Source organism: Bos taurus, chromosome 13, assembly GCF_002263795.3.
Source record: "Bos taurus isolate L1 Dominette 01449 registration number 42190680 breed Hereford chromosome 13, ARS-UCD2.0, whole genome shotgun sequence".
Taxonomy (NCBI): domain Eukaryota; kingdom Metazoa; phylum Chordata; class Mammalia; order Artiodactyla; family Bovidae; genus Bos; species Bos taurus.
In genome coordinates, this window is record NC_037340.1 from 22653520 (window position 1) to 23230235 (window position 576716).

Here is a 576716-nt window from a genome sequence, read left to right on the forward strand (position 1 = left end):
ATAAACTATGTTCAATACCTTGTAATAACTTAGAAAAGAATCTGAATATGTATGTATATATACATTACTACTGAGGGGCTTCCCTGGTGGCTCAATGGTAAAGAATCAGCCTGTAATGCAGGAGACACTAGTTTGATCCCTGGATCAGGAAGATCCCCTGGAGAAGGAAATGGCAACCCACTCCAGTATTCCTGCCTGAGAAATCCTGTGGACAGTGGAGCCTGGCATCTACAGTTCATGGGGTCGCTAAGAGTTGGACATGACTTAGCAACTAAACAACAGCAATAAAATACATAACTGAATCACTTTGCTGTACTCCCAAAACTAACACAATATTGTAAATCAACTATACTTCAATTTAATAGGTGGGGTGGTAGACTCCACTTGACAAAGGGAGTAGCAAAGTTACCTTGAAAGGGAGTGAGAGACAATAGAGAGGCCTGGCTCATTGAGGCCGTGGTTGTAATAATCCACCCCAATGCCTTGGAGTACACTCCTGGGGTAGGGGTCAGTCTGACAGGTACAATGAGGTGTACATTCCTAGGGCAGCCACAGCCGCACATCAGACACCCCAGTATCTCCAGCATGGCCAGGCACCGCATCAGCCACATGCAAGGCAAGAGCCCATGGCCTGGTGAAAAAAGAAGGAAGTGTGAATGGCACCTGAAAATTTCTTTGCTTTTTTGAGTTCAAAGAGAAAGATCTGAATGTTGGGTTCCCACAACAGTGCAGGTGAGGACTGAGACACCAAAATAGTATCTTGTTTTTAGGCTGTTTCTATTTTCTTTTTTGTTTTTTATTTTATAACTGGTTAAAATAACCTTTTCCCCTTGGCTCATGGCCTGGGAAGCACATGTAATTCTAATAAGCTTGATTTACTGACTTACTAACCTATAACAGGTTAAAGGAGTATCTACAAGCAAGCAAAAGAACTACTGGGTCTCAGTTCTCTGACAAAAGCTAAAATGACCAAGAAAGCCTGGCAGAAAAAGAAGAAGAAGGACAAAAAAATCCTGGCAGAAAGGAAGTGTCAGAAAACCATAAAAAGCAAATTCAATAATTCAACAAATCTTACCAATCTGTAGGAACAGAATCTCCTGGATCATATCCCAACTGTATTTAATGATAACTAAGACCCCAGACATTTTAAATTATTTTCAGCATATTCAAGTAAAGAACACAGAAGACCACATATAATAAAACCTCACAATAAAGCAAAATTGCAAAGTCGAATGTAACTTAGTTGGTAATTGGCTACAAGCGGTATAAGGAGAGGAATAAGGTGACCCCATGATCATTTGGGACATTTCTCACTTAGTGTATGGTCAGTAATGCAGAGTATAATTTTCTTACGCTGGCATTTCAAAGAGTTAACTAACCCAGAAAATTCACTTTTATGAATCTTCCACTGATGCCAAACACATGAAGTGTTACTTTGCTATTTTCTGCCTAACTGGCACTAATTTCAAAAGAAGGAAAATCTAATTTTTTTTTCAATTGTACCATACATTTCTGCAAGATGCTTTTTATTCACAAATATTTTCTTATTTGGTCAACATAGCAATTTTTAAGGGACAGATGTGTTTATTGCCCATTTAAAGATAAGAATATAAATATTCAAGGAAGGCAAAGTAACTTGGCATGAACGCAGAGCTGGTTAGAATTCACATTAAAAAAAAAAAATTTGGCCACACCATGTGGCATGTGGAATCCTAGTTCTCCAACCAGGGATCAAACTCATGCCTCCTGCATTGGAAGCATGGAGTCTCAAACACTGGACCATCAGGGAAGTCCCTAGAAATCATATACTTTGATGCTAGCTATCACCCCTGTTTCCTGGTTCAATTTCTGGGTTGGGAAGATACCCTGGAAAAGGGAGAGGCTACGCACTCCAGTATTCTTGGGCTTCCCTGGTGGCTCAGATGGTAAAGAATCCACCTGCAATGCAGGAGACCTGGGTTTGATCCCCAGGTTGGGAAGATCCCCTGAAGGAGGGCATGGGAACCCACTGCAGTATTCTTGCCTGGAGAATCCCCAAGGACAGAAGAGCCTGGTAGGCTACAGCCCATGGAGTCACAAAGAGTCAGACACGACTGAATGACTAAGCACAGCACAGCACAGCACAGCACCCCTGTTACAGGACTTGTTAAGAGGCTCTCATGAAAGGAACCAAATTCTGACGTGTACAGGGGGAGGTTCCCCACACCAACAAGGAATTCTCAGACACCAGATGGCTGTCCTCTAATTCAATGCAACTCTGACACTATCTACCCAGAGATGGAGTCAGATTCCAGATTCCTGTTCTCAGATATTTCATGAATATTCCTCCTTCTCTTTACTCAATTCCCTTCCTTTTATGGGCTTCGCTGGTGATTCAGATGGTAAACAGTCTGACTGAAATGCAGGAGACCTGGATCTCGACCCTGCTATACATATGATATCTCCACCAAGTTAGGCTGAGAAGTTGATTTGCAAACTAAGTTCCAGCTTCTCCATTTTGGCCATTGAATAAAGTTGTGCTGTTCCAGTCTCAGCATCAGTTTCATTATTGGCTATGCAAATTTGGGCAGAAAAAGAACCACCCTGGCCAAGACAAGGGGTCTCCACCCAGCCTAGGACCCTGGTGAGAGTCCAGGCATCAATTTGATAACAGTCGGAATGGCAGACACACAATACAGACAAGTATATTGGGTTTTCCACGTGGCGCTGGTGGTAAAGAACCCTACCGCCAATGTAGGAGACATAAAAAACTCAGGTATGATCCCTGGATGGGGAAGGTCCCTAGAGGAGGAAATGGCAACCTGCTCTGGTTTTCTTGCTTTGAAGTGGCTTAGTATGCATGCCTATACTCCCAGGGATGACCTACAAACTGGAAAAGAATTACATTGCAGAGCTTCTCCTGCACAGGAAAACAAGACCCCAGAGGATCTGGCCTTGAAGGCCAGCGGGGCTTACTTTCAAGAAAGCCAGAGAGCTGTGGGAAATAGACTCCACTCCTAAAGTAGTGTTAGTCATTCAGTCGTGTCCGACTCTTTGCAACCCCATGGGCTATGGCCTGCCAGGTTCCTCTGTCCATGGGATTCTCCAGGCAAGAATACTGGAGTGGATTGCCATTCCCTTCTCCAGAGGATCTTTCCGACCTTGGGATCGAACCTGGGTCTTCTTCATTGCAGGCAGATTCTTTACCTTCTGAGCTACCGGGAAGATCCGTTCTTCAAGGGTGCGCACAATATCTCATCCGCTCTGGGACCCAGGGCAGAAGCAATAATCCGACTGGAGCCTGGGTCAGACCTACCTGCTGGTCTCAGAGCATCTCTAGGAGAGGCAGGAGGAAACGCAGCTCACTCTAGGGACACAGACCCTGGTAGCTATCTTTGGCACACTGATGCTGGCAAGCTTGCCAGCATATGGATTCCTTCCTCTAGCTTATTAGCCGCGGACAGAGCCCTGCCCCGGCCCAGCATCCTGTAGGCACCAGTGATGGGACTCCTCGGGATAGAACACGGCCACTCCTCACAGTCCGACTGCCTCAAGACCCCCAGAGACAGTGCCGGGGCTACCAGACTGCCCAAGAGCAGCTCGGCCGGCCAGTGGTCTGGACCAGTCCCAGAATCCGCTGCGCGTGGCTCCGCCCCCCTGAAGCCCCTCTAGCCTCCCACCGCCTGCCCACAGGGGCAGCCGCCAGATGCGGTGAAATCACCGTCCCACAGCCTGCGGACCCGCCTGCCCACCAGCAGGTCAGACCCCACCAGCTGAACCACACAAGCTTCGGGACATCCTGGACTTCCTACCCGACCGTGTCAGGGGCGGCCCCACTTCACCAGCATTCTAACACCAGCTCTGGGACCCCAGGCCCTGCAGCCAGTAAGCTGGCACAAACCCCAGGACCTGGCTTCACCCGACAGCCTGGAGTCCTCTGGACCGTGACCCACCAGGAGGCAGCACCAGCCCTGAGGCCCCCTGGGGTCCACCCTCAGTCACTTCATGCCCTGGTCCCGCTGACCAGCAGCCAGCCGGCGCCTCTTTGTGAGGCAGGGCCTGGCAACCAACCAAACCAAGGGGTCAGCCAAGCCCACCAGACCGCCCTCATAGTCAGCTCAAAGAAGGATGCAAGAGCCCTCTTTGGGGGACCCCAAGCTTATGACTCAGGTGAGGAGAGGGAGTGCATTGTGGGGAAACACAGGACATCTTCTCCAAAGGCCACCTCCCCAAGGTCTGAAACGTCCCTAACCTAGCACAGTCATAAAGATACAAACAGCTGGGCCTTCTCTGGCCGTCCAGCGGTTAGCACTTCTCTGGCAAGGGCCCCAGTTGGATCCCTGGTCCGGGAACTAAGATCCCTCAAGCCTGTGGTGTGGCCAAATATATATATATATACACACACACACACAAACAACCATTTAGGCAAAATCAGGGGACAGAGGAACAACTTATAGATGAAGGAGCAAGATAAAACCCCACAGGAAGATCTAACGGGGACTTCCCTGGTGGTCCAGTGGTTAAGATTGTGTGCTGCTAATACAGGGGGTCACGGGTTCAATCCCTGATTGGGAAACTAAGATCCTGCATGCCATGTGGTGTGACCAAAAGATAAAAAAAAAATAATAAAATAAACCATTAAATGAAGTGAAGATAGAGAATCTACCAGAGAAAGTGTTCAGGGTAGTGATCATGAAGGTGACTGAGATCTCAGGAGAAGAATGGATACACAGAGCAAGAGGTTAAGTTTTTAACAGAGTTAGAAAACATAAAGACCAACCAAACAGAGATGAGGAATACAATAACTGAAATGAAAAATGCACCAGAGCCTGGGAACCCAGAAACACCCTGATAGGAGCAATGGAAACAAAGATTCAGAATGCCTTTGTTATGTTTATATTTAAACATATAGAAATTATAATATTGTACACAAATGCATTCAAAGGACATGATTCCCAGAATTGTGCCGCCTGGGTATGTCCACAAAGTATGAGGTGTCAAGACCAGGGCTTCCTCACCTACCAGCTGTATGACCTTGAGTAAGTTACTTAACCTCTTGAGCCTCAGATTCTTTTTCTAGTGAAAGAGACTGGTAATGCTATAGTGGGCTGCTGTTATTTTGGTCCATCCCTTTGGGGATTCATGTCTTTCCCAAGTCATGTATCAGCTCATAGTAACCACTCAGTAAATGATCATTTTTCTTGATTATTATTACACTGCTTTCCCTGTAGCTCAGATGGTAAAGAATCCACCTGCAATGCAGGAGACCTGGGTTTGATACCTGGGTCAGGAAGATCCCCTGGAGAAGGGAATGGCAACCCACTCCAGTATTCTTGCCTGGAGAATTCCACCTACAGAGGAACCCAGCAGGCTACAGTCCATGGGGTCGAAGAGTAGGACACAACTGAGCAAATAAGCACACATACATTATACTGGTAGTGGTCCATATGTATGTCTCTGCAAAAGAAAGAAAAGCCATAATATCACAAAAAATATAGTCACTGACATATTCTCATCAGTGTCTCTATTCTACACCATGTGGATCCTGACCTGGAGGGTCTGTGAAAGGAAACGCCCCTTACGTTGTCACATGGTACGCTCAGAGGCCCTGCAGCAAACCTATTCTGTTTTTTCTTTCTGAGCACCAAGGTGTTCTTTTTGTCCTTTGTTTTCATCAGGCATTTCAGGAACCATCTTGGAGTTCTCTCTAACTAGTAGCCCCTGTTGTGAGAGTGATTGTATCACACTTAATGGCATGTCTGACTTGAGAGACTATAGGGATAATGTGGGTGGTGGTCACAGTTTAGCCAAAGTCTATATAAATTTCAATTACTACCTGCAGCTATTCCCTTACACATAACCCTGTCCTGAGCCAGACGCCACTGCTTTCCTTTGCCATAAACCGTGTAGGCACAACCTATAATCTTCCCCCATCTTCCTCATTCCTTGTTTTTATTTTCATTCTCTTCCTATGACCACAGTATTCACAATTCAAATGCCGCCTTGTGAAGCCCATGACATGAACTGTGAGTAAAGACATCTTTATCTTATATCAAGATTTGGTCCTCCTCTTCCTGCTCATGCAAAAATCACAGTCAAAAACTCAGACATGAAATACATACCTGAGACATTTTGAAGCCCTCTATGCCTAGGATTCAGCATTTTTAAAAATCACTAAGATTTTTTTTTTTTTTTTCAAAAGAACACTTGCTGCTTGTTTATGAGAAAAGAGCTTCGTTAACCATGGGCCCACATAAGTGCAGTGGACAGCATGCTTGAGGATGAACAGAAGAGCTCGTTTATAGGTTGCTTCTACTTTCCCAAATAGATTTCATTTTCTAGTTGTCTCATCCTCTGCTGTCTTACTCTATAGCAGCTAATTTCTGTAATGGTTCTGTTGCCATGGATTTAAAAAAAAAAAAAAAAGTGTTAAAATGTTTGCAGCAGAAGCTCTGTGTGCAGGGAGCCACTGGCGTCAATTGCTTTGGTTGCAGCCAACCTCTCCTCTTCTTCTAGGAGTCACCTTTAGGCAGCAAAGGGACGCTGAGTTTACCTGGCAGTCACTGATGGGTGAGAAAGGACATATTTTCCACCTGGGAGAAATCAAATCACAACTGCTAGAGGTGGCTCTGAACACAGTTATCCTACAAATTTCCAGAAACTACCTGCGCACCAGTTGGGTGGCAGGTGCATTTTGACTTTTTCAAGGTACCATAAATTGTATCTATAAAACATCTAACAGATCTCCTTGATCAAAATAGCCATGTTTTTGTGCATTCCAAAAATAATTTCTTTTCTCTTGGCCAGAATTTTAAAGGTTAAAAAGTATGGTCTCCAGGCAGGATGAGAATCCTTGCTGGCCATTTCCCAGGCACGAGACCTTGGGCAAGTCACTTAGGAGTTCTGTACCTCAGTTTCCACATACGTAGAAAGGTGCTCTTAACACTGTCTAGCTCCAATATTTTTGGGATCATCAGTATTATTGGGATCATGTAAGTGAGATGAGTATTAAAAATAAATATAATTGTGTCTGATGTATAGAAGCAGTATAAATTTTTCAAAAATCATCCTTTTAAAAAACTTTACAATTGATCTTTCGGGAGAATGAAGATCTCGCAATTATTCTGTATTATTGATTACAGCAGCAAGATTGCCAAGCCCATTTATTATGAGTGTTAGCTGCTATTTTTACTGTTAATTTTAGTATTCTCATCTTGTTTCTACACATTATTGATGTATCCCTTTCGCAAGTGGAGTCAGCATCCATAACCTCATTTGCTGTTTTGCCTAAAAATTTTCACTCCCTCTTTATTTATGCTTTGGGGTTTTCGTTTACAGCATGCACAGTCAAATCTTTTCAGAGGGAGCAGCCATATTTACAGAACTCTAAATATAATTTTAGGGACCTCTCTGGCAGTCCAGTGATTAAGACTCAACATTTCCAATGCAAGGGGAACAGGTTCATTCTCTGAGTCGGAGATCTAAGATCCTACATGCCTGCATTGTGGCCAAAAACAAAAACATGTATATTTTAAGTTTTTAAATTCATATTTTGAAGGCTTGCATACACAGTAGTATCATGAGCTCTTCCTCAAATCCAAGTGTCATACTTGAAGTGCCATCTTTGCCTACTTGTTTCATGTACTCCTTTTTGCATTCTTTTCCTTGATTTTGATTGCAGTGATATTTTAATATTTCCAAGCAAATCTCATACATCATGTCCTCATGCACCTATATACATTAAGGCATTTCTGACTATGCATAACCACACTATTATCAGCTATACAAACAAAATTAATGTCACCTAATACCCAGACCAAAATCAAATATCCTGATTTGGCTGAGAAATGACATTTTATAGTTGCTTTGGTCAAACCAAGATCCAAACACAGTCTACACCTTCTATGTAAGTGTTGTATTTTTTAAGACATAACAATGTACTTAAGAGACATAACCCTATCTCTTATCTTCTTCTAATCAATAATACCTGACCTTAATTCTCCTTTAAGACCTATTAAAAAGTTTAAAAGGAGGTGATTTGTAACAAGGTCCTACTATGTAGCATGGGCTTCCTTGTGGCTCATCGATAAAGAATCCACCTGCCGATGCAGAAGACGTGGGTTTGATCCCTGGGTGGGAAAGATTTCCCTGGGGTAAGGAAATGGCAACCCACTCCAGTATTCTTGCCTGGGAAATCCCATGCACAGAGGAGCCTGTTGGGACTATAGTTCATGGGGTCGTAAGAGCCAAACACAACTTATCCACTAAACAACATCAACAGCTATATAGCACAGGGAACTCGACTCAATGTTACGCGGCATTGAGAAAGAATTCTTAATTGAATTATGCTCTTCAAACAAAGAAGAGGAGGGTGGGGAGGCAGAAAGCCAGAGGAAGGACATCCTCTCACTTCTGTTTTCTCCCCATTATTTTTATAGCTTTTCATCTTTCTGTTTTTACTTCCCCCGACCCAGACACTTTGTTGTTTTTGTTTTTGTTTTTTTCCATTTTTGTGTTAGGAGTGATCAAGTAGCATAAACACATTACCAAGGACAAAATGCAAAACACTATCACCCACATAACTTAAAAAAATAAGGAATTGTTTTACTAGACCACCTTTATTTTATCTCCTGAAAAGTTAGTCCACAACATTATTATCTATCCTCCATATCCTTGCTGTCACCTTAAATCATCATGAACAGAAGGAAAGATACAAGAAACAAAGTCCTGACTTCCAGGCAAAGATGGAAGAATTTAACTTTTATATACTTCTACTCTCTCAGATGGTAAAGCATCTGCCTACAATGCGGGAGACCTGGGTTCAATCCCTGGGTTGGGAAGATCCCCTGGAGAAGGAAATGGAAACCCACTCCAGTATTCTTGCCTGGAAAATCCCATGGATGGAGGAGCCTGGTAGGCTAGTCAGTCCGTAGGATCGCAAAGAGTCAGACACGACTGAGCGACTTCACTTTCACTTTACTCTCTCCTAAAATCATGCTACAGTAACAGTATAGGGATTTTTAGTACAGTAAAAGCAGTGTTTTACTGGTAAAAATTGGCAAAATATAAACATCTGTGCTTTTCTGGGACTTCCCTATAGCAGTCCAGTGATTGATTCCATGCTTCCAATGCAGGGAGTGAGGGTTCGACCCCTGGTCGGAGAACTAAGATCCCCCATGCTATGTGGTACAACCAAATATTTAAAATGTTTCTAATTAAAAAATAAATAAATAAACATTAGTGCTTTAAAAAAATTTTTTCTCGAAGTATAGTTGATTCACAACATTGCGTCAGTTTCTGCTGTACAACAGAGTGAATCAATTAATACATGTACATATAGCCTCTCTTTTCAGATTATTTTCCCATATAGGTCATTACAGAATATTGAGTAGAGTTCCCTGTGCTATATAATAGGTCTTTATTAGTTATCAATTTTATATAGAGTATTGTATATATGGGGACTTCCCCAGGGGCTCAGCAGGTAAAGAATCTGTCTGCAATGCAGGAGACACAGGAAGTTAAAGTTCAATCCCTGAGTCAGGAAGAGTCCCTGGAGAAGGAAATGGCAACCCACTCCAGTGTTCTTGCCTGGAAAATCCCATAAACAGAGGAACCTGGCAGGTTACAGTCCAAAGGATCACAAAGAATCGGACACAACTGAGCAACTAAGCACACACACACGCACACACACACACATCTCACACACACACAAATCTCACACACACACACACACACACACACACCCAATCTCCCAGTTTATTCTTTGAGTCAGATGTATACAGAACCCCAACACATCTCTACAGACCCTGGTTTGAAAACCCTGAGCTAAACTCTGTGATGGGGCTTCCTTCTTATCCCTAAGAAGATGGTGGACGTAGTAGTAGCAAGAACTGGCAGCCTAGGAATCACCATATCCAGATCCCAGCTCTGCCCCTTGCTAGCTGCATGATATTAAGCCAGACTTTTCCCCTCTCACAACCAACTGCAATTTTACCTCTTGAGAAAGGAGGGAGCAGGTCCCATATATGATCTCTCACATCCCTTCCAGTTTTGAGTCCCAGTGCCAAAAATCTTTGGCAAAATCAAATGAAATCCTAATCTAAGATCCTACTGAACCAAAAGACATGACCCAGTTCACCCAAAGGGTTTAAATAAATAAATCAACCCTTAAAAACAAAGAAAAAGAAGAGAGAAAACAAAGCATGAAAACTGTGAAAGCTGGAAAGCAGATCATTAAGTAACAAATGATTTAGCACCCTGAAAAAACTAAATCCTACACTGACAGTGAAGAAAGCCAAGAAGCATCTAGATTTACAGCAAAGAAGCCCCCAAAGGCTCAGGAACTGGTGGCCCCAGACACTGCTAGAAGAGGAGCTGAAACAGGGGCACTGGGGAGGCAGGGAAGGAGAATAAAAGAGAGTTGAAAGTCTGTCTGAGAAACAATCAGATCTTCATTTCCCTTGCCAACTATAAACTGTCAAGCTACTGCCTCATCTGCACAAAAGATTTCATTTTTGCAAGGAAAATGGCAAGGGGCTTGGGACTCAGGGGGCACCAAGGAATAATTGAAAGCAAAGGAAAACAGAGGAATTAGCATAGGCGTACTGGAGACTGAGACCACCAGCCTTCCTTCTCCTGGACTTGCAAGACCTTGACAACCAGGGACCTCCCTCAAGTGGGATTTGACAGTCTTTTCTATAGAATGTGACCAGCCCAAGAGCAAAGACCTACGCAGAGGTTTCCCACTAAACAACCAGCCTACTGTGAAGTGCAGTCCATGTGTAGGTACCACACGCAGCTTTTTAGCCATCCATGGGAGCTGACCCTCAAGTATCAACAAGTATCCAAAGAAACCCTCTAATATGAAAGAGTTATATAGCTGCATAGTTAGAGGGAAATGTCCAGAGGACCCCCTTCACTTCTGACACTAACTGTAAAGTTGGGGGTTCCCAGGACCACCCTTAGGGTTTTTTAACTTGCTAGAAGGACTCACAGAACTTACTAAAAGCTGTTATACTCACACAGTTATGGTTTACTGCAGCTAAAGGATATAGATTAAAACCAGCCAAGAGAGGAAATGCATAGGACAGGGTCCAAACACCGGGTTTCCTAATTGTCCTTTCCCCATGGCATCCAGGGATGATGTGTGGCAATGGTAGAGTACTGCCAACCAGGAAAACTCACCCTGTCTTCCAGAGCTTTGACATGATCCACAGCACCCAGTCTAAATCATGTTGGCATGGCTCAAAGCCCCCATCCAAACAAAAACACTCCCATCAATGTGACATTCCACAGGCTCAGAGATTACCTCCCAGAAGCCTAAGGCAAGGGCCAGAACATTTTTAGGGCAAAATTAAATTCTTTGCTATACAGGCCACTCCTTGGTTTTTGGTCAAGCCTTTTTAATAGCAAAACAATGAGTACCTAGCATTCCCATGATATGTCCCTGAACAGACACTTTTCATTTTATTGTGCCCAACTCTTTCGGGCACTGCCTTCCCCCATTAGAATGTTTTGTTGTTGTAGTAGTAATTTTTCGACCACATCACATGTGGGATCTCAATTCCCCAACCAGGAATCAAACCTATGCCCCCTGCAGTGGAAGCACAGAGTCTTAACCACTGGACATCCAGGAAAGTCCCAGAATATTTCTTCAACATCACTCAAAACATTTGGAGTATTTCAGATTTCAAGATTATTTTATGCCCTTCGATCATACAGGCAGTTTCAGTTGAAGTCTGGTAGCAAGGCTAGTAATCTCTCAAAGGGAAATTTTATCCTCCCAACTCCCATTGGTCACTGCTGGGTTGTGGTCACTGGCTGGGTTATGGTCACTGGTCACCATAAGCCTCAGTCTAGACTCCACACAAGGCTATCATATAGAGAATGATCTGAGCCAGCTCTCAAGCTTCTAATAGGACATTAATTAAAGTAACAGTCTTTTTTGTTTACCAGTTGTTCTATATTGTTTCAAATCAACATCCTGTGTAGGCTTGGGCAATCTTGTTAGTTGCCATGGTTGAACATTCAAATCAATATTGGCTGAAGGGCAGATTTACATGACTTTTGTTTTATAACACTAAGTAGGAGAAGTGTTCTTCAGCCAGACACAATATCTATCCCCATAATACACTCAGGTAAAGAAGACAGAAACTGTTTCTATTCCACGTGAACTCTGTTCAGCCATTCCAGTTTTTATCCAAATTTTCACCTTGATCCAACCAACCACTGTATTCCCACATCCTCCCAATCTCAGTGTGCCCTGTTAGGACTTTACAGACAGGTTTTGGAATCACCTTGCATTGGGCTCCCATGTCCAGGAATCCTAGGAAAGTCTCTTCTCCACCTTTGATAATTCTACCCACTCTTGTGCACTTGGCTTTGAGTCCTCAGACAGGAGTCAAGCCAAGAGACCTACGCCCCCTTTGAATCCTTATCTCTGGGTGTTTGGAGATTCTTATCTCTGGGTATTTGGAGATCAGATTTCTGTTTGTCATCTTTGTCTTTGGGCTTTCTAAATTTCTCCAAACTAGAATAGATGGAGCAGACTTGTTTAGAACCTTTCAGGGTTGGGGAACCTGAAGGAGCTCTTCATGCATATGACCCCCTCAAGTTCCTAGAGTGCTGCCTTGAGACCTTTGTTTTGACCCTATCAGTGTCCACTTTCTTCATCCCATTTCTTAATTGCCATTTAGAGATTTCTGTCCTGCTGGGGTGAATTCTTTACTCTCTGGTCTCTCTTTCCGCATTCTCTAACCTTCTTCACTATCTGTTTTCTCAACGTAACTTTTCCTCTGGTAATGCCCCAGAGGCGAGCAGCTATAGCTCAGAATCCAAGCTTGGCCTTGAGTCAGGATCTGTCCCAATATTCTCCTTTACTTTCATTTTAGCTGTTTCAGATAATAATAACCAAGGGATTGTATAGTTAGCTTGTTTCTTATCATTTTGCGTTTCCATATGTGTCCAGTCATATGTATGGATGTGAGAGTTGGACTATAAAGAAAGCTGAGTGTCAAAGAATTGATGTTTTTGAACTGTGGTGTTAGAGAAGACTCTTGAGAGTACCTTGGACAGCAAGGAGATCCAACCAGTCCATCCTAAAAGAAATCAGTTCATTGGAAGGACTGATGCTGAAGCTGAAACTCCAATACTTTGGCCACCTGATGCAAAGAACTGACTCATTGGAAAAAACCCTGATGTTGGGAAAGACCAAAGTCAGGAGGAGAAGGGGAAGACAGAGAATAAGATGGTTGGATAGCATCACCGATGGACATGAATTTGAGTAAACTCCAGGAGTTGGTGATGGACAGGGAAGCCTGGTATGCTGCAGTCCATGGGGTTGCAAAGAGTCGGACAAGACTGAGCAACTGAACTGAACTCTACTAATGTGTTCAGTGAGTTTGCTCCTTGGAGTCGGATTCATCATTTCTAAATTCCATTGTTAACTTTTACCTCCAGTTACTGATAACACCAGTGTTGCTATTCTGTACCATGAGTGACGCTGTGGCCGCCCAGGAATCAAAGGCTTATCATGCTGCACCCTCTCATCCTTCTTTGTCCCAAACAAAAGCTTTCATTTTATTTTAATTTATGGCTGTGCTTTAATTGTCTTTGTTGCTCTGGGCAGGCAGTTGCAGTGAGGGGGGCTACTCTTTGATGCGAAGCATGGGCTGTAGGGCATGCATGCTTCAGTAGTCAAGACTCTCAGGCTTAGTAGCTGTGGCACACGGGCTTAGTTACTCTTTGTCGTGTGGTATCTTCTCGGACCAGAGATTGAAGCCATGTTCCCTACACTGGCAAACAGATTCTTATCCATTTATCCAGGGAAGTCCAAACCATAGCCTTCAGTTCTGTGAGTACTTTTAGAGAATTATCAAACCTAAGGATAGTCTTAGGAATACTTGAATTTGCAATTGGTATCAGAAGTGAGGGTGGTCTTGTGCACTATTCACTCTAACTTTACAGACACCAAAGCAACAAACAGCAATTGGAGGAGGAAAAAAAAAAAAGAAAGAAATATGTAAGGAGAAGAAAGTTTTAAAAAAGAAAACAAAACAAACAAAAATCCTTAGAGAGATAAAATAATTACCACAAGCAAGAATATTTTAAAAAGATGAAACATCAAGGAAAAGAAAGTTTTTTAGAAGTTATAAATATGTTATCAGAAGCTAAAACTCAATGGAAGAGTTGAAAACTAACATTGAGGAAATTTCCCAGAAAGATGAGCAAAAGCTAAATAAGGGTGACAGAAAAGAAAGAGCTGGTTCCCAAAAAACTGGACAATTGATTCATAAAAGTATGTTAATATGTGCTTAAGCATTTTAAAGGAGAATTTAAAGAAAACAAATGGAATTCACAAGTAGACAAATGAGAGAAAGTCCAATGGAAAGATTGGCTAAATTGTTGGGTACTCCATGACCACTGACAATTATCATGATTATTAAAAATTGACATGAAAATACATGAAATTATATTTATTTTAAAACTTTACTAACAAAAATGTGGGTTATGTTAAATATGATTAAATTAGTATAAAATATATTTTATCTATGGCTACACACATTGTCAGGCTTCCCTGGTGGCTCAGTGGTAAAGAATCCGCCTGCCAATGCAGGAGACACAGGTTCAGTCCCTGGGTCAGAAAGATGCCCTGGAGAAGGAAAGAGCAGCCCACCCCAGTATTCTTGCCTGGGAAATCCCATGGGCAGAGGAGCCTGGTGGGATAAATCCATGGGGTCGAAAGAGTCAGACACAACTTGGCAACTAAACAACAACAAATATACATTGTCATTTTTTAAAGACAAAAAATATACAGCAAAGAACGAACACCAGTGTTTATCTTCAGGCAGTAGGAATGCAAGTGATGTTTTTGTTTGTTTTTTCTGTAGTTTCCAAATTTCCTATGCTAAACCCCTTACTTTTATAAATAGGAGTAGAAAAATGTGGTATACGGAAGAGCTTCTTCCTTTTCTCTCTTCACTTGTCAGCTCTTGGAGCAAACAACCCACATTCAAGTTACCAGTGCCCCTGTCTCACAGCTCTTCTAATCACCCTTTTCATATCTCCGACCTCACATCCTATTGGCTATCATTTCATCTCCTCAGTGTCTGATTTCCCATCTTTAATCCCTTATATAAACAAGTTAAAGCCCTTTAAAAGGACTCTGACATAGTTCTTCTGCATTTCACTCAATGCTTCACAAATAATAGGAATGAGGGAATCCCCTGGAGATCCAGTAGTTAGGACTCAGCACTCTCACTGCCATGGCCCTCAGGTTCAGTTTCCGGTCAGGAAACTAAGACCCTACAAGCCATGCAGTGTGGTGGTTGTTGTTCTGTCCCCAAGTCATGTTTGACTCTCTATAACCCCATGGGCTGCAGCATGCCAGGCTTCCCTGTCCTTCACCATCTCCCAGAGTTTGTGCAAACTCATCTCCATTGGGTCAATGATGCTATCCAACCATCTCATCTTTTATTACCCCCTTCTCCTGCCCTCAATATTTCCCAGCATCAGGGTCTTTTCCAATGAGTCGGCTCTTTGCATCAAGTGGTCAAAGTATTGAAACTTCAGCAATAGTCCTTCCAATGAATATTCAGGGTTGATTTACTTTAGGATTAACTGATTTGATCTCCTTGCAGTTCAAGGGACACTCAAGGGTCTTCTCCAGCACCACAATTCAAAAACATAAATTCTTCAGCACTCAACCTTCTTTATGATCCAACTCTCACATCTGTACACGACTACTGGGAAAACCTTCGCTTTGCCTATACAGACCTTTGTCGGAAAAGGGATGTTTCTGCTTTTTAATGTACTACTAGGTTTGTCATAGCTTTTCTTCCAAGGAAGGAAAAAAAACAAGAATTAAATATACACTTATTGAAGAAATAAATGTTAGAGAAGAGGAAGATGTGGTTATAGGTGGACTAGAGAGCTGCAGAAAGGCTTCATGGAGGTGGGGAGACCTGAGCTAGGCCTTGAAGAATAGCTAAAATTTGAGTGTCTCAAAGGGAAAGCAAGCGGACACGCCAGGAAAAGTGAAGAGCTGGGAGAAGAGATGGACCTGGTCCCATAAGCTCAGGAGACATAATAATCGCTTCTGGTTGGAGCGCAAATTATGGGTTGGAAAAGAGTAGAGTAAGTGTGGAGAAATCAAAGCTGGATGCAGAAGAGTATCAAGCCCAGCCTATACACTATGGTTCTCAAACTTTGGCTGACTTTTTACACAGCTTTGCTTGGCCCGAGTCCTAGGGTCTGTGTCTCAGTAGATCTGGGGTAGGACCTGAGATGTTTCAGTTCTAATATGTTCCCAGGTCATGCTGGATGCACATAAGAACCACCTAAAAGGCTTCTCAAAAAGCCAAAGCCAGGGCCCTACTCATCAGGGATTTCAGCGTAACCAGTCTGAAGTAGAACATAAGCACTGTTGTTTATTTTTTTAATAATCATCATTGGTGATTAAAATAGGCAACCAGGGTATCTAATCCTTCTAATTACTTGTATAAGCAATAAGGAGCCCTTCATGGTTTCTCTTACACAAATCATAATCAATGTCAAAAAATGAGAAATTACAATGAAAAAAACCAAATTATGTAAAATCCCAGTACTAAAAACAATTACTGGTGTTTCTCTTAATATATATCTATTTATTTAGCTGCATCGGGTTTTAGTTGTGGCACTTGGAATCTTTCATTTCAGTGTGCAGGCTTCCCTCTAGCTGTGGCACACAGGATTAATTGCCCCACAGCATGTGGGATCTTCATTCTCCGACCAGAGTTCAAACCTGTGTGTGCCCTGCATTGGAAGACAGATTCTTAACCACTGGGCCACCAGAGAAGTCCCAAGAATAACTACTATTAATGGTTTAGAATAAAATATCCAGATCTTTCCCATGCAAACATATATATAAAAACATGTATTGACAAAGATGGGATTATGTTTACTAATTGCTTTTACTGTGAATGACTTCCATAACAATGAATATAAGTATTAATATAAATCATAATTGATGACTGCATAGTACTCCTTCAGAAGGATGTGCTGTGGCTTAACCCATCAGTAGAGCATGTTTTAAGACTGTGGAGGGTGGGCCACACCATATAATCAGAGAGAAAGCACAGGATTCAGGTTCTACTCCTGGCTTTCCTACTGGCTGGGTGAACTTAGACAAACCAAAATCCATGCAGGGGACTTCCCTGGTGGCCCAGTGGTTAAGAATTCACCTGCCAGTGCAGGGGACTCAAGTTCAATCCCTGGTCCAGGGAGAGTCCACATGTGGCAGAGTAACTAAGCCTATTTGCTACAACTGCTGACCTCTTGCTCTAGAGCTGACCTCATGTTGCAAGTACTAAGCCCACACACCCTGGAGCCCATGCTCCGCAACAAGGGAAGTCACCGCAATGAGAGTCCAGACACTACAGCTAGAGGAAGCCCACTCACAGCAACAGAGACCCGCGCAGCCAAATAAATAAATGTTTTTAAATGTTATTAAAAAAGATTATGCATGCTGCTGAAAAGCCCTCAACTAGGGTATTATTGGTAAGAAACAATTTGAATAAAGAAACCCAAGGATTTGTTGACAGTAAAATGTGAGAGGGAAAAAATAAATATGGAAATTGTTAATAGACAAAGAGATAACTTTTTTATTATTTAAAGAAAAGCCCAAGATAGGAATTAACATACTTTGTCAAAGGCAAAGAGATAATGACATATATTATTTCCTTCTCTAAAATATAACGATACTTTCTTGAAGTGCTAGCTGATGTCTTACCTAATCCATAAAGCCTGCTGTGATTTTTACCCTGTGATTTCCTGTTACACTTACAGTTTAACACACGGCTTAGCCCTTAATCACAGAGTCTTTTATCCTTTCTCAATTATTTGTCTTGGCACCCCAACTAGGCTGTAAACTCCTCGAGCACAGAGATGGCCCCCTCCACCACCACTCCTAATACTTACTTTTTGAGCTCTAGTACCTAATGTAGTGCAGAGTTCACAGTAAGTATCTATTAGGAACATTCGTTGATCTTCAATTTTGCAATTCAGTAATCTAGCCAGCAGACCACTCTAGTTACTGATGCATATTTTCTATCCCTATAGACAAATCTCTAGGAATCCTTAAATTTACAAATATGTCAAAGATAGCTACTTCAATTTAGACAGCTCTAAGTAATCTAGCATTCGAGGTTCCCCCCCCACCCCCCGCTTCCATTGGCTCTAGAAATCTAAGCTCCCCAAAGCCCCCTTTTTTTCCTATTTTATACCAAATGACAGCTGCAATGACTTCCAGAGTTCAAGTCAGTATACAAATCATACTACCATGGAAATCTGCAATTCAGTGTATTTGGTGAGCTCATTACACAATAAAACTTGAGGTCAGAGATTAAAGTCTATTTCCCAGCAGACAAAAATTGGTTTGACAATATGCAACCCACAGTTTGTTCAATACTGTACTCACATATGGCAAATTATGCTTCTGAAGTAGTCAAAACCTTTTCATTTTTATTAATATTTGGTTATAAAGGAACAAAATTCACAATTCTATTTTTGCCTAAAAATAATACAGAGAAGCAGTGAATGGTTTTCTTTCTTATAGTTTATATTAACTGACTTAGAACTCCTAAATGTGAAATCTATCAACTTACTCAGACTATTCTCAATATTGGCAATTTTTCCAATATAATACTTTAAAGAAAGAAAAAAAATTCCAGCTGCAGTCTTTCCTTTCTTTCTCTCCTTCTTCATTCCTTTTATTTCCCCCTTTCTTTATCCCTTTCTCTCTCTCCCACTCCCTGCCTCCCTCCATTCCTTCCTTCTTTGTGTTCCTTTCAGTCAACATTTAGTGCCCGCTGTGCGTGCTCCTGAACCAGGCACTATACCAACAGCACTGAACATAACACACACAGTCATAGCTCTGGTCAAAGAGCCGGTTATAAACCAGAGATTGCAAGCTGGCAGCTTTCAGATCTATCATGACCCGCAAATGAATTTTGTTTGGCCCACACCATGTCTTTTTTAAATTGAGTTATTTCCCTACATTTTAAGACCAGGACCTTTCCCACAAAAAGTCACGATTCGGGGTTATATGAAAAATGGGAAAATCTAGTGGCACTGAGTCCCTTGCTCCCTGAAAAGAACAACTGGCAGATCCAAGTGGGAACTGCCCTGGTTGGACACATTGAGTTCTTCCCAGCCCTCATGCAATCTCCCTCACTCAGCACTTTGTGCAACTGCTATGTTAAACAGTCATAGAAATAATAAAGGTACAGTTACCAATAGCAGCAAACGCTATAAAGGGAAAATACAGAGCTTTATGAGAGAATATAAGGGGAAACTAATTTAGATTGAGGGTCAAGCATGATCTCTTTAAAGACATCACATTCTTAACTTTCCTCAATACTGACACTTACTTCTTATGAAGTATTTACCCAAATGATAATAAGTACCATTTATTGAGACTCTGCTGGTGCCAGGTACCTTATTTAATTCTCACAGAAAACAATTCTGCATCATCTCCATTTTGCTAATGAAACACCTATGAAATACATGAGGTTCAAGAAGGTCAAACAATTAATCCAAATATATAAAACCAGAAATAGAAAACCTGAAGTCAGAACCAAACCCTGATTAATTCCAAATTATATGTTCATTCCAGTAAAAAGAGCTGTTTCAAATAAGTCCCAGTTCCAATTCCAAGAGTCATTTTGTCTCTGCTCTTCCTAAAACACATGGCCAAGAATATTCAATATAGCACACTCTTGATTTTTCTTTACCATGAGACTGAGTTTGTTCTCAGACTGTACCTCCACTTATGTGTAGAGTAGGGCAGAGTCACCATGTGAGACCAGCTAGTTCTGCAGCTGAAGCCCAGAATCTCTGGCCAGATCTTGGGACCTGCTGGTACTTTGGATAACCCTAAGTTGAGTCAAGTTTATCGGGCTGGGTGCCTCGTTATTGTCAGTCCCTGCCCCACCAATCACCTGGAACTTTCCATCTTTATATCCAGAGAGCTTACATTTTGTTTTATCCTTATCACTTGATGGATTGTGTGAACACTTCACCAAACTCTCTTTTGATTTTCTAGGCTTTCCTCTCAAACTTCTGGTTCAATATGATGTTGCTGCTTCCGTTCGTTCTTATTATGAGAAATTTTTGACCACTGAAGTTCCTTATTACAGCCCCTATTCCAAATTCTTCTCCAAGTCATCCAGGATCTCAATGAAATAGTATCAGCACGTAATTTCCCAGGGCACCATTGTGTTGCTGCCACGTGCATCCTTCAATCCAAATACAATACTCAAAGTAATGACATACAACATTATGAAAGTATAGTCAATAGAAAAGGAAGATACAGTGTGTTGGGGGGTTTTGTTTGTTTTTTGTCCAAGAATACAACGTAAAACTCTAGGTATTCTAGGTTTTGAAGAAAGTAGAATCAGCATTCATGCCATTATGTGTACCTTGGCTTCATAACACTCTATTCCTCACCTACAAGATAGTTCAGCCTTTTTAGGCCTTATTTTCCTCATTAATAAATTAGCTTTTCTAGTTAGCTTGGCAGACTGAACCAATGTAAGAAATCCTTCCACTTTGACCTCATAGGAATGCTGTATCTTTTTTTTTTTTTTTTTATGTTAAGACATAAATGAGTTTGAAATCAAGAAGTGAAACTCTTAGGAATAGAGCAAAATTTAGGATGGTAATTGGGAACTGAAGTCAAAATGTTCACAGGGGAATCTGAGTTGAATATGGGCCTTAACAGTTTGTGACATTAACACCTATGTGAGGACAGGGGTATAGGGTTCTAGGTCAAGGCAGGACTCACACAGGGCTGGCCCTTGCGAAATGGAGCCTAGAAAAACTTTTCCCACCCATCTGAGGAAGCAGCAAGGAAACTTGCTCCCATGAATGGAAAAACAGTCACTGGAGAGAAATTTGAAACCCAGACCTTCGGCTTGTGCAGAAAATGAGGCTGAAATTCACACTCGTCGTGATACTGGAACCTCAAGGCTGAAAAATTAAAAGTATAAAGTGGCTTGACACTACAGAACCCACAGGTCCCCAGTCAGGGGGAAAAGTAAAACATTCTGTAGGAACTCTCCAAGAAGCCAACACACAAGAGACTTTCACAGAAAACAGAACAACCCCTGCTGAAGATAATTTCACAGTAAAAATCAGAAACCACACCAGGAAATAAACCACTGAGGAAATGTCGGCAGACAGGACAAAGGTGGTCCTTTATACCCGAGGACTGGTTTTGGTAAAACTATTTAAAAAAGAGTTTAAGGTAAGTATGTTAAAAATATTTGGAGAGACAGAGTAGGGGAAGAAAAATCTCTTCCTCTATCTATATAATAGTTCTCCGGCCAGGACCCTGTAAGTTGGATTCACGGGAGTAAAGCATACAAATTTATCCAATCTAAGATTTACATGACACAGGAGCCCTCATAAGGAAATGGAAATCCAAAGAAGTGGTTAAACCTGAGCCTTTTTATACTCTTTGATGAAGAGTAGGAACTTGCACAAAAATTGATAGGACACAAGGTACGAGCTAAAGGTAGAAAACTGGGGAGACAGCAAGACTGGATCTTCAAATTCCTTTCACAGTCCCTCTGTCTTAGGAGATAAGGATGGTCCTTTCCTCTGGATATGGGGAGGCCATTTCTTGCCTGAGGGTCTCAAAACCTGCTTCAGGGGAGATGGGATGGGTCAGAGAGTTCTTCCTGTATCTTCTGTTTCTCAAACGTCTTCAGCTTAATATATTCCATATGCCAAGGTGCCTTTTTTTTTTAGGGTAGTGTGCCCTGAACCCTGTCACTGAGAATCAGTACAAAATGAGGAAACAGGACTATTTGACCTTGATGGTCCCTTCTTTCAACAGCAACATTACAATCGCCCAGCCCTGCCTTCTACCTGTAGCTTCTGTAGCTGTGGATTCTACCAACCACAAATCAATTTAGAACAAAATCAGTTTAAGGTTGGTCGAATCCCCCGATATGGACCCTGAGAATTTAGAGGGCCGACTGTATTAGACCCTTTCATATAAGGGACTTTCGAATTCACAGAATTTATTTATCCGGAGTCCCAGACCTTATACCCCTAGGCATATAGAGGGCCGTCTCTATTGGACTGTGTAAGTAGTGGGCATTGGTCTTCATCTACAGTCTGAAGCAACTAATAAATATACATGAGTGCTCAGCTGCTTCAGTAGTGTCCGACTCTCTGCAACCCTATGGACCGTAGACCTCCAGGTTCCTCTGGCCATGGGATTTTCCAGGCAATAATACTGAGTGGATTGCCATGCCCTCCTCCACAGATCTTTCCAATCCAGGGACCAAACCCAAGTCTCTTGTATCTCCTGCATTGGAAGGTGGGTTCTTTATCAATCACATCAGCTGGGAACCCCAACTAACAAATATTACTTTCTGTATTTCCTATACCTTAAATTTTCTTTTGAGTCCTCATTCCGTTAGTCTGACAAAATACATTAACTGTTCAAGATTTCCCACCCCTTTCCCTGTCATGTCAAGATGCCAGGGAACTTTCTACCAAAGCACTAGAAAAACAAGTCATTCCTCAGATTGTTTGATACAGATTTTACAGCATTCCATTTGCTCAATAAACACTTGTTGGTCTACTGATTTAGGAAAAACACCTAGAAAGGCTTTTTATCCGTAGCCCACCACATTCTTAAAATGATTAGAATGACAAAGATATCTATACCAAAAGCTTTAAAACATAAAGAAAATCAGAATCAAGAGTGGGAAATAAAAAGAAAAAAATGTTTCTAAGAATTGAGAACAGACTTTTGTTCTAAACACACAAGTAGCCAAGGCAAGGAGGAAATTTAGGATTCCGTAGTTCATGCTGTGCTCAGTGCTCAGTCGCTTCAATCCTGTCGCCTCTTTGGGACCCTATGGACTGTAGCCTGCCAGGGTCTTCTTGTCCATGGGATTCTCCAGACCAGAATGCTGGAGTGGGTTGCCGTGCCCTCCTCCAGGAGATCTTCCTGACCCACAAATCAAACCTGTGTCTCCAGCATTGCAGGCGAATTCTTTACCCACTGAGTCATCTAGGAAGCCCCCATAGTTCTTGCTTTCAGAAAAGAAAAAATAGGACTTCTCTGGTAGTGCTATGGTTAGGACTCCACCCTTCCAATGCAGGGGGCAGGAACTAACCGGTCAGGGAACTAAGATCCCACATGCCCTGCAGTGCAGTGAAAAGACAAAAACAAAGAAAAAGAACTGGGACTAGAACCAAGTTGACCCAGGTTTTGATCTAGCTCTGAGACCTCAGGCAAAAAGAAAATAATAATTCCTTAATGGAAAGAATGTTTTGCTTATTTATCAATTAAGTTGAGTCTTTTGGGGACAAAAATATTTAAGTGATGAGAGACCAACAGCTTAATGGTGAACAGAATGAGATAAAAGAAATACTGAAGTTAAAAGAATGTAATAAAGTTCTTTGAAATTCATGAAAACTAGAAAGAAAATATAAATGTGCTGTTTGTTAAAGCAATTTTGAGAAGCATAGGAAATATATGTACGTGGTAGTTTAGTCATTTTATTCCCACTTACAGCTATTACAGAAATTGGAGACTTTAAGAACAGGTATATATTTAAGGATGAATAACACTGCCATTTAGTAAATTATTACTGCTACTAATCCAAGTCAGCTGAAATTGTTCCTTAAAAGTCTGAGTTAACCTAACCTTCTGTCATATCAGAAATCATATCGAAGCATTAACAAAATCAAAAGGCAAATTTTGTCAATAGGCAAAATCAAATCAAACAAGCAGTTTTCAAGGCTCAGGAGTGAGTTACAGACCTAGCACAAACCTAGTTCAAGAAGCAAATGATGTAGAGAATTAATGGCTGAACCAGAACTAGCACCATCAAGCCCTGCCAGGCTAACTCCTGAGGATGACGTAGTGCCTTTTGGAAAAAAAGAAGAGAGAGAAATCAAGAATTGTGTTCAAAACTACTCTCCCATGATCACCTTATAAGAAAAAGGACAAAAAAAAATTAAAAAAAAAAAAGAAAAAGGACATGCCTGTTTAATGATTCAAGTATACCCAAGAACACCTGTCACATCAATGACAAAAAAACACTAGTGATAATAATAATTAAGTTGTATGCGTGTGAATTTTAGAGAAACACTGTTAATCAGCCTTAATCTTATTCTAACGTTACCCTGTGCAGCAGGTTTAAACACTAAGCTCTTCCAGAGCCACATCAGCTGCTCAGGCCATAGGATGATTCTACTATGATGAATAAATAGCACCTTCGCACCTTCTGACCTGAAAGAGTTAATATGATTCCCCTCCCCCAAATGTGTTACTAGGGAGCTGTCTGAGATATTATTTGATCCTGGAAAGAAAAAGGCCCATTTGTTCCCTAATGTTTTTTGTTTTTTTTTTTTAATTCATAAAGACCAGCAAAGACCCCTTCTTCTTCCTATATCCAACCCGCACTCGTCCCTACCCTAAAAACCATATTTTGTAAACCGAATTTTCAAACTGTAAGACTGGTTTTTCTCATGAGGCAAAGGAAAAAAACCTCTGTGATTAATGCTTTAGCTAAAAGCATAGAATGTAAAATGGGAAGATTATTTATGGTTCTTCTCTTCAGGAGCTAATAGAGTCAGACGTTAGCCTAAAAGGATGGAAATCCTACAGTGGGATTTTTTTTCCCAACAGATAAAAGTGGCTTCTGGAAACAGCATAAATACTGTCTGCAGTAAGCCATAAGCACTAATAATTTTGCTATAAGTGCTCAGTCGAAGGGAGATGAACATGTTAAATGTTATTTAAAAATGGACAGCATGTTATCTTGAAAGCCACAGTGAAATACTAACCTAAGTGACGAGCATGGCTTTCAGTGCCGTGTTTTAAGATGGACGGTGGTTGGAGGGATTTACCAGGCTACTCTTCCATATAGTCAAATCACATTCAGTAGCTCAAAATGTAATATGGATTGAATTTTCAATTTCCAGTTATATTTTCCCCAAGGCTGTTAAATTTCTTTTTTCCTAAACTGCTCATTCGTCTTCAGTTAATTCTGTTCAAAAGAGCCACTTCGCTAATTATCTAAGGTAGGCAAGTGAGCATGAAACTTGATTTCACTACCTTTGACACTGTTAATTTGGCAGAGAAGAGTTTTATTTGTGTTAATAGGGTATTTCCAGTGACAAGCTTTTTGCATTTTTGCTCCCCTTTTAGCAGTCCAGAACATCAAAAGTTTCCTCTTCCTTAGTGACGTTCTTAAAAAAAAAAATAGATCTAATGAATTATTAGGAACACATAAGGAAATAACTTGGAAATTAAAAGGCCTCAGGTGAAATGCGAAGACAAACATATTGTCTCTTTATAATAAAACAGATTTCCACAAAACATATGTGTTGGTTGTCAGTAAGCCAACAATTGTTTAGTGGTCTAATTTTGGGGGTGATTAAAATATTCCTGGAGAAGGAAATGGCAACCCACTCTAGTATTCTTGCCTGGGAGAAATCTCATGAACAGAAGAGCCTGGCGGGCTACAGTCCATGAGGGTTGCAAAGAGTTGAACACAACTTAGCAACTAAACGGCAACAACCACAAAAAATATTCTTAGGCACAGAAATAGTATTGTTACCAGGTGATTCCACAGGTGATTGTGGTCAAAGTAGCCAATAAACAACAGCACCCTGGAGAAACAGAGGCTCCAGAGGCGTCCCACCTCCCTCTGGGTGGAAATGGTCTAGATGTGGGCTGATGTCAGAGGAGTGCTCCACACCAGGCTCCTTAAATATGTTCAGAGTGTTGTGCACACATACATCATGAATCCCCGGCCCCATCCTTGCTTCCATCCCTGGTTGGGAAACTGAGACCCGGTATGCTGGGTGGCACGGCCAAAAAATAAAATAAAACAATGTCACATCTAGTGAATCACAGAATATTTGATCTAAAAATGTTGTGAATAAAGGGACTGTTTATAAAGGTGCTGTATTTGCAGGGCCACTGTTACAAAGCACCAAAGGCGAGATGGTTTAAACAACAGAATTTTATTGTTACAAAGTACTGAAGGCTGGAAATCCAAAACCAAGGTGTCGGCAAGGTTGCTTTCCTCTGAGGACTGTGGGTGGGGGAGAGGCTGTCCCAGGCCTGTCTCCTTAACCTGTTGATGGCCTTCTTCTCCCCACCGTCTTCGCATCTTTTTCTCTCTGTGTGTCTGTCTCTACATCCAGATTTCTCCTTTCTACAAGGACACCAGTCATATTAGATCAGGGCCCACCCTTGATAACCTCGTTTTAACTTGATTCTCTCTGTAAGGATCCTATCTCCAAAAAAGATCGCATTCTGAGATCCTGGTGGTTAGGACTTCAGCACGAGGATTTTGGAAGGACATCACTGAACCCATAATAGCTGTGGGCAACATTTGAGAAAGCCACCAAAGAATGGTGCTGTAACCTGGAGCTGATCACAGCAGAGACCATGAAGAGATTATCAGAACCATTAGAAAAAGGAGCTAGGTGGAGACAACTGTCATATAGGAACGAAGTTTGTTGTTGTTGCTTAGCTGCTCTTTTGTGACCCTGTGGACTGTAGCCCATCAGGCTCCTCTGTCCGTGGGGTTTTCTAGGGAAGAATACTGGAGTCGGTTGTCATTTCCTTCTCCAGGGAATCTTCCTGACCCAGGGATCGAACCCTCAGCTCCTGCTGCATCTCCTGCATTGCAGTCGGATTCTTTACCAGGGAAGCCCATAGAAACTAGGGCTTTCAGTAAAAGGATTCAGCTAACAAGCAACAACAGCAGGGATGGAACTGAAGAGTGGAGAGAACAAGTGCCCTGACCTCACTCACCTTCCATCTCCTCCTACAGGTTCCTCCCATGGGGCAAACCAGTTATAAGCCAGAGAATGAGCCAGTGGATCAGCCCAGACCAGCCAGCTTCCTGGGGCTGCTCTGCAGGATGCAGAAAGGTAAAGATTGAACCTGGAGTGATATGCAGAAGATATCCAGTAGATTGTCTTTTACAGTTCATAAAACAAGCAACTGGATATGCAAGAGTTCTGTATATTTTTTCTATATATATTTGAAATAACTCACAGTAAAATTTTTAACAGAAGCTTACAGTATATTGTTACATAGGGAAAAATACACATAATATAATCACTACTCATGTGCTGAAGGATATGCTCAAAAATGCAACCATGACATTTCCCTGGTGGTCCAGTGGTTAAGATCCATGCTTCCCCTGCAGGGAGCACAGGTTTGATTCCTGTGCTCCTGATTCCAGCATTACAGATTTCACATGCTGCACTGAACAGCCAAAAACAAATAATGCAATCATGTTTATCTCCTGGTTGAGGGTTAAGAATAATTTTTATTTCCTTTAATTACTCAGTATTAACATCATGAAGTTTTTACAGGAATGAAGAGTACAGTAAAGGAACACTGCTGTCAGTGTATATAGTAAGAAGGAGTAGCATCTCTGTGAGTAAATGGAGAAGACTCTAGGAAAGAGGCTTAGGTTGCAGGAGGGTTTGCTTTCGACGGAAAAGATTCCAGAGATCAGAGTATAACAGTTGGAAGATGAATAGGAAAAAGAGAATATGTAATAATATGGAACTCAAACCAGAGGAGAAGATGATACAATGGGCTTGCATTTTGGGTGGCAGCCAAACATTCAGGGGGTTATGTATATGGCCGTGAAGAATTAACTGCCTTCTACATTCTAAATGGAACTCCGATGAAAGTTATTTTTTAAACCCCAAATGTCAGAAGCCTGACCACACTAGCAGTCAACAGTCTTTACTTAGGGCTCTATCTGGAATGTGTGTGAAGATCTATTATGGAGCCTTCCAAAAAAACCCTTTCCCATGGAGCACCAGAACACTCAGGCCTCCTTTGATGGGGTATGAACTTAGCTGAGATCAGTTCTTGGAGTCACCATCGTAAGGTATTCTATGACTTCTGCAATGTCGAAGTAGGATCTCTGTTTTTATATTGCTGAACAGATGTAAAGTTTTAACTTCAATGTAAAGGTTACAGCATAAATTCCATATGCCTTTGTAAGTTCTATGACATGGTAAATAAAGTAAAAAACCAGCATCTACACATATGCTATAAAAGTCTCATATCAATTTTCATCAGCAGACTACGAGTAACATACCAAGCATGTGCAAACATGTAATATTAGAGCCTTCCAACTCAGAAAAATACTCAGCTTTTTCTCAAACTAACAACGATTGTATTCCTCAGAGAGCCATGAATATGTAATGTTTGAGGTTTTTACGTCCAACTGTTCTTAAAGTTATTTGAGGGCAGAAAAAGGTCACCAGGATTTTTTTAAATCACTTTATACAAAAACAGCTGGACTGCTTTACTCTAACATCCCCCGGCTATCCAATGGGAAGAAACCTGCCTTGCTTAAACCTGAACAGCATGACAACACTCTTCAGAAAGAGAGCAAGAACATTTTTATATTGGAATGTGGTTTCAGGTTTGATCATAGATGGTTATCTGTTTTCATGCTGAAGAATGTGACTTCTCCTGATAAATAAAACTGATATAAGACAGTATTTTTTCTGAAATTTGGATTATACCAGGTAAGAGAGAAAACAGAAACTCAAAACATCATGATTTCATTTTTACATTTACTTTTCCTACCAGTCTATATATGTATACACAGAAAGTAGGAGTAAAATTGGAAGAAAGAAGCTGAAAGACTATTTCTAAAACTCAAAGTTCAAACTGTTCTCACACATTTTAAAATTAATCTTTCATGTCTCACCAAAATATTTATCTTGGATTTGGGTAGCGGCCTCCTTCTAACGCACTCAAGCCTATATATAGGCTAGCTGTGCATTGTCATTGCAGTCTCATAAACAAAATGGTCCGAAACACGGCAGGGCAGATTCTCAACCACTGGACCACCAGGGAAGTCCTAGTCATTGACCTCTCTTGATGCTTATACACCACTCCATCCTCATGCAAGTTAGAATATTCCTTCACTTTTCTTCATATACATCAAAATTTAATCTTGTGTGCATCCTGGACTTTCCTAGTGTGCATACAACAGAATACAAAGGGGAATAAAGAGTCCATGAGTTTGCATCGAAAGGTACAGCTCTTGAAGGCATCCATGAGGCATGAAACCATAGAGAGAGTCAAATCACCCAGCGAAACATACAAGCAAGAGGGAAAGAAGCTTAAAGGGTAGACAGAGGATATGAAACCAGCAAAAGAAACTAATGAACAGCATGACAAGGTATCCAGTGCCCCCTAATATGACCCACAAGAGTAGCCCCAGGTGTGAAATTTCCCAAAGATATATCTAAGAGACAGGTTGGTTGTATGTAATGACAAAATTCAGCTATCTGGCTCACCCTAAATCCTTCAGTCATCTAGGGACAGTCTGTACTTCAAGATTAAAATTAGCCTCTGTTCTTTGGCCTCTAAATAAAGCTATGCTGCATGGGCGAAAAAAAATCAGCTTGTGGAAGTACACATTGGTACAACCAATCTAGAGAGTAACTTGGTAATGGCTGTTAAGATTTTAAACAAGGGGCTTCTCTGGTGGTCTAATGGTTGAGACTCTGTGCTTCCAATGCAGGGGGCTTGGGTTCTAATCCCTAGTCTGGGCACTAAGATACCACATGTTGTGTGGCATGGCCAAAATGCTTTTAAAAATTAAAGAAAAAGATTTTAAGCACACCTTTATTTGACCTATTCTTGCCTTTATTCTTGACCTTTATTTCACCTTTGTTCTTATATATTTGACCTTTATTCTCTGCCTAGAGAATCCCATGGACAGAGAAGCCTGTCAGGCTACAGTCCATAAGGTCACACAGAGTTGGACACGCCTGAAGTGACTTGGCGTGTATGCACTTATTTGACCTAGCAATTCTACTCTTAGTGATTTATCCTATTTAACACCAAAAAAAATTGTTTTAATTTAAAAATATAATGAGTTAACTACATCTCAATAAAAATAAGCTGATTAAGGAGTACATTTTTAAATAACAGCACATTTGGAAAATAAGTACAGAAATATTTATTATAGCTTTATTTATAAACAAAATGTTGGAAAATCTGTTCCCTTTAAAAAGGGTTACAGAAGTGACGGTATCATTTTCTTTTAAAGATATGTTAGTCATTGATTCTGAATCTTACATTGATAGATAATATCAGCAGATTTCAGCACAGCAAATAAAATAAACCAAATTCTAACCAGCACAAGTTTTATTGACAAGCAAACCCATTCCATGGACATAAATAACTTCATTAGATAATTACATTTTTGTTTTCCTACATTTTTATGTTTTTTTTAACTGTGACACTTTCAAATTAGAGACCTAAAGTCTCCTGAGTGGTATAAGGTGCTCCCCAGGAGTTACTGCATGGCACCTCTGTGGCATGGAATAGTATTTGGTGTAGAAGATGACTGGTTAGCTACAGCAGAATGAACATTTTCTCTAAGAACAGTAGTAAAGAACAGTCCAGTGGTTAAGACTCTGCCTTTCAGTACAGGGGGTGAGAGTTCTATCCCTGGTTGGGGAACTCAGATCCCACAAGCCATGAGATGCGACCAAAAAGTTTCAAAAAAAAGTCCAAGCCTGGGGACACTCTCTGTGACAATATGTGTTGTAGTGTGTGTGCGCCTCCTCTCCAGGCCCTCCTCTAACTCCCATTCATAGTAATCACAGTTTGTCTCATCAAAGTAGCCTGTGAGGCAGAAGAATCATAATACGTATAATTGGATCTCAATTTTCTTTATTGAGAATAGTTATTATTATTAAATAGATCTTAAGTATGAAATAGGCTTCCCTGGTGGCTCAGCTGGTAAAGAATCTGCCTGCAATGCGGGAGACCTGGGTTGGGAAGATCACCTGGAGAAGGGAATGGGTACCCACTCCAGTATTCTGGCCTGAAGAATTCCATGGACTGTATAGTCCTTGGGGTCACAGAGTGGGACACTACTGAGCAACTTTCACTTCGCTAAGTATGAAACATCAGTTACAATCATATCCAGTTATCATTTCTAACTGATTTAGTAATATAGTAACTTAAATTTTGTGGACTGAGGCAAGTTCTGTACACCCAAAGTAAAAGAAGGGTATCATAATTAGAAGTGATGGTACTAAAGCCAAAATTTTAAAAACAGAATTCTATGTGGAGATATTAAAAGATATACCCAAAACATATCATTAACTGAAAAAAAGATGTGCAGAAGATTGTGTAAAGTAAGCTACCATTTGCGTGAGAAAAAAATAAGGTATAAATTCACATTTAAAAAATGCTTGAGATATCTCTTAAAAGATAGTCGAAACATTGATGACAATGGAGGCCTGAATAGCTAGGAAACTGAGAAGAATGCTTACTTTTCACTGTATACATTTTTGAATTTTATACCATGTGTATGTGATATCTGTTCAAAAAATAAAGAATAAGCAATTGGGACTTTGTTGGTGGTCCAGTGGCTAATACTCCATGCTCCCAATGCAGGAGACCCAGGTTCGATCCCAGGTCAGGGAACTAGATCCCACATGCTGCAACTAAAGATCTCAAGTGCCACAACTAAGACCGGGCACAGCTAAATTAATTAATGAATTTTAAAAAATAAGCAATTACATAAGAGTTTTTTTTTTTTTTAATTTTTTTTATTTTTAAACTTTACAATATTGTATTCGTTTTGCCAAATATCGAAATGAATCCGCCACAGGTATACCTGTGTTCTCCATCCTGAACCCTCCTCCCTCCTCCCTCCCCATACCCTCCCTCTGGATCATCCCAGTGCACCAGCCCCAAGCATCCAGTATCGTGCATCGAACCTGGACTGGCAACTCGTTTCATACATGATATTATACATGTTTCAATGCCATTCTCCCAAATCTCCCCACCCTCTCCCTCTCCCACAGAGTCCATAAGACTGATCTAAAAGCAAAAAAAAAAAATTTACAAATGAGATTTAAAAAGTACTATTATAAAAATGTCTCACTGTACCTTCCTGTGTACAGGGGGAAATCTAATGTCCTTCCCAATAACTGCAAGAATTCTTGGAAGGAAGCAGGGGTTAACGTCTCTCGTGGACACTTCCTCTTCTGGAAGCTTGATTTCACTGGCTTCTTGGGCTCATTTCTAACTCCTGCCTTCTACACAGGCTGCACATCACTGTTAACAGTAGCAGCAGTCACTGGCTCTAATACAGCCTGTTTTTTTGGTTATTTTTCCCTTAAAGCTCCCTGTCCTGGTCTCAGAGCTCTCTGCAAAACTCTTTAGTCGTAAGACAAATGCAGAGGTCTTTTCTACTTCCTGTTAGTGCACAATCAGAAATTGTGGTGTATGAATCCCAGCGGCCTCCCTCCAGGTGGTACCAGCAGTCACAGCCACCAACTCATCCAAAGCCCCGAAAGGACACGTGGCCTCGACCAGCATCCTGCCCTTGTCCTTCACTACCCTTTCCCAGAGACCTGCCACCCCTGAGCTTCTCTGAGGAGTGGCCAAGTCACAAATCGAAATCCTCAACTCTTGTCCTGATCCAATATCCCCAGTTTCTGCCAGCATATGACCTCTACTGCTAGTCTGGCTGCCTGCCCTACAGAAGAGCCCAGCCTGTAAGGGATCCTCTCCCAGCAAAGGCAGCAGGATAAGACCATTGGATCAGGGACTTCCCTGGTGGGCCAGTGACTAAGACTCTGTGCTCCCAATGCAGGGAGCCCAGGTCCCCACCCTGGTGAGGGAACTAGATCCTACATGCTGCAACTAAGATCCAGCACTGCCAAATAAATAAATTTATTTTTAAAAAAAGGAGAAGAAGAACATGGGAGCAATCAAAGCACACCTGCCAAGGATCTTTCCCCTTTCAGGAACTTTGTGGCTATAGATCTACACACTATTCTAAGATCCTCTCTCAGTAGCTATTTCTGGAATTTCTTAGTCTTGATCCCTCTGTGAAACGCATGCACTCCTGGATATACAATATTCTCTTCCCCCTGAAACTTCCCTTTATGAACTACCATCTCAAGTAGTTTCAATAAGTTTTCTGACTTGGAAGTCTTGTCAAGAATCAAAATATCCTGTGCAGGTTAATTTATCACCAGCAGTTAGGTGTGGTAGTCCTAGCAAAGATGTACTCCCAGCTTAGCTCTAGAGCCTGAACCTGGGACTGCTCTAGACAGGACCCTAAAATGCAACCAAGAAGGCGCTCACCTAGGTGTCTCCCAGTCCTCCAGCCTGCAAGGTTTACTCCGGACCAAAATATTTAAATTTGAATGACTCAAATGCAATCCCATATATGGTCGGACATCTAGGATCATGCCTCCAGTGTCTCTGGAGATTCTTGAGAGAAACATATTTTTTCTCATCTCTTGTTTCAGTGTCGTACTTCTGCTGAATTCTCACATGTTATCCTGTGTAACATTTTCCACAAAATCATATTTTCAAAGCATCCCACCCTTTGACCTCTCCTTCTTATTCTTATCCTTCAAACTTACTCTCAATCCCCTGCTCTAGCTATTCTTTAAAACTTTTTATTTTATATTGGAGTACAGCTGATTAACAATGTTGTGATAGTTTCAGGTGTTCAGCAAAGTGATTCAGTTATACATATGTATTTATCTATTCTTTTTCACATTCTTGTCCCATTTAGCTTGTTAACATAATATCAAGCAGAGTTCCATGTGCTATGCAGTAGGTCCTTGTTGGTTATCCATTTTAAATATAGCAGTGTGTACACATCCTCTCCAAACTCCCTGTCTCTTTCCCCCACCCTTCCCCTCTGGTAACCATAAGTTCATTCTCTACGTCTGTGAATCTGTTTCTGTAAGGCTTGTTTTTGTAGGTAAGTCATTTGTACCATTTCTTTTTTTTATTTTTTTTTATTTTTAAACTTTACAATATTGTATTCGTTTTGCCAAATATCGAAATGAATCCACCATAGGTATACCCGTGCTCCCCATCCTGAACCCTCCTCCCTCCTCCCTCCCCATACCCTCCCTCTGGGTCGTCCCAGTGCACCAGCCCCAAGCATCTAGTATCGTGCATCGAACCTGGACTGGCATCTCGTTTCTTACATGATATTTTACATGTTTCAATGCCATTCTCCCAAGTCTTCCCACCCTCTCCCTCTCCCACAGAGTCCATAAGACTGTTCTATACATCAGTGTCTCTTTTGCTGTCTCGTACACCGGGTTATTGTTACCATCTTTCTAAATTCCATATATATGCGTTAGTATACTGTATTGGTGTTTTTCCTTCTGGCTTACTTCACTCTGTATAGTAGGCTCCAGTTTCATCCACCTCATTAGAACTGATTCAAATGTATTCTTTTTAATGGCTGAGTAATACTCCATTGTGTATATGTACCACAGCTTTCTTATCCATTCATCTGCTGATGGACATCTAGGTTGCTTCCATGTCCTGGCTATTATAAACAGTGCTGCGATGAACCTTGGGGTACACGTGTCTCTTTCCCTTCTGGTTTCCTCAGTGTGTATGCCCAGCAGTGGGATTGCTGGATCATAAGGCAGTTCTATTTCCAGTTTTTTAAGGAATCTCCACACTGTTCTCCATAGTGGCTGTACTAGTTTGCATTCCCACCAACAGTGTAAGAGGGTTCCCTTTTCTCCACACCCTCTCCAGCATTTATTGCTTGTAGACTTATGGATCGCAGCCCTTCTGACTGGCGTGAAATGGTACCTCATAGTGGTTTTGATTTGCATTTCTTTTTAGATTCCGCATATTGCTGTAGTTATTTTCCACCTCATAAGAATCTTTAATCCGTTGGCCTGTTCTTTCACTTCCATCACTGACCTCATGTTCTCACTTCCCTCTTTATTTATCTTAGATTCCGTGATCCAGCACTACTCCCCTGAAAATACCCTTAATCCTCTTGCCCCTCTCTTCTTTATATTTGCCTGGAAAGCCCCAACCCTGGCTAGACTCCTACTCATATATCCCATGACTGCATGTAAGCAGCTTGTGTGTTTGCAGGAAGTCACACAACTTTTCAGATTGTTGCCACATTAAATTTATGACCACAAATCCCAGGTACAGAATTAATACTGCCAGACAATCCTACTATCAGATCAGATCAGTCGCTCAGTCGTGTCCAACTCTTTGCGACCCCATGAATTGCAGCATGCCAGGCCTCCCTGTCCATCACCAACTCCCGGGATTCACTCAGACTTACATCCATCGAGTCAGTGATGCCATCCAGCCATCTCATCCTCTGTGGTCCCCTTCTCCTCTTGCCCCCAATCCCTCCCAGCATCAGAGTCTTTTCCAATGAGTCAACTCTTCTCATGAGGTGGCCAAAGTACTGGAGTTTCAGCTTTAGCATCATTCCTTCCAAAGAAATCCCAGGGCTGATCTCCTTCAGAATAGGCTGGTTGGATCTCCTTGCAGTCCAAGGGACTCTCAAGAGTCTTCTCTAACACCACAGTTCAAAAGCATCAATTCTTTGGCGCTCAGCTTTCTTCACAGTCCAACTCCCACATCCATACATGACCACTGGAAAAACCATAGCCTTGACTAGACAGACCTTTGTTGGCAAAGTAATGTCTCTGCTTTTCAATATGCTGTCTAGGTTGGTCATAACTTTTCTTCCAAGGAGTAAGCATCTTTTAATTTCATGGCTGCAGTCACCATCTGCAGTGATTTTGGAGCCCCCCAAAATAAAGTCTGACACTGTTTCCACTGTTTCCCCATCTATTTCCCATGAAGTGGTGGGACCGGATGCCATGATCTTCGTTTTCTGAAATGTTGAGCTTTAAGCCAATTTTTTCACTCTCCACTTTCACTTTCATCAAGAGGCTTTTTAGTTCCTCTTCACTTTCTGCTATAAGGGTGGTGTTACCTGCATATCTGAGGTTATTGATATTTCTCCCGGCAACCTTGATTCCAGCTTGTGCTTCTTCCAGTCCAGCGTTTCTCATGATGTACTCTGCATGTAAGTTAAATAAACAGGGTGACAATATACAGCCTTGATGAACTCCTTTTCCTATTTGGAACCAGTCTGTTGTTCCACGTCCAGTTCTAACTGTTGCTTCCTGACCTGCATACAAATTTCTCAAGAGGCAGATCAGGTGGTCTGGTATTCCCATCTCTTTCAGAATTTTCCACAGTTTATTGTGATCCACACAGTCAAAGGCTTTGGCATAGTCAATAAAGCAGAAATAGATGCTTTTCTGGAACTCTCTTGCTTTTTCCATGATCCAGCAGATGTTGGCAATTTGACCTCTGGTTCCTCTGCCTTTTCTAAAACCAGCTTGAACATCAGGAAGTTCACACGGTTCACATATTGCTGAAGCCTGGCTTGGAGAATTTTGAGCATTACTGTACTAGCGTGTGAGAATCCTATTATACCACCTAGCAAATTTCCTTACCTGTTCTTGAAAAGGACTACTTGATGGAATTCCCTTGTGGTTCATTCACTGAACCACAGGTAATTAGGACTTGGTGATTTAACTGTTGAGGACCAGGGTTCAATTGCTGTTTGAGAAATAAGATCCCACAAGCTGTGAGGTGCAGTGTGACCCCCCCCCAAAAAAAAGAACAACTTTGGACTTTCTCCTTTATACTCACAGCTCCAACACATTTTCTTCTCTAACACAGAGTTATAGGTCAACTGTGTGAAAGGTCACTCAGTCATGACCAACTTTTCACAACCCCATGGACTGTAGCTTCCCAGGCACCTGAGTCCATGGGATTTTCTAGGCCAGAATACTGGGGTGGGTAGTCGTTCCCTCCTCCAGGATAAGTCAACTATACTTCAATTTTTTTAAAAAAGATAAGAAGGGGAGGGATAAATTAAGAGTTTCAGATTAACTGTATATATATATATATATATATATATATAAATATATAGAGCATATAACTGCTATATATAAAATAATCAATGAGGACCTACTATATAGCACAAGGAACTCTACTCAGTATTTGTACATAATCGTGTATCTACTCTTCAGATTCTTTTTAGGTAATTATCTATATGGGAAAAGAATCTGAAAAAGAATAGGTATATGTATACGTATAACTGAATATCTTTGCTGTATACCTGAAACTAACACAACATTGCAAATCAACTATAGTCCAATATAAAAAGTATTTTATGTATAAATAAAAGTGAAGGCCAAAAAAGCAAAGACTGTTCAGGTACCTTATAAGATTAAGAAAATAAATAGTTATATTACTGTTATTTGGTACCAAGATTTTCAGCATGAAAGAAAAAATATTGGAGCATTAAAAAAAAAAGTATATATTTGAACTTATATTTGAAATGCTAACATGAACTTGATTTTTAAATCTATCTGTTGAAGAGTAGCAGAATATGCCACCCCCAAATATGCCTCTTTAACATGAGCATTATTTTGAGCTGAAAGCAATTGAGATGAAACAGATACAAGAAAATCTCTCTACCCTCCCTATAAGACAGGACACAAATTTACAAAAGGGACCCTTCTCTCTCTGTCAAGGACAAACATTGATCCTGTAGACTTTAGACCCTTATCAGTGAAGAAGGCACCTACCTAAATCTGCGTAACAAACTGTACTCTTGTTTACCATGCTTTCCCTCCTAGCCACATCGTGACTGGTCTTCCCCATACCTTTATTTCTTTTATGTTCAGCTGAAGATGGTATTTAAGCTGGAGTTCTAAGCTACTTCTAAGAGTTATTCATTTTTCCCTGGGTATTTCCCATGTATAATACCGAAGTATACGTATTAACAAATGCATATTACTTTTTTCTCTTTTTAATCTGTCTTTTATTACAGGAGTCTCAGCCAAGACACAGAGAGCAGTGGGAAAGATTATTTTCCCTCCCCTACACTCTCTCTCTTTCTCTTAGTTCTAACCACTCAAAGGACCTAGATGCAGTCTTTTTTTTTTTTTTTTTTAATATGTGTGGCTCAGACAGAAAAGAATTTACCTGCAGTACAGGAGACCCAGGTTCAATCCCTGAGTTGGGAAGATCCCCTAGAGAAGGGAATGGCTACCGACTCCAGTATTCTTGCCTGAAGAATCCCATAGACAGAGGAGCCTGGCAGGCTACAGTCCATGGGGTCACAAAGAATTGAACACGACTGAGCAACTAGCACTTTCACTTTATATATTTATTTGTCTGTCAGGTCTTAGTTGCTCCATAGCATGTGGGATCTTAGTTCCCTGACCAGGGACCAAACCTGAGTCTCCTGCATTGCAAGGTAGACTCTTAACCAGTGGACCACCGGAGAAGTCCCTAGATGCAATCTTAATCCAGCAGCAATGAGCATGCCTAGTACCCAGATTTTGCATTCTAAATACCATCCCTAACTAAATGGGAACAAGTCTCCTTGGAGAAGTAGCTAGCACCAAGTCTGAGGCAGGGAATACATGGTAAGCTGGAATAAGTGTACCATATGCTATATGCCTGATAAAGTAGAACTCGAGGCTTTTCCTGGGTAAAGAAGCCAACAGCATATGTGCGGTTTATTGTATGTCAATTATACCTCAATGAAGTTTTTTTTTTAATTAGAAGAAAGGAACAGGAAAATAACTCAATAGTTCTTAAATCTGAAAATCTTGGGGCAACCCCACAGTCCTTTCAGGGGATCTGCAAGGTAAAAACTGTTTTCATAATATTACCAAAATGTCATCTGCCTTTTTTCCACTACTTATATTTACACTGATGGTACAAAAGCAAAGAAGTAAGTAAAATGCTGGCCAGTTAGCACCAACCTGTACTGGTAGTCATTGTGTTCTTTTTTTTCCTTTCCTTTTCTTTTTTTTTGGCTTTGCCTCATGGCTTGCAGGATCTTAGTTCCCAGACCAGGGATTGAACCCAGGTCCACAGCAGTGAAAACACTAAGTCCTAACCACCAGACCACCAGGGAAAGGGAATTCCCTGTTTTCTTTATTATTATGCATTCACAGGAAAAATAAAAAAGACAATGGATAAAAATAAAGCTGCTTTTAGTTGACATCATTTAGTTATATCAAATATCAATCCTATTTATGCATCTTTTTAATATTCTATGTGATGAAATGAAACTAAAACACTTCTGCTTCATACCCAAGTAGGATGGATGTCCCAAGAGAAAGCACTTGCAAGATTGTATGAGGTCTGGGTTGAACTAACATTTTTTTCATGGAAGATTATTTTTACTTGAAAGAACCGACAGACGCACTATGATTATTTTGACTTGAGTATTTGGCACATTTTCTCAAACATAAATGAAGTGAGCCTGTCATTTCAAGGAAAACAACTGACAGTATTGGTTGCCAGTGATAAAATTTGAGCTTTTAAGTGAAACTTAGAATTTTGGAAAACTTGTAGCAGTTACTCTGAGCTTAACAGTTTCCCAAAGCTTAGGGTTTTCTGTTGAAACCAATGGTGATAGTAACGGTACAGTTCTTTTAATATTGTTTAAGGAGATGTATCAGCATTTGGAGGATCTGCACAACTGGGTGGATCAATATTTTTCCATGTGACCAGTGCACAATGTGACAAAATTATGTGTAGGTAAAAGATCCATTCAAAGTGGAAAGTAGCTCAATGGGTTTGATATAATTTCAGATTCTACACTGCAACTAAATTTTAAGAAACTACCACTCATCAATTTTTGATGTGATATAAAGAATAATGCTTAGTACTTCAACCAAAATGATATATTGCAACAGACTGACTTCCCAAGCAAATATGAGAATCTAGCCCCGTCTATTACACCGAATAGTAAAGAGAGTTACAAAAATGTAAAACAACATGACTGTTCTCACTAAATTATTTTTATTTTGGGAAATAAAGCTATTTTCATAAAATATACTTTATTTACATTAACATGTTAGGGTTTAATACTGTTATTTTTGATGAATTAATGAATATATATTTTTTAAGTTTCTCTATTTTATTTTCTTCCTAACATAGTAAATGTAGATAGACAGAACTCCAAAATGAAATTTTAATAATTTTTAAGAGTGAGACTTCCCTAGTGGTCCAGTGGCTAAGAATCCACCTTCCAATGCAGGGCACGTGGGTTCAATCCCTGGTCAGGGAAGCTTTCCCTACTAGAGAAAGCCTACACATCACAAAGAAGAACCAAAGCAGCCTAAATAAATAAATATTTTTTTAATAATAATAATTTTTAAGAGTAAAAAGTGTTCTGGAGATGGAAAAGTTTGAGAATTGCTGGTTTAATTGAACAAAGAAAATCACTTTACAATGTACCTGCTTTTTGCTCAGGAAAAATCCCTTAGTGGCCTTTATTAGTTACATAAATATACAATGAACAAAATATACAAAAAGCAGACACCTGATGCTCTGGGGGAAAAGGTAAAAGGACCTTTTCTGGCCTGAAAAAGCTTGGTATACAGAGGTGATCACTGTGTGCAAATTTGCATGGGGACCAAGAGTCATCCTGGGAGGAAAGTGATCCAGCCCTACCCCTTCCCTGTGAGTTGGTGTCCTTGCAACCAAACACTCTGAAGGTATGAGAACTGGTAGGACTCAAGACCATCAACAGCTTCAGAAGGGAGCTCATCATAATGGAGAATTCTGCACAGGTGACCCTAGTCCCATAGTAGCACCTAGAAGGCCACAGGAGGAAGAGTTCCCACTGAATGTGAACCTGAGCATGGACCCACATACTTTGTACCTCTCTGGATCCAGCTGCCTTGTCCCCATGGTTCGGCCTTGGGAATAATGACTGGCATGAATGTGAACCAGAAGAACTGTTCCCTGGGAGCCCACGGGTGGCCCTCCACAGAGATCTGGACTAGCAGGGGCATTCTTCCAGCCATGAGGGCTAGATCTGGGCTAAACCGTTCTTGTGCAGTGAGGTCACAGACCGTGATTAAGGGAGCAGCAATTAAAGCAGCAGCAGTCTTAACCCAGAGCCTACTGATGAATTGATTCAATTCTCTAGCTCTTTCTCTGCCTGACATTTGAAAACAGAATCATTGGGCCTTTCCTGCTAGTCTAGTGGTTAAGAATCTGCCTTCAATGCAGATGATGTGGGTTCGATCCCTGATCAAGGAACTAGATCCCACATGCCTCAGGGCAACTGAACCTACACTGCAACTGAAAGCTCCTACATGCCACAGTGAAGATCTCATGTGGTGCAACTAAGACTTAGTAAATAAATAAGGTATTTTTTAAAAAGAAAACAGAACTTATCCCTTTGGACTGAATAAGCCCCTCCTAGCCAAGATGATTGGCAGGGGGAGGACATCTTCAAAGTAGAGATTCTGGACATCATTAAAATGCAGGGCTTCAACTGATTAATAGAAAAGATGAAATAAGGTGTCTGTATTAATGTTGCATGCTGGCAAGCAAGTTACTGTTGTGCCAGATGCTGGGCAGCCATGAGCAAGATGCAATCCCTGGCCTCAAAGAGCTTAAGCTGCAGAAAGAAATGAGAAAATGGGCATTTGTGTTACATAGAAGTTCTATATTCAGAGTAAGTACAGAGGGCTATGAGGACAGATAGAGGAGTACTCAGTCAAGCCTCAAAGGGGATATAGGAATAAATTCCCAAACTGCATTAATTAGGACATTTATTACCAGCTGATATGACAAACAGCCTCTAAATGTCAGTGTTTTAACACAGTATTTCTGTTTTGTTCAGCTCAGACAGACTTCCCAATGTTCTTCTCCAAAGATGTCCCAAGGACAGCTTCCACATTGTGCCCACACCATTCAAGTCCACAGCATCACCCAGCTGGCATATAGGGCACAGGTGGTGAGGGGGCTGGTGGTATGTAAGGGAAGGCACATCAGATTCTCAACACTGTGGGCCAGCAAGTAACACACATAACTTTCATTTACATTCCACTAGCCAAGACTGGCCACATGGCCCCACCTAGCAAAAGAAATGGGTCACATGGGTTTCCTAGGCTCCAGAAAGAAAATGAATTGACTTGGTGGCCACATAGCATTGTCTCTACTACACAGCAGAAGTGATTTCTAAGTAAAGGATGAGGGAGGTGGAGGACTTACCTGGTGGTCCAGTGGTTAAGAATCTGAGCTCCCCATGCAGGGGCCCCAGGGTTCAATTCCTGGTCAGGGAACTAAATCCCTGGCCTCAGTTGCAGGCTTCAACTGAGGCTGCATGCCTCGACTAAAGATCCCGAATGCCAAATGAAGATCAAAGGTACAGTGTGCCACAACTAACACCAGGCACAGCCAAATAAACAAAAAAGAAAGAAGGATGAGGGATGTGGATGGAGAAGATGAGAAGGTAGCATGGAAACATACACTACCATATGTAAAATAGATAGCCAGTGAAAATTTGCTGTATGACTCAGGGAACTGAAACCAGGGCTCTGTGACAACCTAGAGGGGTGGAATGGGGTGGGAGGTAGGAGGGAAGTTCAAGAGGGAATGGACATATGTCTACCTATGGCTGACTCATGTGATGTATGGCAGAAACCAACACAATATTGTAAAGAAATTATCCTTCATTTAAAAAGAAATAAAAAATTTAAAAAGAAGGTGAGAAGGGAGAAACAGAGCATTTCAGATAGAGTGCCCTGCACATGAAAAACCCCACAGGTGAAAAATCTTGGTGTAAAATGGCTGGAATAAAAAACATCAGAGAAACTGTGATAAGCCATGAGGCTGAAAAGTAAGTAAGGCTTTATCATAGAGTCTGTGCACTATGTAAATTAAAGTGGACTTTTATCCTGAGAGTGATGGAACACCTTTAAAGTGTTTTAAACAAGGGAGCCACATGACCATATATGAGCTTCTGAGAGCTCCTGTTGGCTGCAGTGCAGAAAGCCAACTGTGAGAAAGCAAGACCAAAAGCAGGAAAGTCAGTTAAGAAGGCGTTGCATTGTTCTAGAAGAGAAACTCTGATCCAGGGTTGTTGCAATGGGTATGAGGAAGAGCAGATGGATTTTAGATGGAGTAGTAGCTGAACATATTTGATGATTGTTTGAATAGGAACAGGGAGTTAAGGGGTGAGAAAGAAGGCAGGAATGGTGCCTTTCACTGAGACAGACAATTTAAAAACAAAACAAAAAGAGCTATCTTAAGGGGAGATACAATATGCATGTGGAACAGCCAAGGAAAGCCAGAAGGTAATTGAAAAGCTGGGCCTAAAGACAGATCTTAACAGGAGATGAAAGATGTGATAGTCCCGAATATAGAGATGGTGCTTGAAACTATAACTGTGGATTATTGAGTTGGGGGTGGGGAGAGCCAGAATAAAAAGTGATGTGTTGTTAAGCGTTCAACAATAAGCTATCCAGTGAAAGAAGCCTGATTTGTAGCATTTGCTGATGTCTGTGGTGTAAATACTCCAGTCAATTTCAGACTACTGACTTATCATCACTGAACATGGAGTTGTGAAGAGATGCCCTCTCTAGTTGGTTCTAGAGAATTGCTGTGTGCCACCTCCAGCACACCACTGAATAGAAGATACCTGCAGGGACTTCCCTGCCAGTCCAGTGGTTAAGACTCTGCCATCTCAATGCAGGGGCACAAATTTGGTCCCTAATAGGGGAACTAAGATCCCCCATGTTGCATAGTGTGGCCTAAAAAAAAACAAGGAAGAAGACAGCCTGCATATAACTCTAACATGAATATTTAAAGGATAGGCAGAACAAAAGAAATCTCAAAAGAAGAAACCATCCTAGGGTCTACAGAAAGAAAGAATGTGTGCAGTTGAAAATATGTGGGTTACATTTTTTTTTCTTTATTTCTTTCAGTCATATTTTTTAGTTTTCAGTTACAAGTGATTTGCCTCCTTGGCTAAGTTTATTCCTAAGAAAGCCATGACAAACCTGCCTCTGTGAAGTCGCTTCAGTCGTGTCCGACTCTGTGCGACCCCATAGACGGCAGCCCACCAGGCTCCCCCATCCCTGGGGATTCTCCAGGCAAGAACACTGGAGTGGGTTGCCACTTCCTTCTCCAATGCATGAAAGTGAAAAGTGAAAGTGAAGTCGCTCAGTCGTGTCCAACCCTAAGCGACCCCATGGACGGCAGCCTTCCAGGCTCCTCCGTCCATGGGATTTTCCAGGCAAGAGTACTGGAGTGGGGTGCCATTGCCTTCTCCAATGACAAACCTAGACAGTATATTAAAAAGCAAAGACACCAAAGGTCCATATAGTCAAAGCTGTGGTTTTTCCAGTAGTCAGGTACCAATGTGAGAATTGGACCGTAAAGAAGGATGAGCACCAAAGAATTGATGCTTTCAAAATGTGGTGCTGGAGAAGACTCTTGAGAGTTCCTTGCACAGCAAGAAGATCAAGCCAGTCAATCTTAAAGGAAATCAACCCTGAATATTCATTGGAAGGACTGATGCTGAAGCTCTAATACTTTGGCCATTTGATGCAAAAGGCTGACTCACTAGAAAAGACCCTGATGCTGGGAAAGATTGAAGGCAGGAGGAGAAAGGGATGACAGAGGATGAGATGGTTGGCTGGCGTCACCAACTCAATGGTCATGTGTTTGAGCAAGCTCCGGGAGTTGGTGATGCACAGGGAAGCCTGGCATGCTGCAGTCCATGGGGTTACAAAGAGTCGGACACAACAACTGAACAACAACAACTACATTTTGTTCTGTTTGATGCTATTTTATTTATTTTTAAATTAACTTTTATTGGAGTATAGTTGATTTACAATGTTGTGTTAGTTCCTGCTGTACAGCAAAGTGAATCAGTAATAAAAAGACAGTTTGGTGCTATCTTAAATGGACTCATTTTTTAAAATTTCCTTTCTGATTGTTCATTGTAAATGTATAGAAATAAGGCTAATTTTTGCATGTTAAAAAATTTGGGTTGTTTTCAAATATCTTTTGATATTGATTTCTAACATCATTCCACAGTGATAAGAGAACAGACTGTATGATTTCAGTACCTTTAGATTGTGAAATGTTTGTACCTTGTTTTATGTCCCTGGACATGTTTAGTATCTCCTAGTTTATAGTATGTAGAGACTTGGATAGAATTTGTATCCTACTGTTGTATGAAAACCGTGTAAATATTAATTATGTTGAATTGGGTCATATTGCTTTTCAGGTCTGCTGTATCCTTCTACTTTTCTGTATACTCATTGTATTAATTTTTGAGAATTTGATATTGAAACTCCAGCTAAAAATCTTAATTTATCTACTTAAAAATAATTGTAATATATAGTGAAATCTTAAGGACATGGTCCCAAAGAAGCCTAAGTAAGCTAGGCTATTAAAATAGCTATGAAGAAGTCTAAAGGGTGGGCCTGTCTCAGAATTGTAGATATGATTTTATCTAATGGAGTAGGCTATAAATCTGATGCATAGAAAGCCCATAAAGTTTTTTAAGAGACTTGTATCAACTCAAACCAAAAAAAGACTGAGATCATCCAAGTAGACCTTTGTCTCCCACGTTCTATGGCCCAGAAGCAAGATGAGAAAACTGTTCAGAGGCCAATTTTTATGGAAAATAAGATAGCTCAGAAAATAAAGTTAAGATTTCCAAGGGTAGAACTAACATCCTCAAAAAAGCAGTGGACAAAGAGGCCACTCCACAGAGCAGAACCAGGTGCTGATCAAGGAACATTGCCTGTCCCCAGAGCAGGTGGATTTGGCTACCTGTGCCCAGACGGATTTCAGAATTGCTAGGAAACCGTGATTGCTATGTCCACAGTTGAATAAACAAAATGTGATCTATACATACAAAGGAGTGTTATTTGGCCTTAAAAAGGGAGAAACTTCTGATACATGCTTCATCATGGATGAACCTTGTAGGTAGTATGCTAAGTAAAAATAAGCAAGGACAAATGCTGTATGATTCCACACATATGAGGTACTTATAGTAGTCAAATACATAGAGACAGAAGGTAGAATGGTGATTGGCAGGGGCTTGGGGAAGGGAAGAATAGGGAGCTGTTTAATATGTACAGAGTCTGGGACTTCCCTGGTAGTCCACTGGTTAAGACTCCAAGATTCCAGTGCAGGGGGTGTAAGTTTGATCCCTGGTCAGTCCCAGATGCCTCAAAACATGACCAAAAATTTTTTGTTTAATTTTTAAAAATATATACAGAGTTTTAGTTTTGCAAGACGAGAAAGGGTCTGGAGATGGAGGGTAGTGGCAGTTGTACAACAATGTGAGTGTACTTAATAGAGTGAACTATACACTTAAAAATGGTTAAATGGAGACTTCCCTGGTGATCCAGTAACTAAGACTTGGAGTTTCCAAGACAGGGGGCACCACTGATTCCTGGTCAAGGAAGTCGACCCCCATGCTGCAAATAAAGTTTCTCAGTGCTCAAATAAAAGATCCAGAATGTCACAACTAAGACAAACAGTGGCCAAATACATAAATAATTTTTAATGGTTAAATGGTACTAGTGGGGAAATGGAACGAGGAGGGGCAATATACAGATAAGGGGTTAAAAATAAGTAAGATACAGGATGTAATGTACAGCACAAGGAATATAGCCAATGTTTTATAATAACTATAAATGGAGTATAACCTTTAAAAAATATGAAACACTATGTGAAACCTGAAACTTATATAATGCTGCAAATCAATTATAGTTTAAAAAATGATTAAATGGTAAATTTTAAGTAAAGTATATTTTATCACAATTTTTTAAAGAAAAAAAAATATTCATACCCAAAGAGCCTTAGCCACATTGATATCTGAAGAAGATCAAAAGTTCACTACTTCATGTCTGACACAATTGGCATGAGAGTTTTGAGGGTCTTGGATTGTGTAAAAGTGTATTTCACAGGTGGGAGGAAATGAATAATTTGTAGCCAGGGCATGGACTTTAATAAATTGTTAAAAAAAAATGGCCACAGATTTTTCTCATTGTGGGTATATGTTTCTTTGTTAGGTGACTTTGTAGCTCCCTGCCCATCAAGAGTTGGAGTCCACCCTTTGAGTTTGACAGTATGACTTACTTTGGCCAACAGGATATTAGCACAGGTAATGTAAGAAGAGACTTGAAAAATGTTTATGTCTTGGGGACTTGCCTTCCCTTGTTGCTGGGAACACTGCATCCACCTTGTAAAGAAGCCCAGGTCAGCCTCCTAGATGAGAGACCCCATCCAGAGAGACCCAGACATTCCAGGTCCAGATATGTGAGGAAAGTCATTCTAGACCATTCAACCACAGTCAATTCAACTCAAAGTAGAAGCCCCATACCCCAACCCAGTGAACCCTGAGAAACAATTTTTTGTGTGTGCTTTACGCCACTTAGTTTGATTTATTTATTTATTTTGCCACTTAGTTTTAAATGATTTGTTAACTCAGCAAAAACTAACGGATACAGGGTGGTTTTAGATTGTCAAAATGACTAGGAAATTCTATTGGCATTTAGGTGACATAAGCCAGGTCTGCACATGTGCAGTCCTGCATAATGAAGAATTATCCTATCCAGTTGCAATAGAGTCCCCACTGAAGAACACCACAGCCATGTCTGAGCTTGCCACCCTGATTGGAAGAAAAGAGCTAAAGGAAGTTAGTATTTATTGAGTGACTTATCTGTACCAGACAATTTATATGCATTACTTCATTGATTCTACACAACAAATTTCTATGATTAGCCCCAACAGAAAAGAAAACTGGGGCTCAGAGAGGTCACTTGGTTGTCTGATATCACATAGCTAATAAGGAGCAGCACCAGGACTTGAACCCGTGGCAGTCAGATGTCATCTCAAGAGTACCCTCCACAGCGTACCCTAAGCCAAGGTACCCTCCACACCCACCACCATCACTCTTTATTAGGTTACTGGTTTACTTTTTTCAAAGCACTTATCTCTTTTTGAAATCAGTGTTTTTGTTTCCTTGTTGTCATAAGCCCTCTACGAGTGATTCCCAAGGAAGCAGAGATTTTGTGGGATTTATTCACCACTACATCTCCAATGCCTAGAGCAGTGCTGGGCATGTAAAAAACACTCAGCAAATTATTGTTGAATGAATGAAGTGAATGAATGGCTTTCCATCAAATCCTCATGCAGGCTGGGGTCTCTCGGCTTCCATTCCTGACGGTCCCAAATTCCTTCTTCTCTCCACTTGCTGTGATTAATGTGACCCAGTCTGAGACTTCTGACATAACTAAAGGAACTTCAGAAATCCTCTAATCCAATCCTTTCATTTTCCAACTTAGAAAAATGTGGTCATTGACATTTCCCCCGGGACATCCCTTCTCAAGCCACATGTTGGTCTCAACACTTCTGTCACTTTCCTGAGCCTATTTATTAATCTTTAAAATGTAGATAATAACCATAACCACCTACCTGCTTCACTGAGTTGCTGTGCAGAAGATATAATGTGACTTCCTTAAATAATGTGACTTCCTTAAATCTCCCCAACCTCGGGGATGAAAATTAATTATCATGATAACAATCACAGATAGTATCCTTGAGCTTATGGTGGCTTCACATGTGCGAACTCGGGCTCTTAAAAATATGGAGAGCTCTTTAATTCAATCACAATTTGGACACTTGCTGTATCAACAAATTCCCTCTCAACTTTATATGATTGTAATAATTGCAGCTAACAAGACAAGTGTGGCTATCTATTGCCACGTAACCAACCACCCCAAAGCTTAGTGGCTTAAAACAAGAAGATATATTGTTTTTCATGATTCTGTTGGCTCTGTGTTTCCTCTACTAACTTTGCCTGGGTTCATTCACATAGTGCTGTTCAGCTCGTGGAGGTACTGGGAGCTGGGGTCAGTGGGAACAACTGATACAGCTAGGCCCCGCTCTCTCCTCACAGTCTTTCATCCCCCCTTCATTGTGGCACAGTGTTCCAAGAGAACAAAGATGGAAGGTGCAAAGTTTCTCCAGGCCTTCTTTTAATATTTATTTATTTGGTTGCCCTGGGTCTTAGTTGCAGTATGTGGGATCTAGTTCCCTGAATAGGGATGGAACCCAGGACCCCTGCATTGAGAGTGTGGAGTCTTAGCCACTGGACCACCAGGGAAGTCCCTAGGCCTCCTTTTTTAAAATGTATTGACGTATAGTTGATTTACAGTGTTATGTTAATTTCTTCTATACAACAAAGTGACTCAACCACACATGTATACATATTCTTTTTCATTATGGTTTGCCATAGGATATTAAATATAGTTCCCTTTGCTGTACAGTAGGACCTTGTTATTTATCCATCCTATATATCAATACAATAGTTTGCTTCTGCTAATCCTGAAATCTCATTCCTTCCTTCCCCGACTCCCCGCCCCCTTGGCAACCATAAGTCTGTCCTGTACATCTGTGAGTCTGTTTCTGCTTTGCTGGTATGTTCATTTGTGTTGCATTTCAGATTCCACATATAGGTGATATGGTATAGAATTCGTCTTTCTCTTTCTGACTTTCGTTAGTGTGATAATCTCTAGGTCCATCCATGTTGCTGCAAATTGCATTATTTCATTCTTTTTGATGGCTGAGTAATATTCCATCATATGCGTAATAAATATATACATAACACCTTCCTTATCTACTCATCTACTGATGGACACTTAGGTTGTTTCCATGTCTTGGCTGTAGTAAATAGTGCTGCTATGAGCATAGAGGTGCATGTATGTTTCGTCTTTGTCTGGGTATATGCCCAGGAGTGGGGTTGCTGGACCTCTTCAGGCCTTAATTCTAAAACTTGTACAATATCACCTGCACCCTTTCCAATTAGTCAAAGTAAGTCACAAGGCCAACCCACGTCCCAGGAGGTGAGGATAGATTCCACTTCTGGATGGGAGCAGCAAACTCACATTGAAAAGGGCTGTGCATTCTGGACAAACTTGCTACCTTTAAAATGGTTTTCATGATTCTGCATTATTTTATTTTCATAGCTCAGACAAAGGCAAGTATTGTTAAAGACGTGCTTCTGAAGCACATTCTAAAGCACGAATGAAAGCAATATTCAAGAAAGGTTATTCTCAAACATCTCTGTTATAATACTTGTGTAATATTCACTTATTTAGTTGGCTGTGCTGGGTCTTAGTTGTGGCATGTGGGATCTTCGATCTTCACTGTGGCATGTGGGATCTAGTTCCCTGAGCAGGCCTTGAAACCCGGCCCCCTGCATTGGGAGCACAGAGTCTTAGCCACTGAACCACTGGGAAGTCCCTGTCACAATATTTTTAAATTAATTGTCAAATAACTTTTTAAGTAAGATTATTATAAAAAATCAACAAATGCTTATTCCTTCCTGACAAACACACACACGCACATCAGGAATAGTTGTCCCTCACCACTAGCCATTCAATTCCTAGCTCTTTTTTAATGTAAAAACTTTCCTTTAGATTTCTAGTTAGCTAGGCAGAATGTTAATCAGTATTGTAGCTTGGCAGTTTCCTACTTATATTGGCCAGTTGTGACCTAGAATATTAAGTCCTCTGAGACAAGCTGTCAAAAGCAACACTCATGGAACTTTGCATCGCCTTTTTTCCCCACACTTGGGAAGAGCAAGCCTCCCATAGGACAAAACAATCTCCTATGAATCTAGAAGGGGAGAAAAAAAAAAAACAGAAATAGTGAACTCTGACATTCAGCTTCTGGTTAGCTCTACAGAGCTACTTGTTAAAAGTTGGATGACCGTTAACTGTCAATGGGGTCTTTTAAGTTGCTCAATAATTTTTGGAGCCAGAAGATATTTTGTGAGAACTAAAAATAATCTAAATTTACTCCAAGGAATATTCCTCATTTCTTTCCTTTAATTGGCAAAAGAAATGCAAACTACTCCCTTTTTCTACTTTGAACCATTTGTTTAAACACCTATGCAGGTTCAGTTCAAGTTCCAGATTACAAAAATTGTTGAAGATAGCATCTGTTTTTAGCGTGTCTTGAAAATTGGCCATTATACACAAAAGAAGTTCAAATGAGTCCAGAATAGTAAAATAATTAAAGTAAGTAAGTTTTCTAAGTTATCCATAAATAGTTCTAAATTTGAATTAATATTCACATCAAAACATGGCCTCTGAAATTTTATGATTATGGTATTTGGCACTAAAATTTAGCTAATAACATTGGTTCACAAGTAAATAAAACAAAATACATAGCAGGAAAAATTGAAGCCAAAATAATAAGTTGGTAAATTTTCTGCTCAAAAGGAAAAATAACAGAAAACAGATTTCTATAATAAATTAGGACAATTTAAATTCATTTTAATTTTTATATTGAGTCTAATATTCTATTTCTTATTAGTATTAAGTATTTTTTCTTATTTTTAGTATTTTATTAGTATATTTTTCTTTTTTTTTTCTTATTAGTATTCTATTTCTTATAGTATTTTTAAAATTTTTATAATGTACAATTCATTATTTAATGAAAGCTATCAAAGATTTTCATATAAGGAACACACCAGGGTTCCAATCAATTTTATTTAATTTAGGAATGATCATTATATATATATACATAAATCCACATGTGTATTATGAATTTAGTTGAAATTCTCCTATATTTAATGAATTTGTATAACATGCATATTTGTCCCATCCCTCTTATCATATAAGGCATAATTGTTCACATAAGGTACAGTTAGTTTTCCTTTTAGTGGATGATGTTTAGATTTTTATTTATATAGTCAGACACTAACTTTAAAGCTTTGGATAGATCTAATATATCACTTCTTACAAAGGTTTCCCCCAGAGCACTATAAATCTACAATGAGAAGGAAATATCGGTAAGTGAATAAGGAAAAGTGTCCAGGGATGATTCCATGCTAAAGATTGCACACAACTGAATATTTTGCATTTTAAGTTATTCTTATTATGTTATCTCCAAAGGGTCAGGCATTAAGTTTTCATTTGCCCTGATGACCTTAATCAGATTTGTTCCAGATTTATGAGAACTGTAAAATTAGGAAACTTTCATTAAAAAAAATTAACCCCCCCGGATGGCTCCCCAAAGCACATCCAGCATTACTTAAGACTTTATTATTTCAGCTAGTTGGATAGATCATATCCACAGCTCTAGCCAGGTCTATAAGAGTGCTGTGACTGACGCCTAATGGAACCAATTTTCACTCTGGCAGAACAAATTCAAGTTCTAATACTAACTTGAATCCTAGTTTCCTTTGAATGCCAGGAACCAGATCCTTTAAGAAGAAAATGTATCAGAGCAACTGCTTATTAAACAACATTCCATTTATTTCATCTAAATAGCTTACAACAACAATTGACTAAAATCAAATCTAAAACAGTAAACAAATAGCTTTTTAATTACTAAAATTTGCTTTTATTACATTTTTATTTATTTATTTTTTTCGTCTTCTTTCCCTCTTGGCTGCAATTTTCTACAAAATTCCCTTATTTCCACTGAGGACCACAGACCTTTTTAAAATAGGAAAAAATGTTTCAGTGCACTCACTCACCTACACTAACAACCATATTGCTCACAGTCCATTGACTGCCACCTGCCCACGTTTTTATTACCCTACATCTGATGAACATTGATGCATTTAGGTTTCTTCCTCTGCACTAGAAGGAAAAAATAATAATTTAGATAGAATTCTAAAAACTTAGTATGTTTTGTCTATAGCATCATTGTTCCTTGTGTCCATTCATCAATCTTGCCTGCTATTGAAACGTTTCCTTACTTTCCAACATTATTAAAGTCATTTCAAAAAAAAAAGATGGACACTTTTACAACTTCTAAGATACTGTCAACTAAGAATCATGTTTACAACACTTCAAATTGTATTATATTTTCAAGCTTTGGAAATAAATATAATATTCCTATATATTTCCTAAGACGGAATTTCATACAGACAATAATGTGATAGGAAAGATAAGGCTTATGTAATGATTTTGGCATTGTCCCTAGATAACTGTGCTCCTCTGAGAAAAGCAGCAGGGTTTTCTTGTTATTGGAGCACATTAAAGAGCATGTTTTGGAGTCCTGTATGTCTTACATTTGAGAGAGAAAAATCACTGGGAAAACAACAATAGTTATATTTGTATTCATCTGGTTTCATTAAAATATACACTGGGCACTCTTTTTTTTATAATAACCACATATTATTGTATAAGTCCCCTTAACAGATAATTGTATTTTAGTTTTATTTTTCACAAAAATCAGATTTAATTAGATTTATGAAAAGGCCAAAAATTATTCCACAGTTTCTCATTTTCCAACCCCTCCTTCAAATGACTTAAGGAATGACTTAAGTAATTTGATCCAGATAGTTAAAGTTGTTAGAACTGAATCTCAGTGAATAAACTTCTCTAAACAGAATGCATATTTTAGTCATTTTCAATTAATATGAAGTAGTTTTGCCAAAATATGACTGTAAATAGGAAGCCATCATTCTAAACATTTGGAAACTATAGTTTTTATTATTATTTGTTGATATTTGATATAAAAATATGGTTTAAATCATTCATTAATGCTACTTTCCATTAATCACAAAGAAATAAATTCAAAGCAAAGATAGTCATTTTATTGGTTTACTAAAGATCCCTGATGAAATGCACACACCACAAAGAACAGAAGTTAGGTCCTCAACGTGTTCCAGATTTCAATGGAAACATGGACATGGATTTATACATGATATATTACAGGTTGATTAACATAAATCTGCACAAAGTGTATATTCTGTGTGTGTGGAGGGGGGGGGAAGAAAGTCAGAAAGAGAGAGGGAAAAGAGCCACAATTGTACAATGAATTCTCTTTTAGATTTATTAATGGGTAATGAAGAGAAAGATAATCCAAGACTCCTCTCTGGTGACAATACAATCAATACTAGGAAAAAATCAACCCTCATATGTAATTTCCTATAGAACTGCTGGTCTTAGAAATAGACTAGAGGGAATGTAAACTCCGTTGCATGTGTATATATGTACAGATACATGCACACATTTTCCCTTCTGAAATGTTTATCTCAAATCTGCTTGAAATCAAAATGAGTTGAGCTCAAGCAGGGGGTGGGTGAGAAAAATCCTTCTAAAAATTTTGTTCAACCCAGCAAATTTTTTAAAAGTGAACTAATGAACAGTATCTCTCAGTTACCTAACCATGCTCCAAGCAAGATTGGCTCTCTATTTTGATTTAGAAAAAAAAAAGTGCTGGACTTTTAAAGAACGAAGAAGGAAAGCCTTCGCTACCCTTCCTTGCCTTCCTCCCTCTCCACCATCTGACCACTCCATTTCCCCAAGTTTTTTTTTTTTATAAGGTCTGTCTCCTTTCTTTTGCTTTCCTTCCCTCCTTATAACTCCACGACAACAAAGTTGACTAAAAGTGATTTTCCACGAAGGACCCTTCTTAACATATCAAAGAGATAAGGCGACACTGGCTATTCCGAAACTCGGCCCACTTGACCCGGGAGGTCTCCTGCACCCCTACTCCTTCTCTGGGCCTCCCGCCAGGGCGGAGCAACCCCAGCAGGGCTCTCGGCAAGTTGAGAACTTGCTCAGGCGCGGCGCGGTGTGTCTACTAGTCTGCTTTCCCCCAGGGAAAGCTACGAGACTACAAGTGCTTCTTGTAGTCAGCTTGGGATCTTCGAGACCGCGGACTGGAGGCCCAAACCACTCCTCCTCCTCCCGCGCCTGGCGACCGGGGAACCTGGGTCCGGGGATAATTCATTGCCCAAGCGCCCCCATCTATCTGCCCTTCGGCCCCAGTGAGAAAGCGCCGGATGGAACTTGCCCGGCGCGTTTGGCCCCAGGGTGACTCGTGGAGAGACTGGATTCGCGTGGAGAACCACGAGGTGGGGGAAAAGGGTGGGGAGAGGCACCAGTCCCGGCCGCCCCTCGCGCTGGGGGCGCCGCCAGTCCAGGACCCAAAGGGAGCAAACGTGGGCGCGGATCCGTTTCCCTCTTCACCAGAGAACGGGCTCTTCATTGAGAAGGAAAAACACAAGGAAAGTCAGCTCGCGCGTTTGTTTTGGTTTTTCGTCTGTTTGCCTCCCAATTAAAAAGTGGCCGGCTAGGCAACAGCTTTGCGGTTTTCACAGTGTAAAACGGTTTAGAGGCAAAGCTCCAACCCTTCTCGACTTTCGCTTGCGGTTTGCAACCCCCGGGGCAGGCGTGACCCTGCGGCACCTGCCGGAGCGAGCTCCTCCCGCCGGGGCCAGACCCGCGGCCTCGGCTTCGCTGGGGCGGGGCCCGGGGGGGGGGGGAGGGCGGAGCCGAGGCTGGGGGGTCGGGGGAGGCAGGTTCCCACCTTTCAGGTAGACTCCAAGCTCCTGCCCGCCCCTGCCCGCACCGCCTCCCCTCCCCCGCGCCCTCCCGGCGCCGGGACCTGAGCTTTCTTCTGAGACTACCCTGGGTGTGCGGAAATCCTGGGACAACTCCTGAGGGACCCCTCTCCAAGATGCCGAGGAGCGAAGAGCAAAGGAAAGAAATTTACTGCAGATGGCACCGGAACCAGAGCTGGCTTGTTAGTGCCCTGGTCGGGGTTTTCCCGGGCTACGTGCCGGCCTCGTAGGTTTTCCCCAGTAATCTCGAGTTCGATGAGGTCACTTGTCCAATAATCGATGAGTTCATACCCACACGCACATCTAGCTAAAACAAAAAGAAAGAAAAACTGCTCTTCCATCTTCTCCACGTTCCTTGCTTTCACCAAATTAACTAGCCCTCCCGGCTAGAGTAAGCTGAAGCCGGGGCGCCGGAGATGCAAAAGGAGGGGGTTCTCTATGGGCCCACCGCTCCTCCCCGGCGTCTTGCACCTGCACCTGACCAAGAGTTTGCGGGCTGTGGGCGCTGAATGCGATTCCCAGACCGCCAGGCTCATCCAGAACCCATGCATCCAAAAGACCCAGGGACAGGCCAACAACCCTCGGCGACCCTTCCCTGCAGGCCTTCTGCTTTTAATAAACGAAAATAAAAGTTTGCTTTTAAGTAAAAGAAACGCCGTTTTGGTCTTTCAGCCCAGACGCGTGACTTACGCATCCTTTTACACCAGCAGGGAATTATCAATTGTGATTGTCGAAATCGATACCGGGGCATCCGCAGACGAGGATCTGCAGATAGTGGGGTCAAGGGATCAAGGAAATAGCAGCAGGAACCATCAGACTCCGACCCTTCTGGACCGCCAGGCCCGCTTCTTGAGGGAGACGCCGCGGGTGGAAGCAAGATTGCGGAATAGCCGAAAGCGCGGGTGGGGAACGAGGCCCGTTCCACCTTAAGGGTCGGCGCTGCGCGGCGGCTGCGGAGGCGCCCGGCACCTGCAGGAGGCGCTGCTGCCCCGTGGTTCCGCCCTCGCCGCGGCGAGCCGCCTGCCTGGCAGCTCCCGGGCCGCGGTCCCTGGAGTGGGTGGGGACGCTGGGGGAGGAAGGGAGCGAGTGCAGCCGTTAGGTAAGGAACCCGAGCCCTCCCGGATTTGGAAGCGGCCTCAGCGAGGCGTTTGCTGGAGGGAGCTTTCCGTCTTTCGGCCGCGAGAGGAAATGTGGCGAGGCGTCCTTCCCTGCCCCCACTGCCTGCCTTCCTGCCTCACTCCACCTCCGCTCCCCGACCCCGACCGTGCTTCCCAGACCCTTTGTTCTCGAGGTTGGGAGCTGCTGGGTGGGGGGTTCCCGGGGGAAGAGGTTCCCACTGCGCTACTCGAAGAGGAAGGGACTCTCGCCTCGCCTCGCCTCCGCCCAGCCTGCCCCAGCCGAGTCCTCCTGGCCCCACGCCCCCTTTCCGCGTCCCAGAGCCTCCTGGCCCGCCTGGAGTCCCCAAGTTCCCGCTTCCAGGCCTTCACCGTCGGTTTACCGGCCTCCCTTCCCACTTCTCCGCCACTCCGAGGTCTCCGAGAAGAGGGTGGGAGAGGCAGAAGGGAGGGGGAGGAGAAACCACGTCGCCTCCGCTGCGCGGAGAATCCCCGGGGACCCTTTTAGTTCGCATTCCCCCGGCACCCGCCGCAGAGGCAGGGGTTTCCCGGCGCTGCCGCAGGGCGGAGGGGCGGCTCCAGCCCGGAGGCCGCCCGGCCCGCACCCCCACCACGCGGCTTATGCAGCTACGCGCGCGCAACCCGGCCCGCCCGCGCAGTCTGGAGAGGGCCCGCGTGGCGCGGTCTCACGGTCAGGACCCGAGCCCCCCAAGTGGAGAGACAGAGACACTGTAGTTCGCGCCCCGGGGAGGCGAACTGCAAACAAACGCCTCCTGCTTTCCCCCATCTACTCTCTGGGGCGCCACCCGCATCGCCTGTCCGCCGGGCGCGACCCGGAGGGCTCCCGCGATTGTATCTCCTTCAGTACAGTTACAGCTGCACGCAGCTGATTTCTTACTCGGGCGAAGGCGTCGCGCAGTGGAGCGAGGGGACAGGGCTGCGGGGGGAGGGCAGAAGCCGGGGTGGGAAAGTGAGCGGAGAGGTGAGGGGACGTGGCAGGGCGACTGAATAGTGCAGGGCCTCCCGGAGTCCCGACTCTGAGCCGAAGAGGCAGGACTGCCGGTGCAGGCCCGCCCGCGCCCCGGCCCAGCAGCCGCAACCCAGCGGCCGAGCCCTTCACGTCGTGGGCGCTGGAGATGCGCCTTCGCCTGGCAGGCGCCCCGCGCTCTTGCAACCGTAGAACGGGCTCTCCACGAGCCCGGATACCAAGTAGGTACCCCGCTCCCCGCTCCGCCCGGAGATTAGGAGGCCCGGAGCCACCGGCTGGAGGCTTCCCGGAGTCTCCTCAGGCCTCTCGGCGTGACCCTGGACCTTACTGGCTCATGGAGAGCCGCGCCAGCAGTTCTCTCCGCAGCGGGTTCCCCCGGACACACCCCGTCCCCACCCCCGAGAGCTGGCGGCCAGCTCGGAATGCCAGGCGGCCAGGCGGGCGCCTTGCCAAATTCCGCGTTCCTCTCCAGGAGACGGAGAGTTACGTCCCAGGCTCGGGAAAGCCAGTTAGTTTGGGCTTGAGAGTCGCTTGCAAAAGCCCCCCAAGGCGCTTGGGACGCCTCTGCAGGTTGAATTCCTGCTCCGTATCACTTCAATTTTAATTAATCTTTTAAAACACCGCTGTCACGTCGCTTGCAGAAAATTAATCAAACCTGAATCCTTGTTGCATAGCAAGAATTTCGATCCGAGTCTTTTAAAAAGGACTTGACTTTGCAAAGTCACGTCTTTTACGGTTCCCTCTTTCCCCCTTTAGCAAGGGAAATATTGCAAAAGTCAAGACATGTTTGGTTCTTTCTGTCTTCAAAATGAAACTTTGCTTATTTCTGATCTTTATTTTCTGTCTTTGAACAAAAAATAGCGAGATAAATTGCCTACCTCTGTTAATTCAAAATATAATTACTTTGAATGATCTTTGTTTAAGAGCCCAGATAAACTAAGATAATCTTAATTTTAGTGTGACACGACCCCCATTTTTCCTTGTGAATAATGAGAATAAAGCAGTCACTAATTAATACCAAGATATCGCCATAGAAGATGGTATCTGGTCTTGCTGAGACTCTGAAACATCAGTTGTATTAGTAATTGATACTGTATAATTGAACATGAAGATAGTCGTCTATTTTTAACCTCAAAGCTCAGAGTTTATTTGGTGATTATTGAGCTCCTAATAATTAATTTTTGTTCCTTCTTGCTGCATAAATAATTCTTATGATTCCCAGTTCCCATGCAACAGAGAGGCTTCCCATTAAAATCTACCCCTCAGTATATAAGATTGTGAACCTATATTGTGCTACAACCCTTTCTAGGCCATTATTTATAACATAGTTGGTCTATCTTTATGTCTTCCTGTTACATTCCCCTACTACTTTGCTATAGTTTATCTGCTAAAAATTGGGAGAATATAACTGTAACATCTTTTACCACAGTTTCATCTGTCTATGTTCATCAGTTCTGTTTGATGTATAATACTTAAAACTTCCAATCTTTCACGTTTTTGAGATTTAAGGATAAGTTCCATTGAAGAATCAATGTTTTTTGTAAAGTGAAGTTGCCTTAGACTATACTCTCACCTAACACAGAGCCCACACTATCTCACACTTTTCTGTGGTTAAAAATAGACTTTGCTCAAACACATTCCGTTTTTCCAACTTGAAGATCAGTTCAGCTCTCAACAATTTCCTGGGTTAAATTTACATTTAACACAACTTTTGACGTTAAAGATGTTCCCCTCCCAGGAAATAGAGAAGCCTTCCAAATAATAATGGAAATTTAGACTCTGCCTTTAAGGTATCTAATTATTTCTCAGCATCAATTTGCTCATGACCCTTGCTTCTTATCCAACAGAGAAGAATTATATTTTTTTTCTCTCAGATGCATAAAAGCTCCCTATACATTTCTTCACTATGTCTCCCCAAATAAATATAAAATATTTTAAACTGCTTAAAATTCTTAGTGCCTACCCTCCCAAACACACATTGCTTAATTGTCAGTGCTGCGCCTAAAAGTGATGAAAAGAATATCGGTTTTCCACGTTTATTTCCCCCTTGGAGCAATTAAAACTTTAGGTCAATATATGATGGAGTAATTCTCGCCTCTTGGATTTTATATTTTCCCACTATAATTTAGACTGAAATGGGATTAAAACAGGATCTAGAGTTCTAATCTTGGTTGATGTTTTGGTGTATTCACCGTAATGAGTCCTATTCCCTGGGGTCATGAAGCTCCCAAATGTCAATCAAGCAAACTGATTCAGAAATGCCATTGTTCGACTCCCACGTCACTTGCCTTCCTCTCATTTTATTTAACAATACCGAAGTTCTCTGATCAGTCATTCGGAATATGAGGCATTATCTAGGGAAAATTCACAAAGTGTCTTGATCTTTCTTTGGGAGATACTGTTAAGGGGTTTCCGCAAAGCAGAAAGTGCTTGTTTATATTTCTGTCTTTGGACTGCACTACAGATGGAAAGAACCAATGAATACAGCTTGAAAGAAAATCATACCATAAATCCGTCAAAAATTAATTCGTCCAGTTGAATGTTACATTTCTATTTTCGTGTTGGGAGCATCCTGGCTTGTCACCGGAAGAGAAGTATGACCCGGTCTGGGTCCAGTTGGCATGCCCCCACTTTCAACCCCGTCTATTTTACCCCATTTAATAACATTAATGTGTTTAGTCTACACTAGTTAACCAAGTATTTGTTTGGGGCGAGAAAGAGCCAACCTTTGCCCCGGGAGCTCTGCGCAGCCCACTCAGACGCATCCCAGAGCGTACGAAACTGGCATTTCCCATCCGCAGCCCTGGGTCATCTGAGCCTGGATCCCAGCTCCGGGACAGTTCCCAAAGCCAGAGGTGTTGAGTGTGTTACTGGCTCCGAGCAGCCCAAATTAATGATCAACGTCAGAGAGAGGCTGTGAGCCTTCATCCTGAGTTCCCTGAAGGCTCCCAGTGTGGAGCCCGGCTCCTGCGAGGACTTCCATGGAGGGAGGCAGGCGTGCTGGGACGGTTTCCAGGGAAAAGCCGTCTCTTGCGTCTTTCTCTTAGAGGACGTCGGGTGCGGAGACACTATCCTGCCCTCCTGTAATGGGTTCTTACACCAGGATTCATCCAAAATCGCGACAACCGCTCTGGCCCTGCCTGCTTGACAAGCATTCATACACAAATGCTCGCGTTGGCGGCTCGCATCTCCAAACGCGCCACCCTCGCTCCCGCAGGTCTCTGCACACAGTTAGAGCCGAGGTGACAAGGGAAGGCGGCGGAGATGGGGACGGGGGTGGACCGGCTCTCTGGTGGGACATGATCAATCACTTTAAAGCAAAAGGTTCAAAAGTTACAACCAACCATCCTTTGGAGGGGAGAGAACCAGCTTCCCGGGGCCTGCTTCTCTGCAGCCGGCGGATTCCCAGCAGCCGCGCGACACCCTGGGATCTCGGACGCCCCGACAGGAGCCACTGCCCGGGGACCCCTCTCCTGCCTGGGCGGCCGGCCGGGTTTATAGGGCCGGCCAGGGCAGCTCGGCTCCCACGGAGGACCTGCGCTAGCCCGGGACGGACGCGCTCCCAGCCCGCACCACTCGGAGCGCGCGCTTTTCCCTTTCTCAGCAAGCGGGAAAGGCCTGCGCGCCGAGGCGGGCGGAGCGCGGGCGGCCAGGGAGCAGGGCCTCGGCGGAAACCCGAGCTCCCTGCGACCTGCTCGGCAAGAAGGGGCGGGGAAAAGCGCCAGCGAGCTACCCCGGAGGCAGGCCAAGCGAATTCCTGCGAAAAAACCCCTCTCGAAAACACCAAAACCTTCCGAAAGACGAGGCTCTGCCCCTCCCCCGTCCTGCGGCCTTCCAGCCCGTCGGTCCCCTGGTCAGCAGCCGGCCTGGCCCTCACCTGAGACCTTGCCCGGGGCCTCGCCGAGTCTCTTCTCCCCCACCCCCGCTTTTAAGCTCCTTCTCCTCCCTGACCTCTCGGAGGCCTCGGCTAGGGTAGCCAGGGTGCTGCAGAGGAAATGAAATTGTTCTGGAGATTACAGTGGGGCTTTTGGCCAGAAGTTTTCCCCCCTTCTTTTTCTCATGCTTCCATGTGAAGTGCAAACTTGTATTTCCCTTACCAAGAATAGACAAATTTCCTCGCTTATTTGCTGTTTTGCAAAGTTCTACACACAGATCAGTGAACCTTAAGCGCCCTTTTTTCAGATCCACATTGTGGAGGTTTGTCAGGGTCCCTGGGCAGTGAGCGTAATGACAGGTGAATCCAGCAGCCCCAGGGGAAGCCAGACCTAACCCCGAAGACTTACAATAGGCTCCCCAGCCAGCTTTAAGCAACAGGTACCTTGGAGCAGGGCACATTTTTCAGGACCCCTGAGCTTAGGGCCTGGATGCAAAACCTGCTCCTCAGTAACTTGGGCTGGAGCATCCCTACCCAGGGGATACCTTGTCTTCAGATCTCCTCTCCTCATACCAGAGCAGGGATCTCTCACACCCAGCCACCTGCCCAGACACAGCCTAGCCTCAAGTCAGCTTCAGCAGGTCCTCATAGCACAAGGGCACTGGTGCTTTCTACCTGCCCTTCTCCCTGACTTGACATTGATGATGAAGAAGAAGAAGGAAAAGAAATGCAAAATAAAAGAAGGCCAAGGGGGATCATAGCAAAACAGAGATATTCCTTTCTTATCCAATTTGCCCCTAACTCAGTCTCTCCCACGTTCAAGAAGAGAAGTAACTGGTTTCAAAAACTCTAGCTTCTCAAAGTAACTTTTTTGAGTGATAGTTTGCTCCTGGTCCTGTATGGACCCAACCCACTCTCTCTCCCTAACCTCAAGACGAGAAGGAGCTATGTAGCTCTAGGGAAATAAACAGCTTTCTGGGGTTGGTGTGGTCCCCCTTAGCAGGTCATCATTCTGCAGAGAGCCTGGTGGTTTCCAGCTATAGGAGCCCAAGTGCTGAGTTGCACAACAAACCTCAGCCTTAACCCAACCATGGTCAGCCTGACTTAGGGGCAAAGGAAATGGGAGACTTAGGGCTCCTACTTCCTTGACTAGTCCCTGGTAAGAAGACCTTCATACAGAAATATGGCTAGTCCCTAGGACCATACTCCAAGTGGGAGTTAGCCATCCTAACTAGGATGGAAGAAGATGACTAGAAGACTGGAAGACTGATGGCAGAAAAGGAAGAGGGGAAGTAGCAGATGGATAGATAGATAGAAAGAAATGTATTTTGTTTTGCCCTGCTCAGGGATTCCAGCCTACTCAGACCTTCCAGCCCATCTTCACTCAGCTTCCAGGGTAAAGTTGAAATCAGCTTCTTGAGGTGGTGGAAGTGGGGTGGGAGGGCTTCCCTGGTGGCTTAGTGGCAGAGAATGAGATGTTCAATCCCTGGTCCAGAAAGATCGCACATGCTGCAAAGCAGCTAAGCCCTGTGAGTCATAACTATTGAGCCTGCACTCTAGAGCCCAGGGAACTACAACTACTGAGCCCATGTGCCTCAACTCTTGAGCCCACGTGCCACAACTACTGAAGCCCTTGTGCCCTAGATAGAGCCAGTGCTCCACAAGAGAAGCCACCACAATGAGAAACCCTCACATCGCATCCAGAGAGTAGCCCACTCTTGCTGTGACCAGAGAAAAGTCCACGTAGCAACGAAGACTCAGGTCAATAAAAATTAAAAAGTAGAGATCAACCTCTGGGTTGGGGGTGGGGGACTTTTCCAATCTCAGACTAGTGTATAAGGGAGGATACGGCGGGTAGGGGAAGGTCTGGCAAGGGAAGGAGAGGCCTGAGCAGCAGCCACAGCCCCCGGTCACTCTGAGGAACTCATCCTCATTAAAGAAATCCTTTGTATGATGCTGCATTTCTTTCCCAGATTTGTGGCGACCACACTGGAGGAGGAGGCAGGGGCAGCTGTGGCGGCCACGGCCGCTGCATACAGGCACCCAGCAGTGCGTCCCCAGCAGCAGACTTGGTGTCCCCAGTGTGAGGAGCCCAGGCCTTGCCCATTAGGCAGTGACTAGAAACATACCCTCCCCACCGCAAGCAGCCTCCTCAGCGACTACCCCAAATCCCTAAACAGATTCTTGGACTGAGAGAAACACAGTCCATAGCATGAATGTTTAAGAGCTGGATTTGGTAGCAAAAGGAACAGAAAATCCCTTCCCAATTCTGAAGTCACTCACAAAATCATGTGCAGCAGTGGGTATTTGTGCCTGTATATATGACGGATTTCATACTTTTGGCCCCAGAATGACATTTCAAAAATATTTCTCCCTTCCGAAGTGTCAACGGCTGTTCTTATGTCCTGCTATTGTGAATCAATCCTCTGTAAACCATACTGTGCCTTTCCCCCTGGACTTTAGTGAAAGAACTGTGCAAATGCAACTGCTTCATCCCAGAGTGACTGAAACAAAGACTAATACACAGGCAAGGAGCAGCCTTCCCAAAATGTACCCTTCTCTGATTTGGGAGGAGAGCTCCTGGAGGCACCAGCCCGTAATTGTGGTTGATGGTTAATCCTCCTTAGTACAAAGGCCCATCTTTTCACGATGCAGAAGCACCATTGACACAGGACTAACCTTTAGAGTTATATCCCAAACTGGGAGTCCAGAGCTTAGACATGGATTGTCTATGCCTCTTCTAACCTGAACAAAAAGGATCTGAAGAAAATCACATTTTTCCCCTTGCAACAAAGCATTCCTAATCACTTCAGCTTGTTGGTGAATTTTTATTCCCGTGTCCACTTGGGATATTGAAATCGATCGCAGCAATATTTAATATATTACACTCCCAGGGTCATCACTCTCCTAAGACCGAATTCTCTCTCCTTCATGCCCTCAACTCAGCCTGATTTCTACCCTCCCACTGCCATCTGTCCAAGTCCTCCTGTTTTTCTGTCCAAATAACGCCTTTAATTCTCAGCCCAGCCCCGGCAACTTCACGTTTATTTTGTTTTCTGGTATGGAAAATACTGAAAGCTCTAGGCAGCACTGCACTTAAAAGGGAAAATGAGGAGCTCAGTAGATTGGAGAAAATTAACCTGCCACAAACAACCTCATTAAAGAGCTGCCTACCAAGAGTTAAGAATTAATAGCAAAATGGATGGGAAAAAACCCTTGAGTGAAGAGACCTTAAAACCGCTTTCCCTGAAAGGTGCATAATTTACAAGCCCAACCTAACATTCAGTTTTATTTCCCTTTCCTAGTGACCTGTCCCATAACCTTGTAATCCACTGTGGGGGCGTTTTCTCTTTGGTCCCTTTCTTCTTTTTTTACACACACACCCATAGGTTTGCAAATCCAAATACTTTCTGATATTTTTGGTTGAAAAATGCACTTAAATTGTTTGGGGCCTTTTAATTTAGAAAGACACTTTAAGAGACTCCTGGAATACCCTTTGGGAATTGTTAGATGATTTGAAGAGTGCCCTTAAAAGAATTGTGTTTGGATAGGAGGGGTTGTGGGGGAATCATGCAGAAAGCAGCAGGAAAAACCAGAGTGAGGACATTGTGTAGATTTAGTGTTCTGATGGAGCTATGGTTTATTTTGCACATGAAGTTCAAATTTAAGTAAAGCCCATGTACGTGGGCTGTAAGTTGCTTTTCTAATGTTTTATTGGGCATTGTATTCTATATTGGCATTTTATATGCATAATCTCATTTCAATGCAGAGCCGCATACTAAATCCTGGGGCAAGCAGATGAGAATGCAGTATGGATATTACACTCAATTTCATTGGCTTCAATAAGACTTTGCACATCGCGATTTCCATTGTAATGGCTTATCTTTGGCTAGAATTTTACACACTGACATGCTATTCCTTTGGCCAGGATCCTGAATGAAGAAACCGTGTCAATGGAACAGCCATAATGATTCCATTCACATTATAGAAGGAAACTGGGATCAATGGTTCTAACAGTATTTATATTTAAAATTTCCTGTTTTTCTTAATAATCATTTTTGCATTTTTTTTTTCCTTTGAAGGAGATCACATTTTAAATCAACTTTGTAGTATATACTACCTAATGTTTCAAAACAAGAAGAGATAGGAAATCCACCATCAGGATGCTTCCAATTCCTCTAGAAATGCTTCCATCTTGTCAGAATATTATATGTAGCCCACATGTTATGTAGGATTGGATCCTATTCAGATAAATCAACTAGAGACTGATACAAAGAACAAGATTTTAGAAGCCCTTGGCAACCTCCCTAAGTCTACATAATGAAGTGTCTTTTCCTCCCATTTAAATTATACAAAATAAGTTCTGTTTTTCTCCTATTCAATAGTAATGTTAAATTACAAACCACAGACCAAAATATATGGTATAATAGGAAATGTTGGTATTTCAGAGAAAGTAGATGTTTCTGAGGTCATTTTACTAAAGAAGGTGGCAGGCCTATATAACTAATTCCCTAATTTACTCCCCTCCCCCCAACTTCTGAATTTACAAAACATAACGATGTAAAAAGATTTTTAAAAAATAGACAAAACATTTTTATTTCCCTGAAATTGTATGATCAGCAAAGCAATTGAACAATTCACATGTTAACCAAGCTCTTCTACTTAAATTTTTTCCTTATTTAGGAGGTGGGGAAGTACCATCTCTCTCTCTGTCTCTATTTTTTCACCTCTCTTTCTAAATCTCAGATGAGAAACATTCTCATAGCAGTAACATACGCCCTTTTAATTCTCAATCATATATGTTTTAAGGTTTTTTAAAAAAAGCCTTTATTATAACAGATAAAAATCAAATTTGGCTTTCTGAAGACCACTTTGCCACATGATGTATAACACTTGGAACAAAATTAAAAGTATCTCTTTGCATTTGCATCTGGCAATGTACTCCATGTTAGAACCATAGCTGTGTGTTTATGGAGTTGAGCCCTCCTCCACGCTGTTTTTTATAGCCCAACCGGAATAGCTCAACACATGCAGGACAAGAGGCTGGGAATTTCTGGCCCCTCACCCCAGCAAGAAAGCTCAGGGTCACTGCAGGCTCCCAGGCTGCCTCTATCAGCATTGCTTTAAGTCCAGATCTTCCTCTCTTTCCGCCTCTGGAGAAAAGTGTTGCTAACTGTTGGTATTCCCCCATGAAGCCTTCTCCTGGGTGCAAGGATTAGGCATAGAGAGGGGAAGAAGAGGACAAGCTGAGAAGGTGGGAGAAGATAAAAAATAGATGATAATGAAAAAATGAAAAAACTTGTTATGGCAATTTCTACCATAGCATGCAGGTTTTTACGTTGAGTGGACCTAATAGCTAGGTGTTTGAAAGCTTAACCATCCCCTAGTTTGCACATTTAGATTCAATGTAGAGGAAGAAAACTAATCTTGCACATTTGCACCACTGACAATCAAGGTATTCATTTGAAAAAGAAGGAAAAGGAAATCTAGAGAGAGGCAGGGAAGAATGAATCTCAAATGCGCCTTTATTCCTGGGAGATCCAAGAATTTAGGTCCTTTCCAGTCATTTCAGACTGAAACCCTTGCCTGCTGACAAGCTTCAAGATCTCTTACATATTTGCATCATGTCTAACTTCTATGGAAGGAGGGGGCTTCTTCCTAAGCTTGGTGCAGTCTCTCTTCCCTACTGTTTTTCCTTGCCACTGCTCATCACTTATCACAATTATTGTGCTGTTCCCAAAGGTAACTTAAACTGATCTTAAAGAGGGCAAGCACTCACAATGGACATTATATCCCAACCCTTCCATGCCCCACATGTGCTTGTCCAACAGCCCAGACTCCAGGAAAATTGAGTTTGTTTGTTTGTTTGTTTTGATGGCTTGGGGAAGAGGGCAGGCAGCCACTTAGAGGGTTTCCTCTCTGTTTCCCTCCCATCCTTCTGAGCACCCTGGTTGGGGAGGGCTTTGCAGACCCATGAACAGTTGTTCTCTGTGAGGCTGGCGATATTTTAGGGTCTAAGTGTATTGACTGCTAAGCCTCTTCCATCCAAAAGGGTCAAACACAAACATATTGATGGCACTGATTAGATGAATAACTGGATCTTACTGGAGGGCCTCAAGGTTGCCTGTGATTCTCTCTCCACCTCTTCCTGTCTTGCTCCAGTCCTCTCAACTGGGGAAAGATCCGGGCAGCAGGAGCTAAGGAATCCGCAATACCTGAGCATCTCAGGTACTTGGCCTGCTTCCCCTAAAGATGTTTTTCTTTCTTTCTTTCTTTTTTAGACTCTGTGGATAAACACACACACATCTGCAGGCAGCAGGCTCTCCTTATTCCATTTTGAAACCTCGTTTCCTCCACCCCTCTGGCCTTACTGTCCCCTGTAAGGGCACAACCAGTGCCCTTCCCCCAGTTAGGCACCAATCTGCCCTGAAGCCTTGGATGCAGCCGCAGAAGAATAGAGAGCTCGTTCACTGTGCTGCAGCTCCGGGAAGAAGTCGTGGGAGTCAAGTAGTGGCCTAGGACAGGGCTGCTCCTGACCAGGAAACATTTATTCAGCTGGGCAAAGTGAGCACCCACTCTGGTGATCTTAAGTGCTGCTGTTAGGTCCTAGGTAAAGAAAGAAAAGGAATGGCAGTCAGCGATTCCCCCATGGAAGCCACTGACAGGGGTTTAACTCCATACATTTTGGGACTGTGTTTTTCTAAACAAACTGGTTTGATCTTTAGGGAAAGCCAAGACACATGAGGAAAACATCCTGTTCTGAGAAGCAGGAACGGTGGAATCGCAGTTAACTGCTCCCGAGTGCGTTCATCAGGAAAGGGGCTTGGGAGTCCAAGGCTTGAATTTGGTGAATTCGTACAATTTGGAGTATTCCGACTTAGTATTGATCCCTAAACTCAATTTTGAAAACAGCCTCCCTCGAAGAAGTGTGGGTTGCGTTATCCCAGTATTTGCACGCATCGATTGGACTAAAATAAAATGCATCGTACTCTCCGCAAAGGAGGAAGAGGCAGGGACAGTCACAAGAGGAATAGCAGAAAGTGCATAGTTAATATGGGTTGTACGCGAATCCGCGAAACAAGTGCTTTAAACCCAGGGGGATTTCACGTAATAGCTAATTTGGTGAGAGAGCGAGAGTGCGCAGAGGGCCATCTTAGAAGGGAAGCAAGATAGCTGAATATAGGTTTTTCTGACTGGAATTAACATTTCCTTGTGATTTGCATTTGTTAATGTCCAAGCCCTAACGTAGAGTCCACCTAACCCAGGGTTTTCCACCCCCCAGTGCAGGCTCCCGAAGAATTTCCCTTCCCTCTGGCCACACTGTCAGAGCTCAGAGGCTGCGGGGGAGCCTGAGGCTGCTTTTCCCTCCGACCCACTGGGTCTTAAGTCCTGGAAGGGCGGCGGGGCCGAGCCCAGGGAGGCGCTCTACAGGCCCGCAGGGTCCGGCGGGGTCCCGGTCTCCAAGCGAATCAGATGAACCCAGCGCCCTCCTGGTTTGGCCCATAGCCTTCCGGGGTCCCAAATGGCTGGAGATGGGAAAAGGAGATAGGAATATTTTAGATTAAAGAAGAAATCCTTTCTTTCCCTTGTTTAAACACACACGCACACCCCAAAACGGTTCCTCTTATTTCTCCTGTTTTCTGGGTCCATTTCAGGTTCCTAGTGGAGGGGGTGGGGGGAGGAGAGAAACCGCGCGTGAGAAAAAAAGGGAGAAAGAGGGAGAGAGAAAGGGAGAAAGAAGGCTTTAAACAAAAGACGACGAGGCGCAGGCAGGGGTCTGGAGCCCTCCTTCGGGGACCGCTCGGTCTGTAGCCTGTCCAGTCCCCCGGCCCTGCATTTCTGGGCGTTCGGCAGGCGTGGCCGAACCGGCCGGAGCCCGCGCTCCACGCGGCCGGAGAACTGAGACAAAGCCCAAGATCCAATCCACCACGACCCGCCCCCCGCCCCAGACAGGGCGGCTCGAGCCCGCGCCCGGGGCCGGCGGCCTGCGGTCCAGGCTGTGACCGGAGAGGGGCGCCGAGTCCCCTGCGCCCGCCCGCGGCCTCGCCGCCTGGCCTGCCCGGTTCTCCTCGCAGCACCCAGCAAGCTGCTCTCGGCGGGCCTGCGAGTTCAAAACACGCCTTCTCGTTCCCGAAAGCCCGGAGCCCCTTGCCACGGTCTTCCCGGGCTGGCGGCATCTCCAAGGGTCGCCGCGGCGCTCCTGGCTGGCGTCCGCTTCCGCGCTGGGCCTCGGAGGCCGAGCGGCCATTTACTGCCCTCTGATTGCGCCAGGACCAGGTTAGCTCATAAAGCCTTTCACACTCAACAATGGGGATTTTCTCAACAATTAACAAGAAACAACATAATAAAGCCATTTACAAAGACCTTGCTATTTACTATAAATTAGGCACTCTTTAAGAGACCAGTGCGTAATTTCACACACTTTACAACTGGGGCTGCATTTTAAACACCCGAGAAAACAAGCTTGTTGCACTTTCCTGTGACCTGTCTGTGGTGCACCTCTGCTTCCCCTCTTCCTCTCCAAGCAGCTTTGTTTGCATTGCTGCACTCAAGCCTCCCCAACCCGGAGTGGTTTTCCAGGTCACTGTCTCACGTTTCCCGGTCATCATTCCACTTTCAGACGCACTGAGCGGTTCCAAGGGACGGGAACCACGGCGCCAAAGGACGCAGGCCCGGCCCGGCGCGTTTCCCCGACTTAGGGGGTGCTGCCGGGCCTGGCCCGCGCCCTTCCCGACTCCGGGCCTGGGCTCTAGGGCCACTTCCTAGGGGGCGTTCGCAGCCCCGCCGGCCGGCCCAGTGTGAAGCCCCAACTCTTCGCCACTTGAGTTCCGCACACGCATTTGGAAGGCCTTGGCCAGCCCTCCGCCAAAGGCGACAAGCTGGGCCCCATTTGCTTGGGGAAGAGCTGAGGCCTGGGCAAGGAGGTGAGAAATAGGCAGGCGGCGTGTGCGTGCGCGGGGGTGGCAGATAACTCCAGGCCACACAAAAGGAGCGCCCAGAGGCGGTTCAGTCCCCGAGAGCCGACCCCGGGGAGGGGGCCAGGCCGGCTGCGCGCCCCGGCTTCCCTGCCCTGCCCCGGGTGGGCCCGGCCACGACGTCGCCTGGCCGCGAGGCCGCAAGAAACGCGCTGGGGGTCGCGCGCAGAGGGGTGCGGGCCCTTTCGCCCGGGGAGCCGGTTGGTTCATTCGGAGGAGAGCAAGATCTGGGCGGGAAGAGAAAGTCACAAAGAAATTTGTTTGCCACCGTGCAAAATGGCGGCATTTGCACATCTTTCTGGTGGCGGCGGTGGCCCAGGCCAGAGAACCGGGAGCTACCCTGGGTCAGCGCGGTGGCTGCAGCAGGCGGGGGAGAAAGGGACCTCTCGCCCCCGGGCCGGCCCTTGGCCCGCTCGGTTGTCCCCGGCCTTCCCCCCTACCCCCCAGCCCGCCAGTCCCCAACCCAGAGCCAGCAGCCCCTAGACACTGACCCCTGTTTACAAACACAGCCTGGGGGCGGGGTGGGGCGGCCGGAACGCGGGCTGGCGGTGTGGGGGAGGCGGCCCGCTCCCGAGGACGCCACCAGCAGAGAGGGACGAGGAGTTGGTGCGAGAGAGCGGGCCCGGCAGCTGGAAAGGACTGAACGCCTTGTTTTTGAAACTGTCAATTCCCTCAACCCCTATTGTGAGGGCTTCATGCAAAACATCTCAGGCCTTTTAAAGTAGGAGCTTGTGAGGCCGCCACAGTTTGAAAAGGAGCGAGAGAGGAGCGGGGCCTAGGGCATGGGCAAAGAATGATAGCTGGGCCCCACCCCCCCAGCAAAAGAGGGCCTGCCAAACAGGTAAAATGCAGCCCTCCCCCCTCCACCTCCTAGATCTGCCCTACGTCCCCACCCCCCAGGCTAGTTTGCAAAATGCCCTCTGGCCTAGGGAGCAAACCAAAACCAAAGCTAGCATTAAAAATAGCGCTTCCTTCCAGGGAAGGGGAAAATCGTGTGGAAGGCCAGGGTGAACCGGAGGACTCCCTAAGGTGGACGCCCTGTTCCCCCTTTCCGTTTTCCTGAGGTTTCCTGAGTTTAGTTGATGGGGGAGCCTTTATATCCCCCGCCCCCCAGGCCAGTGTGGCTCTAGGAGCTCCCTTTTTCACATTTCTTTTTCTTTTTTTCCAGCAGGAAGTATTTTCAAGGTGAAGCAAAACTCACCACGTTTTCTGTCTTTTGTAGATGCTAATGCTTTATTATTATTTTTTTTAATAGTTGTGTTTTGTTTTTGTTTTACCATAGAGGATTTTTGTTTTCTTTGAAAGAAACAAAAAATGCTTTTGAGGAATTAGTCTACATCTCTTCCTGCATGCACACAAAACTAGCATTCACATATCAGCAGAAACTTCCAATTCTTGTGCCTGAAACTTTGAGGAGTTTCTAGACCATTGAAAGTCACCCAGACATGGATAAGATAAAAATCCACACACCAGCCCATCTAGTTTATGTTATTGCTGTTTAGTGGTGGCTCCTTGTTGTTGATTTTAAAATAAACAACCATTATTGAGATTACTTCACTGTAATCAAGTAAGCCAGTACAAAAGAATACTCACTTTAAAAAGTAAATAGTTGAGAAAGAGCAAACTGCATTTGCTAAAAAGGCAGATAACCTGACTGTGGAAGACAAGAGTACACACATCTCTTAAAAAAATAATTAAATCTTCATTTCACAGTCTTATCAGGAAACTACTTTTACAGGAGAACAAAAATAACTTGTTTCCACAAAAAAGTCAGAAAAAGAGCCCTTTCCTTCATTTTTTTTTCTTATGCCTGTAAGTGTTGAGTCTTAGACACAGGAATCAGTGACCCTGGAACCATATAGTGTTTTAAACAAACAAGCAAAAAAAAACCTCTCACCTGAAAACATTTAAATGTAAAAAATGCAGTCTATCAATGGAGATAACTTTTGTTTTTCTCTCTATAAGTCTTAAGTTTTTGAACAAATAGGACATTTATAGCATCTTAGAAAATCTAGATCTTGTCATCAATCATAAACCAACCAAAATGAAATAAACTGTACTAGGAATACAGCAGAATAGGAAAACAGCTAAGAGGCTCCTCAAAATGGAAGAATTTGCATTTACAAGTTACTGAATACTATTTGGTACACTCTCCTAACAGAAGCCCCAGCTGAGGTTTTGCTGTGATTGGCTGGCTTGTGGTGGTACTGTGGGGAGAAATTTGTGTGGACTATTTCATTTCTTCCTTTTTGATGGTATCACTCTGGAATGCCTCGGCCTCCCTGCTGCTCATTCTCCAGTTCCTATAAACTGAAACTATTGATTCTCTGAGGGTTGGAGACCAAGTGTCAAAGCTGGAGGCCGATATTTTATGTCAGAGATTCCATAGGGTATATTTGTTTTAAATTGTGCTTATTGTGCTTATTCCAGCTCGCAGTCCTCCCACACCCAAGATCTATAGGCTTCAAATATACTTTCAATTTATAATTTAGGCACAATGATTCCACAGCCAATAAGAAAAGTACTAGTCTAAATGTAGTCATACTTGAAACTTTCTTGACTTAGCAGTAATTAAAGAGTAGAAATTACAGACTTCCAGTGTGTGTGTGTCACACTTTTTACAGATTGATTTTGCAGGACAACTGACTGCACCCAAATTCTGCTGCCTTCCAAAGAGGCAAGAACTGACTGAGAAGCCAATGGCTCAGCTTTCTGGGGCTTTAGCTGTAACTTGTACTGGTCTTTGAAATTACACACAAATATGATTTCAAGGATAACATCCCCCAATTTTTACTTTGACCATATCTATCATCCCAATAAAAAAAAGATCCAGTGAACCTACATCTGGCAACATTCAAGAAGGAAAGGAAGGGAGGCAGTTCAAAGCATCTGTTTACTCCATCCAAATGTATTTGGATGCAGGTACTCTCAGCCTCTGTCCTTTACAATAAAGAGTAAAACCACAGAGCATATACAGCAATTAGGGCTGAGACCATCCAGATCTATCTGAAACATTTATAGACAAAAGGAAAATTTCAAAGGGAGTAGGAATTAAAAGGTTAAGGGGGGGGGGGTGGAAAAAGACTGAATTTCCATGAGAAATAGTGACTTCAATTCACACAGTAAACATTTCATTGATGTTTTGTTTCATTCTGTGATATATGATCTATAGATGCAACTTCTTAGGTTTAAGATGGCAAAGATCTGAGATCTATAATTTGTCAGACTAGGGGAGGTGGACCCAAAATTATTAAATTTAACTTTCATCAAAATAGCAAGTGATCTCTGCTTCACTTTCTTCAACCTGAAACTTTTTGCACTTGATTTGTAATAAGTTTGTGAAGTTTTGTTGTTATTTAGGAAGAAACCCACCAGTGGTCTGCACAGAACCTGACTGGCCTCGTCACATGGTATTACAACAAAACACTACACCCAATAAATGCATTTCTTTCAGGCAAAAACATTACAAGTGAAAATGTCAACAAAACCATTCATTCCTGTTAACTGTTCTTCAATCTGGAATAAGTAGAAATGTATGGAACCAGGAATTTTAAACAGTGTTTTTAATTGAAAATAAAGCTAAAGCATGCTTTTCAACAGTGCAAATTTCCATAATTTTGATTTACTGCTTCCATCATCACAACATAGTACACCAGCATGGCCCTTACCAAGGGCTAGACCCTAACCATTTGCATGTTGAACTACTTTGATTTTAAGTGCAAATATAGATAGTCACCTCTGATTGTCACTTGCAGTAGAAACTCTCCTGCTCTATACACAGGATGGTCTGAAAACAGAAGTTTAGAGAGATGCAGAGAAAGTAAAAGGTAATAAAATCCAAGTGCCTGAGTTCTGGTACCAAAAAGCCCTGAAATAACTGTTATTTTTTATTTGGGGTATTCGAACAATTCTGATCCATTTTCCTTTTCTTGGTTGCTTTTTTACTGCTCTGTCACTATAAAGAGTCAGACCATAAAATATCCTGCTATTATGAGAAATATTTTAATTGTTTTGCAACTTTGAGGAGTCATGTTCAGACCACAAGGTAAGCAGGACAATAGTAAGAGTCACCTAATTTAAAATTCTGGGTGAGGACGAAAAAAGGACTTTTGCAATTGCAAGGAGTGGCATAAAAGTAAAATTACACCCTTTACAAAAAAAAAAAAAAAGAAAAAGAAAAAAGACAATATTATATTTACTTTACTCGATATATGTGAAGTAGCTGTTACCAGCATTCATTCAGGACTCCCCAATATTTCCAATCAAAAAAAAAAATAAAATAAGTGCAACTACTCTTGGAGAGGAAATGAGGGGAGAAAAAGAAAAAGATACCCCACAAGAAACTTCTTGCTACTTCACTGTGTAACCATGTAACCAACCTAACAAACTTTCACTGAATTAACAGTTACACTTTTAGGTCTGAAATCTAGTGCATAAACTTAATGGCTCATTGTAATATTTATTATTCAACCTTTTGACATTTATTTGTAGCAGTTGAATTGAGGTACCGGGTGCATTATTAGCATTGAAACAGTAAAGTGTTCCAGCTCTACCGTAATAACTGAGTTTACTTGAGTCTTTAGCCTGAAGTATAGTCTGTGGAATGTAAACCAACCCTTCTCCCACCCCTCCCCCACCCTACTCCAAAAAAAAAAAAAAAACAACCCCGCAATGGAAAAAAAAAAGTAATCCGATTTCTGTCTTCAAAATGCGATAAACCAGGACTCCAAAAGAGGTGTAACACATTAATGGACTTGTACAAACCATCCTGTGCAGTTTACAACAAAAGGAAGGTATGGTTCAAGAAAATATCTTCCAAAAACGCTTTTATGAATTAAATTTCCTGAATTTGTGACTAGGTGGAAGAGGTATTGCAGAACCGCCCAGCTGCCATTTCCATATAGGATGGGCCTTGTGAGGAGGTTGGGAATCCTTAGTGGTGTTTAAGGAATACGCCGGCCACAAATCCCCATCCTTCCCAATAATGAGTGATGGTGGACAAGGAAAATTTGCCATGAAATTAAATGGCCTTTTCACTGCTGATGCTACATTGCTGGCTACCTTTTTGCGTCTGTTTATAACTGTAAAATCATCCAGTGTTCCTTCATGTGTCTCAGTTTTACCTGTAGGACGAGGACTTCTAGCTGATTTCAGATTTGGTTTGACTGGAGGTGTCTGAAGTACAGGTCGCTTTCCCAGTACTAGTGTCCGGTAATTTTTCCTCACCCTGGCACCAAATTTATATTCCCCATCCTCAGGTTTTGGAGAACCTAAAGTGCATGAAAGGCCCTGACTCTGAGCCAGTGGATTTAAGGAAGGAGTTTCTTTTTCAGGGCATGCAAAACCTTCCTTGGCTGTAGTTAACAAGGCGTCCTCCTCTTTACTTTCAGTCACACTGTAAAACTCACCCTTTGTATCATTGCACTCGCACTTTAGCTTATTTGTAATAAGGTCAGGTTCATATTCTTCATTAGCACTACTGTCTTCTACTTTGATTTTAATATTGTGCAGAAACGGCAATGTCCTGTCGCCGGTATCAGTACAGGCATTCTCGGCTTTAGTTGTTGCTGCGGCTGTATCCACCTCGGGATAAGTTGGTGAAGAAGAGGGCAAATCCGTAGCAAATTCAGTACAATGAGGGATTTTGGAATCTTTTTCTGAATTTGTTGCTGCTCCCGAAGAATCATTATTTAAGAACCTAGCAGCTATTGTGTTGTTATCTGCACAGTGTGTAGTAGGAGTTGCTTGTAGGCATTTCCTAGCCTCTCGGAGTATTCTTTGTTGTGGAAATGCATTGTTTGTCTTTGGGCTAGGTGAAGAGGCCCCCTCTGCCAGGCAGTTAATTGTCAGGTCAGTTCTCTTTACAATACTGGAAATTTCAGATTGTGGGAATGTAATCTCAGATACCCTATCGTTTCTTATCTCTGTGAAACAACTCCCCAGGCTGGCCGGGCAGTACACCGGAGACGCTTTGGGGGCCCAGCTCTGCAGATTCCACTCCTCGGGCGACTCCGCTTTGACACTACTCTTGAGATCGGGAAGTCTGCCGGCATCCTCGAAAGCAGCGGGTTTGGTTGCAGCGGCGGCGGAGGCCAGATGGTACAAGAAGTTGGCCTGCGCCTGCACGCTGGGAGGCTTGCAGAAGCTGGTGCGCCTGAAACGGATGCTCTGCACTGACACTTGGCTGGAGCCGGAGCTAGAGTCCGACTCCGTGGACGAGTCCTCCTCCTCCTCCTCCTCCGAGCTGACTTCACTGGAATCCGAGGCCCCACTGCCCCCCTCCTCCTCTTCCTCCTCCTCTTCCTCCTCCTCTCCCTCCTCCTCCTCTTCCTCCGAGGACACAGAGTTGCTGGAGCTGGACACACTGGAGCCAAAATCCGAGTCGTTGGCGGCATGGTCCGAGTAGGAGCTGGACTCGGAGTCGCTGCTGCAACTCTCGGGAAAGCTTCCCAGATGGGGCTGCGGCCGGTGGTGATGAGGGGGATGGTGATTCGGCTGCGGCAGCTGGGCCCGGTGGTGGTGGTGATGGTGGTGGTGGTGGTGGTGGTGGTGGTGGTGGTGGTGGGGAGGCGGGCAGAAGCCGTTCACCAGATGAAACCTTTCCAGGCAAGTGGCCCCGGCGGCCGCTGCCGCCGCCGCTGCCGCCGCCGCCGCCGCCGCCGCCGCCGCCTTGGCTTTGTAGGACCTGGGCAACAGCAGCAGACGGCGGGCGCCGGCGTGCGGCGCGAGCAGGCAGTCCTTGGCGCCCCCGCGCTTGCGCTTGCACCGGTAGGTCAGGCTCACCGGGCCTCCGGCGCCCGCCGTCGCCGCTGCAGCCTTGGGCTGGGGCCCGGCCGCCGACGCCTGGTAGTAGGCGGCGGCGGCGGCGGCAGCGGCGGCGGCGGCGGCGGCAGCGGCGGCGGCGGCCGGGTGCTTGCTGCACAGCAGGCTCCGAAAATAAGCAGGGTCCGAGTGGAAAGCGACGTAATTTCCCTGGAGCGGGGCAGTTTCATAGTTTAGAGGGGGTTTGCAAGGCGAGCGCACGAATTCCGGGTAGTGCGAGCCCGGGTATTTGCTAAAAATCTGAGGTAGATGGGCGGCTGGGCGCGCGGCGGCGGCGGCGGCGGCGCCCGGGCGCGGGGACTGCGCGCTGATTGGCAGGGGCCGCGCGGCTCCGCTCAGGCCCCGCCAAAGTTGGTGCTTGTCCTTCCAGAAAGCCGGGCGGGGGCCGGCGGCGGCGGCGGCGGCGGCGGCGCGCCCTGGCGGCGGCGCCTTTGTGGCCAGGGCCCGGCCGACCCTCCTGCGCTTGGTCTTGAGGACGCGCTCAGTTTTGCAGGAGGTGTAGAGCGCTTCCACGTCTTCCCGGGAGATGAGCGTGCATTTGGCGGCGTGGAAGGCGATGCTGTTGATTGCCTTGAGTTTTCGCAACTCCTCCAGATCGCAGTGGTGCTTTTTCACTTTCAGATGATCCATGCGCTTGTGCACGGTCGTCCTCGGGATGTTTTTCAGCAGATCCGTGAAGACTTGGGAGAGGGCAAACATTTGCTTTCCTTTAATGATGAGGTAGCCGAGCCTCACGCCATCCACCTCTTCAAAACCTGACTTCAGGTCTCCCATGTCGGGCACTAAACGATCCCCACCATTTGCAGTAAATATATACGTGACGCATACATACACATGTATGTATGTTAATCCTCCACCAGATGCTGCGTGTGTCTCAAGGCATCCTGCTAATAAAATAACAAAGACTGTTATTCCCGGCGAAGGGAGTGCCAAACTCTAGGCGAAATTATTGGGGAAAAGAAAAAAAAAAAAAAAACTATGAAATTACACTGACTTGATTCTTGCTTTTTTTTTGGTTTTCGTTTTTTTAAAAAAGAGGGGAAAAACCATCCGGTTTCTGCTTTGCCAGTGTGTTGGTCTAAGTCCTCGCTGCAAATCAGTACCTGGGCCCCTCTATTCCTTCCTTCTCCATTGGAGCACTATGATAATGGAATGTGAAGGAGAAAGAGAAAAGACATGCAGCTGCTATTCCCGCCGCTGCTTTAGCTACAAATAAAATGACAGAGTGAAGTGAGCTCGTCCGGAGACACCTTCATCAATTAATTCCCCTAAAGCCAGCGCTGATTGGACACTCCTGACAGGTGATGCAATAAAAATTGATATTCCACCCCTTCCCCCCAAAATCTCCCACTAATTAGCATACCCTTATACTGCCACCTCCCCTCCCAAAGTAAATAATACAGTCGGTATATAAATCTTTCCATTAAACTATCGGAGCTCAGAAACAGCCTGACTCACAGACTTCATCAGAAGCAGTGTGTGTACGCTTAAAAAAAAAAAAAAGCCTTGTATATTCGCCTTTAAAGGAATATTGCCTATTTTTTGCTTTATTTGAATTTTACCGCTATAGCTATTATCATTTCAAAGAAAAGCATTTTTAAAACATTATCAAGCCTAAATAGATATATCCCACCCCCCTTTTCCTTTGGAAAATGGAGCTTAAGCGAAACGTGCAGAACAGCTTGGTATTTCCCTTATGGGAGTGGGGGAGCCCGGCTGGGAGCTCCAAAGTTAAATCCGCGCGGTGAACCATCCCAGTACAGACTTACGTTTTGAATTTCTCTCGATTTTCCTTGTTTCCCCCACCCCCCAAAATGCCTTTTTACAACCAGAAACAAAGTTATTTGACCAATGAAGCAGTTCAAGGCTCCAGCTCCGAAACACTGTAACAATTCAACTGAATTTTGGTTCTCTGCTGGGGGGTGGAGTGGGGAGGAGGTAGTTTCACGTCAGACCCATAACAAAGCATAGATAAGCCAGAAATGTGTACACTTTTCGCAATTAAGCAGGCTGGATTGGAGGCAGGATGGTCCTAGAGTCCCCAGCACAGCCTTAGCCAGGGTCCTGTTCACAACAGGTCAGAATTCCATGGAGCAGATTGCTTCTGTAGCAAAGAAAAGAAAAGGTAAACCGCCCAAGGTGCTTCCAGAGGTTTTACGTAATAACGATGAAAAGAAAGTGCTGATGTATGATGCAGACTATTTCAGTGGTCTGTGATGCTTTTGGTTGGTAGTTTAAATGAATCTTCCACAACTCCCATTTTTTCCATGAAAGCCAAGCATCTGCTTTTTTTTTTTTTAAATCACTTTGGATGAATATCAATATTGTTTAACCTCTTCTTAGTCAAATTAAAGCATATTTTGGTGTCATTTTCAAGGATATCCAAAATATTGCCAAATGAGAGCAAAGGTCTTCCCAGTCGCATCACCACGATTCCAAGGCAGTTTGTTGGCTGCTTTGCAAAATTCGGCAAAATCTTCTTAACTGTTCGGTGTTTGGAACTACAGCATGAATGCAGCCCAGGCATTTATATGTTTCCTTGTTCTTCCAAAAATAGACACATCCGTGTGGTTAAAAGAATAAACGGATATTTCTAAGCCTGCAAGAAAAAAATTGTACAGTAATTTCTTCCTTCACATTCAAAAGTTCCAGCTTCCCCTGCTCTGGTCTGACTAGCACAAGCAGGTATGGCTCAAAGAGAGAGGGAGAGAGAGAGGGAGAGAGATTAAAAACCGAAGAGTCAGACACACAAAAAGGTAGTTTGCATGAAATCTCGGCCATGGTTCCCCACCCCCACCCTCATCTTTCTTGTAATTTCCCAGGAATTTTGAAGAGAATTGGGAATTTCAAGAAGTGCATCCGGAAATTAAGGAAGTCTATTTAAGAGAGTCTGTAACTCAGAGGTTGGGATTTGAAAAGTCAGCCCTGGACTACTGTTGCACTCAGCACAGATGTAATCGCCGCTCTTCAACTTAATCAATGTGTGTACAAACCGCGATGTCTAGTTCTTGCCTTTGAAATCTAAGGCTAGCATTTCCATCCAAGAAATCAGAGCTACAGCAAATTACATTTTTGTCCCTTGAATGAGAGAAGGATCATTGAATGGATCTCGTGATATTTCAGGCTTTAAACGTAACCGAGAGGCAGCAATGAACAATGCCTCGTCACAGCTAATACCATCCACCGAGTTGGCTTTCTTTTGCATCTGGATGTATCACACCGCGTATTTCTTTCACTTTCGCAGGAGGCAAAATGCAAGAGGTTTAAACAGAAAGCAAAGTTTCCAGGAAAAGCAGATGCTGGTGTTTGTTTTTGAAAGTAGAATGAGCAGAGTCTTTCTATTGCCAGCGACAATAATGTCGTTTTAAAATTTCTCCTGATGCACTTATATACTGCCAGCCCTCTTCCTCTCACCCCACCCCGTTCAATTCCCCTCCCCCAGCTTTAAGATTTCCACCAAAGAGTCAAACAGCCAAGAAATAGTAAACTCAGAAAAAGCCTTTGAGAACACATTACAAAAGGTTGGCTAGAGCGTCTTTTTTTTTTTTTTAATTTGGCCAGGTAGTACTAGTTGTTCTCGATTTCTATTGAGATTTTCACACACACACACACACACACACACACACACACACTCACAGTTCTATTCCTCCTGCACAAGGCTATGTGATTTAGTAACCATTTCAAAATCACCTTTTCCTCTCCTTCCTCCTCTTTCACCTTTGAAATACTGGCAATATGGGTGGTTTTTAAAACTAGCAGAATAGTATGTTTTAAACTAAAGTTACAATCTGTTGGGTCAAATGAAGAAAAATAAAGGCCAAGGGATTTGGGAACTGGATCTATATATACAATTTATGTGAGTATGTTTGTATGTGCACTCAGATACCTTCACATTTATACATTTTTAATACTCCTATTACACACCTTTCTTCTTGTCTAATACATTCTTTTGTTCCTTTAACTTCCCCATCAGTGTGTGTGTGTGTGTGTGTGTGTGTTAAGGCGTGAGCGTGCACATTCTCGCATGCACATGCACACACACACAGAATGTGACAGACAGCTTTCTTGTGGCCATCAGCACACGTTGCATATCCGGGGTCTTCTCCAGGCACATTGGGGGTCGATCCCTATAAAAAGATCTAGCTGAGGCCCCTGAGCGCTCACACATGAAAGGCAGGGGACTTTAAGATGGATTTGCATGCACACAGGGGATTTCGATCAATAGCTACCAACATTTATGGCTTAGATTATTAATGTGAAAGCTGGCCAAAAGAATGGGGATGAAAAATTAAAGGTGTCTGTTATCAATTATGCTTAAAGTTATGCAATAATTTACTTACTTTGCCTGGATGTGCAGATCCAGATGTATAAAGTACTGTTCTTCAAAAGCCAGGGGGTTCCTTTGATAAATATGTTGACCATGTCAGCCGCCTCTACAATCAAAGATGAACCCTATTCAGATGATGGACTGTATTCAAATTATTTTTTTTTAAAAAAAGATATATCAACTTCTATGTTTCTGAAGCACATATACATATGTGGGGTGGATATGCCCAAATTAACATTTATGTGGATATTCATTTCCAAGGGTCCAGGGAATTACTTAACTGAGAATTTAGGCATATATATGATATGCACTGAGTTTGTTAATTAAATGCAATTATTTACTCAGGGAGGAATGCATAATCTACACACTATCATAAAAAAGTATTTTAGCTTTGAAAACAAAGCTGTTTGCTAGAGGAAAATCCTCTGTGGCAAATACAGATAGAAATATATTAATGTCCACTTACTTCTGCATTTGTTGTAAAAAATCAGCACTTTCAGTTTTTAAAGTGATGGGCTATGAAGATATGAACATATTTGTCTTTACTTATCCTGTGTGAATGTGCTAAATTTATCTTCAAAGGTTCTATTTTGATTTATTTTCACTGTATTTTATGTTTAAATACCATTGCAATTCAGTCTGACCTCTTTCCTATGCATCGAAGTAATGCACACGGCATTTACAGTCTTTTAAATGGTTAGCTGGGAAATGCAATAGCAATTTGCAGATGTAGTTTACTAATGGGGAAAGTTCTTTTGAAAACCTGAAGGAAAATCTAAGAGTACTTTTGCATTTCTACACTACAATGTCATATAATTAAAGTATTGAAGAGCATTAAAATAATCCTTTCCCTTCCCAGCCTTCACTCATACATACATAATTTAAATGAGGAACAACCCCCCCCCGCCCCCACCCCACCACCATCACCTAACTCTTCACCATATACATTTGTTTTAGTGATTGCTGGCACATTTTGTTCAAAGTGAACTCAGACAGAAAAGACTAGGGAACATCACAAAGGCCTCCACAATGTAAGTACACTGGTTAGAAGAATAAAAGAATTCCCTTGTACTGTTAGCCAAAAGTAACTATAATAAAACATAACAAAGTCTAAAATAATAATAAAGACTCATATGGCTGAATTAATTGAGGATATAGGACAATGAAATCCTGTGTGAGAGTCAACGGTTCCTTACCTAAATTTATGTCTTTTACATGTTCTCTACTTTTGGGGAGGGGAAAATGAGAATGAAGGAGGAGGAAATGGCTAACTTGAGGATCAACTTAAATTATAACTTAGTACATTTTCTTTAATTTTTTTCTTTTTTGTCTCATTCAAACAAATCAGGGCAGGTCTCCAAAAGGGCCCATCCTTCTGTTCTTAGGCATCTGAAAATCCTGTTTTTAACAGAAGTTTGGGACACAGAGTATATGCCATGTTGTCTACTGACCCATAATCAAAATGCGGTGACCTTCTACCCTTTTTTTGCCCCCTGACCCATCTTGAATTCAATGCAGCCTTTATAAATTTGCAAATCCTTGGAGGTAGAGGGGGTTTTGTGAGGCTTTGTTCTGAAAAAGCCCTAAGAGTGTGCTTTCTAAATTAGACAAAGGTAGAGCAACAAACTCTGGGGGACAAGATTTTATACAGGTGAGCCATAGGCGACTCTTCAGATAACACATATTGCAAGCCAAAAAGCAGTTATAAATGTGGGAGACAAGAAGGTTACAGATTACGTCAAATTAGAGTATGGTACAAATCACTTTCATGATGTAAGAAATGGTTAGGCCACAATCTTCCTGCTCTCCTCATCTCAAGGGCTGTGGGGGACCCTAGTGATCATGGAAGGAATGGGGTGGGAGAGGAGTAAAGAGAGAGGGGAGGAAGGCTGGGAGGGAAAAAAAGAAAGGAGCAAGACCTGATCTGAATGTACAGGCACATTCCCTTATCTTTTCTGCTATCAGCCAGTTTAAAGGACACCATAATTATGATAGTGATAAAACAATGCTTGCTTATGTGTGCTGAATAAATAAAGAATGTTTACAGCTCAAGAATCTTTTAATTCCAATTAAATGCTATCAAAGAAAAACCACTTTTCCTACTGCAACTGCCTTTCCCCCAATTATCTTGTTTTGTTGCAATATTTTCCTATGAGACACCAGGGCCTCTTACAATTGATCATGAATGTAGGAAAAAAATCTGAGAAAGTATAGAGTTCTGTGTTGGTGTATTCAATAACCCACAAACCTCAAGATCCACAGTTTATTTGGGATACCCTGATTTTTGTTTATTTCCTATTTCCCATCAGGGAGGGCCAAATATGTAGGAACTGAAGTGATGACATTCAGTGTTGAGGCCTACCTATGGGCTGCTTAAGCCACACTGAAATTCTGAGCACCCTAGAGGGGAGAAGGGAAAGATAGGCATGTGAAGCCTGATGATCTCTGGAAAGGGAATCCTCTGGTTCTGTTCCCCTGGCTTCAGCCCAAATTCTTCTAGGAGCACTGGAGCCAATCACTGTCTTCCACTGCTACAGCTACTGGGTGCACACAAAAAAGCGGGAGATCAAAAAACTCCAAGTTCGCATTTATGGATACACAAGGATCATTTCGTATTCATGACTTCAACAAATCACATTATAATCAGATTTTAAACAAGGTTTGGGGAGTAATGCCCACCAGGCTGGACCCTAAACACTAACACATATCACATGCTAGCCAGGAAAGCCACTTGTTAAATTTTGGAATCACAGGGTGAAAATTGTCTTTCAACTTTGAAAAGCTCACTTTTTGCTTTAAAGGCCAGTTTTTACACAAATTCATTTCAAGCAAGTGCTTCTCTTTAAGTCATTCCAAAACGCTATAATTCAAATCTCTGTTTGCTTCCTTTCTCAGTTCCAGTAGTGTTTTGAAAAAAACACATGGCATAACAAACATTATGGAAAACCCACTCCTTCCGTTAAATGTCCTTACAAACCTGCCTTTTTACTCCATCTGTCTAAGCAGCGCATTGCTAAGCAGAAACTTAAACAACATACACACACACACACACACACACACACACACACACACACACACTTTCCTCAAAGAAATATCTAGTATTTCTTGGCATATTCTTTTGGTGATGTGGTACAAAAATAGAGTGGTAAAAATTTTCAGAGGATACCTAAATTCCCTGGATGCTTGCGGACCCCTTTCCTTTTGAAAGTTTAGAGCTTCCAATACCCTCAATTCTACTGGCAGAATTAGGATGGACTTAGAGGGTCCTAAACGTGACCGATTCACTAAGGCGGGGGGCTACAGCTTGCAGCAACGTGCTCGGCAACTTAATCCTACGCTAAAAGAGGGCAGAGAGAGAAAAAGAATGGAATACAAACTCTCCCGACATTCGTAGTTACTTTCAAGGTGGATTGTGTATTTTAAGGCTGATGGGAACGTCTGGTTTGGGGAGCAAAAAGAAGAGAAGGTAAGTGTTTGTCCTTGTATCAACCAGTTCCTAGAGAAACAATGAAAGAACAAAGGGAACCACTTCTCCATCTGAACATTTTCTGAATCTCCCTGTTTCAAGCCAAAAAGCCTGCGAGGGGATTCGCTTTACTCTACCGTAAGCAGTTCTTGCCAGGCTTGCTGAGCTAAGAAAGAGAGAAAAGTTGAGCAGCAGTGTAAATATAGACTAAATAATAATAATAAAGACTTGCTGTAGGTATCGCCAGAGCTCCAGCCCCAGCAACTTTAGAAGTTGCTAAATGCAAGAAGGGAAAGCCCAAGAAAGAACCTTTACATTACAGATTTCAAACTGTAAAGTCATTTAAATAGCTTTACTTGCTTTTTGGAAGGATTTCTGCGCACAAAATGTGAAGGTTACTGTCTATGGGGAAAGAGCGGCGTACTGTTCAGGTCGAGAAATGTTCTCTATTTCTATGTGGAAAATAATTTTGTTCAAAGCAAAGGGGATTCAAGTATTGACGCTACTGTTTGTTGATAGAAGAAATGGCAGCAGTGGTTGGGAAAGGAGAGTCGTATATAAATGTATTTGCTTTGGGGTACAATGGTTATCGGCAAGTCGGCCTTTGTGGGTCTGTGTGGCTGAATAAGTGACCGAGTGCCATCGGCATTATATAAATGGATCGGTGTGTGTGGGGAGCCCCCCAAAGCCGGCGAGCACGTGAAACACATTTTTTTACTGCCCCCCCAGCGGCGACCAAGCCCCCTCCACGCCACCCCCAAATCCGTATATTACCTGCCCAGTTACAGTGACACATGTTTATGTTTATAGTCCTGGTTTGTAGTAGTGTCAAGAGCCGCAGCAAGGGGAGGGGGAGGAGAGAGGAGAGGGAGGAGTAAATGCAACCACCCCCACTTGTTGTTAAAGCAAATTTACTGCGTTATTGCAAGGCCGGTACGGGGGGCTGGGAAGTGAGTTGAGAGGAAGGGTAGAGTTGGGTAGTGTGTTGGTGGTGGAAGGCGGGGGTGGGGTGGGGTTAGGAGATCCGGGATGGAGCTCCTCTCTCCAGCGGCCCGGGAAAAGCAGCTCGGTCAACAGGGGAGCATGCTGGCGCGGTCGAAAACAAAAAGGTTCCTCCTGCTCGCTGCGTTCACGTGGGGGGCTCTGCAAGCGGGGCTCCAGGGCCCTGACCTCTGACCCTGGCTCCTCTCCGCGCTCTCCCGGTGCCGCACGGCCACTTTTTACCCAGGATCCCTCGCGCCGATCGCGCTCGTGCCGAGCTCGAGTCCTTCTTAATCCTCCATTCCCCGATTCAGTCCCCTCCCCTCTCCCTACTCCCCCCCCGCCGCTACCCCACACCCCGCCGCCGCCAGCCCCGGGGGAGGATTCTCCGGCAGGGAACCCCCGCCCCACCCCCACCCCGAGAGCCCGGGCCGAGGCGACCGCAGTCGGGCCGGGTGGGGCGGGGAGTGCAGAACCGGCCTCCCCTGCTGTGCCGGGCCTGCGGGGGAGGGGAGGGGAGGGGAGGGGAGGGGAGAAGAAGGCGGGGGAGGGGACCCGAAAGGAGGGGGCGCGGCGGCCCGGCCCCACTGCCCTGCCGCGGCCTGGACCTGTTGACTGCTATTGGTCCGCCTAGTCCTGCGCCCTCTCCCAGCCCGCCGCAGCCCCGGTCCTTCCGCGGAAATGTGGGGAGGAAATAAGGATGGCTGTTCTCTCCGCCTCCCTCCAACTTTAGTTTTTTTCTTAGGGGATGAGAAAGCAAAGTAATCTCATCCGCTGCTCCATCCTGTCTCATAAAGTCCTGTCATGCGCGGGCCCGCCGCCCTCCCGGCCCCAGCTATTTAAAACCTTCTCTCTTCCTCAGACCAGCTCCCCTGCTCGGAGCCCGAGGGCCCTCGACGCCCCCGCTGCGCTCCCCCCCGCCCGGCCTGGCTTCTTCTCCAGCGAATTGTGTTGCTTCTTCCCAAGAAGCTCCCTCGTCCACGTTCCACTTTTTTACCGTCCCGGGAGGCGTAAGATAAAACCTCTGGTTTGCTGCATGCCGCCGGACACATTCTCTGCCCTTTCGTCAAAATGTACTTGATGGAGAGTTTAAAATAACAATATTTAAAGGAGGAAATAAAAAGGGGCGAATTCTTTGCGACATAAATGCATTAAAAATTTTTTTAAACAGAAATGTATTTAAAGGTTTTATGAGATTTGCTGTAGTTCCTTCTAAATTTTTGGATTTCCTGGGGGGATCTTTTCCAGAGGGAAACAGCAAATTAAAATTAAGGTGGAAGTGAGACATCTCAACCACTTCTGAAAATAAAGGAGAAATTGAGAAAATATATTCAGGAAATAGCGGGAAGGCACCCACAGCGAAAACTGGAATCGCCGAAGGCAGCGCCTCGGTGTCGCAGTTGGAGGAAGGAGGGCCAACCCACGGCCGGGAAGCAGGCGCGCGGCGGCAAGAGCGGGGAGAGCGGCGAGCCGGGCCGGGCCGCGGCTCTTGGGAGGAAGGCTGCGCCGGCGGTGCGAGCGCGAAACCGCGGGCGGGGAGGGCCGAGGTGGGCGGGGGCCGGGCGCGCGACCGGCGCCGCCGATGAAGCTGGAGTCGGGCTCCGGTCGCCCGGCCGCCCCCATTGTTCGGCCGCCGCGCAGCAGTTCGCCGAGCGCGTCCTTCCCGGGGGAGGGGTCCCGAGATCGAACTCTGCCCCCACCCCCAGCTCCCCGAACTGCAAAAGGCTCGGGCCGGGTCGGGTCGGCAAGTTTTATGATCAGTGTCGGCGGGCGATGGGTTCCCAACTCCAGACCGCGTAGGAAGGAGGCTTTACAACGTGCCGCTAAATTGGAGGAAGCTGGGCAAGCCTGAGACTCCACACGAAAAGAGGGAAAGCAGCATAGATATGTTTGTAAAGTGATGGCTAGATAGAGACAAATGTGGGCAAAAAAAATTTTTTCTTTCTGGATCCAGAGAGTTAGAGCCCATCATATCCTATTTTGAATCTCTTTAAATGTATGGATTCGAAAATGAATGTCGGGGTTCAAAAGAGTTCGGAAAAGCACGTTTCACTGTCTGTTACTATTCAGTTCTTTGTTGTATATAAAGAGTTTAGTTTTAAAAGGCTGGGTTGAGCTACCCCTAACAAAAACAGGCTTGGATTCTTAACGTGAAGTGCATTTTCAAAATAACACTGAAATTCATAAGGGAAAAACGTGTCATTTGCTTTTATAACACGTTTTAGAAAGAAAGAACTGAAAGACACCTACGAAACTCTGCCTGTTTTCCTTTGTGAGGCATGTGGAAAAAATATTTCTGGCAAGCGTCACAGTTTTAAAAAATGAAGATTTCCAACAAGTGATCTCAAGTCTTGAAGACAAGAGTAAAGTCATCGTGCTTGAAAACTCATGAAGAAATAATTTCAATTCTTTTGCTCAAACCTTACTAGGGCCAGAGAGTAATTTCGACTTAGATTTATAATAGACTTTGCGGAAATTCCTTGTAAAATGCCCATTACTAGTCTCTGTATTATACAGCACTGGTTTCCCAAGGTGGATTTTAAAAAACCAATTAGAATTGATCTCTAATGGAATATTATATTTACATGTCATCATGAAAACATCATTTGATAAGAGTTTTGAATTACAAGAAAGAAGTTAACAGATAATGTTCATAAATAGCATCTGTTTGAAAAGATGTTTGAAAAGGTAGTAGTGGTTGTGATTTTGCATTTGAAATGCTATAGAAGTGGTTTGCATTTTAACACTTTCATTATGCGACTCTTCTTCTTAAACTTGCATTTCCTCAAGGAAATCATTCAATTCTTTCGAAATATAGGGAGAAATTCTTATATAAGAAATCATTGGAAGTGTAACTACGGAAAGATTTGAACAGAAAAAAAAATTGGTGTTGAAATTAGATATCCTCAATCTGTTCATTCCTTCCACACTCATCCTCCCATGGTCCCCCTCCCCAACTACTTGGATTCAATTTACATTTTTTATTTATAGGTCTGAATATTTAGAATAGCTTTATAAGTTTATCTGCTACATAGTTGATTGTAGATGGTGAATCTTTTTACATCTTTTAGTGTTTCAGGCATTTGGGGGGGTTATTTAAATTAAAAAAATGTTACAAGTCATGATATACTTGTGAGAAAAACAACAAATGGGTGGAAAAAGGGGCATGAATGGGGGTGGGGATGGAGAGGGACAAGTAGCTTTCCAGATTAGTCTTTGTAATACCTTTCTTTAGTTTTCTGTCATTATATTTTTCACTTGTGCTTGCATCCAAGATCATTGCTTTTTTAATTAGGATAAATTGCCACCATATAAAAATTACCTACAGTTTGGCTCTTACGTGTCACAGTAAAGACTGACAAAAAGTGATCGGAGGCTTGTGTTTAATTCGCCAGGAATGTTAAGCTTCATAAGATTCACCCTATGGGGCCATGGTGGTCTTTGGCACTGTTACTGTACAATTTCAAGTGGTAAATATACACATTATAGATTAAAAAAATCTAAGATGTACTAGGCAAACATTTTCTTGATTGAAGGAATAAAAAAATGAATTTGTCAACCTCTTTCTTTCTGGGACACAATGCAGTTAATTAACATATTCTTGGGCTTGTTTCTGGATTTGGTAAGCAGTGGCCCCTTTCAGAGAGGAAAACATTTAAATCTTAAAAAGTAATCTTTGGTCCAAAGAGTATTTAGAAATTCAGTTTAATTTCTGATTCTCCTTTTTCTTTAAGTCCCAGATATGTTTCATTTCTTGCAAGGTTCTATTCCACTTCAGAAACTGATTTTCCTCTTTTCTATGTCCAGAATCTTTTCACTCAGATAACCTTATTGTATCCTATAAACAGACACTTAAATATGTCACTTTAATCACACTTTAATTATAACAGAAATGCAAATCTTCAGTGTCAGTTAAAAAATGGGAACATGGACCTCACACTCCTGCCCTTAGGTTATATTGATGATACTCTGAAAAGTCAAAAGTGTAACGCCTTTAAGTATTATTGCATCATGGAAAAAAATAGCGCAATTCTAAAAATGTTATTGAGGTTTATGTAATGCCTAGCAGATCTAAAGGCATCCTTTAGATATATTTTTCTGTTGGTAATTACACGGTGTTTTACCCAAAAATGTAAATACAGCCAATGCATATCAGTTTTACAGCAAAGGAGTAGCTCTGAGGCCAAACACAAGATTAATCACACTAAACCCTTTAAAGTAAATATTAGGCCTTGATTCTTAGAAAGATTTTAAAATTTAGATTACATGCAATTTAAATTTCAGAATTACCTAACTAAATTTTTAAATAATTAAGTGTATCTAACAGTAATATTAATTATGACTGATTCTAAGTTAGGGTCTGTTTTGTAAGAAAATGATGACTTTTACATGGAGAGGTGGCTAACATTTGAGGACTGTTTAAATACAGACAATTCTAAGTTACCGGGTAAATAAAAACTCTTCACCTGTATGAATTTCAACTATTGAAAACCTTTAAATAAACCAACTTATCTGAAAATTTCTTAATCATTTCTCATTACTTAGAAATTTTAGTTCAGTTGCATATAGAAAACAAAGCCTTGTTTTGCTCTGAAGAATAAAGCTCAGACTACAATTGGCTTATAAACACCAATATTGTGCATTAAATAAATACTTATTGTAGGCCTACTATGTGCATACAAGACACTCCTCGCTAGGGTGGTATGCTGAATTTAAAAAAATCACCTAGTAAGATTAATTAATATGCTTCATTAAGTGAAATTTTTCAAAAGCCATTAATGGACTATCAATTTAAAACATAATTGGAATGAATATCTTTTAATGAAATTTCTGATAGTAGTCCATGATACAGGTGCCATGTGTGGGTTTGTACCTATTAAGATACAATGCTCACTTATTGTGAGATAAATAACAAAACTAGTATCAGAAATACCTCAACATTTTAATCATACTTACATAAATATTTGATTCATAAACTTTTTATGTAAAGTATTAAATTTTGGGTACCAATGAGCAAAACAAAATTTTATTCATTGATTCTTTTAAAAGAGGGTATATTTTAAAATTTGTGTAAATCTTAAGAAATTGCCTTATTGCTTTTTCCAACTAGTTTATTTAGAAAGAAAATTACAGTTTCTGGTGAGGTTTAGTAGATGAATGAGTTCTTATAATTGCTTTTTGTTTAAAAACCTTAGTATCAAAGTCAATACTGAATTTTAAACACTTTATGGAAGTTAAGAATCCAAGTTAAGAGAAGTGCATTTAGTCTTAACATTATAGAAATATACTTCAATTTCTATATCTCATTAAAGAAATATGCTTCAACAATAGATATAATAGACTAAACATGAGGAAAATAACAAGGCAAATAAAACTTTAAAAAGGAGATACATATAAGCAGTGCTAATCCAGGAACCAAATTTGGTTTTAAATATTTCGTTCATAAGTATCTACTAATGTAAATGATTATGGAAAAGCAAATCCAAAAATTTGGTGACTAGGTTGAGGAATAAAGAAAATTATAAGAAAATATATTACCCATATGGGAAGAAAATGTAGTTTCCCATTATAGTAGGGTTAGAGGTTACATCATAAAATACTTTACTTGAGTTTTTTGTGGTTTGCCTCAGATGATTAGTTCAGAGAAATAGATTAGCCAATACTGAGTTTGTTGCTGTTATGTGAAGAAGTGTACTGGGACCACAGGCTTTTGTTTTATTCTACAGGTACTGGATATATATTTTCAAAGGATATTTTGAGAACATGAAATCAGATTTAAAAGATAACTATTTTAAGATTGAAATTGTAGTTTTCTGTGAAGTTATTTTATAAATCTTGGGAACTTTTTATATTTTTACAATTACCATGTTTTTCTAGAAACTTACTTGAATTTTAGCAATTCTGGCAATTTAACTATAAGTTTTATCCATTCTGAGGTATGAGAACTAGCATATTCAACCAAACACATGCATATGTATCTCACACAAAGGACAAATATAACTTGCTCACTGCTATATTTTCTGTATCTAGTAAATGTTCCCTGGCTCACAGTAAATGTTCAATAAATACTTGCTGAATTAATAATTAACTGTATCTCTGAACTACTTTGTAATGTCTGTTATTCTTCCTTGTCACCTAATATTTTATAGAAGTATATTAAATATTATACTTCTGATGTATAACATAAAAAGTTCTATATCTGGTACATGAGTTAAAATTAGAATAAACTATTTATACTCTGTTTTTTCTTACAATTTCCATAACCCAACATTTAATGTTAAATATTGGTTTTAAATAATTTGATTTACATTTTGTGAACATTTATATGTACATCTTTAGTAAAATTTCTGCTTTAGATGCTACTATTTATATAAAGGCCTGTTCTTAAGAAATAGTGTATTTTCTCTATTTATCTAAATTTCAAAAATGTTACAAATGATTTTTTTTTAATTTTGTTTTGAAAATGGCAAGTGTTTACCTGCATATCTTTGATTAAGTGTTATAGAATAGAGTAAAATACCTATCATTCTTTATATATACATTAATCCCATCACAAGAACTGAGCTCCAATGCATTCAAAATAAAATGAATGTATTTTTAAATAATTTATTGCATTAAGGTTTGACTGCAGTCTTCAGAAAGGGAAGTTTCAAGTTGATTTTAACTAAAAATTACTCTTCATTAGGAGTCTGAATCTGAGCAGGAATTGGATGTTGGACTGGTTTCCTTTAAAAAGGGGTAAAAATAAGATATATGATAGAGATACACGAAACAGTATAGATTGGTTTGAAAGTGATTTTAGTTTTAAAAATATCAATGGCATTTTAAGAACATCATTCTTATATGGTCAGAAATCTATTATTACCATAAGCTCCAAAAGATGTATCTTATTATATAATCTTGTAATCACCTTTTAAAAATGCACTAATATAACTAACTGAATTCTCATTTTTTGTCTTTTCAGTGTATATTTTTAAAGTTTTGCATTACTGTAGCTATCTCACTTAGCTTTGAGGGTGTTTGAATATATTTGCTAATATATGCTTGCACTGTATTACAGCTATTATAATTCTTAAACAGATTGCTAGCGATTAATTTCAAATGGAAATAGCAGCCATGCCACCATTTTTCTTTTCTCCATGAGAACACTTGGAATGCTTTTAGAGCTTAAACCATTATCTTTTGCTGACTAGGAGAACTTGGGTTCCTTCATTTTTTAGCATTTATGAAACTGCATTTCTAGGTCCTCACATGATACTGCCAACACTTGATAAACAGTTATTTTGTTACCTCGAAGGTATTCATCAAGGTCATGAATTTGCCTTCTAACTATGGTTGTCATTTAAACAATCTATATTCCTATTTCGTGCTAAACTTATAATTAGGCACTTTTTTGTTGTTGCCTAAAATCAATATTGGGCTAACAGGATACATAAGAGGGTAGGGCAACAGTTGGGAGATCTCACAGCCCAAAACTGCGCAATATCCAGCTAATTAATCTATTCAGATAGGCCTGATCCATTTTCTATTTGTTTGTGAGTAGTAAGCCCCCATCTTTCTGCCACTTAAGTGACCTTAATAAAAGTGACAAATTTGCAAGAGTAAATTTGAAGTACAGAGCCAGATCAGAGAAATTCTCAATCGAAAGAACTCCACTGTCCTGTGGTGTTAGCCATCATTTGGTGACTGACTAGAACTTGGGTTCCTTCAAACTGCATTTTCCATATCCTCACATTATATTGTTACTGTTTGATTAACAACCATTTGTACTCCTACACTGCAAGCTGAGGATAGGTACTACAGGTGTTGTTTCCTCATCAGGTACAACCCTAACTTAGGCTTTTGATCTTGTCTGCGATGCATTTTCAGTTGTCACTGGGGCCAATGTGGTGTGTAAATGGGCGGCAGACTTGGTGGCACTTTCACTGCGTGAACTTTGGGTAGAGCCCAGGATGTGAATTTAATGGGTGGAAAGGCTGCGGCAATACAGTGAAGTTCGTGCGGCCAACTGCAGGAAGCCATGCTTCACTGCACCCTTCTGGAAAGGCGACTGACTTGCCCAACCCTTGTTACCCTCGGGCCAGTTTCTGAGGCAAAGGCTGGTATGTTGGTCCTCAGATGCCTCCAGGGAGTCCCTTCCAGCTACTCTAACAAAACCCGCCCTCCCTCTCGTCTCTCTGCATCTTCCCTTTTTACCCTCCCTCCCAAAGAGGCCTCTTCGCGACGTGCACACGCAACCCGCGCGGCCGGCGCTGCAGAAGAACGCCCCTAACGTCCCCGCCCCCGCGTGCGCGCCCCCGCGCCCTCCAGTTGGCGTGTTCCGGCCTCGGCGCGCCGCCGGCTCCGCTCGACCCCGCCCCCGCGCAGCACACCTCGGCGGATGAGGCAGGCGCGGGAGAGGGGAAGGGCCGGGAGGGCGGCCTGGGCTGCCGGTCGGGCGCGGCGGCGCGCACGCAGGCCTCGCCTCTCCCGGGCCTGCTCTCTCACGCCGGCCGCCGGGCGGGCGCGCACGCTGAGTGACGCTCGGAGGAGGAAGCGCAACCCCCTTCCCCTCCCTCGCTGCCCTTGGCCCAGCGGGAGCCCCCCCCAGTGCGCCTGTGCGGAGGCCTGCTTGATTATGTGTGCCCTCTCCGGGCTCCAGCGTTAGCGGCCGGGTGGAGGTGGGGAGGGAAGACGACGAGGAGGAGGAGGCGGAGGAGGCGGTGGAGGGGAGGTGGGGGGAGTCAGCAAGGACATGGCTCCTGACTCCTGTGCGGAACGTGAGTGACTGAGCGGCAAAGCCCGAGTGAGCGAGCGGCCGAGCGGCGGGCGGGGGGCCGGGGCGCGGGGAAGGAAGCGGGGGCGCGGTGGGCTGTACAGGGGGGGAAGCACTCATTGGCTTGCATGTGTTTTTTAATGGTCCGCCCCAACTCCCTCTTAGATGGTCTCTAGCGACCGGCCCGTGTCACTGGAGGACGAGGTCTCCCATAGTATGAAGGAGATGATTGGAGGCTGTTGCGTTTGCTCAGACGAGAGAGGCTGGGCCGAGAACCCGCTGGTTTATTGCGACGGGCACGGCTGCAGCGTCGCGGTGCATCAAGGTAAACACCCAACCGCCCTCCGGGCCGAACCCGGCCTCTCCCAACCGTCACCGCTTCCCCCACCTTGGCAGCAACTGCCAGTTCCCCTCCCGCCCCTCCCCCCGCCCCGCCCCGCCCCGTTCCGCGGCCGAGGGTTGACTCTAAGGGTCCGCGGCCGGGCGGAGGGGGTGTGGGCTGTGCATGTGGGAGAAAGTGCGTGTGGCCTGCACTGTCATGTGATCCTGCGCTCATTCTCTCAAGTGTCACTCTGCCGCCGCCTGCGCCCGGAGCCGTGGTTCTGCGGACTCCGGGAGGCGGGGGTCGGCGGCGAAGGGGTGCGGGGGGCCGGGCGCGCGCCCCGCTGCCGTGGGTGCGGGTTGGGAAGCGTGGAGCCCCCGCCCCCTCCCGCCGCTCAGTCTGCCGCAGTGTTTGGAGACTTCCTGTGCCATGGAGTCTGGCTCGGGCGCGCGGCGCTGGGGCGGGTCGGGGGCTGCCCGGCGGCCCTAGATTTGGGGCGAGGCGTTGGGGGAGGACGCCGGCTGCTGCGCACCCGAGGGTTTCTGGCCCAGACCCTGCCGCCGCCGCTGCGGACTGGCGCTTCCCGCAGAGAAGAGGCGGAAGGCGGCGGTCGCCGCAGTCGTGCGGCTCCCGGGAGCGGCTGAGCCGAGCTGCGCTGAGCTGCCCGGGGTGGAGGTTGAGGCTTGTCGGAATGGCTGCCTCGGGCCGCTTCCGCAGCTTAAGTGACCGGAGAGAAGAGGAGGTGGCGGTGCCGCCAGGAACTTGGGGAGCATCTTAGTATTATTTGGGGGTGTTACCCTTCGGTGAGTTTCGGAATGTAGAAAAAGGTCAAGGTAGCTTTCTGGCCATGGAAGTTTCTGGTTTTTTCCATTTCAGGTGGTAAGGAATTGAGGTTGGAAAAAACCTAGGTAATTTTTTGGTGGTTCTTGTCCTCCTCTTGTTAGGCACCATCCTGCGCCCCTTCCCGTTTTTGAATCTTGCATTGAGTGATGCAGATGTTGTTTAGTAGTGTATTGGACGCTAGTCAACGAGAGAAAGCCTGAGCCTGACTGAGCCTGACGGACTAAACTGCAGTCTTCATAGAATGGGATCTCAGAACTGGAAAGGAGATTTAGGAGGTAGTAAACAACCTAGCCTGAGGATGCACTTATTCCCAGTTCTTTCAAGGAAGCCCAGTTGCACACCTCACTTTTCTAAGGAGTGAAAACAATGTGAATTGAAACTACTGATTTGAAGGTCTGAGAACCTGGTATATTCTATTGTAGTGTTCATTGGTACTTGTGAAGGTGTTTCTTATGAATTTGGGTGATAAATGATGCTAAGTAGTCTCATCTCCCAATTTAGAAAATGTTCATTTACGACTGAAAACTAGCTTTCTCTGTTTCTGAATTAAAATACAAGTTTTTTGGGCACTAACGCTGTATTATTTTTTTTAGTAAGATTTTTTTGATGTGGACCATTTTTAAAGTCTTTACTGGATTTGTTATAATACTGCTTCTATTTTATGATTTGATTTTTTGGCTAGGAGACACGTAGGATCTTAGCTCCCTGATCAGGGATCGAACTCCCATCCTCTGCATTAAAAGGCATAGTCTTAACTACTGGACCGCCAGTTACTTGGTTGATAGAATATTTTTACTCATACCTTTTAAAAGGGGTTGGGACTTCCCTGGTACTCTCACGGTAAAGAATCTGCCTGCAATGCAGAATAACCCGGGTTTGATTCTTGAGTGGGGAAGATCCCTTGGAGAAGGGAAAGGCAACCCACTCCAGTATTCTTGCCTGGAGAATTCTGTGGACAGAGGAGCATGGCTGGCTACAATTCCATGTGGTCACAAAGAGTTGGACACAAATGAATAACTACCACTTTTAATAGGGGTTCAAAGTTTAGCTTTTGGAGTTTTAGAAATCTGTGTTGATTTTATATTCTTTAAATGCTTTCCAATATTTGATGTATTTCCATGTTTCCTGTGACCAAGTTCATTTGAGAAAATGTCAATTGGATTGTTAATGTCTTTAGGTTTTTGGCAAGTTTTAAACTTTGAGTTAAGTAAATGTTAATATGGAAACAATTTTAAAAGTAACTAGACTGTGATTTAGATATGTGATATGTATTCATATCACTTGTTGAAAAATTAAGATTATACATTAGAAATAAACCTGGAGTTTGTTTTTTTATGACTTTATTGAGATATAATTCACATACCATGGAGTTAACCCACTTAGAATGTACAATTCAATGGTGTTCAGTATAGTCACAGTTTTGGATTTGTTACTGCAGTTTTATAGAAAGTTTTCATCACCCTAATAAGAAACGTTGGAGCCATTAACAGTTACTCATTTCTCCCCAGCTCCCCCAGTTGTAGACAACCACTAATCTACCTTCTGTATAGACAGGCAAATGTCTATTCTGGACATTTTATTTAAATAGAAGCATTTCACTTTTAACATTACATTTCATTTCATTTCCTGCCATAGCTTGTTTATTTTGAACGGTGATTTGAAAATAATTTTTATTTTCATGTATTCAAAATGCTTAATATTTAAACTTTAGGATATAGGAATGAATTAATGAATTTGAATTAGTGAATATTCATATATCATTATAGGAATGAATAATAAGTTTATGTAAAAACGTGTTAAATTTTATCTAATATTTTAATTGTAAAAGAATAATTAAGATTTGTGATGTTTATTCTTTTGAAATGAAATAGCCAAAGATTACCTTTCTAATATTTAAAATGTCATACTTGTAACTTGGTGATAAATGATAAACGTAAGTATAACATGTTTTAGTTTTTTACAAAGCAGTTTACATAAATAGTTTTAGAGGTATTTAATAGGGCTTTGATACAATATTTGATTTTCCATAGTTATTCAACCTTTAACTTATTTTCAAACATTCTGTTTTCCAACAGCTTGCTATGGCATTGTTCAAGTACCCACAGGACCATGGTTTTGCAGGAAATGTGAATCTCAGGAGAGAGCAGCCAGAGTGGTAAGGACTGTTTATCAAAAACTTTAAAATACTTCAGTGAGTAGCTTAGGATGCTACATACTCAGGTTTCAGTTTGAAGGGTTTTCAGTCTTGTTCAAATATTGAATTTGGACCAAATATTGACTTGCACTTTTAAACTGGTTTTATAAGATCTGAAAAACAAATTGAACTGCATATTGATGGATACTTAGAAAGGATAAAAAAGAAAGTTGTATTTTGGCTTTATTGGCCCTGCCTACTGGTTAAATTGGCTAATCATGGTTGGAACATAATGGCAATAGGACATACGTAAGTTATACTGAGATAATTCTGCTAGGTTCTGTTTAAGGAGTAAAAAAAAAACCATTAGTATTTAGTGGTTCATATTTCTTTTTATTACATCTGTAATAAAAGATGTATTTTCAGTATTTTCAGATATTCAGGCCCTTTGGCAAAGCAGCATAAAAATCTTCCTTTTTTTTAACTTGGCTGGCTAACCTTCTTTCTGAACACTTCTGTAAACCTTCTGTAAGAATGAGAGAGAAATGTTTATTCTTTGTGGCCAAAAGCATTTTTCCAGTTGAACTTCTAGAAACATGAGGGAAGAATAAATTTTATCTTCATTAATCATATGAAAGTATTACCATTTGCAGTGTGGTAGTTTCTTCCTCTTGGTGTTGACTAGAGAATTTGACAGAAGTTAGAAAACAAATATTTCAACCTCTCTACCTACATGGAGAGCAAGAATGGAGGTTTTTAGTTTTGCCTGGGCAGTTTTCGATCAGCAGAAATAATGGCTGAGTAGCCTATATAGGATTGTGAAATCAGAGCACTAGTCTGTTGATATGTTGTGTTTGTGTGTGAGAATGCACGGTAGCAGAGTTATAGTCATTCTAACATTACAGAAATGGAAATTAGCAAGTGGAGGAAGAAATTAATTGTAAAAATTTCTGGACTTAATTTATGTGTAGATTTACCGCCCCCCCTCCGACCCTGTGTAACATTTTATGGTTTGGGGTTGATGGATCACCACGCAAAGGAAGCTATGCTTTACTTTGTTAAAACATGACAGTAAGGTAAGGCTCTTCCATGGCATGACAGTAGTTTCATGGCCAGAGAAAGATGAGAAAATAGGAAAGTGGGTATCAAGAGAGGGAGGATAAAGAGGTGAATGGGAGTGGTGAAATGGCAGGATTATTTGCCTCAAATACCACTTCTTGCCTGTTTCTATGCCTTTTTCCTCTCTGAGGTCATGGTCAGGATATCCAGGTGAATAAGGTATATCTTAAAAGGTACATTGAAAGACTTGTATTGTTTAAGCTTTATTTGGCAGGATGTGGGGGTCATTAATTAAAGAATAGGCTCAGTCTTTTCTGATTTCCTGTAGTGTACAGTTATAAAAGGTAGGGTTATAAGGTCATAGTTTTATATATGTATATAGTTAAATATGTATTAATATATATACTTATATGCATCCTCTTGTTAAAAGGATATAGTAGGCAAGAAACCTAGCCTGAAAATAAATCCATGAGTTAGAATGGGAATTGAATTAGTCTTAATGTTATTTCTGGTTTTCTCTGTGTATCTGCTTAATTCTTTTCCTTTCTACAGATTTTCTCTGCTACTCTGTCAGTAACTAACTTTTTTTATTGTTTACTGTCAGATACTATGCTGAATGTTCTGTATCAATTATCTTCTTTAACTATCCTGTCAAATATATGAGGTAGATACCGTTTGTTTTTCTCATTTCACAGATAAAGACCTAGTAGTTTTGAGAGAAATACATACCTACTTGGAGTCTGGGCTGTGATCAAACTCTCAACCATAGTATGTTGTATTGTTGCCTCCAGTGGTGAATGATGGCCATACTTCAGTCCTGTCTCAAGAGACTGAATTTCAGTCCGAATCTCATGTTCCTTTGATGGGGAAAAACTCTGTTTTGGCTTTTCTAGTTCTGGATGAGTTAGTTAGCCATAGCTAGAGAGTAGAGGCAGAGAAGGCAATGGCGCCCCACTCCAGTACTCTTGCCTGGAAAATCCCATGGACGGAGGAGCCTGGTAGGCTACAGTCCATGAGGTTGCTAGGAAACAGACACAACTGTGCGACTTCACTTTCACTTTTCACTTTCATGCACTGGAGAAGGAAAAGGCAACCCACTCCAGTGTTCTTGCCTGGAGAATCCCAGGGATGGGGGAGCCTGGTGGGCTGCCATCTATGGGGTCGGACAGAGTTGGACACGACTGAAGCGACTTAGCAGCAGAGAGTAGAGGTGAGTTGGTCAGACACAGGGAAATCTCTGTGGATTTGGGATAGCTTGCTTTTCAGAGAAGGGGGAATTACAAGGTCATAGACACTGAAGAGTGAAAAGCCAGAACCGTAAAGCAGTATTTTTACTCAAATAGCTTAGTTGTATATAGAATGGTTTTGAAAGAGGAGGTTAGAAACTGAAAGACTTAGGTTGCTGTTATATAAAAATTTGAGAGTAGAAAGGAAGGGAGGGAGCATTTTGGAGGAGGAAATGACAGAAATGGAAGTGGGGTGAAGGAAAGGGAATAATCAGAGATGATTCTGAGATGTCATGGTTGAGCACTCTGGGGTAGTGATACTGTTAGTAATAGAGGATGGAGAGGAAGTTTGAAGACTAAAGAAAGTTCTGTTTGGGGCATGTTGGTATTGATGCTGCTAGGATGTTTCATTGGAAATTTAGGGTTATGAAGACAACCCTAACCCTAGGAACAACATTAGGAAATTTAGGTAATGAAGACAAGTTAGGGTTGGAGCTGCATAGCAGGAAGATTGGGAACCAAGTGACAACGTTTACTCTGGTAAAGAAGAGTGAAGGCAGAACTATGGTGAATGTTCACATTTGGGAGAGTAAGAACAAGTTACTAAGGATGACTAATGAACTGTCAGGAAAGGAGAAACTGTAGGTTCCAGTAGCAACACGAGCAGTTGTTTTTTAGAGTAGTTGATAGTGTACATTGGTGCCGGGGATGCTGAAGTCCGAAAAGTTCTTGAGACAGCAATTGTAGTTCCCTGCTTTGGACAGAACCCTTGTTACAGGATGTCGAAAATAGTAGGGATTGCAGGGTTAGGATAAATGTTGAAAAAGTAAAGAGGAAAATAAAAATAGATGGTGACTGAGGAAAAGTTTGGTTGGTTTTTAAGGGAAGCTCTTTGTTAGATAGGCATTCATTGTTCTGAAAAAAACACTTGAATTGCTTATTTCACCTCAAGTGAATAAATACTTTGATTGGATTTCCTTGTTTATTAACTGCAATTGTAGTGCTTAGAGGTTAAAACATTCATTGATGACTGTTTTTATATTTAATGTGTTAGGTGTTCTTATGTATCACTGAAGAGATTGGCTGAAGAGATTTATTAGAAATTTTACCTACTTGTACAGTGTTAATAAGATACAGAGAGAGGATATTTTAGATTTTTAAATATTACTTGGAAGACACATTGAAAGTGGATTGTACAGAAAAATAAAATGGCCAAAAGCCCATTAAGGATTTGCATTATTTAGGTCTTGCTCTTCTGGCTGTAAATGAAAGATGATTCCTTTTCTCCAGGAACTGAGCTGTAACTTTCTCTTTTTGCTCTCTCTCTATTGCAGTTCCTCCTAGCTTTTTTACATTGTTAGGGAGAACTGGTGGATGGGATATGAATAGGGTTTTAGGGATTGAGCTAGGATTATACTTTGACTTTTAAGTTTTTTTCTTACTGAATATATGTAATGCACATAAATCACTATAAATCTGTAAAAGCATGTGAAACATACTTAACCACACTAATTATATATTTATGTTGAGTTCTACAAATTGTTAATATACATTTGATTGTCATAAATAGTTCTGAGCAAAGTATAACATAAAATGCATATCTGTGTGTTCGCTACCCAGAATGAACAAATGTCCATTCTTCATATTTGCTTCAGATCTTCCCTTCTGCTTAAAAAGAACAATAAATTAAAAAATTGAGTTGAAATACTTTTTGTATTTTCTCCAGTCTGAGTCAGCCATTGCCCTTTTAGTGTCTGTGGGGTCAGTCTCTATTTTTCTTGCCAGTTTTATTGAGCTATACTTACATGTAACATTGGAATGTTAACGGTATACAACATAATGATTTGATATATGTTGCAAAATGATTACTACAGTAAACATCCATCCCCTCACATAGTTGTAATTTTTTTCTTTGAGAACTTTTAATATATACTCTTAGCTTTCAAATACACAATACAGAATTATTAACTACAGGCACCATGCTGTACACTACATCCCCAGGACTTATTTATAACTGGAAGTCTGTGCCTTTTGACCACCTTCACCCGTTTCCCCCAACCACCACTCACTGCCTCCGGCAGCTACCAGTCTGTTCTGAGTTTGTTTTTTTGGATTCCATATTTAAGTCCAACCATATAGTATTTGTTTTTCTCTGTCTGACTTGGTTCATTTAGCATAATGCCTTCAAGGTTCATCTGTTGTTGTCGCAGATGGCAAGGTCTCCTTCTTATTTTTAAGACTGAGTAATATTTCATTATATATGTAGAGCCATCATATATGTTTTAATCCTTGTTACTACGTGTCTATATCCATAAACACCACCTAGTAGTATATTGTACAGGAATGTTATCACGTTATATATGTGTTCTGTGATACAGCTACTTGTGAGATTGCTGCACCATAGAAACTCATCTAGTTCATTCTTTTTATCTGCTGTTTAGTATTCTGTCATAGAATGTACTGTAATTTAATTCCTTTATCGATTGTCGTAATTTTTCCAATTTTTCACAACCACAAACAGTGTTTCAGTGAACATCCTTGTGAATATAGTGAAGCTTGTTTTTTTTTTTTTAATATTATCTAAGAATATTATCATGAAAGTTGTTAAAATTCATTTATTTTTGGCTGCATTGTGTCTTTGTTGCTGCTCCTCGGGCTTTCTCCAGCGGTGATGGGGGCTGCTATGAGCTACAGGGCGCAGGCTTCTCATTGAGGTGGCTTCTCTTGTTGCACAGCATGGGCTCTGGGGTGCTTGCCCTTCAGGGTGTGGGCTCGGTAGTTGTGGCTGGCAGGCACTAGAGCACAGTTGTGGCTTACGGGTTTAGTTGGCTTGAGGCATCTGGAATCTTCCCAGACCAGAGATCGAACCTGAGTCCACTGCCTTGTGAGTGGGACTCTTAGCCGCTGGGCCACAGGGGAAGTCCAGTATGCAAGTTGTTGTTTGTTTGTTTACATTTATAATAATCTCTGATATATTTGGACTTATTTCTTAAGTTTTCATTTTGTGTTACCTATTTACTCTGCTTTTTTTCCCCTCTTTTCCCCTTCATATGGAGTGATTGAGTGTTCTTTATTCCTTTTTTAAAAAAAAAATCTGGACGGATTTGGAGGTTTTATATTCTAGTCCTTTTTTTTTTTTTTTAATAATTGCTTTTAAAATTTTAATGTGCCTACTTTCTATTTTTTCTCTGAGTCCAAGATTTTATCTTTGTACTCCTTTTGAACAAAGCAAGGGACCTTAGGACACGTTGTATTCCTCTTTCTTGCTGGCAAAAATCTTATTTTATTGTTGTTTACATTTTAATTCCATCTTATTTTTAATCTTCCAGTGGTAGTTTTTCTTTTTTTTTTTTGAATAATCATTTGTAATTTGGACTTAACATTACTGATGTTTTTGCCCCACTCTGTTTTTTATTCCTATTGCTGCCCTTTGTGTCATTTTCTTTTTGAAAGTTTTCGGTGGTATTTTCATGGTTGGTGGCTAGTAAGGAGTAAGATCCATTAGTCTTTTTATGTCTAAGAGTGCCATTATTTTGCTCTCTTGTATGCTAGTTTGAAATCTGGGATGATAGTTGTTTTCCTATAACTAAAGACTTTAGTTTGTCTTCTGGTACCTATTTGTGCTAATAAGGAATCTGTTGACTGTTTATCCTGCTTGAGACTTGATTTGCTCTCATCCATTTTGGAAAATACTCTGTTCTTATCTTTTCAAGTATATCATCTTATCATTATATTTTGTTCTCCAGAAACTGTTACTTAGGTGTTTAATTGGCATTCTCACCCTTTTCTTCAGGTCTTTTAATTTCTCTTTTACAATTTCTCTATTACCTCTTTGTTATAGATAATCTTTTTAGCTCTGTGTTCAAACTTACTGTTAATCTAGTCAATGAATTTCTTTTCTGAGTAAATCATAACTAGAATTTCTTATTTGTTTTATATTTTTAATTAGCCTTTTTTTCATAATATCTTGCTATTATTGTCTTAACATTTATATTTATTTTACTTGTTTGAACATTTAAAGCATACTTATTTTAAAACTCACAGATTCTGGAATTCTTTCATTTGTTTTGTTTTTTAACTGTGGTGGTAGATGTCCTCATAAACTTTGTAATTTTTGACGGTGAGCTAATCTTTAAGAGTTGTCTTCCTTGTGATCCCTCTTCTGCTAATAACCTGGGTTTATGAAGGTGTCCCTGAGGGGAGTTTTTGCATTTGCTTTGTTAAGAATTGTTTTTGGTGCTAGTAACAAAGACCAGATTACAGTGGTCTGCAAATTAGCAGTTTTCAAATTTCCTATTTAAAAGTATTCAGAAAGGCATTTTAAAGCTTTGTGACAGCTCTCTGAAATCTTTAATTAATTAATTACTTAATTTTGGCTGCATCATGAGGGATCTTTGTTCCCTGACCATGGATGGAACCCATGCTCCCCTGCAGTGGAAGCGCAGAGTGTTAGCCACTGGACTGCAGGGAAATCGTTCTGTGAAATCTTTAGGGATCAGACTTTTTCTATCTTCCTGTTATCTCAACCTTAACACGTGGTTTTCATTTTTAGGATTGTTCCACAGTCACAGCATGGCATTCACTATGACTGTAAGAGATGTTCCAGGCAGAAACAAGGACAGGAAGGGTTGAGAGTGGTTTTCCTCTCACCTGAGTTATCCTCTTAAATTAGCTTTCTCTGGTCTTAGTGGTCTAGTACATCTTTTTTTTGGCATAGATTCCCCTTTGGTAGAATCAGCCCTTACCAGCTCCTGTCCTTATACAGCAAACTTGGTTAGAACTGTTCAGCACATCTAGGGTCTATGCTGGTGTCATACTCAACCCGCTAAGGTACATAATAAATTGATTATTTTCATTGCCTGCCTCAGCTTCAATTAATTTTGACTTTTTTTTAAAGCTTTTAAGTTATTTTTTATTTGTATCTCTAGATTTACTTAAATAATTAAAAATTTGTTTTCAGATTTATCTTCTTTACTCTGACTTATGAGTGCAGGAAGCCAGGATGGAGTATCTTCAATGGCACTTACTTTTTTCTTATTTTGTTCAAGTTTTTTAGCCTGTATACTCTAAATAGAATGCCTTCAAAGTTAAATATTTGTTAACATTTTTTTCTCTTTCTGATGATTCATATTTGCCCTTTTTTTGGCCATGCTGTGCTGCTCAGCTTGTGAAATCTTGGTTTCCCCATCAGAGATGGAACTTGTGCCTCCTGCAGTGGAAGTGTGGAGCCCTAACCACTGGATTGCCAGAGAATTCCCTGTTCTGTTTGTTTTTGAATTCAGCATAGCATTTTAAGTTCCTGTAACTTTGAAAGAGGTGATTTAAAAAAATTAACAGATTTAGTTCTTACCACCATACATAGAATAGCAAATAACCAATTTCCACTGTCTTTCTTCTTGAATTCCTTTTTTTTTTTTTTTAAACTGTGAGAAAAGATTTAGCATACTAGCTCTCAGGAAGTAAGTGCTTAACATTTGTTTGTATCATTTTCTAACCTGCCTACAAAGCTAGTGTGGATCAGTGGTAAAGAATCTGTCTGCTACGCAGGGGATTGAGTTCAGTCCCGTGGTAAGGAGAATTCCCTGGAGGAGATGGCAACCCACTTCAGTATTCTTGCCTGGGAAATCTCATGGACAGGGGAATCCGGCTGGCTACAGTCCATGGAGTCACAAAAGAGTCAGACATGAGACTAAATAACGACAACAATATAACAACATAACTAGTAAGAGAAATAAAAAACATAGGGGCACATTGATACATTGGGCCCTTTGTGTCTATTCCATTTTTTGTTTAGATTTTAATTTTTATGTTTATCCAAGTGATAAATGCACTGTTAGTAGTACTAAAAGATTCTTTTTCACACACATCAAAACAGTACCTTGCTGCTTGACTCTTGGCAAGGAATGTAGAAGCAGCTGTTCCTTAAAAATTTTTATTTTTTATTTTGGCTGTACTGTGTCTTCATGGCCGAGCACAGGCTTTCTCTAGTTGCCTTGCTTGGGCTTCTCCTTGCAGTGCCTCTCTTGTTGTGAAGTAAGCTCTAGGGTGCTCAGGCTTCGGTAGTTGTGGTACAAGGCTTAGTTGCTCTGGGGTGTGTGGGATCTTCCTGGAGCAGGAACTGAACCTGTATCCTTGCATTGGAAGACAGATTCTTAACCACTGACCCACCAGGGAAGTCCAGAAGCAGCTATTCTTGACATCAGTTTTAGATATTGTCTTTCAATATATCACAAATTTTGGTTAGCCCAGTAGTATTAAACAAAGTTTTGTGTTTTTAATGACTAAGTATTTTTTGTTCATTTCTGAGTCAAAAGCATACTATGATTGCTTTCTTATCTTAAAGTTTTTCTTTTTTCCTGGGATTAATAATTGTCTTGTATTTTCATTTTCCTAAATCTTTGTATATTTTGTTGGCACTTATATAATTTTCCACTTATTTAATGAATCAGGTAGTCTATCATTTCGATTCTTCATAAATTCTAAAATTCTAAAAAAGGAAAAAAGTTTTACCATCTTGATTGATGGTTTGCCTGAGTATGGAATTCTTGGTTGGAAATAACTACCCTTAAATATTTTGAAGCTACTTCTCCATTGCTTTTTAGCAATGTCAGTGTTTCTATTAAGAAGACCAATGAAGTTCTGATTCTAATCCTTTGTATAGGATTGTTCTCTCTGGATTTAGTTTTCTGTATCCAGTTTATCTCTGCTATTTCTCATGGTAGTGTGCTGCTCCTCACTCATTGTACTGGGTACATAGTGTCCCTTTCAATCTAGTAAATCATGTTAGGAATCATGAGTTTAGTTAAGGGAGAATTTTTTTTTTTTTTTGCTTAAAATCTTTTTAAAACATTTTGATTGCACTGAGTCTGTTGTGGCGTCCAGGCTTCCTACTAGCAGTGCTTGGGCTTAGTTGCCCTACAGCATATGGAATCCTAGTTCTCTGACCAGGGATCGAATCTGCATCCCCTGCCTTGGAAGGTGGATTCTCAACCACGGGACCACCAGCGACGTCCCTGAAATTATTTCTGATAGGTTCTCAGTTTTGTTGTTATTGTTTGCTTTCTCTGTATTGTTCTTTATTTGGATGTTGGACCTTTGAACTGATCTTGCTGTTTAAGTTATCTATTTCTGTTTTACTCTCTGAGGCAGTTTCTATTTTATCTTGCATCCCTTCACTTAAGTTTCTAAATTTTATTATACTTTTAATTTCCAAAGGCTCTTTTATGCTTTTTGAATATTTATTTTTTATCATCTGCTTTTGTTTCTTGGGTACATATTTCCTCTTAACTTCATGAGGATGTTAATCAGGCGGTTGTTTTGTTTTAGTTTTCTGAAGTTTTCTTCTGCTCTTAGGACTTATACTCAGAGTTCCTTTGTACCATTTGTTTTGGCCTGTCTTGTTAGGGACCTCGCTTACAAATTTAGTGACTTGTAGCCATCCATCTGAATTTAAGACAAGTTCTGTTGAGGTGACTGGAAGCTCTGTATGTGTGGCAGAAATTGGTGGCTGCTTGGCTTCATTATAGGTAATCTGGCTGGGTTCTTTTATTGGGATGCCACCATCTGGTTAGTTTATTCAGAGGAAAATCCTCCAGTCATCTGTTCAGGATTCACAGACCTGGTTACAACTCTGAGCCAGTGGTTGCTGAAATTTCACAGTTTAGAACTAGATTTTCAACACCCCTTTGCTCAGATGTGCATGATGTCTCTAAGTCCAGATCTCGTCTTGTTACCCTTTCTGCAGTTTTCTACGCTGAGGGAGAGCGAGTTACCTCGTACTGTATAGTGAAGGAATTGGCACGCGTGCGCATTTGTATGTGTGTGTGTGCACGTGCTTGTAGGTGGGGGGAGGTAGAAGGGGTGAAAGGGGGGGTGTTGTTGATTGTTTTCTCAGATTTTATCTCATCCCCCCCAGTTTTAGCTTTACTTGACCCCATCCCTCTTGGATACATACACCACCACTGTGCATGGCAACTCCCTACCCCCTGATGTGTGGTACCTCAAGTTTCTCTAGTTTTTGCTGCTGTGTGGTCTAAGATACATTGCTTTTGGAGTTGTCATACTACAGCATCCTTTTCCAGAGAAGGCGATGGCACCCCACTCCAGCACTCTTGCCTGGAAAATCCCATGGACAGAGGAGCCTGGTAGGCTGCGGTGTATGGGGGTCGTTAAGCGTCGGACACAACTGAGCGATTTCGCTTTCACTTTTCACTTTCATGCATTGGAGAAGGAAATGGCAACCCACTCCAGTGTTCTTGCCTGGAGAATCCCAGGGATGGGGGAGCCTGGTGGGCTGCCGTCTGTGGGGTCGCACAGAGTTGGACACAACTGAAGTGACTTAGTAGCAGCAGCAGCATCCTTTTCTGATCTGTTAAGTCAGTTGCTGCTTGTCTCCTTTCCAGCTCCCAAGATTTTGTAACTGTTGTCTCCCTTTATGTTTGTTTTCTCTTTGTGATTTGTGCCCTTTTATGTCATTCAGTTGAGTTTTCAGAAGCAGAGGAGGTATTTTTAAATTTTAAGTGGAATTAACTGCCTGTGCTCATGATGTATTTTGCCATTTCTTCCAAGGTCTTGTTTTATCTTTTTTCTGTCCTTTTTACTGGCCCCCCCCCACTGAGCTCACAGTTGTTTTTGAATCTTCCCATGGGATTTTAGTTTTCCTTTAAATGTTTTCCACCTTTTTGTCTTTTCTCTTGCACTAGTAAACCTTCTGGAAAAATAAAGCCATTAGTTGATACCTCTGTTTCAGCTGCCTGCTATAGCCTGTTAGTTGTACTTAATGATTAACGTATAACTTAATTCTCTTTTTTTTGGCTGCACTGAGTGGCATGGGGGAATCTTAAGTTTCCCTACCAGGGATCCAACCCGGGTGCCCTGCAGTAGAAGCTGGGAGTCTTAACTACTGGCCTGCCAGGGAAGTTGATTTGAGCAGTAGCATATGTAATCTGCATTTGCTGTAAGACTCTCATCATGGACATTGTCTGTTTTGTTTTTCAATGACCTTTATTTATTTAAAAATCAATGTTCAACAAATATAATACAGCATAGGAAAAATTGTCTACCTTTAGGATCTGGTATATTTCCTCCTTTTTGATAGCTCTATGATACGTATTCTGTTTTTCTTTTTGTTCTGGCTGTTATGAGGTCCAGAACCAAATCTGGTCTTTAGTTACATCAGTTGTGTTAATCTGATTATTAGTATATTTGTTCTCTTCTCCTCGTCCTGTGGGATTTAGGACTTCACCTCTTATCTCTGTTTCTCTGCGTGTTGATTTCATTCTCTCATACTACAGACTCTCTACTTCATGAGGCTGGAACCATGACTGCTGGCAGCTCTTGGCTCTCATCTTCTAGTCCCTTCTACCAGAAGAAGGGGCTGTCTTGAAGAATCCTGGGAAGGACTCTGATTGGCCTGTCTTGGATCATGTACCACCATCCCTGTGGCTGGAGTGGGGAGGGTACTAAGAATGACAACCCTCACTAGAACTACATAGTTGGAGTTGGAGTCAGGGGTAAGAGCAGTTTCCCTGAATCAGGGGGATGTCCCTCATACTGGCTTTCAATGTTCATTTTTCTGTTTTCTTATTGTTATAATGTAGGTACTTTATTTGTAGTCTGCCTCAAATCCTTTTCTGAAAAGATTTTAGGTATAAATAAGTAAAATATCACAAACTCCTATCCAGTCATTCTTCAGATCATTACATTTGACTGCTAAAATGTCTGTCACTCTATTGATTTTTTTGCTTTTAGCTTCACATGGCCAAATCCAAAACTTTCTTTTTTGTTTCCATTAAACTTAATCTACCTTCAGCATTTAAAACTGACCAGTCTCTCTTTTTTGCAACTTTTTTTATTCATGACTTCTGAGAAACTGTTTTCTTCTTTTACCTCTTTAAACATGACCTTTTGGATTCCTATTTAGCATTATTTGTTTACTCCTTGAAGAAAATTTTAAGTTTACATGGTTACTTTTCTGGCCTGTTTGATTACCTCACCCTGTGTAAATTTATGCATGGCTACGGATGCCTCTAGGCATCACTTAGCACCTGACAGTTCTAGCCTTCAGATCCGTATTTGGAGTTGCCTTCTGGATATCTGTGTTTAGATATCCTCCTGCTGCTGCTGCTCCTGCTAAGTCGCTCCAATCGTGGCCAACTCTGTGCGACCCCATAGACGGCAGCCCACCAGGCTCCCCCATCCCTGGGATTCTCCAGGCAAGAACACTGGAGTGGGTTGCCATTGCCTTCTCCAACGAGTGAAAGTGAAGTCGCTCAGTCGTGTCCGACTCTTAGCGACCCCATGGACTGCAGCCAACCAGGCTTCTCCGTCCATGGGATTTTCCAGGCAAGAGTACTGGAGTGGGGTGCCACTGTATCCTAGGCATCTTAAATTTAATTTCTCTACTTCTTTAGTCACTGACATAACCTAAGCTCTGATTTTTTGTCTAGATGATATATTTGACATGACTTGAAATATATAAAAGATATTCAGTAAAAATTCTTTCCCCTAAACCTATTATTTGTCCCGTTTTGCTTTCTATCTTTCTCTATTGTTAACTGACTTTAAGTTCATTTCTTCGTTTCTTTATGTATGTACGTATTTATACATATATAGACTCTTTTGTTTTCTACAAAAAGGTAGCATATTACACATTGTTAGAGTGAACTCCTTTTTTCTCTTCTTTTTACCTCCCTCCTTTCAGTTCAGTTTCCTCTCCCCCCAACCCATATCTCAAGATTATTGCCTCTAAAGCAAATATGATTGTTATTTCCCATCTTCCTATAGTGTTACTTAACTGTTGGTGCAACAAAGATTTCTTTTCAGGTTCACAGTATTTTCACTGTCACATATGTAATTTCTGCACAGGATATAGCTGAGTAAACACCCCTTCCCCGACCCCAACAATAAAAATTCGGTTCTGTGTATGTGTGTGTGTATATAGTAGGCTCAGATATTTATGGTGATATATAGCTCTAGAGACAAGTAGAAATTACAGCTGCCCTAACATGGTATAGAATTTTCTTTTCCCATCTGTATTGTCCCTACCCCTCCTCTTTTTACTTTTTGCACTGTATCTTCCCATAGCCGTGAATAGATAGATAACTCCAAATGATTACTTTCTATATGCTGTTCTCAGATGCTGCCAGTGCTTTTCTGTTCTCTTAAGTCCCAAAGCCCAGAGTATTTGTTGTCTTCTAACTTTAAAAATTTTGCTCTGATTTTAGTGTAATGCAGATGTGCTCATTTTTGATAATTGGGGAAAGAAAGATAAGTAGAAAAAAATCCATAATCTGATGCTGAGATATCAAGGTGGTATAGTAGTAGTGTTAAAATCATGGGCTTTGGAGTCAAGTGGACTAGATTTATGACTGGGCAAGTTTATCTTCTGAGCTTCAGTTTGCTAATGTGTGAAATACTGTGAAGCTCTAATAATAGTGTCAGGTACTGTCAGGTGCTTGTGTAGAGGAATATTTTCACCCTCTCAAGAGGACACAATATAGGCACTATTTTAATGAGTGGTTTTTTTTTTTAATGATGAGGCAACTTAAGGCATAGAAAGGTTTAATGATTTGTTCAGGGTCACGTAAAAGTGGGCAAGCCAAGTTTTGAACCCTGGACACTCTAGAGATGATGTTGTTAAGCACTGTATCTCAGATTATAGTTCAAGCAAGTAGCTGCGGGTGTTAATACATAAGTATATGTGGATATCTTCATCTTGATGTTATTTTAGAGTAGGAGAAAATGAAATAGCATCAACGTGATGGGATTAGGATGTATATTATCAGCTATCAGTACACTATTCCCTCATGTTTGGATCTTTTGTGTGATTTCATTACTTTCTGCTATTGTATATGTATGTTTTAACCCCCTGAGTTCCTATCTTATTCCTTTTGTCTTTAAAATTATAGTTTCATTTTTTACTTTAGACTTTCCAGAAGTTTTTTTTTTTTTTAATCTTCACTTCTTTGACAACATACACTTGAATGTTTATGGATAGATGACTGCTTTTGGCAACTGACTTTTGGGGAAAGTGCTAGTTTTATTTTTCCCCAAACACACTCCATTTCTTTGATATATGGATATGTATGTCAAAACATATTTCTTTTGTCATTTGTACAAATAGTTATGCATTATAAGCCATAAAAGGATTGATATTTTATTCATATTCAAACAGAGATTCCTAATTTCTTTGGACCAACACTATGCATTTTAATTTACTTTTCTCACGTGTGTGTGTGTAGGATTATCATAACTTATTTTTATTGTGTTAAAAAAATTTATTTATTTGGCTGTGCTGGGTCTTCATTGCTGCCCATTGGCTTTCTCTAGTTGCAGTTGCTGTGATTTCTCCTGTTGTGGAGCACAGGCTCTAGGTGCATGGAGTTAAGTAGTTGTGATACTTGGGCTTAGTTGCCCTGAGGCATGTGGAATCTTCCTGGTTCAGGGATCAAACCTGTGATTCCTGGGGAGATGCAGGATCTCCCCTGCATTTGGCAGGCAGATTCTTAACCACTGAACCACAATGGAAGTCCTGTTACTTTAACTTCCTTTTTATTGTAAGATCTTTGTTGCAGAGTAAGAGGGTGAAAAACCCACTTAAAATAATCAAGTGAGTATCTATGTATTTAGTGACCAAGCTTTAATAAGTAGGACATTGCCCATACCTTTGACTCCTCTGTGACTCTCAGTGCATTCCTCTCTCCATCAGAAGGAAACACTTGACTGAATTTTGTATTGTTCTTTTCAGTTTTATTTCTAAACAGTATTTTGTTTAGTTGTGGCTGTTTTGAACTTCCTGTAAATGGAGTAACGCTGTATTGATATTTTTGATTCACAGTACTTCTCTGATATTCATCAGTTTGATGAATATATCTATAGTTTATTCATTTCCTTTGTTCTATAATATTTTAGTATGTGAATTACACATACTGTAATACACACAGGTTACTGTCAGTGTTGTGTAGTTTATGAACACTTCTGTGAATGTACTTGTATACCTGTAGAAATTTAGCTCACAACTGATCAGACTGCTGGGATTGCTCCAAAAAGGGTCATAAAATCAATTTAGCAGGGAGCAACCAGCATTAAAAAATTAGAACAGAAAAAAAATTGACAGTGCCTATTTAGTGTCTTGTGTGTGTGTGTGTATGTACGGAATTGCAATGAAAAGTGTATTTCTTAGAGTGGTTCATGATCAAGAAGGCTTGAGAAATAGTTACTCTAGGATATGTCCTAGAGGTGGAGTTGGTAGGTTGCCAGGAAGGCCACTCCTTTTCCAGAAGTGGTTATTTCACTTTACTTTCCCATCAGTGCATGGCTTCTTCGCTCAGCATCCTTAGTGCAGTGCTTAGTATGTTAGTCTTCTTAAATTTAGTCATTTTGTTAGTCCCATTGTGATTTTTTTCTTTAATTCTCTGATAATAATGATGGTAAAACCCCTTTTTGTATATTTATAGGCCATGTAGATTTTCTCACTTGTGACTTGGAGATGGCTTCTCTGGGTTAGTGGTTTGTTTGTTTTTTTTATTATTTTAGTAAAAAGTTTTTAATTTCACTGTAGTCAGAATTTTCAGGTGGGTTTTTTCGGTTGTGTTTTTGTTCTTTTTTTTTTTTTTTGTGGTTAATGTTTTTTTGCAACTTGTTAAATCTTGTCCTAACTTGAGGTCATGAAATGATTTTCCTATAAAGGAAATTTTTTTTTTTTTTTTTTTTTACTGCTTTTTACATTTTGGTCTGTAACCAACCCATCTGGATTTGATTTCATAGAAGGGAATGGCAAACCACTTCAGTATTCTTGCCTTGAGAACCCCATGAACAGTATGAAAAGGCAAAATGATAGGATACTGAAAGAGAAGCTCCCCAGGTCAGTAGGTGCCCAATATGCTACTAGAGATCAGTGGAGAAATAACTCCAGAAAGAATGAAGGGATGGAGCCAAAGCGAAAAGAATACCCAGCTGTGGATGTGACTGGTGATAGAAGCAAGGTCCAATGCTGTAAAGAGCAATATTGCATAGGAACCTGGAATGTCAGGTCCATGAATCAAGGCAAATTGGAAGTGGTCAAACGAGATGGCAAGAATGAATGTTGACATTCTAGGAATCAGCAAACTGAAATGGACTGGAATGGGTGAACTTAACTCAGATGACCATTATATCTACTACTGCGGGCAGGAATCCCTCAGAAGAAATGGAGTGGCCATCATGGTCAACAAAAGAGTCCGAAATGCAGTACTTGGATGCAATCTCAAAAACGACAGAATGATCTCTGTTTGTTTCCAAGGCAAACCATTCAATATCACAGTAATCCAAGTCTGTGCCCCAACCAGTAACGCTGAAGAAGCGGAAGTTGATCGGTTCTATGAAGACCTACAAGACCTTTTAGAACTAACACCCAAAAAAGATGTCCTTTTCATTATAGGGGACTGGAATGCAAAAGTAGGAAGTCAAGAAACATCTGGAGTGACAGGCAAATTTGGCCTTGGAATACGGAATGAAGCAGGGCAAAGACTAATAGAGTTTTGCCAAGAAAATGCACTGGTCATAACAAACACCCTCTTCCAACAACACAAGAGAAGACTCTACACATGGACATCACCAGATGGTCAACACCAAAATCAGATTAATTATATTCTTTGCAGCCAAAGATAGAGAAGCTCTATATAGTCAGCAAAAACAAGACCAGGAGCTGACTGTGGCTCAGACCATGAACTCCTTATTGCCAAATTCAGTAACCTGTCTTTGTCCGAAAATCTTGCTAGAATTTTGATAGGATCCTGTTAAACTGAATATCGGTTTGTGGAGAACTGGCATCTTTACTATGTTGAATTTTATAATCCGTGAATATTCTGTGTCTTTCCATTTATTTATGTCTTCTTGTTTATTCTGTTCAGTTTTGTATAATTTTCAGCCTAAGTCCTGTGCACATTCTGTGGACTTATACCCTAAGTATTTAATTTTGAGGGAAGCAATTTATATAGTGTTGTATGTTTAATTTTCATGTCCATGTATTTATTGGTGTATTTGTGCATGCTCAGTCATGTCCGACTCTTTGAGACCCCATGGACTGTAGCCTGCCAGGCTCCTCTATCCATGGAATTTTCCAGGCAAGAATACTGGAGTGGGTTGCTATTTCCTCACCAGGGGATCTTCCCAACCCAGGGATCAAACCCTCGTCTCCTGCATCTCCTGCATTGGCAGGCAGATTCTTAATCACTCTACCACTTGGGAAGCCCATTTATTGGTAGTATATGGAAATACAATTGATTTTTATATTCATCTTGTGTCCTACAATCTTGTTGCCTTCACTTACTTTGGGAGTTTTGTTACAGTGATAATTGTGTCATCTGTAAATAGATTATTTTTATTTCTTCCTTAATTTATGTGCCTCTTATGCTTGCATAATTGTTTCAGTGCCATGTTGATTAAGATTGATGAGACTGGAAGTACTTTTTTCTGACCTCAAAGGCATTGTATTTTGTTAAGGATTTTTGTGTCTATTCATGAGCTTTATTATCTGTAGTTTTACTCTTTGTCTAGTTTGGGTATTGGAATAAAAGGACCTTTATAAAGTGAGTTGGGAAATGCTCCCTCATTTTCTATTTTCTGAAAGAGGTTGCATAAAATTGATGTTAATTGTTCTTTAAATATTTTAGACAGTTCTCCTTTGAAACTATCTGGACTGTCTTCTTTTTCTTTTTTGGATAGTTTTTTGAAGTTAAAATATAAGACTATTCAAATTGCCAGTTTTGTGATTGGTGAGTTGGAGTAGTTTGTGTTTTTCCAATAAGGGAATCCATTTTGTCTGAGCTGTGATACTTAGTGTGTGATGTTATTGGTAGCATTCCCTTATCCTTTTGACATGTGCAGGATTTGTACTGATAGCCCCTGTCTCATTCCTCATAGTTTTCAAGTGTTGATAGATTTATCAATTTTTTGATCTTTTCAGACCATCTAATTTTTTTGATTTTTTATTTTCTATTTTAAACTTCACTGATTTCTGCTCTGTATTTATTTTTTGCTTCCTTTTTCTTGCTTTGGGTTTATTTTTTGTTTCCTGAGGTAGAATTTTAGATTACTCTATTGTTTTGAGACTTTTCTACCTTCCTATGTATTGTTGCAAAATTTCCTCTTAGTGCTGGGTTAGCTATGTTCCTGAAGTTTTGAAATGTTACAATTTTCATTCAGTTGACTACTTTTTAAAAATTTTCCTTGAGGCTTTTACTGTTTTCTTTCCTTTCTTTCTTTCTTTCTTTTTTTTTTTTTTGGAGGCTCATTCTTTTATTACTGTGGCATGTCTTTCCGGCTTCTGTCTTTCTGGCCTTTTTCTGATGAGAAATCGGTTCTCATTCAAATTAGGTTTTCCCTACATAGACATTTTGTATTGTGCTTCATTGTGTTACATATATTTCAAAAGATTATTTATTTATTTTTGGCTGTGCTGCCTTTGTTGCTTTGCAGACTTTTATCTAGTTACAGCGAAGCTTCTCATTGCAGTGGCTTCTCTGTGGAGCATAGGCTCTAAGGGTGCATGGGATTTAGTAGTTACGGCTTGTGGCCTCAGAATTTTTGGCTCCTGGAGCACAGGCTCAGTAGTTGTGGCACGGGAGCTTAGTTGCTCTGTGGCATGTGGGATTTTCTCAGATTAGGGATCAAACTCATGTTTCCTGCATTGTCAGGCAGATCTTTACCACTGAGCTATCAGGGAAGCCTTGTAGATACATGTTTTTTGTTTTTGTATTTTACAAATTGAAGTTTTGTGGCAATTCTTCTCCGAGCAGACAAGCTCATCTGTGCTTTAAAAAAAAAAAAATATTTATGGCTGTGTTGGTCTTCATTGCTGCACGAGCTTTTCTCCAGTTGAGGCGAGCAGGGGCTACTCTTGAGTTGTGGAGTGCAGGTTTCTCATTGTGGTGGCTTTTTTTGTTGCAGAGCACGGGCTGAATACTAGTGGAGCATGGGCTTAGTTGCTCTGTGGCATGTGGGATCTTCTTGGAATATGGATCAAGCTCATGTCTCCTGCATTGGCAGGAGGATTCTTTACCACTGAGCCACCAAGAAAGCCCTCTTTTTGCCATTTTTCTAATAACAGTTGCTCTAATAACTTCATGTCTCTGTGTCACAGTTGGGTAAATGCAGTATTTCAAACTTTATCATATTTGTCATGGTGATTTGTAATCAGTGATCTTTGATGTTACTGTTATGACTTGCTGAAGACTCAGGTGATTAACATTCTTTTAGCAGTAAAGCATCTATGTGTATATATATAGACAAACACACATATAAAATTTTGGTCTTGCTGTGATATGCAGAATCTTAGTTCCCCAACCAGGGAACTGGTTGAACGTGCAGTCCCTCCATTGGGAGTGCGGAGTCTTAATCACTGGATGGCTGGGGAAGTGCCAGCAATAAAGCATTTTTTATTCAGTCATATACATTGCCTTTTTTCTTTTTTTAAGAGATAATGCTGTTGAATACTTAATAGACTCCAGGATAGTGTAAACATAAGTTTTATATGTACTTGGAAACCAGAAAAATCATGTTATCCTTGTATTGCAATACTCTGGAACTAGAGTCAAAGTATCTCTGAGGTATGCCTGTAAGTATGGTGGTTTTTCTCTTGGTGCTTTCTGGATATTTTCCTTATCTTTAGATTTCATAAATTTTTGTTTAGTTGAGGATATCTTTGGGAATATCCTGTTTGAGGTTTGGTCAGTTTCTTAAACCTGCCAGATTTGGGAATTTTTCAGTTATTATTTATTTGAGGATTTTTTTAGTCCCACCTTATTTCTCCTGTCCTTCCTGAGACATTGACGACGTGAATGTCAGGTTTTTTTTCTTGTAGTCCCAAGGATGCGTGAGGCTCTTTTCATTTTTTTTTTCAGTCTGTTTTCTCTCTCTTGTTTACATTGAGTAACTTGTTTGTAGTATTTCCTAGTTCACTGAGTCTTTTCTCTTTTTTTTTCATTCTTAAAGTCATCCAATGAGCTCTTTGTTTTTCTTCTTATACTTAATAGTTCTGAAATTTGCATTTGGTTCTTCCTTATATCTTTGATTTTTTGCTTAAGTTTTCATTTCTGTGTTCATAATTGTGTGTTGAATAATATTTATCAGGGCTGCTTTAAAATCTTCATCAGATAATTTCTAGACAATATCTGCAGTTGTCTATAATTGTTAGACAATAATAACATCTCTATCATATGTTAAAATTACAAACATCTTGGAATTCCCTGGTGGTCCAGTGGTTAGGACTCTGCACTCCCACTGTCAAGGGTATAGGTTCAGTACTTAGTTGGGGAACTAAGATCCCAGAAGCCCCATGGTGTGGCCGAAAAACAAAACAAGCAAGCAAATTTAAAACATCTCAGTGTTGACTTTTGATTGAAACTTGATCAGTTTTATATTATATTAGGGGGCTTTGCATCTATTATAAATCTGTTTTAACTGGCTTTCTGTGACACTTGTCTGACAGGGGAGGAGTGTGGACACCATATCCTTATACCAGGTAGGGGTAAAGTTCAAGTTTCCTACTTGGCCCCTGTTGACATTTGAGGGAAACTGCCTATTAATGTCAAAGTTGGTAGTTACAGATCTATATTTGATGTCCACAGTGCATGTGGCCTCATTTGACACTTTGTGTTGGTGGGAGTCTTGACTCAACCCTAGACTTTCACTGATGCCATACCAGGGAGCTTCCCTGGTAGCTCAGCTGATAAAGAATCCGTCTGCAATGCAGGAGACCCTGGTTCAATTCCTGGGTCGGGAAGATCCCCTGGAGAAGGGATAGGCCACCCACTCTAGTATTCTTGGGCTTCCCTGGTGGCTCAGCTGGTAAGAATATGCCTGCAACATGGGAGACCTGGGTTTGATCCCTGGGTTGGGAAGATCCCCTGGAGAAGGGAATGGCTACCCACTCCAGTATTCTGGCCTGGAGAATTCCATGGATTGTATAGTCCATGCGGTTACAAAGGTTCGGACAGGACTGAGTGACTTTCACTTTGAATTCATACAAGTGATGACAGAGTGGATTTGCTTGTTATTAATAGATGGAGGTTGAAGTCCAGGCTTCCCATGTTGTCTGCATTGGTAGCATGGGGGAAGGTGCTCATTACCTGCCAGCAAGGATGAAAGTCCTGATTCCTACTTGCTCTGCTCTTTCACTACCCTATTGGGAATCTGGAGATGATTTAGTCTCACAGAGGTGGATGTCTAGGTTCATTCCCCAGTTGATCATTGCAGAAATGGGTAGGGTCAGTTTTTTTCTCTGGTGGTGTGCTGGAGTAGAGCAGCTACTGTCTAAAAGTTTTCTTTCTACCTTTTGTGTCCTCTTCTTGGTCCTTTGTCTGGACCAAGCTTTTTGTCAGGATCTTTTTTTGGCCTCTACTTAGAGGTGCTTGTAGGTCATCATAGAACCATTCAACTTCAGCTTCTTCAGCATTAGTGGTTGGGGCATAGACTTCTATTACTGAGATATTGAATGATTTGCCTTGAAAACGAACAGAGATCATTCTGTCATTTTTGAGATTGCACCCAAGTACCGCATTTCAGATAATGACCTACAAAGACCTTCTAGAACTAACACCAAAAAAAGACGTCCTTTTCATCATAGGTGACTGGAATGCAAAAGTAAGAAATCAAGAGATACCTAGAGTAACAGGCAAAGTTTGGCCTTGGAGTACAAAATGAAGCAGGGCAAAGGCTAACAGAATTTTGCCAAGAGAATGCACTGGTCCTAGCAAACACCCTCTTCCAACAACACAAGAGACGACTCTAAACATGAGTATTACCAGGTGGTCAATACCAAAATCAGATTGCTTATATTCTTTGCAGCCAAAGATGGAGACGCTCTATACAGTCAGCAAAAACAAGACTGGAAGCTGACTGTGGCTCAGATCATGAACTCCTTATTGCCAAATTCAGACTTGAATTGAGAAAGTAGGGAAAACCACTAGACCATTCAGGTATGACTTAAATCAGATCCCTTACAGTTATACAGTGGAAGTGACAAGTAGATTCAAGGGATCAAATCTTGACAGACAGAGTGCCTTAAGAACTATGGACAGAGGTTCGAGACATTGTAGAGGGAGCACGGATCAAGACCATCCCCAAGAAAAAAGAAATGCAAAAAGGCAAAATGGTTATCTGAGGAGGTCTTACAAATAGCTGAGAAAAGAAGAGAAGCAAAAGGCAAAGGAGAAAAGGAAAGATGTTACCCATCTGAATGCAGAGTTCCAGTGAAAAACAAGGAGAGATAAGAAAGCCTTCCTCAATAAACAATGCAAAGAAATAGAGGAAAACAGTAGAATGGAAAAGTCTAGACATCTCTTAAGAAAAGAGATAACCAAGTCTAGAGGTAGCAAGGGAACATTTCATGCAAAGATGGGCATAATAAAGGGGAGAAGCCATATGTACCTAACAGAAGCAGAAGGTATTAAGAAAAGGTGGCAAGAATACACAGAAGAACTATACAAAGAAAATCTTAATGACTCAGATAACATGATGGTGTGATTATTCACCTAGAGCCAGACATCCTGGAATGTGAAGTCAATTGGGCCTTAGGAAGCATCACTACGAACAAAGCTAGTGGAGGTGATGGAATTCCAGCTGAGCTATTTCAAATCCTAAAAGATGAATCTGTGAAAGTGCTGCAGTCAATATGCCAGCAAATTTGGAAAACTCAGTAGTGGCCACAGAACTGAAAAAGGTCAGTTTTCATCCCAGTCCCAAAGAAGGGCAATGTCAAAGAATGTTCAGACTACCACACAGTTGCATTCATATCACACTCGAGCAAAGTAATGCTCAAAATTCTCCAAGCGAGGCTTCAATAGTACATGAACTGAGAACTTCCAGATGTTCAAGCTGGATTTAGAAAAGGCAGAGGAACCAGAGAGTGAAAAAGCTTTCAAAAAATGAAGATCATGGCATCTGGTTCCATCCCTTTATGGCAAATAGGTGGGGAAACAGTGAGAGACTATATTTTTGGGGGCTCCAAAATCACTGCATATGGTGACTGCAGCCATGAAATAACAGATGCTTGCTCCTTGGAAGAAAAGCTATTTCCAACCTAGACAGCATATTAAAAAGCAGAGACATTACTTTGCTAACAAAGGTCTGTCTAGTCAAAGCTATGGTTTTTCCAGTGGTCATGTACGGATGTGAGAAATGGACTATAAAGAAAGCTGAGCGCCGAAGAATTGATACTTTTGTTGGAGAAGACTCTTCAGAGTCTCTCCAAAGAGATGAAACCAGTCAAACCTAAAGGAAATCAGTCCCGAATATTCATTGGGAGGACTGATGCTGAAGCTCCAGTACTTTGGCCACCTAATGTGAAGAACGGACTCATTGGAAAAGACTCTGGTTCTGGGAAAGATTGAAGGCAGGAGGAGAAGAGCACCACAGAGGATGAGATGGTTGGAGGGCATCACTGACTCAATGGACATGTTTGAGCAAGCTCCGTTTGGTGATGGACAGGAAAGCCTGGCGTGCTGCAGTCCATGGGGTTGCAGAGAGTCAGACACGACTGAGCAACTGAACTAAACTAGTGGTGCTTTTGGGTTGCTGACTTATTCTGTCCTGAGAATGGGACATATTAGGCAAAAAGAAAGTCCAGGGAGGTCACTGCCATGTTGTTCCTTGGGTCCTGTGGTTCCTACTTAATTTATCTTCTTACTACCTTTCAGAATGTATTTATTTTATTTTTAATGTCCAGTTTTTGCTTGTACTTTTAGTAGGAGCGATGGAAAAAGTGTTTCTTTCTGTTCCATCCTTTCAGAAATGCAGGAAGCGTAGCCTTTGATTTCATTGTTGACTGTATTGGTTTTCCTGTTTTACATTACATTTGTTTCTGCTCTTATCTTTATTCTTTGTTCTTCTGTATTCATAAGGTATGAGATCTTGAAGTCATTGATTTATTTCTTTTGTAGTAAACAAGCACTTAGTGCTGTAAATTTCCCCCTCATTTATTGCTTTAAATTACCTTCCATAAGTTTTGGTAATTTTTTTTTGTGTGTGTGTGTGTCATTTACTTTAAAATATTGCAGGGACTTCCCTGACTGTCCAGTGGTTAAGAATCTGTGCTCCTACTGCAGGGTACACAGTTTTGATCCCTGGTTGGGGAACTAAGATCCTGCATACTAAGTGTTGTGGCCAAAAAAATAGTGTATATTTTCTTTTTTAATTTCTTCTTTGACCTGTTGGTTATTTAGAAATATATTTGCATTCCAAATATTGAGATTTTTCCATCATTGATTATGGTCAGAGAAAATTCTATTTATGACTTAAAATCATTTAAATTTAAGAGATGTTTCCTTCTCTGAATATGATTGGTCTTGGTAAATGTTCCCTATGTCCTTGCACAGAATATTCTGCTAATTTGTATTAGTGCTCTATAAATGTCTTAATATCAGTTTGGTTGATGGGATTATTCTGGTTAATGATAGTGTTCAAAATTTCTGTATCCTTACTGATTTTCTGTTCATTGGTTCTGTCAATTATTGAGAGAGGTTTGTGGAAATCTCCAAATATAATTGTGAAACTTTTCTTCTTGTATTCTGTTAATTTTACTTTGTGTATTTTGAAGCTGTTTTTAGGTAAATGTTTTGGATTTTTCATATCTTAATGAGTTAATAAAGCTTTATTTTTGAGAAATGATCATCTTTTTTTCTGATAATATTGTTAATTTTTAATTCTTTATATGAAATTAATATAACCATTTCAGCTTTGTTTGCTTCTGCAGTATGTAATCTGTCCTTTTTTTCTAGCTGCTTTAAAGATATTATAGGGAATTAGATCTTAATAAATTTTGGTTTGCATTCTTCATATTGTTTGGTGTTAATGCAATACTTTGGTCTCGCTGTTTATAGTGTTCAGCAAATACGGAAAATGGTTGACATTTCTTCAAGTATATTTTTCTGTATTTTCTCCTTTGTGGCTCCAGTTATGAGTGTATTTGGCTTCTTGAAGTTACTCAAAGCTAATTTATACTGTATTAATTTATTAAAAGTATTTTTTCCTGTGTTTCATTTTGGTTAGTAACTATTACTTGGTTTCACTGTAAATCTCATACTGTATGGTTTTCATTTTAGACCTTGTAATTTTCATCTCTAGAAGTCCACTTTTAAAGAATTCTTTGATGTTACTACTTAACATATTTGTTTCTTCTAGCTCCTTGAATAAATGGATTGTATTGATAATAATTGTTTGAAAAGCTTGTTACTAATTCTGTGTTGTTTCAAAATTGACACTTCATGGTTTGACTGGTTTTTGTTTTATTATGGGGTATAATTTCCTGCTTCTGTATATGTCTTGTAAGTTTTTTTTTTTTTTTACCTTTCAGTCATTGTGAATTTTATCTTTCTAGACTCTCTGTTTTTATAGATTATGCTTAAAAATATTTTTGAACTTTGTTCTATGACATGGTTAGACTATTGGAAAACAATTTGTTGCTTCTGGGTCTTGTTTTTGTGTTTTGTTTGAATGGACAAGAGCTACGTTCAGCCACTTTCTGAGGCATTACCCTTCTCGGTACTCATGACGCAATGTGAGTTAGTAGGTTTTCTATTCTGGCTTTTGAGAACAGCCATTATTTGTATCCTTGTGTGAGTTCTGGGTGCTGTCACTTCAAAATGTTTTGGTGTTTCTTTCCCTGGCCTTGGATGGTTCTCTCACATGAAGTGCTGATTAGTTATTCAGCATACTCTAGGGTGAGCCTCTGTAGATCTCTTCATTTTTCTCTCTCTCCAGCTTTCTACTCAGTGCTGGTCTCCCTTGTGAGCTCTAGCCACCTTGACTTCCTTGGACTCCCAGCTCCATTTCCTCTACTTGGGGAGCCCACAGGTTCTGCCTGGGTTCCTTCTCCCTGGTCCACGGCCTGGAGACTTCTCAAGGCAGTAAGCTGGGCACATGTGTGGCTTGTGTTGTTTGTTTCTTGTCTCAGGGATCACTGTCTTTCATTGCTTGTCTAAAATCTTCAGTACTGTTGTTTCATACATTTTGTTAGATTTTTATTATTTCATGCAGAAGGCTGAATCTGGTCTCTTTCATTCCATCTTGACTGGAAGTGATGATAGTGTGGTTTTATTTTGCATATTCATATTGACCAGTGATACTTAGTACGTTTTGTTTATTGACCATTCATGTGTTTCTCTTGTGAAGAATTTGTTCAGAGCTTTAGCCGTTTTCTGATACTTAGTACGTTTTGTTTATTGACCATTCATGTGTTTCTCTTGTGAAGAATTTGTTCAGAGCTTTAGCCGTTTTCCTTTCTCTCCTCTGTCTACTTTTGTTGTTGTGTGTATGTGTGTTTTTTTTTTTTTCTTGTTTGCATTGCCCAAGGTCCTTATATGTCTTGGATACCAGTCCTTTGTTAGGTGAGTGTTTTGTAAGTACTTTCTCCAGGTCTGTTGTTTTCTGTTTATTTTCTTAACTGTGCCTTTGGATGAGCAGAAATGTCTAAGTCTGATGAAGTCTAATTTATCAGTTTTTTCTTTTATAGTTATTGCTTACTGTGAGCTAAGACAGTTTTGCCTAACCCTGAAGTCATGAAGGTAATTTCCTTTGTTTCCTCTAAAACCTTTTGTTTTTTGCTAATTTATATTTAGGTCTGTGATACATCTCAAAAAAAGTTTCATAGGTTTTGTTTTTTTATATGATTGCTTCTCCATTCTATTGAGATGAGTCTCCTTTCCCCACTGGATTGCTTTGGTGAAACATCACATGGCTGCAGAAGTGGGCTCTATTTCAGAAATCTTTATTCTGTTACATTGATCTGTTTGTCCTTGTATCATTGCCACACTGTTTCAATTATTTGTAACTTTATAGAAAGTCTTGAAAATCAGATTTTTAAGCCCTTCAATCTTTAGTCTTTCTCTGGATTGCTTTACTAAGGCAATGGCACCCCACTCCAGTACTCTTGCCTGGAAAATCCCATGGATGGAGGACCCTGGTGGGCCACAGTCCATGGGGTCACTAAGAGTCGGACATGACTGAGCGACTTCACTTTCTTTCACTTTCATGCATTGGGGAAGGAAATGGCAACCCACTCCAGTGTTCTTGCCTGGAGAATCCCAGGGATGGGGGAGCCTGGTGGGCTACCGTCTATGGGGTCGCACAGAGTTGGACACGACTGAAGCGACTTAGCAGCAGCAGCAGCAAGTCCTTAGGACTTCCATATACAGTTTTAGTATTTGCTTTTGAATTTCTTAAAAAGGCTGATGGGATTGTGACTGCAGTTGCTTTGATCTATAAATCAGTTTGAGGGGAACTGACATATTGACAATGTTAGATATTCCTATTCATTAGCATGGCATATCTCTCCATTTATTTAGGTCATGTTTGTGTTTTTATGAGCAGTATTTTGTAGTTTTCAGCCTTTGGATTTGCACGTCTTTGGTTTTTAAAGTTATCTTAATTTTTAAATATTTCATGTCACTTGATGGTAATGTAGGGGATATTTTAAAGAATTCAGTTTCTAATTATTCTTAATATATGGAAATAGAATTGACTTACATTTATTAGTGTCATAAAACTTTGCTTAAGTCACGTTGGTTCTGCGAGTTTTTTGTAGATAACGTAATTCTATTTTCTAATAGTGAACATGCCATAAAACTTTACCTCTTTCCAATTTGGATTCTTTTTCTTTTCTTCACTTGTTGCATGCACTTGAATCTTGGTCCCATTCTTTGGGGAAAGCATTCAGTTTTACACCATTAATTATGTTAGCTGTAGACTTTTTATTGATTATCATTATCAGGTTGTTTTAAAATACAGGTTTTATTATTGCTTAAGATGGCAGGGAAGGCTAACAGATCTGGAGATGACTGCCATTGAAAAGGTAATTTGTTGCACTCAACAGAATTCCCCAGAGGAGACTGGGTATACCGTGACCTAAAAAGACACATGGCGAAAACACCTTAGTTAGGATGCAGAGCTTTTTGTTGGTTTCTGTGGGAAGGAATAGTCAGGGAGTTTGGTAATCAGGTTTAGGATTGTCTACTTTGAATAATATCTAGGGCTTTGGGGCAGGGGGCTTGCTGTTTGATACCTGGCCCTGGGGTGATTAGGGCAGGAGAAATAGATAGCCAGTGTAAAATAGAAATGACTGGGGGTATGAGCTCTGAACTGGTTGGTTTGCATATGAAAGCAAGCTGGAGAGTTGTTTGCTGTCTCCAGGAGTTTGCTAGCCTTGGGAGGGGCAGCGCCCCAGGATCAGCAAGGCCCCAAAGTAGGAAAAATACTGAACGAAAGGTATGATTAACAGATTAAGATCGTGTCTGTTCCTTGTTTTCTGACAACTTATGACGTGAATGGATGTTGTTTTATTAAATGAAATTTATGCACCTGTTGAGATGATTATATGTTTTTTACAAAACTAATATGGTGAGTCTCATTGTTTTATTTTCATTTGTTATATCAACCTTGTATTCCTGGGATAAATGGCACTTGGTCATAGTATATTATCCATATATATATATATATATATATGTTTTTTTTTTTTGTCTGGGTTTAAATTGTTAATACTTTATTAAATTTTTGGAATCTGTGTAGTTGACAGATGTTAGCCTGTAATTTTTTTTTCTTTTTTTGGTTTTGATGGTATTGGTATATTCATTGATATTTTTCATGCTGAAATATGATTTCAGAAGTAGTCTATTTTCTGAAAGTGTTTGTGTGAGATTGATACAAGAATTTACCAGTGAAAAAATCTGAGCCTGGATTTTATTTTGAGGAAAGATTTTGATAATGGATTCATCTTAAAGGGCTCTTCAGATTTTCTTTCATCTTGTAAATTTTGTTATTTTTCATGGCATTTTTTCATTTCATCTAAGTTGTTGACTTGGTTAGTGTAAAGTTAATAATCGTTTATCTTTTAGTATCTATAGATTTTATAATGATAATTCCTTCTTTTCAGATATTGGTAATTTTGTGTCTGTTAAATTAGTTTAGCTAGAAGTTTTATCAACTTTATTACTATTTCCAAAGGACTGTCTTTAATGTTGAATTTTCTTTAGTGTTTCTATTTCATTTTTTTCTGCTCTTTACTATTTCCTTTCTTCTTCTCACTTTGGGTTTAATTTGCATTTCTTTTTTATAGGTTCTTTAGGTAGAATCTTAGGTTAATTTTATAGCTTTTCCCCCTAATGTAGTAAGGGAATATACTTTGTATGATTTCATTCTTTTTAAATCATTTTGTCTTTATTCATTTCATTTGTGACCCAGTACATGGTGTTTCATGGTGAAGGTGCCAAGGTCACCTGAAAGGAATGTGTTTTGTTGTGGTTTTAGAATTGCTCAGAATATGATTTTTGGGGGAGGAGGATCCTAATTTTGTCAATTACTGAGACAGATGTTAAAATATCTTACTACATTTGTGGAATTGTGTACTTTAATCCTTTACATGTGATGGGTTTTGCTTTATGTATTTTGAAGGATTGTTGTTAAGTATACACTTATGATTATTATGTCTTCATTATTTTGACACTTATTATGAAATGTCTCCCATTATTGTCACTATTTTTCTTGGTCTTGGAATTTCTTTTGTCTGTAATGTTAAGCATAGCTACTCACTATTTTATACTTTTGATTTGTGTGGCATATCTTTTTTTTAATTCATTTATTTTCAACCTGTTTGTGTCTCCATTTAGATCATGTTGCTAATAGATGATATACAGTTGGGTTTTACTTTTATATATGTGCCAGTACACTGTGTCTTTTAACTAGTCTCTTTAGGTTAGTCTCTTCACATTTAATGTAGTTATATGATTGGGTTTACATCTATCATTTTATGAAGTTATTTTGTTTCATCTTTTTGAATATTACTTAAAAATACCTTTAATGATATGTAATCTACATATCATAAAGTTCAGCCATTTAAAGTGTACAGCTCAGTGGTTTTCAGTATATTCACAGGATCGTGAAGCCTTCAACATTATCAATTTTGGAACATTTTCATCATTTCAAAAACAAGCTGCTTTGTCCATTAGCAGCCAACTCCCCATTTTCCATTCTCTTAAATTCCAGCAACCACTAATCTACTCTATGTCTCTGTTATGGATATTTCATATAGATGGAATCATACAATTTGAGATATTTTGTGAGTGGCTTTTTTTCTTTTAGCAAAATGTTTTTAAGGTTCACTCATGTTTTAGCATGTATCAGAACATTATTCCTTTTTATTGTTGAGTAAAATTCCATTGTATGGATAATACCCCATCTCATTTGTTCACTCATTAGTTAACGGGCATTTATGATTTATCTGTAGTTTGACCATTCTGAATAATGTTGTTTTGAGCATTTGCATACATGTTTTTGCATAGATAGATGATTTCATTTCTTTTGGGTGTGGAATTTTTGAGCCATGTGGTAACTAGTTTAACTTTTTGAGAAACTGCCAAAACAGCTGTACCATTTTAAACTCTGATCAGTGATATATGAGGGTTCTAATTTCTCTGCTTTCTTGCCAACAGGATTTATCTGTTATTGTTTATTTTTTGCTTTTAGCCTTTGATTTTAGCCATCCTAGTGGTATCTCATTGTGGTGTTGATTTGTATTTCTTTTATTTTTTGAGATAGGAAATGAATATTTATTTATTTATTTTATTATTTTTTTTAAAAAATTTTTATTTTATTTAACTTTACAATATTGTATTGGTTTTGCCATATATCAAAATGAATCTGCCACAGGTATACATGTGTTCCCCATCCTGAACCCTCCTCCCTCCTCCCTCCCCATACCATCCCTCTGGGTTGTCCCAGTGCACCAGCCCCAAGCATCCAGTATCGTGCATCGAACCTGGACTGGCGACTTGTTTCATATATGATATTATACATGTTTCAGTGCCATTCTCCCAAATCATCCCACCCTCTCCCTCTCCCACAGAGTCCAAAAGACTGTTCTATACATCAGTGTCTCTTTTCCTGTCTTGTATACAGGGTTATTGTTACCATCTTTCTAAATTCCGTATATATGCATTAGTATACTGTATTGGTGTTTTTCTTTCTGGTTTACTTCACTCTGTATAATAGGCTCCAGTTTCATCCACCTCATTAGAACTGATTCAAATGTATACTTTGTGATGGCTGAGTAATACTCCATTGTGTATATGTACCACAGCTTTCTTATCCATTCGTCTGCTGATGGACATCTAGGTTGCTTCCATGTCCTGGCTATTATAAACAGTGCTGCGATGAACATTGGGGTACACGTGTCTCTTTCAATTCTGGTTTCCTCAGTATGTATGCCCAGCAGTGGGATTGCTGGATCATAAGGCAGTTCTATTTTCCAGTTTTTTAAGGAATCTCCACACTGTTCTCCATAGTGGCTGTACTAGTTTGCATTCCCACCAACAGTGTAAGAGGGTTCCCTTTTCTCCACACCCTCTCCAGCATTTATTGCTTGTAGACTTTTGGATCGCAGCCATTCTGACTGGCATGAAATGGTACCTCATAGTGGTTTTGCTTTGCATTTCTCTGATAATGAGTGATGTTGAGCATCTTTTCATGTGTTTGTTAGCCATCTGTATGTCTTCTTTGGAGAAATGTCTAGTTCTTTGGCCCATTTTTTGATTGGGTCATTTATTTTTCTGGAATTGAACTGTAGGAGTTGCTTGTATATTTTTGAGATTAGTTGTTTGTCAGTTGCTTCATTTGCTATTATTTTCTCCCATTCTGAAAGCTGTCTTTTCACCTTGCTTATAGTTTCCTTTGTTGTGCAGAAGCTTTTAAGTTTAATTAGGTCCCATTTGTTTATTTTTGCTTTTATTTCCAATATTCTGGGAGATGGGTCATAGAGGATCCTGCTGTGATGTATGTTGGAGAGTGTTTTGCCTATGTTCTCCTCTAGGAGTTTTATAGTTTCTGGTTTTACGTTTAGATCTTTGATCCATTTTGACTTTATTTTTGTGTATGGTGTTAGAAAGTGTTCTAGTTTCATTCTTTTACAAGTGGTTGACCAATTTTCCCAGCACCACTTGTTAAAGAGATTGTCTTTAATTGTATATTCTTGCCTCCTTTGTCAAAGATAAGGTGTCCGTATGTGCGTGGATTTATCTCTGGGCTTTCTGTTTTGTTCCATTGATCTATATGATTTGTATTTCTTAAGTGTTTGTTAGACATGTTTCCATGGGCCTTTCTGGTTATTTACATGTTTTCTTTGGAGAAATGTCTATTCAGATTGTTGACACAATGTTTAATTGGGATATGCATCTTTTTTTTTTTAAGTATTTATTTGTTTTGGCCATGCCATGTGGCATGCGCAGGATCTTAGTTCCCTGACCAGAAATCAAACCTGTGGCCTCCGCAGTGGAAGCATGGGGTCTTAACCAGTGGACCACCAGAGCCCACCACTTTGAGCCCTTTATGTATTCTGGGTATAAGTCCCTATGAGATATGTAACTTGTCAGTATTCTTTTCTGTGGCATTTTTTACTTGATGGTATCATTTGCAGGATGAAATTTTTTAGATTTGGAAAATACCAGTTTATTATTTCTTTGGTTGCCTCTTCTTTTGGTGTTGTATCTAAGAAAACATTATTCAACACTAAGTCATGAAGAATCTGTTTGGGTTACTTTTATATGTCATATGAGTAATGTGTCCAGCTTAATTTTTTGGGTGTAGAGAAGAATTTTTAAGGTATCAGTTTTGTAGAGCTGTTTCTGTTTATGTCAGTTTTTTAGTGTTCCTCTGGCAATTTCAATATATTTCCTTACCTTTTAATAGTCTTTATTTTAAAAATATTTATTTGGCCCTGTCAGATCTCAGTTGCATTATTTGGAATCTTTCATTGTGGCACGCAGGTGCTAGAGTGTGGGCTCAGTAGTTGCAGTGCTTGGGTTTAGTTGCTCCATGGCATTTGCGATCTTACTTCCCCCATCAGGAGTGGAACCCATGTCCCGTGCATTGCATGGAGGATTCTTTTTTTTTTTTTTTAATTGAAGAATAATTGTGTTACAGAATTGTGTTGGTTTTTGAGGTACATCAGCATGAATCAGCCATAGGTATACATATGTTCCCTCCCTCTTGAACCTCCTTCCCACCCCATCCCACCCCTCTAGGTTGTCACAGAGCCCTGGTTTGAGTTCCCTGAGTCATACAGCAAATTCCCACTGGCTATCTGTTTTACATATGTTAGTGTATATAGTTTCATGCTACCCTCTCCATTCGTTCCACCCTCTCCTACCCCTGAACCTGCCCCATGGCCACACGTCTGTTCTCTATGTCTGCATCTCCATTGCTGCACTGTAGAAAGGCTCATCAGTATCATGTTTCTAGATTCCATATATATGTGTTAATATCTTTCTGACTTACTTCATTCTGTATGTAGAAGGTAGATTCTTAACCACTGGACCCACCAGGGAAATCCCCAGTCTACTTAGTGTATGTACATTTAGTATTGTATCACTTTTTGTAAAGCATAGAAATCTTACATAACTAGAGATTCTTTCACATCACATCACCTCTGTCCATTATCACTTACACTGTTGTCTTATGTATTAGATCTGCTTGTTACGAACCGCAGAAGACAGTATTACAGTTTTTGCTTTCAATAATCATATGTACTTTTAAGAATTTAAGATCTAAAAGTCTGTTTTATTTACCCAAATGTTTATCATTTATGGTGCTCTTCTTTGCCTCCTGAAGATGTATGTTTTTCATCTAGTACCATTTCCCTTCATTCTGAAGAATTTCTTTTAGCCTTTATTGTAGTCTGTATTCTCATGGTGAATTCTGTTTGCTCTTTCTTACCTAAAAATATCTATTTCACCTTCATTTTGGAGGACATCTTAGTTAGAATTCTGGATTAACAGTTCTTTTTCTTCAAGCATTTTGATGATGTCTGTCTTACTATTTTGGCTTCCATTCTGTCTTACTATTTTGGCTTCTCATTGGAAATGAGAGATCAGGTATTACTTCAGTTATGGTTTCCCTGTGTTTGATGTGTCATTTTCTCTTGGCTGCTTCTTTAAGACTTTTGCTTGCTTTTTAGCAAGCCATTTTGCTTGTTTGGGGTTCACTGTGCTTCTTGAATCCATAAATTTGTCTTCTAATAGTGGAAATTTTCATCCATTGTTTTTCAAACTTTTCTTTGCTGCCATATTCTCGTATTTGTACACCCCCACATCCTGCCACCTCCTGGTTCCAGGCCTTCAATTATACATGTTCAGTTCAGTTCAGACACTCAGTCATGTCCAACTCTTTGCAGCCCCATGGACTGCAGCATGCTAGGCTTCCCTGTCCATCACCAACTTCCGGAGCTTGCTCAAGCTCATGTCCATTGAGTCGGTGATGCCATCCAACCGTCTCATCCTCTGTCGTCCCCTTCTCCTTCCTCCTTCAATCTTTCCCAGCATCAGGGTCTTTTCCAACGAGTCCGTTCTTCACATCAGGTAGCCAAAGTATTGGAGCTTCAGCATCAGTCCTTCCAGTGAATATTCAGGACTGATTTCCTTTAGGATTGACTGGTTTGATTTCTTTGCAGTCCCAGTGACTCTCAGGAGTCTTCTCCAACACCACAGTTCAAAAGCATCAATTCTTTGGTGCTCAGCTTTCTTTATAGTCCAACTCTCACATTCATACACGACTACTGGAAAAACCATAGCTTTGACTATATGGACCTTTGTCGGCAAAGTAATGTGTCTGCTTTTTAATGTGCTCTCTAGGTTGGTCATAGCTTTTCTTCCAAGGAGCAAGCGTCTTTTTAAATTTGATGGCTGCAGTCACCATCTGCAGTGATTTTGGAGCCTCCCAAAATAAAGTCTGTCACTGTTTCCATTGTTTCCCCATTTATTTGTCATGAAGTGATGGGACCAGATGCCACGATCTTAGTTTTCTGAATGTAGAGTTTTGAGCCAACTTTTTCACGCTCCTCTTTCACTTTTACCAAGAGGCTCTTTACTTGTTCTTCGCTTTCTGCCATAAGTGTATCTGAGGTTATTGATATTTCTCCTGGCAATCTTGATTCCAGCTTTTGCTTCATCCAGCCCGGCATTTTGCATGATGTACTCTGCATGTAAGTTAAATAAGCAGGGTGACAATATACACTTCTTGACGTACTCCTTTTCCTATTTGGAACCAGTCTGTTGTTCCGTATTCAGTTCTAACTGTTGTTTCTTGACCTGCATATAGATTTCTCAGGAGGCAGGTCAGGTGGTCTGGAATCCCATCTCTTGAAGAATTTTTCAGTTTGTTGTGATCCACACAGTCATTGGCTTTGGCATAGTCAATAAAGCAGAAGTATATGTTTTTCTGGAACTCTCTTGCTTTTTCTATGATCCATCGGATGTTGACAGTTTGATCTCTGGTTCCTCTGCCTTTTCTAAATCCAGCTTGAACATCTGGAAGTTCTCGGTTCATGTACTGTTGAAGCCCGGCTTGGAGAATTTTGAGCATTGCTTGACTAGCGTGTGAGATGAGTGAAATTGTGTGGTCGTTTGAACATCTTTGGCATTGCCTTTCTTTGGGTTGGGAATGAAAACTGACTTATCCCAGTCCTGTGGCCACTTCTGAATTTTCCAAATTTGCTGGCATATTGAGTGCAGCACTTTCACAGATTCATCTTTTAAGATTTGAAGTAGCTCAACTGGAATTCCATCACCTCCACTAGCTTTGTTCATAGTGATGCTTCCTAAGGCCCACTTGATTTCACATTCCAGGATGTCTGGCTCTAGGTCAGTGATCACACCATGGTGGTTATCTGGGTCATGAAGTCTTTTTTGCATAGTTCTTCTGTGGATTCTTGCCACCTCTTCTTAATATCTACTGCTTCTGTTACGTCTGTACCATTTTTATCCTTTATTGTGCCCATCTTTGCATGAAATATTCCCTTGGTATTATACATGTTAGGCTTCTTGTTACTGTTCATTAGATCTCTGAGGCTCTTCATATTTTCACTGTTTTCTCTTTTTCAGATAGATTCTATCTATTGATAAAGTAACTTCAGGTTCTTTGATTCTTGCCTTTGTCATCTTGATTCTCCTGTTAAGCCCATCCAATGAATTTTTCACTTCATGTTTTATATTTTTAAGTTTCAGAATTTTTATTTAGTTCAGTAGTTGTTTTTCTTCTGTTGAGATCTTATGTTTCTTTTACTCTAGGTATATTTTCACTTATCTCATAGAACTTAGTTATACTAGCTATTACTGTAAAGCCTGATTCCAATGGCTAGGTCATTTTAGGATTGACTTTCATTGATTGCCTTTTATCTTGGGTATGATCAACCAGTTTTCTGATTCTTCATAGATTAGATAATTTGAATTGTTTGCTAGACCTTGTTATTTGTGGGAAGTCTGATTCTATTAAAAATCATTTTGAAGAAATTGATACTGTTTTTATCAGGCACTTGAGTTGGTTGGACTTAAGCTGCCTACTAAATATTTTGAGCAATTGCTTGAATTTCGTTTCATTTCTTTTTTTCCTTAACTGGATTCTAGCCTGCCCCTTACATGGAGTGGTTGGCCCAAGGTCACTGGGAGATTTGGGCAGATTCTATACGTAAAAATTCAGGGACTCTGCTCCTGGTTCTCTCCTCTTCTGGATTCAGATGTCACTTTCCTGAACTTCTGGTTCTTCACATATTAAGACTGCAGGAGCCACTGCAGGCTGACTGTGGCTTGTCTTCAGATGAAAAGTCCCAGAAAAGGGGGAACTCTGCTTTTGCTGGTCCCTTCCCAATTTTGACCTCTGGTGGGAAACCAGCATCTTATCTGGCTGCTTATCCTGTGTAAGGGTTTGTCTCTTATAAACTTTTTTTTTTTCTTATAAACTTACTTAGGCATTTTAGAAGTAGAAATTTATTTTATCATGGATTTAAAAACATTTGGTATCTTTGAATTTATTGCAGTTTTTATCTCTTATAGCATTAAGTGATTTCATCTTTGGACAGCAGGATCCTCTTTAGGTTGCTTCAGATAGGTCCTTTTGACAGGACTAAAGCAATCTTTTACAACTTCCTTGCTATTTAATAGAACATTGTATTTAGGGCATACTTGACCTAGACTTGGAACCATCCACTTCTCTCAGGAGTCCTGGTTGCTTCAGGAAATGCTATTTGGAGACCCCAGCCTGGGAGATAGGCGTGTTTATTTCTACTATGGTAGTAATGAATCTTTCTAAAACACAAGAAAATAGGTTAATTTATATTTATTTTTTATCTTTTGCTTAAATGAAGAAATAATGATGGTAAATGTTTTATCCAACAAAAAATGTTTCATGCCATAATTACATCTTTCATATAATACGAGAAAGATCAAACTTAAAACTTGAATTTATCCTTCTTATGTAGCCTGTGGTTTTTTTTTGGTTGCAATTATAGTCTTACTGCTTTTTGTAGATATAATGAATGGTGTTCACAATCTGAGTAATCCAGCTGAATGGATTGTTATATAGTTACAGCTTCCTAAAGGTCAGTATTTTGTGTGAACTTGATTTAGTGAAGTATAGTGAGTTTTATACTTTGGGAAAAAAGCTAATTTAAAGTAGAAAAAGTATTTGGAAATTGATGCCTACATTATAAAGATGCAAAGTAGCTGTATGCTTTCTTACTACACTACATTAAGTAAAATAGAAACAACCATCTTATATAATTTCTGTGTGTTTGGACCATTTCAATTAAAACGTTCTTCTCCCTCATCCCCCTTGGTAAAATGTGAGATTGTGGAAACCAAAAAATAAAACTAAAACTAAAATCATCTGTGTACCAGGATTTACTTGTGTATTTTAACAGTTCAGTTCAGTCGCTCAGTCATGTCCGACTCTCTGTGACCCCATGAACCGCAGCACGCCAGGCCTCCCTGTCCATCACCAACACCTGGAGTTCACTCAGACTCATGTCCATCGAGTCGGTGATGCCATCCAGCCATCTCATCCTCTGCTGTCCCCTTCTCCTCCTGCCCCCAATCCCTCCCAGCATCAGAGTCTTTTCCAATGAGTCAGCTCTTCGCATGAGGTGGCCAAAGTATTGGAGTTCCAGCTTTAGCATCAGTCCTTCCAGTGAACACCCAGGACTGATCTCCTTCAGGATGGACTGGTTGGATCTCCTTGCAGTCCAAGGAACTCTCAAGAGTCTTCCCAACACCACAGTTCAAAAGCATCAATTCTTGGGTGCTCAGCTTTCTTTATAGTCCAACTCTCACATCTGTACATGACCACTGGAAAAACCATAGCCTTGACTAGACGGACCTTTGTTGGCAAAGTAGTGTCTCTGCTTTTGAATATGCTATCTAGGTTGGTTATAACTTTCCTTCCAAGGAGTAAGTGTCTTTTAATTTCATGGCTGCAGTCACCATCTGCAGTGATTTTGGAGCCCCAAAAATAAAGTCTGACACTTTCCTCTGTTTCCCCGTCTATTTCCCATGAAGTGATGGGACCAGATGCCATGACCTTCGTTTTCTGACTGTTGAGCTTTAAGCCAACTTTTTCACTCTCCTCTTTCACTTTCATCAAGAGGCTCTTTAGTTCTTCACTTTCTGCCATAAGGGTGGTGTCATCTGCATATCTGAGGTTATTGATATTTCTCCTGGCAATCTTGATTCTAGCTTGTGCTTCTTCCAGCCCAGCGTTTTAACAGTACCTCTCACTAAATAAGAATACGTCTGTGGAATTCTAGTAGTAACGTGTATAGCTGTAGCCTACTGTGTGAAACTTTGAGGTTGGATGGGTTTACTGTAAGATCTAGAATTTCTGTTTTCCTGAATCTGATCCTTTTTTCTTGAACGTAGGGTGAAGTCTCTAACTATAACTTAACCTTTTTTTTTCTCACTATCATTTTTTCTCTCAAGTCTCATATATATCTGTTTTTACCTTTTTTGGGAAGATAGAATAGTATTTTATTTATTAGCATGTAGTTTTCTCTTAGAGTTTTCTTCTCTGCATTTTGTTTTTTTTTTTGTCACTCCATGGGGCACGTGGGACCTTAGTTTCCCAGCCAAGGATTGAACTGTGCCCCCTGAATGGTAGGTAGAATCTTAACCACCGGACTGCCAGGGAGGTCCTTTTCTTTGCATTTTTAAACTGACTTAAAATCTTTGTGAATATAACATTAGCTTCCTCACTGTTACACAGTTTAAATAAAAATTTTATAGTTATAAACAGCCATATAAAGTATTTTTGTGCATATATCTTTTCATGTCTTGAGATTAAAGCATATAAATAATATAAAGATCATTAAGATATGGTACTTAATAATGGGTATTTTTATTATATTTCCTTTGACTCCTGAAGTGAATTAATTGAATCAGTATTTTTCTTGAAGCATATCGCTAAATTGTTCTCCAAAAGAATTAGATTATAGTGCCATCAACAGTATATAAAAATAAATGTTCACTGCACTTTGAACATTACGGATTATTTTTTAAGAAAAGATTTACTAACTTAAGTGGGCAAAAACGCCTATTCTATGTGACTTTTATATTCATATTTATTTGGATATAAGTAAGGTTAAATGGTTTTTCATAAATTAGCTACATCTACTTTTTATTAGATTGAAGTACAGTCAATTTACAGTGTGTTAGTTTCAAGTGTATATAGAAAGATGATTAAGTTACACTCACACACATTTGCGTATGTGTGTGGTCTGTTTCAGATTCTTTTCCATTATAGATTACTGCAGGGTATTGAGTAATAGATCTCTGTGCTATACAGTAGGTCCTTTTTGTTTACCTGTTTTATACATAGTGGTATGTATATGTTAATCCCAAAGTCCTAATTTATCCTCCTCACATCCCCTTTGGTAACTTAAGTTTTTCTCCTAAATGTTTGAGAGTCTATTTCTGTTTTGTAAATAAGTTCAATTGTATCATTTTTTTAAGATTGTACATATAAGTGATACCATATGATAATTGATTTCTGACTTTTTTCATTTAGTATGATCATCTCTAGGACAACCATCCATGTTGCTGCAGATGGCATTATTTCATGCTTTTTAATGGCTAATATTTCATGTATATATATGTGCACACACGCACGCACACACCCCTACATACACACACACCACATCTTTTATGTCCATTTCTCTATTGATGGGCATTTAGGTTGCTTATTGGAGGTGATGGAATTCCAGTTGAACTATTTCAAATCCCGAAAGATAATGCTGTGAAAGTGCTGCACTCAATATGCCAGCAAATTTGGAAAACTCAGCAGTGGCCACGGGACTGGAAAAGGTCAGTTTTCATTCCAATGCCAAAGAAAGGCAATGCCAAAGAATGCTCAAACTACCGCACAATTGCACTCATCTCACACGCTAGTAAAGTAATGCTTAAAATTCTCCAAGCCAGGCTTCAGCAATATGTGAACCGTGAACTTGCAGATGTTCAAGCTGGTTTTCGAAGAGGTAGAGGAACCAGAGATCAAATTGCCAACATCCGCTGGATCATAGAAAAAGCAAGAGAGTTCCAGAAAAACATCTATTTCTACTTTATTGACTATGCCAAAGTCTTTGACTGTGTGGATGACAATCAAGTGTGGAAAATTCTGAAAGAGATGGGAATACCAGACCACCTGACCTGCCTCTTGAGAAATCTGTATGCAGGTCAGGAAGCAACAGTTAGAACTGGACATGGAACAACAGACTGGTTCCAAATAGGAAAAGGAGTACGTCAAGGCTGTATATTGTCACCCTGCTTAATTAACTTCTATGCAGAGTACATCATGAGAAACGCTGGGCTGGAAGAAGCACAAGCTAGAATCAAGATTGCTGGGAGAAGTATCAGTAACCTCATATATGCAGATGACACACCCTTATGGCAGAAAGTGAAGAAGAACTAAAACGCCTCTTGATGAAAGTGAAAGAGGAGAGTGAAAAAGTTGGCTTAAAGCTCAACATTCAGAAAACTAAGAGCATGGCATCTGGTCCCATTACTTCATGGGAAATAGATGGGGAAACAGTGGAAACAGTGTCAGACTTTATTTTTGGGGGCTCCAAAATCACTGCAGATGGCGCCTGCAGCCATGAAATTAAAAGACACTTACTCCTTGGAAGGAAAGTTATAACCAACCTAGATAGCAAATTATTCAGAAGCGGAGACATTACTTTGCCAACAAAGGTCCATCTAGTCAAGGCTGTGGTTTTTCCAGTGGTCATGTATGGATGTGAGAGTTGAACTATAGAGAAAGCTGAGCGCCAAAGAATTGATGCTTTTGAACTGTGGTGTTGGAGAAGACTCTTGAGAGTCCCTTGGACTGCAAGGAGATCCAACCAGTCCATCCTGAAGGAGATCAGTCCTGGGTGTTCATTGGAATGACTGATGCTGAAGGTGAAACGCCAATACTTTGGCCACCGGATGTGAAGAGCCGACTCATTTGAAAAGACCTTGGTGCTGGGAAAGATTGAGGGCAGGAGGAGAAGGGATCGACAGAGGATGAGATGGTTGGATGGCATCACCGACTCAATGGACATGGGATTGGGTCCACTCCGGGAGTTGGTGATGGACAGTGAGGCCTGGCGTGCTGCGGTTCGTGGGGTCGCAAAGAGTCAGACATGACTGAACGACTGAATTGAACTAAACTGATCTGATACCTTGGCTGTTGTAAATAGTACTGCGATTTATATTGCATTGGGGTGCATGTATGTTTTTGAGTTTTTTCTCTGGATGTATATAGTCAGTAGTGGGATTGCTGGGTCATTTAGTGGCTCTATTTTTAGTTTTTTGGGACCCTCTGTTCTGTTTTCCATAATGGCTACACCAGTTTACATTCATACAAGTAGTGTAGGAGGGTTCCTTTTTCTCCATACCCTCTCCAGGCAGCTTGTATTATTTGTAGGCTTAAAAAAACCAACAAACCTTATTAGAGGGCTGCTTTCTTGTTATGGTGTGCCGGCTTCTCATTGCGGAGGCTTCTCTCGTCACAGAGCACGTGCAGAGCGTGTGGGTGCCTGGGCTTCCGCAGTTGCGGCACCTGAGCCTGGTTGCCACATGGCAGTAGAATCTTGCCGCATGAGGGATTGAACCTGTGTCCCCAGCATTGGCTGGCAGATTCTCAATCACTGGACCATCAGGGAAGTCCTGTAGACTTTTTAATGATGGTCATTCTGACTGCTGTGAAGCAGTACCTCACTGTAATTTTTATTTGTATTTCTCTGATAATTAGCAGTATTGACCACCCTTTCCTGTGCCACGTTGCCAGGGATTGAACTGGGAGCCTCGGCACTGAAAGTGTGGAGTCCTAATCACTGGCTCATCAGTGTTGCCTTATTGTTTTTCTGTCTAGGTATCTGTCCATTGATGAAGTGAGGACTTGATATCCCTACCATTATTGTATTACTGTCCATTTCTCTTTGTCCATTAATATTTACCTTATGTATTCATATGTTCTGGTGTTGGTTGCATATACATTAAAGTTGTTTCATCTTGTTTGATTGACTCTATGACCTTTATGTAATGATCTTTGTCTCTTATAACAGTCTTTATAGTCTGTTTTGTCTGGTACAAGCATAGCTGAGTTACTTTTGATTTTTCTGTTTGCGTGGAATACTTTTTTCCACCCTCTTATTTTGTCTGTGTGATACAAGCATAACTACTCTGACTTAATTTTTATTTTTTCATTTGCACTTTTTTCCACCCTCTCATTTTTTCTGTGTGTAATACAAGCATTGCTGCTCTGACTTTTGATTTTTCCATTTGCTTAAAATACCTTTTTCCACCCTCTCACTTTGTGTGTGTCTCTATATCTGAAGTGAGTCTCTTGTAGGCAGCATGTATGTGGGTCTTGTTTCCATATCTATTCAGGCAGCCTTTTGGTTGGAGCATTTAGTCTGTTTACATTTAAGGTAATTATTGATATATGTGTTCTTATTGCCATTTTGTTAATTGTTTTGGATTTGTTTTGTTGGTCTTTTCCCCCCGTTCTTCATCCTTTGTTTTCTTGTGATTTGATGGCCTTTTTGGGTTGTGTTTCTGGACTTCCCTGGTGTCTCAGACGTTGAAGAGTCTGCCTGCAATATGGGAGACCTGGGTTAGATCCCTAGGTTGGGAAGATCCCCTGGAGAAGGAAATGGCAACCCTCTCCAGTATTCTTGCCTGGGGAATCCCATGGACAGAGGAACCTGGCAGGCTACAGTCAATGGGGTCGCCGAGTTGGACACGACTGAGTGACTAATACTTCCATACTTCCATACTTTGGGTTAAGTTTGGATTCCCTTTTCTTTTTTATGTGTGTTATCTATTACAGATTTTTGGTTTGCAGTTACCTTGAGATTTTGGTATAGTGCTCTGTATATATATAGGATTGTTTTAAGTTGCTGGCCTTTAAATTTCAAGTGCATTTTAAAAAACCTGATTTTGTATTCTCTTCCCATCATGCTGACTGTTTCTGATATAATATTTTACATCTAATTGTTTTGTATATGCCTTAACTGCTTCTGGTGGATGTAGATGATTTTACTTCTTTGGTCTTTATCCTCCCTAATCAGCTTGAGTGAGTGAAGTTGCTCAGTTGTGTCTCTTTGTGACTCCATAGACTGTAGTCTACCAGGCTCTTCCCTCCATGGGATTCTCCAGGCAAGAGTACTGGAGTGGGGTGCCATTTCCTTCTCCAGGGGATCTTCCCAACCCAGGGATGGAACAGAGAGGTCTCCCGCATTCCAGGCAAACGCTTTAACCTCTGAGCCACCAGGGAAGCTGTGTACTTATATACTGTTTGATCTTAACTTCCTGCTCTTTATTTTACTTTGTAGCTCATTTATCTTAGGGTATTACATGCTTCAAACTGATAGCTTATGGTGAACGGTGTTGGATTCGTCATCTCTGAAAATTTAGCTTTAATGTAGAAGAAAAATTTAGAAGAAAATTTAGCTTCAGGATCAGGTACCAGGCTTGACCACTCAGGGCTCTTGTGTGGCAGAAGTTTCATTACAGTGTAAAAGGACAGAGAAGGCTACTAACATAGACATTAGAAGAGAATGGAGAGTGCCCTCGTCTCTAGTTTTAGCAAGGGACCTAGATACTTTTTCAGTTGGTTATTACAGTAAATCAAAGAATGTCTCAAGGTTGTAAAGGTCTTACCAGACCCACTCCCACAATTTACATTTTAAGATAACAGGATTAGTCAGAAGGTTCTTAAGAAGGAGAAACATGTCCTCAAGCAGGATACTTTGTTGTTATATAATACTTAGTACAGAGTTTAAGATGAGTTGTTTTGTTGTGTAGTCATCAGCTCTGGGCTTAAAGGAAAAACAACAACAACAACAACAAAAAAGGTTTTATGTGACTAAGACTGAGGAATGTAGGGAATAAAACCTTTGTCCTTTTCTCCTCCTTTTGAGCCAGACCCCTTTCTCCTCCTTGGGTACCCTGGACGTCTCATCAACCTACCTAAGAATTGACTCTCAAAACCTCTTTGGAGAGTAAGGAAGGGTACAGATAATAAGTAGTTATATATGACTTTATGACTTCTAGGAATATAGTCTTTATAGTAAGACAGTGCCACAGAAAACTCGGTAATTATTTTTATAATCATTTCAGTCCTCTTGTCAGTAGGGAAAAGAAATGGTAATACTGGCTTGGTGTTTATTTCTGGTTTTAAATTGTGGGAGTGGTAGAGAGAGGGATCCATAATATATTACTGAGTATCATTGTGCTGTGAATGAAAAGAATAATGGGAATAACTAGAGCAGTTCTTGGCCTTCCATAGGCAGGTCAGCACATATGAGATCATAATCTGCTTAAATCAAAATTCTGAATTTGAATTTGCCTCTTTATTTCAGGAGAAACCAGATCCAACTGACTGTGTAATAATCCTGGTTGATTCTACTCAGACAGTAAAGGGATAGAGGCAAATATTAAAAACCGTGCCCAAATACTGTGTTCAGAGGATCTTTTTATTTTTATTAATACAAGAAAAAGGAAAAAAGTCTTAACATTTTACTGTTCACTAAATTTTACTTTTTAAAAGTTCTTGTCTGGTACTCTGAGGATGATCACTTATCATAGAGAATTACTTGATCAGGATCTTTCTGAAATATTCTTGGTGGCAACTAAGAGAAAATGCCACTACCACATTTTGAATAGTTTTGAAGTTACAGGGAAGATGTTATACTTTGGTAATCTGAAAAATCTCTTTGTTTCCTCCCCTTTTAATAGAGATGTGAACTGTGTCCTCATAAGGATGGAGCTTTAAAAAGAACAGATAATGGCGGTAAGTGCAGAAAATTTTGAAGAAATTTTTCTTGAGAACTGGAGTGCAGATGTATTTTAAAATATCTGGTAATTCATTTATATCAAAAGTGATGGCCACTCAAATATTTTTTTAACAGTATTGGATATAATGTTTTCATGAATTTTCTTTTTATTGAAACACAAATTTTGTACTTTTTGAACAAACTTGGTATATTTTGTTTTGTGTTTTTAGTGCAGAATGATCCACATACTTCTAATTAAAATTTTGAGTTTATTTTTTTAAATGAATACAATTTCTTATATTAGTTGGGAAAATAAGCCACTTTTTTTTTCTTGGTTAGGGATAAAAATCTATTGTTTTAAATTCCTTTTTCCCTCTTTTGTGTATTGCTAGACAAATGATGTTTCCAATGAATGTTAATTTTGACACCCTGTGGATCTTTGTTGTTTGAATATAAAGAAATTTGATTTCTCTTAAATTTTGGTGTGCTTTCCTAAGGCCCTTTTATATTTCTAGTTTTCATTTCCATTTTTAGTTACCTTTCTCAAAGAAATCCCATGTTTCTTTATAGCTCAGTACCATTCTTATTAAATGTGTAGGCATCAATTTATTCATCTGTGACATACTATGAAAAGTAACTGATGAATCTCAAAAAGTGGAGATTAAGCCACTGTTCGTATGTACTTCCGTTTTGGGCAGCCAACTCTATGAAGTGTTTTGGCATAGAATAGTGTCATGACATGAGTAAATAAAAGGAAAAAATAGTGTTTTTGGATAGCAATATATCTGTTTAAATTTAATGTTTAGACCGTAAGTCACATTATCCAAAATTTTAAATATTAAAAACCCTCCCTCCTACTGCTGTTCACCATCTACACAGTTTCTATTACTTTTTTGCATATACCAGTAAATATGAGGAGACATATTTTTGTAACTTTAATACAAATGGATTAATAGTAGCATACTCTCTTGCATCTTAAGTTTTTTTCCCTGAACAATGTATCTACTATCAATATAGAGCTTTATTTATTACTGCATGTTATGGAATTAGTCACCTGTTGATGGACTTTCTAATCTTTTGTGTTTTTGACTGCTGCTTGTAGTATATATGTCATTTTGCTTGTATGCAGTGAAATCTGTAGGATTTTATTAATTCTCAGATGTAGAACTGTTGGATCAAACATTTTACAGTTAATTTTGGTAGATATTCCCAAATTATTCTGTCTAGTGGTTGTACCAGTTTGTGTTCCCAGCAGTAATGAATGAAAACCTATTCTTTATGTCTTTGGTAATCCGGTAGGTGAAAGTATCTCAGAGCTTGTATTTTGCATTTCTCTTATTATGACTGAATCTGAGCATCTTTTCATGTTTTTAAGAGCAATTCATGTTGTCCCTTCTGTGATCTCTTCATATGCTTTTTCTATTTAGTCGTTGATCTTTCTCTTTTTGATTTGTTGGAGCTTTCGTAGAAGCACTTAATATATTAGGCTTTTTTGATGATTCATTCTTGCTGTTAATCTTTGCTCTTGGGGTTTTTATCTGTACAGAAGGTTTTGATTTTTATTTAGTTGAATTTATTAATCTTATGTGTCATGGCTTCTGATATTTTGAACCATTAGTTAAACAGGCTTTCCCTACTCCAAAGTTATATAGGGAATGCTTTCACATTTTCCTCTTTGTTTTTCGTTTGTTTTTGGCTGCAATGCACAGCATGTGGTGTAGTCTGACCAAGGACTGAATCTGTGCCTCTTGTAGTGGAAATGTGGGAGTTCTAACCACTGGACCACCAGGGGAGTACCTTCTTTAGTATTTTTATGACTTCTTTTTCCTTTCTTTCCTTCTTTCTTTCAGTTCATTTTTCCTTACTGATTTGCAGTGCCATCTGTGTTATAGTCTAAATTTGGTGTGTATTTAAAAGATTCTAAATTCTGTTCCAAAATTATTTTGGAGCATGAAATGCATTTTCCTGTAGAAATGCTAATTGTATTTGCAGCGTGGTTAGCAAAATCCCACAGTGTGCCTGATACATAGTATTAATGATACTGTTCTTTAAGATCTACTACCCATTTTTCCAGGAGCCTGGTGAGCTACAGTCCAAGGGGTCAGACACAACCTAGCAACTAACAGCTATTTTTCATGCTGGAAAATTATGTTCCAAGTTTTAGTTTTCTTTCTCTAGTGATCATGATCAGGAATTTCTCAGTTTTACTTTTGATTTTCTTCATGTCACCTACTCCATAGATCTTTGTTGAAGGTAAGTGTTTTAACATAGATTGGTGTGTGGAAAGTGAGTTATAGGCAAAGGGAGAAGCAAATGATAAAGACCCAGATGTATCAGGGGTTGGCATTGTAAAGTTTGAATGGTAGGCCTTCTGAGAGGTGGAGCTTCTTTTCCCTTTCCCCTGCTAGTCTTTTCCCTCCCTCCCTCCCCTCGTGCCCCCTCCCCCAGTCTTGACATGCCTTCCTTCCCCACCTTCTCCCTTTGCTTTTCTTCTCCCCCTCCCCCTTTTTAGTTCAAGACTTGGTCCTGATGATTATCAGGAGCCATTGAAGCTGAGGGATAACATGAGTTTTCTGTTTTAGAAAGATCACTCTGACAGCCTTGTGAATGGGTTAGAAGGCTATGAGACAAGACCAACTATAAAAAAGAAAGGTGTAGCTGGGTCCTGTGCGCTTTTAACATACTTAAAATCAGTTACATAGGAAGAGATAGAAAAAAAAATTGTAGAGGTAATTCAGTCTGCCATTTTATTGACTGAGGTCTAGCCAAACCTATATGGAAATCTCTTGTGAATGATTTTAAGTTAAGGCTTTCCCAACCATATTTGTCAAAGACAGGAAGTGTACAATTGAGGGGGGCCAGGCAAGAGGCAGTGTCAGCTTATCTATATTCTTGAAGAGGAATTTTTAAAATGAGTTGAGGGCCATTGATAGACACTATCTGACAGAACAATGAGAAGAATTGGAATACAGCAGGGTTGTATATTCATAACAATGTACAATATCATGCACTTTCTCTATTGGAGTTAAAAGCTGCTTTTCAAGGATAGTTTTGATTATTCCTATTTTGTGTGAGTTACTCAGTCGTGTCTGACTCTTTGCTACCCCATGGATTGTAGCCTACCAGGCTCCTTTGTTCATGGGATTTTCTGGGCAAGAATACTGAAGTACGTTGCCGTTTCCTTCTCCAGGGGATCTTCCCAACCTAGGGATCGAACCTGAGTCTTCTGCATTGCAGGCAGATTCTTTACCATCTGAGTTCCTATTTTGAGGGGCTATAATTTATACTCCGATGTTGGAATCTACATTCTACAAAGATAGGACTTTGCTTTATTGCAGTGAATCCAAGGGAGAGATACTGAGAAACTGTTTGAGATAGAAGTAGTGGGAGGGTTAAAAATGAGGGAATGGACATGAAAGATACTAAAGTGATTAATTTTTACAGATATATTAAAAATAGTTTTACTGTGGAAAATTTTTAAGCCTACATACAAGTAGAGAGACCTTGGTGTCTAGCTTTAACAATGACCAAGTCATAGCCAGCTACTTCTTTCTACCCTCCCCTATCTGTCTTCTGATGAGTTTAAATTTTGTGAGCATTCTTAACTTGGTTGGATATTTTAAAAATGCACAATATATCATCACACCTAAAAAGAATTAACAAGGACTTCTTTAATCCATGACATATGCATTGTTCAAAATTTATTGATTGTCTCCTGTTTTCTTTTATACTTGTTGAATCAGGATCTCACAAAGGTCCATAAGCTAGATTCAAATAAGGTACATACATTGCAGTATCTGCTATTTCTCTTAGGTCTTTCTGTGGTCTCCTTTTCCCCTCGTTGTCAGTTTGCGTATGGGAGAAAATACCTGAATCAATTTGCCCTGTATTGTTTGTCCACAGCACACTTTGTTGATTAATCTTAGATGAGTGTGTGTTGTGTGTGTGTGTGTTTTAACATGTCACTTTGTTCCATGTATTTTCTGTGCATTAGTAGACTAAAGTGGACATTGGACTTACGTAGTCATAAACCAAGTAGTGTCAAGGATTGCCTGAGCCATCAGGTAAGAGAGAGAAGCATGTTGATTCTAGCCTCTAGAACTGAGAGTGTGAGAGAATATATTTCTTTTTTCTTTAGCTACCTAATTTGTTGAAATTTTTATTACTGCCCTAGGACACTGGTACACTTGTGTTGAGAATATTTGCATTTATATTCATAAAGTGTATTGGGCTGTTACTTTATTTTCTTATGCTTTTTTGTCTGACCATGGGGCATTTGATACCATACTGGACTCATAGAATGAGCTAGGAAGTATTGCCTCTTCAAGTTTTTCAGAAGTTTGAGAAGGATTTGTGTTTATATTTCTTTAAATTTTGGTGGTATTCAATTATGAAGGCATCTGGTACAGGGCTTTTCCTTGTTGGGAGGTTTTTCGTTGTTGATTGAGTCAATCTCTTGTTCTAGATCTATTCAGATTTTCTTTCTTGAGTCATTTTTGTTAGTTTGCATTTTCCTAGGAATTTGTCCGTTTCCTGTAGGTTAACTAATTTGTTGGTGTACATTTGTTGATGGTATTCTCTTTTAATTCTTATTTTTGTTAAGGTCAGCAATAATGTTCCCACTCATTTCTGAATTTAGTCATTTGTCTTTGTTTTCCTAGTCAGCCTAAAAGTTTGTCAGATTTGTTGATCTTTCAAAGAACTTTGGTTTTGTTGATTGTTCCTGTTATTTTTCTGTTTTCTATTTTATCTCTAATCTTTACACCTCTCTTTTTCCTGCTGGTTTGGGGCTTAGTTTGCTCTTTTTCTAGCTCCTTAAGGTAGGTATATAATTAGAAACCCTGTATTATTACTATTTTTATTTTATGTATAGCACAACTATATTATCTTGTAATAAACTAAGAAAAGAAACTGAAAAACAATATATACATATACATATCTGTGTGTGTGTGTATATATATATATAAACATATATATGTCTGAATCACTTTGCTGTACACCAGAAACTAAGACAACATTGTAAATCAACTATACATCAATTAAAAAAAAGAGATCCTGTATATATTTAAACTGTCACTCCCTTCAGTGCATTTCACCCCAGTCAAGCATCTTCCTTGCAACATAGGTATTATCAGGTATGAATTTAACTGGAGTGTTGCTTTCTATGTATCACATGAAATTTCGTATGTCATTTATATATGTTTTCCATTTGTCTTATTTCCCAGTTTCCATCATGATTTCTTCTTTGACTCGTTGGTTATTTAAGAGAATATTGTGTAATTTCCATGTATTTGTGGATTTTCCGGTTTTCCTTCTTTTATTGAATTTTATTTTCATTCTACTGTGGATTGGTAAGATCTGATTTCAGATCTTTTAAAATTTATTGACACTTGTATTGTGACTGGCACTGTTACCAATCTTGGAGACCATTTGTGGATGTTTGAGAAGAATGTGTATTTTGCTGATTTTAGTGCAGTTTTCTGTATACGTATATTGAGCCTAGATAGGTTGTAGTAGCTCTTCTATTTCTTTAGTGGTTTTCTAAGTTCTACCCATTACTGAAACTTGAGTAAAGAACAGCCTGTTTCTCCCTTCAGTTCCCCCCTCCCCTGTCCCGCCCCTCCCCATGTATTTTGAAAATCTGATGTTTGGTGCATGTATGTTTATAATTGTTTTTTATGTTCTTGGTGTTTTGACCTGCTTTTCAGTATATAATGCTCTTCTTTGTTTCTTGTATCAGATTTTGATTCTTACTTCGTTTCCCATGTATATATTTTTAAATGGTTATCCTGGGGATTACAGGTAACCTCTTAAAACACACTTCATCCAGGTTAAAGGATACAAGAGCAAATGCCAAAGTCAGTCCTCCTTCCTTAGTTCTGTTAAAACTTAAAATCATAGTTCTTTGAGGGCAAGCTCTGCTTCGCCCCTTCAGGAACCAGGGGCCAGAGTTTGGCACTAGGAACATGGGATGCTGTCTTCAAGACCATTGTCACACTAGTAAGTGGTAGAGCCTAGGCAACTGAAAATGACACAGAACTGTTACAGTTTTTAAGTTGCCTTTGTGTTGTTTACTTGGTACTGTAAACTTTTGACTATCTTCCAGAGTAGAGTTCTGACCAAATTGGTTTTGACATTTTATGCTCCATTTTCTGGTGTTTCTGTAAGATCACAGGCTCTTGGAGATGTCATCAGTCCAGATGCTTCATTTTTGACCTTTATTTACCAGTTTTCAAGAGACATGTATATTATTTAGTTGTCAGTAACAGAAATAGATCTGGATATCTGAAGCAAAAAGAATAAATGAAAAGATATAACTCACAAGAGTTGGAAGAAAAAATGAGTGCTTGAGTGCCTGCATTTTGGAGTTATTAGAACCAGAAACAAGTAGAATTTCCTCAAGCATGGTATTCTAGTGAGAAGAGGGAATGGATACTGAACAAGCTTAAATCATGGCTGTCTAACAGTAGTACTACTGTATGACTTAATGGATATGGTTGAAATGAGGGAAGGGAGTTGCTCAGATTTCTTTGTGGACAGCTGAATATCGATGGTCTTTTACTGAGTTAGAGAGTGTTGGATAGAGAGTTGTTTTGAAAGTAGAGATCAATGCTGAGATACTCTTTATGTGTTGAATTTAAGATGATTGTGAGATTGCTAAATAATATATATGTCAGTAGGAAATTGAATATAATTATTAGCTTTTAGCTCTTACCATTCCTGCTTCTTTACCATGTAGTTTCCTTGCTGGGGAGGTTACCATATTCTTGATATCTATCTGGAGCCATTTTCTGCATACATAAACACTTTTTACACAAATGTAGAATATAGTGTTTTATGAATTGCTTCTTCATTAATAATGTACCTTGGAGATCACTGCATATAAGTAGTAAAAAAAAACTCTCTGTCATATACATCTGTATGTTATTTAATTCTAAAAATGAACTGTAATTTATTTAACCATTTAACCATAATAACATTTAGTTATTATTAGTCTTTTTTAAAAAACAATACTGCAGTGAATAACCATATACAATGTAATCATAGATATGTGGGTGATTTGCTGTAGGCAAAAATTCCTGGAAGTGGAATTGCTGGGTCAGAGGGTATGTGCATCTGAAATTTTACTGGATTTTGCCGTATCCCCTGTATTGAGATGTACTAATTCACATTACATGAGAAGAGACTGTTTTCGACATGGTTTCCTCAGCACAGTTGCATGATTACCTGAGTCAGTTTCAGTTTGGGATCATTGATCAGATTCACAAGTCACAATTGACTTACCCAGCACCAAATACACCTATAAAGGAAAAGCATATACAGTTACAATACAGAGGCCTCCAAACTCTGATGCAGGTTTTGATGTTGCCAGCATTTTGATTGTAAGGTTGACATGCAAGTACAAGTAACATTAGCACACATTTAGCCTTTATATTTGTAAGTGGTTAGCTCTTTTATTTTAACATAGCTGTAGACCATAAATTATAAGTCATACAATATATATTCCTGACAGCTAAGTATAGCAGGCTAGTTATTCTGAGGTTAGTTATTAGTACATGGCAGACCCTATAGGACCGTCATCTATCTTCAGGGTTGATGTTGCAATCAACATCAACAATCAAGATATTTTCCTCAGGAGCCTAAAAGAGGGATTCAGAATATAGCTTTTAACCCTTTCCATCTATCAGTATTAAGAATATTTTAATATTTTTCTCTCTGGTGGGTAAAAATAAACATAACCTTAATCTGCATTTCTGTTATTATGAGAGAAGTTGAACACCTCTTCATATGCTTAAAAACTATTTTTATTTTCTTTATATGAAGTTTTCATGCATATTTTTAACTCATTTTCCTTTTGGTACATTCCTCATGGAACATTTGTTGATAGTTATGTAAGAGCTCTTAATGTTTTAGGGAAATTAGCCCTTTGGAGTATTACAGGGTTTTTTCCTCCTAAATGTTGGTTTGTGTTTTGATTTTGTCTTTGGCCATACAGAAATAAGTGATTATGTTATCATCATTCAAAAGAATTGTCCTGGTTTGGTAGCATACTGGAAGGGCTATTTTCTATACCAAGATTATTTCACACTTTGGGGTAGGCTTTTTCTAGTATGTGGCTTATAAATTTTTTAGATTAATGATCCATCTAGAATTTATTGTAATGTGAGTTATGAGGTATGGAGCTATTTTTCACCTAGGTGACTATCCATTTGTTCCAAATACATGTTTTGAATAATCTTATTTCCCCTGTTGAATTCAAATGACACTTTTTAAAAATACAAAGTTCACATGTGATTTGGCTTCGTTTCTGGACTTTCATTTTGTTTAGTGATGTGTCTTTTTGTGGCCGGTACTACACTGTTTTAATTGTTCCAATTTCATATCTTGCAGAGATAGCCCTTTCTCATTATTATCTTCCTTTCTTCCATTTTTTCTTCTGCTCTCCCACATTTTCTTGTCTTTAAAAAAAAATTCTTTTTAATTTTTGAAGAGTGTTTTTGGTGTTTAAAGAGTGTCAATGGTGTTTTTGGCTCTACTTATTTTTCTCTAAGCATTTTTTAAGTCAGCTTTTTTAATTTGTTTTAATTAATTTAATGTTTTGGAATACTTATAGATTTACTGAAAAGTTACAAAGATAGTACAGAGAGTTCCTGTATACCCTTTGTCCAGTTTCTTCATTATTAACTTTGTACAGTAACATGGTATATCTGTGAAAACTAAGAGACAGTTGTATGTTACTATTAACTGAATGCTATACTTTAAATTTTTTTCATCTTTTCTTTTTTGTTAATGTTCTTTTGCATTTAGCTTCCATGTCTCTTGGTCTCCTGTGGTCTGTAACAGTTTGTCAGTCTTTTTGGTTTTGCATGACCTTGACAGTCTTGAATACTGGCCAGGTACCTGATGAATGTCCCCTTCTGGGTTCCTCTGATGTTTTTCTCCTGGTATGGGTTTGGGGAAAGAGTACCACAAAAGTTAAGTCCTCTTCTCATCATTTCAGGGGGTACAAATATCCACGTGACATTACTGATAACAAAAGTGTTCAACATTACTAATCACTGTAGAAATGTAGATGAAAAATCACAATGAAGTCACAGCACACCTTTGGAATGGCTACTATATTTAAAAAAAAAATTACAAGTGTTAGTGAGGCTGTGGCGAAATTGGAACCCTTGTGCACTGTTAGTGGGATTATAAAGTGTCATAGCTGCTATGGAAAACAGTACGGAGGCCCTTCAAAAAATTTAAAAAGATTACTATAAAAAAGAATGATCCAGCAGTTCTACTTCCAGTGGATATATCTAGAAGCAGAGTCTCTGAGAGATATTTGTACACTCATGGTCACAGAAGAACTATTCATAATAGTCAAGAAGTATAATAACTCAAATGTCTATCAGAGGCTGAATGGATAAACAAGATGTGTTATATACATAAAATGGGATATTAATCTCCCTTCTTTTTAAGAACTGTACTACTACTGAACTGTACACTTGAAAACATTGTCAGTGTACTGAAGTTTGTTAATGTGCTTTTAAAATATTAAAATCTGTATGCTCTTATTTTTTATAAAGATTTATTTATGTATTTTTGGCTGCACTGGGTCTTTGTTGCTGCATGTGGGCTTTCTCTAGTTGCAGTGAGCAGGGGCTACTCTTCGTTGCGGGTATGTGGGCTTCCTGTTGTGGAGGCTGCTCTTGTTGGGCTCCATGGGCTCTAGGGGAGCACAGGCTTCAGTAGTTGCAGTGTGTGGGCTCAGCAGTTGTGGCCCACAGGCTTAGTTGCTCAACGATGTGCAGTCTTCCTGGACTAGGGATCAAACCCACATCCTCTGCATTGGCAGGCAAATGGATTCTTTACCACTGAGCCACCAGGGAAGCCCTGAAAATTTTATTTTTAAAAAACAATTTCATTTATTTATTATTTTTGGCTGTGCTGAGTCTTTGTTGATGCAAGAGCTTTTCGCTAGTTGTGACGAGCGGGGCTACTCTTGTTGTGGGGTGTGGGCTTCTCATTGTGGTGGCTTGTCTTGTTGTGGAACACCAGCTCTAGGGTAAGAGAACGTCAGTAGTTGGAACTCCTGGGCTCAAGAGCACGGGCTGTGAGCCCCTGAATGAGTTGTGGCTCACTGGCTTAGTTGCTCCGAGGCATGTGGGATCTTCCCAGATCAAGCCTGTGTCTCCTGGATTGGTGGGTGGATTCTTTACCACTGAGCCACTAGGGAGGCCCAAAATTTTATTTTTGGAGAGTAAATATGTATAGTATTTTTTATTAGCCTGTTATTATTTGTTGGATCAGTAGTGTGTCAGTAGTGATAAGCCCTATTTTTATTCTTAATACTGGTGATTTGTGGTCTCTGCTTCTTTTGTTTTACATTGTTGTTTTGGTTTTTGGAGTTTGATGTTTGGTTTCATTTTTCTTTAACAAGTGTACCTGGAATTTGTCAGTTTTGTTCACCTTTTTAAAGAAATAAACTGACTTTAATTTTTAAAGTTATCTCCCCGTTTTCTGTATTTTACTGATTTCTCCTTTAATCTTTATGATTTCCTTCTTTCTACATACCTTGTATGTATTTAGCTCTAATGTTTTAACTTCTTCATGGCGGCACCTTAGATCTTTGAATTTAGATCTTCTTTTCTAGTTCAGTTCAGTTCGGTCCAGTCCCTCAGTTGTGTCCGACTCTTCGCAGCTCTATGGACTGCAGCACACCAGGTTTCCCTGTCCATCACCAACTCCCGGAGCTTGCTCAAGCTCATGTCCATCGAGTCAGTGATGCCATCCAACCATCTCATCCTCTGTTGTCCCCTTCTCCTCCCTCCTTCAGTCTTTCCTAGCATCAGGGTATTTTCCATTGAGTCAGTTCTTCACATCAGGTGACCAAAGTATTGTAGTTTCAGCTTTAGCACCAGTCCTTCCAATGAATATTCAGGACTTCCAATGAATATTCAGGACTGATTTGCTTTAGGATGGACTGGTTGGATCTCTTTGCAGTCCCAGGGGCTCTCAAGAGTCTTCTTCAACACCACAGTTCAAAGCATCAGTCTTCAGTGTTCAGCTTTCTTTATGGTCCAACTCTCACACCCATGCATGACTACTGGAAAAGTGATAGCTTTGACTATATGGACCTTTGTCAGCAAAGTAATGTCTCTGTTTTTTAATGTGCTGTCTAGGTTTGTCATAGCTTTTCTTCCAAGGAGCAAGCATCTTTTAATTTCATGGCTGCAGTCACCATCTGCAGTGATTTTAGAGCCCCCAAAATAAAGTCTCTCACTGTTTCCATTGTTTACCCATCTATTTGCCATGAAGTTTTAGTAAAAGTACATCTTTTCTAGTAAAAATATTTAAAGATTCAAGTTTCCCTCCGAACATTTTTACTGCATTCCACAGAATTTGATATGTTGTTTATTTGTTGTTAGGTCAAAATGTTGTCCAAATTTCTCCTGCTTTTCTCTTTTACCCCCAAATTTAGAAGTCTCATTTATTTGCCAGTTACATTGCTAGATAGGTAATTGTTGGTTGCTTATTTAATTTCTTTGTTGTTAGCGATTCCACTCTGGATGATTTTTGTCCTTTAAAGTCCACTAAGACTTATCTCAAGGCCCAGCATATTTATTATCTGTGTTGGTGAACGTGTCTTATGTATTCTACTGTTGAATGAATATAGTGTTGTGGTCAGTTAGATCAAGACAGTTTTTATTGTTAAGCTCTTTTATGTCTGCATTGATTTTGGGGGGGGGGTGAATCTAGTTCATCTATTAATTGCTGAAAATCATATGTTAAAAATCTGTTAAAGTTGGAACATTGTCAAGTGTTCCAATCCTGTCAAGTGGTGCTTCATATATTTTAAGGCTAGGTACATATACTTTCCTAATTGTTATTATGTCTTTTTATTGATACCCCTTTATTGTTACAAAATATTCCTTTCTATCTATGGAGTGTTTGTTTTGTAGTACATATCTGATATCAGAAGAGTCACTCCTGCCTTTATATTCTTACTATTAGCAGGATGTAGCATTGCCCATTGATTTGCTTTTATTTCCTTTAAACTTAACAGAGTTTTTTATTAAGTGTTTCTCTTTTTGTTTTTGGTTTGTTGTTGTTTAGTTGCAAAGTTGTGTCCAACTCTTGGCAACCCATGGACTATAGTCCTCTGGCCATGATATTTCCCTGGCAAGAATACCGGAGTGGTTTGCCATTTCTTGCTGCAGGGAATCTTCCTGACCCAAGAATTGAACCCATGTCTCCTGGCATCTCCTGCATTGGCAGGAGAATTCTTTACCACTGGGCTACCTACCACTGGGCTACCTAGGAAGCCGCATAATGTTTCTCTTACAGGCAGCATGTAGTTTGGTCATTTTTTTTTAAGTCTACTCTGTCCCTCCCTGGAGAAGGAAATGGCAACCCACTCCAGTGTTCTTGCCTGGAGAATCCCAGGGATGGGGGAGTCTGGTGGACTGCCGTCTCTGGGGTCACACAGAGTTGGACAGGACTGAAGTGACGCAGCAGCAGCAGCTGTCCCTCTCAGTCTTTAATCTTGTCTCATTAACTATTGTATATAAATGATTTAACATTTAATACAGATTAAAATTTGAATTGAGGTCTATTTTTTTTTACTTTTGAACTTTTTATTTTATATTGGAGTATAGCCAATTAACAAGTTGTGATACTTTCAGGTGATCAGCAGAGGGACTCAGGCATACATTAGTATATCTGAGGTACCTGTTCCTCTTTGCAGCCTCTCCCAGGTCACCAGTGGTCTGCTTTCTATTACTGTAGATTACTTTATGTTTTCTAGAGTTTTCTACAATTGGAGTCTATATGTGTGTCTAGACATACGAATATGTATATAATACACATGCAAATTTTTTGTCTGGTTTATTTCCATCATTATAAGTATTTTGAGGTAATTCTTCTTGTTACGTGTATCAATATTTATTTCATTTCTTTTTGTTGTTCACTATTATTCCTTTGTATGGTTATAGCAGTTTATTAACCTGTTGACAGATTGTTTTTAGTTTTCAGCTATTAAAAATGAAGTTTTTAACATTTGAGCACATGTATGACCATAGGCCTTCATTTACCTTGGGTAAATAAGAATGAAATGGCTAGTTTATAGTAAGTGCATGCTTAATTGTTTAAGGAACTGACAAACTGTTTTCTAAAGTGGTTGTAACATTTTACATTCCCATCAGGAGCAGTTGAGACTTCCAGTTGCTTTGTATCCTCTTCAACACTTGGTATAGTCAGGGTTTGTTTTTGTTTCTTTTCAAGTTGCCATTAAAGAAGAATAGCTTTATGGGAGTTTGTTTGAGATGATTTTTGTCTCATTGGTTATTGTAAGATATTGGATATAGTGTTAAACAGTAAATCTTTGCTTCTTATCTATTTTATGTAGTAATGAGTATCTATTAATCCCATACTTCTAATTTATCTCTCTCCTCTTCGAGCCCTGTGGTAATCATAAGTTTGTTTTCTATGTCTGCGATATCCTTGTAGTTTTAATTCCCATTTCCTTAATGAATAATACTTTTGATCCCCTTTTCATGTACTTATTTGCCATTCTTGCATCTTTGGTGATGTATGTATGTATTTTTGCCTTTTTAAAAAATTCAGTTGTTTTCTATTGTTGATTTTTAAAATATAACAACTTTATTCACATAGTATACAATTGAACCATTTAAAGCATGTAATTCAATGGCTTTTACAGTATTCAAAGACTTGTGCCACCATTATCACAATTAGAATTTTTATCAGGCCAGAAATATACACTGTAATCTTTAGCATTCACGTCTCATTTGCCCTCAGTACCTTCAACCTGGGCAGCTATTAGCCTACTGTTTGTCCAAATATAATGTATAGTTGGTCCTCCAAATATATACGTGACTCCTCTATATCCAAGGTTCTACATCCACGGATTCAAACAACTCTGGATGATGTAGAACTGTAGTATTATTTACTATGGAAAACTTACATTTAAGTGGACCTGCAGTGTTTAAACTTGTGTTTTTCAAGGGCCAGCTGTATGTCCTTGCTGCTTTCCATGAAGATTACAGTTATCCTAGATTCATTATAATTCCTTTGTTTGAACTGATACCAACTTAGCTTCAATAGCATGCAAAGATTCTGCTCCTATACATCTACACCCCACAACCTTTCTGTTGTTTTTTCAAAATTTGTATCATGCATTTATCTTTTAAAGTATTTTGTTATTCAGTTGCTCAGTTGTGTCCGACTCTTTCTGACCTCTATGGACTGCAGCACGCCAGGCTTTCCTGTCCTTCACCAGCTCTTGGAGCCTGCTCAGACTCAAGTCCATTGAGTTGGTGATGCCATCCAACCATCTCGTCCTCTGTCTTTCCCTTCTCCTCCTGCCTTCAGTCTTTCCCAGCATCAGTCTTTTTCAGTGAGTCGGCTCTTCACATGGCGCCAAAGTGTTGGAGCTTCAGCTTCAGTATCAGTCCTTCCAATGGATATTCAGGGTTGATTTCCTTTAGGATTGACTAGTTTGATTTCCTTGCAGTCCCAGGGGCTCTCAAGAGTCTTCTCCAACACCACAGTTCAAAAGCATCACTTCTTCAGTGCTCAGCTTTCTTTATAGTCCAGCTCTCACATCCATACATGACTACTGGAAAAACCATAGCTTTGACTATATGGACCTTTGTCGGTAAAGTAACGTGTCTGCTTTTTAATGTGCTGTCTAGGTTTGTCATAGTTTTCCTTCCAAGGAGCAAGCATCTTTTAATTTCATGGCTGCAGTCACCATCTGCAGTGATTTTGGAGCCCAAGAAAATAAAGTCTCTCAATGTTTCCATTGTTTCCCTATCTATTTGCCATGAAGTGATGGGATCAGATGCCATGATCTTAGTTTTTTTTTTTTTTTTCGTTTTAGTGAAAGTCACTCAGTCATGTCCGACTCTTTGCGACCGCATGGACTGTACAGTCCACGGAATTCTACAGGCCAGAATACTAGAGTGGGTAGCCTTTCCCTTCTCCAGAGATCTTCCCAACCCAGGAATCGAACCTAGGTCTCTCACATTGCATGCAGATTCTTTACCATCTGAGTCACAAGGGAAGCCCTTAGTTTTTTGAATGTTGAGTCTTAAGCCAGGTTTTTCACTCTCCTCTTTCATCTTCTTCAAGAGGCTCTTTAGTTCCTCTTTGCTTTCTGCCACAAGGGTGGTGTCATCTGCATATCTTAGGTTATTGATATTTCTCCGTGCAGTCTTAATTTCAGCTTTGCTTCATTCAGCCCAGCATTTCGCATGATGTACTCTGCATATAAGTTAAATAAGCAGGGTGGCAATACATAGCCTTGACATGCCTCTTCCCCAAATTGGAATCCGTCTGTTGTTACGTGTCTGGTTCTAACTGTTGCTTCTTGACCTCTATACAGATTTATCAGGAGGCAGGTCAGGTGGTCTGGTATTCCCATCTCTTTAAGAATTGGGCACAGTTTGTTGTGATCCACACACAGTCAAAGGCTTTAGTGTAATCAGTAATGCAGAAGTAGATGTTAAACCATGTAGCAAAGATAACGAGTTACAATTCAAATCTATTATAATGTTGCTTTTAATTTTTACCTATGTTTAAACTTTACCGGGGGTGTCCCTGGTGGTTCAGTGGTAAAGAATCTGCCTGCCAATGCAGGGAACATGGGTTTGATCTCTTGGTCGGGAAGATTCCTGGGAGAAGGAAATGGCAACCCACTATAGTATTGTTTCCTGGGAAATCCCGTGGACAGAGGAGCCTGGTGGGCTGCAGTCCATGGTGTCACAGTCGGACATAATGATTAAATAACAGTATTTTTTTGGTTAGCCAGAAGAAACCCTTCTCCAGATTCATGTGGGGCAAGTCTCTTAGCAACAGATTCCCTCACCTTGTGTTTCATTGGGATGTGTGTCTTTTTCCATATTTGAAGGATAATTTTGCTCGATTTGGAATTCTTAAGTGACAAGTTTTTTCTTCCAGAAATTTAAAAATGTCATTGTACACACACTAATGGCCCCTGTTGAATTTGATGAGAAATTTATTGTTTAATCTTACTGAGGATTCCTTGTATGTAACAAGTTTCTTCTCAAAGATTCTCTTTTTCCTTGGCTTTAGCAGTGATTTATTATTTTATCTCAATGCAGATCTCGTTGTGTTTATTCTGGTGGTTCCTTGAACCTCTTGAATGTGTAGATTCATGTCTTTATCTAATGTTTCAGTTGGTCTACCTTTAAGGTGACTGAGTTTTTTTCTTCTGTACTCAGATCTATTGTTGAGACCCTCTAGTGTATTTTTCATTCTGGTTATTATAATTTTAAGCATCAGTGTTTGTGTTTGGTTCCTTTTTAAAATGGTATTGATTCTCTCTTTGTTGAGACTTCATTGTCCTGGTTTCCTTAGATTTCTTGTCCTTGCTTTCCTTTAGAAGGCAATGGCACCCCACTCCAGTACTCTTGCCTGGAAAATCCCATGGGTGGAGGAGCCTGGTAGGTTGTAGTCCATGGGGTTGCAAAGAGTCGGACACGACTGCGCGGCTTCACTTTCACTTTTCACTTTCATGCATTGGAGAAGGGAATGGCAACCCACTCCAGTGTTCTTGCCTGGAGAATCCCAGGGACGGGAGAGCCTGGTGGACTGCCGTCTATGGGGTCGCACAGAGTCGGACACGATTGAAGCGACTTAGCAGCAGCAGTGAGGTTGATCAAATCTAGGTCCCTGGGTCCATCCCAACACCTGCTGGATCTGATTCTCTAGCAGCAGCAGCAAGACAGTGATTTAAAGTCTGCATTTAATATCTGTGCTTCTGCAGAGACAAATTCTGTTAAATTCTCCCATGAATGGGCTATATGCTCTTTTTCTTTATATCCTCTGTAACTTTTTCTTGAAAACTGGACATACTGACTATGTCCACTCTGGAAAGTAGGGTCTTTACTCATGGTTTAATTTTGTTGCTTGGTGTTACTTGCCTTTTAAGTGGTTTTCTATATAGTTTTTTTTTTTTTTAAGTGTGCTTTCTTTGTCACTTTGATCTCTAAAGTCTGTTTTTGTAGCTTGTGTTCAACTAGTGTTTTGGCAAAGACTTGCTTGAATACTAGGTGCTAAGATAATGTGCAGTAGAAGTGAGAAGGGAGAGGGGTTCAAAAAAAAAAGAGAAGAAACTACTCTCCAGTGTTTGTGGATTGACTCTGTGCTGGGATCTTTCCTTCAGTGGCCAGCCAGTCTGCTTAGAGTTCTGCTTCCTGCTTGCCCTGTACCAGGAGATATATCAGTGATGAAAGTTTAGCATCTCATCAGGTCTTTTACGAAGATGCATCCTGCCCTGGGCATGTGGTGCTGTCTAAATTACCTGGAATGCACAGATACTTTTCAGCGCTCCCAGTTTCCAAGAGAAAATCTGTCCCAGGTTTTCCTCTTGGGCTCTTGGCTTGTTTGTGAACCATAATCTTTTGCCCCAGGCATCTGTGCCTTTTTTTTTTTTTGGTTTGTCTGCCATACAGTGATTTGAGAAATACCCTCCACTTTTCTGCCCTGTGTGAGTTCTGAGCTTGTCAAAAGAATAAGATGTGTTAGTTCTTCAGTAGCCCACAGGCATTTTAAAATAGGGAAGCACAATTATTTGCAAATACAGTCTCCTCTGTTCCTTCAGAAACTGGAGCTGGGGTTGGTTACTGGGTCTTCAAGGTGTTCTCTTGAAGACTTCTGCTGAATCCAGGATGGCAGGGGTCAAGGGAAAGTAAGAATTCCCAAAGCTTTCTTACTTTTCTTTTTGCTGGCTTTTTTGCCCCTTGCAGGATCTTAGTTCCCTGACCAAGGATTGAACCCAGACCTCTGGCAGTCGGAGCACCTACTTGTAACCACTGGACGGCGAGGGAACTCTCCACTTTCCCACAGTTTTTAAGTTTTTTTTTTTTCTGACCTAGAATTCATTTGGTTGCTGCAAGCCTTTCATTCTTTTTTCCAGAATCTTTGAAATTGGTTCTTACAGTTTTTGCTTGACTTTTGGATGTTTCTGTGGTGGAAAGTGCCTTTGGAGCTGCCTGCTCCCCCATTTTTGCTGACGTGTGCTCATTTGCTTCAGTTGTGTCCGACTCTTTGCGACCCCATTGACTATAGAGTCCATGGAATTCTCCAGGCCAGATTACTGGAGTGGGGAGCCTTTACCTTCTCCAGGGGATCTTCCCAACTCAGGGATTGAACCCAGGTCTCCCACATTGCAGGCGGGTTCTTTACCAGCTGAGCCACAGGGGAAACTCAAGTATCTTGAGAAACATTGTCTGAATTATTTTGTCCCTTTTTAAAATTTTTGAGTTGGGGGGATATGCACTGTTACATGCAGGAGCATAAATGTGGTCCTTATTATTCCATCTTGACTAGTCTCCTATTATTTCTTCTTAACCTTGATTTTTTTCTTATTTTATTATTCTCTGTTCCCTCTTTTCTTCTTTGTGATTTTATGAATGTTTTTAGCATTGTATTTTAATCCATTTAATAATACAGTTAATTCCATTTAAATTTAATGTTATTAGATTACCATTTGGGCCATATCTTTTCTGTATATACAGGTATTAATATTTATGTATGTAGCTGTAGCAGTTGTTCTAGGGATTACAAGTTTCATACAAATAGTTCAATCTACTATGTATACCATTTTACATAAAATGTAGAAAACCTCAGAACTGTATATATCTCTTTTACCTGCTTCTTCCCCAGTCTTTAGTAGTAAAATGTTTTATACACATTGAAAACTTTACAAGACTTTTGATGTAAGCAGTCATTTGTATTTTAAGTGAAAGAAGGTGTTCTTATTGTTTCATCAGCCAATAACTCTGTCAGAAGTACCTGTGTGTTTATCATGCTTCATTTTTCTATGCATCTTGGACCTTCCTTCTTTGGTCATTTTTGTTTTCTCTCTTTTCTGTTGCCCAAGGAAAATTGTCTGGTGTTGCTTTTAGAGGGAATTTGTTTAAAGATATTTTTTGGCTTGAATTTGTTTAAAGATATTTTTGGCTTTTTTTGGTTATTTATCCCTTTCTTTTGGTGATAACTTGCCTTTGGTTATTTTCAGGTATTTTTCTTTTTGGTTTTCTGTAGTTCTACAGATTATGTGCCTGTGTATGGATTTATATTAATATTAATTTACCTTGGGATTTATTGTGATTATTCAACCTGTGACTTGTTATCTTTTTATTTTAGAAAGATTTTAGTTATTATCATTTTAAATATTGCTTCCATACCACTTATTTCTTTTATATTTCTCTTGAGACTCTAATTACTTGTTAGGTAACTTGTTATTATGTTCTTTTTGTTTCTTGTCCTCTTTTTGTCTTTTTCATACTTTTGTGCTAATGTTCTGAGTATTTTCTTCTGACCTATTTTGTTCTAATTTTCTTTTTGACTATTGATATATCTGCTGCTGCTGCTAAGTCGCTTCAGTCGTGTCTGACTCTGTGCGACCCCATAGATGGCAGTCCACCAGGCTCCCCCGTCCCTGGGATTCTCCAGGCAAGAACACTGGAGTGGGTTGCCATTCCCTTCTCTAATGCATGAAAGTGAAAAGTGAAAGTAGAAGTCGCTCAGTCGTGTCTGACTCCTGGCGACCCCATGGACTGCAGCCTACCAGGTTCCTCCGTCCATGGGATTTTCCAGGCAAGAGTACTGGAGTGGGGTGCCATTGCCTTCTCCAATTGATATGTCTAGGCCATTGTTAATCCCATTTACTAGTTTTAAATTTTTGTTTTTACTTCTTTAATTTTTGATTGAGAGTTTTCAGTTCTTTGATGGAATTTTTAATATTTGTGTGTATTTAAATATAATAACCATACTTTTAAAAACCTCTGTGTCTGAAACCCCAACATACAAATCTGTTTTGATTTTCATGTTTTTGCTGCTTTTCATTCATGTTGTCTCTCTTGTGTTTCATATTTTTCAATGTGCTGAAAATGAAAATGAGCTACTATTAAAACTTGTTGTTGTTCAGTTGCTCAGTCGTGTCGAACTCTTTGCAGCCCCATGGACTGAAGCACGCCAGGCTTCCCTGTCCTTCACCATCTTGCGGAGGTTGCTCAAACTCATGTCCACTGAGTCAGTGATGCCATCTGACCATCTCATCCTCTGTCCTCTCCTTATCTTCCTGCCTTCAGTCTTTCCCAGCATCAGGGTCTTTTCCAGTGAGTCAGCTCTTCGCATCAGGTTGCCAAAGTATTGGAGCTTCAGCTTCAGAATCAATCCTTCCAATGAATATTCAGCATTGATTTCCTTTAGGATTGACTGGTTTGATCTCCTTGCCGTATTAGAAATTATTTGTAGCCAAATAAATGACATTATTTTCCTGGAGAGAGGGTTTATATTAACTTCTGTCTGGTGTCTGAGGCACTTGATAATTTAGGATTACATGAGTTGAATTTCTGAGCTTGAGATGATCAAAGCTCAGCTGCAGGCTCTTGGAGGGCCTCTGTACTTTTAGTTTATTGGCATTTCTGACTTGCAATGCAGCCCCTCAGTTTTGCCACTGAAAGAGGGTGAGGGAGTAACTAGTATTCCTCTTTTCCCTTAGTTGTCCAGGGACATAAGATCCCTATACTTTGAGCCTTCTGAATTTGTCAAAAGTACCTTCCACTCTCAGCTGTTTTCTTTGAAATAAGCAAATGTCCCCCAGGTGGCAAAGTGGTCAGAGTTGTACTTAAGGACCTGGACTTCCATCCTTTTGCAATTTAGCTCTGATAATTCCTTACTATCACATCAGTTCTTTAGTCACATTATACCTTCTTTAGTCACATTTTTGCTGACTGTATAGAGCTTCTCCATCTTTGGCTGCTAAGAATATAATCAGTCTGATTTTGGTGTTGACCGTCTGGTGATGTCCATGGGTAGAGTCTTTTATTGTGTTGTTGGAAGAGGGTGTTTGTTATGACCAGTGTGTCCTCTTGGCAAAACTCTGTTAGCCTTTGCCCTGCTTCATTCCGTATTCCAAGGCCAAATTTGCCTGTTACTCCAGGTGTTTCTTGACTTCCTACTTTTGCATTCCAGTCCCCTATAATGAAAAGGACATCTTTTTTGGGTGTTAGTTCTAAAAGGTCTTGTAGGTCTTCATAGAACCATTCGACTTCCGCTTCTTCAGCGTTACTGGTTGGCGCATAGGCTTGAAATCACTGTGATTATCAATGGTTTGCCTTGGAAACAAACAGAGATCATTCTGTCGTTTTTGATTGCATCCAGGTACTGCATTTCGGACTCTTTTGTTGACCATGATGGCTACTCCATTTCTTCTAAGGGATTCCTGCCCACAGTAGTAGATATAATGGTCATCTGAGTTAAATTTCACCCACTGCAGTCCACTTTAGTTCGCTGATACCAGGAATGTCGACGTTTACTCTTGCCATCTCCTGTTTGACCACTTCCAGTTTGCCTTGATTCATGGACCTAACGTTCCAGGTTCCTATGCAATACTGCTCTTTACAGCATCGGACCTTGCTTCTATCACCAGTCACATCCACAACTGAGTATTGATTTTGCTTTGGCTCCATCCCTTCATTCTTTCTGGAGTTATTTCTCCACTGATCTCCTGTAGCATATTGGGCACCTACCAACCTGGGGAGTTCCTCTTTCAGTATCCTGTCATTTTGCCTTTTCATACTGTTCATGGGGTTCTCAAGGTGGTTCTCTGAAGTGGTTTGCCATTCCCTTCTCCAGTGGACCACATTCTGTCAGACCTCTCCACCATGACCCATCTGTCTTGGGTGGCCCCACATGGCATGGCTTAGTTTGATTGAGTTAGGCAAGGCTGTGGTCCTTTTGATCAGATTGGCTAGTTCACTGTGGCTCAGATCATGAACTCCTTATTGCCAAATTCAGACTTAAATTGAAGAAAGTTTGGAAAACTACTAGACCATTCAGGTATGACCTAAATCAAATCCCTTATGATTATACAGTGGAAGTGAGAAATAGATTTAAGGGACTAGATCTGATAGACAGCCTGATGAACTATGGATGGAGGTTCGTGACATTGTACAGGAGACAGGTATCGAGCCCATCCCTGTGGAAGAGAAATGCAAAAAAGCCAAATGGCTGTCTGAGGAGGCCTTACAAATAGCTGTGAAAAGACAAGCAAAAAGCAAAGGAGAAAATGAAAGATACAAGCATCTGAATGCAGAGTTCCAAAGAATAGCAAGGAGAGATAAGAAAGCCTTCCTCTGCGATCAATGCAAAGAAATAAAGGAAAACAAACAGAAAGGGAAAGACCAGAGATCTCTTCAAGAAAATTAGAGATAGCAAGGGAACATTTCATGCAAAGATGGGCTTGATAAAGGACAGAAATGGTATGGACCTAACAGAAGCAGAAGATATTAAGAGGTGGTAAGAATACACAGAAGAACTGTACAAGAAAGATCTTCACGACCAAGATAATCATGATGATGTGATCACTGACCTAGAGCCAGACATACTGGAATGTGAAGTCAAGTGGGCCTTAGAAAGCATCACTATGAACAAAGCTAGTGGAGGTAATGGAATTCCAGTTGAGCTATTTCAAATCCTGAAAGATGATATTGTGGAAAGTGCTGCACTCAATATGCCAGCAAATTTGGAAAACTCAGCAGTGGCCACAGGACTGGAAAAGGTCAGTTTTCATTCCAGTCCCAAAGAAAGGCAATGCCAAAGAATGCTCAAACTACTGCACATTTGCACTCATTTCACAAGCTAGTAAAGTAACGCTCAAAATTCTCCAAGCCAGGCTTCGGCAATCCATGAACTTTGAACTTCCAGATGTTCAGGTTGGTTTTAGAAAAGGCAGAGGAACCAGAGATCAAATTGCCAACATCTGCTGGATCATAGAAAAAGCAAGAGAGTTCCAGAAAAACATCTATTTCTGCTTTATTGACTGTGCCAAAGTCTTTGACTGTGTGGATGACAATCAACTGTGGAAAATTCTGGAAGAGATGGGAATACCAGACCACCTGACCTGCCTCTTGAGAAATCTGTATGCAGGTCAGGAAGCAACAGTTAGAACTGGACATGGAACAACAGACTGGTTCCAAATAGGAAAATGAGTTTGTCAAAGCTGTATATTGTCACCCTGCTTAATTAACTTATATGCAGAGTACATCATGAGAAACGCTGGGCTGGAAGAAGCACAAGCTAGAATCAAGATTGCCGGGAGAAATATCAGTAACCTCAGATATGCAGATGACACCACCCTTATGGCAGAAAGTGAAGAGGAACTAAAGAGCCTCTTGATGAAAGTGAAAGAGGAGAGTGAAAAAGTTGGCTTAAAGCTCAACATTCAGAAAATGAAGATCATGGCATCTGGTCCCATTACTTCATAGGAAATAGATGGGGAAACAGTGGAAACAGTGTCAGACTTTATTTTTTTGGGCTCCAAAATCACTGCAGATGGTGATTGCAGCCATGAAATTAAAAGACGCTTACTGCTTAGAAGGAAAGCTATGACCAATCTAGATAGCATATTAAAAAGCAGAGATATTACTTTACTGACAAAGGTCCGTCTAGTCAAGGCTATGGTTTTTCCAGTGGTCATGTATGAATGTGAGAGTTGGACTGTGAAGAAAGTTGAGTGCCGAAGAATTGATGCTTTTGAACTGTGGTGTTGGAGAAGACTCTTGAGAGTCCCTTGGAATGCTAGGAGATCCGACGAGTCCATCCTAAATGAGACCAGTACTGGGTACTCATTGGAAGGACTGATGCTGAGGCTTGAAACTACAGTACTTGGCCACCTCACGCAAAGAGTTGACTCATTGGCAAAGACCCTGATGCCGGGAGGGATTGGGAGCAGGAGGACAAGGGGACGACAGTGGATAAGATATCTGGATGGCATCACCGACTCGATGCACATGAGTTTGGGTGAACTCCGGGAGTTGGTGATGAACAGGGAGGCCTGGCGTGCTGCAATTCATGGGGTCGCAAAGAATCGAACACGACTGAGTGACTGAACTGAACTGACTGAGTCACATTTTGAAAACTTGAGAGAAGCAACATTTAAGATCAATTATTTGAAGTGAAATATTAAAATAGTAAAACAATGAATGTTAGTATTTAAAATATTAACGTTAGTATGGCAGTTACAAATTTAATATTGACATTTAACATTTAAAGTATTTAAGTTTTTATTTTAGGTTTTCAGCTGTAAAACTGCATACTTTTTGTGGTTCTCAGAGAGAGTATTGATCTGAATTATTTAGTTTACTCTTATAAAATCTGTCAGTGCCAGCATCTGAATTTTAAAGTGTTTCCCTTGGGGAGTTCCCTGGTGGCCCCGTGGTTAGGATTCTGGGCTTTCACTGCCATGGCTCGGGTTGAGTCAGTCCCTGGTCCGGGAACTGAGATCCCAGATAAATGGGTGCAGCAGCCAAAAAAAAAAAAGTTTCCCTTCATTTGTGTTACTGCACACAGTAACTGCGGAAATGACTAAGAGTCTTTTATCAGTATTGGTGTAAGTATTAGTAGTGCGAATTTTCGGAGAAGGCAATGGCACCCCACTCCAGCACTCTTGCCTGGAAAATCCCATGAACAGAGGAGCCTGGTGGGCTGCAGTCTATGGGGTCGCTAAGAGTTGGACACGACTGAGCGACTTCACTTTCACTTTTCACTTTCATGCATTGGAGAAGGAAATGGCAACCCACTCCAGTGTTCTTGCCTGGAGAATCCTAGGGATCGGGGAGCCTGGTGGGCTGCTATCTATGGGATCGCACGGAGTCGGACATGACTGAAGCGACTTAGCAGCAGCAGCAGCAGCGCCAATTTTTAATGTTTTTTGTTGTGTTTGCTTAAATGGGCATTTAAGGGATCTGTTCAGAAAGTTAATAATTTATGTTTTAAAAACCTTTGTTGCAACTGGAGAATGACATTATTTTTACTTACTTATTTTTAGGTTGGGCTCATGTGGTTTGTGCCCTGTATATACCAGAGGTACAGTTTGCCAATGTTTCTACAATGGAACCAATTGTTTTACAGTCTGTTCCACATGATCGTTATAATAAGGTACAGTATATATTATTTTATTGATGTTTGAATATAACTCTTTGTTTTAATACTGGTAAATGTAAAGGAATTGTTAAATTTTGTCTTATTATAGCCCTTCATTAAAAAATTTAAATGCCTCCATTGATTTGGAAAAAATATAATTACTGTGGTAAAGTACAGTTATTAAAATATGTTACTAAAGTCACAGGAGTATAAAACAAATGCATACAAGCAAAGCTATATTACCTTTTATATTAACCTAGGTATTTAAGGTCCTAACATTTTAATCCTTACAGATTGTTCTTTAAGAATTACTGACTTAAAGAAAAACAAAAAACTAATTATTGACTTTTGTGTTTTTTCAGACATTAAGGCTGTATTAAATTTTAATTAATCATTATTTGACATAATTTCATTATGGTGATACACATCCTGTTTTTAAAAATAATCCTATCACAGAATATTATTTATTCATCTCTCCAAATGATTTTTTTGCTCTCAAGACAGTATTCTTTTTTTTCTGCCCTTAAAAATAATCTTAATGTTGGCTTTTTCTCTTATATCTTTTTCTTAATTTAGTACATTTATATTATTGTTTCATTCTCTTACATATTGGATTATTATTTTTTTAATTACCACCTGTGCCTTTATACATACCATTATAATTGTTAACTGAAGGTACTTGTTGATTTATTTCATCTGTGGAGAAAGGGTCATGGTAGCCAATGCCAAGATTTCAAAATATTAAACATTTTGTAATGTAGATTATTAATATTTATTTGGAAAATGCAGAGAAATAGAAAAATGTAGGACAAAACTCATGTAAAATCTTTCTATTAAGATCTTCCTAGATTTATTTTTGTTTGCATTTTACAAATACTAAATACTTCTAGTTGACTAATCACGTTAGTGGTACGTGAGATTGTACATAATCTTGTGTCCTGTTAAATGCACTGTGTATTACCAGTAGGACAATCTTTGCTATTCTTTTTAGTGAAAAGTATTGCAGTTTTTGAATGATTTTCTTTCCATCTTGATAACATTAAATATTTTGAAGTTTTTTTAGAAAACGTTATTCATATTTGTTAATTGACCTTGAATAGCTCTTTGTTCATTTTAATATTGTAATGTTTTAATTTTTTCTTACAAAATGTTTTTTATACTGAAGATAATTATTCTTTTTTCTTACATACTTGCTGTCTGTGCTTTTGCCCAGAATTTAATATTTGCTTTTTAAGTTTTATTTTGTATTTATGATTGTCATTATTTTTGGTATTCTAGAATGTTAATTTTTTCTAGTTTTAAGTTTAAAATTTTTTTTATAATTTACACAACTACTGTTTATTGTTTCTGCCTTTGTTGCTACACAGAATCTTTCTCTAAAGTATAACTATTTTATACTATATATTTCCTATAAAGAAGGACTTTCTTCTGCATGACCAGAATACACCCATCAGAATCAGGAAATTAACATTTATGTGTTATTTGTCTAATCCAGAAATGTCATCATTATTTGTCTAATTTTCATTCATATTTTTTGTTTTCCCAGTAGAGTCTTTTCCTAGCAAAAAGATCACAGTTTGCTTTTTGTCCCTTAAGTCTCCTGACTTACATTAACTTTGGTACTTCTGAAGATTATTTGTAGAGTAGTTTTTAATAATGTTTCCTCATTGTTAAATTAAGATTATGTGTTTTTGGCAGGAATGTCACAGAGTTGATGCTGTGTTCTTCTCATTGCATCCTGTCAGGTGGTACATGATTTCAGTTTTTCCCAATACTGGTGATGTTACCTTGGTCACTTGGTTGAGGTGGTGTCTGCAAGATTTGTCCACTGGGAGGTTAATGTTTATTTCCATGATAATTAGTAAGCATTTTATAGTGAAGTACTTTGTGTGTAAATACCTTGTTTCTTTTGCCTTTTATTCACTAATTTTAGCATCCACTGTTATTTCTTTGATTAATGAATCTTTTACCATGATTGATGGCAAGTGGTGGTATTCTAATTCCATCGTTTACATTCATCAGTTGGCATTCCATTTTAAGGAGACGCTTTCATCACTTCCCAATTATTTATATCAGTATGGACTAGTAACGACTTACGTGTTACTGTTTTGTTTTAATGGGTATTCCCCATCACTGTCATTTATTGTGATGCTTATGTTGTCTCAGGTTTGGTCAGTGGCATCCCTTCAGGCTCTCCTGTGTCTTTTGACTTCTTTCTGTCATTCTCTGAGGACTTCTTTACTTCTGATGTGACGGTATATTCTAGGCTCATCTTGTACCATTGCTTTCTTAGTCCTCGAATAACTGTTTCTCAGAGAAGTTTTGAATCCTTTTAGGTAAGAGTTGTATTTAGAAATGGAAGAGGACATTAGATGTGCTCACTGTTACTAGGATGTTGCTGTTTTCAGGCCCTCTCAGTGGGTATAGATGCAGAGATACACACACATTCACATCTATATCTTCTTTATGGTTTGAAGTAGATGAGGTCCCATAGATAGTTTTGATTAGTATGTGGATATATGTACATACACACATATCTAAATGTATTTCTGTGTCTGTCTATTTATGTATCCAACCATCAACTCCTAAGAATTTCTAAGTAATTTCCCTAAACCTGATCCAACAACACAGGGTTCATTTTAATTTTCGTTTTGTTTTTATGACTCTCATGTGAGACAGTGAGAAACCTGACTCCTTTTATCCTCAATATATTTATTTGATTATTCTCTTTTATTAACAAGCCATCCCATAATACAGAGGCCATCCTAACTTTGTTTAGGCTCAAACCTCACTCTGGGTTGCTGCTGATTCCCTGCATGGCTGCCTTTTTTCTTTTTAAACCAATTTGAGGGTTTAATGCTCAGCTTCAGTCCACAACTCCCCTCTTTCCCTTCCATGGTTGGTTTCCTCACTTTGCACAGGTTCCGACAACTCATTCTGACACTATTTCCACCCCTATCCCCAACACTTTCATGAGAACCACTCCTACTGGGGCTCTGATACTAGAGTTGGGCTGTCCCTTCCTTTGCAGGGTAGATGCTGCCATGCTTCACCCCACCTCATGGCTTTAAGACGTAAGTATTCAAGGAGCATAGAAAGTATTCAAGGGAGTATAGAAAGAAGAATGAATTATTTAGATACCAATCTTCTATCCAGTTAGGTTAATTTTAGAATATGCTGAGATATATGGCTAACTTTTCCCCCTCCCGCATGGTTTAGTCAGCTTTTTCAGCACTACATTTTGCACAGTGATTTGGAATACTGTTTGAATGATTATTCAATTCTTGGCTTTTCCTGACTTCTTTTGTACCCCTGATCTATCTTTGTCGTCTTATTCTAGTAGCACACTATTTTAATTTACTATGGCTTTAAATACATGTTGGTACACAGTAGAACAAATATTACCATGGATATATTTTTTTAGATGAACATTAGGACTAATAATACAATTTTGATTTTATTTGTGTTACAGTGAAACATTTTAGGGGAGAATTGATCTTTTTGCAATGTTGAATCTCCCCTTCCAGAAGTACGGCATCTCTCCCTGTCAAATATTTTTCCTTTTTGTAGTTTTCCTTAAAGGTAGTTGCTACATACGTTTCTTGGATTTTTATGGTTGTTGGTCTGTATGGTGGTGGTTTAGTTGCCAAGTCATGATTGACTCTGCGACTGCATGATCTGTAGTATAGTAAACCTTAAAAACAATAATATCCAGTTCATGAATATTTAGTATGGTTAATAGGGGCCATGTAATTCTGAAATGATAGAAACAATTGGAAAATGGTTTGTTGAGTTTGGAAGACATCAGCCTTATTTTTGTGGCCATGCCACATGGCCCGTGGAATCTTAGTTCCCCAGCCAGGGACTGAACTCGTGCTGTAGCAGTGAAAGTGCCAAATCCTAACCTCCGGACTGCCTGGCACTCCCTTGGAAGTTACCAGTCCTTAATGTGTAGTGGTAAAGGATAATGTAGAGATTATTTTTAAATGTATTGGCCACTTAAAATGGACCTGCTTTGCATGTACTAGATCCTAAGAGTTGTGTAAGACAAATAGTTTATCTACATGTGACACTCAGACAGTCAATTAAATATATAACTACAGTGTACGAAAATAATAATGATAGTTTACAAATAATGGAACAGCTGAGTGAAGTATTATAGAACATAATGAAAGGAGGTATTATTTTTGTCTAAGGAATTGAGTAAGGCACACAAAGATATTATAAGGTCTATGCATAATAATAGGGCATTTGACCTTGGAAGAAAGAATCAAATAATAATTTTAGAGAAAGTAACATAAACTAGAGTAATAGGTGCAAAGAGATGATGCTAATAATAGTTCAGAGAATTTATCATAATCAGTGCAAAGAATAATAAATAATCCTGGAACATTGTGAGATTTAGAAGGGAAATAAAAAGATTTCTAGACTTACCTGTGTAGTATATCCACTTGCAGATGATTCACCATGTCAATTTATGTTGCTAAATTTTACCACATGTCAATAAAACAGAGTGGCCAGTTTCTTCTGAACCATTTGTCATCAGATTCTTGTTATTTTTTGACCTCTCATATTTTCTTGTATCAGTTCCTCATTTCACTGACACATTTTGTTAAAAAACATAAATGGCATGTTACCTTTAATTACCTTTCACTAATTTTTAAGAAATGAGAAGATTGGGACAACATAGGGATTTGGGACGTTTTTTGGGTGAGACTTGTGTTCTTTAGAGTCAGAAAGCTTTTAGTTTAGAAAGCTGCAATTTCCATAGAGAGTAGTTGGCACATGATATGTGTATCCTGAATTTATTCTCTTGAATAGTTTTTATTTATTGAATGGCCATGAAGGATTGAGGGTTTATAAGTTTAGGAAGGATCATAACAGACCAACCAAACAAACCAAAACCACCATAAAAAGCAGTGTCATTGAATTATAAGAAGATAACAGTAGAGGAAAACTTAGAAATTGCTGACTCTGCTTCCATTTATCTTTTTTCCAAAGGATTAGTGGTAGATAGCTGTTTTTTATTTTGTATTGGGGTATAACCAGTTAACAGTGTTGTGATATTTTCAGATGAACAAATGAAGGGACTCAGCCATACATATGTGGATAGCTGTTAAGAGAAGTGTTTGTTTTGTTTTTCTTGAAGTATAGTTGATGTACAAAGTTGTGTTAGTTTCAGGTGTTCAGAAAAGTGATTCAGTTTATAATTCAGTGATTCAGTTTATAATGATTCAGTGATTCAGTTATTTATAACACATAAATATATATATACTTTTTCAGATTCCTTTATATTGTAGGTTATTAAAGATATGAATATAGTTCCCTGTGCTATATAGTAGGCCTTGTTGTTTACCTATTTTATATATAGTAGTATGTATATATTACTCTCAGATTCCAAATTTATCCCACCATTCCCCTTTTGGTAACCATTGATTTGTTTTCCATGTCTATGAATCTGTTTCTCTTTTTAAATAAGTTCATTTGTATCATTTTTTTTTTAGATTCCACATGTAAGTGATATATTTCTTTTTTTTTAATGACTTATTCCACTTAGCATGATAATATCTAGGTCCATCCATGTTGCTCTAGATGGTGTTATTTCATTCTTTTTAATGACTGATATTCCGTTGTGTACACACACACACACACACACACACACACGGTGTTATTTCCTTCTTTTTAATGACTGATATTCCATCGTGCACACAAACACACCCACACACCATGTGTTTTTTAATCTGTTTATCTGTTGATGGACATTTAGGTTTCTTCCATGTCCTGGCTATTGTAAATAGTGCTGCTTAGAACATAGGCGATCATATATCTTTTCATATGATAGCTCTGTTTTTTTTGTTTTTTGTTTTAAACCTCCATAATGTTTTCCATAGTGGCTACATCAGTTTACATTTGCACCAACATTAAGTACCCTATCTCTCGTATCCAGGCTGCTTTGTGACTTGCTTTGGCTAATAAAATGCAGTGACAGTGACATTGTGTGACCTCTCTTTCTGGCTTGATGATCTGTTTCCTGAACCCATTGGGGTATCCCTGCCCGTTTGTATTCCTCTAATGATACCTTTAGGTTGAGAGCTGGAGTATTGGGTGATTGTGTGCCACAGAGGTTGGTTTCTTTATGTGTTCTTCTTTTTGCCACACTTTAGTCCCCCCCACTGCCCCCACCCCGTTAGTGCTAGATTGCTGTGGTTTATGATTTGATGTTCTGGGCTTTTGATTTCTTTGTTGTTTTGGTCCAGACTCTTGGCGGGGGGGGGGGGGGGGCGGGCAGCGGTGCTTCTGTATACCTGGACCTCAGGGTTTTACCATTTTATTGCCTCTTCCCTTTGGCTGACTTTGTTTTACATCTCTAGAAGGACTTGTGAGGGAGAAGCTTCCTGCCTCTCCTAAATGCAAGAAGATCTCTGATGATGTGTTAACAGAGCCTGGGGTCAGGAATTTTTCTTGTGCCTTGTTCAGGGGTAATTTTTCTTCTCTGTCTTCCTAACCATCATGAGTCTACTCATGCCCTGGGTGTGACAGGGTTTGCTGCCAATCCCCCAGATGCTCAGGGCTTTTGAAAGGAGTGTCTGGTCAAGAGGTGGGATTTCATGTCTTTCCCTCAGTGGCACCTAATCTTGTCCTTTATGCCTGCACAACCAAGAGAGATTCTTTCTGATTGTTTTGCCTCCTTGCTTCCAGTTTTCCCTAAGAGCTTCTTGTGAGTCTTCCTGGAATAGAGCCTGTGAGTGGGTGTTAACTCCTGTCTGTGGCTCCACTGATTATTGCAGTAACCCATAATCAGCCTTTAGCAGTTTGTTAAAATTTTAGCTGATTTATTAGCTGCACCTCTTCCTCCACATCTTCTTTCATTGCCATATTATTATTGGATAGTCTCCGAATGTCTTGTGGTTTTCAGGTGGCTGAAGAGAAGGCGTCCCCTTTTAGGCTAATTGGTTGCCTTTGCAACTGCAAATCTTTCATAGTTTCAAGAAAAGTTGTGATTTTTAAATAATTTAAAATGGCTTTTTCTTAATAGATTTGGAGTGATGTTCTCTCTCAGCTCTCTAGTTTTTAGGTAGACTTGGAATCTGGCCTTAAATCCTTTTGATATATGAACATTGGTTCTCTTATTAAAAATGTTAGGTCAAACTATGACCTTTTTCCTTACTTAAAATGAAAACTTTTAGGCTATGAATTTGCCTCTGATTATAACTTTGTTCACATACTTGATATTTAGGTGTATTTTTGTTTTTTGGGATTATTTTCTCAATAATTCTTCATAATTTCTCTTCTCAATCCAACAGCTATTTAATGAGAAAATAAAAACTTTCAAGTCACTTTTTTCCTACTTTATGTGTTTTGGAAGCTCTTGTTTGTTGCATATACATATGCTTATAATTGTTACATCCTTTTTATTAATATAGAATCTCTCAAAGACCATTTTTTATCTCATATAATGAACCTCTTCAGCTGTGTGTTTGGTTGCCTTTTGCATGGTATATCTTTTTTACATCCTTTTACTTGTAACTTTCTTGTGTCTTCAAACCTAAAGTATGTATCCTGTAGGCAGCATATGGAACTTTTTTTTAAATCCAGTTTATCAGTCTCTGCCTTTATCAGTCTCTTCATATTCAGTGCTGTTAATATGGTTGGGTTTCCATCTTCCATTGTACTTTTAAATTATATTTTCTTGGATTATTTTCTTAGTGGTTGCTCTTGGGTTTATAGTATTCATCTTAATTTATAGAATCTGCTTAACCTTCAGTAAGATATAAAAGATTCATGGCATTTATTTTGTTTCTTTCCTCCCCACTTTTGTGTTATTACTATTATAGACATTTTGTCTCTATATAATAGTACACACCCCAAAATAGTTAAAATTATTGCTCTATATAATCTTACACGTTTTAAAGAAACTAAGAGAAGACGCCCACAAATACATTTATAGAGTGTTTGTTTTTTTGTTTACCATTTTTGTTTCTCTTAATTTCTTCTTATGGGTTCTAGTTACCATCTGATGTTATTTCCTTACTCTAGAATAGCTGTATTCCCATTCTCTTTCATTGTGTTGTCTTTGTCACATATATTACATTTCTATATGTTATAGTGCCAACAGTATAATTTATGGACATTATTCTAGGTAATTGCTTTTTAAGTTAACAAAGTGAGAAAGAAATATCTGTGTTTTTCTTAAAAGGTAAGGCTCACTCTGTGGATGGCTCTGAAAGCTCTGCAGTGTCACTGCAGTCTCCATTCCTTCACAGTCCATATTCATTCCTGCCAGTGCTTGCCTTCCAGGGTGTAATGGTCCACAGCTGCCTGTGTGAATGACCTTGTGCCATTTTGAAACATCAGTAATGTAAAAATGTATTGAGTCCTTATTGAGCTTCAGTCCCCAGAGTTTTCTTTTGCTGTTTTTAGTTAAGTTCCTATGTATAGGGTGATAAACTGTGCCCTGGAACAGAGAAAGTCCACTGAGAAAAGGAGATTTTGACCCAGTGGAAAATTCTGAATATGTTCATTATCCACAAACAGTGGATTTTATTGGTTAAAAAAAAGTACTGTCTTTATCATCTCCTACAGAACTCTTTCTGTGTGTTTTTAAATTGGTCTATATGTGTGTTTTAAAAATCTCAGCTTTATTGAGGTGTAAGTGATTGGAGTTCTTTGTTTTTATATGTACATTGCAGTGGTTGTCTAGTGTCACTTGATTTTAGCTTAAGGTTTTTCTTTTTGTAGTTCTTGTTACTCAGATTTGGGGAAACAAAGTATCTCAGTTTTTTGGGGTCTGAGAATATTGTTGTTATTTTATCTTTATTTCTGCAATGTAGCTTTTTCTGGATATGGGATTCTTGTTCTTTGAGCGTTTTAAATGTTATTCCACTGCTTTCTGTCTCCCATTTTATTTCTAATAAGACCTCAGGTTTCCTTGTATGTGATGAGCCATTTCCCCCATTTTGCTTTCAGGAGTTTATTATTTTTGCCTTTCATTAATTTGAATATGGATCTGTTTGTGTTTATCCTATATGGAGTTTGCAGAGCTTTTTGGATGTGTTGGTTATTGTTTTTCATCAAATTTGGAAAGTTTTCAGCTATTATTTCTTCAGATACAGTTTATGTCTCTTTCTTTTCCCTCATAATTTTCTCCTTAACCATTTGTTAATGCAGTTAATGGTGTAGCATATTTCTCTGAAACTGTTCTTTAGGTGGTATTATCGAAAATATCTGTTTTTTTAGATTGTATAATCTCTGTTGATCTGTTTTTAAAGTTATTGATTCTTTCCCTACTGCCAATAAAAATCTACTGCTTTTAGTGAGTTTTAAACTCAAGAATTCTATTGATTATTGGTCTTTGTCGCCTAGGTCCAACATCTTGACTCCCCTTAAAGGCAGTTACCATTGCCTACTTTTTTTTTTCCTGTGACTGAGTCATACTTTTTCTTTTCATGTCTTATAATTTTTTTTTTTTAAATTAAGCATGTTAGGTAATGTAGCCACTCTAGAAAATGATTCTTCCTTCTCCCTGTGGGGACAGAACCTCTGCACTAGTGCTTTCTCTGAAGCTGGGGGTGGAGACAGCACCCTGCTTCTGCTGGACAGACACCTGTACTCTGAAAGGTCCTGGCAGGAGGGAAGGGTATAAGTAGCCCAGCTCGTCCCTCCTAGCATGTAGCTTCCATTCAGCAAGCAAGCTGATAGAACACTGGAAATCTTGGCCTGTTGTTAGGGTTGGGAGCCTATGAGTAGGACCTATCAGGATGAATAGTGGTATGAGAGTCACTGGAGACCTGACCCTCCTTGGAGAAAACTCTAGTCTTGGATAGGGGAGAAGGGGAGCCCTCACCTTCTTGACAGCACTACCCAGAAAGGAACTACCATCACAGGGAGCCATGGGGGTGAGGGTGGTAATGGGGAAAGATCATGGCTCAAGTGCCACAGGATGCTCACTGTTCTTAATGAGATTTAGTAGATTGTCTTTGATAAAATATCCTGCCGCATGCCATTTAGACAGTTTTCAGAGACTTTAAGTTGACATACAGTATTGTACAGGTGCAGATATACACGATAGTGGCATAATTTTTAGAGGTTATTTTCCATTATAGTTATTATAAAATATTAGTTATCATCCCTGTGTTGTACTGTATATCCTTGTAGCTGATTCTAGATGGCACAATGGTAAAGCATCTGCCTGTCAGTGCAGGAGACGTGAGTGATGTAGATTCAATACCTGGGTTGGGAAGATCCCTTGGAATAGGAAATGGCAACCCACTCTATTATTCTTGCCTGGAAAATTCCATGGATAGAGGAGCCTGGTGGGCTACAATCCATGTGGTAGTAAAGAGTTGGACATGACTGAGCACACACACACTCAGGTGCAGCTTATTCTATACAGAGACTTTATAAGTGGTTCTTTTTCACCTATGAAGTATTTAATTCACTGAGGAGGGGATCCCTGGACTTCTTCACTCTGCTGTTCCATATGTCTGGAAGGCCTAACTCCTTAAAAGTAAAATCCGTCATAATTTTTAGTTTTATTGAATGGTCAAATGATGATGTCTTTTCACTGTCAACTGTTTTGGAAGTTACTGAGATATTCTTTGAGGTCTGTTTGCATATTGCCCCTGAATTTCAACCTACTTTGTACTTTTCTTTTAAAAATTTAATTGATCATTTATAGGCTTTTTAATATGTATGTTAAATTATTCCATTATAATTGTTTGATATTGCCTTCTGGTAATATGAACAGTTAGAGATGCTCTTATGATTGTTAGTGTGTCTAGGTTAGTTTTGTTGTAATTTGGGTTTTTCTTTTTTAGACATACAAAGTAATTTTTGTAATTCAGTTCAGTCTCTGTCTTTCAGCAGAGTTGAAATTCATTTACCTACTTGTCTAAATATTAGGCTTTTGGAAACTGTGTTCTTGTAAATATTATTGAATGGTGTAATTTGGCACCACAGTGCATTGTGGGAGAAACTTTTCCAAGTTAAAAAATAGATGTGGTCCTATTGAAGTGGCACCCCACTCCATGCCTGGAGAGTCCCATGGATGGAGGAGCCTGGTGGGCTGAAGTCCATGGGGTCGCTGAGAGTCGGACATGACTGAGCGACTTCACTTTGACTTTTCACTTTCATGCATTGGAGAAGGAAATGGCAACCCACTCCAGTATTCTTGCCTGGAGAATCCCAGGGACGGGGGCGCCTGGTGGGCTGCCGTCTATGGGGTCTCACGGAGTTGAACACGACTGAAGCGACTTAGCAGCAGCAGCAGCAGGTTATACCTTATTCAGATTGATTTATTTTTAGAATTATATCATCTGATTATATGTAGTTAGGCATTAATTTTTTGTATACTTAGAGTCAGTTGATAATTTTATTTATTATATACTTGTAGATTGCCATTTTTATAATTTAGCCTTTCATTATCAGCTATTTTCACCTGAGAAAAAGGACCAGGTAGATGTCAGAGTTGCTGGGAGTGTTCATTGGCCAGTAGCTCTTGGGGGGCACCTCTGATCTCCTAAAAGCGTTTCTTCCCAGACCTAGTATGTCAGGTTGGCAGGGCTGATTGATAGCTCATGTGGAAGGGATTCTTGTGAAGGAATGACCTAAACTTTGCTCATTCATTAAGCAAATTTGTCCTTCACCTATTGAGTCCCAGCTCCTTATATCCAACTCCTTTCTGTATGGTCACTTCCAGCAGAAAAGAAAGACAAACCTCATTTTACATTTTTGTTACAGGAATCAGTTAAATAGTGGAGAGGAGATTTTAATACTGAGGTGGCGTAAGCTATGTTCTTCAACCTGGCCTCAGTGCCTATAAGCATTCCTCCTATCTTGTGGGATTTTTGAGTCTAGGAAACTGTGCCTTGTGAAATCCTACGAGGACTATTTATGTCTGTATTGATGTTTTCATGTTTGTATTGCTTGTAAAATAGATATAAATAGAAAAAAATAGAATTATATTTTGGATTAGATTAGTTAGTAAACCTGATTTTGAGCTGTGAAGATAACTATAAAATCCATATCTGTATAAAGCACTTGTAAGGTTTTTATTTCATTTTTTTTTTTCTTTACCCTAAGACTTGCTATATTTGTGATGAACAAGGAAGAGAAAGCAAAGCAGCCACTGGTGCTTGCATGACATGTAATAAACATGGATGTCGACAAGCTTTCCACGTGACATGGTAAATATGATTTTGTCATTTTACAGAACTGAAATTGGGAATACCTTGTAAGTTAAAGACTTAGGTACCCAAATATTAAACTAAATTTTGTTGGTATAATTTCTATGTTTATATTTACTTACTGTAATAAAAATAATTCTAGTAATTGAGTGTATTTACCAGAGTGAATTTCCAGTAGGTAACCCTGGTTCTAGTGTCTTATTCTGTTTTATTTTGCCTAAGATATTTCTTTTGTTTACCTACCCTTTGATTTGTTATTAGGATTATAAGAACTGATGTAGATAAACTTAGTGCAGTGCCTGAAATACTAGTAAGAATTTAGTGAATGATTGTGTTTTTTTTCACTGCCTGAATTTCAAGAGGGGAAAAAAAGCAATCACCATCATTCTCTGTATTATAGTGGCTGTTCCTTAGAAAGTTTCTTAAATTTTTAAATGACCTTCTATTTTTATTTTGTTCATGCTTCCTTTTATTTTTTTTCATGTACATATTTGTTGCATAATTTTAATAGCAGTTTAAATGAAACATTGTTTTCTGATAATTTTTTTCACAAAAAAATTTTGATGAGATGATAGAAATACAGTCCATAGCAGCATGGGAATGACTACATTATATCCTATCAGATATTGGTATTTATTAACATTTCAGAGATTTACAGACACTTTGTTTCCAAATTGGTTCGTAATATGTGCTACTGTAAGGAACATTTTGTGCATTTAACAAATGTAAATTTAACTTCCTTAGAATACTAATTAATGATAATAACTGTCATGTATTGAGTATTTGGGTTTCCCTGGTGGCTCAGGTGGCAAAGAATTCTGCCTGCAGTGCAGGAGACCCTGGTTTGATCCCTGGGTTGGGAAGATACTCTGGAGAAGGAAATGGCAACCCACTCCAGTATTCTGCCTGGAGAATTCCATGGACAGTGGAGCCTTGAAGGTACAGTTCATGGGGTCACAAAGAGTTGGGCGTGACTGAGTGACTAATACACATTGAGTATTTACTATGAAATGGGCAGGTTTTTTTTTTTTTTTTTTTAAATAAAAATATTTATTTACTTGATTGCTGCTGGTGTTAGTTGCAACATACAGAATCTTTAGTTGTGACATGGAAACACTTAGCTGTGGCATGTGGGTTCTAGATCTAGTTCCCTAATCAGGGACATAGAAAATAGACTGGTGGTTGCTAAGGGGGAGTGGGATGGGCGAGGGCAGGATTGAGAGTTTGGGACTAGTAGTTGTAGATGCAGACTAATAAGTACAGGATGGATAAACAACAAGGTCCTACTGTTAGAGCACAGGGAACTGCATTCAGTATCCTGTGATAAACTATAGTGGAAAAGAATATGAAAAAGAGTGTGTGTGTGTGTATGTATGTATAACTTAGTCACTTTGCTGTACAGCAGTAATTAACACAACGTTGTAATTCAACTATACCTTAGTAAAAAATAAATATTAAAAATTTCCTTAATATTGTAGTTAATTTTCCAAAGATGAAAGACCTTTTTTGGCTGTGAGATACATACTAGTACTATTATTTTGGAATGTTGAAAGTGGAAGGTCAAATTGACAATATGATGGTTATAAACATTAACACTTCATTAAAAATTACCATAGCTTTAGGTTTTAATTTCATTTCTTCCCTTGTTTTTGACTAGAAAAACACAGCTTCTGTTTTTCTTACCTACTCTACTATGTTATAACTTGAAGCATTTAACTTCTAACAATATGATCTGTGTTCAAGGTGAATACTGTCACGTGTCATGTCAGCCCTTTAGATACCTGGCCTTTTCTAATTGTACCTGTGATACAGATTGGAAAGTCAAATGAAGTGTTAAGTTTGGGGTGGTAAGGATATCTTTCAAGAAATTTAATGTCTATTTGGTGACTTAAAGCATGCAAGAATCTCTGTCCTTATTAGAGATGGATAAAAAGTTTATTTTAAACCATGTATATAGCTTTAAAAATATAGCAATCAAAAGATGGGGTGGAATGTTCTTAGTCTCAGCTAGAATAAAGCCTTTTATTTTCCCCTTTTCTCTTACGAGATACCTACGTGGTTGGAATTGAATTTTATGTATATATATACACATACACAAATACATAAATACATACACATAAAGTGTTTTATACACACACACATGTATATACTGTGGTTTAAATTTTGTTGATATACTTGGCTTTTATTTTCAGTGCTCAGTTTGCCGGACTGCTTTGTGAAGAAGAAGGTAATGGTGCAGATAACGTCCAATATTGTGGCTACTGTAAATACCATTTTAGTAAGCTGGTAAGAATCTGTCTTGAATTTAATTTACGATTATAATAATTAGGTTTGAATTGAGTCTTTATAAGGCATCCATTTTTGGGGGGTTGCTTTTGCTCCAGATTGAGTTTCTTAGTGTGTTGTTTGTTGGGAATTAAAAGCTGTAGTAGTTTTTTTTTTTTTTTAATTGGAGGTTAATTACTTTACAGTATTGGTTTTGCCATACATCACCATCAAGCTGTAGTAGTTTTAGAAGATTTTGCTTTGCTTGAGTTCATTTACAAAGGTGACTGTTCTAAAATATACTACTTTAGAATATATATTAATAGTTAATAGTAAATGTTGGTATCCATTTAGTAGAAAATAAAAATGTGGACATTTGATTACGTAATTTGTGATTCCCTGTCACTTTGTTTCATATCTTTTTGCTTTATTACTGTTACTAGTTTTATTACTTGTTTCATTTTTATTTGCTTGGAGGATAGTAACACTGAAACAAGGCTCTTTTGTAGCTTCTTCATTAAAGGTCTTCAGAAAGAAATATTTAAATACAACTTTGGGAATATTTTAGATTTGATTAGTCTTTACTGTCACATAGCATGGATAAGTTAGTACTATTTGATTAATCATTGTATATTCTGTGTCTGTGTTCCTTTGAAGGATCAATATTTCTTTAATTCCCCATTGTCTGTTTCTCAGTCTTTAGTTGATACCAGGTTTGTATACTGAAAATTAAAGGCTTCTTTGTTTTTCTTTAGTGTCTTCTTGTTATTTTTTATTGTTCCTTTTCTTCTGTGAATAGGGCTGTTTCTTTTTAGAAAAGGAACTCTTTTTTATGAAATGAGCAGCTTATGACTCCAGTATTTTGGCCCTTGCATATAAAATATTGAGAGTATATATGTATTATTTGATATTGAAGATACCAAATAACATATACTTACTGATTTATTTTTTTAATGACTGTCGAAGAACATCAAAGTCTTCTAGGAGAAATTTTGAGATAGTAAAATTGAAAATTCACTTAGGATATTAAAAGCATATTGGAATCTTCATTTTCTAAATCAGAGATAATATAGATAAAATATAGAAATAAGGAGAATGGGTTTTGGAATTTGTGCAAATAGAATTTTTTCATTGTTATTAATGTAATGTTATCCTATTTGGTGACTGGGGAAAAGTCTGTTTAATAATTTAATAAGATTGTATGAGCTCTATGTTTGCAAGGAATTTGATCATCTTTTATAGTCGTTTTTATCTAGCTTAATTAGTTATGGTACCACCAAGTTTTAACACCTGAAATAACTCTCACTGTCATACTTTATTATAAATCTGTGTAAGTCTTTTAAACAGAAATGTGTGTTACTTTTAGTATTGCTTTGAAAAATACATGAGTCTAATGCTGACATTTCCTTTTTTTCTCTATATGAACTACAGAGACAAATTTTTAGAAAATAGTATGCCTTAATACTGAAAGTGTGAGATTAAAAAGCTTCTTACTTTTCCTACTGGCATAAAGTAACTCTTAAAAATTTTTCTTTTCTTCTGGTTTTGGCATCCTTCTTCAGTATGGTATTTTCTATTTTTTGTTGAAATATCTTTTATATTTTAAAGCAGACATTGAAAACTATAGTTGATCTCTGTAATGAGGTGGTTTTATAATAAAATGACAAATAACCACTGCTTATTTGAAAATATTGTCTGTTTTCACACATTTTAATAAATGTACAAAAATATGGCATTAATGTTAGGTTAAGGGTTATATTTTCCTTTATAATGAAATAGATAATATATGGATTGTGTTGAATTGGATTATGTAGTTGGAAATAGCCTTTTTTTTTCTTTCGGTAGACATTTTAAAATATTTCACACTTGAATTGGTTTTAACCTAACAAAAAAGATTTAAAACTTTATATACATATACTTATATGTATATATATTTTCTCTTTTAGAAAAAGAGCAAACGGGGATCTAATAGGTCATATGATCAAAGTTTAAGTGATTCTTCCTCTCACTCTCAGGATAAACATCATGAGAAAGAGAAAAAAGTAAGTGGATTTGTTGTTGCTAAATATGTAGCACATCTACTTAATAGATTTTTTTTCTTTTTTAGATAAAATTAAGTTCTTGATAGCTGAATGAAAACATTGAAGTACTGAAAATTTTTGACTGTATATTAAGTCAAAAAGTAGGTTTAGAATAGTATGCCATACTTGTGAATATGGTCGTGCCCATTTCAACTGAAAATTTGAAATATTAAAAACTTGATTGAAGGCATAAGAGTTATTTCTTGCATGTGTTACTCTGGTTATCTATTGAAATCTTTGATTAACTTTAGCAATAATGGTTTATTGCTAGATATTATTAACTCATTTCACATGTGAGAAAGAATCTCATCAGCCTTTTCCCTTGTAATATAGAAAGGTTTTGAAGTTCTATATATTCTTAACTGTCCTCCCCCCCACCCCACTGCCCTGTGGTGCTAATGGTTTATTATTTTTTTAATCGTCAAATGTCATACCATTTATTTGATAATATTTTGTCATTTATTTAAAAGACTAAAAGCTTGCCTAATACTAATCAGTCGTCTTCTGACTTACCTGTTTTCTGCTTACATTTTTATTTACTGTAAAGGATATGAGTAATTTTTTAATAAACTAATGATAAGTACTAGAGAATCATTCTTAGGACATATTGCCCACATAGGAAAAGGATACAACTGTGAATCGTTTTCAACGAAGTGAAGAAATTCTTCAACTAGAAAAGAGTATTACTCTTAAACAGTTGATGTAAACTAGTTGGGAACATATTTCTGCAGATTGTGCTAAAAACTAAATCACTTAACAATCTTATGTTTGTAAATACTTAGGATTGGGAGTGCAATTAAAATGCTAATGTTATTAAAAACAAATTTGAATTTGGTTAGAATTTGTTTTTTTTGAAGGTAAATATTTTGAAAGCTTAATTTCTTTTTGTTTTGAATTTAATTTTCCAGTTATTAGTGAATAATAATTATAACCTCATATTCTCCTTCAGAACATTTGTTAGGTTTATATATTTTTGGTAGATCTCAGGTAGCAAGTACACATTCATTTTGAGTTTTTTAACGAGGTAGTTTTGTGATAGTGACAGTAGGGTTTGATTTTATTGTCTATTATCTGCATTGCTGATGGAAAAATGGCAGATTTAGTTTAATTAGCAGGTTTTGTCACAAGCATCATGAAATTTTAAGCTTTTAAATCATGAATGAGGAAGTCTTGGATAGGGGTTTTATAAATTGTGAAGAGGGAGGTCATACTAATGATGGTCTTATGGTCTGCCATTTCATGAGCATTACCTTCTTTAAAGAAGTATTTGCTGTATGACCACATTTATCTTGATATATGCCCTGTCATGTTATTCATGGAGCATAGTTATTAAATATACTACAGTGTTTCATCAATATAGTATGGATGACTACATTTATTTATTAATCTTCTTTCTCTGTAGGAATGAATTAAACTTTTCATGTTATGAGTTTTTGCAATTGTTGGATAATAGATGAAAAAACAACATATTTAATCAAACTTGTTTAGCATTCTAGCAGTTGTTATTTTCATTAGTATGTAAATACTATTTGAAGTTTACTTTTAGGACATATTTATTTAGTACAATTTGATTTTGTTGTCAGACTTAAAATTGACTTGTACTTTTTATTTTCTAATAATTTGAGATTTCCTGATAATCTGTAAAGACTGAGAATATTATTGTTAAACTTGTTTTCTTGCCTTGGGAATATTTGAGAAGTAACTTTTTTATTATTGTATCTTGATGTTAAGTGATAATATATTAATAGCTGTAGAAATCAGATGTTATAGGCTATCTTTCTCTTTATCCCTCCTTACCTCTTTTAAGATTTTAACATCTAGTAGAGTTGTCTTGGAAATATACATATCATGTTATAAAATGTTTTCACAGATAGGACTTACCATCTATTTAGATTTTAATACCAAAAAATATGGTATGTTATGAACAGAATTTTGGTGATCTTGTTCATATGATATGTTAGAATCATATTCCCTGTGAATTCTTTTATCAGCGTTCATTCTTGCACATATTTATTGTTATATTTGTGTTGATAAAGAGTAATACTAAATATTGTGTTATCCAACTCACTTATTTTAAAATGAAATCAATGTATGCTAACTTTTTATATATAATTGTAAGAAAATTCAAAAAATACTTAAGCCTTTGCTTTTCAGAGAATTTCTGTGTGGACCAAGGTGTATTACTACTGGTTATTAACTGTGAAATGCCAGCAAGGAAAAAGGAGAAGTTACTGGTGAAATTCAACTTTGAATAAGGAACAGTTTCTATAAAAATTTAAAAATCAGCATATATAGTTTGAAAATAGGTGTTTGAAATGAATTAAAAGCTATGTTTAGTATAGAAGAGGCTTAATTCAATCATAAAACAATTTGGATCATGAATTATTGTTTATGAAGACTATCTTTCCATTAATATTAGTTATTGTTCACTGTAAAGTAGAATTTTTTTTACTCCTAGCATTTTTGTGTTTATAGAAGCACTGCTGAAGAGTCAGGTGTGGATGAGAGTTAGGAAATGAAAAGGTGTATCAGATTTGGAGACACGTGCTTGTATTGTGAGGCTCCCAGCTTCAGAAAGGATTTTTTTTTTTTTTTCCTGAAGACTAAGTTGGAGGTCATCCATTTGAAATCAGTGGTTATTTATTGCATTGAGATAATCTGTACCAGTTCATTTGATCCTTACTTTATCCTCCTCCCACTCATTAATGCTAATTTTATAATGTATTAGTAGTATAGAACTGTTACTGCTAAGTCACTTAAGTCATGTCCGACTCTTTGTGACCCCATAGATGGCAGCCCATCAGACTTTGCCGTCCCTGGGATTCTCCAGGCAAGAACACTGAAGTGGGTTACCATTTCCTTCTCCAGTGCACTTCTCCTTCACTTTCAAGTGAAAAGTAAAAGTGAAGTCTCTCAGTCATGTCTGACTCTTTGCGACCCCATGGACTGAAGCCTACCAGGCTCCTCCGTCCATGGGATTTTCCAGGCAAGAGTACTGGAGTGTGTTGCCATTGCCTTCTCCTAGTATAGAACTAGGCTTACGGTATACTTTACATCCATATTACCATTCGTGGTAGTGTATCTTACAGAAATATACTCAGTTCCAACTAGGTATGACAGAAATCCAACTGTCCCTTACTCAGAGGGATTTATCTCCTGCCCTGTATTCCACCCTCTTACTTGCCCTTGGTTCCATTCTGTTATTAATAACTGGCAACAAATAAACGAGTTACTCTTAGAATAAGTACTGTTAGGGTGTCATGGGAGGTTGGGGGAGATGGGCTTTTTGGTCGGCGTTTTGTGAGCCTCAGGGAACTGATTGGACTTCCCGTTTGTTTAGGACTTTTCGTCTCTTTGAAGAGTACTGGGTTACTTCTGTGTCCCACTTACATTAAAGCTTTAAGCTTCTACATGTACAGAGAGTTAAAAGAGGCCAGGGCTTTTCAGGAACAGTAATTTGGAATATTTGGAGTGTATGTGGTGGAGCTGAAGAGTGACAGGAGATGTGACTAATTTAAGAAGGGGCCATTCAATGAGGAGTTTTATAAGTAACTCTAGTTTTATCTTGCTGTATTGGGCAGCCAGTCAGAAGGATTAACATATTTTTCCCCCAAAATGTTCAATTTTATAGTAGCTTAAGAATTTTGAGAAGAGTTGCAAAAATACTACACATTATTTCTCTATGCCATTCGCTCAGACTCTCAAGATGTTAACGTTTCATCCCGTTAGCCTTTTCTCGTCCTCCCTTCTCTTCCCCTGCCTTTTCTTTCTCTCTCACTTTGTGTGTGTAGTCTTTTTTCCCCTGAACTTAATAGACAGTAAATTATGAATATAATGCTGTTAGCCCAAGTACTTTAGTGTATAGTTTTAATAAAAAGAGAAATTTCCTACATGATTGCAGTACAAAGTCAGGAAATTAACATTATTGCAGAACTATTGGATCTTCAGATCCTGGTTGGATGTCCTCCATGCTAAAGGAGGGAAGTTTGTTTTCAGGTTCAGAATCCAGTCCAGGATTGGATCACACATTGCATTCAGTTGTTCTAGTATTTCCTCATTCTTTCTTTGTCTTTTATGATCCTAACACCTGACGTTTCAGGTTCACCCGTATCTCGACAATGGATTTTACAGCCACACCGTTGGCTTTGCTCTCATACAGGTATTTTCTGAAGTAGCCTAGATTTTATGTTTGTTTGGGAGCTAGTCCTTACTTAAGTATTGACTGCTATTTGGAAAGACTGACATTTTTAAAACCAGAAAGTATTGATTCCTTTTCGTCAGTGGTCTTCGCAATTTAGTTTTTCTCTATACTGCTTTTTACTATAAGTAGTAAAAAGACTACACTTTTAACATATTACCTAGAAAAATCTCCTTACATAAATCATACATTAAGTACATTTTCTCTTTTTTATGTTACCAAGGGCACCAATGTTGCTAAACTTTGTTACTATATAACTAGAACCCCCTTTCCTCTACTTTTCAGTTATATTAATGTTTTTTCTCCTTTATCTCTCCTTAGCAGCAATGGCACCCCACTCCAGTACTCTTGCCTGGAAAATCCCATGGGCTGAGGAGCCTGGTAGGCTGCAGTCCATGGGGTTGCTGAGAGTCGGACACAACTGAGCGACTTCACTTTCTCTTTTCACCTTCATGCATTGGAGAAGGAAATGGCAACCTACTCCAGTGTTCTTGCCTGGAGAATCCCAGGGACGGGGGAGCCTGGTGGGCTGCCGTCTATGGGGTCGCACAGAGTTGGACACGACTGAAGCGACTTAGCAGCAGCAGCAGCCCCCTGAAAGACAGAATAGTCTCTTCCATGCTCATTAGGCTTTCACTCATCATTTCCTGAAAGTCTTTCCAGTTCTTGCCCACCGATTCCTCGAAACTCCTACATTTTTAGTTTTGTTGTTGTTGTTGTTATGGTAGCATCCTGTGCATGTAACAAAAATGTGTATCAGTTACCAGTTGCAGCATAACAAATTACCCCAAAATTTAGTGACTTAAAATTATAATATTTATTATCTTGTAGTTTTCTTTGAGTTAGAAATGAGTTTGATAGATATTCCTTGCTCAGGGTTTCATCAGATTGTAGTCAAGATGTTGGCAGGAATACGGTCATTTGAAGGCTTGACTAAGGCTGATAGATATGCTTCCAAGAGGGCTTATTAACATGGCCAGTAAGTTGATGCTGGCTGAGCAAGAATCCCAGTTTCTTGCTGCATGAACCTCTCTGTAGGACTGTTTGAGTGTGCTGATAATATGGCACCTAGCTTTTCATCAGATGAGCTAACTTTTCCCAGAATAAGAGAGAGCATGATGAAAACTACAGTATTTTTTGTGACCTGGCCTCAGATGTCACATGGTGTGGGCGTGCATAGCTTTCCATCCCCCTAGTTGAATGCCTGTTTTTTACCCATTGGGTTATATATCTGTGGATGCAACCAACTGTGGAAAAAATTGCAGAAAGTTCCAAAAGGAAAAACTTGAATTTGCTGGGCTCAGGCAACTATTTATATAGCATTTACATTTTAATAGATTTTATAAATAAACAGGAGATGGTTTAAAATACACCGGAGGATGTGTAGGTTAAATGTGGATACTATGCCATTTTTTATGAAGGACTCAACATTCAGAAAACGAAGATCGTGGCATAAGGCCCCATCACTTCATGGGAAATAGATGGGGAAACAGTGGAAACAGTGTCAGACTTTATTTTTTTGGGGCTCCAAAATCACTGCAGATGGTGATTGCAGCCATGAAATTAAAAGATGCTTCCTCCTTGGAAGGAGAGTTATGACCAACCTAGATAGCATATTCAAAAGCAGAGACATTACTTTGCCAATAAAGGTCCGTCTAGTCAAGGCTATGGTTTTTCCTGTGGTCATGTATGGATGTGAGAGCTGGACTGTGAAGAAGGCTGAGCGCCAAAGAATTGATGCTTTTGAACTGTGGTGTTGGAGAAGACTCTTGAGAGTCTCTTGGACTGCAAGGAGATCCAACCAGTCCATTCTGAAGGAGATCAGCCCTGGGATTTCTTTGGAAGGACTGATGTTAAAGCTGAAACTCCAGTACTTTGGCCACCTCATGCGAAGAGTTGACTCATTGGAAAAGACTCTGATGCTGGGAGGGATTGGGGGCAGGAGGAGAAGGGGACGACAGAGGATGAGATGGCTGGATGGCATCACTGACTCCATGGACGTGAGTCTGGGCGAAATCGTTGGTGATGGACAGGGAGGCCTGGCGTGCTATGATTCATGGGGTTGCAAGGAGTCGGACACGACTGAACGACTAAACTGAACTGAACTGAGAGCATCCATTGGAGAAGGCAATGGCACCCCACTCCAGTACTCTTGCCTGGAGAATCCCATGGACTGAGGAGCCTGGTAGGCTGTAGTCCATGGGGTCGCTAAGAGTCGGACATGACTGAGTGACTTCACTTTCACTTTTCACTTTCATGCATTGGAGAAGGAAATGGCAACGCACTCTAGTGTTCTTGCCTGGAGAATCCTAGGGACAGGGGAGCCTGGTGGGCTGCCGTCTGTGGGGTTGCACAGAGTCGGACATGATTGAAGCAACTTAGCAGCAGCAGCATAGCATCCATGAACCTTAGTATTGTCAGGGAGTTCTCGAACCAACCCCTTGTGGATGTTGAGGGATGACTGTATGTACTTTGGATTAATGCTAAAGAAGTTGTTGAGGAGAAGGAGTTTCATGTAATGATGGAGAGGTGAAGCTAAGTGAATTTGGTAGATGAATAAAGTAGTTATGAAGAAGTATAGATACAGCTCTTTTTAAGGAGTTTAAGAGGAGGAGAGAAGCAGGGTAATAACTGTAGGAATACATAAGATTAAGACATGGTAATGCACAAAGAAGAGTACTGATGGGAGGTGGGAGGCGTGGAACAAAAGAAGTGGTGGCGTGTACCGTGAGTAACGTTGTTACCCAAAAATAGCGTTAGTCTTTTGGTGGGTGTTGAGCCAAAAGACACAATCAAGCCAGCCATTGGGCAAGGAATTATTTATTACTTCCAGCAAGTAAGAAGAACACTGGTGATCTCTCCTAAAGTGTTATCTCTTCAAATAGCAAAATTTGGTAAGTTTTAAGCCAAGGGTACATGCATATTCATGAAGGAGCTTGAGCAGAGGAGAATTCAACATAGATTTGGGGCAAAGGTTGTCAAGACTTCAAGTTTCAGTTGATTGAACTCAGGAGGGTCCATGTCATTATTCTGTGCTCTATCGCGGGAGGGGTCCTTTGTTCCTGCAGGACTCTTTTGAAGACAGGTATCAGATTGTTATGTAACCTCTTTAGGAGGAACTAGGACTGTTTTATCACTGAACTACTCAGTTTCTTGACTGCATTTCCTTTGTTCCCTCACTTCCCTTAAGATCATTAATTATGGAGACCTGTTTAAGGGCAAGCATTGCAGCCATCATTAAATGGCTTGGGCCAGAAATGGCATCTCTTATGTCAACAAAGCCATTCCTGGTTCTTTCTCTGGGATGCTCTACCCTGTCTGCTTACAACTTGGTCACCTGGATAATGGAGCAGAGAAGGTAGTTGGGGGCAGAATCCTAGGGCAGATATGGCTAGGCGGATTGGGTATTGGGATAAGGAAACAAGTTGTTTTCAAAAATGTTTAAAGCAAAACTAGGGGATTAAGGCATAGAGTTTTGTAGGAAGGAAGTGTAGGAAGAGTTTTGTAGGAGCAAGAGCCTGAAAGAACTCAATGAGGTCCCAAGACCAAGTGAGAGAGTGAGTCAACTGCATGATTGTGACCAGAGCATAGTGAATTAGAGTAGAGCATAATGGTTAATATTTTGTTGGTCTTTTACGACATCAGTTGTTGGGAGACAGCTCTCTACGGGTCTCTGACATTTGTACAGATCTTTTCAGAATTTTTATATAATAAATAGTCTAGGAAAATGGCAGCACCATCCAGAGCAAGGCAGATTTGTGTGTCTTCTTGAGAGATAACAGAGATATATCTCTTTCTGGGGTATTTGGCAGGCATTGGGTTCCCTAAACCCAAAGTTCCTCTCCTGAAATGTAAACCATTGTGTGTACAAGTGTCACCTGGCCCCCTTCAGATCATCCTGTCAGAATTGGGCAGGAACAGTGCAAATGCTGACACTATGGCTACTGCTGTTGCTATGAGTAATAAAGCTCCTTGTGTCCAGCCCACAAGTCTTTACGTTTTCTTCTAGCACCCATGAAACTGGTGGGCTCACTGTTAGCTTGTAAGTACATTGAGACTCTTCAATTTTTTAGGTACAAAATATGATTATAGCATAATAAAGGAGAATCTAAGTGTAAGCCATTGGAACTGAGAATGTTTAGAGACCCCGAGGCTTGTCTACTTAGGACTGGCCTTACCGTTTAACATGCCCAGTGTTTTAGTCAGGGGTGATGCAATACTGTGGCTGAAAGTCTTCACAAAGTTACAAGGAGGTGGCAAGAGTTACCTAAGGAACAAAATAATGGGCAGACAAAAACAAGAGATCAGTCACTAAAGTCACTCAGTCGTGTCTGACTCTTTCCGACTCCATGGACTGCAGCATGCCAGGCTTCCCTGTCCACACCAACTTCTGGAGCTTACTGAAACTCATGTCCATTGAGTTGGTGATGCCATCCAACCATCCCATCCTCTGTTGTCCCCTTCTCCCGCTTTTAATCTTTCCCAGCATCAAGGTCTTTTCCAGTGAGTCAGTTCTTTGCATCAGGTGGCCAAAGTATTGGAGTTTCAGCTTCAGGATCAGTCCTTCCAATGAATATTCAAGACTGTTTTCCTTTAGGATAGACTGGCTGGATCTCCTTGCAGTTCATGGGACTCTCAAGAGTCTTCTCCAACACCACAGTTCAAAAGCATCAATTCTTCCAGGCAAACCTTCTTTATGGTCCAACTCTTAAACATCCATACATGACTACTGGAAAAATCATAGCTTTGACTATATGAACCTTTGTTGGCAAAGTAATATTTCTGCTTTTTAATATGCTATTTAGGTTGGTCATAACTTTTCTTCCAAGGACCAACCGTCTTTTAATTTCATGGCTACAGTCACCATCTATAGTGCTTTTGAAGCCCAAGAAAATAAAGTCTGTCACTCTTTCCATTGTTTCCCATCTATTTGCCATGAAGTGATGGGACCAGATGTCATGAACTTAGTTTTCTGAATATTAAGCTTTAAGTCAACTTTTTCACTCTCTTCTTTCACTTTCACGAACTTTCAAGAACTTCTTAGTTCTTCGCTTTCTTTTGTGCGTCTGAGGTTATTGATATTTTCTCCCGGCAGTCTTGATTCCAGCTTGTGCTCCATCCAACCTGGCATTTCTCATGATGTACTCTGCATGTAAGTTAAATAAGCAGGGTGAAAATATATAGCCTTGATGTACTCCTCTTCCAATTTGGAACCAGTCTGTTGTTCCATGTCCAGTTCTAACTGTTGCTTCTTGACCTGCATACAGATTTCTCAGGAGGCAGGTCAGGTGGTCTGGTATTCCCATCTCTTGAAGAATTTTCCACAGTTTGTTGTGATTCACAGTCAGTGGCTTTGACATAGTCAATAAAGCAGAAGTAGATGTTTTTCTGGAATTCGCTTGCTTTTTTGAAGATTCAGCAGATGTTGGCAATTTGATCTCTGGTTCCTCTGCCTTTTCTAAATGCAACTTGAACACCTGGAAGTTCACGGTTCATGTTCTGTTGAAGCCTGGCTTGGAGAATTTTGAGCATACTTTGCTAGCATGTGAGATGAGTGTAATTGTACAGTAGTTTGAATATTTTTTGGTGTTGCCTTTCTTTGGGATAGGAATGAAAACTGACCTTTTCCAGTCCTGTGGCCACTGCTGAGTTTTGCAAATTTGCTGGTATATTGAGTGCAGCACTTTCACAGTATCATCTTTTAGGATTTGAAATAGCTCAACTGGAATTCCATCACCTCTGCTAACTTTTTTTGTAGTGATACTTCCCTAAGGCCCACTTGACTTGACATTCCAGGATGTCTGGCTCTAGGTGAGTGATCATACCATCATGGTTATCTGAGTCATGAAGATCTTTTTTGCGTAGTTCTTCTGTGTATTCTTGCCACCTCTTTTTAATATCTTCTGTTAGGTCCATACCATTTGTGTCCTTTGTTGTGCCCATCTTTGCATGAAATGTTCCAATCTTTGCATGAAATGAAATGTTCCTGGTGGAGAGTTCTGAGAAAATGTGGTCCACTGAAGAAGGGAATGGCAAACTATGTCAGTATTCTTGCCTTGAGAACCCTGTGAAAGTATGAAAAGGCGAAAAGATAGAGGACACTGAAACAGGAACTCCCCAGGTTGGTAGGTGCCCAATATGCTACTGGAGATCAGTGGAGAAATAACTCCAGAAAGAATGAAGAGATGGAGCCAAAGCAGAAACAACACCCAGTTGTGGATGTGACTGGTGATGGAAGTAAAGTCTAATGCTGTAAAGAGCAATATTGCATAAGCCTGGAATGTTAGGTCTGTGAATCAAGGCAAATTGGAAGTGGTCAAATAGGAGATAGTAAGAGTGAACATTGACATTTTAGGAATCAGTGAACTAAAGTGGACTGGAATGGGCAAATTTAACTCAGATGACCATTATATCTACTACTGTGGGCAAGAATCCCTAAGAACAAATGGAGTACCCCTCATAGTCAATAAGAGTCCTAAATGCAGTTCTTGGGTACAATCTCAAAAACAACAGAATGATATCTGTTTGTTTCCAAGGCAAACCATTTGATATCACAGTAATCCAAGTCTATACCACGACCAGTAATGCTGAAGAAACTGAAGTTGGACGGTTCTGTGAAGACCTACAAGACCTTCTAGAACTAACACCCAAAAAAGATGTCCTTTTCTTTATAGGGGACTGGAATGCAAAAGTAGGAAGGCAAGAGAGTTACCTGGAGTAACAGGCAAATTTGGCCTTGGAGTACAGAATGAAGCAGGGCAAAGGCTAGCAGAGTTTTGCCAAGAGAACACACTGGTCATAGCAAACACCCTCCTCCAACAACAGAAAAGACTCTGCACGTGGGCATCACCAGAAAGTCAGTGCGGAAATCCGATTGATTATATTCTTTGCAGCCAAAGATGGAGAAGCTCTATGCAGTCAGCAAAAACAAGACCAGGAGCTGACTGTGGCTCAGATCATATGAGCTCCTTATTGCCCAATTCAGACTTAAATTGAAGAAAACAAGATACCGATTAATAAATGATGGAGCCAGCATTTAAGACCAGGCATGCCTGATTCCACAGTCTATGGAATCTTTTTTTTTTTCCCCACCTAGGTCTTTCTGCCTTTTACTTGGAGGTTTAATAATCAGATTTCTTTAAAAGATAAATCAGGTGTATTACAAATTGAATTTATTTTTGATCTTAGTACAAATGGTGAAGTTCTCACGTGTTCTTAATAGAATTTTAATACAAAGAATCTCTCATGAAACCTTTACCTTGTTCCAGGAGGTTCTTTCTTAGATTAGTGTTTTGGCGGGAGGGGGAAAGAGATTTATAAAGAGCTTGTAACTTAGAAGGGAAAGATTATTTGTTAAAAGTGGATAGAAAAACAAAGTTATAAGTAGATGTAAATAGTCCTTTTGAAATTTTGCTTGAATTCAGCTATTCAGTGTAAACATTATCTTGCTTGTATCAACTAAATGCCAGGCCCACAGAATGGAATTTTATGTCTAATTAAATTGGCTGAAGGTTGATTTCTTTATATGAAATAGAGTTACAATTTTTGTAAGGCTGAGATTACATGTAAAGACTTAAATTCGTTTAGGTGTTTAGAGTTATATTCCAACTCTCTAAAATCATAGTATTACGATGATTATAACAAGTTTTTCCCCTTAATAGTAAATCTATTTGTTAATATATTTATTTCCTATGTTACACTATGTAGTTTAATTTCCTTTTCTGTAGAAGAAGAAAAGGGACATTAGTGTTTAAATTAGTAAATGTTCATGAAGCATCTACTTTATATTATTTATATCCAATATATTGTTGTCCCAGTAATGTTCTTTATAGCTGATTTAGAAGAAATTAATCCAAGGTTCAATCAAGTATTAAATGTCTCTTTAGTTTTCTTTAACATAACCTTCAGGCTTTTCTACCTTTCACAGCATTCATATTTTTGAAGATTCCTTACTAGTTCTTTTTCAGCATGTTCCTCAACTGGGATTTGTCTTTTTAATTTCCCTTTGATTAAATTTATGTTGTTTAGTCGCTAAGTCGTGTCCAGCTCTTTTGTGAGAAATACCACCTAAATGGTGTACTCACAGTGCATCATAACTTCTTTTTTTTTTCTTTGCCGTCATTCTATCATATTCTTTCAGTGGGGATGGTGTTTAGAAACCATTTCTCTCTGGAGTAAGTCTCTGCCTGAGAATGCACCCCTGCCTGAAAGGTTAACTTGAGACATCACTTCAGTCTTTCCTAGAGGGAGCTGCTTGCATTTATCTATTATTTGTCCATTACAAAACCCTTTCTTGTTTCAGCTGCCATCCTCAAATCAGCCCTTGATGCTTTGCAGTGAGTACCATTGATGATTTTGCAGTTGTCTTGTGGCTTCCTTCTCCCCTCACAAATGCTGTTACTGTGCAGATGTTGTAGTTTTTTGTTCCACCCTGTTTGTATTTTGGGGTTCATGGAAGTACTTTGGCATTTGATTTTATTGTAAAATGGTATTCCATTGGTTTTTTGATTTTTAGTTTTTCTAAATAGTCTTTTTGTATGGAGTTTCAGAAAAACTAGTCTGTTGGCCACTATCTTCTTTTTCTCACTATGCTAATTTCTTTCTTGTTGTTTTAAAAGGGGTTTTCTATATTTATTATATCTTCTTTTATTGTCTATTTATAAATTCTGTTGACTTAAAAAAATATTTATCTATGTATTTGGCTTCCTCAGATCTTAGCGAAGTTATGTGGGATCTTTGATTGTGGCCTTCAGACTCAGTGCATAGGCTCCAGAAACTGCAGGCTTCAGTAAATGGGACACACTGGAGCAGGTGGGATCTTAGTTCCCTGAATCCATGTACTTTGCATTATAAATCAGATTCTTAACCACTGGACCACCAGTGAAGTACCAAGACTGTTGACTTTTATATGTTAATCTTGTATCAACTACCTAATTGTTTGAGGTAGTTTCATCACTGATTGTTAGTTTAACCTGAAATAGTACAGAAGTAGTACAAAGTACTTTTACAATACTTTACTGTTTTACTGAATCCTTTGTGACATAGTAATCATAATAATTGTCTTTTAAAAGCAAGTGATTCTGTTTAGTTTCTGCTGTAGCCTATTTTTAAGCTGAGAAGACAATCTCAGTCTTAGTTGTAGCATTTCAATTAAGTAGGGGAATGGATAAAGAAAAAGTAAGTGGTGTATCTACAGAATGAATTAATATAAACAATTTGGGGCTGCTCTCCAGCTAATATACTTCTCTATGTGAGCTTGTTTGAATTCTTGGGATATGATATGATATATGATAGTGTAGTGACGGGGCCCTAGATTTCTCTCTCTGTACCAGTTATCACCCCTAAGTTTTTAAATGGTACAATATACATAACATGAAACTTACTATCTTAACCATTTTTAAATGTGCAGTTCAGTGTCATTAAATATATTTATATTGTTGGAGACCATCACCACCATATACATCTGTGGAACTCTTTTCACCTTGCATAACTGAAAATATGTAACCAGTAAGCAGTACTCCCCCTGTCCCCAGTCCCCTCCAAGCCCCTGGCAGCCTCTGTTCTGCTGTGTGTTTTTAGGAATTTGACTACTCTTGATTCCTCGAATAAGTGGAATATTCAGTTGTATGTATATGCCACATTCTGCTTATTCGTTTATCTGTTGATAGAGTCGTTTGCTTCCACGTTCTAGCTGTTGTGAATGAATAATGCTGCTGTGAACATGGGTGGCTATACAATATCTCTTCAAGACCCTGCTTTCAGTTCTTTTGAGTATATACCCAGAAGTGGATTTGCTGGATCACATCTTGATTCTGAGTTTAATTTTTTTTTCTAATTACTTTTTAAAATTTTATTTTTTAATGAGTTTAACTTTTTGAGGAACTACAATACTACCACAGCAGCTCACATTTCACATTTCTACCAACCAGGGTTCCAGTTTCTCCACATCCTTAACAACCCCCCCTTTTTTTTTTTTTTTGCTTTTCTCAGTAGTAGTTTTATTCCTTCATTGTAATAAGTTATTTGGTGTTTTCCTCTTTTGATTATCTTCTTGGGGCTGATTATTGTTAAGTAAACTGTGTACCAATTATTGTCTCATAGTTACATTAGAGGAAAACTGAGAAGAATATATTAAAATATACATTTTTTTGATTTAGTATGAAGTTCTAGACTAGACCACTGTTAATTAAGTGAAATAGCCACATATGGCAAGTAGGTACCATATTGGACAACATGGCTCTAGAAAATAAAGAGAGCCTTGTTGTTCATGTTTAGTAATGAAGTCTAAACTGAATTTAATAGCTGTATGAATGGAAAGATATGGGAAATGATAGTCAAGGTATTGAAGCAATAAGATCTATAAGGCCTGGGATCTGATTGGTAGTAATAGGGCAAGGGGAAAGGTCTATTGGAGGTGATGGATGGTTATAGGCAGTCTTGATTAGGGGCGTGCTACCATAAGTACAGGTAAGGTCTTGAGGGAAGAGCAAGCATTGTAATTATTAATTATAATAAGTAAACATTATAAAAAGGAGAAACTGATAATACTGATTTTAGTCGCTTTGGGTATGGTGGAATGATAAACATTTTAAAGGCAGAAATATGAATTTGGAGTTTTAAGATGGGTTAGGCTATTTGAGTCAAATAAGTGAAATTATTAATATTTTAATTGTACATTATAATTAATATTTTAAAATGAGAAGATTGATTTGATAGTAGAAAAGAGTCACCAGAAAGAGTTAGGTGATGAGGCTTTGCTTGGACTGGACTGAGGTATTAACACATTAGGTGTGACAAAAGGGAAAAATTGTTTGAGTCATATTTTACCCATTCCCTCCAAATAAACTTTGTTTTTTCTTTTTTAAAACATTTTAATGTGTTCTTTTGTCAGTTGTTCTTTTTTCAAACGATCTTCAGTTTCCTCTTTTCTTACTTCATCTTAATTCAGATCCAACACTCAGTTCTGGCTTTCTAGTGAAGCTGGACTTTGTCTTGTGTGACTCACACTGTATCTCTTGCTGTGGATATTTTTTATGTGATTTTCTTACTTTTTTCATTTCATTTTTTTTTTTTTAACTGCTGGTTGTCATTAGTATATGTCTCACTTACAGGCCAAATTGTGTTTTGGTTTTTGTTGGATTTTTGTGTTTTTTTGGGTGTGTGTGCGTGTGTGTTTTGGCCATGCTGCATGGCATTTGGGATCTAATTTCCGTACCAAGAATGGAACTCGTACCCCTATCAGTGGAAGCGTGGAGTCCTAACCACTGTACTGCCAGAGAATTCTCTATGTTGTGTTTCAGAACTGATCCTTATGTTTTGTACTTTAGTATTTTCCAACACGACCTACTATGGTTTCTTGAACACAGTGAAACCATGTGAAATGCTTTTTAAACAAACCCACAGGTTTAAGTATGAGGGTAGTGAAATAAAGGTAGTATTATTGACAACTTTTGAATAATTAAGAACTGATCTGGGAGGAATTATAGTTTTAGTTGCATTGACTATAATATAGTAGGCACACGTACGTTTATAGGCAAAGAGGAAAATGAAACTGGAGCACAGGATGTTAATGAAGTAAGAGTAAGAGGGCTTTGCTGAGGTCATGAGAAGGGATAATCTCTGATGAGGCATTGAGAAGAGATGGTAAGGACTTTTATCCCTGGAAGAAGAAAAGGATTAGTAATAAATGTTGAAAATGGATATACTTGATAATCAGGCAGAAAGAAGTTAAAGTGAGCATTAAATCAGTTCTTATTCAGTTCCTTCATGTGTTTACATAGTTTGTTTCCTTAACTTTTTTAGTCTCCAGAGTATGCGCAGTTTCCTTGCCTCATGATCCACTTCTCTTGAAAGCCAGCAATGTTGCGACTCTGATCAGTCTGCCATAGTCAAATCTTCCATTGATTCTCTTCCTCTGACTCCTTTCACTTTTAAGGATTCCTGTGATTACAGTTGGCCTACGGGATAATCCAGAATAAGTAAAAATACTTGTATTTGTGAAGTGCCTTTTGTCTTTTAAGGTAACATACTTAACAGAATCTGAAGATTAGGGTTTAAACATGTTTTGACACCATTATTTCACCTTCCACAGAAATATTGTGTGGCGCTGTGAGAATGTCTGAATTCTGCCTCCTAGTGCAGTGATGACATATAGTTTTGGATCAGTTTTAGCAGGTACTGAGATTGAATAGCTGCTGCAACCCATTGCACATCATTTGGTTTTAGTTTATTTCAACCAGTCAGTGAACTAAGCCCCATGAACTACAGCACTCCAGGCTTCTCTGTCGTTCAGTGTCTTGCAGAGTTTGCTCAAATTTGTGTCCATTGAGTCGGTGACACCATCCAACCATCTCACTCTCTATCGCCGCCTTCTCCTCCTGCTCTCAATCTTTCCCGGCATCAGGGTCTTTTCCAGTGAGTCAGCTCTTCGCTTCAGGTGGCCGTAAAGTATTGAGATCCCCATTAAACAAGTAGTTTTGCATCAGGTAACAAGAACGAAGGTAGCTGCCACTTTTTAATATGAAGCTGAGATGCTGCTTGGGGCCAGGCCAGTTGTGTTCTTGAATATACCATTTCCATTTGACAAGTGAGGAATTTCTGGGCCTTTGCCACATGGTTTAGTCTGACTTACTAATAGACATCATAGGCTCAAGAGCTACGTTGTTCTATGGGTTTCCTTTTGAAAAGAGTCCATGGGCAGGCTCATAGCTGCTTTTCAAAAAGGGGTGGGGCACTACCCTTGGGATTGTGGGGCACTAAAGAGAGACAGTGTTAGCTTCCTTATTTCACACAAAGTGTTGGTCTGTCTCTGGGAAATTTCAGTGAGAGGAAGGACCAAAGATGCCTTATAGCAACCAGGATCCATTGCAAAAAAAAAAAAAAACAGCACTGAAGTCTTCTGTTCTCATCTAAATAAATTCAAAGTTGGCAGTATAGATCACAGGAGGTATTGAGCTGTGAGACAGTCCAACTGTCCATTGTTCCTTAACATACAGACCCCTCCACCTGCATTTTCTGAGGGAACCAGGATTCCTGTGATTCACCTTGTTTCTGCCCATAGTGATTGTTTGCCAGTTTCCTTCCTTTCATGCTCAGTGTAGATAAGTAGTTCTGTAACTGTTATCTGAAAGGGTTGGAACCTTCTGTCCACTGAGGGTGACTCAGAATTGAAATTAGTTATTATTATGGTAGGGTGAAACTGAAGCCAACCGCCAGATTGGCGAGAAAATCTCCTACCTGCAGGGTTTTTGTTTGTTTTTAAATTGAAGTATAGTTGATGTACAGTCTTATATATGTTGCAGGTGTACAATGTAGTGGTTTATACTTTTTAAAGTCTATATAGCTATTATAAAATATTGGCTGTATTCCCTATGCTGTATAATAATCTCCTTTAGCCTGGAGGAGGTTTTAGCAGCCACCTCCTAAGTTCTTCCTCATTATCAGACAATAAAATGAAGAACCGTGTACTGCTTTATTGACCATACAGTTTGCTCAATGTGTTTGTTAGTCATTCCCACAGGCTTCCCTCATATCCCATTAGTTGGCCCTTGAAGCCCTTATCCTTCCTTTTCCAGAAAGCCATGTCTCTTAACAGCATTATATTCCTATCACCAGACGGTCAAGAACTGTAAAAGGGGTCTTATAAGGTATACCCTACTTATAAGGTAACCAGTTAGAAGACAAGAGAATTTTGGATTAGAGATAAAGTATAGTTTATTACTTAAAGCAGTAGAAGTAACCAGAGTATCCGTATTTTTGCACAATTCCCCCAAGACCCAGTTTCCATAGGGCAGAGCACAGAGGGCCAGATGACAGCTGCTCATGCATTCTGTTGCAGTAGAACCCTAAGCTTTGGGCCCCTGAATATTTTGTAATAGTAAATGTGGCTGCCCTTTGTTCCTAAGGTATACATTCTGTCTTTTAAGTCTGCTCATTATACAAACAACCTTGAAAAGATAGTTTAGATGATGGGCAAGTCATTGCCTTATTTATTTGCAAGACATAAAGAAAGAGCAGAGACTTATGTAAGAATTGTCTCCTAACATAAGACACTCCTCAGATTATGAGAATTAATACATTGTTAATTTTTCATTCACAAGGACATCCAAAACAGATGTTCTTAATTAACAGCTTTCTTACAAGCCATGAGTTAGGACTTTTGGTTCCTTCCATTTTTGCTTCTCGGCCTTCTTTTCAGTGTTGGTTCTGTGTCTGCTGTGTTCCCTTGTATTAATCCCTGGAAGAGCAAGGGGCATGGACACTCAATACTCAAGGCTATTAAAGAGCAGGCCCAGAGGCAGCACACGTCATTTTTCATTCAGATTATAATTGACCTGAACCCAGTTAAATGCCACATCGGACTGCAGAGGAAACTGGGAAATGTCTAGTTATACTCTCAATAAGGGAAAGAAACGGGCTTGGTGAATAGCTAGCTGTCTCTACTTCATTTTAGCCCATTCTTTTTGTTAGCAAAGTCGCTCAGTCGTGTCCGACTCTGCGACCCCATGGACGTAGCCTATGAGGTTCTTTGACCCATGGAATTTTCCATGCAAGAGTACTGGAGTGGGTTGCCATTTCCTTCTCCAGGGGGATCTTCCTGACCCAGGGATTGAACCCGGGTCTCCAGCACTGCAAGCAGACGATTTTACCACCTGAGCCACCAGGGATATGTAATTATTTAAAAAAAAATAAAACAAGGGAAAGCATTTTTAAAAATGCAAATTAATTTAAAAAAAATACTCCAGAATTCACCATCCAGAAATAGCTATCATTACTACTAAGTAAGCATTCCAGATTTTTATAAATAGGTAGATAATAGATTTTGAAAGGATGGTTAGAACAATCAAAAATACTAAAATGGTGCAATACTGTTGGTTTTTTAACAAATGTTAAACTTAGATTTACTTGGCTCTATAAAAGAAAGTGAAGCAAATAGATAAATTGAACTTCATATAAAATTTCCTTATCCCAACAGATATTATTTCCTTAAACTTCTACCTTTAATTGTAGAGATAAAGCACACAAAAAATCACTGACAAGTAAGATCATCCTTCTAGTTCAGATGCTTTTAACTATAACAGAATATTGCTAAAGCAATGGAGAATTACTGTTTTGCATAAGATGCTCAGAGGCTATTCTGAGATTGGTTAACTTAGCAATGGTCAATTCAATGGCGGTAGAGCATTGTTGTCTTTCTTGTGGTTCTCTTGGTTTCTCTAGGCATGGTTGGCAGGTCACTGCAGCTGTTCCAGGGGTCATGTCCTACCACTTGAGTATCTGAAGACAGCAAGGGAGTACCTTTCAAATAGAACATTCCCAGCCATCTCACAGAAAATTTCCTCTTCTGTTTTATTATCCTGACCTAAATCTATCCCAGACCTAAAGCGGTCTGTGGCTCAGGAGGTAGATTTATCTAAATTGACTTAGATATTCCATGTTCACCTCTGGGCTTGAAAATATGAGGATGTGAGAGAGTGATTAGCCAAAGAAAACCAGGCTTTGTCTACAAGGAAGGATTTTATGTGCAATTACTATTTGGTGGCAAATTATTTTAACTATGTGCTTCACAGTCTATATTGAGCTCCTGCTATGAAAGGCGAACAGTATCCCTGTGCTCTTCTCATTTCCTTCCATCCAGTTTGTTTTTAAAGATATTTATGTTGTGTTTTTCATGTCTGAGACATTCTCTTCTATAAACAATCCTCACAGTTGTTTTAGGGATTTGTTCTGTGTTTAATTTAAATTTGTTAGATGGTCACTACCTTTCACCACAGCTTCTCCATTGAGTTCTTTATATCATCTCAAATTGGCAGAGCTTTAGTATTCAGTAACTTTTTTTCAAGAATACATTCTTCAGACCTGTATTCTCTGACTTTGTTCATAATGGAAAGTGTTTTCTTCTTGTCCTAATTTTTGAATCGAATCTTGGCTGTATATATATTGGGTGACACTTTCTTTCCTTTAAGAATTCAGGCAGTGGACCTAGACTATTGCTGTGGGGAGGACCAGGGACAGTCCTACCCCACTGACACCCGTGCAGTCTGCTAAGTTTAACTACAGTAAGTCTTGCTGTTGAACATTCTATAACTGAATTTTTCAGAACGCATCCCCCTCCCCCCTTTTATTTTGTAGGCTCTTATGTTTGAATACATTTTCTGTTCTCCATTCATTGGATTCTCTACTGTAGGGACACAAGTTATACTTAACGTTTGATTATTGTTGTATGTAACTGTTAAATGTTCCTCTCTGAACCGCCCCCCCACCCCCACCCCCCCCTTTTTTTTTTTTGACTTTGCTGCGTGGCTTGTGTGATCTTAGTTCCCTGACCAGAGATTGAAGCCACAGCAGTGAAATCACCCGGTCCTAACCATTGGACCGCCAGAGAATTCCCTCTGAACACTTTAATATCTGCTGATTTTTCATTTGCATTACTATGATTTTTTTCATGCCCTTTTTAGAGCAATATTTTTATTCTCAAGAATGTATGCTTTTCCCCTTGTTGATTCTATTTTAGTTACTAATTCTGTTTTAGTTTTAAAATTACTTTGGTCCTACAATCCCTTAGTTTTTTTTAACCATTTTGTTTTATCATCTCATTTTGTGCTTTGTTTGAACATACATTAGAATGAAGTTTTACTTAGCATGGAACAATTTGAGAAACACCTCTATGCTGAGTTATATTTATTTGTAGGTTGAGAGTTCTGGTTCTCTTTTGCATGTTATGCTCTTTATGTTGTTTCCTTTTCGGCTATAGTTTCTTTGCCTTGCAACTTTTTCCTTTCTTGCTCATGTTTTTGAGGCTCTTTCTGGGTATTTGCTCCTCTTTAGTTAAGACCATTTCGTGAATCTCTTCTCAACATTTTTGAGACTAGGGTTTGATGACTAAGTGTCTCTTTCTGATTCCAGAGGAACTGTCAAGGGTGCAGTGTACAAACTCAACTGGGACAGTATGCAGTTTTTGGTAGAACCCAGGCTCAGCTCTCTTTTCTAATTCTTGATTAAATATCTTGTGCTAGATTTTAATCTCTTAACTGTGTGGGGATAGTTCACACACTTAAGAATACCCTCTGATTTTATATAATTCATTCCTAGCCTAGATTGTCTACTTCCAAACAGTCAGTACTCTCCCTTCCCCTAGCGTTTCCTGTTTCTGCTCTAAAGCCTGCACTACTCTTCAGGTAAAGAAAGAACAAATTAAGTAGTCAGGAAAAGCAAAAGAAAAGGTTGTTTCTCTGCAGATTTGGGAGTTTTTGTGATATTTTTCAGAATTTTAGCTCATTGGAAGTAGGATTATTAATAGCTGAATTCTATAGTTCAGTTCAGGGCAACTTCTGCTCTATTTCTAGAGTCTTCTATTTCACTGCTTGCTTGCTAGTTTTTGTTTAATGTATTATCTGCTTCTGCCATTCCCCCTGGAGAAGGAAATGGCAACCCACTCCAGTACTCTTGCCTGGAAAATCCCATGGATGGAGGAGCCTGGTAGGCTATAGTCTATGGGGTCGCAAAGAGTCGGACACTACTGAGCGACTTCACTCACTCACTCACTCATCATTCCCCCAGTTTGGGTTGCTGTTTGGTTTGTTGTTTTCACTGGTTTTTGTTTGATTTTTAATTGTTAACATTGGAAAAAATTGATGTGATTTTAAATCACCATTTAAAGCCTTGGGAGTTACTGAACATAGATCCTCTTTTCCGTAGTAGAAATTTAATTTCTAATATTAGGCTTCCTGATGAACTCTTCTTCATACTTAGTGATAATGAAATCTTTTCCACATATGAGCACATCTTTGTTAATTTAGAACTTTTCTGGGGAAATAACCTCAAGCACGATGTTGCATTCCTTTTAGAATTCACTTTCTGACTTACCCCAAACATTTCTTTCTACCAGTGTTTCTGTGATAACATATGTATTCCTCAGACTCTGAGATATCTAATTCCTCTGTGTCGGAAGACAGGAGCTTATTTCAAGTATTACCTCTACTGTCTTGTACTTTACTTTTGCTTTAATGATTTCTTTAACCATTCCGGTTTGAATACTGGAAATGTCTCTTAGTTGTTCATCATGCTCTAAATTTAGGTTAAAAACTCCTGTATTGTCCCTACCTTCTACAGTGAAAGTAGTTCATTCTGCAGCTAAAGATACTTTTAAGATGGAATCATTTTCTCTCCTTTCCTTTAAATCTTTCTTCTTTCCCCTACTCTTTCAAATTTTCTTTTTATAGTTTGTCATGGGTACCTTATTTATTTTTTTCTTTAAATTAAAAAAAGTTTTTGTTTCAGCTAAGTTTCTTGGGAGGTATAGATAAGAATCTATTTTGTACTTGTTTAAGCCATTCCTTTCTGATCTATAAAAGTAGATCATCACAGGGCTGCTTTAAGGATGAAATGAGATTTTATATACATATGTATATTATAAGTTGCTACAATTCTGATTATTTTTATTGTTAATTATACACACTGATGTATTTGGGAGTGACACCAGTTGTCCTGACCTATAGTTTTACATAAAAATAGTGTTTATTCCCTTCTGGTTGTTGTTCTCTCTTTGCATAAAATTTTTATTCACTTATTAAACATTTTTTATGGAAGTAATATAGTTGATATGCAGTATTATATTAGTTTTGGGTGTACTATGTAGTGATTTGATACTTACATATATTATGAAATGATCACCATAAGTCCAGTAGCCATCTGTCCAGTGTTCTTGACAATATTATTGACCATGTTCCTTATGGTGTATCTTATACCTACCTCCCTTTGTTTACTTATTTTATAACTGAAAGTTTTCACTCCCACCCTACTCTGCATCTGAATCTGTTTCCATTTTGGTTTGTTTTGTTTTTTAGATTCCACATAAGAGTAAGGTCATATGGTGTTGTTTGTCTTTCTCTCTCTGACTTATTTAACTTAACATAATACCATCTAAGTCCATTCAACTTAACATAATACCATCTAAGTCCATTCATGTAAAATAGAAAGTTTTGTTTTTTTTTTTTAATTGTTGAGTAATGTTACACAGGCACACGCAGCATCTTTATGCACTTAATCTATTGATGGCCAATTGGGTTACTTCTATATCTTGGCTATTGCAAATAATGCTTCAGTGAACGTTGTGTGTATGTTGTTTCAAATTAGTGTTTTTGTTTTCTTTGGGTGAATACCCAGAAGTGAAACTGCTGGATAATAAGGCAGTTCTATTTTTAATTTTTTGAGGAATCTTCATATTGTTTTCCATAGTGGCTGAGCTAATTTGCAATCCCACCAACAGTTCACAAATGTTCTTTTTTCTGCATCCTTTCCAGTACTTGTTATTTGTTGTCTTTTTGATGATAGCCATTCTGACAGGTGTGAGGTAGTATATCACTGTGGTTTTGATTTGCATTTCCCTGATTATTAATAATGTTGAGAATCTTTTCATATGTCTATTGGCCATCTGAATGTCTTCTTTGGAAAAATGTCTATTCATGTACTCTGCTCATTTTTTAATTTGTTTTTTTGCATATTGAGTTGTATGAGTTCTTTGCGTATTTTGGATATTAACTCCTTATCAGATGTATTGTCTCCAAATATGGCTGTTTCATTTCCTTCACTGTGCAAAAGCTTTTCATTTTCAGTTTGATGTAGGCACATTTATTTATATTTGCCTTTGTTTCTCTTACCTGAGAAGACATATCTAGAAAGAGTCTGTTAAAATCAATGTCAAAAGGCATACTGTCCATGTTTTCTTTTAGTTGTATGGTTTCGGGTCTTCTATTTAAGTCACTTTGAGTTTATTTTTGTATACAGTGTGAGAAAGTAGTCTGATTCTTTTGCATGTGGCTGTCCAGTTTTCACAACATTATTGATTGTAGAGAATATCTTTTCCCTTTTGATTCTTCTTGCCTCCTTTGTTGTAGATTAATTGACCTTATAGTATTAGTTGCTCAGTCGTGTTCTGACTCTTTGCAATCCCATGGATTCCATGGGATCCCACCAGGCTAGTCTGTCCATGGAGTTTTCCAGGCACAAATACTGGAGTTGGTTGCCATTTCCTCCTCCAGGAGATCTTCCTGAGCCAGAGATTGAACCCAGGTCTCCTGCATTGTAGGCAGTTTCTTTACTGTCTGAGCCACCAGGGAAGCCCAATTGACCCTATAAATATGGGTTTATTTCTGGATTCTGTTCCATTCTGCTGATCTCAGTGTCTGTTTCTGTGCTAGTACCGTACTGTTTTGATTACCAACAGTTTGTAGTATAGTTTGAAATCAGAAACTGTGACATCTTCAGCTTTGTTTTTCTTTCTGAAGCTTGACTCTTTGCATAAAATTTTAGAGTGAAACTCATATTAACCATTTTACCAGATCTTTATTCCTTTAGAACATACTTTTAAAATGACCATTACATGGTTGTATAATAATTTTTTCAACCACACCTGTGTTGTTGAACATTTAGATTATCTACAGTTTTTTTTCTCATTGCAAATAGTAGCATAATAAACTATATTTGAACCTTCACTTGTTAGAGATGAAATTACTAGTCAGGTACTGTATCTACGGTTTCTAACTCTTATGTTTAAAATGGTCCATTGCATGTTTACATTCTCTTTAGCATTGTATGCTAGTGCTCATTTCACTGTAACTTGGGCAACATTGGGTCTTAAAATTAAAAATAAAAATCCAACAGTTTTGGTGTTAAAAAAATTTAGGTAATAGAATAGTATTGCCATTAGTTCTTCAGTCCTTGGTTGCACATTTTTTGTTTTGTGGCTCATTGTTTCTTTTGTGAATTGTCCTTTGTGTTGTTTCATAGCATGTTTATTTTTTCTTACTGATTTATCAACATTTTAAACACTAAAATACAGAACATGTTAACTTATTTCTCAGTTTGTTTTTAGCTTTTTAATGATTTTTAAATTGATGCACAAGTATTTGAATTTGAATAGCTAAAACTACCTTTTCTGTTTCTGATTTTTACTTTGTTTTATGCTTAAGTCTTTCCTCCTTTAAATTTCAAATTTTAAAAAACATTTTCTTCAGCCTCTTAGATTATTTTAATTTTTAACTATAAAATAATCTGTTTAGATTTTATCTTTTTTTTGTATAAGACATTTTTACTACATTATTAACCACTTTTTCTAGTATTATTAAATAATTTCAGTCTTTCCTGCTGATTTGGAATCCCATCTTTTTCATATGCTAAGTATTTAGATGTAACTGAATATTTTCCTGAATTTTTTTTCCTGTTCTGTTAAAACCAGCCTATCTCTTTAGTGTGAAAGTCATTACACTGCATTGATTCATATTTCACAGGCCTATATTGTAGATGTAATCTATTCACAATCTCTCCCAGTGAACATTTACAATCTCAGCATATATTTCTTGGTGTATTACATAGGACCAAAGTGGTGTATTATTCTATTTTGTCTTACATACATTCATGTTTTTATACCTATACATGTATACTTTAGTTTTTACTCTTCTGTTCTTCCACGATTGTAGCTGTTGTTTGTGAGTGTGTTATTCTCTCAGTTGTGTCCAGCTCTTTGCGACCCCATGAACTGTAGCCGACCAGGCTCCTCTGTCCATGAGACTCTCCAGGCAAGAATACTGGAATGGATTGCCATTCCCTTCTCCAGGGGTCTTTCCGATCCAGGGATTGAACCGAGTCTCCTGCATTGTAGGCAGATTCTTGACTGAGCCACCAGGGAAGCCTCGTAGAGATTGTTCATCTTGTTTTTCAGCGTCGTTCTCTGTAAAATATATATAAAATTATCCCAGCTCTTGTACCCTTGATGAATAAAGCCCAGTATGGGAAGTAGAACATGAAGAAGGATGGAGAGGCTCCTGTCTTACCTTTATGGGAGAAGAGTATTGATACAGAACTTACTGCAGTCAAGGATCATATTTATAAACTAGATTGTATAGTTATATTTGTTATTTTGGTGAATATAAAAATTCCAATATGAGTTACTTTTAATTTCTACTTTCATTAACTCCCATTACCTAGTTGTGAATTCTGGTTTTGTTTGAATTATCTACTATTTCTTGGTAAACCACTTGACGACTTTTAGTGGTATACATTTTTTAGTGGTTAGGGCTCAGCACAATTTGTCTTGCCTTCACATGGTATCAGCTGGGCTTAATCATGAGTCTACTCTCAGCTGGTGGCTGGCTGGGTGATGTAAGGTAGTCTTATTTACGTGTCTCAATTGACATGCTGCTGACTCTAGGCTGGGATTAACCCCAGTTCTTCTCCATGGGACCTCTTTTTCTACCTAGCCTCTCTATCAGAAAAGTGTGAACTGACTCTCTACATGATGACTAGAAACTAAGGCGGCAAAGGTGAAAGCCATAGAGGGCTTCTCAAAGCTCTTGGCTCCTCAACTTCTATATGACATCCTCATACAAAGAATTAGAGGCATGGTTCCTTATGATCTGTCACAGTTAAAACAACTTCATAGTAACAAAGTTTCCTAAAAACTCTGAATAAAAACTGTTACTTTTATTTTACATTTTCTAAAGTATTAACCTTGCTATAGAGAGGTATCTTATGTACTTAAATCAGTAATTAAAAACAAAAAGGGACAGTAGTCTTAGGTATTATAGTAAAACATCTATCCTTTATTTGTACACATTTTGTTTTGCTGATATGCTCTCTCTTCTAGGGCAGGGCCAGTGGTAGTATTCTTTCATGCTTTGAATAGATTAAGTGCTCTGAATGGTTAAACTTAAGTACTATGAGAAATAAGTTGAATTAACTCTTTCAGTTCAGTTCAGTTCAGTTCAGTCGCTCAGTCGTGTCCGACTCTTTGAGACCCCATGAATCACAGCACGCCAGGCCTCCCTGTCCGTCACCAACTCCCGGAGTTCACTCAGACTCATGTCCATCGAGTCAGTGATGCCATCCAGCCATCTCATCCTCTGCCGTCCCCTCCTCGTCTTGCCCCCAGTCCCTCCCAGCATCAGAGTCTTTTCCAATGAGTCAACTCTTCGCATGAGGTGGCCAAAGTACTGGAGTTTCAGCTTTAGCATCATTCCTTCCAAAGAGATCCCAGGCTCATCTCCTTCAGAATGGACTGATTGGATCTCCTTGCAGTCCAAAGGACTCTCAAGAGTCTTCTCCAACACCACAGTTCAAAAGCATCAATTCTTTGGCGCTCAGCTTTCTTCACAGTCCAACTCTCACATCCATACATGACCACTGGGAAAACCATATCCTTGACTAGATGGACCTTTGTTGGCAAAGTAAGGTCTCTGCTTTTCAATATGCTGTCTAGGTTGGTCATAACTTCCCTTACAATACGCTTACCTACTGATTCAAACAATTGAGAACAATTTGGTTAAAGTATTTTGATGTTAAATAAAGTTGGGTTCCTAATATGTAGTTAATTTCTTATTAATTCTTTTTGTATTTCAATTCATCAGTTTTAACAGAGATAACTGATTTGTCTATGTTTTGAGTAAACATCAAAAAGAATTTCTTGTCTGAGTTTCTGTGCACTGGTTTGTAGTTTATGGGCCATAGAATTTAATGCATGGTGTTGGAGAATCTGATACTATTATGAGGTGATAGTGCATGTCAAAGTGTATAGAAATTTTAAAGTACTATTTATGAAATCTATACAACAGCATTTGGTATTTTTAATAGGACAAAAATAGTTTGTCAGATACAAATGTAGACTTCAGTTCATCTTTTAGGTTGGTCAAGGATAAGAAAACAAATCACCTTAATATTACTTACAGTAGTAGTACTATATATTGTAATATATAGTAATAGATGTAGTAATACCATCATATATTACTAGTATTGTTTATATATAAAATGATATCTGATTAGAAGTGAGTTTGGTTTTTTTTTGACAAGCATTTATTAATATTTTAAATTACTTGAATGTAATTATAAAGAAATACCATCTTTATTATGTATATATCAGTTTAAATTTAAATTGTATTTTACTTCTGTTCATTTTTAGAAATATAAAGAAAAGGACAAACACAAACAAAAACATAAGAAGCAACCAGAACCATCACCTGCATTGGTTCCTTCCTTGACTGTTACTACAGAAAAAGTAAGTTTTAAATGTCATATTTTGATTTACGTAATAACTAGTTTTGTGCTGACTTTTACCTTTTAACTAGTTATGTGCTGCATTTTGAAAATACTTGAATTGTCCTGGTTCCTCCTAACCAATTTTACATCTCTGAGACTACATCAAGCACGTTGATTTTCCCTCTCTTAGTCCTTTATCCTATCTTCTCTTTATTCTATGCTTATTTCTTAAGAATGTTAAGAAGTAGGTGACATCATTGACATGTATATTTTGGGCTGTGCAGTTGACTTCTTCCATCTGTGATTTTGAATTCTGGCTTCAACACTTACAGACTGAACTCTTTAGGTTAATTAACCTCTTTGTAACTCAGTTTTATTGTTCGTAAAGTGGGGGGAGATAATTGTTGGAATTGAATGAGATAATGCATTTAAAGCAGTTAGAACAATATCTGGTTCATAGTAAGTATTACTTAGTAAATGTTAAATATTACTAAGATTATTATCATGTAGTTAACATGAAAGCAAGTGGAGACAGGGACAGGCAGCTGGGATTACTGTGAAAGGAGGGTGAGGGGGTTGCAGTAGGAGAAGAGGCCAGTGTGAGAGGCCAATCTTCTAAGACTATATAAGCCAGTGGAAGGTTTTTAATTTGAGTGAAAAATGAGCCATTAGAGTTTTAAGCTGAGATGTAACATGGTCTTAACTTAGGTTTTATAAGAACCTGCGGCTACTGGACTATAGAGAGTCAAGAATGAAAGGAAGACTCTATGGACTGTGGAGAGTGAAGAGTGAAAGGAAGGAGGCCATTAGGAGGTTATTGCAGTAATCCGGAAAGGGATGGTGGTGACACTAGAGGATTTTGATTTGTATTTCTTCAGTGACCTATACATACATTAAACATCTTTTCATGTGAATATTAGCTATTTATTTATTTATTTTGGTGAAGGGTCCACATCTATCCACCACCTCTCCCTTTTTATTGATTTATTACCGAGTTTTGTGAAGCATTATGTGTTGCAAGTCATTTATCAGATACATATATTTTCTTTTAAAAGTTTTATATTTTTATCTTTTACATTTAGGTCTGTGATCCATTTTGGGTTAATTTTTGTGTATGACGTGAGTTATACATCAAAGTCCACTGATTTGAATATTGATAATTCAGTTTTTCCTGAGCCATTTTTAGAACAGATTGTCCTTTCTTTATTAAATTACCTTTACCTCCATTTGTTGAGAGTCAGTTGACCATCTGTATATGGGCCTATTTCTAGATTCTAATTCTGTTCCATACCACACAATCTTGATTACTATAGATTTATAATGATGCTTGAGGTCAGATAGGGTCCACCTTCCAAGACTGTACTCTTTCAGAGTTGTTTGGGCTATTCTAGGTTCTGTGCATTTGTATATGGATTTCAGAATTAGATTGTCAGCTTTTAGAAATAAAACTGCTGGTATTTTGAATCAAACTGCAGTGAATCTACAGATCATTTGAGGGGGAGTATTAATACCTTAATAATACTGAGTTTTCTGATCTGTGAACATTGTGTGTGTTTGTGTCAGTGGACATTTAGATTGCTTCCATGATTTACCAGTTGAAAATAGTGCTGCTGTAAACTTTTGGGGTGCATGTATCTTTTTGAATTAGTTCTTACTGTCTGTTCTGGATATTTGCCCAGAAGTGGGATTGCTGGATCCATATTGTAGTTCTACTTTTAGTTTTTTAAGGAACCTCTATAGTATTTCCCATAGTGGCTGTACCAGTTTACATTCCACTGACAGTGTAGGGGAGGGTTTCCTTTTTTCAGTACCTTCTCCAGCATTTATTATTTGTTGACTTTTTGATAGCCATTCTGATCAGTGTGAAGTGATAATTTATCGTGATTTTGATTTGCATTTCTCTAATTATTGGCAATATTGAACATCTTTTCATGTGCCTTTTGGCCATTTGTATGTCTTCTTTCGAGATGTCTACTTAGGTCTTCTGCCCATTTTTTAATTGTATTGTTTTTCAGGTATTGAGTTGTGTGAGTTGTGTTTTTGCTTACTGTACACAGCTTCTCCATCTTTGGCTGCTAAGTATATAATCAGTCTGATTTCAGTATTGACCATCTGGTGATGTCCATGTGTAGAGTCGTCTCTTCTGTTGATGGAAGAGGATTTTTGCTTTGAGCAGCGTATTCTCTTGGCAGAACTATGTTAGCCTTTGCCCTGCTTCATTTTGTACTCCAAGTCCAAAGTTGCCTGTTACTCCAGGTGTTTCTTGACTTCGTACTTTTGCATTTCAGTCCCCTATAAAGAAAAGGACGTCTTTTTTTGGTCTTTGTTCTAGAAGGTCTTGTAGTTCTTCATAGAACCATTCAACTTCAGCTTCTTCAGCATTACAGGTTGCCGTATAGACTTGGATTACTGTGATATTGAATGATTTGCCTTGGAAACGAACAGAGATCATTCTGTTGTTTTTGAGATTATACCCAAGAACTGCATTTAGGCCTCTTTTACTGACTATAAGGGGTACTCCATTTCTTCTAAGGGATACTTTGCCCACAGTCGTAGATATAATGATCATCTGAGTTAAATTTGCCCATTCCAGTCCATTTTAGTTCACTGATTCTTAAAACGTCAATGTTTACTCTTGCCATCTCCTGTTTGACCACTTCCAATTTACCTTGATTCATGGACCTAACGTAACAGGTTCCTATGCAATATTTGTTCTTCACAGTATTGGAGTTTACTTCCATTAGCAGTCATGTCCACAACTGGGCTTTGTTTTCGCTTTGGCTCCATCCCTTCATTGTTTCTGGAATTATTTTCTAGTCTTCTCCAGTAGCATATTGGGCACCTACTGAGGTGTTCATGTTTTAGTGTCATATCTTTGACAGCTTACAGTGAATGGTATCGGATTCGTTATCTCAGAAGATTAAACTTCAGGACCAGGAACCAGGCTTGATCACTCAAGAGCTTTTGTATTGCAGAGTTTTATTTGAGTATAAAAAGGGACAGAGAAAGCTTCTGACATAGACATCAGAAAGGGGATGGAGAATGCACCCCTCGCTAGTGTTAGCAAGGGAGTTATATACTTTTTTAATTGGTTATTATAATAAATCAAAGAATGTCTCAAGTTTGTGAAAATTTTACCAAACCCTGTCCCACAATTTACATTTTAGGATAATAGGATTACAATTTAACAGTAGATAGATCCTACCAGACCCATCCTCATAAATACATTCTAATATATTGGGATTAATCACAAGGTTTTCAGGAAGGAGAAACTGTCCTCAAGCAGGGTACATTGTTGTTATATAATCCCTAGTACAGAGTTTAAACTGAATTGTGTAATCATCAGTTCCAGGCTTAAAGAAAAAAAAAAACAAACTTAATTTTATGTGACTAAGAATGTAGAGGAAAAAAAAAAGTTTGTCCTTTCCTCCTCCTGGAGAACCCCAGACCCCTTTATCCTCCTCGGTGACCCTGGACTTCTTATGAACCTGCCTAAGAATTGACTCTCATCTTTTTGCCTTTTCATACTGTTCATGGGCTTCTCAATGCAAGAATAATGCAGTGGTTTGCCATTCCCTTCTCTAGTGTACCACATTTGGCAGAACTTTCCACCATGACCCTTCTGTCTTGGGTGGGCCCTACACTGCATGACTCATACGTTCATTCAGTTAGACAAGGAGTTTTATAAACTCTTTATAAAGAGTTTTATAGTTTTTTATTATACATTTAAGTTTGTAGTCCGTTTTGAGTTCATTTTTATAAGGGATATGTGTTCTGTGTCTAGATTCCTTTTTTTTAGTTTTATGTGCATATTTAATATTCTAGCACCATTTGTTGAAAAGCTTATCTGTATTTCATTGTATTACTTTTGTGATCAGTTGACAGTATTTGTGTGGATCTATTTCTGGGCTCTCTGTTCCATTCATCTATTTGTCTGTTCTTTCATCAATACTATGATGTCCTAATTACTGTAACTTTATAGTGAGTCTGAAATTGAGTTAATATCAGTGCTCCAACTTGCCTTTCAATATTACGTTGGCTATTTCGGGTCTTTTATTTCTTCTTGTGTAGAATCAATTTCTCAATAGTCACACACACACACACACACACACACACACACACACACACAAATGCTGGAATTTTGATTCAGAATGTTTAGAATCTGTAGATGAAGTTGGGACATTTTGATGATATTGGCAATTTATCTATCTATGAAGTTGGAAAAATTCTCCATTTACTTAGTTCTTTAATTTTGTTCATCAAAGTTTTGTTTCTTCCTCATACAGACCTTCTACATATTTAGTTAGATTTAACCTAAGGATTTATAATTTGAAATTCAACTTGTTTCTTCCTGGTATATAGGAAACCAGTTTCCTTTTTTACATTAACCTTATTCTGAAACCTTGCTATAATCACTTTTTTTTTTTTTAAGGCTTGTTGCTTTCATTTTAGTGTGAAGTAAATTTGTATATCAAAGGAAAAAAAATCGGGTGATGGTTGAATAGGTAGCATTTTTCCTCTCTCAATGTCACATAACATAATCGTACATATGTAATTAACATGTTTTAGACTTGACTAAATACAATGTTTTCTTTTTCCCTCATTGTTTTTTAAATTGTTTTCCTATTTATTACAAAATGTTGAGCAGAGTTCTGTGTGCTATATAGTAGGTTCTAGTTGGTGATTTATTTTAACTATAACAATGTTGTCTGTGTCAATCCCAGACTCCCGTATAGTTAATTGTTCTTTATTGGGAACTGCTGGCAGATGAAAGGATCTCATTGGATGCCGTATCTTAAAATGCATCTCTGTGATAAAAGGAGTTAGAAGAATGAGACTGGTTTATGGAAATAGGCAAGAATATAGGCTTCTGGAACAGTTTGGAGGTTCCTTAGAAAACGAAGACTAGAGTTACCATATGACCCAGTAATCCTACTTCTGGGCATGTATCTGGAGAAAAACTTTGTTTGAAAGTATACATGTACTCCATTGTCCATTGAAAGACCTTTTAGAACTAACACCAAAGAAAGAGGTCCTTTTCATTATAGGGGACTTGAATCCAAAACTATGAAGTTGAGAGATACCGGGAGTAACAGGAAAGTTTGGACTTGGAGTACAAAATGAAGTAGGGCAAAGGCTAACAGAGTTCTGCCAAGAGAATGCACTGGTCAAAGCAAAAACCCTCTTCCATCAATACAAGAGATGACTCTACACATGGACATCACCAGATGGTCAACACTGAAATCAGATTGATTATATTTTTAGCAGCCAAAGATGGAGAAGCTGTGTACGGTCAGCAAACACAAGACTAGGAGCTGACTGTGGCTCAGATCATGAACTCCTTATTGCCAAATTCAGACTTAAATTGAAGAAAGTAGGGAAAACCACTAGACCATTCAGATACGATCTTAATCAAACCCCTTACGGTTATACAGTGGAAGTGACAAATAGATTCAAGGGATTAGATTTGATAGAGTTCCTAAAGAACTATGGATGGAGGTTTGTGACATTGTACAGGAGGCAATGATCAACACCATCCCCAAGAAAAAGAAATGCGAAAAGGCAAAATGATTGTCTGAGGAGGCCTTACAAATTGCTGAGAAGAGAAGAGAAAAGAAGAGAAGCTAAAGGCAAAAGAGTAAAGGAAAGATATACCGTTTGAATGCAGAGTTCCAAAGAATAGCAAGGAGAGATAAGAAAGCCTTTCTCAGTGATCCATGCAAAGAAATAGAGGAAAAGAATAGAATGAGGAAGACTACAGATCTCTTCAAACCAGGGGAACATTTCATTCCTTGGAAGAAAGGCTAATACCACCCTAGACAGCATATTAAAAATCAGAGACATTACTTTGCCAACAAAGGTCCGTCTACTCAAAGCTATGGTTTTTCTAGTAGTCATGTATGGATGTGAGAGTTGGGCTATAAATATGAAGAAAGCTGAGCGCTGAAGAATTGATGCTTTTGAACTGTGGTGCTGGAGAAGACTCTTGAGAGTCCCTTGGACTGCAAGGAGATGCAACCAGTCCATCCTAAAGCAAATCAGTCCTGAATATTCATTGGAAGGACTGATGCTGAAGCGGAACTCCAATACTTTGGCCACCTGATGTGAAGAACTGACTCATTGGAAAGGACCCTGATCCTGGGAAAGATTGAAGGTGGGAGGAAAGGGGAAGACAGAGAATGAGATGGTTGGATGGCATCACTGACTCAATGGACTTGAGTTTGTGAAAGCTCTGGGAGTTGGTGATGGACAGGGAAGCTTGACCTGCTGCAGTCCATGGGATCACAGAGAGTTGGACACAACTGAGCAACTGAACTGAAGGGAACATTTCATGCAAAGATGGGCACAATAGAGGATCGAAATGGTATGGACCTAATAGAAGCAGAAGATATATCAAGAAAATGTGGCAAGAATTCACAGAAGAACTATACAAAAAATATCTTAATGACTCAGATAACACGGTGGTGTGATCACTCACCTAGAGCCAGACATCCTGGAGTCTGAAGTCAAGTGGCCCATCGCTATGAACTAAGCTAGTGGAGGTGATGGAATTCCTGTTGAGCTATTTCAAGTCCTAAAAGATGATGCTGTTAACGTACTACACTCAATATACCAGTAAATTTGGAAGACTCAGCAGTGGCTACAGGACTGGAAAAGGTTTCATTCCAATCCCAAAGAAAGGAAATGCCAAAGAATGCTCAGACTACCACCCAGTTGCACTCATCTCATACGCTAGCAAAGTAACGCTCAACATTCTCCAAGTGAGTCTTCAGCAGAATGTGAGAGAGTTCCCGAAAAATCTCTACTTTTGCTTTGACTTTGCCAAAGCCTTTGTGTGGATCACAGGAATAAAGAGGTTGTAGATAATTGGTACAATTTCTTCCTTAAGTGTTTTGTAGAATTTACCAGTGAACCCATCTGGACCTGGTGCTTTCTGTATTTTGTTGGGTGTGGTTCATTATTGATTCAGTTTCTTTAATAGCCATAGGCCTGTTCAGATTGTCTCTTTTGTTGTATGACTTTTAACAGTTGTGTCTTTCAAGAAATTGATCAGTTTTCAGTAGGTTATCGAATTTGTGAACATAGAGTTGTTCATAATTTTCTTTGATTATCCTTTAATGGCCAAGAGGTGTGTAGTTAATTGTTCTCTCTTTCATTTCTGATATTAGCAGTTTGTGTCCTCCCTTTTTTTTCTTAGTTGTCCTGGCTAGAAATTGATCAATTTTATGTATCTTTTCAAATACCAGCTTTTGGTTCCATTGGTTTTTCTCTGTTGATTTTCTGTTTTCATTTCATTGATGTGTGCTTTTTCATTTTATCTTTCCTTCTGCTTATATTTGATTTAATTTGCTTTTTGTTTCTCTTTTCCTAAAGAACAGGGTAAGGTTATTCATTTAAGATCTTTTTTTTCTAATATAGCATTCAACGCTGGGGATTTTCTGGCAGTCCAGTGGTTAAGACTTCACCTTCCAATTCAGGGGGTGCAATTTCAGTCCCTGCTTGGGGTGCTAAGATCCCACATGCTTCGTGGCCAAAAAATCAAAAACATAAAAGAAAAACAGTATTTGCAAAAAATTTAGTAAAGACTAAAAAAAGTCCTAAAAGATGATGTTGTTTAGGACATTATAAGATTTCTATTTAGGATTTGTTGAAGTGTGTTTTATGGTGCACAATGTGATCTGTTTTGGTGAATGAATGTGCCATGTGAGTCTGAGAAGAATGTATGTTTTGCTATTATTGGATACAATAGTCTGTAGATGTCAATTATGTCCACCTGATTAATGATGTTGGTCAGTTCAAGTATGTCCTTACTGATTTTTTGCCTACTGGATTTGTCCAGTTCTGATAGAGAGATGTTAAAATCTCTACTTACAGGAGTGGTTTCATCTCTTGTAGTTCTGTCAGTTTTTGCCTCATGTATTTTGATGTCAGGCAGAAACACATGAAAGACTTCTGTGTTATCTTGTAGTCTTGATAACTTTATTGGTATATAATGTCAGTTTTTATTCCTGTTAACTTTCCTTGCTCTGAAGTCTGTTCTGTCTGAAATACAGCTATTCTTGGATTGTTCAGATTAGTGATTGTGTGGCATATCTTCTTCCATTTATTGATTTTTTTTATTTACATCCAGTGATTTTTAATCACATGTGTCTATATTTACTACACTTGAGTCTTGTTTTTTGATTCACTCTGACTATTTCTATCTTTTAATTGGTATATTTAGACCATTTATGTTTAGAGTGATTTGTTGATACAGTTTAGATTGGTATCTACAAAAGCAGATTACTTTTTTGTTGCTCTTGTTCTTGGTCTTTGTTCCTGTTTTTTGTCTTCAACATGTTATCTCCCTTGTGTGGTATTTTTTGGATGTTTTATATGATTTCTTTTTCTCTCAATTCTTAACATATCAGTTGTTTTTTTCCGTCTTTCCTGGTTGTCCTCATGTTTGTAGTATGTCTTTACAGTGTATCTAAGGCTACATTCAGTAACACTGTACTATTTCATGGTAGTACAAGTATCTTATAATAACAAAGTATTCCTAATTTCTACCTCCTGTCTTTTCTGTCAATACTGTTATTCATTTCACTTACACATGGTGTACATAGCATATGAATATATAACTATAAATCAAATATATCATTGAGCAAACTATTAAAATCAATTAAGAATAAGAAAAATAAAAAAAAAAAAAGAATAAGAAAAATCAATTACTTTACCTTCATTGATTCATTCTCTGATGTGCTTCTTCCTATAAATCCATGTTTCTGACCTGTTTCATTTTCCTTCTCTGAAGAATTTTTCACATTTATTGCAAGGCAGGGCTACCAGGAACAAATTACCTCAGTTTTTGTCTTTGTCTTTCACTTTTAGTATAATTTTGCAGTGTGCAGAATTTTAGTTTTCTTTTTTTCCTCAACACTGAATATTTTACATCACTCTGTTGTTTGCATTGTTCCTGAAGAGAAGTCAGTTGTAATTCTTTTCTTTGCTCGTTTGTAGGTAAAGCTGTCCACCTTGTGGGTTCTTTGAGAGTGTTTTCTGTTGTCTTTGATTTTCTGCATTGTCAGTATGATGTCCCTATGTTCTTTTGTTTGTTTGCTTGCTTTTTGGCCTTTATCTTTCTTGGTATTCTCAGAGCTTCTTGGATCTGTCATTGGGTTTCTGACTTTACTTTGGTTAAATTCCTAGTCATTATTCCTTCAAAATTACTTCTGTTCCTTTCTTTTCCTTCTGTTACTCCCACTACAACTGTGTTTACACCTTTTATAGTTGTCTTGTGATTTTTGGATATTGTTCTGTGTTTCTTAGTTGTTTTTTCTCTTGACTTCGTTTTTCGAAGTTTCTAGTTTCATGTCCTCAAGCTCTGAGATGCTTTTCTTAGCCTTGCCCAGTGTGCTAATGAGTACATCAAAGTCTTCATTTTTGTTATAGAGTTTTTGATCTCAAAGATTCTTTAATTTTTCCTTAGAGTTTCTTTTTCATTTTTTGCTTACAATATCCATCTGTTTTGCATGCTGTTTTTTTACATTAAAACCTTTAACATACTAATCATAATTTTAAAATTCCTGGGCTGGTAATTGCCACAATCCTGCCATATCTGTCTCTGGTTCTGATGTTTGTTTATTCTTTTCATGCTGTATATGTGTCTTTTAGTGTGCCTTATAGTTTTTTGTGAAAAAATGTGTATGATATAATGGATAAAAGCAAGTATGAAAAGTAGGCCTTTTTAAATAATGTGATGTTAAGAGAGGCAGAAAGCATTCTATATTCCTGTGGTTAGTTCTCAGTCTTTTGGTGAGCCTGCACTCCTGGACTGTGAACCACGAGTGATTCTCACCCCCTACCCTGCTTTGGTGGGACAGGATCAGGTGGGGGTTGTAGTTCGATATTTCCCTTCCTCCACCTACTTGAAGCTCTCGTACAACTCCGGCAGATGATGCTCTGGTAAGGTAGATTCCTGAGAACAGGTCTTACTAAGAATAGAATACCTTAGCATTTTTCAGAATCTTTCCTTCCCCCCTTCTCTAATGGAAGCATGCATGTATCTTTTCTTCTGGTATTCACTATCAAGACTTGGGTAGGTATCCTGGAGGTGAAACTTGAAAACTTTGAGGGCTTCCCTATGATTGAGTCCTGAGTGTTTTTCTCTCTCAGACTTGAACACACTGAACCTTCCGCAATTTGTTAGTCACACTTGAGGTTTTCCTACTCCGATATTGGTTGCCATGGAGATTTCTGTTTGGCTATGCTGTGATCCTCTATATCTGTCTGTCACAATTTGGGGGTTTTCCCTGTGGCCTGACTTCTCTGATGCATCAAAAAAGAGTTACTAACTTTTCAGTTTCTTATGCTTTTTACTTGTTAGGATGGGATGAAGGCTTCAAAGTTCCTTATTAAATGCTGACTAGAATCTAGAAGTGCTAGTATGGACATTTAAGGCTAAAAGCTTTGTTCTAAGCACCACTTAAAAATTATGATATTGGCGTTTTGTATTTTCATTTTACTTAGTTGAACAGATATCTTATGGCTTCCTTTTGATTTCTTGTTTGACTGTAGGTTACTTAGAAGCATTTCATTTACTGTTGAAATGTTTTAGAAATTTTTCACACCTTGTTGATTTCTCATTCAATATTTTTGTGTTATAATTCATTTTCAATTTTTTTTTAAATGACACAGAACATGGATTATTGGTTTTTATGTGTGCTTTTTCAAAAGAATATTTATTTGTTCTGCTCTTATGAAGATTTTCTATAAATGTGAATTATGAGTTAGGTCAAGTTGACTTACATTGCTAGTTCTTTATGTCCTTTATATTTTTATATTTTTCTTCTACTTGTTCAATTATTGAGAAAAGGAAATGAACCTCTCTTACTATAACTGTACATTTTGTTATTTCTTTGTTTTTTTCTCTTCAGTTTTTGCTTCATTTACTTTGCTGGTCTCTTATTAGTTACAGAACATTTAGGATTCTTATATCCTCTTGATGAATAAACGTCTTTATCCTGGTAATATTCCTTGTTTGAAATGTACTTTGATATTAATGTTATGAATTCAGATTTCTTTGTATTAGTGTCAGATTGCTATGTCTTTCCCATGCTTTTAATATCTTTCTGTATTTATTGTTTAAATGGGTTTTTTTTGTAGGCAACATGAAGTCTTGAATTTCTTTTTTCACTGTTATAATCTCTGCCTTTTAATGGGAGTGTTCAGGTAATTTGCATGTAATGTGATTATTGATATGGTTGTATTTAAATCTATCCTTTGTTAATCCTTTTTAATGTGCCCATCATTTTTCATTTTCTTTCTTTTTCCTCATTGACCATTTTTGGTGATTCCATTGTGGCTGATTAGTAATAATTCTTCATTGTGTTATTTTTATTGGTTGCTTTAGGGTTTATACATCTTTAGCTTGTCAGAGTCTGCTTTCAAGAGATATTACACTATTTCACATACCACATAAGAACCTTGCAACTGTATACTTGCATTCCTACCCTTTTTTGTTTGGACCTGTTTCTGTGATGTTTTAAAATTGTTACGTATTTTATGAACCTCACAGTTGTTATTATTTTTGCTCTAAATCATCGGTTACTTTAAAAAGAGACTTAAGTAATTAAAAAACCTATATTTATCCATGTAGTTATTGTTTCTAGTGCTCTTAATTTGTGTACATTCACATTTGCATTGTTGTTGTCCTCCTTCCTAAAAGACCACCTGCAGTGTTTACTATGGTAAACACTGGTGATTAACTGCTGGTGATTAGTTTTGTCAGCTTTTTAAAAAAATCTGTAAAACAATTATTTTGCCTGTGTTTTTGCAAGATATTTTAGCTCACTTTAGAATTTTAGGTTAATGATTGTTTCTTTTAATACATTGAAGATTTTGCTCTTCTTTTTTTACCTTGCATCTTTTTCAGGAGAAATCTGTTTTCATCCTTATCCTTGTTTCTTAGAACTTAGACATTTTCCCTCAACAACCCCTCACCACCAGCTGCTTTTATAGTTTTCTTTTTCTTTTTGGTTTTTAGTGATAACTATAATTATGATGTGCATTCATGGAGTTTTCTTCATATTTCTTGTACTTGGAGTTAGTTGATCTGTAGGTTTTATAGTTTTCATTAAATTTTATAGATTTATTCAAAGTACTTTTTCTTTTTTTCCCCTCTGCTATAATTATTTTTAAGTCCTTTCCTCCTTCCTTTGGTCCCTGAAACCTCCCCCCACCTTTTTGGGGTACTGTAGTAGCATGTAAATTAGGCTTCTTAATGTTGTCCCATAGGTCACTGACATGTTAAAAAAGTCTTTCTTCTTTGTGTGTTTCATGTTTTTATTTTAATTAAAAATTTTTATTGGAATATAGTTGACTAACAATGTTTTGTTAGTTTCAGGTGTATAGCAAAGTTAATCGGTTATACATATACATATATACAGTCTTTTTAAATTTCTTTTCCTATATAGGCCATTACAGAGTATTGAGTAGAGTTCCCTGTGCTATACAGTAGGTCCTTATTAGGTATCTATTTTATATATAGTAGTGCATATATAGGAGAAGGCACTGGCACCCCACTCCAGTACTCTTGCCTGGAAAATCCCATGGACGGAGGAGTCTAGTAGGCTGCAGTCCACTTTCCCTTTTCCCTTTCATGCATTGGAGAAGGAAATGGCAACCCACTCCAGTGTTCTTGCCTGGAGAATCCCAGGGACGGGGGAGCCTGGTGGGCTGCCGTCTATGGGGTCGCACAGAGTCGGACACGACTGAAGCGACTTAGCAGCAGCAGCAGTGCATATATATCAGTCCCAGTCTCCCAATTTACCCCTCTTTTCCTTATCTCCTGGTAAGTTATATGTTTGTTTTCTACATCTGTGACTCTACTTCTGTTTTGTGAATAAGTTCATTTGTACCCTTTTTATAGATTCCACGGATTAGTGATATCACGTGATATTTGCTTTCTGTGTCTGACTTACTTCACTTGGTATGACAATCTCTGGTTCCGTCCATGTTGCTACAAATGGCATTATATTGTTGTTGTTGTTGTTGTTGTTTTTAAAGAAATATTCATTTTATTTATTTGGCTGCACCAGATCTTAGTTGCAGCATGTGGAATCTAGTTCCCTGGCCAGGGATTGAACCCAGGCTCCCTGTATTGGGAATGCAGAGTCTTAGCCACTGGATCACCAGGGAAGTCCCTGTGCTGCTGCTGCTGCTGCTAAGTCGCTTCAGTCGTGTCTGACTCTGTGCGACCCCATAGACGGCAGCCCACCAGGCTCCCCCGTCCCTGGGATTCTCCAGGCAAGAAGACTGGAGTGGGTTGCCATTTCCTTCTCCAGTGCAGGAAAGTGAAAGTGAAGTTGCTCAGTCGTGTCCGACTCTTAGCGACCCCATGGACTGCAGCCTACCAGGCTTCTCTATTTGTGGGATTTTCCAGGCAAGAGTACTGGAGTGGGGTGCCATTGCCTTCTCTGGGAAGTCCCTATATTGTTCTTTTTTGAGGCTGAGTAATATACCATTGTCTCTATGTACCACATTTTCTTTATCCATTCCTCTGTTGTTGGACACGTAGATTATTTCTCTGTCCTGGCTATTGTAAATAGTGCTACAGTGAACATTGGGGTGCATGTAAATTTTCAAATTACAGTTTTCTCCAGCTATTTGCCTAGGAGTGGAATTGTAGGGTCATATGATAGTTCTGTTTTTAGTTTTTTAAAGAACCTCCATAATGGCTGTGTCAGTTTACATTCCCACCAACAGTGTAGGAGGGTTCCCTTTTCTCCAGACCCTCTCTAGCACTTACTGTTTATAGATTTTTTGATGATGGCCATTCTGACTGGTTTCAAGTGATACTTCATTGTAGTTGTGATTTGCATTTCTCTCTTTTTTTTTTTTGCATTTCTCTTAATAATTAATGATACTGAACATCTTTTCATGTGCCTTTTGGCCATCTGTATGTCTTCTTTGAAAAATGAAAGTCACTCAGTGGTGTCTGACTCTTTGCAACCCCATGGACTATACAGTCCACAGAATTCTCCAGACCAGATTACTGGAGTAGGTAGCTGTTCCCTTCTCCAGGGGATTTTCCCAATCCAGGGATCGAACCCAGGACTCCCACATTGCAGGCGGATTCTTTCCCAACTGAACCACCAGGGTAGCCCAAGAATACTGGAGTGGGTAGCCTATCCCTTCTCCAGGGAATCTTCTCCAGGAATCGAACCAGGGTCTCCTGTGTTGCAGGTGGATTCTTTAGCAGCTGAGCTACCAGGGAATCTGTCTTCATTGAAAGACATACAGAAATGTCTATTTAGACCTTCTGCCCATTTTTTGATTGGGTTGGTTGGTTGTTTTTTTATATTGATCTGCATGAGCTCTTTGTATATTTTGGAGATTAATACTTTGTTGCTTCATTTGCAAGTATTTTTTCCCATTCTGTGGATATTTTTGTTTTGTTTACAGTTTCTGTGCTTCGTGTTTGGTAGTGTCTGTGTTGTATTTTAAGAATTGGGCTATTGAAAAATTTGTGAATTTTATGAGAGGCTTGAATAGTACATAATTAAAAAAAAATTTAACCAGCATTATTCTGTTTCATCATATTGGTGGAAGGCATTGCTATAGTCGTTTTCATTCCTTCTGTGCCTCCTCTCCCAAACATGGATTACAGAGCTTTGTAGAATAAAACATAAGACAACTAACTATACCTTTATAAAAGTAACTGCCATTTCTTTGGTTACCTCTGATAGTCTTTGACTAATTATGAATATAAAAATTTTGGTTTGAAGTTAGAAATATTTTTTGTTCCTGCTAAGTCACTTCAGTCGTGTCTGAGTCTGTGCGACCCCGTAGACGGCAGCCCACCAAGCTCCCCCGTCCCTGGGATTCTCCAGGCAAGAGTACTGGAGTGGGGCGCCATTGCCTTCTCCTTTTTTGTTCCTAATTAATGCTATTTAGGAGGTATGTTGGTTTAATCTGAGGACTGATAATTATAGTTAGCTATGAAACAGAAATCAAACATTTTAAATGTCTATCCTGAAAGATTCATTAAGTTACCTATAAATCACAAAATGTTAATGCAGTTCTCTAAAGACTGTCACTATAGCCAGATACCCAATTTTATCTCTAGTAGAAATGAAAAGAAGCAAGGCTATATTTACTTAGTTGAGTACCATTTGAATTAGTTAATTTGCATTTTATGGCCAATTATTTGAAAAATGTATTTTTTTAAGCACTATCATGGCTCTCAGAGCAGTGAGATGCTTATATGTAAGAGTTATGTAGGTTGTGAAACTGACTGAGAAAACAGAGGTTTGTGATGTTGGGAGCCTACTCATTGTGTTTCCCTTAGCTGTCCTCCTGCCTACACTTTTTTTCTCCACCTTCTTGGTTTTGATTGATTGTATGTTGTATTGGAACTCCACAGTGCCATATTATTTAAACAGCATGTTGTGAAACAAATACTCTTTTAAGTTACAAACTTGGCATTAAGGTAGAGGACTGTTTGAGTAAAACCTGTAGAGCCTTTTTTTTCCTTTTCATTATGTATAATTTTTTTAAGTGGTAGAATCTTTGGCTGAAAGTTTTTTCTTTCTGATTAAGAAACCTGTGATGTCTTTTGAAACTTAGGTGTTGAGGTTTATAAAAAATACAATGTTACGATTAACTTATTACTACTTTGGTCACTAAAATTTGTGTAATTTTCATTAATTGCTTTCTTTGTAATACCTTTTCTTCCAAATATCATGTTTTCGTTGGATTTATAAACATATTTATAGTTCTGGGGTAAGCAAGGATATAGTATTAAGCGACTTGGGAAGATTTCTTATTGTTTAGTTGCTAGGTTTTGTCTGATGCTTTGTGACCCCATAGACTGCAGCATGCTAGGCTTCCCTGTCCTTCACTATCTCCTTTGCACTATGAGTTTTTGCACTATGAGTTTGTGCACGTTCATGGCCATCGAGTCGGTGATGCCATCCAATCATTTCATCCCTTCTACCCACCTTCTTCTCCTGCCCTTGATCTTTCCCAGCATCAGGGTCTTCTCCAGTGCATTGACTCTTAGCATCAGGTGGCCAAAGTATTGGAGATTCAGTTTCGGTATCAGTCCTTCCAATGAGTATTCAGGGTTGATTTCTTTAGAATTGACTGGTTGATCTTCTTGCAGTCCAAGGGACTCTCAAGAGTCTTTTCCAGCATCACAATTTGAAAGCATCAATTCTTTGGCTCTCAGTCTTCTTTATGGTACAAGTCTCGCGTCTGTACATGACTACTGGAAAAAACCATAGCTTTGATTAGAAGGATCTTTGTTGGCAAAGTGATTTCTCTGCTTTGAATATGCTGACTAGGTTTGTCATAGCTTTTCATCCAGTGAGCAGGCATCTTTTAATTTTGTGGCTGCAGTAGCCATCTCCAGTAATTTTGGAGCCCAAGAAAGTAAAATCTGTCACTGTTGCCACTTTTTCCCCTTCTGTTTGCCATGAAGTTATGGGACTGGTTGCCATGATCTTAGTTTTTTGAATGTTGAATTTTAAGTAAGCTTTCTCACTCTCCTCTTTCACTTTCATCAAGAGGCTCTTTAGTTCCTTTTTTCGTTCTGCAATTAGGGTGATGTCATCTGCATATCTGTGATTGTTGATATTTTTCCGGACAGTCTTGATTCCAGCGTTTGATTCATCCAGCTCAGTGTTGCACATGATGTACTCTGCATGTAAGTTAAGCAAGCACGGTGCCAGTGTGCAGCCTTGATATACTCCTTTGCCAATTTTGAACCAGTCCATTGTTACATGTCTAGTTCTGTTGGTTCTTGACCTGCACACAGGTTTTTGAGGAGGCAGTTAAGGTGGTCTGTTACTCCCATCTCTTTTAAGAATTTTCCACTGTTTGTTGTGAGAGAGTTTAGTGTAATCATTGAAACAGAAGTAGGTATTTTTCTGCAATGCCCATGCCTTCTCCATGATCCTTTGAATGTTGGCAATTTTATCTCTGGTTCTTCTGTCTTTTTTAGATCCAGCTTGTACATCTCTATATTCACATACTGCTGAAGCCTAACTTGAAGGTGATTGACTAGCCTTAATTTAGATGGATATGTGGAGACAGATAGCCTTTTTTTTTTTTTTTTAATAGTTTTAATTACTAATTCTTGGATGTGCTGTGTCTTTGTTGCTGCATGGATTTTCTCTAGTTATGGCAAGCGGGGGCTACTCTTCAGTGTTGGTGTGCAGGCTTCTCTTTTTGCAGAGCAAAGGCTCTGGAGCATTTGCACTTCAGTTGTGTGACACATGGACTCAGTATTGCTGCTCCTGGCCTCTAGAGCAGAGGCTCAGGTAGATGTGGTGCATAGGTAGTTGCTCTGTGGATGTGGAATCCTTCTGACCCATGGATTGAACCTGTGTCTCCTGCATTGGCAGGCTGATTCTTTACCCCTTAGCCACCAGGAAAGCTAGTCTATTTTTGTTGTTGGTATTCTACCCAGTTTTCTCTCCTTTTCCTTATTTGACACATAGAATATTTGAATGAAGAACACCTTCAAAAGTCTTCTTTCAGTTCAGTCGCTCGGTTATGTCCGACTCTTTGTGACCCCATGAATTGCAGCATGCCAGGCCTCCCTGTCCATCACCAACTCCCGGAGTTCACACAAACTCATGTGCATCGAGTCGGTGATGCCATCCAGCCATCTCATCCTCTATCGTCCCCTTCTCCTCTTGCCCCCAATCCCTCCCAGCATCAGGGTCTTTTCCGATGAGTCAACTGTTCGCATGAGGTGGCCAAAGTATTGGAGTTTCAGCTTTAGCATCAGTCCTTCCAATGAACACCCAGGACTGATCTCCTTTAGAATGGACTGGTTGGAGTCCAGGGGACTCTGAAGAGTCTTCTCCAACACCACAGTTCAAAACCATCAATTCTTCGGCACTCAGCTTTCTTCACAGTCCAATTCTCACATCCATACATGACTACTGGAAAAACCATAGCCTTGACTATATGGACCTTTGTTGGCAACGTAATGTCTCTGCTTTTGAATATGCTGTCTAGGTTGGTCATAACTTTCCTTCCAAGAAGTAAGCGTCTTTTAATTTCATGTCTGCAGTCACCATCTGCAGTGATTTTGGAACCCCAAAATATAAAGTCTGACACTGTTTGCACTGTTTCCCCATCTATTTCCTATGAAGTAATGGGACCAGATGCCATGATCGTTGTTTTCTGAATGTTGAGCTTTAAGCCAACTTTTTCACTCTCCTCTTTCACTTTCATCAAGAGGCTTTTTAGTTCCTCTTCACTTTCTGCCATAAGGGTGGTGTCATCTGCGTATCTGAGGTTATTGATATTTCTCCCGGCAGTCTTGATTCCAGCTTGTGCTTCTTCCAGCCCAGCTTTTCTCATGAGGTACTCTGCATATAAGTTAAATAAGCAGGGTGACAATATACAGCCTTGACGTACTTTTTTTCGTATTTGGAACCAGTCTGTTGTTCCATGTCCAGTTCTAACTGTTGCTTCCTGACCTGCATATAGGTTTCTCAAGAGGCAGGTCACGTGGTCTCATATGCCCATCTCTTGAAGAATTTTCCACAGTTTATTGTCATCCACACAGTCAAAGGCTTTGGCATAGTCAATAAAGCAGAAATAGATGTTTTTCTGGAACTCTCTTGCTTTTTGGATGATCGAGCAGATGCTGGCAATTTGATCTCTGGTTCCTCTGCCTTTTCTAAAACCAGCTTGAACATCTGGAAGTTCATGGTTCGCGTATTGCTGAAGCCTGGCTTGGAGAATTTTGAGCATTACTTTACTAGCATGTGAGATGAGTGCAATTGTGCTGTAGTTTGAGCATATTTAAAGTCTTCTTTAGATGACTTTTAAACTTCATTAGGGTCAGATGAGTGGTATGGAAACCTCAGAATCAACTTGAATTAATTGGGGAAAAAAATATTTGAAAAGGAAATTTCAGGCGATTTCCAAAGTGAGTTATCTGGATGCGAAAGGTTCACATTTCTGAGGTCATCCATGAAGTTTAATCAGCTTAAATATGATTGGTTTGTTACATGGGAGTTTGTTTTCTCTTGAAACATACTTTGAAAACTTTGTTTTTATTTGTGGATTATAGTTTATTACAACAGTGATTAATTTTTATGAGATAATATTATGTCTTTTGTATTGGTTGATGAAAATCTGTTCTTGGATGTGATGATATGGAATGGGTTGTAGCGCCAGGGAGAGGCACGTAGCAGAAAAGTAATAGTAAAGAATATTTGGTTTTCAGAACATCTGAAGTTTTCTCTTATTACTTTCTTTGAACATTGATTTGCTAAAAATGATTTGGTAACAAACCTGATTTTATCATTGTCATTTTCTCATGTTTTGAATTTATCCAGTGTTTTGTATTGAGTAGTTGTTATGTTTGGGAAATTTCAGTTTTGCATATTTTTAGATTTTTGACTTGTGTTCCATCAGAGATTTCAGGTAGATGGATTAGAAAAGTATTTCTTTATTCAACAGAAATTTAGGTCTAGTTATAGTCCAAGCACCAGTTTAACAATGACAACACTCTTCGGATCAAACAAATCTTTCATTTCAAAGCATGTTGATTAATTTACATCTGGCATCATACTTTCATAGTTATTTAATTGGTCATTATTTGCATACACCTTATATTAAAATGGTTATTAAAAACTGAAAACCATTTACTCAGTCTTTATCTTGCCTTCCCCGCCCCCATCCCCAACTGATTGAGAATCAGTTATATGGTATAATTGTACTTTTAATTTTTAGAAATCATAAGTGCAAAATGTAACTGTTTCCTCTACTTAATATTTGGAAAAAATGGTTTCTGTTTCAGGGGTTTTAAGCTTTCCCTTTTGAAAAGCAGCCTTCAGCTCAATTTTAAAAGTTCTTGGCTCTGACCTATGCTAGATCCTTATAATCTCATGGATGTGGCCCACTAATGAAATTGTAGTACTTTGCTTCTTTCTAGGTGTTGCCTTCCTATGCTGAGCACTAAAACTGGTTTAAATTTCATGTCTAGAAGTGGAATGTTCTTGTAGAAAATGATGCTTCTTGAGAAACAAATATCTTCTGTTGCTTACTCTGAGTCACTAAATAAAACAAGTAATAGGTACTTTTACTAATTGCTGTAGTTTGATGCTCAAACAGCCATGTTATAAATTATCTATATTTTTAAAAGAAATATTTATACCAGACTAAACTTTTGCTTGATTTTCTTAGGCAGACTGACTTATTTTTATAGCTGAAGTTTTTCGTTTTTTTATTTTACAAGTCCAATAATTATTTATTGTTAATGTACCATCTTTCTTCCGCTTGTAGACAAATTGTAATAAATTCTTTTTCCTTTTACTTCCTTTCTCAATCAAAATGTTAGACTTATACAAGCACTAGTAGCAACTCTATATCTGGATCCTTGAAGCGCTTGGAAGATACTGCAGCTCGATTTACAAATGCAAATTTCCAGGAAGTCTCTGCGCACACTACTAGTGCAAAAGATGTTTCAGAGGCTAGAGGGTCAGAGGGCAAAGGGAAGAAATCTTCAGCTCACAGCTCAGGTCAAAGGGGAAGAAAGCCTGGTGGAAGAAATCCAGGAACGACTGTATCAGCTGCTAGTCCTTTCCAGCAAGGTATTACTTATGATGTTTTAGTTGAAATACTTGTTCTTTTGATGATCAGTAGTAGTTTTATAAAAGAATTTACTTTTTGCTTATAACTGTTGGATAATTAGAGGTTATTTTATGATTAGTTGTTAAACTAAGATTACTTCAAAGACTAATATTCTTTCTTAAAATGTTTCTGGGACCTTCACTTTCCTTTTGTGTTATGACCTGTGCTTCTAAAGTTGAACTGTAATTTTTTTAAATGTTAAAATAGTTGTGGAATAAAGTTAAAAGTTTGGGGAGAAAAACAATAAAAGCCGGAGTTTTCCTTTCCTTTATGCTCAATAGAAAAGTCATTCTGTTTTATAAATTGCTTTTATTTATCTTTCCCAGTTGAACACTAGAACTGTTAAAATACACATTTTTAGTAAGTTAACAAGTACTGAGTAATTTTTGGGGGAGCTAAATAGTTTTCAGTAAATAATAATTACTGATTTTAATGCGTTTATTACGAAGCTTGACATTTAAAGTAGACGATTACTCAGCCTACATAAGTTAAGTGTTAGTCGCTCAGTCACGCCCGACTCTCTGCGACCCCATGGACTGCAGCCCACCATGCTCCTCTGTCCATGAGATTTTCCAGACAAGGATACTGGAGTGGGTTGCCATTTCCTTCTCCAAGGGATTTTCCCAACCCAGGGATCAAACCTGGGTTTCCTGCACTGCAGGCAGGTTATTTACTGACTGAGCTACAAGGGAAGCCCCATATCTTTTGGTAATTATGAATACCCAATTTTGAGTTTTAGTTAAACAACTTTTTTTTTTTCAGTGTAAATATGTTTTATGCATTCTTTTGGGACATGCTATGCTATGCTAAGTCACTTCAGTCATGTCCGACTCTGTGCGACTCCATAGACGGCAGCCCACCAGGCTCCCCCGTCCCTGGGATTCTCCAGGCAAGAACACTGGAGTGGGCTGCCATTTCCTTCTCCAATGCATGAAAGGGAAAAGTGAAAATGAAGTCCTTCAGCCGTGTCTGACTCTTAGCGACCCCATGGATTGCAGCCTAACAGGCTCCTCCGTCCATGGGATTTTCCAAGCAAGAGTACTGGAGTGGGGTGCCATTGCCTTCTCCACTTTTGGGACATACTTATACTGAAAAAATAATTAGCTATTTAACTGATACTCAGAATTAACAAGGCATGGTGTGTTTTTTTTAATATATGGCAATACTGTTTTCTGGAGAACAAAATAACTCACCTAAACTTTATAATCAGTTAGCCATATATTCTAGGTTTTTACTTTGTATAATTTTTATCATGGATGTAAATATTTTGAGAAATATAAATGTTCAAAACTGTTCCAAACAAATATATTTAATAAAGTATAAAATAAAGGCCTCCTTCTCTCCCCCACTTCCCATCCTGCCCTTATATTTCTAGGAGTAAACAAGGGGGAAAAGCTGTCCTTTCCTTTACCCTATTCAAACTTTTAATGATGATAAAAATTATACCCATAATCTGCCAGGACATAATTTGAATATGTAGAAAGATTGCTTAGTCACTGAACTCTTCATTAAAAAGTATATTCATGTATTTTAAGTTATTTTTGGATTTCAAGATTTTCAAGTCCTAAATTTTTTTTTCTTTTTCCTCATGTAACAAAGTTAGATAGAAAAGAAAATGCTAAATTTGCTATTTTGTGTGTAATAAATTTACTGTATATTATTTTTATGATACTTTGGAAAATAAATAGTAAAACTGTAAGTTTTTTTTTTTTTGGCCATGCCACACGAATTGCAGGATCTTAGTTTCCCAATCAAGGGTTGAACCCAAGCCGTGGCAGTGAAACTGCTGAGTGCTAACCACTGAACTGCCAAGGAATTCTCATAAAATTGTAATTTTTAATGTAACTTCATTCACATTTTGAATGTGATTGGCAGAATTCAGTTATTTCTTCTTTGTAACGAAGACCTTATTTTGTACTGCTAAAATTGCATTTTTGAGCTTTTAATCGTATCTTTGAAGTACTAATCCATTTAGAAAAGAAATCTCTCATTTTCTTAAACTTAATAACATTGGAGTCTTTCCCTGCTTCTGTTAAGATTGATAGAGATGTGTTATGTTTTCATATCTGAGGTAACATTCTTAAAAGTTTTAAAAGTTGAAATTTATAGTAGAGCATTGAAAGTAATTGTATTTTTTCTTTTTTAATTTCAGGATTGTATGTGAATTTTAGAAAATATACATTTAAAGTATTGCATATACTAAATGTTTTAAAGTATTTACCTTGTTGTTGTGAGCTTTTACCACCAGCTGTAAAAACAAAAACGTGAAGGAAAAAGACAGATGGTGACAGATCAGAATGGATAATAAAGAACTTCTTTATAGCTGCTAATTAAGTGGCAAATTGCAGTTGTACTTAAATGATTGATGTAATGTAAATGGCTTCTTAATATGTATATTTTTCTATACAGAAACGGCCGGAAAATGGTCACAGACGTACACGTAATTTCATAAATGAATAAGGCAGATATTCTCTTGAAAAAGTTAAATTTTAGAACTATTATTGTTTTCTAAATGAGCCATTTCAGCAGAACTTAAAATTTAAAAACCAAAACCATGAGACTTTAGTTAAAAATAAATTATTTCTTTGTGTAAGGAAAAATATCTTTCTGAATATTTAAGTCAATTTATGTGTGATTACCTATGAATGTGCTCTGCAATAAAATTTGTATTTAGCTTGGAATTTCCACTGCCAGTAGAACACTTCATTTTGAGCTTTTGTTTCTAAGTATAATAGTTAAAACCTGATATAGTTTAGTTTTATGAAACAATAGTTATGTGGTCGAAACTGAGTCTAAACGTGTGTTACTTCATTTGGTAAGTGTGACGAGAGGGTTTGATAAAGTGAAATGGTGGACTGAACTTATTCATCAGAGCCATTAGTTTTCACCTGGTAAATAAGAACCTTGAGGTTCTTATATCTCATAATGACATGATGGGCTACTAGTATTCTTTAACTAAAGAGTGGGGGAAATAAGCAGTTTTGGAAGTTTTATGAGAGGTGCCTCTCCTATGATTTTACTTTCATAAAAGCAGTAGCAAAATGTAAGTGGCTGGTGTCTTTTCTTTATGCAGCTTCATGAGAGGTAGACTGGGAGAAATGTGAGTTACGTGGATTATTACATGTGATCATTGTTATTTTATCGAATTCATGTTTTGGTGGGGTAGATGTAACTGAGTAAGAAAATTCACCAACATTATCTTGAAGTTAAAACTCTGAACTTAACTACTTAAGCAACATCTTTTGGTTCTTACTATATGTTGGGAACATTTATCCTGGTATCTTCATAATTGCAAAAGAGGAAATTCCCCATGCCATTCAGAGTTTGATCACAGTCTTTGAAAGTCTTCTTGAGACTTAGCTGTTCTTCAGTCCTTCCTCAGCATATGTAAGGCATGTGGGGAGAGCTGAGGAATGCTGCCATGTAAAAGTGGAAGGTAGGTTCAAAACCACATCTCATATCTTGGTAATTGTACAAAATGACAAGTATAATTTTATAGATAAACTTGATTTCAGTAATCTTTAAAAAAAAAATCTAGCTGAGTTATATACTGATGTCCTTGGTTTTATAGTTAGTTTTTTTCGTCCTCTCTTTTTGCTGATTGTATCATTTCTACTGCTCATGGGAACTTTTGCATCCAACTTTTTCTTTTCCTACCCCATTTTTTTTTTTCCCCCACTACAGGCAGTTTTTCAGGAACTCCAGGCAGTGTAAAATCATCTTCGGGAAGTTCAGTACAGTCTCCCCAGGATTTCTTGAGCTTTACAGACTCAGATCTGCGTAATGACAGTTATACTCACTCCCAGCAGTCATCATCAACCAAAGATGTACATAAAGGAGAGTCTGGAAGCCAGGAAGGGGGGGTAAATAGTTTTAGTTCCATAATTGGTCTCCCTTCAGCCTCAGCTGTTATTTCACAGCCTAAAAGCTTTGAAAATTCACCTGGAGATTTGGGTAATTCCAGCCTCCCTACAGCAGGATATAAGCGGGCTCAAACTTCTGGCATAGAAGAAGAAACTGTAAAGGAAAAGAAAAGAAAAGGAAATAAGCAAAGTAAGCATGGGCCTGGTAGACCCAAAGGAAACAAAAATCAAGAGAATGTTTCTCATCTCTCAGTTTCTTCTGCTTCACCAACGTCGTCTGTAGCATCAGCTGCAGGAAGTGTAACCAGCTCTAGTCTTCAGAAATCCCCCACGCCACTCAGGAATGGGAGTGTGCAGAGCCTCAGTGTGGGCTCCTCTCCACTTGGTTCAGGTAGGCCTAGCCCTTTGTTTCACCCTCCACCCCTCCCTCCCACCACCACCATCCTCCTTTCACCTTCACAAGCAAATCGTTTTAAACTATCATTATGAAAATACTGTGAGTTGCTAAGTGACATTTAATTATCTTAATGAAAAATGTTATCTTAGTAGGACAGTTCAGTCTTTGGAAAAGACATTTGGCACTAATCCAATTTTTCTTAACTAAATATAGACTAAATAGTTCAGTTCATTGGTCATTCATTTCTTATGAAACACCTAGAATTGATTTCCCAATTTTTATTTTTGCTTCACTTGCATAGAATTTTAGAAATCAACTCAGAATTCACATTTACGGTGTGAGAGTTTGCACTGTTTTTGATTGGTATTTGTTTTGGGGCTTCCTTTCCCTAAACCTCAGTTAGTCTTTATTTTCTCAGTAATTCCTGACACAAATTCTAGTTGAATTAACACCATCTGGAATATTTTTCAGTTAGTGATAGGTGATTTAAATTTATGGACTTTAAAAATCCCATTTCAGGAGATATCTTAAATGTTATGTATCATTTTTGTTTTCAATTGTGTTTACCAGTTTTTACCATCATTTTTACCATGGTATGAATGGATTTATAAATGCTGTTATTTACCACATTGGCATGCTCCTTTAACTTATACTTTGTAATGTAAATGTTATTTTCAGTTTTTAAAAATTTCAAGATGTGTGTTTTTAAGACAGAAACTTAGCTAAACGTCGGCATTTATCTTTTATATTACATCTTCAATATGAGATAAATGACTTTAGATGTGTTGATTGTAAATTTTACCCGTTTCAATTTTAGATTTCTGATTGTAGAAATAATGAAATTTTGGCTAAGATAAACTGTGGATTTTGCCTGTTCTGTTAGATGGAGAAGATAGGTGGAAAATGATATGGAAAAATAATAAATAGAATTTAAGTGACGAGTATTCATGTTTATTTTACAAATATAGAACTTTGTGGAGTTTCTATAGTTTTACAGACAATTCAGTAAGTAAATGTAAGAAAGACCATTATAAGGGAGAAAAGAGCATGTGTGAAGGTCAGATATGAAAAGTAGCAACTTATTAACTGCCATCTGTTATATTCTTTTTTATCTTGTTTAATCTTTAGAACAGTTTTATGACATAGGGGCTATGAATGCCTCTATTTTACAGCTGATAAAACTGAGACTTAGGTAAAATAAATTGTCCAAGATGACACGGTCAGGGATTTCTTTCTCTTTTTATTTCTGATAGCTAGCTTCTTTGCCTGTGGTGGACCTGTTAGACAGGTGTTTTTGAGAAATGAGTGGAAACTATGGAAGGATTAAGTACCGTTAAAGATAGTTTAGAGCAAGATTGCTTAGTCTTAGCACTATTGAGATTCTGGTTGGGCTAATTCTCTGCTGTGCATCACTGTCCTGTGCCTTGAAGGATGTTTATCAGGATTCCCAAACCCTACCACTACCCATAGTGACAATCAAAAAACATTTGGGTTCTGAAAGGGGCAAAATTGCCCTTGGTTGAGAACCACTGTTTTAGAGGAGGAAAATAATAAATTGAATCAAGAAATAAGCTCATTGAAAAGATTTTAATATTTTGCACCCTTCAATATATGTTTTATTTATATAGTATATTTGCTTTGAGACCAGAAGAGCTTAGCAGATAGCCATAGCCCCTGGTCACAAAAAAGAAATTTACACAGATTTCCTTGGAAAAAAATTTTTTAGTTCATGTTTATCTTTAGCAAAGAGGCACAGGAATCAGGTGAGTAACATACTGAGAAAATTAGGTGTAAATTTGCTCTTAGGAAGAGATCCTCACCAGTGTCCTAGCCATAGGGGCACAGTCTGAGAGTTAACTGAATTTCAGAAATTGTATTTGGATGCCAGTTGAAATACACATCCTCAAATTAATGGACTTAAAATACCAGTTTACACTCTTGAAAAGATTTTGGTATCTGTTACTGATTTAGGGAGATTTTAGGTATGGAAGTCATATTCTTTACATAGTGATTACGTTGAGAGAGCAGTGTTTGTGGCAGAAAAATATGAATTTGTATCCCTTTTACCTCACCAGTAGGTAAAACAGAAATTCAGGGAGAAATTCCTATAAATATTATTTCACGAAGTTTAGACTTGTCAGGATTTTTTCCCCCCTTAAATCTGTATTTTAAAATCACTTTGAAGATTGTATAGATCTTGTTAAAGCTATTATTGTAGAGTAAGATTGTTTAAAACTATTTGAGGTAATATATTATTTAATCTTACAGATTTTAATAAAAGTTTTATGATTAGATCAGAGCTTTCTCTCATTGATAAGCTTAGTTCTAAAAAGTCTATTCTTACCTACGAAAAGCTAGCTGAATGCCATGAATATTTAGGAATTAAGTCTTCTTACCATAAGTTAAGATTGCTAACTGCTGTTTAAACTTAGCTTGTGCTGCACACTGGCTTGCATAGAGTATTATTACCCATTATATAGAAGAAGAAATAAACAATTCTCAGATCTGTCAGTGGTGGAACTATGCATTTTCCTTGACTCCAGTAACAGTTATAAAATTTAAGGGGTGTTGATGAGGGTCTAAAACCATGGTAGTACACTGTCGGTCATACTTTAAGCAATGGGATCAACAAGAAAATTTGAGCCAATAATTTTAACTTGCAGTAGTACTACCTCCTACTAGTATGAAAGTGTTAATTTTACTTTTGCACTAATTTTAGATTGAGAAGTCACTTAGTAATTGTACAAGCAGAAAACTTTCTCCTGTATAAAATAAGTCATAGGAGGAATATGTACTGTGTAGTGTGTTACCAAGAGTTTTTCATGATGCTCTCTTTAAAAGATTCATGTGCAAGTAACAATGCAGGCAACCTTGTGTACACCTGTTAGCTATAAGGTGAGCTGTACCACGCACTGGAACCCTAGCTCCAGCAGGCTAGGGCCTGTGTTTGCCATGTTTACTACTGTCTCCATTGCTAGCATAGTGCTTTGAACATATTAAGTGGTAAACATTAAAAAGGAAAAAGAGTGAACACTGTTAGTAATTAGTGATCTCTGAGAATGTACCATGTGTTTAGTAGTATCCTGTGTAGTTTTGTACTTGTCTTTCAAGAATTTTTACCAGGTTGCAAGTGAAATTATTTTTTTAAAAGCTTTTCATGTAGTATTACAGGCTAGTTTTAGGATATATAATTAGCTGGAAAAGACAATGGACAAGATGAAATTTGTATTGTACTTTGGAGTAGGCAGATAAAGAAGACCAGCATTATTAGCAGAAAAGAAAGCTCAGGTATATTTGAAGGGTAAACTTTATAAAAACAAGAAGCTTGTGTTTGTGGGATAGAAGTAATGTTGATTCAACAGGGCAGGATGGGTTTATGGAGAGTAAGTCCGAACTTCTAGTAATGATATCGTATATATCTTGGAGCACCTAAGAGTTTCTAAAGAACTCTTTAATGACCATCTCATTTGATCCTTAGAACAACCTTGTGAAATAGACAGGACAGCTGCCTTTGTTGTGGTGGTGGTTTTTCCTCGTTTACCACCACTAGGATATAAAGCAGATGTACAATCAAGTCCTTATGATGTGATTCTCTTAAAATTGTTAGTTAGAAATAGCATTTTAAGAGTAGTCAAAGTTCTCTCATGACATGTTCAAATTACAATAGAGCATACTGTTTTATAATGACTTGAACAAAATTTACTCAAGGTTGTAAGTTTTGGCTTATAGAATATATGAAACTTTTGATTGAATTCTTTCCTACATATATTCTTTTGAGGTATTAACAGGCACCTGGTCTTTTGAAATGTTGACAGTTAGGATGTTGAAAACATTGAAAGTTTTGGATGAATTGACATGCTATATTTGTCCTTTACTCTTTTCCTGTTTGTCTCAATCACATTAGGAGAATTTAGGATTTACTAAAATGAAAGTTAGCATTTTTTTCTTCACAGAAATCAACATGTTATTTTTTCTGAGAAAAAGTTGGTATTCTTTAACTGATAAAGAGTTAATAGGTTAGCATTAATTTCTTTTCTTTGGGCATTCTCTGCCCTTTCAGAGTATATTCTTCCCTATTTGTTTGTTTCAATCTTAGTCGCTCGTTCTTTAATAGAGTGCTGTCATACCTTTCTTAGTTAAGATACCTGAAATCTTTCAGTGATGTAATTCTTTAGTGGTAATAAATGCTGTAAAAAGAGATTCTGGAAAGGCAGTCATTTTGTTGTGATGCTATATACTTACTCTTAAGCTCTTAAAAGATATCACAAAGATAAGTTATTAATATGAATAGATCACCTCTAGAAGTTTCTTCTGGTTTCTACTGAAATATGAAGTTTATGAAAGTTTGACTTGAGCCCATGTAACTTTGAAAGGGATCCTATTTATGTCATACCTACTTATATTGGTAAAGTAAAACTTAGAAGTCTTTTTCTGATAAAATATTTTAATTAAAAAATAGACTGGTTCTGTAAGCAAATAAGGGAATCATAAAGATATAAAGTATTATTATAATAGACTCATAAGAGTAGAGTTAGTAATGCAGTACTGTAAACCAAGGAGTAGATACAGTTAGTGAACATAATTCACATCTATCTTAATGACTTAGGTTAATGATTTTGTATGCATTGATTATATTGGATTATAAATGAAGAAGATATTGGATACAGCTAAGACTAGTGAATACCTTGGAATCTGTTTTCTTAGAAAATCCTGATATTTTTGGGTCTTTGATGACATGAAAATTTCTGGCCCTATGTTATGGCTATCTTTCTATAAAAATATTAGATCAAAAGCCAGAGTAGCCATATTCCAGTTTATTTCCCATTGACAAAATCTTTCTGCACAAGGTCCTTTGATTATTTTTAGCACCATTCCAAGCAAATACCATTTCTCTAGAACATAGCATGTCTATCTCTTCAGTTGCCTTTTAAAATCTCACTTGTATTGCATTTGTTAATGAAGCATTAAGGCGGCAAATTCTCCCACAATGGCTCATCTTTTTGGGTTATTTGGAAAGGACTTAAACTAAACTGGCCTAAGTGATTAATCTTTAAACTGTATCTCATATCAGTTTCTTTAACATTACAGTGATTGCTTTGTCTTACTTTTTAATTTCAAATTATTCAGAGTGGGCTCATGATTAGACTTGACTTTTGAGGTAGATGCGTGAATGATGGTTGCCTTGAAGGCTCTCTGGTACACATGGTTCCTACAGGTCATGTTTTTGGTTAACATAATATCCAGAGAATTCCCAGATATCCCTTCTTTAAAAATAACTGGCCAGAGGTGGTGGCCACATGTGAATAACAGTTGTTTCCAGATTAGTAGGCCAGATCTTTTGAGTCACAGCTTTCCCTTAGTCCTGGCTTTATCAATTATTTTTTCATGTGGAATATCATACGGAAATTTACTCCTGATTTCTGAGCAGATTTTCCTTTTAGCAGTGCTTTATTGCCTCATGTCACCCTCTGCTAGTTCTCTTCATAAGGGAGGAGTAAAGGAATAAAAGTAATTGCTTGTTCATTATAATCATCAAAAATGAAAGGTACAAGAGAATAAGCTGAGTGTGGTTTAATGAGTTTTAAGTAACTGTAAGTTATATAAAACTTACATAACAGTAAGTCATAATGGATTTCTGCTCAGATATAAACTAAATTTTCATACTTAAATTACAGTTTCTAATTGAATACAGCATTCAGATATTTTTGATACATTGTTCTCATCTAATTATATAAAATTATCTAATTATATAAAATTCATCACATTGCCTAACTGTACTTCCTCATAGTAGTGTATCTGTTTATTCTTAAAACATTTGTTATACAGATTCATTTGTAAGCCCTTATGTCTTTTCCACATTCTTTGCCCACATACGCATGCACACATATTTCTACACTGTCTTGTTAAGATTGTGAGAATTACATTCTGTTTGGTCCTTGTACCCCTGACATCCCAATTACTGGCTTATAATTTCTGTTCACACAGTTCTATTTGCCTTTCTCAGTTAGACTTGGGATGAATGTTTTCCTGTTTTTCTGGCCCCTTTCTTTTCTACCCTTAAGTCACTGGCAACTTCTTTGCTGATTTCCTTTCTCCTCCCTCCCAACAGAAATTTCCATGCAGTATCGGCATGATGGAGCTTGTCCAACAACTAGTAAGTTGTCGAACTGGGTTGGTAACCCAGGCTTTTTGACTTCTACTCTAGTGCTTTTTCTAGTATATTACACCACCTCTGAACCCTTAAGTTTTAATTTTCTAAAATGCAGTTGGTTCTTAATTATGTAGGTTTCTCCTACAGTGATAGATTAACTTGCTGTTTTGTCTGTCCTGTGTTCAGAATCCATATTACAGTGAAACTGAGACCAAATTTTGTTGATTACTGGCCTTTTAATATGGTGCTTCTGTTGCGAAATTGTGACTTTTGTTCCCCAGTGAAGTAATATTTTCAGTATTTTGGTTTTCACTAATCTTAATGTTCATATATGTATATTGGCATTAGATAGCGTTTTTTGCTTAGACCACTTCATATGTTGAGACTGTTGTTCTAAAGTCTAGGAAATGAGAATGTTTGATTAGGTTAGATGTTAAAATGAGGTTGTTTTTTTTTTTTAATGATAAATATTGTTCAGTGTGACCAAAGGTGGATTTACCTATATAGAATTGTATCTTATTGTTAACTGACATTCAGCAAGAAAGACATTAGACTACTAAATGTCTTTTTAAAAGTAGCTTTACATATATTTATTACTAAGGAAATTTATCATCGTTATGACTATATCTGGCATACAAATTAGTAGATAATATATTGGCAAATGAAATGCAATATCTAGAAATTCATACTGTGTGAAAACTGAGCCAAGCTTGTAATGATTTAAGTAATGATACATGATAGACTTATTGAGATTTTATTATACTGATTCAGTCTATACCTATGTATTTCTTTTGTGTGTTTGAGAATGATCTTAACCTGAAGTCCTTTTTTCCTTACTTAAAAGCTTTCTCAGAGTTGCTGAATGCAATACACAATGGTAAGTTTTATTAGAATCTTCTCTGGTGGTTCATTTATTACAAAGGTTGCCTTTTGTCGAGAATCCCAATTGAAAGCTTGCATGTTCTATTGATGAAATGAAACCTAGCTCTGAATCAATTGTTCAGCACCGTAGTGAAACTTTTTGTAGATTGCCTATAGGAAGATAATAGGTCAACTTCGTTCATCAGTTTGGCTTTTACTGTCTCTTTGTAAGGCAAAATGGTGATAGTGTTCTTCCTTTATTAAAGTCTTTTTTCTAGTTTTGCAAATGTTTCTCCCACTCCCCCCACCCTCGCCCCCGGTTCTTTTGAACTCTTACCAGTGCAGTTGATTATTGGTTTCTTCTTTAGGAATTAACTGCTGTTTTGCAACTGTGAATGTGAATTTTATTTTAGGATTAAAAACGTAATACTTTTGTTATTATACTTCTCTTGTTTCATTGAGTGATTAAACAAAGGATAAGTGGGCTTCCCTGGTACCTCAGCTGGTAAAGAATCCACCTGCAGTACAGGAGACCCTGGTTCAATTCCTGGGTTGGGACTATCCCTGGAAAAGGGATAGGCTACCCTGTCCACTATTCTTGGGCTTCCCTCATGGCTCAACTGGTAAAGAATCTGCCTGCAATATGGGAGACCTGGATTGGGAATGATCCGCTGCCGATCCCCTGGAGACCTGGGTTGGGAAGATACCCTGGAGAGGGAACAACCCACTCCAGTATCCTGGCCTGGAGAATTCCATGGACTGTATAGTCCATGGGGTCACAAACAGTCGGACACAACTAAGCAACTTTAAAAAAAAAAGTCTTTTAGATTATACCCAATTTGGGACCAGTATTTTTATAGGAGACTTGAATCTTTTATAGGATTAGGTTCTGAAATCAGAATATTAAGGCAAATGCTATCATTAGTTTTTTTTACTTTTAAGATAAAATTTTGCAAAAATGGTTGAGTTTCTTCAGTTCCAAGAACCTTAATTTTTTGATGTTCAAAAAAATAAACCTATTGAATCTACTGTCACCTTTTGTTGATTTTCATTTTTAGTCATTAACTGACAAACTTATTTGTTCAGTACTGTTTGTATGATTCCAGGCAGTTTTCCCAGCACGTTTTCATTAACTTCATGAAGATAAAAGTTTTGCTAATGTAGTTGAATTTGCCATTGATTTGCATTGTATTTGGATTAAATTGTAAGATGTTTACAAATGTATAGCCAGCAAGAGACTTACATGGTGAATAAAGAAAGACACTGTTGATTTGAGGGTGGAAGTGGTTGGGATGGGGAACCCATAATGAGCATTATATTGATGGGTGCATTTAAAAGATAACTCCTGCTTTCCTGTGTAACTTGGAATTGTGAGCTCTTAGAATAAATACTCCAGATAAAAAGGAACTCTTGAACATTTGTATCCAGAGGAAAGGGGATTAGCAGCATTCTTTAGAGTAAAGTAAATATGTTAACGTTCTTTGATAGGAAAGTATAAAAACATCATTTTCAGTTTGCATACATAAATTTAGACTTGTTTTTTAAATTCTGGAATATTAGTAATATAATTAATAATTAATATTATTAATTTATTCTAGAAGTATTGTGAAAATTTGAAGAGTATCAGTTCAGTTCACTCGCTCAGTCGTGTCTGACTCTTTGCAACCCCATGGACTGCAGCACGCCAGAGTTCCTGTCCATACCAACTCCCAGAGTTTACTCAAACTCTCATGTCTATCAAGCCAGTATGCCACCCAACCATCTCATCCTCTGTCGTCCCCTTCTCCTCCTGCCTTCAATCTTTCCCAGTATCAGGGTCTTTTCTAATGAGTCAGTTCTTCACGTCAGGTGGCCATAGTATTGGAGTTTCAGCTTTAGCATCAGTCCTTGCAATGAATATTCAGGACTGATTTCCTTTAGGATGAACTGGTTGAATCTCCCTTGCAGTCCAGGGGCTTCCCTGGTGGCTCAGAGGTTAAAGTGTCTGCCTGCAATGCGGGAAACCTGGGTTCGATCCCTGGGTCTGGAAGATCCCCTGGAGAAGGAAATGGCAACCCACTCCAGTATTCTTGCCTGGAGAATCCCATGGACAGAGGAGCCTGGTAGGCTACAGTCCATGGGGTCGCAAAGAGTCGGACACGACTGAGCGACTTCACTCACTCACTCACTCACTCACTCCTTGCGGTCCAAGGGACTTTCAAGAGTCTTCTCCAACACCACAGTTCAAAAGCATCAATTCTTTGGTGCTCAGCTTTCTTTATAGTGCAACTCTCACGTTCATACATGACTACTGGAAAAACCATAGCTTTGACTACACGGGGTTTAAAAAAAAAAGGTAAATAGTGTCAGGTGCCACAGAAATCCTTTGCCATTAGTAACTGACAAAATACTGGTTATATTAATTTAATGGGGCAATTGTCATGTTTCTCTGCATGGTGCATGAAGTTAATGTCATGGAGTAATACAGTAAACACAGATTTTCTTTAAAATCTTGGGTTATTTTATAACTGGAAGTTTGTACCTTTTGACCCCCATTACCCATTCCACCCCATCTACTGATGCACATTTAGGTTGTTTCCATGTCTTGGGTTTTGTAAGTAATGCTGCAGTGAACATGGGGGGGTACACATACTTTTCTGGATTAAGTGTTTTTGTCTTCTTTGAATAAATGCCCAGAAATGGATCCATGTTAGGCCTTTGTTTTGTTTTTTTAAAAAGAACCTCCGAACAGTTTTCCATAGTAGCTTCACCAGTTTATATTCTTACAACACAGGTTCCCATTTCTCCACATTTTCACTAATACTTAATTCTTATATTTTTGATAATGGCCATTCTAACAGATGTGACGTGATATCTCATTGTGGTTTTGATTTGCATTTCCCTGTTGATTAGCAGTGTTGAGCATCTTTTCATGTGTCTCTTGGCCATCTGTTTGTCCTTGAAAAAACATGTTTTCGGATCCTCTGCCCATTTTTTAGTCGGATATTTTTTGTCTTTTGAGTGGTAGGAGTTGTTTACGTATTTTGGATATTATCCCTTTATCAGATATAGGTGACCCTTGAACAACTGAAACAACTGGGGTTAGGAGTGCTGATCCTGGTTATCAAATCCAAAAATCATAGTCAAGACCAGTATCAAGGAGCTTATCACCTGTGTTTTCTTCTAGGACTTTTATGGTTTCAAGTCTTACATTCAAGTCTTTAATCCATTTTTAGTTGGGTTTTGTGTAGACTATAAAATCCAGGTTCATCTTTTTGCATATGGATGTCCAGTTGTCCCAGCGCCATTCATTGCAAAGACTGTCCTTTCCCCATTTTATGTTCTTGGTTCTTTTGTCACAGCTTGACCATATATGCTTGGGTTTATTTCTGGGCTCCCTGTTCTGTTGCACTGATCTGTATATCTGTTTTTGTGCCAATACCGTACTGCTTTGATTACTATAGTTTTGTAATATAGTTGAAATCAGGGTACATGATGCTTCCAGGTTTGTTCTTTCTCTTTGCTTTTGCTGTTTGGGGCCTTTTGTGGTTCCATACAAATTTAATTTTTTTTTTTCTTCTATTTCTGTGAAAAATACCATTGGAATCTTGATATGGATTACATGGAGTCTGTAGCTTGCTTTGGGTAGTATGGACATTTTAACATTAATTTTTCCAGTTCATAAATATGGAATATCTTTCCATTATTTGTGCCTTCGATTTCTTTCATTAATGCCTTTTATTTTTCAGTGTAGAGATCTTTCACCTCCTTGATTTAATTTGTTCCTGGGTATTTTATTCTTTATGATGCAGTTGTTAGTGGGGTTGTTTTATTGTTTAGTTTGTTATCAGTGTATAGAAATGTGACTGATTTTGTATGTTAATTTTATATCCTGCAGCATTATTGAACTTATTTATTCATTTTAACATTTTTGTGGTGAAGTATCTAGAGCTTTCTATACAGTAAGTCCCCTACATCTAAACAAGTTCCATTCTGAGAGTACATTTATAAGTTTAAGTGTGTTTATAAGTCCCAAGAAAGTGAGCCTAGGTACCCAACTACCACAGTCTGCTACATAGTACTGTGCTGTAATAGGTTTATAATTCACACAAATAATAAGCAAACACAAAAATAAAAAATTTTTAATCTTAGAGTACTTTACCTTGGAAAGTACAGTAGTTCATGCCAGACATGTGAACTAACTTACATGCATGCAACTTACTTACTTATTTGCATTCTTGAAAGTTTACAACTTGAAAGTTCATAGTAGGGGACTTAATGTAGTGTATAGCAGCATACCATCTGCAAATAGCGATAGTTTTATTTTTTTCCCTTCCAAATTGATGTCGTTTTTTTCCTTATGGAATCACTCTGGACTTATATTTTCAGTTGTAAAGATAAGTGTAGAATTGGCACCTAGTGAATTGATATTTAGCCTATGGAGGATTGAAGGAGAGTTGTTTGGATTTAGTTGGAAATATCCATATGTTTGTGTTTTTTTTTTCAAGTCTCTTTTTTTAAAGTGTAGTAAAATACACATAATACAAAATTTTCCATTTTAACCTTTTTCAATTGTACAGTTAGTGTTAAATACATTCACAGTATTGTACAAGCAATCTCCAGAATTTTTCAGTGTTACAAAAACTGAAACTATAGTGATAAAACTGTAGCTCCCCATTCCCTGCCTCCTCAGACCCTGACAACCACCATTTTACTGTGTATGAATTTGACTACTCTAGATACCTTATGTGAATAGAATCATATAATATTTATCTTTTTTGTGACTGACTTATTTCACTCAGGCTCATATCCTCAAGATTTATCCATGTTATAGCATGTATTGGAATTTCCTTCCTTTTTGAGGCTGAATAATATTAATACTGCATCATATGAACATACCACTTCTTATCCATTTATCTGTTAAGGTATATTTGGGTTGCATCCACCTTTTGGCTATTGTGAATAAGCTGCTTTGAATGTGGCTGTTCAAAAGTCTTGGTATCTCATTTTACCCAGAAGTGCACTTGCTGGAGCTTATGATAGTTATATGTTTTTAATTTTAAAAAATTTAAGTATTTGCGATACTTGTTTAAATTTACAACATTTTGTTAGTTTTAGGTATACAACAGTGATTCAGAATGTTTATAGGTTATACCCCATTAAAGTTATTAATACATTATTGGCTGTACTTCCTGTGCTGTATAATAGATCTTTGTGGCTTATTTATTTTTTACATAGTTATATTTTTAATTTTTGAGAAGCTATTATACCGTTTTCCATAGTTGCTGCACACTTTACATTCCCACCAAAAGCGTTCAGGGTTCCAATTTCTTAATATCCTTGCCAACACTTGTTTTCTTGCTTTTTTTTAATAGTAACCCTCCTAATGGATATGAGGTGTCAAATGTTAGCTTTAAAATTTTTTCTTCTTCATTATATTGAACATCAAGCAATAAAAAGCTTGAGACTTGTCACCAGAGGAGGAAAGAAAAAGAATTTACATTCCATTTTATTCTTCTTATATTTGTTTTCTGTGGTTGTTCTAAAAAATTATCAGAAACTGAAAAAAATGCACATTTATTATAGTTCTGTAGAAGTCTGACATGAACCTTACTGGGTCTGTTAAGGTGTGGGCAGGCTTTGTTCCTTTTTCAAATCTGTATAGGAAGATGTGTTTCCTTATGTTTTCCAGCTTTGGAGGAGTGCCTGCTCTCCTTACCCTGAGATCTCTGTCTTCAGAGCCATCAATTTTGGGGGGAGTCTCTCATGTTTCAGTCTGTCTGGTTCTCAGATACACTTTGTGAGGACTCTGGTTATGTGGGGTCGACCCAGACAGTTCTGCTTCTCTGGGTCCTTAAGTTACATACATTTGTGTAGTCTCTTGCCATTTAAGGTAACACATTCATAGGTTGTGGACATTAAGGCATGGGTACTTTTGTGGGGGGAGGGTAGTATTCTGCATACCATATTTGCTTACAATTATTCTAGTGTACTTTAAGAAGGTGTTGCTTAAGTCATTTCCGAGGTTAGACTTTGCTAGTACATGTATTTGTTGAATAATTTTGGCTTTGTACCTTTTTTGTTAACTTTTCTCTCTCAAATTACTGGTAACCTGTTCTGATTGCCAATTCCATGAGAGAGTCGGGTTTTTATCTTACTTGATTTCATTGCAGAGATATTGTTGGTCACTCTGTTTTGAAGCTGTTTGTATTCCATTATATCATTCTCCTTTATCTTTTTAATAAATTTATAAAATATTTCACATTTATAGAAAAGTACAGACATTATGAATTTATTACAGATACAACACCTGTTAATATTTTGCCTTATTTTCATAGATCCTTTTTCAACTTGAGCACTCAGGAGTTTACTGCCAATTTAAGAGATAGCATGTTACCAGCACTGTTGAATACTCTTCACCATTGCATTCCCCATGGTTAACAACTACCTTGCATTTTGTTTATAATTCCTTTGCTTAGTTGTTTTGCATGTATGTGTAAAATTATACTCCCTTATTTCTTTTTCCTACTTTGATCCTTTTTTGGAGTAAATGACTTTTGGTCTACTTCTTCAGTATCTTATTTTTCCCCCCAGCATCTTTAGTGAGATAAAATTTATTTAATATGAAAGTTACAATTTTAACCATTTATAGTATATAGTATATGTTTTTGGTATACAGTTGGCCCTTGAATATCTCAAGAGTTAGGGGCCCTAACACTCCTCACATGTAAAATTTTTGCATATAATTTATAGTTGGCCCTGTATATACAGATTTCTTTCCTATAGTTATTTTCACATCCATGAATTCAGCCAAGGATCGTGTAGTACTGCAGTATTTGCTACTGAAAAAAATTCACATGTAAGTGGACCCATGCAGTTCAAATTCATATTGTTTGAGGGTCAACCATATTCACAATGTGATCAGTACCAGAATAAATCTCTTAATCCCAGTATATTGTCTTCCCCCTCTGTATCCTGGCAATCAATAATCTATTTTCTGTCTCTCTAAGTGTCTCCGACTCTTTGCAACCCCATGGACTGTAGCCTGCTCACTCCTCTGTCTATGGGATTCTCCAGGCAAGAATACTGGCATGGATTGCCATTGCCTTCTCCAGGGTATCTTCCCAACCCAGGGATCAAGCCCCCTTGGCAGGCGGATTCTTCACCACTGAGCCACCAGAGAAATCTGTCCCTCAGTTTGGGTTCTGTCTCTATAGATTTGCCTATTTTTGGCATTACACATAGAGGGAATTTGTGTTTGGTTCCTTTTACTTGATTTAATGTTTTTTATGTTTAAACAAAAGGTTTATCTACATTATAGCACATATCAACACTTCATTCTTTTTTGTTTGTTTTCTAATGTTTGGATGATACACATTATATGGATATATACCATATTTGGTTTATCCAGTCATCAGTTGATGGACATTTGGTTGTTTCCACTTCTTGAATAGTATGACTGATACTGCTCTCAACTTTCACACAAGTATTTGTGTGAACATATTGGTTTAATTTTATTTGTCTTGTGTGTGTTTGTAGGGTAGAATTGCTGGTTCATTATGGTGACTTTTTGAGGAACTACCAAACTCTTTCCCACAGCAGCTGTACCATTTTACATTTCCATTAGCAGTACACGAGGGTTCCAATTTTACCACCTCCTCACCAAGACTACTTCTTCCTTTTTTTTTTTTCCATAGCCATCCAAGTGGATGTAAAATGGTACCTTATTTTGGTTTTGATTTACATTTCCCTTACGACTCATGAATTAGCATCTTTTTATGTTTTTATTGGGCATTTGTTTTGTGTGTGTGTGTTTTTTTTTTTTTTTTTTTAGAAAAATTATATCTTCTTGGGTCAGTTTTTGTATTTTGGATGTTTCTAAGAATTTGCCCATTTCATCTGGATTTTTAAATTTGTTGGCATATAGTTATTCATAATATTATCTTTATAATCCTTAAAAAATTTTTTTTCATAAGATGTGTAGTAAAGTCCCCTTTTATTCCTGATTATAGTAATATGAGTCTTTTCCTTTGTCAGTCTAGCCGGAGATTTAGCAGTTTTGTGTATTTTTAAACCTACTTGTGGTTTCATTAATTTCCTTTATAGTTTTCCTGTTCTTTATTATATTTCTGCTTTTTTTCCCCCTTCTGCTTACTTTGAATTTCGTTTGCTCTTTTTCTAATTTCTTAAGATAGAAAGTTAGATTATTGATCTCAGATCTTTTTTTAAAGATGCAGATTTGACCATGTCACTGTGTTACTTAAATCCTGGTGTTGATGGGATAAATTCATAGTCCTTAACAAGGCATAAGAAGTTTTTCCTGGACTCACCTGCCTCTCCAGGCTCACCTTTCTCTCCTACTTCTTGTGGCATGAGTATATCCTAGTCAGTTTCCTGATAGACTGCTCTCTGCAAAATCAGTGATTTAAACTTTGGTTGTATCTGCTGGTATGACCTTCCATCTACTTTTATCTAAAGAAAGTAGAATTTAAAACTAAGCGTAGATTTATCTCCTGAAATTTTTTTCCCCGTCTGTTGACATTAACTAAAACCAAAACACCTTGCACTTCTGGTGTACCTGGTGGTCTAATGCTTTCTTCATTCTGTTTCTACTGCTGTTCCAGACAATTGTTTTTGTTTCTGTAATCTGTATCTTAGTCATACTTGTCTCACATTTGTGGAGGGGGATAAAAAAAACCCATAAACTCTTCTGTTAGAATGCTGAGATTCTGAAGCATTAAACTGGATTACTTTATTCAGCCTCTAGCATTGATACATCTCAAAATGTCTTGTTATACAGAACTTTATAAAATTAAAATTTGCTATTTCTGTAAGACTTGCTTTGAAAAACTAATGAAAGTATAAGCACCAAGGACATATTGTATGTTGAATAGTCATTTTGAATTTTAAGCGTATTTCTTGATTTGCTGTTTCTCATAGAAGATCTTAGGACTTAATAATCATGGTGAGTTTTTTGAAAATGTGTAAAATATTCCATAAACTTTTGAAATTGGTATTTTTCGATAAGGAAGTAAGAATATCATCAATACAAAGAAAATTACTTTTAGGAAAGCACTTTGCCAAAATATATATTTTAAAAATAGCCTCAAGTAGGATGAATTCTGTTTGATGAGAGAAATTTAGGAAAGTTGAGTTGAAATAATATTAAAATTATTGTCCTAACAGAAAAAGAGAATTGAATAGATAGGAGAAAGACAGAATGTAAAAGCCTTTTAGTAAATTTTGGAAACTTTTAAGGCAGTTTGGAAAGGCAAAAAAAATAGTCATTTGACGGCTTTGAGCAACAGTATTGTTGTTCAGTCAGTAAGTCATATCTGACTCTGCAACACATGGACCGTAGCACGCCAGGCTTCCCTGGCCTTCACTATCTCCTGGAGGTTGCTCAAAAAACAATGGGGCTAGGTGGGGGGTAAATTTTAAATAGGTGTCTGTGAAGTTAAGTGCCTTGTATTTCATAACATTTTGTTTCATGGTGGTACCTTGGAACTAGCTAGCTTGAGTGATAGAATTTAGATTTTATGATATTACTGAAGTCTAAGTTTAACCTCTAGATTTCATCTGGCAAGTATACTTAAAATAATGATGAAACAAGTACTGTGTATACAGGATTGCAGTTTAGTTTCATAGTCCAGTTAAAACCTAGCACATCATCAGCCTGATTTTCATCATCCTATTTAAAGCGTGATTTTGCTCTAGTGCTTTCTAGGTGGTTTAATTATTTGTTTGTTTATAGTTTTTCTGCCTTACTAGACTGTAAAGCCATGTAGCATAGGCAGTGGATTTTACTCTTTATTTCACTGGTATTTAACTTATCATGAATGTTGAATGCATAAATTATTGTCAGTTGCTACATAGTCCTTGAATAGGTTTTATATATTTCTGTAATGTGTTTATTTTCTTGAGAAATTAAGCTTTTGCATTAGGCCATCTTGTTTCTGTCACAGTAGTAACTTGGTTCTTTGCTGCAAAAGTAGAGTTGCTTCATTTGTTTAGCTTCAAGTCTCACTTTTAATATAATTTTGAAATAGTAGATTAAAGTAGCTAAAGAGCTTAGATCTGTTTTCACCACAGTAATATTGGTAATTGATTTCAGTGCCCCATTTACTAAGGTTTTAAATTCCCTTAATTATGGTGCTTATAGTTTGTCACAACCATGCTTATTAAACAAATCTCATTTGATGGAGGAGACAAAGTAACGTCAACCAGTTATTCATAGATATCTGCTATAGGATTGAGAATAATATGAATGCTAATTGATTTGGGGGGAATATTCTCTCTCAAGAACAGGATCCTGCTGCTGCTAAGTCACTTCAGTCGTGTCCGACTCTGTGTGACCCCATAGATGGCAGCCCACCAGGCTCCCCCGTCCCTGGGATTCTCCAGGCAAGAACACTGGAGTGGGTTGCCATTTCCTTCTCCAGTGCATGAAAGTGAAAGGTGAAAGGGAAGTCGCTCAGTCGTGTCCTACTTGTAGCAAACCCATGGACTGCAGCCTACCAGGTTCCTCCGTCCATAGGATTTTCCAGGGAAGAGTACTGGAGTGGGGTGCCATTGCCTTCTCAGGTTTATTCAGAATGATTTGTAGGAAACTAGATTTTTTTTCTCTTCATAAATGTCCCCTTCTTCTTTCAAGGCAGGATTGAGGTAGAGATCTGAGAACAGGGATGAGTAGTTCCCAGACAGAACCGTTCCCCAGTCCCTCTGTGAATCATCTGAGATTAACTATGTGTAATGAGGCATCGCTGATGGGAGAAGCTGTTGGTGTGAATAGTGTGGAGACTGAGAATAGTGGATCTAGATCATTCTAGATCTAATTTCTTTTTCATCACAATAGACTTGTTTTTCCTTCTTACCGAATTAGTTGGTATGTTATTTTTATACAATAAATTGTTACACCCCAAGATACAACAAATAACTGCTGTTGATTTCGGTATTTGTTCCTAAGGAGGAGGGAATTTAACTAATTACTATATAGTCTTGCTAAGTAATATAAGATATATATTACAGATAAAACAGTAAGACTTTTTCCATCTCAAAGCATCCAGGCTACTTTGCGGATCTCTGTAAGTACCTGAAAGATGGCTGTTCAAGACTTTTAAGTGATAAACACATAAGGATATTAATATATGAGTGGTGAATCAGCCACTGGGGCTAAAAGTCATTTGCAGTATGCATCTTATTTACAAAGTGAAATGTATAAGCATTTCATTGAAACTACAAGAGAAAAAGAATCTGAAAAGTTCTCATAGAAGGAATTAGTATAAATGGACATGAATTTATAAGAATTTATTTTAAATTAAATGATGCTGCTATTTGATAATACCTTTATTTAGAGTGCTACCTTTTTATTTTAGTGAAAAATAAATATATAATTACTAACCTCTTCCTGTTTTGACTTTAACTGTACTGATTTTTCCTTCTCACAAGTCTTAAGTTTTTCAACTTGTCTGTCATGGTAGTTTTTAGGAATTGGTTTATTAAAAATTCAAAATTAAAGTGTGTCCTTTCTTTAGACAATGTTGACAGTTTTATACTAACAGAGCAGGAACTTAAATTCATAGGTATGTACCAAACTCAAGCATGGTTCTGAAATAGATAATAGTGTTAAATTAATAATCCTAATGTAGCTTGGGAGCCTTCCCATATAAAGCAGCGTTAGAGACCTGTAGTCACAGAAATGATAACTGAAAGGAATTCTCCATAAATGTGGATGGTTGATGGGATGAAGAACTCGATCGTGTTCTTATTGTATTTGTTTGAATTTGTAAAGACATGGTATGTTGGGTTCTAAGATCCCTTAAACTATTTACCTGTCAAGATTTAGAAGCCTACCTAAATCTTTGATTTTTTTAAAGGCTATTTTCTACATCTGTGACACTTCTCTCTCACTGAGAGAAAGAAGAATCTGAGACCATATTCTCTGATTTGTAACAGTTCTCTGATTCTATAATGTATCTATGTGTTACTTCTGGAATGGTTGAGAATAAGCATGTATATTCTGAATCTACTACTCTAAACCAATTAACGTATGCATCTACTCTATCCTTTTTTCTCTCCTAAAAACATCAGTTGTACATATTAATAAAACAAATCTTGCAGGCTGTGAGTATCTGCAGTATTAAACATTCCTTCTCAGGAGTGTCTTGGTTGTTTTTCATTTGGCAGGTATATATTGTTTCTATATCTAAGATCCTGGTTAGTTGCTTTGGGGAAATAAGTATATACTGCAAGTGGGTCCTGCCTTTGTTATTGTTGTCAGTCGCTAAGTTGTGTCCTACTGTTTGTGACCCCATGAACTGCAGCATGCCAGGCTTCCCTGTCTTTCACTGTCTCCCAGAGTTTGCTCACATTCATATCCATTGAGTCGATGATGCTATCTAACTATTCCATGCTCTGCCTCCCCCTTCTGCTTTTGCTTTCAATCTTTCCCATCATCAGGGTCATTTCCAGTGAGTTGACTCTTCACATGAGGTGTCAAAGTATTGAAACTTCAGCATCTGTCCTTCCAGTGCATATTCAGGGTTAATTTCCTTTAGAATTGACTGATTTGATCTCCTCACAGTCCGGGGGACTCTCTTCTCCAGCACCACGATTTGAAGGCATCAGTTCTTTGGTGCTCTGCTTTCTTTATGGTCCAACTCATATCCATACGTGAATACTGGAAAATTTGACTATATGGACCTTTGTTTTGGGAACATAAAATCTAAGGAAAAGAACTGTGTATATAAATAATTTCCAGATAATTGTTATAACTTCTTAAATGATCTATAGTATAATAAGAGTTCAAGGTCAGAGGAAATTACTTTCATCTGAGGGAACGAGATACCAGAGAATGGAACATTTTACCTGATGCTTAAAGTGTAGCTACTTGGAGTGGATTGATGTATATACCTGTTCCTGATAGAATAGTATATTCATGTAATAACAGCTAAATATTTGGAATTATGCTTCTCAGATTTTTCTTCATGATGCTTGTGGAGCATGCATCATGCTCCAAAAGTATTAGAAGCAACTAATATTTTTATTCCAAATTAGAAAGCTCATATTGAAAGTTGTTTCTAGGTGTGTGAAGATTTAGGAGACCTAAGAATCTGACCTTCCCCAGATCAGTCCTTAACAGAACTATGGAGAGAGACCAAATCAGTGTAATAAACATATAAAACATGTGAGAGGAAATAATTTTAAACTAAGAAAACATTATAAAAAGAGACAGAAATTTTAGGTATGGAAGATTATAATGGTTAAAATAAAGAACACCATATATGGAATAAATAGCAATGCATAAAGCCAAGGAAGAGAATAATTAATAGGTAGGTCAGATTAAGGAAATCTGTAGAAAGATGGAAAGGATCTGTATAAAAAAATTTAAAAAGAACAGGGAAGCCTGGCGTGCTACACACAGCCCATGGTGTCACAAAGATTCGAACTTGACTGAGTGACTGAACAGCAAGGAGGATAGAAGTAGAATCTAGATAACAGGAGCCCCAGAAAGGCAGAGAAAGAATATAGAAGAGGAAATAATGTGAAGAAATAATGGAGATAAACTTTCTTTAAAAAAAAAAAAAAAAATGAGGTCTTAGATTGAAACAGCCCTTGGAGTGCCAAAGAAAAAAGAGTGAAGAAAAAATTCTCATCTGGACACATTATAGGGAAAATGTAGAAATATCAAGAAAGGAAAGAATTCTAAAACATGGACTCTTAACTATGAAGTGCTTCTTAAGGACATCGCAAAGGACTAAATAGAAGTGATTACTTTTCTAAGGAAATGGTACAACATATGAAAAGACTAGAGTTACAGGGATATTTATCATAGAGGAAAAGTGAAAGTATTGGGAATGTGAAAATTATACCTTATTTCTTACAGTATCACCTAGATTTGATCATTGAGTTTTATTTAGGAAGTTTATCTAATAACTTGAAAATATATCCTGGATATATTTTCTGGATATATCCAGGATATATTTTCCCAGACATCAAACCCAGAACAACAAGTTGTGTATTATTACGCATAAATAATGACTCTATGGTAAAAGACTCTCAATTTCTTATGATTCTTGTTTTCTTGGTGCTCAGATTCTAGTTGGAAGAGTCAGAAATATAGAGAATAAAATATTAGACATAATTATAGTAACTATGTTAAAGATTTGAGAGTAGTTTTTTCCTTGTCTTCACTTTCTAAAATTGAATGTTGTTGTTACTTTTATGTTTTTATTTAAATAACAAAAAATCTTTCATGAAGAATGAATAATTGTTTTAACAGCTGCCACATCTAATAAGATTATGATCTTCATTTTACTGGACAATTTTTGTTTCCTACTATACCTTCTTTTTTATTAAAGTAAAGAAATTAAAAAATAAATCACTGTGTGATGAACTTCATGATGTTTCTCATCTAGGCTTATGATTGATACCAGTTTTGGTGTGTCTTATCTCTTCTTAGTTTAGTACTTTCCTTCATTAACCTGACTACCTGTATTTTTATACTTCATCTGAGCTAAGTGTTTAGGTTCCTGATATTAGCCTTGAGTAACATTTACATTACTTGGCAACACTAGTACACATCACTGGGAACCTCTCAATTTTTGCCATGGTATTTTAGTTCTTCCTCCCCTTTCCCTGTCCCCACTGTAGTAGATGTCTTTGTCTTTTATTCCCAGGAAAACCTTGATCTCTCAACACCCAGTTCTGCAACTGTGCTTGATTTGTATCCATCTTCTTTTCTTTCTCTCCAGTCCTTCTTGCAGTCAAAGGCTAATCCTTACTTGTGATCTGGATCTCATCTATCCTTTTTATGCCGTCATTTTATGACAGTGAGACCTTATCATTTTAGTTTCTTTACCCTCTCTTTCACTATCACTTATCTTTGACCATCTACATCTAAACATGCTCTAGTCTTTCCTCTTGAAAAAACACCCAGACTCTCTTTTAATCCCTTTCCTGTTTGTGTGCCTAAGCTTCAGACCGTTTTCCATGCACACCCCTGTTTAAGATCTTCTGTGCTGCTTCATTGAGAGAATTCGTGTCTATCGTCAGTTCTGGACCCAGTTGTAACCATTATATCTCAAATTATTACTCTTCCTATTCTTTCTGTTCTTGAGGACTTTTTTAAGATTTTCACCTTTCATATTCCTTACCCTCTCTTTTATAATCTCCACTTGTTAATCTCTGTGTGCTATATCTATTTAATTTCTTTAGCACTTTTTGTTCACTCATAATTTCTTTACTCTATTATTGTTTCTGTTTAGTGAATGTGTTTTTAAATTTTAGGAATTCTTTGTGGGTTTTTCTTTTTTAATGGACCTGGTCTGGTTTTTTCTTTCTTGTTTTTAAGAATTTAGCTCTGGAAAAGGTCAGTTTTCATTCCCATCCCAAAGAAAAGCAATGCCAAAGAATGCTCAAACTACTGCACAGTTGCACTCATCTCACACACTAGTAAAGTAATGCTCAAAATTCTCCAAGCCAGGCTTCAGCAATACGCGAACCATGAACTTCCAGATGTTCAGGTTGGTTTTAGAAAAGGCAGAGGAACCAGAGAATTGCCAACATCGCTGGATCATCGAAAAAGCAAGAGAATTCCAGAAAAACATCTATTTCTGCTTTATTGACTATGCCAAAGCCATTGACTGTGTGGATCACAATAAACTGTGGAAAATTCTGAAAGAGATGGGCATACCAGACCGCCTGACCTGCCTCTTGAAAAACCTATATGTAGGTCAGGAAGCAACAGTTGGACCTGTACATGGAACAACAGACTGGTTCCAAATAGGAAAAGGAGTACATCAAGGCTGTATATTGTCACCCTGCTTATTTAACTTATATGCAGAGTACCTCATGAGAAAAGCTGGGCTGGAAGAAGCACAAGCTGGAATCAAGATTGCTGGGAGAAATATCAATAACCTCAAATATGCAGATGACACCACCCTTATGGCAGAAAATGAAGAGGAACTAAAAAGCCTCTTGATGAAAGTGAAAGAGGAGAGTGAAAAAGTTGGCTTAAAGCTCAGCATTCAGAAAACTAAGATCATGGCATCTGGTCCCATTACTTCATGGGAAATAGATGGGGAAACGTTGGAAACAGTGTCAGACTTTATTTTTTTGAGCTCCAAAATCACTACAGATGGTGATTGCGATCTGTAGTGATTTTGAAATTAAAAGATGCTTACTCCTTGGAAGGAAAGTTATGACCAACCTAGATAGTATATTGAAAAGCAGAGAGATTACCTTGCCAACAAAGGTCCGTCTAGTCAAGGCTATGGTTTTTCCAGTGGTCTTGTATGGATGTGAGAGTTGGACTGTGAAGAAAGCTGAGTGCCAAAGAATTGATGCTTTTGAACTGTGGTGTTGGAGAAGACTCTTGAGAGTCCCTTGGACTGCAAGGAGATCCAACCAGTCCATCCTAAAGGAGATCAGCCCTGGGTGTTCTTTGGAAGGACTGATGCTGAGGCTGAAACTCTAATACTTTGGCCACCTGATGTGAAGAGCTGATGTGAAGAGCTGACTCATTGGAAAATACCCTGATGCTGGGAATGATTGAAGGCGGGAAGAGAACGGGACAACAAAGGATGATATGGTTCGATGGCTTCACCAACTCGATGGGCATGAGTTTGAAATGAAAGACTGTAAATTAAAGTCATTCCTCATCAGAATGTTGAGGAATTTCATCATTTCAGTCTATTTCACTGTGGACTTACAGATTTGTATGGATTATAATACCTTTGTTGTGGTGCTCAAATTGTTCACAGTTAGCCATTGGGAGCCCTTTAAGATGGCTCCATGTCCTTCTTATAGGTCTCCACTATTCTTTTAATACTTCCTCACTACCTGATACTGGTCAGTTGAGGGCCTCCCTTAGCTCCTAGAGGCTTCTTGCTCATCCTTGCATATGTGCCCCTAGGTGATGGTTTGAGTCCTTTTCATACTTAGAATCTCTTTTGACTTTCCCTTCTGCTGCATTTCTCTTGCTTTCTCTTCTACATCTCCCACTGGCTATCCTGCCCTTCCTTGGTTTTTAAGGGCTCATTTGATTACACTGGGCCCATCCTCATATCCAGATAATGTACCTATTTTAAGTTCAGCTGATCAGTACTTTAATTCAATCTGCCAGGTGTCTTCAGAACAGTTGCTAGATTAGTGTTTGGTTGAATAACCAGGAGAGGGGGAACTTGGGAAACATCTTTCAAATTCTGCTTACCACAGCAGGATAATCCCAGGTTCTTATAGAATGTTGTTCTTTCTCTCATTTTTTATTCCTTTTCTTAGGTTCTTAATCATTTGGAATCTTTGTGTCCTAATCCTTATTTGCTGGTTCTATTTTCTAAGGTTCTTAGAAGACAGTCAAATTTTAATGTTTATATATGCTAACTTGTGAGAAAGAGGATTGTTCTTCCCTTGTTTTCTAATTTTGTTTTGCAAGCTCATTTTCTATTCTGAGTTGAGGATGTATCCCTTCAGAGAGTGACAAGACTGCCTAACCCCTTCTTATGTTAATTTAATGTTTGGGATTTACCAGACCAGGAACATGGTGTAAATTCAAACCCCCAAACCTATTTGAAGACAAGGCTGTCAACCTATTTGAATCTCAAGGCAGATTTTCCATCCTTTATTCAAAGCTGAGATCAAATTGGATAAACTTTTTTCTCCCTCTGTATGCTGTGATTTTGGGGTTTTGTGTTTTGTGAGAGTCTTTTGGGGGTGGAGTTGGGAAAGAATAGCTTAACTTTCCCCTCAAAGTCTAGCCCTTGTAAAGTCTAAACTATATAAACAAGGTCTTACCAATTTCAGCTTTTCCTCCATTGGAGACTCAAGGTTTATCTCTTTCCTTGTGAGCATTAAAGCCAAGCTCCTAGGTTTCGGACAGAGGCTGCTGTAGGGCAGCTATTAAAGCTTTTCCTCTTCATTTTGGCCCCTAAGGTTTTTTTCTTTCTTTAGGCTCAACTATTCATTTTTAGGTAATTTTAATCAGAAAGATTTTTACATTGCCTGATCTCCCTCATTGACAGAAACAAATTCCCCCATTGATTGATTGATTTTTGTTTTTTTAACCCAGTTCATACTGGCTTCTTTCTGCAACTACTACTACACTTAGGTCGGAAATAGCTTTCACATTGCCAAGTTCAGATGGGTATTTTCACTTTTCTTTTTTCATGATCATCTTACATCACTTCCCCTTCTCTTCTTCTTGCCTTAGCTTGGTTGTCCTACTGTTTGGACCATTTGTTTTTAGTTTTCTTGTGGCTTCCCTTTCATCCTGATTTGGTGTTGAAATTCCTTGAGGCTCAGTCGTGAGCCTCTGGTTCACTCATTCCATAATTCTCACCAGATTTAAGATAAATAAAATCTTTGGCCTCAAGTATTGCAGTGATTAAAGTTAGCTCCCTGATTCCACTCTTCTGTTGTCTGTTTTAAAAAAAATCATTTTTGACTCTGTCGAGTCTTTGTTGCTTTGTGTGGGCTTTCTCTCGCAGTGAATGGGGGCTGCTTTTTGTTGTGGTGTGCAGGCTGTTCGTTGCAGTGGCCTTTCTTGCTTCGGAGCCCGAGCTCTAGGCACACAGGCTTCCGTGGTTGCAGCATGTGGGCTCAGTGATTGTGTACACGGACTTAGTTTGTCCACAGCACTTGGAATTCTTGGACCAGGCTTTGAACCGATGTGCCCTGCATTGGCAAGTGGATTTTTATCCACTGTGCCACTGGGCAAGTCCCCTTCTATTGTCTTTTAAGGCATTCGCATTATATTCAAAGTGATCTTTAAAAAATACTATTCTGATCTTGTTACTCTCTAGGTTAAAATGCTTTAATAGTTTTCCATTACTGTGATTTTGGCAAGTCGTTTATTGCCTGCAGAGTTATACCTGAACTTGTTCTTGGGCTGGATTCTAGCTTCATTTTTGAGTATTTTGTTTCTTTGCTTATTATACCGCACAGAGAATTAGTAGAAAAACCTCATCCAAAACCTTTGGGAGGAGAGAAACAGTAGTTTCCAGGGCCAGGTGAACAAGAACCTAATAGACTACTAGTAGTATTAGACTAACTTAGGTCTGACCATTCTCTGCCGTGGTGGGCATGTGTTAAAGGTGTAAGTTCCCCGCAGAAACGCTCCACATCAGGTTAGATCACATATTCATCCCTGGCCAGGAGTATATCCCTAATGGAAAATAGGGTGCTGTTTGAAAAAGAAATGGGAATGAATTCTCGGCAAGTAAAAATAGAGACCACCCCTAAGGATTTCTGCTCTTTACTGCTGATCCTTTTTTTTTTTTTTTTTTTCCTTTTTGTACTGTGAATCTTAATTAAGTTACCCTTCATATTCTGTCGTAGCACATTCTACTTTTTCATCATAGCACTAATAGTTGTGTGATTATTTAATGTGTGGATCTGTCACTGTAAGCTCCATGAGTGCAAGGATAGTATCTGTTTTCTTTTTTTGTAGTGTGTTTAGCAGCACATATTGCATCTGATCATATAAGGCACATAAATATTTGTGGAATATTGTAAAATCAGGTCAATTCTGCAATATTCAATTGATATCAAAATGATATAAAACATTTTGAAATATAATGAAACCCAAAAATGTGTATGGTAAGTTAATAAAAGGATTAAAATTCTCTATCCAGTATATAGGCAGCTGTATACAGCACAACTGTAAGCTATGTACTGAAAAGTTTGAAAATATATAATAATATTTAAATATATAAATTAATATTATATTAAATATAGAAAGTACATAATTATATTAAATATATAAATTAATATTTTAATGTTAAATATATTGTTTATCGGAGAAGGCAATGGCACCCCACTCCAGTACTCTTGCCTGGAAAATCCCATGGATGGAGGAACCTGGTAGGCTGCAGTCCATGGGGTCGCTAAGAGTCGGACACTACTGAGTGACTTCACTTTCACTTTCCACTTTCATGCATTGGAGAAGGAAATGGAACCCACTCCAGTGTTCTTGCCTGGAGAATCCCAGGGACAGGGGAGCCTGGTGGGCTGCCATCTATGGGGTCGCACAGAGTTGGACACGACTGAAGCAACTTAGGAGGAGGAGGAGGATATTGTTTATATTTCATTATAATATGTTATATATTATAGTGTATTGTATTATATGCATTAATTATATATAATTATATTAAATATATAAATTAATGTTTTTTACAAATATATTTAAAAGTTTCTTTTCCTGCTTTCACATTTATTTAAAATTATTAACAATGAGTATGTGTTGTCTTTTGAACAAGCTTTTCTCCTTCACTCTTTGTTCAGTTAACTATGTACCTAACCTTTAGGTCTTGGTGTATCATTTTTTCTGCTTCTTAATTTTTCACTTTGATGGCACCCTTTTCTCTTCCATCAGAGCACTTGGCACAGCTTATAGTCATGTGTTTGTTTTAATGTCTGCCTCCCTGGTTAGTTTGTATATTCCTGGAGAGCAGAGATCTTTTCTGTCGTGTTCCCTACTTTATTCCCTGCTCCTAGCATAGTGGCTATATTTTAGCACATACGAAATAAATATTTCTTGGATGGATAAACGAATCAGTATGTTACTGCCACTCTCTTTGTCATTCTGCATCTTTGTTTCTTATTCTATCTTGAACAGGTGAATTTCAGGGTATTTTCCTAGAGTTTGTGCATTGCAGGATTCAGGTCTATTTAGTTTGATGAATGTCACCTTGATTTGGATTAAAATAGCATATAGCTTGTAAAAGATGGAAATAGAGTGAAGTTAAACAGAAAACAAGTACAGAACAATCTAAAGAGGATCATTTGCTTTCGGAAAAAAAGATTTAGAGGTCTTAGTGATAATGCTGAACCATAATACCTGATGTATGAGAGAGTTGAGGTAAGCAAGTGAGCTTCATTTTCAAAAAACACTCAGAATTCCATGCTTTCCTGATTTGATAAGAAAGGAAAATTTTGATTTGTTCCATTTTATTGCAATAACCTGAACACTAGTTTCAAAGTGTGATTGCTGCCTATTTAGCTGTGCAGTTTCCCATTTAAGTACATGCTAATGCAGTATGAAAATAGACTTAAGTTTAGAGATTGAAGATCCTCAAACACCACAGTTTTGCTTTTTGGTATTATACTTTCATGATATACCATTGCAGTGATAATGGTATTTGTAGTTTTCAAAGTGTAGTGGGGACATTTGGGGCTTCCATGGTGGCTCAGTGGTAAAGAATCTGCCTGCCAATGCAAGAGGCATGGTTTTAATCCCTGGGATAGGAAGATCCCCTGGAGAAGGAAATGGCAACCCACTCCAGGATTCTTGCTTGGGAAAGCCCATGGAGGAGCTTGGTGGGCTACAATCCAAGGAGTTCTAAGAGTCAGATACAATTTAGCAACTAAGCAACAACAACAGGGACTTTAGAGGACCTGACAATTAAAATACAGTACTTTCCTGACTTAACTGTGCTTTAGGCATTGTTAGAGACTTTACATGGATATTCTAAAATAAAAACCTTTAAGGTAGCTATTATCTTGGTTTTATAGCAAAGAACATTATAGAGGCTCAGAAAGTTGAGATCACATGCTTGGGAGAGCCTGTACTTTTGTCTCAGGTGAAAACTTGTGCTCTTGTGATTTCAGCCTTCTGCCTCCAGCTCACTTTTGTCTTTTAGATGTGGTAACTGGAGATTCCATGTATATTATGCTTTATGATAATTTAAAAAAGCACTCTACCTTTTAAGGTATTTTTACCCTAAAACTTAAATTTTGAGTTCAAGTACTTCTCTCTGGAACTCTTCTACCCCACTCTGTTCCTCTGTACTTTTTCATCTCCTATGACCTTCTGGTACTTAGTGTTTCCCTCCTGTATCTAGTGGCTTATGAGTACTTACTAGCTCTGCTGTGAGACTGGGTTCTTGCAAGGAAGAATTCCTTTGTGCTCTTTGCTGTCTTCAGTGCCTTTTCAAATAATTAGTACCTCAATATTTGTTGAATGTTAAAACTACCCTTTAAATGGTAATGTTCCCTAGGTCCTGTCTTTAATCTTCTTCTCTTGATCACACTGAGAACTTCTTTGGGTGATCTCATTTTTCCATTCCTTGCCTTTGACCAGTGTCCATATCACAGTTGTTATAATCAGTTACTTAACGAAGCCAAGTAGGTGACATAAATGAATGAGGATACATTATCAGTGTGAACAGAACTTCAGGTTTTTTAGAAGAAAATAGAAATCTAGGCTTTTTAATGTGAAGTTTCTGTGTGTCTTAATATGAACTATAGTTAGCAGGCCAGCAGAAAGCCTTTTTGAGTTTTCATGTTTATTCTATCTTTGTCATCCTTCTGACTCCTGTATCTCTAGACCTGACATCCTTCTGACATCCTTGTATCTCTAGACCTGATTTTTCTGCTAAGCTTCAGACTCCCTACATTATCTTCTAGACCATCTAGGCCTTCTGTGTCCCGTAGGCATCTCAAAGACTGTGATGTTCAACCTGAACCTCAAACATGTATTTAGGAAGTGGTTTCAGTTGTAAAGTCCGATGGCTGTATGAATTTGACTCTTGGTTCCACCATCTACTAGGTCACTAAACAGGTTAGTTCAGTTCCTTAAACTTGTTTGCTCATATGTAAAATGGGAGTAATAGTACTTCATTGGTCTGTTGTGCTAGCACAGTGACCTACACGTAGTAACAAGTGCTGGGTGCTCTCAGTTGCTGTTCCTGCTTCAGTGAATGCTGTTTACCACTCTCACACCCACTTGAGTTCAGTTCAGTCGCTCAGTCATGTCCGACTCTTTGCGACACCATGAACCGCAGCATGCCAAGCCTCCCTGTCCATCACCAACTCCCGGGGTCCACCCAAACCCATGTCCATTGAGTCGGTGATGCCATCTAACCATCTCATCGTCTGTCATCCCCTTCTCCTCCTGCCCTCAGTCTTTCCCAGCGTCAGGGTCTTTTCCAGCATCAGGGTCTTTTCCAGTAAGTCAGCTCTCCGCAACAGGTGGCCAAAGTATTGGACTTTCAGCTTCAACATCAGTCCTTCCAATGAACACCCAGGACTGATCTCCTGGGTGACTGGAGATGGACTGGTTGTATCTCCTTGCAGTCCATGGGACTGTCTTCTCCAACACCACAGTTCAAAAGCATCAATTCTTCAGCGCTCAGCTTTCTTCGTAGTCCAACTCTCACATCTATACATGACCACTGGAAAAACCATAACCTTGACTAGATGGACCTTTGTTGGCAAAGTAGTGTCTCTGCTTTTGAATATCCTGTGTAGGTTGGTCATAACTTTCCTCCTAAGGAGTAAGCGTCTTTTAATTTCATGGCTGCAATCATCATCTGCAGTAATTTTGGAGCCCAGAAAAATAAAGTCAACCACTGTTTACACTGTTTCCCCATCTATTTCCCATGATGGGACTGGGTGCTGTGATCTTAGTTTTCTGAATGTTGAGCTTTAAGCCAACTTTTTCACTCTCCTCTTTCACTTTCATCAAGAGGCTCTTTGGTTCTTCACTTTCTGCCATAGGGTGGTATCATCTCCATATCTGAGGTTATTGATATTTCTCCCAGCAATCTTGATTCCAGCTTGTGCTTCCTCCAGCCCAGCGTTTCTCATGATGTACTCTGCATATGTTAAATAAGCAGGGTGACAATATACAGCCTTGACGTACTCCTTTTCCTATTTGGAACCAATCTGTTGTTCCATGTCCAGTTCTAACTGTTGCTTCCTGACCTGCATACAGGTTTCTCAAGAGGCAGGTCAGGTATGCCCATCTCTTTCAGAATTTTCCAGTTTATTGTGATCCACTTACTGGTGCTTAAGAGTCATTCTTGACTGTTTTCTTTTATTCTTCAAATATAATTAGTTTCCAGTCCTGTGAATGTAATTTTTGTAATGTCTCTTTATTGCTGTTGCTTTAAGTTTTTAAAAAATAATATTTTTGCTCATCAATATTACTGTAGCAGCCCTTAACAGCTTTCTCAATCTCTTTTTAAACCTCTTTCCCAGGCTGTTCTCAGCATTGTGCCCGCGGTTTATGTTTTGCTGAAACACAAAATCTGGTCACACCAAACTTCTGCTTACAGTCCTTTAGTGGTTTCCTATTGTCTCTAAATTTCTAACACATTAATTTTTACTATTCTTGATTCCTGCTTATTTTTTAGCCTCATTTCTGCTTAGGCTGCATGGGTGGTACATATAAGCTCTTGGAATCTACTTGGCTCTTTGTGGCATGTTTCTTCCTCAGAATGCCCTTCTCCTCTGTCCTGCAGCTTTTTTAGGAATGGGCTCTAAAGGTACCCTTCTCACCCACAGTCTCTCCCTCCAGGTCTGGGTCAGATGCCCCTCTTTATGCACTCCCAGCCTCCCGAGGATGTGTCTGTCACAGTGCTCTTCACAGTCTTTTGTAATTGTCTCTTTTTTCCGCTAAGCTTCTTGAAGGCAGAGACCACATATCTTGAATGGCTTTGTATTTCTAGAGCTTAGAATAATGTCTGGTAAACAGTGAGCTCTCAGATGTTTGTGGAAATGAATGCATTTGTTGAGTGAATAAGTAATTATCTTTTTTTTTTTTTTTTCTGGAGAAATGGTAGATATAAAAAGGGTCTTAGGAGCCTTAGTTACAGCTGTAAGACCTTTAAAAATGTCCCAATTTTTTTTTAATTCCCCTTGTTTGAAGACTATAGGTACTTTTATATATATATTATGAATTAATAGTATTTGTATTTTTTAGACACAAAGTAAATTGTACTGTCATTATAGATAACTAGTTATTGCCTTTGAGGGCTGTATTTTCTCACTGTTTTTGTTTTTTGTTTTTAATACAGCCCTCTTAGATTCTTTTTTCCCCTGCTTTCTCCTCTGTGTTAGGATCTTATTACCTCCCAGCCTCCCAGGAGCCCTGGTTTATTACAAGATTTCTCAGTTTCTTTTGCTGTTGACTCCAAGGGCCAGATAATTCTTAGTTCTGAGGAGCTCTCCAGTTCATTGTGAGATGTTTAGCAACATCCCCTGGCAATTACCCCTAGAGGAGGAAATGCCTACCTTCTCCAGTACACTTGTCTAGAAAACTCCATGGACAGAGGAGCCTGGTGTGCTACAGTCCATGTGGTCACAAAGAGTCGTGACAGGACTGAATGACTGAGCCTGCACACACCATTGACCTACCAGATGCCAGTAGCCCCTCCTAGTTTTGACAACCAAAAATGTCTCCAGACACTGTCAAGTCTCTTGTGGAGCAAAATCACCCCTGATTGAGAGCCCACTGGTTTATAGGGATTCCTGTCTCTTAACCTTTATCCTTAAAGAGCCTCTCCTTGGACTCCTAGGCATCAGTGTAAGAACACGAGCTCCAGTCTTTTTAAAAGAAACCCACAGAGCACTTTTTAAGTAACTCTTTGTTTCCTCTTAACTTTTGTTCATGTTCTCTCTCTGTTCTCTTCCCATCCACTTTTCTAGACGGGATTGCTTCTGTTCTTTCTTTCTGGCTTTTACCCCTGTGGTGCCACTGAAAATGCTTTCAAGTCTTTATAGTCCTTTTCTGTGTTCTCTGAAGTGAATGCATCCAACACCTCGTATTCCATGTCCCTGGCCACCCTGACTCGTACTTAGATATCCCATCCAGTCAGTCATAAAGTCCTGTTTATTTTACCTCTCGAATGTCTACAGAACCCACCGGTACTCTTTATTCTCACGGAGGGGGTGTCCACCAGTGGCATCAAGCTTTTTGTTGTTCTTGGCATGTCTAGTCTTGTTCCCTTTATTTTCTGCATTGTAATCTGGATGTTCTTCCGAAGACAGAGTCTCCTACCATTTCAGACCTTCTCAGTTCATGAGCTCTGGCTCCTAACTCTCTGCATTTTTGAAAGGTTTACCAAGTGATTTTTATACAGTTTCTAATGTCTTCATTTTGCGGTTTAACAAACATGTCATTTCTTTTAGGAATTCCTAAAATCCTTATTATTATTCTTACAAAGCACCTCCTGAGGTGATTTCTGTCTCTTAACAAACCATCATTGATGTGTAAAAAATGACTTAGGTTCTTTAAAACACCTGCTTTATGAAAAGTCAGTTTTTATTCTTTTTTTTTTAAACCAATAAAATTATCATTGTGGGAAGGATCAGGAGCAAAGATGGGTACTCTAACATATTGATTAATATTGCGTGTCTGTGACAGATTTGACTGCTAAGTTATAAAATATTTTAATAAGACCTTTTTTTCCCTTATAGGTATTTATAACAGCAATGATGTAGCAGTATCATTTCCAAATGTAGTATCTGGCTCAGGATCGAGTACTCCTGTCTCCAGTTCTCATTTACCTCAGCAACCTTCTGGGCATTTACAGCAAGTGGGCGCTCTCTCCCCGTCAGCTGGGTCATCTGCACCCTCTGCTGTTGCTGCAACTCAGGTAAATTATTACAATGTTACAAAGTAATGTGGATCGTTTTGTCATTTTTAAACTGTTTTATTTTAAGAGAGAAATGAATAGGACTTCCTGTAGGAAGTTATAAAATGTCTCAACCTGTATTGACATGAGTGGAAATAATACTCATTTTTACTTGATATTCCTGAGAGCACAAACTGATGTTGGCACCAACTAATTCTTTTAGATTTCTGCATTTCTGATTTTGTCCTAATAATGTGAAATAGTAATTTGGGGGCAGCTTTTATTCTTTATTTTAAAACTAGGACTTACAAGTACAGTTCAGTTGCTCAGTCATGTTTGACTCTTTGCCACCCAGTGGACTTCAGCACACCAGGCTTTCCTGTCCATCACCAACTCCCAGGGCTTGCTCAAACTTGTGCCCATCAAGTCGGTGGTATTATCCAGCCATCTCCTCCTCTGTCGCTCCTTCTCCTCCTACCTTCAGTCTTTCCCAGTATTAGGGTCTTTTCCAGTGAATCAGTTCTTCCCATCAGGTTGCCAGAGTATTGGAGTTTCAGCTTCAGCATCAGTCCTTGCAATGAATATTCAGGACTGATTTCCTTTAGGATGGACTGGTTGGATCTCCTTGCAGTCCAAGAGACTTTCAAGAGTATTCTCCAACACCACAATTCAAAAGCATCAGTTTTTCGGCACTCAACTTTCTTTATAGTCCAACTCTCACATCCAATGACTACTGGAAAAACCATACCCTTGACTAGATGGACCTTTGTCTACAAAGTAATTGTCTCTTTTTTTTAACATGCTCTCTAGGTTGGTCATAGCTTTTCTTCCAAGGAGCAAGCATCTTTTAATTTCATGGCTTCAGTCACCATCTGCAGTGATATTGGAGCTGAGAAAATAAGTCTGTCACTGTTTCCATTGTTTGCCCATGTATTTACCATGAAGGGATGGGCCCAGATGCCATGTTCTTCCTTTTTTAATGTTGAGTTTCAAGCAAGCTTTTTCACTCTCCTCTTTCACTTTCATCAAGAGGCTCTTTAGTTCTTCGCTTTCTGCCATAAGGGTGGTGTCATCTGCATATATGAGGTTATTGATATTTTTCCCTGCCATCTTGATTCCAGCTGTGCTTCATCCAGCCCAGCATTTCACATGATGTACTCTGAATATATATTAAATAAGCAGGGTGACAGTATACAGCCTTGACATACTTCTTTCCCAATTTCAAACCAGTCCATTGTTCCATGTCTGGCTCTAACTGTTGGTTCTTGACCTGCATACAGATTTCTCAGGAGACAAGTGGTCTGGTATTCCCATCTCTTTAAGAATTTTTCACAGTTTGTTATGATGCACACAGTCAAAGGCTTTGGTGTACTCAGTAAAGCAGAAGTAGATGTTTTTCTGGAACTCTCGCTTTTTTGATGATCCAGTGGATGTTGGCAATTTTATCTCTGGTTCCTCTCCCTTTTCTAAATCCAGCTTGAACATCTGGAAGTTCACTGTTCATGTACTGTTGAAGCCTGGCGAAGCCTGGCTTGGAGAATTTTGAAAGTAATGCTAGCATTATTTTGCTAGCGTGTGAGATGAGTACAGTTGTGCGGTAGTTTAAGCACTCTTTGGCATTGCCTTTCTTTGGGATTGGAATGAAAACTGACCTTTTCCAGTCCTGTGGCCCCTGCTGCATTTTCCAGATTTGCTGGCATATTGAGTGTAGCACTTTGACAACATCATCATTTAGGATTTGAAATAGCTCAACTGGAATTCAGTCACCTCCACTAGCTTTGTTCATAGTGGTCCTTCCTAAGGCCCGCTTGACTTCACATTCCAGGATGTCTGGCTCTAGGTGAGTGATCACACTATCATGGTTGTCTGGGTCATAAAGATCTTTTTTGCGTAGGTTTCTTCTGTTTTTTCTTACCACCTCTTCTTAATATCTTCTGCTTCTGTTAGGTCCATATTGTTTCTGTCCTTTATTGTGCCTGTCGTTGCATGAAATGTTCCCTTGGTGTCTCTAATTTTCCTGAAGAAATCTCTAGTCTTTCTCATTTTATTGTTTTCCTCTATTTCTTTGCATTGATCACTGAGGAAGGCTTTCTTATCTCTCTTGGCTATTCTTTGGAACTCTGTATTCAGATGTGTAGATCTTTCCTTTTCTCCTTTGCCTTTAGCTTTTCTTCTTTTCTCAGCTATTTGTAAGGCCTCCTCAGACAAAATTTTGCCTTTTTGCATTTCTTCTTCTTGGGGATGGGTCTTGATCACTGCTTCCCATACAGTGTTACGAACGTCCATCCATAGTTCTTCAGGCACTCTTAACAGATCTAATCCCTTGAATCTATTTGTCACTTCCACTGTGTAATCATAAAGGATTTGGTTTAGGTTATAGCTAAATGGTCTAGTGGTTTTCCCTACTCTCTTCAGTTTAAGTCTGAATTTGGCAATAAGGAGTTCATGATCTGAGCCACAGTCAGCTCCTGGCCTTATTTTTGCTGACTGTATAGAGCTTCTCCATCTTTGGCTGCAAAGAACATAATCAGTATGATTTCGGTATTGACCATCTGGTGATATCCATGTGTAGAGTTGTCTTTTGTGTTGTTGAAAGAGGGTGTTTGCTATGACTAGTGCGTTCTCTTGGCAAAATTGTGTTAGCCTCTGCCCTGCTTCACTTTGTACTCCCAACTGCCTGTTACTGCAGGTATCTCTCAACTTCCTAGTTTTGCATTCCAGTCCCCTATGATGAAAAGGACATGTTTTTTGGGTGTTAGTTCTAGAAGGTCTTGAGGTCTTCATTGAAGCCTTCAACTTCAGCTTCTTCAGCATTAATGGTTGGGACATAGACTTGGATTACTGTGATACTGAATGGTTTGCCTTGGAATGAAACAGATCATTCTGTCATATTTGAGACGGCACACAAGTACTGTATTTCGGACTTTTTTGTTGATTATGAGGGCTATTCCATTTCTTGTAAGGGATTTTTGCCCACAGTAGTAGATATAATGATCATCTGAGTTAAATTTGCCCATTCCAGTCCATTTTAGTTCACTGATTTCTACAGTGTCAATGTTGACTCTTGCCATCTCCTGCTTGACTGCTTCCAATTTGCCTTGATTCATGGACCTAACATCCCAGGTTCCTATCCAATATTGTTCTTTATGGCATTGGACTTGACATCCATCACCAGTCACATCCACAACTGGGCGTTGTTTTTGCTTTGGCTCCATCTCTTCATTCTTTCTGGAGTTATTTCTCCACTCTTCTTCAGTAGTAGCACATTGGTCACCTACCAACCTGGGGAATTCTTCTTTCAGTGTCCTATTTTTGCCTTCTCATACTGTTCATGGGGTTCCTAAGGCAAGAATGCTGAAGTGCTTTGCCATTCCCTTCTCCAGTGGACCACGTTTTGTCAGAAGTCTCCACTATGACCCGTCTGTTTTGGGTGGCCCTACATGGCATGGCTCATAGTTTCATTGAGTTAGACAAGGCTGTGTGGTCCATGTGATCAGTTTGGTTAGTTTTCTGTGATTGTGGTTTTGTTTTGTGTGCCCTCTGATGGATAAGGATAAGAAAGGATAAGAGGGTTAAGGACTTAAAAAGTATGAACCAATTTTGGACTTAGGTGGTTTAAAAAATTTCTTTTATAATTTTAAAATCACAGAAGTAATATATGAATATCTACAGTCTAATTTTTTTAAAAAGTGCAGAAGAATATAGGATTGAGAATGAATGATTCCTTTAAGTCCTTATATACTTACATGATTTCTTCCTAGTGGATAAGAAAGAATATTTATAAAATTATAAGCAGTGGTGACTATGTTGGTGATTTTGCATCTGTTTAACCTTTTTCTTCATTTTCTATCTAGAACTTGATAGGTGCCCTAGTCTACAGGAATGCTCTAAGACCTAGAGTCAAAGCAGAGAAATCATAGTCTTGAATTACATATATAGGACAGTAAATGGGCAAAGTTTCTCATGGGTATATGCTTGCACACGTGCACACACACACAGAGTCCACCCCTCATTCCCCATCCTCAACCTTCAGATTTCTTCAAAGGTGATAATTTAAACTTCCTATTTGTTTTATTTATTGACATTCTCTTATAATTTTATTTTTATTTTCACTTTACCCAAAGCCTCTAAAAGTCTCAATGTTTTGAGAAAATTCTAACAAAGACAAATGTCTAATTATAAGCAACTAGTTAAGTAGTTGTTTGTAAGTTGCTGTAAACTCATGCTTTATGTGCGTGTGCATAATTTACATTGTGTGGGCCTTTAGAGTATACCTAGGCTTTTCCAGCATATCCTGTAATCTGTACATCAAAGCATAGCATTGTTGTCTTTAAAGTATGTAACCGTGAAGTGCAAACAGTCACCTTTTAATTAGGTCAAGAATTGGAATAAACAGTAGTTCAGCATAGAAAAACAATGGCACGATTAGTGGTATTGTCTTTGACAATTTGGTGAACTTAACCTGAGCAAGGGGAGTTTGACTAGTTTAGGAGAGTTTTTCTCTAGCTGCTGTCACTAGCCTTGGTGAGGTAGACATAATCACAGGGATTTGGGGTTAGAGAGGGTGAAAGGATAAATGAGAGAATGGCCCTTATAAATAGCTTTATCTCTTTTAATTAAGTGTAACCATATGCTGTTGATAGCTTTATATCCTTGGAAAGAGTCTCACATGAACATTTTCAATGTGCATTTTTCTTTCCTTTCTTTATAAAAGTCTGTTTTAATTACTCTCTGGTTAATTCCAGGCTGAATTAAGCAAAAATCTCATTTCTTCCCATTCATTATGTTTGTGGTTTTGAGGGTTGGCATTAGGGAGATGGGTGGGGGAAGTGGTAGTGAAGAGAAATTTATAGCTAGAGGAAAAATTCCACTTCACATATGACTCAACTGAAGAACAAAGAAATCATAGTTGCAAGTAATCCAGGATTCAGTCCAATTAAAATCTTCACTGTTTATCCTCTTTCCCTGTTGCAGTAAGATGGGTAGCTTATAAATATGATCATCCAGTGAGACTCACATGCTACATGCTGAGACAGCTGCATCTATGTTTCTCTCCAGCAGTAAACGCTTTCCGCCTTCACGCCGGAGTGTATTTAGCCTGGCTTAGCTAGTGCTGCTCTGGCAACCATCAGTCTCCAGGCAACTGAGGCAGGTTGACCTCTGAGTTGAATTGAGTGCAAAACTACTTCAGTTTAGCTGCCTGAGACAATAGTATTGGTTTTGAATGTACAAAGTGTGAATTTTCTAGACAGTGTGCAAAGGAAAGGATTCAGAAATATTTAGAATAAATTGAATATTTAGATAGAACTCCTAAAATTGTGATGCACTTGGTAATTTAATCTTATTTTCAAAACAATACGTTTATTTCTGTTTATGTATAGGCCTTGCATGTTTTTAAATCATAAAATTCAGTGTGTTTAACCCCATTTTAGCCTTTTATTTAGAGTTTCTTTATAGGTAGTTTATTGAAAAGTGAAGAGTAGTGCTTACACACTTAAAGTGTGTAAATTAAAACTATTAATATGTAAAATATAATTGTAGAAGACTTGTTACACAGTTACTGAGAAAACCATCACAGCAGCCAGCAAATATTTTAAAGAAATAAAAATCAGAGAATAGAGGTGTTAAATTTGAACAGTGTTTTGACTCTCTTCCTTTCCCTCCCAAAAACTTTTATGAAAGTAGTCATTTTTAGTGATGGTCTTGGTGCCAGCAGGATAAAAATAAGGAGATCATTCTTGATCTTTCTGGCCTTGGTTTTAAGTAAGACAAGCAGGCCTCTTATTTGGTTTGTTTGATGTCTTAAGGATTGTTCCCAAGCAAGTGGTCGGGGATATATAATCAGAAAGAACTAATAGAAATTAAAAACTGAGACTAGATTTGTGCCTTTAATGGGGCAAAAAGGAGACACTTGTTAAAATTTTGGAAGAAAAAGTCTAATGCTTAGCAACCCTAATTTGAAGGGAAAAAAAAAAAAACTTTTAAAAATGTTTGATAACCTTGTTTCATATTGTTTGATGTTAAATCCTTTTATTTGATAAACTTGTTTTTAGGGTGATTATTCCTTCACAGATATCAGCAGTGTATTACATTATAGTTACTATTTTATAGTTTCTTAACATTATTGGAAGATAGAACTGCTGTCTGTGATGTTTTTAATGGTGGGTGCTCTGCTCTTGTTGTATCATCGGTGGAGATATAAATTAGTTTCTGTAGGTGTGCCATTAATTTTTCATTTTGCCTTTCAAATTCCACTATTTCCCAGTTCTACGTTCATTCTGTTTTGTCTTTGGGAGGAATGCAGGTGCTTTTGTTTGAAGGATTACTTTAGTAGAATTAAAGGCAGAATGTAATGAAAATAATTGTATTCTAACATCTTGCATTCTGAGTTTTGCTTTTGGATACAGTCTTTGGGTAGATAATTACGGTTTCTTGTTTCCTCTATGTTGCTATTATACAAATGATACAGTTTAAAAGTAATTTAAATGAAGCAACTTTTAAGGTTTATTTATGTGATATTTAGTAAATGCAGATAAATTGAAGTATTTTAAAGGTATAACTTAGCAAATACTGTTTTGCAGATTTCTTTTAGACTTTTGCCTCAAGGACTGTAAGTTTGGTGTGTATGTGTGGTGTGGTTGTGTGTGTTGGGGAGTTACTGTCGATCTAATTCTGGTTTCCTTTCGGATATGTTTGGTAGGACACTTTGATTTTGTTTGGAAAATGCTTCAGTTTCCCAGGCAGATTCACCTGTCTTTGAAGGAGCTCTGACTTGATTGGTCAGATTAAAGTTTCATCTGTCTTAAACAATTGCAACATGACTTAAAATTTTACAGGAGTTATCTTTCTGAGCAGAAAAGGTTTTAAAAGTGCTTTCTAACATTTCTTACTATTGGATGATAAAGAGGTTAAGGGACATAGATGATGAGTCTCTGTCGAAAAAAGACGTCTGGAATTTTACTGTGTCTGTTTGTGTGACACAATGCAAAATAGCAGAAATTGGGTCAGAAATCCTAGGTTCCTGGGACATTACTACTACTAGTGTGGTGGTGGGTAGATCTTTTACATTTGTGGGTTTTAATTTTTTTACATATGAAATGGAATATTTTAAATACCTACTCTACCTGCAATACAGGTGTATTTTGAAGTTCAAATGAGAAAAGTACTTTGCAGACCATAAGTACTTTGGAATTCATAGTCACTACAGTGATGTTACAGTTGTTATAGGACATTTGAATTTCAGCTCTTATAGAAACAGCCTGATTGCCAGTGAGAAAATTGTACAGAAGCACTTCCTTTACTAAAAATAGTGTTAAACTTTTCTGTTAAAACTTACAATTTCATATTACTACAGATAGATGAATTTTAGTCATTTTACATACAGCTGTTGAATGAGATCTTTTCCTTTCTTAAATTATTTCAACAGCCTATTTAGGGACTTAATAATTTTCCCTCCAAAAGATAAGTGATATGTTGATTAGATATTAACCAATTAGAAACCTGCTTATAGTTGGTGGTTATTCTGTACAGTCCTGTTGTCCAATCATAAGTGTTCATTGATGGTTTAACTACAATTTAATCCTCCCACGACTTTGTAGAAACTCAATTGTGGGGCATTTCAGCATTAGCCTAAACAATGGTTTTGAATACGTTAAGCTCCTAACAATTAGGGAGCAGTTTGGGGCATTGAATAAAGTGGAATGATGCAATTGAACCTGACAGCTTTAACAGTCAGCCTACTCATGGGACCTGAAAGTTGTTCACACTTGGTTTCTTCTCTCATCACACGCAGAGCATTAAAGCCCAATGGTTGGTGGTAGCTGACACAGAATTGGGTCTGTTATCAGGGTACATTTTACAGTACAAAGTTAGAATTAAGTTAGAGAACATATGAAACTTTCCATTGTTCTCTAATTTTTCATAGAAACCTTTGTAGTCAAATTGTGTGTAAATTTTCATTAAAATATTTGAATTCTTACAGTATATTTGCAGTATTGCTGTGTTATTGCTATGTTATTATAAAATATATAGATTAAAATGTCATTGCATAATGAGATATTAATACTATTTAATTTTTCTCAGGGAAATGTTTTGTTCTTTGAAATATAACCATGTTCATATCAGAATATAATTGGCAATTTATATTCTCTAATGAAGTTAATGGAAAAGATGGAAGCCATAATAGCTTAGGAAAATAATTTTAAAAAAGCACAGTAAAATTTGAGTGCTTGCTGTGTGTCGTGCATTCTTCTCAGCCCTTCTATACATCAACTTAATTTCTCATAATATTCTTAGAAGGTAGTTACTATTTCATATCTCCATTTTTACAGATGGAGCTTAAAGACAGAGCTTTAGTGCCCCACCCAAGCAAGGTGCCGTAGGTTGGCTTATGGCAGATACAGTGATAATGAAGAGTTTTTCCCTGTAAGAGTGTACATGAAGTAGGAGATTTTAAAATAATACTGCTTAGTGAGCTGATGATATTTTGAAAGAATGCAATTTTAAATCAGGAATCAGAGTTGGAAAGTTTGAGGAGGAAGCTACTGTGTTTTAGAGCTTGTTTGCATCATTTGACTTTAATGTTTATTGACAGGTTAATTGTGCATTTTTAAAATATGCTTGCTGTGACCTCTTCCTATATGATTGAAGCATGAAGTTTCATATTCACCCCTAGATGATGTATTGCTATGATACTTTTCAAAGGTGAAATTTTGATAGGTACTACTCTTTCAAACCTAATTTTACTTCTTTATACTTTATCATTCTGCCTTTACCAACAGTGGGGAGGGGGGAAAAACTATCAATACCCACTTTTAAGTCTGATATTCAGTTAATTGAATAGATTTAGCCTGATTTTTTTTCCCCCTCCACAACTAACTCCTTTAGAATGAGCCAGGTGCCTAGGAATTTGATAGATTCACTTCACTCTAAAACTACAACCCTTTTAAAAACTTCTCTGTGGTCATAAGCAGACATTTGGAATATAAGAGGTGAACTATTAATAGGAAATTTCAAGCTGAAATGTAATTTTAATCTTGTTAATATTTTAATAGGGTATGTCAGTCTACTTAGGAAACACTAAATTTCTTTGATTTTGAGTTTAAATACTACCTTGGGTAGTGGCTTGCATGTCTTTCTAGATGCTTATCATAGTAGTCTAAATTTGCTAGGGTTATTCTCTTTCTCAGGTGAAAAAGTGAAAGTCACTTAGTCGTGTCTGCCCTTTTGCAACCATTCCCTTCTCCAGGGAATCTTCACGACCTAAGGGTTGAACCCAGGTCTCCTTGGATACCTAAGCATATTTTGCTTTAGTGTGACTTAGATTTAGCTCAGTAATTATTAGATTTACTTTACTTTGCTTTGGGTCCATTTTGTAAAATAATTATTACACTTACTAAGATTGTTACTAGGATCTTGGAATAGGTATAGTATAACATCTTGTGTGTAAGTGGTTCCTTCAGTTATTAATCTTGGGGAGGGAAAAAACCCAAGATCATATATTTGGAAGTGAATCTGGACTAACACCTCTTTTTACATTTTGAGTAGATTACTTCATTTCATCAAAATACTATAAAGCCAAGTAACAGGTTTTTTGCAATCATATTCTTTTTTGTTTTAGCTTTTTATTTTGAAATAATTTTAGGTGTATGGAAAAGTTGCAGGAACAGTGCAGAGTTCATGTGTATTATGGATACTTTCACTCAGCCTCCCCAGTGTTTTAACAGCTTATATTCTTTATAGTGCCAACAGGCTCAAGAACATACTTGCCCACAGTAGACATTCTGCTTTCCAGGGCAAGATAGAATTGAAATACCATAAGGTGTGTACTTACTTCCAAAAACAAATAGCACTTTCTTTTTTTTGGGTAATTGAAGTATAGTTGATTTACAGTGTTGAGTTAATTTCAGGTATACAGCAGAATGATTCATTTGTGGTGTGTGTGTATATAAACTTTTTCAGATTCTTTCCTCTTATAGGTTATTTCAAAATACTGAGTGAAGCCCCCTGTGCCACACAGTATGTCCTTGTTGGTAATCTATTTTATATCTAGTATATGTTAACTCTAGTTTATCCCTCTCCCCTCCCCCTTTCTCCTCTGGTAACCATAAATTTATTTCTATATGGGTATATCTCTGTTTTATATGTAAATTCATTTGTATCTTTTTTTTTTTTTTTGATTCCACATATAAGTGATATCCAGTTCCCTTGTGGCTCAGACAGTAAAGAATCTGTCTATAATACAGGGGACCCAGGTTTGATCCCTGGGTCCGAAAGATCCCCTGGAGAAGGCAGTGGTATCCACTCCAGTATACTTGCCTGGAGAATTCCATGGACATATGAACCTGGTGGGCTATAGTCCATGGGATCCCATAAAGTTGAACATGATTGAGCAGACTAACACATAAGCAATATCATAGAATATTTGTCTTTCTCTATCTAGCTTTATTTCACCTAGTATGGTAATCTCCAGATGCATCCATGTTTCTGCAAATGGCGTTATTTAATTCTTTTTTATGACTAAGTAGTAGTCCATTCATCTGTTGACAGACATTTACATTGCTTCCATTTCCTGGCTGTTGTAAATAGGGCCACTATGAACATTGGGGTGCATGTATCTTTTCAGATTATGGTTTTCTCCAGATGTATGCCCAGGAGTGGTATTGCTGAATCATATGACAGCTCTGTTTTTGGTTTTTAAAGGTCTGTACTTTCCTCCACGTGGCTGTACCAATTTATATTCCCCCATCAGTGTAGGTTGTCTCTTTTGCTTTTCCTTCTTTATTGCTACTAAAAGTTGTAGAATCTTTTGGCTAAAATGTTGGGAGTTTCTTTGCTCTAAGTTTCCTGCAGAGTTATCAACAGTTTCCAGCAGTAACCTTTGTAAATATCATTTCAGAAATGTTGGCCAATGTCAGACATTTGTAGAGTCTTTGCTAGCTCATGCTACCTGCGAAAATGACGGTAATGACTTGAATTTAATGTAGAGTGGTTTAGGTGCTCTCATATTCCACAAAACCCTAGATGGTAAAAATTGGTAATTTTCAATCTCTCTTGGAAATTCCTTATTTAGATAAATACAATAATTTTAAAAACTACCTGGTAATTTTTAAACAATCAGAAAATTGAGGGAAATTTGTCATTCAGGATAATGAATGTATTTCTAATTGTTTTTATTATTAATTTTACCTTTGCCTACCATCTTTATAAAATCCATACTTTCTTGCTTTGAAATTGTGCTAACGATGATTTATCCTCTTCCTGATGGTAGTCATTACGGAAATGAGTTATGCTGTGTTGCTTTGCATTTTGAGCCTTTAGTGTAGTGGGTGGAGTGTGTGATTGAAAAAGTATGATGATTTGGAGACTACATCAAGAAATTTGAAGCTAACAGGGATAAATATAAAGCCCTTGACAGAAGGAACCCTTCCTGAAAGAGAATAGCATCTTTGATTCTTATCAAGAGACTAAGGAAGCTTATAAAACTGATAATTGGAACTAGAAAAGCAGTTCAACTGGTGTAATAGTTGTGATTCAGCCAGTGGATGAGTGCACTAGCACGAGAGTCAAAAGGCTGGGGTGCAGGTGTGGCGACCCTTCCTGCCCATGCTCTCAGAGCCAGGCCCGGCCAGCACTCGGGAGTGTGCTCTTTCTTGCTCGTATTTTTCTCTCCTCTTGCTGTCAGCTGTTACTTCTTGCTGCCAACAAAATGTCTCAAGATATTACTTTTTCTTCCTCTTTCTAATTAATTTTCCACTTCTAATCTGTTATATGCTTAGTTGATCTTTTTAGAATTATGTCTAGAGTAAGAGTAAATTGGCTCTGCAAAGGGCATTTTTAAGTGTGAGGTGCCCAAGATTTTAAACTGGGTTTCTAGTAACATCTGGTCTTTCTGTTTGTCTCTGGATTTTTCTCGTTCTAAGTTACTTTATGAGTAGCTGATTCCCAAGCTTATTAACTTCTGAAGAGGTTAAAAAAAAAGTTTTCCTATCTTTCCGTTTCTGACACATTTTATATATTCTATGCATGGTAAGTGTCTAGTGTGATCTTCAGATTAAAGTGATGACTTAGCTTTTGCTGCGGAGAAGGCAATGGCACCCCACTAGTACTCTTGCCTGGAAAAATCCCATGGATGGAGGAGCCTGGTGGGCTGCAGTCCACGGGGTCGCTATGAGTCAGACACGACTAAGCAACTTCACTTTCACTTTTCACTTTCATGCATTGGAGAGGGAAATGGCAACCCACTCCAGTGTTCTTGCCTTGAGAATCCCAGGGATGGGGGAGCCTGGTGGACTGCCATCTATGGGGTCGCATAGAGTCAGACACGACTGAAGCGACTTAGCAGCAGCAGCAGCTTTTGCTGAGGGGTAATTGATTGTGAAACAGGACTGTATAATCCAAACTACTGACTTTGTATACATAGCTTTAATGAGAAGAAAAATGAAACCCAGAAATTGACCAATTGAACTTAGACATTATATGAAATATACCCTTTGAGACAATGGAAAGCAAGGACAGGATTCTATGTCACGGGGACTATTCCTGTGACTTGTAAAGTCCAGTTTTTATGTTTAGGAAGTTGGCTAGAGGCCAAATATTAATGTCAGGGTCTGAGTCTTTCCAGAAGCATGGTTTATTCTCTGTAATATTTTGCTTGTTGTCATTGCTTTGTCGTTTTGGTCTCTTTTTGTGCAGTTAAACATGTCAAAATGTTCTACATCTTTTGTTCTACTGTTATTCAGCTTATTTATATTAAAAACACCTCAATTCTTTGAAATTATTTTCCAGAATTTTGTTCTGCAATAACTACACAATTATTTCGTTTTACAAAAGTTTTGATTTCACTTCATGAAAAAAGAAAAATCTACTTTGAAATGTGTGGTTCTGTTAAATCTGAAAAGTATTTCAGACTAGTGATAGCCTTCTGTGAGTTAGCAATGTTTTGTGTACAAGAGATTTGCTTCCAAAATGCCACATTTTTGAGGTTATAATATTCTTGGAAAGTGGGAGAAAGTATTCACATCAAAGAAGGCATTTTTATTACATTGGATTACGCAAGACTTTGGCCAGCCTCCTTAGCTTCATCTGTTTAAGGGTTCATTTTCGCTTGTTTGGCACAAGTCCCAGTAGAGGCCTTCAGAATTGTGGTTAGCAACATGAATGAATTACAAACTGTGGACCAGCTCTTCAGTTCGCAGAGCTGGCTTACTGCCAAAAAGACAGTGCCTTATATGGGGTCAGGGCAAAGCTGTGATTCGTTGAGCCCTGCATTGTATAGAAAACATACTTGTGATGCCTGTTTGCTTTCTTTTAAAATAAAAACAAAACAAAACAGAAAAAGCAGCAGGCTTCCAAGTCTATCAAAATAGGAAGTAACAAAATAGTGTGCGGGTTTTACTAATGACAGAGTTAAGCAATGGAGATATGGCTCTGTGTAGTTAAAATACTAAAGGTAGAAGCTCAACCTTTTGACCTCCTTAGGCAGCCTGTGAGGTAAGAGACTGAAGCATTTGTTAGACATCTGTTGTCTCCCTGCCCTTATTTTCTAAACGCTTTAATAAGATTAAATAACTTGTCATATGTTCACATGGTTACCAGGCCACTGGTTTTGGTATCAAATAGATACTTTGAAATTAAATCATAAATAGTTAACTTTGTGCCAGTCTCAGTGCTCCCTCTCTCTTTTGAGTTAATGTAACTTTTCAGAAACTGGAATGTTGAAATGGTAAAACAAGAATGAAATTTGCACTTTAGAAAGTCAGGAAGTTCTACTTACATTCTTACGTTGGAGAAAATAGTTGTTGCTAGGTCTATTAGGAAGAAAAGTATTCAGATATTTTATACAGTAATTAATTTGTCTTTGTAATTCTTTTCATTTAGGCAAATACCCTATCTGGATCGTCTCTTAATCAGGCATCATCTCATATGTATGGCAATAGATTAAATTCAACTTCATCAATGGCAGCTCTTATAGCTCAGTCTGAAAACAATCAAACAGGTAAGGTCTCAAGAATTTTTAATCTCTAAAATTCTGTTCCCCTCCACCAAACTGATTTTCATCCCCCATCAGGCTAATTTCATTTGAAAAATCTAAAGATGTGGTTAATAAATAAAATCTAAAGGGGAGGATTGTGTGTGTGTGTACCCTTCCCCTTTTAAATGAAAAGAATTACATTTGGAAGTAAATAGTATGCTGTGCTGCAAAATCTGTGCCTTTTTTTTTTTTTTTTAACTGTCTGAAATGTAAATGTTTAAGCAGAGCCATCAGCAGGCAGGAATGCTAGTGTCTCCTGTGACTTTTGTGATTGATGTGTTCAGTGCTCAGTTCTGTGCAATGAAAGTAGTATAACACTGGGCTTTCTGTGAATAGCCTCAATCTTTATTTGCATAATTCATGAAATTGCATTACACAAACTTGGTTAAAAAAAATCCTGTTAGAGAATCTCTACAGTGTTTAGTAATCCTGTGAATTTTTACCAGTTGACATTTTGTAGCATTTGCCTCTTGTACTGTTTTAATGAGCCACTGGATTTGTTTTGTTTCTTTCCACCCTTAAGGATTTGTTGACATGTCCAAGTAGTCATGCCTGTTTGGGGGAAGGGAATGGGTTTAGCAGTTCACCAAGAATGGATCAGTCATGTCTTTACCCTTCAAGGGTCAAAGGTTACCTGACTCAGAATAAGGGGAGGATGACCTTGGAAGAGGCCAGATAGGGTGATTTTATAAGGAACTCACTGTAGGGGAAATACAAATTATTTTTCAAGCCGAGACATTGGATGTCACCTCAGGAATATCTTTAAAAATTAATTTCTTTTTGCATACAGAATTCTGTATTCCTACTTGTCTTTGTCCATTTGGTTATTTAGTGTTATGTGTAATGATCCATGTAACATATATATATAACTTTAGTTTTGGTGCATGGCTCTATGTAATACATACGTTTTTTATGACTTGTCTTGGAATGTGAAGTGTTAAAATATACAAAGCATAAGGATTTGCTGTGATAAGCATACAGATTAGCTGTCCACAGCTGTGATTCATTACTTTAACCGTAGAAATTAAAAGTGGCTGAGGGGAGGGTACTGCAAATGGAAACCACGCTTCTGTGCTGTAAAATTGAAAGGAATGAAAGAATGAACATAATCCATGGCCTTCTCCACCCACAAAAAAAAAACGTGTAGGGACAACGCCTTACATGCCACAGTTCAGCAATTCTCAACTAGCAACATACTAGATCTTCTACTTTTGTAGTAACTGCAAAGATAGTGGTAAAGGTTTTATGTATGTTTTAGGAAAAATCAGGGCCAGGGCTTAAAACCTCTCATCTAGTGAGAGTCACTTTATCAGCTGTGAAATATTTACACTGCAGATCAAGATCTTGGAGACAATAGCCGTAGCCTTGCTGGCAGAGGAAGCTCACCCAGAGGAAGTCTCTCACCAAGGTAAGCATTATTTGCACTGCAAAGTATCAGCAAAGGAAACATTTTGAGATTTGGAAACTTCTTTATCTCATATCAGCAGAGCTTACATTTGTGAGGCTATAAAATCATTCTGTAGATAAGAGGCATGTCTGGACAGTTAAGAAGAGTGATTCTAAATTAATTTGAATATTAAACATGTGGTTAGATTTCTAAGCTTTATAAAAGACATACCCTTTTCTTGGATCTCTAATCAGTTTGAGCTCTCTTGTATATTTAGCTGCAGGTACTATTAATGTGTTTAACTTGGATAATTCTTTTTGGGTTATAAAATAGTCTTAAGATGTCTTAAAGCTGCAGACTCCAGGCTTTCAACTTTGGCTTCCAGTTTTAGCGCTGTTGTGGGCTATGTACTTAACCCTTTAGTCTCCAGTTCCTAATTCAGTAAATGAAGTTCTTATGACTTGTCTCTAAAATCCCTCTAAAATTGTTCAAAATTGTTTGAAACAAAGTACAGCAAATATATTATACTTATTCTGTGAAATTACCTTGGATATTATATAAGAGAGTTCAGATATCATTTATAATATTAATATATATGTTAGATTATTATTGCTAACAGGACATGTTTTTATTATTTAATAGGCTGTATTTTTATTAATTTTATTCCACTCTCAGCTTCTATACTGTTTTCTAGTTGTGTTCTCTCTGTTCTCTAATTTTGTAAACTCCACCTGAAGTGTGGTATTAGATTGGGTGAAAATGGAGCAGGTGGAAGAAGAAACCCACTTAAAGAATATCTTTTCAACTATGGAAGTTTACAAATTCTATTTAAAAATTTTATGTAGTGACTACCATGAATATATATAAGCAGTGTTGCTTATATTATTTGGGGGAATGTCTGCTAAGGAGCATTTTTAATCTTAGAGAGATTCATCCAATAACCTCTAATGTAGCTATTTTCTAGAGGTGCATCAGTAGTTCCTTTTTTCCTGTATGATCCTTGGTTGAAATAAAGGTTGTATTGTTTTTCCCAGTTGAACTCTTCAGAAATTAAATATTATTCTTTTGAAACTAGGAATCTGAAGTACACAGTTAAAACATCATCAGACCAATCTGTAATTTATGCTGTGCTACTTCTGTACTGTGTTTTGTTCTTTTTTTCCCCAAAGGAGAAAGTTAATGGATTTTTTTGCTTGTATGTTTAGTGGAAGAAGCATGTCTGTGTTCTCCTTTTAAATTTAAAATATCATACAGGCAACCTTAGAAATTAGTTAAGATTCCTTAGTGCTATCTTGCATTGTGTATAGTTTTTTGTGTTTCGTTAGCTAAATAGGATTTAACACCAAAAAAGGGCACTATATTACTTTTAGCACATATTTCTGAGTGTATATTATTCTTTAAAAATCAGCCTGGAATAAAATAGCCTAAAGTATCCTGGCAATAATGTACTATTTGGGAAGGGACAGGCAGCTGTATGTATAGCACTCAATGGTTACATGTGGAAGGAATAAAAGGACTCATTTGTTTAACCTCTTATTTGAAGGGATTTTTGTGGAGACGCGTGTTAGGGCTGCAGCAGAATACTAGCAGGCTGTGAGAGGCCCTGAGCTGTTGCCCAGTTCTGTCACTCACTAGCAGTGTGTCTTTGGACAAGTCACTAAAGCCCCATCTTGTTTCCTCAAATAGAAATAGAGCCAGTAAGGCAGGTTTTGACTTCTCACTAGGTTGGTGTGAAGATAATTATATGGAAATACTTTGGAAAATCTATAGCCCTAATTCATTATCTAATTATAGAATAGGCCGGAGACCAGAAATGGGCACATTTACGTATTTAAAACAAAAACTGAATGAGAGAACATTACATGTTCATGTTAATATAAGTGACTTTTGTTTTGGAATATTTAAGTTCTTATCATTTGAAGTATAGATCTGAGAGATATTAGCAAAAATTCATTTTAACTGTACAGTGTGAATCTTTCTAATCCTGTCTTTCTCCCTTTTGTTTTATAAAGTTGCATCAAGTTCTTTTATTGCCAATTTCAGAAATTATTAGTAGTGTATTTATATTTTCTAGTGTTTTTTACTTATCCTGTATGCCAGCTATTCCCCCTTGGTTTTTACCATTTGGGGAGGAAGGATGGTAATTACTAATTTTAGGGTAGATTATGGTTTTATCATTTTAGCCTAGATAACCTGGTGTTAGAAAACTTTTACAGGAGAAGAGTCAGCATAAGGTGAGAAATGTGAATATACTTCCCTTAGAGGGTCCTCCTCCTGTTTAACCTGAGGATTAATGTTTCCAACAGGTCCCCTGTAAGCAACTTACAGATCCGCTATGACCAACCAGGCAACAGCAGTTTGGAAAACCTGCCCCCAGTAGCAGCCAGCATAGAGCAGCTTCTGGAGAGGCAGTGGAGTGAAGGACAGCAGTTTTTATTAGAACAGGGCACTCCTAGTGACAGTAAGTATTCTCTTCTTGTCCTTAAAGGAAGAGCAGTAGATGGATGGATGGATAGATGAACATTCAGGTGGACAGATGTAGAAGTCACACTTTGTCAAGAATAGCATTGAAATTATGATGTATAATATGGTGAGAAAGTGTAATGTAGTGGCTTAATAGAACAGAGGCTACAGTTTACCCCTTGGACTCGAATTCTGTTTTTACCTGTTATTAAAACAGTGTGATCTTGGGCAAGTGTGTTAATGTCAATATGCTGTAGTTTTCCATTTATAGGATGAGAATCATAATGTACCTATATCACAGTATTGTTTTGAGGGTTAGATGACTTAAAAGATAAAATGAACATTGCTGGCTTGTAGAATTCACTGGTTCTTATTACTTTTTATAATTATTAATATTAAAATATTAGTACTTTGTTTCTACATTCTACTTTGTTCTAATCAGTTAAATTTCACTAAAAATATGAGCTGTAGCTTCTTTTAGCTGAATTGTTTGAATAAAACTTGCTCACCACTGCAGAATTTATTTTTTTAAAATGTGTATAGTCAAGGCCAACTCTCTTGATTTTATAATTTGGATGAGAAAGAATAAGTACTAAGTTACATATACATTATACATATACTATATATTATATCATTTACTTGCTAAATTATGTAGTGTCTATTATATATACGTATTTAGTATCTTTACAATTTTAAGTGTCTATCTTACTTAAATATAGTGTTTTATTTTTTTTTTTTCTAATAATTTGAGGGGGTATAAGCTTTTACTTCTTTATTTTTTAAAACAAAACAAAATATTTTGCTTATCATTAGACAGGTGCTGTAAATGTGGTATTTTTATGAATGGCGCTCTTGACAAGAAATGCTAATTGTGAGGAAATTCATGCCAGGATAATCCTTTAAACATGATAGCTGGAGGACAGGTTTAGCTTAGTCTTATTGCATCTCATTTGGGTACACTAAGGGATCTGTGTGGGATCTTGAAGAGGAGGGATAAAAGTTAAATCCTTGGGAAATGACCGTATGTGTCTGTACCAGTAGAATTGTGTCTTTTGAAGGCCCTGAGGGCATGTTAAACAAATACAACTTTTTAATACATAGAACTTTAAAGTGTCCATCATCATGGCATCTCTGCTGTCCGTTGAGAGGTCCGAGCTGTGGCAGGGATGGAAAAAGTATTTGAGGTGGTGAAACAGGACAGCCTGTGTGCAGAGGACATGCCTTTCCTGGGAGCCAGGAGTAGGGCTTTGGTGCGCGTACACTGCTCCCTGCTGGGCGTGTGTGGATCCGCAGGCTGAGCCGCTGGGCTTCCTCATCCAGTGTCCTCCGGTGAATTGCTTAGTTTAACCAAACAACAAAAAATGCTTGTGCTCTTTATTTGTGTCGAAGGACATTGTTGTGTGTGATTCTTTGACCTTTAAAAAATGATTTTAATGAAAAATCATGGCGGGCACTTTGAATTTTTAATTAGGCTTTTATTTTGATGAAAATCAAATGTTCCTGTGATTTTTATTTGAGAATGGAAGTTACCTGAACTAGGTTTGGGTTTTTTGTTAGTGGCAACAAAGTTTCTACGCAGTACATCTTGGAACAATATCCCTTTATGCTTACATAGGTAGAAATATATTATTATATATTTGTATCTGCATAAATTTAGAAATAGAACCTTGTCACTTAGAAATGCTTTACAGAATTTCTACTTTTCTGTTTTATTTCTAAAGTTACTGACACAAGTCCATAAAGTACCTGGTCCTGTGTGTGAAATTGTCTTTATTCAAATCTCTGCTAGTTTTAGGGATGCTGAAGTCATTACATCAACTTCAAGTAGAAAATCGAAGATTAGAGGAACAGATTAAAAACTTGACTGCCAAAAAGGAACGCCTTCAATTATTGAATGCACAGCTCTCAGTGCCTTTTCCAACAATAACAGCAAACCCCAGCCCATCTCATCAAATGCATGCATTTCCAGCACAGAATGGTAAGTGTAAATTTATTGTGGATCTAAGGAAAGTAGGATGAACTTTTCATTACTTTTTTCATAATAAGTGAATAATAAGTGGTCACCAGTTATATGAAGATGTAGAAAAGGAATAACAGGTTATTTTAGAGGAGCATAAAGAATCCTGTTCAATGTTCAACTTGAATTTGCTCTAACATCTTTAGTACAGAATTTAATGATAAAATTTAAGTATATGATGATATCTATTGATTTAAAGCCATGGTATTCAATAGAGATACAGATTTTTTTCATTCAGATTGGTCTTAAGAATAGCAAGGCTTAAAATTTAAGTGTTTCTAATGTGGGCTTCAGACTAAGCTTTTAGACAAACCTTTAATCTTACATGTAATGTAATTCAACAGGTAAATAAGCTTCTTTTTGTCTTTTTTCTTTTCTAGCTCCTACTACTGATTCCTTGAACAGCAGTAAGAGCCCTCATCTAGGAAACAGCTTTTTACCTGATAATTCTCTTCCTGTATTAAATCAGGTAATTTCGGTATGGTTAATTTCATTTGTGTGTTTTACTTACAAACAACGGTATATTACGTTAAATGGTTTAAAATAATTTTAAACTGTTTTTTTGCTGTGTTGTTTACAACTTGGTTCCTATTCTTCCTTATGTTAGGACTTAACCTCCAGCGGACAAAGCACCAGCAGCTCATCGGCTCTTTCTACTCCACCTCCTGCCGGGCAGAGTCCAGCTCAGCAGGGCTCAGGCGTTAGCGGAGTTCAGCAGGTCAATGGTGTGACAGTGGGGGCACTGGCTAGTGGAATGCCGACTGTAACATCCACCATTCCTGCCGTGCCTGGAGTGGGTGGAATAATTGGAGCTTTGCCAGGTAACCAACTGGCAATTAATGGCATTGTAGGAGCTTTAAATGGGGTTATTCAGACCCCTGTCACAATATCCCAGAACCCTACCCCCCTCACCCACACAACTGTACCACCTAATGCAACACATCCAATGCCAGCTACACTGACTAACAGGTAAGAAACTTACTTAAGTATCTTTGGCAGTTTTTAGAGCAACATGGTACCAAGCTATCCATGCTTTAGTTAGGGATGTTTTAATGTGTCCCTTGTAGATGTGCTCTAAGAAAGTAAAATCCACAAGCTAAATATATTATACCAGGAGCCATTTATTTTTGACACTTTAGTAATTCAGATTAAATACAAAGTTAAATCACTTTGAGAAGCAAAGCATAAGCATTAAATATATTCTGTACTGAAAATTTCAGTCTTGATCTGTAATGTCTGTTTTAAATGCTATTTTTCTTAACCTCATGTATTGAAAATTCTGGAGCAAAGTAATATTGTAATGAAGATCACATATGAATGTTGGTTTCTTAAAATTCAGCTATGTAATTTTGTTAGCTTTGTAATCAAAGATTTTGATATAAGATGAAGGTCAAATATTTATCTTGAATTTCCAGGGAGTGAGACTTGCTGTTTCATTGTGCTGGAATTTCATTTGAATGGCAAAGCCATGTTGTTATTGCACATACTTTTGAGGAATAAATCATTTTAAATGGATTTGTAGTGGATAGTAGTAAACTGTTTCTTCTGGCTGTCTTTTCGTTGGTGCTTAATTTTACTGACAGTTGGGACCATAAAAAAAGTTTAAGTAAAATCAGTTAGTAGTATGTTTGGATTCTTTCTTTGTTTTACTATGTGGGTTAAATTATCCCTGAATGATTGAAAATAAAGTATTACATGTGCATATAAATTTTTATTCCATTGAACAATTTAGTACCTGCTTGGTTTACAATAAAAAGGGAACCAAAACATTTATTGACAATGTGAATTCTTGGTTACCTGTATATGTGCAGAGAGAGAGAAGAAATTTTTACATCGTTGTTTTTCAAAAAGTGTTATGGTTAAAAACTTGACTTGTTAACTTATTAAACATCAAATTGAGAAGTTCTTTCATTTTACATTTAAAAAAAAGAGGTTTACAGTAGAAAGTAAGAATTTTCATCATTTTTCAGTGCCTCAGGACTAGGATTACTTTCTGACCAGCAAAGACAAATATTTCTTCATCAACAGCAATTCCAGCAGTTGTTAAATTCGCAACAGCTCACACCAGTAAGTTCTTCCTTTTGATAATATTTGATCTTTATTAGGAGCAAGTGATCAAAGTTATAATAAGTATTCAGTGTGTAGGTATAGATTACCCACTTTGTGAAGTGACATGGTCTAGTCTATGATACCTGCAGTGATGTTAATTGTATGGATTCATCGACAGGTATTAGAACATTATTGTGCTGCTCTGGTAGACTCTGGTGAACAAGACTTGTCTTTTCATGTAGCTTTATTCTGATAGGGGAGATGGACATTAGATACATATTTTTTGGTAGTGATGAGTACTGGAATGAAAAATGAAGCAGGATAAGGGAATAGAGGACAGTCGGGGGAGAGCCGTGGTAGATAGGATGGTCCAGCCACTGAGCAGATGACTTTTGAGCAAAGATCTGAATAAAAGGTGAAGGAGCATGACTTTCTGACACAGAGGTAGAAGAGAATGTGCATTCAGGGTCGAGGGACTAGGGCACCTGTGCTGCATGACTGGGCTAGTGTGGAGGAGAGCAGGCAGGTGTGGGCTGCAAGGTCATGGGCTGCTTTGTTTGGCTGTCCATGGTATGGGGTTTAGATTTATCCTAAGTGTGATGGAAAGCCATTGGTGATTTAAAAAAACAAAAAACCTTTTTTTTGTGGAAATAAACATTCAGGTGTACCAGTGGTAGAAAGTATGGTATACCAATTGCCTAGCTTTTATAATTATCCCCATTTAAAAGTCTTTTTTCATATATCCTCATTTTTCCTTTCAGGATTTTAAAGAATTAAGTGTAGGGTTTTGAACACAATAGTGACATGACAATAATTTACATTTTAAAACATTAGTTTAGCTGCTGAATGGAGAATAGTGTGTGTGTGTTGGGGGGAGCAGGGCTCTGGGGGTGGTCCAGGTGCTGGTGATTTATGAGAGCAAGATAAACATGGTGAAACTGTCTAGAATTGTGTATTTTGAAGATAGAGTCAATAAGACTGGTTTGTTGGACATTAACTTGGATGGTGACTCTTACTGAGATTTGGAAGATTAGGAGGAACACCATGTTTTGGCAAGAGAACAGAAGTTCTGTTATGGACCTGCTGATGTGAGATGTCTGTTTAGATGTTCAGGTGACACAGATTAAGCAGTTAGATGAGTCTGGAGTCCAAGGAAAGTATGAGGTTGGAAATAGGAGCTTGGAGTCATTGCTGCATATGTGATGTTGAGATTCACATGACTTGCTGAGGGCAGTAGGGAAGGAAGACTGATGTCTGAGGACTGGGCTCTGGGCATCCTGAAAGAGAAGAGTAATCCAGTCAAGGGTCTTGAGGAGAGAATGAGGGGAGAGTTAGAACAGAGTGATGGCCTAGAGTCCATGCAAAGAAACTTTTCAAGATAGGGAGGACTCAGCTGAGTAAAATACTCTGGTGAGACAAGTAAGAACTGCCCGTTGAAACTAGGTGTCTAGAACTCTTTGAGAATGTGATTTTGGTGAGAAGTGAAAAGCTTCATTGAGTGATTCAAAAGAAAACAGGAAACACAAATGGGGTACAGGCCACTTGAGATATTTTACTGTGAAGAGCAGAGAAGTGAAAGAGCAGTTAGCATTAGGAAGATGTCTAAGGGCATCTTTCTATTCATTTTGAAAATGACAACATGTGTATGTTTTTTTTAATTAATTAATCTTTGGCAGCACTGGGTCTTCGTTGGCCTGTGTGGACTCTAGTTGCCTCGAACAAGGGATCCTCTAGTTGTGGTATGGAAGCTTCTCAGTGCGGTGGCCTCTCTTGTTGTAGAGCACAGGCTCTAGGTGCAGAGGCTTCAGTACTTGTGGTGCATGGGCTTAGTTGCCCCGTGGCATGTGATATCTTCCTGGACCAGAGCTGGAACTCATGTCTCCTACGCTGGCAGGCCAATTCTTATCACTGGACGGCCAGTGAAGCCCTCTATGTATGTTGATGGGTAATATTCTGGTGCAGAGAGAGGAGGGGTAAGGCCAGGGCAGCAGAGCACTTCAGGAGGGAGCAGCTTCACCTGGTAAGAGGGAGGTGCAGCAGCTGTAAGTGGGTTTTATGATAGGAAGTTGATGAAGCCCACTTCTGATGTTTTTAGTTTTCAAATGGGGATTATAAGTAAAGTCATCAGCTGATGGAGATAGGGAAATTGTGGTCAGAGGAGAGAAAAGGTGTGGAGCAGATATCTTGGAGGAGGGGTGAGAGAACTAAGGTGCCTTATGTACCGGCTGTGTCTTGCACACCTCACTGAGCTAGACTAGGAGCACACTCCTTTAATTAACTCAAGATTTCAGCCTTTGTAATTTCTTTCTAAAATACACCCACCAACTTTCTTCCGTTAGTCAAAAATATATTGAAAATGTCTATTTTACAATTCTGGATCATTGTCACTGTTCTTAAAGTGGTATGAGGATAGATTACATATAAATTCTTAAATGCTTACACTAAAATGTGGTCTTGTTTCCTTATCTCTTGCCACATCTTATTGTGAAGTACTGAAATTTCAATTTATTTGGGGTTCTTCCTGTTAATTAAGATTTTACTCTAATAGTCACATGTAAGTGTCTTGTTTCTGGAATGTGGTTGATTAAGAAATTTTTAGCACAAATCGTTGCCCAGAGTCCATGAAGACTGAGTGGATTAGACTTGATATTTTCTTTTGCCAGCCAAGGCTGTGGGATGAGGTTTGTTCATTGATAAGCATTGAACTTCTTGTAGGCAGAAGTGGTCCTCTGTGGCACCTCCCTTCTCCCACTTTAAGAACAAACTCTTGCTGGACCCTCCTCCATGTACTGCCCACGCTCAGCCCGGTCCATTCCCACCTGGCATCTCCCCTGGTAATGGCGTCTGTCCCCGAAAACTCTCTCTTCCCCTTGCTTCCAGGATCTTGGTTTTCTTCCTACCTAATTGGTTCTTCCTTTTTACGTTCCTTTCCTGGGTGCTCCTCTTTCTCTTAGTCCCTCTCACTTCAGAGGGTCCTAGAATTCGGGATCTCCTCCAGCCAAGTGGCTCTAAAGACTGTCTGTGCCAACACCAACTTCTCCAGACCAGGCCTGTCTTTGGAATTGGAAGCTCTCATATCCACTGCTTCCTTGGTGCTGCCTCTTGGCTCTCTTAACAGATGGTGCAGGCATACCGTGGCCACACTGAACTGCTGGCCTGCCACACGGTGCCCCCACCGCAGCTGATGCACCTCCATCCTTCCAGCTGCTTCAGCCAAAAATCCCTGCCGTTTTTACTTCACCCCTCTCTTTTGACACCTCACGTTGAATCCATCAAGAAATGCCCGGTCAGGTTGTGACACTCCTCTGCTTCTTCTGCCTTCCGACAGTACTCTGAGAAGAGCCAGTGTTCTCGGCCACACTGCAGGCCCTCGTCCTTCTCCAGCCTCTGTCTTGCTCACTCCACTCCCAGCTCCAGTCTCCTCACTTGTCCTGGGTCATGCTGGCTACACCCACAGGGCCCCTCAGCACTGGCTAGCATTCTCTGTGCCTAGAAACGTTTACCCTCCTCCTTCTCCAGCCTCTGTCTTGCTCACTCCACTCCCAACTCCAGTCTCCTCACTTGTCCTGGGTCATGCTGGCTACACCCACAGGGCCCCTCAGCACTGGCTAGCATTCTCTGTGCCTAGAACCATTTGCCCTCCTCCTCACCCTACCCAGTCCACATAGAGAATTCCCTCATCTCCTTGCATCTGTTACCAAGTGAGGGCCCCCTGAAACCGCCCCCCCCCGCATAGTCTCTCTCACACTACTGTTTAGCTTGACCCTTGGCAGGAATCACATCCTAACACTTCTTCTCCCCAGAACAGTGCCTGACAAATCACAGTAAGCATTCAGGAATGCTGGAAGGCATGGTATGATAACCACATCAGGAGAGCACTCTTTCTGTCAGCATGAATGAGAACTTTAAAAGTTAAGAAGTTGGTGCAACAGTAATTGCGGTTTTGTTGAACTTTACTGTTTGATATTGGAATACATTCTTAAGTGTGGTTATGTTATATATACATCATTTTAATGAGTATTTCTCGCTTTATGGTTTTTTTTTTTTTGCTAATGACTTATTACTTGCTATTTATTTTATATTTATTTTAGACTATGGAAATGATGTTAGACAAAAAGCAAATTCAAGCAGTTTTCTTATTCGAGTTCAGAATGGGTCGTAAAGCAGTGGAAACAACTCGCAATGTCAACAACACATTTGGCCCAGGAACTGCTAACAAATGTACAGTGCAGTGGTGGTTCAAAAAGTTTTTCAAAGGAGATGAGAGCCTTGAAGATGAGGAACATAGCAGTCAGCCATCAGAAGTTGACAACAACCAATTGAGAGCCAACATCGAGGCTGATCCTCTTAAAACTAAACGAGAATTTGCTGAAGAACTCGGTGTCAACCATTCTATGGTTGTTCAGCATTTGAAGCAAATTGGAAAGGTGAAAAAACTCCATAAGTGGGTGCCTCATGAGCTGACTGAAAATCTAAAAAATCGTCGTTTTGAAGTGTCATCTTCTCTTATTCTACGCAGCAACAACAAACCATTTCTTGATCTGATTTTGATGTGCAATGAAAAGTGGATTGTATACGACAATCAGCAATGACCAGCTCAGAGGTTAGACAAAGAAGAAGCTCCAAAGCACTTCCCAAAGCCAAACTTGCACCAAAAAAAGGTCATGGTCACTGTTTGGTGGTCTGCTGCTGGTCTGATCCATTACAGCTTTCTGAATCCCAGTGAAATCATTACATCTGAGAAGTATGCTCAGCAAATCGATGAGATGCACCGAAAACTGTAACACCTGCAGCCGGCAGTGGTCAACAGAAGGGGCCCAGTTCTTCACAACAACGCCCGACTGCACATTCACACAACCAGTGCTTCAGAAGTTGAACAAATTGGGCTACGAAGTTTTGCCTCATCCACTGTATTCACCTGACCTTCTTTAAGCATCTTGACGACTTCTTGCAAGGAAAATGCTTCCACGACCAGCAGGAGGCAGAGAATGCTTTCCAAGAGTTCATCGAATCCCAAAGCGTGGATTTTTATGCTACAGGAATAAGCACGTTTATTTCTCGTTGACAAAAACGTGTTAATTGTAATGGTTCCTATTTTGATTAATAAAGATGTATTTGAGCCTAGTTATAATTATTTAAAATACGTGATCTGAAACTGCAATTACGTTTGCACCCACCTTTTAAAATAACTTTTAAAGTTCTCAGAATAAGAGCATAATAACTCTTTAAGTTCCCAGAATTACAGGAGGGATTTCTAAAACCAAACACAGATCACCGTGGCTTCTCTAAGTTGCCATTTTCCTTGATTCTCATGTACAACCTCATTTGAATAGGGGTTCTTTTGCTTGTTCCACTTTGAAAATAAAACCATTTGCTGATACTGACATTTACAGTAGATGGTTATTTTCTAGTGCAGTGTGTTTTTCCAGATGAGACTCTTGTTGTGTTTCTTAGTAGTATGACTTTGACATCACTTCAGTACCTAGTATCAGAGTAAAGAAGAAAAGAGACAAGGCAGGCTGTCCTGCTGGCTTGTCTGGGCTGGGAACTCACCCCTCCCACGTGTTCTTGCTTAAGGAGCAGCACCAGGCACTTCTATACCAGCTGGTGCAACAGCACCACCAGCAGCAGCAGCAGCACCACCAGCCTGATCTCCAGCAGCTGCAGATCCCGGGACCCACGCAGATACCCATCAACAACCTGCTTGCAGGCACGCAGGCGCCTCCACTTCACCCAGCCACCACCAACCCGTTCCTCACCATCCATGGTGATAATGCAAGTCAGAAGGTAACAGTAAGTATCTGTGTTTTGTTACAGCTAGTGAAATCACAGAGCCAATTTTAGTGATTAGAGATGACTGTCCGGCCCTCCCCTTCTTCCCTTCCTCCCTCTTTCCTTCTCTCTCTTTTAAAATATATTATCCCCCAGATAATTTCTTCTTAAAACCAGTTGTTTCAGCAGCTGGATATTGTAAACACAAAGGACCTAAGCCAATTTATATATCCCCTAAGTATATCAGTTTGAATTTGCACATAAGGTTGGAAGGCTGTTTTATAATTCAGCAGTTTTTCAAAATGAAAATGTTTTGGTATAGTAAGTGATATGGGACAGTCCAATCAAAAGATAAGTAGTTGGTATTTTGAGAATCTTTGTTTAAGTGATTTGTTTAACTATAGAAATAGTCTAGATAATTTAGGATTATTTTTATTGTTTTGCTCAGATGTGCTAAAACTGAATTATACTTACAGTAAAATTAATATATAAACTTTAGGGCAATCTAGTTATTCTACTGAATAGAAAGTAAATCATAATCACAATTGTAATGAAATTTAAATTTTTAATCTTATGTAAATGATAGCAGAACAATGGGTGCAGGAACAGTATCCTTATGTGTACAGTGCACACATTTTAAGGCTGTTTCTTTCTATTAATTCTCCCCTTCAATCAGGTCTACTTTACTGGAGTATAAATGTTTCCCCTAAATTCCAGTTGAGGGCAGAACCCTGTTAGAGGAAGGATATTGGGATATAGAATGGAGACTGGACACCAGGAAAAGGAAGAAGGGAAAGAATGAGGTGGGAGACTTGGCAAAAACGGTGTTCAAAGTCACAATGTTTGCTCTTTCCCATTACTTTGAAACCTTGCTCTTTACTGTGCTTTTAGTTTTCAGAAGCTTTAGTTTGTATTTAGTAACAAGAATTAGTTCAAAATAAAGTATACTGGTTTTCATTACCTCTTCAATGCTTTTTGTTTACCCTACTGTTCCTCTGACTTCTTGATTGTGAATACTGTCATTATCATTATCACAAACCTAGTTTTGCAGACATGGAAATTTCATTGATTCTGTACTGATTTAGATTTTTTTTTTTAACCATTTTTTGCTCTAAAGTTTTTTCTTGTGTTAAAATCAAAAAGGTTATACAATATGAAATGTATTTTACAAGGCTGGGAAGTAATATGAGTATCCTGCTGTGTGACAGGTGTCTTTATTAGAGACAGTAGTATATATGGTTCCAGTCTTTAAACTATTAAAAAACCTGTTTTTTAAAATAGGGAGATTCAAAGAGGTTAAAGTTCAAAGGACAGATAGCATGTATGTGGGATCAGAACCCATGACTTCCTTACTTGTTCATTTTCCACACGACTGTGTTACTACTACCGTGGAAAAGTCCGTTTTGGAGGGATGATTTCTACGTTTCATTCCTTATTAGTCCTGCCTCAGAGGAGTACTTCTGTCTTTGTGTACTGCTGAATTTAATATAAAGCAACTAAATGTTTACCAGTATTTTCATGTCCTTACATTATGCTGAAAAGTAGCCATGCTGACTTGTAGAAAAAAGGAATAACCATATATACTACCTTTTATCTCAGTTACAATTTCAGTTAAGAGGAGATTGTTTCAAGTGTGGGCCAAAAATTTCTTTAGCTAATACACTTGATTTTGTTTGTTTTAACCTCAGAGACTTAGTGATAAAAGTGGGCCTGTTGCTCAAGAGAAAAGTTGACACTTGAGAAAAAAACATCTAGAAATGGCCTATCCTGCTGTCCTGGCACTTCATCTGGCTGCTGTTGCAGTCCTTTTACTACACCTATGAAGAAATGCAACAAGAAACCAGCTGCACGACAAAGGATTAATTGCCACAAGAGCATTCTTGTAAGGCTTTGGTTGATGTTGCTTTGTTGCACTGAAATGAAATTCCCATATCCCCTACCCCTCTCCCAGATTTTTTTGAACTTTGAAAGAAAATTTAATGGCTAACTTTGGTCAGTGAAATAATTTACATGGCAATGAGTTTATCAACCTAAGAGAAATTTAATATAGTTGGTACACAACTAATTTTGATTATAAATTGCAGAGATGACTAGGAAAACTAAAGACTTGTTCCATTTATAAACCATTTGATTTTATTGTACCAGTTGGAACATGAAATATGATCTTTTGTTTGGGTTACAGTACATTTGCTCTGTGAGTCAAACCTTAGAACAAATTTCAAGGAACTGTTTAATTTCTTCTTCTAGAGTTTTATTGGTTAAATATTACAAATAAATAGGTCATCCACTGGGACTTGGCAATCTTTGTTATAAAAATTTCCTTTCTAATGGGATTTGGCCAATTTTGGTAATCAAGTTAGGATGGTAAATGTCTGCTTCTGCTAAAGGTAATTTTCTTTTGCTAAATGCTTTTTCTTTAGTGTTAAGACCTACTCATATTTTGAAGAAACCTCGAGTTAAGTGAGCTCTAAGGCTGCTGGGGAAACCAGCTCAATTCAAAATGAAAGAGGGGCCACTCTGGAAACTGCTGGTAGGGTTTGGCCTGAATCAAGTGCCTGTTAGTACCTGCCTTGTGCTGAAGTGGCTCTGGTCAGCTGAGTAGCAACAGCAGCCTTCCCCATGGTTCTGCCTTTATTGAGAACTTTCTATGCCACTGTAGATAGCTCAGGCGAAGCTATTACCTGGGTATTTATCCACTAATGAGTCACAAGAAAAATGTGTGGATTTGGTAAGAATTTTCTTTTTTTCTTTAGACAACTTCTCGTTGTTAACAATGATTTCAAACAGACAAAATAAGACCAAAAAAAAAAAAACAAACACCACCACAGCAGTTCCTGAAACAAGTGAAATCTATGTTACACCCCTTCCACGTTGGGTAGCCCCATTCCTGGGGTAACAGTGTAGCAGAGTATATAAATTAAACAATTGGGGATGTAATCACTGAACTGTTCTTGAATGTGTGAATTATTAGTGGAAAAAAGACCCAGATATAATTAGACCTCCACTGTGTACTTAGCTGGAAGAACATGTTAATTCTGCAATATGTCTCTTGGTTAAACATTGCACAGTTCTTACCTCATTTCTGTAAATAAGGTTTTGTGAATCTGTTTTGTATTGTGAAAAATTCATAAGATAACATTGATATTTTGATTTGTAATATTTCTAATTGGTAGATTTAATTGAAAAGTAAAATTAATTTATTTTTATATGTTCAGGGGAATTTTAAAGAAAGTCAAATCTTTTGTAGATAATTAAAAAAAAATCGGTGTGGTTTATTTTACTTATTTAACCCACTGGTTGTTATTCTGTAACAATTTGTATAAATGGTAAATTTTGAATGTGTTGTTATTTTACTTAGATGTAAAATTCCACATGTATTAAAGAAAATGTACAAAGTTTTTGTTAATAAAATTTAATGTTTATAACTGCCATTTTCCCCAGTTTTATTAAGATATAATTGACATCAGCATGGTATAAGTTTACAGCATAAAAATTTGACTTACATATATTGTGAAATAATTACCATAGTAAGTGTAGTTAAACATCCATCTCATACAGATACCAAAAAAAGAGAACAGCAAAAAGTTTTTTTCCTTGTGATGAAAACTCTTAGAATTCACTCTCTTTAACTACTTCTCTATATATCATGTTAACTATAGTCATCATGTTGTACATTACAGCCCTAATATTTATTTATCTTGTAACTGGAAATTTGAACTTTTTGACCACTTTTGTCCAATTCCCTCTCCCTCACCCCACCTCTTTTCTGTGAGTTAGATTTTGTTCTTTAAATAAGATTCCACATATGAGATTGTACAGTATTTTGTCTTTGTTTGACTAAATTCACTTAGCAAAATGTCTTCAAGGTCCATCCATGTTGTCACGATAGCAGGGTTTACTTCCTTTTTATGGCTGAATAATACTCCATCACACATGCACACGCACATGTACATAACACAGCAACTTCATCCATTAATGGGCATTTAGATTATTTCCATGTCTTGGCTAATATGAATAATGCTGCTATGAACATATAAGGGTATAGATATCTCTTCAACATAAGTGTTTTTGTTTCCCTTGGATGTGTTCCCAGAAGTGAGATTGCTGGATCAGATGGTAGCTTGATAATAGCCATCCAACAGGCATGAGGTGATAACTCATTGTGGTTTTGATTTGCATATTCCTAATGATTTAGTGATGTTGAAGAACTTTTCAAATGACTTCTTATATATCTGTTGGCCATTTGTAGGTCTTCTTTGGAAAAATGTCTGTTCTTTGCCCATTTTAAAATTGGATTTTTTTTTTCCCTATGGAGTTGTATGAGTTCTTTGTATATTTTGGCTACATTAATCCCTTATCAGATACATGATTTACAGATACTTTTCCCCATTCTGTAGGTTGTCTTTTCAGTTTGTTGTTATATCTTCTTGATGGATTGACCCCTTTTTCATTATATAATGACCTTCTTTGTCTCTCTTTAGTTTAAAATCTGTTCTGATATATAAGAATAGCAACCTCTTCCTGCTTTTTGGTTACTTCTGCTTGAAATGTCTTTTTCCATCCCTTCACTCTCAGTTAATTGTCTCAAAGACTAAAGCAGGTCTCTTGTAGGCAGCAGCATATTGTTGTATCATTTTTTAAAAAATCCATTCAGCCATTCTTTTATTTTTATTGGGGAATTTAATCTATTTTTGTTTACAGTCGTTATTGGTAGATACGGGCTTAGACTATGGCCACTTTGTTGACTGTTTTCTGGCTGTTTTGTAGACCCTTTGTTCCTTTTTCTTTTTCCTGCTGTCTTGTTCTGTGTTTTGAGGTTTTTGGGGATCAGTATGCTTTGACTTCTCCATCATTTTCTTTTTGGTGTAATTACTATAGATTTTTCTCATGTGGTTACATGAAAATTATAACACACCCTATTTTAAGCTAATAACTAAACTTACACAGCTTAAGTCCTGAGCGTCACACTTTTACTTCTCCTCCCTTCACATTTTACTGATGTTACAGTTTACGTAGTTTTCATATTGTGTACCCGGTAACAGATTTTTATAGTTATGGTTCTTTTTACTGTTTGTTTTTTAACTTTGAGTTGTAAGAGAATTATGTGCCACCATACTGTATTACAAAATCTACTTTTGAATGTGTGTTTATAATTACCAGTGAATTTCATGCTACCTTCCTTTATTTTTATGATGTTAGTTAGCATCCTTTTACTTCCACTCAACTCCCTTTAGCTTTTCTTGTAAAGCATGTCTCCTGGTGATGGGCTCCCTCAACTTCTGCTTGTTCAGGAAAATCTTTATCCTTCCTTCATTTCTAAAGGACACTTTGGCCCCATACAGACTTCTTGGTTGACGGTTTTTTACTTTCAGTATTTGGAATGTATCTCCCATCTTTCCTGGCCTGAAGTTTCTTTTGGGAAATCTGCTGATAGTATTAAAAATGAGGTTTCCCTTGTATGTAACTTCTCTCTTTGACAAAAATTATTTGTCTTTGACTTTTGATATTTATAATGTGTCTCGGTGTAGCCCTATTTAGGTTCAACCTATTTGGGGTCTTTTGGACCTCATGGATCTGTTCATACCTCTCCCCAGGTTTGGGAGTTTTTAGCATTATTGCTTTGAATATGCTTCCTGTCCCTTTCACTTTCTCCTGAAATTTCCATAATGCAGATGTGGGTTCTTTGATTGTGTCCCATAAGGCTTTCTTCGGTTTTTCACTTTTTCTCTTGTGTTCCTCTAGGTAATTTCAAATGTCCTGTCTTCTAGGTCGGGATGATTCTTTCTCCTGCATCTTCATCTTTTTAAAGCTGTTGAATCCTTTGATCGTATTTTTCAGCTCTAGGATTTTTGTTTTTAATGGTTTCTATTTGTTGAACTTCTCATTTTGTTCACGAATTATTTTCCTAATTTTGTTTATAGTTTTGTGTTCTTGTAGTTCCCTTAAGAGGATTATTCTGAATTCTTTGACAGTTCATAGATCTCCATTACTTTAGTGTCAGTTATTAGTTTACTTTGGTGATGTCATGTTTATGTGTATTTTTGTGAGTAAATGGGCTTCTCTTCCAGGTTTTACAGGTTTGTCTTGGGAGAGACAGCTTTTCACCAGTCAGCTCTGTTGAGGTTTCTGGATGTGTCTACTGGTAATGCTTGTGGGCAGGTGGGGTCTGCTATATTAGGGTCTGTTTTGGGGCAAGGCCCCTGCCCAGAGCCCTGAAAGGTGGGAGGGCAGGAGTGGTGTTGCTGCTGAGAGGTCTTGGATAGGAATTCTGGCTTGTTTCCCTGCCCTAGTAAGGCTGTAGGATGGGCTTTGCTGTTGCCTAGGGCCTCTGGTCAGGCTTATCCGGCTTTTGAGACTGGGTACTATACACAGTAGTAAGCAGAACTCCGAGTTTGCTTCCCTCCCTGGCGGGCACCGTTGTTTAGGCCTCCTAATTAAGCCAGACGGCACTGAACTCGCTGGTAAGACAGAGAAGCACGGGCCGTGCACTAAATGCCACTGTAAGCATGGCTCTGGGATGGGCTGCCCGATGTGCTCCTGTTAGGCTCCCTGGGTGAGCGCTTGCATTTAGCAGTGGGTGGGGGTACAAATTGGTTCCCTGCCCAGGCAGAGTGGGAGAACTAGCTCCAAGACGGTAGGGCTCTTGTGTTCTTGACTTAAGCCCACCCGTGTCTCAAGTTCCCTGGCTGAACAGGGTCACTGGATGTGTTCAGCAGAGCTCGGCTTGCCCAACTAGGTTCCAGGGTTGCTGGGCTGTGCCAGCTTCCCTGCGTTCTTTTCACGCTCTTTGGGCAGGTGGGCCGGGGAGCCTCTCTCAGCAGTGGGCGGGGCGTGAATGAAGGTCTGCTGGCTTCCCGGCATCCTCTCTGGTGGGCGGGCTCTGAGTGAGCTCGGGCCTGAGCGGCGGGAAACTCACTCCAGTGCCGGCGTCAGGCTCCCTGCCCTTCAGCACCGGTGAGATTCGCCGCCGAGAGCGACTGCTCCCTGGAGTCTGCAGGTAGGACTTCAGTTTTGCCGAGGCTGTTAGCCCCGGTGCCGTCTCCGCCACAGCGGACGAGGCATTGAGGCCCTCAGATTCCCCTGCTGCTGAGGAGGTGGAGCTGGAGTAGGCGTTCCTGTGAAGCATCCCATGGTTCTGGATATCCACCTAGGGACCCTCGGAGGCTCAGGGTGCCTCTGGGTGGCGCTGTGCTGGCCCTGAGGCAGGGGCTGCACTTTGTTACTCAATTTACTAATTAAGGCCAGTAGTGTGGACGGAGCTTCAGCCTCAACCCCTTCCCGCCAGGTCTAGGGTTTTTTAGGGGCGTCCTTTTGTGAGGCCAGTGAGGTCAGAAGGCCTTGTGTCACCTGCTTGTTGACGTCCGTCTTGTTTGGAGAAGATAGAGCTCCTGACGCCCTGGTGCCCTTGGTGTCGGTTGGTTCCAGGAGCCTCTGGGTGCTTCGTGCTCTGTTGTCGGTGCGGTTGCATCTTGGGGTTGTTGAAACTCAGGAGTAGACTCCATGCAGCGTGGAGAGCAAACCAGCCTGCAGCCTGCTGTTAGGTGAGACAGAGCGCCCCTCAAACCACCGGTGCAGAGAGGAGGCAATGACCACAGTGGAGAAGACAGGAAGGCACATCAGTAAAGCTGTATTCGTACTTGGTAAAAAGTGAGTTGTTTTTTTTTAAACACAGTTAGCTTTAACCAGAGGCATTTAAGTTAAAGAGAAACTCATGGTTGCGAGCTCTCAGTGAGCATCAGAATCACCTGTGGTCCTTGCGGATGGTCAGCCTTTATCCCAGACTTACAGAACCACAGTATACTGATCTGTGTAGAGTATGCTGGTCTGTGTAATTGGGTCCTGGTTGTTAAGTGTTGAATGACCAAGGAAAACCGGTTAGACTTTTCACTTTATTAAGGAGCACATTTTAGGTTTCTGGTACACAATTGGAAAATAATTATCAGATTCTGGAAAGTCTTGTCTCTCCCAAGACTGAAGACAGGAGCTCATTGGCAACCTCCTTGGTTTTCACTCTGAGTCATTGACTCTAAACGAAACATCACTGGCCACGCACCTTTTTTTTTTTTTGTATAAGAAATGAAATATATACTTCATTTATATACTTACACTTTCATTTATATACTTATATATACGTGTAGTTTTTTGTCTTGGTGTGATTCTCCTTGCTTTAGTCACTTTTCTAACTTACCTGAGGTTCTGGGAACCTAATTCCACCCCCGCCAATGGCATGCACCTGGCTGCTGCTCCCTGCTTCCCTGTTGTTGAGTTTCATTCTGGGGAGTTTCTGAGCACCTGCTGCTTATTGCCCATCACAGACCCTTGGGAAAGGGTGCTCTGCTTGGACACGGGGTTCTGTGGGCTGGTTCCCATCGAGACTTCTGTGCAGGTGTGCTCGCTCATGGGGTCAAGAGCAGGCATTGGGCATGAGTGCCCAGAAAACAAGTCTCCATGCTGTTTTCTTAAGCTCTCTGTCAGCCAGTCAGAAGACGAGATAACCACTGACTCAGGATGCTCCCCAAGGCAGTGCAGAGCCCTTGGCATTGTAGGCAGAAGTGCCTTACAACTAAATGGAACTCTGCTTTTAAAAGTAGGGGATGGACTTGTGTTTCGAATGTGAAAACTCTTCAATGAGACAAATACCATTAACCATAAATTTACTCAGTGAAAATGAAATATACATTGACGATGCCAAGTTTTGCTATACATTAAAGTAGGCTTTTCCAAATGAAATAGTTGTGAACTTGAGCAAATATTGGGAAGCCATTAGATTTTTCAAGTAATTTTACCTTGTTAGGAATTCATGCCAACTGTACTCCACTTACAGTCCCATCCCTCACCTTATTATTGGCATCAAAGGAAATGTCTCCTTCTTACTGATAAGTGAATCTTGACAATCCTGTAAGTTCAATAAGGACTTCTGTGATTTGTGAGCTATCTTTGGTTACAGTTCAGGCTTGGCAAGTTTGTGCTTGGAGGCAGAGCCTCTGGTGCCAGGACAGCCTTGAGGCTGTGGCCCCTCTCTGACCCCAGACCCCTGGCTGCTCTGGGCCTGGCGCCCCGCAAGGACGCAGAACTGGGGAAGAGACAAACTGCCAGTGTTCCCTAGCGTGTACATCCACCTCCAGGTGCTGGTAAGTAACACTGTTAGGTGTTAGGGTTAATACATTTTTTAAGTGACAAGTTATCATGACCGCTTTTCAAACAATTGCAAGACTTGGCTTTGCATTAATTCCCAGGCAGCAGCTGGGACATCTCCCACTCGCCCTTCCCCAGTGGGCGCCGGCGAGGATGCCCCCCCCGCCCCGAGACCTCTGAGCGCAGGGCCTTGGAACTTGTCACTCTCTCCTTAGCAGCCCGACGGCACCAAAAAACTGTCCTGATGTTACGGACCAGAGTTCTTGGCTTCCTTAATCATTAGAAATTGATCAGAGGCCAGACAGGAAATACAGGTGAGGCTTTACTGGGGCCCCTCTGTAGGAGGGTGGGGGAGGGACAAACAACAGGTTCCCTTGCTCCCTCACTGAGGCGGTGTGAGCTTGTTTCTTACATGGGGTGAGACTAGGGTTATGTCCAGGGGTCAGGCTAGAGGGGTGATTTACATGGTTTGCCAACCCCTTAAATGGTGGTGTGTGCAGGGGACATGCATAATACTCTTCTTTTGCTTCAGGCACCCTGTTTTTGTTCCTGGTTCTTCAAAAGTGGCAGTTGGGTTTTTTGGTCTCTTTGTATCTTTGGGGTCCAGAATTTGTCCTAACTGCTCATGCACACACTCATTTTTAGTCCCATACACTTTCTTTATATTTTGTTGCTGGAGGAGAGGTGTGTCCAGGTGGAAACATTGCAGCAAAGGGTCCCAGGCTTGTCTCCCTGGGACTGGAAACTGTTTTGAAGGTTCCTTTGAAATCAGGTGGAGGGTGGGGAAGAAAGGCATGTTTGGGTCCCTTGGGGGGTGACCCCCTGAATAGAATGGGCAAGAAAGAGCAGGGTGTTTCCACCAAGCAGAGGCTTTTAGGGGCAAGGAATGAACAGACTCCATCCCGGTTCCAGACTGAAGATGCCTGTCTCAGTTCTGTTGGAGGACTTCTAACCTCTGGTTTCCAGGAAGGGAACCCAGAGGGGCGGAGAGGACGGTGCTCCGGGACTCGGGGCACAGGAAGGCTGTCCCCGTCGGGCCAGTGCAGACGGTGTGGGTGACAGCCGCGAGGAGGGAGCGCTGGAGGCAGGCCTTTGGGGTCTGCGAGATTCAAAAGGCAGGTGGGAGATGAAGCCCCTGCACAGGATCTGAGGAGGAGCCTGGAAGGCTCCCTGTTTTCTTGAATTTACACCCATTTCATTCTGTAAAAACTTGAAGCTGCAGAAAATTGAAAGGTGACACTGCTGGTCATCAGGACTGAAGATCCAACTTGAAATCAGCTCTTGGTGAAAACGCCTCCTGGATCCAGTAGTTACCAAAGGTGTGTGGTGACGTGACTGGAAGAAGTTTGGGTGGCGTGAGGGGCAGCTGACAGGATGGGTCATGCGGCCAGGCAGCAGAGGCCCGAGACGCAAGAAGGCACCTTGCGGTTGGCGGCTGTGAACGCGTTCCGGCTGTGCCAGTCCTTCTGAAGTTTACAGCAAGACATTCACTTTTTTGCTGATGGAGTTAATTTGGTTTTCCTCAAATTGTGATTGATGCATCTGCTGTTTCTCACTTGGCTCACTGAACAAGCAGACGGATTAATTAGGAGATTTTACATTTTTGGCACCACCACTGCTCTGCCGCAGTGATCTTGCTAGTTCTCCCGAAGCAAGTACGGACAGGTGTTTCCGCAGCTGAACGTGTGTGTGTGTGTACACGTGTGTGTGTTGGTCTGTGAAAAACTAAGGTGCACAGTGTCTTTGCAAACTCTTGGTGGGGTGTGGCTGCCCGTGAAGGTGGAGTGGGGCTTGGCCCTGGGTGCTCCAGGAGCCCCAGGAACAACCTGATGCGCCCTCCGGCTGCTTCCCCTCCCGCCCTCTCTGGGCCCTCTGCCGCCACCACCCGCCCCCCCACCCCCACCCCGCCCCGCCCCGCCCCGCCGAGTTCTCCTCCTTTACTGGCTCTGGGGAAAGCCGTGCAGCTGCCCAGACTGGCGAAGACCTGGTCCCCGTCATGGGCCTTGCTGCTGTTCCAAGAACTGGCCTCCGAGCTGCAGATCAGGTGGCCTTGTTCACCGCAGTGTGAACCTTTGACACTTTGATTGCAGGCCTCGGTACTCGGTCTTGGGTTTTATTGGGGACTGAGAGCAGCTCCACGGCCCGGTCCGTGACCTCATAAACACTGGCCCTCCCGCCTGCAGCACTCTCAGCTTTGTGCTTCTCGAGTTCTTGGAAGTTCTTTCTTCTGATCTATGACCCGTGTTTAACTCCTCCCTCAGAACGGTCCTCCATCTCTGCACCTCTGGTTCTGGTTTGTTGTCAGTGTCCAAGCTGAGACCAGGAAGGAGGTGTTGGGCGGCCCCTCCTCGCCCCAGGCTCTGCTCCTGGAGGAAGCGGCCCTGTCAGTCCTCTCTCCCCAACCCGTGCTGCTCAGCCCACTGCAGACCGGATTTCTCTGCTCCAGGCACTGGTGCTGAGCGGGGAGGTGGGGTGGTGGTTTGGAGCTGACTGGTCCCAGGATTAAAGCATGTTTGGGTTCATTGGCACAATGAGATCCTGTCCCACCCCAGGCCAGAACCCTCCTCTCTCCTGTACGGAAAGACAGCCTCAGGCAAGAGTCCACTTCCAGTGCTTCTACTCCAGTGTTAACATAATCGGATAGATCTCAGTGCAGCCAAAGAGGAGAATTCCATCCGGGTTTCCTATGCCAAGCCTTTTAAAACAGGAGACCAGCTGGGGTCAGGTGTCTAGAGGCATCTATCTGTCACTGCAGGAACATCCTCCTTTGTAAGACAGATTGGAACCAAGATAATTTGGGATAAATAATTTGATATTTTATCTTAAATTCTACAAAACGTTTCTTTTTGAGTAACAGAAAACATGATTGTTCATTTTCCTTTGTAACTTAGGACAGACAAAATAAAAAGATGACTCCCTCAGACATGGAAAATAAGCTTCTGGTTACCAAAAGGGAAGGGCATGGGGAGGGATCAATTAGGAGTTTGAGATTCAAATGACTATATATAAAATAAACAAGATCCTACTGTGTAGCGCAGAGAACTATGTTCACTATCCTGCAATAAACCATAATGGAAAAGAATATGAAAAGGTTTATATATATATATATATAACTGAATCAGTTTGCTGTACCACCAGAAAGTAACACAACATTGTAAATTCGCTATACTTCATTTAAAAAGATAACCCTCTCATATCTTTGTCCATTTCATCTGTAAAAGCAGGATTTCTTTTTAAACTGTACTAATCAAAGATGGGCTTAATCGAGTTAAACTCCTGAAGTAATCCAGGGGACAGTGAGCTTCTGGCTTCTGACAGGTGGTGACGGCAAGAGATGAGCAGGCAAGAGATGAGCAGTCAACTTTCCCTGCAGAAGAATTTGTTGTCTTTTCCTTTCTGGAGTGGGAGGACATGGGAAGCATGAGGAAGGGAGCAGGGCTCGAGGGTCCCTGCCGAGGCTGGGGCCGGGGTGTCAGAGTGGCGGGGCACCCAGTGAGGGGGAGGAGCTGCCTGCTCACCCCACTTCCGGCGGGGGACCGGGCCGCGGTGCTCTTTGGACACGGCTCTTTGAAACACTGGTAGCTTCCCCCTGGGGAACTGATTGCTAAAGTGGTTTCCCTTTTTCTGTTCTATACGAAGCCATTCTTTTTTCCCCCAGACCAGAGGAAAATAATCGCAGCCGCTCAGTTTTACAGCGTGTTAATTTAGCTCCCTGGTGAATAAAGTCGAAGGCTGAAGGCCAAGCAGTTTACTCAAACAGGAGGCTGGGACTCCTGCCAAGACAGTGGGGTGGCTTCCAGGCCGCGCTGTGATCCGAGCTACAGGTGGAGGCACAGGCGGCCGGCGGGGAGGGGGGCGCCTGCGGCAAGCAGCTGAAGGGGCCGGTGGGGGTGGCGGGGAGGTGAGGGGGGAGCAAGGGGGCCCGCCTGGCGGCAGGAGACCCCATCGGGATGGTTCCCACGCAGGCGGCCGTGTCCTAGGGGGCGCCAGGGCTCACGTGCCCTCTGTCCTCCAGCTTTCTCAGCCCAAACTGGGCAAAACAAATGCAGAAGCCGCGCACTCATGAGGTAGGGGTGAGGCGGGACCTCTCGGACCTCACAGAGGTGACCATGTGAGGTGCACTCTGAACTGGGTCCAGGGAGGACCCAGCTCAAACTGGGGCCGGCCCTGGCTGCTTGGGACACGCAGTTACCCCGTGAGTACAGAACGTCACAATTTAAACTGTGCCCTTTAAGATTTAGGAAAAAATGTAACTGCTGAAGCAAACAACTGCAGCCTGGCTCTAAGTGTAAGGGGCTGAAGTGGTTCCTATTTTAAAGGGGTTCCTTCTCCACTTTCAAGGGGGTGGGTGGACTTGCTGTGGGGGTGGGGCTGGCACATACCAAGAGGCAAGAGGCAATTTTAAGCCATCCAGAACATTGACCAGGAACGCTGCTTATGATTTTTCAAAAACTGTGAGAAGGGAGCTCAGGGGAAGACTTGGCCTATGGGCAGCAGTATTCCAGTCGAGACAGAGCTCGTCTTGTGGGGCCAGGATGTTGGCCAGGCACTCGTGGGTCAATCAAGGAGACAAGAGCTTGAGACTTCTGGTGGTTCCCATGGTAAGTGTCACAGAAAAACCCGTCATCCGCCTGGAGTCTCAGTGAAGAAGCATCGTCAGGCGCAGTCAGGAAAGCAGCCAGCTCTGCCAGTCCACGTGCCGGGTGACAGCACCTGGCCTCAGCAGCGCTGGCTCTGGTGGGAACCTGCTCCAACAGCAGGGGCTTGGTGAGCACACACACAATGTGAGACGGGACTTGAAAACCGGCGCTGTCACTGGTGTACACAACAGAACCATAAGCCCTTGCCCCGGTGGAGGAAATAAATGAAAATCACTCTAGGAGAAAAGGCCTCCTTCTGGGAGGATGGGGGCAAGACCCTGAAGCCCGTGGGGCTGGGGTTGCAGCTGGGGGGTATGCCGGGGCCAGGCCAGTGCTTTGCAAGTACTGCACAGAGCAGATACCTGCTGCCCATCCCTCTGCCGGGGTCTGAGTGGGATGGAGCTCCCAGGTAAAGTCCTGGACCTCTTTTGTCAGAGGCCAAGTCTGGGGGTTCTTCTTGTACCATGTGGGTCCTCCATGGATATCATTAGAGTAAACACACTAGCAGAGGCTAGAGTTAACCTTTCTGGGAGAGAAACCCTTCAGGGGCACCTAGTGAAAGATGTGGACCACACATCCAAAAGGAAAAGGTTGTGCATACCATGTGGTAGGGTTCCCAGACCCCCAAGAATCCACACAAGCCCAAGATTCCCACCCATGACAGGCCAAGTGAGCATGTGACCGGCTGGTGGCCTGTCAGCCCTGTCACGCGTGTCAGCAGCCACTGAAAATGATAGCAACAGGAAGTCCGGATGGTCAGATAGAAAAAGAACATTTATTGTTTTCAACAAGCCAGACTGTCATCTTAACAACCTGTGTTGCAGCCACCATTAGTCTCTCTTTTTCTAGACAAGGAGTTGAGACAAAGAGGTAAAACAAGGCACTGATCATGTCACAGCTTGGCCTTGGAGGTGTGAGTAGACAGATCACAAGCTGGGGCTTTGAGGGGATGGGTTTGGAGAGGGATTCCTTGGGAGTCAGGAAGGGCAGGGAGGCCAGGCCTGGTGCCCACATGACCTGTCAGAAACCTCCTTTGGAAGTACCCATGGGTCTCCTGTGTCCTGCTATGCTCGTGAACCCTCCCCACCAGGCCCACTGGTCCTACCTCAACAAAACTAGCCACTCTGTGTCCCCTGAATAGGACCGGCCATGCAGAAAGGGCCGCTTTCTGGTTTTAGAGGGGCTGGTGGCAGGGGCAGTCAGGACAAACCATGCTGGGACACCTCCTTAATGAGTGTGCAGAAGATAACGATGTAGGCAAATTAGGACCTTTTATCTTGAACTGTACCTCTTAAGGCATCGCTGGGCCCGTGTGGGGCTCTCCCAACACTGGAAGCCCAGAAACCTTGTAATGGGATTTGGGGATACATGTAACAGAGACCCAGTTTAAAGCACCATAAGTGAAAAGGGTGGTCGTGATACAGAATGTCACAGCTGGACAGGCAAGCTGTGTGAAAGACAGGCTGATGCTGGACCAGAGACAGAATGGACCCAGGGCCTGGCAAGCTACTAGGACCGTCCCTTCATGGTTCCCTCTGTGAATCAACTTTTTCACTGAGACACCCCATATGAACAGGGAGCAGGGCTTGTCCCTCACTGAATGCAGTCACAGCCCCACTGGCTCCAGGAGAAAGTCCTGGGGCAGAAACTGTTGGCCCTGGTGCCACCGTGACAGGCTCCTGACCTGCAGGCAAGGTGCCCCCCCACCCCACCCCCACCCCCAGATGAGACTCAAGGGCTGTTGCCCGAGGACTCAGTTCGTGGAAACAACGACCTGGAGCTGTTTTCTCCACTGCTCTTCTTGACGTCTCGAGTGGTCTGGTCCCTCACAGCATCAGAGGCGGGCTGACCTGGGGCCACGTGTGTCCTGCTCAGGCTAGAAGGTTACAGAGCCAGTGCCACCTGAGCCTGCTCTGGGAACCTCACTTCAATCATTAGAGAAAAACCATGTCTGTATGGATATTTTATCAGAGCACCTCCCTGAAATGTGTCCTGGTGATCTTAATGGTTTTCAAGTTTAGGCAGTTTGTACTTTAGCAAACTATTTCCAAGTCCTGAGCAAATGACATATTTAAAAAGGAGTGCACAGCTGATGGTGACGGTTCATTCAAAAGTAACAGCACAAAATAGTGATTTTTAACTTGGATATTGAAAAGTGGGACCCAAAGTCATCAGATCCTAAAAACCTTGCCTATGTGTTCTCTGGAAATTCTATAGTTGGGGATGTATTTCTGCAAATCACAGTTTATTACCTATGTCCGTGTGCATCTAGACTTTTTTTTAGATACATATAATGTATCCATATTTTATATAATTACATATATTAATCTACATATTAATACATAGAGTTAAGATAACCCCACATTACTACTAGCTAGCTCAATATACCAACCAGGTTTTTTTCTTCCCAAAACACCAGCATCCTGCTACTCATCAACTGGTGTGCTCTTTGGTCAAAGAAACACTATGTTTTAATTCCACATTAGTTCACTCATGCTCCTTCATGTATTCGCCTGACTGTTAGAAAAACGCTATTCTGTTTGTCCCCAGGAAATTAAGCTTTGCAGTGATGAGAGAGAAAATAATTTATAAAATACCCAAATCTGTTTTTCTGTTAACACAATACGTTTAAACAATGTAGCACAACGTTTATTTTAGATTTTTAATTTTTTTTTTCACTAAGGCACATGACGTATAGAAATACTGAGGTACAAAATGTAAATTTCTGCATAAGATTTAAAAAATAATCCCTTTGGAAAATGGAGGTAAACAACATCTTCCAGAGGATTCAGCTTCTAGCTTGTTTTTTCTTTTGAACCAGTTCAACCAGCAGCTTGTATCTAGCGATACAGTCTTCCTGGAGAGAGAGAAAGAGGTGGTGGGGTGACAGTTACAATCAGCGTGCCCCTTGTGGGGTTAGCCCGCCATGCCCAGTCCTGACCAAGGGCTGTCCTGTCGGCCTGGACCTCCCGGGGAACATGCTCTGCTCTCCCTGGACGCGTCCCAGCACCGGCTGGTCTTCCAGCCCCTCAGGCTGCAGAACTGGCAGCTTAAGACCCAGCTGCCTGTGGCTGCCACTCCTTGGGGTGAGGACCCTGATGAAGCACGGATCGGCCTCGCTGCTCCCTTGTGTATCACAGGGTACTTTCCAGAACCATCTCTGTTTCTGCTCAGAAACACCCTGGAGGCACCGTAACCCTTCACTAACTTAAGGTCATGTGGGAAACCAGGTCACTGGTTTGTGGTCTGCTGTAAATGACTTTATCAGCTGCCCGGGACAAAGAACGAGTATTCACTCTCCTCCTGGGGTTTTGGCTTTAGCAGCGTTCTGAGAGAAACATCTAACAGGTGCCTCTTCTGCATCCCCAAGGACTGCTGCTGCTGCTAAGTCGCTTCAGTCGTGTCCGACTCTGTGCGACCCCATAGACGGCAGCCCACCAGGCTCCCCCATCCCTGGGATTCTCCAGGCAAGAACACTGGAGTGGGTTGCCATTTCCTTCTCCAATGCGTGAAAGTGAAAAGTGAAAGTGAAGTCACTCGGTCGTGTCCGACTCTTGGCGACCCCATGAACTGCAGGCTACCAGGCTTCTCCGTCCATGGGATTTTCCAGGCAAGATTACTGGAGTGGGGTGCCATTGCCTTCTCCCCAAGGACTACCTGCCTAAAACATCAGCCTTTTCCTAACTCTTCTGCCCCTGGCAGAGCCAAGCGTGAGATGTGGTGCTCAGCGGCCCAGAGCTCCACTGGAGGACGCGGGAGCTCTGGGCTCTGAGCAGCAGGCCTGCCGGGGCAGCGCCGGGGGCCTGGCTCCTCTCTTAGGCCCCAGTCACCCAGTGGCTTGTGGGCCACTTCCGGGGAGTCACCCAGGGGCAGCGAGCCAGCAGGGGTGGCTGAACCTCCCCTGGACCTCGTTCTGATGTCAGGCTTAAAGGGAAGGAACCCTTGCAGGACATTCCTCCCTGAAACAGGAAGGTTTCCAAACCCCCAAGGCAGTGAGTTTGAGCATCCCACCTCTAGGAATCCATGGTTGCAGCTCCTTCATTTTAACCCATTGTCAGTTCATCCTACCTGTAAATACCTGTGTACTCACAAGTGCTAGAGGAATTCAGGGAGAATCATTTCTTCTGGCAAATCAGTCAGAGGGGCTGGGAAGGAGCTGTGTTTCTTAAACAGCTAATGGTTTATTCTTCTCCTCAGGAATTCTTAACTTCATTATTTTAAAGAAGATAAACTAGACCTATACACATGGGGACATCCGTGGCCATAAGCTAGATTTCCCAACACTGAATTTCAATTTTAAAAAAAGTGTAAATGAACATCAGTGTGCCCACAGGCTTCTGAGTGGTGGGCACAGAAGGCAGCAGAGATTGGCTCTTTTGATTTCTCAGTGTTCCTGGTGTCTCAAAGGGTGTGGGTACGAGGAAAGGAGCCCAGGAGACTGTGTGTGTCAGGGAGGGCCAGAGTTGAGATCACATGGGAGGCTCTGCACTGTCAGCGCTGAAGCCGGCGTCGGGTGGGGCCTGCTTCTCCACAGGGGCAGCCCACTCCCTGAGCTGGTGTCTGGGAACCCTCTACGGACGTGTTTAAGGAGCTGTAAACGGGGCGGACAGCGCTGCAGGGACAAGCTGGATCCTGGTCCTGGTGTCCACCTGTCAGTCCCTCCCCCGGCCTAGCCCCTACTGGCAGAACGAAGGCTCCAGAAGGTTGGCAGCACTGTCATAGGGAACTTAATGTTCTGTGCATGGGGTTTTCAATGAGAAAAAGTAACTGGTCGGTGTAATGATGACACTTAGACTCTCGACCTCATTTATGCTCAGTCGAGTGCACAGATTCACACACTGTCAGAGGCAGCCTACTGGAAGGCAGCTGGCAGGAGAAGGATGGGTTGGATAGAAAGGACAGGAGGAGGCGTGAGATGAGGGACGGTCGGGTGCAGCCACAAGCCACTTCCCTGTGTCTGGAGCCCCCAGAGGCCTGCCTTCCGGGCGTCACCCACCTTGCTCTTGGACGGGACACACTTGGCTATCTTGTCCCAGCGGTCAGAGGATCCCCTCGGGTACTGCTGTAACGCTAGTTCCAGAAGCTTCTGTTGGTTCTGAGTCCAGGGCTCCTCTGAGGCTCGCGGGCGCTCTCTCTGCTGGCTCTCCTCGTCACTGGACTCGCGCTGCTCTGACAGGTCGAAGTCTTTCTGCCTCTTCCCCCGGACCCGCTCCTCCGGCTCGAGGGGCCGGGCCGGCCTCCGCCTCCGTGGCCGGCTCTCCTCCGCGGCCTCTGCCCCCAGCTCGGCCGCTTCCTCCTCCTCCTCCTCCGTGGCCGACTGGGCCTCTTCCCGCTGGGTGATGATGCTGTCCTGCAAGGCTGCGGTGGGCCTGGTGGGCCTGGGGTTCTGAGCTGTGGATTTGAGTTCCGAGAGCCTGACCATCCCTGTGTGGAGGGACACGTGGGGAGAGGCAAGGTCGGTTCAGGGAACAAGAGCCGCGGTGGTGTGGCCGCCGCAGCAGACAGTGGTGGGGCATTTTGCGTGTATTTTACTGAACGTTCCCAGTATTCTACAAGGATAGCCATCACTACTGCAGTTGTACATGGAGGGACATCAGCCTCAGCAGCAGCAGAGCTGGGATCCGAACTCTCTGTCTGATTCCGGGCCGTGGTCCCTCCACCACTCTAAGGAACAGGGGCCTCCAGAGTCGGCTGTGATCAGAGGAAGTGCAAGGACTAACCGCCTACTTTCTAGGTTAGGAAGGATGTTCTTCAGGACCCAGGGTTGCTGCTAACTCCACGAGTGTCAGCAGACTGTGTCAGACCCTTCACTGGGCTCGCTGACTGCCTGGGGCCCTGCGCCACCGCCACCCACAGGCGTCACCTCAGAGACCCCGCAAATGTTCAACCACGCCTTTCCTGCCCTCCTCACATACTCCTGACCCCTCCTACTCTTTAGAAAGACCTGTCCACGGCCCACCGAACTCCTCGCTGCCTTTTCAAGAGCATGTTTCTGGACACCGTCTTGGAGGGGAGCATCTTTCACAGAACGCTGTTAGCCGGTCCCTGCCTTCATGCCAGACCAACAGCTGTCCTGGTGGGAAAGCAATCGGGAATGCCCTCCCCCCTGAGTCCTTAGCATCCACGCCCTGTCCTCCCCAGGGAGACGTTTCCAGATCTCAGGGTTTGCTGGTTGCTGGCTGGTTACATCGAGTACAGGGACCTGTATTTAAGTAGAGTTGGAAGGTTGAAGGCGCACTTCCTGGTTTCAAGCAAACAGTATGGGGCTCTAATTCCATTTAGTCTTTGAGAAAATGGATTCTGAAAAACACAGATTCTTGGGGAAACTGCTTGATCTGTTCTCAAGGATGCTCTGTGTGTGCGGTGGCAACTGTGGTCAGTGTGGAAAAACCGTCCAGACTGGCTTTCCCATGTGTCCCCTGCCCCCAGCTTCTCCCATACTAAAGAACAACAAGGTTTCTACAGCTCCTCAAACTTATTTAAGTACATCTTAGCACCACTGTGTGTGCAGGGCTGGATTGGCTGGTGGGTGATTGTAAACGGACCCTTTTCAGAGAGACAACTGGTAGAGTCCATTGGGCGCAACTATTAAACACCATCATTTTTTAAGCAGTTGTGAAATGAGGGTTATTTTGAAGACATGGCTTGAGGTTACTGGGATGGAGTGGGTGCTGACTCACCTGGGGAGCAAGTAACTGAATCCTTCAGTTGCTTGGCTTTGGTTGTCACCTGTTTCAAAATATAAAAGAGAAAAGCTGACTTTCCACATGTTTATTGTAGGTGAGGTGACCTATTTCATACAAGATCCATGTGAAGGAAAAGAGCTTATTGAATCTTAGACCTGGATGGACCCTCAGGCATCAGCTCAGTCCATTCTTTCTAACCAAAAGAAAACTGAAGCCCAGAGAGATTAGAGGAGTTGCTCCAAAATATCAGTTTAATCAAGTGGCAGAGTCAGGACAAGAACTCAGCCCATTCAGCCCCCTTATACAAGGCTGCTTCTGAAGATGTACTAGTTTTCAAAATCATTATACAAACACATCATGATTTTTAGGTACAGCTTCCTGAAAGAGTATGTTTCTTCACTGGAGACTTATACCAATGAATATTATGAACAGTGGAGAGATTTACTCTTAAGCTGATATAAGAGTCTGTCCTTGCATCCCAGAAACCCTGAGGGCACTAAGATTGATCCCGGGGGAAGGACCTCTTGGTGGAGTAGGGCAGTTTGACCCAAGAACCATAAGACATTTACATACATACGTGAGTGATCCACAGAAAGAATTATTCCCTTTCTTACAAACAAATGGTATTATATTGTATGTCTCACCTTACAGTTTGCTTTTTTCTTTTCAGAATAGTTTTTTTTTTTTTTAATTTAATGATGTCTTAGAGGTCTATAGATTTCCCTTTTTAAAACTGCTATAAAATTTACACAGAGTGGAATGTACAGACTTTAAGTGTACATTTCAATGAATTTTGACCAAAACATGTAGCCAACATTCTAATCGAATTATAGAACATTCCTGTTACCCTAGAACGTTTTCCCTGTGCCCCTGAGTCCATCTCAGCCCTACCACTGCTCTGGTTGCTGCTATATATATACTTTAAACATGAGATCAACATTAAATACAAAAATTAAAATGGATAGTTATCTGCCTCAGTGCACTAATTAAACAAGTCATCCTCTCTCCATTTATTAACTTTATTGAGGTTACATTCCATTGTATACATGGAATACATACTTTGTATTCTGTTCCCCTTAATCCACGTAAATTCTTGAACCAATATTTCATTGCTTTAAAGAAATTTGAAAGTAAAACCTCAGAAAATATCCTGTGACCAGCTCATAGTTAGATCCTGTATTCGGTCGGTTCCACCTCTGATTCGCTGGGTAACCTTGAGCTATTTCCATCCTTTGTCTGTCTCATGTATTACCCTCTGTAATATGTGGATAAAACTGCTAATACCTTTTGTCTGTTAGGGATGTTTTAAGTTTGAAATAAGCTCTTAGCATGATACCTAGCAGATGTTAAAGGCTCAGTAAATATTACCTATTATAATTGATGTGGATCATTTGTTTTTCATTCATACAAAGGGCAGAATTAGAGAAAATATTTAAAGCTGCTTAGAAACACTCTTTAATTCTATCCCCTACTTTCCACTCTATGAATGACCTTGCTTATTTTATGGGAAAAAAACTTAAGGTTATCCAATGTAAGCTTCCCTGACTTCCAGCTTTCCCAATTCAAAATTCTGATTGTATCACCATATATCTTTCTCACATTTTATATAACCTACGATATCTTCTTGTATATTTTGAATCATCTCTAGATCACTTACAGTACCTAATACAATCTAAATGCTGTGTAAATAGTTGCCAGTGTGATGCAAATTCATGTTTTGCCTTTTGGAACTTTCTAGATTTTTACCCCCAAATATTTTCCATGCAAGGTTGGTTTAATCTGTGGGTGTGGTGCTGACCATACCACGGGCTTCCCTGTCTAATTGCCATTAAGTCCCTTACTTAGAGATCTCTTAGCTCCTCAAACTAAACAAATTCCAACCTAAACTCATCAACTTCTCTGCTTTTCCTTCCTTTTCCTAACAGTATTATCATCCCAGTCACATAGGCTCAAAATCGAAGGGCCAATTTTGGGGGCTTTTTTCTTCCTCTCCAGCCAGTTCCACATTCTTCACGATATTGATTCCATCTGTTCCCATCTCAGGTCTCCATCACCTGTATTAGCCCTTCATTCTCTAACTAAATTAGTATTACAGCCTTCTAACGGGTCTAAACTTACTTGTTAGCAGTTCTATGGAATAACATCCCTAAGGCTGAGTTCTCATCAAGTACCTCTGATGGCTCACCAGTGACCATACAACAAAGTGTTTAATTCTTAACCTGACACACAGGGAAATCCACAATCTATTTTCTTTCCTGTATGCATCCTGTTGAACAATTAATGCTCCCTTTTGTTGTTTAGTTGCTAAGTCACGTCTGACTATTTGCAGCCCTGTGGACGGTAGCCCGCCAGGCTCCTCTCTGTCCAAAGGATTTCCCAGACAAGAAATCTGGAGTGGGAAGATCCCACAGTGGAAAGATCCAGGGGATCTTCTCAACCAAGGAACTGAACCTGTGTGTCCTGCGTTAGCAGGTGGATTTTTTTTTTCTTTAACCACTGAGCTATCTTAATGCTCCCCAGATGGTCAGAAATTCCCCACCCTGCTAACAACACTGTAAAGGAATTATACTCCAATTAAAAAAAAAAAAAAGAAATTCCCTACCCTGTACTCTTAGACATTGTTAACATTTGTCTGAAATTATTTTCTTTTCTTTAGCAAACCTCTCCTTAAATATCTGTCCAGAGCCAAACCATCCTTCAAGGTACTTGCAAGTATAACTTCTTCTTGAAGCTTCTCCCAATGTCCACCACCAGAACTACCAACTCTGGTGACAATATCTCGCCTCTCTCAATTCTACTGTATTTTTAAAGATTTTATGTTTTTACATCATCATACGATAAAATTACCTTTTCTTTTGTTGTACAGTTCTGTGAATTTTAACATATTTATGGATTTATGTAACTACAGGATACACAACCTACATATAGGATATGGAATAACTTTTTTTTAAACTCCTGCAACTTATTTAACAAAATATTTTGGAGATTATTCTACAACAGTACACGAAGACTTTTTTCAGCTTAACTGAGATATAATTCACAGACTATACAGTTCATCCACTTAAAGTGTATAATTCAGTGGTTTTCAGTATATTCAGATACGTGCAGCCATCATCATGACCAATTTTAGAACATTTTTATCACTTCAAAAAGAACCCCTATACCAATTAGCTATCATTCTCCATCCTCCTCATCCCACCCCATTTCTCATCAAGCAGTAAGCAACTATGAATCCCTGTAGAGATTCTACAGACCTGTGGATTTGAGGATCTGTAGATTTCTCTATCCTGGACTTCCATATGAGTGGAATCATATGTGCATTTTGGTGGCTGGCTTCTTTCCCTTAAGGTGATGTTTTCCAGGTTCATCCAAGTTGTAATATATCATTACTTCATTTCTTTTTATTGGGGAATAGCATTCCATTGTGGATACACCACGTTTTGTTTATGCCTTTATCAGTTGATAAACATTTATTTCTATCTTCTGGCTGTTATAAATAATGCTGCTATAAACATTTGTGTATAAATTTTTGTGTGGGCATATGTTTTCGTTTGTCGTTTTTCTTTCTGTGGGTGGACAGTATGTACCTCGCAGTGGAAGTGCTGTGTCATGTGGTAACTCTATGTCTAACTTTTTGAGGAACTGCCCTACTGCTTTCCAATATGGCTGCACCATTTTACATTCCCATCGGCAGTATATGAGGCTTCTGATTTCTCTACATCCCTCCTAAAACTCATAATCCAATTTTGTTGTATTATTCCACATCTTAGTGGGTGTAAAGTGGTATCCTGTGGTTTTGATTTGCATCTCCCAGATGATGAGAGATACCGAACACTTTTTTTCATGTTTATTGGCTATTTGTATATTTTCTTTGGAGAAATGTCTGTTCAGATCCTTTTTTCCTTTTTTATTTGGGTAAGGGTTTGTTTTTTTTTTAATGTGCTATGTGGCATGTGGTTTCCTAGTTCCCCAACTAGAGACTGAACCCACACACCCTGCAGTGGGAACTCAGGAGTCTTAACCACTGAACCGCCAGGGAAGCCCCAGATTTGTCTTTATTATTGAGTTGTATGGGTTGGTTCTTTTTATATTCTGGATATAAGTACTTTATCAAATAAAGGATTTGCAAGTATTTTCTCCCATTGTGTAGGTTGTCTTTTCAGGTTCTTAGTGGTGTCCTGTGAACCATAAACGTTTTTAATTTTGATGATATGCACATTGCTTGGACTTTGGTTGGCCCATCCAAGAATACTTTTGCTGAATCCAAGGTCATGACTTAGCCTCCTATTTTCTTCTAAGATTGGGTTGGCCAAAATGTTCGTTTGATTTCTTCTGTAAGATGTCATGGGAAAAAAAAAAAAACAAATGAACTTTTTTGCCAACACAATAGTTTTATAGTTTTAGCTCTGACATTTAGGGGAATAGCAGCCTTAAATAACAATGTTAAATTTTCTGATCCACGAAAAGAAGATAATTTTCCATTTGTTTTGATCTTCAATTTCTTTCAACAATGTTTTCTAGTTTTTGAAGTGTGTACTTCTTTTTGTTAAGTTTATTCCTATTTTATTGTTTGATGCTATTATGAATGAAATTATTTTCTTAATTTCATTTTCAGATTGTTCATAAAGTATTTTTGTACATTTATGTTTCCTGAAATCTTGATGAATTTTATTAGTTCCATTGGTTTTTTAGTTAATTACTTAGCATTTTGTATGTATAAAATCATGTTATCAGCAAACAAGGGCAGTTTCCTTCTTCCTTTTTAGTCTTACTTTTCTCACCTAACTGCTCTGGCTAGAATCTCATAAATTTTGAATAGAAGTGGTGAGGCCAGACATCCTTGTCTTATTCTTGATCTTAGTAGGAAAACATCCTCTGTCTCACCAGTAAGCATGCTTTTAACTGAAGTTTTTAGTAGATCTTCTTTATTGGGTTGAGGCACTTCCCACTTATTCCTAATTTGTTGTTTTATCATGCAGGAGTGTTGGATTTTGTAAGATGCTTCTGCTAAGATAATCTTATTTTTTATTCTATTAATATGATGAAAGTAAAGTGAAAGTGTTAGTTGCTTAGTTGTACCCAACTCTTTGCAACCCCATGGACTGACTGTAGCCTGCCAGGCTCTTCTGTCCATGGAATTTTCCAGGCAAGAATACTGGAGTGGGTTGCCATTCCCTTCTCCAGGGTATCTTCCCAACCTAGGGATTGAATCAGGGTCTCCTGAATTGCAGGCAGATTCTTTACCATCTGAGCCACCAGGGATGATATGATTTTATGATGAGTTAGCCTTTGACTCTGTGGATCACAACAAAATGGAAAATTCATAAGGAGATAGGAATACCAGACCACCTTACCTGCCTCCTGAGAAATCTGTATGCAGGTCAAGAAGCAATAGTTAGAACTGGACATGGAACAACAGACTGGTTCCAGATTGGGAAAGGAGTACACTATAAAGCTGTATATTGTCACCCAGCTTATTTAACTTATATGCAGAGTACATTATGTGAAATTCTGGGCTGGAAGAAGCACAAGCTGGAATCAAGATTGCTGGGAGAAATATCAATAACCTCAGATATGCAGATGACACCATGCTTATGGCAGAAAGTGAAGAGGAACTGAAGAGCCTCTTAGTGAAAGTAAAAGAGGAAAGTGAAAAAGCTGGGTTAAAACTCAGCATTCAAAGAAATATGATCATGACATCCAGTCCCATCATTTCATGGCAAATAGACAGGGAGACTTTATGGCAAACAGTGAGAGACTTTATTTTTTTGGGCTCCAAAATCACTGCAGATGGTGATTTTGACTGCAGCCATGAAATTAAAAGATCTTGGAAGAAAAGCTATGACAAACAGCATATTAAAAAGCTGAGACTTTACTTTGCTGACAAAGGCCCATCTAGTCAAAGCTATGTTTTTTCCACTAGTCATGTATGGATGTGAGAGTTGGACTATAAAGAAAGCTGAGCATTGAAGAACTGATGCTTTTGAACTGTGGTGTTGGAGAAGACCCTTGAGAGTCCCTTGGGCAGCAAGCAGTTCAAACCAGTCAATCCTAAAAGAAATCAGTCCTGAATATTCATTTGGAAGGACTGATGCTGAAGCTGAAACTCCAATATTTTGGCCACCTAATGCAAAGAACTGACTCATTGGAAAAGACCCTGATGCTGGGAAGGATTGAAGGCAGGAGAAGGGGACAACAGAGGATGAGATGGTTGGATGGCATCACTGATTTGATGGATATGAGCTTAAGCAAGCTTCAGGAGTTGGTGATGGACAGGAAGCCTGGGGGGCTGCAGTCCATGGGGTCAGAGTCAGACACGACTGAGTGACTGAGTGACTGACCTCAACTGATTGTGTGTGTGTGTGTGTTAGTCACTCAGTCGTGTCCGACTCTTTGCAACCCCATGAACTGACTGACCTCAACTGATTGTGTGTGTGTGTGTGTGTGTGTGTGTGTGTTAGTCACTCAGTCGTGTCCGACTCTTTGCAACCCCATGAACTGTAGCCAGTCAGGCTCCTCTATCCATGGGATTCTCCAGGCAAGAATACTGGAGTGGACTGCCGTTCCCTTCTCCAGAGGATCTTCCTGACCCAGGGATCGAACCCAGGTCTCCTGCATTGCAGGCAGATTCTTTACCATCTGAGCTACAGGGAAGATCTATGAATTGATGATGAATTTACATTTATTGATTTTCAGATATTGAATCAACTTTGCATTCTTAGAAATCCCACTTGATTAGGGTACATAATTATTTTTATTAGTTTCTGGATTCAGTGTGCTATATTTTGTTGAGAATTTTTATATCCATCTTCACATGAAATACTAGTCTATAGTTTTCTTCTCATGTCTTTGGTTTGCTATTAGGGTAATACTGGCTTAATAAAATGCTTTGGGAAGTATTCCCCCTCTTCTATTTTTGGGAAGGTTTGTGAAGTTTTGGTATTCTTCTTTAAATGTTTGGTAAAATTCAGCAGTGAAGCCATATGGGCCTGGGCTTTTCTTTGTGAATAGTTTTTTTTTTTTTTTTTTTTAATTAAGTTACTGATTCAGTCTCTTCAATTGTTATAGGTCTCTTTTGCTTTTCTATTTCTTCTTAATTCAGTTCTAGTAGTTTATGTCTTTCTAGGAATTTGTCCATTTCATTGATACTTATTAAGAGAAATAGGTATCCAGACTCTAGGCCTACATTTCACAGTATTCCTTTACAGTCCCTTTGTATTTCTGTTAGAAGAGCTATCTTTTTTCATTTTGATTCTGTTAATGTTTTTTCTTTTTTTGTCAGTCTAGTTAAATGACTGTCAATCTTATTAATATTTTCCAAGAATCAGCTTTTGGATTCATTGACTTTTCTCTACTTTTCCAGTCTCTAGTCTATTTCATTAACTTCTGGTCTATTTTTTCTTTTTTCTTATTTCTTTCCTTCTGCTTGCTTTAAGTATAGGTTGTTGTTTTCCTAGTGTTTAAAGGTGGTAGTTTGAATTATTGGTTTGAGATCTTTCTTCTTTCTTAATAAAGACATTTATAAATTTCTATTAACTTCATTATATGCATTCCTTAAAACTACGTGTACTGTGTCTTCATTTCCATTTATCTTTAAGAATTTTGATTCCCCTTGCGGTATTTTTTCTTCTTTTACTTTTGGCTGTGCCACGTGGTTTGCAGGACCCTCCCTGACCAGGGATTGAACCCAGGCCCCCAGAAGTGAAAGCTCAGGGTCCTAACCACTGGACTGACAGGGAATTCCTGGGATTTTGTCTTTGATTAATTTGCTATTTAATAGTCTGAGGTTTAATTTAGACATATTTATTGCTTTTCCCTATTTTTCCCCTGCTACTTATTTCCAGTCTCATTCCTTTGGGATCAGAGAGTATACTTTATATTACTTCTGTCCTTTTAAACTTATACTGAGCACATTGTCTGTCTTAGAATATGTTTCATATTTACTGGGAGAATTTATTTTCTGTTGTTGTTGGATAAAGTGTTATATAGATGTCTGTTAGGTCTACCTGATTTATCGTATCATTCGAATCTTGTTGACCTTCTGTCTGGTTTGTTTTCTCCATTATTGAAAGAAGGGGGCACTGAAGTTTCCAACTTTTATTGTTGAATCACCTGTTTCTGTTTTCATTTATCTGTTTTTGCTAAATGTACTTTGGTGCTCTGCTATTAGATGCACATGCTTGTAACTTATATTTTCTTGGATTGGCCTTTTAATTATTATAAAATGTTCTTTTTTATCTGTACAATTATTTCTTGTTTTGAAGTGTATTTAATATTAGTATAGCCACTCCAGCTTTATTAAGGTGCTGTTTGCATGATATTTTTTCCTTCCTTTTATTTCTGTGAATCTAAAGTGTGTCTCCTGTAAACCACACAGGGATGAATCATGACTTTTTTTTAATCCTCTCTGAAAAACTCTCTCTTGACTGGATTATTTAATCCATTTACACTTAATGTTATTATTGATATAGTTGAATTTAACTTTTAATGTCTTTTTTTGTTCCTCTATTATTGCTTTCTTTTGCATAAGTGAATATTTTCTAATGTAGCTTTTTTTTTTTTTAACTGTACTTTATTTTTTTTTTTTTTGAGGTTGCTTGAGAGTTTACCATATACATCTTAACTTATGACAGTCAGCTTCAGATTTATACTGCCTTAATTCAGGGATATATAGAAACATTACTGCTATAAGCTCTGTTCTCTTTACCCCTGCACTGTAGTGTGTCCATTATATATACTGTATCTATTCATGTTACAAATCTAGTAATACTTTTAAAATTACTACTTTACTTTCTGTAGTGGTTCACTCAGCCCATACAGCTTTGCTCCCACTCACATCCTTTGTGCTCTCATTGGTAAATATATTATACAAATATTACTTTTCTGTATGTTACAGACCTGAGAATAACATGTATCTGTTATTTACAACTGCTTTCTAAATCAGTTAAGGAGAAAACATGTATTTATACTGTTTTTTTATAATTACCTAATTACCTTTCCTGGTGCTCTTTTTCAGGTAGATTCAAATTACCATCTGGGGTCACTTGTTTTCAGATTGAAGAACTTCAGTTTTTGTTTACACTGAAAAGTTTTTTTGCTTTTTTTTTTTTTTTGATAAATAGCTTTGCTGGATGTAGGATTTCTGGTTGGCAAGTTTTTCTTGAGTACTCTGAATATGTTATTCTACTGCATCCTGGCCTTCATGGTTTATGTTGAGAAGAAAGCCGTTAATCTTATGGGGAGGGGTTTCCCTTCTAAGTCACAAGTCATTTCTTTCTTGCTGCCTTCAAGATTTTCTCCTTATTTTGACTTTCTGCATTTTTATTATGATGCATCTTTTGTTGACATTCTTGAGCTTATCCTACTCAGAATTACTGAGTTTCCTGATGTATTTAGGTTAGCATTTTTCAATAAACTTGGAAAGTGTTCACCCACACACTCTTTGGACTTTTTTCCCTCCTTTCTCTCCTAACTCCCATTATGCATATGTTGATGTTTTCTCTGAGGCTCTGTTCACTGTTCTTTTGTTTTTCCCTCTGTCCCTCAGCTTGAATTTCTCTACTGGCCTATCTTCAAGTTCGCTAATTCTTTCCTTTGTCAGTTTAAATCTACTGTGGAGCATCTCTAGTGAATTTTTAGAATTGTAATTATTATACTTGAATTTCTGCTGGTTCTTTTATTATTCTAAAAACTAATTTATATCTCACACATTTACAAGTGTTATTTTGAGGTCTTTTTCTGTGAAATCATATATTTGGTCACTTTTTTTTAAAGTGTTTATTTATTTGGCTGTGTCAAATCTTAGTTGCAGCATACAAGATCTTTAGTCTTTTAGTTGTGACATGTGAACTCTTAGTTGCAACATAAAGGATCTAGTTCCCTGACCAAGGATTGAACCCTGACCCCCTGCCTTGGGAGCTCAGAGTCTTAGCCACTGGACAATCAGGAAAGTCCCCTTTGGTTACTCTTCCAGGGCAGTTTCTGTTGCGTTCTATTCTAATGTGTGGGTCATATTTTCCTGTCTTTTCATGACTCATTATTTTTGTTCAAAACTGAACTTTTGGATAATATATTGCAGCAATTCTGGTTAGTGACTTGCCCTCACCACACCCGTCCCCAGTGAAGATTTGTTTTGTTTGCATGTTATTGTAGTGGATGGCTAGATTACCTTAGTGAGGCCTATTGCCCTCTGCCCCTACAGCATTAGGCTCTGATGTTGTTCCTCCGGTAGGTGTGGCATGATGCCCAGTCATCTTGGGATGCTTGTCTAGTAGTATTTGTAGGACTCCCTTCCTCTCTTTACCTGACCACAATCAAGTCCATTAATTGCTGGCTGAAGCTCTGTTTTCTACAAAATGCATGAGGGCATAAATTACTCCACAAAGAAATCAAATCAAATTGTGGTTCCTTTGAAGGGATGGTTTCTGAGGTAATATTGGGTATTTGTTATGACTCCAGAAAGACTCCTCCCGAAGAAGTTATTATCCATGTGTTGGTTTTGAGAATATGTGATTAGCTACTCCTTGTACTGACAGAGAATTCTGAATACAGCATAGGTCTTCTTGACTTACACTGGGCTTCTTGTTGTTTAGTCACCCAGCTGTGTCCATCTCTTTGCGACCCCATGGACTGCAGCACACCTGGCCTCCCCCTCCCTCACCATCTCCCGAAGTTTGCCCAGTTTCATGTCCATTGCATCAGTGATGCCATCCAGCCATCTCATCCTCTGATGCCCTCTTCTCCTCCTGCCCTCAATCTTTCCCAGCATCAGGGACTTTTCCAGTGAGTTGGCGGTTTGTATCAGATGACCAAAATACTGGAGCTTCATCTTCAGCATCAGTCCTTCTGACAAGTATTCAGGGTTGATTTCCCTTAAGACTGACTGGTTTGATCTCTGTGCTGTCCTACGGACTTTCAGGAGTCTTCTCCAGCACCACAGTTTGAAGGCATCCATTCTTTGGTGCTCTGCCGCCTTTATGGTCCAGCTCACAACTGTACATGACCACTGGGAAAACCACAGCCTTGACAAAAAGATCTTTGTCGGCAGAGTAATGTCTGCTTTTCAACACATTGTCTGGGTTTGTCATAGTGTTCCTCCCAAGAAGCAATCACCTTCTGATTTCATGACTGCAGTCACCATCTGCAATGATTTTAGAGCTGAAGAAGAGGAAATCTCTCAATGCTTCCACCTTTTCCCCTTCTATTTGCTATGAAGTAATGGGGCTGGATGCCATGATCTTGTTTTTTTTAATATTAGTTTTAAGTCGACTCTTTCAGTCTCCTCTTTCACCCTTATCAAGAGGCTCTTTAGTTCCTCTTCACTTTCTGCCATTAGAGTGGTATCATCCGCATATCTGAGGTTGTTGATGTTTCTCCCGCCTATCTTGATTCTAGCTTGTAACTCCTCCAGCCCAGCATTTCTGATGATGTGCTCAGCATATAGGTTAAACAGACAGGGTGACAGCAGACAGCCCTGTCATACTCCTTTTTCAGTCTTGAACCAATCAGTTGTTCCATACAGGGGTCTAACTGTTGCTTCTTGACCCACATACAGGTTTCTCAGGAGACACGTAAGATGGTCTGGTATTCCCATCTCTTAAGAGCTTTTTTCCACAATTTGTTATGATCCACACAGTCAAAGGCTTTAGTGGATCACGTTTTGTCAGAACTCTCCGCTATGACCCATCTGTCTTGGGTGGCCCTACACGGCATGGCTCATAGCTTCATTGAGTTGCACAAGCCCCTTCACCACCACAAGGCAGTGATCTGTGAAGGATACATTGAAAATGTTTTTACTACACCTAACCTACTGAATGTGAACACCAAAGCTTTTGGCCAGATAGTAAAGAAACCGCCTGCAATGTAGGAGACCCAGGTTTGATCCCTGGGTCAGAGAGATCCCCTGGAGAAGGGGCATGGCAACCCACTCCAGTATTCTTGCCTGGAGAACTCAGTGGACAGAGGAGCCTGGTGGGCTACAGTCCATGGGGTCACAAAGTCACACATGACTGAACAACTAACACTTCATGTAAACATACTCTGAACACTTACATTAGCCTAAAACTGGACAAAATCATCTAACACAAAGACTATTTTATAATAAAGTATTTTATATCTCATGTAATTTATTGAATACTGTACAGCAAGTGGTTGTAAGTGTATCAGTTGTTTACTCATAATCACTTCACTGCCACTAGCCAGCATTATGGGAGTACTGTCCTGCATATCACCAGCCTGGGAAAAGACCAAAAGTCAAAATTCAAAGTATAGTTTCTACTAAAGGTTATTGCTTTCGCACTATCATAAAGTTGAAAAATAGTCCAGCTGAACCATTTTAAGTCGGGGACTATCTGCATAAATCACAATATGGACTATCCATACCACACACAAAAAATAGCTAATATAATCTGAGTCTTTCAGATCCTCAGTTTTAAATAATGAAATGAATGGTAAATATCACTATAATCATTTAGGGGCCATACTTCTACTTAAAAAGGCAATTTAAACATGTAAGAAAACAACTGGTCAACTTTCCAATTTTATGTGGTTCAACAATTATTTTAGTATTCTATCCTCTTTGTGAAGAACGCATCTCCTGGTGCCATAAAATGGTTGATGCTTTTTTTTCCCTGAGAATTTCTCTTCATTAGTTTTTTTTGAGAACATTTAAGTTCTCATTTAGCAAATTTCAATTATACAATACAGTGTTATCAACTATAGTCACCATATTATACATTAGATCCTCAAACCTTATTCAACTTGTAGTTGAAAGTTTATACCTTTTCACCAACCTCTACGTATCTCCATCTCCTAGTCCTGGCAGCTGCTTTTCTACAACTTTTCTACCAGTTTTGACTTTGGGCTGAATACTCCTCCCCTGTACGTGTGTGTATAAACACATTTTGTGCACACGTGCATCAGCTGAAGAACACTTTGTTTCCATACACCAGCTATTGTGAATAATGTTGCTAAGAAAATGGGAGTGCAGACGTCTTTGAGATAACAATTTTGTTTCCTTTGGATATATACCCAGAAGTGGGATTGCTGGATCATACGGTAGTTCTGTTTGTAATTTCTTGAGGAACCTTCATACAGTTTTCCATAGTGGCTGTACAAGTTTACATTCTCACCCAAAGTCTACAAGAATTTTCTTTTCTCCACATCCTCACCAGCATGTTCTCTCATTTTTTCCGTAATAGACACCCTAACAGGTTTTGAGGTGATCCTCACTATATTTTTTGATCTGCATCGCCTTGATGATTAATGATGTTGCACACTTTTCATATTCTTGTTAGCCACTGATAGGTCCTCTTTGGAAAAAGTGTCTATTGAGGACTTTTGCCTATTTTAAAAATGAATTATTTGGGGTTTTTGGTTTGTATTTCTATGAGATCCTTGTATATTTTGATGTTACTCCCTTACTGGATATCTGGTTTGCAGGTATTTTCTCCCATAGGTTTCATTTGTATTTTGTTGATGGTTTCCTGAATAGAAGCTTTTTCGTTTTATGTAGTCCCACTTGTTTTTATTTTTGGTTTTGTTACCTTTGCTTTTGTTGTCAAATCCAAAAAATCGACACAAAGACTAATGTCAAGGGGCTTATTCCCTACATTTTCTTCTAGTTTTATGGTTTTGGGTCTCATGTTCAAGTCTATTCTGTCTTGAGTTAGTTTTGTGTATGGTGTAAGACAGAAGCCTGGTTTCATCCTTTACATGTGACTGTCCAGTTTCCCAACACTATTTATTAAACAGACTATCCTTTTCTCATTGTATATTCTTGGCTTTGTCAAAAATTAGTTACCCATATTAATAAAAATAAACCAGTGGGTTTATTTAAGAAATTTTTTTATTGGAGTATAAGTGCTTTACACTGTTGTCTTTCTGCTGTACAACAAAGTGAATCAGCTGTATTACATATATCCCTCCTCCCTGGACCTTGCTCTCCCCCACCGCCCGCCATCCCAGCCATCTAGGTAATTACAAAACTCTGACCTGAGCTCCCTGTGCTATACACACACAGTAGCTCTCCACTGGCTGGCTGTTACATATGGCAGTATATATGTGTAAAATCCTAATCTCCCAATCTGTCCCACCCTTTCTTTCCCCCACTGTGTCCACGTGCTTGTTCTCTCTGTCTGTGTCTCTATTTCTGCCCTGCAAATAGGTTCATCTGTACCATTTTTCTGGATTCCACATATATGTGTTATTATACAATATTTGTTTTTCTGACCGGCTTCACTCTATATAAGAGACTCTGGAGGCATCCACATCTCTATGCTGCTGCTGCTGCTGCTGCTAAGTTGCTTCAGTCGTGTCCGACTCTGTGCGACCCCACAGACAGCAGCCCACCAGGCTTCTCTGTCCACATCTCTATAAATGACCCAATTTCATTCCTTTTTTATGGCTGAGTAACATTCCGTTACATGTATGTACCACGTCTTTATAGCTTTATCTGTTGATGGACATTTAGGCTGCTTCCATCCCCTGGATATTGTAAATAGCGCTGCAGTGAATGTTGTGGTACATGTGTGTTTTTGAATTACGGTTTTCTCAGGGTCTATGCCCAGCAGTGGGATGGCTGGGTCATATGGTAGTTCTATATTAGGTCTTTGAAAGGTGCCTCCATATTGTTCTTCATAGTGGCTGCATCTATTTACATTCTCACCAACAGTGCCAGAGGGTTCCCTTCTCTTCACACCACCCCCACCCCCAGCATTGACTTGTAGATTTGTTGATGAGGGCCATTCTGAATAGTATGAGATGATATGTCATTATTGTTCTGATTTGCACTGCTCTGACAATTAGTGATGTAGAGCATCTTTTCATGTGCCTCTTGGCCATCTGTGTATTTTTTTTTTTTTTTTTTAGCAAATGTCTATTTAGGTTTTTTGCCCATTTTTTTGATTAGGCTGTTTTAATATTGAGCTTCATGAGCTGTTTGTATATTTTGAAGCTTAATCCTTTGTTAGTTGCTTCATTTGTAAATATTTTCTCCCATTCTGAGGGTTGTCTTTTCATCTTATGGTTTCCTTTGCTGTGCAGAAGCTTTTTAGTTTAATTAGGTCCCATTTGTTTATTTTCATTACTCTAGGATATAGGTCACAAAAAGATCTTGCTGTGGTTTATCTCAGAGTGTTTTTCCTGTGTGTTCCTCTAAGAGTTTTATATAGTGTCTGGTCTTACATTTAGGTCTTTAATCCATCTTGAGTTTATTTTTATGTATGGTGCTAGGGAGTGTTCTAATTTCATTCTTTCAAATGTAGCTGTCCAGTTTCCCCAGCACCACCTATTGAAGAGATTTATCTTTTCTCCTTTGTATATTCTTGCCTCCTTTTCATAGATTAGGTCACCATGGGCACAGGGTTAGGGTAGGTGTGTGGGTTCATCTCTGTGCTGTCTATCCTGTACCACTGATGTATATTTCTGTCTTTGTGCCGGTCCCATACTCTTGATTCCTGTAGCTTATAGTATAGTCTGAAGTCAGGGAGCCTGATTCCTCCAGCTCTGTTTTCCTTTCTCCAGATAGCTTTGGTTATTAGGGATCTTTCATGTTTCCATACTAATGGTAAAACTTTTTGTTCTAATTAGTAAACCAATGGGTTTATTTCTGGCCTATTATTTTTTAATGCCAGTGCCATACTGTTCTGATTATCATCACTTTGCAATATAAGTCGAACTCAAAAATGTGATCCCTTCAGCTTTTTTTTTTTTCTTTTTCCAAGATTACTTTGGCTATCTGGGATTTTCAGACTATTTTTTCTATTTCAGTGAAAAATGCCATTAGCATTTTGAAAGGTTTTATATTGGCTCTGTAGATCACTTTAAGTGGCATGGACATTTTAACAGTATTAAATTCTTCCAGTCATGAACATGGGCTTCCCAGGTGGTGCTAGTGGTAAAGTCAGGAGATGTAAGAGGCACGGGTTTGATCCTTGGGTTAGGAAGATCTCTGGAGGAGGGCACAGCAGTCCACTCCAGTGTTTTTACCTGGAGAATCTCATGGACAGAGGAACCTGGCGGGCTACAGTCTATAGGTCACAAGGAGTCAGATACAACTGAAGCAACTTAGCATGCAATCATGAATACTAAATATCTTTCCATTTATCTGTCTCCTTCAGTTTCTTCCATCAATGTCTTATAGTTTTCACTGTATAGATCTTTCATCTTCTTGGTTAAATTTACAACTAGCACTTTATTCTTTTTGATGCTATTGTATATGGAATTGTTAATTGCTATTTTTGATAGTCTGTTGGTGGGTGTACAGAGTTACAACTGATTTTTGTATAGTGATTTTGTTGCCTATGATCTTACTGAAATAGTTTATTCTTAACAGTTTTTAGGTGGCATCTTTAGGGTTTTCTATATGTAATATCATGTCATCTGAAAATAGAGATGACATTGGAAGTGACTTGGTTTTCACTAAATCCATTTCTCTGATAGATCTAGATGACTTTGAAAACATGAGTGCCAGTTTAGTCTGAGTGTTTAGTATTACTTCACTAGCATATTCTAGAATGCATTTTCCAGTTACTCATTCTGCTTTTATATCATATACAATGATATTAGATATGGTCTCTGTCTGTCTTAATGTAGATTTGTGGCTTTTTTCTAGCTTCCTTTTGGGAGAAGACCTATATTCCTACACAGGTGCATACAGACAAGGCTTCTCTTCTTCCTCAGTATGAGAAAAAATAATATTGTGGGCTATTGGCTTAGGTGGGCTTTTGGATAACACTGTCCACGTGTGCATTAAGTTACCTGGACTGTAGAATTGTAGGTAAATGTGCTTCACCATGTTCTGATTCCAAGCAGAAAATACTTTATAATCCTATTTCTTCATGTAGTTACACCTAAAGTTATCTTTAAATTTCTTATGAAACAGGGGCTTTATAATCAATTCTGGGATATGTGGGTTTAAGCTGGAGTGAATGAAAAATACCTAAAATAGGTTTCACTCCTTCCAGTGAAAATACTGATGAAAGTAACAGAAAATTAAATTAACAAAATGAAAATTATATTCATAGGGTGCAGTTAGAGTCGGTGAACAGTTACATGGTGGCACATTTCTACTCAATATGCAGAAGAATTTTCCAATTTTCTGAGCTATATCAAGTATATTACTCATATTTCTGGCATCCTCAGATAACTTAGAAAATAAATATTGGCTATTAGTGATAACCTCAAGTTATATTTTTCAAATTCTGGCTGACTTAGTGACATTTTAAGTATTCTAACAATAAAAATTATGTAACTGTGAGGTTCATTCCAGTTGGCCCTCAAGTAAACACTGAGTTGAACTGCACAGGTCTGAACCACTTATAAGTGGCTTTTTCCAATAAAATGTACTAAAGTACTATACAGTTCACAGTTGGTTGAATCTGAGGAGGCAGAACTGTGGATACAGAGGGCTGACTGTAAAGTTATATGTGGATTTTCAACTGTGTGGGGCATCGGTATGTCTGTCATGCTGTTCAAGGATCAACTGTATTTTCATTCGGTTGTATTTAATTTTGGCCAACTTTCTGCTGAATCTATCACTCATTATAATCAGGAACTATTGTGATTTCAAATGAAAGGGGCACTCTGTTACCTGAACATAAAATAAACCACCTGAAAAATGTTTCCAACTGGTAGAAAGCAGTGCTGTTCATTCTTATTATTTCTCCAGTGTCTTTAAAATTTTCTCTGGATTCTCTGTCTGGATAGAAAATACAAGAAACAATAATAGTGTTCATCTTAATCATTAACAAAGAGGGCCTTCCATTAACTTCCGGATTACCTCTATAAGTAATGTAGATGGCCCATTTACTGAGAGAATATACTAATGTCAACAGACAGGAGTGTAGTTTTGCAAATATTTTTAGTCTTACCAGCAAGATATTGTAACAACCCAACATCTGTTCATCCACTTTCCTCTTTTTTTAAATGAGGAGATTTTTAGCACAAGGAAGCAGTTTTAAATTGCATTAACACTTACTAGCATCTGCCTAAGGGTCACTCACTGTCTATTGACTTGCTGTATCTCTGAGCTATACATAAGACAGAGTTAAACAAAAAATTCATGATAATAAAATAAATCCCCACCATAAAGTATGATGCTATCACCAGACCATAGATTATACTGTGAAAAACCAGTTCCCTTCATGAATAAAACATCCATGGTATTCAAAGTGGATGTCATTGTAACTAGTAAATTGGATCTAGACTTGAAAGTGGATCTGTCCTTTTGGTAAGATATAAGGTTCTGATGAGTGAGTAGAAATTACAAACTCAGTACAGTAGTAATAGAGGACACTAAATAAGATCCAGGGAAAAACAAAAGAATGGTAAATGGGAGTCTATGCAGAAAATGTTTCATGTAGTCTGCAAGTATGCTTTGCTTGAATGAATCACCAAGGAAGAGGAACAGTGTTCAGTGAGAGCTTAATGAGATGCTATTTCTGTGGTTCGAGTAGTCAAAGGAAAGCAACCACTTCTAGAGCTCTGTGGAATTATAGCCCCATGGATTTGCCAGTATCTTGGGACATGAAATACTTGGCTCTCAAATTTGTCTGTCACCTCAGAAAACCCAAATATTTCACTTTGAAGAGAATACCTGATCTAGGCACAACAAACAAATAGTGCGGCCTACATACAGGGTTAAAAAAAAAGTCTTTGCTAAACCAAGATGATGGTGTAACTTAAATAAGAGTCAGACAGTCTGGGTTCTAGTCCCAGGTTGCTGTTAACTAGCTTTGTGGCCTGTGATGTAATTATTATCGAGATTTACAATTGTGTAATGGTTCATAATAACAAAGTATTTTCATAATGCTCTCATAGGTCACCCTCTAGCTGCCCACTGAAATTCAGATGATAGACAAGGAAACTGAATCTCAGAGTGATATGAGGACCTACAGAATCACACAGCCCATAAATGGTGGTGGTAGGACACCAAAGCCAGGTTTTCTTTTAAATTTTGTTCTCTTCCCACTTCTTTACCCATAAAACAAAAGCGTGCACTAATGATTTCTTTTTAGAGCAAATATTTTGTGATTTACTAGATATGACATTATTTATTTACTTTTTGGCCACACCATGTGGCTTGTGGAATCTTAGTTCCTGAACCAGGGACTGAACTTGGGCCCTCTGCAGTGAGAGTGCAGAGTTCTAACCACTGGACCAACAGGGAATTCCCTAGGTGTGATGTTCTTAATGAAATAGCTTTCATTTCAGTTGAATCACCAAAGATTTCTTAAGTGTTGACTTGGCCTGTCTCTGTACTGAGAACAGTGGTGTACATACAGTAGTGGTCCCCAAGCTTTTTGACACCAGGGATAGGTTTTGTGGAAGGCAATATTTCTGTGGATGGGTTGGGGGGATGGTTTTGGGATGGTTTAAGTGCATTACATTTATTGCACACTTTATTTCTATTACTGTTACATCAGCTTCCCCTCAGATTATCAGGCTTGAGATCCAGGAGACTGGGGACTCCTGATACAAAAGATCTAGTGTTATCCACCTCAAGGAGCTTCCAGTGTGGTTACTTCTTGCATACTTGTTCGACAGATTTCAAATTAACTAGGACTATTGCCTATAAGAAAGAAAATCATTGTTCACTGCTTTAAAAGTTTTTTACTTCAATATCAGTGTTGGCTAAAGTAAGGAAAAGAGCGATCAAAAACAGGCTTGTGCATTGACAGTGTAGGAGTTTGGCCTCACCTCTCAAGAAGGCCAGTTCTGCACTGCTGTACCTGAGTTACAGCCAATCACCAACTAGGTGAATTTACTAGATTCAAGCCCTTTGTACTTTGATTTCCCCAGTGTGTCAGAGAGACCTGTGGGTGATACCTGTCACCCTGCTGAAGTGTACGCAGGCTGGGTAAATACCTTGTTCATCTCCCTTCATCATTCTGTTTGCCCGACCTTAAGCTGTGTCCTCTGTGGAGGAAGACCCAGATGAAAGAAGGACCAAATGAAAGGAGGACAGGGGTCGGTAAGGAGTTATTCCTTTGCTAGAACAATCAAATCAGCCCTCAAGGCCCTGTGACAGGGAAATACAGACAGCAAGCATATTAATAGATGGCTCTAGAAATCCTCTAGTAAAGCTGTCCTTGTTGAGGGGATGGTCTGGCAAGTGTTTTTCAGTAGAGGCTGAAGGTTCCCCCTGCCTTCCTGACCTAGAGAGCCACTGCCAGTACCTTACTCTTTTGATTACTGTAGCTCTATAACATTTTGAAAACAGGACATGTGATGTCTCCAAACTTTGTTCTCTCTCAACATTGTTTTGGCTACTTGGGATCTACTGTGGTTCCATACAAATTTTAGGACTGTTTTTCTATTTCTGTAAATCAATAAAGCTTTTATAATAAAAATTAAGGAGGTAGACCTATGTATATATTGACATGGAAAGATACTAAAAGTAAAATGTTTCGACTTTAAATTTCTAAGTGTTTTTAAAATGAAGGTAATATATATACGTAACTCTAAAAAGAGCAGTTTACAACAAGGGCTTCTTATGAAAAACCATGTACCCTACACTCAAGAGGCATGCATTTTTGTCCAGTTCTTTAAAAAAATTTTTTTTCTGAGCTATTAAAAAAACTGAATTATAGTACGTTTACAATGTTGTGTTGGTTTTGGGTGTACAGCAAAGTGACCCAGTTATAAATATATATATATTTTTTCAGATTCCTTTCCATTATAGGTTATTACAAGATATTAAATATAGTTTCCTGTGCTATCCAGTAGGTCTTTGTTTATTTTATAGATAATAGTGTGTTTGTTAATCCGAAGTTCCTAATTTATCCCCCTCCCTCACTATTATTCCCTTTGGTAACCATGTGTTTGTTATCTATGTCTAGGAGTCTATTTGTTTTGTAAATAAGTTCATTTATACAATTTTTTAAGATTCCACATATAAGTGATATCATATTTGTCTGACTTCACTTAATATGCTAATGTCTAGGTTCACCTATGTTTTTGCAAATGGCATTGTCATTCTTTTTTATGGCTGAGTAATAGTCCGTTTGTGTACACATATCACATCTTTATTCATGTGTCAGTGGACACTTAGATTGATTGCTTCTGTGTCTTGGCTGTTATAAGCAGAGCTGCTATACAGTGGCAGTTTTCACCATGAGATAGCATGGGTAAAGTATCACCTTCAGGTGAGTTACAGTGCTTTATTTCTTTTACCAGCTACCTATCACTGAATAAGACATCACCCTAGAAATTATCTTAAAACAAACATTATTTTTAAAAACTAAAAAAAATAAACAGTGCTGCTGTGAACATCGGGATGCATGTAAATAGTGCTATGAACACTGATGCATGTATCTTTTTGAACTACAGTTTTTGTCTGTTCTGGGTATATGGCCAGGAGTGGGGCTGCAGGGTCATATGGCAGTCCTGTTTTTAGCTTTTTAAGGAACTGCCATACTGTTCTCAAAGAAGTTGTTTGTCTCGCGAAGAACTAGAGCCTCTTGATGAAAGTGAAAGAGGAGAGTGAAAAAGTAGGCTTAAAACTCAACATTCAGAAAACTAAGATCATGGCATCTGGCCCCATGACTTCATGGCAAATAGATGGTGAAACAATGGAAACAGTGACAGACTTTATTTTCTTGGGCTGCAAAATCACTGCAGATGGTGACTGCAGCCATGAAATTAAAAGATGCTTGATCCTTGGAAGAAAAGCTATGACAACCTAGATAGCATATTAAAAAGCAGAGACATTACTTTGCCAACAAAGGTCTGTCTAGTCAAAGCTGTGGTTTTTCCAGTAGTCATGTATGGTTGTGAAAGTTGGACTATAAAGAAAGCTGAGCACCAAAGAATTGATGCTTTTGAACTGTGGTGTTGGAGAAGACTCTTAAGAGTCCCTTGGATTGCAAGGAGATCAAACCAGTCCATCCTAAAGGAAATCAGTCCTGAATATTCATTGGAAGGACTGAGGCTGAAGCTGAAACTCCAATATTTTGGCCACCTAATGCAAAGAACTGACTCATCTGAAAAGACCCTGATGCTGGGAAAGACTGAAGGCAGGAGGAGAAGGGGATGACAGAGGATGAGATGGTTGGATGGCATCACCGACTCAATGGACATGAGTTTGAGTAAGCTCCGGGAGCTGGTGATGGAGAGGGAAGCCTGGTGTGCTGCAGTCCATGAGGTGGCAAAGAGTTGGACATGATTGAGCAACTGAATTGATACTGTTCTCCATAGTGGCTGTATAAATTTACATTCCCACCAACAAACAGTGCAAGAGGAGTCCCTCTTCTTCACATCCTCTCCAGAATTATTTGTAGGCTTTTTAATGATGGCTGTTTTGACTGGTGTGAGGTGATACTTCATTGTAGTTCTGATTTGCATTTCTCTAATAGTGATACTGAGCATCTTTTCATGTGCCTATTGGCCATCAGTATGTTCATAGTACTGGTTACAAGTAGACATACCCAACTAACATGCTTATTCAACCTGTATTTCCCACCTCTACCAATAAGCCCTGGTCCAAACTACCACTGTCTCTTGTGAGGACAACTGAAATAGCCTCTTGCTTGGCCTACCTTCCTGCTCCCATAGTTGCCCCGCCACAGCATCTTCTCCACAAAGAAGTCAGAATGACGTTTTAGATCTTGTACTCTTTTGCTCAAACCTTTCCTGTCTCAGAGTAAAATTCAAAATCTTTACCTTGACCAGTGAGGTCCTGCATGGTCCTCCACTACCTTTTGGCCTCCTCTTCTCTAATCCCCTCCTGCTCAGCCACATCGCCCTCCTTTGCTGTGCTCTGCACGCTCCAAGCATGCTCCTGCCTCGGGGCCTTTGCAAGCACTGTTTCTTCCACCTGGAGCGCTCTTTCTCACACAACCTCACTCCCTCAGTTGCTTTGTGTCTCTACTCAAATATTACCTGAGAGAGGACTTTCCTCAGAATTTCACTGGAACCTCTTACTCTGCTTTTTCTTCACAGACCTTGTCACTATCTACAGTTTCTCTTTTACTCCATATGTTCAGTTTCTTTCCGTCATGCTTCTCTGCCGTTCTTTAGGGCAACTATCCCTATGTGCATGGTTGCGACTATTGCTGGTCCAGCCCTGGAAGGGAAAGGGCGGAAGAGCTCCCAGGAACACAGGGAGCTGTGTGTTACTTCACTCACGTTCCTCTGAGAAGAAGTTGGTGACTGAGCCACTGCGGAGCTTAGAGCGCTGGGAAGTGCAGTGTTTCTGGACAAATATGGGCCTGCCTTCTCTATTACTAGACAAGGAGAGGATATATTTGATGGACAACTTGTGATCATCTTCCACGATTGATTTAAAAAATTGAAAAACCATTTATAGAATATGTAAGATCTCATATAACTGCAATCTGGTAAACAATACTCACTATAAAAACAAGTACTGCACTGTGATCATGTTTCTTGTGTCACTAAAATTATTAGTAATAATATAATTAATAATTATTAAAATAGTGATAATTATTAGAGAATATTATCACTATCAGGTTCTTCTGCTGTTTCTATCATTCCATTTGTTAGTACACAGGCAGACTGGCTTTTTAAGTTGAAGGCTTGTGGCTACTCACTCCACCCAAGAAAGTTTACGGGTACCCTTTTCCCAGTAGCATCTGCTCATTTTGTGTCTCTGTGCCAATTACATTTTGGTAATTTTCACAATATTTCAAACAATTTCATTATTATATTTGTTATGGTGATCTTTGATGTTACTACTGCAGAAAAGATTATGACTCATTGAAGGCTCAGATGACAGTTTGCATTTTTTAGCAATAAATTATTTTTAGTTAAGGTATGTGCGTTTTTTGGATATACTACTATTGCACAGTTAACAGACAACAATATAATGTAAACATAACTTTTACATGCATTGGAAAACCAGAAAATTTGTATGGGTCACTTTACTGTGGTATTTGCTTTAATCTGGTGGCCTGAAATTGAGTCCGAGATATGGCTGAACTTAAATCTGGACTGTGGTTTTCTGTTTGTGGAGTTTCTAGTTGGTCTTTGCTCACACACATGAATTTCTGCAGCTTCTCTCACACAGTCTTTTGTTCTCTGGATCCAGCATGGACTTCCTGGACTCTTCACTAGCCGTTATCACCGTAGGGACTTGGGATTTCTATTCACTGGGCTTGGTTCACTTTTTCGAGCGTTCCGTGTCTTCCTCTGTATTGATTTATCCCTCATTTCCTGGAGTGCCGTCTCAGGAAACTTTCTAGAATGGGCAGAGTCCTTCCCCTATGTATTTACCATCAGAACTGCTCTGTTCTAGATTCAGGACCATTTCCCTTGAGGGGTGAGGCCACCGGTCACTTGTCTCGGAATCCTGTGCTAAGTGCTCGGCTGTCACTCTGAAATGCCTTACTTTGGAGAGTTTTTCTCCTGAGAAGCTTTAAAGGTCTTCTTTGGTGGTCTCTGTTCATGATGCTCCCCAGGATCTTTTCCAGGTACTCCACCCCACTTTAGAAGGCGCTCACAAGTTGGTCTCAGGTGTGTGTTCGTTTCTTCATCCTGGAGAACTTGTCTGTCTTATTGAATAATGCCCTCGTGTCTGTTTTCCGTGTCTCTCTCACTGGAACTAGCTTTTGGACTGATTCCCTGTATTTCTTCTCTTTTCTATAGTGTTTTAAAATTATTTGTCTTTTTATTCTGCTCTCAAGGGGATTTTCCTGTACAGCTTCAACCATTGTACTTCATTTATTTGGATACTTATTTTTGTTCTCCTTTTGTTCACAGCACACTTTTGTTTCTCTCGACTTTTTAGATGTTAGAAGGCAGGTATAACCCTACTTAAAGATATCCAATTAACAAAACACTAAGAATTCTGTAATACTTTTACTGTGATACATAAATATAAGAATCCTACATAACAAATCAAATCCAGTTTATTAAAATATCATATGATCAAGTAAAGTGTATCTTGGAAATACAAAGGGGGACCTTGGTAATATATTCATCCTTATTAGGTCATATGAGAAAAGTTATATGATCATGTCAAGGGATGTTAAAATTTTTTTTAATTTCACTTCTATTCCTGAATACAACTGTAATAAAATCAGAAGTATAAGAATTGAAGAAAATTTCCCTAGCATAATAATGTATTTCTCATATCAGACTGATACTAGAATTGATCAGACATTGGGTTTTCTTATTAAAATGTTGAGCAAAAAGTCTAATCACTATTATTTGCAATATAATATTTCTTTGGAATTGTTAGCTAATATATTCAAAGATAACAAAAGATAAAATGGCAAAGCATCTGCAGAAGGTAAGATTATCCTTAAATTGTAATGAATTAACACAAACTGTATTCAAAATGAGGCCAATGAGGAGGTAAGTTACAGAAATCGGTGTACTAGCACTTTTCACTTATTTGATGAGCAATGATGAAAAACAAAAAAATTTGTTTAGAGACTATGAGAAACTGTCCTCTCTCACACCACCAGGGACATTGTATATTGTTACAGGCTCTCTGGAGGCCAATTTTAGAGTCACCAAAGGTTCTAAAAACATCCATATTCTTGAATCAGGCAGCTCTATTCCTAGGCATACAAGCTAAGGAAATACGTAAATGGAAAGATGAATGAATTAAAAAAAAAATCCCAATAAAATTGCAAAAAAAGTGTCACTTAAGTGACAATCAGTTGGGTGCTCCTTAATTATAGTGAGACAACATGGGAGTGTGTAGGTGTTTAGAACAATGATGTGGATCTTTGTTGCCATGGAAGAAGTCTAAGCCTGTGTTTCACAGCAAAGTGAAAAGGGCAGAATACAAACTAATACTGTTAAAATTATGTAATTGTATGCCTGTAGAAGAAGACTGAAGTCTGGAATGACATACAACAGATGTGTGTGAGAGAAAGATTTGGTAACACATTATTATCTATTACTATCAGATTGAAAATTTATTAGATTAGCTAGTGACTCATCTAGCAAGAAGAATGAAATAATGGACCCATTCCTTTCTAAAATTTAATATCTTCAAGGGTTGAAAGGGTGAGGGAGGGAGGAAGAGGAACATAGACAAGGCTGGTTGTCAAGAGAACTTTTCACATACTTTATGTGAACAATGATGAGAAACAAAAAATGTGTTTATGAGACTATGAGGACCTTTACAACTTCTGTAGTAGTAGTTTGACTCTAAAAGTAACAACAATAACATGTTTGCCAAAGTATGAGTTAAATTACTAAATTCTACTCTGGATAAATACATAGAAAGTTATTTGTTAAATTTTTAATTTGTTAAAAAATTAATGCAAAGTATATTTTAACTGAGATACATCTAAACTGAAACACCTACTTTGGATGAAATATTTTAAATATTTTAAATGTTAATATATGCCTTTCAGCATTATATATATACACACACAATATACTTAGTTCACTGATAAAAGTCTTATTTTTCTATTGAATGTCACTTATCTGTTATTATGACAGTTGTTTCAAAAAATGTAAGTTCCCCCAACAAGTATCTCCTCTCTAGTTGTGGCTATAGAGAATAAAATCGGGAATTTTATTATACTCTCTCTTTTTCACCTGCATATGGGAGAGTTATCTAACTACACACTTCTCATATTGGCACTAAGCTAATTACTAAAGTCTGTTTAAACATATCTACCTATCTTTTGTTTTGTTGCCTACCTGGGCCTTTTCCAAGCAGGCAGAAAATCTCCAATCAGTCTGTTATCACAACCAGAATGCAAGAGATTATGATTCTGGAGAGAAGCAGAATCAGTTTACATCCTTTTCAGGCAAGAGAAAAGGATACTACTTCACAAGCAAGAAATCTGAGGCTCCCTGACCTTAATTTAAAAAGCCTGCAGCTAATCATCACATTAAAATGGATTTTATGCCAGTTTTTTGTTTCCTCTGTTGTTTTTACAGTTTGAGTGTCCTTTTGGTTACCACAATTACTTGCTGAAAGGCATATATTAATATTTAAAATAGTTCACCTGTAATAAGGTTAAGTCTTATAGTTTAGGTATATTTGAGTTAAAATATTTTGTATTTTTTAAAAATAAAGCTAGTAACATTCCTTGTATTTATCCAGATTAGAACCTAGCAATTTAACTCGTAATTATGACAATACTGAAAACTCCTTGAGGAGCAAAATGAGTTTTTCATTGTAATCTGTCAACCCAAATAAAGAACATATACATTCCACCATGGGTACACTCTAACCCCTCCCTAAAAAAGGTCAATTATTCTTGAAGGAAAGAGCTCTGCCTGAAGCTACACATTTAGCAAGAAAACAGGTCAAAGAACAGATGTGCAGCGCTGAAGAGAATTGGTACAGGTGATCCGGTCAGTATGCAGAGGCTCCAGTGACAGCAAACTGAACTTAGTTTCTTTTCAACAGTTGAATACTTAAGGAAAACAAATCTAATTAACACCATAAGGCAAAATAAGTGATCTTCTAAAGGGTGGTTAGCTTTCACTTAACATTCTACTAAAGAACTGTATTACTGTTCAGTCCTTTGTTCTGTGCCTCTTACACTGTTGGTGGGAATGCAGACTAGTACAGCCACTATGGAGAACAGTGTGGAGATTCCTTAAAAAACTGGAACTAGAACTGCCTTATGATCCAGCAATCCCACTGCTGGGCATACACACTGAGGAAACCAGAAGGGAAAGAGACACGTGTACCCCAAGGTTCATCGCAGCACTGTTTATAACAGCCAGGACATGGAGGCAACCTAGATGTCCATCAGCAGATGAATGGATAAGAAAGCTGTGGTACATATACACAATGGAGTATTACTCAGCCATTAAAAAGAATACATTTGAATCAGTTCTAATGAGGTGGATGAAACTGGAGCCTATTATACAGAGTGAAGTAAGCCAGAAGGAAAAACACCAATACAGTATACTAACGCATATATATGGAATTTAGAAAGATGGTAACAATAACCCTGTATACAAGACAGGAAAAGAGACACTGATGTATAGAACAGTCTTTTGGACTGTGTCGGAGAGGGACAGGGTGGGATGATTTGGGAGAATGGCATGGAAACATGTATAATATCATATATGAAACAAGTCGCAGTCCAGGTTCGAAGCACGATACTGGATGCTTGGGGCTGGTGCACTGGGACAACCCAGAGGGATGGTATGGGGAGGGAGGAGGGTTCAGGAGGGGGAACACATGTATACCTGTGGAGGATTCATTTTGATATACGGCAAAACCAATACAATATTGTAAAGTTAAAAAATAAAAAAATAAAGAACTGTATTAGCCAGACCCATTTCAGCTGCTCCAGTATAACTCGCTGCTCCACTACATAAGTTTTGTCTTCAGACACTTCTCTTTTAGAGACAGAGTGGCTTACAGTTTGTGTGTGTGTTACTGAAATGAAACGTTCAATCCAGCTACGGAGATGATGCTCACAGAATGAAAATACAATGTGAGTCTATATATGAGTATACTAAGAGAAAAGTTACCATGGCACTTTCAGTGCCCCAAAAGTTTAGGCTTATTAAGTATTTATTTCCAAGATACTTCTGGTATTATGAAAATACAACTAAATACTTAGGGGAAAAAAATCTCAGTCATGTTTGCTACTTCCATGATAAAAGTAAAAAATATCTATTAATATTATAGTCATGGAATCATTCTCCCTTGGGTAAGTCTAAAAGAAAAAAAATTATGGGATGAATTTGCAAAAGTGTGAAAAGATGTCTTTATCTACACCAAGGCTGCTCTTTACAATTACCTCAATTTTCTAGGTCTATGATACTAAATAGCCATCCCAAGGCTCTGTTGGTTACGTGTATATTAGCATCTCCCGGAAGAAGGAAATGGCAACCCACTCCAGTATTCTTGCTTAAAAAATTCCATGGACAAAGAAGCCTGGCAGGCATAGTGTCTGTGGTGTCTCAAAAAAGTTGGACATGACATAGTGACTAAGCAACAACAATATTAATGTTTAAACTTTCATCTCTCTCCTCTTGAAAATAAAGGCTAAGATTTTAATGACAATACTTAAAATACTGCTCTACTTTTTATCTGCAATTGGGCACTATTAAAAGTTAAAGGCAGTCCTCTCTTCAAAGGAGACACTTATCAGCCAATTGAACTGTAAGTTTTGGGGCCCTTTTAAACCAATGCCTGTTTTATAACTCTAAAAGTATTTTAGCAGTTATTAATAACAGTAGTTATAGAGAAGACCATAGTACTTAAAACATTAGTAACCATGGAACATCTTTAATCTGGTCAGATTACTGATAAGGCAAAGGCATTATTAACTTATCTTTACAAACAACCTTACAACAAGATAATAAAATGCATATACCCTAACATTCTTAGTCACTTAAGATAACTGGTCTTATCTTGAAAAAGCAAAAAAAACAAACAACAAAAACCCCCCCAAAGTTATAAAGGTAAAAGCAAAGGCTGACTTAGCACATGATCAGACTTTAACTCTTAAAATAATTAAAACATCTCACGAAAAATTTTAAGTCCTTTAAATGTGATTTTAAAAAGACCTACTATATGGTAGTAAATACATTAATATACAATTTGAAATTCTCAAAGCAGCTCCTGTCCAAATAAAAAATGACAATGTTTTGTTTCTGAATTAAAAAATGGAAAAGTTTACTGTGAAAAGTAACTTTTATGCAACAGGTGGGTTTTTGGTTTTTTTGGTAGTTGTGCTTATTAATCATTTTGCAGGGTTTTAAAATTGCTCATTATCAAAGACCCAAAAGTATAGTAACAGAATTGAACGTGAGAAATCTGAATCTTTCGTTTCAGAATCTCCTTCAATATTTTAGATCTATAGGATTTATTTTAAAGTAAATAAATTTCGTAAAGAATATTTAGTCATTTATGAAAATAAGGATCATATTGATGAAAATAAAGATGTCTCCATTTCAAATTAAACATTTACTGAATATATAGTACATACCTGGTGCTATAATGGGTACTTTTATAAGATTCTCTGCCCTAAATTTCCAGTGTTAAATCTAAAACTTTCCAGATAAACATTTGGTTTTTTAAATGGTAGGTGTGACTAATCATATAGATTAAATTATATAGGATTATATATTATTTATATTTACAGTATATAAATTATTTTATATATAATTACAAAGTTACATGCATATAAATTTTTTTGTTAAACTTGTGAAAATGAATAGTAGGTACCATCCTTTAAATAAAAACATAATTGGAATATTGCTCATTTAACTAATGCAAACCACCAGTCTACTTATAGCAGTGTGTACTTCAATGTTAAGAAGATCCAGCTGAAATCTAACTAATTCTGATCAGAGAACTAGTGGATTAGCCAAATATTCATTTGGATTTTTCCATAACATCTTACGAACTTTTGGGCCAACCCAATATTTTTTCCCATAGCTAAAGGGGTCACTCTAAACACAAAAAGCTTAAGTCTTCAAACACTAGAATTCCTCACACAGCTGTTAATTGTAGATCAGGGGACCGGCTGACATCTACTTCTTGCCTATTTCGTTAATGGTTTACTTCCAGGTCCTAAAAGGATTGGAGCCTTTCTCCAAAAATAATGTTGGATGTGTCCATGTCTGCCTCTACATAGGTGGCTCTCTCTGGTTTGTCACTCTCCACACAATGCAAATCTGAATGAACTCACATCTGTCACGGATCGACCCAATTCGTGGGCAATCTTTTCCCATCGACCTGGGGTCCCTCCTGGGAACTTCACCATACTTCTTGTCAGCTGGCTGAGGTCCTCTTCTGTCCATTCAGGTGCCTGCAGAACATTAAAGAACAACAATGTTTGCTAAAACATTTAATAAGCCTGTGAAATTACGTATTAGCACCATGCTTTCTGCAAAAATAACAATGTTAAAATGTATCTATAGTTTGAATGAAAGGTCTGAGTTGCATATTTAACGTTATGAATGTATGTTAGAATGAACATCGTTAGAATGTTCCCGTATATACTAAATAATGAAGAAGCAGCATTGGGAACCCAAGCTTTTAAAGACATTTAAAAAAAAAGGTAAGACAGTCGTTTGGAAGGGCATTGTGTGTCACAGATACCTCATGTGAGGTTCCTATAGAAGCTCTCGAAGTTTAAGAAGTTTTTCGCTTTTTTAATGTAAATGAAAATGTGAACAAGTAAATGTACTAATTCCAAATCAGAACTGAGAGAGACAGAATTTTGTGTTCATTCTATGTAACAGTAAGTCTAAAAATCATGTTGTCAAGGAGTTTAATTTAGCAAGTGCTAGCATTTCATAAAATTTGAGAACAGAAATGCCTGCAACCAAGACTTAAACCATCCGATCCATGCAAAGAAAGCAACACTTCCTTTTTGAGAAGGTAAACAGCTTCTTAAAAGTTGGTCAAATGGTTAAATGAATATGAAAATACCTCAAAGATTATAAACATCTTATTTGCAAAAGCCAAAATTATAAAAGTGTGCATATTCTCTGCATTTTATTGAGCATTACCACTTGGTGAGAGCCAAAGCTGAGAAAAGCAAAAGAGCATCATCAAATAACATAATGACATTACAATTATTTTATGTCACAGCACTGGTTCCTACCAGAGGCAGTAGCCATGCTGGTGTTATACTAGACTCTAGGAGTCAGCAGAGAGATGGAGGAAGCCACCTTATTTTCCTTTAATTAAAAAGACAGAAGGAAGGAAGGAAACCTTTGAGACAAATACCTTTTCTAATCACCATTTCCGATAATGAACAGGCATACATCAGGCCGTTTGCATTACAGAACCATCAGCACAGAACAACAGTCGGAGGTGAGTGACCCCAGGGACTATCTCCGCAGCCCCAGCACAGCGTCTCCCTGACACTAATCCTCCCTGTCATTCTCCCACTGCGCTCTAACCACACTGACATCCGCCCGCCTCACTGCAAGCTTAACGGGCCCTTCCTGACTTCTTACTGTCTCCCCCAATCAATGGTTCAAGCGTGCTCTTTTCACCATGTCCAAATGGCAGCTTCACTCAGAATCAAAGTGCACTGCCCCCGTTAAAGGGCTTTCCGAAAGGCTCTCCTATTTGCATTCATTTGCAAAGCAAACTACTTTTATTCACTTTGTTCTGCTATCAAGAATGTTCCCTGAAGCAGATAAATTGGCATAAATACAACCTGCCACTTAAGAGTCAGTAAATAATAGCCAATAGTAGGGAGGATTTTATCAATCATTCTATTTTGTATCCACTAAAAGCTGAAAGCCTCAAACATATTCATCAGTACGACCCTTATGAAACATGCATAAATTCACTTCTATAAAAAAGGTGGCCTACACTGAGTATGGTCGTAGTTTCTTTGATATTTAATGAATATCAGAAATCTAACTCTCCATAACAGATCATTTAAGCATGTACACTGAAAATTATTTTTTCACTGTTTGTTTTTACTTTAGGGGAAAAGTATTATTCAGATATTATTTAGAGGGACATAATTGGATTTTCTAGGAAATCATTTTTGCTAAAAAGCTGCAACTTTAATAATTATACCGATTGGTAACAGAAATGCATGCATTCCGAAGACTTTATATATGCTTAATAGTCTAGAGTCATACCATAAAAAGCATCTAGTTGATGCTGCACAGAGATACAGTATTCAAACCGTCCATCAGTGCAATTTCACAGTAAATCAAATCATCTTATTTCTGTATTAATTGTAACAAACATTCTTGGAGCAAATAAAATTGTCTAAAATGTTAAAAATACATGCCATTGTTTCATACAGTAAACTAAAATAACATATTTTTAATAGATTGGCCTTCCAAATATGTTGCATGTATGAACAATGGGCATTAAGAATTAACCTAATTTTAATCCCTTGTTAATGGGTCTAAAAGGACTGTGCCACTTTTTTCTGGAAAGGGAAAAATTTAAATCAAATATTTAGACAGATATCCTAAAAATCATCAACTACTTTGAAAATCTTTCCCTTTAGTTTCACTGTTATTTCACAGCCATTTTATTATTAATATTAAAAAACCAGATCAGTAATAACTAGACCATAATCTGAAATATTTGAAGAGAATCCTTTTAGCAGTTCGTTATTCTCTGTTCCAGCCGTACAGCACTTTGCTGACTGTAATTCCTCAGTAATAGTCGGCTGTGTCTTTAGAAGCAACAGAGCCTACTGTGATCCAGCTACCACGGCCGCCGTGAGGGTGGCCACAGTGTGAATGTATTCTCCTTGTTCTAATCTGGAGCCAACTGTAGCTGTGAAAGTCAAATGAATGCAGAAGAATACTGCTTTGCCACTTAAAACCACGTATGTGCAATATTACTGAGACACTGGGCCAAAAATTCATCTCTACAGCAAAGTAATGGAAGATACCACATGGTGTGGGGACAGCTGTTGTGACTACACAAGCATTCCAGTTTTGCATCAGAAAAGCTGTGCTCTGGGAATAAATCTCCATACTGGATAAAAAATAAAAAGTTTTCAAAATATTTAATATTTTTATGTGATGGACTCCAAAATAGATCTACTAAAGTAAGAACTGATATAACATTTCAGTTGTATTCTTTCTACCCCTTTGGGATAGATTTTTGCCATAAAACAAGCTATCTTCAAATATCTAGTGCCTTTGAAAATCCGTAATATTCTTGGGGATAGGAGTTGGAGGATGTAGGGAAAGCACGCTATATTTTTAAAGTAACCTATATAAACCTTGGGACTTACCTATAGCTCAGATGGTAAAGAATCTGCCTGCAACGCAGGAGACCTGGGTTTGATCCCTGGGTCAAGAAGATCCCCTGGAGAAGGGAAAGGCTACCCACTCCAGGATTCTTGCCTGGAGAATTCCACGGACAGAAGAGCCATGGGATTGCAGAGCTGAACGTGACTAAGTGACTGACACACACACACCTTTCCCCTCACAGAGTTAGACTATAAAATGTTAATTATAAACTACCATGAAATTTATTTGGTACTGAAAACTTATGACCCAATTAAAAATGTTTAATGTACTTATCACCTTTTCATACTTTAATGACAAAATCTATTTCTGTTTAATAAATAGTAGTGAAACTAATGAATATTTGTTGAAATAACTTATTAATGATCCTTATTTATGCAATTACAGACCTTACAATTTTGGAATGAACAGTTTTCAATATTCAACTAAACTCATAAATGCCCAGAATTTACCTAAGAAATAATATCCTTACATAGCAGCAACCAGTTAAAAATATCAGATATATATCTAATAATGTAGACGGTGTATCTAATGATCCAGTAGCCAGCTACCTTCTAATTCTATAATCTGTACTGACACTGTGTTTTAGAATATGCATTTGGCTTTCAGCTATTAAATTTTGATTTCCAAATTGGAAAATTGAGCAGTTAATTGACTATATATGTGGATAAACAGTATATTAAAAAACCAAACAACAAAATTAAAAACAAATCACTTCACAAATGTCTTTTCACTCTTAGGAAAAGAAACTCTTCTTTGAAGAAAAGCTTGCAACCTGTTCTAAGGTATTACCACAGTGTTGTGACCCTTGAGGAGCACCACCGTGACCAGGAAGGTCTCCTCGTCTATGATTTAGCTATCTTGCCAAAGGAGAGATGCCCTCTGGATCAGTGATCCTAAAGTGGGGTCCGGTGCCAACCAGCAAACCAGTTTTGTTTACCTCCTGTGACACAGTTCAGAAACTTACAGCAACTGAACCCTGCCACCACCACCAAGTGCAGGCTCTTCCTTTAGACAGTATAAGCCAGTTGTGTTAGTTGTCAAACTAGCAAGGTGACTCACACCAAATGCGAAATCCAGTCCTATTTAGCATGGTAGGATGACAGCTTGGTCAGCTTTTAAAACCTGGTCCTTTACTATAGATGATTTGAGAAACACTGCTCAAGACAATGCAAATAGTTCAAAAAATTTTTTTTTAAGCAGTAGTAAATGGGCCCTTGAGAAATGGACTCAGAGATTTGATCTGTTCCTTTTCAAAATATTTTATGCTAAGTGTTGGAGGGATTCAGCTTCTAGTAAAAGATGAGGCAGAGGAACAGCAAAGTGCAGAGCGCCTTTAAGTCTGTCTGGTTCTGTCTGAGGAACAATAGGACCCGGGTGGCTGGAGCAAAGCAAGCAAAGGTGGCAGGGGGAGGAGACAAGGCCCGATAGGCAGGAGGTAAAGTCACAGAAGGGTCAGAGACCACTGCAAGGACTGGGACTCATTAACTCTGCCCGACACACGAAGTCATTGGAGAACTTTTTTTTTCCCCTTTCAGTTGGTTGAGTGCTTATTTTCTTCATTGAGGAAGGCTTACTTACAAACCTGTGGGTCGAGGGGACCCACACAAGCGACTGCACGGACAGTGCTGATAGCTCAGTCCTGCAAGACACCCACAGAGTCACCTTCCTTCGAAGGTGGAGTGAAACCAGGTGTAGGGACACAGGTGGCCCATGACAACCACATCTGGAACCACGGATAATTTGGTTTGTGACAATTTACTGCACAGCCCCAACAGTTGAGCAATGAGGAGTAAGATGGGGGTGTGAGAAGAATCTAAGTCTTTAATGAGAGTACTAATCTCTGCCTTTCTTATTCCGTCACTCACCTTCTGTGGCCATTCAGAAAGGAGTAATCATAAATAAATGTAATCAAGGGGATGGGATATATTTGTCCAGAAATGTTTTTACATGGAAAAATGTGTGAAGTCTTACTTGAAACTATGATATACAATATTCAAATTGTAACCCAGTGTGTTCTAGAATCATCTTCATAATTTAATATTGTAATAAAGAGCTGGCTCCATCTTATGATGTCTGATTGCCGAAAGCGTTGAAGTCTCACTTCTGTCTCTTCCCCTTATGCACCACATCTGGGTAAGCTTTTCTGGAAGCCTGGAAGATTGAAACCTTGCAAGTCCCTCCCTGTGTACAAGAACCCTTATCCCCGCCCCACCCCACAATAAAAAGCCCCAAACCAGCCTCCTTTTCTTGCTCTCTCAAGTAATTTTTGGACCAACAGGGAAAGCCTCTTTCGTATCATCTTGGTGTGCATGACATCAGTCCTGACACTGGAACCAAATTTCGGGTGTGGAGGTGGTGACCCTGTCCCCGCTAGGTGGCCACAGCAGTTGGCATTAGAAGCAGGACATTCAAGGGATCACCACTACCTGGGGTTTTCTTCTCTTGCTTTGGTGTACTGCCTGATGCTGCATTTGCTGAGTTCTACCAAGCCTCTGTCATAAATTTAACCCACCACAGTTGGAAGCATCAATGACTGGTGTTTACAGAGAGGATATGGAATCAGGGCCCTCCCTGAAGTAGCTCTGGTCCTGCATCTTAGCCCAGATTCATTTGTGTCTTAGACTGAATTGTGTGTCTTGATTGATGGACTCAGAAAGACCTTGTGACCTACTGGTTGTGTGTCTTCACCAGGCATTGGTCCTGAAGAGGACTTCGGGGATTTGCCTGGTGGTCCCCAATGCAGGGGGTACAGGTTCCATCCCTGGTCAAGGAACTAGATCCCATATGCCACAACTAAGAGTTGGCACACCATAACTAAAGATCCCTTATGCGGCAGCTAAGACCCAGAGAAGCTAAATACCTAAATATTGAAAGATAAAGAGGGCTCAGGGGAAAAGACAGATTGCATAGACCCACAGGGTGGTCACTTGTTTGGGAGACCAGCAGTTCCTGTTTGAAGAGCTGATTTACTGAGATTCACACTCCTGAAAGCAAACAGCTCACTAGGACCCTGTAAGATGCTTTTCCTGCATCTGCTGCCTATGTGTCTTGATCCTCAGATCAGAGGATTAGACAGAGAAACACCCATGGCATCCCTGTGGCACAGCCAAGTTGAAAATACAACCACTGTCATGGCCAAGGACCCTACTCCTGATCACACTGATAGGAGGCTCTGGAGGACGAAATTTATAAATTTGAGCAGTGCAGAGAAGACCTCTCAATAATATCCAGTAACCACCACCACCACCACCACCACAAAACAACCAAACCAAAACAAACAAAAAACCCTGACACATGGGGAGTTCACTCGCCTACTAAGGTTGCTGGAATCAGAGTTGCTTAAACAGGAGAAGTCTGTCTCCTCACAGTCCTGGAGGCTTGATCTACAAGATCAAGGTGTCACCAGGGCTGCTTCCTGATAAGGCCTCTCCTCCTGGCTTGCACATGGTCTCCTCACTGCATCCTCACTGGCCTTTCCTCTGCGTGTGCACGCAGGGAGAGTGCACCCTGGTCTCTCTTCCTTCTCTTATAGGGACATCAGTCCTATCGGATTAGGGCCCTGGTGTGACCTCAGGAGCCTGGCAGGCTGTAGTCCATGGGGTCACAGAGTTGGACACGACTGAGCGACTAAGCACGCACCAAGTACCTCCTTAAAGGTCCCATCTCCAAATACAGTTGCGTGGGAATTAGAGCTTCAGTGAATGAAGTGGGAACACAGTTCAATCACTACAAGAAAGAAGTGAACAAAAACTGAAATGGAAGTCCACAATGTGGCACAGTCAGTAACGAATTTTACTGAAAAGAATTTCTACAAAAGGATAAAAAGGGCAGATTGGCTTCTGCACATCTATAACACTGGTTCTGAATTAATATTTGCTGAAATATAACAATTGGCAAACCTTCATGGCCTTAATCAATAATGGGGCTCAAATGACAGTTACACTGGGCATCCTGCTAAATTTAAATAAGGTGGCTCCCATAATTGTTGGGAAGTTACTAAACGTGATAAAGAGGACAAACAGGTATGCCTTACCTCAACCACAGGAACTACGGTCTTGCCTAAATCCCTAATGATCAGAGTACCCACTGTCCTAAAACGTGCCACAGTGGTCATGGCTCTGACTCAGCAAGTAATAAAATTAAATCTTTGTCACTTACAAATTATCTTGATAAAATGGAAACCCATGGACCTCTTCCTCCCCCAGTGAAATAGTTAATATGGCCCAATGTAAATTAAAAGTCTTTAATGATGGAGACCCCTTAGACAAGATGTAGAAGCAGTTATCTTCCCCACTGCTTTGCTATTTAATAGCCCCGTCTGGCCTGCTCTTAGTGTTGGTAAGAATGAATGTGCCTCACAGTGTGGATTACCTCAACCTTAATGCCGTGGGCTTCATTAAGGTCAGTGACCACACCATCGTGATTATCTGGGTTGTGAAGCCTTTGACTGTGTGGATCACAATAAACTGTGGAAAATTCTTCAAGAGATGGGAATACCAGACCACCTGATCTGCCTCTTGAGAAATTTGTATGCAGGTCAGGAAGCAACAGTTAGAACTGGACATGGAACAACAGACTGGTTCCAAATAGGAAAAGGAGTTCGTCAAGGCTGTATATTGTCACCCTGTTTATTTAACTTCTATGCAGAGTACATCATGAGAAACACTGGACTGGAAGAAACACAAGATGGAATCAAGATTGCCGGGAGAAATATCAATAACCTCAGATATGCAGATGACACCACCCTTATGGCAGAAAGTGAAGAGGAACTACAAAGTCTCTTGATGAAAGTGAAAGTGGAGAGTGAAAAAGTTGGCTTAAAGCTCAACATTCAGAAAACGAAGATCATGGCATCCAGTCCCACCACTTCATGGGAAATAGATGGGGAAACAGTGGAAACAGTGTCAGACTTTATTTTTCTGGGCTCCAAAATCACTACAGATGGTGACTGCAGCCATGAAATTAAAAGACGCTTACTCCTTGGAAGGAAAGTTATGACCAACCTAGATGGCATATTCAAAAGCAGAGGATGAGATGGCTGGATGGCATCACTGACTCCATGGACATGGGTCTGAGTGAACTCCAGGAGTTGGTGATGGACAGGGAGGCCTGGCATGCTGCGATTCATGGGGTCGCAAAGAGTCGGACAAGACTGAGCAACTGATCTGATCTGATCATTAAGGTCCCCATAGCCAGCCCCACTGAAACCAAATTCGTCCAGTCAGCATCTGGTAAATATTTGGCTCTTGCAGATTTATTGAATATTTTTTGTCCGTGCCTATTTTACCAGTCCCTTGACTGCAGTTTGCCTTTGCCTCCAAAGGACACACTTTACCCAGCCCATATGGGGTACCTGGGCTTCATAGGTGGTGCTAGTGGTAAAGAGCCCGCCCACCAATGCAGGAGATATGAGACACGGGTTTGATCCTTTGGTTGGGAAGATCCCCTGGAGAAGGGTATGGCAACCCACTCCAGTGTTCTTGCCTGGAGAATCCCATGGACAGAGGAGCCTGGCAAACTTAAGTTCACGGGGTCACAAAGGTGGACACGACTAAAGTGACTGAGCACATGGGACCGCCTGTCACTGTACACAGGCTCCGAGGGCGAGCTCTTAACCGCAGCCTGCTCTCTCCAGGAGCTCAGGCGTGACCTTATGATCTTCTCTTTGGCACACTCCTTTAGGACATACAGATACAAGGAGCTCACGAAAAAGGGGATGAGCTGTTGCCTCACACATAGGGTGGGGCCCTGTCACCTTGATCAAATTCCTTAGAAGTATTTGGGAAACTGAAGGCTGCTCCATCTATTTGACACTGTCAAGAAATAGCTATGGACTCTCACCACCCACAACTTCTTTTTAGGCTTTATATTCTAGAGGAAACATTTCTCATTTACAACTTGTACTTTATGCTGTTTACTTGCAGACTAGCTCACCTCGAAAGGGGCCCCCTCTAACAAAAGGTTCTAGAATCTGTCCAAATTGTAAAATAACATACTTCTGTTAGTGTCCCCCAGAGACTCCTTCACTGCAGAAGTTTTGGCAACCTTCCCTGGTGTCAGAATACTAGTTATGTAGATGGAATGGCTTTAAAATGGTAAAACCATAAATATCTGGACTACTGAAATTAAACTTTTGGTCTTTTCCAGAAACTGCTTAAAAAATGAAAAAGCCACAAACTGGGAGCAAATATTCATAATATCCAAAAAAAGATCTGATTCACAATTTATATATCCATTCTCCTACTGATAAAAACATTTGAGTAGTTGCTAGCTCTTGGATATCACATATTATTAATATAGTGGTATTTGTGTATAACTCTCAGTGGTCATATGTTTTCATTTCTCTCTAAATACCCACTGGTGGAATTGCTAGGTCCTACAGAAAGTATACATGTCACCTTTTAAGAAACTACGTAAGTATTTCCCCAAAGTATTGTTTTATACTCTAACAAGCAAAAAATTGCTCCAGATCCTCACTCACACTTGATGGTACCAGCTGTTTTATTTTTGACCATTCTGGTGGGAATGAATTTTATCTTCTTGTAATAGTTTGCATTTCCCAGATACCAGATGATCTTGAGTATTTACATGTGTTTAATGGACAACTGATGATCTACTTTTGTGAAGTATGTGTTCATTTCTTCTGTTCGTTTGTTAACTGGGTTGTTTGTCTTTTTATTATTCACTTGTAAGAATTCATTGTATTTTGTGGACACAAGATTTTTGTCAGATATATGTGTTCTGGATATTTTCTTCTAGTTTGTAACTTGTATTTTCATGTAAAATTCTTCAACTTTTATTTTGAAATAGTTTTCGACTTACATAATTTCCATATATTCTTTGTCTGGCTAATAACGATGTTAACGGCTTACGTAACCACTGTGATTACTCACTGTGAGCTTCCAAGACGGCCCTCAGTGATTTTTACCTCCACCTACGGATGCCCTTGTTCAGGCCCCTCCCACGCCTAGGGCTGACTTGTGTAACTAATAAGATACTGTAGGAATGATAGTGTGTGACTTCCAAGGGTAAGTTACAGAAGACACTGTGCAGTTTCTGTCTCGCTCTCTTTTGGATCACTTGGCTCTAGGGAAAGCCAGCTGCCAAAGCACTGAGGACACTCAGGTAGCCCAGGTGGGTAGTGATAGGAAGAGATAGCGTCGCCCTCAAGATCAAAGGGCAAACATTCTTACTGTCTAGTATAGGGGAGATAATTGCCTCCCTCTGTAGGAAAAGACAGTCGTGCTTACTGTTATAAAAAAAAATCTGGGTTCCCTAAGCTCAGGATTCCTCTTCTGTAACCCAACCCATTGGTCGACGAGGGGGTCATCTGCCCCTCTGCCTCACTCTGTGGGAACCAGCAGGAAAATGGCAACGCTCTAGCTACTGCTATTGCTGTGAGTGATGAAACTGTCCTTTATCTCCGGGTGAGGAGTCTCGTGTCTTCTACTGCATCCGTGAAATTGGCAGCTAACTTATTTACTTGCAAGTGGGGTAGAATCTCCAGTTCTTTACAGTTTTGGTAACAAGGATAAGATTCTGCCAGAGACAGGACTTTCTGAAAGAGGAAGCGTGAGAGCCTTGCACAGACCTGAGGGAAGGCCACGGGAACCTTGTAGTGAGTATGCTGGTCAAATCATACAGTCAATGATGGAGGCAAATGGCCCTTCCATTACTGCCTGTTAGCAAGGATTAATCGTGGAGGTGGCTGCGGGCTAAACACCAGGAAACAGGTTCAAGACAGCTGCCTGACAGGTGGCCTCTCTCTTCCTAACTCTCGTCTAGACTGGGGCACTACCTCCTCCACTCTGTTAAATCAGCTTCAGGTCTACACCACTGGAACAGCAAGTACTGAAATTTACTCTAGTGCTGTTCCTGTTCAGGCAAAAGGTTCTGCTCTCTTTCAGATAATGACAGACACACACATCTATAATGACCACGAAAGAAGAGAAATTCATGGGCGTAAATCAGGCCAATCATTAGAACAATGTCTGGTTTACTTGGGAGTTCAGGGGGCAGGGTGTGTAACGCTCTTAAGTTGGGGTCCCCAGCCCCCGGCTACAGACCAGCACTGCACAGCAGGGGGTGAGCAGCGGGCGAGTGAGCGAAGCTTTATTGCCGCTCACCTCCCTGGTGTTACTGCCCGAACCGCCGCTGGCATCACTGCCTGAACCTCCTCCCCATCCCCCTGCCCTGTTTGTGGAAAAACTGCCTTCCATGAAACTTGCCCCTGGGGCCAGAAAGGTTGGGGACCGCTGCTCTTAAGGACAAATGGAATAGCTGGGCTCTTTCCTATATCTTGTCGACCTCAGGTCTATTTGGAAATGACAGTAAAAGGTCTTAGAGGTTTTGGAAGTGGGTCACGGCTACTTTGGGCTTCCCTGGTGGCTCAGATGGTAAAGAATCTGCCTGCAAGGCAGGAGACCCTGGTTTGATCCCTGGGTTAGGAAGACACCTTAGAGAAGAGAATGGCAACCCACTCCAGTATTCTTGGCTGGAAAATTTCCAAAGACAGAAGCCTGGTGGGCTACAGTCCATGGGGTCTCAAAGAGACGAACACGACTGAGTGAGTAACAACACAACACAACCCACGGGTACTTTTATCCTTTCAGGGAGATCTACGCAAGACAGATAAACTCTTGTAAGAAACCAAGAATGAGGCCTTGATTAGTATTCAGGTTCTTATTACTTCAGACTGGATTTAGAATGCTGATGTAAGTGACCAACTAGAGAATGAGAAATTAACCCCAAGAAATCTAGGTAAATTTCTGGGATCAGCCTACCACCCTGGACAAGTCCTCAGCCCTTATGTAGAAACTGAGTAAGAATTAAGAGATGTTAGTGATGGGAGAGCAATCGTTCTGGACTAAGGTGAACTCCACAAAGAAAGTCAGCACTGTGTAAGCTTGAGCCAGCCAATGGACACCCCGTGACCTCAGCTAGAAAGCACTGTGGCAACAGCGCTGTGGCTAAGACTCCATGCTCCCAATGCAAGCAGCCCAGGTTCGATCCCGGGTCAGGGAACTAGATCCCACATGCTGCAATGAAGATCAAAGAGCCCACATGCCACAACTAAGACCTGGCACAGCCAAATAAAAAAAAAGATGAAATAGATGGTGTCAGTGACAAGGACCTCACCACTTGATATAGATCACGGGTCACCCAAAACTCTACAGTTGCATTTGGCTTGTCCAAATCAAAACTTAAAAGCACCCTACTCAAATCAGGGGCTTCCCTGGTGGTTCTGCTGGTAAAGAATCCTCCTGCAATACAGGAGACCTGTGACTGATCCCTGGGTTGGGAAGATCCCCTGGAGAAGGGAAAGGCTACCCACTCCAGTATTCTGGCCTGGAGAATTCCATGGACAGTATAGTCCATGGGGTCACAATGAGTTGGGCACGACTGAGTGACCTGCACTCAAATCTGTGAGTATGGGATATAGTATGTGTCTCGTTTCAGCATTCCATCTGGTACTTTAAATGGACTAAACTGCTTCTCAGTGTACTTTGAAGGGACTCAAACCCACAAGGCTGCATTTGCACCCAACTTGCAAGCTGCTGGCACGCGGTCTGCTTTTGAAGTCCCACATCTTCATGACTGTTTTGAGCTATAAGTCTATGACTAATGATTCTGTCAAGTGGAGACCAAGACAAAAGAGAACAGCCTCAACCTGGAGGCATCTCTTGGGTTTTGGACTTGTTGGCTCCTGACAGCTATCGGGTAAGCACATCCTTTTTGAAAAGCATCCTTTAGCTTGCTATTGAACTACTTTGAAAAAGAATGCCTGGTTTAAGGAAGCTTTGTGACTCTCCAGTCTGATACCGCATTTTGGAGTGAGTCAACATGGATTCAGGGACTCATAAGTTGAGAACGGCCTAACAAGCATTGCTGATTAAATGGAAATGGTATGTTCAAGAACCCAGCTGGCCTCACCCCTTTGGCACCTGCTTTTGACATGAAAAAGTGGCAGCTATCCTCTCTATTCCACCTGAAGCAAAGCTGCTGGCGCAGTGGGGCCTTTGATGCACAAAGGTTCGCTACATTGCCCGGGCTTTTTTCACTGATGGCTCAGCCAGTCATAAACCTGAGAGTATCCAACCTCAGGACCAGCTATGAAAAAACAATAGGACCTTACTGTGCTCAGAAAGTAGAACTGCGAACTGCCTCCTCACCACAGACCCTCTTCCAAGTTATTGTTTTGCCATTCCCATGTGATCAGCCACATCATTATGGCTCTTGAAGGTAATCTTTGTCATATTTCCAGCTTTCTAGACCGTTTGCAGTCTGTCAACAGTATGCCTTTTATTGCAAAAGCCACTCAACAGTGGGCCAAGAGTTAAAGTATCTGATGGAACTCAAAAATTGATTAAAAAAGATTTGTGACTCTCTCTCACCTCCTCCTGGTCTTTACACCTTAGTAAGGCAGTTGGTCACTAACTGTCACTTTCCCCAGAAAGGAATCCTATCTGAGCCTCTTCCTGGGTAATGGGTAATGATTAGGATGAAAGGAGAGGCCGGGTATTGAGATTTATTTAGAAAATTTGGGATTCCCACTCCGATTCTGGCATGATGCTTCCTTCCCTTTTGACAATCTCAGACCAGTCTGGCTGGTATGCCTTATGGGTGGCAGTCCAGCCAAAAGGGGGCATAAGGGTTTCAACCTCAGTTCTGGTCCAGATACCGAGCTTCTCCTGTTAGAGTCACTCGGTCTTAGGTCATGATCACTTCACTGAGTAAGTAGAAGTGTCAGTTGCTTAGTCGTGTCCGATTGTTTATGACCCTGTGGACTATAGCCTGCCAGGCCCTTCTGTCCATGGGATTCTCCAGGCAATAATACTGGAGTGGATTGCCATTCCCTTCTCCAGAGGATCTTCCCGACCCAGGGATCAAACCCTGGTCTCCTGCATTGCAGGGAGATTCTTTACCATTTGAGCTACAGGGAAATCTATACTTGTCGCCAATTCAATGCAAAGTGGGGGATCTAATGGAACTTTGTAAGTTGTATAAAATTACTTTTTCCTCTTGTACCTGACCCTTCCAGGAAAAAGGTCTTGGTACACAGTCAGGGATTTAAAAATGGGAAAGCTAAAGCTACTAGAATGAGATACCCCAATTTTATGGCACTGGAAGAACAACCATCTCAAAATATGGAAAGGAAACAGCTTGGATCCTGAGAGATGTGGGGAAAGGGAGGAGTGTTCGTAATTCTATCTTTTAGAATAGGCCCTGAACACTCTCGTGAAAGAAATGCCCTGGTATTACCCTCTCAAATGGTTGCAAGTGCCTTAAATTTAGCTGGCTGTACCACAATTTGATCATTATTCCCTTAAATATTTCTGATGATGCTATTAAAAACAGCAGATAGCCCAGATCCTATGCCTCCCAAGCTAAAATATCCATCAACACCTCTGAGTGTCACCTCCAAACTCATCCCCATGGCCATCACTCATTCTGTGGGGAAGGAAAATGTGACCCCGCTGGTGGCACAGACCCGCAGGACAGGCTGGGCTGACTACGTTTAGGTAGTTGTTCAACAGAACAAAGACTAGAGCCCATTGTGAAAACTGCACTAGCCCAGGGACTTCCCTGGTGGCCCAGTGGCTAAGACTGTGCTCCCAATGCAGGGGGCCCGTGTTCGATCTCTAATCAGGGAACCAGATCCCACATGCCCCAACTAAGAGTTTGCAAGCCACAACAAAGAAAAGATCCCGCATGCCCCAACTAAGACCTAGCACAGCCAAATTAATAAATATAAAACTGAACTGGCCCAGACAGGAGGCAGCGTAGGAAGCAGCGTCAACTTGTTCTTCCCTGTACTCAAAGAAGTCTCATATGTATCCAATAATATATTCCCACTGCCCTAACAATTGTAAACAAATTCTCTTTACAAGGTCATCATTTGCATGCACCTCAGGACTACTCTCTTTGTGTGGAAGCAAGCCATTATGCAAGGAGATCAAGCCAGTCCATCCCAAAGGAAATCAACCCTGAATATTCATTGGAAGGACCGATGCTGAAGCTGAAGCTCTAATACTTTGGCCACCTGATGTGAAGAGCTGACTCACTGGAAAAGACCCTGATGCTGGGAAAGACTGAAGGCAGGAGGAGAAGGCGATGACAGGATGAGACGGTTGGATGGCATCACCGACTCAATGGACATGAGTTTGAGCAAACTCAGGGAGAAAGTGATGGACAGGGAAGCCTGGTGTGCTGCAGTTCATGGGGCTGCAAAGAGTTGGACACAACTTAGCAACTGAACAACAACTCCTCCTGAAACCTGCACCCTGGGAGGAGTCCTAAGAGACACTGAACTGTTAAGGGAAACACCACTGGTAGGTTATGTAGCCCTCAGGATATTGAGAAAATCTCTCCAAAATGAAGTAACTGACTGGTAGTTCATGTCCTCCATGAGGAAGTTATCCCTGTAATTGGAACCATCTAACTGAAAAAGGTGGTATGAAATTTGTTTCTGATTATTCGAACTGACCAGGTAAACTACCTGTCATGGTGGTGGAAGACTTTCAGCTCAGCCTCAGCTCTCTGGCCAGGTGGCCAGCCTGGTGACCCAACTGCCATAGAAGCCAAGGTGGAAGTTCTGCCATTGCTAAAGCATCCTCTATACCACAGGCTTGATACAAAAACTGCTGATATTCTGGCTACTGCTGTTGCTACGAGTAGTAAACTGTAGTAATAAACTGTCTTACGTCTTCTATCACCATTCATGAGACTATGGCAGGCTGACCTGTTAGTCTACACAGAGTGAAACTGCAGACGCTTCACAGCTGACAGCATGTACCTTCTCATTTTCTTAATGGCACTTCTTGAATGGCAGAAGTCTTTAATTTTCATGAAGTCCAATTTATCCATTTTTTCTTTTAGGGCTAGTGACTTGAGTGTTCTGTCTCTAAAAGCTTTGCCAGTCTTAACGTTAAGGTAGGGGTCAAGGTTCATTTACTATTTCACAGTTGTTCCAGTACCATTTGTTGAAAAGACTATATTCTTTCCCATTTTTAATTGTCTTGATATCATTGTCAAAAATCAATTGTATGTGTATGTCTATTTCAGGACTCTTAATATTACATTGAGCTACTGTATGACATATAATTTCCATTATACAGAAAAAGGAAATTATAGTGTTGTGCTATTATTTTTTTAAAGATGCAGCATATCATAGCATTTGGGGTTTTTTCTGGTATTAAAACTATTTTAATTTACAAATAAATATTCCATCTAGTTAAATCTCTATCCCTGCTTGTGGAGTAAGGCTGTATAGTGGGCAAAAGGACCCAAATCAGGACCTGTGACCTTTGTGGTCTCTTTTTAGCTACACTTCTCTAATACTCTACAAAAGCATATCCTGTCTTATATCCCGTCTTACTCTTCCCAAAACAACGACACTATCATCACCTATAAGGTTAAGAAACTGAAAAAAAGAGACATAATAATTTTCTCAAGGCTACCCAGAAAGTCAGTTCAAGAAGCCAAAGATTCAAAGTTCTTAAAGAAAAACAAAAAAAGTATTTTGGATAAAATTATAAATGACTAAGACCTAACATTTAGTATATTATTTACTAGATTATATAAAAGATATATGTGTGTATATGTGTGTGTGGCTCAGTGGTAAAGAATCCACCTGACAAAGCAGGAGACTTGGGTTCAATCCTGGGTCGGGAAGATCCCCTGGAGTAGGAAATGGCAACCCACTCCAGTATTCTTACCTGGGAAATCCCATGGACAGAGAAGCCTAGCAGGCTACAGTCCAGTCAGTTCAGTCGCTCAGTCGTGTCCAATTCTTTGTGACCCCATGGACTGCAGCACACCAGGCCTCCTTGTCCATTACCAACTCCTGGAGTTCACTCAAACTCATGTCCATTGAGTCGGTGATGCCATCCAACCATCTCATCCTCTGTCGTCCCCTTTTCTTCCTGCCTTCAATCTTTCCCAGCATCAGGCTCTTTTCCAATGAGTCAGCTCTTCGCATCAGGTGGCTAAAGTATTGGAGTTTCAGCTTCAACATCAGTCCTTCCAATGGTTGGATCTCCTTGCTGTCCAAGGGACTCAAGAGTCTTCTCCAACACCACAGTTCAAAAGCATCAATTCTTCAGCACTCAGCTTTCTTCACAGTCCAACTCTCACATCCACACATGACCACTGGAAAAACCATAGCCTTGACTAGATGGGCCTTTGTTGGCAAAGTAATGTCTCTGCTTTTTAATATGCTGTCTAGGTTGGTCATAACTTTTCTTCCAAGGAATAAGCGTCTTTTAATTTCATGGCTGCAGTCACCATCTGCAGTGATTTTGGAGCCCCAAAAAATAAAGTCTGACACTGTTTCCCCATCTATTTCCCATGAAGTGATGGGACTGGATGCCATGATCTTAGTTTTCTGAATGTTGAGCTTTAAGCCAACTTTTTCATTCTCCTCTTTCACTTTCATCAAGAGCCTCTTTAGTTCTTCTTCACTTTCTGCCATAAGGGTGGTGTCATCTACATATCTGAGGTTGTTGATATTTCTCCTGGCAATCTTGATTCCAGCTTGTGCTTCATCCAGTCTAGCATTTCTCATGATGTACTCTGCATATTAGTTAAATAAGCAGGGTGACAATACACAGCCTTGACGTACTCCTTTTCCTATTTGGAACCAGTCTGTTGTTCCATGTCCAGTTCTAACTGTTGCTTCCTGACCTGCATACAGATTTCTCAAGAGGCAGGTCAGGTGGTCTGGTATTCCCCATCCCTTTCAGAATTTTCCACAGTTTATTGTGATCCACACAGTCAAAGGCTTTGGCATAGTCAAGAAAGCAGAAATAGACGTTTTTCTGGGACTCTCTTGCTTTTTCGATGATCCAGTGGATGTTGGCAATTTGATCTCTGGTTCCTCTGCCTTTTCTAAAACCAGCTTGAACATCTGGAAGTTCACAGTTCACATATTTCTGAAGCCTGGCTTGGAGAATTTTGAGCATTACTTTGCTAGTGTGTGAGATAAGTGCAACTGTGCGGTATTCTGAGCATTCTTTGACATTGTCTTTCTTAGGGATTACAATGAAAACTGACCTTTTCCAATTCTGTGGCCACTGCTGAGTTTTCCAAATTTGTTGGCATATTAAGTGCAGCACTTTCACAGCATCATCTTTCAGGATTTGAAATAGCTCCACTGGAATTCCTTCACCTCCACTAGCTTTGTTCGTAGTAACGTTTCTAAGGCCCACTTGACTTCACATTCCAGGATGTCTGGTTCTAGGTCAGTGATCACAACATCCTGATTATCTGGGTTGTGAAGACCTTTTTTGTATAGTTCTGTGTATCTTGCCACCCCTTCTTAATAGCTTCTGCTTCTGTTAGGTCCATACCATTTCTGTCCTTTATTGAGCCCATCTTTGCATGAATCGTTCCTGTAGTATCTGGCGACAATCCACAGGGTCACAAAAGAGTGGGACACAACTTAGCAACTAAATAACATGTGCATGTATATACTATTTTTAAAAAGACTCTGAAAATGCACATTGGTAAACTTTTGTTGAAAAATCTGTACAGTCATTATAATTTATTTTCTTTTTTAATGCTGAAAAGTAGGAAAATCTTTATAAAGAATTACACTACTATTTACTACCTGAAGCTTTATTGTCTTGAGAAAAATGAAGAATAGTAAAGTGTAGAAAGTCAAAGTTAGATATATCACTATTACACTACTTAGGATAAAGTTTTATCATATTTAAGACTCCAGTCCAGTCCAGTCACTCAGTTGTGTCTGACTCTTTGTGACCCCATAAACTGCAGCATGCCAGGCCTCCCTGTCCAACACCAACTCTGGGAGTCTACCCAAACCCATGTTCATCGAGTCAGCGATGCCATCCAACCATCTCATCCTCTGTCGTCCCCTTCTCCTCCTGCCCTCGATCTTTCCCAGCATCAGGGTCTTTTCCAATGAATCAGCTCTTTGAATCAGATGGCCAAAGTACTGGAGTTTCAGCTTCAGCATCAGTCCTTCCAATGAACACCCAGGACTGATCTCCTTTAGGATGGACTGGTTGGATCTCCTTGCAGTCCAAGGGACTCTCAAGAGTCTTCTCCAACACCACAGTTCAAAAGCATCAGTTCTTCAGCACTCAGCTTTCTTTATAGTCCAACTTTCACATCCATACATATTTAAGACTAACATGATGTTAAAAGAAAAATTTTAGAACATGTCACTGACTTTAAGACCTCATGAAAAGGCAGTACAAATTAGTTTTTTGTTGGTTTGTTTGTTTGTTTTCGAGCACATGTATTAGTCTACCTGCTTGTCAGCCATGCTTTGAAATTCAAGTTTAAAAACTGTATTGATTAACCAATGACATAATGCAAAATTATATCCTCTTGTTAGAATGATCCATTTATAATGATTTAATGCCCTTCTCCATCTGTTATGATAGTCTCTGTTTAAAGTCTACTTTGTCTGATATAAGTGTAGGTACCCCAGCTTTCTTACCCACTAACACATTCAGTGAAGCTTCATGAAACAAAATCACCTAAAACAAGCTGCTGTGTTTTTATGCACTAATAACGAACTCTCAGGAAAAGAAATTAAGAAAATAATCCCATTTACAAAAAATAAAATACCTAGAAAAGAATTTAACCAAGGAGGTAAAAGATCTGTATATTGAAAGCTGTAAGACATTAATGAAAGAAACTGAAGAAGACACAAATAAATGGAAAGATGGACTGTATTCATGGACTGGAAAAATAAGTTAAAATGTAAATATTACCCAAAGCAATCTATAGATTCAATGTGGTTCTTACCAAAATTCCAATGGTATTTTTCACAGAAACAGAAAAACAATCCTAAAATTTGAATGGAACCACAAAGAACCCCAAATAACCAAAGCAATTCTGAGGAAGAAGTACAAAACTGGAGGCATCATGATCCCTGATTTTAAATTACATTCCACACCTACAGTAATCAAAACAGTATGATTTGAGACAATCTACTGAATGGGAGAAAGTATTTGCAAATGATATGACTGATAAGAGTTTAATATCCAACTATATAAACAGCTCATAACACTCAACAAAACAAACAACCTTATTAAAAAAATGAGGCAAAAGAACTGACTAGACATTTTCCCACAGAGGAAGTGCAGATGGCCAACAGGCGTATGAAAAGATGATCATATCACTAATCATCAGGGAAATGCAAATCAAAATCACGAGATATCATTTAACATCTGTCAAAACGGCTACCATCAAAAAAGAACACAAATTAATAATGTTGGTGAATTGTGGCGAAAAGGGAACCCTGTACACTGCTGGCGAGGATGTAAATTGCTGCAGTCTCTGTGGACAACAGTATGGGGGTTTTCAAAGAAACTAAAAATAGAATTATCATGTGACCCAGCAATTCCACTTCGGGGTATACCTCTGAAAAAAACAAAACCGCTCGTTCAAAAGATACATGCACCTCAGTGTTCACAGTAGCATAACATATGATTGCCAAGATATGGAAACAGCCTAAGTGCCTATCAACAGATGAATGAGTAAAGAAAATGTGGTAAACACACACACACCAGGAAATACTACTCAGCCGTAAAAAAGAATGAAATTCTGCCATTTGCAGCAACATGGACGGACTTGGAAGGATATTATGCTAAATGAACTAAGTCAGAGAAAGACAAATACTATATGACATCACTTATATGTGGTATCTAAAAAACACACAAACTAGTGAATAAAACAAAAAAGAAGCAGACTCACACAATAGGGAGGGGAGCATCAATAAAGGGGCAGAGTCGTGGGAGGCACAAACTATGGGGATAAGAGAGGTTTAAGGATGTATTGTACAACACAGGGAATATAGCTGGTATTTGGTGGTAACTGTAAATGGAAAATAACCTTTAAAAATTGCATTAAAAAATGGAGCCCCTTCTCCAAACAATATGGTCTTGGCATAAAATCAGATCTATAGATCAACAGAAAAGAACAGAGATCCCAGAAATAAACCTATTCATATACGGTCAAATAATTAATGACAAAGGAGCCAAGAACATACAAAAAAAAAAAAACAGTCTCTTCAATAAATGGTGCTGAGAAAACTGTACAAAGTGAAGTCGCTCAATTGTGTCCGACTCTTTGCGACGCCATGGACTGTAGCCTACCAGGCTCTTCTGTCCATGGGATTTCCCAGGCAATAGAGCTGGAGTGGATTGCCATTTCCTTCTCCAGGGGAGGAATTTGGATTTCATCCTAAAGGAAATGAGAGACATTGGTGGATTTTTAATAGTGGATCAATTCGTGATGTCAAGGAGCTTACTGCATCTGTTGTCTTCTAGGAGTTGTACAGTTTCAAGTCTTACATTCACGTCTTCTAATCTGTTTTAAGTTTTATATGTGGTGTAAGGCAGGGGTCCAGTTTCATTTCTGTTGCATTTGCCTGTACTGTGCAGCCAAATGCAAGAGAAATGAAACTGGACCACTACCTTACACCACATATAAAACTTAAAACAGATTAGAAGACGTGAATGTAAGACTTGAAACTGTACAACTCCTAGAAGACAACAGATGCAGTAAGCTCCTTGACATCACGAATTGATCCACTATTAAAAATCCACCAATGTCTCTCATTTCCTTTAGGATGAAATCCAGATTCCTATGTAAGGCATCTACAAGACTGGGTATCTGGCCCCTGCCTACCTCTCCACTTTTACTTCATCTTAATCTCTGCCTCTACCTTAATGCTCCAGATATCTGAATATACTAGCTGCACATCAAGAGTGTTTCATATCTCTATGCCTTTTAAAATATTTTCCCTGTGCCTATTGTTCATTACCTACCTATTAAATTACTCCTATATTAAAATAAGTTTCCTTGGGACTTGGAGGTCCAGTCTTGTGGGAGCACACAAGACTCTGCTCCCAATGTAGGAGGTTTGGGTTTGATCGCTGGTCAGGGAACTAGATCTCACATGCTGCACTAGAAATCCTAGAGATCCCACACGCCACAACTAAAAGATCCTGCATGCAGCAATGATGATCTCATGTGCTACAACTAAGATCTGGAACAGCCCGGAAAAAGACTAAGTTTCCTCTGTGAAGCCTTTCTAACACCCAAGATACTGAAGTACTTCTTCTGCTATGCTCCCTCCATAACTGTATACACTTTTTACAGAAATTATGATGATCTCTTTAATAACTATTTATTTGTATGAAATATAGTCTCTTAAAGTTTAGGGACTAGGCTTTTCAGGTATATATTCTCTGTGCCAAGAGCACATTATAAAGTCAGTGAATAATTACTGAATGAGGATTCTGGAAAAAGTAGAAGAACCCAAAGGAAAAATAGATGGGAAGCATACCAGGCAGGGAATAAATTCTAGATGTATTATGAAATGTGGATAACTTCTCATGAGTGGACAGTGACCATAGTTACATATTTCTCCAGGATTAGTGATGCTCAAAAGGTAGATCTCTTGCTTAGTAAAGTTAAAATTCTGCCAAAGACATGGGATATTTTAATTTATAGATTCATAGCTATTAACATTAAATGTGACCTCAAGGACCAACTATTCTGTCTACAGGCAGAAAATTTTCTGTATTATCCTATTTGAGAAAATAAAACTGAAACCATAAGAAACTGGAGAGGTTTTTAAAAAACCAGGACATATGATAAAAGGATATATTGGTAAGTAGTATGTAGTATGGGGAAAATTGGAACTCTGTAATATTCTTTCCATTTTGTTCAACTATAAGGCATCCAGTATTTGTGCAAGGTCGTATTATTCAACAGCATGCCGCCTGGTTCTAGTTTAGGGACTGGACAAATATGCACACTGGCCTCTAACTAGCTCTTAAAGGGCAACACTCGTAGTAGTTTTATTCCCTGACAAGAGCTGCATTCCAGTGGTTTATCTGCATGCTGTAATATTTAATAAGATTCTAGAGTTATAGGGTGTCACAGAGAAAACCGAGCTCAACACACTCTTTTCAAGATAGAAGAGACTGAAGCCTACGAAAGCTGACGTAGCCTCTTCAGGCTCACTGAGCAATCAGTTTTGGAGTGAGGATAAGACCTCAGGTTTCCCAATTTTAGCCCAATAATCCATTTTCAGTTTTTTTAATTATAAAAGTGTTATCACTCACAGTGGGCATATATATTGTATAATGAAATGTCATAAAAACTTCAATATATTAAGCCAAACTGTTGAAAGTGAGATATCTCTTAAATGTTTCTACAAAATTAAAGCAGGATCACAATTTTAAACAGCATCAGTCATGACAATACTTGCAAATTCTATAGATCAGTATAAGTACTGTAATTTCCTTTCCAGTTTTGTTATGTCATCTGATAGCCAAGTCCTAGTGTGAAAGGAAAATAAGAATAGAGTCAGTATGGCTCAGATAGCTCACTTAACTGGAACTGGGAGGCCATTAAGAAAGAATGACTTACACAAGCCTAGCCTGGGCTGGATGGAAACTGACCTTTGGTCCTGATGAAATCATCCCAAACACCTGCCAGAAACTCAACTTACTTATAGGACTCCTACCCTTAAAAAACTTGTGACTGTCTATCTACTTAACAGACCCCTAAAGCAACTTGTGATCCCTTACAGACAAATATTGTCTCACGTCAATTATAATTCTCACCAGGCAACTTTCAGCAACCTGTTCTTTGTGTTAGTAAGCCCCTGACTCTTTTTCTTCCTCAGAACACTCTTTCAGGGTTACCTGAATCTGTTTTTCCTGAATTGTGATCCGTAAGACCCACTTTTTCTTATTTGCAGCCTCCTGCATTATTTTTTGGGTTGACACTAGACACATTCTTGGTACTCAGAAAACAGTTGTTCAATTGACTGAAAAAATACCATATGTTAGTCTCAAGTATTAACCACCACCAAGAGAAGACCTATGTAATTTTTATCCCAGAAAAGGGATAAAAACAAGAATACAGCTAGGAAAATTACAATAATAGGGGAATAGTTTATAAAATCATAATAATTTTAAAAATAAATGTTAGGTCTTCACTAATCACATCAAATTCAAGGAGACTTGAACGAACATCTTAGAAAACCTCAAACAAATCTATTAGAAACATTTTAGGTAAAAATAAAAACATAGATGAAGTGTACACTGAAGATGTGCTTCTTTGTAAAGGCTTTAAATTGTCATGTTTTATCCAGATTTCCTTATGACAAATAGTACATCTGTAACATGGTTCCCAGGATAAGGAAGAGGATGCAAAAAGTCTAAATCCACTTTGATTTAATTTTTCTATTTCAAATCCTGAAAGCTGATGCTGTTAAAGTGCTGCACTCAATATGGCAGTAAATCTGGAAAACCTAGCAATGGCCACAGACCTGGAAACGGTCAGTTTTCATTCCAATCCCAAAAAAGGGCAATGCCAAAGAATGTTCAAACTACTGCACAACTGTGCTCATTTCACATGCTAGCAAGGTAATGCTCAAAATCCTTCAAGCTAGGCTTCAATAGTACATGAACCGAGAACTTCCAGATGTACAAGCTGGATTTAAAAAAGGCTGAGGAACCAAAGATCAACTGCCAACATCCACTGAATCATAGAAAAAGCAAGATAATTCCAGAAAAACATCTGCTTCATTGACTACGATAATGCCTTTCACTGTGTGGATCTCAACAAACTGGAAAATTCTTAAAGAGACTACCTCCTGAGAAATCTGTATGCTGGTCAAGAAGCCACAGTTAGAACCAGACATGGAACAATGGACTGGTTCAGAACTGGGGAAGGAGTACATCAAGGCTGTATACTGTCACTTTGCTTTTTTAATGCAGAGTACATCATGCATAATGTCAGCTGGATGAAGCACAGTTTATAATCAAGATTGCAGGGAGAAATATCAATAACCTCAGATATGCAGATGAAACCACACTTAAGGCAGAAAGCTAAGAGCAATTAAAGAGCCTCTTGATGAGGGTGAAAGAGGAGAGTGAAAAAGCTGGGTTAAACTCAACATTTAAAAAACTAAGATCATTGCATCAGGTCTTATCACTTTTGGCAAATAGATAGGAAAAAAGTGGAAACTGTCAGATTTTATTTTCTTGGGCGCCAAAATCACAGAGGGTGGTGACTGCAGCCATGACATCAAAAGACATTTGTTCCTTGGAAGAAAAGCTATGACAAACCTAGACAGCGTATTAAAAAGCAGAGACACCATTCTGCCGATAAAAGTCCATATGTACCTTTAACAGATCACAACCAAAGTCAAAGCTGTGGTTTTTCCAGCAGTCATGTATGGATGTGGGAATTGGACCAAAAAGAAGGCTGAGTTCTGAAGAACTGATGATTTCAAACTGTGGTGCTGGAGAAGACTCCTGAGAGTACCTTGGATAGAAAGGAGGTCAAACCAGTCAATCCAAAAGATTCACTGGAAGGACTAATGCTGAAGCTGAAGCTCCAGTACTTTGGTCACCTGATGGGAAGAGCCAATTCACTGGATAAGACCCTGATGCTGGGAAAGATCGAGGGCAGAAGGGGGTGAAAGAGGGTAAGACGGTTGAATGGCATCACTGACTCAATGGACATGAGTCTGAACAAACTCTGGGAGATGGTGAAGAACAGGGAAGTCTGGCGTGCAGCTCATGGGGTTGCGGAGAATCAGACACGACTTGGTGACTGAACAACAACAACTGTATGAAATTCACATTCCCATCAAAAGCAATGGAGGTTTCCCATTTTTCCTCCACATACTTGCCAACATTTAAATTTTAACTAAACAAATGTTTGTTTGTACCTTGTTAGTTTGTTTGTCAGTACCTAAAACAACACGCATTTATCTAGCATATGCATCTGTGAGACATTCAGAGATGGCTGATCTAAGCTGGGTTACCTCAGCTGGGTTGCCCATATTCCATGTTTCTAGTAGGTATTATAACACTCACTTACTGGACCAGAAACTTTTAAAGCAAACCTCAGGTATTAAAAAACAACTTTCTAAAACTTAGTCCCTAACATTTTTTATGAAACTTTTGTACCTATGTGCATATACAACACTGTTCTCTAATTTTCATAATACATATTTAGTTTTGAAATTAAGATTTGTTCAGTTCAGTTCAGTTGCTGAGTCGTATCCAACTGTCCGACTCTTTGTGACCCCATGAATTGCAGCACGCCAGGCCTCCTTGTCTATCACCAACTCCCGGAGTTCACTCAGACTCACGTCCATTGAGTCAGTGATGCCATCCAGCCATCTCATCCTCTGTCGTCCCCTTCTCCTCCTGCCCCCAATCCCTCCCAGCATCAGAGTCTTTTCCGATGAGTCAACTCGTTGCATGAGGTGGCCAAAGTACTGGAGTTTCAGCTTTAGCATCATTCCTTCCAAAGAAATCCCAGGGCTGATCTCCTTCAGAATGGACTGGTTGGATCTCCTTGCAGTCCAAGGGACTCTCAAGAGTCTTCTCCAACGTCACAGTTCAAAAGCATCAATTCTTCGGCGCTCAGCCTTCTTCACAATCCAACTCTCACATCCATACATGACCACAGGAAAAACCATGGCCTTGACTAGATGGACCTTTGTTGGCAAAGTAACGTCTCTGCTTTTGAATATGCTATCTAGGTTGGTCATAACTTTCCTTCCAAGGAGTAAGCGTCTTTTAATTTCATGGCTGCAGTCACCATCTGCAGTGATTTTGGAGCCCAAAAAATAAAGTCAGCCACTGTTTCCACTGTTTCCCCATCTATTTCCCATGAAGTGATGGGACTGGATGCCATGATCTTCGTTTTCTAAATGTTGAGTTTTAAGCCAACTTCTTCATTCTCCATTTTCACTTTCATCAAGAGGCTTTGTAGTTCCTCTTCACTTTCTGCCATAAGGGTGGTGTTATCTGCATATCTGAGGTTATTGATATTTCTCCCGGCAATCTTGATTCCAGCTTGTGCTTCTTCCAGCCCAGTGTTTCTCCTGATGTACTCTGCATTTAAGTTAAATAAGCAGGGTGACAATATACAGCCTTGACAAACTCCTTTTCCTATTTGGAACCAGTCTGTTGTTCCATGTCCAGTTCTAACTGTTGCTTCCTGACCTGCATACAGATTTCTCAAGAGGCAGATCAGGTGGTCTGGTATTCCCATCTCTTTCAAAATTTTCCACAGTTTATTGTGATCTACACAGTCAAAGGCTTTGGCATAGTCAATAAAGCAGAAATAGATGTTTTTTCTGGAACTCTCTTGCTTTTTCCATGACCCAACGGATGTTGGCAATTTGATCTCTGGTTCCTCTGCCTTTTCTAAAACCAGCCTGAATATCAGGAAGTTCATGGTTCACATATTGCTGAAGCCTGGCTTGGAGAATTTTGAGCATTACTTTCCTAGCATGTGAGATGAGTGCAATTGTGTGGTAGTTTGAGCATTCTTTGGCATTGCCTTTCTTTGGGATTGGAATATAAAAGAAATTTGGGAGTTTTTCCTCTACAAATATTATAATATTAATATAAAAGATGATCTGGTCCTTGAAGGTGTGGTATTTGTGTATTTTGTCATGTAGATTTGGATTATGTAGACAGATGCATAAAGATTATTGGGTCAGAATTCTTATTTTTTCTACCCCTTTACTTACAATCTTTCAGTAACACTTTATTCTGTATTCAACTTTCTTCTTGCCAAGGTATATCCTTTATTTGCCTTCAATGTAAGGGTTTATGAATGGGAAACTGATGTCTTAATTATCCTGAAAATATCTTTATTTTATTCTCAACTAATACTTTGACAAGGTATAAAATGCTAAGTTGACAATTATTTTCTCTAAGCAATTAGAAATAGAAATATTTTTCTACTTTTTCTGACATCTTTTGTTGCAGATGAGAAGGCAATCGTAACTGGTGTTTTTCTTAGTTTTTGCTCTGTAATTGGTTTTACGTTTTCTATTTGCTTTAATCTTGAACAGCTTCTCCATGGTTTGTGTAAGCGTGAATTTTTATTTATCCTGTTCAGGATACTGTGTGCTTATCTTTCTTGTCAGTTCTGGAAAATCTCAACCATTACTCTATTATTTTATATTGCATTCCCCATTCACTCCTCCTAAAACTGTCATTAGATAGAATGGTAAAGTACAACCTATATCTATCTTTCATGTCTCCTAACCATTCTTATATTTTCCTTCCTGGTCTCTTGGTTTTGTATTCTGGGTGGTTTGACCAGATCATCTAGTTCACTAATTCTCATTTCAGCAGTTTAATCCAACCATTAAAAAGAAAATCAGTGCAAATTTTCTAAAAGAAAAGTATAAATTCATTTATACTTTTTTCCCTCTTATCCTGCATGTTCTTCATTAAGGTTTTTTTTTTTTTTTCATTAAGGTTTTATCCCTTCTTTTATCTTTTTATTTATTTTAAAATGATTAGTTTTATGGTATCTTTCAGATTAGGTTTCTTACCTTCTGTTCTCAGAATGACAGTTTTCTTTGCGGCATCTGTTGACTTTCCTCACAGTTCATAACTATATTGTGAGCACATCTTCACTGAAGTTTTTGATCCTTTTAAAAACAGTTCCTTAACAGGAGCTCCCAAAGCCCTACATTTCGTGGTAGAGAACAGTTTTTGCATTGGCTTCTGTCGGGGCCCTAAGGGTTTTAATATCTCTGGACCATTGAATTTTTCTCATTCTTCTTTCACAAAATGGGAGCCTTTTGAGACTAGGCTTTATGCAGGAGGCTCAATTCCAGCTGCCTGCAGTCCCAAAGGCACAATTTTTGCTTCAAGTAGGTATTTAAAACCCCAGGCACCAAGCCTTAGATTCTGTGGTGTCATTTCCTGCTTATGACTATGGTTTTGAGCCATTACTGGCATTAAAACAAAACTGAATTTCCCTTTTATTCTTTTAATCAAGGCTATGATTGGTCTGTTTGTTTTTTGATAATAACTTAATCTTGTAGTGGAGGGCAGGGCTCATTCATATCAGCTCAGTCTTTTGTGGTGCTAGAAATCTCTGAACTCCTTTTCCTATTTGGAACCAGTCTGTTGTTCCATGTCCAGTTCTAACTGTTGCTTCCTGACCTGCATACAGATTTCTCAAGAGGCAGATCAGGTGGTCTGGTATTCCCATCTCTTTCAGAATTTTCCACAGTTTATTGTGATCCACACAGTCAAAGGCTTTGGCATAGTCAATAAAGCAGAAATAGATGTTTTTCTGGAACTCTCTTGCTTTTTCTATGATCCAGCGGATGTGGGCAATTTGACCTCTGGTTCCTCTGCCTTTTCTAAAACCAGCTTGAACATCAGGAAGTTCACGGTTCACATATTGCTGAAGCCTGGCTTTGGAGAATTTTGAACAGTACTTTACTAGCGTGTGAGATGAGTGCAATTGTGCGGTAGTTTGAGCATTCTTTGGCATTTCCTTTCTTTGGGATTGGAATGAAAACTGACCTTTTCCAGTCTTGTGGCCACTGCTAAGTTTTCCAAATTTGCTGGCATATTGAGTGCAGCACTTTCACAGCATCATCTTTCAGGATTTGGAATAGCTCAACTGGAATTCTATCACCTCCACTAGTCTACATTTACTCTTAAGTCTAATAACCTAATGTTCACTTTATCCGTATCTATATAAATGTGTAGATACCACAGTCAATCTGTGATTTCTGAGTGCTATGAAGGGATCTAGAATTTACTATAAGATATAACAACTAAAAAGTGATTTCAAGTAAACAGCCAATTAAAGAAACAAAGAAAAATAAAAATATAAGAGAAAAAGAATATAAAGCTCAGTTGATAAAGAATCCACCTGAAATGCAAGAGACCCTGGTCCAATTCCTGGGTCAGGAAGATCCTCTGGAGTAGGGATAGGCTATCCACTCCAGTATTCTTGGGCTTCCCTGGTGGCTCAGATGGTAAAGAATCCGCCTGCAATGTGGGAGACCTGAGTTCGATCCCTGGATTGGGAAGATCCCCTGAAGAAAGGAAAGGCTACCAATGCCAGTATTCTGGCCTGGAGAATTCCCCATGGCCATGGGGTCACAAAGAGTCGGACACAACTGAGAGATTTTCAGTCACGTTCTGTATTTCATAAATGCTGATGTTTTGCCACATTTGTTTTACCCTCTAAAACATCCCCCTCTCTCACTTATTATTTTATCTACCATAATCTTCCAGTTCTTACTCTGGGAATATGCCTTTGGAGGTATTGGTTTTTCTATATGTCCCCAACATGGTTTTCCTCTACCTGCTTTCCTGGATTTAGGTCTCTAATGTACATCAAGGGCTCTAATAGTTTCCTCTGTAATTTTCATCTCTTAAATTCTACATTATCGTTGAATGTTTCCTTCCACCGGCATCATAAACTTGGCATGTCTTACACTGATTATGTATCTTTCTCCAAACTATCATTTCCTAAACTATCATGTTCTTTTTTTATCTCTGTTAATGGTATCCACCTCTTCCAACCATCCACTATCATTTTTAGTCTCCCAGCCCCACCTTTGCTGTGTAGCCAATCAGTGACAAATCGTGACAATTCAAGAAGATTCACAAGATCTCTCCTCTGGTCTCTGCTTTCCCTACTAGTTACCTTATTCAGGGCTTCATCATCTCTTACTTAGCCTACTGCAATAACTTTCTAATCAATCCTTCTCCTCTCTTTGACCTTTTACATTATTACAGTCAAACATTTCTATGATACAAACTTAAAAATATCTCTGTACTTCTTAGAAAATATGACTTAAATGTTTTAATCTTACATTCAGGAACTATGACTTGGCTGCAACCCACTTTTATAAATTATTTCCTTTACCGTCTCAAGCATCCTTTGTTCCGTTAACTGCATTACTCACTGTGCCTGGTAATGTGCTCTTAACAGTCTTGTCTCAGGAGTGCTTTATATTAAGCAAGTTTCTTTCTGGAATGTTTCTCCCCACGCCACTTCCAAATCCTTCAGAAGGCTTCTGTTTTTGTTCCTAGTGGGAGTAAGTTTCTGTCTTACGTTTTCAGCTAGTGGTAGTGGCTAAGAGCACAGATTCCCAAGTTAGCAAATTACATTTGAATCATGGTTTTGTCACTTACTAGCTATTAATAACTAATTTGGAAAAAGCTATTTTACCTCTACCTCAGTTTTCTCCTTTGTAAAATGAGGAAAATAGTAGTATAGACTATATGGGGTTGCTCTGAGATTAAATGAGTTGTACATAAAGTGCCTAGAGCAGTATCAGACACATAGAGCCACTTAATGTTAGAGAATATTAAGGAAAAAATTGGATATGTCTTATTAAAATTTATCATTGTGTCACCCAGTGACACTGTTTCCCACAGAGCAGTCAGTAAGTTTTTAACTGAAAAAATTATAGTAAAACAGTAGTTAATTCAATGCATTATATACTCCAGTATAAGATTAAGTGGTATAGAAATAGTGCTGTAAGAATTCAGATAAGGGAAGTAATATGAATAAGAAAATACTTTAGGAAAGACTGACTCCCCAATGAAATTGTATTTTAAAAGATCTAATTGGAGAGAAGCAAACAGGATGAACTGATAGGATAATAGTCAAGAAATTATTAGCAGTCATGAGATAATGAGGTCCTGGACAAGGATGGTTAGCACTGAGGGATTTCAAAGGGAGGAGAAACAGAAAGAAAAAAACAAAGCCAGAAAAAAATGGGTTTATAAAAACAGGAAGAAGTAAAAAAACAAAACAAAAACCAAAACACAAACTCAGGTGTATTTCTATACACTAATAATCAACAATATGAAAAGGAAATTATGAAATAAATCCTTTTACAATAGCATCAAAAAGGATAAAAAACTTAGGAAGTAACCAATGAAGTGAAAGAAAATTTTTATACAATAAAAACTACAAAACACTGTAGAGAAAGAAATTAAAGGCATATAAATGGAAAAACATCCCATGTTCATGAACTAAAACACTTAATGTTGTTAGATATGAATTTTACCCAAAGAAATCTACAGATTCAATGCAATCTCCATCAAAATACCCTGCAATTGGGAAAATCCATCCTATAATTCACATGGGATCTCAAGTGAACCCAAAAGCCAAAACAACTGAAAAAGAAGAAAGCTGGAGGATTCACAGTGCCTGATTTCAAAACTTACTACAAAGTTACAGTAATCAAAAGAGAGTGATACTAGCATAAAGACAGACATATAGACCAATGGAACAGACCAGAGAGCCCCCAAATGAAACCTAACATACATGGTCAAATGGTTTTTGACAGGTTACCAGGACCATTTAATAGGAAAAGGAAGTCTTTTCAACAAATTGTGCTGTGATCATATATTATATATAACATGCAAAAAAAGAAACTGGACTCCTAACTCGAACAGTATACAAAAATATTAATGTAAATGGATCAACAATTTAAGAACTAAAAACAAAAAATGTATGGAGGAAAGCAAAAGAGCAAATTCATGACTTTGAATTTGACAGTGGATTCATAGCTACAGTACCCAAAGCCACAGATGAAAAACTAGATAAACTGGACTTCATCAAAACTTTAAAAGTTTCTTCATGAAAGGACATCTTTAAGAAAGTGAAAAGAAAACCTCAGAATGGGAGAAAATATTTGTGAATCATAAACATATCTGATAAGCAAATCACGTATCCAATATGCAAAACATATAATGAACTTAACAACGAAAAGACAACCCAACTCAGAAAAGGGGCATTTCTCTAAAGAAGATACACACAGCTAACAAGCACATGACAAGATGCTCAACAGTATTAGTTATTAGGTGGGTGCCAAGTCAAACCCCCAATGAGACACCATCGCACACCATAGGATGGTTTAACAGAAAACAACAAGTGTTGGTGAGGATATGTGAAAACAAAAATCCTTGTACACTGCTGGTGAGAATGTAAAATAGTTCAACAGCTATGGAAAGCAGATTACGGGTTCCTCAAAAGCTAAACACAGAATTACAATATACTCCAGTGAGTTCACCTGGGCACGCACTCAAAGGATTTGAAAACAAGTACTCTAACAAACAGGCTTCCCTGATAGCTCAGTTGGTAAAGAATCTGCCTGCAGTGCAGGAGACCCTGGTTCAATTCCTTGGTTAGGAAGATCCTCTGGAGAAGGGATGGGCTACCCACTCCAGTATTCTTGGGCTTCCCTTGTGGCTCAGCTGTAAAGAATTCGTCTGCAATGTGGGAGACCTGGGTTTGACCCCTTGGATGGGAAGATCCCCTGCAGAAGGGAAAAGCTACCCACTCCAGTATTCTTGCCTGGAGAATTCCATGGAATGTATAGTTCATGGGGTCACAAAGAGTCAGATACGACTGAGTGACTTTCACTTTTCACTTTCACTCTAACAAACACATGTACACACATGTTCATTACAGCACTGCTAACAGCATCCAAAACACAGAATCAGTCCAAAAGTCCCTCAGTTGAAGAACAGATAAACTGTGGTATACACATAAGATGGATGTTATTCAGCCATAAAAAGGACAGGTACATGCTACAATGTGGATGGACATTAAAACCTGTGAAGTCAAAGAAGCCAGAAACAAAGTTCACATACTGTATGATTCCAACTGTAAGAAATATTCAAAACAGGTAAATCTATAGAAACAAAATGAAGATTACTGGTTGATAGGTGATGGGGTTAAGGGTAGGGAATGGGGGGATACATGTTTAATGGGTACATTTTCCTTTCAGATGATGAAGTGTTTTATGCTAGACAGAGGTGGTAATTGTACAACATTGTGAATGAATGCTACTGAATAGTTCACTTTTAAAAGGTTAATTTTATATTATGTGAATTTCTCAATTAAAAAACCCACATTGATACATCCACTAGAAGAGCTAAAATGAAAAAAATGACAAATACCAAGTGTGGGCAGGTCTGTGGAACAACAGGATCTCTCGTAAACTGCTGTGTTACCTTGGTTATAGTTACTCAGGAAACTGGCAATAATCTACTAGAGCTGAGTCATATGCACACCCTAGCACAATGCCTAGCAGGTGCTCAACAAATGTTTACCGATTAAACTAATGAAGTTCCCACTGTTTTATCAGGCGCTGTACTAAGACCCTGGGACATAAAAGTGAAAAGAAATGGTTCTCTCCTAATTAACAGATATTTACATAATTAAAATACAATATACAGATAACTCTCTATATCTGTGGATTCTGCATCTCCAGATTAACCGACTCTGGATTGAAAATAATCAGGAAAAAAAAATTCTGGAAAGTTCCAAAAAGACAAAAGTTGCATATGCTACATGCTAGCAACTGTTTACACAGAACTTACATTGTATTAATAATCTAGAGATTAAAATATATGGGAGGATGTGCATAGGTTACATGCAAATTGTATACCATTTTATATAGGGGACTTAAGCATCTGTGGATTTTGGTCTCCTGGGGTTGGGAGTGGTGTCCTGGAATCAATCCATTATGAATACTCAGGGATGACTATATTTATATTATAGGGGGAGGATGGTGTATGGTTTTTAGAATCAGATAGATAATTTGAGTTTTGGTGCCAGTATTTATTGGGCTTCCCTGGTGGCTCAGACGGTAAAGAACCCGCCTGCAATGTGGGAGGCCTGGGTTCAATTCCTGGGTTGGGAAGATGCCCTGGAGAAGGGAACAGCTACCCACTCCAGTATTCTGGCCTGGAGAATCCCATGGACAGAGGAGCCTGGTGGACTGCAGCACACCAGTCTCCCCTGTCCTTCATTATCTCCCAGAGTTTGCTCAGATTCATGTCCATTAAGTTGGTGACACTATCTCATCCTCTGCTGCCCCCTTTTCCTTTTGCCTTCAATCTTTCCCAGCCTCAGGGTCTTTTCCAATGAGTCGGTTCTTCTCATCAGGTGGCCAAAGTATTAGAGCTTCAGTATCAGCATCAGTCCTTCCAAAGAATGTTCAGGGTTATTCAGAATCATAGTTAGCTATGATTATAGGTAAATCTGAACTTTCTGGGTCATTTCTGGAACGCCTTTCTACTCTCAGTCCACAGTTTCAGACTATTGCCGCTAGTCATCTTTAAAAAACAGAGCACAACAAACCTCACTACTTCCAGCTCAAAATCCAAAGATTCTGTACTATATAAAATACAAAAGGTAAACTTAAACTTCTGTATTTTGTTAGCTGCCTGTCTTTCCAGCCTATCTTACAGCATATTCCCACTGTGTTCTGGAAGCCAGACACAGCGGCCTGCCATCTTACCTTGAACATGCTCTGAAATGTCTCACCCCTATGTCTTTGCTCAACATGTCTTTCTTTTAGGAATTCACTCTCTTCTCTCCTTGAGTATCTCTGAGTCATGAGAAAGTGATTTTCACAGTATATTTGATAAAGGCTCTTCTACATGTAACTTAGCTTAACATACAGATTAAGCCTGGGAGAGAATAAACTGATCACATTTGTGGGAGTAGTCTGCTCCACATGACAGATGACTAAATTAGCAATTGGGAACACACTTTGGCCTTGTGGGCATTTTATTTAGATAGAGCAAGTTGTTATTTTCTCAATACTAACAGTATTGTTGTAACAGGATATCTCTTCTTAAAAGAACAACACTGGAAAACTGCTTTTCTGGTCCAGAAACTTGAATCTAATCCAGTATCAAAATAAACTGGCCCTATCCCTGTGATTCCTAGTTGCAAATATGGTGAGATACTTCCAGAAAATTTAAAATCATAGAAGTAAGATAATCTATTCAAAGATAAACACACAAAGGGTAAAAACATGTAATGGGTATTGAGTGATAGAGTGAAGTAAATTAGTGGGATCAGTTTAATCCAACAAGTGAATTCAATTCAATTAACATTTACCCTATAGACAGACACTTCAGGGGATATGAAGTTAAAAGCTCAACCATCATGTGGTTTACAGTGACACAATGGAATAATATAAGTGACCAGGTAATTATGAGAACTATAAGACCAGGTAATTATCTCATCTTGGTCCTGAAATACTTGTATTATTAATAAGACTAGAGGCAAGGGAAATATACAAAGCACGAAAACGAAATCCTAGACTACAGGATGCTAAAGAGCTCTTTCATTATTAAAGGAAGATCAGAAACGAATCTGGATTTTTAAAAACACTCTCTCCACAGGTATACCTAGTTGTGTTTAAATATCATCAAAGATTGACTTTTAGAAAGCCTTTAGCATATTATGATTCATCTTTTCTATGGTCTCCTTTCTGCAGAAAAACATATTTAAGTATGTTTTCTATAACATCATAATCCTACTAAGACCAAAGTGGTTTATTTAGAGATACAGGAAAAAAAAAAAAAAAAAAAACCCAGGAAATAATGCTCATTCAGCTAATCAGTAATATGACGTTGGACTAAAACAAGTAGCATATTAGTTGGCAGCAAGAGGAAAGGATTCTCAGATTTCAAAGCAACACTGACATGGTAAGATTCAAGCAGAAGGGAGCAGGTGGTGTGGTAGAAGTCATTAATTATAAGGTACCCAGGCTTAACAAAAGATTGTAAACTATTTCTATTGTAGAGAGTTTCTTAAAAAGTCATTTTATAAATAAGTTAAAGTCAAACAGCCATCACAAAAGAAATGAGTGCTCAAAAAAAAGTTTCTCAAAGAAACAGTCTTTGAAAGACACTATGAAACTAGAGTGTTGGAGTATTACTAGAATAAAACATGCTGATAAGCACCCACCTTAACCATAAAACCATGAATTCTTTTAGAAAATCATCTAATTGAGGTTAATTTTATTGAAGGGTTATGATGGGCCTGCCACCTTATGTATTTGTTGATATAATTCTCACAGTGTTCCTTGTTCTCTACTCATCTGTGTACTTGAATAGATGCATGAATGTGATATACACAAACTGATATGTAAATCTTGTGTACAGACTTCAGTCTGCAACAAAAGCAGCTTCTTATTTTGTGCTTTCATTTTATCTTAGTCTGTAAGATGGAAGACTGTGATCTTCATTCTCTTTTCCCACTCAGAGAAAACTTCCATAACAGGATGAGTTACTAAAAATTTAATACAGCAGGATACAAAAATCTGCTATAGTTTTTTTTTTTTTTTTTTTTTACTGCTTAACCAAATGCGTCCTAGTTCAGAACTATTCAGTGCTTACTGAGGCCGTTAGGCTCCATTTGTGTGAAAAGAGTATGGAAAAGAAAATCTGAGTGTGAATGAGGGAGTTGAAGAAAAGAATAAGATAATTTTGGGGGGTATCTAACATTGGGAAAGGTGGATAGGTACCTGGGTTCTCTGACGTTGTGTGCAGCACCTGGGGTGACAGGATTTGGAAGGGAGTGATGATATATTTGTATGGAGGCAAGCGTGAGAGAGGGAGCGAGGCCCCTGCTTAGCCTGAGTGAGGGGGAGCGCAGCCTGGAATGAGGGGAGCAGCTGCCAGTGGGTTTCTTGCTGTATCAGAGACTACAGATACCACACTGGCCAAACCAGCAGGGCAAGCGAGCGGGACTCACTTCAGAAGGAATTGGAGGGCATTACTCAGATAACCAACAGAGCAGTAATCTCAGACTGGAAAACTCTTCTTGGAGAGACAAGCGGGAAAGGAACCGAGTCCCAAAGAATGGCTAACAGTGGACATCGCACAGACCCTGATGGGGAAGGGCTTCAAGTCAGAAATGTCTCTGAAAAATACTGAGGGTTTGACATCTTTTGTACTCTAGTGTTATCAAACAAGTTAAACCTCTAAAAGAATTTCAAAAAATACAGGTGCTTAGTATTTGTAAAAGTGATTTTAATAGATTTAAAATAAATTTTAATAAATTAAGAATACCAGAATAAATAGTGAACAAATACCTTAGGTTTTTTGTGATTTCAAATCTACTGGCCATTTTCCATCAAGATGATCAAGAGAACTCTGAAATGCACTTTTAATAGCGTCATTTATTGGGGTTTCTTTTCTGCCAGTCTACAATAGACAGGGACAGTGTTTACAAAGTTTTCTTTTGAAGCTTAAGTGATAAACAGCTTTAATACAAAAGGCCAACTCAGCAAAATATATGATTTTCTAACCAAAGGTAAAGTTAAAAGTTATCTTTTGAAAAAGGCAGAAAGTCTAGATCTAATAATGCCATGGCTAAATTATTTTGAAAATATAATACACTTTAGAAAGCATGTGTAAAATAATTTTATTAAAGGGTAAGCTGATGAATGATGAAAATATTCAGTGGCAAGCTGCTATTATCAATGATGACTACAAATAGTTAATTGCTGGGTAACAGATTGGGACCTCTCATTGGAGACTCCAGCTGTTATCAAGCTAATTACATTAAAAAGCTTTTAAAAATGAAAACCATGTTCTTACCAATAAAACAGATCAATCTAGGCAGTTTTAGGTAGGTGAAGATGTAGCAACAAAAATCTCTCACCATTATCTCCAATGTACTTAGGGTTCGTTTCATTTGGTTCTGTTGTTAAGACATGGGGAAGATAATCATTTTGACAGGTTTAAAGTCATCTTGCTAGACAAGTAACAGGAAGATATTAAATGACTGCAGAATAGTATGATACCTTAATACAGACAAACTGATAAAAGGAAGCAGAAAACACGATGATATTTATAGTCTCTAAATATCCCCTAGATGCCAATAGCAAAATAATCTGCATAACTACAGTGAATCTTGGAGACATGAAGGATGGCTAAACCAGACATACAGTAAAAGGTAGAGAAATGGAGTCCCCCATGGACAGTGGAATGCTGGATCCCACTTATACCAGTTTGTGAGAGCCAGCTGCCAAAGCTTTAGGAACTGTGTGAGCTGGCTGTTAAACACATCCGGCATAAAAACTTAAATTATATAAACGAATTTTTCAGGTAAGTCGCTCAGTTGTGTCCAACTCTTTGCAACCCCATGGACTGCAGCACGCCAGGCTTCCCTGTCCATCACCAACTCCCAGAGCTTACTCAAACTCATGTCCACTGAGTTGGTGATGCCCTCCAACCATCTCATCCTCTGTCATCCCCTTCTCCTCCTGCCTCCAGTCTTTCCCAGCATCAGGGTCGTTTCAAATGAGTCAGTTCTTCGCCATCAAGTGACCAAAGTATTGGAGTTTCAGCTTTATCATAAGTCCTTCCAATGAATATTCAGGACTTATTTCCTTTAGGATGGACTGGTTTGATCTCCTCCCTATCCAAGGGACTCTCAAGAGTCTTCTCCAACACCACAGTTCAAAAGCATCAATTCTTCAGTGCTCATCTTCTTTATGGTCCAACTCTCATATCCATACACGACTACTAGAAAAACCACAGCTTTGACTAGACAGACCTTTGTTGGCAAAGTAATGTCTCTGCTTTTTACTATGCTGTCTAGGTTGGTCATAGCTTTTCTTCCAAAGAGCAAGCGTCTTTTAATTTCATGGCTGAAGTCACCATCTGCAGTGATTTTGGAGCCCAAAAAATAAAGTCTGACACTGTTTCCACTGTTTCCCCATCTATTTGCCATGAAGTGATGGGACCAGATGCCATGATCTTCGTTTTCTGAATGTTGAGCTTTAAGCCAACTTTTTCACTCCCCTCTTTCATTTTTATCAAGAGGCTCTTCAGTTCTTTGCTTTCTGCCATAAGGATGGTGTCATCTGCATATCTGAGGTTATTGATATTTCTCCTGGCAATCTTGATTCCATCTTGTGTTTCTTCCAGTCCAGCGTTTCTCATGATGTACTCTGCACAGAAGTTAAATAAGCAGGGTGACAATATACAGCCTTGATGTATTCCTTTCCCCATTTGGAACCAGTCTGTTGTTCCATGTCCAGTTCTAACTGTTGCTTCTCGACCTGCATACAGATATCTCAAGAGGCAGATCAGGTGGTCTGGTATTCCCATCTCTTTCAGAATTTTCAACAGTTTGTTGTGATCCACACAGTCAAAGGCTTTGGCATAGTCAAGAAAGCAGAAATAGATGTTTTTCTGGAACACTCTCGCTTTTTCGATGATCCAACAGATGTTGGCAATTTGATCTCTGGATCCTCTGCCTTTCCTAAAACCAGCCTGAATATCTGGAAGTTTATGGTTCATGTATTGTTGAAGGCTGGCTTAGAGAATTTTGAGCATTATTTTACTAGCGTGTGAGATGAGTGCAATTGTGCAGTAGTTTGAGCATTCTTTGGCATTGCCTTTCTTTGGGATTGGAATGAAAACTGACCTTTTCCAGTCCTGTGGCCACTGCTGAGTTTTCCAAATTTGCTGGCATATTGAGTGCAGCACTTTCACAGCATCATCTTTTAGGATTTGAAATAGCTCTACTGGAATTCCATCACCTCCACTAACTTTGTTCATAGTGATGCTTCCTAAGGCCCATTTGACTTCACATTCCAGGATGTCTGGCTCTAGGTGAGTGATTACACCATCATGATTATCTGGGTCATGAAGATCTTTTTTGTATAGTTCTGTGTATTCTTGCCACCTCTTCTTAATATCTTCTGCTTCTGTTAGGCCCATACCATTTCTCTTCCAACAACACAAGAAAAGACTCTACAAATGGACATCACCAGATGGTCAATACCGAAATCAGATTGATTATATTCTTCACTGCCAAAAATGGAGATGCTCTATACAGTCAGCAAAAAACAAGACTGGGAGCTGACTGTGGCTCAGATCATGAATTCCTTATTGCCAAATTCAGACTTAAATAGGGAAAACCACTAGACCATTCAGGTATGATCTAAATCAAATCCCTTATGATTATACAGTGGAGGTGACAAATAGATTCAAGGGGTTAGATCGGATAGACAGGGTGCCTGAAGAACTATGGACAGAGGTTTGTGACAGTGTACAGCAGGCAGGGATCAAGACCATCCCCAAGAAAAAGAAATGCAAAAAGGCAAAATGGTTGTCTGAGGAGGGCTTACAAATAACTGTGAAAAGAAGAGATGTGAAAGGCAAAGGAGAAAAGGAAAGATATACCCATTTGAATGCAGAGTTCCAAAGAATAGCAAGGAGAGATAAGAAAGCCTTCCTTGAAAAAAAAAAAAAAGAAAGCCTTCCTTGGTGATCAACGCAAACAAATAATTAAATTATACTAAAAAGGTAATAGTCAAGATTCATTGCTTCCTAATTATTTTACTACATTTTATTATGTATGCCCTTGAGGATATACACATCAAGTTTATCTACATGATGGGAGTATTACAAAATGGTAACATCACCACTGCATATCTCTTCCAACTCCACTTTCAGTGACTTCTTGTTGACAATTACAAATCAGCCATGATGGGAGTAGATTACCACTTAATTTGGCAAACATTAAAATAGAGGCTTCTTTTTTCTCTCCAAAGAGTTGATTAAAAAAAAAATTTATCAACCTACCACTCCCATAGAGAATACTCCCGTGAGGTAGTCTAAAAATTTTTTTAAATTTTTATGAAGATGGCTATTTTAAAATGAGTAACAATATAAAATAATTTTAAAATGACTTTCTGAAATATCATTGATGACATATAGGGACTGTTATCTTAAATGGTACTAAAATATAAATTAGATAAACTCTGGAATACTTCCTTAACATAAAAAGTGCATTGTATTTCATAAAGAAAATATGCCATCCCTCTTGAACTGAGTGCTATGACTCTGGGGGTTTAGTTTTGGTTTGGAGTCATTATAAACAGAAATGAAGAGGATTTGGCATAATGGTAGAATAAGAAAACACCAAGTCATTGTTGAATACTTTTCAGGCCCATGCTCACAGCAGCCATCAACCTTTTACAATAGGAACATTCTGGAAGTTGTTTCCCTGATAAAGATATATATGTCCTTCTTTATCAATTAAATGACTTTCTCTTTTTTACATTCACCCACCTATTATCTCTATTCAAGTATCTCTTTTCTCAAAATAACCTGATTTTATTTCTGTTGTTTTTTACTCATTTTTCTGCACTCACCATAACTCTTTCAAAACATTAAATTTCTGTGTATAATGGAAGAATGTGAAACTGAGGAGGGCAGCGCAGCCATGTTTCTTACAACTTTCGGGTTTATCTGAGGAGTCTTGCCTTATGCGATGAGGAAGAGGCTAGATGGATGGGGCTCTAGCCTCCCCATTTTGACATTAACCAGAGAAGCTCTCAGCCTTTTGTATCTGTCTTTCATATATTGGGGTTCTGTGTAAAATGTCATCAGGAAGGAAAGAGGGAAGGGAAGAAAGGATGGAGGAAGGAAGGAAAGATGGAAGGAAGAAAGAAAACGAGTGTGTTAGAGAGCTTAGGTATGCACATATGTTTGTGTGTGGGTACATGCGTGCACATGTACCATCTGTAATTATGAAAGGTGTGTTTGGGTGTATTTTGGATACAATAGCAATAGGCAGATTGGGTTTATTCATGGTTAAAACATCAGTGCATTTTTAACTGAATTATAGGCATTATATTGTATATATACACACACACAAAGATCTAATTAATTTAAATTACTAGCATTTGAATTTTTTAAAATTAAAATTTAAAGTTAAACTATGTAGATAATCTAGGTTTTAAGGAAACAATTCTCTAAGTTTCAAATCTTCACACAGTTACATTATATGTGTTTTTAAAATAATACCAAGTGTTGTATATTATTTATATAACAAGGGCAACACTATCTCTCAAGACAAATAGAAACACAGAATACTGGACAGAGATAAATAAAATGAGAAATCCCCGAGAAAACAAACTTTAAACAATAAAACACAACGCTAGATGGAATACTGTCTTTTCCAAGAATACAGCCAAATACCTTTTGAATTAAATAGTCTTTCAAGTTTGAAAAGGGAAAATAAATAAATGCATTGATTTAAATGACTAGAAATGCATTTACTTTAAAGACCTTTCTTCCCCCCCTAGAGCAAGTAAATCAATCAAAGAGTAAAGACGAAAGTACAATAATGACTTTAAGACAAGGGTTCAAGGAAGATGAAATAGTGGCTACATAGAAGATGGGTGTTCCACAGACTTTGTTTTGAGGTCTTCCATCCTAGTACTAACCAGGTCCCATCTAGCTTAGCTTATGAAATCTGACAAGGTACAGCCCATGGCAATAAGGATGGAGGATAGTGATTTTATTTCTTATTTTATTCATTGCAGCCCCAGGGAGAGAGATAACGAGAACAGGAATGAAATGCAGGTCTCCTACATAAAACACTGCAGAACATTACCACTAGGTCACCAGGGGGATGAAGAAGAAACTATTTTAGAAGAGTTTATTTGTTATAGTATTTATGGTGGGAAATTATTTTGCTTCATTAAAACCTCACTTTTTTAAAATCATATACATGAATGATTGTTTTCACATAAAAAATGTCTGACATCTACTATTGGACTTAAAAATATTTAACTACGCTGTTTCAGAAATGTTAAAAAAAATAAATATCACCAACTTACGTCAGGCAATTATAATCAGAAGTAACTACATTTATTTTTTCATCCAATATTTCAGCATGCATGCTCAGTATCTTCAATCATGTCAGACTCTTTATGACCCCACAGATGCTGGCCCACCAGGCTCTTCTGTCCATGGGATTCTCCAGGCAAGAATATTGGAGTGGGTTGCCATTTCCTCCTCCAGAGGATCTTCCTGACCCAGGGATTGAACCCACATCTCCTGCATTGAAGGCAGATTCTTTATTTACTAAGCCACCTGGGACATCTGCTATTGGACTTAAAAATATTTAACTACATTGTTAAAGAAATTTTTAAAAAATGACTATGACAAAGTTATGTCAGACAATTATAATCAGAAATAACTTTTCCATTTCACTTTTCATCCAATATTCCTACTCTGAATATTTGTCATCTTTCACTTATTGCTTCAAAGTGCTTCGGCACTGCCACTAATGAAAGCTATGGCAAATTCTGGGAGAAATTACCTGGGTTTAACCCCTTCAAGAGCTTACAAAGGTTAAGGAATTCCATAGATGGATTAATGCCTATTTACTTACACTGGTTGAGCCATCTAAAGTTCCTGATAATGAATGTTTTTTCCTTAAAAAACAGCAATCCCATATGACTGAACTAAATATATTACAGTCTTCCTGATAATCAGACATTCCTTCCAGATGGAAAAAATATTACTAATTTAGGGTTCTTATGAGAGTTAAATGAGCAACTTGATGTACAGTAGAACATGGGGCAATATCTCACACAAGATGTAAAGGAAGATGATGATGATAAAATCCTCTCTCCATTACATGATTTAAAAGCAATATTTTATGAGCGCTTACAGACATAGTACTTAAAACTACTCTGAATATATACTGGATAAAACAAAAACGAATTAGGGAGATTATCAGAGAAGCTCTTGAACAAAGTTAATCAACTTTCTTAATACAAACAACATAGAGGCCAACTGGGACGTATCTTTCTCTTCATTTGTTTTCCACTAATAAAAGGACAAAATAAAAATTTAAATGTAGATGAAAACTTTGAAAATGACAGGAAGATCCAAAAGAAGGATGGAATAAAAGGAAAACTCTTTGTTTTAGGGTTTCTCAGTTTACAAAATGTTTTAACATACATACTTTTATCTCTAAGGTAGAAAGATAATTTCACACTATTTGTATGGTGTTAAGTAACAAGAAAATGAAAATCCACATGATATAGGCAATAAACAGTGATGCTAAAACTAGAACTTAGGTCTTCAAATCTTAAGAATCCATCAGAAACTGAAATTAAAAATATAATTTGGAATAGAATAAAATATGAAATATTTAGGGATAAATTTGACCAAATATGTTCCTAAGAGAAATTAAAGAAGATGTAGATAAGAGATATATACCATGTGGTTCAAAAGACTCAATATTTTTATGATGTCAGATTCTCCCCAAATTCATCTATAAATCAATTCAACTGCAATAAAAATTCCAACAGAATCTTGTACAAATTGACAACTTGAATCTAAATTTATTATAAAGAAATGCAAATAACTAGAATAGTCAATACAATCTTGAAAAGAAGAAAACAGTTGGAGGATTTCTACTATCTGATTTCAAGGCTTATTACATAGCTTATTATCAATACAAATTGTACTGGTGTAAATATAGATATACAGAATGGCTAAAATCGATCTGTATATCTAACACCAAAGGTTGGCCAAAATGTGGAGCAACTGCAGGGCTCACACACTAGTAGTGGAATGTAAAACTTACCACCACTCTGGAACTCAGTTTGGCAACTTCATTTTACTACATGGCATTTACCCAAGCGAAAGGAAGGCATAATTCCACACAAACATGTATACAAATCTTCATAGAAAACTTAGTTATAATGGCCAGAAACAAATGAAATTTCCATACACTAATACATTTTAAAAACTGTAGTGTACCCGTACACTAGACTGTTACTCAGCACTAAAAAGAGAAAACTGTAGGAACATGAATATGGATAAATCTCAAATAGAGTATGCACTATATGTTCCTATAGAAATAATACGTTAGATCATGCGAACTAACCCACTATGCATTATTCAGTTCAGTTGTTGTCGCTCAGTCATCTCCAACTCTTTGCGACCCCATGGACTGCAGCAAGCTAGTCTTCCCTGTCCTGGATTATTATTCAATATAATGGATTATTATTCAGTGATAAAAATAAAAACTACAGATACACTCAAACACTTGGAGGGATTTTTAAGAGCATATTATGAATTTGGAGGGATTTTAAAGGCATATTATGAATTAAAAAAAAAAAGTCAATCTGAGCACCTAAATTAGCCTTTATGACATGTTAGATGAGATTGAATTAATAAACATAGACAGGACATTCCATCAAAAAGCAGCAGATACACATTCTTCTCACATACACATGGATCTCCACAACAGATCATATGTTAGCCCACAAAACAACTCTTAAATTTATTTAAGACTGAAATCAAATCATATTCTTTTCCTACTACATTGGTACTGACATTAGAAATCATTTACAGGAAGAAAAAAACATCACAAATGTAAGATGATTAAGCGTAAGATCATCTGAATAGATGTATTTGATAGAACTGGACAAAAACTCATTTATGGTAAAAACTCTCAACAAAGTTGTGTATAGAGGGAATGCACCAAAACACAGTAAAGGCCGTATGTGACAAGCCCAGAGCTAACGTCATCCTCAACACATGAAAAGACGCTCCACATCACTATTCAGTAAGGAAATACAAATCAAAACCACAATAAGATATCATCTCTCACTAGTTAGAACGGCTATTATAAAAAATACAAGAAATGACAAGTGTTGGCAGGGATATGAAGGAAAGGGAAAGCTTGTGCACTGCTGGTAGAAATGTACATTGGTCCAACCACTGTGGAAAACAGTATAGAGTTTCCTCCAAAAATTAAAAATAGAACTACCAGATGATATAGAAGTTCCACTTCTGGGTGTTTATCTGAAGAAAATGAAAAACACTAATCTGAAAAGATATATGCGCCTCAATGTTTGTTGCAGACTACTTACAATAGCCAAGATATGGAAAGAACTTAAGTGTCCACTGATGGTTGAATGGATATAGAAAATGTGACACACACATACACAGACACACACAGGAATATTATTCAGCCATAAAAATAAGGAAATCTTGCCATTTGTGACAACATGGATGGACCTTAACAGCATTATACTAAGTAAAATAAATCATATAGAGAAAGACAAATACCAGATGGTCTCACTTTTCTAGAAGAATCTTAAAAAACAACCCCCCCCCCAAACTAATAAGCTTAAGAAAATGAGAACAGACTGATTTTTAAAAGAGGTAGGGCTGTGGCAGTGAGGAGTAGATGAAATGGATGAAAGGGTATAAATAAGTAAGTCATAGGGATGCAACAGCATAGTGATGATACTTAATAATAGTGTTCTGCATATCTGAAAGTTGCTAGGAGAGTAAATCTTAAAAGTTTACCAAAAAATTTTGTAAACATGTATGGTGATCAATGTTAACTACACTTACTGTGGTGGACATGACCCAGTGTTGGCAAGAATGTAAAGTAACTAAAGTTTTCAATCCTGCTGCTGAGCTAGAAATTGATACAGACATTAAAATATATATATATATGTAAGAATTATTTACTTGTTGACCCTGTGACTTAATACACTAGTGTACAAAGGTTTTAACTGGGTTTGCCATGATATAGTTTACTGAGCTCTATATCTATTAATATATTTTAGTACTTTTCAGTATGTGTTTTACTCAGAGCAAAATTCAAAAAATTTACCTGTTTTGGGGATTCCCTGGTGATCCAGTGGCTCAGACTTCATGCTCCCAAAGCAGGTGGCCTAGACTGGATCCATGGTCACGGAACTAGATCCCACACGCCACGACTAAGAGTTCTCATGCCGCGACTAAAGATCCCACAAGCCGCAACTAAGACCCGACATAGACAAATAAATATATATGTATTTTAAATTTACCTGTTTTTTCTGTGTTCTGTTCCTGTTTTCTAACCAGTCATCCATTTGTTCCTCAATTTCTTCTATAGAAGTTCCATGATCATAAGATTGAATATATGTACTTTCTAAAGGCGTATATACAGGAAATTCAGGTTTTGGTTTTTTTATTTTAACTTTCTTCTGTTCTAAAAAAAAGTTTAAAAGCACCAATTAAAATAATAATAAAAAGAACTAAAATTTTATTCATAGACCTTATCTTGAAAGAACATATATATTGTTCTTTCATAAAAATAGAATTACTTTACTTATATCAGTTTTAAGTTTTATTGTGCATTATCCATGGCATTGTTTTAAAATAAAACTCATAGATGTTGATGACAGATGATTTATTATATAATCCCCATATCAATTTGTGTGTATCTTTAGTTTTCAAAGTACTGTTCATGAAACACTCATGGTCATAGCCGTAGTGAAAAGAGCCTGGGCATTAGTGTTTTAATCCTACCTTTACTACCTAAGAGTTGCATAATACAGGGCAAGTAACTTAACCCTTAGAACAAGTGTCCATTTTCATTCCGTAAAAGGGAGTTAAATCTAACCTCATCAAGTTGATGTGAGGAAAATTATATATACTCTACCACTCCAGTCCTCTTGCCTAGAAAATCCCATGGATGGAAGAGCCTGGTGGGCTACAGTCCATGGGGTCGCTAAGAGTCGGACACGACTGAGCGACTTCACTTTCACTTTTCACTTTCATGCATTGGAGAAGGAAATGGCAACCCACTCCAGTGTTCTTGCCTGTTGAATCCCAGGGACGGGGACAGGGTGGGCTGCCGTCTATGGGGTCACACAGAGTCAGACACGACTGAAGCGACTTAGCAGCAGCAGCAGCAGCAACACATTACTTGGCAGAAAACTAGCTCTTAAGGGTATACATTCATCTTTTCAATATTTTACAAAGGCAAAATATAATTTGGCAGCATCAAGGGTAGTTATCAGCAGATGATTATCAGTTTATCAACTAGCCTCTCCATTAAATCCCTTCTTGATTAGCGTTGACACTGAGAAGCAACTCTACTCTTGGTCACTACTGTCAAACTCATCCATCCTTAGAACCATATCTTCTCCATCCTGTGTATGTGTATGTATCTGTGTTTACATGCACTATAATACCAACATAATAAAATCAATATGATGTTGGCATATGAAGAGACAAATTCCTAGAACAGATCAGAGAACATAAATATTTCAGTTCAGTGGAAGGAGGATTTAATAAATGTTGCTGGCACAAATGAATATCCATTTGAAAGAAAAGTAGACACAACCTTACAATGTATACCAAAAATAAATCACAGTTGCATAAGAGACTTAAATTTAAAAACCAAAACAATGAAAATATTGAAAAAGAAACCTAAAATACTAACTATACTATTTAAAGTAAGCAGAAATCTTAACTAAGACTGAAAACCCAGATGCTACAAAGATAAAAGACAGAATAAACAAATCAAGAGAGAACAGATTTGGGAAGATAATCTACAATGCAGAGTACAAACAGAAGATATGCATATATAGAATACATAAAGAGATCTTATAACCTGACAGGATAAGCAGCCTAATAGAAAAAAATGGCCAAAAAAAAAAATGTGTATTAAGAATACAGTGTTATGGGAACAGTTCTACTTTAAAAGGTTGTTACCGTACCTAAAAATCTACATGGTATTGAGTACCGTATTATCCTATACTGCATCAGTACCTGTGTATATCCAAGCTTTTCAAATGGTGTCTTAAAAAAAAACCTGATATCGTAAAAGGAAATTAGTAACTTAAATGACATATGAGGCTAATTTAAAGGTATAAAAATATAATTCAAAACGGATCAATGACCTAAGTGTAAGATCTAAAACTCTGATTTCTTTAATATGACACCAAAGGCACAGACAATGAAAGAAAATAGAATTAGACTTCATGAAAATTTAAAAATTTTGTGCATCAAAAGATATCAATAGAGTAAAAAGGCAACCCATATTATGAGAGAAAATATTTGTAAATCATATATCTGATAAGGGATTATATACTGAATATACAGAAAACTACTAAAACTCAACAAACAATCTGATTCAAAATTGGGTACAGGACTTGAATAGTCATTTCTCCAAAGAAACACTTATTAGGATGGCTACAAGAAACACACACACACCCCAACCAGAAAATAAATGGCTACAAGAAATACACACACACATACATACACACCAGACAATAAAAACCACTGGCAAGGATATGGAGAAATTGGAACTTTGTACACTGTTGGTAAGAATGTAAAACTGTACAGTGCTATGGAAAATAGTGTAGCAGTTCCTAAAAAAAAGTAAAGACAGAATTGTCATATGATCCAGCAATTCCATTTCTGGATATATATCCAGAAGAACTGAAACCAGGGGCTCAAAGAGATATTTGTTCACCCAAGTTCACAGCAGAATTATTCACAATAGCTAAAAATTGGAAGCAACCCAAGTGTTTAATGACAAATGAATGGATAAACAAAATGTGGTATACACATACAAGAGAATATTATATAAGGTACAGAGTTTTTATTTGGTCATGTTTCCAAACGTACTGGAGTTAGTGATTTGTTATATTACCTTTTCATAAGTTATCTCAGAGAGGAATCTTCCATCCACGAGCATCCTATATCATCAAAGGAAAAATGTTCTAACCCATTGGGATTACATCTGCCCTATCTCCTTTGTCCTCTTCTCCACCAGTCCCTGAATCAACTTAAAAATAAGCACTAGCATCTCCTTTTGTCATGAGCCTGAGTTTTCTATAGAAATCTGTCTTCCATTACCTTAGGGAAGGTGAATGCTTTCCCGTCTTGCCACCCTAAAGAGGCAAATTCTGTCTACCGTGTTCTTACTGTCCCCTTGGCAACCCTAGTTGGGCCCATCACTGGGGTATGGGGTGGGGACCACAAAGCCAGAAGAAAAACATAATGTCTGGAACAACTGTTTCTTCAGATTAAAAAAAATTACTTCTTAAAAAAGAAGGATTTTGATTACTTGCTTTTGCTTTTGTTCTTAACTCATATAAGTGCAGAGGGGAAAAAAGGGAAATAATGAGTTTTCCTTCTACCGTTGATCCCCTCTTTGTCTAAATTTTAACCTTTCAATCAATTTCTTTATAGAATTACTCATTTTTTTTTCCATTCACAATATGGGTTTTCATTATAGTACTCAGAACTCACATCTATTGACTTAGACTAAAACTCAGACTGTATAAAATATTAACACTGAAAAAACCTTATATCAATACATATTCAATTTATTTATAGCAAAAACATAAAGTTGATTAAAAGTTTGTAGTAAAGAAAATGCTCAAAAATTTCCAAATAGATCACATTTTTTCCCATAAAGACTTCCTAAGAGAAAGATACATATTTATTTTTAAGACATTACCCGTTTCAGACATCCCCCCTAAAACACCATTTTAGTAAGACTACCACACCCCACTCAGTGTAACTCTGGGGTAGCCCTCAGAGGACACTGCACACAGTCTCGGCAGTAAAGCAGAAGACTTGAGGGCAGATTAGCAATTAGGTCATGAAAAACAGGCAGCATAAAATAGCTATTGCTAATCTGCATGAGATGCATTTACTCAATTAGGCAGATGGAAATGTTATTATGAACTCAGTATTCCAGTGATGGTCTTTAAAATTAAGAAGGATGGGGGCAAATGAAATGCACACTGGGGGATTTGGGGCCTTGATGTATTAGTTCTAAAGTATACAATGTAGAACACTGTAATGAAGTTAACAAAATTAATTAAAAGATTCTTTGCATGTAACCATGAGAGACGACATTTAAAAATACATGACAGTTTTTGACATTATTAACAGCAATGTGACTGTTCTTTAACTTTGTTAATGTTGATACCTTCACCTTTTCTATTAATAAATTTATTACTGAACTGATACCAAAACATGAGCAACAAAAGTCTTATTACTCAGAGTTTAGGATGAGTATTGTTTTTAATAAGCTTTCTGGCATTTAGTTTCATCATTTTCAGTTTGAAGAAACCATAACCAGGTAATGAATTTTCAAACTTTCTAAAAAATTAATTTATTTTATTTGGAGGCTAATTACTTTACAATATTATAGTGGTTTTTGCCATACATTGACATGAATCAGCCATGGGGAATTTTCAAACTTTTCAGAAGACCATCACACATTTTTGCTGGCATACAGAGAATTTTCAGATATTCACCTATTGTAAATTGTTTCTTTACATAATATTTTAATTAAACAATAACAAATTACTATAACAAATGTCATATGATACCACTTACATGTGGTATCTAGAAAATGATACAAATGAACTTTTTTACAAAACAGAAACAGACTCGCAGAGAAAGAAAACAAACTTACCGTTACACAGGGGAAAAAAGAGGAGGGATAAATTTGGTCTTGGAGATGAACATATTATATATACCATTACATGTAAGGCAGACAGCCAACAACGACCTACCATATGACACAAGGGACTGTATTAAATACCTTCCAATAACCTATAATGGAAAAGAATCTGAAAGAGTATATATATAGCTGAATCACTCTGCTGCATACCTGAAACACTGTAAATCAACTTTATTTCAATTAAAAATTTTTTTAAAAGAAAGCATTATTAAATCTGCATGAGAACTGCTATCAAATTCTTAGGGAGAACAAAAGTCTTTGAACAATTCTGGAAAAACAGTCATGAAAACATGACTATGAAAGCAATGAAATTAGTGTATTCAAACTGTCTCCACAGGTAAATTTTGGTTTAGTTTGACATTTTTCTCTTCCTGTAAATGTGGATTCCCTTCACCTCCACTTTTTGACTAGTCTTAAAAGGCATGTATGATGTGAGAGTTGGACTATGAAGAAAGCTGAGCACTGAAGAATCGATGCTTTTGAACTGTGGTGTTGGAGAAGACTCTTGAGAGTCCCTGGGACTGCAAGGAGATCCAACCAGTCCATTCTAAAGGAAATCAGTCCTGAATATTCATTGGAAGGACTGATGCTGAAGCTGAAACTCCAATACTTTGGCCACCTCACGCGAAGAGTTGACTCACTGGAAAAGACCCTGATGCTGGGAGGGATTGGGGGCAGGAGGAGAAGGGGACGACAGAGGATGAGATGGCTGGATGGCATCACTGACTCTATGGACATGAGTTTGAGTGAACTCCGGGAGTTGGTGGTGGACAGGGAGGCCTGGCGTGCTGCAATTCATGGGGTCACAAAGAGTCGGACATGACTGAGAGACTAAACTGAACTGAAAAGGCTTAGAAAAATTTTATGTAACAATTTTACTTAAAAATAACAATTATATAAAAGTTACCTTTAAAGTTTCATTTATTCATGGATTTAATTTAACTAAAGCTGTTTCAACAATTGCTATAATACCAACTTCCGTTTCAATCTTTGGTTTTGTTATTTAGTCACTAAGCAGTGTCCAACTCTTTTCTTGCCACCCCATGGACTGCAGCACACCAGGTTTCCCTGTCCTTCACTATCTCCTGGAGTTTGCTCAGACACATGTCCATTTGGTCAGTGATGCCATCCAACCATCTCATCCTCTGCCACCCCTTCTCCTCTTGCCTTCAGTGTTTCCCAGCATCAGGGTCTTTTCCAATGAGTCGGCTCTTTGCATCAGGTGGCCAAAGTACTGGAGCTTCAGCTTCAGTATCAGTCCTTCCAATGAATATTCAGGACTGATTTCCTTTAGGATTGACTGGTTTGATCTCCTTTCTGTCCAAGGGACTCTCAAGAGTCTTCTCCAACACCGCAGTTCAAAAGCATCAATTCTTCAGCGCTCAGTCTTCTTTACACTCCAACTCCCACAACTGCACATGACTACTATAAAAACCATAGCTTTGACTATATCGACCCTTACTGGTAAAGTGAAGTCTCTGCTTCTTAATATGCTATCTGGGTTTGTACTAGCTTTTCTTCCAAGGAGCAACGTCTTTTAATTTTGTGGTTGCAGTCACCATCCACAGTGATTTTGCAGCCCAAGAAAATAAAGACTGTCCCTATTTCCACTTTTCCCCCATCTATTTGCCATGAAGTAATGGGACCAGAAGCTATGATCTTAGTTTTTTGAATGTTGAGTTTTAAGCCAGCTTTTTCATTTTCCTCTTTCAATAAGAGGCTCTCTAGTTCCTCTTCATTTTCTGCTATTAAAGTGGTTTCATATACATATCTGATGTTGCTGATATTTCTCCTGGCAATCTTAATTCCAGCTTATGTTTCATCCAGCCCGGCATTTTGCTGCATGTAAGTTAAATAAGCAGGGTGACAATATACAGCCTTGACGTACTCCTTTCCCAATTTTGAACCAGCCCATTGTTCTATGTCCGGTTCTTAACTGCTGCCTCATCCTGCATGCAGGTTTCTCCGGAGACAGATATGGTGGTCTGGTATTTCCATCTCTTTTAAGAATTTCCCACAGTTTTTTTGATCCACACAGTCAAAGGCTTTGACATATCAAATAAAGCAGAAGTAAAAATTTTGAGGGAATTCTCTTGCTTTTTCTATGATCCAATGGATGTTGGCAATTTGATCTCTGATTCCTCTACCTTTTGTAAATCCAGCTTGCATCTCTGGATATATTAATATAGCAGTAATAATCATTTGTCCACTCTTACTCTTCAAAACACACATCAGTCAATATGTAATCCTCTAGCATCCTAAATTTCCCCCTCTTAAGCAGAGTCTGCTTTAAACAGTTATACAGTTTACCTGAATATTATATTGTATTTGTTGAAACTTTTTTTTAAAATTTTTATTGGAGTATGCTGCTGCTGCTGCTAAGTTGCTTCAGTCGTGTCCGACTCTGTGCAACCACACAGACGGCAGCTCACCAGGCTCTCCCATCCCTGAGATTCCCCAGGCAAGAACACTGGAGTGGGTTGCTATTTCCTTCTCCAATGCATGAAAGTGAAAAGTGAAAGTGAAGTCACTCAGTCGTGTCCGACTCTTCGTGACCCCATGCAGCCTACCAGACTCCTCCATCCATGGGATTTTCCAGGCAAGAGTATTGGAGTGGGGTGCCATCACCTTCTCCGTTATTGGAGTATAGTTGATTTAAAAGGTTGTGTTAGTTTCTGCTGTATAACAAGGTGAATCAGTTATACATATATACATATACCCACTCTTATAGACTTTTTTCCTATTACAGAGTGTTGAGAAGAGTTCCCTGTGCCATACAGTAGGTCCTTATTAGTTATCTATATTTTATATATAGTACTGTGTATATGTCAATCCTAGTCTCCAAATCAACTCTCCCCCTTCTCCCTTGGTAACCATAAGTTTGTTTTCTGCATCATTAATATTAACTGATTAATATTCATGGTTATATTAATTCATCTATTTAGTCATTCATCCATTTATTAAACTTTTACTATGTGCCAGGATGCTATATTAAATGCTGCAGACACAAAGATGATAAAGAAAGTCCCTGTTCTAAAGCTACCCAGATACCAGAAGGTTGTAGAGGGTAAAAATGGTCCCCTAAACATGACTGTGTTCTGATGCCCAGAACCTGCAAATATTTTACCTTACATGGCAAAAGAGACTTTGCAGATGGGATTAAACTTGAGCACCGTAAGACAGGAGAGACTATCCTGAATTATCCAAGTTAGTCCAATCTAATCACAAGTCCTTAAAAGCAGAGAACTTTTCCCCGTTACGATCAGGCAGAAATGTGACTACAGAATAATCAGAGATGCAACATTGCTAGCTCTGAAGGAAGAGGAAGGGGGGCCATGATCCAAGGAACATGGGGGCCTCAAGAAGCTGGAAAAGGAATCAGCCTCGCGTGATAACCCTGACTTTAGCCCAGTGAGACTCATGTCTGACTTCTGACCCACATAACTGTATGATAATGCATTTGTATTTAAGCCACTAATCTGTGGCCATTTGTTAAGCAACAATAGAAAACTAACACTGGGATCATCTAGTCCCACATGGTTTTTATAACAGATAAGGAAACGAAAATAAACTCCTCAAAGTCACACATTTAGGTAGTGGCAATGGACTCTGGTTTTGGAGACAACCTAGTCCTCCTTTATTCTCAAACTATGGTTGGTGTTTAGGTAAAGGCAGAAAGCTAGACTTTCACTTTATGAAGGGTAATTGCCATAGCTATTTTTCTATATATTCCAAGTGTGAACTGCATGGGAATACTAATAACACAGTTGCTCTTTTCTAGCTTCACTTGGCTAAATGACTTCTGTGGGCTGCACAAATAGCTAAGGCATGCAAGTTATTCTGTAAATCACACATGCTGTGTATTTATATACATTTGTAAGTGTGAAGTGACTGAGTATTAAGAGTGTTTGTACAGTTTTCTGTGCCCACATTAGTCCATATCACTTCTCTAGGAATCTAGGTAGGTGGAGGGGAATGAAGTTTGAACCAAGAACATTCATATTGAAATTAAAAATAAAACAGAAGACCTCCCCTCCCTGAGTTCAATCAACAGTTACCTATTAAGCACCTACTGTGTGCCAGGGATTCTTTAAGGTCCTTAGATAGTCATAACAATAAAGAAAATAGATACAATCCTTACTCTCATGAAGCTTACTTTCTATTGGGAGGACCAGATGGTAAACAAAATTAATTAATTAATGTTAAGTAGTATTAAATGCTCTGGATAAAAATAAAACCATGTTAAAAAAATAAAACATTATAAAAGGAAGAATGTATGAGAAGGATGTAGATATAGAAAATTAGAATGACCAGGGCTGGGAAAATGCCTTCTTTAACAGTATGTTCAACTCTTCCTAAAATCAGCAAGAACTGTCTCCAGTGTTTGGTGGAAGTCATCAACATACTGATACTTTAGTCAAGGTTTTTCATGTTATATAACAATAATACAAATGAAACGAAGACTTTCAAAACAAAAATCATTGACATTTTCAGGCTTACAGCAAGTTGGTGATCACCACTAAATATTAATGACAACTGCAGCACTGGACTGCAGTTGTTTAAGGACTTTCTAGATTTTAGATGCCTCCCAGATTAAAAGGGGCTTTCCTGGTGGCTCAGACGGTGAAGAATCTGCCTGCAATGCAGGAGACCCAGGTTCAGGCCCTGCATCAGGAAGATCCCCTGGAGAAGGGCATGGCTACCTACTCCAGTATTCTTGCCCGGAGAATCCCATGAATGAGGAACCATGGGGTCACAGAGAGTCAGACACAACTGAGCAACTAAGCACGCAAACATACAGATGAAAGGAAATATATGACCCCATGATAACTTTATCCCTCCTTCTGATACTAAGTTGTGGGTGGTTCAGAAATTACTAATATAGTATTTTGCACATGTAGTACATGAGGTGCAAGTAAGTCTAGAGAGTAGCAGGAAGCACAGAAAATTTAATTATTACTGAATTTAAGGAAAAATCCAAATTTAAATAATCAGCTTTATATAATATAGTTAATATAGTAAGACAATGTTTAAAACTCACTTTGAAGGGTTTCAAGTTCAGCTCTTGTCAATTCATCTTCCTTTTCCTTCAATCTTGTTTCTTTATATTTAGCATAAAACTGCCCAGCATCCTGAAGAAAGAAGTTACAAATAAATTAACATAAAAATCAGTTTCCTTTGATGGTATTTTCCATATAAGTTCAAGTTAAAGCAGCATATTCATTTAATAAGTAGTTTTCCTCTGTTTATGTTTTCAAATTTAATGATGAAGAGAAGAAATTGAATAAGCAGTTCTCTATGATTTGTCTCTCTCAGAGAATTAATGAAAGCCAGAAATTATATGAGTGTATTAAACATGTTTAAGTAAAGCCTTTTCTCTCAGAAACATAAGGGAGATATTCTCTTCCTGTTTTTTTTCTATTGCATATTTTCTCAATATTGTGTGTGGACAGAAATCAGAAAAATACACTTGCTGAACTGAATTATTTGATAGTACAGTAAATTATATTATTGTGACAAAGTACAAACAGTATTTTCATATTAGTCCCTTAACTCCAAAAGATTTTCAAAATCACTATATGCAAATCTGATTATGAAACATCTGTGACCACGTAGATACAAGTGAAAGACATCACTCCACTGAGAGCTGAGGACTGAGAGCACACATTGTATGCAAATACTTAGGCGTCAAGGCACAGCGGCTGAAGTCTGGAGGAGGGGCATTTACGACAGGTGAGACTAGAGTACCAAAAAAAAGACTAGGCCTTCGATAATCACAGACACGGGAATAAACAAGCTGGTGTTCCAGGCACATGAAGCTCCTAACAGTGAGAAAAGCAAAACCAGATCATTTTCAACACCTCTTGACTCAAACTTCATCTATTCTATCACAGTACTACCTCAAGCTGCCAGGCTACACTGTGCTATGCTTCTATGTCTTTCTATATGCTTTGCCTTCTAATTATAGTATTTTGCTCCCCTATCTTTCTTAAGAACTACTATTCATCCTTGAAAACCCTATTCAAGAATCACTCCTCTTGTGCAAATCTTTCTGACCTTCCCTGGAAGACTAATCCTTTCCTGTATACTGCTTCTGTATTTAAACTTATCTCTATGGTTGCTTGTATCGCAGTATTCTCTCCTAGAAAATGAGAAATTTGAGACAAGGGAACTTGTATACTCAGAGGACAGTATCTAGAATCCAGAAGGCACTCAATAAGTGTTTTTGAACTGAACTAGATTGAAAGATGTGAGAAATTTGTAAAGAAAGAAATGAAGGAGCTTGATGACTGACTGGTATGGAATAAGAAAAGGACAGATATCAAGGATAACTCTAGGGTAACATTCCCAGACTTTGTGATTCCTAGAGCAGATAAATTATAGACCCTTTTGACAGGGTTTTATTTCTGCAGGAAGTGAAGGAATAAACTCAATCCTTGGTCTACTACAATTCAGATGGAAATGCCTCAACACTTAAACCACAGAATGGGATTCTCCCTTTTCAGCCATGCCTATCCAAATTAAAGCTTTCTCCTGGGGTCTTTGAAGGGCACAGATGTCATACACCTGACTTACTCATCCTCCCATGCCCATATATACTTAAAATTTCAACAGAGGTTCAGGTTAAGAATTTACAGTCCTTTAACATTCCCTGCACCCTCAGAAAGATTGTTCAGTTTTTTTTTCCTATAAGACAGCTTTAATAGCACTTAGTTGTCTTAAACTTTATTCGAAACAATCGTTAGATTGTATTGTGACAGCTGTCATATCACTCTGGATTAATTAAAAAAACATCAAATTGGTGAATTTTTGTGTAGTCATTTTAGTATTGAAGATGGAAGGAGAAAAGCAACATTTTTTGCATATTAGGGTTTATTATTTCAAGAGAGGTAAAAATGCAACTGAAACGCAAAAAAAAGATTTGTACAATGAATGGAGAAGGTGCCGTGACTGATCGAATATGTCAGAAATGGTTTGTGAAGTTTCATGCCCGAGATTTCTTACAGGACGATGCTCCACGGTCAGGTGGACCAGTTGAAGTTGACAGTGATCACATCAAGACATTAATTGATAACATCAATGCTGTACCACGCAGGACACAGCTGACCTACTCAAAATATCCAAATCAAGTGCTGAAAATCATTTGTACTAGCTTGGCTATGTTAATGGATTTGATGTTTGGGAGCCACACAAGTTAAGCAAAGAAAACCCTGACTATATTTCTGCATGTGATTCTGTATTGAAACCTAACAAAGACATTTCATTTTTAAAACAACTTGTGACGGGCAATTAAAAGTGGATACCATTCAATCATTTGGAACACAAGAGACTGTAGTAAGTAATGAACCATCACCAACTACACCAAATTCCAGTCTTCATCCAAAGAAAGTAATGCTGTGTATATGGTGGGATTGGAAGGGAGTCCTCTTTTATGAGCTCCTTCTGGAAAACCAAATGATTAATCCCAACAAGTGCTACATTCAGTTAGACCAACTGAAGGCAGCACTGGACAAAAAGTGCCTGGAATTAGTCAACAGAAAATGCATAATATTCCATCAGGATACCACAAGATTACGTGTTTCTCTGAATATCAGGCAAAAACTGTTATAGCTTAGCTAAGAAGTTCTGATTATCTGCAGTATTCACCAGACATTGTACCTTCAGATTTCCATTTATTTTGATCTTTAAAAATTCACTTAAGGGAAAAAAATTCTATTCCCTGGAAGACTCAAAAAGGCACCTGGAACAGCTTTTTGCTCAAAAAGATAAGAAGTTTTGAGAAGATGGAATCATGAAGTTGCCTAAAAAAATGGCAGAAGGTAGTGGAACACACTGCTCATAAAGTTCTTAGTTTAAATGAAAAACGTGTCTTTTTACTTAAAAGCAAAAGTCCTTGATGGCCAACTCAATATGTAAAGAGAGAGTAGTGCTCACCCAACGTTCTATTTGTTTCCCCACATTTCCTTATTCTCTTGAGATTACATGGGATTATGGGGCTAGTTCTGGGCAGGCTTTGGTTAGAAATATGCGTCACTTCAAACCAAATACCAAAAAAGGCTGTGTAAACCTCCAGTTCTCACTCCTGTCATAGAGAGCAAGGAGGCCACAGGCCCTGGATGCATTCAGCCAAAAGATGGTAAAGACATCATTATTCTGAGTCCCTAAGTGGCAAGTTAGAGCAGCATGTCTCCTTATGATACGTAAGTGGAAGACACTGGAAACAAAGTTCAAGTCACTGGAATTTTAAGATAATCTGCACTTTACCATAGTCTATCCTGGTTGATATAAATACCAAGTGCTACAGAGTTAGTACAGAGAATATATAATGGGAAATTTTCAGTTGGCCTGATCAGGAAAGGCTCCATAATGATGATAATTTAGCTAAACTGTGAAGATATAGTATTCCCAAGGTTAGTTAGCTATGAGATGGAAGATATCCCTTATTACAAACCTTTCTCTTTAACATTATTGGAACATATTTAAGTGATAAAAATACCATGCTGAGGTGGCATTGCTTGTCATGTTTCAGTTTACTTTTCCTTCTCCACATAAACTTTAAAATAGTAAACCATCCAAAAAAAAAGTCTTAGGAAAGAAGGGGGTTAAATTCAGAGTGGTACGAGCAGGAAAACAGTACCACCATGGAAGAACTCTGCTCAGATGCTCAGTCGTGTGTGACTCTTCATGACTCCATGGACTGTAGCCCACCAGGCTCCTCTGTCCATGAGATTTTCCAGGCAAGGATACCGGAGTGGGTTGCCATTTCCTCCTCCAGGAAGAACTCTGAAGAGAGGCAGGTACAAGAAGGATGGAGGACACTCCATTGCTCTTTGACTGTGTGACAGCATGTACCTCTTGTTTGAAGCTTACATACAACCTTCAACACAGGAGAATATCGTTTAAGTGCAGTTTTGAAAATCTGCCCACAAATTCAACTGCTCTATTATTACATTTTGTTCTCCAACTGACTGATACTATAATCTCAGAATTACATGTAATGTGTTATTACGTACAATGTAGAAAATTACTTCCCTGGTGGCTCAGACAGTAAACAGTTTGCCTGCAATGTGGCAGACCCAGGTTCAGTCCCTGGGTCGGGAAGATCTCCTGGAGAAGGGACTGGCAGCCCACTCCAGTATTCTTGCCTGGAGAATCCCATGGATGGAGTAGCCTGGCGGGCTAGAGTCCATGGAGTCACAGAGAGTCATGTCCAACTGTGAAGCGACTTAGCATGCACATAATCTCAAGAGTTATATGTAATATGTAATTACATACAATGTATAAAATTACAGTGAAGAATATAAGAAAACTTCTAAATTTCATAATTTGAGTAAGAGTCAGTTTTTCTTTGTATAGAACTATAATAATACTAAGTTCACAAGAGTAATAAAAATAAAACAGAGAACAAGAAGCTGTTTTCCTGTGCCTGAGTCAGTATATTCTAAGAGATAGAAGGCCCAAAGTGACTTTTCCATTTGGGCTAAGAGACAGAAGAGACCACAGAAGCCATCTATTCAGCCCTAACTCAATGTGAGAATCCTCTACAACTTTTATAAAAATTACAATCTGCCTCAATATCCATACAGAGAATGTAAGATCAGATAGCTTACTCACAGACCATGAGACTAGTTACCAAGCTCACTATCCAGCAGCTGAAAAAACTTAGCCTAAGCTTTTATATTTCTTATATTTTAAATTTATTTTCCTCTGCTTTAAGATTCATTTCTACCATGAACTAATTGTGTCACTTTGGGCAAACGGTCTCACCAATCTGAGTCTTAAGTATTTTTTCAGCTATAAAATATGGATGAGACTGTGTGTCTCTAACATCCTAACTAACTAACATTTTGTGGTTTTAAAATCTTTTCTACGTAACTCTACTTTATATTCTGTCTTTGGACCTCTGAATAATTGCATCTTATGGCCTCCTTTCAGAGGGTGGAAGGAATGGAATCTTTGTTATGTTGTGAGGTCTTTCCAATTCTCCTGTATCCTTTGTCCTTCTGCAGCAGCAGTTTCAGCCTTATAAAAATTCAGATGAGTTTTCCCAAACTTTTTCACTGGTTTATGTATTCTCTATGTAAAGTGCGCTTGTCTGCAAAATTTTTCAAAAAGTTCTAAGAATACTAAAAAAGTAAGCTTCCTTATCCCTTGGAAAATCTGTGTTTAACTTTGAGCAGAAGGGCAGGCAACTAAGCTTGCTGCAAATGCCTCCTAGTCTTTTAGAAGCTTTTCCTTCTGCTAATTAGCTGTGAATGTTTTGTTTATTTGGTTTCTGTCCCAGCAAGCAGAAGCAAAGGGGTTAGAATGAAGGGCCATGACTGTAGAGAGGGCAACCCCTGGGCTTGTCCAGAGCTGTTTCCATGGAAGAAGCTTCTTGGGAGGGAGGAGGCCTCCCTTTATAAACAGCTGTATACAGTACAGTATTCCCTTTACTCTCAGGCAACTTTCAATTTAAGGTAAAAGCCACAGTACCACAGAGAAGATTCTTCTGTTTTCTCAGCCACTGCTCCTCAGAAGCCCATAAATCCTGATGGGGTGGACATATGCACACTGGGAATTTTCTACAATGATTTCTAGTCTGTGTTCATATAAGATCAACTTGGTAGTGAGAAAAGATGGGGGACCAGGACTTAACGATGAGAAAAATGAACAATTTAGGCAATGAACTCCTAAAGGAGTTGCATGTTTTATAGATAATGTTACTGAGAAATGTAACATAGCAGGTAGAGAGCAATTTAAACGGTGAATTCCCAGAAACATCAAACAAACAAGCGAGCAAATAAATTCTGAATACTTAAGATCTTTCCACCTCAGAAAAGGTAGAGAACTATGAACTATGATTTAGACTGGTAATTTGTAATTACTTGGGATATTTGGTACTTACTGATTTGTATGAGAAATCGGTGCTGTTAGCAATCTAAATTTTTAATGGGCCTAAATAAATGAAGCTCCAACACAAACAGCCAGTTAAACTGAAAATATGCACACAGCACTGGTTATATTTCATCAGTTTTTGCTACTCACATTGCTATGAATATGTTTCAGAATATATATGATCAAATAAAAAATATCTAAGGGCATTTTGAAGGTTAGAAAATTTTCTTGGGGTCACAGGCTGAGTACAGTCCACACAGAAGACTGGTTTAGTCAGATTCCAAGAGACTGTGTACTCCCTTCTGTTCTTTGAGAACACAGACTGGGAAGATACGGAGTGTCACTAGGGCTATACTTTTAATGGTAAAATTAAATTCTAGCCTGAAAGCACACTATGCCTCTCCTGATACACACCGAGTTCCTTGTTACATTCTAATTCACACCGCATGTCTTCTGTTGATTACTCCATCTGCCTTTTTTGCTGTATAAACACATTCTTCTCAAGTTTCTGAAGTTTCTCTGCAAACAGTCATGCATTTTACTCCTCTTTAATGTAATGTTCTCTCCAATCTCTATGGACACGTCAATTTACAAACACTCTCCATATTCTTTTTCTTTGGTTTCTCATTTGACTTCTTACTTCTGCCTATGTGGGTACATGAATGATATGGGGATACACATTTTGCTAAATATAGTAATATCCATATGTCTTTTCTTTCAAGATTTTCCAATCTATGAAATGTTTGATACTAATTTAACATCAGATATCTCATATGTGTCAAGTATAATTGTTTTCAGTTACTGGGCTCATTCTTCTAATCCACTACATATTACAGTTTTTCCAATATTTTCTTCAGAGCAAGGGAAAGGAATAAAACCCAGTAATAAAGGTACTAAAGGAGGTACTAAAGGAGGTAATAAAGACCTTCTCAAAATGCAAGGGGAACTATCAAAGAAATACTTTTACTTCTACCCTGCTTGATCACAGAACCATTTTGAGTACTGTCTGCCCACTATGCGCTTTAACTTTCCCGTTCCTAACGATGTATACATATCTTTGACAGACCCGTGTGACGGAAACACTTTTCTGTCTCAATGTTCTTTAACAGGTTTGTCAGATTTACCTATTAAACTCCTAAATGGCTATATTCAGAGTCTGCTGACTTGGGATATAGTCTTGGATGACAGTATGAGCTATGTAGTACTTTCTTTTTTTTTAAAAGAGCAATCGTACAATTCTTCCTCAGGTTTTTTCAGTCTCCACATGTGTATTTTTATGGGAGTTACTGTATCTATGAAATTATTTTTGTACACAACTAGGACACAGAGTAGGCACTTCACTGTCGAATGGCCTATTCATCTTTCAAGACTTGGCTCAAATTTTCCTTGGTTATCTTAAATAGAGACAATCTTACTTCTCAGAACATCTATAGAAGTCATTGTTTATATTACAGATATGAAGCTTATATATCATAATGTGTCCCAATCATTTTAATTTATGTGATATAAACTCTGACTGTAGGGCTTTTAAAGTGCCTTGTTCTGATACTGTGTTTAATAAATTTTTACTGAACCTGCTAAACTAATCCTACTGGATAACCAACCATACATGCATGTGAACTGTAATAAAGAATGGATATTTAGAGGAAGAATGGGAAGAAAAAGGTTAGAAATGAAGAGCTGTTGATATGACAACTAAATTTGGGTACAGGTTCTGCAAGTATGAAGGCCATTCACTGGAAGTCTTCGAACCTCTCAGTCAAGAAGATAGGGATGGTTTATGCAAGAAAAAGGATTCCTACTTAAAAATAAAACAATGGCCCTGTACCACAAAAGTGGTGTAGAAAACACTGAAGGCCATGTGTATCATTTTTTTAAATACTGAGGGCTCTAGTAGGACTCTTACCACCACTGTGTTAGTTACCATCCAGACTATTTCAGGTAAAGAGGGCTTCCTATAAATTTCGTAAGTACCTTATTTAAGAAGATCTCATACAAGTGTCACATAAAAACTTCAGTGTTGTAGATAAGGCATATGTATTCATTTTACACAATTCTATGAATGATAAATTAATACAAAGGTCAAAGAATATTATAAGAAAAAAAAAAGCAGATAAAATCTAATCCTAATAGCAACTATTCAGTATTGCTTTGCTGATGTTTGTGAAAGTATAAGCTGTTATGTTTATGGATGTGAAATATTTTCACTATTACAATTTGGATCAGAATCAACTATATTGTTTTGGTAGTGGACATGAGAAAGACATTAAACTTCCAATTGATTCAACAGTTTTAGAAGGTTTCTGAAGAGGCTAAAATGTTTTTACAAAATTCCTTACTTTTACAAGTTTTCTACAAATTTGCAATGAGGCAAAACAATAACTTGTGAATCTAAGTCATTTTAATATATTGATTGTTTTTGCAAATTACTCTGCATGCTAACCAAGAAATATGTTAATTTTACCAATAAACTTTGTTTCAAATGACTTAGATTAAAATTACAAAGTGAGTGGGATGAATTGGGAGACTGACATATATACACTACTATGTATAAAACAGATAACTAAAGAGAACCGACTGTGTAGCACAGAGAACTCTTCTCAGTGCTCTGTGGTGCCCTAAATGGGAAGAAAATCCAAAAAAGTGGGGGGCGGGCAGTATATGTATACATATAGCTGATTTACTTTGCTGTACAGTAGAAACTAATACAACATCATAAAGCAACTATACTCCAACAAAAGTTTTTTTTTTTTAATAAATGAAAAAAAAAGAAAAAAAGAAAGTGTTTCAGACTGACACTTTATGTGATATTTATGCTGCCTCATGATTAAATTGATCTGTACTCTGATTTGCCTATTACACAGATTCTAAAGCTAGCAAAAAATAATCATTCTCTTAAAAATGTAAGAAATCATGTGGTAAAATATTTTTCTGTCACATCTTCTCACAAATATACCAGTAAGATAAACACATTTTCCCTCTCTTACTAAGTCTTACATATACAGCATACAAGGATTGTGGATTTTTATCCAAATAAACAGTACGCTAAACAACTTGAAAAAAACTTTTAAATTACCAAAATACTTCAATTGTCTCTATTAAATGTAAACAAAATAAATGATTCTGTATGCAATAACTATTAAGATAAACTATTTTGACAAAGAACTGGTAAATAATTTCTCAAAAGTTAGGAAGAAACACTAGTAACTTTTAGTTAATTTTCCCTCCAAATATAATTTCCATCATTAGAGGAAAAGAATGAAATATAGAAGGTGGTCACTCACTTCCTTAAACGATAAGGAAAAACAGCCACTATACGAAAAAAAGTAATTAAACAGAAATTATCTCTCGCTCTTGCTCTTTGTGTTTTCTGAAATGAAAACATTTCCTCCAAAATTACAACTTCAAAGAATTTCAAAATTTGTACACCAAACCATTATATATTCTTTCAAATATTCTGTTTATGTGTTGGAAATTTTCTAACCAGACGCAATAATTAAAATTAGCAAAACGATAGTCTAATGAAATGTGTTGTTATGCTAAATATTAAAAAAAAAGGAGAATTGCCATATAAATATGGTATGTACATTCTATCACTTGAGCAAGCCTGACTAGCAACAGAAACTTCGATTACAGTATAAGACAAAATATCTGCACTCCTCTTAAAGCTACAAACAAAATGGTAACCTATGTAGACTTTTGCTTAATTATACAAATACTTACACAAAGTGTTTTTTGCCACACTATTTACTTAAATGCTTCTAAAATAATGGTGACAAGGTATCTGAGTTCTGTTTTTACTGGATATGCCTTAAATGATTAAATTGTTATTGCTTTTATATCTGTCTTAAAGATAGTATTGCTTTTTCCTTTTTCAGTGTCTTGGAATTCTAAGGTGTTCTAAAAGCAACATTAAGAGATAGTTAAAAGAACAGATATCTAAATAAAATTTTAGAACTTTTCTAAACTAGGTTTATACTTATAAAATACTATTCATTCAATCAGCATTATGAAGCATCTACTGTATATTCAGCCTTCAGATAGCAGGCATAAATTATTTCATGAATAATTAAAATCAAAGCAGTAGTATCATATGAAAGAAGTAGGTTTTTTTTTTACCTGGATTAGATGAGGCAATGCTTTTAGGGTAAGGCAAAACCAAATTCCCAGCTTGCAGGGAAGCAAATCATGCCACTGAGGTTTCACCAGTAATCTAAAAGCAAAGTATAGAAACTTGAAAAACAAATTATTTTTATAATAATCATGAACTCTGTTTTCAATGGCTATTTCAACAAAAAAGTTTTTCAATGAAATATTTATGACAGTTATCACTTAATCTGACATATTCCATCATGAAATATATTAGTACAACAAATGCAATTATTTACAGTAAGTAAGAGAATGTAGACTAAAGTTTTGGGGAAGGAGACTTGAATAATCAAGTTATAAAAATAAAGGCACAAAAGCCCTCTTTCTAACCTGGACTTTTCATCAGTTTGGCAAAGTGAATTCTTAGACCTTATGATTACTTCAGCTAGAAAAGACTCAACAGCATCACAGTGTCCCCAAGTGCTGACAAGCAGATATGAAGACTGTAGCATAAACAAACCAATACATAAAAATTAATGTCATTTGCAGTTCACTGAAGCATTACTCACTGATGTCATCAGGACAGAAGACAGGCAGAATAGTCTCTGATCTCCATCTCACATTGATCCAGTTCCTGCCCTGCTGTGTGAACTATTTAAACCCTTTATTTCTTCCTATGAATCAATAGGAGAAATGGTGGTATCTCTTTGAGTGCACTGCATATTACTGTCTCTCTACATATTGTCACTCCTGAGTTAAACGCTACAGTGATAGATTCTTTTAGTAATATTTTCCTTCTGAAGTTTAGTAGAAAAATTTAAACAAGAATTCAGGGGCTTAATTATTTAAATATATATGAATACTTTTACAAAGAGAAAAACCTGTAGAACTTGTGCTTAAGACTAGAATTTGTTTCTTAAAACTATGGAACATTACTAGTCTTTTATAAACTGAATACAGATATAAATGTTGGTATATTTGAAATGGATATACATACAAAGTGGGATCACATTAAAGACGTATTTTAAAACAATTTCGAATTATAAACATGTTTTCATATGTTCCCACCTTTCATTTTTTTCTGAAGCACCAAGTTTTGATACATCCACAGTCTTGCCGCCTGTCTTTTTTTTCTTTTCTCTCTTTTTTCTACTGAGCAGTTCATCCTTAATGTGGAAAAAATTATGGTTACAGGTTATCATTAACATGTACTCTTCAAATGTTATCAAGAGTCTTCTGTGAAGGGTAAACATTATAGAAGAACATTTATGCAAATATATGTAGGGTCCAACATGATTAAGTAAAATCATCAATCTCTAACAATGACTGTTGTCATGGTATCCGGTCCTTAAACACACATGAAGTTCGGCGCTGTCAGTCATGTGCATCTCCACAGCAATCAAAGTTTTCTAAGAAGAGAAGGCATTCAACTTACTTTTTCTCATTCATCCAACTTTAATAATGTCACTTCAAAAAGAATGAGTAAACAGATGCTAATTCATGAATACTGATAAATATGTTTCTCTTTAGCATATAAATAAAAGCCCACAGCAGGCAGAATAAACTATCAGTCTAACAAAAATGTAATAATTTTTTAACCAATTTATCTCTGAAATTATAAAATTATACTCATTTCAAATTTTACTGAGTTAAAAGCTATTAAAGTCATCATTCTAAATCATTTTGCATAAAAAACATGCATGTCTAGAAGGTGACAATGAGGAAAACATAGCTCTATCTTCTAATTTTCAGCTCGATATTTACACCTTAACAAAATTTTGTAACAAACTCAAAATGACACATTTTTAAAAAGAAACACTTTCTTCTTATATCATTGGTTCTTGAAATAGAAGCATCAAATACTAAATGTTGAGTACAAAAGTACTAGAATAAGGAATATATATAAGAAAGCTGAAATTTTTATCAGCTGAAAAACTAAATGTCTAAAATTCCATATAAAATTAAGGAGGCTAGGTCACTTGATTTATTACCAATACTTACCAGTTGTTTTTCCAGGTAGATTGACCAAACCACAGCATAATGACCCACTGTGAGAATAATGAACAAAAGTAATGCCAGCTCAGCATTGCTCATTTTCCTCACCCGCCTGTAGTAGAATACAGGCTGTCGCCAATCTGGAAGTCCATTGATCAGAATATCATCATACCTACAGAAGCAAATACAATAGTTTTTCATACGGAGTTTAAAAATAAAAGCAAAAAACTTTATTTGTATCAATACTTACACTTAAAAAGAGGAAAGAGAAAAGAATTTCTCCAAAATATATAACATTTATACAGATTACCAGCATTACAACAGTCTGTAAATCAAAACATTACATTCAATCATACACAACCTTCAAAAAGGCACTCAGTGATATACTTTAGATCTGATATACGGATCTTGTGTTTTTAAACACTCCAACGACGTGACTCCTGGAATGACATCCAAACTCAAGGAGCCTTATAGTCCACCTCTCCATCACAGGGTGCAGTGAGGCCCCACCATGAAAGTCAGTGACAAAAGGAAGAATCTCAATGGGAGAAAATCAAGATAAGAGCACTATTGCTTCCAAGAATTATATATTAATTGAATCACATTCAGGATAAATTTTCTAGTTAGTGCTTTTATTTGAATCTCAGTACGAGGGTTCAAGGTTGAAATATTTATTTTATCAAAGCTTCTTAAAGACATAAAAAGTCTATTAAAAAGGGGCACCTTTTAATTTTATGTTGCTCACGTTCTTTTTAAGAATTAAAAACAATACCAAATTAGCAGGAGATGTGGAAACAACCAATTTCTCAATAAAACTGTTTATTTGTAAACATTTAGGTGGCAGTTTCCTCACATTTTTTTGTCTTTGCTGAAAGGGAAAAACACAACAAATTTCCTGGTAATTCACTTTAAATCTACTTTCTTTAGAATAAAATTCCAACTGAATTTAAATTTACCCATCAGACATTATGGAGGCAGATATTTTTAACGTTAAAAATAAGGAGTAACATTTATGACTGTAAAACTCAAAATGGTCTCATGCAAATACTGTATGTTCAAAACACACAACCTGTTAATCTTAGTTGAACACAACTCATTAAATATTCTAATCACACTATTTCCAGAATTAAATCTTCACTGAAAGGCCTAATTTGGTGCAACACATTGACCAAAATATTTTAATTAAAAATATTCTGAGTTAGTCGCAGGCCTAATTACAGGAATAGAAATAGGGCCTATATTGTCAGGCAGGTCAGTAGAACTCAGTAGTAGGTTTTTCTCAAGTAAATTGACCGATCTACGAATAATAGCGCAGCTGCTAAACTGCCAGTCTTGACATGTAAATCAATTTAAATGCAACAACTGCAGTAGCTACTTTGATAGTTATTAAATTGATACCTTGGAGATATGCTTAAAAAAATAAAGCAGGGCATTTATTACAGGCAACTTCTTTTTTCAGTAGAAAAATACTGGTTATAAATTCAAAATATATTTTATTGGACTATCTAGAAAACCTGACTTTTAGGATCAACTTAGATTATTAAAAATAACGGCAGATTAGAATAACCAATGTTCAAAGTAAAGGACATTAGTGGTACTAAGCTCTTAAAGGCAGGCAAACTTTACAGTATACAAGAATCTGGTAATTAAAATATGGTTACGTAGTAGCTGAGCCAAAGTTTGATGTTAAATATTCTTTTTTAATATTTATATAGCTATTTTTGAACACAAATAAATATATAACATGATTTCATCAAAAGTTATCATTCCTGTCCTTCAAAATTTATGTTTAAATCTATTGCTAAAAACTGACTCATTTTAAATTACCAACATATTGGTAAAAACGGTTTCAAGTGATATAACGTAAGATTACAATATCTGAATGAGGTCCAATAAAGAAAGGCCTGAATTTATTCTAAAATCTACAGTCTACTTCAGATTTGTTGAAGAAAAAGGGGAGAATATAATTATTTTCAGCTAATCTCTCCCAGGAAATAACTTCAAGTAAAAAGTGTGGCTATTAATAAAGAACATCTAAGAAAGTGGTGACAGTTCCCTAAGAGCATTACTGTTAAACTTGTTTTAGATCTAAATAGTATCAGAAGAAAACCCAGCTAAACTCATAGCTATGAATCTTGTATCAAATATTTTATCACCATTGAAATACTATGTATCTATTAATAGCTACTGCTTTCTACCCCACATATAAATTGTATTTGGTGCACAGCTAAATTCAAGACAGCAGAATCTCATGCACTGAACACATTAAACAAAACTAGATATTTAGTAGGCTATGTCTGCCACTCTAAACAACAGTTTCCAAGGATTAAGCTTAGAATCAATGCTCTATTGATTTTACTATCAATGAACATTATGGCTCACACGACTGGCCATTTTAACGGAAGATAGCTTCTATTATAGTTCACTTTTTAGAGTATATGCTGTTAAAAGATAAATCACTGCTTTCCTGAAACACTGAAAAAATAAAGATATCCTTAAAATATACAGACAATATATTCATAAGTTATTTAAGAAAAAATGTGTTGATAACACAAAACATCACTATGTTATTCTTTTTCTATATCTAACACATAATACTGTTAAAATAATTAAGCTCATATAAACTGCTCTTAACAATTTGTTAAAACCAGATTAAGAATGTACACATGTATGAATATTATAAGAAAATACAAAAGTAAATTTCTTTGATGAAAATATCACTAACTAAATGTAAAAAAAATATGAAACTATAAAGGCATCATTTTAGAAATTAAAAATATTAATTGATCTATTCCATACATCCAACATATAGCCTAATATATGTTTATTTCATTTGATTTTCTAAAATGTACATGATGAACATAATAATGGTTATATAATCATCAGTGAGTTCCATTCTATAGTCATCAAATGTCTATATTCAATTCAAATATATTTAGCCCAATATAAACATAAAAAGCAAATCAAAAAATGTTTAAATTCCAAGAAAAATTATGTAAATTATTAGCATGCTTTGAAATATAAAATAGTAACTATGAAATTAAAATAGAAAACATGTATATTATGCAAATAAATATTCAAATAATTCTAGCATTTGCCTAAATTGTGAATCTCTCACTGTAAAAGTTTGAATTTTTAGCTTAAAAGAATAACATCATCTATTTAGGCCACATTTTGAACCTGAGTAAAAACTGTACAAAGAGCATAAATAGGAAACAAGCTTAAATTAATTGATCTTTCCTTTATAAAATGTATATATGTGCCAAAAGCTGTGGTACACAGCACTTACATTCAACTTTTACAAATATATACCATAAAACAGACCCAAAAAACTAAGTTGCACAAGCGAGTTACCAAAAGAATTTTAAAACAGATTTTAAATAAAAGTAAATGTCCTAATATGACTAAAGCACAATCTAGTGTATGTATGTAGTGCTTAGTATTGTCTTGGTACTTTGTTCCAGCTAACACTGGCAACAGTTTATAATATGGCAGAACATAACTGAGCTGCTGTTTCCTAAAATAAGGAAATTACTTAACGAGTTTAGAAAAGACTTCTTTACTAATCTCCCTTATACTAACCAGGAAAACTTGTTTTTTCATGCTGTAGTCTATGTCTTTAGAAGAAAAAAATGGCTTAGAAGTTTACTCACAGTAACACTCTTAAGAATCTACCCAAGAGAAATGAAAAACATTTGTTCAGAGACTTCTGTGTGAATATACACAGCGGCATTGTTAGTCATAGCCAAAAAGCGGAAATGATCTCAATGTCTATCAGTTGATGAATGGATAAATGAAAGTGGAATGTGGAATACTATTCAGCAATAAAGAAGAATGAGCTACTGGTATATGCTACAATATGGACATACCTCAAAAATATGTTGATAATAGGAAGAAGCCAAATACAAAATACTATTAGATGATTTAATTAATATGAAAAAAACACATTTATAGTCACATAAAGGAGATCAGTGATTGCCTGGAGCTGGGATCAGAATGCTAAGTGCCTGCAAATGGGCTTGAGGGAGTGTTTTGAAGGTAATGTTCTAAAACTGGTTGTGGTAGTCTGCACAACTCTGTAAATTTATTAAAAATCATAGATTTGTACACTTAAAATAGGTTAACTGTTATGGTATGCAAATTATACCTAAATAAGGCTGTTTAACAAAGTTTGCCTGTTACTTAAAAAAAAAAGGTAATCTATTATTTTATATGCTTCCTTGTTATTCCCTTTTCTACTAAAATTTTTTAAATGAGGTTGCTTTCAGTGAAAAGATAATTATTTATAAGGGAAATAAATAGGTCCATTACAATTCCTGGAAAGTTACACATTTAAAAGCACTTATTAATAAATATTTATAATAAATGACTGATACCAAAGAGCATTTGTTAATATCACTATAAGACAATCTTCTTTCAAAAGATAAAACTGTGCTTTTTTTTTTCTAAAGGAATTATAAACATTAGGTATTTGTAGAGATGCATTTCTCCTATAAGTTTAAATACTCATAGGTCACCTGGCCTCAGGCGCAAGCTTTGGAAGAGTGATTCTCAGCTTGATTAGTTACGACTTTTGCCTCAAGGAAAACCAGTTACCAAAGAGTTACTTGTGCCTCAAGGGGTATAAATACTACAGCTGTTTGTGTAACTGTCAGATCCATTTTTTTCTACTAACACTCTACAATAAATGCAAAAGGAACTAATCCTAAAAAGAAAATATTTGATGAGCCTGTGTTAATGAAGAAACAATTTATACATGAGAAGTGATTTGTTCTGAAAAGATATAAATAATTTTGGTAATTGGAAGAAATTGTTACAAAGTTTACTGACTTAAAATAACAACAAACAAAAAAACAAAATCTGATGCCAGAGATGCAGGGAGACTAAATAAAGCTATCTTTACAGACACATTCTTGATGTGTGAAACACAACTAGGGGCTCAGTGAGAGAAACCAACTAGAAAATATGCACAGAATGACCAACACTTCTTTCAACACACTTCTAGGACTCTTTCAACACTATGGATTATCTCAAACCAGAGGAATGTCTGCTATGGTATCTGGACCAATGCCAGCCCTTGTTATAAAGCAAAGAACACTTCAAGAGAATATCCTGAGTACCTTGCTTTGCAATCTGACAAACTGAGGTATTCAAATTAAACTGTTAAAGATGAGAACCAAGAGTGGGAGCTGACACTGTAGGATACAGAATAATTCCAGGTAACACATTTGAAGAAAGAATCAGAATGTCACATGGCATAATGTTTTGGATTTTCTTTAAGATAAACTAGCTTTAATAGAGTAATATTTTCAAACTGCAGAGGGTAGCTCACTAGTGTCTCATGAAACCAATTTAGCAGACCACAATCAGCATTGTTTTCAAAAAGAAAAAAGAACAGTCTAGACTAGCTTAGAATAGAAAAATATGTCTTTCACACACAATAAGAAGTGTTCTGTGACATTTCTGTTTCAGTTGTGTCTGTGTGTCCTGCAGCACGATGCAAAATGTATTTCTTACCATGAGTCTGACTTAAAGAACTCTGAAACCTGTCGCAGTAGTGTCTACACTGCGTACACTTGGAAGAGCAGAAGAAAGGGTTTCTCTGCAAGCTCCTAAGTCAGTAGCATATAAACCACTGTAAAATCTATTACTACTCTTCTGAAAGGCACCCAGAGACATCTCAAAGAGAGGGTGCTGCCTCCTGTCTGACGTTCAACCCTAAACACAGAATCGCTGGAGGAGAGTAAGGGAAGGATGGAGGCAAAAGAAACAGGAGAAAGAAGCAAATATTTTTCTTCTACTCCTATCTTGTACTTACACAATTCTGCTCTCTCACTCACAAATTAGGTTTATTATTTTGAATATGAGGAAACACCGAGAAAAGGTAATAACTTGAATATCTCTAGTCGCCTAATTGAAAAACATTTAAGAAACTGAGGGGGGAAAGACCCCCAAGCACAGACAGGAGCAATTACTGATATACCAAAAATGAATAGGCATTTGTTTGAAGTCAAGTGGTATTTGAATTTTCCAGGGCATAGATACTCATGTTAAAAATATTAGCTAATGAAGGCATGATCCTGAAGTCTCTAAGTACTAAATAAACCTAGTGAATATTTTCAGTAGAAATTAACTCCGCTCTAAACATACATTTTAAAAACAATGCATTTCTTGAAAAGGAACGAAAATAAAAATACTAACACAATAAAATGTTTGATGAGACAATTCTTTTCTTTATAAACAGACATCAAAGTATAACATCTAACACTCACCTCTGCCTTCGTTCATCATCCTTTAAAACTTCATAAATGGCCACCAACTAGATAAAACAGAAGCATCACGTTAAAAATACTTTCACCTATAAGAAATCATTTAGGAAGACAGACACACTATAATGCACATGCAAAAAGCCCATGCACTCAGTGAACAGATAAAATCTTAATTATAAGTACCATTTTATGGTTTTGGTAGCACCTTAAGAGGTTAAAAAAGGCTTGATACCAAAATATATCTTTGAGAAAGATGCAAAAGTAATAATTATCTTAACATGTGCTTTTTAAAACTGTAATTTAGAGAAGAAAATTATGACAATTATGACCCTCCCCCCCAAGAACTGAGACTCCAATATAAAAAATGCTGGTAAAAGCGTTATTTTCTTTAAACTGAATAAATATGTATGCATAATATTTCTAAACTACAATCTCATTTTAAATGGAAACATTCTACATATAGGTTACTGTTTTTACCATAAACATTTATTTATAAATTATCACAAAAATATATAACAGCATATTTCACTTACTTGTCTAAATTGAGTTTCTGCATTTTCATCTTTATTCTTGTCTGGATGCAGAGTTAGTGAAAGCTTACGATATGCTTTTCTAATGTCTGCAGATGAAGCATCCTGGATGTAGTGGGGGGGAGGGGAAAAACACAAAGCAAACTTTGTCAGAAAAAGAAATTCCCAGAACCTTGTTAAGATCTGAGAAGACAGCCAACCAAATGCAGGACCCCAGGCAATGTAATTTGAGCAATCAGTCTAACAACCAGGCTATGCAACTAGCCTGACCCACATGACTGAACAATTATTCAATCTAATTTGGCTCTCCTCTTAACTTTTCATTACCATACATTCATTTAAAGAAGACAGTATTTGGCAAAACTTTTCAAACACTTGCCTTCCTAAAATTAACCAATAAATCTTTTTCAGTAATTAAGAGATCAAAAAGAAACAAATTAAAAATTAATACATCCGTGTGCCTTCAAAGAAGGTCTTTATTATTTGAGAATCTTAAAGCCAATGTCTGAAGCCCAGGCTTACCATATGTGGTTCCTTCATTGTTATTTATATTGAATTTACCATGGAGCAGCCACCTATGGAATCTCAATTTCAACATGTCAAAAAGTATGCCTATTTGAAGGCAGTTAAATTTGCATTTACACAAAATAATTATAATTAGAAATAGTTATGTATATTATCCTCAACTTTTTAAAGTATGTTACAGGATATCTTCAATAGTGTCCAGTTTCCATAGTCTGGTTTGCAGAAATAAATTTGCCCACTATTTATGTGTTATTAACATAGTTAAAATATTATTTTAAAAGGACAGTTGAGGAAGAGTACTTTGGATTCAATGAATATTAAAATTGTATTTTATGTAATCCTGTCCTATTTGTACATATAAACTCAGAGAACATCATTTTACATACCTAGTTTAAAAAAAAATACATGAAAATTACAACACACTGTTAAGTATAAAACTTGATCTCCATTAACTTTAAAATTTATTCCAAACACTAACATATTCATAGAGAGGCAAAATGAGAATAAAGTTGCTTATTAAGTTTTATCGTGTTTTACAAATGAATATTTGTTCAATTAATTGATAAAACTGATATACTAAAAAGTTCAAATGACTAAAAAAACAAACATAACAAAAGTCCATGTTCCTGGAACTAAATAGCTGTTAAATAAATAGAGCTGGAGCAAGGCAAAGTGAGACTGTAATTAGTCTGTCAAGCTCTCTCTTATAAACCATTACTTTCATTACCAATTTTCTGGGACTTGTTGCTCCAGGCCACTACTCTAAAGTTTCAGCTTAGGTGTGAATATTTTTCTGACTCATGGAGGGTTGAAGAGCTAAAAAATTAGCAGAGTAAGTTTTGCAGGTAATATGATTATAATTTCCATTCTCACATGCCCAATGGAATTGTTTTGTTCTTTATACTTGAATGATAGCTAGCTAACAAGTAGTAGAAAAGAATGATTATTTTTTTCTGAAACTTTGTGATGGAGATTCTGTTCAGCAAAGAGGTCAAATGTCAAATGAATGTTCATTGTCTAACTGGGGCTTTAATTTTAGATTTTATTAATTGGGACTATAACATAGAGAAATTTCAAAAGTAGATTTCTTACAATCTAATGTATTTGCTTATGTTACAAAATTAATACATGCTCATTACGGAACATCTATGACTTACTAACACTCACCTAAGACCCAGTCTTGCCAACCTGACTCCAATCTTCCAGTTTTCTGCTACAGTATATACACTAACTGTAAATGTGATCAGATGGCTCTCCTATTTCAAACTCTTCAGTAACTCCCAAGAACCTTCATCATTTGTCTTATCCAGTCTTTTTAACTTTGTATTGCACCATCTTGATCCATCTTCCTGGTCCCCCAAATCATCACACAATAGGATCCTGTTCCCCAACCTTATGTTTTTGTTTTGCATCCAGCTGTAGATACAGTTCTCTCCTGACTTAGGAATGCACCTCTCAGGCTGCACAGAAAGACTGCCTATTTTTCTCATGAGATCTGCCCAGTAATTTATTTCACCAATAAGCTTCACCCTAAGTGGACAAAACTGAAAAACTCAGAGTTTTCCCTATCTAAAAGATATGCTCTAGAAAAGCTGCATCTCAAACTAGCTTATGTATGTGTTACATTTTAGTTAATTAATCAATGAATTTTAACTTATCCTCATAGCAAAGCTTATAGCTGTTAGCAGGCCCATTTTACTGACAAGGTAAAGGAGGCAAAAAGAAGTTGAGTAATTTGCTCAATTCCAGACTGCTGGCAAATAGAGGAAAACAGAATTCAAACCCAGAAAATACTGCATCAGAATCATAGCTCTCCATGTTGGTTCTTAAGATTCAGTTAGTAGGTTTCAGCTGACTCACTGCACAGGGGGCTACAGTTTTGGGAAGGCAGTGAGAACAACTGCTACACTTCTACTGATCTGATAAACTATACAGAAAACATCACACAACTACAATGTAAACATGGTCCACTGCAGTTTTAAAGGTTAATATCCTGATACGTGCTGGCTTTTACAGCACATTTTACACCACATTTCTACTACAGACCCAAACGTTAGAACATTTATCTCACATACACAATGAATGAAACCTTTTGTCTCCCTGGCTTGCAGGGATTCTTGATAGGACTATGGGTGAACTGGTCATCTATAGGATTCAATTCTTTTCCTTTTAAACGTGATACGGTTTTTGTTTTTTTTTTTTTTTTTACAAGCTGGACATGAATTATCTTAATACCTGGATGACTTCTGTAAAGAATAGATATATGGTTATTCTTTTAAAAACAAAAATAAAGAAAAACTACAAAAATATGTCCATCAAAATTGGGAAAAAAAAAATGTGATGAGAGATCAACAAAAGTGGCAGAGTATGGAACTCCAAGGGCCTGTCCCTCTCCCTGAAAAGAAATGGCAAATAACCTGGCAAAAACTGTCAGAATCAACCTTATCTGCAAACTAGTCAAAGGATTCCAGTAATCAGTCAAGCACTCAGTCAAGAAAAAGTAGCTAATTCTCTGTAAGGATCTTGAAGTTATCAATCTGAGTTATTGGTGTGGGTTTATAGTGTTAGTTAGTTAAGTTGCTCAGTCGTGTCCAACTCTTTGCAACCCCATGGACTGTAGCCCACCAGGCTCCTCTGTCCATGGGATTCTCCAGGCAAGAATACTGGAGTAGGTTGCCATTTCTTTCTCCAGGGGATCTTCCCAACCCAGGGATCAAACCCAGATCTCCTGCATTGCAGGCAGACGCTTTAACCTCTGAGCCACCAGTTTCTAGTGTTAAGAGTATGTAAGGTAGACTTTGTTCTAAAAGAAGTTGTGGTTGCTTGTTTAGGCTTATCCTTTGATTCCCTGACAGACTGGTAAAGGTCTTACCTCTATTTTTTACCAAACTCTGACCTATCCCAGGGCAGACAGGCAACTGTTCAGGACATTTGTCAAAAACATTTTACAGCAAGTTTACCACCTGGTGTCAAATGAGGCAAAGGACGGCAGTTAGGCACACAACACGCACATCAAAAAGCTAAGGAGACTGGGAAGTGAGGTGCTTTGGGGAATATGGTATTTGAAATGCTCCCACATATTCTTTGGAAACTAGACGACCAACACCTGTATGCCCAAAGTGGAGTACATAATCAAAAAGACCTGAAAAGGCCCTAAATTCTCATTTCTGGCTGAGCTTTAGGCTGTACACAAGTAGAAAGTGAAGACTAAGAGTGAGTTGTAAACTGCCTAGCTGAGTGTTGAAGGCATGTCCTAACATACACGCAAAATCCTCTACCAAAGGTTTTGAGGTTTTTTTTTTTGCTTTTCGTTTTTTTCCTGTGCCAAATCTTTGAGGAAATCTTTGCTGAATCATCATCTGATGCATAAGCTAATTAAACAGATGTTAGTGGACACATATGGCAAAGAATATACACTGTACAAAATTAATTCAGAAAAATCACTAGACAAACAACACCAACCACAAGCAGCAAAAAGGCAAAAACCAAAGGAACAAAAACAAAACAAAGCTGGTAAGGTACAATGATCTAATTACCACATTATATATTCAAAATATCCAGTATTCATTAAAAATTATGAAGGAGGCAAAGAAACAAGAAAGTATGGCCCACACACATAGAAAAAAAAGGAATAGAAATTGTCCCTAAGAAGATCAGACATTAGATTTACTAGAGAAGGACTTTAGATCAACTGTTTTAAACATGCTCAAGAGCACAAAGAACTAATAGAATAAGAATGATGTCTCACCAAATTGAGAATACCAACAGAGGAGAAAATTTAAGGCAAAGAGAAATTCTGGACTTGAAAAACACAATAACTGAAATTTAAAAATTCACTAGAGAATTCCAAAAGCAGAGAAAAAAAATCTGTGAACTTGAAGATACATCAATTGAGATTATCCAATATGAGAAGTAAGAAGAAGAAAAAAAATAAAGAAAAATTAATAGAGCCTAAAAGACCTGTGGGACACCACTACGTATACCAACATACACATACATAAGAGTTCAAGACAGGACTAGAGAAAAGGGGGGGGAAGGGGAAAAGACTGAAAACTGAACTTTCATAAAAGACATGAATATACACATCTAAGAATTTCAACAAATCCTAAGTACACACAAAGTAATCCACACCTATCAACATTATATTCCAACTGTTCACAAACAGAATCCTGAAAACAGCAGAGAGAAGTGACTCATTATGTACAACGAATTCTCAATAAATTAACATCTATTTCTCATCAGAAATCATGGACGCTAGACATTAACTGAATGACATATTCACAGTGCTTCAGGAAAAAAAAACAAATCTGTCAACCAAGAATTCTATATCCAGGAAAGCTATCCATCAAAAAGGAAAGAGAAATCAAGACATTCTAAGTAAACAAAAACTAAAGAGTTCATTGCTAGTAGTCTTAATCTACAAAAAGCACCGCAGAGAGGCCTTTAGGCTGAAAGGAAATCATACTAGATAGTAATTCATACAAAGAAATAAAAAATACTGATAAAGATAACTATATAGATAAATATAAAAGTCAATATTCATGTATTTCTGGTTAGTAACTCCAATTTTTTACATGATTTTAAAGACTACTAAGCAATAATAAATCTATGTCTTAAATAAAACAATAATATAGATGTATGTCCATAGACATACATGTATAAAGATGTAATCTGTGACAATAACTATGTGAGGAAGGGAAACACAGCTATTTAGGAGCCAATTTTTTAATATGATTGAAACTAACTTGGTATTAATTCAAACTAGATTGCTACAAATTAATGTCACTTGTATAATCTCCATGGCAAATACTAATAAATCTATTTTAAAATCTAGATTTAAAATCTATTGTAAAAGAAAAAGCAAATCAAATAATACACTATGAATACTGTGAACAATTATGCCAAACAATTAGGAAACCTAGATAAAACAGACAAATTCCTAGAAACACACAAACTGACACATGAAGAAACAGAAAAAGTGAACAGACCTATAATAGGTAAAGAGATCGATTAGTTAATAAAAACCAAAACCCAAAAAAAGCCCAATGGCCTAAAAAGAAAAGCCTGAAACCTCAAAGCCAGATGACTGAATTCAGTCAAATATCTGAAGAAATCACAGTCCTCTTTAAACTTTTCCAAAACATAGAGGAGAAAGGAATGTTAACTTATTCTATGGGTCCCAGATACCAAGACCAGACAAACACCTCAAAAAAAAAAAAACAAAAAAACCCCACAAAAAACCTATAGACTAATATCCCTTATGAATGCTGATGCAAAATTCCTCAGCAAACTTCTAGTAAATTGAATCCAGCAGTATAGAGAAAGGACTTACCTACCATGACCAAGTGAGATTTATGCAATCAATTCAAAGGTGATTCAGGGTATGAAGATCAGTCAATATAATACATCATATTAATGAAATGAAGAACAAAGCATCACATAATCATCTCAACTGATGCAGAAAAAGCATACCCAACAGCATTTAGGAACAAACCACTCAACAAACTAGGACTTAAAGAAAACTTTCTGAAGTTGATATAAGGTATCTATGAAAAAAACCACAGCTAACTTCCTACTTAAATTGTGAAGTCTGAAACCTTTTCTCCAAGATCAATAAGAGGGATATTTGTTCTAGCCTGAGCAATCAGTTGAGAAAAAGAAACAAAAGGCATTCGGATTGGAATGGAAGAACTAATACTACTACCTCTATTTACAGATGATATGTCCCATACATGGAAAATCCAAAAATATCACAGAAAAAGTATTAGAGCTAATAAATAAATGTATTAAATTGTAGGATACAAGGTCAATATATAAAGATTAGCTTTACTTCTGTATACTAGCAATTAAAAAATCCAAAGATGAAATTAACAAATCCTTGACAACAGCATCCAAATGAATTTAAAAAATTGGAATAGTCTAACAAAAGTGTACTGTTTGTACACTATGAACTATAAAACATCGCTGAAAGAAATGAAAGAAGATCTTAATAAATGGAGAGGCATCTATGTTCATGGACTGGAAGACAATATTGTTAAAGCAGCAATAATTCCCAGTTGATCTACAGATTCAATGCAATCCCTATCAAAATCCTGCCTGGCATTTCTGCAGAAATTTACATACTAATCCTCAAATTCATAGGGAAATGTTAGGGACCCCAAATAGCTACAATAACTTGAAAAAAAAAGTCCTAAAATAACTTGCAATAACTGGAAGTCACATGTTCTGACTTCAAAACTACAGTCATCGAGACAGCACAGTTATGATGTAAGGACAGACAAATAGCTCAATGTAAGAAATTCAGCACCCAGAAAAAACTTTCTCATCTCTGGTCAATACATTTTCAACAAGGGTGCCAAGATCATTCAATAAAGAAAGAAGAGTCTTTTCAATAAATGATGTTGATATAATTGGATATCCACATGTAGAAAATAAAATTGGACCCTTACCTCACACTGCATAAAAAAATTAACTTGAAATGAGTCAAAGCCCCAAATATAACAGCTAAAACTATAATCCCTTAGGAGAAAACATAGAGGTAAATCTATATGACCTCGGAATACAACAGATTCTTAGCTAGGACATAAGAATAATAGGCAACAAGAGAAAAAATTTACAAATTGTACTTAATCAGATTTTAAAACTTTGCAGTCCCCTGTGGCATTAGTGGTGAAGAACCCACATGCCAACATAGGAGACACAGAGACACAGGTTCAGTCCCTGGGTCAGGAAGATCTCCTGGAGGAGGGCATGGCAGCCTACTCCAGTATTCTTGCCTGAAGAATCCCATGGACACAGGAGCCTGGTGGGCTGCAGTCCATGAGGGCACAAAGAGTTGGACACGACTGAAGTGACTTTGCACGCACGCACATGCAAGTTTGATGGTTCCTTAAAACACACAGACACACACACAAAGAATTACTATACAACCTTGTAATTATATTCCTAGGTATTTATTGAAGAGAATGAAAACTGTTGTTCAAACAAAAGCTTGTACGCTAATGCTGACAGCAGTACTATTCACCAGTGGCCAAAAAATAGAAACACCCCAACGTCCACGAACTGATGAACAGACAAACAAAATGTGGTGAAGGTATATCAAAATAATTAATATTACTCAAACATAAAAGGAATGAAGTACTTTATATGCTACATATGAATGAATCTTGAAAACACTCTGCTAAATGAAGAAAAGAAAGAAAAAAGAAAGAGAAGTCCTTCAGTCGTGTCCAACTCTTTATGACCCCATGGACTGTAGCCTATAAGACTCCTCCATCCATGGAATTTTCCAGGCAAGAATACTGGAGTGGGTTGCCATTTCCTTCTCCAGGGGATCTTCCCAACCCAGGGATTAAACCTGGGTGTCCTGCATTGCAGGCAGACGCTTTACCGTCTGAGCCACCAAGGAAGCCGAATAAAGAAAAAACAGATAAAGAAAACCAAATGAAGAAAAACCAGACACAAAAAGCCATGTATTATATAATTTCATTTCAATTGTCCATTTGCTCTTTATGGACAAATCTATTGATACAGAAAGCATTTCAGTAGTTCCCAGAGCCTGGAGAGAGAGGGGGATGGGGAGTGACTGCTTAATACATACGGAGTTTCTTTTGGGGTGATGAAAATGTTCTGTAATTAGATGACTGGTGAATAACATGTGAATATACTAGAAATCATGCAATTGTACACTTAAATGGTTAAAATGGTGAACTTGGTTTCATGAATTATATCTCAATTTTTAAAAAGTGAAACAATACAGAATTATCTTTATTGCATGCTATGTGCTAGGCACTATTCTAGCCACTATATATGTTAATTCCCTTGAATTTTACAACCCTTGGTGATAGGTATAATTATTCTATTTTAATGAGGAAACTGGGACTTAATCTAAGGTTAAGTAATCTGCAAAAATGTTGCATAGGTACTAGGTGGCAGAAATTTCCTGCCAGAAATTTAGTTTTACATCCCATGCTACCTCTTCTAGAATTAAAGTGGCATATCTTATGGCCACTCCTCAATTATCTTCTAATGTAAGTTAGGTTATTCATCAAAATGGAACCAGTTACCTCTGGGAGTCTGAAAAGTGGGATTAGTAATAATCTGATACAGTTCAACCCAGAGATGCTTAAAAATGTATAGATTGTTGCTGGGAACACTCTTCTAGAGGTAGATATAGTAATCTAAATGAAAAATTTCTTATCTAATTTACTTATGAACAGATCTGGTAAGGCTGTTTGATGTGGGACAAATCTCAGAGAAATTTTGTTCACATTCTAGATTTTATTAGATTAGCCCCCTTTTCCACTTACTATGATGTTTAGGATGAAAATGGGCTTGAAAATAACCAATCCATAGCTAATTACAAAATTAGCTATGTAATTTTGGACAAATCTAAGTCTCAAGTTCTTATCTATAAAATAAGAATGATAATATTGAAACAAATGAATACACACATATACATGCAAATATATACATACATATATATGTATATAATATGCTTATTATAGCATCTGGCACATAGTAGTGCTGAATAAATGAAAACTGTTATAAAGTGTAGGCTAAAAAGTCACTATTTCTTCTTCATTTTAACACTTGGCAAATTTGACTTGCAGTTTATTTGGATTTGTACTTTAGACCATGACAAGTAAGGAACTGAGAAGAGTAAGATGAATTTGGATGGTTTTTATTTATTGATTTGACAATATTTATTGAGTCCCTTTCAGCTGAGGTTGAAACTCCAGTACTTTGGCCACCTTATGCAAAGAGTTGACTCATTGGAAAAGACTCTGATGCTGGGAGGGATTGGAGGCAGGAGGAGAAGGGGACGACAGAGGATGAGATGGCTGGATGGCATCACCGACTTGATGCACATGAGTTTGGGTGAACTCCGGGAGTCGGTGATGGACAGGGAGGCCTGGCGTGCTGCGATTCATGGGGTCACAGAGAGTTGGACACGACTGAGCGACTGAACTGAACTGATTGAGTCCCTATACTTATAAGCACTGAGGACACAGTAGTGAACAAAATAAACCCAATCTCTATCCTCATAAAAGCTCTGCAAGGTAAGAGCACTGAAAATTTTGTTTTAAGTGGCCCAAGAGGGGTTCCTTATTTTACTTTACATCAGAGACTGGCACATATTTTCTGTAAAGGGGTAGACTATATATTTGAGGTTTTGCAGGCCAAAGAGGCTCTGCTACAATTCTTCAACTTTGCCACTGCAGTGAGAAAGCAGCCACAGACAACACATAAACATGGGTGTGATGCTGTCCCAGTGAAATTTTATTTTAAAAAACAGCTGGAGTCTGGTTTTGGCCCATGCAGCATAGTTTGCTGACCCCTGATTCCTATCTGTGGATTGTCAATAATCTAAAGCTCATTCTATTTATAGCGTCTTTGCAAATTTGACATCCACCTATACATACACACACACATCTATGTATATGTATATTTTATATACATATAAAACATTATATGGTTATATATAACATAACCATATGGTTAACAAAACATTAGAAGACCTTACTCAGGACCTTTCAAAGTACAGTGTTCTTAATAAAACCCCCTATTGTTTTGAAAGAACTCAAGAACATTAAATCCAAGAGAAGAACACCTAGATTCAGTAAAGAGGCAAGACTACAGTTATTCAGACTATATATTTAGGCACATAGTTGAAGAACTTCAAACTCTGGTGGACATCTAGATATCTTAATTTGTGAAATGTTATTATCCAAGGTTAACTGCCTCAAAGTTAGTCATCCCATGTAATCTTTCTAAGTCCTGAGTCATTTTCTTATCTGATGTTACTGAGTAAAAAGCCCAAGCTGAACTCTTAATACTTTGTCCTCTTTACTCTCGGAGAAGGCAATGGCACCCCACTCCAGTACTCTTGCCTGGAAAATCCCATGGACCAAGGAGCCTGGTGGGCTGCAGTCCATGGGGTCACGAAGAGTCAGACATGACTGAGTGACTTCACTTTCACTTTTCACTTTCATGCATTGGAGAAGGAAATGGCAACCCACTCCAGTGTTCTTGCCTGGAGAATCCCAGGGACAGGGGAGCCTTGGTGGGCTGCCGTCTATGGGGTCACACAGAGTTGGACACGACTGAAGCGACTTAGCAGCAGTAGCAGCCTCTTTACCCTGGCCTTTGCATTTAAATTTATCAGTCAACATAGTCCACTCCCACTCTTCACCTGCCCAAAAAAGCCAATAACAACAAAAAAACCAAAAAACTATGTGCCTGGATAAAAGTGCATTTACCAGCAAAAGAACTAAAGAACAGAAGCATGTAAGGACCAGAAGGTTGAGGCAGGAAACCTGTGCTCAGCATAACTTCAGAACTATGGGATTTTATACCAGGTTGACATAAAATTCAAAACAAATTAGAAAAAAATAAAAATAAATGGAAAAAGGAAAATATTTTTAAAAAATAATTTTTCAGGGCAAAATAATTAACTAACTTCAGAATAAATTTTAATCCTGGGCTTCTATGGTTGACCTGATACAAAAGAAGCAGGGGTTCTTCCACTGGAGATGACTGTTAAAAGTCAATTGCCTCTGGAGGAAACTACTAAAATTTATGTAAGATGATAGCTTTAGTTGACTTTTCTTAGCCTTAAACCATATATAAGCACCCATAAAAGGTTAGTCTATATCAAAATCCTGGTTTTTGATGCTCATGTAGAACATATATCTTATTATTTTTTTCAGTCAAGATAAGAATAATTTGTTGACAAGTCTGATAATTTCCAGTGCAGTAAGAGGTATGCATTGCACCCTCTTATTTTTAACTTGCATCAAAATAAATCTGGATTAATAACATGTTTATTTAAGTTGAACACACCTCTGCCCTCCCCATAAGATTAAAAATGCAAGCATTCTCCAAATGTAGATAAACAAAATACTGCAGCCCAGGAGACAGCTGCTTCTGATATCTAATTACTGGGGGACTGAGTTGGCAGGAACATCAGATCAACTATTCACAAAACAAAATCACCATTTCTGGTAATGAGATTAGTTATCTTATACTATATTTTTGCAGCTAATTTATTTTCAAAAGGAGGTCTCCTTACCAATTCAGTGGCAGAGGTACAGAGCAGGAGGGACAGTTCTATATTAAACAAATTTGACAGACAGAACCACCAAATTATGCTTTAAAAAAAAATTTAACAAAGCAGAAATAAAAGTTGAAATTACATAGTGCCTGGAAATTAATGAAAAGGAAAATATATGACATCAAAACCTTTAAGAGCTAAAGCTCTACTTAGAGGGTAATGCTTGTAGTTTAAAATACTCTTTTAATAAGACAATCTGAAAATGAATGAAGTACCCAGCCTAATAAAGTAGAAAAAAACAAAAGTACACAAAAGAAAACAGGAAGAAAGAACAAATAAACATACAAATGGAAAGCAATGAAAAAAAAAGCTGGTTCTTTGGGAAGATGAAAAAAACGTACCAGACCCAGAATGCCCTGACAGTCCCTTAAAATCTTGGTTTCTGTACCTTGAAAATGGTCACGTATCAGCTTTACCTTCCTCTCTGCTGCCTCTCCCTCCTGTGCTGTCCAAGAGCAGGGCCAAATGATCGCATCTGAAAGCTCAGCCCAGACAAGTGCTCAAGACAAACCAGAGAACTTTCAAAATCTGTCCTTCACATAATGCAACTGTGCATTTGCTCCATTTCAGAGGCAGACTGGCCCTTAATCCAAGAGCACCAGTTCCCCTTACGGGCCTTTTCTCCACTATGGTTCTTGCTAGTCTGTATCTTGCTCTTCTTTTCAAAGACAGAAGCCCTGACTGCTCAATGTGGGCCCAGAAAAATAGTCTCCTAGGGCCGAGGCTAGACATCTAGATGGCAGTCAACTGACTTATTGCTAAATGGTCTATCCCTTTTCCCACTGGCATGCTTCCACCCTGACTTGGGAAGTGAGGTGCTACAATCAATGCAAGTGTTGATTTCAAATCCATGCCACACCAACGGAAAAAGCAGATAGGCACCCAGGCCTACTAACAGAAAGGGCAAAAGCAGCAGAAGCAGAGCCTCCATCTGATTTCCACCTTCCAAAATTTTACAAAGTATATCTTATTGGCCAAAGCTCTATTACATCCAGCATACTTACTGCAAGTGAGTCTGAGAAAGTTATTAACTTTACACACTTCGTGCAATAAAGCACACTAGAAGGAAGGAATAAATGTTGAAACCAATCCACTCTATTTACCATATTTGTTGGTGTGTAGTTGCTAAGTCGTGCCCAACTTTTTTGTGACCCCATGGACTGTACCTGGCAGGATTCTTTGTCCATAGAATTTTCCAGGCAAGAATACTGGAGTGGGTTGCCATTTCCTTCTCCAGGGGATCTTCCCTACGCAGGGATCAAACCTGCATCTCCTGCATTGGCAGGGGGACTGGATTCTTTACGACGGAGCCACCAGAGAAGCCCATTTACCACATAGAAGCTTTGTTTTTTCATGTTGTTGTTGTTTAGTCACCCAGTTGTGTCTGACTCTTTGTGACCCCATGGACTGCAGGACGCCAGGCTTCCTTGTCCTTCACCATCTCCCAGAACTGGCTCAAACTCATGTCCATTGAGTTGGTGATGCCATCCAACCATCTCATCCTCTGTCATCCCCTTCTCCTCCCACCTTCATTCTTTCCCAGCATCCGGGTCTTTTCTCACGAGTCAGTTCTTCACATAAAGTGGACAAAGTATTGGAGTTTCAGTTTTAGTATCAGTCCTTCCAATGAATATTAAGGATTGATTTCTTTCAGGATTGATTGGTTTGATCTCCTTGCAGTCCAAGGGACTCTCAAGAGTCTTCTCCAACACCACAGTTCAAAAGCATCAATTCTTCAGTTCTCAGACTTCTTTATGGTCCAATTCTCATATCCATACGTGACTACTGGAAAAACCATAGCTTTATTGGTAAAGTAATATCTCTTCTTTTTAATCCACTGTCTAGGTTTGTCACAGCTTTTTTCCCAAGGAGCAAGTGTCTTTTAATTTCATGGCTGCAGTCACCATCCACAGTGATTTTGGATCCCAAGAAAATAAAGTCTATCACTGTTTCCATTGTTTCCCCACCTATTTGCCATGAAGTGATGGAACCATGTATGGATGAGAGAGTTGGACTGTGAAGAAGGCTGAGCACTGAAGAATTGATGCTTTTGAACTGTGGTGTTGGAGAAGACTCTTGAGAGTCCCTGGGACTGCAAGGAGATCCAACCAGTCCATGCTGAAGGAGATCAGCCCTGGGATTTCTTTGGAAGGAATGATGCTAAAGCTGAAACTCCAGTACTCTGGCCACCTCATGCGAAGAGTTGACTTATTGGAAAAGACTCTGATGCTGGGAGGGATTGGGGGCAGGAGGAGAAGGGGATGATAGAGGATGAGATGGCTGGATGCCATCACTGACTTGATGGACGTGAGTCTGAGTGAACTCCGGGAGTTGGTGATAGACAAGGAGGCCTGACGCGCTGCGATTCATGGGGTTTCAAAGAGTCGGACACGACTGAGCAACTGAACTGAACTGAAATGATGGAACCGGATGCCATGATCTTCATTTTTTGAATGTTGAGTTTTAAGCCAGCTTTTTCACTCCCCTCTTTCACCTTCATCAAGAGGCTCTTTAGTTCCTCTTCACTTTCTGCCTTAAGGGTGATGTCATCTGCATGACCGACGTTATTGATATTTCTCCCGACAATCCTGATTTCAGCTTGTGCTTCATCTAGTCAGGCATTTTGCATGATATACTCTGCAAATAAGTTAAATAAGCAGGGTGACAATATGGAGCCTTGACGTACTCCTTTCCCGATTTGGAACCAGTCTGTTGTTCCATGTCCAGTTCTAACTGTTGCTTCTTGACCTGTGCACACGTTTTATAGGAGGCAGGCAAGGTGATCTGGTATTCCCATCTCCTTAAGAATTTTCCAGTTTGTTGTGATCCACAAAAGGCTGTAGCATAATAAATGAAGCTGAAGTAGGTATTTTTCTGGAATTCTCTTGATTTTTCTATGATCTAACGGATGTTGGCAAGTTGATCTCTGGTTCCTCTGCCTTTTCAAAATCCAGCTTGAACATCTGGAAATTCTTGGTTCATGTACTATTGAAGTCTTGCTTGCAGAATTTTGAGTATTATCTTGCTTGCATGTGAAATAAGTGTAATTGTGCAGTAGTTTGAACATTCTTTAACATTGCCTTTCTTTGGGATTGGAATGAAAACTGACCTTTTTCAGTCCTGTGGCCATTGCTGAGTTTTCCAATTTTGCTGGCATACTGAGTGCAGCACTTTCACAGCATCAGCTTTTAGGATTCGAAATAGCTCAGCTGGAATTCCATCACCTCCACTAGCTTTGCTCATAGTGATGTTTCCTAAGGCCCACTTGACTTCTGACTCCAGGATGTCTGGCTCTAGGTGAGTGATCACACCATCATGGTTATCTGGGTCATGAAGGTATTTTTTGTATAGTTTTTCTTATTCTTGCCACCTCTTCTTAGTATCTTCTGCTTCTGTTGGTCCATACCATTTCTGTCCTTTATCGAGCCCATCTTTGCATGAACTCTTCATTACAAGTACTAGGAAGGTCATACTAAGGAACAAAGTGGACATGTACACAGAGGGGAAACAGAACTAGTAACTCAATCAGTATAGTTTTGCCAAGCCATTCTATATCAGAAGATATGAAGTACATGGTGGTTATTTTTACATTTAACTCTTTCTTCTACATTACTGTCTCTTCGTATTTCCAGTTTTATGAAAGATAACTGTTTACTTAGTAATCTGAGAAGTGATAAATGAAAAATCAAAATTATACTAGATGATCACTGAGTAATCAGTAAATTCAAATTCCCAGCTTCACTATGTAACAGTATTACACAGAAACAGATAATACTTTATGATCTGTGCATTTCATATCCACATGGCCAACAAATGAACAAGTATCCAACTTCATTAATCATTGGGGAAAAGCAAACTAGAGTCCTAAGGAGATAGCACTACATATGTTATATCTTCAAAAGAGAATAGGACATAAGGCTTGTGAATCTGGAGATAACTTTAAATTATTTATTAAATCAGTTAAGGGTAGAAAAAAAAACCCTATACTCAAATTAATCTAGAAATTATTTCAGCAATTTATTACTGATTCTCATATATGGGTAACATGAGGGTAATTTTTTGAAACTTTATTCTCAAACTGGCTAGGGTTATTTCACTTCTCTTTCTGGAGTTTTATTTTTGTTTTTTGATTGTTTTGTTTTTAAAAAGCAGAAAAAGATAAGAGAAGGAAAACCCAAATTTTAAAACTTTCAACTACTGACAGTGAGTGAAAGATTTAAAATTACATTGCCTTCAGTGTAAATAGTGGAGTCTGACCTCTCACCAAACAGATATAATTTCTTTGAGCTACTCTTCTAAATTAATTAAATGTGTTTTTAGTAACACTGCTTTGTTAGGAAAATCCCCAATTGGGAAGAAGTGGAGAATGAAGCTGAAATAGTGGCAAGTATTTTAAAGAAGAGGTTGCCCTTAACCTGTCCTTAACCTTAGCATATTTGACCTTTGATTCCTACTGTACACTACAGGTCACCAAACACTGTCTGGAATTAGAAAGTTCCCATCAGCACTGATTTGGAGACTAGTGTGATATTACATCTAAGTGATTCTTTTGTCATTTATTTTGTTCCCAAAATTACTTTGTACAATGGTTTCTGACATTCTTTAAAAGCAGTAAACATACAGAATTTCAAATAGTCATAACTATAAACTTAAATATTAAAGATTACAAGTTGGTAAGGAAATAAGGACTGGTAACTACTAATACTTTTATTATATCCCATTTCTTTGAATTATGACATAGAAATATCTGAGAAATCAAACTAGCTTCAACAGTTAAACACACTTCCACCCCCACCCAGAATAGATCTAATTCTAATTAAATTTAAAACTTTTGCACAGCAAAGGAAACCACAAACAACACAAAAAGACAACCCTCAGAATAGGAAACTATATTTGCAAACAAAGCAATTGACAAGGGATTAACCCTCAAAATATACAAACAGCTCATGTAGCTCAATATAAAAAAACAAACAACCCAATAAAAAATTAGGTCGAAGGGGCTTCTCTGGTAGCTTGGTGATAAAGAATTTGCCGGCCAATGCAAGAAACACAAGTTCAATCCCTGATCTGGGAAGATTCCACATGCCTTGGAGCAACTAAGCCTGTGTGCCACAACCACTGAGCCTGTGTGCTCTAAGAGCTCGGGAGCCAAAACTACTGAGCCCACGTGCCACAGCGGCCGAAGCCTGAGTGCTCTGTAGCCTGTGCTCTATAGAAGAAGCCACCGCAATGAGAAGCCAGCGCACGGCAACTAGAGGATAGCCCCCACTTGCTGCAACCAGAGAAAAGCCCTATGGCAGACCCAGCACAGCCAAAAATAAATACATTTTTTTTTTTTTTAATTAGGTGGAAGACTTAAACAGACATTTCTCCAAAGAAGACAGAGATGGTCAACAAACACATGAAAAGATGTTCAACATCACCAATTATTAGAGAAATGCAAATCAAAACTACAATGAGGTATCACCTCACACCTAGTCAGAATGGCCATCATCAAAAAATCTACAAATAATGAGTGCTGGAGAGGGTCTGGAGAAAAGGGAAACATCCTATACTGTTGGTGGGAAAGTAAACTGATACAGTTGCTATGGAGAACAGTCTGAAGGTTCCTTAAAACACTAAAAATAGAACTACCATATGACCCAACAATCCCACTCCTAGGCATATACCTAGAGAAAACCATAATTCCAAAAGATACAGGTACCCCAGTATTTGGAATACCCCAATGGCATCTGGTTTCATCACTTCATGGGAAATGGCATCTGGTCTCATCACTTCATGGGAAATAGATGCGGAAACAGTGGAAACAGTGTCAGACTATCTTTTTGGGCTCCAAAATCATTGCAGATGGTGACTGCAGCCATGAAAGTAAAAGATGCTTACTCCTTGGAAGGTAAGTTATGACCAACCTAGATAGCATATTGAAAAGCAGAGACATTACTTTGCCAACAAAGATTCATTTAGTCAAGACTATGGTTTTTCCAGTGGTCATGTACGGATGCGCGAGTTGGACTATGAAGAAGGCTGAGTGCCGGAGAATTGATGCTTTTGAACTGTGGTGTTGGAGAAGACTCTTGAGAGTCCCTGGGACTGCAAGGAGATCCAACCAGTCCATTCTAAAGGAGATCAGCCCTGGGTACTCTTTGGAAGGAATGATACTAAAGCTGAAACTCCAGTACTTTGGCCACCTCATGTGAAGAGTTGACTCATTGGAAAAGACTCTGATGCTGGGAGGGATTGGGGGCAGGAGGAAAAGGGGATGACAGAGGATGAGATGGCTGGATGGCATCACTGACTTGATGGACGTGAGTCTAAGTGAACTCCGGGAGTTGGTGATAGACAAGGAGGCCTGGCGTGCTGCGATTCATGGGGTCGCAAAGAGTCGGACACGACTGAGCGACTGAATTGAACTGAACTGAATATCGGAATATTTGTTGTTGTTTAGTTGCTAAGTTGTGTCCAACTCTTTTGCAACCCCATGGACCATAGCCCGGCAGGCTCCTTCTGTTCATGGGCTTTCCCAGACAAGAATACTAGAGTGGGTGGCTATTTCCTCCTCCAGGGGATCTTCCTAACTCAGGGGTCAAACCTGTGTCTCCTGCATTGGCAGGTGGATTCTCTACCACTGAACCACCTGGGAAGCCCAATGGACTATTATTACTCAGCCATATAACAGAAACAGATTGTGCTGAGAAGTGGATGGGCCTAGAGACTGTCATACAGAGTGAAGTCAGTCAGAAATAGAAAAACAAATATCAAATAATACTGCTTATATGTTGAATCTAGAAAAATGGTACAGATGAACTTATTTGCAAAGTGGAAATAGACACAGATGTAGAGAGTAAATGTATGAATACCAAGAGGGAAACAGGGAGATGGGATGAATTGGGAGACTGGGATTGATATCTGTACAGATAACTAATGAGAACCTACTGTACAGCACAGGGAACTCTACTCAGTGCTCTGTGGTGACCTAAATGGGAAGGAAATCCAAAACAGAGGAGATGTATGTATGTGTATACTGACTCACTTTGCTGTACACCAGAAACTAACACAACATTTTAAATCAACTATATTCCAATCAAAAACTAATAAAAAAATTAATAACTTGGAAAACAATTTCTGGAAAAATATTTGTACTCAAAATTAAAACAAAACCAACCTCTGGATGTTATTACTGATTAAAATTACAATTATGTGTGAAATGATTTCATTGATAAGCTGACAAAACTAAGAATGATGATAATTAACTATACTTACAGGTCCTTATCTGAATAATTCAGGCTTACTTTGCGAACTAACAAATAACAGTTCTGTGAGACTACATGATTTTTCCGGGAACTCTATTAAAGTCAATTTAATTAAAAAAATTTTAAGTCAAGCCAAATTAATTTTTAAAAGACAAATTAGAACTTATATTGGTAACAAAACATTCTCCTTCAAAAACCTCGGCAATCATATACTTTTGTAATGATTATTTGTATATAATAAATCAGAAAGAGGAATTAGTATATGCAGAGAAAAGTATTCATGATCAAGAAGTCAGGAATTCAGACAAGAAAAAGTTTCTTTAATCCTCTGCTCTTAACTCTTCTAACAATCATGACTAAATGCAAAACTGCACATCAAGCAAGCTTGGTCAATTTAAGTTTCACTTTGTGCTTAAATTCTTATTATTCTGGAACCACAATATTTGATGTATCGCTATGAAATATTTAGTAATTACTACTGATTAATTACTTAAGTATTGTTAACTTACAGATAAACTTGGACATCTTAAGATTTTTTAGTATTAAAGGGTTTAAGTTACAGATTTTCATATCAAAACATCATACCTATTAAGATAAAATGTATTCAGTTTTAAATGCAGTATTTATGCTAGCCTATAAGGAAATAAACTTTATGAAAGAACCCTAAAAGTTATTTCATTAGTTTCTTTACATATACATAATAAATGCCCATTCAGTTTCTTCTCACAGGTCATCCTCAGTTACATAAATTTACTTGGCTATTATTACTTTTGTGGTACAGTTCAATGAATATGCTAGCAAGAGGATTAGGTCAACAGATTTATTTAAGGCCTTACCAAAATATTAAAAGAAACTATCCAGCTGACATTTATAAAACAGATGAACAGAAACTTGGTAAATTTCTACACAGTTCCTGATGTTTATACTACTATTATTTCTTATTGATAACTATTTCATTACCCTCATGTGTCACAAAATATATAACTTACATACTACAATTACATATATGTATATAATCCACTCTACACACTTTGTATACTCTTTGCCTCACACAGTAAAACCTTATTATTTAGTTAACAAAGAGTAGGACACAACTGAGCACGCATGTATTAATAAGCTACAAATTCATAACTGAATTTTCTTTATATGTCTCAGCTAATTTTTTTTCACATATCAATAAATTTGAGATACATATACAACTACAATTTTTGCACAACAAACTTGTATTTGGATGCATATAAATTTGTTTTCATAAATCAGGGCTACTTCATTTAAAAGAGTATGGTTTGAGTATGGTTTACCATAAAATTTATACTTTAAAGTAAAATAATGCCTTTACTATAAAAATTACACTTATATTAATATGGCCTTAATCACCTTCATAAAAACTTAAAGAAAATAAAAGACAAAATTCAGAGAGTTTACTCATTGATATATTTTGTTTTTTAGTTTAAAAAGCCATGGTGTTGTTAAAGGAATAACCATATATTATTTCTGCTTACTAATGAAAAATTTAAGGAAAGGGGATAGACCCAGGGAGGGGGAACAACCCAAAGATGTAATTTGTGTCATACAATTTCATTTTAAAAAATCCTTTTTACAATAGAAACTGAGCTTTGGGGAAGTATTTCAATAGCTATTTAGGTAGCCACATGGTATAAGATACAGTGAAACTTACTGAAACTTATTTAACTATATATAATTTTCAAAAGCAAAATAAAGCAGGAATTCTTTAATGACAGAATATATGAAAAGAATAAAATTGTTATTGAAACAAAATAACTAGAGAGCCAAATTGTTTCTCAAGTTGCTGTATGCTATATTTTAGGTAGTACTGAAAATTATCCAATAATAATGTAAAATCGAAACCTCACCACAGAGCGAAAAGACAAACAGTAATAGAACACATAACTAATGGGAATCCAGAGCTGTCCAGACTCATTTTAAGAACTGACAAACATAACTTGCATTGTTTGAAGTCTGTATTAGCAGCAGGGGTTGTGTCAGTGCTTTTTTTGGTATATTAACAAAATGCTTTGACAAAAGATTTTTATTAGACACTATAATAACTGCTACAGATTTCCTTGCATTTATTATACTTTCAACATACAGTTTAATAAAAACCTGTTACGTAGACTACATTTCAGAGAAACATTAAAAAAAATTACAAAAAGAAATGAGAAGTTTGTCCTTTTCTACTGATATTTTATTTTTGTCTTGTGGACAAAAGTCACTGCTAATGATGTTTAAACTACTGAAGTGTAAACATTTTCAATACTTTCAATACTGCAAGTGAGTATAATACTCTAAATATATCAGTTAAGTGCTGGTTGACAGGAGTGCTTCACTGCCGATTGCTACTACCAGCAAGATAAAACAAGTAATCTAAGTCAACTTTAAATGCTAGAGATGATACTACCTAACACCAACACACTGGTTGTAAAGGAGAAAAGGCAACTTGGCAACATCAGTGTAACACACAGGAATTTTTCCTCCACAGAATTAAAAAGTTTTAAACTTGTCTGTAGCAAATAACAACTGCCTTTACACTTTTTCCTTTTAAAAAATGTTTGACGTGTAAAATTAACTTGATGTACGTATAACTGATTTCTTCAAGGGCAAGTGCTTCAGAGAGACGCAGAATGTTTCAGTTTCCCTTTGTCAAGAGAGATTCCTCAAGGTAAAATTTAAGCTGAAACTTAACCATAACTATTTTAAATGAATTTATTTCATTAGGAACTACTATTATAGGGTTACCATTTATAGATATTTGTGGTTTAGCATAACAAGTTTTGATTTGGAGTTTTCCTATCCCTGATAAACAGACCATATCTTTTCAAGTCCAAGTCATTACACAACTGAAAGTTAATTTAAAGTAATTATATTGGCTTAGGAGGTATTAATAACAAAAGGAAATGCTTGAAAAATTACAAGAGGCTTTTGAAATGTGTTTCTTTCTTACCAGAGTCCACAAACTTAATAAGATAAGGCACAAAGCAACACACGGCTTTCTAGGAGATTGTTACTACGAAGGTGATTTACAAGCAAACTATGCTGCAAATTTAGCTGACTTTATACACACCCCAAAATGCTAACACTATCGTTACATGTAATTATAAAGACTTATTGGCAATGACTGTTTCAGTGAGTGTTTTGGTCTCAATAGAGAATAAGAATTTAAGAAACTAAAAGAAAGTAAAGCCACTGTAAATCATTTTTCATGCTTCTCATAAGATTTTCCAGTTATACATTTTCCTTCAACAAAAAACAAATATCTCATGTAAATATCAAACCAAATATTACTCATGGTTTGCTAATATTTTGAAGGCTAAAGATACCTATTGCAAACCAATAGCACATACTTATTGAAATGCTTTTTAAGACATCAAACTAATCCAGGTAATGGTATATGAGTAGGAAGGTAAGAAAACTTTAACTACTCTTATTTCCAGTTTTTTTATATTCTAAAAGAATTAGATACAAATCAACAATGCACAGAGAACAATAACATCCATATTTTTTCTCTATTAAAAAGACTTCTACATATAGCGATAATGGACTCTTTGACTATAAAAGAAAATCATTTCTGATGAGAGTAAGAACATTTACTACTTAAAGAACATGTGTGTTCTTGAAAAGAATATTTTAGCAAAAAATATTTTGGTATTTGGGTTAATTTAAATTGATTTAATTTTTTTAAAACTGGGGAATTGAATTGGAAAAATTTGTTAAGAGCTTAAATGCTGAATGATAGATAATAAGCATAGCAATTAACAATATAGATGGTCATGTTTAATTATGAAGCAATACTGATTTTAAGCACCTGATTTACTATTAACAAATTGTCTTTTACTAACTTGTTAGATATGAAGCTTATTCTAATACTAGTTAGGAACGTTTGACTAACAATTTTAACATACTGTTTTCAACAAATATTAACAATGAAATAGATACTTAAATAGCCATTTTTTCAAATGATTGCTGCACTTGGTGAATCGGCTTCCCTAGTTAAAACTGACATATTCATCTTTAAATATTGTTTTTAATCTACTCTGCATGCAATATATTATGTAAAACAATATAAAGCATGTATTTGGAAAGACAGAGCAAATGTTCTCCCTTAGAAAGTACTGAAGCTCCATCTAGAGGCTTTTCCCCCTATTACTGTCACTTGCAATATAAGTAATGTCACCTAGAAACGTGAATAATATTAAAATGTCAGAGATGTCTTTTGTGTTTACTCTTTTGTTATTCGTAACGAGTTCTTGCCCTAACCTTCTTAGGGCAGCTCTAGCACCATCACTGCCATCAAGTGGTAAAAAACTAAAACTGAACTTTGAAAGAAAAAAAAAGAAGCGGGTGGAGGTGGGGAGGGAAACACCCAGGAAAAAGAAAATTATGTACTCTCTACCACTTACATAACCTCCTTCTTTGGTTCAAGAACTGAGTTGTTGTTTTTTTCCTGTGTCATTTACTCTCTCAGTAATTATGGAGAAAACAGATTTGCCATCTGTTTCTAGAAAATAGTTGTTACCTGTAAATTAGAAACTTTTCTGGATATTTGTCCATTTACAGGGTACACAAAAACACTTTGAATTAAATATTATGCGGTTTAGTGATATACTGAATGTAAGCAGAGTTCAAAAACGACTTCACTGACAGGGACAGCAGTGAGAAACACAAAGAAGTACTTAAGATCAGTGAGTTTCACAGTGCATTACAACAGCTACCAAAAGAAAGAAACCATGATGACCTAAAGTAAGGATTTTCTATTACCTGTAAAATTAATCTAGATTTTAATAAATTGAACATTCTCATTGTACTCTCAGGATGAAGTGAAAGTGAAGTGAAAGTGAAGTGAAAGGGCTTCCCTGGTGGCTCAGGCGGTAAAGCATCTGCCCGCAATGCGGCAGACCCGGGTTCGATTCCTGGGTCGGGAAGATCCCCTGGAGAAGGAAATGGCAATCTACTCCAGGACTCTTGCCTGGAAAATCCCATGGATGGAGTAGCATTACCTCTAAAACTAATCTAGATTTTAATAAATTGAACATTCTCATTGTACTCTCAGAATGTGGTCATAGCCAAATGTCCCAAAAATGTCTTCCACAGCCTATGAATGGAGAAAGATCAGAATAAGGATTTAACACTGTGAAAAGCAAAAGAAAAAAAATTTAACCATGAGAAAACAAATTAGATTTGAATTCAGTTTCTGACTTTAATATCTTTACTTTTTTTTTTTTAATGAGCACATACTTCCTGAACTATGTTACAGGAGTTAAGACTGTCAAAGAAACAAAACTACAAGCCACAGAACCTAAGGGAAAAGACCAATGAAATACTGGCTGAGGTCAAGGAATGCTGCTCTGTGAGATGCATCACTCATGACCTAACTTTAAAATATTATTTGTGTACAAAATAGGTAGGAATGTAGTTAACGTAGTAAGTCTCTTAATCATGTTTAGAAACTTTCCAACATGGCTAAAATAGCTATTAACGGACCACTCGTTGTTTTATATATTTGTAACATGAAAATTATAGAATACTGTGATTTTATTCTTTCTTTAAATTTTTACTGAGACACTTGCTCACAAGTCATAAAGAAACTGAAAATTTTGTAGCTTCGATTGTAGGTACGAATTACCATGTTAAATTAACAGTGGCAGCCAACATTCAGTGAGTTCCTAATATGTGCCAGGCACTTTTCAAGATGTTTCACGTGTATTAAGTACTCTTTCAACAACCCTTTAAGATAGGTATTATTAATATTATACAGATAAGGAAACAGGCACAGAGAGATGAAATAACTGCCCACAGTCACACAGTAAGGGGCAGGGATGAGATATGCACCTAAGTGGTATGCCTGGGTATAAGGCAAGTTTTCTCAATCTTAGCACTATTGACATTTTGGGTCAGATAATTCTTTATCTGGGGGGAGGGTGCTGTTTGGTGTATTATCGATGTTTGGCAGCATCCTTGGCATCTACCACCAGATGCCACTAACATGACCTCACCCCCCGCCCCAGTTAAGATACCAAAAACGTCTCCAGACACTGCCCAAGTTTGGTGGAGGGAGGTTGGGGTGGGGGATTGCCTCTAGTTAAAAATCACTGATATGTAAGATTATTTAATCTGTTAGAACATTGCAGAAACAAATCATGACCAATTAATCTGGAATTAGTTTTCCTCTGTTTTAAATTATTTACCACAATACAGAAAATTTTAGATCTAAAGGCGGTTTAGGATAGCAATACTCTGAGTCTTACTATTTAGGGGATGACATGTCACATAATTAAAAATCATAATACGGGGGGGGGGCAAATCTCATAATACAAGGTTTATGTAGGCAAACATGAAAATAATGAGCAGATATAAAAGTTCCATCCAAATTTATAAAGGCAGTTACCTCTGGAAAATGAGACTGAGGGACAAAGTGTGGGACTATTGCCTTTCACTTTACGTAGTTTGATGTTGTGTTAACTTTTTTTTTTCAAACATTTTGGTTTTCTGCAAAGCTTTTTAGAAACCAAATTTTAGGGAAACCTTTTTCTTTCTGACATCAGCATTTCGGGTATGACTTATTAACTGTAGGGTCTGATATGGGACAGAGGGGAGACTGAGAAAGGACCCATCCAGCTGGGTGTCTGCTGAGGCTGTTAAAGACACATCTCCATCAGTGCCCCCACGCTGAGGGCTTCAGTCCACAGCTCAGGCCAGGCTGCTTTGGCAGAGCCCATGTGGTCACATCTGGCCTGGGAACCCCCACGCCCAACCCAGGCAGTGATTCGAATGCTCTGTGCTGGGTCTGGAGGAATCTTTTTCCAGGTTTTCATTGATATTTTCCCATAGGCTGCTTTCACTGGTTTCCCCATATATATCCCTGTTATGCTAACAAAGGAAATACAACAAATTCATGATAAAATAATCGTGCTTAACTAGACAAAAATATTAATTAGTTAGCCATGGGTCTGAAAGCTAATAATAATTATTAATAATTATTATTTATATAATAATAATTATATAATATCAATATTATAAATATATTGATAATTATTAATTATATAATAATTATTATTATTACACTAGTAATAATTAAGAGGATACTAGAGATATATATTTTCAAGACTGCTGCTTAAAGATGTGAATAACAGTGGGCATACAATTTTCAAACAATTTTTTTTCTAGAATTCTTTCCAATAACTTTAACCATGTACATTTTGCCAGTCCCGAATTACAGCAAATTTTTGCTCCAATTACTTTTGATTATTCAGAAATCCTTTAAAGAAAACAGTAATAAGTGCTCTTCTATTCATTTAATTATACATTCTCTCATTGTCATTTTAATTTTTCCTTCATTCTACTTATTTTTACTACTGTAAACTAAATTGCACATACATTGTATCCTTTTCTTTCAGTCAGTATATATATATCAATTTTCCATTTTGTTTTATAAATTTAATGAAGTAATGTTTATAATGTTTATATTCAAGTAATGTTCATAGCTTCACTTAATTTAGTATTATCTACTTAGCCATTCTCTGTTGATCTCTGCAATGATGTTGTACTGTATCAACTTAGCACATAAATATTTTCCACATTTCGCCTTCTTTTCTATCCTCCCTGCCCTTATTCTCCTTTCCCTGTTCTTTTCGGTCGTTAGTCTCTCTACACTTTTGCTGTTAGCTATAGAAACAGTGTGCACGCCTGCTACCTAAGTCACTGCAGTCGTGTCTGACTCTTTGTGACCCTATGGACTGTAGCCCGCCAGGCTCCTCTGTCCATGGGGTGCTCCAGGCAAGAACACTGGAGTGGGTTACATGAATAAGTAAACATATCTTCTTATATAAATTTAAATAATACAGAGTAAAACATCCTCTTTAACTATTCTCCGTGGCAAATGCAACTCCTCCAACAGAAGTTATTATGGTTATCAGTTTGGTGCATATACATCATAAATAGTTCTAGATTTTCTTTTTTAAGTAAGTTTACTTTCATATATGGGATTCCCCGGTGGCTCAGTGATAAAGAATCTGCCACCAATGCAGAAGACATGGGTTTGATCCCAAGGTTGGGAAGATCCCTTGGAAAAGAAAACGGCAACCCACTCCAGTATTCTTGCCTGGAAACTCCATGGACCAAGGGGCCAGGCAGGCTACCGTCCACCGGGTAGCAAAGAGCTGGACGTGACTCACCAACGGAGCACGCACTTTCACATATGTGTACATGTAGAAATCTTCCACTTTATACCACATTAAGCAAAGTACTTTCCTTGTATTCAAAAAAAGACCTCATAATTATCTGCTTTTGTCCATTCACATATTGCTTTGCTGGGCTTTCATGTTAATATTCATTTTCATATAAGATATGCTACTTAACACTAGTTTTATCAAGGATTTGGCTTACTACTGGAAATATTTAATTGAAAATACCATCGGGTGAAACACACACAATCCTAACACATAAAGTATATAAGTAGTGACCTGAAACTAAAACTATTATTGGATTTAAAAGTTTTAACAAAAATATTCCATGTCAGTATTAAAATATTAATCAGAATGATAAAGGAATTAGGGTTTTACTTCCTTTATGGTATATTTATTTTTTAAACAGCTTTATTGATATATAAGCCATAAAAGTCACATTTTAAGTACAGTGATTTTTTTAGTAAATGTAAAGGTTATCACAATTCAGTTTTAGAATATTTCCAATATCCCAAAAAGACCTCTCATACACATCTCTACAGATCTGCCTTTTCTGAATATTTCATATATAGGGAAGGGATTAGTTTTCTGATATATTTACATGTCAGATTTAGCAGCAAAAATATTTTGCATAAAGATTTTGCTGAAAAATCTTTTCTGAAGTTATTCATCTTGCTCATTTGGTAAGGATGCTATAAATATAACTGAACTCCTTCTTCTCCCTCCTTCATTTCCTTCCTCTCTTCCTTTTGCCAGTTTTCACTCTTGTAGTATTTAATAATCACCACTGTTAATAGACCATGGTTTCTCACTACAGTTTACATGCTAGCGAGGTTATGCTCAACATCCTTCAAGTTAGGCTTCAGCAGTACGTGAACTGAGAACTTCTAGATGTACAAGGTGGGTTTAGAAGAGGCAGAGGAATCAGAGATCAAACTGCCAACATTCCCTGGATCACAGAGAAAGCAAGGGAACCTCAGAGAAACATCTGCTTCACTGACTACACTAAAGCACTTGACTGTATGGATCACAACAAACTGTGGAAAATTCTTAAAGAGATAGGAATTTAAGACCACCTTACCTGTCTCTGGAGAAACCTGTATGCAAGTCAAGAAGCAACAATTAGAACCATCATGGAACAGTGGACTGGTTCAAAATTGGGAATGGAGTATGAAAAGGCTGTATACTGTCATCTTGCTTATGTAATTTATATGCAAAGTACATCATGCGAAATACCAGGCTGGATGAATCTCAAGCTGGAATCAAGATTGCCGGGAGAAATACCATCAACTTCAGATGTGCAGATGACACCACTCTAATAGCAGAAAGCAGAGATACTAAGGAGCATTTTGATGAGGGTGAAAGAGGAGAGTGAAAAAACTGGCCTGAAACTCAACCTTCTAAAACCTAAGACCATGGCATCTGGTCCCATAACAATAGAAGGGGGAAAAGTGGAAGCAGTGACAGATTTTACTTTCTTGGACTTCAAAATCACTGTGGATGGTGACAGCAGCCATGGTATTAAAAGACACTTGCTCCCTGAAAGGTAAGCTATTACAAACCTAGACAGCATACTAAAAAATAGAGACATCACTTTGCTGACAAAGGTCCATCTAGTCAAAGATATGGTTTTTCCAGTGGTCATGTATGGATGTGAGAGTTGGACCATAAAGAAGACTGAACACCAAAGAATAGATGCTTTGGAACTGTGGCTCTGGAGAAGACCCTTGAGAATCTCTTGGACAGCAAGGGGATCCAACCAGTCCATCCTAAAGGAAATCAGTCCTGAATATTCATTGGAAGGACTAATGTTGAAGCTGAAGCTCCAATATTCTGGCCACCTGATGGGAAGAGCTGATTCCCTGGAAAGGACCCTGATGCTAGGAAAGATGAAAGGCAAAAGGAGAAGGGAGTGGCAAAGGATGAGAAAGGTAGATAGCATCACTGACTCAATGAACATGAATTTGAGCAAACTCTGAGAGACAGTGGAGGACAGAGGAGCCTGGCACGCTGCAGTCCGTGGAGCTGCGAATAGTTGGAGCAGAATTCAGTCACTGAACAACAACAACATACATGGAAGGTATAAAAAAAAGGACTTTTCTGTACAGACTCCAAAACATATTCTGATAGATTAATGAAAAACAAAACAGAAATCCAGCATATAAACATATTACGTCCTTGAGATGTTTTAGTTTCTCCTAAAGTGGAACACACTTTTAAAAACTGATGAGAAGTCCATTTAATACAGGTCTTTTCAAATTTGGAATTCTATCCTCAAATGGAATTCTACGTCCAAATAGAAATCCATCCTCCAAAAACTTCTGGTGTCACCCTGAACTCTCTCTCACAGTCCACATCCATTTCATTAGCAAATCCTGATGGCTCTATTATCAAATTATATTCAGGATCTGAACACTAATGCCTTCACCATTACAAAGGTCCAAAGCTACCATCCTTTTTGCTTGGATCATGACAAAAACTTCTAACACAATGCATGTTGATGTATGGCAAAACCAATACAATATTGTAAAAAAAAAAAAAAACTTCTAACACAACTCCTGACTTCAGCCCTAGCCAGGTCTCTTCCTTCAATAGTCTGTTTTCAGCACAGCAACTAAACTAAAACTAAATACAGATCTAGTCAAAAACCTCCAACAGCTTTCTTTCCCTTTTACTCAGATCAAAAGTCCAAGTCCTTAGTGATTGCAATTAACATCTTAAACTTCTAACAATCTAGTTTAACTTTTAACAACTTATGTATCCACTAAGAAATAACTAAAAAAAAAAAAATTTTTTTTTAAAGAAAGAAGGGAATAAAATGGTGCACTGCAAAAAGTCAACTAAATATAACACCAGGCAGTGATGGAGAAATTAAGGAACAAAAAAACATAAGCTATAGTCAAATAATGTTGATGGGCACCATCAAAAGAGTGAAAAGACAACCACAAAAGAGGGAAAATATTTGCCAATCATATACTTGATAAGGGGTGAATATCCAGAATACATAAAGAACTCCTACAACTCAACAACAAAAAGACTCAAGTTGTTAAAAATTGGGGAAATGACTTGAATAGACATTTCTCCAAAGATATACAAATGGCAAAAAGTACATGAAAAGATGCTCAATATCACTAATAATTAGGGAAATGTTAATCAAAACCATAAAGGATACCACTGCAGAACTACTAAGATGGCTGTAATTTTTAAAACTGGAAAATAGTGTAGACAAGGATATAGAGGAATTGGAACCCTTATGCGTGGCTGGTGAGAAAGTAAAATGATAGTTACTATGGAACAAATATGTTCCTCAAAAAGTTAAACATCGTATTACAATGTGATTAACAATTCCACTCCTCAGGATACACCCTAAAAAAACTAACAACAGGGACTCAAACAGATATTTTGTAAACCAATGTCCACAGCAGCATTATTTACAAAAGTGGAAATAACACAAGGTCACCAAAGAGATGAATGTATATACTATATAGTATAGTCTATATATATATGATGGAAAATTATTCAGCCATAAAAACAATAAAGTACTGATATATGCTATAGCGTGTATGAACCTTGAAAACACTGGGCTAAGTGCAACAAGCCAGCTACAAAAGGGCAAATATTGTATGATTCCACTTATATGAGTACTTGGAATAGGTAAATTTACAGAGACAGAAAGTGGATTAGAGGTTACCAGGGGCTGGGATAGAAGGAGGGTGGGAAGTTCCTGCTTAGTAGGTATGGAGTTTCAGTTTGGGGTGATGAAAAAACTTCGGAAACAGATGGTGGTTAGGGCTGTACAATACTGTGAAAGCTACTAAACTGTACACTGAAAAATGGTTTAAAAAGCAAACTTTTGGTTTTACTTTTCACCACACTTTTTTTTTTTAAAGCCAAAGGTTTTACAATCACATTAAAACCTCCAAAATCCTTTAAAAGGTCTACAAAGTCACCAGTATCTCTGATTTCGTCAGCAACCACTGTCCCGATGGCTTTTTCCCCACCCACACCTCCTTGCTGTTCCTTGAACACACAGGCAAGAGTCCTGCTCAGGACCTTTCCAGCTGCCATCCCTTATCTGTAGCAGACCCCCCTCACCTTATGGCTCACGTCCTCCCCCCTGCAGGTCTCCACTCACAGCACCCTTTCAATAAGGGCCCCCTGACCATCCCTCCCCCAACATGTCCTAGCTCTTTTCCACTTTATTGTCCTCCACAGCACTTCATCTGGTGTGTGTGTGTGTGTGTGTGTGTGTGTGTGTGTGTGTAAAACCACAAATTTACTGTCATCTTCTTCCTCTAGAATGTAAACACCAGAAGGGCAGGAATTTTGCCTATTTCATTCAATGCTGTGACCCTAAAACAGTGCCAGGCACATTGTAAGCAGTCAAGAAATCACCACTCCTGAGTGAATGAATACTGAATTATTTTAATCACCAATATAAGATTATTGATCAACTATTAAGACAGGTCACTTCTTAAACCTTCCTAGAAATTGGAGCACCATCCTAGAAATTGGAGCACCTTCCTAGAAACTGGAGCACCTTCCTAGAAATTAGAATTTTACTCTGAAGTCTGATGTACAATTAAAGCATAATAGTAAACTTTTAAGTTTTTTCTTTTGCTATGAGGAGCCACCCCACGTCCGAGGTCAGGGGCAGAAGCCGGGAGGACCCCATACCCGAAGGGCGGTGGCCAAAAGGAGTTACCCCACGTCAGAGGTCAGGGGCAGCGGCCTAGAGTACCAGACTGAGATGGCGCAGGAGCGGCCGAGCGGAGCTACCCCACGTCCGAGGTCAGGGGGGGCAGCCGAGAGGAGATAGCCAGCGTCGGAGATCAGGGGCGGCAGCCGAGAGGAGATACCCAGCGTCGGAGGTCAGGGGCGGCGACGAGAGGAGTTACCCCGAGTCCGAGGTCAGGGGCGGTGGCCGGGAGGAGCTACCCCATGCCTGAGGCCAGAAGTGGCAGCCAGGAGGACCAACCCCACACCCGAGGCCAGGGGTGGTGGCCGGGAGGACCAACCCCACGTCCAAGGAGCCCTGGCTGCACGGGCACAGGAGGCCCTAGAGGAGCTATCCCACGTTGAAGGTCAGAAAGGGCGGCGGTGAGGAGATACACCTCGTCCAAGGTAAGGAGCAGCGGCTGTGCTTTGCTGGAGCGGCCGTGAAGAGATACCCCACGCCCAAGGTAAGAGAAACCCAAGTAAGACGGTAGGTGTTGCCAGAGGGCATCAGAGGGCAGACACACTGAAACACAATGAATCCATACTCACAGAAAACTAGTCAAACTAATCACACTAGGACCTCAGCCTTGTCTTACTCAATGAAACTAAGCCATGCCCGTGGGGCAACCCAAGATGGGCGGGTCATGGTGGAGAGATCTGACAGAATGTGGTCCACTGGAGAAGGGAATGGCAAACCACTTCAGTATTCTTGCCTTGAGAACCCCATGAACAGTATGAAAAGGCAAAATGATAGGATACTGAAAGAGGAACTCCCCAGGTCAGTAGGTGCCCAATATACTACTGGAGATCAGTGGAGAAATAACTCCAGAAAGAATGAAGGGATGGAGCCAAAGCAAAAAGAATACCCAGCTGTGGATGTGACTGGTGATAGAAGCAAGGTCTGATGCTGTAAAGAGCAATATTGCATAGGAACCTGGAATGTCAGGTCCATGAATCAAGGCAAATTGGAAGTGGTCAAACAAGAGACGGCCAAGAGTGAATGTCAACATTCTAGGAATCAGCGAACTGAAATGGACTGGAATGGGTGAATTTAACTCAGATGACCATTATATCTACTACTGCGGGCAGGAATCCCTCAGAAGAAATGGAGTAGCCATCATGGTCAACAAAAGAATCCGAAATGCAGTACTTGGATGTAATCTCAAAAATGACAGAATGATCTCTGTTCGTTTCCAAGGCAAACCATTCAATATCACAGTAATCCAAGTCTATGCCCCAACCAGTAATGCTGAAGAAGCTGAAGTTGAACGGTTCTATGAAGACCTACAAGACCTTTTAGAAGTAACACCCAAAAAAGATGTCCTTTTCATTATAGGGAACTGGAATACAAAAGTAGGAAGTCAAGAAACATCTGGAGTAACAGGCAAATTTGGCCTTGGAATACGGAATGAAGCAGGGCAAAGACTAATAGAGTTTTGCCAAGAAAACGCACTGGTCATAACAAACACCCTCTTCCAACAACACAAGAGAAGACTCTACACATGGACATCACAGATGGTCAACACCAAAACCAGACTGATTATATTCTTTGCAGCCAAAGATGGAGAAGCTCTATACAGTCAGCAAAAACAGGACCAGGAGCTGACTGTGGCTCAGACCATGAACTCCTTATTGCCAAATTCAGACTTAAATTGAAGAAAGTGGGGAAAACCACTAGACCATTCAGGTATGACCTAAATCAAATCCCTTATGATTATACAGTGGAAGTGAGAAATAGATTTAAGGGACTAGATCTGATAGACAGAGTGCCTGATGAACTATGGAATGAGGTTCGTGACATTGTAGAGGAGACAGGGATCAAGACCATCCCCATGAAAAAGAAATGCAAAAAAGCAAAATGGCTGTCTGAGGAGGCCTTACAAATAGCTGTGAAAAGAAGAGAGGCGAAAAGCAAAGGAGAAAAGGAAAGATATAAGCATCTGAATGCAGAGTTCCAAAGAATAGCAAGGAGAGATAAGAAAGCCTTCCTCAGAGATCAATGCAAAGAAATAGAGGAAAACAACAGAATGGGAAAGACTAGAGATCTCTTCAAGAAAATTAGAGATACCAAAGGAACACTTCATGCAAAGATGGGCTCGATAAAGGACAGAAATGGTATGGACCTAACAGAAGCAGAAGATATTAAGAAGAGGTGGCAAGAATACACAGAAGAACAAAAAAGATCTTCATGACCCAGATAATCACGATGGTGTGACCACTCACCTAGAGCCAGACATCCTGGAATGAGAAGTCAAGTGGGCCTTAGGAAGCATCACTATGAACAAAGCTAGTGGAGGTGATGGAATCCCAGTTGAGCTATTTAAAATCCTGAAAGACGATGCTGTGAAAGTGCTGCACTCAATATGCCAGCAAATTTGGAAAACTTAGCAGTGGCCACAGGACTGGAAAAGGTCAGTTTTCATTCTAATCCCAAAGAAAGGCAATGCCAAAGAATGCTCAAACTACCACACAATTGCACTCATCTCACACGCTAGGAAAGTAATGCTCAAAATTCTCCAAGCCAGGCTTCAGCAATATGTGAACCGTGAACTTCCTGATGTTCAAGCTGGTTTTAGAAAAGGCAGAGGAACCAGAGATCAAATTGCCAACATCAGCTGGATCATGGAAAAAGCAAGAGAGTTCCAGAAAAACATCTATTTCTGTTTTATTGACTATGCCAAACCCTTTACTGTGTGGATCACAATAAACTGTGGAAAATTCTGAAAGAGATGGGAATACCAGACCACCTGATCTGCCTCTTGAGAAATCTGTATGCAGGTCAGGAAGCAACAGTTAGAACTGGACATGGAACAACACACTGGTTCCAAATAGGAAAAGGAGTTTTCAAGGCTGTATATAGTCACCCTGTTTATTTAACTTATATGCAGAGTACATCATGAGAAATGCTGGACTGGATGAAGCACAAGCTGGAATCAAGATTGCCGGGAGAAATATCAATAACCTCAGATATGCAGATGACACCACCCTTATGGCAGAAAGTGAAGAGGAACTCAAAAGCCTCTTGATGAAAGTGAAAGTGGAGAGTGAAAAAGTTGGCTTAAAGCTCAACATTCAGAAAACGAAGATCTTGGCATCCGGTCCCATCACTTCATGGGGATGGGGAAACAGTGGAAACAGTGTCAGACTTTATTTTTCTGGGCTCCAAAATCACTACAGATGGTGACTGCAGCCATGAAATTAAAAGACGCTTACTCCTTGGAAGGAAAGTTATGACCAACCTAGATAGCATATTCAAAAGCAGAGATATTACTTTGCCAACAAAGGTCCGTCTAGTCAAGGCTATGGTTTTTCCTGTGGTCATGTATGGATGTGAGAGTTGGACTGTGAAGAAGGCTGAGCGCCGAAGAATTGGTGCTGGTGTTGGAGAAGACTCTTGAGAGTCCCTTGGACTGCAAGGAGATCCAACCAGTCCATTCTGAAGGAGATCAGCCCTGGGGTTTCTTTGGAAGGAATGATGCTAAAGCTGAAACTCCAGTACTTTGGCCACCTCATGCGAAGAGTTGACTCATTGGAAAAGACGCTGCTGCTGGGAGGGATTGGGGGCAAGAGGAGAAGGAGATGACAGAGGATGAGATGGCTGGATGGCATCACTGACTCGATGGACGTGAGTCTGGGTGAACTCCGGGAGTTGGTGATGGACAGGGAGGCCTGGCGTGCTGCGATTCATGGGGTTGCAAAGAGTCAGACATGACTGAGCGATTGATCTGATCTGATCTGATGATTAATTTAGCTTTTGCTAACCCTATCATTTTGTTCACAGTATCTCTCAAATGTTTTTAACAGCACTGAAGTATACAACTCAGTGACTTTTAACAAATTTATCCAGTTATGCAACTTTCAGCACAATCTAGTTTTAGAACACACTTATTATCCCAAACATTCCTTCAAATCCATCTGCAGTCAACCCCAACTCCAACTTCCAACCCAAGGCAAACACAAATTTACTTTTTATTTTCATTAGTTTTTTAAATTTTATCTTTTCTAGAAATTTCATATAAATGGAGTAATTCAATATGTAGTCTTATGTATCTGGCTTTATTCATTCAGCATGTTTTTGAGGTTCATTTTTTTAAAAAAATTACTGAGTAGTATTCCAACTTTTATCATATTTTAGGTACTTTTTTATTCTCTTGCAGCACAATCTTCTAGATTCATTTTCTATTTTTCCTGATCTAGCTCTGAAATCAACCATTTCTCCATGCAGCCCTGGTTCTTTTAATTTACTGAGTTTTTCTTTCAAATTTTTTTCTTCATTTATATAAATAATAATTGGTCCTTTTTCAAATCTGTTTAGCTATTCTTTAGAGGACGTTCATTAGGATACAGGCTAAGCTCCTGTAACAAAGAGATCCTAAAATACAGTGGCTTAAATAAGATAGGTTATTTTCTTCTCAGGTGATAGTCTAGAAATAAGCCATGCAGAGTTGAAAGGGCAGTGCAGCACACACTACAATCTCTGTGTCCAGAGTCTGCTGCCTCGAGTTTTCATCAACTAGTAGTACACAGGAAAATAGGCGGGGAGGGAGGGTAGAGGAAGTACACAGGCATTCCTTCCTAAGGCAGAGCACAGAAGGGCCACACATGACTGATTCATAATCAATTGCCAAAATCTTAGCCTTGGCCACATCCACCTTCAAGGGAAGTTAGTGAACATAGTTTTCAGCTTGGGAACTATAAGCCATATATTCATCTACAACCTAGGAATTCTTGGTGGATAACTAGCACAAAAGACTTGTGCCAATTAGAGCAACTCACATTAAATTCCCCACATGAGGTTTTGTCCTACATAGTAACATAACTTAGGACCACCAACTTACGAGGACTCACTCCTGGTTACAAAATCTCAGAGGAGATGTTTCTGCCTCTCTCCTAAGCAACTGGGTTGAGATGGCAAGTTTTGAAACTTTGAGGAATGCTAACTTAGGCTAGCTGAGCAATGCATTTAACTTTTTTTGCATATTTCTCTATTTATTTATTCAGTATATTAACTGTTTCAGTTGAGAGGATCATTCAGGATCATTCCACCACACTACAAACCGTATTTACTGCCTACTCTCTTAAATCGTGCAAGGTAGCAACTGAATGGCATCAAATGATCACCATTAGATGAAGTCTACAAAACAGCTTTAACACATTTTGTACAATGGTTACAAAATGTAGCATTTCAAAGTCTATAACCTTAAAATCATTAACTAGCTTCTAAAACAATAGAAATAACTTAGTGTCAAGTTTCTAAAATGACTAATTATATACAATACCATTGTTTAATTTTAAATGCATATTTGAATAGTTTTATATTGCACCACTTAAAGTTCCAGTAATTTTTTTTCCAGAATTTTCACTCAGTATCTAAATTTATCTGTATCTTATCTTCTCCACAAGTCATTGCTTCCTTCAAAGTAAAAGCATACATAAATAAAAGAATATACAAGGAGCTTAATAAAACTATATTCTCATAAAAACTAAGATAAATAGCAACATTTATTAAGTAGTATATGCTACATATATCATAACACTGAAAACTCACAATTATCTTATAAGGTAAGGGCTGCTTATCTCATAGATGAGAAAACTAAGATTCAGAGACTTTATGCTACTTATCTGAGATCATGTAACAAGTAAATATTAGAACAACCCAACTCTGAGCTTTGGCCATTGTTTTAAAATAAACATTTCCCCTACACTTGAAACTCTTTAAATTCAGGGTGAATCTTAAACTTGCTGGTGTATTACAGTTGCTGTGGTAGCAATTCCAAGTGACAGTAATGAGGCAGCTGTCACTCCTCATGTGTGTGCGAGCCTCCAAAATACTCCAGAATTTGTGTAGGAAGAAAATCCTAGAAATGATCTTGGATCACTCTTTTTAATCCCTAGGAAGTAAACAACTGTGAGGAAAGGGCATGGTGGGGAAAACTGGACATTCTCAGCAGCATTTCCAAGTGAAGTCAAAGTCACTCAGTTGTGTCTGACTCTTTGCGACACCATGGTCTATACAGTCCATGGAATTCTCCAGGCCAGAATCCTGGAGTGGGTAGCCTTTCCCTTCTCCAGGGGATCTTCCCAACCCCCAAAAACCAGCATTTCCAAAGTGGATATCAAAAGTAGGTTAATGCCAAACAATTGCAAAGCTGACTGAAGAACGCAGCACCAATGGTGCCTGATTTTCTTCTGGAAATACGGCACAGTGCAAGACTCCGTGTAGAAAAACCAGACATCAGTGACTGAGTCAAAACGTGATTCAAAAGAGCTTGAGTCTGAATGTAAAGAACTTTAACGATCACTTAACCAATTTATTTCACATGCATTTTCCATTTTCAGGTATATGTAAGAGTTATAAATAAAATCTGTGTCTAATTCTGGTAAGAGTTCTTCTGATGAACATGAAAATTCTAAATGGTAAAATGACAGCGTTTTCTCTTAGTAACTCATGTATAAAATAATGGTACAACATGCTATGACAGAAAAGCAGCATACCATATAATTCACAATAGGACGTCTTAATACTGAGCTTCAGATAGAACATCAATAAAATCATGCCCCCTCCTCCCAACCTCATCTTTTGACCAGGAGTTCATGCATTATGCAGGATAAAAATCTGATGTTTAACCCAAATCATATGCGTTGACACTTTCACAGTTTTTTCCCAGTTTATCAAGTATAATGTTTTCTGATGAGTTTCAAACTTACTCAATTCTTGGTTTTATGTTAACCTATATATAATTTTTTTTAACCTATATATAATTTGCAAGGCTGGGAAACAACTTAAAAATAGGCATTTAGTTACTCTCTTAAATTATTCATGTTACCATGAAAGATTTTAACAATCGCATTGATTTCAATCAGTTTTTTTTTTGCTACTCAGCATTTTGATATTTCTAAGTTTTCTTGATCAGGTAGATTTATCACAAAACACAAAGTAAAAAATAACATAATTCAAAGATATTAATATGATTTTTGTACTATGAAATAAAAATGGAATGAACATTCTGAATTAGGTAAATTCTCTTCTTTGTGGCCCTCCAATTTTTATTTTGAAAGCAAAGTTACCTAATAAATTAATAGCCTCTTTTCCCTCCTACCCTAAGTTGTTTAAAGGAGGCTAGGAAAAAAACAAAATATTGCATATTTCTCTATAAGTATTAAAATATGTTTGGTTTTTTTTTAATGGAAAAATGCAGAAACAACACTAGAACCAGAAAGCAAACAGAAGCAGGAAATTCTCAGTTATAAGACAGACTAATAAACACCTTTAAATAAAGGATTTGAAGTTTATCAAGAGGGGAGAAAGTACTTGCAATTCTATTCAAATATTTGTTCCTGTCCTTCCATAAAGAATGTTTTTGTTTGTAAACCTTGGCAGACTCCTTCCTACATCAGCAGCTCTATCTAAAGTTGACAGACCAAAGATGGATTTCAAACATGGACCACAACAGAATATGGAGTTGATTTCTGCTGTGCTACCGCCACAAAAAAAATTCCTAAATTATTTTCTCAAGGATAATTAGTAAGGTCACTGACAATGTTAGGAAGAAAAGATAAAATTATCAACCTAAGAGTTTGGAATCTTATCCTAAATATTGAGGGTTTTTTTTTTTTTTTTACTCATACCCTGATTTTTTTTTTATAGTGCTAATCTCTCATATATATTTTATATCACAATAATGTTCTGAAATGTAGCTTCTAAACATTTATCCCATACTAATTAGAATAAGTATTTTAGTATATCCTGATATGACTCTGGCCATAGAAGTATATATAACAACAGTCTTAACATACATGTGATGTAATGCCTTTAATTTTATAATTTGTTTAGAGATATTTAGAAAAAAATGACTACTAATGAATGTTTTCCTTCAAACGTTAGGTTTGGCTCATCAACAACTAAATAATAACTATGAATGAAATAAAAGATATTCAAATAACTTATTTACATCAATGAATTACCTTAACAATATATTTCACCTTTAGAAGTCAAAATCATTTTGAAGAGTCATATCTTGTCCTTCTCTTTTTTAACACATAAGGACTAAGTAAAGAGGAATTTTTAAGGTTTATGAGAATTCAAGAGAAAAGGACATCAGGCAATAGAATGTGAATTTTTAAATGAGAAATATTACCTTAGAAAAATTGATATAAAAGAAACACAAGAGTCATTTTTTAAGCTTCTTCCTTTGAGAAACAAAGTATGTTGTACTTTTTTTTTTTTTTAAGTAACTTGTCATAACTGATTTCTGTTCACATTAGAAACTCCCTCTAAAACTTATTTGGAAAATATTTTGAACTTAGAGTTTGACATTATTCAAATTATGTTTGTTGAAAGTAATCATTAAAACCAAAGAGCAAATGGCACAGATATATAGCATTTTAAAAAAACTCAATAATTTACAGAACTTTAGAATATTAGAACAACCTGGCTGGTATTACAAGCTGGATGCAGTAACTGGAGCATGTTGAGATATGGCAACATGACTAAATACATCACGTAAACAGATTTCACACACAAAATAAAATGCTGTTCTTAGAAAAGTTTTCAGGAGTTGAAACTATAATTTAAGTTCATCATCTCCCCTTCCCCTTTATCTTCCTTATTTAATATATATCTGCAGATAATTAAGAACTCCACTCTACTGTAGTTATTTCCTTATTGGAGTGTGATCTAATCTTTGTTTTGCTTTCACGGAGATTTTTAAAAATATAATATAAATCGATCACTGGAAGAACAAATTTTAAGACAAGGATATATATAAAATATAATCACAAATTGTTATTATTATTCAACAGGCATAAAATTTCTGTCAATTGCTATAAAAATTTCTAAATGCTTACTCTCAGTTCAGTTTATCCCACAGCAAACAAGTAACAGTTTACAAACCAGCATCAGTCCACAGACCACACTTTGAGCAGCACTATCTCAGAATGTGACAACCAAAAATTAGGAATTAGTGACTAAAGCTTTATTCAAGTGCTAAGTATTCCATAAATTTGCTTTTTCAGTGTTCACATTTAAATCTAAAATAAATGCATTGATTACAACTTTCTTAAAATTAAGAAGCAGTTCTATCACATTTGAAGTTAAGTGCCAAGTATGAATGATTTTGAGCATTCAATTAATTTAAATAAGAAAAATACTGTCTCGAAAATAAACAAAATTATAAATTAACCCAATCTGTTTCCCTCAAGAGTAACATTGGGCTGTCCAAGCAGTCTTCTACACAATTCCCACTTGTCCAGTTTAAAACATTATTCGCTCTAAATGAGCGGTCAGGGGGCCATCGCCATGGATAGCATGAAATGGATCAATCGTGTCACCTGTGTGTGCGCTCAGTCACTTCAGTCCTGTCTGACTCTTTGCAACCCCACGGACTATAGCCGGCCAGGCTCCTCTGACCATGGGATTCTCCAGGCAAGAATACTGGAGTGGGTTGCCGTGCCCTCCTCCAGGGGATCTTCCCCCCAACAGGGATCGGCCCCAATCCTTCTGCAGGAGGATTCTTTATCACTGAGCCACCTGGGAAGCCCCAGATCATTACCTGCTGGTTTTAATTCAGAACTACTTCTGCCCTGTCTCTACCACCTGAGAATAGTTGCTGGTATATTTCATGCTCCATACAAAGAAAATAGAAATGGGGTAATTTCAGGTTAAAAACAGAACCAGATCATCTAAATATCATAATACATTCAGTAAAAAAGTCTTCACTTAAGAAAAGAGAAATGGAGGAAGGAAGGAAGGAAGCTGAAAGTCTCTTCAAAATATAACCCCATTTTTCAAATTAGCTTCCAACTTTGTTTACAGCTTTACGAACCACATACTTAACTGAAGTGAAGTAATATTTAAAACCAGCAATTTATGGAGTAAGTCTTAGGAAGTAATAAACCCAGAAATGATAGTTTGTGCTGTTGTTGGTGGTTGTATTATTGGCTGTGTGTTCCATTTTCTCAATTCTCTAAAAACTGAGTTGTGTTACTGGTTGTGTGTTCTGGTCTCTCAACTCTCTAGACATCAAAATTCCCAAAACAAAGAAGAAATCTTATTGCTTCCAACACTGAATTGTCATAATTAAAGAAGCATATAGTCTTTCCTATGTGACTCTTGAAGGCACCAGTTAATAAAACCAATAGGCTTCAGGTTAAATGTTAATAACCAACACTAACAATGAAAAAGACTGTCTAGAAAGAAAGTATCTCTATTACCAGAGAAAATCAAACAAGCAGATAAGTAATAACAATTAAACTAACATTATTTTCTAATGTTCTGCTCGATATTAAGATCATATCAGTCCACAGTAATCCTCACAAATGATGACCTATGTCCTAGCACTTGGCTACAACTCTTCCACAACAGAAGGAATAGGCATGATAGATAGAATTTTGCTGAAATGAATCTAATCCTTATCAGGATTCCTCAAATATGCTGTTTTATCCGAAGTTACTCCCATTGGGTAAGAGAACTGTGTTTCAAAGCAAATTTGAGACCAACCTGAATGTAGCACAATGTGGCACAGTTAACAAAATTATATTCAGAGTCATTACTTACTGAGGCCATACAGTTTTATGTTCACTACTCTACAGTGTCAGCAAAGACTGTGGAGATGGATGTCTCTCTAGTCTGAATATGATTTGCAAGAACAGTGATCTACCAACCAAATGAGTCTTAATATTTTTCTTTTTAGTAATAAAGGAAGTTATGCTGAACTTCACTACTTAAAATTAAATGGAATTTTTCACCCTTAAGACTAGAAAATGTAAAACTCTGACTAAAATATAAAATAGTAATTAGGGCCTAAGAAGTATAAATTAATGTAGCCAGTATGGAAAGCAATTTGGCTGTGTCTAACAAAATTCAAAATATTATGTAGCCCATGATCCAGCCCATGAGACTCTACTTCTGAGTACATGTATACCCCAAACAGACTGAGATACACAGTACAAAATATATATTTGACTGAGACCTACAGTAGGAAATGCATTCTATGTAACTGTGTTCTGAGTTGTGACATAGCTCATGAAAAAATAGGTGCCTTTCACTTTGACACTTTCTATTCTTTTTCAGAATGTAAATCCCAACTTACTAACCTGATTTTACTACCTGCTATTTAGAAAGCTGCCCTAAGAAATTGTAGCTATTCAAGACAACATCTGTAAAGCTGTTCACTGTGGCATTGTTTAAAATAGAGAGAAAACTAGATACAACTTATATATCCATCCACACAACCGGATAATTTAAATATAAAATACAATGTAATATTATGAAGCAACTGTTTAAATTAGATCTATATAATATGCATATATCTTTAAAATATAGAGTGAAAAAAGCAACAAGCAGAACAGTATTTCCAGAATATGCAAATTCCATAAATGATACCAACAATACCATATTATGGTTATGGATAGGTATACATACATATGTAAAATAACTAAAATGGTCTAGGAGTATATGTATATTAATATATTAACTCACAGCAGGGTCGGGGTTAGAAGGTAAAGTCCAGCTAGAGAAGCCTTTAGCTAGATACATAATGTTTAAATTTTTAAAGAATATTTTAATGTTACTTGAAAAAAATTTTAAGATAGCAATTGGAATAGAATGAATGAATGGGGGTAGGGATGAGAAAGGATGAGGTACAGCTGAGCAGAACCAGGTGTACAAACCCATACACTTGAATCAATGAGTAAGAAAAAGCAGGGGAAAAAAAAAACTCACAAAAATTATAAAGACTGAGGAAAGATTAGAGAAGTATGTAGAGACAGCTGGGGGGCAGTGGGGTGTGTAGAGGGAAAGGATGAAGTGGGCTGAAAAGGCAGAAAGAAAAGGCCTAACAACTGGTAAACTGATCCATTCCTCACTGGTGGGTCAACTGTATAAATAAAAGGGTGGCAGCATAGCGGGAAAGTACTTAGCAACTGTGTTTACACAGACAACAGAAAGTGCCACTAGAGTGGCAAACTGAACTGTGCAAGGCCAATTAACCCTTTCACCTCAGCGTTTTACACTAGCTATCTTACTCACTGTGCCTCTGTCAGATCTACACTGATATGTGTTAGGGCCAAATGCAATTATAAATCACTGTTACATGTATTGATGAATTCTGCGAATTCCATGAAGCACATCCATTTTATTTAGTGTTCTGAATACCTTCCTTGCTACTCTCATCTGGATTTAATTAAGGAACACTTTCAAAGGAAGAGAGGTTATCCAGAAATTCAAAGTACACATGTCCTTTATTAAACTATGAATTGATTACTACTCAGGGTTTTTGGCCTAAAGGATTTTTTTAGGTTAGGTTCACTTCAAATTTTTTCTGGACAAATTAGGGGGAAATCAGGAAAAAAGTAACATATTTAAATGGGTAAAAATGTGATAGAGAAATACACTGAAGAGGTTTGCAAATCAACTGGCTGCTGCATAAGCAGTTGTATCAGTAATTATAATTTACTACTGGAAGGGAAACTTTGTATCTTGAAGGGCTATAAAATAGGATTTTCTTTTTTAAAGACAGTAATATCTTTATCACTGGAAACTGTATTCATCTTCCCGATTCCAAAATACAGCCAGGTATCCTCTTTAAACGATATTTGAGAGCAAGGATCGTATTAATATCTTCCATACTCTATAATACTCTATGAAAAGTATCATATACTAGGCATGCAAATATTTGGTAATGACTAACGTTGTGAACTGTTTAGTATGTGTAAAAGGTCTTGCTTCTATGAGATAAAGAGGGCCAATGGTAAAAGTACAGAACTGTACTGTTGAATAGTAAATTAAGGCAATTTACATAAATATTTATTCATTAATCCTAACACTCTTTTCCCTACTACCCCTAGCTCCTGAAGGTACCAGTATCATCCCACTATTAGTTAAAATTCCATGCCAAACTTCTCCTGGCCATGTTATTTATCACCGAATCTCAATAGCAGTAATTTTTTAAATGCTAATTGAATACTGGGGAAATGCCAACAGATGGTTTTAAAGTGGGGTTTAAAGGAATACATACTTTATTTCCTAACCTAACAAAGATCAATACCCGTCTGAAAGGTTATACTTGCTTTTGGGAGCAAGGGACCCTTCCCAGTTCTGGCTTTTCTCGTTTCTTCTCAATGGGTAACAAAAGGCAAGGGCTGGAGAATTCGGCCCTCATCTAGCACGGCAGCTGTTCACCGAAGAGTTGTGATAAAACCAGTGGAGGAAGAGAGGGCTAGCAGGCTTTGCTTTTCTCTAAGTCTGTTCCTGAATTTAGGCCAGGTTTCCCTACTTCTCTTTTCTTCCATAAAAGCAACAACACAGCCACTGCAAAGCAGCACATGGAGACCAGCATCATCAAAGAGGGGGAAACGGGGCCAGTGGTAAGGAGCAGTGACAACTCCAAATCTGCTCTCAGGAGTGAGCCAGGGCACAGGACACTTCTTTGTAGGTAGGAGTGAATGTGGTGGTCACTCACACAGCAGGCCTCCTACTCCCTCCACATATTTTCACACTCGGAAGTGTAAATCACAGTGCTTAGTACTTCAATGCCAGACAAGATTCAACATTTTATCTTAAGTGATTTTTTTTTAAAAAGAAAATCACCAAATGTAAAAGAAAAATGAAATAGACTATATCATGTAAATACCATTTAGCTTAAAGTGGAAATATAGACAGTCTAATTTACAAAGCTCAGTTTCTCTAAAACAACTATTATTAGGTTTTCTTCAGGAACTGACTTCTCTATTCTATGAACACATAAACTATAATATGATTAAAATAAAATTCTGAATGAGAAATGGTTTCCAAAAGTAGTAATTATTAATTTAGCCCAAGCAAGTATTTGTGTGATTTAAAGAAGTACAAATCTCTCTTCCTGTTTCTCTTCTGAAACCTCTAATCTCTGGAGCCAATTTTGGTCTTGAGTTTAGAATTGATCCCCAGTACATGGGACCAAAATGATACATACCCAGAAGACAACAGACAGTTATGATGATTTTTTCACCTTAAATAAAACAAACACACCTTAATACATCCAATATAACATTTTTAAGTCAAGGTTTTGTTCTAGTACTGACCCTACAAACAGTCCTTAATGACTATAGATGTCCATGTCCCCACCTGGAATAATAAGGAATGATAATCAGTCTTTTCTCTATTTTGGAAAAATGACAAGGTTATCTAATATAAAAATTCTTTGAAAAATCTACAGGGAAGTAATAAATAAATGAAGAAAATACTTTTCAAAGTGACAAGGGAAAAGATCCATGCCCAAGTTATTTTTCTACATTGTGTACATCAAGTCAACATTTAGATAATACAAAACTGCAGAAGTTTTCTTTTTAAATGTTGTCTAGTTTCTGTATAGGAACATTTGGATTATTTTGTAAGTTAGATAAACATCAAAAGTTTTTTTTCTAAAGCTCTTCTACTTCAAGACTTTCCACCTTTCTCTTTTCTCACCAACCAAATATTAATTCAGTATTTTCATTAACTTTTAATAGGTAATACAATATTCAAGAAGACTGAAAAATGTAAAATATAAAAGGCCAGTAGCCACCTGGAAACACATCTCCATTAGGGAGGGAAATTTTAATAGGGAGTAAAGGACAGAAATAAAACAGGCAAACTCTCCATGAGTTTCCATTAGGTATTGAAGCAAGATTTTGTTGTACTCGCATACTGATACAGTAATTTACAAAATTCAGAAAGTCTCTCCGTTAAGTGGGAAAGTCAATCAGCAAGTGAAAGGATTGACTCAGAACCTGGTCAGACTGGGGTAAGCAACTTCTTAAGGTTGAAGTATGTTCAGCCAAACTACACAATGCCAGAGCACAGGCCGGCCTACTGTTTACACGCATCTCAGAGCAGTCCATCAGCTGTTATATTTTGTCTAGAAATGCAACCGAATTTATCTCCTCTCTATTAAAGGCAGGCATTATATACTTCTTTCAAAGATTCCATAAAACCAACACAGTGCCAGGGACTAATAGAATAGACGGAAGAAGGTACAGGCAAAAGGGAAAGGAATATAAAAGACTGTGGAAAAATACAAAACCAGAATCCAAAAGCACCTTTCTAAAACACGAGAATCTGAAGGCTAAAGTACTACAGACATCACAGGGCCATCTTCTACTCAAAGACTGTATCAGAAACATCTACGGCTATAGGAAAATGCAAATATCAACTCTGGTTAAACACTGTCACTGAAGTGCACTTTTGTTAGCAATCAATTACTAAGTTTACTGCAGGTTAATTACTGCTGACATGTGCTTCTTTACCTTGAACTACCTTCTATGTGATTAGTAGAGTGGTATGATGTCCTTATACTGCAGACGTTGTGTTAGCCCAATTTGATCTCTAACCAGCTCATTCATTTTTTTAAATGGAGATGAGCTGTCTTGCAATTAAAGCCTTAGCAACCTATGAAGAACTTTAAAAAAAATAAAAGCTAAAAATTCACAGAAATGTCTCCCTTTAATGTAAGTAGTACCTAGTTTGAGCCATCAGAGAAGAACACCTCGTGGCTCAGATGGTAAAGAAACTGGCTGCAGTGCAGGAGACCTGGGTTCAATTCCTGGGTTGGGAAGATCCCCTGGAGAAGGGAATGCCTACCTGCTCCAGTATTCTTGCTGAAGAATTCCATGGACAGAGAAGCCTGCCAGGCTACAATCCATGGGGTTGCAAAGAGCTGGACGTGACTAAGCAACTAGCACGTAACAGTACCTAGTTTAGTAGCTCTAAGAACATCTATGATTTCAACTATGTAAAGCTATCTGATGAAGCTATGAATATTGTTGAAGAAGCACATTTCCTCCATTTTTCAACCTGTATATCAATGAAAAGCATTCTGCTCTGAATCATATTTTGAATTTTTATTCAAATGACCTAAAAAATGTACATTTTAAATAACAGAGCAGGAACAAAAGGGTTTAAAAGAGTTCTAAAAACTGGCTGCTAGATACAAATGCTGGTGGGAATTAAGTATTTTTTGTTTTCGTTAGTGCTTATTATAAAGTTCCATCGATTTTGAGGGATCTACTCAATCCTATTTCTCCTAAAAATCTGTTACTTTCAAGGGGCTGATTTTGCAAAAGGAGAAGCCAAATATGGTATTAAATAACTGTTAATAGATCTGGTCCACCTGGATAAAGTAGAAAATAATGGAAAGCAAATTAAAGACAGAATTCTAGTCAAGAGGAGATCCTCATTTGCTTCTTGGAGGATTTGTCTCAAGGCTCACTGATGCAATTCAAGTCAGTCAAAAACGCATAATGGATAAAAGGACTATCAATCTTCTCTTGCTTACCTACTACGCTGAGCAGAGTTTGTTCTAGGCCTTCAATTCCTTGACTGTTTCTGATAATAATCAAAACTTTCTTCTCCCATAGCTTTTGATTTTCATTATTCTGAATCGATTTTTTGTCTAATTCCCCAGCTTACCTTTCTCAGAATCAAAACATAACAGATTTATGGGACTGGAAAGTCCTTAAGTTATCTATCTAACCTTCTATACATGAGGAATCCCTTCTATATTGTGTGTTACAAATATCTATTAACCACAGTGATAAATAGTGTGCTAAATGTTAAAGCAGTAAACAACAAAAAAGACACAAAATCCAGATACTGACAAACCATATGTACATATATCTCCTAGTCTGTCCAATGAGCAATACTAGACACAAGGACACCGCAGAAGCAGCAAGCACACTTGGTGCCCATATTTTGGTTTCTAAATATGAGTCTTTAATAAAAAGAACCAGAGCTCTGTGGAGAAATGACTGATGCCAGGCCTGGGGTATCGAAAGTGCAAGATAAATCTGGAATATCCTGTGTTGCCAGAAAATAAATGCCCTGAAAAACAACACAGAGAAGTGAGACAAAGGACAAGGGATCTGATGTGAAGAAGTTCTTAATGGCTAAATGTGGTATGAGTAAGAAAATGATAGTAATGGAGCATAACCCATAGATTAAAATAAATATTCATGAGTCCATACTGACATAAGTAACTGACCAAACAGTGAGAAGGGATAGCTCTTGCTTATAGTATAGAAAGAATAATGGAGACAAAAAAAAAAAAAAAAATCACCATTTGGTAAATACCATAGTAGCATGGTAATGTTGACCACAGGCAAGAATCATCAATGGATGCTAAAATTACTGGGCAAAAGAATGATGAGAAATAAGATATCTGCATAATCTTTAAGTATTTTCCCACAAGAAAAATAATAAAGGGAAAATAGTACTAAGTTGGTGCAAAAGTAATTGCTGTTTTACACTGTTGAACTTTGTCAGTCAATATTGGAATACAGTCTTAAATAAATGTGGCTATGTTAAACATCATTTTAATGTACATTTCTCGATTTGTTTTGTTAATTACTTATTACTTGCTGTGTATATTTATTTTAGACTATAGAAATGATGTTTGACAAAAACAAATTTGAGCAATTTTTTATTCAAGTTCAAAATGGGTCGTAAAGCAGTAGAGACAACTTGCAACATCAACAATTCACTTGGCCCAGGAACCGCTAACCAAGGTTCACTGCACTGATGGTTCAAGAATTTTTGCAAAGGAGATGAGAGCCTCAAAGATGAGGAGTAGTGGCTGGCCACTGGAAGTAGACAATGACAATTGAGAGCAATCATCGTAGCTGAGAAGTTGCCAAAGAACTCAACATCAACCATTCTATGGTCACTCGGCATTTAAAGCAAATTGGAAAGGTGAAAAAACTCTGTAAGTGGGTGCCTCATGGGCTGACTGAAAATCAAAAAAATTGTCATTTTGAAGTGTCATCTTCTCTTAATTCTACACAACAATGAACCATTTCTTGATCAGATTGTGACATGCAGCGAAAAGTGGATTTTATATGACAATTGGCAATGACCAGCTCGGTGGCTGCACTAAGAAGAAGCTCCAAAGCACTTCCAAAAGCCAAACATGCATCAGAAAAAGGTCATGGTCACTGTTTGATAGTCTGCTGCCTGCCTGATCCACTGCAACTTTCTGAATCCCACTGAAACCATTACATCTGAGAAGTATGCTCAGCAAATTGATGAGATGCACTGAAAACCACAATATCTGCAGCCAGCATTGGTCAACAGAAAGGGCCCAATTTTTCTCCATGATGTTGGACCACATGTCACACCAACACTTCAAAAGTTAAACGAATTGGGCTACAAAGTTTTGCCTCATCTGCCATATTCACCTGACTTCTCGCCAACCACTTCTTCAAGCATCTCAACAACTTTTTGCAAAGAAAATGCTTCCAAGAGTTTGTCAAATGCTGAAGCATGGATTTTTACGCTACAGGAAGAAACATTTCTCACTGGCAAAAATGTGTTGATTGTAATGGTTCCTATTTTGATTAATAAAGATGTGTTTAAGCCTAGTTATAATGATATAAAATTCATGGTCCAAAACTGCAACTACTTTTGTACCAATCTAATAGCCTTACAATGAAAAAATTTGGCACACATAACCAAGAAATCAAAGTGAAGCTCATCTGTAATGTGACATCATAGGCCTGGTGATAAGTTCCACTGAAAAGGGTACAACGTCACTTCCATAGTATTCATGCAAAACATGCATAACCTGAATTTAGTTAAGGAAAAACATTAGACAAACCCAAATTGAGGGATGGGTTTCTCTGGTGACTCAGTGGTAAAGAAACTGCCTGCCAAGTGGGTTTGATCCCTGGGTGGGAAAGATGCCCTGGAGAAGGAAATGGCAAACCACTCCATTATTCTTGCCTGGGAAATCCCACAGACAGAGGAGCCTGGCAGGCTACAATCCAGGGGGGGGCATAAAGAGTTGGACACAACACAGCGACTAAACAGCAACAAATTGAGGGACATTCTAAAACATAACTAATCCAATACTCTTGACAAGTATCAAAGTCAAGAACAACAAAGACTAAGGAACTGTCCCAGAGTACAGAATATCAATGAGATAAGAACAAAATGTTACGACTCAGGACCAGAAAAAAAGATGCTAGTAGGACAACTGATGAAATCTGAATAAGATTATTATATTAGTTAACAATACTGTCAAAGTGAAAGTTGCTCAGTCATGCCCAACTCTTTGTGACCCCTATACAGTCCATGGAATTCTCCAGACCAGAATCGTGGAGTGGGTAGCCTTTCCTTTCTCCAGGGATCTTCCCAACCCAGGGACCAAACCCAAGTCTCCCACATTGCAGGTGGATTCTTTACCAGCTGAGCCACAAGGGAAGCCCAAGAATACTGGAGTGGGTAGCCTATCCCTTCTCCAGCAGATCTTCCTGGCTCAGGAATCAAACTGGGGTCTCCTGCATTGCAGGCAGATTCTATAACAATACTGTATCGATCTTAATTTCCTGATTTTGATCATTTTATTATGTAAGACATTTGGGGAAATTAGCAGAAGGGTATAAGGGAACTCTTTGCATTATTTTGCCACTTTTTCATTAAGTGTAAAATTATTCCAAAATGAAAGATCATAAGTCAACAGTTTATGTATCTCTTAATTCTAATATTCAAAGTCAGAGATCATACACCCCCTTAGCCTTTCTTTTTCACATTCAATATGTTCTTCATTGGACAAGATGCCCAGAACTCCTACTATACTATAGCTCCACTTTTAAAAAGCTCCATTTATTACCAGGAAGTTACATAATATATTGTTTTAGATTGCTTTATATTTCTCACTTTGTATGATCAAGTATGTATGTTAATGCAACCTAGAACTGGTTTTTAAAAGCAGATGCATAATACTGTTGGCCTGATGCCTGTTTGCAATCAACTAAAACTTCAGCATTTATCTTTACTAAAGACAAATTAGATCTTCCCATTTTATACTTGTGCAATTGATTTTTAAAAGGAAAATATTGAATTACCTTTTTCTGTGATTATTTCCACCCTTTTCATTTCTGCTCATATTTTATGTGTAAGGGTACCAGTTAGGTTATTTTGAAGCACAATTCTAAAACTCACTCACCATGCACTAAATACATACCATTCACAGTGTACTATTACAAATTAAGAGTCTATACAAAAATCTGCCATGGAGTGGTCATATTTGATTGGAAGAGTAGGGAAAATCTTAATAAAGGGATTAAATTTAGGCTAGATTTTAAAGAAGAGATAGCATTTCAACAGTAAGAAATGATACAGAATAATGGCTATAATTTTTGAACCTAAAAGATAAGAGTGTAAATCCTAACTCCATCAATGATTAGTTTTGGGGAAGTCTTTGAAATTCCATTTCCTCACTGATTAAATATCTAACTTGACAGAATTGTTTTAAAGATTAAATAAGATAATATATACAGTTAAGCAGGAAGCAGAAAAATAGGTGCAAAAGAATGAAGCTGGACCCTTATATTACAGCATACACAAAAATTAACTCAAAATGGGATCAAAGGTTTAAAGGTAAGAGCTAACATTGCAAAACTTTTTGAAGTGGGATCTGGCAATTACTTCTTGGACATGACACCAAAAACACAGGGAACAAAAGAGAAAAAAGATAAATTTGGACTTCATCAAAATTTAAAAGTTTTGTGCATCAAAGTACACTATCAAGAGAGTAAAAAAAATCCCTGTTCACAAATCATGTACCTGACAAAGGATTAATATCCAACATATGTCCACAACTCCCATAACTCAACAAAAATACAGTCCCCCCAAAATGGGCCGATTATTTGAATACACTTTTCTCCAAGGAACATATACATACAGTCAACAAGCATATGAAAAGATATTCAACATCATCAATCATTTAGAGAAAAGGATACCACTTCTTATCCATTATGAAGACTATTATCAATAGATAAAAAAATAAATGCTGGTGATACTCTGGAGAAAATTAGAACCTTTCTTCATTGCTTGTGGGCATGTAAAATGATGCAGCTATGGTGGGAGAGTTTGGCAACTCCTCAAGAAGTCAAATATAGAATACCATATGATCCTGTAATTCTACTTCCAGGTATATCCCAAAAGAATTAAAAGCAAGGGCTCAAATACTTATTCACCAGTGTTGAAGGTGGCATTACAGTTGACCCTTGAACAATGTTTGGTGGGGTTGGGGGAGGTGTGTGTTTAGGGGCATGGATGCTCTGAGCAGTTAAAAATCTATATACAACTCAGCCCCCACATTGGCAGATTCAATCAATTGTTTGATCATGTAATATTATACTATTTACTAATGAAAAGCATCCATAAATGAACTTTGGTAGTTCAGACCCACGTTGTTCAAGGGTCAACTGTATTTACATTAGCCACAGGTGGAAGCAAGTTTATCAACAAATCAATGTATATATTCCACAAAATGTGATGTATATATTCAATGGAACAGTATTCAGTCATAAAAAGAAATATGATTCAGGGACATTCTACAACATGGATTAACCTTGAAGACTAAATGAAACAAGCCAGACACAGAAGAATAAATATTGTATGACTCCACTTATATGAGATATTTGGAAAAGGTAAGTTCTTAGAGACAGAAAATAGATCAGAGGTTACTAGGGCCTGAGAGAAGAGGGAATGGGTTAAGTCATTTTTAGAAAATAGATATAGTTTCTATTTGAGATGATGAAAAAGTTCTAGGAATCAATAGTGAGGATGGTTGTGTAACACTGTGAATCTCCTTAATGCCAATCCTTAAAAAAGGATTAAAATGGTGAATTTTAGGTTATGCATATTTAGGTTATGCACAATCTTTTAAAAAGCAGCTAGCATGCTCTACTCATATAAAAGTACTCATATAGAGTACTTTTGGAGGTGGAAGAAATTTTAGGCAGTCATTAGTATGAGCAGTTACTGAGGTAAAAAAAAATATACATATATGAGGAAAAACATTTGAAATGATATATAATTAAAAACATCAAAAAGTGGTTTTCTTTGGATTTTTAAAATTTCCCTTTTCTTTACTTTTACATTAAAAAAAGTAATAAAACCTATTTAAAGAACAACTCCTCATACAGGTAAGAACAGTGTATTTGAAATATGCTGCATGAAGCTAACATCCACTGAAACTCTTTGATTTTAGTACTGTCCACCAAGTTGGTTACAAAAATGTTTTCAGTGAGATTAACCCTCACTGTCCTATTTTTTGTTTTGTGCATTTTGAAGACCACAAGAGAACATAATAGTATTCACATCCAGAAAAAGACAGTCTTTTTAAGAGGTATGAGATTGGAATATATTTAAATCATCAAAAATAAAATTACCTGTATATATCTTCAGAACCATTCATTTCCTCCAGAAGTGGTTTTTCTGACATGTACCTGAGTTTCAATAACTATTTCCCCACCTGGCACAGTTGAATCTAACTAGATTCAAGACAGAGCTCAGGACTCTCCTCCAAACATTTCCAGTAACAGGGCCATGTACATCACTCTGAAGAAACGGACCTACTTATTACCATATTCAAACCTGTCGTATCTGATTACTTTAGAAATGTTACTTGCCTGTTTTAGCACCCAGACTTGGATCAAGCTTAGGAATAGTGAACAAAGAGGGACACAACTGAATGATTTACTGTTCCTTTTAATGCCTAACTAACAGCTCTTATACTGCTGTGAATAATAGGCCTGACTATATTTCTGGATGACAAGTGGTAAAAGGCTCTTAGGTAAAAGGAAAATGGCATTAAAAATAGTAATAATTTTAAAAGAAGTGCAGCTTTAAAAATATTCAGGAGTCAAAGTAGCACTGCAAATACTTGAGGGATCTCCTCCTAAACCCTACTCTGAATATGTATCTAGATGAAACGAAGAGAAAATCTTAACCATACAGCCATGATCAAAACTAGTCAAGTATCTCTGTAGACAAAAACTAATGGAAACCTGTAGCCACAAACAGAGCTTAAGCTAACAGCCTGGACTCCACACCTGTGAAGTAGGCAGAAGTGAAAACTCTGTGTTCCACAGAGCAATGAGGGGTGAAAGTACTTCTACAAAAGGCCTGGGGTCAGAGCCAGGATGATGCCGGAAACCAAGGGGTGCAGTGGGACTCCACCGCTCGTGGAAAAAGGTGTAAAAAGTTGAGAAAGCCACCGCCTGAAGCTGCAGCTCATAAAATATTATGTATCTGAGATATTAAGAGACCACAGTTTCTGCACAACAGCTCAAACCAGGCCAAGCAATCTGCAGGCTTGGTATCTGGATCTGCAATGGCCTCAGGAGGGAGCCCTAAGCTGCCTATGTAAGACCTGAGGCTTGTCTAGGTATCTCAGGGAAAGAAGTAAAAGCCACTACAGAGCCTCTAGGGAGGACAGGTGAATAGAAAGGAGAGAGAAACACCTACTCAGGATAGACCTGAAAACTAAAATTCTACCTAAATACAACATTTTAATTATGAAAGAGAAATTATTTCCTATTCAGTTTAATTATCTGTGTGTCATTCTTCATAAAAACCTCAGTCTAAAACATCTTTATGTCTTGATAGGTTTGACGCAGACACATAACCTGCACAGGTGTACGCACGGTCTCACTGTGAGACTTCTGGCACAACTAAACTAACCCTGTGGTCCACAATATCAGAGCGGGCACACCTGAAGCCATCTTATGTTTACAACGTTCAGAAATTTCCTGTTGCTGACTTTGATGAGCCCAGAGAATTATTTACAGTAACCTCAAATCACGCTTGGTGTAGTTCCAAGACAACTGGAACAACAGTGGCTCGGGTCTTCTCCAGGGTAGATTTAAAACATACCTAAAGACTATGAAATCAAGTAGGCTTCTCAGCTTGCCTGTATTTAAAAAACAAAGCAAAACAAAAACCCAACTTTATTGAGGTATAAATGCTATACAAAGAACCGTGGTTTGTTCATTTTTTTTTAAATTACTGTTGTGGAGAGAATCAAAGGTAATTATTTCTCTTGTGCATTTTATTTTAAGGCATTAAAGAAAAGAACTTAGAGGAAATATATATATGTATTCAGGGGTACTCCAAAAGAAGACAGTAAATAAAGTTGAAGGTGGGTGTAAGAATTATGATTTTGGGCTTTACATAATAAAATTTCTGTTGAGTACTTTCATCAAAAACTTAACAGGTTGTTTCATAATCCCTCCCACCATTGTTAGCCATAAATAAAACAGAATGGATGATCATCTTCTCGGAGAGCTACAGAAAGAGACTGCTACATGAAGAAATAGGTTAGATATTGCTGAGGTCTCTTTTAACTTCAGGATTTTATATAGGTTCTTTAATTTTTGTTTTTCCCCTTAGCATAGAGTTTTTAGTATCTCTGACTCCAATGCAATTTCTTTCCTATGCCAGGACTATTTAAAACAATAATAGCCACGTATAAGAACCACTAATACAATAATCTACTTCCTTTCCTTACTTGTTTATGAAATTACCAAGGAAAAGGGGAAAGGATCAGCAATTAGTTAATCAGTCCAAAATAAAGCAGTATGTTTAGGAGCTATGTGGTGGTGGCAAAGGCGGCTGGCCAGTGGACATGAATGCCTTTGGAATCCCTAATTGATAGTATAAAGAGCAAAAAGAATGGCACAAATAGAACTGCATCTGGAAATCCCTTTTTAAATTATTTAATGAAAGATATTATAATAATCAAAATAGCTGACAGTAGAGAATGTACTGAATATTTCATAGCTAATAATGTATTTGATGGGTGAGTTTCAGAGTAACTAGGGAGACCAGGCAACCTCAAAGTTAAAATTACAAAGTAGGAACACTGGTGATTTCCTGGTCAGAGTGTCATTAAAGACCTAACATATTAACTTAATAATACTTTAAAAAATTACAAAATGTAACAGGCAAGTCAGCAAAAGTAAATGACCAATTTGAATGAAGCTGATTACTGAAAACACCCTCAGCAAACAGGCCTCTATGCGTGACCTTCTGAACCCCCTGTCCCGAGAAGAGCAGCACAGACTATACTAACTGCCTCTACAGGCCAAAGAGAAGAACGGGTAAATCGGACAGAACAGGAAGATGATATCTAGCACAACTGGAACAATCTAAAAACAAAGCAAAACAACAACTACCATGAGTTAAAACACAAAAACAAAACTCACAAATGATGTCCCTGACAAAATGGAAACAGCAATCAGTGATTTTATCCAAAAATATGTAGGTATATACAACACAGAAACGTTCATTCTCTAAGGCTGTGATCTCCAATGTGGTAGTCATTAGCCATATTTGAACACTTGAAATGTGTTAGTGTAAATCAGAAATCAAATTTTTTATTTGAGTCACTTATATTTAAATTTTTTTAATGTCATTTGCTTCAGTTACTGTAAAGCTTTTTAAAGTATGTTTGGAAGAGCCTGAGTACATGAATCTACTTGTTAGCTGCACATTCTATGAAATCTCAATACAGATTAAGTATTTTCAATCAAAATTAAATATTCAAATTGAAGTGTGCTAAGCAGTGTAAAGTGAAAATATATACCAAATTTTGATGTCTTAATAAAAAAGCCAAAGTGTAAAATGTCTCAATAATTTAAAAAATGTGAACACATGTTCAAATATTTTTGATACATGAGATTAAGTAAAATATATTAAGATTAATTTTACCTGTTTTTTACTTTTTAAATGTGGCTTTTAGAAAATTTTAAGTTATACATGTGGCTTGTGTGTTATGTATTGAACAGTGCTCTAAGACATCAACGACTTTAAAATGAATGTCATCTGTCTAAAACCTGAAATATATGTCAGTCAGGAATTGTAAGTAAAATACTTCCTTATCTCAAAATATTACTCCAGTCTACTCAGAGTTTGTGTATTTATACATTCCAAAGACATGTGTGTCCTCTTCACACAGAAGATTGTTACAAATCATTAAACTATTCCTCTGAGTTACTACAAACTGGGTATGCTTAATGGTCATTCCACCATCCAGAGTAAGTAACCAAGTAACGAAAAGACACTAATTCAATGATGTCTTTTAAATCTGGATTCTTGTACCAATATGTTAAGTAATGCTTTTGGTTCTAAAGAGCTGAACAACAATCTTTAATAGAGCAAAGATCTTGATGAGAGTAATTACATAGGACAATTTTACGTTTATATGTATACACACATATATATATACACAGGCTTATAAATTTTCCATAGAAGAAAAACACTGTAATTGCCTGCCTTCACAGTGCTCTTCCAACCTTTTCCATACCATGGCATTTCAAAGAAAATTACATTTGAAAGACACTCAAGTTAACTTATGGCTGCTCCAGGGAGGGCATCAATGTCCGAAGACACGGGCTTACTGCACATCACCAGGAGGCCTGGGCTCAAAGGGCCTCGCAAAACACTGCAAAATATCTCTGACCCATACTTTGTTTTCATCCGACTTATATTTTATTCTTACTTATGCCTACAGTTGTGAAAATACAACCCCTCAACATTTTTAACAACAATATACAAAAAAGGCCACAAGATGGAGATATTACTCCATCAGAGTATTTATACTGATTTTTTTTTTTTCCCATGTACATTTCCCTCTCTCTGTATATGTCTTATTTCTCCTTCAGTGATATTCTCACTTACTGTCTCTATCCCTAACATTTATACTGGCTCCTCTGCCACTCCAGCCTTCACTAGCATTATTAGATAAATATAATGAGTACTTTTATGACCCTTATTTTAAATATTAACAGCAGGCAGATAATTAGAATAGTTTAAGCTCAATATTTTCCCACCTCTAAAATTAAATTAATTTTTATTTACGTATTTTTCTCCAATGGGTAAGAATTCTTTTAAAAATTTGCTACCCGCCAAGTAATAAGTACTCCAAAAGCCATTTACTGGAATACATTCTGCTACTTTGTAAGGCTACATATTTATTGGGTTGGGCAAAAAGTTCGTTTGGGTTTTAAGATCATACAGAAAAACCCAAGCGAACTTTTTAGTCAACCCAATACTTCACGTTGATACCCCTCCAAACTTCCCTGGAATTCTTCTTTGACAACAGTCCTCAAAACAGTTTATGAGCCTTACTGGAAATTTATTTTCAGATCTCTTTATCAATCTAAAGGGTACTTACCCCAGCTTGTTAACCCAACTTAGTCACCAAGTTTGGCTCCAAATGACTATTAGCCATAGGCAAAAGTCAAATTCATCTTAAAGATGCACTGTTAATGAAGACACTGCCAAATATGTTACAGGCTTTGAAAGCAATTCAAAATAAGTTTCAACAATGTTTTGGGAAGTGGCAGCACTGTTGAAAGCCTGTGAAGCTTTCCACAAAAACTGATTTCCAGATCTAATTAACTCTGAGTTAAACCTTATATACTTCCAAAGGTATAATACAAAAAGTCACACTAACTCTGTGGAACTACCGTAGAACTGCACAGCGTGACAATCATCTGAACATTATGACATACTTAAGTACAAGCAACAATTTCCAGTCGCCCTATATTATACATACATATAGTCACTTCCTTAAATCAAATTTATTCACCAGTGTTAACACAAAACACTACTCTAAGTCAGAGAAGAACCTAAACACTAATCTTGTATCTGTTAACTAAAAGTTGGGAGCTAAAAATAACTGCTAATAAGTTTTAATTTTTTTTTTCATTCCCAAAAAGTCAGAGGCTTCTTTGTAATTGGTCATGGGATAGCGTTCTTAACCTGATCCATTTTAATGGTATGAAGTCCTTAAGTATTGGCTAGAATATGAAGTATCTACCCTCCTTAGCAGGCATGTATATGAACCCTAGGATTTTTCTATGGTCTGTTTAGATGGTCCCAATAAACAACAACAAAAATTATTCTGGTTTCAACTCATTTTGACAACTGCTCACTACACATCGCAGTGGGGTCTCAGGTAGAAAATTCTTGTGTTTTCTATAACCAGGAGTTGCATGTATTCCAGAATTTTTTTTAACTAAAATTAAAAAATTACACCCTTTTAGAATTCTAGTGTTTGCCCTCAGCAGCATTATTTAGTACTGCTTCTTTTCCATTTTTATATTGCTGCTTATACCATGACGTCACTACAGATGGTGACTGCAGCCATGAAATTAAAAGACGCTTACTCCTTGGAAGGAAAGTTATGACAAACCTAGATAGCATATTCAAAAGCAGAGACATTACTTTGCCAACAAAGGTTCGTCTAGTCAAGGCTATGGTTTTTCCTGTGGTCATGTATGGATGTGAGAGTTGGACTGTGAAGAAGGCTGAGAGCCAAAGAATTGATGCTTTTGAACTGTGGTGTTGGAGAAGACTCTTGAGAATCCCTTGGACTGCAAGGAGATGCAACCAGTCCATTCTGAAGGAGATCAGCCCTGGGTGTTCTTTGGAAGGAATGATGCTAAAGCTGAAACTCCAGTACTTTGGCCACCTCATGCGAAGAGTTGACTCATTGGAAAAGACTCTGATGCTGGGAGGGACTGGGGGCAGGAGGAGAAGGGGACGACAGAGGATGAGATGGCTGGATGGCATCACTGACTTGATGGATGTGAGTCTCAGTGAACTCCAGGAGTTGGTGATGGACGGGGAGGCCTGGCGTGCTGCGATTCGTGGGGTCGCAAAGAGTCGGACATGACTGAGCGACTGATCTGATCTGATCTGATACCATGACGTGTCCTTTATTTAATTCTTGATCTTAGACTCTTTTAATATTTAACTGAAATTCTATTAGCTGACTGTGTAGTTGCACATAAGTTTATGCCCACTGCCTCACTGGCACTAAAATAGGAGTCTGCCTGATAATGAAGCACATTGTTTTATGCGTATATTCTCTCTAAACAGAAATGTTGACTGCGGCATGCCCTTGCTTTTGCAACATGTCTGATTACATACAAGATTCCAGTTGCTGGATGTTGGTAATCAGAAATGTTAAGTGAATGAGTCCTAACCTTATTTAATGTAGTATTGAGAATGAGACACAAATTTTAGATTAAATTTCTAATTAAATCCTACAGACACAATTACACAAAAATTTCAGTAAATATAAATTTACTGAATTTATATTTAAAAAAAATTTAGCTCTTAAAATGGCATACTATGATGTTACTTAAAACATAATCATATTTTACATCCATTAGTGTAGGACCCATCTTTCACAAGGAAGTGTTTTGATGAAAAGAAAGAAAGGACTATGGATTCATTATAAAAGGGTATGGGGTCTTGCTTCACCCAATCAGAAGTCTCTTTCCACTTCAACTCCTTTACTTCCATCTCTGCACACCTCTATACAAGAAAAGCTTTGGAGGTGTTTTTAATTCTGGGTGAAATTAATTAATGTCATCATTGTTCAAATAGACCCAGTAAGGCCTGACTTAGAAAAAGATTCCCAAGACCATATAGTAGCAGTCTGCAGAGTACGTAGTTCATTGATAGAAAACATAGAGCTGAGACCAGGCTTAATACAGACACTAGGATTTTATCACCTGGTGTTACTTACAACTGCCACAGAAGTTCTCCTCTGGGCAATCAAGTATCTACCCTCACCCCTATCCCATCCTGCATATCATTCCCAACAATGAATAAAACATACAATGTTGCAATTCACATCACACCAATCACTGGGTAAGGTGGTGACTTTTATGAAAAGATTTTAGAATCTATCTCTATGAATAATAGCAATAAAGTGAAAAGAAAGAAGTGAAGTCACTCAGTCGTGTCCGGCTGTTTGCGACCCCGTGGACTGTAGCCCGCCAGGCTCCTCTGTCCATGGGATTCTCCAGGCAAGAATACTGGAGTGGGTTGCCATTTCCTTCTCCAGGGGATCTTCCCAACCCAGGGATCAAACCCGGGTCTCCTGTATTGCAGGCAGACGCTTTATCCTCTGAGCCACCAGGGAAGCCCCCTGTGTATCAGTCCCAACAATTAATAAAACATATGATGTTACAATTCACATCACACCAATCACTGGGTAAGGTGGTGACTTTTATGAAAAGATTTTAGAATCTATCTCTATGAATAATTGCAATAAAGGACAATTCCAATTTCCCTGTTCAGCTTAGGGTGTGTCTATGAATAATAAAAGACAAACTGGGACTTCCCTGGTAGTCCAGTGGTTAAGATTTTAAGTTTCTAGGGCAGGAGGCCTGGGTTTCCCTCCTGCTCAGGGAACTAAGAGCCCACGTGCTGAGTGATGTGGCTAAATAAAAGACAAACTATTTTAGGATTGTTCTCATAATTAGTGTAAAGGTGAGGGGAAAGAACTTCCTTGGTGGTCTAGTGCTTAGTAATCCTCCTGCCAGTGTAGGGGACATGGTCCCTGTTCTGGGAAGATCCGACATGCGGTGGTTGTTCAGTCCCTCAGTTGTGTCCGACTCTTTGCAACCCCTGAACTGCACCAAGCCAAGCTTCCCTGTCTTTCACCATCTCCCAGAGTTTGCTCAAACTCAAGTCCATTGAGTTGGTAATGCCATCCATCCATCTCGTCCTCTGTTGCCCCTCCACTTCCTGTTTTCAATCTTTTCCAGCATCAGGGTCTTTTCCAGTGAGTCAGCGCTTCACATCAGGTGGCCAAAATCCTGGAGCTTCAGCTGGAGAATTCCATGGACTGAATAGTCCATGGGGTCCCAAAGACTACAACACAACTGACCAACTTTCACTTTAGCATCCACTGAATACTGAGGGCTGATTTCCTTTAATATTGACTGGTTCGATCTCCTTGCTGTCCAAGGGACTCTGAAGAGTCTTCTCCAACACCACAGTTCAAAAGCATCAATTCTTCAGCACTCAGATTTCTTTACAGTCCAACTCTCACATCCATACATGACCACTGGAAAAACCATAGCTTTGACTAAACAAACCTTTGTCGACAAAGTAATGTCTCTGCTGTTTAACACACTGTCTAGGTTTGTCATTGCTTTTCTTCCAAGGAGCACGCATCTTTTAATTTCATGGCTGCAGTCATCGTCCACAGTGATTTTGCAGTCCAAGAAAATTAAGTCTGTCACTGTTTGCACTGTTTCCCCATCTATTTGCCCTGAAGTGACGGGACCAGATGCCATGATCTTCATTGTTTCAATGTTGAGTTTTAAGCCAGTTTCTTCACTCTTCTCTTTCATCTTCATCAAGAGGCTCTATAGTTCTTCACTTTCTGTCACAAGGGTGGTATCATCTGCATATCTGAGGTCATTGACATTTCTCCCGGCAATCCTGATTCCAGCTTGTGCATCACCAGTCCAGCATTTTAAGATGTACTCTGCATATAAGTTAAATAAGCAAGCTAACAATACACAGCCTTGATGTGCTCCTTTTCCAATTTGGAACCAGTCCATTGTTTCATATCTGGTTCGAACTGTTGCTTCTTGACCTGCATACAGGTTTCTCAGGAGGCAGGTAAGGTGGTCTGGTATTCCCATCTCTTTAAGAATTTTCCAGTTTGTTGTGATTCACACAGTCAAAGGCTTTAATCAATGAAGCAGATATTTTTCTGGAATTCTCTAGCTTTTTCTGTGATCCAATAGATGTTGGCAATTTGATCTCTGGTTCCTCTGCCTTTTCTAAATCCAGCTTGTACATCTGGAATTTCTTGGTTCACATACTGTTGAAGCCTGGCTTGAAGGATTTTGAGCATTACCTTGCTAGCATGTGAAGTGAGTGCAACTGCACAGTAGTTTAAACATTCTTTGGCATTACTCTTTTTTGGGACTGGAATGAAAAGATCCCACATGCCTCAGAGCAATTAAGCCCATGAAACACAACTACTGAGCCCATGCTCTAGAATCCATGAGCCACAATTACTGAAGTCCATGCGCCTAGAGCCCATGCTCCACAATGAGAAGCCTGTGTACCACAACGAAGAGTAGTCTCCACTTGCGGCAACTAGAGAAAGCCCACGAGCAGCAGCAAAGACCCAGTGCAATCAAAAATAATTTAAAAATAATAAATCTTTTTTTAAAAAAAGAAAAGAATAGCATAAAAAGAAAAAAGAAACAATTAAACGAGGATTTCTGTTCGATCAGCTCTAGACTATGTGGCAAGAGTTTCCCAACAGACTTGCTTTTTCCCCATAAAGTATGTCCTGGCAATCTCCACTAAACAGTGTGTACATAAGAAAAACCAATTTTACAATAGTCCAATCTGAGGCAAATACATATACAACTGCACAAATATTTATTCAGCTCTAACTCTAGACATGATATGCTTTACATCAGAAATATAAATGACTAGAAGTTTATCTACCATTCCAGATTTTGTATTATATCTTTCTCCAAATTAATAATTTTGGACTCTACAATGAAAATCAGAGAGTGATTATTACCTGACAGATTTCTAAGGGAACAGACTCACTAGAGACAGACTGAACTATATTCAACTAACACCACAAGATCAGTGGAATCTAACACAAGAATCACTGGAGAGAACTGATACAGTATGGGTTCACCACTCATTTATGAAAGAAATCTTCCTCTTTATTTCTACAAAGCATTGTACTGGGGTTTGAGAAGTCCCTTTTAATGACTCTGCACTTTTTTCCCACCCAAAAACCTGAACACACAGGTCAGGCAAATAGAGATCACACAGCACCTTTATTGATGAAAAGCTACTGGTGAATTGAGATTATATATGAGAGCCAAAGAGGCTTGCTAGCAATTTTTGCCCTTCCATCTCCATCCTAGGCGTTGAGACAGTACACTCAAGAGAAGTCTGGCCCAGATAATAACTTTCTTACTGGTCTAGGGCAGAGAAGAGAATGAGCCTCGTTACTTACAGCTTTGTAATTAGTTAGCTCTCCCTAATCAAAGGGCTTCCCTAGTGGTTCAGACCATAAAGAATCTGCCTGCAATGCAGGAGACCCGGGTTCAATCTCTGGGTCAGGAAGATCCCCTGGAGAAGAGAATGGCTAGCCACTCCAGTATTCTTGCCTGGAGAATTCCATGGACAGAGGAGTCTGGTGGGTACAGTCCATTGGGGTCACAAAGAGCAGGGCACAACTGAGTGACTGACACACCCCAATCAGAGGTAAGGCCATCACCCTCCAACAAGGTAACTCACTCATCCATGGAAAGATTAAAGAGATGGGTCAAGAGATCATCAGTGTTTCTTTAAGGAAGATGCTCCCCTTGGAGATATATATAGGATAAGTGCAATGTAACTGTCCCCCCCTAATACAGGCTGCTACTTTGTGCATTTACACATCTGTGTATCTGAAATACAGACTGGAAGAGCTTAAAAGATTAATTCTGAATAAAAACCTAAAGTCCAACATTCTGTAAACATATGTCACTTAATAGTTTTCCTCTTTTATTTTTTTTTCCTGTGGAGGTAGTTGAGCTATTTCCAAGTTTTCCTCTTTTAATCAGGTTTCAGTGTTCATCTGAATGTAAGGATGCAGTTACTTAAAAATTTATAAGAGAAAGAGATACATTTTCTAGTTCTCTGAATAGAAATCTGTAATGATTGGGACCAAGTACTCTGATTTCATCAGAAAGTAAACACTGCAAAATTTAAGATAACTTAGCCTGTTAAAATTTCAATTCAAAGATTTTTTTAATGACTATGGAGTACTTATTGTTGGCTAGAACCCTGTACAAAGTATAAAGAAAGTCATGGTCCCAAAGACAATGAAAAAAAAAAAAAAATGCAGAATTGCCATTGACCCCACAAGAAATACAGGTGTCCAAGGAGTAGGAGCTGTTAGAGGAGATATAAATATTGTTTGGGATCTAGAATTTTAATTACTAATGAAAGATATAAACACTTTTCCCCCTTACATTCCTCTAATCTTCTACCCTGTATCCTCTAAAAAGATGCAATATCCAAATACAAAAGCCTTGTGGACAATTAAAGTCATTCTAAAATATAGTGAGCTTCTGGCATGTCACCTATAAACATCCCTCCACTAAAAACTTCTGGAATCCCTTTGAAATCTTTTAGAACCAATTTGAAACCTAGGAATACATCGAAAGGAATTCCTTCGCTTTATGAGAGCAATAAAAGGTCATATATTAATAAATATAACCCATTACATAAAAACTGTCAAGCAATTACTTTTTCAGTGAATTACTGTTTAATTTTAGTTACCATGTTTATATTTTTCTTTCAGTAAATATTTAAGTGTGTGCTATGAAGTAAATAAAGAAAATACCATTTGTCCTAAAAATGAGGCAACTAACTTCACAAGGTCATAAGTGAGTAAATGGTTTGGTTCAAGTTAAAAGACACTGATTATTCCAATTATAGATTTCAGGGAGTGATTGAGCAAGTTACTTCAGACCTGGTGGAAAAGAGGATAAAATGGACACCACATTCAGCCTCTAATCATCCCTGGCGTTTAGTTCGGGGTATGGAGATCACAAAAAGATTTTTCTATCAATTGTCCTTCTCTCCTTACCCCAAACAACACATCTACTGATCTCATCACACCACTGAAACAGCTTTAGAAGAGGTAAGCTAATGACCTCCACGCTGTTCAACTCAACATCTAGAGCTCATCTTATTTGAACTACCATCAGCATTTAACCCAGCTGATTGCTTTCTTCTCTTTAAAATACTTTCTCCACCTGAAAGAGAAAAAGACGATCTTTCCTTGGTTTGCCTCCAACTTCACTGGCTGTTCCTTCTCCATTTCCTTTGTTGGTTCCCCTCATGGTCCAACTCCCAGACCCCTTTTCTCTTTGTTTTACCTTCACTCCCCTGGTGACACTAGTGGCAAAGAACCTGCCTGCCAATGCAGGAGACGATCCCTGCAGGGGTCAGGAAGATCCCCTGGAGAAGGAAATGGCAACCTGCTTCAGTATTTTTGCCTGGAGAATCCCATGGACAGAGCAGCCTGGCAGGCTACAGTCCATTGGGTCGCACAGTGTCGGACACAAACTGAAGCAACTTAGCACACACACCCCTGGTGAACTTACCTGGTTTTGTGACTTTAAATTACCTACGAAGTGCCAGGGACTCCCTAATTTATTAACTACAGGCCAAATCCTTCTTACAATTCCAGACTTGGGTACCCAACTGCCTACACACCACCTCAACCTGAAAGTTTATTAGACGCCTCAAATTTAGCATGACCAAAACTCAATTACTGATTTTTTCCCCCAAACCATACCTACTTCTATTCCCAGATTCTCCATCTCCATAAGCGACAAGTGCAATTAGACAAAATATTTATTGACTTTCTGAGGTTTAGAAAAAGCTTTCCAATTATCTTCAACTTATCAACCCCCGCACCTTACATGCAAACAATCAGCAAAATCCTGTCAACTCTATGTTCAAATTATATCTGGAATCTGACCACTTTGCACCACACAGGTTCAGAATATTTTACACAATTATCCAATAATTAACAACATACATATAATTTCCAACTCAATGATCACCTTGAAATTTAAGTCAAATCATGTACCTCTTCTGTTCAAACCCCCACTCCATCCCCAAGTTACTTATAATAGCCAAAGTCCTTATAATAACATTTGAAGCCCTAGAAGATTGTTCCCTGACCAGCCATGACTCTAATATCATCTACTGCTGTCCTCACCATATACCCTGCTCCAATACTAAGCAAGCTCCAAGAGCTCTGCATTTAACTGGTTGCCTTCCTTGAATGAATTTATCCACATGGCTCACTCCCTTACTTCCTTCTGAGGCCTTTTCTGAGCACCTGACACTTATATTTACTTGTTTGGTTGTTTACTATCTGTTTCCCCCTACCAAAACGTGAGTTTTATTTGAGTTCAGGGGTTTTATTTTATATACTGGCCAATTCCCAGTGCTTAAAATTTAGTAGACATGAACTAAATCTCTGTTGAATGAATGACGACCAAACTGATTAAATGCGGTCATCACTTCTGAGTAACCTACCTACTTAGCTCTGGTTCTTCATGTCTGGCTAGTCAAGAGAGATTGGCTGTCTCTGGCCTGAACATTACACATTATGGACCTAAGACAGGCTGCATTTGTCTCTACCAAATTTTTGGTCTCCTGAAAGTCTTCCAAGAAAATTAGGAGTCAATGTAAAGAACCTGTTCCAATCAGGTTCTTTGCTTAGGTAAAACAAAGTTTCTTCTGCATTATTTTCAATTTCAAAACAATTGGGTAGAGAAACACAGATGAAAACAATTTTCTGGATCCTTCTACTCAATTCTACCTCTACATGGAATCTTCTCAATTATTTATGCTTATTTTCCCATCTTTACCAATTTAACTGCATGAGTTTATAAATGAAAATTCTGAGAGACTTCACATGCAAGCTAGATCACATAATCTAAAATTCGAACCACTGCTACTAAGTTTCTGTATCCTCTTAAAGGGGCTCTTAAAAGGTTTCCTTGAGTAACTAGAAAATATCTTTCAAAATCTTTGGATAGGTTTTGCATAAGACTCTAGCTACAGAATGTAATCAATTTTGGTAAATTCTAATAAAAATATTCTCAGTATTAAAGGCATTCTTAAGAGTCTTCAGAGTTATATTTCACTAATGATTCTTACACATATTGCATCACTATTTACTTTGAAATAAGGTACACTTTGTCTCTAGCAGTAAGTGGCACCAGATTAAAATAATGAATACAAACAACACAAAATTGTTTGCATGTAAGAATTTTAAGTGTGCAATGTTTACACTACTTCATAGCTCTTACAAAATTGAAATTCGTTAAAGTCAGGGTGCCGCAGCAACAGCATTTTTATATTCATTTATATTGAATTGAAAAGTAAATTTCCATTTGGTGTTAAGCTGAACAGTTCACACACATCTATGATAACGTGTTGGGGCGAAATGTACATTTCACCTCTGGTCACGGCAAGTGTGCCCCGAATAACAGTTGTGGGTAAACATTAATACCTTTTTGCCCCCTAACTATTCAAAGCATTTTTATGAAGGGCTCAATCAGAAGGTCTCAAATTCTTTCACCGCATAATCGTTAAACCAGTGAAATGGCATCTTCTCAGTAGGACTCATTCAGCACTCCCAGAGAGAAAGCAATCAGAAAAAAAAAAAAACAAGTCGAGCTGAAGAAGGAAAGAAAACGAAACGAAAAGAAAAAGAAAACGATCCTGTGCTACTGGCTGAGCTCCTCTTCCTGGAGCACCCCAAGTGCCTCTACTGCCCCAGCACTTCACGGCTCCTTCCCCGACTCCCCGAACAACACGGTAGAGGCTTCAAGTTCCTGCAGATTTCTAAACGGGGCTACAACTGCCTAATCCAACAGGCTGAACACATTACAAAGTACAGCGCGAGAAAAACTTCTGCAACCCAGACGGCAACTAAGAGGCATTCCTACCTTTCCGGAAAGACAGGAAAGGAGGCTCTTAAAAGGATAAGGGTAACTGGGAAGGTGAAAATTTAGAGGGAGACACGACTACCTTTCCACAATCAGAGAGGCAGGAAGAGAAAGGGTTTAAGAGTACAAGATCTACCCCCACCACTCCTCCTTCCTGCAGCACAGCAGGCTGCAGGGATCTCCCCCAGAATGGCAGAGGAAAGGGAAGGGATCCCCACCCCAGGTTGGTGGCACCGTCCAGCCTGTCACAGAGACCGGAACTTGAGAAGGGGAGCCGGGCGGTGAGGGACTGGGGAAGGCAGGCCATTCCCTTTGAAGCAGGTTAGGAGAAGACCGTGGTCAATCGGACAGAGGACGGCAGCCGAGCCCAGGACGACCAAGTCTTGCCCCGCGAGCCCGGCTCCCTCGGAGAAAACCGGGTCAGAGCCGGCCCCACCCCCTCCTTTCCGCCCCGACCCGCACGTTTCTGCCCGGGAGATGCAGCCTTCGAGCGAGCGGGCGGCCCCACTTACCTGCTGCACCCCGAGGAACTGGTAGAAGTTGAGCTGCACCTCCTCCACCAAGTCAAATAACTCCAGGTCTCCGCTCTCCCAGCCGTGCGCCGGCCCCGCGGCCGCCAGCAGCAGGAGCAGCAGCAGCGGCGGCGGGAACGGCACGAGTCCCGGCCGGCGGCGCGGAGGAAGCCGGGCCGGCCGGGAGCAAGGCGCTGTCATCGCTCCGGGCTCGGTGAGGTCAGCCGCCGCGCAGAGCCGCCGGCCGAGACCCGGGGACGTGGCGAGCAGCGCGGACTGTGGGAACACTGCTTGTCAGTCAGAAGCACGGGCAGCCGCCCCGGACTCTCCCGCCCAGCGGCCGGTCTTGGACAGAAGGCAGAGGCGGCGGAAGACGGCGGACGCTGCGTCCAGTGAGAGCGCGGACGGAGCCGCGGGCGGCCCTACCCTCCGCGGACCCTCACCCTTTACCCAGGCCTACCAACAGCTGGCGAGCCAGAGCCGGGCGCTTAGGTAGCGCGGCGAGGGGTGGGGGAGAGGCTTCCCCCGCCTCAGCCTATCCCAGGCCTCGCTTCCGGTGACATCACGTCTCCTAGCAACCGCGGGAGAGGAGGCGGGGCCGGAAGTAGGGTAGCCGGAGCCCCAGACCTGGGCCTCAGCAAACTGCTTCTCAGTCACTGACTTGCTTCGCGGAGCCATACGGATATTGGCACAGATTAAGAGACGTGGACAGTTACAGACATTGCGCATCTATCTGGAACGTCCCAAGTATCCGTGAAACAGCTACCTTCTTATCCTCCCCCAGATATTGAAAACTAAAAGCATATTTGAAAACTGAATTTTTGATTACAGCCTCTGTTTCATACATTTCATTATTCCATACCCCCAAAATACAGGAGGAATAGAACGCAGGGCTTGAAAGGGGGAAATCTAGTGAGCAGTCTGAAGTTTCCTTTTAATAGAGGTGAAAAAGAAATAAAATTTGAACCAAGACAAAAAGTATACTTCTAATAATGAAATAATATTTACAGGCATAATACTACAAAATAGACAACCAGGTAGAAAGTAATAAGCATAACAGACATTCAAAATCTTAGGGGTAAGTGAAGCTTATCGACCTTAGCCCATTTACAATTGGTGCTCCTTTCCAATTGATGTCTATTTTCAAAGACATTAAAGCTAAAAACCTTCTCTCTTTCCCACCAGTGTCTCACTTCCTATTCTTTTTATCCCCTCACCACTCTTGCTTTCTTTTGTGTGAAGCTTATTTTCTTCTTAGCTTTCTCACATTTCTCCTCTCTGACTCCCTACTCTTGCTGAGGAAGTAGAAGGAAACAAATAAATTGCTTGTATAACTCAGGATGCTTCAGCAGTTTTGAAAGTTTGATCTCCTTTTTCTCCTTTTGGATCCCACCAGTTGAATTAAGCTCAATAGGATAAAAATAAAACTTTCATAGTAAAAGGGGTTGTGTTTGACAGAGGTTAGAAGAACAGTATCCAGGAGGTAAATCTTACTTAAATCCTTTTATTACTGTAGAGTTTAAAAAATATTTTTAAATAGTTATGAATACTTAAAAATAATACAATATAATGCTTGAATTAATCCTATTTTAAATTCATTGTGAGGCTTAACTTTCAAAGATACAAGAACAGGGGTATCTTAATCTTCAAGGGCTGCTGTAACAATATACCACAAACTGGGTGTCAGCATGGTCAAGTTCTGGTAAGAATCCTCTTCCAGGTTTCAGAGGACTTCTTTCTTATACCTTCACATGGTGGCAGTGTGGGGGAGGGGGACAGAGATCTAGTGTTTCCTCTTACACAGAAAGTGAAGAACTAAAGAGCCTCTTGATGAAAGTGAAAAAAGAAAGTGAAAAAGTTGGCTTAAACCTCGACATTCAAAAAATGAAGATCATGGCATGCAGTCCCATCACTTCATGGCAAATAGATGGGGAAACAATGGAAACAGTGAGAGATTTATTTTCTTGGGCTCCAAAATCACTGCAGATGGTGACTGCAGCCATGAAATTAAAAGTCGCTTGCTCCTTGAAAGAAAAGCTATGAACAACCTAGACAGCCTATTAAAAAGCAGAAACATTACTTTGCCAACAAAGGTCTGTCTAGTCAAAGCTATGGTTTTTCCAGTAGTCACGTGTGAGAGTTGGACTATAAAGAAATCTGAGTGCTGAAGAATTGATGCTTTTGAACTGTGGTGTTGGAGAAGACTCTTGAGAGTCCCTTGGATTGCAAGGAGATCCAACCAGTCCATCCTAAAGGAAATCAGTCCTGAATATTCATTGGAAGAACTGATGCTGAAGCTGAAACTCCAATACTTTGGCCACCTGATGCAAAGAACCGACTCAACGGAAAGACCCTGATTCTGGGAAAGACTGAAGGCAGGAGGAGAAGGGGACGACAGAGGGTGAGATGGTTGGATGGCATCACTGACTCGATTGAAGTGAGTTTGAGCAAGCTTCGGGAATTGGTGATGGTCAGGGAGGCCTGGCGTGCTGCAGTTCATGGGGTCACAAAGAGTTGGACACGACTGAGCGACTGAACTGAACCCCACAACTTGGGCTCCACCATCATGACCTCAGCTAAACCTAATTACCCCAAAAAATTGCACCCCAAATACCATCACATAGGGAATTAGGACATCAACATAGGAATTGGGGTAGGACACAAACATTCAGTCCATAGCAAGGGACATCACCTTTTCTGTTTCTCCCCAGTACTGAGCACAATACATAACACATGCTAGCATTCAATTCAGAGAAGGCGATGGCACCCCACTCCAGTACTCTTGCCTGGGAAATCCCATGGACAGAGGAGCCTGATAGGCAGCAGTCCATGGGGTCGCTATGAGTCGGACACGACTAAGCGACTTCACTTTCACTTTTCACTTTCATGCATTGGAGAAGGAAATGGCAACCCACTCCAGTGTTCTTGCGTGGAGAATCCCAGGGATGGGAGCCTGGTGGGCTGCCGTCTATGGGGTCGCACAGAGTCGGACATGACTGAAGTGACTTAGCCGCAGCAGCAGCATTCAATTAGTTGAATTGAATCCTGTGAATGCTTCCCCACCTTCATTTCTCCCCCTACGGTTTTTTAGTTTGATTTTTGATAGATCAGTTTTCTTTTTTTTTTTTTTTTTTTTAGATCAGTTTTCTTAACATGAAAGGCAACTTTACTAAGTCTCTAAGTTATCTTACTGTTTATTCAATGACTAAAGCAAAAAAATAAAATGAGAGCAATAATCTTAACACTGCTGCTGCTTCGGCTAAGTCGCTTCAGTCGTGTCCGACTCTGTGCGACCCCATAGACGGCAGCCCACCAGGCTCCCCCGTCCCTGGGAGTCTCCAGGCAGGAACACTGGAGTGGGTTGCCATTTCCTTCTCCAATGCATGAAAGTGAAAAGTGAAAGTGAAGTCGCTCAGTCGTGTCCGACTCTTAGCGAAGCCATGGATTGCAGCCTTCCAGGCTCCCCCGTCCATGGGATTTTCAAGGCAAGAGTACTGGAGTGGGGTGCCATTGCCTTCTCCGATCTTAGCACTACTTTTACACAATATCCCAACATTCATCTTTTCTCCTAATTTGACCATTAAATTAAGTGCAATATAACATTTGAAACTTGTGCCATATTGCCATTGATATTTTAGCAATCTGATATTTCCCTCCTGAGCTCTATTCTTACGTTGTCGAAGAACCCCAAGGACTTCCTCCATCTAAAGGGAATGGTTCTCTTTCCAAGGCCAAACTGAAGTAGAACTGGAGTCTGTTCAGTACAACACTGTTACTGTTTCTCACTGCCATGATGTTTTGCTCTGGAAGCTTCTTCCTACTCAGTTCCAGTAACACTGGTCCACTCTGAAACGATGCCCTTACTTGTTCTGGTCTAGGTCTCTGCAAAGACCACAGTGATATTTACATTTAGACTTCTAGTTTGGCATATTCACATGTTCTGTCTTGTCCTCTAGAGCAGCAATTCCCAAACTTTTTGGCACCAGGGACCAGTTTTGTGGAAGACAATTTTTCCACTGACAGGGGCTGGGAGCAGGGGTGGGGGTGGGGGTGGGGGCGGTGGCAGTGGTTTCAGTTTCAGCCACCTACCTCCTGTTGTGTGGCCTTGTTCCTGCGGCTTGGGAACCCCTGCCCTAAAAGACAATGCAACTGAATGAATCATTTGCTGATGCCAGAACTAAGCGAGGGCCCAGTGGACAGCTGCTTTCTTATCTGGTGACATTTAATGATCCTGGGCATTAACTGATGAAGCTTAGTCTGGGTGGAGGCAGTGTACACAGGAAGAGAGAAGCCAGTGAAATGTTTAACAGTCATGTGAGTTGTGTAATGGATTGGAGATGTAGAGAGGAGCCTCAAACTTCCAGCCAGCTTTCCCACAGAACATTTGCTGAGTCCTGGGGTAGTGCAGAAGCCCAAAGGACTGAAGGGTAGGAGGCGTGAAATTTCCCCACATTCTACCAGTGCAAGCAAAATGAACTCTGCCTAAAAAGGGGAGCCTGCTTCATACATACAAGTAGTCTTCCCCCTCAAGACATCTGCAATATTTCTGAAGCTGTATGAGTAGGAGGATAAAGATCTAAGTTTAAAACCTCTGAAAAGCAGAACTAAAACTGCTGGGTTGAGGAGATAGAAACCTTGCAGTCTCTCTTATCAAAATCCCAGAGGAATCACACCTAAGAAACAGAGAAACCAGAAGTTGGGTGAATCTTACCAAAACTCTAACCCAATCCCAACCCAGTTCAATCCCTGATCCTCACCCCATTTGTCTATTTTCATCTGTAGGGGAACATATCATCATCTTTATTGCCTATTTTTTAATATAAAAGTCTGATATATGACCAAAAAATTATGAGATGTGAGACAAATAGGGAAATTTGACCAATATGAAGAGAAAAAAGTAGATAATAGAAGACCTACAGTAAGCCAGCTACTGGAGTCCAGATAAGGACTTTAAAATTTCTGTTATAAAATAGATAGGTTGAAGAAGGAATTCATAGGGCCCGGACTCCATCTCAGGCCTGTTCATGCTGATCATGCTCGGCCACCTTTCCAATGGACTCTGAACTCTGTGTTTAGTGCCTATGAAAACAACAGGAGGATAAGACCCCCTCCAGACAGGGGAACCTTGAAGATCGTTTCTAGGTTACTCATCGCCTAAGAGAAAACATACACTAATCACCCCTTCCTCCAGACAGGCCATAAATTTTTCTGTGTCTATCGGAGTGTAACCTCGGGTTTATTGATTATTGGCTAATTGTTTGACTGTTTGAGCACATGAGCACATAGCACGTGAATGATGGGGTTATTAGGATTGTATTTTCCTTGGTTTATGTAAGTCTCAAGGATTTGGAGTAGTGGGTTCAGACACGTACACATGGGGTATAAAAGATTTTCACAGATGCTGGTCGGGGTCCTTGGCTAAGAGGAGACTCTGCCTTGGGCCCACCGGTGTAATAAACTGCACTCCACTATCTGCATTGTCCTTCTGAGTGAGTTTGTTTCCTGGAATGCGTGGCTACAACAAGGTTATAAAATAAAAGAAAAAGTGTACAGAATGGATTAGAAGATGCAGAATTTTAACAGATAAACTGAATTCATAAAAAGGAATCAATGGAAAATCTCAAAGTATAATATCTGAAATAAAAAAAAACTTGGTGGGTTTAACAGCAGACTGGACACAGCAGAACAGAGGATTAATGACTTTGAGGACAGGTCAAGAAAAAAATATCCAAACTGAAGCACAGAGAGAAAAAAGGACAGAAAGAGAACAGAACTTAAAAGGCATGTGGGAATAAATCAAAACACATATAACTAGGCCCTAGAAAAAAAGGAGAGAGAGAATGAAACAGAAGAAATAATTATAGAAACAATGGACAAGAATTTTGCAAAACCAATGAAAGACATGAAACCAACATGAAAAAAATTAACTTAAAATAGATCATAGACCCAAAGATAAAAGCTAAAATTATAAAACTCTTTTTTTGAAAAATAAGGGTAAATCTTAATGACTTTGGGTTAGCCAGTGGTCCCTTAGATATGACAGCAAAAGCACGTGATGGAGGAAAACATAATTTGAACTACATAGAAATTGAAAACTTTTGTGTCACAAACAATACCATCAAGAAAATGAAAAGATATCCAAGATAATGGTAGAAATATTTGCAAATCATATACCTGATAAGGGACTTATATCTAGAAAATGCAAAGAATTCATTCTACTCAATATTTTTTAAAATGGGCAATGGATTTCTCCAAAGAAGATATAAAAAAAGCGAGCAAGTACACAAAAGATGCACAACATCATTAGCCATCAGAAAAATGTAAATCAAAACTACGAAGAAATACAACTTTATAGCCATGATGATGGCAATAATTAAAAAGAGAGACAAAAAAGAAGTTAATGAAGACATACACATTGGAACCCTCATATATTGCTGGTGGAAATGCAAAATGATACAGCCCCTTAGGAAAACAGTTTGGCAGTTTCTGAAAAACTAAATATACAGTTATTATATGACCCAGCAATTCCACTCCTAGGTATATACACAAAAAGATAAAAGCATAAAACTTGTATACAAATGATCATAGCAGCATTATTCATAACAAAAAGTTGCAAACAAACTTAATGTCCATTCAACTGATGAATGAATAAACAAATGTAGTACATCCATACAATGGAATATTATTTGGCAACTAAACAAAGAAAATACTGATACATGCTGTAACATGGACAAGCCTTGAAAATATTATGCCAAGTGAAAGACACCAAACATAGAAGACCATGTAAGATTCCATTTATATGAAATATTCAGAATAGGCAAACGTTCAAGCTTCCCTTCTAGCTCAGTCAGTAAAGAATCTGCCTGCAATACAGGAGAACTGGCTTCGATTCCTGGGTCAGGGAAGATGTCCTGGAGAAGGAGATGGCAACCCACTCCAATATTCTTGCCTGGGAAATCCCATGGACAGAGGAGCCTGGCGGGTTACACTCCATGGATTGGCAAAGAGTCAGACATGACTTAGTGACTAAACCACCACCACGAAGGCAGAATGTAGGTTATTGGTTACTGAGGACTAGAAGTGGAGAAGCTTGGGGATTGTCTACTAATGAATATGTAATTTTTTAGGGGGTATGTAAATATCCTAAAATTAGATTGTGGTGGTGGTTGCATATCCTTGAGAATATACTAAAAAACTTTGACTTGTATACTTTAAATGGATGAATTGTGTGGTTTGTCAATTATATCTCAATAAGGCTGTTTAAAAAAGAAAAAGAAAGATACAATAAACTTAGCAAACCCCAACTAGGATAAATGCAAAGCAAATAAACAAACAAAAAAAATCATGCCTAAGTATATCATAGTGAAACTATAGAAAAGTTTGTGGGATGTACTGAAGGCAATAACTTCAAAGACCATTTTTAGCCTTAAATGTCTTAAAGAAGGAAGGCAGAAAATTAGTGAGCCAAATGTTCAACATAAGTGAAGTGAAAGTGAAAGTCGCTCAGTCGTGTCCGACTCTTTGCGACCCCATAAACTATACAATCCATGGAATTCTCCAGGCCAGAATACTGGAGTGGGGAGCCGTTTCCTTCTCCAGTTCAACATAAGGGGTTACATAAATAACCACAGAGTAAACAAAGAATTAAAGTTTGAATAAGGACACCTAATCATTTTCAACATGACACTTTTGCAAGTCAGCTGGACTTATATCAACCCTTATATGAAGAATTCTTAAAAATTTTTATCAGTTTGTAGGTTCTGGTATTTTCAAGGTTCACGGTGTGACCATGATAGTGTGTGGCCAAGAAGCTTTGGAAGAATATATTGAATACCACTGGTAATGAATGGCAACCCACTCCAGTATTCTTGCCTGCAGAATCCCATGGACAGAGGAGCCTGGCAGGCTATAGTCCATGGGATGGCAGAGTCAGACATGACTGAGTGACTAACACACACATGGGAATGGGGAAGCAGGGAGCACCTAGAGTGTTGGATGGTTATCCACACAGAGGGTGATAGAAGAAGTTTTGATCTTATTATACATGAACCTGAACATCAAAATGACCACGCCTTACCAGGTGGCAACAGGAAACATCATTGGTAATTTCATAGACCAGTGGGGCTCAAAGAGGTGGTCTATCCCTCACTTTTGGGTAAGATCCAATCTAACTACATCAAACAAACTTGAATATAATACTTATAACAGCAAAAAATCTAAATCTCACTTAAAATCACCATTTCTAAATCCTGTGATTTTGAAATGCCTGGCTCTCACTAAATCTTGAAATTTTCTCTTTTGCCCACCTATTGGCTATTTCTCAAATACATGGACTTAAATTTTTAAGATATCATTGTTCTCTAATGGAACATTATCTTCACTCAGTAATTTAGTTACCCAAACAGCATTCACAGTCTTACACTGAGCTGACAAACGTTAGAAAAATAGTATTTTGGGGGAAAACCTCCTTGAAAATAATCCCTTTTTATTGCAGTACTGAATTCTAATCTTTTGAAGGTCCTTATAAATAAATACAGATGTTTCTTCATGTTATAAATAATCAATGTATTTCTATTATATTGACACTATGGATTTTACTTTTCTGGATAATGTACTGTTTACTCAAATAATCTCATTGTGCAAATGAATACAGATTTCAGAGCCAAAATTGATTCAATTTGGATTCTGACTCTACTACAAACCGGGGGACCCCTGTGTTTCAGTTTCCTCCTCTGAAAAATTAGGATAATAGTACTACCAAAACCAGGGTTCCATGGTGGCTCAGTGACACAAGTTCAATCCTTGATCCAGGAAGATCCCACATGCCTTGGAGCACCTAAGCCTGTGTATCACAACCACTGAATCTGCACTTTAGAGCCTGGGAGCCGCAACTGCTGAGCCCCTAGGGCCCATGTTCTGCAACAAAAGAAGTCACTGCGATGAGAAGCCAGTGCACTGCAGCTAGAGAAAAGCCCCCACAGCAATGAAGACCCAGCATAGTCAAAAATAAATAAATCAACTAAAAAAGAAATAATACTACCAAAACCATAAAATACTATCAAAATTGTTGTAAGAGTTAGGGGAGATAATTAGAGCCTGGTATATAGTAATTGCTGGGTTTCCCTGGTGACTCAGTGGTACAGAATCCGCCTGGAACGTGGGAGCTGCAGGAGATGCGGGTTCCATCCCTGGATCGGGAACATCCCTTGGAGAAGGGCATGGCAACACATTCTGGTATCCTTGCCTGGAGAATCCCATGGACAGAGAAGCCTGGTGGGCTATAGTCCATAGCGTCCCAAAGAACTGGACACAACCAAACATGTATGCATATAGAAATTGCTATTAAAAAATTACCATTGTGATTATGGAAAGTTTCTGGGCTTCCCTTGTGGCCCAGCTGGTAAAGAATCTGCCTGCAATGTGGGAGACCTGGGTTTGATCCCTGGGTTGGGAAGATTCCCTGGGGAAGGGAAAGGCTACCCACTCCAGTATTCTGGCCTGGAGAATTCCATGGACTGTATAGTCCATGGGGTCACAAAGAGTGGGACATGACTGAGTGATTTTCACTTTCACTTCCACCTACCTTGTATTAAGGGCTCCATAAATAAAGCTTATCTATTCTTAAATGTTTAAATTTTGTCTTTGCTGCTGCTGCTAAGTCACTTCAGTCGTGTCCGACTCTGTGCAGCCCCATAGACGGCAGTCCACCAGGCTCCCCTGTCCCTGGGATTCTCCAGGCAAGAACACTGGAGTGGGTTGCCATTTCCTTCTCCAATGAAAGAGAAAAGTGAAAGTGAAGTCGCTCAGTCGTGTCCGATACCCTTAGTGACACCATGGACTGCAGCCCACCAGGCTCCTCGGTCCATGGGATTTTCCAGGCAAGAGTACTGGAGTGGGGTGCCATTGCCTTCTCCAAAATTTTGTCTTTAGTCATTTGTTATTAAACTTAGGCTGCGAAGGCCCACTTCACCGGAAGTGTATGCAATCACTTATCTGCCCCAGATGGTGAGAAACAAGACCACCTTTACAAAATAATGACTAGTCCTCAAAGCCAGTTTCCTTTTCTGTTTCAACTCCATATAACATATTATTTGTGATTTTCCTGCTAAATTCGGCTTAAGGACATACAATAGATACCTAATTAGAAGCATGTTACCCAAATGCACAAAAGGAAGAGAAAACATTCACATTCACTGATGAAGTCATTAAAGACTCACTGGTGGTTGTCTTTCCCTGAAACAGCTCTGTCTTTTCAGATAATGATGTTTTCTCCTTTACATAGACTTGAACATGCCTCAGTAGACTCTTATGTAAAAATTTCTTTCTTCTAACATCTGACACAATTCCAAGATTATCGTTCATTTTTCAAAGGTGTCCATCAACTCACATGAATCACTTTTTAAATTTGAAAATGAGTTTCTCTCCTTTTTCCTCTAACCAACCAAGAAGGATATTCTCTCTTACTGACACCTCAATTCAGCCCCAGCACAGCAATTGTTGTATTTTCCTCATATACAAAAGCACCAATTAGTCTGCAAAAGAAAATTTTAACAGGCCTCTTCATCATCTCTTCTTCTAGGCTGAACAGCCTGGCTTTGGCATTCTGCCGCTGAGCACTAATATTGTTTGTGATGCCAAACTGAAACACAAGGGAGACAGTACAAAGTTGCTGATCACCTCGGCCAACATGCCACACAGTGAAGGCATTAGAGTACACTTAGAAATGCCAAGTCTTAGAAATGCTTACTATTAAATTTATTAAAAGGAGGTGGTGTTTTAAAAAAATACTGAATTAGCAATCAACAAGCAAGCAAGAAGAGACAGATTAAAGGAAGCTTAGTTCCAAATGGTACTGCTGCTATTGCTAAGTCATTTCAGTCGTGTCCGACTCTGTGCGACCCCAGAAAGGAGCAATTAAAAAACACTTTTTTTAACTATACCTTTGGCCTAGCTTCATCTTTCTCCACTTCAATATATAATCTTCTCTTATTTTTTGTAAACCACAGAAGGATTTTTAGTGCCAAGGCTCCATAATGAGTCTTTTAACTAAAAAAATAAAATTAAATTAAATTAAATTAAATACTAAGAATTTCACCACCAGGGGGCAAAGAACATGCTTACAGGCAAAGATTATTTTTGACATTTGAAAGGAGTTACCTTGCATGAACACAGTTTTTGTTGTTAAAATTTCAACAACTGCAAATTTAGAGATATACATACTAACCTAAACATTCAAGGTTAAGGAAGAATTATGTTTATGAAAGAAAAAATTATACATTACCATTAACCAAGTGCCCTTTCATTTACTATCATTTTTAGACACTTAAAAAATTTTCCACCTCCCTTTTCTTTCATGTGTTTGCATAAGTGTTCATGCTAAGTTGCTTCAGTCATGTCTGTCTCTTTGCAGCGCCATAGACTAGCACCACCTGGGAAACCCTTGCACAAGAGGAAGAAAAGAATAATGTGAACTTTTGAAATACTAATTTAGCCTTTGTCTGTGTTCCCCTGATGACTTAGCACACACACACATTTCCCTGGTGGCTCAGAAGTAAAGAATCCGCATGCAATACAGGAGCTGCAGGAGACAAGTGTTCAATCCCTGGGTGGGGAAGATCCCCTGAAGGAGGGCATGGCAACCCATTTCAGCGTTCTTGCCTGGAGAATCCCCTGGAGGAAGGAGCCTGATGGGCTACACTCCATGGGATCACAAAGAGTTGGACACAACTGAAGTGACTTAGCAGCAGCAGCAGCATGCTGGCCTTTCAATGGCTTTGGCTTACAATATTTTTTGACAAATGGTTTCCTAAGCATGTATTTTGGCTCTACTTTTTTGTTAACTCAATGTGACTAACTGATAAACTCAGGTCTTAACCTTCTTCTAAAATCAGGTTCATTGACTTGATTAATACTTTGCCATTTGTTAATTTTATAATGTTAAAATTATATAAATAACTGATAAGCACATCAATTCATCAATTATCTCATTTGAGACCTTGATATCCCTGAATTTGCTGGGAGAGTACCAGACTCACAAATAACCTATAGACAATAACCAGAAGTATTGGTATAGTAAACTGTTCAGTCAGTCAGTCAGTTCAGTTGCTCAAAAATTTTGGTCTAACGCATGCAAGTCCTATATTCTGAAATTTCAGCGTATTTGATTATTTCTCACTTGTACGTTGATAAAAGTCCCGGTAACAGAAGCGAAACTGAGAGTTTTTAAACCGAGGTATCTGTGGTGTAGGCAAACCACCACATTTTATTCCAGTTGGCTTATTTTCTATCTCCTCTTCCTGCTTCTAAGTACCTGCTGAGACCACATTTCCCTGAATCGATTGGTGATAACAATGCCACTGTTTCAAATCAGGCCTGAGGTAGAAGGGACCCCACAGTGATCTGGTAAGATCTGCTACTGTTCTTTCCTTCCACTGCTCCCCGGAGCCTGGTCACCATCTCCACTGCCAGCCTCCAGGCACCAGGGCTATCTCCAGGGGATGCAGAATTAGACCAGATACCACCATATGTTCACCCACAGAATATTTTTGTCCAGATAAAATAAAATATAGAAATAAATACTGACCACAAACTTAAGGAGAAAAAGAAATTGCAAAAGGTCAGCACTCAGGGTTTATTTAGAGGCACACACTAAAGGAACATCCTATGACCACCCTTTTCATATTAGTGATAAAGGGAAATGTAGAGATAAAGCAATATATTTTCTGTTGTCAATTTGCTTTTATTTGTTTTAATGTAAATTGACGGACTCCTTCTTTCTCGTGTGTCTTCAAGCTGTGGCCCAGCCACTGACCGCTCTTGAAGGCTCGACTTTTCACTCTGATATGCGACAGCCTGTGTTAGGAAACTTGGTGCATCTTGTCAAGTCCTTGGGTGTAAACTAACCTGCAGCTTCAACCAGCCTCCCACAGGTGCGCCCTGAAGGCACCTTGACTTGGGCCAAATTTTCTCATCTCCTTTTGTAATAGCAAACTATTTTCAGTAGCACGCTGCCTGCAATTTTCTAAAAACCTTTCAACCACACAGAATCTTTATGTAAGGTAAAGACAATATTTGAACAGTGAGAAAGAAGCTCATACTACAGATAAAGTAGGGAAATGGGCGTTTGGAAATATTCCCATCATTATACGAATATGATATTTTTTCTTCTGCCCAAAATGCTACGTGTCACTAATAAAAGTACTCCTATCTAGACACTTGAGAACTGGTTTTAAATCTTCCAAATGTAGATTTTCACTGGATTTAAAAATCCACTTGTTAAAAATATAAAAACCCTTTCATTTTCAGTTCACTTCCAAGAACAATTATTTGACATCAGAGAGGATTGAGAATTACTAAGCTAAATTTTTAGCAAAAACCTCTGCACAACTGCTTAATGGAAATGCAAAAAGAGCCTATGACTTATAGCAGACCCAACCATACACAAGAATTCTTGCATCTGGATCTATCTCTCTTGGCTCAGTCGGTAAATGAATCTACCTGTAATGCAGGAGACTGGGTTAGATCCCTGGGTCAGGAAGATACCCTAAAGAAGGGAATGGCAGCCCACTCCAGTATTCTTGCCTGGAGAATAGAGGAGTGGGCAGAGGAGCCTAGTGGGCTACAGTCCATGGGGTCACAAAGAGTCAGACATGACTGAGCGACTAACACTTTACATTTTACTTACACTTTGTGAAGAATCTTTCTCACTTATGACATCCTTCAGACTAAGCATTCATACAAATTGAAATTAAAATCTACCCTTTAATTTATCACATAATGTTCAGCCACATTTCTAAACTTACACATAATTTTTAACAGTATCTCTCTCAATAAAGATAGACAGTGATAATATTCTTCATTTTTTTGGAGAAAATCTTGATTTAATCAGTGCTTTGGTTTTAAGGCTAATTTTTAAAAGTATTTTATCCATTGCTTAATTTTATTTCAAAGTATTTAACTTTTCCTCATTGTTAAAACACTTCCTTTATTTGAATGATGATATTGTATGTTTATTTATTTTTTGATTGGAAAATCCCATGACTTCCCATCACACTAAGAATAAATTCTCATATTTTAAAAGTCCTCCGTAATCTGGCCTCTGTCTAACTGCAGCCTCACCTTATACCATCCTCTCTCTCATCACACTGATCTTCCTTCAGAGCATACCAGACTCATCCTGTTTTAGGACCTTCACCCTCCCTTTGCTCCAGAACTTTTCTAGATCTTTGTATGGCTGCTACTGCCTCGGGTAGGCTTATCTTGATCCTAACCTAAAAGGGCGCCCTGCTGCTCTCTTTTACATCACCCTCCCCCCCATTCAACCCTCTGCCTAACGTTTACCAATCTCAGTTATCTCCGTTTATTTTTTTAAAGGTCTTTTTTTTGTGGACCATTTTTTAAAGTCTTTATTGAATTTATGACAGTATTGCTTACGTTTGATGTTTTGGCTTTTTGGCCCCAGGGCATGTGAGATCTTACTTCCCCAATCAGGGATCAAACCTGCACCCCATGCATTGGAAGGTGAAGTCTTAACCACTGGACCTCCAGGGAAGTCCCTTAGTTATTTATCTTCCTTGTTCATTCATTATTTGTTTCTTTTGTGTGACTTCAGTCACTAGAATGCAAGCTTTATGAGAGCCTGATTTTGTCTGTCTAGCTCATTTCTCCAAATAGTGCCTAGCCCATATTAAGTTTTCAATAAATATGGTTGAATTGAAAAAGAAAACTCCTTTCCTTCTTCGAGGGTAATAACCTACTGTATTATGGATCAGATTCCTAAAATAAAACAATCAATTAAACTGGAGAAATGCCTAAGTTCAAACCATAGGAGAATAGCCAGCTCTTGAGGCAAGCTACGACATGCATCACAAGCTTTATGTTTCACCTTGTAGAACCTAGCAGTTCATGCGGGAGGATGGGATGAACTGACCTACACTGGTTGCAACTATTTGGTTGGGTCATAAGTCTAAAGCAAGACTGACTCACCAGGGACACTGTAGGCATGCTTAGTCATTTTGATCAGTATATAATAAACGAGTAATGACTTTTATTTATTTATTTATTTGATGTTTAATCTTATTTATTTGTTACTCTTAGAACAATCTCATTTTTGACTGGACTCAGAAGTAGAAGCTCTCAGAGAGGACAGCCTCCGTCTCTTGGCAATCTGTTCCTGCCGTTTTTCTTTGGCCTCCTTCATTCTCTTGGCCAAAAGTTTAGCATATTCTGCAGCCTCGTCTTTATTTTTCTTAGTACGCTGTTTCTTCAGAGCAATACGCCGGCGTTCGTGCTGCAGAACTCACGAGACGCTGAATCTTGGGTACTTTAGTCCTAGGTTTCTTACCGTCTTTGTTTAGGGGCTTCCGCACAACATATTGGCGGACATCATCTTCTTTAGAGAGATTGAAAAGTTTGCGGAGTCTGCTAGCTCTTTGGGGACCCAGGTGACGAGGCACTGTAGTATCAGTGAGTCCAGGAATATCCTTCTCCCCTTTTTTCACGATGACCAAATTGAGAACACTCAGATTGGCATCTACAATGCAACCCCGTACAGATTTGCGCTTTCTCTCTCCAGTCCTCCTTGATCTGTAACAGAAATGCCCCTTACTCAGTAGCAGGCGAACTCGGCCATGGGTCAAGACACCCTGCTTCATGGGGAAACCCTGCTTATGGTTCCCGCCACTGATTCGGACCACATAACCCTTCCATTCTTCACCCAGAGCGTCAGCAGCAACTTCTGTGGCCATACGCTTCTCATAGAAGGTACGAAGTTTTCGTTCATAGTCCACTTCAATGAGCTTCCGGCAGCCAGTGGCCGGGAAGCTCATTCTGAAGCAGCCGATAGCCTCCGAGGCGCCACGAAAAAGAGGAGTAATGACTTTTAAAAACAAATTAGACTCTAACGTGGCACCAAAATGAAGACTAGGTCCAAAAGTTCTTCAGTGTTACAAAAATTCTCACTGACATCTTGAATAAATACAGCTGACAGGTACAATTTATATTTATGTTCACCTAAGTAGTGATACGGAGAAGGCAATGGCACCCCACTCCAGTACTCTTGCCTGGAAAATCCCATGGATGGGGGAGCCTGGTGGGCTGCTGTCTATGGGGTCGCACAGAGTCGGACACGACTGAGCGCCTTCACTTTCACTTTTCACTTTCATGCATTGGAGAAGGAAATGGCAATCCACTCCAGTGTTCTTGCCTAGAGAATCCCAGGGACAGGGGAGCCTGGTGAGCTGCCATCTATGGGGTCGCAAAGAGTCAGACACGACTGAGGCGACTTAGCAGCAGCAGCAAGTAGTGACAGGACAGTTCAGTTCAGTCACTCAGTCATGTCTGACTCTTTGCAACTCCATGGACTGCAGCACTCCAGGCTTCCCTGTCCACTACCAACTCCTAGAGCTTGCTCAAACTCATGTCCATCGAGTCAGTGATGCCATTCAACCATCTCATCCTCTGTTGTCCCCTTCTCCTCTTGCCTCAATTTTTCCCAGCATCATGTTCTTTTCCAATGAGTCGGCTCTTCACATCAGGTGGACAAAGTATTGGAGCTTCAGCTTCAGCATCAGTCCTTTTGATGCATATTCAGAACTGATTTCCTTTAGGATGGACTGGTTGGATCTCTTTGCAGTCCAAGGGACTCTCAAGAGTCTTCTCCAACACCACAGTTCAAAAGCATCAGTTCTTCGGTGCTCAGCTTTCTTTATGGTCAAACTCTCATATCCATACATGACTACTGGAAAAACTATAGCTTTGAATAGACAGATCTTTGTTGGCAAAACAATGTCTCTGCTTTTTAATATGCTGTCTAGGTTGGTCATAGCTTTTCTTCCAAGGAGCAAGTGTCTTTTAATTTCATGGTTGCAGTCACCATCTGCAGTGATTTTGGAGCCCAAGAAAACAGTCTGTTACTGTTTCCATTGTTTCCCCATCTATTTCCCATGAAGTGATGGGACTGGATGCCATGATCTTCGTTTTCTGAATGTTGAGTTTTAAGCCAACTTTTTCTCTCTTCTCTTTCACTTTCATCAAGAGGCTCTTTAGTTCCTCTTCACTTTCTGCCATAAGGGTGGTGTCATCTGCATATCTGACATTATTGATGTTTCTCCAGGCAATCTTGATTCTAGCTTGTGCTTCTTCCAGCCCAGGATTTCACATTGATGTACTCTGCATATAAGTTAAATAAGCAGATGACAATATACAACCTTGATGCACTCCTTTCCCAATTTGGAACCAGTCCATTGTTCATGCCACTGATAATTCTAATTTTCCTCCAGATTTGTCCTGTAAGTTCTAAGTCTTACATGCAGAGCAATAGTATTTCCAAGAAGGCTTAGATATGCAAATATGATCATTTTATACACTCACTATAAAAGATTTTGAAGCCCAACCTATTCTTTATTTAGTATAGAGTTGCATTTTATGGAAACATCACTGTTTTCATTTATATTCAAAAGCAATGGGTGTTGATATTTCAGTTAACGTTACTGTTTATTAGGTTTTTCATCACGTATCTTGTCCACATAATATCACAGCTGTGGTTAAAGTTTGTTTTATAATGATGTCTCAAGCTGTATTTTTTTAACATAAAACACTTTTTTTTTAACAAAACATTTTCTTTTAAGCACATGGGAATATTCTCATTTAACATAGAATAATGCTTATTCACAATTTTTTAAAAAAAATTTAAAGCCTTCATGGTAGGGTCATCATATTTAGTAAACAAAAATGTAAGACACCTAATTAAATTTTAATGTCAGATAAACAACTAATATTACATGGGACATACTTATACTAACAAAAATTATTTCCTTTTTATCTCACACTCAAATTTAACTGGGTATGTTATCTGGTAACCCTAGTCTACCTTTGTTTTTCCCACTTTTGATAGAGATATTGGTTGATAGATACGTAGTCTTCCAGGATATAGTGATGTCTTCATTACTTTTTTGTTTGCTATTTTTAAAAGTTGTCAGCTTTTTTAAAATCAAAGTGTGGAGGGGAGAACTCCATGAAATAAAATGGAAACCAAGCAATAAAGGATTTCATTATGTCAAATAATTAAAAGGCAAATATTGACTAAGCATTTACCATGTATAAGGCATTGTATTACAACATGACGCAAGCACAAGAAAAGGGAAAAAGAGAAAAGACAAATTCTCAGCCTCTAGAGAATTTATAAATTTTGTGGGGAAGATAACACAGATATACATAAAAAGATAATAAACAGTACAAGGTAATAGATGGTAAGAGCCAAAGGAGCAATAAAGACAAGAGGATTCAGGAGATTGATCCTATCTGTGGCTTTAGAGAAAGAGAGAAGGCAAAAGGGGAGTGTTTTACTAAGTGCTTTATGTTCATCATCCTTTTTAAGCCTCCTGCTATGGTCTGAATGTCTGTGTGGCTCTCCACAAATTCACATGCTGGAATAATAATGCTCAATGTGATAGTGTAGGGGTCCCCAACCACTGGGCCACAGACTGGTACCTAGGTCCATAGCCTGTTAGGAACTGAGCCACACAGCAGAAGGTGAGTGGTAGGCAAGCAAGCAAAGCTTCATCTGTGTTTACAGCCACTCCCCACCATTCACATTACAGCCTGAGCTCAGACTCCCATCACATTCTGCATTATGGTAATATAATTATTTCATTATACATGACAATGTTGTAACAATAAAGTGCACAATAAATATAATTTGCTTGCATTATCCTGAAACCATTCCTCCCACCCTGGTCCATGGAAAAACGGTCTTTGACAAACCAGTCCCTAGTGCCAAAAAGGTTGGGGACCAATGAGACAGTGTTAGAAGGGGGGACCTTTGGGAGGGTGGAGTTCTTATGAATGGGTTAGTGCTCTTATAAAAGAGTTCTTTAGTCCCTTCTACCACGTGAAGACAGAGAAAGACACAGCTATGAACCAGAAGGAGTGTTCTCACCAAAATGTGACCATGCTGGCACCTTAATCTTGGACTTCCCAGCCTCCAGAACTATGAGCAATACATTCTTGTTGTTTATAAGCTGCTCAGTCTGCAATATTTAGTTACACCAGCCCAAATGGGTTAAGATACCTCCAAAACAACCCTCTGAGATTATTATTATTATCAACATCAGTTTCCAAGGAGGGTCTACATTACATGCCTATGGTCACACAGTTAGTGAGCAGCATATCTGCTTCCACCTTAAGTTTTCCTGAACCCAAAGCTTCAGTGCTGCCTCTGAGATGATAGGTGAGAAGGCTAGAGCCTCTACTGCTATATGGAGCTCCTAGAGGTTTGAGTGGGAAAGAGAGATGAGAGGATTATTTTAGAAAATAATTTCTTCACACATTGCCCTAGACATTGTGGATACAAATACTCATTCAATCACACTGGATTTTAATGATACTAAAGAAAGTGTCACATATTAGAAACATTGTGAAATCAAAACAAACTGAAATGAATTGGTGACTGTTTGCATGTAGAGGATTTAAGAGAGCAAGAGAGAAGAGGAAGACTCAAAAATAAGTGAAAACCTGAGAATCCACAAAAAACAAAACAATGAAAATCTGTTAGAACAAATAGATGAAGTCAGGAGAGTCATGGGATTTTAAATCATCACACAAAATCAGTTGTGTTTCTATACACTGAACAATCTGAAAGGGAAATTTAAAACACAACTGCACTTTTAATAGCATCAAAAAGGATAAAATATTTACTATTAAACTTAACCATGCAGGTGAAAGAAAGACTTGTACACTGAAAACAACAAAACATTGCTGAAAGAAATTAAAGAATACACTAATAAATGAAAAGACATCCTGTCTTCATGAATTGAAAGGCAATATTGTTAAGATATCAATACTACCTAAACTCTAGGATTGATCTGCAGATTCAGTGCAATCCCTATCAAAATCCCAATAACTTCCCTGATAGCTCAGTTGGTAAAGAATCCACCTGCAATGCAAGAGACCCCAGTTTGATTCCTGGGTCAAGAAGATCCACTGGGGAAGGGATAGGCTACCCACTCCAGTGCTCTTGGGCTTCCCTGGTGGCTCAGCTGGTAAAGAATTCATCTGGAATGTGGGAGACATGGGTTTGATCCCTGGGTTAGGAAGATCCTCTGAAGAAGGGAACAGCTACCCACTCCAGTATACATTAGAACCTTGCTGTTTATAGACAGAAAAAAATCTGTTCTAAAATTTATATGGAATTTCAAGGGACTCTGAATAGCCAAAACAATCTTGAAAAAGAACAAAGCTGGAGGTGTCATATTTCCTGATTTCAAACTTACTACAAAGTTACAGTAATTTCAACAGTGTGGTACTGGCATAAAGACAGACATACAGGTTAACAGAATAGAAGAGACCACAAATGATCCTTTACATATATGGTCAAATGATTTTTGACAGGAATGTCAATAGAAAACGACAGTCTTTTCAACAAACAGGACTACAAAAATTGGATATCCAGGTGCAAAAGAAAGAAGTTGGAAAATTCAGGAGACAAGATGGCAGGGTAGAAGAACCCTAAGCTCACTTCCTCTCATGACTACAGCCAAATCACAACAGTTGAACAACCACCAATTTAAAAAAAGGAAGTTTGACCCTTATCTTACAACACATAAAATATTATTTCAAAATGGATTAAAGACCTAAAAGTATTACCTGAAACCATAAAACTTCTAGAAGAAAACTTGGGGGAAAATCTTCATGATATTGGATTTGACAGTGATTTTTTAGCTATGACACCAAAAATACAGCCAAAAAAGGGAAAATAGTTAAATTAGACTTCATCAAATTTTTAAACCTTTTGTGTATCAGAGATGCTATTAACAGGATGAAAAGACAATCCACATTTTGGGAGAAAATATTTGCAAATCATACATCTGATAAAGGATTAATAACCTGAATATATAAAGAACTCATACAGCTTAACAACAACTAAAAAAAACCCAAATGACCTTCAAAAATGAGCAAAAGATTTGAATAGACATTTCTCCAAAAAGATACAAAAATGGCCAATGAGTATATGAAAAGATGCTCAATATTGCTAGTAATTAGGGAAATGCAAATGAAAAGCTCAGTGAGATACCCCTTCACACCAATTACAATGGCTATTACCAAAAACACAAACCAAAGTAACTGTGAGAATGTGAAGACGTTGGAATCCTTGTGCACTGCTGATAGGACAGTGAAATGGTGCAGCTGCTGTGGAAAACAGTATGGTGCATTTTCAAAAAATTCAAGATAGAAAAACCACATGATCCAGAATTTCCACGTCTGGGTACATACCCAAAAGAACTGCAACTGGGGATCCAACAGGTATGTGTGCAGCATGTTCACTGCAGGACTATTCACAGTAGCCAAAAGCCAGAACAAAGCAAATATTCATTGACAGATGAAGGGATAACCAAAATGTACTATATACATATAATTAAATGGAATATCATTCAGCCTGAAAAGGGACAGAAATTCTGATAAATACTACAATATGGGTAAATCTTATTCATTATGCTTATCCACTGGATTATATGGACTACAGTGAACCATTATGAGGTGAAGTGAAGTCAGTCACAAAAGTACATATAATGTATGATTCTGCTTATGAGGTATCTAGAGTAGTCAAATAAAGAGAGAGAGAGACATTAGAATGATGGTTTCCAGGGGCTAAGGGGAAAGAAGGACAAGTTCAATTACTGGGTATAGTTGAGGAAGATTAAAAAGGTCTGAAGATAGATGGTGGTGATAATAGTGCAACAATATGAATGCACTTAATGCTACTACATGGGGCATTTTAAGAGCAATGTATACACCACTATGTGTAAAATAGAGAACTAATGTGAACCTACTGTATCAGGAGCTCAGTCAAGTTTCCTGTGCTATGTACTCAAGCACTCAGTGCTCTGTGGTGACCCCAAAGAGAAAGAAATCCAAAAAAGAGGGTATATGTATATGTATAGCTGATTCACTTTCCTGTACAGCAGAAAGTAACAGACCATTGTAAAGCAACTATACACCAATAAAAATTTAAACAAATAAATGAAATGGTTGAAATGGTCAATTTCATGTTGTGTCTATTTTACCACAATAAAGAAAGAAAGAAAGTGAAGTCACTCGGTCATGTCTGACTCTTTGCAACCCCACGGACAGTAGCCTGCACCAGGCTCCTCTGTCCATGGGATTTTCTAGGCAAGAATACTGTACCACAATAAAACACTTTTTAAAAGAAGATAATGTAATCTGTAAACCCATCAACTGTGCACAAATATATGAGAGCCTACAGAAACCTCTCTGATTATGGAGCATCCCCTAGCATTCCCTGTGCAGCATATGTGTATGTCTGATATAGCATACACGTATAGCACTTAATTGTCTGATATAGCAACCAAGTGGGGGCACCAATATAAAAATAGGTGTTACCTAATAGTAAAGCTTAGTTTCTTCCTTACTTTGGAGAAAAGAAAATGATGAAAGTAGAAGCTCTGACATTATCTTTTCAGACTTCCGAAGGGCAGAGGGAAGCTGCCGTGGTTCGCTGGATCCAGTGCTGGGTAAGTAAGATGAAGACATAGACATGATGGTGGAGTCGGCAATGTGGAGGCCATGCGGGGTCATGGTGGGGTCTTGGTGGGATGCTGTGGACGGGAACTGCATGGAGTGTGTTGAGGAGAGGTTGTGGAAATGCTGTGATTATAACCACTGCCTTCAAAGTATTTTGCTTTGAAGGGGAGCAGAGAAACAGGAGGGGAATTGAAAAGTATTCTGGGGTCATTTGAGGTGTTTTGATTTTATTTTTCATAGGACAGATCACAGCATGTTTGGATGCTGGCAGGAAAAGTCTAGAAGAGTTGGGGGAATGGTGAGAGCCTGGCCCTTGAGAACAAGAAAGAGGGTGGCATCTGGGGCCCAAGAGGATGAGTTAGCAGGGAGCTTGGTGGGGTGAGGTGTGTGCAGAGAAGACAGTCGCTTTGGTGAAGGAAGGCTGAGAGAATGCTTGTGAGAGGAAGTGAGGTGGGGGAGGGGCGTACACAGGGAATTTGACGGGAATGAGGGTAGAAAACAGCCATTTTGGAGCTGGGAAAGCAGATACACCAGGGTTGTAAAATAAGATCCTGGTTAGTGCAGGGTATCCTTTTGTGATTTGTGATTTATGATTTGCAGTGAGACTCTTCATTTAGCAGGGATGTATGTTTTTCTCCAGCACTCCTCCGCTGCTCAGGGATGGGCACAAATCAGGCTGAGTGTTGGTTTTAATTAGGCTGGGGCTTTCCTAGAGAACAGAGGGAGGGAGAGACCAGGAAGTTCATGCGGATTTCAAGGTGTGCGTGGTGATGGCTAGGAAGAAAATATTAGGGTGCGGATCAGGTTTGGTCTTGGCTGATGATGAGGCTGTCATCATGATAGTGGGCATCTGAAGTAGGCTGAGGAAGTGATCATTGGCGGTGAGAGGTCAAGGAACTAAGGCCATGACACAAACATGTGGCAGTGGGGTGTGTCAGGGCTGTGCAGGGCTTGTGTATGTGCGTGCTAAGTTACTTCAGTCGTGTCCAACTCTGTGTGACCCTATGGACTGTAGCCTTCCAGGCTCCTCTGCCCAGTGGGATTCTCCAGGCAAGAATACTGGAGTAGGCTGCCATGCCCTGCTCCAGGGGATCTTCCTGACTCAGGGATCGAACCCACATCTCTTATGTCTCCTGTATTGGCAGACAGGTTCTTTACCACTAGTGCCACCTGGCAAACCTGCACAGGGCTTAGGAAAGTCTAATCTGATCCTCTTTGGTTCCATCTTGGTCAGTAGGTATGCGTTTTCCCTCTATGGCTCTGTCCCCATACAAGATGAACAAGTTCCCCACTTTCTGCTCCAGGATACAATATAAGCCTGGGAACAGCAGGATGCCCCGGTGGGTGGGAGCTTCCTTCCCATGTAAGGATGGCTCAGTACCAAGTCCTGTCCACTTCACTTCCTTTTTCTTTCAACTAAGGGTCTTTCTTTCCCCATTTCAAGAACTCTGCTCCTCCTAGACTTTCCTCTTCCTTGTGAACCATCCGCATACCTTCTCTTTCCTTTTCCTGGAGCCCCAGCATACTCAACAACATGTCTGGATCTTTCTGTCTCACATGTGCAGTAGATGCTCCTTGGAGTCTGCTTCTTCTTCGCTGTGTGCTGTGAGAAAGAAAAACAGCCTTCAAGTTTCTAGAGAGGGCAAGAGAGGGGAGAAATTTATGGAAAGCACACAGGAAATTAGAGGTTCACCCTGTCTCGGATGCATTATCCATGAGCCTACAGAATAAGTTGTCAAAAAGTAAAAACAGGAGTAGAGATGAAAGAACAGAGAATGAGGCAGGTATTAAAGTCATCAGTGACTAAGGCGCAATGATCTGGACAGCAAGGTGTTTGATGATATGACCGTTGGAGGAAGGTGGGAGAGATAAAGCCTGGAGATGGCATCTGAGGGGCAAGGAGGACTCTCCCATCCTTCTGGTCTCAGGAACATGAGGTTTGAGAGCGACAACCAGCTCCACTCTAGAAGTGAAGTAGTGACCCCAGGGGCAGAGAACTTTCCATTCCAGAGGAAAGGTCTATAAGGGCCAGGATCCCCCATCCATCATGTTCCTCTTCATATCTCCATCACCTTGTACAAAGCAATGTGTATGCGGAGTGTGTACAACAAAGGCATATTGAATAAATGGGTGGGCAGTTAATGGCACCCCACTGCAGTATTCTTGCCTGGAAAATCTCATGGACAGAGGAGCCTGGAAGGCTGCAGTCCATGGGGTCGCTGAGGGTCAGACACGACTGAGCGACTTCACTTTCACTTTTCACTTTCATGCATTGGAGAAGGAAATGGCAACCCACTCCAGTGTTCTTGCCTGGAGAATCCCAGGGACAGGAGAGCCTGGTGGGCTGCCATCTGTGGGGTTGCACAGAGTCGGACACGACTGAAGTGACTTAGCAGCAGTTAATTGAACCCAATGTTTATACTGAAATCATGTGCCACAACCCAAGCACTCTTCTAGAATCTGTGGCAGCCTCAGCTTCTTGTGTCAGGATATGTGGCTGCCATGGGGAGCACAGAATGCTCAAGGGGATCAGTTGCCTGCCCACCGAACGAGAACAGGATGCTGGAATCAGACTGAAATAAAAATGACCTGAGTTGTGGCCATTATCAGGATGTCTAATAGATCTGTTTCTCCATCAGATTATGCTGGGGGGAGAATTTAGGGAAAGACGAGCAGGGAGTAAGTCTCTTAATATCAGCTGCATCAAAAAAAAGAAGGCTTGTGAGTGGGAATTTCCAGGGAACTGCCCGACAGGTCACATAATGACAGCTGTTTGGCAATGGAGCATTGGGGAAGCTCCAACATTTTATCCCTTTCAGTGGCTGCTATTGCTTTTCATCATGATTGCAGGTTTGTTTGCTTTCAAGGCTACCCTGGAGCTGGGGAGAGGAGGATGAGAAGAGAGTAGGTTAAAGTGCCACAAAACTCAAAGTCTTTTACCACGATTGAGTGTTTTTCTTGAATAAGCACTCCTCAAATTGTTACAAGCATTTGGTTAATTCCTAGAGTTCTGAAAAAGTTGATTTTGACCAATTTTGCTAGTGATCTTTTTCCTTTTATAGAGGAATGAATTTTCAGAGGTCCTTACTCTGCATTCTTGGAAGGCATATTTCTATTTTTATTATTTTTCCATTTTTATCTTGAGATCATTGTGAAGTCACATGCAGTCATAGAGAATAATGCAATGATCCTGTATACTTTTCATCCAGTTTCTCCCCAAGATAACATCTTGCATAACTAGCATACAGCATCCGATGGAGGAAAATGATACTGCTACAATTCAGTGATCTTATTCAGATTTTACTATTTCTATGTACTCGTGTGTGTATTTAATTCTATAACATTTTATCAGTAGATCTGTGTAACTACCACCACAGTCAAGATAACTACCAGTTCTACCACAAGGACCCCTCATGCTATCCTCTTACAGCCAGTCATAGCATCCCCTGCCCCTACAATCACCACTCCTAACACCTGGTAACCACTGATCTATTCTTCAGGTCTATCATTTTTGTCATTTAAAAAGTATCACAGGCTATATCATACAGTGAAATATTATTCAGCAATAAAAAGAAGTAAGAGTATTGACATCACAACGTGGATGTATCTTGAAAACATGCCAACCACAAAGGATCACATTCTGGATGATTCCATTTAGGAAATGTCCAGAATGGCCATATCTATAGAGACAGAAAGTAGATTAAGTGATTGTCTAGGGCTGGGTGGGATGGGAGGGAAAGGATGGTGATGGCTGAAAGGTGCAGTGCTTTTTGGGGGGAGTTAATGAAAATGTTCTAAGTGTCAATATGGCAGTGGCTGTGCATCTCTGTATCTACTAGAAACCAGTGAATTGTATGCTTTACATGAGTGAATTGTATGGCATGTGAATTATATATCAATAAAAGCTGTCAAGAAAGAGAATGCTATATAAATGGAGCTTCCTTGTTGGCTCAGTGGTAAAGAATCTGCCTGCCAGTGTAGGAGATGTGGGTTTTGATCCCTGGGTCGGGAAGATTCCCCTGGAGAAGGAAATGGCAACCCATTCCAGTACTCTTGCCTGGGAAATCCCATGGACAGAGGAGCCTGGCGGGCTACAGTTCATGCGGTTGCAAAAGAACTGGACATGCCTTAGCAACTAAACAGCTATAAATGGAATCATACCGTATGCAACCCCCACCCTCCCCCCACACCAAGACCGGTCCAATTATTTTTAAACAAAAGTTTTGGTCCCAAAGAAAACGTTATGAAAAAGTAGTAGATACACATAATGTCTACATTATGGTTTATATGTAAGATATAGTTGAGCGTGACAAGAGGCAATGGGGCATGACCACAGAGGTCGTGTTTTTGCTCTCTGAGGAGTCTGTAACATTACCATTCACATTCGAATGCAATTCAGGTAAGTCTCTTTTCAAGTCTAGTCTAAGGATGGGATTTATCACCTCTTTCTGAGTCAAAAATGGCATGGATGAAAAGCTGTTTCAGCTCAATTCAGATAAAATAGATTTTTATTGAAAGAGAAAGCCAGAAAAATCATAGCAATACACAAACACGCTGGGCTTCACAACATCAGCTGCTTCTAGATTCACAGATAAAAACTGTGACTAAGAGAGCCTTTCTGTTCTTGGCACAGATTGAACACTCTCCTTCCGTATGTAGCTCTTATCTTGTTTTCTGTATGATTTCCCTGTACACTAGATCATTACAAAGCTTTTTGCTGGGAGAACCATATTTGTAGAGCTCACATAATTCGTTTCTGGTGGAAATAAAGTAACTGTTCATCTATAGACTACTGTCCCTTGATCGATGTTATCAGGATTATTCACTCTTGGCATTCAGTAGAAGGAAACTTGACTGGGTCCATATCTCAGTGTGTGATATAGTTCCAAAGCTAGAAATTTGGGAACTTAAAACTTTCAAAAAGAGACCCTAAATTCTTTAATAATTTCAAAATAGCAGGAGTTATCAATGTCCTGAAATGTATAAGTTGTGCTGTGCTGTGCCAAACCACTTCAGTTGTGTCCGACTCTTTGTGACCCTTTGGACTGTAGCCTGCCAGGCTTCTCAGTCCACGGGGATTCTTCAGGCAAGAATACCAGAGTGGGTTGCCAAGCCCTCCTCCAGAGGATCATCCTGACCCAGGGATCGAACTTTTCTCTCTTACATCTCCTGCACTGGCAGGTGGGTTCTTTACCACTAGTGCCATCTGGGAAGCTCAAAGTGTACAGGTTATTTGAGTGGTATTTAGCCCGTATTTGATGAAGAGAGGAGAGAAAGAGACAGCAAGAGAAAGAGAGAGAGAGACAGCAAGGAGAGAGAGAGCGAACCATCAAGGCTATTACCATTATTTTGACTCTGGGTTCACTTCCACCGTGTATTGCATTTTCAATTTAAAACGACATGAGTAATTAATCTTTTACTGAACAAACTTCCACAGAGGGGTACCTTCCTGACACTAGAGAAATTAACTCAATAGAAATGTTTCACAAGAAAGGCGTTTCATAAAAGTTAGGACAGAAATCAGTCTCTAAACCAGAGGTTGGCAAACGTCTTCTGTATGTGGCCAGACTGTAAATATTTTAGGCTTTGTGGGTCAAATGGTCTCTACTGCAACTATTCAGCTCTGTCACTGGAGCCTGAAAATAGCCATAGGTATTAGGTAAACAAGTGGACATGACTCTGTTCCAATAAAACTTTATCTATCGATAATGAAATTCGAATTTCATATAATTTTCAACAGTCATGAAATATTTTTCTTTTGATTAAAAAAAAAAGTCTTAGCTTATGAGCTATAAAAAAACAGGCAGAAGGCCAGATTTGGCCTGTGGAGATTAATGTGTTAGCCCTACTCTAAAAGGATGAAAGAGTAGAAACACTGAAGTCTGTGTAACAGAGTGGTTTGGAACCCACGTTTGGAGTCAGGGTTTAAATAGGGACTGTGCCACTCACTAGTTGTGTGACCTTGGACAAGTTATGCAGCCCACTTACAACCATGTCCTCATCTGTGAAACGGAGATGGTAATAGACATTCCACAGGATATCTGTGAAAATAAGATGAAGGAATACATGTAAGTGTAGCACGTGCAAGGTCATCGTGAATTTAGTTACCACTAGAAAGAACGTCTTGAAAAGTGCCTTCCCTTTTTCCCATAAAGCCTTCCCTTTCCCCCAGTCTCTGCCTCCACACTGGAATTTGTGAGCAGGATTTTTATCAAGACAGCACCTATCAGGCTAAATCTTAGAGTCAGTCCTCACTCCTTATTCTCTCACCCCACACATTCAGTTCAGCAGGAAATCATGCCCTCTCTACCCTCAAAATATATCCAGAATCTGACCACTTCTCCCTGATCTATGCCACCATCAACTTTCACCTGGTCTTTCTGCTCCCACCTGACCTGTCTGTTTTCCACAGGGATGCTTTGAAAATACAACTCAGATCACTTCATTTCTCCTGCTCGTATATTTGGCTGTGTCAGGTCTTAGCCGTGGCATGCAGGATCTTTCACTGCAAGATACTCGGGCTTAGTTGCCCCATGGCATGTAGGATCTTGGTTTCCCAAACAGGGATCAAAGCTATGTCCCCTGCATTCAAAGACTGGATTCTCAACCGCTGGACTACCAGAGAAGTCCCTCAAAAATTTCTAATCACTCCACTCAAGAGAAAACCCTAAGCTCTTACCACAGAAACCCTTGGATCTCTTATATTCTTCTCCTCGCTTCCTCAGCTTCAACCACAAAGCCTCACTATTCTTCAAACATGTCAACCTTGCTCCCACTTAATATTTATTGGTATTTCTTTCTGGAATGTTCTTTTCCCAGATAACCAAGTGTTTTTGATTTTACTACTTCTTTCGGGTCTGTGCTCAAATATAATCTTGCTAGGAAAGCATTTCTTGCCACTCCTTAACTCTCTTATCCTACTTGGGGGTCACACTACCACCTTCTGCCATGTTTCATGTTTATTTGTTGACTGAATGCCTCTCGCCACTACAATGTAAGGTCACAAAAGCAGACTTTGTGTGTCCTGTTCACAGTGGTATCAGCAATGTTTAGAACAGCATTTGGCACAGGGTAGTTTCAAATTTGTTCAACAAATTATTTTATTATCTATGAATCTTTGAGTTTAAATAAATAAAAGTGTATTTACTAAACTTTTGCTGCTCTAAAAGTTTCTGAAAATGAGAACTTTTTTGAGTATTTTTCTTTTTAAAAAGCTGGAATCAAGATTGGTGGGAGAAATATCAATAACCTCAGATATGCAGACAACACCACCCTTATGACAGAAAATGAAGAAGAACTAAAGGGCCTCTTGATGAAAGTGAAAGAGGAGAGTGAGAAAGTTGGCTTAAAGCTCAACATTCAGAAAACGAAGATCATGGCATCTGGTCCCATCACTTCATGGCAAATAGATGGGGAAACAGTGGAAACAGTGGCTGACTTTATTTTTCTGGGCTCCAAAATCACTGTGGATGGTGACTGCAGCCATGAAATTAAAAGACGCTTACTCCTTGGAAGAAAAGTTATGACCAACCTAGACAGCATATTAAAAAGCAGAGACATTACTTTGCCAACAAAGGTCCGTCTAGTCAAGGCTGTGGTTTTTCCAGTAGTCATGTATGGATGTGAGAGCTGGACTATAAAGAAAGCTGAGTGCCGAAGAATTGATGCTTTTGAACTGTGGTGTTGGAGAAGACTCTTGAGAGTCCCTTGGACTGTGAGGAGATCCAACCAGTCCATCCTAAGGGAGATCAGTCCTGGGTGTTCTTTGGAAGGACTGAGGTTGAAGCTGAAACTCCAATATTTTGGCCACCTGATGCGGAGAGCTGACTCATTTGAAAAGACCCTGATGCTGGGAAAGATTGAGGGCAGGAGGAGAAGGGGATGGCGGAGGATGAGATGGTTGGATGGCATCACTGACACAATGGACATGGGTTTGGGTGGACTCTGGGAGTTGGTGATGGACAGGGAGGCCTGGAGTACTGAAGTTCATGGGGTTACAGAGTCGGACATGACTGAGCAACTGAACTGAACTGAACTGAACTTTTTAAAAAGAACTTATTTATTTGGTTGTGATGGGTCTTAGTTGTGGCATGCAGGATCTTTAGTTGCGGCATGTGAACTCTCAGCTGCAGCATGCGGGGATCTAGTCCTCTGCTGCTGCTGCTGCTGCTGCTAAGTCGCTTCAGTCGTGTCCGACTCTGTGCGACCCCACAGACGGCAGCCCACCAGGCTCCCCCATCCCTGGGATTCTCCAGGCAAGAACACTGGAGTGGGTTGCCATTTCCTTCTCCATTGCATGAAAGTGAAAAGTGAAAGTGAAGTCACTCAGTCGTGCCCGACTCTTAGCGACCCCATGGACTGCAGCCTACCAGGCTCCTCCGTCCCTGGGATTTTCCAGGCAAGAGTACTGGAGTGGGGTGCCATCGAGTTCTCTGACCAGGGATCAAATCTGGGCCCCCTGCACTGGGAATGTGGAGTCTTACTCACTGGACCACCAGGGAAGTCCCTTGAGTACTTTTCTTGTATTAATTTAGAATAAATGTTTGTGTGTATTAGTTGTGCTCAGTCATGTCCAGCTCTTTGTGACCTCATGGACTGTAGCCCTCGAGGCTCCTATGTGCCTGGAAGTTTCCAGGCAAGAATACTGGAGTAGGTTACCATGCCCTTCCCCAGGGGATCTTCCCCACCCAGGGTTAGAACCTGCATCTCCTGTGTCTCCTGCATCGTGGGCAGATTCTTTACCACTGAGCCACTGGGGAAACCCATATTTAAGGACACTTTCTATAAATTGTAAGGGCTTCCCATCAGGGAAGAAGCTCAGTTGGTAAAGAATCCGCCTGCAATGCAGGAGACCCCGGTTTGATTCCTGGGTCTGGAAGATCCCCTGAAGAAGGGATAGGCTACCCACTCCAGTATTCTTGGCCTTCCCTTGTGGCTCAGCTGGTAAAGAATCTGCCTGCAATGTGGGAGACCTGGACAATGTTTGATCCCTACTCTATAAATTGTACAAAATATTTTCACTCACTTCTCATTAAAAACTAATCCCATTACTGCAAAACCAATGGCAAGAAGGGGTGAAGTATCACATCTTTCTTCTGGGTGGTCATTTGCTGACTTGAAATTCAGCAGTTCTACTTCTGTAGGGGGAAAGGGGGCAAATAAATATTGGAGGAGGGGATTAGTCTTTGTCACAGTTTTCTGTACTTTTTCGTTGTAAAGAGCTCTCCCTCTCTTCTTCCCCAATTGTCTCCTACCCTCATCTATTGCTTTTCTTTCTCAGTGTGGATTCAAGAAAGTGATCAATTCCTGCACTAGAGTTTAGCCCAAGGTCATCTCCCATGGACTCTGAAATACCCCACCTGTCACTGAAAGTCTCATGCCTTCTTACTGTCAGAGATTCTGCATGAATAGCCCCAGGACTTGTAGTCACATACATCGAATATGTGCTTCTCTTCAGGGCATTACGAGGTGGGGAGTAATGTAACCCTAGAACTGAATACTCAGGAGATACAGTAAGAGAAACAGGCCACTAAGAGGATCCTGTATATTCAGAAACAGTCTTCTGGGTTGTGGTTGTTGTTTTTAAAAATATTTGGTATGTTAAACAATTATGTTGGGACTTCCCTGGTGGTCCAGTGGTTAAGACTTCGCCTTCCAGTACATGGAGTGTGGGTTCGGTCCCTGGTCAGGGAGCTAAGATCCCATGTGCCTTGTGGTCAGAAAACCAAAACATTAAACAGAAGCAATATTGTAACCAACTCAATAAAGACCTTAAGAATGGTCCACATTAAAAAAAAAAAAAAAAAAACTTAAAAACCAATGATGTTGTTCACAAAAGGCTGTTTCCAAACAAATGAGGATTTTATTCTAGTATTTTCCTTTTTTTTCCCCCTTCTAGATTATTTTGAAAGGTACCCTGCCCTGAACTTGGTTGTTGCTGTGACTCAGGAGACAGTAATTTGCAGTACACATCTAAAATATGATTTGAAGAAAGTCTGAATATATTTTGACTTAAGCATGCAGTGAATGAATGCTGCAGAGAGTGACTCAGGAACCCCTCACACCACCTCCCACTCCCCAGCTCTCAGCTAAATCCTCCCTGGGAACTGCCCTCAGCCAAAAAGAACTACCCGACCTTCCTGATGGCTCACAGCTGAGGACTGGACAACATGGAGCCACGCTGACCCACTTCACTGCCTCACGAAGGGCCTTCCCAGCGCCAGAGCTGTCTGTGAGACCCCACCACCTGTCAGCTTCTCCCTCAGTCAATCTTGTTTCCTCCCCATTCCCCACAGGTAAGATTCACTTCAGCCCCGTAAGATTCACTAACAATTACTACACACAAGTCTTCATCTCAGAGTCTGTTTCCCAGGGAAACTGACCTCAGTCAGCTTCTAAAGACCCTGATTTGAAGAATAGTCCTATTAATATTCTAGTCTGTTTTTGTATGTCAGTCAGAGCACCATTCTATTTACCTGATTACAGGAAGAGATAATTCTGGGTGGATTTTTTTGTTTGTTTCACGTCACAATAGAAAAAGTATTTTTGGAAAATGTGAAAATAAATAAAACTCAGAACTCTTTATTTTTAAAATTTGTGGCCAAGGTAATCTTATGTTAGAAAATAAAAATAAATGTTCTTTATATTCTCTCTCTATTATTAGTTTTTAAAAATAAAGCAATAAACATTAAAAAAATGATTTGTGAAAAAAAGAGAATTAATAATAAAGTAGAAGAACTGGTAGCAGTTATCTAAACTTTACCACTATTCAGGTTCAAGAATGGAAAATATTTTCAATTTATATATATATATATATATATATATAAAAATTGAAAGTATTTTCTATATATATATATTTCCATATTATATATATATACATATATACACACACACACACATACAACTAGAGATATAATTTATATGATATATATAAATTCTAAGATTATACTGTGCTCTACAAATTAACTACAAGTTGAGAAAGTAACTAATGAAATATTGAGTACTTAAGGGCCTACCAGTTTACACAGATATAATTAATTTTACAACCATATCATGAGGTAAGCATTATTGTCCCAATTTTATAAAGAAGAACTTTATAAAGTTTCAGAAAAATTAAGTCATTCTTACAGATTACCCAAACAGTATGTGGTAAGGTCAGAGTTCAGCTCAGATCTGCCTGCTTTCAGGATTGAAGTCATGATGTAAATTCATACTGTGTGTAGTTTCTGATTTCTAAATGGACGAATGGGTTTGATCAGGGACTTCCCTGGTGGTCCACTGCATAAGACTCTGTGCTCCCAATGCAGGGGGCCCTTGTTCGGCCCCTGGTCAGGGAACTAGACCCCACATGCCTCAACTAAAATTCCCTTATGCCTTAACTAAGACCGGATGAACTGGGCTGGACCAGACCACAGAGTTTGGTTCTAGAATGACAATAGATAACAATAGTTCACAGAAGCTTTTATTAAGCTTTACCCCCAATAACAAATAAGAAATAGAAGATATTCTTTTACATGTTTATATAATTTTGCTTATTTTTTGGCTGTGCAGGGTCTTCCTTGCTGCATAGGCTTCTCTTACTGTGGAGCCCAGGCTCTAGGGCACTCGGGCTTATGTAGTTGTGGCATGTCAGTCAGTTAGTTCAATTGCTCAGTCATGTCAGACTTTTTGCAACCCCATGGACTGCAGCACGCCAGGCTTCCCTGTCCATCACCAACTCCTGGAGCTTTCTCAAACTCATGTCCATTGAGTCCATGATGCCATCCAACTATCTCATCCTCCGTCATCCCCTTCTCCTCCCACCTTCAATCTTTCCCAGCACCAGGGTCTTTTCCAGTGAGTCAGCTCTTCATGTCAGGTGGCCAAGGTATTGGAGTTCAGGTTCAGCATCAGTCCTTCCAATGAATATTCAGGACTGATTTCCATTAGGATGGACTGGTTGGATCTCCTTGCAGTCCAAGAAACTCTCAAGAGTCTTCTCCAACACCACAGTTCAAAAACATCAATTCTTTGGTGCTCAGCTTGCTTTATGGTCCAATTCTCACATCCATACATGCATGACTACTGGTAAAACCATAGCCTTGACTAGACAGACCTTTGTTGGCAAAGTAATGTCTCTGCTTTTTAATATGCTGTCTAGGTTGGTCATAGTTTTTCTTCCAAGGAACAAGAGTCTTTTAATTTCATGGCTGCAGTCACCATTTGCAGTGATTTTAGAGCCCCAAAAGTAAAGTCTCTTGCTGCTTCCATTGTTTCCCCATCTACTTGCATGAAGTGATAGGACTGGATGCCATGATCTTAGTTTTCTGAATGTTGAGTTTTAAGCCAACTTTTTCACTCTCCTCTTTCACTTTCATCAAGAGGCTCTTTAGGAGAGAAAAAGATGGCAGAGAAGTAGGTGGACATGTAGTACATCTCTCTCCACGGATACATCAGGAATATACCTTCAGACAAAGAAGTGCATGCAGACTACCAGCTGAGAGTGGACAGGAGTATCTGACCAGTGGAAAAGAATATATAGAACCACACAAAACTCAGTAGGATGAAGGAACTAGGGGGGAAATCAGGAGTGTTAGTAGGACGGGACCTGCCCTCCACGGGTGGGGGAACTGAAGCAGGGGTCCGATCCCCACAGCAGGGCAATTGTCTGAGTCAGAGGAGAAACATTTAAGGCTGAGAGTGAAACAGCTGATCTGTGGCAGCCTAAATGGAATGAGAATCAGACAGTCCTTGCCGCAGTCATACAAACACCAGGCAGGAACACAGGTCTCCTGGAAGGGGCAATGGCTGGGAGCTGGAGTTTAGGGATTGTGGAGCAATCCCAGGGCAAGGGCTGCTGTTAACTGCAAATAGACAGATCAAGGGGATGTGAGGCAGGAGACTGTGGTGGGAAATGCCTGTGGAGGAAAGCCAGGCAGCCATGGAAGCAAGGCGATACTGCTGAGTTACGCGTAAGGGGTGAAGCCATCACCATAGCCTCTGTCTCTCCACACACCAGCATCGGCAGCTGAACAACAGAGAGGCTGGCCCACCAAACACCTGACGCACTGAACTACAGAGTAGAACCCCACACAGGGTGCTCCTTTCAGTGACTGATGAGTGGAACTACAGAGTAGGACCCCCCTCCCTGTACCCAGAGTGCCCCTTTAAGTGACTGACCTGGCGAACAACAGAGAAGGACCCCAGGCAAGGGATCCCTCTAAGTGCTTGAATGGGCAGAGCTACAGAGAAAGACTCGCCAAAGAGCCTTCCAATCACCAGCTACAAGAGGCTCGAAAAAAGACTGATGGGGCTGTAACTCCTGCTGCGGAGGCAGTCTGTGTCCTTGCACACTTGGCGCTGCCAGGGTCCCTGCAAGCCAAGTAGCTACACCACCTTCATGCTCAACTCTCACTGGGGCAGAGCTGCTACAGGCAAAAAAAAAAAAAAAAATCTTGCATCTGTGCGTGCAGGGTCCTTTCGGACCTGTCCAACTCTTCATGACCCTGTAGACTGTGGCCTGCCAGGCTTCCCTGTCAGAGTGGGGATTCTCCAGGCAAGAATACTGGAGCATATTGGCCCATACTGGTTGCCATACCCTTCTAGAGCACTATATTTCCTGCTGCCCTAGACACCAACCCCCCTGAACCCCTGTGACCCAAGCAGTTGCACCACTTCCACACCTGGCTCTCATAGGGGCAAACCCAAGCCCTCTAGGGCAGCCTCAGGAGCTAAACCCCAGTGGACGACCCACATGTAGAGGTGGAAATAAAACCACAATTGAAACCCAGGGGCAGTGTGGCTAAGGAAGACAATGCAAAACCTTCCCACCAGCTGTACAAGTCATACGATTAAATCCAGAAGATTTAAATCCACAAGATCAACTAAGCAGACTCTGTGTCTATGGAATATATAAAAGGCCACTGAGAGCTCGCACAAAAGAAAACGCACTATCTCTGATAGCTGTGGACATTGGAGGCAAGAACACACAGGAGTAGGACCAGATTAGAATGTGAGCAGGCTCCAGAGTAAGTCCAGAGACCAGCAGTGTTGGAGGGCATCCTAGGGAGGGAAGGTGGACTGTGATTCCCAGCGAGGGAAAGGACTCTGACAGCAGTGACTCAAGAAAAACATTTATTATCTTATTTTTTGACTTGTTCTATAGATTCTTTTGGATTTTTTCCCCCTTTCTTGCCCCCTCTGTTGTAGTTGTCAATTTTATTGGCACTAAGAAATCCAATTAAGCTTTTGAGCTTTTTTTTTTTCTTTTTCCTCAGACACATTTTTTTGTTGTTATCATAAACCTCTGCCTCTACATTCGGCTTTTGCAGTTCTGTGAAGTTTTCCTCTTTTTTTTTCTTTTCTCATTTTTTAATTTTAATTTTTTAAACATATTATTATTTTTTCTACATTTATTCCTTCATTTGCATTTCCTACTGTTCTTTTCCCCTTGCAGTTACTCTTTAATGTATATAAATCTTCATCTACCTCTATTTAACTTTGTATATCTATTCTTTCTTTCCTTTCTTCTCAACATATTTGTTAGTTTTGTTTTCATTGGCACCCTGCTTTAGTATTGTTTTCCAGTTTGTGCTTAAGTGAGTTTTTGTTCTTAACTGGTAAATATAATTTTTTATTTCCTTTGTTCACCAGATCAATCTACAGTACTTTGTTGGACTGTGTTCACTTTGCTCATGGGTATATATGTATATGTGTATAGTCCATTATTTTAATTATCATTTGCCTGATTTTGTAACTGCCATTTGTCTGGGGTTCATCTTTGGTTTCTTATTATTGGATATTTATTTTACTCTCCCTTCCCTGGTGGCTCAGAGGTTAAAGCATCTGCCTGCAATGCGGGAGACCTGGGTTCAATCCCTGGGTTGGGAAGATCCCCTGGAGAAGGAAATGGCAACCCACTCCAGTATTCTTGCATGGAAAATCCCATGGACAGAGGAGCCTGATGGGCTATACTCCATGGGGTAGCAAAGAGTTGGACACGACTGAGTGACTTCATAATGCCATAGCAAACCACTTGTGTAATCTTCATTCCTGACCAGAGATCAAACCCTGAGCCTTTGGAGTGGGAGCATTGACTCCAAGACCCTAGACTACCAGAGAACTAACCCTATGGAGTATGAGATAGTGAGAATCACACAAAGGAAACCACTTGAATACAAGACCGGCATCACCTAATCACCAGTAGCACCCTGTACAGGATGCCTCATCTAAACAACAAACAAAATACAAATACAAATACAAGCATCAGCAGACAGGAGTACCACCTCACCCAGCCTTGCCCATCAGAGGAAAAACAAACAAACCAAAACTCAGCACAAATCTCTCCCTATACAAAGTTTACACAAACCACTGGACCAACCTTAGGAGGGCAGAAACCAAAAGGAAGAAAGAATTCAACCTTCTTCAAGAAACTAATTCAACTTTCCTTGAAGCCTGGGAAAAGGAGACCTCAAACACAATAACTTAAAAAAAAAGAAAAGGCAGAGAAATACTGCACAAATGAAAGAACAAATTAGAAATAGAAGTCCAAATAAATGAAGAGGAAATAGGCAAATTACCTGAAAAAGAATTCAGAATAATGATAATAAAGATGATCAAAAACTTTGAAAACAAAATGGAGAAAATGCAAGAATCAATTAACAAAGACCTTGAAGAATTAAAGAATAAGCATATAGAGACAAACAACACAATTACTGAAATTAAAAGTACTCTAGAAGGAATCAACAGCAGAATATCTGAAGCAGAAGAATGAATCAGTGAGCTGGAAGATAAAATGGGGGAAATAACTTCTAAAGAGCAAAATAAAGTAAACAAAATGAAAAGACCTGAGGACAGTCTCAGAGTCCTCTGGGACCGTATCAAATGCACCAACATTCAAATTATATGGGTCCCAGAAGAAGAAGAGAAAAAGAAAGGGTATGAGAAAATTTTTGAAGAGATTATAGTTGAAAATTTCCCCAGCATGGAAAAGAAATAGCCAATCAAGTCCAAGAGGCACGAAGAGTCCCATATAGTATAAACCCAAGCAAAAACACGCCAAGACACATACTAATCAAACTAACAAAGACAAAACACAAAGAAAGAATATTAAAAGCAGCAAGGGAGAAGCAACAAGTAACATACAAGGGAAACCCCATATGCTTAACAGCTGATCTTTCAGCAGAAACTCTCCAGGCCAGAAGGGAATGGCAGGATATATTTAAAGTACTGAAAGGGAAAAATATGCAACCAAGATTACTGTACCCAGCAAGGATCTCATTCAGAATTGATGGAGAAACATAAAGCTTTTCAGACAAGCAAAAGTTAAGAGAATTCAGTACGACCAAACCAGCTTTACAACAAATGTTCAGTTCAGTTCCGTCGCTCAGTCATGTCCGACTCTTTGCGACCCCATGAACCACAGCACGCCAGGCCTCCCTGTCCATCACCAACTCCCGGAGTTCACTCAAACTCTTGTCCATCAAGTCGGTGATGCCATCCAGCAATCTCATCCTCTGTCATCCCCTTCTCCTCCTGCCCCCAATCCCTCCCAGCATCAGGGTCTTTTCCAATGAATCAGTTCTTCGCCGCAGGTGGCCAAAGTATTGGAGTTTCAGCTTTGGCATCAGTCCTTCCAATGAACACCCAGGACTGATCTCCTTTAGGATGGACTGGTTGGACCTCCTTGCAGTCCAAGGGACTCTCAAGAGTCTTCTCCAACACCACAGTTGAAAAGCATCAATTCTTCGGCACTCAGCTTTCTTCACAGTCCAAATCTCATCCATACATGACTACTGGAAAAACCATAGCCTTGACTAGATGGACCTTTGTTGGCAAGGTAATATCTCTGCTTTTTAATATGCTGTCTAGGTTGGTCATAACTTTCCTTCCAAGGAGTAGGCGTCTTTTAATTTCATGGCTGCAGTCACCATCTGCAGTGCTTTGGGAGCCCCCAAAAATCAAGTCTGACACTGTTTCCACTGTTTCCCCATCTATTTGCAATGAAGTGATGGGACCAGATGCCATGATCTTCGTTTTCTGAATGTTGAGCTTTAAGCCAACTTTTTCACTCTCCTCTTTCACTTTCATCCAGAGACTTTTTACTTCCTCTTCACTTTCTGCCATAAAGGTGGTGTCATCTGCATATCTGAGGTTATTGATAATTCTCCTAGCAATCTTGATTCCAGCTTGTGCTTCTTCCAGCCCAGTGTTTCTCATGATGTACTCTGCATAAAAGTTAAATAAGCTGGGTGACAATATACAGCCTTGACGTACTCCTTTTCCTATTTGGAACCAGTCCGTTGTTCCATGTCCAGTTCTAACTGTTGCTTCCTGACCTGCATATAGGTTTCTCAAGAGGCAGGTCAGGTGGTCTGGTATTCCCATCTCTTTCAAAACTTTTCACAGATTATTGTGATCCACACAGTCAAAGGCTGTGGCATAGTCAATAAAGCAGAAGTAGATGTTTTTCTGGAACTCTCTTGCTTTTTCCATGATCCAGCAGATGTTGGCAATTTGATCTCTGGTTCCTCTGCCTTTTCTAAAACCAGCTTGAACATCTGGAAGTTCACGGTTCACGTATTGCTGAAGCCTGGCTTGGAGAATTTTGAACATTACTAGCATGTGAAATGAGTGCAATTGTGCAGTAGTTTGAGCATTCTTTGGCATTGCCTTTCTTTGGATTGGAATGAAAACTGACCTTTTCCAGACCTGTGTCCATGGCTCAGTTTTCCAAATTTGCTGGCATATTGAGTGCAGCACTTTCACAGCATCATCTCTCAGGATTTGAAATAGCTCAACTGGAATTCCATCACCTCCACTAGCTTTGTTCATAGTGATGCTTTCTAAGGCCCACTTGACTTCACATTCCAGGATGTCTGGCTCTAGGTGAGTGATCACACCATCATGATTATCTGGGTCATGAAGCTCTTTTTTGTACAGTTCTCCTATGTATTCTTGCCACTTCTTCTTAATATCTTCTGCTTCTGTTAGGTCCACACCATTTCTGTCCTTTATTGAGCTCATCTTTGCATGAAATGTTCCCTTGGTATCTCTGATTTTCTTGAAGAGATCTCTAGTCTTTCCCATTCTATTGTTTTCCTCTATTTCTTTGCATTGATCACTGAGGAAGGCTTTCTCATCTCTCCTTGCTATTCTTTGGAACTCTGCATTCAGATGCTTATATCTTTCCTTTTCTCCTTTGCTTTTCGCTTCTCTTCTTTTCACAGCTATTTGTAAGGCCTCCTCAGACAGCCATTTTGCTTTTTTGCATTTCTTTTCCATGGGGACGGTTTTGATCCTTGTCTCGTGTACAATGTCACAAACCTCCGTCCATAGTTCATCAGGCACTCTGTCTATCAGATCTAGTCCCTTAAATCTATTTCTCACTTCCACTGTATAATCATAGGGGATTTGATTTAGGTCATACCTGAATGGTCCAGTGGTTTTCCCTACTTTCTTCAATTTAAGTCTGAATTTGGCAATAAGGAGTTTATGTCTGAGCCACAGTCAGCTCCTGGTCTTGTTTTTGCTGACTGTATAGAGCTTCTCCATCTTTGGCTGCAAAGAATATAATCAATCTGATTTCGGTGTTGACCATCTGGTGATTTCCATGTGTAGAGTCTTCCCTTGTGTTGTTGGAAGAGAGTGTTTGCTATGACCAGTGCGTTTTCTTGGCAAAACTCTATTAGCCTTTGCCCTGCTTCATTCCATATTCCAAGGCCAAATTTGCCTGTTACTCCAGGTATTTCTTGACTTCCTACTTTTGCATTCCAGTCCCCTATAATGAAAAGGACACCTTTTTTGGGTGTTACTTCTAAAAGGTCTTGTAGGTCTTCATAGAACCTTCAACTTCAGCTTCTTCAGTTTTACTGGTTGGGGCATAGGCTTGGATTACCATGATATTGAATGGTTTGCCTTGGAAACGAACAGAGATCATTCTGTCATTTTTGAGATTGCATCCAAGTACTGCATTTCAGACTCTTTTGTTGACCATGATGGCTACTCCATTTCTTATAAGGGATTCCTGCCTGCAATAGTAGATATAATGGTCATCTGAGTTAAATTCACCCATTCCAATCCATTTTAGTTCTCTGATTCCTAGAATGTCGATGTTCACTCTTGCCATCTCCTGTTTGACCACTTCCAATTTGCCTTGATTCATGGACCTAACATTCCAGGTTCCTATGCAATATTGCTCTTTACAGCATCGGACCTTGCTTCTATCACCAGTCACATCCACAACTGGGTATTGTTTTTGCTTTGGCTCCATCCCTTCATTCTTTCTGGAGTTATTTCTCCACTTATCTCCAGTAGCATATTGGGCACCTACAATGGACTTATATAGTAAAAAAAATACAAGAGAAGAAAAAAGATTTACAAAATGAACCCCCAAAAATTAGAAAATGGCAATAGGAATATAGATATCAATAATTATTTTAAATGTAAATGGATTAAATGCTCCAACCGAAAGACACAGCCTGGCTGAATGGATACAAAACAAGACCCATATATATGCTGTCTACAAGAAACCCACTTCAGACCTCAAGACACATATAGACTGAAAGTGAGAGGATGGAAAAATATATTCCATGCAAATGGGAAGAAAAAGAAAGCTGGAGTAGCAATCCTCATATCAGACAAAATAGACCTTAAATTAAAGAATATTACAAGAGATAAGGAAGGACATTACATAATGATCAAGGAATCAATCCAAGAGGAAGCCATAACAATTGTAAATATCTATGCACCCAACATAGGAGCACCTCAATGCATAAGACAAACACTAACAGACATAAAAGGAGAAATTGAAAGTAACACAATAATAGTAGGAGACTTTAACACCCTACTCACACCAATGGACACATCATCAAAACAGAAAATGAATAAGGAAACACAAAACTTACATGATATATTAGATGAAAGGTATCTCATTGATATCTTCAGGACATTCCATCCAAAAGGAGAAGAATACACCTTCTCAAGTGCACATGGAACATTCTTCAGCATAGACCATATCTTGGGGTCACAAGTCAAGCCTCAGTAAATTTAAGAAAATTGAAACCGTATCAACCATCTTCTCTGACCACAGTGCTACAAGACTAGATATCAATTACAAGAAAAAAACTGTAAGAAACACAAACACATGGAGATTAAACACCATGTTTCTAAATAACCAACAGGTTACTGGAGAAACCAAACTCAAGAAATCAAAAAATTTCTAGAAACAAATGACAATGAAAACATGACAACTCACAACCTATGAAATACAGCAAAAACTGTTCTAAGAGGGAAGTTTATAGCAATACAATCCTACCTCAAGAAACAAGTAATACATCAAATAGACAATCTAACTTTACACCTAAAGCAACTGGAAAAAGAAGAACAAAAAAAATAATCCCCAAATTAGTAGAAGGCAAGAAATCATAAAAATCCAAGCAGAAATCAATGAAAAAGAAAATAAAGAAACAGTAGTAATAATTAATAAAAACCAAAAGCTGGTTCTTTGAGAAGATAAAATTGACAAACCCTTAGCCAGACTCATCAAGAAAAAAAGAGAGAACAATCAAATCAACAAAATTAGAAATGAAAAAGGAGAGGTTACAAAAGACAATGCAGAAATACAAAGGATTATGAAAGACTATTATGAACAACTATATGGCAATAAAATAGATAACCTGGAAAAAATGGACAGATTCTTAGAAAAGTTCAATCTTCCAAGACTGAACCAGGAAGAAATAGAAATTATGAACAACCAATTACAAGCACTGAAAATGAAGCTGTGATCAAAAATCTCCCAAAAAACAAAAGATGGCTTCACAGGAGAATTCTATCAAACATTTAGAGAAGAGCTAATGTCTATCCTTCTAAAACTCTTTCAAAAAATTGCAGAGGAAGGAACACTTCCAAATTTATTCTACGAGGCCACCATCACCCTGATAGCAAAACCAGACAAAGATAACACACACAAAGAAAACTACAAGCCAATATCACTGATGAACATAGATGCAACAATCCTCAAGAAAATTTTAGCAAACAGAATTCAGCAACACATCAAAAAGCTCATACACCATTATTAAATTGGATTTATTCCAGGGATGTAAGGATTCTTCAATATACACATATCATCAATGTGATACACCATATTAACAAATTGAAGGATAAAAACCATATGATAATCTCAATAGATGCAGAAAAGGCCTTTGACAAAATTCAGCACCTATTTATTAAAACTCTTCCAAAAATGGGCATAGAAGGAACATACCTCAACATAGTAAAGCCCATATATGATAAGCCTACAGCAAACATTATTCTCAATGGTGAAAAACTGAATGCATTCCCCTTAAAATCAGGAACAAGGGTGTGCACTTTTGCCACTGTTTTTCAACATAGTTCGGGAAGTCCTAGCTACAGAAATATGAGAAGAAAAATAAATAAAAGGAATCCAGATTGGAAAAGAAGTAAAACTCTCACTGTTTGCAGATGACATGATACTGTACATAAAAAACCCTAAAGATAGTATCAGAAAATTACTAGAGCTAATCAGTGAATGTTGCAAAGTTGCAGGATACTTAATCAATACACAGAAATCACTTGCATTTCTATATACTAACAGTGGAAAATCTGAAAGAAAATTAAGGAATCAGTCCCATTCACCACTGCAACAAAAAGAATAAAATATCTAGGAATAAACTTACCAAAGGAGATGAAAGAACTGTACACAGAAAATTATGACACTAATGAAAGAAATCAAAGATGACATAAACAGATGGAGAGATATTCCATGTTACTGGGTAGGAAGAATCAATATTGTGAAAATGACTATACTACCAAATGCAATCTACAGATTCAATGTGATCCCTATCAAATTACCAATGGCATTTTTCATGGAACTAGCCAAGAAATTTCATAATTCATATGGAAACATAAAAGACCCCGAATAGTCAAAGCAGACTTGAGAAAGAAGAATGGAGCTGGACGAATCAAGCTTCCTGACTTCAGATTATACCACAAAGCTACAGTCATCAAGACAGTATAGTACTGGCACAAAAGCAGAAATATAGACCAATGGAACAAGATAGAAAGCCCAGAAATAAACCCATGCACCTATGGGTACCTTATTTTTGACAAAGGAGGCAAGAATATACAATGGGGCAAGGCAGCCTGTTCAATAAGGGGTGCTGGGAAAACTGGACAGCTACATGCAAAAGAATGAAATTAGAACACTTCCTAACACCATACACAAAGATAAACTCAAAATGGATTAAAGACCTAAATGTAAGACCAGAAACTATAAAACTCTTAGAGGAAAACATAGGGAGAACACTCGATGCCATAAATCAAAGCAAGATCCTCTATGACCCACATTCCAGAGTAATGGAAAAAAAAGCAAAAGTAAACAAGTGGGACCTGATTAAACTTAAAAGCTTTTGCACAGCAAAGGAAACTATAAGCAAGGTGAAAAGACCATCCTCAGAATGGGAGAAAATAACAAATGAAACAACTGAGAAAGGATTAATTTTCAAAATATACAAGCAGTCATACAACTCAGTACTAGAAAAACAAACAACCCAAAGAAAAAGTGGAAAAAAAGACCTAAATAGACATTTCTCCAAAGAAGACATACAGATGGCTAACAAACACATGAAAAGATGCTCAACATCGCTCATTATTAGAGAAATGCAAATCAAAACTCCAATGATATATCACCTCACACTGGTCAGAATGGCCCTCACCAAAAAGTCTACAAACAATAAATGCTGGAGAGGGTGTGGAGAAAAGGGAATGCTCTTGCACTGTTGGTAAATGATGTAAATTGATACAGCCACTATGGAAGACAGTATGGAGATTCCTTAAAAAACTAGGAATAAAACCGCCATATGAGCTGGCAATCACACTCCTAGGCATATACCCAAAATTGAAACAGACACATGTATCCCATTGTTTATTGCAGCACTATTTACAATAGCTAGAACATGGAAGCAACCTCGATGTCCATCAAGAGGTGAATGGATAAAGAAGTTGTGGTATATATACACAATGGAATGTTACTCAGTCATAAAAAGGAATGCATTTGAGTCAATTCTAATGAGGTGGATGAACCTAGAACCTATTACAGAGTGAAGTGAGTCAGAAAGAGGAAGATAAATACCATACTCTAACACATATATACAGAATCTAGAAAAATGGTACTGAAGAATTTATTTACAGTGTAGCAATGGAGAAACGGACATAGAGAATAGACTTATGGACATGGGGAGAGGGGAGGAGAGGGTGAGATGCATGGAAAGAGTAACATGGAAACTTACATTACCATATGAAAAATAGATAGCCAACAGGAATTTGCTGTATGGTTCAGGAAACTCAAACAGAGGCTCAGTATCAACTTAGAGGGGTGGGATGCGGAGGGAGAGGGGAGGTAGTTTCAAAAGGGAGGGGATATATGTATACCTATGGGTGATTCATGTTGAGGTTTGACAGAAAACAGCAAAATTCTATAAAGCAATTATCCTTCAATAAAAAATAAATAATTTTTTTTAAAAAGGCTCTTTAGTTCTTCTTTGCTTTCTGCCATAAGGGTGGTATCATCTGCATATCTGAGGTTATTGATATTTCTCTTTGCAATCTTGACTCCAGCTTGTGCTTCATCCAGCTCAGCATTTCTCATGATGTACTGTGTATAAATTAAATAAGCAAGGTGACTATACAGGCTTGACGTATTCTTTTCTGATTTGGATCCAATCTGTTGTAGAGTTGGCAATTTCAGCTCCATGATCTCGAACACAGGCTCAGAAGTTGTTGTGGCTCACGGCTTAGTTGTTCCATGGCATGTGGGATCTTCCCAACCCAGGGATTGAACATGTATCTCCTGCACTGGCAGGTGGATTCTTTACCACTGAGCCACCAAGGAAGCCCCATAATTGTCTTTAATATATACATAATTCCACCTCCTACCTTTAGAAATAGTAAAGTAAAATGTTAGAAAATTTTGGATTACTTATCTGGAAGAAAAGATCATATAGATAATATTCTAGTTTTTTTTTTTTTAAAAAAAAAAACAGTTCTATTGAGGTATAATTTATATATCAAAAAACTGCACATACTTAATGTGTACAATTTGAAGAGTCTGGACGTATGCAAACTCATGTGATACCAGCACCACAATCAAGGTAATAAACGTCCCAATTCCCTTGTGCTCTTTTGTTTTTGTTTTGTTTGGGAGTGATGGTTTCTCCTGTTATAGAGCATAGGCTCTAGGGTGCTTAAGCTTCAGTAGCTGTGGCTCCTGGGCTCTAGAGGACAGGCTGAACAGTTGAGGCACAAAGGCTTAGTTGAATCGTGGAATGTGGGATCTTTCAGCCCCAGGGATTGAACCTGTGTCTCCTGCATTGGCAGCTAGATTCTTTACTACTGAGCCCCCAGGGAAGCCCTTCATGCATACTTATATTTTTAAAAATCTTTTGCAGTTAGAAACAATATTGCAGCAAAGTACCCTAATTCTATGCCATTGTAAACCTGTGCAAGTATAACTTTTGAATAAATTCCTATTGTAAAATTATTCAGTCAAAAACTTTTGGTAAATAGTTGGCAAACTGCCATCTGGGAAAAGTTCTGAACTCTTTTTTTGGACTGTATTTTTTTCTAGAATTTGTGATAGTAAATGTTATGTGTCAGTTTGACTGGATTGGGGGATATCAGGTGAGGGGACTTCACAGCCTCTATAACTGTGTAAGCCAATTTCTCATAATAAATTTCCTTTTATATCCAATTAGTCTGTTTCTTTGGAAAACTCTGACTTATATAGAGTTTATTAAAATCAAATTACACACATATATATTCTATGTATTCATTTCCAGTGAAAAAATGGCAGGACTACAGAATCTCCCTCTCCCTCACATTAAAATCTTAACAAATGATAAGACAGAGTAATGCCATACATACACACAGTTATAAAACTAGAGGGAGGCAAAAATTTCCTCCATGTTATTTGAAAGCATTATTCTGAGACAGAAGTTGTAGGAATCCTTAGGCAGATTTTGCAGATGCAAGAGTGAGAAAGAAAAAGTAAACAGCAAGAAGAAGGTAATAACCTGTAATGAAAAAGAATCTGAAAAAGAATATATATATACAAGAATAAATATATGTATAACTGAATCACTTTGATGTACACCTGAATCAACAGTAAATCAACTATACTTCCATAAACATTTTTTGATTGAAAAAATTAAAAACTAGTGGAAATACAGATGGTAGGTGGAAAGTCCCATGTGAAACCATCCTCTTCTGATGTATACACAAATAGTGTCTTAGCTTGAACTGGAAGAAACCCTGCATTGCTCATTCCTTTTGGTCAGAAGAAAGCTTGGGATGTGGCTGGTGGATAAAGAGAGGACAACAGAATGCTCCATCAGAGCTAATAGCTTCTGACAGTCTAAAGACTTGGTACAAATTAGAGGCATAATTAGGATGTAGGCTTCCTCCCTCCCCCAATGCCCCTTTCCCCATGAGAGTAGATAGAAATACACCTGATTAGGTGAAATAATGGAGAAGGAAATGGCAACCCACTCCAGTGTTCTTGCCTGGAGAATCCCATGGATGGAGAAGCCTGGTAGGCTGCAGTCCATGGAGTCGCACAGAGTCGGACACGACTGAAGTGACTTAGCAGCAGCAGCAGGTGAAATAAAATCTGGTTCAGTTCTTAAAACACAACCATAGATGCGAATACAAAGACAAAAGTCTAGCAAACCCACCAACTGATACCATGCTCAGGTCTGGGAACTTCTAATCCAGGCAAGAAAAAGGCAGTACACAGAACACAAAAACACTGAAGCCCAGCTATTAGGCTGGTTAATGTAAATGAGCAAGACGATCGATCTCTTTGTTAAATAGGAATCTAATGGAGTTATGGGCATTTACTCTTTTTATCATATAGGTGAGGGAAGGAAAAAAATGCTAGTAACCTTCTACTGGTTTGACAGGACAATCTTATAAGTATTCATACTGTATAGAAATATGGAAATGTCCAACATGAAATCTAGAGAGCATCAGATTATTAAGTAAGACAATTTATCGAATTATAGAGCACTTTGGAGATTGAGAACACAACAATGACTTCCAGAGTCTTTGTTTGTATTATCCTTCCAAGGATAAATGTATAATAATAATAATAAAGAAGAGAACAAGTTAATATATTTATAAATATTCATGCAAGTCCCAATACCACATCAGATCAGATTCTCTGAATATGTTTTATGACACAAGGATGGTCACTTTTTTGTAGCTGCAAGGGAGAAAGCACCTCTCCTAAATGTTTCCTGGGCTCATTTTGGTAATTATGAAGACTTGCATTTTTAAGAGCCAACTCTGAAATTTTATTCATTACTTAGAGCAACAACTAGGCCTGTGGGATTCAATTTTACTTGAAGAGAAGGAGAAAGAGATGAACATTTTTTTTACTAAAGAACAGTGAAATAAGCTAAAGTTGAAGCTTACTGTAGAAAGAAGACATAAGGAAAGAAGAGAATCCAGGAGAATCCACCACACTATAAATGGAAAACTAGAAGGCCCAGATTAAAAGCCAAATTGCTTTTAAACTAAATAGCCTTTAAGACAAAGTGCATTATTAAGGATAAACAGAGGTAACTTATAATTATGAAAGGTTCATTTCAACTGGTAGATGCATCAGCATTAAGTTTCTGTGTAGCTAACCATTTAGCCTTAAAAACTGATATAATTATTAAGAGAAGTAGACAAAGCCACATTCATAATATGGTATTTTAATATAACCACTCAGTAATTGATAGAGAAATAGAAAAACAATTCTTTAAAATATATAGGATTTAAACATTATAATTACTAAAGTTTGACCTAATAAGCATATATTGAAAACTGCATATAATGAGCACATTGAAAATATTTATAAAAAATTGACCATATACTCAATATTAAAGCAACCTCAGTCAGTTCAGTTCAGTTGCTCAGTCGTGTCCGACTCTTTGTGACCCTATGGACTGAAGCACACCAGGCTTCCCTGTCTATCACCAACTCCTGAAGTTTACTCAAACTCATGTCCATCAAGTCAGTGATACCATCCAACCATCTCATCCTCTGTAGTCCCCTTCTCCCCCTGCCTTCAATCTTTCCCAGAATCTGGGTCTTTTCCAATGCGTCAGTTCTTCGCATCAGGAGGCCAAAGAATTGGGAGTTTCAGCTTCAGCATCAGTCCTTCCAATGAATATTCAGGGCTGATTTCCTTTAGGATGGACTGGTTGAATCTCCCTGCAGTCCAAGGGACTCTCAAGAGTCTTCTTCAACACCACAGTTCAAAAGCATCAATTCTTCTGCACTCAGCTTTCTTTACAGTCCAACTCACATCCCTACAAGACTACTGGAAAAACCATAGCTTTGAGCAGATGGACCTTTGTTGGCAAAGCAATGTCTCTGCTTTTTAATATGCTGTTTAGGTTGGTCACAGCTTTTGTTCCAAGGAGCAAGCATCTTTTAATTTCATGGCTGTAGTCACCATCTGCAGTGATTTTGGAGCCCCCCAAAAGGAAGTTTCTGACTGTTTCCATTGTTTCCCCATCTATTTGCCATGAAATGATGGGACCATATGCTATGATCTTAGTTTTCTGAATTTGAGTTTTAAGCCAAGTTTTTCACTCCCCTCTTTCACTTTTATCAAGAGGCTCTTTAGTTCTTCTTTGCTTTCTGCCATAAGGGTGATGTCATCTGTGTATTTGGGGTTATTGATATTTCTCCTGGCAATCTTGATTCCAGCTTGTGCTTCATCCAGCCTGGCATTTTGCATGATGTACTCTGCATATAAATTAAATAAACAGGGTGAAAATATAGAACCTTGACATACTCCTTTCACTTTTTGGAACCAATCTGTTATTCCATGTCCAGTTCTAACTGTTGCTTCTTGACCTGCATACAGATTTCTCAGGAGGCAGGTCAGGTGGTCTGGTATTCCCATCTCCTTAAGAATTTTCTACAGTTTGTTGCAATCCACACTGTCAAAGGCTTTGGTGTAGTCAATAGAGCAGAAGTAGATGTTTTTCTGGAACTCTCTTGCTTTTTTGATGATCCAGCGGATGTTGGCAATTTGATCTCTGGTTCCTCTGCCTTTTCTAGCTCCAGCTTGAACATCTGGAAGTTCACAGTTCATGTACTATTGAAGCCTGGCTTGGAGAATTTTGAGCATTACTTTACTAGCATGTGAGATGGGTGCAATTGTGCGGTAGTTTGAATACTCTTTGGCATTGCCTTTCTTTGGGATTGGAATGAAAACTGACCTTTTCCAGTCCTGTGGCCACTGCTGAGTCTTCCAAATTTGCTGGCATATTGAGTGCAGCACTTTCACAGCATCAGCTTTTAGGACTTGAAATAGCTCAACTGAAATTCCACCACCTCCACTAGCTTTGTTTGTAGTGATGCTTTCTAAGGCCCACTTGACTTTGCATTCCAGGATGTCTGGCTCTAGGTGAGTGATCACATCATCACAGTTATCTGGGTCATGAAGATATTTTTTGTATAGTTCTGTGTATTCTTGCCACCTCTTCTTAATATCTTCTGCTTCTGTTAGGTCCATACCATTTCTGTCCTTTATTGTGCCCATCTTTGCAGAAAATGTTTCCTTGGTATCTCTAATTTTCTTCAAGAGATCTCTAGTCTTTCCTATTCTATTGTTGTCCTCTATTTCTTTGCATTGATCACTGAGGAAGGCTTTCTTATCTCTCCTTGCTATTCTTTGGAATTCTGCATTCAAATGGGTATATCTTTCCATTTCTCCTTTTCCTTTCACTTCTTTTCTTTTCTCAGCTACTTGTAAGCCCTTCTCAGATAACCATTTTGTCTTTTTACATTTCTTTTTTTTGGGGGATGGTCTTGATAACTGCCTCCTGTATAATGTCATGAACCTCCATCCACAGTTCTTCAGACACTCTGTCTATCAGATCTAATCCCCTGAATCTATTTCTCACTTCCACTGTATAATTGTAAGGGATTTGATTTATGTCATACCTGAATGGTCCAGTGGTTTTCCCTACTTTCTTCAATTCAAGTCTGAATTTGGCAATAAGGAGTTCATCATCTGAGCCACAGTCAGCTCCTGGTCTTGTTTTTACTGACTGTATACAGCTTCTCCATCTTTGGCTGCAAAGAATATAATCAGTCTGATTTCAGTATTGACCATCTGATGATGTTCTGGTGTAGAGTCTTCTCTTGTGTTGTTGGAAGAGGGTGTTTATATGACCTAAACAAATGCTTTAGATTGAAATAATAACACAAGTACTTTTTTCCCTAACATAATACAATGAGTTAGAAATCAACAACACCAAAAGATACATCAAGAAAATTTTTGTGTGTTTGGAAATTAATCAAATACATATCCAAGTTACTCATGGATCAATGAAGAAATCATAGTTGATTTTAAAAAATAGTTTGAACTGAGAAATAATTAAAATAGTACATATCAAAACTTAAGAGATTTAGCTAAAGCAATACTTAGAAAAATTATGGTCTAAGATGTCATATTAGCAAAAAGCTAAAAATTAGTAAGCTTGAATAAAATTCAAGAAAATGGGAAAAGAAAAGCAAAATAAACCCAAAGAAAGTAGAAGAAAGGACATTATAGAAATAAGAACAGGAGCCAACAAAATAAACAAAAACATGCAACACAGAGGATCAAAACAAAGCCAAAGATTGATTAAGGAAAAAAAAACACCTAATAAATTTAACAAACATCTGATGAGGCCAATAAAAAAAAAATGACAGCACTAATAACCAATATCAGAAAACGAGGACATTAGTATAAAAGCTAGGAATACCGAATACAGAATAAAAAGTCATTATGAAAATGTTATGCCAATGAATTTTAAAATGTTGATTAAATGAACAAATTTTATTAAAGTACAATTTACATAAACTGTCTCAAGAAGAAATAGACAAATTGAGCAGTTTTAAAATCCAAATGATCCTTCAATGCAGTTGAAGAAACTGAATCAAGGAAAATAAGGGGACTCAATGACTCCCCATCAAATTCTAACAGTGAAGAAATAAATAATTCTGATATTCTGAACATTTTATTCTGATAATATAAACAAACTCCTTCAGAGAATAGGAAAAGACAGAACACTACTAATCTCACTTTACAAGGCTAGTATAAACTTGGTAGTGAGAAAGGAAAATTATAGTCCAATTTCACTGAAGAATATAGATATAGAAGTAAAATATTAGCAAAATGAAATCCAGTGATACATAGAGAGGATAAAACACTATGACTGCCAGCCTCCAGGATCCCCCATGATCCCCACCTCCAGGTAGTTCCCACTATATCAAGGTTGGCGGATGTTACCAACAGAGTACAGTAAGTGTGATACAGTGTCTCTCCTGAGATATGGTTATTAAAGGTGTCATGGCTTCTAACTATTGATCTCCCTCACAGATCATTCACTTTGTGTCAAGCCAGCAGCTGTGTCATGAGCATCTCTCATGGGAAGGAGCTAAGCCTGCCCAGGGCTTTGTGAGTGAGCTTGAAAGTGGATCCTTCAGTCCAGTCAAGCCCCCAAATGTCTGTAACCTCAGCTAACACCTTGACTGATACCTTAGAAGAGATTCTGAGCTAGAATCACCTAGCTCAGCCATTCTTGGATTCCCAACCCATAGAAACAGTATGAGATAATAAATAAGCTGCTATATTTTGGGATGACTTGTTGTAGAGCAAAAGATAAGTAACACATACAATGACCAACATGGGATAATTTTAGAAATGCAAAACCACTTTGACATTAGAAAAATCAATTAATGCATTCTACCATACTAAAGGAAAATTTTAAATTTTATCTCAGTAGATATAGAAAAGGCAAGTCAATTATTTTTTTAAAATCAATGCCATTTCTATACACTAGCAACAAAGGGAAGCTTGGAATGAAAATAAAAGTCCTTATGAATAAATATTAAAAACAGATGTATAAGAACTTTATAGCCTAAATAAATTTAAGAATAGAAAAATGTAGTCATATAAATATGTCAATCCTCTCCAAATCAATAAAGTGCAATGAAATTATAATAAAAATGAATGATGATGGAACACTTGGTTTTCTGTTTGTAAAGTGTAATATTGAATCTGTACCTCCTACACATACATAACAATTACTATACATACACAACAATTACTATACATGCACAACAATTACTATACATACACAGAAATTACTATACACACACAAAAATTACTTGGGTTGAAGGGGGATTATGTTTCTCATAATTCTCCAGAGAAACAGAATCAACAGAAGATATAGATGGGTAGATAGGTAAAAAGACAAACAGATTAGATAGTGGATAGCTGGATGGATGGACTGATGGTTAGATAGATAGATGGATGGATGGTTAGATGACTAGATAGTTGGATGGATGGATGGATGGATGGTTAGATAGCTGAATGGATGGATGGATGGATGGATAGATGGACAAACAGACAGATGAGTAGATAGATAAATAAATAGATTATAAGGAATAGGCTCAAACAATTACAGACACTGGTAAGCTCCAAATCTTCAGGGTGGGCCAATGGTATGGGAGACCCAGGGAAAGCTGATGTCCCAGTTCGAAGGCCATAATGCAGGTAGAGCGTATGTTGCAGATGAAATATAAAGGCAGTAAGCTGGAGAATTCTGTCTTACTCAGGAGAGGGCCAGCTTTTTTGTTCTACCCAAGCCTTCAACTGATTGGTTGAGGCTCACCCATATTAGAGAAGGCAATCTGCTTTACTCAAGTTCACCAATTTAAATATCAATCTCATCAAAAATATCCTCACAGAAACATCAAAAGCAATGTTTGACCAACTATCTGGGTACCTATGACCCTGCCAAGTTAACACATAAAATTAACCATCACAGGAGTTAAAGATATAAAGGGTAGCAAGAAAGCTTCAACATGTAGAGGAATATATTTATAACCTTGAGATAGAGATTTTGAAAATAAGATGCAAAAAATACAAACTGTGAATAAAAAGACTGACAAATTTGACCATATTAAAAGGTAAAAAAAACTTCTATCTAGCAAACAAGTCTACATTAAAAAAAAAAAAAAGAATGAAAAGACAAGTCACAGACAAGCCACAAGCCACTCACTTTCACTGTCTGCTTCTAGAAAGCCCAACCTGTGATATACTGTTCATAGAGCTTTAAAGCATGCAAACAATATACTGTATTACAGATAGTAAACATTTATAGTCTGTAATTCAGGATAGTGGTGGTGTATAGGGATAGAAAATACATTTCAGAAGAAGTTTGGGAACTTCAAAAGTTATCTGTGATATTTTACTTCTTAAGCCAGTGGCAGGCATCAGTTTGTACTTTGTCATTCTTTGCACCTTTGATATTTAAACATAAATAAAGAACACCCAGGACCCATCTCCTTTAGAATGGACTGGTTGGATCTCCTTGCAGTCCAAGGGACTCTCAAGAGTCTTCTCCAACACCACAGTTTAAAAGCATCAATTCTTCGGTGCTCAGCTTTCTTCACAGTCCAACTCTCACATCTATACATGACCATTGGAAAAACCATAGCCTTGACTAGATAGACCTTTGTTGGCAAAGTAATGTCTCTACTTGTTAATATGCTATCTAGATTGGTCATAACTTTCCTTCCAAGGAGTAAGCAAGCGTCTTTTAATTTAATGGCTGCAATCACCATCTGCAGTGATTTTGGAGCCCCCCAAAATAAAGTCTGACACTGTTTCCACTGTTGCCCCATCTATTTGCCATGAAGTGATGGGACCAGATGCCATGATCTTAGTTTTCTGAATGTTGAGCTTTAAGCCAATTTTTTCACTCTCCTCTTTCACTTTCATCAAGAGGCTTTTTAGTTCCTCTTCACCTTCTGCCGAGTTGACTCATTGGAAAAGACTGATGCTGGGAGGGATTGGGGGCAGGAGGGGAAGGGGACGACAGAGGATGAGATGGCTGGATGGCATCACTGACTCAATGGACGTGAGTTTGAGTGAACTCCGGGAGTTGGTGATGGACAGGGAGGCCTGGCGTGCTGCAACTCACGGGGTCACAAAGAGCTGGACACGACTGAGTGACTGAACTGACTGACTGACTGACTGAAAAGACGAGGAGAAATTAAAGTGTCAAGTTTATGAGATCATCCAAAGAAAAAGTTAAAATCATCATTCTGTATTTTAACATACAAGTGTTAGATTTATAAATAAAACATCAATTTCTATAAGTTGAATCTACAGCTTTGAATAAACTGAATATTAATTAAACCACAAGCAACTGAACATTTCATTCTGGCCCACAGCCTCTTTTACACATTAAAAACTCACTGAAAAGAATTTCCCTTCTTTACAAATGAAATATGCCTCCATTTTCTCTGAAGCATGAGAGCCTGAAGGTCTACTTATTGCAAAGCTATTAAGATTAGCTGAATTAAGAATTAATTTCCCAAAGTGAAAGATTTATTATGTTATAGATTAATCAAGCTTTTAAAATTAGACTTACATATACGTTTTATCACTCAACAAATATTAAATGCCCATGCTGTGCCAGGCACTATTTTCGGATGATATGGATCCCCCTGAACAAAAAACAGGAAGTGCTCTTCAATCACTGCTGTTGCTGCTCCTAAGTCTGGTCAGTCCTGTCTGACTCACTAGCATGATTTTTTTAAAGAGTACTTTGCTACATCACCAAAGTATCTAACTGCTAACATTTGACCCGGGTAAATTTTTTCTGTTTGAAAAGTCAAGCTATTAGAGGAAATTCCCCACAAAGACTGCTCAGAGAAAAAAAAGATTGCACAGAAAATTAAGGAGTTAATTCCATTTCTATTCAATGTGGTAATGGAATTTTTTCTTCCAGACTGTTCACACATGTCTACCTCACTAAAAGCACCAAGGATTATAAATATAGAATCAAATGTTTCTGACCATAAAAGTTAACTACCCAAATTTTTAAACACATTTAAACCTGCATGAAGTCCAGGCAAGGAAAAATTCCCAAACAGTAATATTTATTGAAGTAGAAACATAAATTATGAGAAACCACCTGAAAATAGAGCACAATACTCCTAGTTTTCTTAAACTGTTGCTATCTTGCCTACTATGTAACCATCAGCAACACTTTCCATTTTAATTTTTTGGTAGTAGTTTCCTTATTTTTAAAAAAAGCTGTAAAACTCAATCAAAGCCAGAATTGAAAATCCCTTTAATATTTCAAAATCATGAACCAATAAATTTTTTAACTTTGGAGGGTAAAAAGAATGTCATTGGAGTTTGAGATTGACATACATAGTCTGATCATTTCATATTCAGGGATGGCATGAAAAACTAACCATTTTAGTTAAAACAACCCTTTGAATGATTTACGATTTCCCAGTAAACAAACAAAAGCCTAATTAAGTTTTGCTATTTTTCTCCTCATTGTCAAAATAGTTGGATTCATGCATAATAGTAACTTTGTATCTACACTTTTCAATTCATATAAATGTACCTATATTTATTGATATTTGGGGCTATTTTCATGCTATTCATACAACAGACTTACTGAGTGCTAATACATGTGAGATATGCTTCTAGGCCTGGAGTGAGCAAAAAGACTTGATTTCTCTCCTCATTTAACTGCCAGACAAGTAGAAGAGGGGCTTCTCTGGTGTCTCAGACAATAAAGAATCTGTCTACAATGGAGGAGACCTGGGTTTGATCCCTGAGTCGGGAAGATCCCCTGGAGAAGGGAATGGTTACCCACTTCAGTATTCTTATGTGGAGAATCCCATGGACAGAGGAGCCTGATGAACTACAGTCCATGGGGTCATAAAGAGTCAGACACCACTGAGCAACTAACACTTTCACTTTTTTTTTTTAAGTAGAAGAGAGAGACATTAACCAATTAATCTCTAAATCAATAAAGCAGTGTGACTGTGATAAGAGCTAGGAAGGAGAGTTACATGGGGCTGATCATAGTCCTTAAGAAGGAAGGTTAAGAGGAGGTTAAGAGAAGGAGGTTAAGAGAGATCTAGTCAGGGACTTCGTTGGTGGTCCAGTAGCTAAGACTCCACACTCCCAGTGCAGTGGGCCCGGGTTTAATCCCTGGTCAGAGATCTAGATCCCACATGTCACAACTAAAAGACCCCATATGCTGCAATGAAAATCAAAGGTCCATGTGGCCAACTAAGACCCAGTGCAGCCAAATTGAAAAAAAAAAGAAGAGCCAGAGGGATTTAGTCGGGGAAGGAGGTCAGGGCAGGCTTCTTAGAGGAAGTGACCCTTGAGTTGAGACCTGAAAGGTGCTTGCAGTTAATGAAGTAAAGAGGGGAGGGGAGAGGATTCTGTAAAGATGGTTCTGGACACACGTGCAGGTCTCTGTGGTGCAAGGCTAGTATGAAGTTCTGAAAGACACAGCATGAGCAGTAGCTTGTGCACGACGGGAGCCCAGAAGCAGGCAAGGGCCAGGCCATAAGGGTCTGGTAGGGCACAATAAAGAGTATGTCTTTCTTTTCACCTGTGTGCATCTGCAAGCACACCTTCTGTCTGTAATGTGGAGAACAGATGGGAGAGGGACCAGGGTGGAAGGGAGGAGGAGACCTATTAGGAGGCTAGGCCGATAGTCTGAGTGAGGGATGATGGGGTGGAATAAGTGGTAGACATAAAGATACTTTGGATTTGGAATTTTATGGACTTATAGTAAGAAATCTTGATTGGATTTGTGGCCCAAAGTGTTACTAATGAAATATAATGAACTATATAATGAAAGCAAACTGTGAAGTCATACTAAGTCTAATTAGTACACATGATCAAATTGCCAACATCTGCTGGATCATTGAAAAAGCAAGAGAGTTCCAGAAAAACATCTACCTTTGCTTTATTGACTACATCAAACCCTTTGACTGTGTGGATCACAACAAACTGTGGAAAATTCTGAAAGAGATGGGAATACCAGACCACCTGAACTGTCTCCTGAGAAATCTTTATGCAGGTCAAGAAGCAACAGTTAGAACTGGACATGAAACAACAGACTGGTTCCAAATCAGGAAAGGAGTACGTCAAGGCTGTATATTGTCACCCTGTTTATTCAACTTATATGCAGAGTACATCATGCGAAATGCCAGGCTGGATGAAGCACAAGCTGGAATCAAGATTGCCAGGAGAAATATCAATACCTCAAATACGCAGTGACACCACCCTTATGGCAGAAAGTCAAGAAGAACTAAAGAGCCTCTTGATGAAAGTGAAAAATTTGGCTTAAAACTCAACATTCAGAAAACTAAGATCATGGCATCCGGTCCCACTATTTCATGGTGAATAGATGGGGAAACAATGGAAACAACGAGAGACTTTATTTTGGGGGTCTCTAAAATCACTGCAGATGGTGACTGCAGCCATGAAATTAAAAGATGCTTGCTCCTTGGAAGAAAAGCTGTGACCAACCTAAACAGCATATTAAAAAGCAGAGACATTACTTTGCCAACAAAGGTCCATCTGGTCAAAGCTATGGTTTTTCCAGTAGTGATGTATAGATGTGAGAGTTGGACTATGAAGAAAGCTGAGCACCAAAGAATTGATGCTTTGAACTGTGGTGTTGGAGAAGACTCTTGAGAGTCCCTTGGACAGCAAGGAGATTCAACTAGTCCATCCTAAAGGAGATCAGCCCTGGATGTTCACTGGAAGGACTGATGTTGAAGCTGAAACTCCAATACTTTGGCCACCCGAGGCGAAGAACTGATTCATTGGAAAAGACCCTGATGCTGGGAAAGCTTGAAGGCAGGAGGAGAAGGGGACGACAGAGGATGAGATGGTTGGATGTCATCACTGATGTAATGGACATAAGTTTGAATAGGCTCCAGGAGTTGGTGATGGACAAGGAAGCCTGGCATGCTGGAGTCTGTGGGATCAAAAAGAGTCGGACATGACTGAGCAACTGAACTGAACTGAACTGCTTGGTGTATTACTGTAATATCTATAACTACATGAGATGTATTTCAGTAAAAATGACTTTGGCCTCACAGTATAGTTTGAGTTCACAGCTCTTTTATTAAAGAAAATTTACCTTTACCAAAATGGGTGGCTTATGTCCCTTTTCTCTAAATGTTTTTTTTTAAAACTAAAACATATATCATGACATTTGTTTCTTATCCATGATAGATTTTGAAAACATTAGGAACCTTAGGAGTATACTTTTCCTAGTTAGCTTTGTGTGAATTTTTACGTTTTAAAATATAAACTCCTGGTTTAAGTATAAACTTCTACTAAATCCAAAATCACTAGTGAAACAACTCCCATCAAATGAAGACAAAGGTATTCACTTTGACTTAACTTGATACCAGAATATATAAAACCATAGACTTTAAACTCAAAAAATCCCAAATGCACTTGCAATTGTGCTTGTATCTTTCAAAATGTGACATGATGTAATCTATTCTTTCTTTCCTGTTTGAGACAGAGTCAGTTTGAATGGAACTCACACATGCACTAGAGAGAGCAAGCTAATTTTTCAAGAGTGCCAGCAACAGCAATCCCAGGCTTTACAGATTCTGGGTTTCTGCTCAGTTGTGTCCATCTCTTTGCGACCCTATGGACTGCAGCCCACCAGGCTCCTTTGCCCATGGAGTTTTGCAGGCAAGAACACTGGAGTGGGTTGCCATTTCCTTCTCCAGGGGCTCTTCCCATCCCATGGATCAAACCTGTGTCTCCTGCATCTCCTGCATTGACAGATGGATTCTTAACCACTGCATCACCTGGGAAGACCTTTAGAAATTGTATGTGTGTGTTACTCAGTCATGTCCGATTCTGTGACCCCATGGACTATAGTCCACCAGGCTCCTCTGCCAATAGGATTTCCCAGGCAAGAATACTAGAGTGAGTTGCCATTCCCTTCTCCAAGGGACCTTCCCGACCCAGGAATCAAACCCGGGTCTCCTGCATTGCAAGCTGATTCTTTACTGTCTGAGCCATCAAGGAAATCCTTTAAAGATACTAGTCTCCATTAATTTCCACTAAGATTGAGTGGCAGACAAGCTTTTCTCCTCCTAGCATCCCTCTTTTCATTCCCCACTCTCCATCCTGGGAGGGATCTTTTTTAAGTGGAAAAAGAAACAGAGCAAAATAACCCTTTGGTGTTTATGTTATTAAAGTGATCAATATCAGCAAGAGAAGGAAAAGGAGTTGGTCTGATGGAGGATTTCTCTTCTCGGAAGGACCTACAATTCCCTCCCAAAACTCATGCTGCCTAGTTGGCTTTATTGAGAGGAAAATCAAAGTGGTTAATTAACTGGGATTGGGGTGGAGGAGAGAGCCCGAGCGAGGGATAAAAACACTGAGGGAACAAAGATAGAAGAGATTACCAAACACCTCTCTGATGTGGCCTCTAAGTACAGAGAGGGGTCTTGATACAAAAAGCAAACTTGTCTGTTTTGTGATTTAATATGGCCTTTGTGTATTTGTGAACTGATTATGTAAAAACATGATTTTTCTCTGATGAGGAATAGTACCTTCACACCTTTCCAGATGTTATAGGCTTAAGCAAGAGTTTGCACTATTTTTTAAGTTAATTTTTATTGGCATATAGCTGATTTACAATGTTGTGTTAGTTTCTACCGTACAGCAAAATGAATCAGGCTTACATATACACATATCCCCTCCCTTTTGGCCTTCCTTCCCATTCAGGTCACCACAGTGAGTTGGGAAGAGTTTCCTATGCTATACACTGTGTTCTCATTCGTTATCTATTTTACACATAGTATCAATACTATATATGTGTCAATCCCAATCTCCCAATTTGCTACTCCCTCCCTTTTCCCTGCTTGGTGTCCTTACATTTGTCCTCTACATTTGTGTCTCTATTTATGCTTTGCAAATAAGATCATCTATACCACTTTGCTAGATTCCATATATATACATTCATATACAATATCTGTTTTTGCCTTTCTGACTTACCTCACTCTGTATGACTCTCTCTAGGTTCATCCGTGTCTCTACAAATGATCCAATTTCATTCTTTTTTATGACTGAGTAAAATTCCATTGTATACACATACTACATCTTCTTTATCCATTCACCTGTTGATGAACATTTAGGCTGCTTTCGTGTCCTGGCTGTCGTAAATAGTGCTGCTCTGAACATCGGGGTGCATGTATCTTTTTGAATTAGAGTTTTCACCTTTTCCAGATATATATGCTCAGGAGTGGGATTCTGGGTCATATGGTAGCTCTATCTTTTGTTTTTTAAGGAACCCACACAGTTTTCCATAGTGGCTGTACTAATTTATATTTCCACAAACAGTGCAGGAGCAACCCTGGTATTTTATAAATAAGGCACCCACAATGTTAAATAACTCGTCCAGATTCCTACAGTTAGTTTGTGTTCAGCAGCAAGGACCAGAACCCACTTACCTAATCCCTTCCCATCAATGTTCTTTCAGTCTGAACCCATTGTAGTGGCTCCACCATCACAATGAGCAGGAGAACTTAGAAGGCATTACTAAGTATTTTCCTTGAGAAACAGTAAATTGCTCTCTCCAATGATGATTTGTCTAGTCAAGTCTAAAATGTGATTATGTCTGATTCTAATTTTGGTGCCTAGAGAATTTTGCCATTACGTCCTGTAAGAAACTATCATACTGTAATACGGAGACCTGAAGCAATTCTTCTATTCAGGACCCTGTTGACTCAAATGCAAGTCCTCCAAGGACAAGAACCCTGCCTTATTCACCTTTAATCCCTAGAATCAAAGTCATCAATAACAGAAAATGTTCCCATCACAGATAGGAAATGACAAGGGCCTAAGAGGAGCAGCAAGTATGTGTAGGGCTAAAGTTGGGGGCAAATCATAGAAAAAAGACATTGAGGAACTGCTTCTGAAATATAAAAACACAAGTTATCTATGTTCAAATATAGATAATATTTGAAATTAATGAGCCATTGTTGATCACAGAACGTACACCTCCTAGGTGGTATACTCAGGATTTTTACTTTAGTTTGGCTGTGCCGGGTTTTAGTTGTGGAACATGGTATCTTTGCTTGTGGTATGTGGGATCTAGTTCCCTGACCAAGGAACGAACCTGAGCCCCTTTCATTGAAGTGTGGAGTCCTAGCCACCGGACCCCCAGGGGAGTTCCTACACTAAGTAGTTTTAAATTAATGAGTGAGAGAATGTTAGATACAAGATAATCGGAAAGTCCTCTTTGGAATTGTGTGATAAAGTCAGATATGTGTGATAAAGTCAGTCTGGGAGTACACTCTTTTTTTGGTATGTGATCTGGGTTATTATTATTATTTTTTTAATATTTATTTGGCTGTGTTGGGTCTTAGCTGTGGCATGCAGGCTCCAGACTATGTGGGCTTCAGTAGTTGCAATGCATAGACTTAGCTGTTCTGAGGCACGTGAGATCTTAGTTCCCCTGACAAGGGATCGAACCCAATTTACCTGCATTGCAAGGAAGATCCTTAACTACTGGACCACCAGGGAAGTCCCCAAGATGTGGAGTTTTAAAGCACATAATTTGGGCTTGAAGATTATGGACAGAAAATGGGCCTGGAGATTATCATATGAAGTGAAGTTAGAGAAAGACAGATATCATATGATATTGCTTACATATGGAATCTAAAAATGATACAAATGAACTTATTTAGAAGACAGAAATAGAGTCACAGATGTAGAAAAGAAACTTATGGTTATGAGACAGAAATAGGGGGATAATTTGGGAGATTAGGATTGATATATACACACGACTATAGATAAAATAGAAAACTAATAAGGACCTGCCGTATACATAGGGAACTCTACTCAATACTCTGTAATGACTTATATGGGAAAATAATCTAAAAAAGAGCAGGTATATGTGTAATGGATTCACTTTACTGTATAGCAGAAACTAATTCAATATTGTAAATCAACTATACTCCAATAAAAAATTTTTTAAAAAGGAGATATGAATTAAGAAACCAAAGTCCTGACAAGTCAGAAGATAAGTCTGTGAGCACAGGTTAGCCTTCTTAGTGCACGACTGCGTGGGGCAGTGGGCTTGGCTTGAGATCCGCTGTCTCACCCATTAGTGCTTCTAGTGGATGGAGCCCACTGCTGACACCTCCTAGGAAGCAATTTTGAGCTGCCTTTCCTTTGGTTTTCTCTGTGATGCCCCCATTATGCCTTACAGAATTCTATCACCAATTTTTTTTCCAAGTGAAAAATATCATATTGATTTTTTATAAACAAAACGTTCGTTATAAACCTGCAAACAATCCAGAAAAGCATTAAGAAGAAATCACAAATCCCTTGAAATCCCATTCAAAAGTCATTATCAATAGTATTTCTTTAGGTACCTCTCTTCCACAATAGACTGGAGTTCTCTGAAGGCAATGACTATTCTTCTTAAATTTGTATCCACTTAGTAGCATAATAGGTGCTCAATCAGAGTTTAGTGATGGAATAAATGATCAACTTTTGTTACACTCTGGATATACAGTTGCTGTCTTCTTTGGGACAGGGAATTTGCAGTCAAGGGGAGAGAAAACAATGAAATAGGTGAAATTCTGGCAATAGTAACAGTTCTACGGGCTCAGCTAAGACAGGGGTTCCCAACCTCCAGGATCTAATGTCTGATCATCTAAGGTGGAACTTATGTAATAATAATAGAAATAAAGTGCACAGTAAGTGTAGTGTGCTTAAATCATTCTGAAACCATCCACCCTCCTCATTCATGGAGAAATTGTTTTCCGTGAAACTGGTCCCTGATGCCAAAAAGGTTGGATACTAAGAGATAGTGATCATTTCTGCCTGGCAGGATAAAAAGACATTGAATCTGGTCCTCTCTGATTGACTGCATCTTGCTAAATTAAAAACAATCTCTGAAGATATTTCAGAGAGTGTCTATGAAAAGAGACACAGAGCTGTCATGAGCACAGCATGTTCTCATAATCTGGTGTTGTGGAGAATATAGGGCTCTTAGGAAAGAGAATTGGAAAATAAGGAGATCATCACTTGTGAAGCCCTTATTATGTGTCAGGTACTGGGTACTTCCTATCATTATCTTTCCTGAAAGAATGGTGGTGAGGTAGTAATGAGACACAGAGAAGGTAGTTATTAGATATATGAATAGACGAGGAGGTGCTAGAGGGGCCCAGCCCATCGCAAAGGGTCTTGAAGGTCACCCAGGCAAGGTTATGTAGAGACTTTAGGTAGAGGAATGACTTAACCAGAGCAGTGTAGCTTTTTTTTAGTTTATAACTACCTTAACAAGACATACTGTTTCTTACCACCATTAGTGATCAAATTTACCATTTTCCTCCCATAAACTGAGTCACTAGACTCTCACATCTAGAAATGTGACTTAATGTTATTTCATGTATTATTTTTTTTTACAGATGGAAGACATTTTTGATGATATTATGCCTAGTCACCTTGTTTCAGACCTGTTTCTAGGACACCCTACAAATATTAAGATTTAACTTTTGCTTTTTAAGCATCTGCTCACTTGTTCATACACGCATGCATGCTCAGTCGCTCAGTCGAGTCCTACTCTTTCGACCCCATGAACTGTAGCCCTCCAGGCTCCTCTGTCCATGGGATTTCCCAGGCAAGAATACTGGAATGGGTTGCCATTTCCTACTCTAAGGGATCTTTGTGTTTAGCTCTTCTTTTTTGAGCTCTCCTCGTTTTATCAGGGACCTATTATTTCTGTCTCGATTGAAAGAGTCCAGACACTTTTTCTTTTCAATTATTTTCCTTCATCGTATCGTGAATCTTGCTCAGCATCTTAAACAGCCACATTTCCTATCAGAATGCAGCTTTGATTGTACTTTTCTGTTGTTTCTTTGCGTCTGCATCCAGACATCACATTGTATTGTCTGTTTCTTTTCATCACAGGTTTTGCTTAATTCTAACTGTGTCTGTGGACTCAAGTATTGTTATCCCTCACAATAAGAAGCTTCTCTGCTTCACTGTTCTCTTTCCTTCCTTCCTTTCTTCCTTCCTCCTGCTCTCTCTTTTTCTATGTTGTTACTCCAGGCTGACGAAGATCTGCTTATCTGTAGAAGGCATCTGTCTTTAGCACTCATTTCTTCTGTTTACTTACTGACTTATTATCTAACTCTTAGGAGCAAACTGATTCTAAGGGATTCACATTGCTCCTTGCTTCCTTGTAGGTGGCCACTAAGAGGACTGTGAGATCACATTTTTCATACAATTATCAAATGAATAGACAAAGAGATGTAAAACATCTGGACCTTTGGGTAAGCATTTGGTAGCATATGCATTAGAGAAATGGAGACGAATTCCCTTGGTTACTGATACCACGAAATGGATCTTAGATAAGACTGTAAACAAGGAATACTTTAAAATGAAGCAGCAAGTGAGTGAACGATCTTGGTTTAGATTAGCAGACTTGGTAGGGTTTAAGGTCAAACTCAGCTTTGTTTAACATCTTCGTAAATAATCTAGAAGATTGATTTAAAAGAACCCTTAATCACATGTTTAAGGGACTCCAAGCTGGGAGGTGTTAAACATGATATGAGGAAAAACACCAGAAGAGGTAGATGGATCGAAGGATAAATGTACCCCCCCAATTAAACAGGAAAAATATAAAATGGTAGTTTTGTATGGGAAACAATTTCAAGTCAAGTTATTAAAAGAAAAAAAAAAAACACAGTAAAGGAAGAACAATGTTGAAAGAGGCCACAGAAAACAATCTGTAATACAGTACAGAAGCTAAAATGGTCATTATTATATAGAGTTCTTATAAAATGACTCTGCTTTCTGATGGGTCAGTGGTAAAGAATCTGCCTGCCAATGCAGGAGACGAAGGTTTGATCCCTGGGTGGGGAACACCCCTTGGAGGAGGTAATGGCAACCCACTCCAGTATTTTTGCCTGGAGAATCCCATGATCAGAGAAGCCTGGAGGGGTACAGTTTATGGGGTCGAAAAAGACTTGGACACAACTTAGCACTCACACACGCACACACAACTCTTTACTATAATTTGCTCACCTAAATGCCAACATGAAACAGAACTATCAAGGCTTATATGCCAGTCATAAAATCAAATGACCCAAATTGTGCGTTTTATACTCAAGTTTTATTAAAATATTAACATTTAGAAAGACTGATTTCGGGGTATGGTGCACAGCGGAAAAGAATTTTAACACATGTTGAAATTCATGTAACCACCACCACACTCAGGTGACAGGAGACTTCCATCATTCCTCAACACTGTTTTTCGTACCCAGCTTCCTCCCCGAAACCTCGCAACTACTTACTCTCTGTTACTACAGCTTTGCCGATTGAGGATGTTAAGTAAAATAAAATAATTTCTTACATAACTTTCCATGTAAATAAAATCAATTTTTATGTAACTTTGAGGTGATTTTTTTTTAATTGTGGTCAAAAATATATCTTAATCACTTTCAAGTGTACACTCCAAGTGTTAACCATATGTATCCATTTGCACAATACTCTTGTAGAACTTTTTCAGCTTGCAAAACTGAAAGTCTATATCCACTGAACAATTCCCCTTTCCTCCTCCCCAAAGGCCCGGGAAATCAACATTCTACTTTCTGTTTCTAAGACTTTGACTAGTTTTTAAAATTTATTTTCAACTGGAGGATAATTGAATTACAATGTTGTGCTGGGCTTTGCTGTACAACAAGGTGAATAAGCCGTGGGGCTACATATATCCCCTCCCTCTTGAGCCTGCCTTCCAGCCTCCCCCATCCCATCCCTCTAGCCTGTCACCAAGCACCAAGCTGAGCTCCCTGTGCTACACAGGAACTTTCCACTAGCTGTCTATTTCACACATGATAGTGTATATATGTTAGTGCGACTCTCTCAATTCGTTCCACACTCTCCTTCCCCTGCTGAATCCACAAGTCCATTCTCTACATTTGTGTCTCTATTCCTGCCCTGGAATTACTTTCATCAGTACCATTTTTCTAGATTCTATATATATGTGTTAATATATGATGTTTGATGTTCTCTGACTTACTTTACTCTGTATAATATCTCTAGGTTTCTTCATCTCACTAAAACTGACTCAAATTCATTCCTTTTTATGGCTGAGAGATATTCCATTGTATATATGTACCACAACTTCTTTATCCACTCACCTATGGAGAGTTTGACTACTTAAGATTCCTCATGTAAGTAGGAAGATGTAGAATTTGTCCTTCTGTGATTGGCTTATTTCACTTAGCATAATGTCCTCAAGATTCATCCCTTTTGTAGCATGTGACAGGATTTCCTTCCTTTTTTAAGGTTGTATAATATTCCATTATACGGATATTCCACATTTCCTTTATCCATTCATCTCCTGATAGACATTTAAATTGCTTCCACCTTTTGGCTATTGTGAATAACGCTATAATGAACATGGTTGTGTGACTATGTCTTCAAGATCCTGTTTTCAATTCTTTTGCATATATTTATATGCCCAGAGGTGAGACTGCTGTATGATCTGGTATCTGTAAAATGGTAGTTAGAGGCTTCACACTCATGTTTGATTTTTTGTTTTGACAAAAACATTCCATCGTTAGATATATAATGTCTGGTCTTCTTCCATTGTGTGAGATTATCAGTCACAGACTATGAAAAGGTTATATTTAATTCTATCATTCCTTCTTTGTTTATTAATTCAAATTTCCCTATAAAGAAATACTTCCCTTCAATAACTGTTTGGCTACCTTAAGTGTTATGGACTGAATTGTTTCCCCCAAAATTCATATGCTGAAGCCCTAACCCCCAGCACCTCAGAATATGACTGTATGGAAATAGGGCCCTTAGTTTGCAGGGCAGGCATAGAGGTGCAGGCATAGAGGTGCAGGCATAGAGAATGGATTTGCGGACACCATGGTGGGACAAACTGAGAGAGCAGCACGGATATATACACACTGCCATGTGCAAAATAGAGAGCTGGTAGGAAGCTGCTGTACAGCACAGGGCGCTCAGCTCTGACCCCGGTGATGACCTAAAGGGGTGGGTGGAAGGGAGGCTCAAGAGAGAGGGGTATATGTCTACACATGGCTCAGCAGGTAAAGAATCCACCTGCAAGGCGGAAGACACAGCAGACACAGCTTTGATCCCTGGGTCGGGAAGATCCCCTGGAGGAGGAAATGGCATCTCACTCCTGAAAAATCCCATGGACAGAGGAGACAGATGGACTACAGTCCAAAGGGTCACAAAGAGTTGGACACGACTGACTGAACACAGTTGATTCACACTCTGTTGTACAGCAGAAACTAACACAACATTGTAAAGCAATTATACTCCAATTAAAAAAAAAAACTTTAAAAAAAGTTAAAAGGACACCATTAAGGTGGGTTCTAATCCAATCTGACTGGTGGACACACAGAGACACATTAGGCATGTGCACACAGAAGAAAGGCCACGTGAGGACACAGCAAGGAGATGTCCATCTGCAAGACCAGGAGAGAAGCCTCAAGACAGGACAAGTTAATCTCACACGTTTGGCCTCCAGAACTGAGAGAAGTTTCTGGTATTTAAGCCACCCGTACTTTATTGTGACAGTCACAGCAAACTAATACGTGGAGGTAAGCTTGTAGGAAAGGCAGGATAAATGCTTGATATTTATTACCAGTTTGCCTTTATCTTGAGTTATCTTTGATTTCTTTTTCTTTTTTTTGCCATTACTCTGGGCTTTAACTTGGTATCTCGACAGGAAGAAATAAAAAAAATTACAAGGAGTAGGAAAAGCGTTGAATTGTGTGATACTGCTGAAAAATGTAAAAAAATGATAGTCTCTCAGTTGTGTCCAACTCTCTGTGACCCCATGGGCTGTAGCCTGCCAGGCTTCTCTCTGTATGGAATTCTCCGAGTAAGAAAACTGGAGTGGGTAGACAATCCCTTCTCCAGAGGATCTTCCTGACCCAGGGATTGAACCCGAGTTTCCTGTATTGCAGAAAGATTCTTTACCATCTGAGCCACCAGAGAAGTCCTAGTTAACTCTGAATGGATGATGATCATGTGTTTAAGGACTGCAGGGTAGCTATTAAGGGAGGGTGTAGCACACAAACATTTCTATCCCAATGCCCCTTTCTTCTGTAACACTTCATGTAAAACATGTAAAGCATCTAAAATCCTTCAGTTAAGTCTTCCTCCTTGGGTGCCAAGTGCTTTGATTATTTGGTGGGTGTGCTGCCTTCAAGTGATAGTATCCTCTTAAAAGGTTAGTGGTCTTTTTGGCTGATTCATACCATTAGGTAAATATAAAATCCCTCAGAGGGAAGATATGAGTTTTATCAACCAATGTTAGAAGAGAGGCATCTACTCAAAGCAGCTGGTACCTCCTCAACCCAAGCCCAATGGGAATCTGTTGTCTTTGTCCCTCGCCCATCACAGAAACAGCCTCTTCTAGCTTTTGAGCCCTAACTATGTACACAGTGATGTTCTGATCCTGTAACTTCTGCCCCAGAATTCAGATGTATTTGGTGCTCTACCAGGCTTCGGCGAGAGTGGAGAGTTGTCTGAGTGGCTTTGGAATCAAAAGGGAAGGGAATCTGAACTCAAAATCGCCTTTAATTTGTCTTGATTAGATTTTAAGTCTGTAACTTTTAATTTTTTTTTTTTTTTTTTTGGCTGTGCCTCGCAGCATGTGGGATCTTAGCTCCTCAACCAGGGATGGAACATGGACCCTCTACCCTGGAAACACAGAGTCCTAACCACTGGACTGTCAGGGAAGTCCTAAGTCTATAAGTTATAGATCACTGCCTCAAAACACAAGAACAAAATGTTGGCACATTAAATATGCATACTATGTTGTAATATAAAGATACATCACATGATTGTTGGTATAGCTGTTATGTATACGTAATTAATAAGACGTGGGTTTGATCCCTGGGTCTGGAAGATCACCTGGAGAAGGAAATATCAACCCACTGCAGGATTCTTGCCTGGGAAATCCCATACACAGAGGAGCCTGGCGGGCTACAGTCCATGGGGTCGCAAAGAGTTGGACACAACTTAGCAACTAAACAATAAAAATAATTAGTTGGAATCATAATCAGAGAAAATTATGTGTTTAAATACACTGAATCCGAAATACGTTTTTTTTATTTCAGTGAAGAACTTTGCCATGATATACCACATATATCTTAAATGTCCCATTAGGGACTAGAAAGTATGATTACAATTCAAGTTAGAGATTGTAGTTTAAAGTTACACATGAGAGAACTCATGTATTGATTGCCAAATGATTTTTACTTAAATTTAGCTAATTCCATCAATAAGCTGACACGGAGGGTGGAAATTTACTAGAACAGATGTTTGAACTCCCATAGACATTTGGATGCATCAGAAAACTGCAGAGATGGTGAGTTATCCATCTTAAACGCTGCTGGTTCAAAACGTTTGAATCACCCTGGTTCAATTAAATGTCTCTAAATGAATTATAAGTTAACAAAATGCTTGTCAGGCCAAACTCTGATCCAGGCTCGCCTCGGTGTGATGCAAACAGTGGCCGCAGGCCAAGGACGCGCCGTGCTCTCACGCTGAAATATGAACTGGGCTCTGGGGAGACCAGAGAAGCCTAAACAAACATCTGGGCCCTTCTAGCTGCTTACTATTTTCAGTTTTTACAACAGTCGTCTCTGGATTTCTGTATAAAAACAAAACCTACTGTACACTTCTCCTTAGAAGAGACAAGAAAATCCTCAGATTCCAGCACCAATTTGGTTTCCATCAGTACTGACACTTCTCCTTTTTTAAAGCAAATTATCTTTTTCCTCAACTGTCTTTTCCCTTCCATTACCTCTTTATCTGTTTCGTTTTTTCTTACCACGTTTTGATTTTTTATCAAATTATTAAGAGGCATTTAATTAATACCTAGTAATGACAAATCTAGGAAATAGGATAATCTGTGTGACAAGAACAGTTGATACGCTTGGATAACTAAGAATTAGAATTATAAATGGGTTCACTATCTAGAACTACAGCCCGCCCCTCTAACACAGATAGTTGGCCTGTGGCCTGTAAATGGACTTGGTTTGGCTAACTCAATGTTCTTTTTAAAGACTGAATATGAGTGATATTTAAGCAGAAGGCATTTCTAGTTGATCCCAGGCCAAACAATCTTAAACTCTCCCTCTCACATGTACCCCACCTGAATGGTCTCTGAGTCAGCTAAGCTTGTCCCTGGTCAGAGTTTTCATGCAGAAAAGCCCACAAAATCACATTTCTCAAATGTTCATCAGGGAGTCCTGAGGTGTGGCTCTGCTGCTGCTTCTGCTAAGTCGCTTCAGTCGTGTCCGACTCTGTGCGACCCCATAGACAGCAGCCCACCAGGCTCCCCCGTCCCTGGGATTCTCCAGGCAAGAACACCGGAGTGGGTTGCCATCTCCTTCTCCACTGCGTGAAAGTGAAAAGTGAAAGTGAAGTCACTCAGTCGCATCGGACTCGTAGTAACCCCATGGACTGCAGCCTACCAGGGTCCTCCATCCATGGGATTTTCTAGGCAAGAGTACTGGAATGGCTTGCCATTGCCTTCTCCGGAGGTGTGGCTCAGGGCTGTGCATTTTTAAGGAGCATTTCAGGTGATCGTGTGGATTTGATCTTGAGCCACACTAAAGAAACATCACTGAGAAGATTTTCCAAATTGTTTTTGTGTGCTTGTGTGACAAAACAACCAAATGAAATCAAAATAGTTCCTATACTAATAGTCCTACAGAAAACTGACAGAGTAGTTAAATAAGGATAACAACAATAATCTATTTTTTAAATGTGGAAAATTAGGCAACATTTCTCCAAATGTTTTTTCCCTTTTTTCCTTTTCAGGAAGGTTTTTTTTCCTCTGATTTTTAAAAGTTATACCTAAAGCCATACAATATAGAAAAGTAGAAAAAGAAAAACATTATCCTAACTTCACCCATCTAGAGAGACATACTTTTAAAGTATAACATAATATGCAAGGTAATAAAAGTATAACATAAATATAACAATATAAAATATTTATATAATAAAATTTAAAAATCTACTTTACAAAATCAAAGAAATTTCTGTACCATAAAAAGTCACAGTTGAACAAACAAGCAAAATTCAAGTTTCATCAGTTCAGTTCAGTTCAGTCACTCAGTTGTGTCCAACTCTTTGCAACCCCATGAATTGCAGCACGCCAGGCCTCCCTGTCCATCACCAACTCCCGGAGTTCACTCAAACTCACGTCCATCGAGTCGGTGATGCCATCCAGCCATCTCATCCTCTGTCGTCCCCTCCTCCTCCTGCCCCCAATCCCTCCCAGCATCAGAGTCTTTTCCAATGAGTCAACTCTTCACATGAGGTGGCCAAGGTATTGGAGTTTCAGCTTTAGCATCATTCCCTCCAAAGAACACCCAGGGCTGATCTCCTTTAGAATGGACTGGTTGGATCTCCTTGCAGTCCAAGGGACTCTCAAGAGTCTTCTCCAACACCACAGTTCAAAAGCATCAATTCTTCGGTGCTCAGCTTTCTTCACAGTCCAACTCTCACATCCATACATGACCACGGGAAAAACCATAGCCTTGACTAGACGAACCTTTGTTAGCTGAATATGCTATCTAGGTTGGTCATGATTTCCCTTCTAAGGAGTAAGCGTCTTTTAATTTCATGGCTGCAGTCACCATCTGCAGTGATTTTGGAGCCCAAAAAGATAAAGTCTGACACTGTTTCCACTGTTTCCCCATCTATTTCCCATGAAGTGATGGGACCAGGTGCCATGATCTTCATTTTCTGAATGTTGAGCTTTAAGCCAACTTTCTCACTCTCCTCTTTGACTTTCATCAAAAGGCATTTTAGTTCCTCTTCCCTTTCTGCCATAAGGGTGGTGTCATCTGCATATCTGAGGTTATTGATATTTCTCAAGTTTCATAGAACTGCATAAAATCGAAAGTAAAATTCTCCTTTCCCAAGTCAATCCTGAGAGTGGCTCTTTTTCTTCATTTTCTTTTAGTAACTTAAAAAAAAGTAGCATTATATCTTTAGATAAATATTTAATATGTTAATTGTTTTTCTCCATTCAATTTAGGTATAACTTGTATTCGGTGATTTGCATATAAACCTGAAGTCCACTCAAAGAAATTGTTACATATGTCCACAACCACTGCTGTTACCTGAATCAAGCTACAGAGCATTTCAGCTCCTATGAGGCTCCCTCTTACTCCTTCTCAGTTAGTATTCCCTCTGAGATAATCACTTTTCTCCTTCATCAGCACAGATGAGCTCTGCAAGTGTTTGAATGTTCAGTAAATGGAATCCTATAGTATATACTCTTTCCATTCACACGTCTTTCATTCAGCATAGAGTATGTGAGATTCAGTCATGGTTTACTTTTCACTGCTGTGTAGTATTCTACTATATGACTACACCACAATTTATCTGTTATATTGTTGATGGACTTTTGGGTGGTTTCCAGTTTTTATTATGAATAATTCTACTATGACCATTCTTGAGTGTCTTCTCGTGGACATAAGAACTCAAATCTCTTGGGTATATAACAGGACTTCAATCTATCAATCTTTTTTTCTCCTTATAAAAAAATCATTATCCACCCTCAGGTCATAAAAATATTCTCTTGTTGTGTCAACTTTCACACTTGGGTTTAAGATTCATCTTGAAGTAGAGGCCAAAATTCTTTTTTTCCCCCTTTTAAGTGTATATTTACTTCTTTTTTAATTTATTTTTTTAATGAAGGATAATTGCTTTACCGAATTTTCTGTTGTTTTCTGTCAAACCTCAACATGAATCAGCCATATGTATACATATATCCCCTCTCTTTTGAACCTCCCTCCCATCTCCCTCCCATCCCAGCTCTCTAGGTTGATACAGATCCCCTGTTTGAGTTTGCTGACCCATATAGCAAATTCCTGTTGGCTGTCTATTTTACACATGGTAATGTAAGTCTCCATGTTACTCTTTCCATACATCTCACTCTCCCCTCCCCTCTCCCCATGTCCATAAGTCTAGTCTCTATGTGTGTTTCTCCATTGCTGCCCTGTAAATAAATTCTTCAGTACGATTTATATAGATTCTGTATATATGCATTAGAATATGATATTAATCTTTCTGACTCACTTCACTCTGTATAATAGGTTCTAGGTTCACCCATCTCATTAGAACTGACTCAAATGCATTCATTTCTATGGCTGAGTAATATTCCATTGTGATTATATACCACAACCTGTTTATCCATTCATCTGTAAATGGACATCTAGGTTGTGTCCATGTTCTAGCTATTGTAAATAGTGCTGCAATGAACAATGGGATACATGTGTCTCTTTCAATTTTGGTTTCCTCGGGGTATATGCCTAGGAGTATGATTGCTGGGTCATATGGTAGTTTTATTGCTAGTTTTTTAAGGAATCTCCATATTGGTTGTATCAATATACATTCCCACCAACAGTGCAAGAGCATTCCCTTTTCTCCACACCCTCTCCAGCATTTATTGTTTGTAGATTTTTTTATGAGGGCCATTCTGACCGGTGTGAGCTGATATCTCATTGAAGTTTTGATTTGCATTTCACTAATAATGAGTGATGTTGAACATCTTTTCATATATTTGTTAGCCATCTGTATGTCTTCATTAGAGAAATGTTTACTTAGGTCTTTTTCCCACTTTTTGTTTGGGTTTTTTGCTTTTCTGGTATTGAGTTGTATGAGCTGCTTGTATATTTTGGAAATTAATCCTTTCTCAGTTGTTTCATTTGCTATTATTTTCTCCCATTCTGAGGGCTGTCTTTCCACCTTGCTTATAGTTTCCTTTGCTGTGCAAAAGCTTTTAAGTTTAATCAGGTCCCAGTTGTTTACTTTTGCTTTTATTTCCATTACTCTAGGAGGTGGGTCATAGAGGATCTTGCTTTGATTTATGTCATTGAGCATTCTGCCTATGTTTTCCTCTAAGAGTTTTATAGTTTCTGGTCTTACATTTAGGTCTTTAATCCATTTTGAGTTATCTTTGTGTATGGTAATGAAGTCGCTCAGTCGTATTGGACTCTTTGCGACTCCATGGACAGTAGCCTTCCAGGCTCTGCAATCCATGGGATTTTCCAGGCAAGAATACTGGAGAGGGCTGCCATTTCCTTCTCCAGGGGATCTTCCCAACCCAGGGATTGAACCTGGGTCTCCTTCATTGCAGACAGATGCTTTTACCATCTGAGCCACCAGGGAAGACTGTGTATGGTAGGAAGTGGACAGATGCTTTTACTGTGTGAGCCACCAGAGAAGACTGTGTATGGGAGGAAGTGTTCTAATTTCACTCTTTTACATGTAGTTGTCCAGTTTTCCCAGCACCACTTATCAAAGAGGCTGTCTTTGCCCCATTGTATATTCTTGCCTTTGTCAAAAATAAGGTACCCATAGGTGCATGGGTTTCTTTCTGGGCTTTCTATCTTGTTTCATTGGTCTATATTTCTGCTTTTGTGCCAGTATCATACTGTCTTCATGACTATAGCTTCGTAGTATAATCTGAAGTCAGGAAGCTTGATTCCTCCAGTGCCTTCTTCTTCCTCAAGACTGCTTTAGCTATTCAGGGTCATTTGTGTTTCCATATGAATTGTGAGATTTCTTGGTCTAGTTCGGTGAAAAATGCCATTGGTAATTTGATAGGGATCACATTGAATCTGTAAACTGCGTTTGGTAGTATAGTCCTTTTCACAATATTAATTCTTCCTACCCAGTAACATGGAATATCTCTCCATCTGTTTATGTCATCTTTGATTTCTTTCATTAGTGTCTTATAATTTTCTGTGTACAGTTCTTTCATCTCCTTCGATAAGTTTATTCCGAGATATTTTATTCTTTTTGTTGCAATGGTGAATGGGACTGATTTCTTAATTTTCTTTCAGATTTTCCACCGTTAGTACATAGAAATGAAAGTGATTTCTGTGTATTGATTTTGTATCCTGCAACTTTGTAAAATTCACTGACTAGCTCTAGTAACGTTCTGATACTATCTTTAGGGTTTTTTATGTACAGTATCATGTCATCTGCAAATAGTGAGAGCTTTACTTCTTCTTTTCTGATCTGGATTCCTTTTATTTTTCTTCTCTGATTGACGTAGCTAGAACTTCCAGAACTATGTTGAATAACAGTGGTGAAAGTGGACACCCTTGTCTTCTTCCTGATCTTGGGGGAATGTGTTCAGTTTTTAACCACTGAGAATAATGTTTGCTGTAGGCTTATCATATATGGCCTTTACTATGTTGAGGTAGGTTCCTTCTATGCCCTTTTTTGGAAGAGTTATAATCATAAAAGGGTGCTGAAATTTGTCAAAGGCTTTTTCTGCATCTATTGAGATTATCATATGGTTTTTATCTTTCATTTTGTTAATGTGGTGTGTCATATTGATTGATTTGTATATACTGAAGAATCCTTGCATTCCTGGAATAAACCCAACTTGATTAGGGTGTATGAGCTTTTTGAGGTCTTGCTGAATTCTGTTTGCTAAAATTTTGTTGAGGATCTTTGCATTTATGTTCATTGGTGATATTGGCCTGTAGTTTTCTTTTTTTGTGTTGTCTTTGTTTGGTTTTGGTATCAGGGTGATGGTGGCCTTGTAGAATGAGTTTGGAGTGTTTCTTCCTCTGCAATTTTTTGAAAGAATTTTAGAAGGATAGGCATTAGTTCTTCTCTAAATGTTTGATAGAATTCTTCTGTGAAGCCATCTGGTCCTGGGCTTTTGTTTTTTGGGAGATTTTTGATCACAGCTTCAATTTCAGTGCTTGTAATCGGCTGTTCATAATTTCTATTTCTTCCTGGTTCAGTCTTGGAAGATGGAACTTTTCTAAGAATCTGTCCATTTCTTCCAGGTTATCAATTTTATTGACATATAATTGTTCATAATAGTCTTTTATAAACCTTTGTATTTCTGCATTGCCTTTTGTAACCTCTCCTTTTTCATTTCTAATTTTGTTAATTTGATTCTTCTCTCTTTTTTTCTTGATGAGTCTGGCTAAAGGCTTGTCAATTTTGTTTATCTTCTCACAGAACCAGCGTTTAGTTTTATTAATTTTTACTATTGTTTCTTTCATTTCTTTTTCAGTTATTTCTGCTTGGATCTTTATGATTTCTTTCCTTCTACTACTTTTAGAGTTTTTCTGTTCTTCTTTTTCCAGTTGCTTTAGGTGTAAAGTTAGGTTGTCTATTCAATGTTTTTCTTATTTCCTGAGGTAGGATTGTATTGCTATTAACTTCAGTAACCTGTTGGTTATTTAGAAACATATGGTTTAATCTTCATGTGTTTGTGTTTCTTACAGGGTTTTTTTTTGTAATAATTTTATTTTCTTACAGTTTTTTTCTTGAAATTGATATCTTGTCTCATGGTGTTGTGGTCAGAGAAGATGCTTGATATGATTTCAATTTTCTTAAATTTACTGAGGCTTGATTTGTGACCAAAGATGTGGTCTATCCTGAGGAAGAGAGAAGCACTTGAGAAGAAGTTGCATTCCTCTCCTTTTGGATGTAATGTCCTCATGAAATCAATGAGATCCATCTCATCTAATGTATCATTTAAGACTTGTGTTTCCTTATTAATTATCTGTTTTGATGATCTGTCCATTGCTGTGAGTGGGGTGTTAAAGTCTCTTACTATTATTGTGCTAGTGTCAACTTTTCCTTTATGTCTGTTAGTGTTTGTCTTATGTATTGAGGTGCTCCTGTGTTGGGTGCACACAATATAGGAGAGATAGAAATTAGATAGAAAATTAGAGATACCAAGGGAACATTTTATGCAAAGATGGGCTCAATAAAGGACAGAAATGGTATGGACCTAACAGAAGCAGAAGATATTAAGAAGAGATGGCAAGAATACACAGAAGAACTGTACAAAAAAGATCTTCATGACCCAGATAATCACGATGGTGTGATCACTCACCTAGAGCCAGACATCCTAGAATGTGAAGTCAAGTGGGCCTGAAGAAACATCACTACGAACAAAGCTAGTGGAGGTGGTAGAATTCCAGTTGAGCTATTTCAAATCCTACCTGATGACGCTGTGAAAGTGCTGCACTCATTAAGTCAAAAAATTTGGAAAACTCAGCAGTGACCATAGGACTGGAAAAGGTCAGTTTTCATTACAATCCCAAAGAAAGGCAATGCCAAAGAGTGTTCAAACTACCACACAATTGCACTCATCTCACACGCTAGTAAAGTAATGCTCAAAATTCTCCAAGCTTCAACAATACATGAACCATGAATTTCTACATGTTCAAGCTGGTTTTAGAAAAGGCAGAGGGACCAGAGATCAAATTGCCAACATCCACTGGATCATCGAAAAAGCAAGAGAGTGCCAGAAAAACATCTATTTCTGCTTTATTGACTATGCCAAAGCCTTTGACTGTGTGGATCATAATAAACTGTGAAAAATTCTGAAAGAGATGGGAATACCAGACCACCGTACCTGCCTCCTGAGAAATCTGTATGCAGGTCAGGAAGTAACAGTTAGAACTGTACATGGAACAGCAGATTGGTTCCAAATAGGAAAAGGAGTATGTCAAGGCTGTATATTGTCACCCTACTTATTTAACTTATATGCAGAGTACATCATGATAAACGCTGGGCTGGAAGAAGCACAAGCTGGAATCAAGAATGCTAGGAGAAATATCAATAACCTCAGATATGCAGATGACACCACCCTTGTGGCAGAAAGTGAAGAAGAACTAAAAGCCTCTTGATGAAAGTGAAAGAGGAGAGTGAAAAGTTGGCTTAAAACTCAACATTCAGAAAAGTAAAATCATGGCATCCAGTCCCATCACTTCATGGCAAATAGATTGGGAAACAGTGGAAACAGTGGCAGACTTTATTTTGGGGGGTTCCAAAATCACTGCAGATGGTGACTGCAGCCATGAAATTAAAAGACGCTTATTCTTTGGAAGGAAAGTTATGACCAACCTAGACAGCATATTAAAAAGCAGAGACATTACTTTGCCAACAAAGGTCTGTCTAGTCAAGGCTATGGTTCTTCCAGTGGTCATGTATGGATGTGAGAGTTGGACTGTGAAGAAAGCTGAGTGCCGAAGAATTGATGCTTTTGAACTCTGGTGTTGGAGAAGACTCCTGAGAGTCCCTTGGACTGCAAGGAGATCCAACCAGTCGATCCTAAAGGATATAAGTCCTGAATATTCATTGGAAGGGCTGATGCTGAAGCTGAAACTCCAATACTTTGGCCACCTGATGCAAAGAACTGACTCATTGGAAGAGACCCTGATTCTGCGAAAGACTGAAGGTGGGAGAAGGGGATGACAGAGGATGAGACGGTTGGATGGCATCACCAACTCAATGAACATGAGTTTGAGTAAAGTCCGGGAGTTGGTTATGAACAGAGAGGCCTGGCCTGTTGGAGTCTATGGGGTCGCAAAGAGTTGGACACGACTGAACAACTGAACTGAACTGAACTATGTTGGGTGCATAGATATTTACAATAGTTATGTCTTCCTCTTGCATTGATCTCTTGATCATTATGTAGTGTCCTTCCTTATCTCTTGTAATATTCTTTAAGTTCTATTTTGTCTGATATGAGGATGCTACTCCTACTTTCTTTTGCTTCCCATTTGCATGGAATATATTTTTCCACCCTCTCACTTTTAGTCTATATGTGTCTTTAGGTCTAAAGTGGGTTGGGTTTCTTATAGACAGCATATATATATCAGTCTTGTTTTTATATCCATTCAGCCAGTCTGGGTCCTTTGGTTGGAGCATTTAATCCATTTACATTTAAAGTAATTATTCATATCAGTCAGTTCAATTCAGTTCAGTTCAGTCACTCAGTCACGTCAGACTCTTTGTGATTCTGTGGACTACAGCATGCCAGGCCTCCCTGTCCAGTTCTGTGGAGTTTTCCTTTTTTTTTCCCTTCTTTTCTCTCTTTTTTGTTTCTTTTCTCTTTTTTAAATTTTAATGTTTAGTTTTTTAAACCTATTATTTTTTTTCTACATTGATTCCTTTGCTTTTCCTAGGGTTCTTTTCCCCTTGCAGTTAATCTTTAATATATATAAATCTTCATCTACCTCTATTTAACATTGCATATCTATTCTTTCTTTCTTTTTTTTCTTTTTTTTCCTCTCAACATATTTGTTAGTTTTGTTTTCATTGCTTTATTCCCTACTTGGCACCTTGCTTTAGTTTTGTTTTCCAGTTTGTGCTTAAGTGAGTTTTGTTCTTAACTGGTCAATATAATTTTTGATTTCCTTTGTTTGTTGGGTCAATCTACTTTATTTTTGTTGGACTGTTTTCACTTTGCTCATGGGTCTATATGTATATGTGTATATTCCATTATTTTAATTATTATTTGCCTGATTTTGTAACTGCCATTTGTCTGGGGTTCATCTTTGGTTTTTCATTTTTAGATATTTGTTTTAATCTCACTTAATGCCATAACAAACTACTTGTGGAATCTTCATTCCTGAGCAGTCATCAAGCCCTGACCCTTTGGAGTGGGAGCACTGACTTCAAGACCCTAGACTACCAGAGAACTAACCCTATGGAGTATCAGATAGTGAGAACTCACACAAAGGAAACCACTTGAATTCAAGACCAGCATCACCTAATCACCAGGAGCACCCTGTTGTAGGATGCCTCATCTAAACAACAAACAAAATAAAAATACAAATACAATCATCAGCAGACAGAAGTACCACCTCACTCAGCCTTGCCCATCAGAGGAAAAACAAACAAACCAAAACTCAGCACAAATCTCTCCCTATACAAAGTTTACACAAACCACTGGACCAACCTTAGGAGGGCAGAAACCAAAAGGAAGAAAGAATTCAACCTTGAAGCCTGGGAATAGGAAACCTCAAACACAATAAGTTAAAAAAAAAAAAAGGCAGAGAAATACTGCACAAATGAAGGAACAAAGTAGAAACATAGAAGTCCAAATAAATGAAGAGGAAATAGGCAAACTACCTGAAAAAGAATTCAGAATGATGATAGTAATGATGATCAAAAACCTTGAAAACAAAGTGGAGAAAAAGCCAGAATCAACTAACAAAGACTTAGAAGAATTAAAGAAAAAACATACAAACAACACAATTACTGAAATTAAAAATACTCTACAAGGAATCAATAGCAGAATACCTGAAGCAGAAGAACAAATTAGTGAGCTGGAAGATAAAATGATAGAAATAACTTCTGAAGAGCAGAACAAAGTATAAAGAAGGAAAACAACTGAGGATAGTTTCAGAGACATCTGGGACAATATCAAATGCACCAACATTTGAATTATAGGGGTCCCAGAAGAAGAAGAGAAAAAGAAAGGGTATGAGAAAATTTTTGAAGAGATTATAGTTGAAAATTTCCCCAACATGGAAAAGAAATAGCCAATCAAGTCCAAGAGGCACAAGGAGTCCCATATAGGATAAAAGCAAGCAGAAACATGGCAAGACACACGCTAATCAAACTAACAAAGACCAAATACAAAGAAAGAATATTAAAAGCAGCAAGGGAGAAGCAA

The 576716-nt window shown here is 38.8% G+C and overlaps 3 protein-coding genes and 1 pseudogene across 13 annotated transcripts; 1 reads left to right on the plus strand and 3 right to left on the minus strand.

Moving 5' to 3' along the window:
• Window positions 1-73555: 73555 nt before the first annotated feature.
• On the minus strand, window positions 73556-85929 carry SKIDA1 (SKI/DACH domain containing 1). 3 transcript variants are annotated; one of them, XM_025000947.2, is made up of 4 exons: window positions 85400-85929; window positions 81173-81265; window positions 78602-79431; window positions 73556-77716 (listed from the first exon to the last, which is right to left on the minus strand). In XM_025000947.2, the coding sequence occupies exon 4, from the start codon at window positions 77604-77606 to the stop codon at window positions 74838-74840; it is 2769 nt and encodes a 922-aa protein (XP_024856715.1). In that variant the 5' UTR covers window positions 77607-77716; window positions 78602-79431; window positions 81173-81265; window positions 85400-85929; the 3' UTR covers window positions 73556-74837. The 3 variants fall into 3 exon arrangements, with proteins under 3 accessions (XP_024856715.1, XP_024856712.1, XP_059748898.1); XM_025000944.2 differs by having other exon boundaries at window positions 73556-77719; XM_059892915.1 differs by having other exon boundaries at window positions 73556-77719; window positions 77827-79431.
• Window positions 85930-94111: 8182 nt separating this feature from the next.
• On the plus strand, window positions 94112-301554 carry MLLT10 (MLLT10 histone lysine methyltransferase DOT1L cofactor). Of its 9 annotated transcripts, none has more exons than XR_003037741.2 (24): window positions 94112-94391; window positions 94527-94686; window positions 97602-97681; window positions 143010-143064; window positions 167916-168025; window positions 180092-180195; window positions 182388-182481; window positions 184407-184502; window positions 212690-212785; window positions 233117-233369; window positions 237094-237663; window positions 243779-243823; window positions 244665-244697; window positions 270860-271038; window positions 284896-285013; window positions 286385-286457; window positions 288743-288897; window positions 290689-290877; window positions 291297-291385; window positions 291524-291885; window positions 292887-292983; window positions 298543-298758; window positions 299414-299540; window positions 300426-300512. XR_003037741.2 is itself a non-coding variant. In XM_025000949.2 (23 exons), exons 2-23 carry the CDS (start codon window positions 94527-94529, stop codon window positions 300468-300470), a joined length of 3219 nt encoding a protein of 1072 aa, XP_024856717.1. In that variant the 5' UTR covers window positions 94112-94391; the 3' UTR covers window positions 300471-301554. The 9 variants fall into 9 exon arrangements, 7 of the variants coding, with proteins under 7 accessions (XP_024856717.1, XP_024856719.1, XP_024856723.1 ...); XR_003037742.2 differs by having other exon boundaries at window positions 298543-298752; XM_025000949.2 differs by lacking the exon at window positions 299414-299540 and having other exon boundaries at window positions 300426-301554.
• An 11713-nt stretch (window positions 301555-313267) lies between these two features.
• On the minus strand, window positions 313268-495246 carry DNAJC1 (DnaJ heat shock protein family (Hsp40) member C1). Its single transcript, XM_025000956.2, has 12 exons — window positions 494779-495246; window positions 425340-425441; window positions 424810-424856; window positions 418544-418709; window positions 417611-417708; window positions 416573-416666; window positions 406617-406707; window positions 397128-397291; window positions 349795-349914; window positions 319193-319241; window positions 317509-317936; window positions 313268-315369 (listed from the first exon to the last, which is right to left on the minus strand). Exons 1-12 carry the CDS (start codon window positions 494977-494979, stop codon window positions 315301-315303), a joined length of 1629 nt encoding a protein of 542 aa, XP_024856724.1. The 5' UTR covers window positions 494980-495246; the 3' UTR covers window positions 313268-315300.
• Window positions 495247-509866: 14620 nt separating this feature from the next.
• Window positions 509867-510646, minus strand: LOC781158 (small ribosomal subunit protein eS6-like; annotated as a pseudogene).
• Window positions 510647-576716: the final 66070 nt, after the last annotated feature.

Bases quoted from the DNA above. Each gene is read 5' to 3' on its own strand.
- SKIDA1 (XM_025000947.2), bottom strand. From the start codon at position 77,606: ATGGGAGACCTGAAGTCAGGTTTTGAAGAGGTGGATGGCGTGAGGCTC.
- MLLT10 (XM_025000948.2), top strand. From the start codon at position 94,527: ATGGTCTCTAGCGACCGGCCCGTGTCACTGGAGGACGAGGTCTCCCAT. The intron at 184,503-212,689 runs GTAAGTGGATTT...GTTCATTTTTAG, and splicing joins ATCATGAGAAAGAGAAAAAA to AAATATAAAGAAAAGGACAA. The intron at 212,786-233,116 runs GTAAGTTTTAAA...TCAAAATGTTAG, and splicing joins TGACTGTTACTACAGAAAAA to ACTTATACAAGCACTAGTAG.
- DNAJC1 (XM_025000956.2), bottom strand. From the start codon at position 494,979: ATGACAGCGCCTTGCTCCCGGCCGGCCCGGCTTCCTCCGCGCCGCCGG. The intron at 425,442-494,778 runs GTAAGTGGGGCC...CACTACATCCAG, and splicing joins AGTTCCTCGGGGTGCAGCAG to GATGCTTCATCTGCAGACAT. The intron at 397,292-406,616 runs GTGAGTTTTAAA...ACTTTTTTTTAG, and splicing joins TGAACTTGAAACCCTTCAAA to AACAGAAGAAAGTTAAAATA.